Source organism: Podarcis bocagei, assembly GCF_964188305.1.
Source record: "Podarcis bocagei genome assembly, chromosome: 17".
NCBI lineage: Eukaryota > Metazoa > Chordata > Lepidosauria > Squamata > Lacertidae > Podarcis > Podarcis bocagei.
In genome coordinates, this window is record NC_138143.1 from 8062885 (window position 1) to 8560902 (window position 498018).

Consider the following 498018-nt stretch of genomic DNA (forward strand, 5'->3'; position numbering starts at 1 on the left):
CGAAGGAATCTCAAAGCGGCTAACATTCTCCTTTCCCTTCCTCCCCCACAACAAACACTCTGTGAGGTGAGTGGGACTGAGAGACTTCAGAGAAGTGTGACTGGCCCAAGGTCACCCAGCAGCTGCATGTGGAGGAGCGGAGACGCGAACCTGGTTCCCCAGATTACGAGTCTATCGCTCTTAACCACTACACCACACTGGCACCACAGTTTCAGATTAAGAACAGGCCTCCAGAACGAATTAAGTTCTTAACCCGAGGTACCACTGTATTGGCTAAAAAGTGAAGAATGCAAAATACAATGGTACCTTGGGTTACAGACGCTTCAGGATACAGATGCTTCAGGTCACAGACTCCGCTAACCCAGAAATAGTACCTCGGGTTAAGAACTTTGCTTCAGGATGAGAACAGAAATTGCATGGCGGTGGCGCAGTGGCAGCGGGAGGCCCCATTAGCTAAAGTGGTACCTCAGGTTAAGAACAGTTTCAGGTTAAGAACGGACCTCCGGAACGAATTAAGTTCTTAACCTGAGGTACCACTGTAGATGGTCCAGCCTTCCTTTCCTGGGACTCACATTTAGTTGCAGCCACTGGTGGTGTAAAAGCAGCAAGCTTTTCAGAAGTTGACACCCTTAAGGACAGCCTAGTGGGAGACAGGCAGGTCTAACAGCTGGGAGGGTTCTCTTGCCCAGGTGCCACTGATATAAATGGAGGGGTTGTGTAGGTCACTTGAATGGGCCCCTGCATAGTACATAACCTTCAGAGGTGTGTGTAGCATTTTTCACCAATACAGTGGTACCTCATGTTAAGTATTTAATTCGTTCCGGAGGTCTGTTCTTAACCTGAAACTGTTTTTAACCTGAAGCACCACTTTAGCTAATGGGGCCTCCCGCTGCAACCGCGCAGCCGGAGCACAATTTCTGTTCTCATCCTGAAGCAAAGTTCCATATTGCCCATAGTGTTTGTGACATTACAAGTGTTACAGTGGTACCTCGGGTTAAGAACTTAATTCGTTCCGGAGGTACGTTCTTAACCTAAAACTGTTCTTAACCTGAAGCACCACTTTAGCTAATGGGGCCTCCCACTGCTGCTTCACTGCCACGCGATTTCTGTTCTCATCCTGAAGCAAAGTTCTTAACCCGAGGTACTATTTCTGGGTTAGCGGAGTCTGTAGCCTGAAGCGTCTGTAACCCGAGGTACCACTGTAAATAAATGAAAACAACTCGAGAGGTGTGGGCTTGTCTGCCCACGTTAGAGTAAGGCTCTTCTGAATAGTGGGATCAAAGAAGCGATCCTGGTTGGGGCCTCTTTTATTCTCACCCCACCCCTCCAGAGGCCAAGCTGCCCTTGCCCCCCATTCGCTGTGACAAAAGAACACCCTTGTCCCCTCTGCATGGGAGTCATCCCAGCCAGGCAGTCAACTTCCTTCTTCCTCGGGGGCCCTGATCCTGTATCTTTACCAGCACCTTGGAGAGCAGAAGATCTGGCACGGAGATGCTCCCCCAGCAAAGCCTCCCCCGGCTCATTTCTGCGCATCTGTGTTAGCAGCGGCACAGGAGCAAGGCCGGAAACCCGGGGAGGTGGCAGCCCAGCCAGCCTTAGGAAGAGGCGTGGGATGGATCCAGTGGCGTAGCGTGGGTTGTCAGCACCCGGGGCAAGGCAAGTAATTTGCGCCCCCTAACCCGTGGATTTGCGCCCCCTAACCCTAACCCCCAGATGTTGCGCCCCGTGCGGCCGCCACCCCCTGCACCCCCCACGCTACGCCACTGGATGGATCCATTTCTCATGCACCTTGGGGAATGCTGGCTATCCGGCCGCGCCTGCTGCCTCCCTCGCGCGTCTGTCCGGCGCGCTGGGGGTTAATGTCTGCTCCTTGGCGAGCTTGTCTGCAAAATCCTCCCTCTGATACCCAAGACCGTTCTCTTTTTTGAAAAAAAAGGGGGGAAAGGGGAAAAATCAATCTTCGGGGCTCGCGGCCAATAAGAGGAGTCCGGGGCTTCCCGATCAGCCAATCGGGTAGCATCTTCGGCGCTCATCTGACCCACCCCACCTCTTCCCTGAAAACTGCCCACATATGGGATGTATATGTAAAACGTCGAGCTCTCGCTCCTATAAAGACGGGTCGGGTCGCGACGTGGATTTGAACGGGGACCGGGAGCGAGCGGAGCCGGCGCCGGACGGGCTGAGGTGGGGAGGCAAGGAGGAGGAGGAGGAGGCGCGATCCCTTGCCAAGCGCGGGCGCGATCCGGGAGCAGCTTGAGCTCTCTGCCGCTTTGGCCCCAAGCGAAACAAGGTCACGGGCTCCCTTCCCGCCGCCGCGTCCGGCGTGGCCGCCACCGGGGAGCGCGGGAGGATGCGCGCTGTCCGACGGCGCGCCCGCCCCGTCGCGCCCGTGGGAAAAGAGCATCCGCCGAGCGACCTGCGAGGCCAGGAGAGCGTGGCAGGGACCGGCGGCCGCCCGGCCTCCTCCCCCTCGAGGCTATTTGATTGTTTGTTTGTTGCTTTGTTTTGTTTTCTTTTCTTTCCGCGGAGGGAGCAGCGGGGCCGCCCCGCCCGCCCGCCCGCCGCGCCTCTATCCAACTTTCCCCGCCGAGCCTCTTCGCAGACGCCAGCCAGGAGGGAGGGAGGGAGAGGGTCTCTAACCATCCCCGCCCCCTGCCCGCCCGCCCGCCCTTCATCTCCGCTCCGGAAAGCGCGAAGAAAGGAGGACTCCGCTCGGCTCCCACGGCGCCCCTTCTTCGCCAAGTGCCACTCGCGGCCGCGGCCGGGAAGGAAACGGCACACAAAGGGAAGGCAGAGCCGGAGCGCGCCCCCCCCCCTCCAGCCAACGCCGTCTTCGCCGCCCCGCCCCGGCGAGAGCGATCCAAGGAGGAGCCGTGAGTAAGGCGGCGGTGGCGGAGGCTCCCCCAAGGCCACCCCACCCCACCCCGGGAAGGATCGCGGAGCACCTCGGGCGGCGGCGGCGGCGGGAGTGCTAACCCCCATCCCCGCCCCCCTCCTCCCTTCCAGACGCTCCTGGGAGGGAAGGTCGCCGCCCGGCGGCCCCTTCCCCTCCTGTCTGCGGTCAGGATCAAGTGGGAAAGCTGGAGCGGCGTGACGGCGCGCCGGGCCTTAAATCTGCTGGTCACGGGCAGCCCCAGACGGCGGAGGGAGGGAGGGCGAAGCGACACCGCGTGGCCTCCCCCGCAGGCGACAAGGGGGGGAGGGGGGAGGCGAGGCGAGGCCGGAGTCTGCTCTCGCCATCAGAAGTTCATGTGCTTTTGAAGTCCTAATCGCATTTCCAATCACTCCCCGCCGCATTTGCCCCCCGTCTCCCTTTCGTAAGCGGGTAAGGGAAGACTAATTTAAGATTTTTTCCCAGATGAGAAATGGTTTTGGTTGTGGGTTTTTTGCCATTTAGGGAAGTGAGACATTGCGATGGGTGAAATTCCCCTTCATCTCAGGCTTAGAGGCATCTCAACAGCGATGAAGTACATTAGCAAAAAGGAACCCCTAGAGAAGTGTGGACATGGGGGGGGGGGCAGAGCGGACCCTTGGGCCTGGTGAAGCAAGGGTGTCCCTTTGCTAGAAATGAGGACTTCTGCCCTGGGGCTTCTAGCAGTTTGCCCTGATCTCGGGATTAGGCTGGTCAATAGCAGGTCCTGGCAGGGGACCAGTTCTGAGCTGCTGTCAGACTTCAGTCAAAACGGTCACAGTGGGAATATGAAACTTTTGTGGAGTCTGCTGGGATGGAGGGAGACAAGCAGATGTACCTGGTGCACCTAGAACTCTTGCTCCTTTTGTTCCTTTTGTCTTGTGGGAATCTTACATGAGGTGTGTGAGAAGTGTGTGGAAGTGTATTTCTGCTCCATTCGTCTGCTCTCTCGGTCAGGAGTCAGCAACTAGAGTGCCTCCGGCCCCCAATCTGGCCCTTGCAGTGGGGGTTGGGGGCTGGCTCCTTGATTCTACAGCACAGGTGATGTAGAGGTGTGGCAACCCTCCATAAACCTGAGCTGCTGGCCAGGCTCTGGTTGAAGCATCTTCAGGAATGGCCCGACTCCATAAGCATCTCTCTCCAGCTGCACCACTCAGAATGCCACGGAAGCTGCCTTTGTGACATGATCCTCCAGGAAAACGCTCTCCGCCTGGAGGCTTGTGCCTTGGCACTCAGGGAGATGGTAGCAGAGCAGCCTTGGGTGAACTTTGCCTCTTGGATTGTGTGGTGCAGTTTTTGAGGGCAGCCCAATTGCCTTGGCGTGGCATGGCCTCTTGCCACCCACGCAGAACTTGAAATGGATGTGAGGCACTGGGCAGGAATGTGCCTTTTGCTGCTGTGCTGTGTTGCTTGATGATTGAAGTTGGCATAATCAAAACTAATTCTCATCTGCCACTGTGGAACGAACAGGTATGGCCAGAGAAATATCAGTAGTTGCAGGAGATATAGCTGTTGTGCAGAAGTACTTTGGTAAGCGATGAGCATTAAAAGTCCCATTATGTATCTGAACTTCATCCTTTAAAGGGAGGCGGAGCAGCATTTATTTTCTAAAGATGGGTGCACGGCTCTGGATTTTGTGGGAAACCTGTCCTTGGCTCATGCAAGTTGCCCTGCTTTTAAGCCTGTGGAATCAGACCAAAGTTGCTCAGTGCAATCTGTACGTGCTCAGAGAGACTCTTAAAAGTCTGCTTCATAAGGGGCATTTGCCTCAGATGAGAGATGGAGTATTCATTTTGTGACGTTAAAGAGGGAGGGGGCACTCAGAGACAAAGACTTAACAGTGCATTTGCAAGGAACCTGCAAAAAAAAGTTCTGTAGGTGATTAATCCAAAGTTTCTTACTAAGCAACAATACACAGTACAGTTCTGCAATATGCCTTGCATATTCTCCTTTTGCAGTTAGGAAGACATTGGGAGCTGGCAAAATGGTTTCAGAAAGTGACCAGCTAACTGCATTTCTTCCCATTTAAGTCAGAGTCTACCTTGCTATAGATGACACTCTTTTCGTCCGTAGCAGTGAATATATTGCTAACTGGTACAAGTTGACCTTGCTGTGATACGGGCAGCAGAGCCACACGCTCCTGAATATTCATCTGCTCTTTGTCACCCAGGACCTTGTACAGAGGCCTCGCTAACACAACGAGGCAAAGAGAACCGCAGCTGGTGTCTGTTCACACTGTACAGATCCATCCTAGAGCCTGCCTAGATCCTATTGTCACAGAGAAGTAAAGAGAAAACTTTGAATAGCAAGTTTTCATACTAGCAGCGTAAAAGATATCGGATTATTGAGGTGCCTGCCACTTCTGCAACCTGGAAATGGGCTTATCAAAGTCCATGTAATAGTTTGAAGGGGAACTTGCATGGTGATGCTTTCAAGATGGTAGATGAGAAGGCAGTTTTTGGCTCATTTAAAGGCTGGCAGCGTTGTAGAATGGCATTGCCCCTGTGCCCTGGCCTAACACAGTAAAACTCACTAAGTAAATGAAAACAATTGTTGTGGGACTTGTACATAAAACATTTGTGCTTTGGACAGTAGCAGCCAGCAAGGTGTTGTGGGTTGATTTTTTTTTTTAAAAAAAGAACTATTAAGCACCCATCATTAAGCTATGATGATGTTAGAGGTGGGGGTAACTATAACAGGGGGTGTCTATAGACATGATAGAGACTTGAGGTACACCTAAATCAAACTAATTGAATATTTTTGTAGCTTTGGAGAGACACTTGTTTGAAAATTAGTATTTATCTTAATTCATGTCAAAGCATGAACATGGGCTTAGCATTCATGAATTGCATCTACAGGATTCAATAAATGGTGTCCAGTATTCCATTTTTTACAGTCTTCTTATAAAATTTGTTAATTTGGCCATGGCCGCAAGGTCTCAGGATTTTGTTTGGTTTTTAAACACAGCAGCCTCTGAATAAGAGCAGTCTGTGGCTCCACAGGCTTTCTTAACTCACTTGTTCTTAATAGTGCAATCCTATAATGTCCACTCAGAAATAAGTGCAGTTGAGTTTACTGGAGCTTAAGTTGGTAGGCATAGGATTGGAGGCTAAACAAGGGACTGGGAATCTGCCTTGGATGTAGGAATGACAAGTTATGCAACATTTTCTTCCAAAAGTGGGGCCAGTTCCCTGACAGAAGATACTGTACTTCCTATTCAGTAAAAACTCCATAGCCTTCTCAGAGTGGGAAGAAAGACCCAACAACTTCACATGACTTCCGCTGCCTTCACCTGAGATCTTCACCCCATGCTGCATCTCCCAGCAAATTCCCAAGATGCAAAAAAAAGGCGGGCCGTTGTTACTCATCTTTTCAATGTGTCAGTAGTTGGGCGATCTGATAACTGGCAGAGGTCCCAGAAATACACTGGCCATCCATGAATCTCAGAGATGTGCTGGAGATGTTACAAAGATACACACCTGCAGCTGTTTCCCAGAAACAAGAACGTTCAGAACGTGAGTGAAAGGGGGGCAACACGCTGCTGTGGCGGCAAGTGAGTCCCTTTGAGGTGAATTCACCACCACTCCAAGAAAGAATCAGATCAGCATGAAGCCAAGCATACAAGTTACAGCTTTATATCTCCCATTGGTTAGTAGGGGCATACATCTCAGCAGTGGCATCCTGTGTTGCTGATAGCACCTTCAGAAAATGGATTTTCCTCGTGAATGCAGCAGGGGAAGAAAATGGTTGGGCCAGGCAAAAGCTATGGTCGGGCAAAGAATCATAGACACCGAGAGACAACAGGACTCAAGGTGCCCCAACTATAAAATTGGAGAAATCGAGAGAGATATAGCCGCACCGGCAGCATATCTTTTCTTTCTCGTATCCAAAAATGCAAGAAGGGCTTTTACACTCGCCAGAAGTTCAGCTCTGCCCTTGCCAGTCCTGGAAGGATCCTTTTAAAAAGTCCCATATGCTCAGAGACTTTGCACCTGTTCATTGAAGGATATAGGAAGCCCAGAGCACTTGTTCTTTAGATGTATCTTTTATGAAGAGGCACGTAGCGAGACCATTGATCCCCTGCTGGTGAGGCTCGCTGACCTCCCGGAAAAGCAAAAATTTGACCTTTTCCTGTTAGGCAAAGATTATAAGACGACCCGGATAGTCACCAGATTCTGTGTACAGATCTGTAGGCGCAGACCATCCCCCAACCCAAACTAGTTTGTTAAGAAAATCCCCAAACTTGGTTCCATGGGTAACTCTGAGTCATCTCTGTGCAGTAGCTTATCTTAAAGTTTAAAGTGTCTATAAGCTTATCGCATTTATAAATTTTAAATTTATTGTTGTACATCGTTTTAAATGTTTGTTTTCCTTCTGGGATTGTACCCCCAAGTGTGTTTTATAAGCTGGCCTCCGACCGTAAGAAATTATCTATCTATCTAGGGGAAGAAAATGTTACTCAGTGTTAGCTGAGATTCCTACATTGCAGCGGGTTGGACTAGATGACCCTTGGGTCCCTTCCGACGCTAAGATTCTGTTATTCTTCTCCGTGTCTGCTCTGGTCTTGTAGACAGTGTTGATTATCTCAGGCACTGTCAAGTATCAGTCCTCCCTGCTCATGCTTTTTGTATTTTTCTTCACACCTTACATGCACCTTAAGAGGCATCTAACAGTCTTGTCTGGAGTTGTGTAGACCCCAGGATTTGAGATCAGTCCTGGAAAAGCTGTGAGCTCCCACTGGAGCAGAATCCTGTCTCTCTAATGCCACTAGCATTGCTGCTCTGGCCTGTGCTGAGTCACAGTTTCTTTCCAGCTTCTCAGTTTTGACCTGATCTAAAGAAACTTGCTGATCTCTGGAGAGGCACAAGTGTTTTGGCTCTCAAAGGGTTCGGTTATTTTTGGAGAGAGACCAGGCCTCATTCAGAGGATTCCTGCTCTGTCCAAGTGAATGGGAGGCAGAGCCAAGCCCATCCAAATGCCAGTGAGCTCATGTTTGCAGGGAGAGGCGGGGATTCCCAACGGGAAGGTGAAAGCTGGTTGCAGACAGGAAGGGTCTGCTTCAACAATCTTGGAGGAACAAGAGCTGCGTTTCTTTGATGCCTGTGAAGTTGCTTTTGCAACACCTTTCACCCAAATTATTATCGTTCTAAAAAGTTACCAGCACCTGCTTTGTGACTCATCTTTCTCCCAACCACTTCTTTTGCCGACTATGGTCCTGTCTACATTACTGATGTAAACCAGCTCCATGCCTTTTTGGCCATTAGGACTTGCCCCCAAGACACCTTGGGAATGGGAGACTTTGAAAGGACTAAAGATCAATACAGAGGGGATGCATGGGACTCGCAATTGCATCACCCAACTTTTAAAAATTGGATTTTGATTGGTTGGTTGAGGACAAACCACATGAGAAGGTGCATTGCTTCCATGCACTGCTTGTGAGCTTTCCTCTTTCTTCTTTGGCAATCACTCTTAGCCGAGTAAGATTGTCTTCCATGAACATGGTTTTAAAAGTGAGTCTGTGACTGTGGAGGCCAGTTCTGGATCCACACGTCCTTCCACAGTGGGGACATATGTTTCCAGGCAGGAGTTGATCACGGTGAGGGTTTCCTAAGCCTGCCTTCCTCTTAGCACATTTCTCCCTTTCGTCCTATGTTTGAGCGTCTTCCAAGCCCGTGACACCTTTGGTAAAGGCTGTTCTCCAATTGGAGCGCTCGCAGGCCAGTGTTTCCCAGTTGCCGGTGGTTATACTACATTTTTTTAGATTTGCCTCGACAGAGCCTTTAAACCTCTTTTGTTGACCACCAGCATTCTGCTTTCCATTTTTAAGTTCGGAATAGAGGAGTTGCTTTGGCAGACGATAATCAGGTATCCAAACAACCTGACCAGTCCAACGAAGTTGATGTTGAAGAATCATTGCTTCGACACTGGTGATCTTTGCTTCTTCCACTGCTTGTGAGCTTTCCAAGGGGCATTTGGCTGACTAATGTTAGAAAAAACATCTAGGCCAGGACAGGGGGAGACCTTGGTCCTCCAGGTATTGCTGAACTAGAACTTCCAACAGTCCCAGAAAGCACGGTTAATGGCCAGGGTGGATGGGGTCTCCAGCAGCATCTGGAGGACCAAAGGTTCCCCACAACTGGTCTCGATGGACCCTCCGATCAGATCCAGCAAAACCATCCTTATTCCCACTCCACCCTCCAGTTTAGTCCTCAAGTTATTTCTCTGCTGTTTTGCTTTCCGTAATAACTGGTAATGATGCGGCAACAGTTGTCATGAAGGAGACAGAGCTTTGGGCTCGCCTTTTCACCCCAAGGGCTGCCTTCCTTTCCTGGCCAATCTCTTGGAGACTGTGTGGTGGGCTGGGCTAGATGGGAGCAATGGAGGTGACCTCTGCCTTTGAACATTGGAGTACATTCCATCCTCCATCCAGGCAAGCAAGAGGCATTATTGTAGTCTGGTATCACTGAGCTTGCCGATTGGAAGGTCGGCGGTTCGAATCCCCGTGACGGGGTAAGCTCCCGTTGCTCGGTCTCTGCTCCTGCCAGCCTAGCAGTTCAAAAGCACGTCAAAGTGCAAGTAGATAAATAGGTACCACTCCGGCGGGAAGGTAAACGGTGTTTCCGTTTGCTGCTCTGGTTTCGCCAAAAGCGGCTTAGTCCTACTGGCCACATGACCCAGAAAAACTGTCTGCGGACAAACGCAGTACTTTACTTGGCCAGTAAAGCGAGATGAGTGCCGCAACCCCAGAGTCGTTTGTGACTGGACTTAACTGTCAGGGGTCCTTTACCTTTACCTTACCACATTCCAGCCAGGAAGAATCACCTGTGTGTCCTGCTGTGCTGTGCTGCACTTGGAAAAGGTGGTGGAGAGATTCTGCAGAGCTTCTATTCTTCTGAAGCTTCTGTTCTACATGCTGCTCGTAATGAGTGGGAATGTGTTGAACTGCACAAAGCCCCATTCCCAGCCCCCCTCCCACAATGTCCCTGTCCTTAGGGATGCTGCAGGGATCTGTCCCTAGCTCCCCTATGTGAAATGGATGGTGGTTGAGGTAAAGGTGATGATTTAGCCACTATTCCATCCTGTGTTGGAGTTGTAATTATTTTCATAGCAGCCTTCAAAATAATTACAACTCCAACACAGCATAAAATCACGCTGGGCAGGTTAAAACAAAAATCAGGGCAGGGGGTGGGTTAATCCCCACTTCCCTCTGTGTAGCCATTCCAAAACTGGATCAGAACCTTCAGCTACTGTTTTGCGAAAAAGACCATGAGTGGAGAATTGTTGGCACCTGCTTCCAAGTAATGTGTAGTTCGGCTACCCAGAAACTTTTCGTACTCTCATCTGGGGCTGGGCCTTTTGGAGCCATGTCTGAAGGAGCTGAGAGATGTCCTCTGGCTGCTGTAAGTGCCTCTTTGCAGCTCCATCTTCCACCGAGCCCCTGGCTTCCAGGCAGAGTGGTCAGCTTTATTTTTAGAATGGCAGGGGCGGGGAGGGGTTTGCGCTGTTGTGAATGTGACTTAGTATGGGGAGCTGATGTGGATCTCGGGCGCTGCAGAGCTATCATTACTGCTCTGCAGAGTTTTATTTATAGCTCTAGGAGGTTTCACCCACCAAAATTTGCTATGAAAAGGGAAAATGGGCCCCTGGTTAGAGGCCTGCGGAGTTACTATAGATGGACCTCTCCTCCATGTTAGAGAGGCAGGTAATTTAGGACAGGGGTCAGCAAACTTACTGCGCCTCTGGGAGGTGTCTCCAGCGCCAATCCAGTGTGGCGGGCCAGAGGGCAGGTGAGCGCGTGCCCATACGCGTGCGCACACACTATTTCCAGCGCACTTCCAGGTCAGAGGAGCACCGGAAATAGCTTGTGTGCATGTGCACCGGCCTCTGACCCAGATGTGCACCAGAAATAACACCTGTGCATGCGCAAATGACTCTTGCGCATGCGCACAAGCTATTTCTGGTGCTCCTCCGACCCGGAAATGGGCAGCCGCGCAGCGCAGCACCGGTAAGAGCGGGCAGCGGGGGTCGCCACGGGCCAGATAAACGAGTCCCCCGAGCCTTATCCGGCCCACGGTCCTTAGTTTGGGGACCCCGATTTAGGACGTTGCCCACCTCCACTGTCTCCATGCACACACATGCAAACACACTAATACAAGCTGCCAGACACAGCCAGCCTGTCCCTATGAGAGGATGCACATCTTTGTACACATAGGAGGTAGTGGACTCCCTTTCCTTGGAGGGTTTAAAGCAGGGGTTGGATGGCCGCCTGTCATGTACGATCTAGTTGAGTTTCCTGCATTGTGGGGGGTTGAAATAGATGACCCTGAGGGTCTTTTCCAACTCTACAATCCTATGAGGTTCCGTGTGTGTGTGTCACATGTAATGTGCATTAGCAGAGTTGTCAGTTATTCTGGTTTAATCACCCAGGCTGTACTTTGAAGACTTTTTTTTAATCCCAAAGACATTCATGTTTTATGCTTTATTAATAAATACAGTGCTGCCCCGCAAGACGAATGCCTCGCAAGATGGAAAACCCGCTAGACGAAAGGGTTTTCTGTTTTTGAGCTGCTTTGCAAGATGAATTTCCCTATGGGCTTGCTTCGCAAGACGAAAATGTCTTGCGAGTGTTCCGATTTTTTTCCGCTCCCCCCCTTTTTCTAAGCCGCTAATCCGCTAATAGCCTTTTAGCCGCTAAGCCTTTAATAGCCGCTAAGCCTTTAATAGCCACTAAACCGCTAATAGCGCTAATCCGCTAATAGCCTTTTAGCTGCTAAGCCGCTAAGCCTTTAATAGCCGCTAATCCGCTAAACCGCTATTAGCGCTAATCTGCTAAGCCGCAAATAGGGTTGCTTCGCAAGGCGAAAAAACCGCTAGACGAAGAGACTCACGGAACGGATTATTTTCGTCTTGCGAGGCACAACTGTATGTAATCTGTATTTACATAGTACCTACGGCTAAGCACAGTACCTAAAGTGTTGAAGGACAGGCCCCTACCTACAGATTCATAATCTGAAAGCAAACTTTTAGCAGAAAATGGGTCAATGGAATGGGAAATCCTTCTGTAGAAGAATTTCTGCATCCGTGTAAAGAGATTGTGAATCACCTTAGCACAATGGCTGTCGCTCCAGCAGGGTGGGTGGTCAGGGAAGGAAGGCAGACGGAGGTATTCTGCAGGTGCAAGAGTACAGGTGGGCAGAACATGGTCCAGCAGCCATATGCAAGCCCCAACTACATGTTATGTTTCCCCTCCTGTTGCTTCCTGAAGCTACTTCATCTTTCCAACCCATCAGAATTCCTTCCTTCCTCTTTGTTTCCTCCTGGTGCTCCTGGCTTTTAAAATTGTTTCCATGTAGTTTCAGAACAGTTTGAAGGGGGCCACATTTTATTTTATTTCCTTTTTTCCTAGTTGTATGGCTCGCCATCTAAGAACAAATTGGTAGGCTTCCAAGAAGACTAAAGCCACTTTTATGCGTTTTCAAGAACAGTAGCTGTATTGGTGTATTGTCCAAAAACCAGCAACTTCCACATACAATGCGAACATGATCCGTGTGGGATGCACATTCGCAACCTGCAGCGTCCGCAGCGGTGCGTCTGCGCACGCGTGGGTTGCTATTCAGCGCGTCTGTGCATGCGCAAAGCGCAGTTTAGCGCTTCTGAGCATGCGCAACCACCGGAGCTCGGAAGTAACCCGTTCCAGTACTTCTGAGTTTCCATGGTCCCCAACCCGAAAAAACACAACCTGAAGCGTCTGCAACCTGAGGTATGACTGTACTTATTTGAAAGAAAGCCCATCCATCCCAGTGGGGCTTGTTTCTGAGTAGACCTACATAGGACTGGGAATTCTAATTGGGGGTGACCAGAATGAAAATTGAAGAAGGGCCCTCTTTATTCTGGATTAGTTAATCCAGAACATTTTTGCCTCTGGCTCTGTCTGGCCAGTGGCAGCATGCGGACCTTGGCAGATCACCCCTGAGGGAATGTGGCCCTCAACAGCAACGAAAGAGGAAGAAACTGGCCCCTGGTAGTATCCCTATCATTGATCTATTTTCTGCCATAGATGTGGAGTTCTGTGGAAGAATGCTGCTGCTTTGCTCGTAGAATTCATTCTCAACTGGTGCAGTTGTAAATAAACACTCTGGGTTCTCTCTCTCGCCTCCCAAGGAAAGACTTCCCTGAACCACTCCTTGCTCAGGCTGTGTGCATGTGATGTGGGGGGGAAGACATTTTATAACGATAACCGTTGTGGCATGCTCCATTTCCAGTACTTGGTGTTCCAGAGAGCTGCTCTTGGGGGCTATCGGCTTAAATAATTGAACCGTCTTAAAAGCACCTTTATATAGATCTCTGCTTATGGAGCAGGAGTCCTTGTGTTAGTTCTAATTTCAAAGTTCTCTTAATGCATCTTTTTTTCAGGGCAGGAAATGCTTACAGATCCTGCCTAGCGCTCAAAAATGTGCGGAACACGTTGGGTCAACTTGTGTGTTGTTGCCGCATGCAATATTCATTCCATGCTGGGAACACGCAAACCGTGAGGGGAACAGCCAATCCTGATCATAGCTGTCAACTTACAGATATGAAAATAAGGGATCAGCAGCCAAAATAAGGGATCAACAATTACTTTGATAGAATACATATTTTGTTGCGTGCAAATGGCTTTAGATACCTATTAGGTCCATAAATTACCATATAGCATATATTCAACACAAAAAAACAGCAACAATTTGTTGTTGACAAAGGACAGCTGGACATAGAAAGGGCCCCATTACCTTCAGTAGCTTATTTAAGGGACATCATCAATAAGGGACAGCAGCGGGACATGGCGCTGGGATAAGGGACCGTCCCGCCAAATAAGGGACGCTTGACAGCTATGATCCTGATTTACCCATCACATTTAGATTCTGTCTTTCCTCCCAGGAGTTCAAGGCAATGTCCTCTCTCCTCCCCGCCCCTTTTATCCTAAAAACAACTTTGCAAGGTAGGCCAGGCCAGCCTCACCCTCTCAGCTAGATGGCCAAATGGATATTTGAATGGGGGCTCTAGCAAGTCTTAGTTAGGCAAAACTCTCGCCATGGCTGCTCTTATCTCCTCTTCCAGTTTTGTGTTCTTTTGGATGATTTGGGTTCGAATTTCAGCTCAGCTCTTGGCTCCCTGAGTGGTGGCAGGTAGGAGTCATTCTGTCTCAGCCTCAGGTCTGCATCTGTGGTCTTTCAAAAAAATAAAAGGGAACGCACTTCACAGAGTTTCTTAATTAAAATGTTTTAAAAGGTAATTATTTGTAAGAGGCATCAGTGCAGAGAGCTGGGAAGAGGAAAGTCAGATGCACCCATTTCAACCAAATCTATCGGTTTCTGTGATTTCCCTGGTCAGCGTTGTGAATCTGACACTGCACAAATATGATTTTAAAAGGAATGATCTGCATGCGTTGGCTGTTTTTATAGAGTGCCATGTTCAGTATTTATTGTGAGACCTTTGTGTTCCTTCCCTGCTCTACTAGGTGTTAAATGGGAACTTCTTTCGTTTGTGAGAGCCCGTTTTGTGTTTTTTAATCCAATGTGCCGTAAACAGTAATGAGGATGTGAAATATGCCTGGGTTCTTCCAGAGGACAAAAAAAGAAGAACAAAACTCAACAATGAACAAAATTGCTGAGGCAACACTAGTGCCATGTTGGCGGGGGGAGCAACTAGGTGGCACAGAGGGGGATAGTTGGCATTGCCAATAGCACTGGGGGGCATGCAGAGATTACCATATGTCCTCCTGTGCTGGCAAATAGGCACTCACATCCAAGTTTTGTTGCTGCTGCTGCTGCTGCTGCTGTTTTAAGCAAAGTGATTATTGCAGTGCCACAAGGTACTGGCACTACTACTACGTATTATTGCTATTGCTATTGCTATTGCTATTGCTATTGCTATTACTATTATTTATACCCTGCATTTCCCCCTGACACTCAAGGCAGATAAAAATAGAAACAGCTAAAAAAGATCATTAAAAAGCAATTAAACATTAATAAATTTAATGCATGGGTATCATCCGGTTCCTGCTTTCTTCTGTCTTAAAAAAAAGTGTGTGTATGTACATATGTATATATGTGTTGTTGGTTTTTGTGTGTGTGTGTGTATTCCCAAACTTGCAGAGGGGTGCCCTTACCAAATGGTGGGGGAACACTCTGGAGCAGGGGTCAGCAACCTTTTTCAGCAGGGAGCCAGTCCACTGTCCCTCAAACCTTGTGGGGGGCTGGATTATATTTTGAAAAAAAGAAAAAGAACGAATTCCTATGCCCCACAAATAACCCAGAGATGCATTTTAAATAAAAGAACACATTCTACTCATGTAAAAACACGCTGATTCTTGGACTGTCCGCGGGCCGGATTGAGAAGGCGATTGGGCCGGATCCGGCCCCTGGGCCTTAGGTTGCCTACGCCTGCTCTGGAGGAAGGAAACCCGTTGTTGTCGTCTGAAAGTTGGGGAGAGAGGAGCCATGTTAACATGGGCAGCAAATACTTGATATGCGGGAAGAGAGCATGTTCTCATCACCTATGTGATGTCATAGGGAGCGCCGGCCCTACTATTAAGCAGAGTGAGGTCACCTCCCACCTTAAGCAGCAGATGTTGGAGGTCAGCCTCCTGGCAGCTCCTCCTGAGCCTTCCCCCCCCCCCAGCCATTCCACACCCTTAGAAGACGGGGCTGCATGTGCAAAATGATGGTCAGTGCTGGGCCCTCTATGCTGGTTGGAGCTGATGGAAGTTGGGAGTCCAGCACATCCCCAAGTTAGGGAAGGCCGTTTTTTAAAAAATAAAAAAATAATGCCTTTCAGGTACTGCTAGAAGTTGCTTTTGCTGCCACATGTTTGTTTTTCCCCCTGGATGAAGGGTGGCATACAAATTTAATAAATAATAATTAATAATAATATATTTTATTTCACAAAATTTATATGCCACCTGATTGTAGGAAGAAAACCTCAAAGCAGTTTATAAAAAAAGATAAAAACAATAACATTGTCACTAAAAATATTACAGCCACGATTTTAAACATACAGAAAGTTAAAACCGGAATAGAACAGAGTGACACAAATTAAAACTCCTGCGGGCTACAACATGGCTTCTCCTAGAGGAGTTCCGAGCAATGAAGCACTTGTCCGTTCGTTGCTTGGTGGTGTCCTCCCTTCACTTAACCGAACCCTGTGAAATGTCTTTGCATTGCCCTAGCTCAGGCACAGGCAAACTCGGCCCTCCAGATGTTTTGAGACTACAATTCCCATCATCCCTGACCACTGGTCCTGTTAGCTAGGGATGATGGGAGTCGTAGTCCCAAAACATCTGGAGGGCCGAGTTTGCCTATGCCTGCCCTGGCTTGTTTTGATTTCGGTAACCATTCGGCGAACCAAATGAGCTCAATGCAAATTAAGTTTTGTAAAATGTTCGCCGTGAAACAGAAAAGCAAAAGCAAATTGAGGAAAACGGCCGTACCATGCATGCACGAGCAGTTCAGCTTGAAACAGGAAGTGTGTGTGCAGCAGATTATTCCATGCCATGTTGCAGAGGGTTCCTTCTGTTGGGAGAAGTGTGCCGCAAACACTACTATCACACACCCAGCTTGCTCATATGAACTGGTACGGCTTCGGATAGTTGCTGCATAGCTTGGAGCCATTGATATTTTTTTCTGAACAGCCTCATTTAACCTCTGAACATAGGACATCCTGTGTGTAGACATGGTCCTGAATGCCATCTATTCAAGTTCAAAGGACTGTAGATTTCCAGTACTTAACTCTTCTTGCTCAATCTTCTACCTATAAGTGCACTTGTTCAGTGACTGGAATCTTTCGGGCTTGGCTCCGTCTTCTTATTTCCATCAGATTTACCCTGCATGCATGAATGCATTAAAGATGATTGGCATAAGCAGGTCACTGAAATACTGCAAATGGGTCGTTGGAAAGCAGGTGCATGTTTTTTTAAACAGATTTCCCTCCGGAAAGGATAAATCTGGATTACGTGGGGGAAGATATGGGTTGGCATTTTGTTGACAAGGGCATCATGAAAAGCACAGATCTTTCAATAAACATCTGTGTGGAAGCACCTGATTTCTCCATCTTTGAGGATCTTATAAACCTACAGAAAAGAATGAACTTCTTGGGGTTAAATTGCACTATACGAAGGTGAACCTGCAGAGAGGTGGGCACATCAAACAGCTGCTTTTTGGTGCTGTTACAGGCAGCAGAGTAGGAGACAGGACCACCGTCTATCAGGAAATCCTCGTGCAGGTCCAGGGCATGAGGCGGGGGGGGGGCGACTGCCCCAGGAAACAGACCCAGTTGGGGCTGGCGTGGAGCACCAACATGTTGGAAGGATAGAGCTGTGTGTGCCACAGGGCCTGTCCTGCATCTTCCTAAACTAGCTTACTGCCCATTGGTGGCTGGTGGGGCCCATTGGAATTGGTAGGATGAAGACAGGCAGCAAAATCCCTTTGGCGATCTTGCACTCATCCTACTGAAAGGATCAGGGGCTCTCATTTTCCCCCAGATGGACTTCAGCAGGAGACTTTTCTGGTGGGTTATACCCTTCATTAATTGTTGTTGTTGTTTAGTCATTTAGTCGTGTCCGACTCTCTGTGACCCCATGGACCAGAGCACGCCAGGCACTCCTGTCTTCCACTGCCTCCCACAGTTTGGTCAAACTCATGCTGGTAGCTTCGAGTACACTGTCCAACCGTCTCGTCCTCAGTCGTCCCCTTCTCCTTGTGCCCTTAATCTTTCCCAATTAATTAAGCAGGTGCCAATTTCCTTTCCCACCCTGGGCATCAAGATGTCTTGGGCTGGCCTTAAGTGGTCCTACATCATTGTGTCCACATTTCCACAGGAAAACTCTGTCTTCCAGAGACCCACTACAGTGAAGCACCAGTGCCCCAGTGCCTCTTAGAGCCAAGCATGGCAGGAATCATCCCGCGTGTGATTGCCCAGTTGCTGGCAGTCCAAGTTCCCTTTGTCTCAGAACTTTCCTGGCAGGGGAATTCCTCTCCACCCGCCTTGCTGCTGCCACCGCAGCCAAACTAACTGCTAAAACTACAAACACATATATTGGGGGCAAAACTAGGTTTTATTTCACCCGGGCCAAAGCCCCAGTTTCACACCTTTCCCCATGCGCATTTGCATGCGTGCGCGCGCGCACACACACACACACACAGATTTTGAGCCTTAATGGCGCCCCTCTGGAGGCTTCACCCAGGGCAAAAAAACTAGGTTAGGCCCCTACAGCTATGGCTCTGCATATATTTAATATAAAAATGTGGAGGAGGGAAGGAAGGAAGGAAGGAAGGAAGGAAGGAAGGAAGGAAGGAAGGAAGGAAGGAAGGAGGCTTTTGCCCAAAGGGAGTGCTTAGCCTACTGTTCCCCACAAGAGTGTTTTGAGTTGAGATGTGGGAGTAAACTGAGTGGTTGTTTTGAGGCAGGTAACTGGTGGCCAGGAGCCAAGACTCCTGGGTTCTCTCTGGCTCTCTCTTGTGTTAAGAGTTCAGTGCGTTTCTTAATGCCAGGTCAGACAACTTGTTAATCTAGCCCAGTATTGTCTACTCTGGCTGGAAGTGGCTATCCAGGGCAGAGGTCTTTGACATCTTCACCCATGACTACTCAGCATTTTTAACTAGAGGAGATGTTGTTGTTGTTTAGTCGTTTAGTCGTGTCTGACTCTTCATGACCCCTTCTGTCTTCCACTGCCTCCCGCAGTTTGGTCCAACTCATGTTGGTAGCTTCGAGAACACTGTCCAACCATCTCGTCCTCTGTCGTCCCCTTCTCCTTGTGCCCTCCATCTTTCCCAACATCAGGGTCTTTTCCAGGGAGTCTTCTCTTCTCATGATGTGGCCAAAGTATTGGAGCCTCAGCTTCACGATCTGTCCTTCCAATGAGCTTCTGGCTGTGGACAGTTTTCAAAAAAAGCTGGGCAGACCATTGCTGAAGATGTATTTAGGTCAGGGCTGAGCCAGCTGTGCTAGCAACTCAAGAGAGGTTGTGATGCGGTTTTAATATGTGTTCCCTAGCATAGTGGTGCATTTCGGCAATTTTTTTAAAAAAAATATTTTAATTAATTTTATTAAGTACAAATTAGAAAATCTATAAATATATATTGGAAATGGCTGTGTAGAGTGAATACTTATCTTCTTTTTAAAATGTTCACTTTTAATTTTTTTCTTCTACTTTCTTTTTTTCTTTGTTCTTTTTCTGATATCTTACCTTTTATCTCACTTCTTTATTGTGAGTAGCATTTTATAGAGGTATAAATAACTGTAAATATGAAAAGAGACAAAATATTCTCTAATTTTTTTCTTGGTTACATGTATTTTCTTTTTCTTTTGTATTTTCCTTTTTTGTAAATATGTATGTTTTTCTAATTTTTCATTTCGGCAGTTTTAGACTTTGGACTTAATGGTCTTGTCGAAAGGGAACTCTTTAAATGGCATTACTTCAAAACGCTTTCACTATGACACCCTTGCTTTGGCGATAGGAAAGGCCACTGCTGAGGTCTCATAGGGCACTCCCAAGCTATTGCTGTTTTTGGGTAGAATTCGACCCGTAGCAGAAAATTCAGGTTGTGCAATTAAAGTTGATATAGCAAAAAGCTTCCTTCCTCCACAACCACCCAAAATGGGCCTTTGGTGAAAGGGAAAGTGGTGGGGGATATTCCCTGTACATTTGCAGGGCGCGTGACATCGTCTAAACCTCCCCAGAAAACAAATCAGAATGGAGGCTCGCTAAATGGCTGACATCATCTAACCTTCCCACAAACAAATCAGGATGAATGCTCAATAAGCAGGTCATCTGGAAATGACCACAGAAAGGGATTTTTTTTCAGGGGGAGGAAACTGGGCCAAGCTGTATGTTAACCCTGTTTCTAGAACGAGATACCAAGTGAGCAGAATAGGGGCATATCCTTTGCCAGAGAACAGAGATGCCATTAATGTACCAGGCCAGTTGGGGTGTGTGTGTCCAGTTTTGCCACTTGAGGAGAAATGAGAAATGCCACCCTACTCTGCCACTGCTGCTGCTGCCATCACCGCCACCCTCATGAAAGGTAAAGAGTAAAAGGTAAAGGGACCCCTGACCATTAGGTCCAGTCATGACCGACTCTGGGGTTGCGGTGCTCATCTCACTTTATTGGCCAAGGGAGCCGGCGTACAACTTCCGGGTCATGTGGCCAGCATGACTAAGCCACTTCTGGCGAACCAGAGCAGCGCACAGAAATGCCGTTTACCTTCCCGCTGGAGTGGTACCTATTTATCTACTTGCACTTTGACGTGCTTTTGAACTGCTAGGTGGGCTCACCCCGTCGCGGGGATTCGAACCGCCGACCTTCTGATCAGCAAGTCCTATGCTCTGTGGTTTAACCCACAGCACCACCCGCATCCCTATGAAATGGCTGCAGATATGATCAAAGCCAAAAGCAGGTTTGTGTGTACTAAAATAAAGAAATAATATGTGTTATGATATCCTGGTATGCCATGGAAAGCCGGATTTTGCAGCCTCTATCAATCATGGAAATTTTATGCATTTGCTTAGTTTGCATAATGTTGCTCCGTTTCTGCCTAGCCATGAGGAGGAGCAATGAGATACGCGAGGCGCTGAAACTTCTCTTCTGGCTTTAGATTTCATCCAGAGGACATCCCAAGCTGCACATTAAGATCACAAGGACTAGAAACTTGCCTGAATCTGGAGCCTTTGGAGTGCAAAATTCTACTGCTGAGTTATGGCCTCAAGAAAAGGATAGCCTGAAAGTTTGCAGACCACGACTCAAGGCCTGTTTCATTTATTCTTTTCTTTGCATGATGTGCCTACTATGTTATCGTGTGAATTGATCTGTGGCATAACCTCTCCTGTACCCCTCCTGCCCTATGGGCATGAAAAACAGAGACACTTTGGCTGGCTGCTTTCATTTCTCTCTGGCTTTGAGTACCCACTGGTAGTTTGGGTTTGCACGGTGCTTCTCATTGTTCTAAATTCTAAGCAACTTTTTGAACCCTGATTCCAGCCTCACTATACAAGAGCTGGGAAATCCAGTTTTCTTTTTTCTTAAGAAGAAGCAGAGGGTGTGCTCTAGCCTTCCCTGCTCCCCTTTCCCCCCACCTAAATTGGCCACCCTCTGAAATTACCATTCGTAGCACAGTGGGGGGTGGGAGGGACGTAATTGTATCTTTCCGCAGATCTCCCGCATCTCTTATAGTTTGGCCTCTTGAGTATTTTGCCTTTCCTCACTGCCACCGTGGCACTTAATCCAGCATGGATAGCTGATACAGTGGCAGACCTTGGCGCCTCAAATTTCAGTGGTGCCCTGTATTCACCCTCCCACCAACCTCTCGCCTTCCGTTGGACATCATAGTTGTGGCGCCTGCTGCAGTAGCCCAGAAGCTCTGCGCCCAATGCGCCTGCTCTGGTTGCGCTCCCCTGAATCTGCCTTTAGTTGATATTTCTGCAAGCAGAGAATGGGGAAGAGCCTCTTTCCTGATTGCAGCAACTCCTCCTTTGATCGGAATAAGCCTATGGAAATAAACAGCAGAACATGAGCATCCTCTTGTCCAAGCAATTTCGCTGCCCAAGAGAACTTGAAATATACACAAAGAACGAGACATTCCTGAATGGTAGGACATTCCCAAAAGAGGCCACCTTGCCGTGTGTGCCTGTTCACATGAAGGTTTTCAGTTGTGTTTCGGGTCTTATTAGTCAAGGTCCACAGGAGCACTTGTCTGTATAAGGATAAGACATGGCCTTTCGTGTACTACCACCCCAACACAAACTGATTTTTTTCTTAAGCTTTCAACATCCTTTTCCTAGATGTTTCAGCCATGGCAAAAAGAAGTGTGCAATATAATCACTGCCTGTGTACATTTTTAAAGTACCACCTCCATTGTTCTGCCCGGACACTGAGGTCCAGCTCCGAGTGCCTTCTGGCGGTTCCCTCACTGCGAGAAGCCACGTTACAGGGAACCAGGCAGAGGGCCTTCTCGGTAGTGGCACCCGCCCTGTGGAACGCCCTCCCACCAGATGTCAAAGAGAAAAATAACTACCAGACTTTTAGACGACATCTGAAGGCAGCCCTGTTTAGGGAAGCTTGTAATGTTTGACAGACTATTGTATTTTAGTATTTTGTTGGAAGCCGCCTGGAGTGGCTGGGGAAACCCAGCCAGATGGGCGGGGTATAAATAAATAAATTATTATTATTATTATTATTATTATTATTATTATTATTATTATTATTATCATCATCATCATCATTATCATCATTATCATCATTATTATGCAGGTGAAATGTTACTGGCCATTGGCCCAAACGGCCACACATGATCAGAAACAAACTCTCAAAATGAGCACCAGATCCGCAGATCCCTGCATTGCAGGCATTCAGGGTCCCTTCCAACTCTACAATTCTGTGATTCTATATTTTTCTCGGTTACAAGGGGACAGTCTATGTAAAAGGCAACCTCTTCGGAGAAATTGAACAGTTCCAGCGAGTCCTTGTACATTGCCTTATGGCTAGCCTGACTGTTGGTCCATTGGGCTTAGCGCTGCCCACAATGACTGGCAACAGCTCTCCAGGATCTCACACATGAGTCTCCCCACTCCTTTTAGGTGTTGGGGCTTGAACCCGGGGCGTTCTGCTTGCAAGGCATGTCTTCCACAGAGCCACCTTCCCCTGTTTCCAGCCCTCCCGGATCAGACCAAAACTTCCTCTAGTCCAGCATCTTGCTTCTCACGTGCAGGGAGGGCTGGGAAAGATTTCTGTCTGACAACAAAAAAGAAGAAAACCCAGCAAACCAAAACAAGTGTTAAAAAAAAGAGAAAGTAAAGCAGATCAGGTAAAAAAAAATTATAGTGGCTTAAAAGGTCTGTAGGGACGCGGGTGGCACTGTGGGTTATACCACAGAGCCTAAGACTTGCCGATCGGAAGGTCGGCGGTTCGAATCCCCACGACGGGGTGAGCTCCCGTTGCTCAGTCCCAGCTCCTGCCAACTTAGCAGTTCGAAAGCACGCCAGTGCAAGTAGATAAATAGGTACCGCTCCAGGGGGAAGGTAAACGGCATTTCTGTGCGCTGCTCTGGTTCGCCAGAAGCAGCTTAGTTATGCTGGCCACATGACCCGGAATCTGTATGCTGGCTCCCTCGGCCTTTAAAGCGAGATGAGTGTCGCAACCCCAGAGTCGGTCACAACTGGACCTAATGGTCAGGGGTCCCTTTACCTTTGCCTAAAAGGTCTGTAAACCTTGGGGTGCTATAATGAAAGGAAGAAGAAAGGTGTTCAGCTGGCACTCTAGTTAAACATCAAACTTGGTTTTCCCCGTGGAGAGTATGCCAAAGGCATCGCCGCCAAGAAGATGCTCTCTCTGTTCGCCTTTACCCCCAGATGATGGGGAGTTTGGGATGGATGAAGACAGTCCAGCAAACACCTGAGTCCTAAGCTGGGTACTCATGAGAAGGTGGATGAGCCTGACCTCTCTGTCTCCCCTACTTGTGAGTAAATTTAGTGAACCTGGTACATCTCTGCTTGCTGCCTTATCCCTGTCTTCTTGTCTCTCTTGTCTGTCTCTGGTGTGCACCTGGGGTGCTTGCAGGAGCAAATAAGAGATGTGGGAGGGAAGGAGAGATATAGAGAGAGGGAGCTGCTGGAGAGAGGTTTCGGTGCCTAGTGCTGCAGGAAAGAGACCTGGCCTCAGCAGCAGACGGTGTGTAAGGAAAGGAAGGAAGCCAGCTCTCTGCTTGTCTGGCTCAGAAGTCAGAGAAGCTGCAGCTGGTCCCCCTTTCTGGCAGCCTGCTGGAGATGGCAGCCGCTGTGGTCCTGCAGAAAACAGAAAACAGAGCTCAGTCCTGGGCAGCAAGAACCAAGAGCGATGACCTCAGCAGCTCTTGCCTGTCAGAACTGATATGTGTTGGCATCTTTGTCCTGGGGGCTCTTGGCTGTCTGTGCATAAGCTTCCTTGGTTCCTTCTGCAATGTGCACCAAAATAGTGCTGGGCTCTTTTAGAGGAGATGCCCCCAGCTCTGAAGATGGGGGCATTTGATGCCGATGGATGGCCTCAGGGGGAAGGATCCAGAGGGGATAAGGGACTGCTCCCCAGTCTCTCAACCCTTGGCTTGCCACAAGGGTGTTCATGTGCTCCCAAACCCCAACCTTTCCTTCTTGTAGTGGGTGGCGCTGTGGTCTAAACCAAAGAGCCTTTTGGGCTTGCCGATCAGAAGGTTGGCGGTTCGAATCCCCACGACAGGGTGAGCTCCCGTTGTTCAGCCCCAGCTCCTGCCCACCTAGCAGTTCGAAAGCACGTCAAAGTGCAAGTAGATCAATAGGTACCGCTCCGGCGGGAAGGTAAAGAGCGTTTCCGTGTGCTGCTCTGGTTTTCTAGAAGCATGCTGGCCACATGACCTGGAAGCTGTCTGTGGACAAACGCCAGCTCCCTCGGTCTATAGAGTGAGATGAGCGCCGCAACCCCAGAGTCATCTGCGACTGGACCTAACAGTCAGGGGTCCCTTTACCTTTATTGCGTTGTTAAAGATGTCAGCTTTGCTTTGTGTACTTCCTTGCATCTGCTGTTTCTATTTGCATGGCTCGGCAAAATACACCGTATATCATAAAAATTATATTTCCCATCCGTAACAACTCCGTTACCCAAGCAGTATTTCAAATATAATAATATTTGCATAAATCAGCAATGCATTTCCAAAATAAAAGGCAGAGTAAATATACAGTATTCAGTAAGTTTCATCAGGGCTGGTATGACTTGCACGCATGTAATTTTCAATTGTAGTTTTAGCTTTACTGCAATCGGCTATACAATGGTTTAATAGTAACATGAATAAGGCATATTTATTACTATAATTTAGACTGCAAAGCATGTATACTATACTAAGGAGTGAGATAAATTGAACTCAACTTACTTTTGAGTTAACCTGTGTTCGATTCCCTCTGCAGACTGCATGGTTTAATAGATAATTTGTGTTGAGTTAACGAATTTTTTGCAAGATTAGTAAATTCGTATTACAGTGGTACCTCAGGTTACAGACGCTTCAGGTTACAGACTCTGCTAACCCAGAAATAGTACCTCAGGTTATGAACTTTGCTTCAGGATGAGAACAGAAATCGCGTGGGCGCGGCAGGAGGCCCCATTAGCTAAAGTGGTACCTCAGGTTAAGAACAGTTTCAGGTTAAGAACGGATCTCCAGAACGAATTAAGTTCTTAACCTGAGGTACCACTGTACTACAAATTCAGTATTGATGCAGAAGAAATGATAGAATTTGGTCTCAAGTATTTTATGGTCTTTTGGAAAGGTAGACAATTAAGTAATGAAAGCAGTAGTGGCTTAAAAGATAGTAGAAGTTCTCTCAAAATGATACAAAATGCAGACAATCATGGATTCACGGCTGGGAGACATTAGGCAGGCTGCTCTCCTTAGGTGTGCTGGGAGCAGCTCAGTTGTGCAAAACCCTGTGGAGGAGGAAAGGTCTTTTTGCAGGAGTCTCACCCAGTAGACCTGCCCTTAATTGCTTGAGCCTCCTCTACAAAAGGTAACTCCCAGTACCAGAGAGTTTGGAAGGATGTAATTAACAGCTGCGTCTGAATAAAAATTGCGCTTGAATCTTTGCATTCAGCCTTGTACTTGGTGTTGCTGGGGAATTCGAAGATGCCAGAAAAATCAGTGCAATTTTGAAATCAGTAGTTAAAACCAGGGCAGCATTGAAAGGTCCAGCCGGCCACTTTGATTCAAAATGGCATCCAGTGGTATCCAAACACAGACAGAAACGTGCTCCTTGAACCATCATGCAATTTATTTATTTTGCTACGTGTATCTTTGAGAGGGGTCTATATGCATACTGAGCAGACAAACATCTTTCCAAAATGCATAGTAGGTACAAAACTCCAATAATCCTTTTTTATTTCTAGAAAGACCACACTGGGAGGGGGAAATAAACTGGCAAAAGAGGAGGGATTGCTTAACCTTTTTCTTGCTTATCTCTTCTCTGCTAATTTTATTTTATTATTTGATTTTATGACATTTTTATACTGCTTTTATTTTTAAGAAAAAACCCTCAAAGCGGTTTATTTTTCTTGTGAAATTTTGTGCACCTTCCCCCAATTTTGCTCCCGGGGCAACAACCCCACGCTACGCTACAACTCTGCTCCAAATTTTATTTCTCCCCTCTCCCCCGCTGCTTCTCCCTACCTCGCGGTGCTTCTAAATGCACATTTACGATCAGTGCTTTTTGGGGGGGGGGGCAGGATTACGCAAACCCCTAAATGTTTTGTGAAACTAAGTTTGGCCTCATTGAGGGGCAGTATTTCAATATAAGTAGGAAAACGAGAGTACCGCAAAACATTGTTTTAGAAAAAAAGACTGTTTACGATCATGCATTCTGTGTATTTAGGTTTATGTGAAAACAACGTGAAAACGTGTTTGCAAACGTGTGTCTTAGACAGAGGCACTTTTTGGAGAATGGGGTTTGTTTCTTTTGAGTGTACACTTTTTACCACACCTGGCTTTGTGTGATGTGAAAATTAGCCAGGCGTTCCATACCAGGAGGGTTTCATTAGGTCCCCACTTGCAGTCTGAGAATAATGAGCAATATACACACACACACAACCCTGCCTTTTTAAAATGCTGCCCTTATTGGTGTCCTAGATTTCTCAGTGGAGAAATCCATTGAGTCGGAAGAGACGCAGTGGGCTGAGGCATCTCTGGCAAAACGTCTTCCCAAATGTTTCGTGAAATCATATAAGATTTGACAGCCTCCCTAGGGCAGCGCGTTACATCGCTGAACCACTCATCCAAATGACACACCCACCCCTTCCAGATCTGTTGGTGCTAAAGATAGCCAGCATTGAATTGTAGCTGTGTTGTAGCAGCAGCGCCTGTTCACCATTCAACCTTTCTTCTCACTTCAGATCTAGAGAGGACTGTGCAGAAATCAGGAAATATGTATATATGGTTTATGTAGCTGTAACCAAACCATCGAGCAAATCTGTGCATCTCCAGATTTTTGGGCCATGATTGGGAGGGCGAAGGACTCCCCTACTGCTGCAGCTGAAATACGATGGCTTAAAGTATAAAGGCTTGAATCTTGCCTCTGCTGTAGGAAGTTCTCGGTGGTCTTCAACAAGCCCCTCTCCCCCTCCCTGCCGCACTTACAGTAGCTGGAAAATCTTCACCGCCCCTCTTGCCTTGTAAGGTTTACACCATGGGTAGGCAACCTAAGGCCTGGGGGCCGGATCCGGCCCAATCGCCTTCTCAATTCGGCCCGCAGACGGGCCAGGAATCAGCGTGTTTTTACATGAGTAGAATGTGTCCTTTTATTTAAAATGCACCTCTGGGTTATTGGTGGGGCATAGGAATTCGTTCATCCCCCCCCAAAAAAATATATAGTCTGGCCCCCCACAAGGTCTGAGGGACAGTGAACCGGCCCCCCTGCTGAAAAAAATTGCTGCCCCCTGGTTTACACCAAGCTGAATTTGCAGGAAATATTCCCTAAGCGCTCTGCAAATGCTAGGTGCCACTAATGAGAGAGCTGAAAGTGGTCTCTGAGAGAGGCATTGCTCTCGCACACGTTTTCTGTTTTGTCCCACTGCCACCTCTGGCCAAAGGGTTTTTAATTAATGCAAAAGCCTGTTTACCAGATGCGCAAGTGGGGCAGGCGTAAGCAGCAGATAACCCTCTCTCTTCTGAAACAACCTTCAGCTAGAAGGAGGAGAATCTCCCCCAATTCCCCTCTCTTCATCTTAAGATGCCTGTAAAGTTTCTGTCTGATGGTGCCCCCTGTGTGCATTGGCAAGAGGGCAGCCCCTGAGTTTCCCATCAGAACACCTCTGAGCGAAGCCTTAGCCAGCGCCGTCGCAACCCAACAGGAACCTCTTTTCAGTGCTCAGCAGGATTAGGGGGCCTATGTAGAACTGGGGCACTGAGGCACAATGCTCCCATAAGCTCCTTACTCTCTTTCTAATTTGCTGTCAGAGCAGAATACATTAACGGGGGTGGCTGTCATCAGAATAGCAAAATCCGGGGTGGGTGGGTGTGCATTGCCTGCTGATTAATCCAGAGCGGGTCTCCTGATTCCCTGCCTCTTAATTCAAATAGTGTTGTTAGGCAAAGATCTCTCTCTCTCTCTCTCTTCCCACCCCGCCAACTCCTGCCAGGAACCAAGTGTGCAAAGCTATCGCTGGCATATTAAAAGGAACGGCAGAAGATAGCTTGAGCTTCAAAGCAGCAGCTCAGAAAGTCTGACACGGGAGAATGGCTCTTTTTTTTTGCAGATCAATGGGGAGAGGGTACAGGAGGGAGATGTTTCAGCCTCGCAGAAGACGGAGGACGGGTTGAGGAGGGGTTAAAGGCTGCATGTTGTGGGTGTTGGCGGCCAAGACCAGATTAAGGAAAGTAGGGCAGGCCAGTGAACTCTGTATTGTGGAGTGGTTTTACAGAGCGGGAGACTTGTGATGGAGCTATATGGTGTATATGTCTCCCCCACCCCACCCCAAAAAAGCCCTCATTGACCCACTTCCAAATTGGGTGTAAGCTATCCTGCAACTGAGAATTTGAGAGAGGTTGGGAAATATTGTCTGTTGTGCCCTTGGACTAGTCTCTTAAAGTCAGACATGCCCTCTCAAAAATATATCGCATTTATTTATACATACATACATACCCTGCCTTTTTCCCTGACAAGGACTCGAGGCAAGCTTATGCATAAACATGGGAAAAGCCCCAATAATGTAAAAGCAATTGAACATTGACAGAATCAAAACTATATATAAGATCTGTTAAAAGCATACAGACAATCACAACAAAAACCGCACAGTGCCAGCATGGGCACACACACACACACACACACACACACATATATACTTTTCAAATTTTGAAATTTACAAACCATCATCAAGCAACCAAAGCAAAAAGAGAAAGCCATAAATTCCCATGGGCTTCCCTCCTCCCCTTTGTGGGTCCTTATATTAACTTTTTTTTCCTCCTGCGTCTTGTCTATTAATCCACTTCTATTAGATTTCCATTACAACTATAGTCCAACACATAATTAAGTATTTCTATTTAACTGACCAATTGCGTCGCAGATATCTCGGTTCTCCCCCCCAACAGAAAGCCTGCCCCCCCCCTAAAATAAATCCTGGCTACGCCCAGGGGCACCAGCCATTTCATTAAAAGCAGTCAATTCCCAAAAGCCTGTTGGAACGAGAAGGTCTTCAGCTGCTGGTGGAAAGAGAACAAGGAGGGAGCCAGTCTGGCTTCTCTGGGAAGGGAATTCTAAAGTTGTCTGGGAGGAGCCACCACCAGGAAGGCCCTCTCCCGTGTCCCCACCAAGCATGCCTGTGAGGGTGGTAGGACCGAGAGAAGACCTCAGAAACCAGGCAGGTTCATATGAGGAAATAACGTCTTTCAGATAGCTTGGACCTAAGTGATATAGGTTAGTTTGGGCATTGGCAGCCAAATCTGAGCTCTCTAGTGTTGCATAGTATACACTAGTGGCCAAAATTGTGGAAACCTTTTGAAAAAAAAGTGTGTTTCTGAGGTTTGATGGCTCATAACACCACTTTTTTTGGAGTAGTAATACCATAAAATTATATGTCAATGGAAGGATAATTTGATGAAGAATGTAATGCAACAAAGTTTGTTCAACTATCTGTATTCTATCAAAAGTTATAGCCAAATAACCAGAAAAGGGAAACACAACTTGCCGTCAGATGTCTTCTAAAAGTCTGGTAGTTGTTGTTCCCTTTGACATCTGGTGTGAGGGCGTTCCACAGGGCGGGTGCCACTACCGAAAAGGCCCTCTAACTGGTTTCCTGTAACTTGGCTTCTCGCAGTGAGGGAACCGCCGGAAGGCCCTCGGCGCTGGACCTCAGTGTCTGGGTAGAACAATGACCCCAAGATATCTTTCCTGGTCATCTACTACCTGTTCAGACCCCAGAAACTGTAGGTGTGAAGTTAGGGGGGCACTGTGCACCCCTTTACACTCAGATTGCCTAATGTTTGCCATTCTCATGAATGCTCATTCAGTTTGATCCCAACCTTCCTCCATGAGAACTCATGGCAGAAATCCTCACAATCCCCCTTTTGTTCTTATCACCCTAGACCTAGGCCGCCACTGCCATGAAAGCTTGTATCCCCTGTGTTTTTGAAGGAAGGAGGATGGCTGTTGGGTGATCGTTTTTATGGAATTCCCCCCCCCCCAAAAAATAGCTCAACAACTTTGGGCTGGAGCCCCCCCAAAAAGCTCATGAACTCTTGCCAATCCACTGGGCACTCCCACCTAAAAAAAGCTCAACCACTTTGGGCAGTGCTCCCCCCAAAAAGCTCAACATCTCTGGGCAATGACAATGGGTAGATCACTGCCAGTTTTATTATACTTGGAGTAGATCACAGTCTCTAGAGAGCTGGAGGTGCCTGCCCTAGACGATTGGGTGTCATCAGTATCCTTGGATGCCTCACTGCTCACCTGTATCTCCAAGACCTCTGAAAGATTAGCTAGACAGGACTTACCTTTAGGTGTATTTAAAACAACAACTTTAAACCAGATTAGGGGCAGATCCACACCAGACATTTAAAAGCACATGACAACCAGAGCCAGGGCTTTTTCGGCCGTGGCCCCGATCTGGTGGAACGCTCTGTCACAAGAGACCAGGGCCCTGCGGGATCTGATATCTTTCCGCAGGGCCTGCAAGACAGAGCTGTTCCACCAGGCCTTTGGCCAAGGCACAGTCTGACCCCCTCTTTCGGTAACCCTCGCAGAACTCTAGCCCAGTGCTTGCCATTAATTTGATTTTGAATTGATTTTAGAATGAATTGAGAATGCTGTGTTACTTTTATTGTTGTTAGCCGCTCTGAGCCCAGCTTCGGCTGGGGAGGGCGGGATATAAATAAAATATTCTTCTTCTTCTTCTTCTTCTTCTTCTTATTATTATTATTATTATTATTATTAGGGGTGCGGGGGGCAACTCAGAGATTGGGTTGTGTGTGTGTGTGTATGTCAGCTGCTGCCCAGAGGACTCCCAAGGAGAGGGGAGAGGGCTGAGGAAACACCTCACAAGGGAGGGTGCTGGAAAAAGGATGAGAGGCTGCCAGCTCTGCAGGCAAAGGGTGACAGAACTGGGCTCCCACAGGGGTGCCACAGAAAGAATGGAGTTGGTCAAGGGAGCCATGGACTCAAAAAGGTTGAAAACCTCTAAGATAGAGGATTGTAAACTAGGATGCTGTTTCTTTCTCTCTCTCTCTCTCTCTCTCACACACACACACACACACACAAACACACATACACACACCTCCCCATCTCTCTGTTTCCTTCCCGCATTGAGACACCAGACCACCACTGCAAGATTTCTATTCCCAGTGATATTTAAGGGCAGGTCGCTGCTGCTGCTGCTCTTTAACCCTGTTTGGTTTGTTGGGCCATGTGCTGCTGCGGCAAGTAAGGGGAGAGCATTGCAGTGTGTTTTCTAAATGTAGGGCTCTCCTTGGCAGCAGCCTGGCTGTGTCTAGACAGCCCCACCCCCACAGTGAGCCCTCTCCCATTCATTTCTGATGGGGGGGATGTCTGGCTGAAGTGAACACACAGCTGGCCTGTGGGGATTGAGGGGCCACTGGAAGCTCTTTCATCTTCCTTTTGATTTCCCTTCGGCCATTATTTCCTCTCCCCTCCAGTTCCCTCTCCTCTTCCGCAGGTACATAAAACTTACGGGCGACCTCGGCCAGCTCCCTGTACTCATCTGACACAAAAGCCCACCTGCAAATGCAGGGAGGAGATTCCCCTCCTTTGGAAAATAAAACCAAACCTTTCGAGCGGAAGGAGTCTTGCCGCTTCACAAAACATACAGCTCTTTCCAGAATTAATCATTGTGGCGCTGGGTTCAATGATGGAAACCTCTCTGAGCCCGGCTTCGGCTGGGGAGGGCGAGATATAAATAAAATTTATTATTATTATTATTATTATTATTATTATTATTATTATTATTATTATTATTAGATATTTGGGGTACCTGCCCTTTCTTCCGAGGAACATGGGGGCTACCTCCCCCTTTTATTCTTACAACGACCTTGCAAGGTAGGCCAGACTGAAAAAAGGCGAGTGGTCCAAGGCCATTCTGGGATCCGCACCACAGCTAAACAGGGGTCAGTGTTCTGCTTCCACTATCCGAGGCAGCCTACCTCTGAATGCCAGTGGTGGGAATCCCAAGTGGGGAGAGCACTGTTGCGTTCGGGTCCTGCTCACAGGCTTCCCATAAGCCAGTGGTGCCCAAACCTTTTTTCAGAGAGGGCCAGATTTGATGAAGTGAACATGTGTGAGGGCAGACCAAAGTTGTTGAGCTTTTAGGATAGAAGTTGCTGAGCTTTGCTTTTTTAGGATTTTACGCCAGGACATATACTGCCACGGGGGCTGGGTTAAATTGACCAGTGGGCCAGATTAGGCCCCCAACGTGGACTTTGGACATGCCTGCCATAAGCCACTCTGAGAACAGGATGATGGGCTGCCATAGCCCTTTGCCTGATCCAGCAGAGCTCTTCTTAGGTGCAATACAGTATTGACTGCACTGGACCATTGTCACAGTCCGGTTCATGGGCGATCAAAGTCCCGGCTGGGGACGTCGGGACTGGGGGCAAGATGGCGGGGTGGGAGCAGGAACAGGAGTCTAGAAGTCAGGAAGCCAAGAGGGTCAGAGAACCGGGAGTCAAGAAGCAAGGAGTCATGAAGTCAGGGGTCCAAGGATCAAGAAGTCAAGGGACCAAACACAGCAAGGCAGGAAGCGTGTTGCTGTGGCAAAGAGCCGAAGGAAAAATGCTGATTTTATATCCCTTCCCAGCTCTTGCCACCAGGTGCTGTGAGTTACCAATCGGCCTCACCTGTGCGGTCGAGCCTTGCCTCTCCAGAACAAACTTAGGAAGGCCCCAGTCCTGGTCACAGGGCCTGGCTCCTGCACGCACACCTGACAACCAGGCAATGGAGAGTTGATCACCTGTCCCTTCTTGTGTGACAGGCAATAATTATACACCAGGGTTTCCCAAACTTGTGTCTCCACCTGGTTTTGGACTACAATTCCCATCATCCCTGACCACCGGTCCTGCTAGCTAGGGATAATGGGAGTTGTAGTCCAAAAACAGCTGGGACACCCAAGTTTGGGAAGCCCTGTTATATGCCATGAAGAGTCCTGGTTGTTATGGCATCGTTGGTGGAAGCATTCAGAGCCCACTGGCCTTCACCAGAAAACTGAGCACTATCCTCTCCTCAGCACATCTGCCAGTTCTGGGTCTTCATCACTGTTTCTCACTGTGCAAGGGAGGATTTCCCTAAGAATGAGTGCACAGCTGAGAGGGGAAATATGAGCTTCTCAGATCCCATGCGCCCTCTATTGGAAAAGTTCAAGAGTGCCAAGCGGGGATTTTTGGTTGTGGGTGAAACATTCGTAGAATTGAAAGAAAATAAAAAACGCATATATTTAGACAAGATTTTGGCAGGGTAGTTATTTGGGGATCAGTCTCCTTGTTCCATTTTGCTTTTAAAATGGCTTTGTTGTGTGTTTATGTATATTTAAACTGAAAGGGTTTATAGGTGCATCTACTACAGTGGAATGGGACGCGGATGGCGCTGTGGGTTAAACCACAGAGCCTAGGACTTGCCGATCAGAAGGTCGGCAGTTTGAATCCCCGTGACGGGGTGAGCTCCCGTTGTTCGGTCCCTGCTCCTGCCAACCCAACAGTTCGAAAGCACGTAAATGTGCTCCGGCAGGAAGGTAAACGGCGTTTCCGTGCGCTTCTCTGGTTCGGCAAAGCGGTTTAGTCATGCTGGCCACATGAGCCGGAAGTTATACACCGGCTCCCTCGGCCAGTAAAGCGGGATGAGTGCTGCAACCCCAGAGTCGGTCACCACTGGACCTAATGGTCAGGGGTCCCTTTACCTTTACTACAGTGGAACCTCTATTTTGCAACCATAATCTGTTCTGGAGGTCTGTCTGGAGGTTGAAACGGGTCTCTGGGAGAGGCGCCGTTGTGCGCAGGCACAGGCGGCGATTGCCCGCTTCTGCGTATGTGCGAAGGGCGATTGCTCGCTTCTGCACAAACTGCGATCGCCATTCCTGTGCATGTTTGAATGGCAGCAAACCCGCTGGTTACTTCCGGGTTTGCCATGGTTACAACTTGGAATGACAGTAAGAAAAGGCGGTGCTAAGTAGAGGTTTGACCGTATTAGGTATTAGATATTAGCATAGATATTAGAACGAAGTAAACCAATTCCAGCCACGAACTATACCTAGATCAGGGTGTGTATGTGTGTTTGTGTGTGTGTACATACACATATGTGATGATGATAGAATTGTCAAGAGTGAGGTCATCAGGAAATTAATGTTGCCATTATTGGTTAACCTTGTTCTCTGTCCTTTTCTTCTTTGCAGAGAATTCTTCTGCCGCCACTGTTATTCCAACCGGCTGCCTCTTCTGCGGGAAGCCACCTGGTGAAGAATTGGCAGGAGGAGCTTCAAACCACAACATCCCAGGGATTCCCAAGGAAGGAGCCAGCCAGGGTGCCTTCCCAGAGGACAGCAACCTGTTCCATTGCTCCTGCTCCATGTTTTGTGTTCTCCTTGTGGTGTGGCTGGAGCTGGCCTGCTAACTAGCCTGAAAAGAAGGGTGGCATGGCACCCTGAAGCCCGTTATCTCATTGTGATGCCCAATGAGCCACAGTGGCATGGTTGTTGTGAGTAAGCCTATCTGCATAGCATGCTCATGGCAACATACTGTGTGAGCAGTTTATTAGACCAGCTTGGGAGAAACACAGGAAACAGCTTGCATCTGGGCAGACTATTTTATTTGTCCATTTAGCCCCGTGTTATCTTTCTGTGCTCTGACAGGCAGAGGCACTTGAGACTCTCAGGCAGAGAGAGTTCTTTCCCATTGAAGCAGGGTGCTTCCAGATCATGGGTAGGCAAACTAAGGCCCGGGGGCCGGATGCGGCCCAATCGCCTTCTAAATCCGGCCCGCGGACAGTCCGGGAATCAGCACATTTTTACATGAGTAGAATGTGTCTTTTTATTTAAAATGCACCTCTGGTTTATTTGTGGGGCCTGCCTGGTGTTTTTACAGGAGTAGAATGTGTGCTTTTATTTAAAATGCATCTCTGGGTTATTTGTGGGGCATAGGAATTCGTTCATTTTTTTTGTCAAAATATAGTCTGCCCCCCCCCCCCACAAGATCTGAGGGACAGTGGACTGGCCCCCTGCTGAAAAAGGTTGCTGATCCCTGTTCCAGATGAACTGTCTATTGAACATTCATCCTGATTTGTTTGCATGGAGGTTAGATCCTGAGCCCGCCAGCATTGCACATTTAAAGCAGCATCATATCACTTTTAAAAGCCATGGCTTCCTTCAAAGAATTATGGGAAGTGTAGTTTGTTAAGGATACTGAGAGTTGTTAAAAGGTAAAGGTAAAGGACCTCTGACAGTTAAGTCCAGTCGCAGACGACTCTGGGGTTGCAGCACTCATCTCGTTTTACAGGCCGAGAGAGCTGGCGTTTGTCCACAGACGGTTTTTCTGGGTCATGTGGCCAGCATGACTAAGCCGCTTCTGGCGCAACGGAACACCGAAACCGGAGCAGCGCACGGAAACGCCATTTATATTCCCACCGGAGCAGTACCTATTTATCAACTTGCACTTTGACGTTCTTTCGAACTTCTAGGTTGGCAGGAGCTGGGACCAAGCAATGGGAGCTCACCCCATCGCAGGGATTCAGCCGACCTTCTGATCAGCAAGCCCGAAAGGATCAGTGGTTTAGACCACAGTGCCACCCGTGCTGAGTTGTTAGGAGATCCATATTCACCTCACAGAGCTACAGTTCTCAGAGTTCCCTGGAAAGAGGGTTTGATCACTTTGAGAACTGTTATCTCTGTGAGGAGGATGGGGGTCTCCTAAAAACTCACTAAGGTGTGCTGAGCTGTGCTAGGCCTACCTGCCCGATATGGCAGATGTTGAAACCTCACCTCTTGAAGAGATGAAAGATCAGGGCCAAGAATCATCCTCACCTGTAGAGTTTATGCAACTAGTCAGTTTACCCTCACTCCCAGATATGTCAGATTTTAGGTACTTAGAGAAAAGGTGGAAGAATCTGAAGGAAGACTAACAGTCTCAGGGCAATCCTATGTATGCTGAATTAAGTCAAGCTGTGTTCAACCATCCGGTAAGCCTGTATAGAATTTTTGCCTACTGAAACTGAACCAGGAAGTCTTGAGTCCAAATCCTAGCCCTGTCATGAAATCACCTGGTGGCTTTAAGCAAGCCATTATCAAAAGGGCAGAAGAAAAGCTAACCTTAGCTTTCTCCATGAATTTGCCATCTTAAGTTGTTTAGTGTTTAGTGAATTCCATAGTGAAGAATAGTAAAGAAGCCTATCCATTCTGAAGGAAATCAGCCCTGAGTGCTCACTGGAAGGACAGATCCTGAAGCTGAGGCTCCAATACTTTGGCCACCTCACGAGAAGACAAGACTCCCTGGAAAAGACCCTGATGCTGGGAAAGATGGAGGGCACAAGGAGAAGGGGACGACAGAGGACGAGATGGTTGGACAGTGTTCTCGAAGCTACCAGCATGAGTCTGACCAAACTGCGGGAGGCAGTGGAAGACAGGAGTGCCTGGCGTGCTCTGGTCCATGGGGTCACGAAGAGTCGGACACGACTAAACAACAAGTAAAGAAATGCTTAATTTTGTTTGTCCTGAATCTTGCAACACTCAGCTTCATTGTACAGCCAGCAAAGTTCTAGAACTGAGATGGGGGAAGTCACACTTTTTTTTTTTTTTGCTCCCCCCTCCGAAAAAATAGTTAAAAACATTTTTTGGTGGTGTTAGCCAAAAAAAGTTAACAGCTTCTGTGTCTGGGTTTTCGCTTTTTGAAATATGGCGACCCTAATAATCTTAAAGACGTCTATCTCTTTCAGTCTCAGTCATTATCTTTCAGTGTCAGTGGGAGGATAAGAACAGGGTACTGGAGAGGATTCTTTGAGTTAATGTTTCTTAGTGTAGCACTTTGAAATGCTAAGTATGGGTGCTAAGTATTGTTATTGTTGGCTGCTGTTGGTTAGGAGTTAAGAGGTGAAGAGAGTGTGAACTGTGGGGGGGGGGGGACAGTGTTCTTTCTTTTCAGAGCAAGATATTAAGAAGATAGGGTTGCAAACTCCACAGGTGTCCAGCTCCAGGCTATTGGGCTTCCTCACAGCTCGCACCTAAGATGACACCGGAAGAGGGAGACTGATTACCTAGGCCCTAGGAGAAGGGAAGAAGGTGGCTTTCCTGATGCATTTTCCAGAAGGCTCCCTGCAAGAGCCATGTTATCTGACAGTGTCAAAAATGAGAGCCTTGTGGCACCGTAAAAACTAACAAATTTATTATGGCAATCAGCTTTTGTGGACCCGAGCTGATTGCCATAATAAATTGGTTCGTCTCTTCCTACAAATTGCCTCGCTTGGCTGTCTGCAGTTCACTGCTGCCATTTGTTTATTGCCAGCAAAATCTTTGTTGTTGTGTGGAGGAAGGTGGTGGCTGTGACAGAGGAAGGTCTGCTGGTTTTTTGAGGTGGGGGGAGGGAGGCTGGCTACCTGCTCTTGGGGCTAGAGGGTTGGGTTTTCCCTTATCCTCTGCCCCGCTCCATAGGGCTGAACAGCAGCCATTCATATAGGAGAGGTAAGTAAAGGGGAGGACACCTTACAGGTGCAGACTGAACGTGCTCCTTCTCTGGTGACCCCCAGTGTTTGGGATAAGGGGTGGATTTTGCCCCTTTCCTGCCTCACAGCCAGCTGGTCTTGCTTTGCATGACACTGACTATCCCTCTGCACATTGTCCAGTCCTGGATTCTACTTCACATTTGTATCCCTCCCCTTCCTCCAGGATGCTCAATGTTACCACCCTGCCCCCCCCAGCAATGTCCTTTTATCCTCACAACATGATTTTCATGAGATTATCCCTCTTTGCCTTCAAGATGACCCTGCAAGGTTGATTAGGCTGTGAAAAGGGCAGCTGCCCTGCAATTGCTCTCGGAAAGGATATGAAGCGAGAAAGGAACAAAATCCCAGTCCTAGTCCAATGTTGTGCCCATTGAATCACACTGGCTATTTTCTCTCTCTCAAAGGTGGCATCCAGACAGTCCCACAGGGCAGAGGCTGGGTGCCCTAAGACTGATGCTGCAACTGGCTCTTTCCTCACTATGTTGCAGCCAGCACCAAAAAAACTGAGCATCTCCTTGTTGCATGAGCCTACAGTGGTGCCTCTAGTTACAAACTTAATTCGTTCCAGAGGTCCGTTCTTAACCTGAAACTTCTTAACTCTAGAGGCATGCTTTCACTAATGGGGCCTCTTGCTGCTGCTGTGCCGGCAGCACACAATTTCCGTTCTCATCCTGGGGCAAAGTTCTCAACTCGAGGTAACACTTCCAGGTTAGCGGAGTTTGTAACCTGAAGCGTTTGTAACCTGAGGTGGTTGTAACTCTAGGTACCACTGTATTCACATGACATGATAAAACTTTATTCGCATTAGCCAATGGCCATAGCAACAATAAAACATTACAGTATACGCAGAAAGGGAAATTTTATATAAGAGCACAATTTAAAGTCCTGAATCAGCGGTCAGTTAGTGGCCCTTATTCTGATTGCCCCTGCTATGAACCTAGCAACCTTTGCTGTTATCTGCTCATTTTGATCTGATAGAAGAAAGGACATTGTGGCATTGGCTGAGTGCCCTGGGATGGTTAGTATGAGTGGGGTGATGATCTCATTCCTCTGGTCTTTGTAGAGAGTACAGGACAAGAGGATGTGTGCCACTGTTTCGGTGCTACCGTCTCCACAGGGGCAAAGACATTTCTCAGACGGGATCTTTTGGAATCGACCCTCAAGTACCGCAGATGGTAGAACATCCAGTCTTGCAAGTGTAATAAGTTTGTGCAGATATGGGGCCAGAGAATCACATGACAGCCAGTGGTCCTGATCCAAAGAAGGCTGAGAGCTTTACTTTCATCAGCATCTCCCAGTGAAAACAACAAACCAGCTTCTTCAACTTCCCCAAAGGGCAGTTGGCTTGCTTGGCGCAAGAGTTACATAAAGGGGAACTCAGAGGGAGTTGCAAGGAGTGGCAGGCAGAAATTCAAGAGGTGATGTTGTTTGCCCTTGCCAGACTAAGATGGTTTGGGTTTTTCTGTTGCCCATCCTATAGCTGTTAAAAACCACAGTGTCTCTGTCACAAAAAGAGTTGTGTGAGCCTGCTCACAATTCTGCAAAGCAGCCGAGGCTGCAGAATGGAACGTTTATGGTGATACATCTCTTATTTCCTTCACTCTTGCAAGAGCCCTGAAAGGTAGGTGTGCTTTGTTTTTGTTTTTTCCTCCTGTGTGTAGCATTGAGGCTAATACAACATCCTATACAATCTGCTTCATCATCACCTGTTTTAAAGTCCACCTTTCTCTCTGTCTGTCTGTCCCTCTCTTTCTCTCTCGTACACGAAGCAAAAGAGAGGGTCTCGTGGAACATTCAACGCTGTCGGTGAGTTTTGTCACTGGGGTCAAACCATCGACTGTTGAGTGTACCTTGTGGCCTGTGCAGCACTTGGAAGCGAAGGAAGCTACCAGCCAAAGGACAGCTGAGGCGGCGGAGTTGAGAGTGCAAAGAAATGGCTTGCTAAGCAGCGGGTGCTCAGCTTAGAGAAACGTAAAGTTGTGTGACAGGTATGTCTGCAAGGAGATCTGAAGCAGGACTCGCTTCAGTTTATTTCAATTGGACATGTCAAACCTACGTTCGCCAGGATGCTCATTGTCACGATGCAACTTGCTCTCTTCCATTTTACCCTGTGCATTCATACAAGCCAGATATTTGCATCAGTAGTGCAAAAGAAGGTGATTTAAACTCCATGGATGAAAATGTCAAGGTGTGTATGTAAACTTCATCTGCTTACGTGATATCATCAGAGGGGTCTGTGCGTGACCCATGCGTCTCTAGGGCTCCCAGTTCTGCCCTCTTGCAACCTAGACACTTTACACTGTTCTGATTCAGTGGAAGCCTAGGCAGCCGTGGTTCCTCAAACCTTCAAGAAGGTATGCAGAGATTTTCAGTAGCCCTCCCTGCCTTTGACCAGAACACCACACTAGAAGGCAGGGTCATTGGCACATGCCAAAGCAGACACTAATAAACTGCTAACACCACCACATCTTCCCCAACCATGGGCCTAGCCAGGGGGGTGCAGTTGCTCCCCACCAAGTAAATAAAGATACTTAACTAACTGACCAATACCTCAAGGACCGCCTCTTTCCATATGAACCTACCCAGACCCTGAGATCATCTTCTGAGGCCCTTCTTTGTGTGTCTCCTCGAGAGGTCCGGAGGGTGGCAACATGAGAACGGGCCTTTTCTGCAATGGCTCCCCATCTGTGGAATGGTCTCCCCAGGGAAGTTCTCCTGGCACCTTCATTGTACACCTTTAGGTGCCAGGCAAAAACGTTCCTTTTTAACCAGGCCTTTGCTTGATTTGATTTAGCATCCTATGCCCCTTTAAAATGTGGTTTTCTTTGGGGGGGTTATTGGGTTATTGTTTTTATTTTGATTATATATTTTGTGGTTTTATATATTGATTCTGTTCTGTGAACTGCCCTGAAACCTCCAGGTATAGGGCAGTATATAAATTCAACAAATAATAATAATAATAATAATAATAATAATTCCGTCCCAGATAAATCTGTTCTGCCCCCCCCCATAAAGCCTTCCCCGATAAAATAAACCCTGTTTTAAACCCTGAATTCTTATACTGGTTCTGATGACCTACAACAAGAGTGGGCAACCTTTTTTCAAGTGAGGGCCACATTCAAGAGATGTGGAGACTGGTCTATTATTATTAATAATAATAATAGGTCAAGTGGGGCACTGCCCAATCTCAGTCTGTCCTCATCCACCCATGACCTGCCTGTCTTCTAACCTATTCATGAGATCGCTCTGGCTGTCAGCTTTTTAGTCTCCGGGTCTTCCTTGCAGAGCTCAGCAGGGAAGAGGATGGGGGCAAAACTAGCATTAGTTGCCTCTGAATGTCCTTTGCTTAGGTTCCACCTCTCATTTGGACTCCCTGTATTCTGTCCCACCAATCTCGATGTGCCCCAGACACAAAACATGCTGAAGGCCAGGATTTTCCATGACCAGAACTTGGGAACGTTCTGCAGGCTGCGATTCTATTATGCCCCTTGTTTCTTTCTAAACATTCAAAGGGGCAGGTGTTTTTCCTTTTTCATCTTCAGGCCTTGGCTTCTTCCCCAGGAACTGGAGCACTTTAAAACACACACACGCACACCCTATGTAATTCTCTGTAAAATCCTGTCACCAGGACATCGGCTCTCTTCAGACAGAGTTTTGGAAAGCTAGAAAGTCACAATCAACATTCATTCTGTCGGTGGGTTGTGATGCTGGAGGAGAAGCTCACTGATCAGTGAATGCAACTGTGGCTGGAAGGCACACACAGGACCAGCATGTTCCAGGAGACTGCAGTGCGTCAAGATGGACGGGGCAAAAACAGTCTCGCCACAAGGCCACCTTTCCTCAGTAGACTGTCCCTACCTGCACATACAGTTCAAGAACAGTCCTGCACTGCCTCAAGATCCTATAAGAATGAGTCAGCATTAATAATAATAATAATAATAATATTTTATTTATAGCCTGCCCTTCCCAGTTTAAAACCGGGCTCAGGGCAGCTAACAGCAAATACAGTGGTACCTCGGGTTACAGATGCTTCGGGTTACAGACACTTCAGGTTACAGACTCCACTAACCCAGAAATAGTACCTCAGGTTAAGAACTTTGCTTCAGGATTGTAATGAGTATGGGTTGCTCGTGCGTAAGTTGCCGCCTCTCCTCGCTATGTTGCCTGGTTAAACCTTTCAGTCTGGGCAGCCCTTCACTTCGTGGCTGCCTCAGTCGCTAGCAGAATCCGTCAGTGGGCGTTTCTTAAACCTTTTCCAACATAAAAGTTGTTTGACGCCCAGTCTCCTCCTACTCTCCCTGCGCGGAAGTCTTCTGCGCAGGGTGGGAGTGGGTAGTGGAGGACCCGTGCTCTCCCCGCTGGTGTCCGGTGAAGAGTCCTGGGGCCCTCTCGCCGATTCCCCCATCAGCCCCTCTATATCCCTGGTGTTGCGCTGATTTGCTTCCCCATCTGCGGAGCTGCCTCTCTCCCTGCTGGGCCCTTCTTCAGCATCATTTGAGAGCCTTCCCTCCGCCTCCAGCTCTGATGTCAGTTCCCTGACAAGGATGAAAACAGAAATCGTGGTGGCAGTAGGAGGCCGCATTAGCTAAAGTGGTACCTCAAGTTAAGAACTGTTTCAGGTTAAGAACGGACCTCCAGAATGAATTAAGTTCTTAACCCAAGGTACCACTGTATAAAACATTGATTAAAATGCAACTTAAAACAGCATAAAATACAACATAAATACAGCATCAATGTCAATAAAATTCAGGGGTCATTTTTTTTGGGGGGGAACCCCCCCAATCCATAAACATCAAATGATCACCAGGGCTAACTGGCCAGGTTGGTCCTACTAGGGCCAGCAAGGAGACCAGGGAAGAGTTTAAATGTGGGGTCCCAGAAGGGTTTCTTCATAGAAAAGAAAAGGGAATAGAGGATCAGGCTAATTCAAATTGAAGGCCAGGTGGAATAGCTCTGTCTCACAGGCCCTGCGGAAGGAGATCAAGTCCTGCAGGGCCCTAGTCTCATGGGACAGAGCAGTCCACTAGGTCAGAGCCATCACTGAAAAAGCCCCAGCCCTTGTGGAGGGTAGTCTGGCTGCTTTAGGGCCCAGAACCTTTAAGCTATTACTATTCATAGACCTTAGGGTCCTCTGTGGGACATACATATATAGAGAGTTCTGGGTCAAATCCAGCCCCCAAACTCAGCCTTGAGGGCCAATAGGTGTGGTCAATGTAGTGTCAGAGAGCCAGATTTCATGTATTGTGGGCACGACAGGAGAGCTCCTAACGTTTGTTTTTAACAAATGTAGTGGAGAGTTGCAAACATCTCTGCATCTTTTTGCTTGTTTCACCATACATAAAAGAAATATGTGACCCTTTTTTGACTAAAGGTAAAAATGCGCAGAAGTGGCCTGAAATATCTCAAGACTCCCTCTCTCCTCAATATTTCTGTGGCTCAGTAGCCTGCCTAAAAGCTATGCAGGCTTTCTGCTAGCCTTAGAAATGAGGGACAGGTCTGTTCTCGTGGAATATGGTAAATAAGTCTGTTTTCCATGAGTGATTATTAACTTAATATTGTTAGGGTGTTCACCTCCATAGGGCAGTACTTGCCCAAAGACAGGTTCCGCCTCAGAAGTAGAGATGGAAACAGCTTGGGGTGTAGAAACATCTAGGGGGATCCCTTGTCCTGCAATGTGGTCAGGAAACCCTGGCCCACTCCTATCCATGTTTTGACCCAGTGGAGAAGAGAGTCCTGCTACTCCTCTGCCCTCAAGGTGAGGACGATTTTTCAGATACAGTGGTACCTCAGGTTACATACGCTTCAGGTTACATATGCTTCAGGCTACAGACTCCGCTAACCCAGAAATAGTACCTCGGGTTAAGAACTTTGCTTCAGGATGAGAACAGAAATCATGTGGCGGCAGCGGGAGGCCCCATTAGCTAAAGTGGTACCTCAGGTTAAGAACAGTTTCAGGTTAAGAACGGACCTCCAGAACGAATTGAGTAATTAACCCGAGGTAGCACTGTACTAGGTAAGTAAAGTGTCGAAGGGGAAATTAGGTGATGACTGATAATATTTTTTCCTCTGCAGTGGGGGCTGTTCTGTGCTGTAAATTTCAGGTCTATTGCTGCACACCACCCCAGTCTCCAAGTGGGGTGAGATTCCAGGGGTTCCAGGCACTCACCCATAGGTTCTAGACCAGGGGTAGGCAACCTAAGGCCGGGGGCCCAAATGCGGCCCATTCGCCTTTGCAATCCGGCCTGCAGACAGTCTAGGAATCAGCGCATTTTTACATGAGTAGAATGTGTGCTTTTATATAAAATGCATCTCTGGGTTATTTGTGGGGCATAGGAATTCGTTTATTTTCTCTCTACAAATTATAGTCCAGCCCACCACATGGTCTGAGGGACGGTGGACCGGCCCACGGCTGAAAAAGGTTGCTGACCCCTGTTCTAGGCATTCATTTCATTTTGGAAATGAGGCACTGTGGAGCCTGCGATTATCATCATCATCATCATTTATTAAATTGGTATACTGTGGTACCTTGGGTTACAGACGCCTCAGGTTACAGATGCTTTAGGTTACAGACTCCGCTAACCCAGAAATAGTACCTTGGGTTAAGAACTTTGCTTCAGGATACAAACAGAAATCACGTGGCGGCAGCAACAGACCCCATTGGCTAAGGTGGTACCTCAGGTTAAGAATGGACCTCCAGAATGAATTAAGTTCTTAACCTGAGGTACCACTGCACTGCCCTTCATCTGTAGATCTCAGGACAGTTCGCAGCATAAAAATGCGAGATAAAAAAATGCGGAATGAAAACAAAAACAAAGCAAACCAATAAACATGTCATATATACCACCTGAGCCTACTATGGAGGGGCTCACAGCATCAGCATCCCAAGAGGAATGCTCACGGCCTTGGATTCAAGCAGAGATTCAAGCATGGCTCCCTCTCTTTCTGCTTTTCCAGCCTGTCACTTTTGCACCCAGCTTCTAGCTTACATAACTGATAACTCTCAACTCTGGCTTTCTTCCTTCTGTGGTCTCTGCACCTCACCAGGAGGCTAGGCCTGGCTGGATTAGCTGTTAACATTGGCTGGTTGCAGGAATTTAGAGGTCTGGCACCCACAAGCTCATAACTCTATTACTGTACTACCAAGTTTAGATACCGACTGAAAGGTGGTACTGGTGTTTTGTTTCGTTGTTACTTTGCTATAAAATTCATCCTTTCACATGCAACTTCTTCAATAAAGATGTTCATTAAAAATAAATAAACCCAGAGGTTTGTCTTTTGCAAAAAGAAGATGTAGCAGATTTATTGTGAAGCTGCAATAAGCAATAGGTTTGTTACAACAAGCCAGTTGTATAGAGATAGCAAGGGAGCTTTTGAATTCTCCAGAACTCTATTTCAGACTGGATATTAAAAGCAATGACAAAAAAAGCTGGGAGGAGGAGTTAAAAGAAGAAAAGACGACAAGTCTTACGATTTGTAGCGAGGCTACAGATTTGCTCTGCCTTTCCTGTGACACAGAATCTGTTATACCTTGGATACAACACTTCCTGCACATCACATTTTAAGACTCTTACAAAGTGCTTTACCTTTGTTGACTTAAAAAAAGGTTGCAAATACCATACCACAGTTTGGGGTCTTACCACTATGCCCAGATTTCACCCCATGTCCTCTGTCCTCCACAACCATCTTTGCTTTGTCCAGCTTGAAGACATGGACAAATATTAACTATTTGTAACCTTTTTTAGTTATACTAGTAAATATAGCACCATATTGTGGCTTTGGTTGTTTCACTTTCTTCCCTAATGGATCCCTATGGCTCTACCAACAATTTTGCATGTTTTGGAGATTTTCTGAGGCATAATACGGCAAATAGCTCAGTCGTATTATTAAGAATATTAGGGGGGTGGGCAAGGGAAGGACTAGACAGGGGTAGGCAACCTAAGGCCCAGGGGCCAGATGTAGCCCAATCGGCTTCTCAATCCAGCCCGCTGACGGTCCAGGAATCACCATGTTTTTACATGAGCAGAATGTGTCCTTTTATTTAAAATGCATCTCTGGGTTATTTGTGGGGCATAGGAATTCATTCATTTTTGTTTTTCAAAATATAGTCTGGCCCACCACATGGTCTGAGGGACGGTGGACCGGCCCATGGCTGAAAAAGGTTGCTGACCCCTGGGGACTGGACCATGTGAAAAATGAACATAATATGTTAGCTGCAGCTCGTTCATTTTCAGCTTTGAATTCTTGTTATAAAGAAGTGCACCTAGACATTCTGTTGTTGCGCCCATAACCTAGGTTTAAGGTGCCATTTAGCTCCTAGCTTCCATATCTCAGTTTCTGACACTGATTGCAGGGGTTGGACTAGATGGATCTTGTGCTGCCTTCCAACTCAATGGTCCCATGATTCTATGAGTGAGCCCACTTCATGCATAGTATCCTGCAAATAGATCTGTACACTGCAAGAAGAGCAACACTAAAAAAGAAAAAAGCATTTGGTGTGGTTGATTATACCTCTTATAGCAGTGTAGAGAACAGAGGAACTGTGGATTAGTGGTTTCTGGGCTTCCCATCCTAGGTTCATAACTTGTTCTGGCTGGGGTTATGCTCCCCGCTTAAAAAAAAACTAGTACAAGGCAAGCCAGCTTAGAACACTATTGGTTGCACCAGGCCTTTGGGCAGTGGGAGGCTAGTTAGACACACACCCACACCCCCGATGCCATCCACATATTTGGTATCATTGTACGTGGCATTGTGACATTTAAGTGAAAGGTGGGATATAAATATTACTGCTGCTTACCTGGATAGTGCTGGGGCAAGGAAAGGCCACATGGCATAATTGTACCAGCAGGACAGCTGCTGCCAATTGGGTGCTTTTGCCAGGGCAGGGACAGTGCCCAGTTGCCACCACCTTCCCCAGGGGTCAGCAACAAATTCCTATGCCCCACAAATACCCCAGAGATGCATTTTAAACAAAAGGACACATTCTACTCATGTAAAAACAAGCTGATTCCCGGACCGTCCGCGGGCTGGATTGAGAAGGCGATTGGGCTGTATCCGGCCCCCGGGCCTTAGGTTGCCTACCCCTGACCTTCCCCAATCATCATGCAGGTAAGGAGCAATAACGGCAGTGTCTGGAGGGCACCTCTCCCCCACCACTATTTGGAGTGATGCAATACAGTGGTACCTCTGGTTGCGAACAGGATCCTTTCTGGAGGCCCGTTTGCAACATGAAAAGAACGCAATCTGCAGCGGCGTGTCTGCGCAAGCGCGGGTTGTGATTCACCGCTTCTGCGCATGTGTGTGATGTCATTTTGCGCATCTGCGCAAGCGGCGAAACCCGGAAGTAACCCGTTCCGGTACTTCCAGGTCGCCGCGGGACGTAACCTAAAAGAACGTAACATGAAGCGGACGTAATATGAGGTATGGAGCAGACCAAAAATCTCACACAAGCACAGCAAGCTTCCTGGTTCTCCAGAGCTCTTCACTGGGCAATATGTTACACAAAGCAAGGGGCAAGCAGGGGGGGGGGAGGAAATCAGAATACCCCAATGGAGTACTCTTACAATAACTATTCAATAACAAAAGGAACCCGTCTCTATGGTTCATACATTTCACTGCTCCATTTCACAAATGGATTTGAACCCAGTTAACCTGGTAAAAAGCTTTCCTGAACCATGATATTCAATTTCCCCACTTGATTTCCTTGTATTTGCTGTTTTTAGCACATTTCCTATAAGACCCCCAGGTTTATTCACACAGGAGCTCCCCCCCCCCTGCTGCCACCACCACTCACCTCTCAGTGTATTTGCTGAAAGTGTTATTGGCCAAGTTCTCCACATTGTAGTTTGAATAAACAAATAAATGTGTATTGACCATTCACTAACTCCTGGCCCATGGACCTCTGAGTGTCTCCTGATTTGGCAGATATGGTAGTTTTCCGTTTAAACAGACAGACAAAAACACACACACACACACACACAAGAAAACCCCTTCCCATTTTTGCCTCTGTGGTGTTCCCTGAGCTGCCTCAAATGTCCTGTGTTAAAGTATAGGCAATTTGCATGTCCTTAATCCTGTAATTCCACCCCCTCCTACAAATGATTCCTGCTCAGTTATTTGCATATCTATAATATTAAACAATAAAATCCAAACTCATTTATTAATGAACAGTATAAAGCAACATATCAAGAGAATCAGGGGGGGGGGGAGCAATTGTTATTTTAATATAAACACTCCAATGAAAATTCTGGCTGTAATTTTGAAAATTACAGTTTTCATGCCCCCGCTCAGTTCTGAGGTGTGTGAGCATTACAGCTTTGCTACATTTTAGTGAAATCATTGTAGAAAAGGCTCCTTGCCCTTGCTGTGGGAGAGACGAAACAGAGGCATTCTCCTCCACTCAGCATTGTACAATTAGTGAAAGTATTCCCATAAGAAGGGAATTCCATGAGCCAAGAAAATGCTGATGAGCATCTGAAGCTGCTTTTCAGTGTACAAAATTCTACCCCCCCTCCTTTTGACATCAAAGATCTTACGACTGCAGCTTACAACCAAGAGTAAAGGTAAAGGACCCCTGACAGTTAAGTCCAGTCGCGAATGACTCTGGGGTTGCGGCGCTCCCGATGTTTTTCGGGAGTTTTTCTGGGTCATGTGGCCAGCACGACTAAGCCGCTTCTGGCGAAACCAGAGCAGCACACGGAAATGCCATTTACCATCCCGCCAGAGTGGTACCTATTTATCTACTTGCACTTTTTGGTGTGCTTTCGAACTGCTAGGTTGGCAGGGACCAAGCAACGGGAGCTCACCCCGTCAGGGGGATTCGAACCGCTGACCTTCCGATCGGCAAGCCCAAGAGGCTCAGTGCTTTAGACCACAGCGCCACTTTAGCTGTGCCTTAAAACTAAAATCTGAGGCTCCTTGCACAGAAAAAACAGGCTCAGGATCCAGTCAAACGTAAGTCTTTGTGAAGGTTGCAAACCCAACACACTCTCTGGAGAATTAATTCCATTCTGCTGCAACCCGTACCAATCAAAATAATGCACAATACATGATATTAGCAGGGCTGCACTGTTCTGTATAATTCGAGATATAAGATTACACACCTTGTTAATTTGTCTGCCTTTTTGGTTATAATTCAACATTTTCAATAAGGAATACATACATAAATAAAAGGAATTAATTCCACTCAGCTTAGGTTCAGGCAGGAGGTCTCATAACTTTTCAGCACTTGATTAAGCCACTTCCAAGTATTTCAATAAAGTGTACTTTTAAAATGCTAAATTTTGGCTAGCTTGTGCCCATTAATGTTATGGTAATAATTGTATACATCTAAAAAATGAATTGCACCATTATTATATTTGAACAGTACAGTGTACTGTGTACAGGACAGGTCAGTTTACATTGGTAACCTTAAAAGTTCCTGCAACTGCATCTGCTCACATTAACCCCTTGCTTCCCCCTCTCCACCCTGTCACAATCTCTTCCCTGCTGTTGCATTTAAGCTCCTTAAGTGACAGGATCATGAATTATGCCCTCATTTTATTTCATTTGCTTCTAAAACCCCGTCAGACACTACAGGTTGAATCCAAACTTCAATCCAGTTAAGCTAACATTGTAATTGTCTGGAAATTTAATAAGGACTAAACTCTGTTGGTGCCAATGATAACGAAGTGCAGCTAAAATGGTCAGGACCTAACTAACCTCATGTACAGTATATTCATGGTGGCACACACAAAAAAAGTAATTGCTAGTCTGCTTAGTTTCTGGCACAGAGCCAAACCATTCGCCTTCCAATGTGGATGCTTTTATTGTGCTTTGCCACCAACCAGACCTGAATACAATGCGGCTGTGCATTGCTGTGTTTTCCTTTGCTGTTGAAAGGCCAGCTTATTACCCCGACTGAGCGCCAGCAGTTAGCATGGCATAGCCAGCAATTTGGATGGCTTAAAAAAAAGAGGATGAAGCTATTAATAATAAATTGACATGTGGTATTAAGGTAAGAGGGGGAATGTGCAGGAGAAATTTTGACAAGCTATGCAAGGTCGGTGGTTCGAATCCACAGAGTGAGCTCCCATTGCTCGGTCCCTGCTCCTGCCAACCTAGCAGTTCAAAAGCATGTCAAAGTGCAAGTAGATAAATAGGTACCGCTCCAGCGGGAAGGTAAACGGCATTTCCGTGCGCTGTACTGGTTCGCCAGAAGCGGCTTAGTCATGCTGGCCACATGACCTGGAAGCTGTGCGCCGGCTCCCTTGGCCAATAAAGCAAGATGAGTGCCGCAACTCCAGAGTCGGTCACGACTGGACCTAATGGTCAGGGGTCCCTTTACCTTTAACTTATGGACCTAAAGCCATTTGCACAGAACAAAATATGTATTTTATCAAAGTACATCCAATTTTTTCCTTTTTTGGGGGGGGGCCAAGAGAGTGGGTCCCTAAACTAGAGCTTGTTCAGTTTATGTGTAAATCCGGCACTGTGTGTGTGTGTGTGTGTGTGTGTGTGTGTGTGTGTGAGAGAGAGAGAGAGAGAGAGAGAGAGAGAGAGACTCGCACAGACACTTCCAACTTGCAACTTTGCAAGTTGCAATAAAGAAGCAACTCTTGAAGCCAAAGGCTGCGCTTCTTAGTTGGCGATTCTCTCTCTCCCCCCCCCCCCCCACCTCCATTCAGTCTTACGTTTATCTGTGTTACAAAGCAAACAGAGAGACGGGGAAAGGTACATACATCTCTTGCCTCCACTTTCAATTCATAGTCTTCTTTGCAGATCGTTTAACATTCGGCGAGAGACACTTTTCTGCGGCTTCGCAGCCACGCCCTCAACTTTGCCAGGATGGCGACCCACAAGCGGCGGGGTGGGGGGCCGTGGGGCGAGCCAGACTTCTTGGCTCCAGGCTCCTTGACGGTGGGGGGCAGTGGGAAGAGCTTGCCAGGCTATTGGCTCTGGGCGGAGGCCCCAACGGCACATGGCTGCATTTAGGAGCGCCCAGGGCTCCGGCGACCAGCTCAGGCTGCGGCGATCATGGCGGCTTTCCAATTGTGGAGGGACTATTTCCAGCTGGCGCGCGTGGTGCAAGAGATGCGCTGGCGGAGCGCGAGGAGCAGCTGGCCGGGGGCTTTCGCGGACCAGGCGCCGCCGCCGCCGCGCAAGGAGGCGCCCCCTGCCGGGGTTAGCAGGCCGGCGCGCCACTGCGCCTTCTGCAAGCACAACGGCGAGTCGAGGGCCATCTACGCGTCGCACGCGTTGAAGGACTCAACCGGGAGGGTGCAGTGCCCGATCCTGAGAAGTTACACTTGCCCTCAGTGCGGGGCATCTCAGGATCGGGCGCACACGAGGAAGTTCTGCCCTTTAACCAACAAGGGCTACACGTCCGTCTACAGCTGCATCCGGAATTCGGCCGGGAAGAAGGCAAGCCACTTCAAAACGAAGCCAGCCTATCCTAAAACTTAAAAAATAAAAAGGTGGGAAGGGGAATATTATTTTCTCTCTCTCTCTCGTTTTCTCTTTCAGCAGCAAAGGTTCCAACCTGGTGGTACCGTAAGTATTCTTCCTCTTTCTATCCCCACCACCCCAGACCGCCTGTTTGTTAAGCGCATCTGAAAAGCAAACTCTGAAATCCCACTATCCGGAATGGTCATACCTTGTCTGGGTGTTTAGGGGAAGGAAGGCCCCCTGGGGTCGGGGAAGGAAAAGGAGGCGGATGGAGAGTTGGAAGGTGAGAGTTTAGTTCTGTGGGCATCATTGTCACCGTTTTGTGTCCTAGTAACTTTTACTCAAAGTAAACCCATTGAAATGAACAGGGCTAAGTTTGTGATCTTTAGTGGGTCTGAGTAAGACTTAAGGTGGATTCAATGTACAAAGAATAACTACTACTACTACTACTACTACTACTACTATTATTATTATTATTATTCGTCCTCCAAGAGTGATGGAGCGACATTCCGGTGCCGAATGAGTTACTTTTCATCCTAGCTCACACCTCCTGTATGTGTGTGTGTGTGTGCCTGGCAGTTTATTATTATTATATTTACTCCCATTTATATTCGCCTACTTTCTTCCAAGGAGCTTGATAGCGTACAGTTCTCCCTTTACTCATTTCATCCCCACAACAACCCTATGAGGTAGGTTAGGCAGAGAGAGGAAGGGGTCGTGATCACCCAGTGAGCTTCATGGCCCAGAGGGGATTTGAACCTTCCTTCCCTGCCCCTTGGAAAGGGGGGAGAGGAGGAAGAGTGCTCAGAGTGTGTGTGTGTGTGTCTGGGAGGAAGGTGTGTGTGTATGTGTGACTGAGGCAGAGACATATTCACCAGATGGGAGGAAGGTTTACTGAGCATTCGTAGCATGCTGGTAAATGCCCAATTGCTCTTGCTTCACTCCTAGCGCAAGCAGGACAAGAAAAGGGTTGGTTTTGTGTTACTTCTGAACTAGGAACTGTGGCTTGTTTCTCTCTTGCAAGCCACAGCAACCTGCCACCCTGAAGTGGTTTTCAAACCTGGAGGTTCCTGGCTTAAAATGAGTAAAAAATGTAAATAAGCAGCCATTGCCTGCCACTGCTACTCTTACAGCAAGGGTAGCCAATGTGAAGCTATGCAAGTGTTGTTGGAATACAGTTCCCCTCATCCCTCGCCACTGGCCATGCTCCTGGGGTATGCCTGCTCTCCAGTATTTAGCCTCAAAGGACTTGGGGTGGGGTATTTCTACAGTTACAGCTGAATACAAATTAGAAAAAAATGCATAGATTTCTGGTGAGGAAAATGTGATTGGGATTGTGTGCATTTTATCATCTCTTTCAGGTACATTTGCAGCTGTACCAGAGCTAGCACTTTTCTTGAAGTCAAGGGAAACTTTGGATCTAATACACCACAAGTGGTTGGTCTGCAGGAATCAACTAAAATATTCAGACCTGGAGAGAAAAAGGAGAGAGGGAAAGATAGTCCAGGATGGCAACATTTACTTCAGGTGGCACTGGTACATCACACCAAGGGCCTGGAAATGAATTCTCTCAGTACTATCACAATCAACTGACTCGCTATTCTTGTTTTTTAATCCAGCTACTCTTCCTGCTTGAATTATTTCACATTCATGTTATTACAGATGTCTGACTCAGTGTGAAGAGTGTCCACTTGAGACAAATGTTACCTAATTTCCCAAATTACCAGTCTGAAGTCTCCCAATGTTTGTATTTGTTTAAAGTTTTGTTTAAATGCATGTTTGTTTTTCAAGTGATATTGGCCAGGTTTTATTTGGTTCTTAAGACGTATGGTCAATAATTACTTTGTTTTGTTAATATTATGACTTTATATGGTTATTTATTTGTTACACAAAAGCAATACAGCGTTTTAAAAACCCTAAACCAAAGATGTGTCATTTTTGAAATGAATCGCTATGTAAGGATTTACTCTTGGACAAGGAAGTTAGGGAGGGGCAGTTGAGGGAGTTTAGATGAGGGGTCTTAGCATACTGTGATAAAGGGGCAAAGAATTATACCAGACTTGCAGCTCGTGTAGTTAATTGCCCTCTTTTAAGTGAGAAAGGGCTGCATCCCACCCCACTTCCATCTAGCTAGAGTGAGCAGCAGGGCTTGGGAAGCAGCAGTTCCACCACCACAGAATCTTCCCCAATTTTAGAATTGTTCTGCCTGTGTAGAATGCAAAACACACAAGACACCATAAAGTAGGCAAGAATGAAAGTGCACAGCATTTTAAGCTCTATTGGTTTCAACTAAGTACACACATAACTCTTCCACTTGAAGTGAGGTTTAAAGTTACTCAGTTTTGTAGTTTTTAGCCAAAATACAGCATTTTCATTCCACTAACCTAGTTCATTTATAAACAATGAAATGGTTACACCAGAATCCTATAAATAATGGCATCATTACATAGTAAAACTGGCCTTTAAGTTTAAGGTTTTATTTTTGCATTCCATAAGATATATTTTGGCCTAATGGAGGAAGAACTATAGATACATGCCTGAACATAGGGCAACTCTTCACAATTGTGGACAAGAGTTCACACCCAGAAAGTTATGTTAAGAGTTTGTTAAGAGATGGTGGTGAAAGGAATATTGATTGCAGCTTATATACAGGTAACTTTACTTACTGGATTGTGCACCAAGACATTGGACCCAGTTCTTATTTATAATGGTCCTTTACATTGCTGTGATAGTTAGTGGGATGTGAAGATGACTAATTATACTCATTTTATTAATTTTATTCTGCATCTAACGGTCTATTTTGATGCAGATAAGCATAAATGACCCCACTGCTAAATGAAATAGCTAAAGAAAACCATAACAAAGCAAACTTTCAAAGCAGGAACAGAATTCACTAGCTAAATCTCTCTCTTCTTTTTGACTGTACAAAGTGTGCTTGTCACATTGCTCACGCTTTGAGGTACAAGCTTCCCAGATTGTCTGTTTCTCCGGAACTTCAGTCTCTTGAAGGAATCCAGGTCTCTGTGTGTACTCATGATAAGTCGGCTAGGAAGAACAAAACAACCCAACCACACCACAGTGGGTTCTATGTTAGCAAGGCATTTCTCAAGTAAGCTGCAGAAATAAAATTATAGACTGCAACCCCTTGCAGAACAATTCAGTCACTGTTTTCTAAAGAAGCAGGTTCCAACAATTATTTTTTGCTCCAGAACAAATGCAAGGAATTTGATTTATCAAAGAGCTGAAATAATTCAAGGTAGCTGAAAGGGTTCATGTGCCATGTTCTCCAGTTCTCAGTCTAAGAGCTGTAGCAGGCTGGAAAAGTGACTGGGGAGGGGAAAATACCTCCTACTTCCTCACTGTGGCTGTGGCTGATATGCCTCATGGCTCCTAGCAGCACTCACAAGAGGCAACCTCCGGTCAGCCCTCAGCAAGGCTGGCACTTTAATGAAGCAAGTCAGATCTGGTGCCTGAGGCAAAAAAAATTGCCTCAGGCAGCAGATCTGACCCCTGTCATTACTCTGGTGCAATTGCCATAGGAGGGGTTAGCAGCAGCATGGGCACAGCAGCGTGGGCAGGGAGGAAATCCAGATCTGGAGGGGAGGGAGATTTATTATTTATTTATACAAGTATTTATATACCACTATAACAAATCAAGGCAGTGTAAACAATGATAAAACATAAAACATTAAAAACAGCACAAAACAATATCCTTAAATGACTGGCTAATCAGAATGTTTGAAGCACCTGCATAGCCATGTTGGCATTTAAAAAATCTTCAAGGCATTCCTAAAAGTCATTTTAACCCAAAGGTTAAACACATGTGAAAATAAAATTATCTGAAATCAGTGGGACTTACACCCCAGTAGATGTCGTTGGGATCTGGCATATATCCCACTAATTGTGATAGGACTTGCAATTCAGTAAACCCTTAAAACAGTCCTGGGCCAGATGCCTCTGGGAAGATCACAAACAGGCATAAAAGGCAATAGCTTTTCCTCAGTGTTTGTCCTCAGCATCTGGCATGCAGGGGTATAAAACACATAGACATTCAATTTAACTACCATGCCTAATAGTGGTTGCTAGGCCAAACATGTCTTTTTGTCTTTAAATCAGGCACAATTTAAGCTAAGAATGTTACACTAGGATTCCTGTGGGAGCTATGTAATTGCTGTAGATGCTATGACAGTGACCACATTATCTCAGGCCTTCAAGAACCTCATTTTTTATGAAGTATTGGATATGGTACAGAAATAAGTTCTTACTTGAGATTAGAGAGCTCTTTAATCAGTCCACAAACAACATCTGTTGCATCTTCTTGTTTGTATGGATCACAAATCCCCTCAGTCACCTCATTCCTGTTTTTTTTTTTGGGGGGGGGAAAGGAAAACAGAAGCAGGAGATCAGCAATATACTGTATATCTTTCTATATTAAAAGTGTGAGTGTTTTCCAGGTGTCATGCCTTTTCAAACATCAAAGTATATTATATTTGCTCCAAATAGTCACTGACCCCTTGACCTAGGATTCCAATCCCATCCTACAAATAGCACAGCTAACAAATGACGTATTAAATATTTATGTAGAATATAGGTTTTAATTATTATTTTTAGTGCACTTTTTCTTAAAACTGCCTGCCCCAAGCTTTTGAGATGGAAATAAAAATCATCCACTTCCATTAGCTCTGGTGTTTCAGGTGTGTGTACACACTCATGCAAAGCAACATATGTAGGCCTAGTAATACCAACTGGAATGCAAAATACAGTACCAAGAAAGCTCCTACTAGGAAATCCACCCACCTGTCACTATTTGGATAGATCAGATTAATGGCTGAGACTGGTGTTTTGATTCCACTTTGTTCTCCTACAGCACACTGATCACTTTTATCCTTGGAAGGGCTATGTGGATTATCCAGAAAGGATGTCTGAAGGGATAGAAATGCAGTTTAGCGACACAGGTATGTTCTCTATGTAAAAAGCAGCAGTGAAGGACTTGTTCAATCACAATCTCAACCAGGTAGGGAGAAATCTACAGCAATAATGTTCATAATTAATGTAATAATTGGGTTATTAGACACAGAGGTTTCAGAATGTTGATACATAGACATATCCACTAGTTAGCTTTTAGACTTTATGCAAATAATTTTTATCATTTCTTTTGGCTAGATGTGATGGATATAATTTTAAGAGAAGCCTCCTGCAAGCAAGCAGAGATTGTTTGTAACCTGAGCTACTTTGGGGAGGGCAAGGGGACAGATCACCATTCTTCATCTACAGTGTGTTCTGCTGGCAAGCCCCTTTTCTCCCCCCCCCCACTGCTACTGCCGCTATCCCCATCCTCCCTCAGCAGCAGGCCGGCACCTGCTCCATGCACACAGCGAAGAATTTCCTCCCACATCCTTGTGAGACATAACATAAACAGAACTAAAATGAATGCGTAGAAATTAGAAGGAAACAGATGTTGGCATAACACTGGAAGAAACCTCCTAAGGATAAGAGCTAGTTGACAGGAGAGCAGAATAACTAGGAAGATGTGGGACACTTCTTCACAGCAGGTATTTAAGCAGAGGTGGGATGTCCATCAATCAGGCCTCCTATAGTTGCATCCCCCATTGCGAACCTTGCATTAAGTAGAGGATTGGACCAGATGACCTCCAAAGTCCCTCCCAGCTCTATCCAGGTTTTTTAGTCCAGAGGAGCCACAAAGGCAAGTACAAACTATTTTAAAGAACTAGAATGGGAGCCACTGCTTCCATTGTTGCAGCTTCAGTTAATCTACAGAATCAGTACTAGTTACAATGGGTTTGTTAGATCTGGAAATGACCATTTTATATACTACTGTAATTGGTTCACAAATATTTTTACTGGGATGCACTTCAGTTGCTACAATTATTTTGCACTGTAACACAATTAAAAATTATTCAAACTACAGTAAAATTGGAATCCACTGGTTTTTGTTAAGTTATGAGCTGCTTTAAGGACTCCGGCAAGGAAGTGGGATATAAATCTACTAATTCACTAAAAGTATGTACCGGTAGTAGTGCAAGGCCAATTCCTTCATAAATTCATATGATGGGTACTGATACTTGCATTTATAAATGCAATCGTAAAAGGATTGCTGGAGTGTTAAGGTCTTATTGATTCTGTTGAATAGTAACCAGTGGCGTAGCGTGGGTTGTCAGCACCCGGGGCAAGGCAAGTAATTTGCGCCCCCTAACCCGTGGATTTGCGCCCCCTAACCCGTGGATTTGCGCCCCCTAACCCATGGATTTGCGTCCCCTAACCCTAACCCCCAGATGTTGCGCCCGGTGCGGCCGGGCCCCCCTGCACCCCCCACGCTACGCCACTGATAGTAACTGTCATATGAAGAAGTAAAACTATCACTTTCTAAATCTAGTCATTCATGATCAACTCACCTTGTGTGGTGGAAATTCAAAGATGCCCAGTAGCTGACTGTTAGACGGAATTTCCATATCCAGAGAAAGGGAATCTGTGCAAGGAGAGCATGTTTGGGTCATAGTATCAAGGCCGCTTGGTGCGTTTCTGCTGCAACCTGTACCTAATGCAAGGAGAGACTTCTGCATTTCGGAACCAGCATTCATTTCTCTACCAGGATCATCCACCACCAATGGTGCTAGAATAACCTTGACTGTGGAGAGGCCATTTTCCTCATGGGCAGGTTTGTTCTTGTTGTCCTCACAGGTTACCATTTCTTCTTTTCCCTCCATGTAGATGTCAGCAGAAGAGTTTTCTGTTGGGTTTGTTTCTGCCTTGGCAGTCTCAGTCAAATTTTGCTGGGAAATATCTGACAGCACTTCCCTAATTTCAGCTGGTTCCAAATCACATCTGATGAATTCAGACTGTTTTGTATCAGACACCAATCTCTCACTACCATTTTTCTTTGGGGTCTGTAAAACTGGAACTTCTGGGTCAGGTGAGCCAGTGGTGCTTTTTGCTGGCCTTGCTTTCATTTCAGATTCTTTTTTATTCCTCCCTGTCTCTTCGCTGCAAATCACTGCTTGCACTGAGATTGTGCTGCTCTCAGGGTGAACATCCTCATTAGGCTGTGGCAAGAACATATCACTTGTTTCAAAAACCTGTTCACATTTTGATTCAGAAAGATCTGCTTTCTTTTCCAAATAAATACTCATAGATTGAATATCTAGAACATCTTTCCTGGAAGTATTCTGGCCTTGTACACTGTTTTGCTCTGCAACTATGGTCTCTTCCGTATAAGGGTTGCTTTGGCTTGCAGTTTTACTCATACCATTTTGCTCTACAGGTTTGCCACTTGACCACAGGTTCTGCTTGTCTGTCCCCTTTTCACTCACTGCAGAGCTGCACAAAGCGACCTGGTGTTCTGAAATTTCAGTATTGCTGCAAATGACATTTTGCTCTTCAGTTTCCCCGCTTCTATATGAAAGGCCCTGGTCTGCTTTTTTGACATCAGTATCTCCGTCTCTAGATAAATTGCTTGTATTTAGATGTTTGCCCTGTTCTCCAGGTGTGAGAAATGATAGACCTGTCTCCAGTGGGAAATATGTTCTGTTGTTCTCCTTTTGGGTTTGGCTGAACATGCACTCAGTAAGACTTGCATCTTTACAACTTCTATTTTTGGCCCAGTTTGCTTCTTTTACATCATCTGAATTTGTGATATCATGGAAAGCTTTATTTTTATCCATACACTTGTTTGAAGTATCAAGATGCTCTTCATGTGGGGTACTTTTAATATGGTCAGTGACACTGTCGTCTGCCAACATACTAATGCTCATCTCCTTAACAAATTGGCATTTAAATGGCTCTAGAGACAGACCATCTACATCCTTATTACCTGACACTTCCTTTTCACAGATACTTTCTTGTAAATTGGATGCTGTCCCCGTTCCTTGACAGGAATCAGCTAAGCCTGAGTTTGCACCATCATTGTTTATCCTTCCAATCTTGTCCTCATCTTGCATTTTAACATCCAGTCTTTTACTTAATTCTTCACAATGAATGATCACTTGATCTCCAGCATCCTTCACTTTTGTCACCAATGAATCCGCTGCTTCTGGTGTCTGTGAAGAAGCAACAGTGTTCTCGACATAATTTTTTGCTGTGCTGGTAACATTTCTATCCATACAATCACCCTTTGAAGAAGTTGACAAAATTGTGCGTCAGTAGAAAAAAGTAGCACAAACATTTAGCATTTTCTGACTATGGCTGCCAGTTCCCATTTAATAGTGCATTTCTATGTATTTAACCATCAATATACTGCCCCTTCAGATTCTGAGTGCCTTTACAATCTTTTTACAGCTTATAACAAGCAAGCGAACTTCCAAGTTTGCTTACAGTAATACTGAAACAATCAAAATAATAACAGCTGACATAATGAAAGGCATATTCAACAGCAGAAAAGCCAGTTCAGGTAAAAAGTCTTAAGATATTTGTTTTTTAAGTAATTGCATGGTGCTGAAAAGACATTAGAGTACGTGTCAGGCAATCCTCCCTGAGGAGAGCATTCCATAAGCAAGTTGACCCAATTGAGAAGGCCCTTTCTTCATTTGCCCTTTGCCTAACCTTATTGGAAGAAGGGAGCAGGGACTAAGTATACAGGCAACTTAATGTGTGAATATGCAGTTCTGCACAAGTTATCATCTTCCACCAAAGAATACTCTATTATCTGCCCTTGGCCTACTAGTTTAAACAGTGAATTGTGGAGTATACACAGTGGAACTCTTTAAATTCCTAGATGGGTTTGTGCTCCCTCTAAAGAAGCAACTTTGCAGTGTGGGGGTGCTGCTAGACCCACCTGTCTTGCCAAAGCTAGTGTCCTTAATGTGCTTGAGAGTGTGCAGGTGCCTTAGCTGAAAGACAAACTAAAACGTGAGTTTTTCATTTGGGGGGGGATTATTCCATTAAAACTATTTATTTATTTATGAACTGCCTCTTAGGGAATGTCACTTAGAATTATTATTATTATTATTATTATTATTATTATTATTATTATTATTATTGTTATTGTTGTTGTTGTTGTTGTTGTTGTTGTTGTTGTTGTTGTTATTGTTGTTGTTGTTAAAATCAAATATAAAAACCATAGTATATACAAATAAAACAGCACAGCTAACAGTATCCTTTAATAACATGTCAGTATATCTTGATTAAAACTAATCATTAAAACCCCTCTGGAAATTTTCAGTGTGCTTAATTTGAACTAGAAGAGTGCAGTTTGTCTTTAATTATCAGTACAAAAACGAAAGTGTTTCCCCCATGTCCAGCCATAAGGAAACACTTCTCTAAATCACAAGGGTATACATTACATTATATAGATAAGGAGGAAGGGCTTGTTGTACCTTTTCTGTCCCAGTTGTTACAGCTCCTCGAAAATTTCCTTCCTTTTTTTCAGTCAATGTTTTTCTTGGCTTCGTAAACTTTGGTACCAACTTTCCTCCCTACGACCAACAATAAGAGTAAGAATAAAAATAACAATAAGAGTATCCTATACTCAATAAGAGTATCCTATACAGTAAGAGTATCCTATCCTCAGCAACTTCCAAAATTAAGCAAAAAGGCATCAAGAGATTGGATTTATCAGGCTCAACAAAGAAAATTATTTTTGACCTACTGAGACTGCCCTAAATTTCTGAGGATTTTGCACAGGAATAAAATTGGACAAAACCTCATCAGCTGGATCCTGAAAGGAAGGCATTGTGATCCAACAGAGGTTCCCACAGGCAGAAAACAATTTTCACTGATTTCTTGCTCCCCTTGCAGCTCCCAGTGTCACCTTCCTTGCTGCTCTGGGAGGATGCCCAACCCTCCAGAGCAGATCTTAAGGGCACAGAGGGCTGCCGGAGGGAATTGTCAAATAGTATCTTCAAGGTACTCCATGGAAGTATATCTGCAAGTGGGGTTCCACTCAGAGGAACTTAAGATTCAAATTATTAGAATTACTGAACAAGTATTGGTAGTAGTTTCACTCAAAATGAGAAGCACCAGAAGTTCAAATTTATTTTACTGTCAACTAAAAGACGTTGTGAGCAACAAATAATTCCACAAAAGTGAAAGAACAACAGTAATTTACTATAACGGTTAAAATGCAAATACAATAAGTTCTTAAGTATACCCCACATTTAAGAAAAAAACATTCTGCACTGAAAAAAAAAGAAAAATGATCTGAATTTGATCATATTGATGGATTATGTGTTTACATGTAGAGATTTTAGCACCTAATGGAAAGTAAAGGGCCACCATCTTGACCTTGGCCTCAGGCAGCAAAATACCTTCGACAATCTTGCACTTCTCCCAATGAAAGGATCTCTCCCCCCCCCCCAGCTGGGCTTCAGCAGGTGACTTTCCTGGTGGCAGGCATGCTACTTTGCCCCCTCCACAGTGGGTGCCCAGGGCATGCCAACATCACCATGGTGTGCACACACCACCGAGTGGAATCTTGGGGGGCACACCTCCATTTTAAATTTGTGGGTGCCCAGGCACCTGAGGGGCCACATAGTTCGCAGCTGTACCTGGTGGGTTATACCCTGCTTTAATTAGCAGGTGCCAATTTCCTTTCCCACCCTGGGCATCAAGATGTCTTGGGCTGGCCTTAAGTGGTCCTACACCATTGTGTCCACATTTCCACAGGAAAACACTGTCTTCCGGAGACCCACTACAGTGAAGCACCAGTGCACCAGTGCCTCTTAGAGCCAAGCATGGCAGGAATCATCCCGCATGTGATTGCCCAGTTGCTGGCAGTCCAAGTTCCCTTTGTCTCATAACTTTCCTGGCAGGGGGATTCCTCTCCACCCCCACCCCCTCTGCTGCTGCCACCAGAGCCAAACTAACTGTTAAAAACACAAACAGGTTTTATTTCACCCGGGTCAAAGACCCAGTTTGGCGTCCCCCCATGTGCATTTGCATACACACACAGAGAGAGAGGTTTTGAGCTTTAATGTTGCCCCTCTGGAGGCTTCACCCAGGGCAAAAAAAACCAGCTAGCCCCCCACAGCTATGGCTCTGCAAATATTTAATATAAAGGGAAGGAAGGAAGCTGTTGCCCAAAGGGAGTGCTTAACTTAATGTTTTCCGCAAGGGAGTAAACTGAGTGGTTTTTTCGAAGCAGGTAACTGGTGGCCAGGAGTCAGGACTCCTGGGTTCTCTTTGGCCCAATAAAGAGGTGGGGTGGCATTAGGAGTTCAGGGCGTTTCTTAATACCAGGTCAGTATTGTCTACTCTGGCTGGAAGTTGCTATCCAGGGCAGAGGTCTTTGACATCTTCACTCATGACTACTCAACGTTTTTAACTAGAGATGCTGGGGTTCAAACCTGGGGCCTTCTGTTCTCAGAGTATGTGCTCTACAACTCCACTAGGGGAAAATGTACAAGGGGCAATCCTTGGTCTTAATCTGCACGCAGCAATAAAGTTTATGAATTCAAAGGAAGGTTGTGCGGAACGACACAGGCTGCTCTTCTGGCTTCTGGCTATAACAGTTTTCAAGAAAAAGCTAGACAGACCATTGCTGAAGATGTATTTAGGTCAGGACTGAGCCAGCTGTGCAAGCAAAAGCATCTTGGCTTGTTGCCCTGGTTTCATTTCTCTCTGGCTTTGAGTGCCCACTGGTGGTTTGGGTTTGCATTGTACTTCTCATTGTTTGAAATTCTAAGCAACTTTTCAAATCCTGATGCGGGCCTAGCTATACATCAATAGGTCGCACACAAGATGTTCGCCATCTGTACAAATTATTTTCTGTGACTAAAGAGAGTGACTTTCATTTCACTCACTGCCACCATGGTACTTGTGTATCAACCTACCAGCACTGGTAGGTTGATACACTGTAGAAGCAGAGAATGTGGAAGAGCCTTGCCCTTTTCCCTAATCACAGCAACTCTTCCTTGGATTTTTAAAAAAGCTTTTAAGTTCATTTTCCTAGGTGTTTCAGCCATGACAAACAGAAGTATGCAATATAATCACTGCTAGTATACATTTTGAAAGGTGAAATATTATTGGCTATTAGCCAAAACAACAACACATGATCAACAAACTCACAGATTCTTGCATTGCAGCCATGTGGATTAGCTCACATATTTTGAAGATCTTATGAGGGGAGAAAGTCCATTTGGACTGTCTCATACAGTCTTTCAATACATAAGGAGGCTGAAGGGACTATATGAAGGGTCTACACACGCGTACAAATATATGCATGGAGGAGCAATAGGTGTATATATATGTGCATGTTTGTGGTCTCTTCTTCTGGCTGTTGAATGCCCAGCTAGTAAGTTGGTAGAAGCTAGCCACTGCAATCCTGTGACATCACATTGAAAGAATGTGTAAGGAGGTTTAGTGAATCATCCTCTCTACACAGAGCAAACCTATGCACAGAGCAAACCAAAGAAGTAAGGCTATTGGGTTCAATGGGGTTTATTCCCTTGTAGCCTTAACAATCTGCCTGATATAATGCTTAAGATACATATTAGGTGTCGGTCAATTACCCAATATCTACCAGGTAAATCTTGCTGCATATCAGTCACATCTGATGTCCTCTCTTGCAAGGATACAGACTGCAAGGATTTGGATTTGATCAAGGATTTGGATTTGTTCAAGTAGTATGTCCACATAAGGAACACAAAGGAAATCTATTCAGCTATACTTTGTAAGTTTACTTTACCTAACCAAGAAATTACAGTAGTGCCTCACAAGACAAAAATAATCCGTTCCGCGAGTCTCTTCGTCTTGCGTTTTTTTCGTCTTGCGAAGCAAGCCCATTAGCGGCTTAGTGGATTAGCGCTATTAGCGGCTTAGCGGATCAGCTGATAAGCGGCTTAGCTGTTAAGCGGCTTAGCGGCTTAGGATCAGCCGATAAGCGGCTTAGCGGCTTGGGGGAAAGGGGGGGGAGGGAAAAAACCCCGCAGGAACTCGCAAGACATTTTTGCCTTGCGAAGCAAGCCCATAGGAAATGCGTTTTGCGAAGCACCTCCAAAACGGAAAACCCTTTCGTCTAGCGGGTTTTCCGTCTTGCGAGGCATTCGTCTTGCGGGGCACCACTGTACTAAAAGCTACCCTACAGTTAAATATACTGCTAATGTTACTTGAGACGGAATTTACCTGAGACAGAGGTACAGAAACCTTCATATTATCTTCCTCTTTCCTCTCAAATGAAGCCTTGCTGTTAAAAGACAACAAATATATGTACATTCAAGTTTAGGAAAGGCAAATTAGTAATAGAAATACAGTAAATAGGAAATTCCAGTATGTTTGAAAATCCCAGGATATTTATTCTATTTGCAAAATGCCCTCCAGAGCAAGACAAAACAAACATGCTCCATCTTCCATGTGACAGCCCTTAAGATATTTGGAAATGGCTATCATATCTCCTCTCAGTCTCCTCTTTTCCAGGCTAAACATACCCAGCTCCTTCAACCATTCCTCATAAGGTTTGGTTTCCAGACCACTGATCATCATGGTTGCTCTTCTCTGTACACCTTCTAGTTTGTCAATATCATTCTTAAACTGTGGTGCTCAGAACAGGACACAGTATTCCAGATGTGGTCTGACCAAGGCAGAATAGAGTGGTACTATTACTTCTCTTGTTTGGGACACTAGACTTCTGTTGATGCAGCTTAGAATAGCATGAGTTGTTTTTTGCTGCTGCATCACACTGTTGACTCATGTTAAGCTTGTGGTCCACTAAGACCCCAGATCCTTTTCATATGTACTACTAGTAAGCCAGGTGTCCACTGTCTTATATTTGTACAGCTGGTTCTTCCTTCCTAAGCACAGAACCATACATTTTTCCCTATTAAAATTCATTTTGTTAGTTTGGGCTCAGCTCCCTAGTCTGTTAAGATTGTTTTGAATCCTGATTCTGTCTTCTGTGGCATTAGCTACCCCTCCCAGTTTGGTGTCATCTGCAAATTTGATGGGTACCCTCACAATTCCTTTGTTCAAGTAGTTTATAAATACATTTAACAACGTGCTCAGGAACGAACCCTGATTTACCTCACTTGTCACTTTTCCCCAAGATGACGAGGAACCATTAAGAGCAGTTTGAGTTCGGTCAGTTAACCAGCTACAAATCCACATAACAGTTACCTCATTCAACCCACATTTTACCAGCTTCCTTACAAAAATATCATGGGGACTTTGCCAAAGAAAGGGATCCTAGAACTTGAAGGAAGATGGCATTAGATCTTCTAATGAAGAGACTTTGCTGGACGCTTATTAAATGGACATTATTCTCCTCCATTATTTTTTAAAACTGAAATCTTACCTGAAATCTAAACATGCAGGGCAGCTTGAAAGTTTGTTCGGTATTTTGTGATATTTTTGTTGGTTATCAAAAATTTTGTGATATTTTTGTTGGTTATTACATTACAGTGGTACCTCCAGTTGCGAACTTAATTTGTTCCAGAGGTCCGTTCTTAAGCCGAAACCGTTCTTAACATGAGGCGCGCTTTCGCTTATGGGGCCTCTTGCTGCTGCCGTGCCGCCGGCGCGTGACTTCCACTTGCATCCCAGGGCAAAGTACGCAACTAGGGGCTAAAAACATGGAAAAGTGGGAGCAGCCAGGCTGACTCATCTCACATAAAACACTTAGAAAGTTGGCTGCACATTTTGCTTTATAATTTTACTTCCAGGACAGTTAGAGACTTACTGTTTTACACACTGAAAGTACAGAATCTGAAGCCCTTTGCAGGAATGGGTCCTGGTATAATTGCTCTAGTTGCATCATTATAATCTGACCATGTGAATTTGCATGCTTAATAAAACTTTTGTCCAGAAGCCTTACTCTAGAACAATCACAATTTAATCATATGAGCAGTCAGTTGTCTTTCTCTTATCAGTTGACATCCCTTGATTTCTCTGTCCAGTCCAACCATGTTTCAGTCATTTCATACTCTGCTTTGAATCAAACTTGATTACCTTGTATCCAGGTCTGTTGCCAAATTTTCTGTGTTCATGTTTGCTAGGCTATTTCTTTTACATTCTTGAATTGTTCCTGATACAATTACTTTTGTGGAAGAATTGTCCGAATGAAAATTCTGTACTGGCATTTCTGGATCATTCCCTTCTGTAAGCTTCCTCCTAAGGCACTTGTTTGCTTTGGATAGGCCATGTTCCTTGTTCTCTTCTTTTATTTGGGGAAAAAAATATTAATCAACCTTTATGCAAAATAAATACAGCAATTAATACTGACTTTATAATAAAATACATTAATCACCTAAAGGCGAACACTTTTAAATCCTGTTGATTTCAATAGGCATTGATTTCAATGCACATGCTTTAAGTCTGCTACTGAATAACAAGGTTTAAATGCACTTAATTTAAGTGGATCTGCTTAATTTATTGAAGCACATGCTCTCACGACTTACCGTACACTGCAAACCTAGACATGCTTACTCAGGGGGGAAGCGGGTTCTAGAAACATTTCTCCCATGAACTTCATTAAGTTAACTTAGCTTAGGTTCCAAGTCAATGTGACAGATTTGGAATTGATATGCAAATGGTTACACTGGCTTACTCCCAGGTAAGCTTGCAAACTTTTCATAAGCAACAATCTACCTCATCATCTATGTATTATTGAACTGAGACCATGACACTTCTGTGCACATCCACAAATTGAGGATAAATTTAGGCCAAGCACAGATTAGCATTTTGGGGGTGGGAGTGATTTGCACAAAGGTAAAGACACACCTGAGCATCTGCCCAGAACAAAAAAGGCAGTTGAGGGCAGGGGAGTAGTGGCTGGGGGGAGGATCCAGAATACACAGAACTGAGTGTGTGAATTGTCAAGTGCCATTTGTGTACACAGAAAATCAGATCTGCACAATCTGCTAGTGACATTAAGCCCCTGTCTTGAAGCACCACAATATGGAAATGCCTTGGAAAAATTGGAGGAGGGGGAAGTCTTACATAAAAACCAAAAATAACAGTGTGATTCTATTACCTGGAATTTGTCCCTTCTTCCTTTTACTCATTTTAGTGGCTTGGTAGATCTAAAGGGAAATATCAGTTTAGGTCAATGTTTTCTATTAAAATAAAATATATTGCATTATTAGATGTTATATCATGGTATTTTGACAGCCAAAGTTAATCATATGCTGTTTTGAGACATTTTCATGCATACTAAACTCTAGTATGTGAAAGTTTAACTCTTCAAGAGTCACGTTACCATACAGGCTGTTTTTCTCAGAATCCCTTAGTAATTATAAACTGGCTGTGATAATCAAAAACTCACCCTGTTAGAGGAAAGTATTGAGTTAGCAAATTTGGGGGGCTCTTCCAGATGAGGCTTTTGTTATGCACTCACTGTGTCTGTCTTATTTGCTAATTGTTCTGAAATCGCTCCTGTTATTCTTTGCATGGAGGCCCTCACTGTCCATCAAGTCACAAATTAGAAGATCTTAAACTAAAAAATTTGAGGCAAGGGCCAAGCACCCATTTGCCCCACCGTGAGTACAGGGCTGCCTGCATTACTCTTCGTTCAGCGGACTCTACATCTCAACAGTATCTTACTGCGTTATCATTAAATGGATAATTAAAGCCATTTGTCAGAAATCAGTTCTAAAACGTTTAATCCCATGCAGAGCAAAGCCGCCATTGTTTTGCATTGCTTCTCTTCAACACCATGTAATAAATAGTGCAGGAGATTCAGTCACAAGTCGACCTTTAACTTCAAGTGAAAGACCTTGCCCCCTTCTCCCAAAAAATAATAATTCTGTGAACACAAAGCAGAAAACATAACCAGCAATGATACAGCTGTTTAAAAAATATTAATATGATGGGGAAAATCAGATCCAGACTGAGATGTTGGGTTTTAATCCCTGCCCTGCATAATCAATCACATGGATGCAGTGCACACACACTATTTGAATGGGAATGCCTATCAACTTTTTGGGGGGCCGGCCCTATCAAATATTTTATTTTGGGGAGCCCCTAGGAGTTGGGACCTATGATATGCAACGTTGATGGGCCCTAAGTCTGAGGGGAAATATTAAGCCAAGGGGGCTGAAGCATTCAAAAATGGGGAAAAAAATTATGTAACCAGCAGTAACGTTATTGCTTTGTGCTGTCGATGTTTGCTGTATCCATAAAACAAAAGTCATGAGGGGGAAAATACAACTAAATACAAAAGCGCGCCAAGAGAGGAACTCAAAGGAGCACCTGCTTTTTGAGCAGCACAAAAAGCGAGGGGAGGCAACTCCCTAACGACTTTTCCCGCCAATTCTCCTCCTCCCGCCCCGCCCTCGCCCCCACCATCGGTTTTCCTAGAGCTAGGAAAAAGGGTAGAACGAACACCTCTTGGTTTCTGGTGTTATTCGGGGACCCTTTTCCAAGGGTGGCAAAACACACAGACAACCGCAAGCAGCTAAGAGCAAGTTTATCCTGTCGCTGTATCTTTCAGTGTTCGTTGCAAACTGCTCTTCTTCTCTGCCTTACCGCCTGCTATATGGAGAAAAAGTGACGCGTGGCCAAAAGTGCAGGTTTGGTGAAAGGAAGTATCCTTCAGCTTCAGCCTGCCCAGCTGCAACAGCGGGGAAATAAATCTGAACTATGCCAGGCTATGGCAGCGCGGCTGCAAGGTCTCTCAGCCGGCCTCCCCGCTCCGATTTCCAACCGGAGTGCGATAAAAAGGAGGCAGCGATGGCTCCGGCTGCCAGTTGCTGGGAATCAAGAACGGGGAAAAGAGCTGCTCCTGCGCTCAGGTTCTGCGCACGGGCTTCCCCGTGGCTGGCCACTGTGGGGACAGGATCCTGGGCTTGAAGCTGAGCCCTTTGGCCTGATCCAGCAGCCGAGCTCTCCTGATATTATATGCTCGAATCCTGCTCGCGGGCTTCCCCCAAGGGGCATCTGGTTGGACACTAATAACTAGGTGGGCACGATCCAGCAGCCGGACTCCTCGTACGTTCTTAGGGCATCTGCAGAAGTGTGCATGCCCACGAAAGCTCACACCAATAACAGACTTAGCTGGTCTCTAAAGTGCTACTGGAAGGATTTTTTTTATTTTGTTCTTAGGGCAGTTTTCCCCGCCCAGTGCAGGAAGCACTTGCGAAGCAATATTGTCCTTTTTTATTTATTAAAAAAAGTTACTAACTAAATACAGTAAAATACGGCTTGCATTGGGGTTGGGGAGGCACAGTGTTCTGCCTTTTGTTCCAAATTTTGGCCTGCCAGGCTTCAGCAACTGACATCGCCACGCTTCCCTTCACGATCTCTGTCTGCGGACTGGGAAGGGTAAAGCCTGCCGTAAAGCCCGACGGACGCCGTCGCGCGGTGTCGTGCTCGCGACGGAGCCGTAAAGCAAGCCGGGGCTTGACGGGCTAGTCACGGAAAGAAGCCGGAAGTGCGTGTGGCGAGAGCGAGAAGGGCTGGCCCCCAACTTTTGCGTGCGGTGTCGGGGGCGAAGGCCGAGGAGCCGGGCAGCGACAGGGGCCCTTGCCACTCTCTGGCTAGCGGCGCAGCCTTCCAAGTCCCTTCGCATGCGCGGCCCGGTTATCCTCACAACAGTCCCGTAAGGTAGGCCAGCATTATTGCTTTTAGGAAGAGAAGCGGCGGGAGAAACATGAACCGGTGATGTTTTATCTGCAAGCCGCCTTGAGTCCCTGGTCAGGGGAAAAGGTGGGGTAAAAATAAATAAGTATAGAATGATAACAATGTCCAGATTTATAATTTTGGCTGTCACCCTGTGCATGTTTAATAATAATAATAATAATAATAATAATAATAATAATAATAATAATAATAATAATAATAATAATAATAATAATAATTTATTGTTTATACCCTGCCCATCTGGCTGGGTTTCCCCAGCCACTCTGGGCGGCTTCCAACAAAACACTAAAATACAATAACCTATTAAACATTAAAAGCTTCCCTAAATAGGGCTGCCTTTAGATGTCTTCTAAAAGTTTGGTAGTTATTTTTTTACCCGAGAATAAGTCCCATGGAACACATTGTCCAACATCCCCCCACCGCCCCCGATGGGTTTTATGGAGTGTTCTAATTAAAAATCTCTCCTTAAGCAAGCCACTGTCTTCCACCTTCAGTGGGATTATAATACTGTTGTAATCGTGTCAACTTAATGCATTGTGAATTGTTTTGAAGACTCGAAAGCGTATTTTTTTAATGTGGACACATATTTTTTTAAAAAACAGACTCAAAAGTACTACGGTGGTACCTTAGTTTAAGAACAGTTAGTTTATGAACAACTTGGATTAAGAACGCTGCAAACCCAGAAGTAGGTGTTTTGGTTTGCAAACCTTGGCTTGGAATAAGAACATGTTTCACTTCCTGTTGAATGTGTTCCATTTGTAAATTGATTCCCCCCGCTGCTATGGGAAAACACACCTTGGTTTAAGAATGCTTTGGTTTAAGAACGGACTTCCAGAACAGATTAAGTTCGTAAACCATGGTACCACTGTATACGCATTCATTCTAGACATTGTTAAGATTAATGGCAGGGATGGTGAGCCTTTCTCCTAAGAGTGAAAGAAGGGGAGGGAAAGTATGTGGGGCTAGTGTTGTGTTTGTTATTATGTTGTTTGTGTTTTTATTCTGTAAACCGCCCTTTGAGCCTTGGATGAAGGGTGGTATATAAATCAGTCAAACAAACAAACAAATAATAAAACTGTGGCTGGCTAGGAGTGATGTGGGCAGACAGATAAGACAGGCATAGTAGTGTAGGCATTTGAGGCGAGTAAGATGGAAAGCAGTGGCAGTGGGCTTAGTAGCCCGATGTTATGTGCATTAGCTTGGCAGTAAATCCTATTGAGGCTTATTCCCGGTGATTTCAGCCGTACTGAATTCAATGGAACCAATGTATGTGATTAGTGTTGGCACTGCAATGAGCTTCAGGATTTGTTTGCAAGTAAGCACACATAGGATTGGGCTGCACGGCACCAGACAGAAGAGAAAAACATGACTTAGTGCCACATATCGCATGTTGTGTGCAACACTCTTGTGGTTTTCCGGAAGCGCTTTGGAAAAGCAGTGGGGGCTGGGCAACCATCAGCAGAAGAGGGAGATAATGCGGATAACTGGAATGAGGGAAACAGGGACAACTTCTGACTGATCCCATTAAAATATCCAGCTCCATCTGGCCTGATGCTGTCTTGCACTGACTGAGAACAGAACAAAGAGAAATGAACAGGAACAGGAAGCCACCTTCAGGAGGCAAAGGCGCTGCCACACCTAGACAGGTAAGTTGCTATCCTCTTTTTCTGTGGTGTGATCTGTCTTAGGTGCTCTTTCTTGAAATCACTTTGTTTTAGGCTGTTAGATGCTACTTTCACATCTTGAGCACTATGAAATAACAATGTGTACACACAACAGGTCCTCTTCTGTCACTCTTGTTTTATGCCCATAGTATGTAATCCTTCTGCCACAGGAAATCTTGTTTTGTAGCAATATAATTTTAAATGCTGCTGAGTAAATGTCTCCTCATGCTTATGTTGCAGAAAGACTTTTGTAGTCTTTCTGTTTCTAGTTGCCCATACCAGCTTAAGCCTATTGTAAGCCTCACTATTCCCCATGCATGCATGGAGGGGCCGGCCCTCCCCAAAGAGGCAAATCTGCAAATAGCACAACTTTTTCAGGTTGTACAACCTGTGAAGCTAACAGTCAATCTAACTGGGTTAAAAATACAACTTTACTTACCTTTTTAAAATAAGAGCATAGACTCTAATAAAGAAGTTTGATAATGTTTTTAAAAGCATTGTATATGACTCTGTCATAAGCATAAATGTCTCTAACAAATGTTAACTTACTGGGTTGCCAGATGCACAATTTGTCCCTAGTGCTTCTGCTTTTTAGGGTTTCCAGCTTACTGAAACCATGTTTAAAGATACAAGATGCATTTTAATTGTAACAGTATCATTAGATGCTGCACCAATAAAAAATTGGCACGATTGTGACCCAGCTGTGTTGTGGTTAGGGGGCAGAGTGAGAAGTGGGAGAGAATGTGTGATGAGCCTTCTTCACTGCTTTGTAAACTGGCGGTAGGTGTGGCAGAGCAACAAGTTTGTTCATAGTCTGCTTGCGAGAGGAATTATTGTGCAAAATGCTTCCTTGTTCTGGAGCTGTTTTCCAAGATGTTAATGTGGGTGTGACTTGGGTGTGTTCTGAGTTTAGTCCAGTGTTTCCCAAACTTTTTTGGGCAACGGCACACCTGTTTACTGAAAAAAAATCTCGCGGCACACCACCATTAAAGCCCCGCCCCGTGACGTCAGCGCGCAGCGTCACGCCGGGAGGACGCACGAAAGTGAAAGTTTTTTCCCTCCCCCCTCAGTCCCTCGCTCGGAATTCAGCTCGTTTGGGGCATCGCTCCGGCTGCTCCCTCTCCCGCCGCGCAGGAGCGATGCCTCTCTCTGGCTCTCCCTCCGCGCAGGCTGAGGGAGGGAGGGAGGTGCGCGTGTGACCCGTCTCTGCTGGGAGACCAAACCCAGCGAGGCAGAGTCACGCGGAGGCGCCCAGGCAGCGCTGCCGGCTGCGAGGAGGAGCGCCAGGCAGCAGCAGGAGGCGCGGCCTCTCCTCGCCGCCGCCGCCCCGCCTCTCGCCGCCCGACTCGCCTGCCTCCCTCCAGGCATCTCGCGGCACACGAGGCAACGTCTCACGGCACACTCGTGTGCCGCGGAACACCGGTTGGGAAACACTGGTTTAGTCCACCCTTTTAGATTCCAGTAGGCAGAGCAAAGCAGCATAATGTAGGGAAATTATATTTCAGTGTAGTCTCGCTGTTGAAAATCCTTCACGTATGTGACAGTGGCATACCATTCCTTAGCAAATAGAGAAGCCTCTGAAAGGTGTTTCCTCAGCTGGTGGATTAATAAGGGCTGATCAAATAGGCCCTAGTGGAAGGGAAAGAGCACTTGCCTAGGGCACCAGGCTCCTGTGCAACAAGTAAAAATTGTGATGCAATGAAAGTTCAGTTAATAGATCAAGTACAACATTAGGACAATTTAAATGTTAGAAACGCCCCCAATAATATGGTAGCCAGTAGAGTAGCATCAATTCTGATAGTAAAAACAACATATAATTCTGTCAGTAGACTCATAATGTCATTTATGTTCCCCTGAGAACTAGTACTTTTGTTGCAATAAGTATCCAGACAATATGCTCACATATTATTGCTTAATAATATTTAAGGCAGAAGTCTCTGTTCTACACTGCAAGAGGTAGTTAAAGGAATCTGTATTTTTTAGAAAAGCTAAAGAGGTTGTAAAACACATATCTTCTTTGAAGTGAGCTTCAGACGCACACACACACCCCCATATTGTATCCAAGCTTGACATAATTTCTCTGGCATCTCTGGATCTAACATGCACATTATTCAGGCAGGTTTGTGTGGTTACTTCTGTGGTTATGAAGGAACACTACTCTTGTTACAGAGAAATGAAACTCTAAGTTCCATTGGGGCAAGACTTCATCTCACGTTCCATCTATTGCCATTCTATACCCTGCTGCAGGGTTATACATGCTGGCAATATCTTACCAGAAAGGCAGTTTGTCTACCATTATTAGTCTTCTCTGTAACTCACAGATAAAGGAGGCATAACATATAGAATAAGAACAGGAAGAAAATACATTTAAAGAAGATCAGAAAACATTTATTGAATATATGGAAAATAATTCTGGGCGGCTCCCAACAGAATATTAAAAACACGACAAAAGATCAAACGTTAAAAACTTCCCTAAACCAAGGTGCTTTCAGATGTCTTCTAAAAGTCAGATAGTTGTTTATTTCCTTGACATCTGATGGGAGGGCATTCCACAAGGTGGGCGTCGCTACCGAGAAGGCCCTCTAAGATCAGTATCAACAAATACTATCCATAAAGCATGAACATCACAAAGTAAGTCTACAGCACTCTTCATGACAAAGTTGTACCTCATTTCCTGTAGATGGGTTTGCTGTTGGATTTTTCACCCGAAGGCTTGATGGCCAGTGATGGGGAGGATGATCACGAACTGGAGGCTGAATTCCTGGCCATTGTTGGAGGCCAGCCAGATCCAAAACGGAAACCAAATGGAAAAAGTAAGTGGTTGCCAGGCCCTTGTAGTGTTGTCTGTTGCTTAAGAAAGTGACTTGAGTGCTATGGAGTGTGTGACTGTGTGTATGGGGTGCATCTGGAGCCCATGGGACCCTTCCAGATTCCAAGACACAATCTGTCACCCAACTCTGCAATAAAGAGGGAAGCTGCCTATAACATGTCCTTCCCTTCCTCTTTATCTCTGTGCTTTCTTTGAACTCTTGAAATATCCTGAATTTCCCATCCCTCCCATTGGATATTATAGACGGCTCTTCAGGCTGCACAAATTTCCCACTCAGCCCCCACCTTTATGCTGCTGAGCAGTGATTGTTTTGGGCAACAGTACTAGGAACTTTGTACTACTTTCTTGGGGTAACTGTCAAGAAGAATTGGTCACCTGCTACTTCAATGGCAATGATGGCAATGCCACAGTTCACCTTAGGCTTGGCCACCACCACCGTTGACCTCTCCCCACATCAGCATGGACCCCAGTCATGCATCTTGGGGCCTCACTGCAAGTGAGGGCACCCCTTCTCCCCCCCCCCATTCACACTCTACTTGTGGCCTTGCCAAAGGCCTCCTTTACCATTTTGAAGCAAAGCCAGTAGACACGTCCAACTACTCCCAAGTGCTTGATGAAAGAATCTATTGAAAATTTGCAAGTTGCAAACAACTAGAATCTTTTCCTCTGAGTACTCCTTTTCCCTGGTCTTCTGATGGCTCTGTTGTTGTTTATTTAATTATTATTTTTCTCCGCTAAGCATTTGCAGTTGTCTCAAAACCTGTTCTGAAATCCCTTTTGGACCAATCTTGACTTGATTTTGTGACATGTGATAATGGTCCGTTGTTTGCTTTTTCTCTCTAGCTCCTTTGCCAATGGAAGCTATTGAAAGAATGGCTGCTTTCTGCATGAAGGACCTTGACGAAGAGGATGGGGTAGAAGAGGAAGATTTGGAAGATGACGACGAACTCTTGGTAAAAAATTTCTTGGAGGATACTGTGGGGAGGAGGTGGTTGGAGACTGACAGTGGTATTACGTGGATAGAGAAGGGAATTGCCAAAGTGGTGAGGCAGGGGCAGGCTAAGACGGATCCTCTGAGAAGAAGGGGAAAGCCTGCTAAATAGAGAACAGGAGGTTGTTCTGGGCATGTGGAGGAGAATAATAGAAAGCATATAAGCATTAATGAGAGAGGAGACAAAAGTGGTTTGTGGGTGCAGGAAAGACAGTTTCAGTTGGTATTATGGATCGGAAGTCGATTGGATGTTCTGGGGAAGATGTGCAGGAGAGGAACTAGGGATGGTACCAGGGCCGTCTTTAGCAGATGTGGCGCCCGGGTTCAAATATCCGCCCAGCGGACTGGCAGAATCCGAGACCAGGGAGAAGAGTTGGTGAAAGAAGACTGGAAGAAATTTAAAGGCTATTTACAGAAATATTGTAAAATTAATGAATTTTAGAAGGATGTTGGATAGAAACTAAGGGGTTTCCAGCTGTAATGCTTTAGGAGATATGAAAAAAAGGTTTATAAATGGGTAAAAGCTTAATGGTAAGGATTTGCTGAACTAACAAATTGAAGTGGAATACAAAGAAGGGAGGTATGAGGAGGTCTGGGGAAATAAGCGTAAGGAATATATGTTATGGGAAATTATTTGTTTTTAAACTGTTTTTATGTTGTATTTTGTTTCTTTTTATTTTTTTTATTGTTATATTTTAAAAACTTTAATAAATATCTTTTGGGGAAAAGAAAAATCCGCCCAGCGTCCCCAAATTACCATAGGTAGTGTTTGGGTGGCCCTTGCTGCGCACTGCCAGCCATGGGGGGGACAACTCTTCCCCCATGCCACTTCGGGAGAGTGATCCTCGCAGAGGCCTGGGAGGGAAGTTGCGTGCCCGCCAGCCATATGGTTGGCGGGGCACAGCTTCCATCCATAGCTGTCAGCTTTCAGATTTGAAAATAAGGGATCAGCAGCCTCGAAAATAAGGGATCAGCAGCATAACTGTCAACTTTCGGATTTGAAAATAAGGGATCAGCGGCCTCACCTGTCCCGGAGACAGTCTACAGGATATCTAACAATCCGGAGAAGCAGCAGGAAACGGCGCTGAGATAAGGGAATTTCCCGCAAAAAAAGGGAAGGTTGACAGCTATGCTTCCATACTAAGCCTCTGCGGGGATCCCTCTCCTCCTGAGGAGGCTTGGGAGGCAAGCTGCATGCCTGCCAACCTTATGGTTGGCGGGGCGCAGCTGGCGGGGAAAGGGGATAGAAAGGGGAAAGATGGGGGCAGATAAAGCTTTGCTTCAGATTTTGCCAGTCTTTCCTTGAAGACTACAAAATTTGAATGTATTATCAATATTGTTCTCTTCCATGTAGGCTGAACTCAATGAAGTCCTTGAGGAAGATGCTGAAACCAAGGATGCTCCAACACTTTCTCCTGCTCCTGTTAAGGTGCGAACCTCCCTTCTGGCTTGGGTTTCTTCCTCTTTTCTTCTTGTTGGGCACTTTTTAAATTGCAAATGAAACTGATGTTGAAGAATTTCGTTCTTTCCCTTGGACTTGTTAGCACTAGTTGATAACCCACAGGCCAGTGCAGTGGTGCCTCGCAAGACGAAAAGAATTCGTTCCGCGAGTCTTTTCGTCTTGCGATGTTTTTCGTCTTGCGAAGCACGGCCCGTCGCAACTGCGCCTCTTCAAGCGGCTTTTTAAAAAAAGCGCAAGACGTTTTCGTCTTGCGAAGCAAGCCCATAGGGAAATTCGTCTAGCGAAGCAACGCAAAAACGGAAAACCCTTTCGTCTAGCGAGTTTTTCGTCTTGCGAGGCATTCGTCTTGCGGGGCACCACTGTAGCCAATTTTGCAGTCTTGCTTGTAAATACAAGGGAGCAGTAAGCAGGACTTCCAGCTCTCATGTATCTCATAAAACAAAAGCTCTGTCGAGATTGCTAAGAACGTGTGTAGTAGCTAAGGGGAAGAGCTGTAATCTGGAGAGTCCCATGTTCAAATGTTGCTTTAGTCATGAACTTGCTGGTTGGTCTTTGCACTAAGGGAGGGAGGGGAGGGAGCTAACCCGTGGCCCCCCAGAAGGTGGGGGTGGAGACGCTCCTTCAGGTATACTGGACCGAGGCCGTTTAGGGCTTTAAAGGTCAGCCTTTAAAGGTCCTTCTATAAAATGATCTTGCTCCAGCTGCATTATAGTGCACAGACAGGTGGGTGTTTCTGCAGGGGAGTGGAGGGACAAGGCCACTTACTTCCTTGCCCAGCGACTGGAACTGTTGGGGCGGGGGGGGGCATGGCGTCAGATGTGCAATGTCTTGTACAGATCAGGAGTGGACAAATGTGGGGATTGGGTTTGTTTTTTCCCTGGGAAAAAATGGTCTGTTTCGTGCTTTCCCAGACAAATAATACCCCTGCTGATTCCAGCAGCACGGAATCCGTTTTGCTAGAAAGACTGGCCATGTACAAAGCTGCAGCTGCTAACGCAAAGCAAGCCAACGAAAGCTCCAAAGTGCGTCGCTATGAAAGGGGGATCAAGGTAAGCCACCAGATATTCACCAAAATATAATTTTGAAATTTGGCAATCAGATCTTCTAGGTTTTGTATGAAAAACTATCAGAAATTGAATTTTTTAATACCGTATTTACTCAAGTCTAATGCACACTTTTTTGCCAAATGATGCTGCCAAAAATTGGGTGCACATCAGATTCAATGGAACATTAAAGGTAAAGGTACCCCTGGCCGTTAGGTCCAGTCACAAATGACTCTGGGGTTGCGCGCTCTTCTCGCTCTATAGGCCAAGGGAGCCAGCGTTTGTCCGCAGACAGCTTCCGGGTCACGTGGCCAGCATGTCTAAGCTGCTTCTGGCAAACCAGAGCAGCGCACGGAAACGCTATTTACCTTCCCGCTGGAGCGGTACCTATTTATCTACTTGCACTTTGACATGCTTTCGAACTGCTAGGTGGGCAGGAACAGGGACCAAACAACGGGAACTCACCCCGTTGCGGGGATTTGAACCGCCAACCTTCTGATCGGCAAGCCCTAGGCTCTGTGGTTTAGACCACAGTGCAACTCGTGTCTCATGGAGCATTAGACTTGAGTAAATACGCACCTTGCTACCAGCTCCTGCTAGCTGGCGGTGAGAAGCAGGCTCTGTCCCACCCACCAGTGGAGAGGTTTAAAGGACTCTGCACCTTGTTGCCGGTTCGCACTAGAGGGGAGAGGGGAGAGATGAAAGCAATCTCAGGGTCCACTCTTGATCTCTAAGCTACAGTAAGCCATTACATCTGCACTGGCCCTTACCATTAGGGTGTAAGGAAAGAGTTTCAGCCTTGGCAGACATAGGAGGCAGCAGTACCAAACATGAGGAGATCTTGTGTCTGATTAGATGAGCAAGGATGTAAAAAAAAATGGAAAGGTTTGAGCAAGAGTTTGAAGTCTTGAAGGTAGGAGCAACAATGTGATGGATGTGAAGACTTAAAGGAAGCCAGTGGGAATTTCTTTTAAATTTTTCTAAAGACGCAGATGGAGGCTTTAGAGCGATGTGGGGGGGAAATATTTTGGTATGTGTGAAATACATGGGTTTCTGAGTGGGAAAAGCCCTCTGGAGGCATTCTCAGCTGATGAACTAGCTTGTTTCTGAAACGTGCATGTTACACTGTATACATTCTTCCCTCAGACTCTGGAAAACTTGTTGACCTCTGTGAAGAAGGGCAAAAAGATTGACGAAGATGAAATTCCTCCACCAGTGTCTACAGGAAAGGTCTCAAATTCCCAGCAGCAGGGCTCTCCTTTGGAGACAGCTCCAGCCTCAGAGGTCTCCTCCGCCTTGGATGAAACTACAATTGCTGCCAATCACCTTCCTCCAGAGTCAACTCCTGCGGCTCCTGAGCAACCACCTTCTCGAGTGCTGCCTCTACCTGAACTATCCCCCAAGCTGCCACCACCAGTACTTCCAAAACCAAAGATTTCTCCAGCTCCTCCTGTGTCACTTAGATCCCCGGAGGCTCCACAAGAAAAATCTGCCGCTGTGGCAACTTCCCCTTCTTTGGGTTAGTACTAAATGCAAATATGCAGCATAAAAAAGACCAAGATGTTTGAGAGATGTTTGATAGGTGATTGTGGTAGCTGTGGAAACCCAGCCAGATGGGTGGGGTATAAATTATTATTATTATTATTATTATTACAAACACATTTCACCATGGGTTAAAGGAGGGGTTGCCTAATAATAATAATAATAAATTTATTGTTTATACCTCGCCCATCTGGCTGGGTTTCCCCAGCCACTGTGGGCGGCTTCCAACAAAATATTAAAATACAATAGTCTGTTAAACATTAAAAGCTTCCCTAAACAGGGCTGCCTTCAGATGTCTTCTAAAAGTCTGGATGTATTTGTCCTCTTTGACATCTGGAGGGAGGGCATTCCACAGGGCGGGTGCCACTACCAAGAAGGTCCTCTGCCTGGTTCCCTGTAAGTTGACTTCTCGCAGCGAGGGAACTGCCAGAAGACCCTCGGCACTGGACCTCAGTATCCGGGCAAAATGATGGGGTGCCTTCCAGGTGTTTGTTGTGGACTCCCAAGTCCCATCAGCATGGCCAGCAACCGGGATGATATGGGTTATAGTCTAGCAACATCTGGAGGGCTAGGGGGTCCCCACCTCTGGGTTAAAGCCATGTTTAGCCTTGACTTGTTTTTCAGAACTGTTTTTAGCCTGGTAGTCAAGTAGGTGTCACAAACAGGACCTAAACAGGGACCCCAGGTTCAAATTCTTACGGTGCTCATTGGATGGGTTTGGACACTCTACTGTCTTTCTTTCTTTTTTAAAAAAACATAATTTTTATTAACAGGCAAATCATATCACATTATTTCAAATCACATTAAGTCTTTCAACCCACCTTTGATGTCAGAGAACTCAATAGGAATGGGCTTTGTGATTTCTAACAAGAAATCACAAACTGAATCAAAACCAACTGAAGTACTAGAGAAAATGGAAAAAGTTATTTTCTTTAAAATATATAAATATCATGTAACTTTGGTTCTTTCTTTGCCCTGCCCCAATGAATAGGAGCTATCCTTTTTATTTTTCTTGCTCTAGTTAGCTGTGTTTTGGCTGGTACAATTTAGTTTCAACACTTTAAAAAGTGGTGTCACCACTTCCAGTCGCTTTGGATTGGGTTGGGGGGGGGAGTGACATGAATGAAAAGAAAACCCCACGCTAATACATCATGGTTAATGACTGTATTTCTTCTTTATGTCATTTGATGCTGTAACCAACCCCGTGACAAGGTCAGGACAGAAATTTTACTTAGAGATACACTAATTAAAACCCTATTTAGACAACCTGTGCCCCAAACATAATGGCAAGGATGCCAAGAGTCCTTCAGTTTGCTGCATGCACTCACATCACTTACATTTTGCCTTGTGTTTCTCTAACGGCTGATCCTCGTGGCAAGTTGCTTTTGAAACTGATGGGAACCTCAAGAGCAGTTTGTTTAATGCCATGTGGGATGGAGGACTGAAAAAGAATCTCACAGGGACACACAGCCCAAGTTGTTCTCTGGATCCCAGTCTGTCAGATCGCTTTGACAGGGATGTGCAACAGCATGTTCTGCATCACTGTCTTGCTAGTGGTGATCTCTGTTAGCTGCTCTGGGAGCCTTTTGGACTACAGAACACACTTAAAACGCTTTGCAAAATCTGCTTCTCCTCAGATTCCAAAAGCTCTAGTACCCAGGTGCTGCTGCAAGCCAGACAGCGGGAATACAAGCTGGCCGCTCTGCGAGCTAAACAGGAAGGCAGCACTGAAATGGCTACTAAGTACTACCGCATAGCCAAGGTAAGTGCACTTCTACAGCAAGACAGAGGTCCTTTTTGCAAGAGGTCAGGAAAAACAGTGGTCCGTGGGGAGAACGATCGTCACCAAAGTTGCTATCTCTTTCTGCAGACCCTCGCAAGTGTCCCTATTTTCCAGGGCCATCCCTGATTTAGAGAAGCTGTCCCGATTTCTGATTTGATCCCAGAATGTCTGGCTTTTCCTTGGGATGTCCCTATTTTCATTGGAGAAATGTTGGAGGGTGTGGAGTTGCTGAAAGCAATCCTGTATAGGGAATTTATACAAGTAACGCTTATGGTAATGTTTTTCAGAGCCTTGACCCTCTTTTAGCATCTGTGGGTAAAGGAGAGGCGGTGGATCTCAGTCATCTGCCTCCACCTCCAGGTAAGACTAGTTGGGTGTTCCAAGTTGTGTCCCCTGTGCATGAGCTTTGGTTCTCTCCATATCATTTGCCACCAAACTTCCTTGTAGAGATATGGCACACCAGTTCTACTTCTAGTAAAAAAGCAGGTAGAAGTGCATTGATTAATTCCATAATATGAAATAGCTAGCTAATCCAAAATGTAATCCCAGTTATATTTTATGAGTTGAAACGCTTGAATCAGATGTTTCCTGTCTTCCCAACCTGAAACACATGCCATTACAAAAATTCTAAAATAATCCTTGCGGGACAGTCACTCCTGATTCAGGTAACTTAACAAGACTTCTGGTAGTAGTAATAATAATTTTATTTATAGTGGACACGGTTTGCGAACGTGATCCATGCGGGATGCACGTTCTCAACCCACAGCGTTCGCAACCCATGTCTGTGCATGTACGGGTTGCGATTTGGTGCTTCTGTACATGCGCAAAGCGCGATTGCCGAAACCCGGAAGTAACTAGAGGTATGACTGTATACCCTTCCCATCTGGCTGGATTTCCCCAACCACTCTGAGCTGCTTACAGTACATATAAAACATAATCAAACATCAAACATGAAAAGATGGCAAGGTGGTAAGATGGCAATGGCAGCAGCCACCCCAGTTGAGCTCCCATTCAAGGTTACTAACTCAGGTGCAAAGCGAAAGCTGATGCAGCCAGTACTGGCTTCACAGTCTTCAGGAAGCCAAATTCTTCCAAGGATCCTCTCAGGCTGAAGCTTTGTATACATTACCTAGGAGTGTCTCAATGAATTTAGTAGGACTTGTTTCTTAATAGACATGCATAGGAACGAGTTGTAAGTGCTTTATTTGTACTATTCTACTCACAAAGCTAACACGAAGAGCTAAGGCATGTTGGTCATCCTCCAGAATGATCACGGTCTAGTCACATGAAGGGAGCTTGAGACTGCTTAAAAAGGATGGAATCTCATCTTTGCTTACGTTGGTGAAAAGTTACATCCCAGATCATTGCATGTTTTTGGCTAGGAGAGTGTTTATCCTTTGTCTTAAGGACTATCAGGAACAAGATGAATTTCACTTGTTCTAAATGTTTGGTCTGTGTCTTAATCTTGTTACCTTTCTGTTTCTGGGGTGGGGCATTCAGACAAACAGGAAAGCCTTTGTATGGTGACTGCTCAGTGGTGAGACTTGCCCTTTCTTGTAGCCTGAGAAAGGGAGACAAAATCCCTGAGATTCGCTCACAGCTCAGGCCTACCCTGCCTTTGGATTGAATGATCCCCAAGGCGGCTTGCAATCGTTTGCAGTAATACTCACACTACAGTGGTGCCTCGCAAGACGAAATTAATTCGTTCCGCAAGTCTCTTCGTCTTGCGATTTTTTCATCTTGTGATGCACGGTTTCCCATAGGAATGCATTGAAAATCAATTAATGCGTTCCTAGGGAAACCGCATTCAGACCAGGTCCGGGGACAGTCTGTCCCCGGACCTCTTCTGAAGGCTGGGGGGGGGGGGGATAAGGGCTTTTCTTCCCACCCCCAACATTTTAAAAAACCCCGGGACAGCGGAGGACTTCTCCGCTATCCGGGCAATCTTAAAATGCTGGCGGGCGGCATTTTAAAATCGCCCCGGGACAGCGGAGGACTTCTCCGCTGTCCGGGGCGATTTAAAAGCCCCTGGGAAGGCAGGCGGGGGGGACAAAGACTTTTGCCCCCCCGCCAGCCTTCAGAAGGTGTTCCCGCCCCCCCGCCCCGCTTCGGAGCACCGTTCCGAAGCGGGGCGGCGGGGGAAGGTGTTCCCACCCCCCGCCCCGCTTCGGAGCACCGTTCCGAAGCCGGGCGGCGGGGGAAGGTGTTCCCACCCCCCCGCCCCGCTTCGGAGCACCGTTCCGAAGCCGGGCGGCGGGGGAAGGTGTTCCCACCCCCCGCCCCGCTTCGGAGCACCGTTCCGAAGCGGGGCGGCGGGGGAAGGTGTTCCCACCCCCCCGCCCCGCTTCGGAGCACCGTTCCGAAGCGGGGCGGTGGGGGAAGGTGTTCCCACCCCCCACCCCCCCACCCAGCTTCGGAGCACCGTTCCGAAGCGGGGCGGTGCGGGAAGGTGTTCCCACCCCCCCGCCCAGCTTCGGAGCACTGTTCCGAAGCGGGGCGGCGGGGGAAGGTGTTCCCACCCCCCGCCCCGCTTCGGAGCACCGGGAGAAGCGATCTCCCCGCCGCCCCTTGCTTCAAAAGAGAAGACCCGCTGTCCCCGGGGCAAGCTTCGTTTTGCGAAGCAAGCCCATAGGGAAATTCGTCTTGCGAGGCAACTCGAAAACGAAAAAACCTTTCGTTTTGCGAGTTTTTCGTCTCGCGAGGCGTTCGTCTTGCGGGGTACCACTGTACTTGTACACAAACCACAACCCCTTGCTACTCAACAGCTCTTGGTCTCCTGGCTGACGGCAGGGGCCAGGCTGTGTTTCTCTTCTGCTCTGAACCCTCAGGGCAAAGTGCATTGGAGCAGGGGCATTGCAAACATTTGGTCTTAATAGCTCAGCACTCCATGGGTGTTTGGGGCAGGGTGGTGGTAGAATGCAACATAGAAGTGTTATATTGAAGAGCCCCTGCTGAAAGACGCATTGACTGCTGGTTTCAGTAGGGAAGGGCGCTGCCAGCCTATTCTGAATCGGCTTATTGTCATGCAACTGCTAGCTATTTTTCTCCCACAGATCAGCTGCCCAAGGAGATGTTGTCCCCAAGTGTTCCACAATCCCCTGTAGCTACAGCAACAACACCTCTTGCACAGGCTGCAACCCCACTGGCACCGGGAGTCTCAAGTGCAGGAGGTAAGAACCCAGTGAGACTTTCTTGCTTCTAGTTGTCCTGAGAATATTGCTTCACTGTGCAGAGCCTGCAGCTCAGCTTCTTGTAGTATAAGCGTTCTGCATCTTTTTTCTTTGGGGCTTTGCTTGCTAGTTTTTCTGCAGGTGGGAAAAGTTCTCTTGGGGTGCAGCCTTCACCCTGTAGTAGGCCTGGCCTCTTACGTCACTTGCCTAGTTCTGCTGAGTTAATAGATCTGATTCCCTAGAATTGTATAGGACTTTGCATGATGAATTTGGGTATTTTTCCTGATCTGATTTAGCGTGTTTATTTTACTTGTATTTAGTAAAGCTTTAAAACTGAAACTGCCAAGTTTGTCTAGTATTATTTGCAGCTGGCATCTGCTCACTGTTGCTAATGAACTTCTGAAAAGATTTTTTTATTTTGGCAGAAAAATAGAAAACTGCAAAAAAAAAAAAAAATCTGCCTGGTATCACTGACCCCCAAATTCAAAGAATAGTTTTCATCAAGGCCATCTTTTTAACAAATATGTCATGTGTGGAAACTGTTCAGTCTTAAGCATATTTTTGACAGACTGAAGATGATTGATAAGTGCTCTTACAAGTCTAATAAAGGATCCAGGAGACTTTTGATCTTAACCCAACGTAGAAGTTTTAAGTAAACATAGTTTTTTATGTCTAGTGTAGTGGTTTTCAATCTCCTTTCCCCTCCCCTGACCTTTAGAAAATTACTTAGGGCCTCACAAGACCACCTAATAAAGTATTTTAGTTCCACAAGTGAACAAAAAACTACAACTCATATTTTAACAGCCATAAGCTAACTTTTCTAAGATGATGGTTATGCTTCTGGTTTAATGATAAAGAAAAATAGTGCCAGCATCATAATTAAAAACAGTGCCGTATAAGGGAAAATCATAGGCTTTCAGTCAGGCCACTGTGAAGAACTTCTTTGACTGGTTAAATTTTAGGGGAAAATTAGAGTGTTGTATTTTGAAAAGCCAGTGCCTTGTCATTCTGGTTGATATATTTGGTCTTGGTAAAAAATAAAGGCCCAGGTCCCTCTCAGGAGAAAAAAACCAGTCATGTGCAGGGCCAGGTACAGATATTATGGGCTATTGTGCAGCATTTCAGCGGACCTTCTGAATGGAGCTTAGACCAGTTTGAGAACTTTGGTTCTAAAGAAGGCAAGATCGGTTTGGAGAGGAGTATGGCATATTGTCTCTTTTTTTATCTTCAAAACGATGTCATAAATAAGAGAACCCATTCATCTTTCCACCCATGCAGAATGAGAAGCAGTAATTCCTGTCCTAAACTCCCAGGAATATAAATTTAGCTAATCAGGTACTGACGTCAACTGCTGGGGATATTCTGCAGCTTTTCTTCCTCAAGCAACATTTGTCCATGCATCTGCCTGCGATGCTGAAGGGAGAGGGTGAACTTTCATGGCACTCACCTTGTTTGAGATAAGCAACCCACCCACCCCTTCCTAGTCTCACTTTCATGCATGCAAGAATGGACTGACATAGAATTGTCTGCTTTGTTTCCAGATGTGCCCCCGCCTCCTCGAGATATTATGGAGGCACTGCAGCAGAGGATGGACAGATACAAGACAGCAGCAGCCCAGGCAAAGAGCAAAGGAGATGACAGGAAGGCTAGGATGCACGAGCGAATTGTGAAGGTGAGGGACCTGCTTGCTTTACGCTTTTGCTCGCTAGCTTTCCTGCTCAAATGTTACATAGCACAGATCTTGTGGCAATACTTACGAGGAGCAAATAGAGAAAAAGCAATTTGCTTCCTGCTGCAACATAACTGGGCTCATGGTGGCTGGAATATGCTAATAAGTATTTTCCTCTTGCCGCCTAATGAACAGATACAGAATCGTGATGATTTTTGCAGAAAATCACAGTTTCCGGGTGTAGAACTGAATTAAACTGTTGGTTCTGTTTATTTTTATATTTGGAAATTGTGATCGATAACGAGCGTTTGCATCACACATACCACTTGTGTAACTCTTTGGGGAAATTACTGGCCCTGAGAAATCCTCAAGGATCACCCCCCACAGCAGTCGTATGTCTCAACATTTTCTTCCCACCCATTCTGCTTTTAGTTCAGTATAAATTGGGGAGTCTCTTTGCCCATCCTTGGTGAGCAGGATGAGGCAGAAGAGTGTGTGCTAATGTTGTCCTGGTATTATTGCCCCTGTCTGGTGCAGCAAAAGGTTTAAAACCCCTTAACATCCAGTCATTTTAACAATTAGGTTCTGTTTTTAAATGGTTTCATATATTTTATTGTATAAGTGGTGTTGTACACAGCCCTGATATTTATGAGACGGCAGTATATAAATAATTTGATTGATTGATGAAAGCAGGCCAGACTAGAACCAAAGCTAGTTTTCATTTCTCTGAAGTTCTCCTTGTGCTCCTATCTAATTGAGCTCAATCAGGATTCCTGATTGACTATAATCCTTCTGTTAATTTCATCGGTAGATTAAAAACATACAGCAGCTCAACAATGCAGTCTGTGCTTTGCTTAAAAATGATCAACACTCTTGTAAAATCTGTAGGACTTGGAGATAAAAGTGTTAAAACCCAAGTGGCACTGAAAGAACAGTTCAGAATGAGCGAAGTTAAAAAATAGAAATTCAAATGCAGGGCAAGAGATACCAAAAGATGAACTGATTCTACTTACAACTCAAGAAGCAGCAAGCTGGTATGAGCTCAGGATTTGGGTGATTCTAGGATGAGACCCACCCAAGTTACTGCCGTTTAAAGCACAGGTGTTTAATGAGTGTACAGGCAGAACAACTACTTTGATTAACAATGTTCCTGTTAATGTAAGCAAATATGCATACTCTCAGACCTTGTTTTTTGCTGCAACTATCCCAAGAAAAGTACCTTTACCCACCCTTTTTCTAGAATGACCATGCTCCCAAATTAGGGATTTCAGCTTCTGTTTTTGTTTCCCTCTTCAGCAATATCAAGAGGCCATCAGAGCTCACAAGGCAGGAAAACCTGTTGAGTTTGCTGACCTCCCTGTTCCCCCAGGTATGTAACTTGCAATCTTGTTATGGAAGTTGGGGAGGCAAGGATGCATCTGGCAAATGCTGCCCTCTTGTGGCAACATCATGTTAGGTTACCCCAAAGTAAAAAAAAAGGTAAAGGGACCCCTGACCATTAGGTCCAGTCGTGACCGACTCTGGGGTTGCGGCGCTCATCTCGCTTTATTGGCCGAGGGAGCCGGCGTATATCTTCTGGGTCATGTGGCCAGCATGACTAAGCCGCTCCTGGCGAACCAGAGCAGCGCACGGAAACGCCGTTTACCTTCCTGCCAGAGCGGTACCTATTTATCTACTTGCACTTTGACATGCTTTCGAACTGCTAGGTTGCCAGGAGCAGGGACCGAGCAACGGGAGCTCACCCCATCGCGGGGATTCGAACCGCTGACCTTCCGATCGGCAAGTCCTTGGCTCTGTGGTTTAACCCACAGCGCCACCCGCGTCCCAAAGTAACTCCAAAGTAACTCTATCTAAATCAGGCGTGGCCAAACATGGCCTTCCAGAGGTTTTGGGACTACAACTCCCATCACCCCTAGCTAACAGGACCAGTGGTCAGGGATGATGGGAATTGTAGTCCCAAAACAGCTGGAGGGCCAAGTTTGGCTATGCCTGATCTAAATAGATGGCTCTTCTGAGTTTTCTTCTTGGTTTCCAGCTTAAGCTTCCATCACACAGGGAGATCTTGGGCATTATAAGAAGCCCCGCCAATAGATGCCCACATCAAAACATCTTCTAGCACAAGAGGGGTCGCCACCCCAACTCATGCACTCCCTGCATCCCCCCAAGTTGGCTCTGGGGAGTTGGGAAAACCCCCAAAACAGCATGTAGAAAGAGGAGAGGTCAGATGATTCCATCAGGCAAGCAAGAAATGCTTGCGCTGATGGAGCTATCTGCTTAGTGCTGTGTTGAATTCCTCCCTATGCTTCTAACTGCAAAGTTTGTGCCCTCCAGAATGAGACAAAGGGCTCAGCTGGCAATCGATAAGATTGCAGATGAAGGTGGCAGCCCTAAGCAAAATTATTTGGAAGGAAAGCGCATTGAAGTGAGTGGCACCTATTTCACATTATCCCAATTAGGGTCAGGGTTTTTAGCATTGCGTTTGCTTTGCTGAAAGCTGAAACTCCATAAAGAAGGGAAAGGGGGTACCCAGCAAAAAACTCAGCCTGACCATGTACATCAGGCTTCCTCAACCTCGGCCCTCCAGATGTTTTTGGCTGACGACTCCCATGATCCCTAGCTAGCAGGACCAGTGGTCAGGGATGATGGGATGATGTAGTCTCAAAACATCTGGAGGGCCGAGGCTGAGGAAGCCTGATGTACATTGAAGGGACTGTCGTCAACATGCCCAGTTATCTTTAATATTTCATTGCTGGATTTTGCATAGGCTGCTTTGAGAGGTAGTTGGAAAGAAGTTATAAATACAGTGTGCTAATCGTGGCCATGTCCTCCACATTGACTCCTGTAGAATAACTGCAAACTCTGATTTCTTTACTACACATTTGCTCGAACAAATGTGCTTGCATTTCTGTTACTTGTAGAAAGGGAGCAAGGAGCAGTGGGGCTGTGAAACCTTTGGCCACTTGAAATCTTGTTTCCTCCTGGCTTCAAAGATTTCAGTAGACATTGCCCTCAGTTTCAAGCCGTATCTTTATAGCCATGGGCTGGAAATGTGTTTAATTTTTAAAGAACTGGTCTCAGATCCCAAAGAAGCTGACTTCTTCACTCAGTACCAAATTCTTTGCTTACACACAAACTTCTGGGTGCCATAGATCCATGTTCAGGCTATGGATGTGTTGGATAAATAGGCAGGTTATGAGACTGAGCTTTTGGCCCTCCAGATGTTTCTGAACTACATCTCCCATCAACCCCAGCAAGCATGCCCAGTGGCCCAGGATGATGGGAATTGTAATTCAGCAACCTCTGGTATATGCATGCAGACATTTAGCAATAGCTTTCGCCTTCTAATCAGTCACTATGTCATCTTTGGCAGGGTTCCCTCCAATCCAAGGAATGGAATCTTCAGGAGATCAAAGCTTTGTGGGGATCCTCGAAACAGCCATGAAACTAGCCAATGAGGAGGATGAAGATGCTGAGGAGGCAAAAAAGGTTGGGTTGCGTGCTAGTCAAAGTCCTGAATGAATTTGTGGGGAAGCATGCCTTGGTCATAGGTTAGACTAGAATATCCCACCACCCAACATCACACCATCTCCAGCGGAACTGTTGGAATATAATGCAGTTTGGGAGTAGCTAGAAACTACTATTTGTACTCAAGACACATCTATTTGAGGGGCGGGGGAGGATTTTGTAGGCCTGTTTTAGTTTGCTCTCATTTCAAAATGTATGTACATACCACTTCACCAGCTTCATCAGGTTCTCGAAGAAGGATTACAACAATCTACAACAAATTTTGGCTTTGCTTGAAAGCTGCCCAGATTTGTGAATGATCTTGAGTCTTTATCTTCTCTCCTGCTCATACTAGGCTTTTTCAGAAGGTGACAGCAGTGCCTTGCTGCTTCAGCCCTGTCTCCCTCAAATGGAGAAAAGCAACCTTCCTGCTGGGTGCTTGGGAATAATAATAATAATAGTAATAATAATAATAATAATAATAATAATAATAATAATAATAATAATAATAATAATAATAATGTATTTGTACCCTGCCACTCTAGGCGGCTTTCAACAAAGATAAAAAATACATTAAAATGATAGGAGCACGTTCCCAAGTAGGGAAGGGCACTGGTTGCAAGCGAGTGGATGGATGGAAGCTTGATAAAAGCAATCTTAAAACCATAGATTCTAAAGCCAACCCATCAGACCAATGTGATACAGCTACTCCACAACCAGATCCAAAGAAAGTCCTGAATAAGAAGGCCTTGCTAAGTTGTCTTAAATCTGGGATAAGAGTCAACCCAGGTGGGCAACTCTAGGGAAGGGTTTCTAAAGTAAGGAATCTTCTAAAGTAACAGAGAAGACCCCTGGATTTTACTAGCATAGTTCTGTTCCTCCGCCAGTGAAGACACACAAAGGAGGACACTTCCTCATACTCCCCCCCCCCCCAATGTTTGATGCCGCAGTGATGCTGAGCTCAGTTTTTGGTCATGTTGATCTAATTCAGTTTGGCAAGTGAAGTGTGGCAGGTGGCAGCCTTAGCTTGAGTTGTAGCGCATCATATTGTACCTACAAGTCCAGATTCATTCAGCAGAATTGTTGTCTTCCCTTGCAGATGCTCATTAAATGTATTAAGAGCCTGTACTGGCCTATGGCCAGTGGACACAGGTATAACAAGAGAGGATCAGAATTATTCCTCTATGCCACAGGTGCGGCAATGACCTTAATTGCCAGAAATTGGAAAAAAGAATTTGTGCCAACAAAAACGGAATGGCAGGATAAATTATTAAACTATATTGAATTGGATAGATTACCAGAGGCAATTATGGGACTCCCCAGACAAGAATTTCAAAAAGAATGGGGAAAATGTAAAGAGTACTTTACAAAACAGTGCCCTAAAATACACATCTGGACTTGTTTCGATTAATGCCTGCAGGAGACTTTGTGGTTTGTTTGTTTTATAAGTCATAATTTGAATAATCGTAATAACAACTCATAAAGGAAACAGTTCATAAGAAGTAAACATTAGGCCATGTACAGGATAAAGGAAGTCTTTTGTTTTATTGTTTGTTATATGTTATGTTTCTGTCTAATGGTGATGGATTTGTTTATTTGAGTTGTGGTGGATTTATATTGTAAATAAATAAAATTAAAATAAAATTTAAAAATGTAAAAAAGAGTGGGGGGAGAACCTGTACTGGCAACAGCATTACTTTTAAGAGCTGGTTGTGCAGTCAAGGTTTTAAGATTGAATGCTATGTCATGAACAGAGTTTGGACTTCTCCAACTGTCTTGATATCCCAAGTGATTCCCTGTGGGTCAGGTTGGTTCTTCGTTGCACAAAGTAATGTTTTCGGGGATGTATCTCCTCTCTTGTTTTTTCAGCCTGACCACCCAAGCCAGCCTGCATCATCCAAACCAGCCAGCTCACCGCAGCCTAAGCTGCCACCCCAGCCAGGCTCACGAGTCGCCCCTGCAGCTCCAAAGGCAACGGGGGCAGGTAAAAGTGCCTCAAAGGTCAACACAAAAGGTACCCCCACTTTTATTTATTGGTTTACCTTTCATTCATAATATAAGCATGGTTTATAATATAAAATAGTGGCTTATGATGTGAGGAGACTTGATACGAAACAGAAGAGAGGCAATGAGGGAAAAGGAAAATAAGTAAATTCATGTACCAGCCTGAATATCAGTGACAGGAGACAATTTTTCAGAGAAGCTTGATCTCATCTGTGTGGTGGTGTCTAGACTGGTGGGGGAAATGTTTAGATTATGTGGTGTCCCTTTTCGCTTTTTATTGTAAAGTACCACAAGTACTGGGGACGCGGGTGGCACTGTGGGTTAAACCACAGAGCCTAGGACTTGCTGATCAAAAGGTCAGCGGTTCAAATCCCCGCAACGGGGTGAGCTCCTGATGCTCGGTCCCTGTTCCTGCAAACCTAGCAGTTCGAAAGTACGTCAAAGTGCAAGTAGATAAATAGGTACCACTCCAGCGGGAAGGTAAACGGTGTTTCCCTGTGCTGCTCTGGTTCGCCAGAAGCGGCTTAGTCATGCTGGCCACATGACCTGGAAGCTGTACGCCGGCTCCCTTGGCCAATAAAGCGAGATGAGCGCCGCAACCCCAGAGTCGGCCATGACTGGACCTAATGGCCAGGGGTCCCTTTACCTTTTACCACAAGTACTGAAGACAGGGTAGTGTTTTATGAATAAAATTACTCATTTTGTAGACACACTCATCCTAGATACACAAACGGTTTAATCATTGGGAGCTTCTCTGCCTTGGCAATTCTGTCTGTACAGGAGCTCTTGACATCAAAGCCAAGCCACAGTTTACAAATGATTTGGTCACTCTTCAGACAGAGTGTTTTCAAATTAGCAGTGTGAGGGGTTTTTTTCAGTATCAGGCATTCAAGCTTCTTGGGCGACATTGATTCCTGTTGGTCCAGATTGCAGGTCAGGCAACAACAGAATCTATGTTGGTGGCACGTTCCACGTTCCTGATTTATGCAACAATCCCTGGGCTGATTGGTGCCTCTTTGATTGAGGTACTTTGTTTTTCCCAATTCCACTTTCCCCTGAATTTTACAGCCCAAAAGTCACTGCCATGTGGGTAGGACTTTGCAGTGACCACCTAACAACAGATTGAGAAGCTTGGGCTCTGTTCCTTGGACTGTTTTCTCTGCAACAGCCCCAAACTTTCTCCAATGGAAGCAAACAGCTCCTCTTTTTTTTGCTGTTTTGGAATCCAACCCAACAGGAGAACGACCATTTCTTAATTGGTGTAATGTAGCATTCATTATTGGCTGCTCTTGGAGATAAGATAATGGCTGGTTTTTTATTATTATTTCTAAGGCTGCCTAGACTCATTATAGGCTCTGCATTTATTGCTGTCTCCTGAGCAAACATGCTTTTCATGTTACCAGGATGCTACTTGTAAAAAGTGACTGTTTTGCTTATGCACAGACATACGTTAGTGTACAGTGGTGCCTCGCAAGACGAAAAGAATCCGTTCTGTGATTCTCTTCGTCTAGTGGTTTTTTCGTCTTGCAAAGCAAGCCCATTGAAGGATTAGCGAATTAGCGCTATTAGAGGCTTTTAGAGGCTTTTAGCAGCTTATCTGCTGATCGGATCAGCTGATAAGCGGGTTAGCGCTATTAGAGGCTTATCTGCTGATCGGATCAGCTGATAAGCGGCTTAGCGCTATTAGCGGCTTTTAGCTGCTTTTAGCGGCTTATCTGCTGATCGGATCAGCTGATAAGCGGCTTAGAAAAAGAGGGGGGAGGGGAAAAAACCAGCAGGAACTCGCAAGACATTGTCGTCTTGCGAAGCAAGCCCATAGGAGATTTGTTTTGCAAAGCACCTCCAAAACGGAAAACTCTTTCGTCTAGCGAGTTTTCCGTCTTGCGAGGCATTCGTCTTGCGGGGCACCACTGTACTGAAATAAGATTTACACCCTTGCCCATTTGAGACCTCCTTATTGTCTGTTTAGAAGAGACTTTGAGGCATGCCTGATGGGTCTCCTTTCTCCCTGCAGCGCAACAGCAGCTGACTTTCCTGGAAACCCGGAAGAAGCAGCTGATGCAGGCGGCTCTCAGAGCAAAGCAGCAGAATGACATTGAGGGAGCCAAGATGTTCTTGCGTCAAGCCAAGGGTCTGGACCCCATGATTGACGCATCACAGAGTGGGCTCCCGGTCGACATAACCAAGGCAATCATATTCTCTCTTTCTCTCTGGTTGGGAAATGTCTTGAAGTGCTGTCAAAGAGTTGTGTTAGAAAACAGCTCAAAGCTCATGAAGTGCATGAATGTTCTTTTTCAGTCACTATGTCCCAGTTCCGGAACCTGAGTTCTGAGCCAGAGAGACATATTTTTAAAAATAAAAATAAATCTGGTCTCATCTGTGGAGCGCTGGAACAAAAATCTTGCCCTGATGCTTTCAATCTTTTGCATTCCTCAGTGTCTGTATTCTGAGCGTAATGGGATTTGACAAATATGTGGGAAATAGGTGGTTCTGTTTAGCTATCATATCTAATATTTGTGTTCAGAGGGAGTATACCTCTTGAGTACATCATCCTGGGGAAATAGCAGGGGGGCGGGACTGTTGCCTTCATGCACTGCTTAGGATTTTCCCAGAGGCATTATACCAGTCAGAAAATTTACTAGATGGACCCTTGGTCTGATCCAGGAGGCCTGGTCTTTTGTTCTGTTTTATGCTACATTATGACTGACAGTTTGGCCTGTGTCCAAGGAAAACCTGCTCTAATGCCCCTTCTTGAACCCACTGGCGTGGGGCAAAATAATTTTTCGGTCCTCCCATTTGACTTAGTGCTGTTGCTGAATGAGGGCCAGTTAAGCTTGGCATGGGACACTTCGTTATTAATGAATTAATTAAATTTGAGAGTTCCTTTCTCTTACCCAAGGGAACCTGAAGCAACTTACAATCAACCTAACACAATAAACCCCACATAGTTATATTAAAACCAAGAGGGAAAAGAGATGCATTAAAAATACCCCACCCACTTCTAGAAGGCCAGTTAGTTAAAAGCCTAAGGCCTGGTTATAAAGTGGGGTTTTTTTGCCTTTTGCTGAAAGATATACAGTGGTACCTTGGGTTACAGATGCTTCAGGTTACAGACTCCGCTAACCCGGAAACAGTACCTCGGGTTAAGAACTTTGCTTCAGGATGAGGCCCCATTAGCTAAAGTGGTACCTCAGGTTAAGAACAGTTTCAGGTTAAGAACGGACCTCCAGAATGAATTAAGTTATTAACCTGAGGTACTACTGTATAATGATGGCAGCAGGCAAACCTCCCATTTCAGACCAGCTTATAGATCCACACAGTTTTGGATCGGGAGCTCCCTTTGTGGGAAACCCCGGTCTGTTTGACAGGCAGAGGATCACTCTGTGCTGATTTGTGTTTTGTTCATGGAGGTGATGCAGCCCTTTTCGGAGTGGTTCATTCTGGTACTAACTTCCCCCGCCCCCAAATACGCACTTTCTCCCTTCAGGTGCCTCAAGCCCCTGTGAACAAGGAGGACTTCACACTTGCGCAGCGTCGTGGAGCCAACATCTCCCCAGAAACGGCTGCCCAGTACATGGAGCTTGTGAAAATTATGAGGCAGCAGCATGAGGTAAGTGGGGCACAGCCAAGCTTTAAGGGATGTTGTAGCCTCTTGCCTCTTTTGGAGGAGATTAGTAAGGAATCGGAGAGAGCAGGGCTATCCTTTTAAACTAGAAAGGTTTCTTCCTCCTTTTCCTGGAAGCCCCACCAGATGCGAGACAAGGCATACGAGGATGGCAGTCAATCATTCTTATTGAAATCATCACACTTGTTACACCTGCCGTATCCTGGGAGCAAAATAAGGTGGGAGGGCTGTGGCCTTCATGCCATTCTGGTGGGCTTCCTGGAAACGTTTGGTCGGTGGAGCATAGTTGGAAACAGGATATTGGATTAGACGGACACTAATACAGTGGTACCTTGGGTTACATACGCTTCAGGTTACAGACGCTTCAGGTTACAGAAGCTTCAGGTTACAGACTCCGCTAACCCAGAAATAGTACCTTGGTTTAAGAACTTTGCTTCAGGATGAGAACAGCAATCGTGCTCCAGCTGCGTGGCAGCAGTGGGAAGCCCCATTAGCTAAAGTGGTGCTTCAGGTTAAGAACAGTTTCAGGTTAAGAACGGACCTCCGGAACGAATTAAGTTCTTAACCCAAGGTACCACTGTAGGTCTGATCCAGCAAGGGAGGGAGAGGGCAAACCTGACATAATGGCAGCAGCTGTATTTCTTGCTTGCATCTCTCTCCTATTTACATATGGGGGGTGTATGTGTGTGTTTGAATATATACATCAGAAGGGACTGTTGGTGTGGCCCCGTATGGACTTTCTGCAGCTACCCGAGTATTAAGTAAATGATGAGCAATGGATGGGCTATATTATTAAGATGCAAGTGGCTTCTGGGTTCCTGGAGAAGATAGTCTGCATACTCTGGCCATATAAGGGCTGGAACTTGCTTATTAAGGGGTGGAATTTAAGGCATTTGACTGCAAAGGTGCATGACCCATGGGAGGGAGCCAGGATCGTGCCTGCCTGCTCCTGATGTGACTCCCTCCTTTTCCTTTCTTTTTTGTTCCAGATGTGCGTGAGTTTCTCCAAGCAGTTCACCCATTTAGGAAATATCGCAGAAACTACCAAGTAAGTGTGATGGCAACTGAGCAATACCCTTCCCTTCCTCTGCTCTCTTGCCTAAATCTGTGGCCTGTGTTGGCCAGCAACACCCGCAGCAGGTACTCTCCTTAGATGATGGTGATAATGATGATGATGATGATGATGATATTTATTTATTTACTTACTTACTTACTTACCACCCATCTGGCTGGGTTTCCCCAGCCACTCTTGGCGGCTTCCAACAAAATATTAAAATACAGTAGTCTGTCAAACATTAAAACCTTCCTAAACAGGGCTGCCTTCAGATGTCTTCTAAAAGTCTGGTAGTTGTTTTTCTCTTTGACATCTGGTGGGAGGGCGTTCCACAGGATGGGTGCCGCTACCGAGAAGGCCCTCTGCCTGGTTCCCTGTATCTTCTGCATCTAGGCTGAGGCAAGTCATTGAAAAGGTTCATTTGTGTTTTAAAACAAGCAAGAGGATTCCCAAAGCAAGTGATGGGAATTCATTGAAGAGGGGGGTAAATAAAGGTCGCAAGTAGAACAAGCTTTCATGATTTATATCTAAGGTTACATGCGTTTCTTCCTTCAGGGAATATAGAATGTCTGCCACATGCTGCTCCTCTTAAAGTCCATTTCCACACATCACTTTTATAGTATGACATTTTTGCTCATTGCTACGTTGCTCAGTTCATGGCGCAATTTGTTTTTGCTACTGCCTAATGAAATCCATAACCAGCACTCTAGTGCAAAGCTAGCTGTTCTGCATGGAATGTTCTATTTTTCTGACCCTGTTCTCAAAACATAGCTTGTTCCCAGACATCTGTGTGTGCTGCCAGTCAGTTACGGTTGGAGGGCTTCCAGTTTTGGCTGTTTTCTGAAAATACTGCTTCTGTTTGCTAGCATCCAAGTTAACTCTCTTGTGCTGAATTCTTTGGGCTGTTGCTTAACCAAGATCCCAGCTGTTTCTGAATTCTCATTGGCTGAAGCTTTCCAACACATCCTGTCTACTCCAACTATTTCTTCATGCTTAACAAAGTTCTCATAGCTCTTCTTTTATGGCTCAAAGTTATCTACAATGTGCTAAGAAAACTTATTTGAACTCCGTGAATCACCCTGTAAACTAAGTTGACTGTTTTGATCTGCCCCTCTCCAGATTTGAGAAGATGGCTGAAGACTGCAAAAAGAACATGGAGATCTTAAAGCAAGCCCACGCCAAGGGGTTTCCACTGCCCAAATATCACTATGAGCAGCGGACTTTCAGTGTGGTCAAGTATGTGGGCCATTGCTTTGCAGTTTGCCCCAAATGCTAGATGCCAAATGCTTTTGGGGCTCTCCTTCCTAGGCTGGATCTAGACACATCAAATAAGTGATTCAGTTACATGTGTTGTAAACTTCATGCAGGGAAATCCCGTTGGTGAAAGGCGGGACTCCACAGGGCCATCTGGTGTTACAGTGTTATAACACATATAAAGCGATTTATGTTTATGCATGTAGCTGAGTCCCTAGCCATTGGTCAGGCTTTTCCTTTGCAGGATTAGGTTCTCTCAGAGCCACAACAATAAGAAGAGTTTGGATTTGATATCCCGCTTTATCACTACCCTAAGGAGTCTCAAAGCGGCTAACATTCTCCTTTCCCTTCCTCCCCCACAGCAAACACTCTGTGAGGTGAGTGGGGCTGAGAGACTTCAGAGAAGTGTGACTGGCCCAAGGTCACCCAGCAGCTGCATGTGGAGGAGCGGGGAAGCGAACCCGGTTCCCCAGATTATCTATCAGTCTATCGCTCTTAACCACTACACCGGCTCTCAGTAAAGGAGGATTTTTTTTTAAATCCCACATAGGCCAAACCAAGATTTATTAACGGGGCCTTGACCTGTTTCAAACCTCAGCTCTTGCCCAGAGCACGTATGTTTATATGTGTGTGAGAGAGAGACATGAAGCCTTTCAGAGTGTTCTTTTTGGAATGGTAGGAATAGGTGGGTGGAGTCGGACGCTTTGTTTGGTGATGGTGAGATCCTGGCCTGTTCACTGAAAGCACCTCAGTTTAAGCTGGCCCTCTCCTTTCCCCCCTCGCAGGATTTTCCCAGAATTGAACAGCAACGACATGGTTCTTTCTGTCGTGAAAGGAATCAACCTGCCAGCTCCTCCAGGTAATGCAGGAAACGGCTTCCGTTTCTGAAAACGTAATTTGGGGGTGGGGGGTGGGAGTTGCTATGCCTGTTGCCACCATTACTTGTAAGTTGAACAAAGCAGTTGGGATTGGGGAGCCTGTGACTCCCCAGGTATTGCTGAACTGCTGCTCCCTTCACCCCTGACCATTGGTCATGCTGGCTGGGAGCTGAAGCTCAGCAACATCAGGAGGTTTGGTCTAAAGCCAAACTGGGGGGAGGCGGGGCGGGCAGAAGAAAGTTAGGTGCCTGCTGGAACAAGTATGGTGAAGAGTTCCCAAAGTTATTGACAATTGTTTGTGTTGGCAGAAGGGATGCAATGTTTCCCTTTCTCTTTTTTATGTCCCCCAACTAGTTATGCAAAGTATTATGCCAGTGGGACTTTTTTTGTTCAGAGCAGCAAATGGTTTCTGTTTACCAGATGAAGGGGACAACAAGCAGCAGGGGCGGCGGCTGTCTTTAATGCCCTGCTTGTGAATTTCCTAGCAGGATCTGACTGGGCCTTACTGGAGCGAAAACACTGGGCTAGAGGAACAGTTGAGCCTGATGCAGCAAGATGATTCTAACATTTATTCTCAAAATTAAGAATTCTCCCCTCCTCTGAAATGTGCAAAAGGGCTGACCTGTCCTAGTGCAAAATCGAGTTCTTCGTAACATTGCTGGGCCTATCTCATGGGTGTTATGGCTGGACTACAATGCCCATCACCCCCTGTTGACTGGGGTTAATGGAAGTTGGAGTCCAACAATATTTGGAGGCCCACAGGCTCCCCAGCTGTATCTGTTCTGTAGAATGCTAAATTACTTTTATTCCTCTTTGTTTTTCCTACAATTTTATATGTTTGGGTCCCTGTGTGTTATTGAGGAAGGCAGAAGCCACTGTCTAAGTGAGCAGAGCTGATCCCAATCACTATTACACTGTCCTATCCATGGAGGAAGAAACGTGGCTTTTGAAAATAGCATTGCAGATTGGCATCCTGAACAAAGGACTGTATCTCTATTGTTGTCTTCCTTCTCCTTCTCATTGTATTCATTACTTCATTCAGTCTATACCCTGCCTTTCTTTCCTAATGGAAACTCAAGGGCAACTAACAGCATCAAAGCAATAATAACATGACAGTAAAACCCATAAAAAGTGATTGGATCCGGCTTGCTTGGCTCTCCTGCCTGCTTGTAATTTCAGTAGCCGTCAGAAGCACTGCCAGAAAGAGTATCCTGTTGTTATTATTGATTTACTAGCCAAGCCCTCGCAGGTACGTCCCAGAGCAAATTATTGTGCGATAAGTTAAAAGGTTTTAAAAAGTGATTTAGGTATTTGCTGCTTCGGAAAGAGCCTATCAGGAAAGAGAAGACTGGAAGAAATTTGGTTACTGGAGTAGCAAAGAGCCTGTGTAGGAGAGGAAGGGGAAAGAAAAATTTATAGAGAGATCAAGGATCTGCTGCTGTGTGAAGCAGACAGGATGTGTGGTTGGCTGAGACAGGGCATCAGAATAACCTGTTTGAAAAGCTTGCATTCCCTCCCCCCCCCCCCCGCTTCCCAGTCATTTCTGTGCCAGCTGGGAAGCTGGCTGTGTGGAGCACACAGCCCCCACCACTTCTGCAACCACCTTCCTAAGTCGTGTGTTCAGCCAGGGTGCCAGGGAAGGGATCTTGTGTGCTTCTTGAGTACAGTGGTACCTTGGTTCTCAAACTTAATCCGCTCCGGAAGTCCGTTCCAAAACCAAGGCGCACTTTCCCATAGAAAGTAATGCAAAATGGATTAATCCATTCCAGACTTTTAAAAACAACCCTTAAAACAGCAATTTAACATGAACATTAATCCATAAAATGAAAGCAATAAACAATGTACTGCAGTCACACAATCAGTCAGTCAGGAGCTGAACTGGGTTCCACACAGTCACACATACATAAAAAGAGCCACAAAAACACAAAATAAATAGCAAAAATCTCGGCGTAACACTCAAAACGGAAGTGTGGCACTCAGAATGGAATGTGGCACTCAAAACAGAGCATGTTCGACTTCTGAAAAATGTTCACAAACCAGAACACTTGCTTCCAGTGTTTGGGTTCCAAGTTGTTTGAGAACCAAGGCATTTGAGAACCAAGGTACCACTGTACTTCCAACCCCCCAAACAGGTGTGTGTGCATTGGGGAGGGCACTTCCTCCCTCCTTTCATCTCCCTTTTCTCTTGACCCATTCTGTGAAATCCTGAAATCCCCACCTGTCAGGGGAGAAAGACTAAAAGGCTGGATTTGAGAGTGACTTTAATTCTGTTGAAGCCTGCTTTTTCTCTCTCACTCCCCACTCCCCTTTCATTTTGTACTATAGGCAAACACTCGTTCCAGAGGTGGTTTCTAAGGAGTGTTCTTTACTCTGAATTGCCCACTTCTCGGCCTGTTGCCCCACATGCTGACTTCCAGGGCACCGCAGGCCAAGGCAGTCATGCAAAGGCCAAACTTGTGCCCCAGCTTCTGTGGAGAGGCCTGATTTTGCAGGTGCTACAAGGGCTATACAAGGAACTAGGCTGAGCCGATTTCCATGTGGAGCCTTCTGAGAGCAGCCCCTTCTCCTTGTCCTTTAGCTTTGAGATTTTTGACCTAAAATGTTTCCCGACTCTCGTTTTTCCCTTCTTCAGGCATGTCTCCGAATGACCTGGATGCCTTTGTCCGCTTTGAATTCCCCTATCCCAATGCGGTGAGTCATATGTTAACTTTTATCCTGTGGGAAGCAGCCAATGATCATTTCCCCCTGGATTTGTATATTTATGTTGTGAACCGCTCTGATATCTTTGGATATAGGGTGGTATTTTAATAAAAAGAAAAATAACAATACAGTGGTGCCTCGGGATGTGAACAGGATCTGTTCCGGGGGCCCGTTTGCATCCTGAACAGAATGTAAGATGCGACTGCGTATTTCACTGCATTTCACTGCTTCCGCGCATGCACGTGACGTCATTTTGACCGTCTGCGCATGCGCAGCGGCGAAATCCGGAAGTAACACGCTCCATTACTTCTGGGTCGCCACGGAGCACAACCCAAAAATACTTATCCTGAAGCATATTTATCCCGAAGTATGACTGTAACAATTTGAAACTGCCTTTTCAATAGCCAGCTGCCTGTAACACAGGTGTCGAAAAAGCCTGATGCGTGAAGCTGCTTTGAGGACGGTGGTGGGGTCTGCTTTGAAATGCTCCGAATCAGTTCTCCGGCAGGCGCCTGGTTCTTACTGCTTCTTTTCACATTTCTGTAATTGCAGGAGGAAGCGCAGAAAGACAAGACCAACGTGATCAAGAATTCCAACTCTCCCGGTAAATTTATGTTTGTGAGCTTTAGGCCATGCTAGAAAGAAGGGGGGGGGGGAGCATCTGCCAGCTTCAGAGCCAAAGCATGTGCTGTACTGAGCACATCACCAGGAAGCCCATCAGTATTGTGTTTCTTGTAAGTAAAATTAATACAGTGGTACACGCGGGTGCCGCTGTGGGTAAAACCACAGTGTCTAGGACTTGCCGATCGTCTTTCGGTCCCAGCTCCTGCCCACCTAGCAGTTCGAAAGCACCCCTAAGTGCAAGTAGATAAATAGGTACCATTCCAGGCGGGAAGGTAAATGGCGTTTCTGTGTGTTGCGCTGGTGCTGGCTCGCCAGAGCAGCGATGTCACACTGGCCACGTGACCCGGAAGTGTCTGCGGACGGCGCCGGCTCCCGGCCTCTAGAGTGAGATGAGCGCACAACCCTAGAGTCTGTCAAGACTGGCCCGTATGGGCAGGGGTACCTTTTACCTTGGTTGTCAAACTTAATCTGTTCGAAAACCAAGGCGTGGCTTCCGATTGGCTGCAGGAGCTTCCTACACTCAGTCGGAAGCCGCGTCAGACATTCAGCTTCCAAAAAACATTCGCAAACCGGAACACTTACCGTATTTTTCGCCCTATAAGACGCACTTTTTCCGCTCCAAAAATGAAGGGGAAATCTGGGTGCGTCCTATGGGGTGAATGCAGGCTTTCGCTGAAGCCTGGAGAGCGAGAGGGGTCCATGCACACAGGCCCCTCTCGCTCTCCAGGCTTCAGGAAGGTATCCCAAGTCTTGCAAGCCCGGCGGGATGTCCCGCGGGCTCGCAAGGCTTGCGGGCAGCAGCCTTCACCCAAAAGCTGGGGACAGCGGGGAGGCGCAGAGCCGCCACCCCGCTATTCCCCGACCTGAACTGGAGGCTGGCGGGGGGAGAAGCAAGCCTGCTTCTCCCCCCCGCCAGCCCCACAAGCTCGCGGGATAGGGGGATGGCGAAGCGCCGCCATCCCGCTATTCCCCGACCTGATCTGGAGGCTGGGGGTGGGAGAAGCAAGCCTGCTTCTCCCCCCCGCCAGCCCCACAACCTCCAGATCAGGTCGGGGAATAGCGGGATGGCGGCGCTCCGCCATCCCGCTATTCCCCGACCTGATCTGGAGGCTGGGGGTGGGAGAAGCAAGCCTGCTTCTCCCCCCCCCCCCGCCAGCCCCACAAGCTCGCGGGATAGGGGGATGGCGGAGCGCCGCCATCCCGCTATTCCCCGACCTGATCTGGAGGCTGGGGGTGGGAGAAGCAAGACTGCTTCTCCCCCCCGCCAGCCCCACAACCTCCAGATCAGGTCGGGGAATAGCGGGATGGCGGCGCTCCGCCATCCCCCTATTCCCCGACCTGATCTGGAGGCTGGCGGGGGGAGAAGCAAGCCTGCTTCTCCCCCCCCCCCGCCAGCCCCACAAGCTCGCGGGATAGGGGGATGGCGGAGCGCCGCCATCCCGCTATTTCCTGACCTGATCTGGAGGCTGGCGGGGGGAGAAGCAAGCCTGCTTCTCCCCCCGCCAGCCCCACAAGCTCGGGGGATAGCGGGCCAAGCTGTCCCTGAAGGCAGAAGAGGGAGACGGAGCCCTCCATCTCCCTCTTCTAGCTTGGGATGGTTGCGCAAAGCCTCTGCTGGGCAGCGCAGTGCGCTGCCCCACAGAGGCTTGGGATGCTGTCCCTGAAGGCAGAAGAGGGAGACGAAGTGCTCCGTCTCCCTCTTCTAGCTTGGGGATGGCTGCGCAAACCTGGGGGGAAATCAAATTTTTTCCTTTGATTTCCCCCCTCAAAAAATAGGTGCGTCCTATGGGCCGGTGCGTCTTATAGGGCGAAAAATACGGTACTTCTGGTTTTGTGGCGTTCAGGAGCCGATTTGTTTGGGAGCCAAACCGTTCGACTACCCAGGTACCAATATATTAGAGGCTGTGTGTGTTGTGGGGGGGGGGGGAATTGCAGCATGCAAGGGTGGGGAGGTTCAACCATTCTCTCCCCTGCTGCAATCCTTTTTTTGGGGGGGGGGAAGACCCCCAAAAATTGTTGAGCTTTTCTGCTTTTCTTTTTTTCTTTTCTTTTTTAACAACAACCCCCCACACACACACACTTTTACAATTGACTTGACTAAGATCCAGGACAAAACGCCACATGTATGGCAGCCCTATCCTAATAAAATTCTCTCCGCCATTAGCTTCAGAAAGGCAAATGGAGGATGGGGGGTGAATATCAGGATTGTGGCTGGGGAGGGAAGAGTTAAACCTGCCCTACACTTGCATACTATTATATTTTTTTTAATGGGTTGGCTTCCAAGTGACCTATACAGCGCTGCATGTGTGTGGCTTGTTGATGGAGTCCGGCACGCTTCCCTGCGCAACTCTGGACTCCCGTGGGTAGCTCATCGTCAGCTTCGTGTAGCAGAGTCTTCGCAGCGGTAGAAAACTGTTGCAATGTGTGTGTAATAAATCAGACTGCACGCGGGCTTTCTTGCTTATCTCCAACAGAATGTGAGACGTCACTCAGAACTGTTAACCCTGTAAGTTCTGATTCTCTTCACAATGTGTTTTAGCCCTTAGTCACAGGGACAACCCCACACCTGGAATAGAGGGAGATGCTGCAGGTCAGGTATTGGACAGAGCCATGAAGCACTGGTATACTGGACTGGTCCCTTAGTTCTGTGTCTGGGTATGTCAGACCCTCATCACCGGCTGCTTTCTGAGGCCCTCCCTTGTCCCAAGCACTGAGCTAGCTGTGCAGTATTGGAAGTAAATGTCCTTGCCAGGCTTTTAGTGGGGACAGCAAAGAAAGCACAATGACAGGGAGGAGAGCAGGTGAGGATAGACTTCTCTTGTCGCCACAGAAGCTTGGCAGTCTGAAACTCTGCTACAGGCTACCAGTTGAAGAACAGGGCTTGTTAGTAGCAAGCCTGCATCATCAAGAAAATGGTTGGTCCTTTTGCTCCATTGGGCTGCTGCTGGTTTCAAGAAGTATTGGATTCTAGTGGAGAATATTCTCAGTCCTTATGTGCAAGTTGCTTCTGTGAATATGTCAGCTTGCAGCGCAAACAGGTTCGAAGGCGAAGGTGTCTGGTGGAAGTATATTGTGGCACAGACTTCCTTCTTGGCAACAGCAAGCATGATTTGGAGGAAGCTGGAAAAAGCGTGAGGGTAGCTGCCAGGTTTCCCCCGTCTCCCTCCCTCCTACAGAATCTGCTGACTGACATCTTAGGGTATCTGATGGCAAGGAGCAGTGGCAGCATCAGAACTGCACAGTCTTTGGCTCTCTCAGTGTAAGTGCTTCTGGTGAACCAAGAAGCAAACGGAGGGGTTTGCTGTTGTGCTGAAACATCGCTATGGCCAATGTTGTACAACCTGATCCTACCACAATTTGCATAGGGACGCGAGTGGCGCTGTGGTCTAAACCACTGAGCCTCTTGCGCCTGCCAATCAGAAGGCTGGTGGCTCAAATCCAGGGTGAGCTCCCATTGCTCTGTCCTAACTCCTGCCAACCTAACAGTTCAAAAGCACGCCAGTGCAAATAGATAAATAGGTACTGCTGCAGCGGGAAGGTAAACGGTGTTTCCGTGCGCTCTTGTTTCCGTCACGGTGTTCCATTGCGCCAGAAATGGTTTAGTCGTGCTGGTCAAATGACCCAGAAAACTGCCCCCTCGGCCTGAAAGCGAGATGAGCACTGCACCTCATAGTCACCTTTGACTGGACTTAACCGTCCTGGGTCCTTTACCTTTTATCTTTTTTACCTAGGGTGTTTGTGATGGGGTGAACATGATGCACAACAACTGTGTAAATGCTCAGGAGTTGGATTTGAGCCCTCCCAAGCTTTGTTGGGGGGGGGCTTGAAGGGACCCCAGTCCCTCCAACAATGCAAGGCTGTTCCTTTCAGTGATGATTGCTCTTGGCTCTCACCTGACGCCCAGTAACCTTCCTATTTGGTATCTCCCTCTGGCAGAATTCCAAGAGAAGTTCAAGCTATTTATTAATCGGGGGCACCGTGGGCTGAAGAGAGCCATCCAGACAAAAGGCATCAAGTTTGAAGTCGTCCATAAAGGGTGAGCAAAATGGAGGTTTGACTGTTACTGGCAGAAACCCATAGGGACCTTCCTGCTGTGGTCAAACTGACTGGAGTGGGCCACCTTCAACATGGAAGCTGCATGTCTGAGTGGCCTGAGAGCTTTAATATGAGCGTTTTCAACACTTCCGTGAAATCGCTGAGCTTTTAATTAAACCTGACATATGTATTTTTAATATGCAATGCAGGAAGCACAGAAGAATAGTATATTGTTGGGATAACCACTGTGCTTCCTTCTGGAATAGTCCTGTCAAATAACACCTTCGGAAGCAAGTAGCTTTTTGGTGGGGAAGCATACAGGGGAAAGGAATACACCTCCCTCCCTAACATGGTGGTCATGATCCATGCCCCCTGCCCCTTCCTTGATTTTTTTTCTTAAGAATGTAAAATGGCAGGTCCCAGTTACGTATTTCAGGATGTTTCTTGTAATGTGTGGTTTGGTTCTTAGTGTCTGTGAATGTGCTGAGATTGCACATTCTTTCAGGGCTATTGGCAGAAGCACAAAAAATATGGAGGAGACTGGAAGGATATTTAGCGGTCAAGGAGGCACTAACTGAAACAGGCTTCAAAGTGCTATCAAAAGAGTGATAAAACAATTGAGACAAGGTGGCTTTCATTCCACACAAGGTACATCTTCCACGTCTCACTTCTATAATGTGGTGGTGGCAGGACATTAGTAGAAAACCCAGGATGTGAGATTGGGAAATGTTTGTTATGGGAGGAAGAAACTCAGGTTGGCTCATTGACGCACACAGGCAAGACAGGTGGGCAACGTATAGCTCAGATCCACATGTACTCAAAGCCATAACTAAGCTGAAAAGAGGCATCCAAGCTATGAGTAGTTTTACTACAGGAATGTTGGGGAGACTCTGCTGTAACCTTGCAGCAGTTCTTGTGGTATGGTTATTTTGAAAAGGCTAAGTGTTAGTTTTATTGAAAGGGAGCAAGTAAGACCAGAATGAAATTTGTGACTCTCTGAATAAAGTCATCAGTCTAATACTTCCATTTTCTCTCCAGAGGGCTGTTCAAAACTGACCGTGTAGTTGGAACTGCACAATTGAAGTTGGATGCACTGGAGACAGCTTGCGAGCTTCGGGAGATTCTGGAGGTAAGCCTGAATCCTTCCCTTTCTTTTCAGACATGATGTGCATGTAAAACCAAGCCCTCTAGGACATAGGTAGGCAACCTAAGGCCCGGGGGCCAGATCCAGCCCAATTGCCTTCTAAATCCGGCCCTCGGACGGTCTGGGAATCAGCATGTTTTTACATGAGTAGAATGTGTGCTTTTATTTAAAATGCATCTCTGGGTTATTTGTGGGGCCTGCCTGGTGTTTTTACATGAGTAGAATGTGTGCTTTTATTTAAAATACATCTCTGGGTTATCTGTGGGGCATAGGAATCCATTCATCCCCCCCCAAAAAAAATATAGTCCATCCCCCCACAAGGTCTGAGGGACAGTGGACTGGCCCCCTGCTCTAGCAGAACTGAGAGAGGCTAGAGTGAAATCAGACTTTTGCTTTCACCGCAGACCATGCCTTTGTGATGCTTGCTGGAAGAAATGTCACTGCCTTTCAAGGCCTTGGGCTCAGCATGTCTTGGGGAGCGGCACACCCATTTCAGCATCCCTGTTGCATCAGGGCATCAGGAGTGACTCCACTTTGCCGCCATCTGTACTGGAGTTAAATGCGAAATCACGTGCAAGGCCACAGTTCTATATAGTGGCCACAAAAAGTGCTAAAAGGACTGTGACAACAGTTTATTAATGAGAATAAGTTTGGAAGAAAGTAAACAAGCTATCATGAGGATTGGCAACTGAACATTTAAACGAGGATTACAAAAAAAAACCCCATATAGCACACACAAAAATATTGCATTTGAAGAATGCTCTAAGCAGCTGACTGCAGGCAGGCTTTTGGATAAGCTCCCATTTTGAAGATCTTCCTGAGATAACGGCTAAAAACATTCCACCTGCGGAATTGACAGACATTCATACCACCAATGCAATTAGCTGCTAAGGGAGGTATCCACACATCCACCAAAAACCCATCACCTCAAAAACATTTCAAGGCCCAATTACAGTTTTCAGAAGTGGAGGACTTCAGGAATGTTGATCTTTCTAAATGTTGTTGTTGTTGTTGTTGTTGTTTACAGTGAGGGGGAAAAGTATTTGATCCCCTGCTAAATTTGTCCGTTTGCCCCCTGACGACGAAATGACCAGTCCATATTTTTTATGATAGGTTTATTGTAGCTGTGAGAGACAGAATAACAACAGGAAAACCCCACATCAATCTCTTGACTTTTGTCTTCTGGGTTTCTGGGGTTTTTCCTGTTGTTATTCTGTCTCTCACAGCTACAGTAAACCTACCATTAAAATTATGAACTGGTCATTTCTTCATCAGAGAACAAACGGGCAAATTTAGCAGGGGATACTTTTTCCCCCTCACTGTAACTCCATGTGCACCTCTATATGATTGTGAATAAATGAGTGGCCTGGATCAGAGTTCTGAACTAGCCTTCGCTGCCTGCTCAGCCAGCCTCCCTGTGGAACTTGGGAGAGCAGTTTCTCCAGGCTTTGGTTTGCCATCTGCCACGTAGTCGAAAAGACAGAGATGCCAGTTCCTCCCTCAGCACCCTGAGGGCCAAAAGGAACAGGCTGCATCGTTCTGCCGTACAGATTGACAAGTGTGAACGATGAGCGGGACGCATCTGGTGCTGGCGGGGAGAAGTTCAGAGCGTTGTGGCTTCACACTAATTGGGGCGCCTCTCTCTTTTTCTTTTCTCTGCCTAGCTTTTGGATGGTCGGCGGCCCACAGGGGGCAAGTTGGAAGTCATTGTGCGTCTGAGAGAGCCGCTGACCTCCCAGCAACTGGAGACGACGACGGAGAAGTGGCTGGTCATTGACCCCCTCACGATGCCACCAGTAAGAGCCAAGCTGTTCTCTGTGTCCCAGAAGCTTTCCATCAAGAGCAAAGCTGGTTTGGGTGGCACCCGAAAAGTTGTTTTGAGTGTGGCTTTGCAAAGGTTCTGGCCCTGTGCCCAAGCCCTTGCTCAGCCGAGGCTGGCAAGAATATGAACCATATGGAATCTGTGGTTAGTGCTCATCCTAGAGGGTATCCAGCCTACTGTGCCCCTTGCGTCTCCTCGTTTCTGGGGCTCCGTTTTCTTTTCGAGAAATGAATTTCAGCTGTGTTACCAGAGTCCAAACTTTGGTTTCTTCAGAAATGGATGTGGGCCAAAAGCGTGGCTAATGACTAAGCGTGGCTTGAAATGTCTCCAGCAATTGTTGCTATTCAGAGGCTGGTTTCCTGCCCACAGGAGCAGCATATTGTGATGGGAAGAGGCAGATGATTGTCCAGCCCTGTGCATACTGTCTGCTTAAAAAAAATATATTAAACGAGGGGGGGAGGGCAATTTGCAGCCTGGACAAATTTGGCAAATGTTTTGTTAAGTAATTTATTTTGCGTTCGTAAACTATTTTGCATGTTTTATTCTGAGTTTGCTGGTGAGGTGAGGCAAGGAATTATGACATCCCAACCTCTGACCCCTCAGATTTCACCAGCCATTGTCCCACACAGTTTCTTTTTTAAAAAAATAGTAAATTTTTATTAGTTTTCACATTTTTATACATGTTATCTTTCACATATATCTAATTACAAGGTTTCCTGAACCTTCTGACTTCCCTTCCATGGGTTCTTAAATTAAAAATATTTTTTTTGCTTATTATAATTTTTCCAACTATTATGTATCCCTATTTTATCATAGTCAATTTCACATTACAAATGTCATTACAACGCTACCAATGTTTTTAACAGCTTACAGCTTACAGCTTTCTCAAGTAAACTACAAATTTACTCCAGTCTCTAGTAAATACTTAATCTTCTTGGTTTCTGATCTTCCCCATCAGTTTCGCCATTTCTGCATAATCCATCAATTTTGTTTGCCATTCTTCCTTTCTTGGTATTGCTTCTTCTTCCCAGTAGCATTCTCGCTGCCGTCATTGCATACATAAAAAGTCTTTTATCTTCTTCCCCTGTTAAACAAGAAAGGCTTCTGGTTTTTTAACTAATGTATTTTTAAACATTTTCTTTAATTCATTATAAATCATTTCCCAGAAGCTTTTTACCTTACAACATGACCACCACATATGGAAAAAAGTACCTTCTTTCTCTTTACATTTCCAACACATATTTGATTTAGTTTTATACATTTTTGCAATCTTACTTGGTGCTAGATACCAACGGTACATCATTTTTCATTTGATTTTCTTTCAATGCATAGCATGCTGTAAATTTTATTTCTTCTCCCCACAACTTTTCCCAAGATGAAAGTTGGATATTATACCCAAAATCACTAGCCCAATGTGTCCCACACAGTTTCAGCTAGGTCTTCACAATTCATAAGGGCTTGCTCCCCCACCCAAATGAAAGCTGAGATTCTTAGGGAGCCAAACTCTGTAGACAATACCATGTGCTATGACTTTTCTACACTTTCATAGAATTGTTTGGCATGCTCATAACCCTGATCATGTCCTGGTCTCGGCTGTCAGCTCCCACCCCACCTCTGGAAAGTGGGCTGAAAACCTTGACCAGTCTTGCATTGTCGAAATAAATGCCAGACATACAGGAGCAAAACAGTATTTGTTTTCTTTACCCAGGTTGCTCTTCCCAAACCCAAGCCAGCAATTGCTCCTGGGAAGGATGTGGGCAGTAGGTATGTATGTTCTTGTTCCTTTGCTGGGGTCTCCTGAGAGTTAGCTCCATGCATAATCTGTGAGGAAATCTTAACTCCTGTCCTTTCGCTCTCCTTTTCATTCTTTTCTTACTTCGCTCTCGGCTCAAGAAGGCACATGCAAGACCCAAGGCATCTCACAAAAAAGCAGTAGGGCAGGTGTGCCTGCTTCAGGGGGCTGCTTTTGAGTGTTTTGGGGGCAGCAGGGTGGGAAAAGACAGGGCAATCTGACCTGGAGGTCACAGTTAACCAGGAAGTTCTCCTGCGTAAGCCTTGTTGACATGGGTTTTATTTGGAAGCTGCTCTGAATGTTATTTTACCAAAGGCGCTTCAGGTTACAGACGCTTCAGGTTACAGACTCCGCTAACCCAGAAATAGTACCTGGGGTTGAGAACCTTACCTCAGGATGAGAACGGAAATCGTGCAGCAGCAGTGGGAGGCCCTATTAGCTAAAGTGGTACCTCAGGCTAAGAACAGTTTCAGCTTAAGAACGGACCTCCGGAACGAATTAAGTTCTTAACCCAAGGTACCACTGTAGTTCATTTTCGTTTAACTTATGCAGAAGTCCTTCCTGGTGGATTGCACCTCATGGATCAATTCTGCTCTCCTGACTGCGTAACGCTGCATGATACCGGTCTGACTTTCTGATAGAAAGGCCTCCGTCAAATAGCAGTTCTGCTGAGGAGACAGCTTGCCGTGACCATACAGATAAGCTGCATCGTTCTTGGCTACTGAGACTTGTGAATAAACAGGAATTGAATAGCCCAAGTTGTCAAAAGTGGCAATGTAGCTTCTTGTGAGGGTTTTGTAATGGAGCTTCTGATGCCACAAGAGCCTCTTTGCGTAGGCCCTTAGTGCCTTGGGAGAGTGTATAAGAACCATACCTGTTCTAAAGTTGGCACACAGGGCAGGGGAAGCTCCAAGCCTCATCTATCTTCTGTACAGTAGAGAGAACAGAGGCAGTACAGTGGTGCCTCGCAAGACGAAATTAATCCGTTCCGCGAGTATCTTCGTCTAGCGGTTTTTTCGTCTTGCGAAGCAACCCTATTAGCGCTATTAGCGGTTTAGCGGCTATTAAAGGCTTAGCGGCTTAGCTGCTAAAAGGCTATTAAAGGCTTAGCGGCTTAGAAAAAGGGGGGGGAGCGAAAAAAAATCTCAAGACTCGCAAGACATTTTCGTCTTGCGAAGCAAGCCCATAGGGAAATTCGTCCTGCGAAGCGCATTGAAAATCGGAAAACCCTTTCGTCTAGCGGGTTTTCCGTCTTGCGAGGCATTCGTCTTGCGGGGCACCACTGTAAGTGAAGCAGTTTACTCAAGGCCACACAATGAGTCAGTGGCTGAGACAAAGCATGAGAAGAGCCTTGCTGCTGGATCAGACAAAACCCTAACAAATTCAGCATCCTCTTTGCCACAGGAGCCAGCCAGATAGATAGATGCCTTTGAGAAGCCCATAAACAAGTCTCCCAGATTTGCCCAGTGCTTTGCCCACCAAACTACACCAGTTACCATTGCGTAGGGTTTTTGATATCTGAATTCCCTGTTAAGGGAGCATTTTATGGGCTAATAGCCGTAAATAAATAAATGAAATGAAATAAGGGAGCATGATGGACAGTTGGATGGTGTGCACAGAGGCAGGTCTCCAGCCCAGCACCTTTTGCTCTGCCAGTGGCTGTTGATAGTCTCTTCTAATTTCCCTTCCAGAACATCCATCTGCTCCCTGCTGTAGCCAAGCCAGCTCTGATTGGACCTTCCTTCTCTCAGGCCTCAAAGGCTCCCTTGCACAGAGAATGGTTTGCTCCTGCCGGCTCTGGACAAGAAAAGAAATGTAGGACAACTAGAGAGGGCAAAGAGCTCTGGGAGGTTGTATGGGCAGAAAAGGTTTTGTGGCAATTGGCAGCAAGGCAAAGTAGTTAAAGCTTCGAAAGAACAGGTGCAATTTTGCACGGTGAATAATGAGCCCAGAGCCAACCCAAGATATTTTGGTGCCTGAGGCAGGAGATCCAAAGGACACCTCCTTTTCCATCGAGTAACATGGGAGACTGCTGTGCCTCTTTCAGGTCCCATTCTGTGGGGCCTGCGCAGGAGGGCATGAAGGTGGATTGTGCCACATACTACAGATGGGTTTGTCTCCCGCTCTGATAATGATGCCCTGAATCAATGGGTTGAGACAGTTTCCTAACTGTTCTCATGGTAGGGCCTGCTCCCAGCTAGCCATAGCCAAAAGCCTCTCCTGTAACTGGAGGAGCAGTGAGAGAGGAAGATGTCTCAAACTGGCATTCGAACTGGCGGCCTGGATAGACCGTGCCTGTCTTGTGAAACTGTGCAATCTGGATGGCACCACTCAAAACAAACAGGAAATCTAGCAGGATAGATTTTTGGTCTGATAACAGCCTGGCATTTCCTGTAGGGTTGAGAAACAAAGAGCATGAGGAACAGGCAGAGCAGCACTAGGGCATTGTGCAGGCTTTGCAACAAGGGCAGAGTTTCATGTTCACAGGGGTAGGGCCTAAGATGGGAGAGAAGTCGGGACCAACCGGCTAGCAAGGAAGATTCCTGAATGTGATTGGAGGCATTCTGAAAGGAAAAGGGGGTGCTGAGGCCAAGGTGTAAGGCAGAATGCTTGCCTGGAAGGTTCTCTTGTTCTGAATGCAAATGACAAAGAGTGTCTCTCTTGCCTCAAATCTGCCATGTAGCTGTTTACCAGACTGGATTTGTCTGTCCTGGGTTGAGAACAGCATGAGAAACAGCACCGGGCATGAAACCTCAGAGCTTTCCTCGCTCCTTTGGCCAGTCAATCTTCAAACCCAACCCAACCCCATTCATCTTGCTCTTGTGGTCCTTTAAAACCTGTCCTGTAGCATTCTAGCAAATGAGAAATTAGCACGCTGCCTGCCAACAGGTCTGATCAGGAGTGTCCCTGTGTGCGTGCTGGGCTGCCTTCTCTCTCAGAGTTGTCAGGAAGAAGCCCACAGCAGCTCCTGAATCTAGAACCTGAGGGATCCTGGGCAGCAATTCCCTCTGCTTGCCCACCAAACTCTGGTCTCCAAGCTAGGGGGCTCTGCTGCAGCTGATGTGCCTGGTTTTTGCCCCCCTGCCTTGGCAGGAGTCAGCCATGCTTTTGTTGGTTGGGTATGAAGTTGGCAGGCACACACCCAATCCATATCTGCTTCTCCAAGATGGCGGTTGCCTGCTTGCCTCTGCCTCATTCTCTGTGCTGTGTTTCTGTTGCTGGCCTCTTCTGAGGTTAACCATGCTTCACTTTCTTTCCTTGCAGCAAGTCTGTCTGCACTCTGCACAGCTTCAATGTCCTCGCTTTTGACAAGGAGAGGCTGGAGAAAAAGGTCAGTAATGTTTATAAGGGTGGTAGTTACTAATTCCAGCATCTCCATGTACATGGTGCTTTAGCGTAACATTGGCCAAAAGTCAGGCTCCCACCTCAAAGTAAAGGTAAAGGGACCCCTGACCATTAGGACCAGTCGTGGCCGACTCTGGGGTTGCGGCGCTCATCTCGCTTTACTGGCCAAGGGAGCCGGCATTTGTCCGCAGACAGTTTTTTCGGGTCATGTGGCCAGCATGACTGAGCCGCTTCTGGCGAACCAGAGCAGCACACGGAAACGCCATTTACCTTCCTGCCAGAGCGGTACCTATTGATCTACTTGCACTTTGACGTGCTTTCGAACTGTTAGGTTGGCAGGAGCAGGGAGCGAGCAACGGGAGCTCACCCCATCACAGGGATTCGAACCACCAACCTTCTGATTGGCAAGTCCTAGGCTCTGTGGTTTAACCCACAGCGCCACCCACGTCCCTTCCACCTCAAGGTGCTTGCAGACAAATCCTGAGACTGTGCAATGGACAACGAAAGGATGGGAGGAAACAGGAGACACAAATTTGACAAGTGAGACACTGGTATGTCTTACATTCTGAACAGTTGTGTTCATTGTCCCTCAAAAGAACAAGGCACGAGGTTGCTGGGAGGAAAACTGCAAGCAAACATTGAATCTTGACTCCTGCAAACTGACTGAGATATTTTGTACTTGGGCTGAAGGCTCTAAGAATGTCTAACTTACAAAGCTACTGGTTGGAGGAGGGGCAGGAAGTTCATTCAGAAATCTCAGCCCTGTCTCAAAGTTGCTGTGCTTCCTTAGGGCAGCGTATAATGCTTATGATTTTAAAATCTGCTTACCTTAGTAGTGCAGTAGTCAGCTGAAGTGTTACAGTACAGCAAAAACACCCAAGGTTGGACAAGACAAATCTCTAGGGAATGTGTGAGTGATGCCCTTTCAAAATGACGTAAAATGATGTCTTCTTTCCAACCCTCATAACCCTTGGGCCCTGCTTGGCATTCCTGTCTCGGCTGGGTAACAAACAACTAAAAGGGCAGTCGACTGGAAGAATCTTGTATTTTGCTCTCTCTGGGCTATTATTGCCTGCTTCGGCTTCATAAACTACCTTTTTATTTTAGAAAAAAGAAATCTGGCCTTTAATTTCATTCTGCAAAAGGAGTCCCCCCTGAGGTCTGCAGACTCCGGTCCAATTTAAAAGAGAAGTGTTGTGTGGCAAACTCATATGGTGAAGTCTTGCCTTCCTTCTCCGTTTATGTGGCCAGATCTCTCAGGTGACCAACTCTCTCTTAACCACCTGTTCAGGTGTGCTGCTCACAGTTGCTGTGGCCCTGGAAAAGCCCTTTCCCAGCCTGCGCATGCACTTGTCAGCCAGACAGAACTTAGTCCCAGCAGGTCCACTTCTTACCCCCGAAGTTGAGTGCTCTGTCCTTTCCCTGAGAACGTACACAAACCCTCCTTCCTTTGCTGGCAGATGGCAGGATACAAACAAGTTGGCCAGCGACCTCCTAACGACTTGGTGGAACAGCACCAGAACGTTATACGGATGATCCAGTGGCAGAAGTCCCAGCTTCAGCACGGAGGCCCAGCAGTCATGAAAGGTACTTTGCGATGAAAGCCCAGCCACGAAGGCCCCATTCCGAATGCTTGGGCAAGTGAACATTTTCCCCCTTTCTCTGTCGGTTCATATTGAATTGGTATGTTAAATTGTCTTAGCAGGAAGTGCTCATTGAGGGGGTTCAGTTCACTTTGATTTATTGTGTTTAGCAAGCAGCCGTTGCAGACATGAAAATAACAAGAATAAGAATACTGCTAATAATAGTGGTTTACATTTCTGCTCCCCGACCTTTACAGGATAAATCATTTCTCATACCCCCGCCCTTTAAGTTTTATTACACAAATTTGTAAAGCTTTGGAAGGAAATTTGTATGTTCTAAAGGATATATCCCTCTCTACATCAGACAACAAAAAACAGGTCTTTGCAAGGGATGTCTTTCCCTTCTGCGATCTCAACAACAGGTGGATGTAATTGTTTCTAAGATCATTATAAAAAGGGCATTGAAAGAGTACATGAGTTATGTCTTCTATTGACACAGAGTTGCAGCTGCAAATTCTATCCTTCTTAGGAATTCCTTTATGTCAGCCCATCCAATCTGCTAACAGAAGGACATTTAGTCTTGCCTGTGCAAAGACTACCCTCATTTTAACATTTGGCAAATCTACCAGATATCTTGGCAGGGATGGATACAATGGGATAATTTTTAAAAAGCTTACAATTTGTTAGATTGACAGATCTTGATCTCAGCAGTTTGTGGTTGCATCTCGGTGTCTGTAAGCCCTTGGAATATTAATTCTTTAGCTTTCTCAAAACTGCACCACAAGGAAGGAGGCAGAGTCCCAACCTCTGGGGTTGGAGGGGGCAGAGGTGAAGGGGATGCAGTTGGACACCGGAGCTGTTCCTTAGTCCTGTCTGATCTTTACTCCACAGAATACCTGACCCAATTGGAGCGGTACCAGCAGTGGTATACAGAGGCAGCCCGGCGCCTTGGCAGTGAAGGAAAGCGGGTATGGTTCCTCAGTCCCCCCATCCACTCCGTTTTATATCTAGATGGGATGTGGTGGGGGAGCAAAAGACCTCAGACCCCCTTTTTAAAGCCTCTTGGTTGCACCAATGCCTGCCTGCTTAAAGGAGCACCTCTGTCTGGTGCAACGAGAGCCTCTGTATCTACTTAACTGCCTGCTGTGTGTGTTTATTTGGCAGGATGCAGCCAAGGATGCCCTTTACAAGCGCAATCTGGTTGAGGGCGAGGTGAGTGTGCTTATTGTCACGCAAGCTGTTGTTTCTGCTGTTCTCACTCAGTCACCTCCCACTAGAATAGTCAAAGCAGGCTGAATGAGTCAGTCGTCCGGACCAGAGGAGCGTTTCCCAGACGGGTCCTGCCTTCACTGATCCCCTGGTCTTTTGCAGGGTGACTGAGGTCTCATCCAGACTGCCTTTTGTGCCATGTTTCTAGGCACAGGTCTGGGATTTAAAGCTCCGTGTCCGAGCATTTTGGGTTTGTTTTTTATTTTTGTCCCGGCGCTTTCCCCAGGAAAACCCACATTTTACTGCTGAATTGGAGCAAGTGGCAATCTGCAGAAAACTCCATTGCCATTTGCTCCAATTCAGCAGGAAAATGTGGATTTCCCCAGAGAAAATGCCTGGACAAAAAAAAGAAAGAAAATCACTTGAACATGGAGTTTTAAAGAGCAAACCTGTGCCTGGAAAACATGGTGCAACAGAAAGTCTGGACGAGGCCTGGGAGAGCTTTCTGGAATGATTTTAAGCAGTGCCGTCAAACTGAGCACCTGCAGCAGCACACAGCTGGAACTTTCTGGCTTGTTTGGCGCTGCCGCCTCTCTAGGTGGTTCGTTTCCCAAAGCGCTTTTGGGCAGAGTGCTCTGTGGACTGAGGCGCCCTGTTCCCCCTTCTGTTGTCTCTCTCTGTAGACCTAGATCCTCGTGATTCAGAATGTTTCCTCCACCTCTCCCAATGTTAAGGACTGCATGACTTGAATGTGCTCATTTTAAAGCCCTTGACAGCTTAGGACCAGGTGACTTACGGGATCCACCACCTATCTCCATGTGTACCTGTATATTAAGATCTTCTATGGGTGCCACTGCCATGGGAAGTAAAGGGAGAAAGGCCTTTTCCATAGTGGCCCCTCAGTGTTAGCATGCTCTTCCCAGAGGGAGTTCTTCTGGCACCTAGGATGCTGTTGTCTCTTTGGCATCTTTTTGTTCTAAGCTTCTTAGTTTGAATTGGATTCTGTCGTTTTGTTATGCTGCTTTGAGATCTGCATTGCAACATTCACTGTTTTTATTGATTTACTTCATATATTCACCCCCTTTCCTCCAAGAAGCTCTGGGTGGCAGCTTATGATGATTAATTAGACTTATTGGCTGCTTGTTACTCAACAGTATGCAGCTTTGCTTTCCTTTTTTGTGGCCCACCCTGGAAATTTGATGAGAGGGCAATCTATAAATGTCCAGAATCAATCAATGGTGCTCTTGGTGCCATGGCTGGGGGTCCTGTGGTCTTCCAGGTGTTGCTGGCCTACAGCTCCCGCCATCCCTGACCGTTGACCCTGCTGACTAGGTGCTGGGAGACCAACAGCACCTGGAGGGCTGCCGCAGGTTCCCCTTCCCTGGTTTGTGCCCTTCCTTTTCCTGAAAGAGACCATGGTGGCAGAAGCACTGACTGGCAAACCCATTTTGCCTTCCAGCTGCAGAAGTTTCGCAAATGAAGAAAGTGGCGGAAATGTGGAAGTCTTGGAATCGCCGGGTCAAGCAACTGCTCTCTTCCTACGTGGCCTTTTCCCCGCTGCAGGAGAACAGGGGTTTGGAGAGCAGGGTGGGGAGGGCTCCATGTATGCTGATGGACCGGCAATGCTGCAAAGCACCTCTGGCGGTGGGCTCTTTCTAGCCTTTGCTGGGTAAATAAGAATGAATGGAGACTCCTTTAGTTTCCCCATCAGTGGAGCAGGTCATGTGACACTGCTAGCTGGAGACAATCCGTGTGACGGTTGCCTTGGCACTCTGTCCTCTGGCTCAGCCCAGCCTCCCCAAGGTCCATAACGAGCCACTTTCTCAGCAGGGAGAAGGGAAAGAACCCCCCTCCCTTTCTCCTTGTTTCCCCAGCTGCTCTAGCGGCAGCTGCTGGGTGCACCCTCATTTACAGTTTGAAACAGGTTTAGCTCCAATGGCTCCCCACCACATAGTAACCTGGGAGTGATAGTTTTGAGAGAGTGCTGAGTAGAAAAGCCCCTTGATGGAACTTCGGTGCCCAGAGTTCCTTAGTCCAGAGTTATTGTGTCAGCAAGAGAGAAGCTTGCAGCTCTCTTAAACTTGCACTGCAGATGTGCTCAGAGTGTCTTGCCTCCTCAGCCCCAGAGAGGAGAAGGCCCCACATTATTCAACATGCACCAAATTGACTCATTTAGGAATTTGGCACCTTCTAGTATATCCCCCAGCCTATGTGGTCTGCACTCAGCTCACTGCCCCCTTTGCTGCCCCTCTACGCCTTCCACATCAATCCTCCATTGCACCAGGCACTTTGCACCTATACCTCTCATGAGCTCTGCTTGTTTGCCCTTCTATGGGTTTATTTCTTTGGGAGCTGTAGAGAGCTAATAGCTCACTGCTTTTAACTGTCCTGATCCCTCCTGAGTGGCCAAGAGGACCTAGCAGGATGCTGGCGTGACGCCTTGCTTGCTGGCTCCCATGAGAACCCAGCCTCTGAACCTACTTTGGGTTCCTTCAAATGTCTGTGGTGGAAGACCCTGCAAAGAGGGCATCCTTCTTGACCAGAATCTGCCCCTGCTATCTGTGCAGCCCATTTCCAAGTAAGAAAAATGACTGCTTTTTTAAATTATCGTTGCAATTAATGTTACTGCCTTTGGGCTGCCAAAGGAAGAAACACGGGGCTGAGGCTACCTGCCCCTGCTAGAGAACAGCATAAGAGACAGGTGAGGGAGAACATAGAGGAGGCTTCCATCCCCCAGCAGCGGCCTGTTGACAACTAGGTTGCTCAAGCGCCAGCTCTGTTCTGGTGCGCAAAGACTTGTAGGACACAGTCCATTGGCTGCAGCTTGGAGCAGGGCTTGTGCTGGCCCCTGGCCCAGACCATGTGTCATTCCTGGTGGGGGGGGTGTTAAGTAATTGCCAGTTTCTTGGCGTGTCGGATGGAGTATCCCGCATCCTCTCTGTAGTCCCTGCAGTTGGGGGAGGCATGCTGCTGTAGCCTGTGGGGTGTCCTCTTTCTGCACTGGGGCACATTGGTGTGGCCTTGTGGGGGGTCTGGGCTCCCCTTGGGCAGCTGGAAATGTGACCTTTTATGAAAGTGTTCTGTTTCCTATATTAGGTTAAAGACATTTTAAAGGGTAAGAAATTAACTCAGGGTTGCTGCTGCTCAGGATGGATGAGGTGACGAGCTGCGGGTGAGATCTTGCACTCCTGCCCCTGCCCAATTCCTTTTTAAACCAAAATTTAACTTCTCATGTCCCTGGACAGAGGAATGATAAAGGGAAACAAATGCTCCAGGCAGCCTTTCTTTCCTGACCCCCATTCTTACCACCCCCTCTTTGGTATTAGGGAAATTGGATTTTTATACAAGTGCCTACCTCCATGGTTGTTGCTCAGCCAGAGGTGTTGAAAGCCAATGCTAAAAACCAGAGGCCGTGAATCTGACTGTGTTACGGCTTTTATTTTATGCTTGGAGTGACATAAATATATAAAGTTTTTAGGGTGGGGGGAGTTCTAAAAACCTCTGTAAAAGAGACGTACTGGAATCTTGCACCAATAATAAACCTTGTTGAAACCTCATTTTCTTCTCGGTTGTGTTGATTGGGTCATCTGGGCAATGAGATGGTCATTCATGTGGAATCTTGCAAGTCATCCCTCTTCTCACTTCAAACTGAAACATCGCTTGCTTCCCAGCAATCTGCAAGTAAGGTGCAAACTGCGCCCCCCACAAAAGCCCTAGCACAATCCACTAAGCCAACATTAGTTTCAAGTGAGATGAGATGGTGTGGAGGACAGAGAGAGGAGGGTGGCCTTGAAAAGCAGGTAGACGTTGACTTTCAGGATGAATAAAGTCTTTCCTGGTTCCCTATATGGATTCCCTCTTGTTCCAGCTGTGACTCATGTGATCCTGGCTAGGGTGATGTTGCCTGACCTTTCTACAAGGGAAACCAAAGCCTTGTGATGAATCTGGGCTCAAAACCCAGTTTCTTAACTATGGAGCCTCCCCTCCCCATGTTGTCTTGAGATTTACTCAAACATTTGCCCATGTGGGGCATCCAGAAGCTGCCCGCTGGTTCTGTGTGATGGATTCTATTCATCTCCTCCCTTGCGAAGAAGAGCTGGACCGGCGCTGGGGCTTGTGACACGCAGGAAACAAGTTTGCATTTACTCTAAGGGATAAACTTGGTTGTCTAGATTAGGTAACACCTCTGTCACCCAACAGGGATGGTTTGGGTGCACCTGTTTGAGGAGCAAGGCAGAAGAAGGAGTAGAACATAGGTGCCCTGGCGGATGCTTGCGTTGTCCTAAGCAACTCTGTTTCCAAATAACGGGAGCCAAGCAAGGGCACGCAAATACCTTTAGCTAGCCTTGGCTGCCTCTTTGGTCCTAGTCCACGGAAACTTCAGCTTTGCCAGTGCCATTGCTTAGCCCTAGGCTAAACACAGATCCATTGAAGATCAGGCTCCAGAAGTAGCTAGAATTGGAGAAATCTTGTATCTTCATCTTGTCTCTCTCGACCTGAAAAGCTGTAGCTGAGTCCTGCACCTTAGAGAAGCAGACAGGGCATACTGTAGAGGCTCTGCTCCATGCAACTGGCTGAAGGTGGAAGGACAAACACTGGGCAGTGCAAACCTCTCCAGAAGGCTGCAGGTTGGCAGAGCCATCCTGGTAGAGATGCCTGAGGACAGGCAGCGGTAGAAAGGAAGCATAGGATGGTGATCTGCAAAAGAAAGAGGTTCTGTCAGCTGGATCGGACACCCCCCAGAGGATGACCATGTTCATAATGACAGTGGGGACATCATGTAGCCAAGACACTAAAAGCAAGTCCTCTTTTTAAAGTGAGCACACACAACACTCATCCAGTCATTCCTATTTCATATTTTCCTTTGGTTCTTCTGTCTTTTCTCAGAACACAGACTTTTTCAGAATAAAAAAGGAGCACATTCTCCACAGGTGTTGATGCCTTTAGAGTTACTCTTCTGGGCAATGATCACAGCTGTGGGCACATTTTTCTTACTGCTTTTGTGGTGGTCACCATTTTATGATCAATAAAATTGATACTTTATACTATGAGCTTTTTATGAAAGAAGTACAGTATAACACTATAACATTATGGTGTTGTCATATTGTGTCTTCTTTGGCGATCACTCGTAGCTGAGTAAGATTGTCTTCCACGAACACAGTCTTAACAGTGAGTCTGTAAGTTACTGTGGAGGCCAATTCTAGATCCACACATCCTTCCACTGTGGGGACATAGGTTTCTGGGCGGGACTTCTCCCTTTTGTCCTGAGTTGTGTAATATTGTGTAATATTGCTATAACACCACAGTGAATTAGCATTTTAGTGTGTGATGTTCTAGCACTTTTAAAAAGTCCCAGAAAAGTGTTTTAGCAAAAGCTCAATTTTTAAATATAAAAATGGAGTCACAAAATGGTGCCCAACCCAAGCACTATAGTGAATGTGTGCTAAGCAGCAGATGGCTTCACCTGCAGCAGCTATACTGCACCTACTGGTCTTGATGGAAAATAGTGGGCTATACCTGTTTCTAACCACTTGCTCCTGCAGAAGCCAAACTAATGCTCCAGCCCTTGTACAATTCATCACAGAGCTTGTGTTAGTCACAAATACAGCAGACGTGTAATACAAGTTTATGTTTGGAGAGCTTCGGATCACTACATTCTTAGTGGTCAACAATCCCAGCAAAAGCTGGAAACTAGAGTGACTTAGTTTATGAATGAACACTTTGCCACAGCTCAAAGGCTAACCTGTTCTAGGCAACCTCCTTAGGTACCCATCTGGGTGCGGACCCAGTGCCCAGCTTGCAGCAGAGAGATGGTGATAGGTTCTGGATTCCCGGTAGTGTCTACTACCTCCAGCAGTTTCAGGTCTGCAAATGCAGCTTCCGACACGTTGGCTGCCAACAAACGGTTGGATCTAGAAAACAAAGGAGGATTTGTGTGTGAAATGGGGAAAGCACTGATATGTGAAGTGTTTGGTTTTTTTAAAAAAAATACAACACAGTTCCTGGAACTTTGAAACAGCTCCAGAGGATGGATTTAATTCAAAGAAGTCAAAAATGTGATTCTGTCACAGCACAACCCTATGCATGTTTATTAGGAAGCGATGCACCAACTTGACTGCCAATGTGAACAGCCTTAACATTGTCTGTAGCAGCACTATCTGCTTTTCTCAATTGCCATCCATTTTCTGTTAAATGGCCTTTCCAGCTGGTGGACTTCTTAAATTAAAATATAGCTTGTAACTTTTACTCTTTTTAATGAATTTGCTGGTTTACAAAGGTTCTGAAATCCAAACGGGGCTTGGAGTTTGAGGAATTCTGGTCCAAATATATGTTGAAAGTGCTGCGTGCATATCCAGTAAATTAAATACGTATTCATTCATGCTGTTTTAAAGCACGTTTTTCTTTCCGTATGACATTTCCATGCTGCCCCAGATTGTAAAGTTCTCTGGGTGCTTTATAGATAGGTCTTCCTTGTCGTATCACCAATCAACCAATTGGAGCTGTGACTGGCCAGCTTCTTCTCCAAACAAGGAACTGGTTTTCCCTAAGCAGAGTTCAGGAGACTGCCCAAGCAGCATCACCACTCAAATTAGGTACCCCTGTATCTAAATTTACTTAATGAAATTGACCAAGATCCAGATAAACTCATTGTGGCCATCACACAGGGTCCCTGGACATTTCACCATCTATTGATCCCTGTGCCACCACTTTATTTCTCGCTGCCACCACCCAGGCCCTACCTGGTACAATACTGAGTCCAGTCAGGGTTAAATTGGAACATAAACTTCTGTTTATTTATTGCAGTTTAGCAAGCGTGAGGTTTCATAAACTGTATCGGTCAATTACATTCATGGGGTGTCTATCCAGACCTATAACTTCCGCTACCTGCTCTCACTCACTAAACCACCTCTCAGATATTTACTTGTCTTCCTAGCTCCTAACTGTTCCTGACTCACCTTATTTCGCTACACTAACTCAACCTCCCCACAGACTATCCCAATTCATTCCCACTCCAACCAACCTCCCAACGAACGAACTCTTCTCCCTTCCAGAGCTGGTTTTATAGTCCCTGACTCCAACCCCCCTGGGTTCTGATTGGGTAACCTGTTTAACTATTTCACCACCAGCACTCTCATATGTTAACATCACACTCATTATCTTCTGTTCAGAGTTTTGATTCATGTCAGCAAGCAGCACAGTATTTGTGGAAGCGGGGAGGGGACAGAAAACGGCCCTCACTCAATAGAGAAAGCAACACCTATTATGGTAAACACAATGAAAGGTTTACTGCTTCATGATGAACAAACATTTTCTAATGCAGAATGGATTGTTTTTGATTTATGCATTTTGTATTCCCATTTTGTATTTTTATTTTGTGAACCGCCCTACAATCTTTGGATGAAGGATGATATGCAAATCTAATAAAGAATAAGAATATAAAATCTCTTATCAACGTCTTATGAATTATCTGGTATTATATGGCTCATAATCACAGTATGTTTGAGTATCATAATTAACTGCAGAGTCCAACAGCATTTTATTGGGGGGTTTTACAACTACTTTTCCATGTAGTTCCAGTCACAATTTTTATGTTCACTATTTCTGTTTTCGTTTGTTAGTAAATGATTGAATGTTACAGTGAATGTCCAACATCTGGTGAAATCTACAAATGCACAGATAAACGGATATACTGACAGGTATCAGTTAGTGAGAGGGGTGGGAGAAAGAGAGGTGAGATGTCCTGCCACCCACTTGCTATGGGGATATTTTGGGCTAAACTATGTATGATGCTCTCAGCCACATAAAGGTAAAGGGACTCCTGACCATTAGGTCCAGCCGTAGTCGACTCGGGGGTTGCGGCACTCATCTCGCTTTATTGGCCGAGGGAGCCAGTGTACAGCTTCCGGATCATGTGGCTAGCATGACTAAGCCGCTTCTGGTGAATTAGAGCAGCGCACGGAAATGCCGTTTACCTTCCCGCCGGAGCAGTACCTACTTATCTACTTGCACTTTGACATCCTTTTGAACTGCTAGGTTGGCAGGAGCAGGGACTGAGCAACGGGAGCTTACCCTGTCGCAGGGATTCGAACCGCCGACCTTCTGATCAGCAAGTCCTAGGCTCTGTGGTTTAACCCACAGCGCCACCCACGTCCCAAATAGAAGTTTGTCCCAAATGTTTTATCATCTTCTTTTGAAGATGTTATAGTGAAGGTGGAATATATGACTCAGCCTCCTGCAAAAACTCAAGATGAAAGTCTTGGGAAGGAAGTAAATTTTTCAGGGGTTGGAGGATGGAGTATCAGTGGCCCTCGCCATGAATAACAAATCAGAATTAGTGTGCAAAATTGCAGAATAAATTGTGTGAAGTAATTTGTTTAATTCAAGCAGGTCCTCGAACTTTTCTTGTAGAATTTGACTTGCATTTCTGCAGATTTTAAGTGTAGACTAAATGTGCAAAGAACACAGGCATGACATTTTCTTTGATGCATTCCACTTTTAAAATATAGACAACAGCAATTCAGACCCCTGGATTACATTGTATTTTAAAGCACCACACACACACACACACTTCCTCCTTTATGAGCAGTGGGAATGTAATAATCTCCATACCCGAGTGTCTATCCAAACTCTTGTAGTCAATTGTCATTTCCCTTACCTGAGAGTGATGACACGGATGTTGGGTGCTGTGAGGAAGGCCTCAGCCATAATGACAGCAATCCTGTTATGCTGCAGGTATAGATATTCTAGTGATTCTGGTAGGTCTGGTGGAACATAGGACAGCTCATTATAGCTCAGATCCAGGAGCTGGGAAAGCAAAACCAATAAAACGTTGGAGTCCCAGAGATTCCTGCCAGATCTGGAGCATCATTAAAGACAGCAGGTGCTGGACATAGGCAGATCTGTCTTGGGTTGTGAGTGACAACAACACAATCATTTGGTTTTCTTCCATACGCACCACTGAAATCAGCTGGAGTGGCATAAGAGCACTGTAGCCCTAAGTTGGCCAGTGCAGGAGAACAACTGGTAGTTCCCCTTAGGGCAGGCATAGGCAAACTCGGCCCTCCAGATGTTTTGGGACTACAACTCCCATCATCCCTAGCTAACAGGACTAGTGGTCAGGAATGATGAGAGTTGTAGTCCCAAAACATCTGAAGGGCCAAGTTTGGCCATGCCTGCCTTAGGGCTCAAACATAGTTCCATGCTTCTGGCATCCAAATGCTTTACGCAGAATTTGTAGGAGCCATACTCTTGCCTGTGTTCTGAGAGTTACTCAAACAAAAACTGAAAGAGAATGGGCTTATCCACACTTACCTTTCCTTGGCTCTTTCCAGGCATTGCCCGCTCCTTAAATCTCTGTCTCAGCACCCTTCTTTTTTGCTCCAGAGCTTTCACTGTGAAAACCTGCTCTTTAAAGCTCAGTCAGGACAAATGGCAATCCATGGAAACCCTGAACTGACATTTGCTCTGATTGAGCACTAAAGAGCATGTTTTTGCAGAGAAAGCACGGGGGTATGTGTGTGTTAAAATAAAACTGCTCAGACACACAGCTTTTAAGCGTGGACCTGTGCCTTCCTTGAAAGAGCAGGGTGAAAGGTAACTGTGGATAAGCTCAGAGTCCAGTAGCTGGGAGCAGAAGCCCACATTAGCGGGAAAACAGTCACTATAGAAACATGCTGAATTTTGTGTACTTTTAAGCAGGGCCTTGAGGAGTAACAAGCACATGCAATTATTATATTGCAGCAAATCCAGGTTTTAGGCATGTTCTGAGGGAGATAAAACCCATGTTTCTCCAGGGAAAAGCCATCACGGGAGACCAACACCCCCTCTCCATCACCAGCATACAATATTCAGAGGGAGAACTTGCATCATCTGTGTATGGAGAGTCCTCTTCATGGTCATGGTTAATAGTTGTCATCCTACATGAATTTGTCTAATCCCTTTGCAAAGTGTGAAGTCGTTGCCATGGCTTGTGCCAGTGCATCCTGCAAATTTGTCTTGCATTGTGTGAAGAAGCACTTTCTCTAGTCTGCCCTGAACTGATGGCAATTCAACGTCTTTAGGTGACTCCAAATTCTAGGAGGAGAAAAATATGCTTTTCTTAGTAGCTAAGGACAAAAGCCCTGCCTTACACTTGTTCCCGCTTTTCCCAGGATGGCTCCTGGTTTCCATGCAGATCTCCCCATGCCCAGATTAGGAAAAGATCCAGCCCAGAGACTGCTTTACTGTGGACCCTTAGTTGTGTTATTGCTGTCCTAAAACCAGCTTCTGAGCCACTGGAGCACACAGAAGGGCACCTGCCTGCCGGCAGCCTCACCTTGAGTCCATGCAGCTCTTGCCAAGTGCCTGGGTAGATGCCGCTGATCCGCAGGCGGTTGTGGGCCAGGTGTAGCTCCTTGAGCATCGTGAGGTTGACCAGCCGCTCTGGAGAGAGGGAGTTGAGCTGGTTTTTCTGAAGATTGAGGACCTGAAGGCTGGAGGGGAGCCCCGCCGGCAGGAGCGTGAGCTGGTTGCCTGAAATGTCCAGGGTCTCCAGGCGCCTCAGTTTGCGGAAGGCCAGGCGATGGATGTGGGCGCTGTAGAGGTGGTTGTAGCTGAGATTGAGCTCGACCAAGGCGTAGGTGGCCGCAAAGTCCTGCAGCCCAATGTGCGCAATCTGGTTGTGCAGCAGCATGAGGGAACGGACCCTGCGCGGAAGTCCGGGTGGGACGTGCTCCAGCCGGTTGTTGTACATGTGCAGCGTGTGGAGGGAACGTAGGCGGGCAAAGGCCTCGGGGTGGACTCCCGAGGCGGTCAGGGCGTTGCTCTGCAGCAGGAGGTACTGGAGACCCCGCACGCGGCTCAGGCGCTCGGGGGGCAGGTGGCTCAGGTGGTTGCGGCCCAGGTGCAGGATTGCAATGTTTGGGGGGAGGCCGGCAGGCACCTGCGTCAGGTTGTTGTTGGAAAGATCCAAGTACTCCAGGCTCTTCAGCCGGCTATAGAGAATCAAGAGCTGAACATTAGGAGACCCGCCAAAGCAGCATCCGCTCTCCTGTAGTCTTCCAGTTCCCCAGAGCTGGCCACGGGAAACCCAGCAGCCCTGGCTCTTGGCTCCGTCACTCATACCCACCAGGGGAGCCCCATTAAAAACAAAACAAAACAGTCACCTGAAGGTGGAGGGGTCAAGGCCATCATTGGACAGGTTGTTGTTCTGCAGGTAGAGCTCTCGGAGGCGCCACTGGCTGCTCAAGGCCCCTTTCGGGATGCGGGAGATGCGGTTGTTCTGCAAAGTGGAGCGTAGTGGTTAAGGAGGATCCCCTCCACTGCTCCCACCCCACCAGCCTAGGCGTTGGGATGTGAATAGATGCTAAGAGAGGATATATTTTTTAGATATTATCTTTCCATTATGTCAGGGAGCAAAGATTTGCCCTTTTCTATTTGTAGGGAGTTGTGTGTGAGGTTTATTGTTAGAGTTTTGTTTTTGTTTTGTAGGGAAGTAAAACACCCACCCACCCTATTGAGTAAAACTAAAAACCAACTATTTGGGGGCAGGCCAGCGGTAGAGTAAATTTGAGTAAATGCCATTGAATTACGTGGGATTTGTTTTTCATTAAACATCTGTGAGATTAAGAGCAAGTGTCTTTGAAAATGTTCTAAATTAGCATAAAACAATCCAATTCCACAACTGGTGGGGCTTGGCGCTGAAGAGTCAGGAGAACAAAGGCTCTGGTTTAGTACTCCAACTTCCCTGTCTTAACTGCTGGGCCCCATCCTCCTTGACCTAAAATCTGGGGCTCCCGATTCCCCTTCTCTCCCTCAGCTCCCCAGTTCATGGATGGGCTCTGTTCTCTTGACTGCCTGAAGCAAGCCTCTGCTTCTATACCATCCAGGTGGGAAATCTCTGCTGCCAACCTGTAAGTGGAGGCGGACGATGGCACGGGGCAGGTTCTGGGGCACGTAAGTGAGCAGGTTGCTGGAGAGGATGAGGGTGCTCACGGCATCGGAGCCGTTGAAGGCATCAAAGGGCAGACCTGTGTTGTTCAGCTGGTTGTTGTGCATATAAACAGACCTGTGGGGGGAAAGGTAAGGGACAGGTTAGGAGTGCCACCTCGTGGGCTGGCCTCATTGAGTCCTAGGGGCAGCATCCCATCCTGGATCTAAATGCTATCTGTTATGTACTGAAGTTCTCACCCTGGGCCAGCAGTGGGATACTGTAGATAGTTATGCAAATAAGGGATTGAAAGTGACGTTCAGTGATTGGATAGTTTTAGAAAATTGTTACAGTTACGTTGTACTGGAGCTCTATATAAGCAGGCTGACTGAACCCTTCAGTTTAGTTCTGTTCTGGCCTGTGAATAAACAAGAGCTGTCTGAAGAATCGCTGTGTAGTCTGATATGTTCACCCACAACTTAACACTATCCCCTGAGCTTGACACTGGGCTGGTGATCCTGAAGGAAGAGCATCTTCTTTTCCTAAAGCAAAGTCTTGCTGCAATCCTTGGCCTCTATAATGGGTCAAGCCTGATTCACACAGCACATTCTTCATATGTATACTGTACCTGCATCTAAGAATCCCGTAAGAACCCTCCCACCTCCAATTTTATTTTGATATAAGGCAGCTGTTTGTGGCTTTCAGGCTGGATTGGGGTCTGGGGGGGGGGGAGACAAGGGAGAGGATAGCTGCTTCACCCTTTCCCTGCCAAGCATTTGTGTGCTCTCTCCAAGCTCTTTTCCTCCCTGGAGGAACCCTATAGGTCACCCTGCTGCCACCCTACCCGCAAGTGAGAAATAAGTAACCTGATGTAAGGGGAGCAGTAGAGGGTGCCTCTGAGCAGATGCAGAGTGCCTTTCTTCCTCATTTCATAACCTCAGCAAGCCTCTTGAGCAGAGGGTGTGGCTTCTAGCTGTCTCTGATTTTCAGAAAGTAAAGTACAGTACAACTTTCTCTCTTACTGGGATCCCTGTAATAAGCAATATCATGCCAAAGGGTGTCTGCCAACACTCTGTGGTCTTGCTTATGTTGGAATGTGTACCAATCCTCTGTCCCACTTTTACCTGAGGCCAGGTTTATGCCCAAAGGTAAATGGGTAGACACGAGTCAGGTGGTTTGCTGCAAGGTCCACGATCCGCAGAGTGCTGGGTAGGAGCTGCGGCGCCACCGAAAGCTGGAAATAAACACAGATTCACAAAATAATAAAAGGCGGAAGGGACCACAAGGGTCATCCACCCTGAGATGCAGAAAGATGTTGAACTGACTCCAGCTTCCTACATCCACACCCACCCACGGCCTGTTCAGAGGGGAAGCAGCCAGAAACATAGCAGCCTAAGAACTGGCTGGCCAGGCCCAGCCACACATCAGCAGAAAGGTCCTTTCAGATTTCAAAGTGGTGGTAAAACATGCAGCCTGCTTGCCTGCTCCGTGGAAGACTCAAGGAGAAAATGCAAAACCACGTTTTAGAACTGTGTGCCATAGCAAGAACAAGCCTCCCACATACAGAAGCTGTTTCTCAACATTCCAATACCCTAGAGCAAGGTTTCCCAAACGTGGGTCTCCAGCTGTTTTTGGACTACAGCTCCCATCATCCCTTGCTAGCAGGGCCAGTGGTCAGGGATGATGGGAATTGTAGTCCCAAAACATCTGGAGATTCAAGTTTGGGAAACCTTGCTACGCAAACAGGAGCAGGCTTGATTCCCAAAGGTGCTGGGATACCAAGCATGATAAGCACCTCAGTGCTATCCTTGAGTGCCCCCCTTTGCTTCCTTTCCATGGAAGTGAATGGTTCCCATTATTCCCTCTCAATGGAATTCACTTTTGCGTGGACAGATTCAATCCCCTCCCCACCCATTCAGCCTAACTTATCTTTTAAGGTGGTAGAATGGGATGTGCAAACAAACATATGCACATTGTTTTTTATATTGTAAACTGTCCTGTGATCCTCTGATGAAGGGTGGTATAGAAATTTAATTAATTATAATATAATACACACACTGAATAATGAAGAGTCATAGCATGATTATCTTCACATGGTCTCCTAACTGTTTCAGTGAACCTACAAGACAATATATTGAATTGTTCATGCACAGCACTTCTCTTACAGCACTGACCGCACGTATCTCAAAACATCCTTCCATAAGGACTTGTGCATTCCTGGAGGGTGAATCTTGGAAGCTGCTCCGAGTTCATGGAGGGCAAGATAAAAATGTAATAAATTATCCCCAATTACACCTGCTTTGAATGATCACTGTTATTACTTTGAATATATTGGAGCTTTGCACAGAAATGTCAAAGATGTCGTCTTGCATTCTGTGACCCTTTTTCTCTATATCTAGGCATGTATTTTTTGGCTGCCCCTCTGAAATTTACTAATGTGTTTTTGCTCCCTCTCACAATATCTTGAAGCATCTCAGATACATATCCAACAAAGATGGAAGCATTCTGAAAAAGATGTGCAGAAGGCAAGTGCCCGCTGGTGGCTGAGATTCTTGCAAATAACGCTGGACTGTATCACAGATGGGAAACCTCCCGATCTCTCCACGTAGATGTTATGGGACTCCAGCTCCCATCAGCCCCAGCCAGGAATGATGGGAACTGAAGTTCAGCAACGTATGGGGTGCAACACCTTGCCTACCCATCCCTTAGTGAATCCTACCAGCAACAGAATTCAGTGGCTATGAAGATCAAACCCTTCCTAAAACACAACTCACCTTATTGTTGGCCAGGTAGATGTACTGAAGCGATTGCAGGGACTCAAAGGCTTCATCTGGGAGACCTTTAAAACGGGACACATCAGAAAAAGGCAGATTTGGGATTCATGCCCTCTACCGACTCTACCCACAAGATATATGCCCAAGCAGCAGCAGTGATGGTCTTGCGATCTCTTGCTGGTTCACGTGCAGCCAGCTCTGAATCTGAAGGCGGTTGCTAATTAACAGCTCCTTCATTTTGCGCACCACAACTCCAAGGGATGGAAGGGCCAAAGACTGAGCATGAACTGTTTCCTTACAACAATCAACCCATCCACTTCTCAAGGGAACAAGCATCTTTGGTCAATTAGGAGACAAGTATTCATGTATTGGAGGGAGGGGCTGAGGGTCCCCTGAAAAGCTAACAATCCTTCAAAATGCCAGGGAACACCGTGCTCTCTTGGGTCTGCTCACCTTCAGAGGTGATGTGGTTGTTGTGCAGATTGAGGGTTCTCAGGCCAGCCAGTCGGGACACCTCATTGTAGGGCAGCTCCTGCAACTGGTTGTTCTGCAGAAAGAAAACCAGCAGGTGGTCAGAATGAGTGGCAAGGCATTCACATGGACTCTGATCTGGGTGGCTCCTGATCTCCTGCAGTTCCATACTTCCTAGACAAAAGAAAGCCCATTGCAGTAAGTTACCGTATTTTTCGCTCCATAAGACACACTTTTTCCCTCCTAAAAAGTAAGGGGAAATGTGAGTGCGTCTTATGGAGCAAATGGCGCTGCACAGAGAAGTAGAGCTGGCAGCGCCCCTTCAGCGAAGCGGGAGAAGGAACAGGAGGAGACCCTTCTGTTCCTCCTCCCGCTTCGCTGAAGGGGCACTGCGCAGCTCTCATTCTCTGCGCAGCGCCTGTCCTGCGAAGCCAGAGGAGGAACAGAAGGGTCTCCTTCTGTTCCTTCTCTAGCTTCGCTGAAGGGGTGCTGCACAGTTTTCCCTCTCAGACAGGGAGAACTGTGCAGTGCCCCTTCAGCGATGCTCCTGTCTTGGCTTCTGCCTTAGCCATGCGCAGCCTCTTCGGGAAGGGGAAGCCTTAATCCCACTGCCCTGAAGAGGCTTGGCGCTGTTATCCCAGAAGCCTCTTGCTGTTCTGGCTTCTGGGATTCAGAATAATTTTTTCTTGTTTTCCTCCTCCCAAAACTAGGTGCGTCTTATGGAGCGAAAAGTACAGTAACTCCTTATTGTCAAAGATAACACTTGCTGTTGCTTCTACAGCTCTGGATACACCAATCTAGTGTCTAGGCAGCTATTCCCAGGCCCACACTCTATGGAGCAGTTGCAGCAACTAGGGACTGCTCCCCCTCCACCCATTTATTTACCTTCCACTGACAGGCTGCACACATGCAACTGGAGACTATGCCTGTGTGGAAGCTGCCTTTGCTCTTCCCGCTGCAGTACTCTCCTGGTTCTGGGAGACAGTGGTGCAGGAGAGGGTAGGGAAGCACCCACCCCTTCCCTTGCCTGCCTCCTCTTCCTCCAGCTCTGAAGCTCCCCCTACCTTGGATTCTTGCCTCCTGGTTTGTACAAGCCCCCACAACCCACTGCCCTCATCTCTCGAGTCAGACTCCAGACCCTCTTCCCCCCCAGTGCACAGTCCTCAACATCCTGCCAGCCCCTGACATACTCCCACCCAACAAGGCCACCCTCTGCTTCTGCCCAGGATCCCCTCCACCACCTGCAGTGAAAGATGCTGGATGCCTGCAGAGATATTGCTGGGGAAGATGTGCAGGTCAAGGCCACCACAGTCCACTGTCTCTTCTGCTGGGCAGGTGCAGTTGGCTGGGCAGCCAGGCACGTTCTGGGCTGGGATGCCTCCCATGGGCTGGGACGTCGCCAGCAGTAGTTCGTCATCATCAAGGCTGTCGAGCAGGAAGCTGCAAGGGATGCTCGCCAGCAGGAATAGTAGAAGACTGCCACTGCCCAGCTGCTGGGGGCAGAGGTCAGGGCTAGTCAATAGGAGCTCTATACAACCACCCTGCACATGCTTTTCTCTCAATGCTTCCCCTGTCTGCTTCATCAGGTAGGCCAGGAAGCCCCCCTTCTCTCCCCACCCCCATGATCCCCACTGGAAATGCAGACAGAGCCCCTTAAAAGTATGGAAACGCCTCATTGATTTGGAGGGGGGAGATGGAAGGCACAAGGGGGTGCTTGTCTCTTCCAGCGGGGAGCTAGGCGAATGAGTGTGCTGCATGGGAGACTGGAGAAGCACCGCATGGTGGCAAAATGAAATAAAACAGGGCAGCCTGTGTTGTAAATGTTTGGGTAGAGTTCCTGTGCATGGGGAAGGGTGTCAAAGATGTGTGTGGGCTCGTAAACGGTTGCTGACTAGTGAAGGTGGGGTGCCTACTCACAAACAGCCGTGCAAACCAGTGGCTTTTTTGGGCTAGCATTTATTGGGGGAAGAAAACTGAACAGTTTGAGCCTAACAAGCCTGAGAGCTGGAGCTGAGGAACGGGATGTGGAATTGTGCATGGGGGGGGGGGAGCGGCGGGGAGGATGGATGACTGGGAGCATTCAAAGGGTTCCTCTGGCCTGAGGTTGCCTGGATCCTTTAAATCACTTCCCCACTCTCGTCCCAGCATGCCCCATTCAGGACAGGCCCAAGAAGTGGAATAATCCATACGTCATCGTTTCCTATCAGTTAAGTCTATGCACGGCCCCATTAAAATGAATGGGAGCTGAGCTTTGTGGTCCTGAAATGGGTTCAGGATTGCCCATCAGAAAGCAGAGCTGCCCGGCAATCCACCTCCACCCCTAATCTGTGGCATTAATGAGCGCTTGATAGCACAACCAGTCACATGGGCTGGTAATATTTTCAGCAGCCCCTTAATCTGAGAGTTGTGGCCCAGAAGCCTCTCTTCCTCTGGAAAGAGCCTTGGGCTTGCACTTCTGAGGTTGTACAGAGCAGCTGCTTTCAGAAGCAAGTAGCAGTGGTTCTCAACCTGTGGGTCCCCAGATGTTGTTGGACTACAACTCCCATCATCCCTGAGCTCTGGCCTTGCTAGCTAGGGGTGATGGGAGTTGTAGTTCAACAACATCTGGGGACCCACAGGTTGAGAAAGGCTGCAAGTAGTCTCGAGAGGCAGTGTGCCTCTGAACGCCAATTGCTGGGCATCCCAAGCAAGAGAACACTGTTGCATTCAGGTCCTGCTTCCCATAGGTATATGCTGGCCTAGACTAGCCTTTCTGCCCAATCCAGCAAGACTCATGTTTTTAACCATCTCTGCTTGGTATTCTTCCCTCCACATAGATAATGCCAACTAAAATTTTTTGAAACATATTGCCACAGGAATACAGTGACTTTCCAAGGTGCTATAAGAATACAGTGGTACCTCGGGTTACATACGCTTCAGGTTACAGACTTTGCTAACCCAGAAATAGTGCTTCAGATTAAGCACTTTGCTTCAGGACGAGAACAGAAATTGTGCAGTGGCGGTGCAGCGGCAGCGGGAGGCCCCATTAGCTAAAGTGGTGCTTCAGGTTAAGGACAGTTTCAGGTTAAGAACAGACCTCCGGAACGAATTAAGTTCTTAATCTGAGGTACCACTGTACACTAAACCAGTGGCGTAGCGTGGGGGTGCAGGGGGGGGCCGGCCGCACCGGGCGCAACATCTGGGGGTTAGGGGGGTGCAAATCCACGGGTTAGGGGGCGCAAATTACTTGCCTTGCCCCGGGTGCTGACAACCCACGCTACGCCACTGCACTAAACCAAGGAGAATGGATTTTAGGGGTCATCCCCAAACAGACCAGAAGGAGGGGAGGGGAAATGGACCTTGAAACGGCACTGATTGTATCCCTGTGGCCAATACTGGAGGGACCCAATGCCATTCCAGGGGCAGTCTGGTATCTCTGGCCAGCTGGAAGGTCAGGAGGCCAGTTTGCCCCAAGGACAAGGGATTATGCCATTGGCAAGGTGCGCCTGGGTTTGCGTTCAGCTCCTTTGGGAATTCTTTCCAGCATGTCTGTAAATCGATCTTGGGAACCACAGAAGCCTGATCAAGGCAGGAAACAACCAGTCCTTGTCTCCTTACCACCGGACACCAGTCTGTCAAACAGAAGAGACAGAAGCTAGAAGCCCTTGGTTCTGAGCCAAGGAGTCTTGTCTGCTTGTTAGCTTTCGCTTTTGTATTAAGAAAAAAAGAAGAAACAATATTTGGAAGGACGTTTCTCCTCCTCACCCTTCTTCCCGCGCCACACACTTTCTATCATGCAGGAATAACAATCATAATATTAGAAACTCTCATCTCCACGACAGAAAGAGCTGCACATGTAAAGCATCATTATCATAACCAACAACCACCACCCCAACCTGCCTGCTGTGCGGTTGTTAAAGACGCAGGAGACAACGATTTCCCCTCCTAGTCAGACCCAAACAGAAAGCATACCTGCAGCATCCATTAATGCGGAATAACCCTAGGTTTCGGGCTGGACAACCCTTAACCCGCGCGGTGGCCCCTTTGCACCCAGGCGCAGCATGCACACGACCTTTCCGACCCCGCGCGACACGGGTCTTAACTCCCCGGCATCCCGGGCGCCTCCCACGCGAAAGGGGCAACTCCCCCCGCGCCCGCCTGGGGACCTCCCCGCCCCTCGGCCCCTCCGCGTTGCCCCCTGCCGGCGCGCTCCGGGGCGCCACGCGGGGGGAAGCGGCGCCCGGGTCCTCGCTCGCTCACCATCGCCCTGCTCGGTTGGAGGCGCCTCTCCGCGGGAGGATGCCGCGGGTCGCGAATGGGATCCAGAGCCGCGCGGGGCGGCACCCCTTGCCCTCCCCGCTGGCTCGCTCGCTCGCCTTCCTTCCCCTTCTGAAACCAACCTCTTGCTGCGGAGGAGCCCAAGGAGCGCAAGGGGAAGGAGCCGGGGGAAAGCCCTCCCCTTTCTTCCCCAAAGGCAACCGGGACGGACCTGTCGCCGCTGTTTCTGCGTGGGAGTGGGGCGGAAGGGGGGGGGGAGAGAAAGAATTGTTGCGTCTCCTTGTTTTCCATCCGATCAAAGTTAAGACGGGCTATTGCATAACGCTGCCTCCGCGGAGAGAGGTGGGTGAAATGCCAGCGAGGCGCAACGCTCCAGGGGCCGATCAATTGCGCCGCGCCCGCGGACTGACTGTTTTCTCCATATCTTTCTCCAGCGCGCCCACTTTAGTCCTCGTATCTCCTCCAGTTAACCTGTCAGCAGCGGCACCCCGCGCTCTCCCAGGACTTTCAAGGCTGGTCTTACTTGAACACCTAAGAAAAACATGAGACTTGGCACAGGAACAGTGTGCCCCCTGACCATGCACAGAGGGCCCCTGCTGTGGTTTCAAGCAAAGGCCGTTGCAAAGCTCACAAAGTCAAATATCAAACTTGCACTGTAAAAATTAAGTCAGGATAAGATTAAGGATTAAACCACAGAACCTAGGACTTGCCAATCAGAAGGTCAGCAGTTCGAATCCCCACAACGGGGTGAGCTCCCGTTGCTCAGTCCCAGCTCCTGCCCACCTAGCAGTTCGAAAGCACCTCAAAGTGCAAGTAGATAAATAGGTACCGCTCCAGCGGGAAGGTAAAAGGCATTTCTGTGCGCTGCTCTGGTTCGCCAGAAGTGGCTTAGTCATGCCGGCCACATGACCCGGAACCTGTACGCTGGCTCCCTCGGCCAGTAAAGCAAGATGAGCGCCGCAACCCCAGAGTCGGCCATGACTGGACCTAATGGTCAGGGGTCCCTTTACCTTTAAGGTTAAGGATATTACATCAAAGTTATCAGCTGCAATCTGAATGACAGACATTTGACCTTCAAAACGATTCCCCCCCCCCCACATGCCCACCTCCCAGGACACTTACAGCACTTCTCTGGAATATCTGCATGTTTGTACTTCAGACCCACACACCAGCAATCAGTTTTTGGGACTGCAATTTGTTATCCAGTGGCTGCCACCAGCCTTCCTCTGCGGCTTTTTACCTTGGGAAGAGAAACTGCCAAACACTTAAAGACTACCTGGTTCCAGGGTCACAAAGTTAGGGCAAGCTGGGTTCCATTCTCTGTCCAGCTGCAAAATGCCCCGATTTTATTCCCCCTGAACAAACTGGAGGAATCAACAGGACAGGATGATTGTCATGGTCCGGTTCACGGGCGATCGAAGTCCCAAGCTGGGGATGTCGGGACCGGGGGCAAGATGGCAGGGTGGGAGCAGGAACGGGAGTCCAGAAGCCAGGAGTTGGGAAGCCAAGAGTCCGAGGGTCAGAGAGCTGGGAGTCAAGAAGCCAAGGGTCAAGAAGCAAGGAGTTACGAAGGCAGGGGTCCGAGGATCAAGGAGTCACAAAGGCAGGAGTGCAAGGCGTCAAGGCACCAAACACAGCAAGGCAGGGAACATGTTGCTGTGGCAAAGAGCTGAAGGAAAATGCTGACCTTATATCCCTTCCCAGCTCTTGCCACCAGGTGCTGTGAGTTACCAATCGGCCTCACCTGTGCGGTCGAGCCTTGCCTCTCCAGAACAAACTTAGGAAGGCCCCAATCCTGGTCACAGGGCCTGGCTCCTGCACACACATGACAATGATGCCCACATGCTTTAACAGGGTATGTGGACCATGATATAAACAAATTTGTTTCTGTTATTATCCTTGCGCTAGCCCATTGTTTATATCCTGCCTTTCAGGATACAATTCCTTCAAAGGCAGCTTATATTAAACTACATTTTTAAACTACCACAATAAACAACAGCAACGTATAAAAAGTCATCCTTCCCACAGGGCACTTAATGGTAGAATGTGTCTGTCTTGAAAGGAGACAGTCCAGATGGAATAGTTGCCAAGGTGGTCTTCACCTGCCTCCCTCTCTCTACTGGGCTCCTTACACATTCAAAGCACATTTCCCTTCTCAAAGAATTCTGGGCACTGTAGTTTTTTTATTCTTACTGTTATTCTTACTGTTAATAATAATAATAGTAATAAAATTTGTATACAACCCTTCATCCAAAGATCACAAGGTGGTTCACAACATAAAAACACAAAATTAAAACACAAAATACATAATAAACACTTTTAAAAGGCCACAGAATGTTATCAGCCCAAGGCCTGGTTATAGAGAAATGTATTTGCTTTGCGCCTAAAGGTATGTAATGAAGGTGCCAGGCAAGCTTTCCTGGGGAGAGCATCCTACAAATAGGGAGCAACTGCAGAAAAGGCCCGCTCTTGTGTTGCTGCCTTTCAGACCTCTCATGCAGGGGACACACAAAGAAGGGCCTCGGATTATGACCACAGGGTCCAGATGTAGGGAGAGGTGGTCTTTGAAGCACAGGTGGCAACCATTTTGCACGGGGGGTTCGTTCCTGGCTCCCCTGTGCATTGGTGGACGACGCATAAGTCCACTTCGCCCTGTTATGCTCCCATTCTGCCCTCTTCCAGATCCAAAAGGACCCAGGTGTCGGTGGTTGTGCATCAATTGGACACATGCAAAATGGTTGCTGCCTGTATTGTTAGGGGTCGCTGGGAATTGAAACTACAGCATGGAGAAGTATTGGAGGGGGAGACTATGTTTCACATGTGCTGTAAAGCCCTGACTGTAGATGACCCTGTGGTGTGGGAAAAAGTCCAACTGGAGCAGGTTCTGAGGTGGTCTTCATAGGAACGTAAGACAAAGACTGCTGGATCAGGTCCATGGACCATCTAGTCCAGCATTCTGTTCTTGCAGTAGTTGATTAGATACCAGTGGGAAGCTTGCACACTGGGCATGAACACAACAGTAACCTGCCTCGGTCCAGTATATCTGAAGGAGCGTCTCCACCCCCATCGTTCTGCCCGGACACTGAGGTCCAGCTCCGAGGGCCTTCTGGCGGTTCCCTCACTGCGAGAGGCCAAGTTACAGGGAACCAGGCAGAGGGCCTTCTCGGTAGTGGCGCCCGCCCTGTGGAACGCCCTCCCACCAGATGTCAAAGCGATAAACAACTACCTGACATTCAGAAGACATCTGAAGGCAGCCCTGTTCAGGGAAGTTTTTAATATGTGACATTTTAGTGTATTTTTCATCTTTGTTGGAAGCCGCCCAGAGTGGCTGGGGAAACCCAGCCAGATGGGCAGGGTACAAATAATAAATTATTATTATTATTATTATTATTATTATTATTATTATTATTATTATTATTATTATTATTACTGCCCACCTGTGATTCTTATCAACTGATAATCTTCATTTGTCTCCCCATTCTCTACAAGTCTCCAAAAACATATTGAGAGGGACTTGAACTCACTGAATCTTCAAGGAAAACTGGCTCTAGTGGAGAACTCAGGAATCGGGACAGCTGCAACGAAAACAGGAAGTTGAGTAGGCATTTATCTGTCTGTCATAACACTAAGGCATGAGGCCATCCAGTGAAATGGATGAGCAGTAGATTCAGGAAGGGAACAAGAAAGTACTTTTTCACACAATTTATGATTCACTTATGCAATTTGCTGCCATGAGATGTGGGGTTGGCTTAGGCTTAGATACAAAAAGGCTAGACAAGTTAATGCAGACAACTTGTGCGGCTTTATCAGCAGGTATTAGTCATGATAGGTGCTTAGCAGCAGCGTATATTTGAAGTCTAGATGCTAGGGGATTAGCGAAGGGTAGGGCTGTTGCCTTCCTGCCCTGACTGGGGACTTCCTGGAAGCTGGCCACTGCTGGAAGCAGGATGTTAAAGCAGAAGGAACTGTGGTCTGATCCAGCAGGGCTGTATGCACTCTAGTCAACATCCCCTTAGAAAGACAACATCTGTGCCTTTAACAAATGCGCAGATATAGTGAATTTTGGATTGTGGGGCAGTAGCAGCACCATCACAGAAAAAGCCAACTATAAAGTAACTTGCTGTCAGGGGTTCAGGAGCAGAGGCAAGAGCAAGGGAGGAAACAGAGAGCGAAGGGGAAGAGGCAGAAGAAAAGATGAGTGATGACGACGACCCGAGATCTCCGAGCCTTTCTAGTGAATCAGAAGATTCACAGAAAGGAGCACCAGTGGCCAGGGCAAGGGGGGAGTCTAGGGGGGCACCCCAGGAAGATAGAGCCAGAGGGGACTCAGAGGAGAGCAGTTGGAGATCGGGACCAGCGTCACCGCCAGAGAGCAGGGAAGAGGAAGGGAGCCAGGGAGCAAGCGCTGGCAGCTCACGACAGGAGGGAGGGCATGAGTCAGGAGTGGCCACACCTCCATCGGGGAGCGAAGAAACGGTCAGACGGAAAGTGGAAGGTTGGGTGCGCGCGCCAAGTTCAAATGCACAGGAAAGTGACGCAGTAGGCAGCCCTGAAAGAGAGCCAGGTCCTAAAGCCCGGCGCAAGGAGACAGGAGGGTCCGGGGGGTCAGCGTCAGAAGAATCCAGGAAGGAAGAAACCCCGGGGGGCAGAGGGACCCAGAGGAGGACAGTCAGGCGGAAAAGGTGGAGCAGGGCTAGGATATTAAGTTGGTGCACAAGGGGCGGAGACTCAGACGGAGCTTCGCCGATCTAGCCACTAGACGTAGAGTTGCACGCAGCAGCTTGAGAATGGAAACTGTAATTCAATAAAGACTTTTACTTAATGATCGCTGGCTAGCGTGATCCTCTGTGAGCTAGGATCTGGAAGCAGCTCTGACACTTGCTTTGCCCCCAAAAGGAATATGGCATTCTACTCAGATTTGTGATGGTGCAGTTTTAATAAAAACATACTTGTCTGCCCATCACTCGTCCCTACAGGCTTCTCATGTCCCCACTTTGGGGAGCCCTGAATTATGCAATGCAAGAGTTGGTAAACAAGAGCAGGTCTTCTGGTTTTTCTGATTGTCATGCAAATTTATACAGCTCTGAAAGCAGATTCCAGGAATATTTCAGTGACTTTGGAATGGATCACTTGTAGTTTCCCATATGTCGTTGGGATGAGATAGAGGAATTCTGTGAAGCCATGGACAGGGACTCACTTCACTCGGCCAAAAAAAGCTTCCAGATCTGGCCTACATGTAAGGCTTAATTTGAACCAGGGCTGAGCCCAAGACATGTGCTTAGTTTTAGTGCTTTATTTCAGACAGTAGAATTTGTTTCAAAATCTAGTTCTGGGTTTATCATTTTTCCTGGAACTCAGTTTCTCTGTTGCTGCAGACAGCCTGCCTCAATGTCTTGACTGCATACTTCCAGCCTACCAGATTTTCAGACACATAAGAATCTGATATGCAAAATTATCTAGGTTGGAGAAAAACAGAAGTGTTACAGGGCTGAACTTAACTTGGCAGCAAAAGGACACAGTTCTTTGTTTGAAGACTGCCAAACAGTAACATCTGACTAGCTGGCTTGAAAGCACTATTTATAGCTTCCTTTCCTGGCTTGGCTTAAGTGATGGATATATAAACACTTTTTTTGTTTATTGTTTTGTTATTGGTTCCCTCACCTCTTCCTTGTTATGTTTGCCAGCGTATTCAGTTCTGTGCCAGGCTGGGGCACACAGCACAGCCAAGGCTCCATCTCCAGGTAGAATGACACGAAGGCACAGTCAGAGCCCAAGAAGTGCTGAGATAAATAAAAAAGGGAAGAAAAACAGGACATTTTACATGTAAAATGTAAGATGGGATTGATAATAGATAAGCTAAATTGGATATGAATTTGCTGAACCAATTTTTAAAAGGGATACAAAAAAGGGAGGCGTGAGGAAGTCAGGAAAATAAGTTAACTAAAGATGAGAAATCAAAAAAAAGAGGGAGTTTTGTTTCCTTTTATATGTGTTTTTTCTTTTTCTTTTTTGGGTTTAATGTTTGTATTTTTGTATTTTGTATTTTTCTGAACTTTTCTATTGATAAAACTTAATAAAAGATAATTAAAAAAAGAAAAAGAAAAACAGGACATTTTAACTCTGCCCTTGCAAAATCTGAGATATAAACAGTGCCATGCACTTCAGTGAAAAGCACATAGGGTAGAATTACCGGGTTGGCGTGCTCCCTTGTCATCAATGCTTTTGTTTCTAGACCACCTGTCATCAGACGATTGCAAGGAAGTATACCACAATACAAAAGCTTCCCAGATCCCAGTAAGCAAGGAAAACTTGCTGGGTGCACATGTGGGGGAGGACATATAAATGGTTTCTCCGCTCTCCATTTATTTATTCATTCCCCTCCACCCCACATAAGGTTGCAATGGCGTTAAGTAAATTGAGCTCAAGTTGTGGGTTCACTGTACAGTTTTCTTAGGGACTACAACTAATCCAGAATGCGGCAGCTAGACTGGTGACTGGGAGCAGCCACCGAAACCATATAACACCGGTCTTGAAAGACCTACATTGGCTCCCAGTACGTTTCTGAACACAATTCAAAGTGTTGGTGCTGACCTTTAAAGCCCTAAACAGCCTCAGTCCAGTATATTGTGGTACCTCGGGTTAAGTACTTAATTCCTTCCGGAGGTCCGTTCTTAACCTGAAACTGTTCTTAACCTGAAGTACCACTTTAGCTAATGGGGCCTCCCGGTGCCGCCACACCGCTGGAGCACGATTTCTGTTCTCATCCTGAAGCAAAGTTCTTAACCTGAGGTAATATTTCTGGGTTAGCGGAGTCTGTAACCTGAAGCGTCTGTAACCTGAGGTACCACTGTACCTGAAGGAGCGTCTCCAACCCCATGATTCTGCCCGGACACTGAGGTCCAGTGCCGAGGGCCTTCTGGCGGTTCCCTTGCTGCTAGAAGCCAAGTTACAGGGAACCAAGCAGAGGGCCTTCTTGGTAGTGGCACCCGCCCTGTGGAACCCCCTCCCACCAGATGTCAAAGAGAAAAACAACAAATCTGAGGTTCTGCCGCCACAACAAAAATCCCGGCTATGCCCGTGCTTTCTGTTTAATTTTTGTCGCTGTTTAGATTTGTACTCATTCTGAACCTAAGAGAGCAAGGTGACTCACAGTACTTATGCTATATAAGAATTACCGTATTTTTTGCTCTATAAGGCTCACTTTTTCCCTCCTAAAAAGTAAGGGGAAATGTTGCTAGAAGAGTCAATTGATTTGTCATTTTTTATTTTATCAAGAAGCCGTAGAACTTCATCTCTTGTCACTTCTATTTGCCTCAATTCCTCAGACTCCCTTCTTGTGAAAGTTCAGGCCCAGGAATCTGCCCTATATCTTCTGCTGTGAAGACAGATGCAAAAAAATTCTTTAGTACACCTTTTACTCTGCTGTCATCTAAAGGTCCAACACCCCACCCTAGTCAATCTCCTGCAACTAATGTATTTAAATGAATTTTTGTTGGTGGTGTTCTTCATGTTTTTGTTTAGCAATGTGCTCCTCAAATTATTTTTTTAGCATCCCTTCAGGGGGTTTTAAAAGCAGATTTTCCAGCTGCACAAATTCTCTGTCAGACATCATGTCACACATGCACAAATACACACAGTGTCAAATGAACACACAATATGCTTTGCTTACACCTGTGACAGTTTCTCCATAGAAGTTAGTCATTCTCACTCTCATTCTCATCTACAGCAAAACCCAACTTACAAGTGCAAGGGACACTTCCTGAAAATTATGTATCTATCTACTACTCTGCCTCATCAAACTTGTGCTGCCAAAATTGGTATGTCTCAAGCAGTCTTCCTGGCCATGGAAGTACTTTTCTTCATCTGAAGATTTGTATTGAGTTGGGGGGACAGCTGCCCCCTGCCCCCCATTGGCTACGCCTATGGCAGAAAGTGTGTAGCCTTGTAGAATCCTAGATCAACATACTACTTGATGATAGCACTGAAATGATTTTGGGAATGGTGCATCCTAAAAGGTTAATGCTGTAGCATAGAATATTGTAATGCCATATGCTTTAGGCCAGGGGTAGGCAAACTAAGGCCTGGGGGCCGGATTCGGCCCAATCACCTTCTCAATCCAGCCCAGTGTTTTTACATGAGTAGTATGTGCCCTTTTATTTAAAATGCATCTTAGAGTTATTTGTGGGGCATAGGAATTTGTTCATATTTCCCCGCCAAAAAAATATAGTCCGGACCCCCCGCAAGGTCTGAGGAACAGTGGACTGGCCCCCTGCTGAAAAAGTTTGCTGACCCCTGCCTTAGGCAGTCCCCCCCCCAAGTTAGTTATCAACTGTTGTGTGAGTTTTAACTGTGAGAGCAGCAAGCATGTTGTGTGCTATGCTGCTGTCTGCCTCAGAGTCAGTCAGTAAATACTGATCAGTCTCAGGTACAAATTAATGTAAATATTCTTCAGTAATGTAAGTATTGGGATGCGGGTGGCGCTGTGGGTTAAACCACAGAGCCTAGGACTTGCCGATCAGAAGGTTGGCGGTTCGAATCCCCGCGACGGGGTGAGCTCCCGTTGCTCTGTCCCTGCTCCTGCCAACCTAGCAGTTTGAAAGCACGTCAAAGTGCATGTAGATAAATAGGTACCACTCTAGCGGGAAGGTAAACGGAGTTTCCGTGCGCTGCTCTGGTTCGCCAGAAGCGGCTTAGTCATGCTTATGACCCGGAAGCTGTACACTGGCTCCCTCGGCCAATAAAGCGAGATGAGCGCTGCAACCCCAGAGTCAGTCCCGACTGGACCTCTAATGGTCAGGGGTCCCTTTACCTTTACCGTAAGTATTGCCTGCCTGTCTTGTACATTCAATCTGACAAGAGCAAGTACAGCAAGTAAAAGTCATGTGTTATTTTTAAATTTTAAAACCAAGTGTTATTTTTAAATTTTAAAACCAAGTGTTTTCTTCTAGGAGGGAAAAAGAGAACTACATATTCAAAAGGCCAAATGTCCTGGGGCAACTTCTGCACAACTCTATAATTACCACAATGATAATATCACCAATTTTTTCTGTACAGACGAAAGGAGGTTCACAACATAGGGAAAAGGAGAAACCGGCAAACTTATGCATCAATTCTCAAAGTTGCATAGTTGACCAGCTTGAATGGAAACAGTTCAGAGATGGGGGAGCCAAATGTCAAGGGGTTGTGTGTGTCCTGTCAGCTGAAGCCATGGAGCTCTCTTCCATTTCCCCCTCTCCTGCAACTAGATTGAATGCCCCCATCCCTGGTGGTTAAAGTCCCTGCAGGCAGAAAGCTAGCCAGAGAGCTGAGTGCTTTTATTGCCTGCGTGCTCATCTTCCACTTGCAGGGAGTTTTTGCTTGTCTTGGTAGGGGGGAATTCAGTCAACCCTCGCACCCCCTCAACTTTCTATCAACTCCTGCCTAGGTAAGGAAGGCTCCCTCCCGCTCCCTGTGGTCCTCGCTTGACAGGACCGCAGGCCGAAGCCTCGTTGCCAGGGCAACACGCACGTTTTTATTTTGCCCTATCGGCTTCCTCTACGTTGGGGGCGGGACTGAGAACCCCGTTAAGGCGGGGCATCAAGGCACGCATCGTTTCTCATCGGCGGCAACTGAAAGCTATTTCCCAGACTGAAAAGCGGCCCCACCAATCGCAAGCTCAGCACGCGCGGCTGCAGGATTTGGAGGCAGGCAGCGGAGATGATCGGCGGCGGCGGCTGCCAATGGAGAGCGAGAAAGGAGCGCATAAGAATCCCAGAGCGCCGCGGCGAGCAAGCGACTCCTCGCGCGCGAGGCTGGCCAATGAGGAGAAGGCGATGGGCGGGGCTCCGAACGGGACGCTCGTTGGGAGGGGGAGGGGGAGGCTGCTTCTGTTGCTGCTGCTGCTGCTGCTGCTCTGGCGGCGGCGGCGGCGGAGGAAAATGGCGCCGAGCTCGAAATCGGAGCGGGGCGGCGGCGCGTCAGGAGGCAAGCGGGGCTCGGCGGAGTCCGGGCGCGGCGGGAGGCGGGAGCATGTGGTGAGGCAGCTCGAGCGCGTCAAGGTGAGGAAAGCGGCGGGGCGGCCGAGGCCTGGCCCTGAGCGCCGGAGGTGGAAGGCGGAGGACGGGCGGCGTGTGGGAAGCGGTGGAGTCGAGATGGGGAAAAGACCCCGCGGGGATGGAGAGGAAATCTTAAGGGCTGCGGGGAGGGGCGGAAAGAAAGGCGGGCGGGCGGGCGGGTGCGTGTGGCGGTGTTGGTGCCACGGCCGAGACCTTCCGCGCTGAAGGCAGGAAATGTCTATACTGCATGTTCATTTATTTATTTAATAAAATGTACACACTGCTTGGTTGATTGCTTCCCCCCACCCACAAAAAAGCACCTCAGAGCAGTTTGCAGGAAGATAAAACATGAATGTCGGGGGGGACGGGACCTCACAAGCCTACTTTAAAGCATGCAAAAGTTAAAATGCTAAAGCAGATTAAAATTACCTCAGCTTTCATCTGGTAGGCTTGTCTAAACAGCAATGTTTTGAGTTGCATGACTACTGCTGCTGCTACTACTACTACTGCTACTGTTACCATTACCATTATAATGTATCTATTTATATATACAACCCGCCTTTTTCCCTGACAGGGACTCGGCTGAGAACATAGGGAATAATAATTAAAAAGCAATTAAACATCAGTAGAATAAAAACTATAAATATATATGTGTGTGTGTACACACACACGTTTAGTCTAAACATACAGATGAAAACAACAATCACAGCAACAACCCCCTTATTAAAAATGGACAGTTCTCCAAAAGCTTTTTGGAATAATTTCATTTTCACCTGCCAGCAGAAGGACAATATGGAGGGAGCCAATTTTAAAATAAAATAAAATAGGTATTTTATGGTTTTCAAGAGTAACATCATAAACATAACATAAAAACAAAAAGAACACATAGAGTACATACTAGGAGGGAGCCAGTCTTCACTTCTCCAGGGAGGGAGTTCTAAAGTTATCTGGGAGGAGCCACCACCAAGAAGGCCTTTGTTCAACGTAAATTGGGGAAGGTGTGCATTTTTGAGGGTATGAATTGGATTTAGGGATACAAATTAGATTTTTTTAAAAAATGGTAAGATAAATGTATGGAGATGGGATGGGAATAAGGTAAGTTATAACCATGTGAAAACACCTTGCACATAGTTGTGCACTGGGTATTGAAATCCTTGAAAGCTAACCAAGTTTTAGCCTTTTCTGTTTCAACAAACCAATACACACACTCCGCTGGAATTGCTAATACTGTAGGTATAGGTGTGTGTATCATGAGGAGAAACAGGTGTACTGGGAGAGTGAATGGCAGACTGTGATGGAAGTGCTGGAGAAGATTGTGTGACACTAGGGAGGCTGGTGAGGAGTGACTAGGATGAGGGAATGAGCTGCTGCCTGTGGTTGGGGGTGTGCAAGTAGTCTGTGAAAGATGGTGGTGGAACGTTGCTTTAAGGAGGGGTGGGAAACACATGCAGCTAATAATAATAATAATACAAAAACCAAAACCTCAAGAGTCTGCTGTAGCTGGACTTCCCACTGCCCTTCACTCCTCAGGCCCATCTGCTATCAACTGTTCCAGTGGAAGCAAGTCCAGTAGAGAGGAGGATGCATGCAAGGAGCACCTCACAGCTGGCCATCCCTACCCCTCAGGGCCTTTTTACCTGTGGGAAGGATCCTGATTACTTTTATGCATTTTTTGTTATGTTGTGGTCCTTATTCATTCATTTATAAAAATGCAGTTTAATATTACTTTTAAGCCATCTTGTCAAATTTGTATGTAAGGTGGAATATAAATAATTGAAATAAATAAATAGTTTTGTGTGTGTGATGAAAGCATTAAGAATTCTTCTACTAAAAGATTATCTATGAAAGTGGATAGTTTGGTGGAGGTGAATGGTGTATGGAGGTATTTCTGGCTGTGCTGGCCTGCTTTACCATCAAGCTAATCATGTGACCTTTGGCTAGTCGTTCTTCTGTCTGTCTGATTTACCTCATTGGGTTGTGTGCAATATTCAAAACTCCCATTGTTCTAGGCGCATTTTGCGACAGGGAATTTCATTAGCATGAGCAGCTTCTGAGCTCTGGGCACAGTACTGCACCTAAGATTTCAGATTAAAACTGCAGAGTGGAAGGAAAGGAGGACCATTTTTGCCTCCCCACTTCCAGCTACTCTCTGAAGAGACCCTCTTGAGAATATTAGGGGGATGGGCGGAGGAAGGATTAGACCATGTGGTAAATGAATATAATATTTTAGCTGCAGTTCATTGATTTTCAGCTTTGTATTCTTGTTATAAAAAAAGCGCACCTAGGCATTCCGTTGTTGCTCCCATAACCTTGGTTTAAGGTGCCCTTTAGTTCCTAGCTTTCATATCTCAGTTTCTAACACTGGTTGTGTGGTTCTGGGTAAGACAAAGATGTTGTAATCTACAGGCGCATGTGTAGGGAAAGAGCAAGCATATTGAGAGAATGTGAAGTAGTATTGTGATGGAAGGAACATAAAATTGGGGAGGATGTAAAATTAATATCATAGAGGGGTTTATATTCTTTGTGAGTTGCAGAGACCAGTAGCATTCATAGTTAGTGGACAGCCGAGGGCAGATCATCTGTTCCCAGCCATTTTTCCTCTTCTGCAGATATAATTTATTATTAATCTTTTATGTTGTGGCTTGTTGGATGAAGTACTTCAAAGCTTTATTGTCCTTTGCTTTGCCAGTCTTTTGGGAAGCCTTCTAATAAAGAACATAATTTCTTTGCTAGATTGAACCAAAAGCCTTCTAATCCAGCAGTCAGATGCTCCTGGAAAACTTGCAGGCAGGGCATATAGAGGATGGGTAACAACAGGAGGTTTTCCTCAGCACCTGTTAATCAGATGTATATTACATCTGTACACAGAGGTTCCTTTTTATTGTCGCTAAATGCATTTGGTCAGACCTATTCTCTGTAAGCATGTAAAATTACTTATGAAAGCAATCTATTGCTATTGCTGCTGTCTTCTGTAAAGCCATATTGTGCTGTGTGAAGCCACGTTACTTTTTTCAATTTAGTTCCCCACCCCCTTTTCTAAAGTAAGCAAGCCATTTTCAAAGCATGGGTTATGATTAAAAAGGTGGCTTCCTTCAACCACAATTTTTGGATCATATACAGTCGTGCCTCAGAAGTCGAACGGAATCCATTCCGGAAGTCCATTTGACTTCCAAAACGTTCGGAAGCCACACCGGACGTTCAGGTTCCAAAGAACGTTTGCAAACTGGAACACTCATTTCCAGGTTTGCAGTGTTTGGGAGCCAAAACGTTCGACTCACAAGGCGTTCGGCAACCAAGGCCCAAGGTAAGTAAAGGTAAAGGTACCCCTGCCCGTACGGGCCAGTCTTGACAGACTCTAGGGTTGTGCGCCCATCTCACTTAAGAGGCCGGGGGCCAGCGCTGTCCGGAGACACTTCCGGGTCACGTGGCCAGCGTGACAAAGCCGCATCTGGCAAGCCAGCGCAGCACACGGAACGCCGTTTACCTTCCCGCTGGTAAGCGGTCCCTATTTATCTACTTGCACCCGGAGGTGCTTTCGAACTGCTAGGTTGGCAGGCGCTGGGACCGAACGACGGGAGCGCACCCCGCCGCGGGGATTCGAACCGCCGACCATGTGATCGGCAAGTCCTAGGCGCTGAGGTTTTACCCACAGCGCCACCCGTGTCCCCTCCAGGCCCAAGGTACGACTGTATAATGTAACCCAGAGTTCTTTGAAATGAAACTAAGTGTTAGCTACGTCCTCCTTATGTCTGCTAAAGAGAAGGAAGAGAAGAGTGTGTGAGTCTCATTCCAGCTTATGCATTTAACACTAAACCATAGTTTAATGTTGAGTGCAAGCCAGCTATTGGGTCGTTGGCACCTGCTATCACTCCTTGTTCCTTTAACACCAGAGCAAAGAGTGTAAGTGAGAAGTTGGCCACTTTAAATTCATTCCTATTCATTTGTGCCATCTTGATTTTTGAGTGGGGCAGTGATATTCATGTGCAACTAGAGGTATGGCTCATCTGTGATGTAAGGTTTGCAGTTGATTTCTGTCAAGAATCAGTGACTTGTCAGGACCACAAAGATGGCACCAGATGCTTCTGCCGCTGATTAAGCCCCATTAACACCCATGTAACTCTAATGTGGCCCACTCCCCCTTTTGACCATTTGTGGTACTTTGTACATTAGATATGGCCTTGAGATCTTTAAGAGAACCTTCTTTACTGTCTTTGATACCCCTTGCAGATCAGTGGACAGCTCTCACCTCGCCTCTTCCGTAAGCTACCACCAAGAGTTTGTGTATCTCTGAAGAGCATTGTTGATGAACATTTCTTGTGTGCAGGGTAAGACTATGTCCCTCATTCTGTGATGAACTGTCATTGTGCTGGCTATTCCTTAGCTGCATGGGTGGTCATTCTACACATGGACCTGATAGTCTTAATTTGGCATTTTTCTTTGCAGGCACATTTTCCTTGGCTTCTCTAAATGTGGGAGATACGTCTTGTCCTACACCAGCAGCAGTGGTGATGATGATTTCTCCTTCTATATCTACCATCTCTATTGGTGGGAGTTCAATGTCCACAGCAAACTAAAAATGGTATGGTTCAAGCTGCATATGATGGGTATGGAATTGAGATCTCCCCCTTGTTGTGAGTTAGGGGAATTAGCTTGGGGAATTCGCATGGGGAATTAGCACAACTTGCCTTGTTATTGGTGGAACACTGTGGAAGGCACTTGGAAAACTTCAGGTAGTGGGAAATCAGGATTCAGGGAGAGTATTTTGCCTTGGCAGCAAGAAGTAGTATGATCTTTGGGCCATACTTGAAGTTGGATCCCATCAAATAGCTGGGTTAGGTGCGCCAATTCTAGGGGGCAAGGTGTCTTCGGCTCCCTCAATATTTGTTTGAAGGGGGCCCAGTCCCTCCATGCTGCAAGGGCTGGTGCAGTCTTGCAGAAGGCTGCATGGTGTCGTGAGATGTGTGTGATGTCGCATGACACACACCTCCAATCTTCGGGGCAACTTGGTGCCTCCGAGCTGGGTGTTCACTGATTTGCAAAGCGTGTGAACTTTAGTTCTCATGTGTGATTGCGTCCTGTCTGACAGTTTGCTAGGAAGGATTAACACATCTGTTGAAGCCAGTGTAGAATAATACATTTGCCCTTACATACTTGCAGTACTTGCTTATCACAGGTATACAGATTGCTTCTTGATACCCAAGCACCTAAAAGCTGAAATTTATCAATCTGGCTAACAGACTTTGCAGATAATTTATAGGTACAGAAACAAGTGTTAGTAATCTGTTTTTGGCAAGGGATGTAGTTTCTTTTTTGTGGGGTAGTGGATGCCATTTTTTGTGCTGATCACAAAACCTCTGTGCACTCCTGGGGCGCATGTATTCTCTTATCAACCTAGACCAATTATAGTTGTGAAGATATACTTAAGAGCATAATAGCCCTGCTAGGTTAGACCAAAAGCCCATCCAGTTCAGTGTTCTGTTCTCACAGTGGCCAACCAGGTTCTGTGAGAAGCCCAGAAGCACTAATGAGTTGGGCTGACTTCATTGGCCATGCTGAGGCTGTCTCAGATGGGCTAGCTTGGACTTTATGGTTACCAGGACAATCATGGGGTTGCATCATTTGCCCAGTACACCATTAGCCCAGCCCACGAGGCCAGATATACCCTTGACCTGGTCTTTGCCACAGAACAGATTGGTAATACTCCATTGTGAGTTGGTTGTCATGGATGGGTTGTACCCTGGTTGCTTTTGGGTTGAATGCACCTACTTCACTCTATTAGTGGTGAGGGCATTGAGATGGTCTGTGGAGACTTATGGAATCTGATGGATTCCTGAATGCTCTGAGGAATTTTCTGTCTGATGCTCCTGTTGCTTCAGGAGGGCTGACAGTAGAGCGTGGCACTTCCCCTCTGTCCCCGGACGGTCTCCATAGGAACGCATTGATTGATTTTCAATGCATTCCTATGGGAAATCATGCTTCGCAAGACGAAAAACTCGCAAGAAGAAAAAACTTGTGGAACGAATTAATTTCGTCTTGCGAGGCACCACTGTACTGCCTCCTGCTAATGCAAGGGGTTAGTTGAATCTTGCCCTAGAAATTGCATGAAAGCATGAATGTGTCTAGAAGACCCTGGTGTTGCAGTAATGTTAATTTAAGTTTATTTGGGACCATTGCCCTTATTTTCCTCATGATTCAGGCTACTTCTGATTTTTGCTGTACATCTTTGCTCACAACACCAGTAACCTTTGAACTCATGCCCCATTCTGACACTACCTTTACTCCCCTCTCCGCACTTTTTGTATTAAATTGTACAGATGTTTGCTTGCTTTTGTTTATTCTGATTTTGTAATCAATAAATTTGATTATGAATCAAAACATCTCCATTGGCAAAAAGTTGAGTTGAGGTGCAAAGAGAAAGGCAGTTTGGTTTCCTGGTTGGCTTTCTAAAAGGACTAAACAAAACAAAGAATAATACATTTCCTGAAGAATTCTCTTCACCCAAAGATTTGTGGGGAGGTGGGGTGAAGTGGAGGCTAAAGTCTTCTGGGAGGAAATTCCTTTCTCAGTGGAGCGATGGAAGGAAAGGATGAAGGGAGCTTATCAGCTTCAGAGGGCAGGTCTCCTTTTACAGATAAGGGTGGGAAGCCAGTATGGCTTGGGTGCCAGAGAGATGAGCTGAATAACTTTTGAGTAGATCTCACTGCCACCTTATTCACTTATGTGACCAATGGTAAGGAGGCTGGTGACCTCCTGCAGTGATGCTAGTACTAGGGTACCACAAAGGTACTAGAGGGATCAAGCAGGCAGTGAAGAGTAGAAAGGGGGTGGGAAACAAAGCAAGTTTTCACAAAGCAAGCCAGAGTCTGATCACCTGTGGGACAACTCATAGTTTTTATTTTGCTTAAAACCAACCAACAAACCTCATGGCTTAACATGATGTGTGGTTGGCCACTGAGAATAGATGGGCCTCCTGTTCTGCAGAGCTCTTATGTTCTTATGAAATGCACCAAATTTGGCAATGCTGGTGTTCTGCATCAATCAATGTTAAGTCTGGATTAATTATGTTTATATATGAGTATAAAATAGCGATCTTCACATATCTAGAAAACCCTTTTGAACTAAGGTTTAATCACAGAAGGTGCTTACTGTTTCCTCCATGAATTAATACTGTACAGCTCCAAACCATTAATTGGTTGGGTACTAATGGGACTAATTTGTTGGATACAGGTTTTAAGTGTATCCTCCTTTTTTCCGTGGGGGTCATCTATTTCTAAGTCTCTTTTCTGAGGCCCAGGTGGGATTTCTGAAGTTTTACCAAGTGTCCTGCTGCTCCTTCAGGTACGTCAGGTTCGATTGTTCCAAGATGAAGAAATCTACAGTGACCTCTACTTGACTGTATGTGAATGGCCCAGTGACTCCTCCAAGGTCATCGTTTTTGGTTTCAAGTATGTTTCTTTCAATGAAACTTGCTTTTGAGATTGAGTGCGATATCTGCCAGTTGAACTTCCCACATTTCCATGAGAATCAGGAACTCATTATACTTGCTTGAGGCATTATGGATTACTGCTTATTGTATTCTGCCTTTTAAGGGATGCTAAAAATCAGGAAAGGTATTGGTGTCTTTACAAATTATTTAACTGACATGGCCCCTTACTTTGATTCATTGAATCAAGCAAGAGGGTTGTGTTAGTTCCAGAGTTTGCCAAGACATTATTACATTTTCTGAACCAAGGGTCTCTTACTTCCATGTTGTTCTAAGTAGAGCTTTGAGCTCCAGATAAAACAGATGCCAGCAAGAATTCAGTTTAAGAGGCTGTTCCTTTGCTGTTGAATGAGTTAGTGTGACTATGGAAAAGGATCATAGCTTAGTGGTGGAGCACACACTTTTCATGTAAAAAGTTGCTGGTGCAATCCCTGGAAACCTCAGATAGAGCAGGGAAAGTCTCCTGGTTGTGATGGTGGGGCACTGCTGTCATTCAGTGTGGTCACTTCAGAGCTTGAACAAAGGATGGATGGATGGATACATGAATTTCCTCCTCTGAAAATTGCCCCTTCTCTCCTGGTAGTACCCGTTCAGCCAATGGCCTGCTCATGAACATGATGATGAGTGATGAAAACCATCGGGATATCTACATTAGTACAGTTGCTATGCCTCCTCTTGTGCACTGTCCCAGCTGCAGGGACATGGCCATTGCACATCCAGGTGAGTGGCCTATTGCTGGCAAAGTGCCCTAAATTAATAAACTTGGAAGGACTGATTGAAATGTTTAGTAGGATAGCTAAAGCAGTAATAATTGCACCAGTAATCCAGTGTGGGGGAAATGACAGGATTCACATCATTAGAAAGAATACTTCTGCTCAATGTAATTTTCCTAAAATATTTTCATATTGCATGCATTTCCAGTTATTAAAATGCGGCAGTCACCAAAAGTTCCTTTTTATGAAACCAATAATCACTGTGAAACATTGAAAAATTATGGCCATTGAACTTTTGTTTATAGCCATAAAGAACTTGTTTTGTTTTAGAGCCATCCCAATTCCAAGGCTCAGGTTATAGTTTCATATTCTTTCTGAAGAGGTGCCAATTGTTCTTCTCTAGAAATTCAGAAAACAACTATTTACTTTTCCGCATGTTCAGAGCTTGCCATTAGTTGGTGCTGATGATCCTTTGTACATGCTCCCTAGGTGATCCAAACGCCAAATGTTTGCAGCATGGGTTCATGCTGCACACCAAGTACCAGGTGGTGTACCCTTTCCCCACATTCCAGCCAGCATTCCAGCTTAAGAAGGACCAAGTGGTGCTGCTTAATACCAGCTATTCTCTGGTAGCTTGTGCTGTTTCTGTGCACACATCAGGTAAGAGAGTATGGGGAAGTTTGTGTGTCACTTCTCAGCCTCTGGATGAGAGTCTGTGCAAGGTGAGCTTTGAGATGTACAGCCTCAAGTGTCGCATGCCTCTGTTGCTTTTTAGAACGGGGACTGCCCAGTTAAAACATTCATATGTTGAAGCTTCCTTTCATTTGGAACACTGAGAACATACCCCATTGCAATAAATTAAAGTGCTTCCACTTTTTATGTATCAAAAAGAATTCTTCAGTCCTAAAAATCTAATTCAAACTGAGGTGAACTAACTTACTGCATTTTTATATTTTCCTTCAACCCCAAGGATTTTTAGTATGGCAAACAAAATAATAAAAAGGCATTGATGTTTAAAAATACAAAATGACAGAACATTGTTTTTACCCTCTTGGCTCTAAGTTTATACAGTTTTCAGACAAACATCTGAAAAGCATGAGCAAATGAAAAAAGGCCTATCTGGCATTGGATAAATAACAAAGTCAGTGCTAGGTGAGTCTTTCTTGGGATGGTGAAAGAGACACTGCTATTGCAAAGAAAGCCCTTTCACTGATCTGTGTTTTGCCTTGTGCTACTTCTGAGAAAGTATAGGAAAGGGTGGACTGGAAAGGTTAATGAAGGTGAGAGGAATAGGCTCTTGAAATATTTTATTTATTTCATAAAGTTTATACACTGCTTGATTATATCTTTAAAAAACCCTCGAAGCAGTTCACAGAAAGGTAACACAATAAAATCAAGAAAAATTTACAACCATACTTTAACATAACCTGAACTTTCTAAACATCTGGGTAGCCTTGTCTGAACAAGAATGTTTTTAGCAGGTGCTGAAAAGACTACAGTAAAAGGCGCCTGCTTCATATCAATAGGCAAGGCGTTCCAAAGTGTAGATGGTGCCATACTAAATGATCAAGTTCTTACAGATGTGGAAGAGGTATTATGTGGCACCTGTAGTAGTGCCAATTTCGCCAATTGAAGTGGGCACATGGAGCAAGGTGATCGTGTAGGCAAACTAGTCCCAAGTTGTTAAAGGCTTTCTATACTAATAGCAACACCTTGAACTTGGCCTGGTAGTGAGTAGGCAACCAGTGCAGACCTCTGAGCACAGGTGTTTTATGCTGACATGACCTAGTGTTGCAGCATTCTGCACTAACTGCAGCTTCTGGATCAAGCATGAGAGAAGCTTCACTTAGAGCGCATTACATTAATCCAGTCTTGAACTAACAAATGCATGAACTACTGTGGCAACGCTTTCCTGGTCCAGAAACGGCCATAGCTGTTGAACTAGCTGCAGTTGGGAAAAGGCACTTCTAGCCTCAGAGGCTACCTGAGCCTCCAGCCACAGAGATGGATCCAGAATAACTTCCAGACTGCGAGACTGCGCAACCCCACCCAGGGCAGGCAACTGACCAAATTCTTGGATATTGGAGCTACTTGCGCACAGTGCAAATGAAAGGTTCTATCAACATTTGTCCATCTTGGGGTGGGAAGTATTTGTCACGCTAAACTAAATTTTAGAAAGACTGTGCTGCTGCAATAAGGAACTGCCCAATTGACACTTGCATCTTTGGTCCATCTTTCCCAGTACTAATCTGTCCTGCAAATCCTTATATGGAGGTGCCAGGGATTAAAACTCCAATGCTTACTATTATTCTTATTATATATTTATTTATTTATGCCCCACCTCCTTTTCCCCTGACGGAACTCAAGGCAGCTTACAGATTAAAAACAAGAATCACTAAAAACAAAAAGTGATATTTTAAAAAACGATTGATATAATTAAAACTATATACGTATATAGTTTATGTATACATGTTTATGCAATATGTATATGCCCCATTTCTGAACTAAACCAGTCATTGTCATAGATGTGAATTCTGCCTGAAAAAGAGGTAGGCTTGTGGACAGGATGACATCCAGCCAGTCTGTGGGAAGCAAGGAGAGCTTTGATATAAACAACATGCAGAAAAACATGAAGAGACTGCTGGGTTGGGCCATTGGCCCATCTAATCCGTCACTGTTCTCAAGAGTGGCCACCCAGATGCCCATTGGAAGCCTGATTGCAGAACCTGAGTGCAACAACACTTTCCCATGCCCCTGAAACATTTTATCACTGCATCTTACCCCTTCCAAAGGGAACAGAATCTAAGATTTTAATCAGTTCTTGATATCTGACTGTCTTGAAGTCATACTACTTTTGTTGGGGATTGACAACAATGGTGCATTGGGTGCAGAAATTGCAATATATTCAGCATTTTCTAACCTTCCTTCGCTACCTTCTTTCAGATGACAGCAACTTTTGCCAAATCCTTTATGATAGGAGTCGTCAGCCCTGGTCTCCTGTTGAAGTCAGCCACACAGCTCTCATCTCACAGTGCCCTGCGGGCTTGGAAGAAGGGCTAGAAAGAGATAACTGTTACTGTCAGGGTGGAGCTGCACTGCAGCAGCCCCTTGCCGTGCCTCTGCAGGACACAGGAAACCATGTCTCCCCTGCTGTAGCTATGGCAAAGGAGTTTGTTGCGGACATCTTCCGGAGGGCCAAGGAAGCTAAAGGCACTGCCCCGATGGAAGAGGAGGCAGGCAGTGGGCTTCAGTGCCTTCTTGACTCTGATGGGGCCCTTGGCCAGGGCAGTTCAGCCTCTTGGGATCTAGGGAAGAGATTGGGGTCTTGCTTGCATGGCAGTGGCACTCGTAGCTCCACATCTCCTGGAACAGACAGCATCTCTGATGTGGATGGATCTCCCAAAGATTCACCCACTGCCAGTGCTGAACTGGAAAACCAGCCAACAGAGCCAGGCTACGTGAACTATACTAAACTGCGTTATGTTATGGAGCCCAGTGATTCTTCTGAGACAGAAGTTGGTAAGTCTCCCTTTAAAACTAAGCACAGTGTTTGGGGAAGGAGCAGGTTACAGGGTTTTGAATCTCTGGCATCTGGATCTGCAGGCAAAGAGGCTCAGTAACAAAGCCTGCAGCTGTGCTGGTTCTGGATAGGCATCCTCTTCCCTAGAAGGCACAGTGGGTCAGGCCCATGCTTTTGTTTGACTTCCTGTATGTACAAGGAAAAGCTGTTTTCTTCAGCCTGGGGAATGTTTCCCATGCTGTCCCCGTTGTATAGCTACAAGCAGCAGTTTTCTTCTTGTGTTGGCCCTTATGTCGTGGGCTCCTTCTGAACACTCAGCCAACAGTTTTGGGGCAGGCCTGGCAGTAGGACTGCATGAGTTTTTTGCTCTTCTCTTCTGGAAATATTGGGACTTAAAAGTTTCCATGTCTCCTATTAATGTGAAGCAGTGAGGTGGAACTATGCTGAGGCATGGAGCCTAGTTGTCCTAGGCTGAATGGGCCTTGTAATGCCAATTCTGCTAGTATTGTAGCTGATAGACCTAATTGTGACTCGTTCATAAACATAGCAAGTGGCTGTTGAAGCTCTTGAGAAGTAAGTCCATGTATAAGAGGCTAATTTTTATTTTCACTTTAAGGGCAATGGATTTGACAAAAATTTGATAATTAATATGTGACTTCAATAAGAGAATACTGAGTGTGCACGTAGGGTTTTTTCCTTGGGATAGTTTCCTAATCCTGCCTCAGTGTTAAGCAATATGTTTACAGATGTGTAAAGGAAGGAATGTGTGTACTCCGCAGGAAAAGGAAAATCGAACTGTGCCAAGGAAAGCTGAATTATGTGATCTGTGTATGCTAGGCAGAGGTGCTGTGTATACATCTTGCAAAATTTATTGGTCATAGGGAGGTCCAAAGAGCTGAGCACAGCACTGACCACTGACAATCCTACTCAGCTTCTCCCCACTCCAGTGGTGGATAGAGGGTGTTCATCTGAATTCATTCACTGAGAGTCTGAAGGTCTGCATAAAGTATGAATGGGGGACAGACCTGTCTTCTGCATGCATGTATTTTGAAACATGCTTAGTCAGAAAACTAGGTGCCCTACCATCCATTGAGTCATTTTGAATGATGGTTCCATTATTGCTTCATTTTATGCCCTTGGACTGATTTAGGGTTGCAGGTCTCAACAACTCATCTTTCTGGCAAAACTAGGATGCTGCATTACACCATGATTGCTTGGTTTTCATGTGTGCATTGTTTGGGTCCCTAGACTGGGAAACCTATTTCAGCCCAAGGATTGTGTTCCTTTCTGGGGAATCTTCCAAGACACATATGCCAGAGGTTGGTGGGGCCAGAGGCAAATATAGGCAGAATGATTCATTTTACCTCCTTACAGTAGGCTGGTTTCTGTACACATTCATCTCACGCTCTCTCTGCCTCTGCTATCCAGATAGGCATTTTCAGAGTCACATTCTAGCCATGCAGAAACACGTCTGGTGCAAAGCAGGGGCAGTGAGGGGTATGGCCTGCGGAGGGGGATAGACCCTGGGGAAAGTTCTGAGGGCCAGATAGAGAGGCCTGGATAGCAGCATTTTGTTCTTGGGCCTGAGGTTCCCCACCCTTCTCTGAACCAAACAGAATGGGGGATGTTGGGAACATGATGCAAGGAAAACCTTGCGGCAAGTAGACTGTTTTGTGGCAGGGTTTGGCAAATGAAACGTGATTATCTATGTTGGGGCTCTTGGCTTTGTGCTTGAGTTGGCTGTGGTGACACATCATGGAAAATGTAGACCTTATGTCTGAAATTGTAGACTTGGCAAATGTTCAAAACATCTGACATGCAGGGGTGTGCATGTGTGCCCTGCTGCAGTGTCCCCATGTGCGTCATTCTGCATGCTCAGTCCTCAACTTGTCCCATGTTGAGGTGGGGGGAGTCTTCAGGGGGGCTGTACTCATTTTACTTGAACTCGAGTGAATTCCCTTGCACAGTTGGGAACCTGCTTTATCAGGTCACCAGTCATCTGGGGGGCTCTTCTCCCACTCAGATGAAGTAACATAGAAGCCCCCTGCAGACCACCCCTTGCAGCATGAGGAGGTTTGCAAACTAAAGGAGGATTTGCTACATGTACAAGGAAATTGGACGTGGGAGTTGTGTACATGCCCTTGCCGTTGCCCACATTTAAAAGCATTTGGGTGTTAAGACACTAAGTATGCCTTATCTTTTCCTCTTGGATTGTTGTGCCTCTGTGAATCATCCACTTTCCACGAATCTGTAGAATTGTAGAGTTGGAAGGGGCCACATGGGTTATATAGTCCAATTGCCTACAATGCAGGAATCTTTTGCTCAAACCCATGACCCTTGAGATTAAGAATATCATGCTCTACTGACTGTTGAAGCAGATTCAGTTTTAGACTACAAAAAGTCTGGGGTTTGGGGGAAGACACTGTGCCTTGCTGCTGTAATTGGACCAATATGAGGAAACCTGGGTTTCAATTCCCTTTCAGGTCACAAATCTGGCTTGGTGGTTTTGCACATTGTTGTCTCTCAGTTTTGCCCACCACACAGCACATGAAATAATTTCTTATCTTTTGATTTTTGCATACTTCCACCTGTATAGTTATAGTGATAGGGCAGTCTCCAAATTGAGAATAGAAATTTATTTATACTTATAAAATTTATTTATACTTGTAAAATGTGAAGAAGGCTAATATAATGGGGAGAGCCTTAGCCTTGCATTGTTGGAAAGATGAAAATTTCCCTTTGAAGCATCCTGTTCCAGGAGCAAAGATTCTTTTGACCCCTGATGCGCTCTCTCTCTCTCTCTCTCTCTCTCTCTCTCTCTTTCTTTCTCACTCACTAAATTTGAGTTTCTTGGACAGGTGCTTCATCCTGACATCTATTTCTTTTGACTGTGTGAGATTACCCTCTCCTTCGTCTCATTGTGTTTACTTTCAGAATATGAGGATGATAAGATCTCCTTGCCATTTGTTGTGACAGACCTACAAGGAAGAAATTTGAAGCTGCTGAAGGAGAAGGCTGTCTGTCAGGTGAGGGTAGTTTCTGGTCCCAGCATCATTAGAGAAACTGGATTTGCAGCTAGCCTAGACTTGTGATTGGTTCACTTAAACTGAACCATCTTGATTTATTTCTATTAACAAGGTGACCTAAAGTCACTGAGAGCAATTAATTTAAACTCAAGCAGGTTTCCCATTACCACTTACTTCCTAAACAGAAGTGTATACTGATTACTTCGTATAACCAGAAAAAGTGTAGTTTTGTAACTAAAGAGAGGGTTGTATTCAGTGCTAGTCCTATTAAGAAGAGATTTGTTGAAGTTCATTGATCTAAGCTAGTCATGTCCACTTATTTCAGTGGGTCTGTTCCAGATAGGACTAGCATTGGATACAACCCAGAGCCTTCAATACAAATCTGTTCATCTCCCAAAATGTTTAAACCGAGGGAAGAAACTCATTCAGAAAGGTATGTGGTGTAGTCCTCTGGGGATTGCATCCCAAAAACCTGAGCACATGGAGGAATGAGCAAATAATTGAATGGCAATTATGTATGTACCAGCTCTTTGCATATGGAAAAACTAGAAAGTTGTGGAGAAAGATCTGAATCCTTCCTAATGTGTTAATTGTCCCCAGGCTGGGAATTTTGACATTGAGGAACTTTCAAACATGTGACTTCCCCCACCTACATTCTGCAATGGTACAGTCCCTAGAGGGCTGAACCTTCTCTTTTCTAATCATGTAGAATATCATACTGATGGGCCAGACAGTGTAGGAAGGCCATCACACCAGCAATACGCCACCCTAAGGGGTGCTTCCACATGAATTTGCTACACATGGCTGGCTTTTGCAATATATTACAGCTGTGCCTTAGAGCCTCATCAGGGAGCAGGGAGGTTAGCAGCAGCCACATGCTCATAATATATGATGCTGGCTTAAAGGATTATTAGAGGAGCAGAATCAGCTTTCCCCCCTCAACAGAAGAGTGATCTATTTGGTTACAAAATGTCCTCTCTCTAACTGGCGGTATTTCTAGTCCTAATCTGCCTTCGTCCTATGACAGTTACTGAGCTTTCTGCTGCTGAGATGTTGTTCTGACTGTTAGTGTTGGTGCACTTGGCCTACAGAACTCACTAGCAGAAAGTTGGCAGCCTTCATCCTGGCTCACTTGAACCAACTGCTCATCCATCATTTGCAACATGAAAGTCACTTATGAAAATTGCATCTCTCAACTACCCTCCAGCGCTAAAAGGGCAGCAGGTTCCACCTCAAATGAGTCTCTGGAAGATGCTCTTGGCCATTTTGACTTTCCCTGCCAAGCTTTGTTAGGATTCAAGTTATTTTAGATTCACAGTTGGGTTTTGCACATTGTAATTTTTTATGCTGTGAATGTTTGAGAATTAAGAATTGTCTCAAGGTAGCTCTGGTGCAGGGCTGGCAATGCAAATGATTCCCCTTTCCTAAATCCACATCTTTCTTTGCCTTTCCAGGGCCAATACTTAACAGTGGAGCAACTGACTTTAGATTTTGAGTATGTCATTAATGAGGTGATCCGGAACGATGCCTCATGGTCAAAGCAGTTTTGCTCCTTCAGTGACTATGACATCGTCATTTTGGAGGTAGGACCATGTTGGGTGTATTATCGCAGTAACGGTGCCCCATTTGGGTGCAGTTTGGGCCATTGAGGAACTATGCTGCTCCTTGGTAATTTGCATCCTTGCAGCCATTGATCTTCAGACTTTATTTCCAAGGAAGGGCTTTATTTATTGTCTCTTTTATTAATTTTTGATAGCTACATCAAATCCTTTTAAAGCTAAAATGAGAGAGATGTCAACATGAATAAAATAGCCAGTGCATGTCTAGTTGACATTTATTGCTACATTGCAAGAGCCCTTGGCAATTGACCTACCTGTTTGTAATACCCTCTAGCAAACCCCACTCCCATCTTGGGTAAAAATGAGCAAGGGTCCTTTCTTTAATTTTCTGGTTAGTTGTGACTGAAGGGGAGGCTGAAACACAGTTGCGTCATTGTTTGAAAACCAGAACTCTCAATATGTTGGCCAATAGTGCCAAGCCATACTTAAAATGCTGTGGCCTAAGTAACTTAGGCTGGTACATGTGAATTCAGTGCCAGCACATGTCATCACCTGTTTATGGCACCTCTGGATTCTCCAACTCAATAGGGCCTTTGAGTGTCCCATCCTGTTTTCAGGCATGATATCTAATTTGTACGGGAGCCTTGACTAATAAGGGGTAGCGGGAGACCTTCTTTTCTACCCCACCAAAGGTGGCTGATGTGGATCCTACCTTTTTTAAAGACAGGGATGGCCAATTGTATACCTAGTGTCTGATTATAAGGTGCAAAGCTTGCTACTGCTAGCCTTCTGCTGTACTTGAGGGCAGATACCAAAAGATTCCAACTGAGAAATGACTCTGCCCCTGTGGAGATGGTAGTCTGGAAACAGTGGCTCATGTTCTCCTGTCCTGTCCCCTTATATAAAGATATGAGGAATGAGATCATTACCCCACTCTTTCTTACCATCTCAGGCCACCCATCTGAGGCCACATTGTTCTTTCTTTTATCAGATCAAAATTGTCAGACAACAGCAAGGGTTGCTAGGTTTATCGAAGGTGCAGTGAAATTAAGGGCCACTATCTGAACTATCTGGGATGCGGGTGACGCTGTGGGTTAAACCTCAGAGCCTAGGACTTGCCGATCAGAAGGTCGGCAGTTTGAATCACCGCAACGGGGTGAGCTCCCGTTGCTCGGTCCCTGTTCCTGCCACCCTAGCAGTTCAAAAGCATGTCAGAGTGCAAGTAGATAAATAGGTACCGCTCCAGTGGGAAGGTAAACGGTGTTTCCGTGCACTGCTCTGGTTCGCCAGAAGTGGCTTAGTCATGCTGGCCACATGAGCCGGAAGCTGTACACCGGCTCCCTCAGTAAAGCGAGATGAGCGCCGCAACCCTAGAGTCAGCCACGACTGGACCTAATGGTCAGGGGTCCCTTTACCTTTATCTGTCTTGAACGATAATCTTGGCCATTTGATTGCCCTTTTTACCCATTGCTGTCTTTTTTATTTGTATATATTGCTTGTTTTATGTTGCTATGGCTGTTGGCTAATGCGAATAAAGTTTATCTTTACCTATCTGCTATTTACCTCTCATTTCTTGTGAGACATATCCACCAGATTGGAAGTGGTACTCTGCAACACAATCCTAAGACTGGCCCAGGCAATGATTGAAAGGGGTGGGAGAAATCCTTCTCCCACGGTACCTCACAGTTTCTTGAGCCTGTGTAGCTTGGGTTATGCCTAGCCAAGGAATTGTGTGTGTGTTGTGTTCACCAGGGAATGTGAATTCAGACCTTAATTGCTTTTCCAGGAAGAGTGTAGCCCTCGTCCCCACTTAATTCTCTCAAGAAATTAAGGGCAGAATTTACCTGCTGAGTCCCATCAGCAGAAGTTGCTTCTTGCACAGTGGGGCTTCCCTCCCCCTCATTTGCCCCCTGCAATTGGCTCTGGGTGGGTCAGGAACTCCTGGAACAGCACACAGGGGGAGGAGAAGTGGAATTGTTCCATCTAGCAAGCTAAAATGCTTGCATTGATGGAACCATTGCCTTAGTGTGATGTTGAAGCTCACCTGGTTGCTGATTTAAAGCAATAGTTAGATAGCAGAACTCTATAAAAACATAAGGCGCTGGAACAAATGACTGTCCCAAAAAGTTGTCTGTTCTGAAAGATGTTGGGCCAGCAATTCTGACCTGCTGGTCCTGCTGTGAGTACAGTGCAGTTCAGGTAGTTTGCTTTTACCAGCTGTCAACTTTGCCTTCCTAGGTGTGTCCAGAAACCAACCAAGTTATTATCAATATCGGACTCCTGCTGCTAGCCTTTCCTTCTCCTGATGAAGAGGGGCAGCTCAGGTGAGTCTCTGTCACGCCCACCTTGGGCCTCTGAATATCTTCTCTCTTTGAAGTTCTGTTGTATTAGGATTTTGACACAGAAGGACTTTTGGTAGGGGGAGAAATCTTTTGGAGTGATTTACTAGAGTAGAAGGAAGCAGAATAAGCACTAATATATAGGGCTTAAAAGTCATACACTTTGCCTGTTTTGCTAGCTCACTTTTGCATTTTGGTCTCGATTTGGATGGAGCTAAATGAATTTTTTGCAGAACCTCATTTTGTGTTTGGGGGGGGGAATTCAGATTTTAATGAAATTTTACCTCCTCAGCAGCTTTTTATTTCTGATGTGACAAATGTTGTCTCATGATTTGTCAAAATACTGCCCAATACTGCAAATAGTAACATTAATGACATTTGTCAAATAGTCAAAACCACCCAGCTAGCAAATGTTTTCCAGTATTTACTCTCAGGTAATGAAATCAGATGCAAAATACCAATCTCAGTACTTGGGCAAATACTTGGGTAATAACTAGTAAGTGAAAATAGCATCTGTGGAGGATATATATTGAGAGCAAATTACTTTCAGCTGTGGTTCTGAGTATCAAGTTCTCTTCCTGGAGCCAACACCTGGGCATAGGCTGGTGGAGGTTCATCAGTTGCTGAGATTAATCTTGGAGTAATTTACAAGGTATGTCGTTGTGAGGTTGGGAAGAGGCGGTTGCTTTTTGGTGTTCACAGCTGCTTGTCTAAATTGCCCTTTTCTGCTTTTCACAGGCCAAAGACGTATCACACTAGTCTCAAAGTTGCATGGGATCTGAACACTGGCATCTTTGTCACAGTCAGTGTGGGAGACCTCACAGAAGTCAAAGGGCAGACCAGGTAAGACATTGTGTGATGTGCCATAAGGGAAATCCATCTCGGACAGCTAATTGACTTGTTACCAGAGGTGCCCAGTGACTGGGTATATATTCAGTATTATGAACATCGTACCAAAATATCTTTTGAACACTCTTGTCCTCTTCATGTAAAACTGCATCCATTTATTTTTAATTGGCTATGCAACTTAGGGCCTGGTATTGAGTACAGTTCCACCCCCTGTATTTTTGTTGTAATCCGCTTATTTTTTATGAAATAGCAGTCTCTATTTTTATAAATAAATAAAATAATTAAGGAGCTTGCTAAAGCCAACTGACACCTGTACCCATACTGCTTCACCTAAAACCGTTCCCACAGCTGAAGGGTGTTTATAGTCGCGAATGAGTAGACATTTCACGAAGCCTCAGTCTGTTGTGGATTAATGATACCAAGATGGGGAAAGAAGCTGTGATTTCTTCCTTAGTACTTTGTTGGAGACCTGTTTGCAGACTGTGGATACTGATAGAACCCCATCTTTCCTCCCTTAGTGGCAGTGTGTGGAGCTCCTACCGGAAAAGCTGTGTGGACATGGTAATGAAATGGCTGGTGCCAGAGAGCAGTGGTCGTTATGTCAACAGGATGACTAACGAGGCCCTTCATAAAGGTAACTCAGCACTTTCCAGGAGGCTCCTTGGTGCCTTCCTCAAGGCATAGTGGTCATAGTTGACTGGTTATTGTTGAGGCAAGAAGCCTACTTCAAACCAGGGAGCCATCTGATGGTTTCTGTGCCCGTCAGGAGGACAACAGCACATTATCTTAGCATTTTTCTGGTGTTAGATGATGGAGGAACGCATGTATTTTTTCTAGGACACAGAAGGACTCATTCTCGCCCTTGCTGTTGCTCAGGGCTAACTTCTAAGTTTCAGCTTCTTCCTGTGCCTCCTTCCTAAATTGTAATGTGGTGGATTCTTGGAACACTCATGCCCTTTTGTGGATTGCCTGGCCCAGATCAGTGTGTAAGCTAATTTCATGTCTTCCTCCTCCCCCCTGCAGGCTGCTCCTTGAAATTCCTTGCCGACAACGAGCGTTACACGTGGATTGTCTTATGAGGCCAGGTTCAGAAGCAAAGCTTACATCAGTAGTTCATTTCCTGCCATAACTGTGTGTCACATTCAACTACCTCCCTTGTTAAAAGTTTTTAATTTCCCTATCCCTTTTGACTAGACAGTTGCCCCGATGACCTTGAGTGCATCTTAATTGATTTGTGGGTAGAACCACACCCTCTGCTTCATTGTCTCTACATGTTGGGGGGGGGGAATACAAGGCTGGTCCAGACGCTCTGAAAAGCCTGCCTCTCCATGTAAGGTAGTCGTACTAGTTGGGCTACACAGGCCCCAACAGAAAGCAGCTGCTTCTGTGCAGTTATGTCCATTTGTACTTGGTGAAACTGCAAGGAGACTCTTAAGAGGTGAGTCTTCTACAGGGTTTGTCCTTGGGGCCCAGAAAATGAAATTATTCCGGGGCAATGATTGTTAAGGAGACCAAAACCAACTTCCCTGTTTTGAGTTTCAGTGTTTCAGGACCCCCACCCCCCAGTGGATGGGGCCACAAATGTGTTTTTCATTCTTTTAATTTGTCTCAAGCAGGCTTTCTCTTCCCTGCAATAAACATTTAAATTTGAGAATGGCTGTTATTGTTTCATTTAATCTTTGAGAGGAAAAAACTCCCGTCACATCCAAGGCTATATTACATTGCAGCCAGAGACTGGTTTAGGGTACTTCAGCTGGTTCATCTGTATTGGGTTCCACAGCAATGATGTAGAACAGAGTATGAGAGGTGGGGCGCAGAATTTTAGTGTTGCACAGGGCGCCGCTGAAATTTGAGAGCCCGAAGTTCACCACTACTGCAGCAGCAGCAGCAAGGTGTATGTATATTCCCAAAGCCACCGTCTGCAAACTTAGGAGATGCTTGTGCAAGCTCAAGATGCCTTTTTGCCTCTTTCAACGCAAGGCGATAGTGAAAATAAAGAGTGGTCCAGTTTTGCATTGTAGCAGCTTAAATGTTTTGTTTACACCCTGCCTTTCTTCCATATAATTCAAAGCAATGTACACAGACTTCCTAGCTGGAGTATCAATGCCCAGACTTGCTAAGGTTCAGCAAGGTTGTATTGTATCATGCACCTTCTGACCATATTCTGTCTGCCATTAACTTCTACTTTCTCATACTATGGCACAATTTTTTTTGCTGCTTTCAAGAGGGAGGGGAGAGATCGGAGAAGGGAAGAGTGGCAAGATTCATGGTGGATTGGGGGTGGGGAGGCATTACTTCCCCACCACTGAGCAGTATTCACTTGAAATCAAAGCTGAGATTTTTTCCTACACTGCAAAGCAGATATTAGCACATTACCAGCAAAACCACTAAAAGGTTGCAGTTTCAAGGCTTTGTGTCCTGGATTTCATAGAAATTCCTCCTATACAAGTGTGAATACCTCACAGTCCTATAACTGTCAAATAGCAGCATGTTGCAAATGCCTTGGAATAAAATTGCTGCTATTTAAGAAGTCTTATTTCAGAAAAAATTGCTTGAAATTCTTTCCTGCTGGCTGGTAGACCACTCTGGCATTGCTGTCCTTCATATAGAGCTGGTACAGGACTTTTTCAGCAGCAGCTGCATGATAGTGAACAACTGAGAAATAGCAAAAGTAAGCTGAACAGGTGTCTGGTACAGTACTCTTAAAAGAGAAGACCCTATCTGCTTCTGTGTTTGACCAGCTGGAGGCAGAATACCACTTGCTGGAATCTACAGGAGGGGAGAGTGCTCTGGTGCTCAAATCCTCTTGAGGGTTCCCTACAGGTAACTGGTCAGCCACTGGGAGAACAGGATACTGGACTAGATGGGCCACTGGCCTGATCCAGTAGGCTTATCTTATGTCGTCTTCCCTGTAAAGTGGCTGGTTCTAGGGCTAAGCTAGATGAAACAGGCAATTAATATGCAATATTTAAAATATAGACACTAGGAGGGAGTGTTGAGTAGAATCTGGACCATGGAGGAGCTAATCACCCCCCCTCCTTGCTATGGGTCTGATAAAGATCTTTCCACTTCCCACTCTAAAACACTGAGGGAGAAGCTATTTAGATGTGAACTTGCTTCCTGGAGCTAACAGCTTTGAGAGTGCAGATGATGAAATTAAAATAGCCAGGTTTGCAGTGGCTGTAAACTATAAAAAATAATGTTTACTGCTTATATGCAATGGGTGTCCTACCTATTAGCCAAGTCGAGGTTTGTGCAGAGGATGTTAAGTCAAGGTTGTCCTCCTCTTAGTTTAGTATAGCTGGAGTAAAAGTGAAGGTAAAATTTTATTTTGGTAAGAGTAAGCAAGCAGCATCCTAGGCAAAGAACACGGCTGAATTTATTTCTTAAGAAAGAACTACAAAAGGTAGAAAACAGCTTTTTCACTCCAGACTACACACACGTACATCATCTGACCACAGGCACTGCCCATCTCATGGACCCAGGACACCTACAAAGCTCTTCAAACTCCACTTGAAGTCTATAGTGCAGCTAAAGCTGCTGCTGCACAAAAGATTGACACAAAATATATATTTTATACAATATGTAGATTTGCAATAAACATCTATATCACAGGTTTAAAACACTGGAAAATTGAACAAATAAGGCCATGATGGTTGAAAAACCCAAAAATATCAAGTAATTTATCTTCACCAATCTCACAATATTTAGGTGGTTTTTAGAACAAGAATTAGTAATTACATATAAAAGCACAGATATTTTTTTCTGTTTAAAACTAGAATATCTAATATTCAGTTACAAACCAGAAGAGTGATTACTTTCTTTAGAGTAGGAAGTAACCAAACCTGTTTGCTTAGTTACTAGCACAGAGGGAACAGAGGACTGGTTTCTTTTAAAAACTGAATGCAATGTTCTCATCTAGCAAGTATTTCTGCAGTCTGGAGCATCCAGACTGAGTTGAACCTGCTGATTGATAACTCTCCTTAGCTGCTCTGCAGCTAATCATCTTGGTGGACAGAGAGAATCTTGGTTCAGAGGGAATGGGTGTTGGCTTAGTGTAAGGCAGCAACTGAATAAAAAGGTAAGCTCATTCATGTTGTTGAGTCCTGCGTGATTGGTAGATCCAGCATTCTGCACAGTTCAAAGAGGGGAATAGCTAGCTTACAGAAGCAAGGTTTTTGCAAACAACATGATCCATTTTCCATATCAAAGTTAGGACTTTTCTAAAGCTAAAAGCCAATCTGCATACATTTCAGAGAGCAGGAACTAGGGGAATGCTGGAACAGATGAGTCTCATTACTTGGAACCTTGATTTACAGCCTGTCCCTTTCAGATCACTGGCTTATATGCCTGATGGGAGTACGAACCTTTAATCTCTGATGGGTGTATCTTGCTTTGTCAGGTGTGTGGGTATGTTCACATGCCTGACAGTGAAGTTAATCAGCATGCATAACCAGAAACATTTGAACACACACTGCTTTGCTGTGAATTGTTAGTAAAAGCAGCAGAAGAGGCAGGTATGATAAATAAGGTGCTTCTCTGACAGGGCAAGTGCTTATTTCTGCAAAGTGGGAAATGGCTATGAAGCCTGCAGTAAGGAAAGAAATATGCCTCTATCACCTGCATCCTACTTGCTGTAGTTCAAAATAATGAAGAGGTGCTTTGTGCAAATATCTCCCTTCAAGGTAGCATTCTGCTACAGGAGCAAAGCAAAAGTTTTGGCACCTGTGTTTTTCCTCTAGTCAGTCACTTCAAGGAGAAATTTGCTGGCCCACAAGCTGGGCAACTCTCTTAAGTAGCCCTTCTCTAGACTAGACTGACTGATTGCACTTTAATTGGGACTACAGAGGGGGTAAGTTCCTATTTAGCACACTATGCACTTGCTCTGCTGCAACAACTGCAGAGGGGATATCTCACTAGAAGGACCAGAAAGCCTGCCTATAATCCCAGTACTTGTAAAACCCATGTACCGCTAAGCAAGCTGGCACATTTACATGATGGGGATGATACGGAGGTGCTGTGCTTTAGGTAATTACAGCAGCTTAATATAGTTGGGTGCAGCTAAGAGCAGCCACCAGCCTATTTGGCTGAGGTTGGGGATACAATGGTAGTGGCTAGAACAATGGGATTCTCTGGTTCCTGCTGTGAGGCAGGCAGCTTCAGTAAATCAATTTCTTTTACATGGAGAATTTGGACAAACCAGAAAAGAAAAGAACCGGAAAGCACTGGTGGAGGAAGAGGAGTGCGGGGGGAGCGCACCGCCCCTGGCAGCGCAATCTCGGTGGGGTGCCATCGTGACTCTGCCCCCACCCCGCGCTGGGCGCCATGCTCCTGGGATGTGCGCCAGCCCCGCCCCCGCCTGCTCTCCACCCCCACCTCCCTGGTGCCGGAGCATAAAGCTTCCAGTGGCCTGAAAGCCTCAAATCTCAGTCTTACTGGACTACCAACTATTATTATTAATTAATTAAATTCCTATGCCACCCTTTATGAGCACCTTTATATGACAACGAGGGTTAAAACATTTACATGAAGTATCTATTGGTAAGGAGAAAGGTTTCAAGGAGCTGAGGGACTACAAGGATGGTCCTGAGAGTTTCCTCCTCAACCACTTGCTTTGGTGCACATCCCTTTTTCCTTTTTCTACCCTAGTTAGAGGTGTTTTATAGGAAACAGTGCAGTATCAACCACTATGATTTGGATTCCTGGAGTGGGTGATGCTATTGCCTGAACAAGTCTATGCTGAAAGCTAGCAATGAGCAAATGGTTTTCATACAAGAAAAATGTTTGTTGAATCCCACCTTCCAGACCTGGGTAGGTCAACACACAAAGATAATGAACAGTGGCTACACCTTTCCTGGACACAGTCTTCATGCCTTGTTACAAGCAGCTGTAATGGGTAAGGACAAACCCACTGTTGTAAGCTCTGAGCCTAGGAACTCTTCCAACTACGGCTTGTAAGGGCAGGAAGATGCTAGCATTTACAGTGCTAATTGGAGATAGTTCTGCAGTGATCTCTACTCTCCCAAGTACTTCAGTTTGCTTTCCCTTTGACCTTTCCTATCACAGAACCAGTGTAATCAAGTAGGTTGCATCCACATGATTACCATCCAAATTTTGTAGCCTAATTATGCTGCAATGGTGGCTGATGGTGAGCTGTTAGCGTGGATATAGGCTTAGATAAAAGCATACTCTGTACCACAGTTCCATTGGTTGTAGTAGCTCCTACACTGAATCCCACCTGACTGCAGTGTATCAAGCAGGCTTTGGCCTCCAAGCGCTCACAAGAGGACTGACTAACCCTATCCTATGCATTGTGACAGCCGTAATAAGGTCTGCCCCACCCCCACCCCCACACCACCCTCCACACCTACAAAAGCTAAGTATTTGTCTGCCACTGTTGATTGCACTGAAAAGCTAGCCTTGCATAATGGTCAGATGCTTAACACAGACAGGTGAGTTAGCCGTGTCTGGCAGAAGGCGGTACTGTTTATGCCACCATTTTGCATGCCGAGAAGCCCAGCACTGAAGAGTTTTATAATTAGTGCAGCTAATTATCTGGCGTGGCTGAAATGCGACACCATTTTGCCACAGCTGTACCAGGAGTCCAGTGCAAAGGACACTGACTCAAAGATCCTACTAGTATTGCATCCCATTCCTACTCAAGACACTAAAGCAGGGATGGGAGAACTATTGGCTCTCCAGATGCTGCTGAACTTCCATCAGCCCCAGATAGCATAGCCAGAGGTCAGAGATGATGGGGGTTCAGAGTCCAACATCTCAAAGGCCGCATTCCCCATCCCTGATTTAAAGGGATCACTTAGCCTGACTTTGGGTTAACAAGGGCTTCCTGACTTGTCACAACGGATAATCAAATCTGCCCAGAGAGACAAATTTCTGGCCAGTCACCAGCAGCAGCACCAATCAGCTTAAAACTGCATACAATAAAGCTAATCAGGAACAGTATAGCATCTGAGAACACAGCTGCTTCATGCCTTCTCTGCACCCAAATGTAGCAGCAGGAGTACAGAAGTGGTAGAATCCTATGAGTTTTGCAGCGAGAATTCAATTGCATGTTATGAAAGAATTATCTGTAAATTCAGACATGCTTATTGAGAATGAAAGGGGGGGGGTAGGGCAGAAATCAAGCTAAGCAATGGGTTGGATGGAAGGAGTTGCTCAGAGCAATAAGCCCTGGACAACTTCTAAGCAGCTGGAAAAATGAGAATTAGTTATATTAAAAACCAGAAATTGTCAGGCATGGAGCCAGGGCCACCCACTGTAGACCGTAATACTGCAGCGTTGCAGCTCCTCTTCTAATGAGACCCTGTCTGCTGCAAGAAGTCTGCAGGCAGTTAAGGTCTGACTGGGCTACAAAGACAGTACAGCATGTGGTGCATGCCCACACATGCATGTGGTCATTAGGAACATGTCCGTGGCAAATGGGAGCTTGGATACCATTGTGACAGTACAGGTACATGCTGCCCTCTTCAAAGTATCATCTCACATATCCATTAGCTTGAGGCAGTCCAAAGTCCAGTAGCACACACCACACTTGAGAAAACCCATTGTTGCATTTAGCCACTGTCATAGAACACAGGAAAGAGTAACCTAGGATCCATGTTGAAGCTATGGGATGAATACAGCACAGCACCTCACCCCAAAACAGGCACAATTCTTGTTGCTGGGAGTTCTAAACCCAAGCACTGACCACTCCTCAAGTTCCTTGATGCTCAAACCATGAGCCCAACAGCCTCCAGAAGTACAAAACTAAGGCAGATGCCCAGGAACAACAAAAACTCCCAGGCAGACACAGGAAAAGTTCCCCATCATCTAGTGACATTCAGCCTGATCTGAGGAAGCAGCTGGAGTGCTACTTCCCAGGCAGCCATCTCTGTGACTCATCTGGCTACCCATATAAAGAAACTTAGGCTTGCTAGATACTGTGCATAGCCTAGTCCTTGCCAAGAGACAGTAATGGCTAGACCCCAGGTGAACCCACCCCAGTTTAATAACTGAATAGCACTCACTGCTCTGGGAGCAGAGACTGTGGGGGCTGGGACTTGTGCCTGGGCAAGCACCCCCTCCAACTGACAGTGGAAAGCAGCCATGGATGAGGGGCATGGGGCAGAAGGACTAAGCCAACTTCCAGGGAACCCAGGTTATCAGAGCAGCAGCTGGAATGAGGCAGAAACCAGCCCAAGTCGCCCAAACCAGCCCCTTCGGTGCTGCTAGGGGCTGGGAAGGCTGTTGGGGTGAGTGCTCCTAACTGGGGGCTTGCTTGGGCTACACTGGGCTACAGGTGAGACGGAGAGGTGTGAAATGAAAGCGCGTTGCATACCACTTGGAGATAGGGAACAGCTCATCTTTATCGCAGGGCAGCGCAACGCAGCGCAAGGTGCATCCTGGCCTCCTGCCGGCCACTTGGTAGTCAGTCCCTCCTGCACTGCTTTTTAACTGGAGGGCAGCGCTTGTACAAAGATGCCCCGGGAGTCTGTCCGTGCCAGCTTCGAAGGTGGCTCCATAGACTCTGCTGTTAAGCTGCTGGACTCGTTGGAGCTGAGAGATAATTCTTGGGGCATTTCTTCATCGCTCTCGTCTTCCTCTTCCTCTTCCTCATCTGATTTAGAAAGAGAGATGGTTACAGCAATCCTGAGATTTGCAGCCTGATTGAAAGAACCTGAGGACTGATATAATGCAAGAACCAGCCTATTTTGTCCCCTCAATCCTCGGAGATCTCTCTTCCAAACCACAGCCTGGGTACCCCCCCTCAAGTCCAGCTGACAAAGAACAGCAGGGAACTAGACAGCCATCAGCTATCAACTTGGAAGCCTAAGTAAAATCCAGCTATTAGCCATGACATCTAAATGGAGCCTCCATGCTCAGAGGTGAAATATTAATATAAATATCACCTACCAACAGTTAAGGCCCATCACCTACTTGCCTTTTATAAGAGTTTCTGAGAGGCACCTGGAAGGCTCCATTCAAGATATAATGCTGGATTAGACCTTCAGTCTTATCCAGCAAATGTAAAAGGTCTTAAATACTTATATTAAAGTGTTTGTTGCTACCACTGACTCCTTCCTTTGCCCAAGTCTTCTTCCTCAGGCCAGAGAACTTGGGGACAGGGGAGAGTATTGTACTGCCTGTGGGAAGACTGCAAACGGGACTTTAGCACAGCAACACACTCTCTACCAGTGATTCCCAGGAACTGGTATTTTGCTAGCAACTGGCATTAAATGAAACAGGTGATGATGTAAATACACCCTCCACAGCTCCAGGGACAGCTTGTAACACAACCAGTCCCTTCCCGACTGAGCATCCCCTTCCTTCCTTCCTTCCTTTCTCCCTCTCTCTCTTACACGTTTTGTTTGTTTGAGGATCACCTTCCCTCGGGGCTAATTTGTCGAGCACATGCTGCTGAGGCCAGCACCAAAAGTGGATGAAGCCGCATCTTCTGCCACCCACTTTTCTCCTTTTGCCTCTTCTTCCTCACCTAGAAGAATGTTCTTGCCAGGTCTGAACTAAGGACTTACAGAGGGCGTTTTTTAAAAAAAATAGGTCAAGAGCTGCATGTCCCTGCTTTATATCTAGGAATTCTTCACTTATAACCACACACAGGGGATTGCTATCATTCCCATCTTACAGGTGGGGAAAAATTTGAAGTAAAGAGAATGAAATGGGACCAAGGTCATTTTGAATTCATAGCTTCACTGAGCTTGAAGCCAGCTAATGAGCCCTTGATTTCATTTTGTGTTCTGGTCTTGCATCCAGGAGAGCAGAAAGACCTGTCCAGTACTGTAAGATTCTCCAGAAAAAGAGGGCAGCCACAAGCAAACCAAAGGACAATGCAGTAAACAAACTTGTCTCTTTCTCTCTCTATGTAATTTGTTTTAAACTCTTTTTAATCTTATATTTTAAATAGGTGTGACACCCCCCCCCGAAGGGTGGTTAATAGCACGTCAAAGTGCAAGTAGATAAATAGGTACCGCTCTAGCAGAAAGGTAAACGGCGTTTCCATGCGCTGCTCTGGTTTGCCAGAAGCGGCTTAGTCATGCTGGCTACATGACCCAGAAGCTGTCAGCGGACAAACACCGGCTCCCTCGGCCAGTAAACTGAGATGAGCGCCGCAACCCCAGCGTTGTCCACGACTAGACTTAACGGTCAGGGGTCCCTTTACCTTTATGGTCTAGGCAGCCGACATGCTTCAGAGCTGAAAAATCTGGGCTCCAATGCTGGCTTAGCTCTTGAATTCAGTGAATAGCCTCAGGTAACCTCCCTCCTTCAGTTTCTCTTTCATACTAGACAAATGGGAAGAGCACTACCGCCTCACACATTGTAAGTGGGAGGGAGAGTAATGGCCCCAAAGTCTCTAACATCTACCACTGACAAAGCCTAAGCATTTGGCCTCCCGAGGGGCTGGGCGATACCTTTATCCGGATCCAAGGGGTTCAAGGAGCTCGTCAGGTTTGCAAACTTAAAAAGAAACAAAAAAAACATACATAAGGATCTTCCCACATTATAGACTACCCTGCCTGTAGCCTAATGCTACCTCACGCAGCCCTTCTATGCTGGTGGGCCCTGATCTTTTTCTCAGGCAGAGATCTGGGATAGGGGGAGAAACAGTCCAGAGACCCACCCCCCTCTCCAGAACATGGCAATGAAATCTCTGTGGCCTAAAAATTGGAGGTGGTGGTGGGGCACTACTTCTTGTTTGCATTTCGCTGATTTCTTGACCTCCACACAAGCATCTACCAGCTAATGGAACATGGATGGCAAGTCTTGGATTAGGCATGCCTCCACACTCACTGGTAAGCATTGGGCAAGCGAAAGTGTATCATGCTAGTGTGTGGAACGTTTAAGACCACAGTCTTAAACTAAACACGTTGGGCTCTGCATACAAACAGAGGCACAGATTCAGCATTTCTGTAGCTCAGCACTAGAGCACATACAAAAGGTCCAAGATTTAATCCCTGACCTGCCCAGTTAGCAGAATCTTAAGATTGGGTTGGAAGAGGAGACTAGAGATTCATAAAAATTACTACCAGAGAAGCATTATTGACCAAGATGGATCAATGATTTGACAAATAAATATAAGGCAGCTTCATATGTCCAAAAGCTCCCTGGTGTTAACAGGGGGGGGGGGGAAGATTCTTGATTCTGACATCCCAGCCAAGGGCATGTCAATCAGAATGGTTCTAGCTCTTTAAGCAAGATTTTCCAACCTCAAGTCCAAAGCCCATAACACCTACCTCTCCCATGACAGCAATGGGAGTCTCTCCCTTGGCCTGGGCCACACGGTGCTCTATCAGGTAGTACATGTACTCATCATAGAGGAGACGGATGAGATGGAAGGAGCCAAAACTGGCTGCGCTCCGCAGGGTCAGATCCCGAATCACCATAGAGCTGGAGAAAGAAGGAACCCAATGCTGCAGTTACCATGCAGGCAGCAGGGAAGGACTTTGCAGTGACCTGTGTGAGGCCAACCCCCCCCCCCCCCGGTCTTCCATTCTGTGTGCGCACTACGCCATAATTGCAACGCCTTGCAGCACCCCCCTCTGCTCAGCACCCAGTGCAAGAGAACCGGTTGCACGGCCCTAAATCTGCATCTACAGGCAGCATCACAAGGCACATAAACCACCCTGTTTCACAGGCATGGCTAAACAGCAGGGGGAAAGTCTATGGCTGAGCTGGGTGTGAGCCCAGAACCAAGCCCAACACTCTGCTTCTCACCTTCTACTTACCTGTAGAAGGACCACTTGAGGAGGAAGAGTTTGGCGGCTTTGGGGAAGCTGGGGCTGCCATGGTAGGGCTTCAGGACCTGGCTGACCACGCCATCCAGCCACACGGCCCACTGTTCCAGAGAGTTCTGCTGCTGCAGAGTCATCTTAAAGTCCTGCTCAAGGCGCTCCACCACACGATTCTCGCACCGACATACCCATGAGGCCTGCTCCTGCGGAGCAGCAAGAGGAGGAAGAAAGGTGTCTCCAGTGGGGTTTCTCTTCTCCCATTGGGTAAGCCAATGACCCACTCTGAAGCTACTTAAATGAACTGTAGAATCAAAGTGGCCAGGGAAATCGGGTACCGTGGAGTCTCAAATGCCAACAAAATGCAGTCAATGGCTATGAAGGCAAATCCCTCGTAATGGATGGGATGAAAAGGAGATCCAGACGGCCCAGAGTCCAGACTGCCCAAAGAATCTGCCATTGGAGGGGGAGGGGGAGCAGTTTGCAGCAAGGGAGCTGGCTTGCTTGTGCCCACCTAAAATCATCACGGTTTTAGCCAGATAATTTCACTGTCCCGCTAAGTCATCACTGGGCACCCAACTAAAAAGATACGTTCATTGCTAGAATTAATCAGGATACTTTTTCACAAGTAATAATCATCTTCTGGAACTCACAATCACAGGATGTGGTGGTCACTAGTTTAGGGCCAAGTTGCAGTAATGCCTAGTTCAGGGAATTGTTGGACTCCAATTCCCATCAGTGCCAGCTAGCACAACCAATGGTCAGGGATGCTGGGCATTGTAGTTCAGCAGCATCTGAAGCACAAGTACCCCTATTCCTACTCCAGTTATATGAATACAAATGTGCTGTTAAGTGGGGGGCAGGGGAGAGAATCTGAAGCAAAGAAGTGGGGTAAGGATGAAGCAGCACAAAGAAAAAGGGGCATCAGCACTGTGTTCATGCGTATGTGCAACATCTAGAAGGCTTTTAAACATATTCAGTAAGAACAGGTCCATCAACAGCCATTAGCCATCAAACGGAAATCAACTAATATCCAAGGACCAAATTCTGGGAACAATCCATAGGAAGGGTCCTTCTTTTTGTGTCCTACCTGTGAGCTCCCAGTGCACATGTGCCACTATGAGAAAGTCCTATGTTGAAGCAGATGGGCCTAGCAAATAAGCTGTAAGGCCTGTGTCTGACACAACTCTTCTTTTGACCACTCCAAATGCCAAATAAGGCCTTGGGGTTAAATGAGACCAGTCAATAGGAAGATCATTTGCAGCTCCTGGATTCAAAATGGGAGAGGGAGGAAACAGTGGCAGAAGTGTGGAGGTTGTTACCTGGACATTAGTAAAATCCACCCTGTTGAGATCACTCAGCATCTGATTGATTTGGGCAGTGTTCTGTAAAACAGCCCGGGCAGCCTGGGCAAGGTGGTTCAGGGAGGTGTAACGCCGCAGCGTCTGGGCAAAGGCACTTGCTGCTGCAACCTGAGAGACAAAACACAGTAACACATGTTTCCCATCTGCCCCAAACTGAGGAGCTAGGAGTTTGTTCTGCTGCCACCCCCACTAGAAAGCGGGGCGGGGGAGGAGTGGCTCCAACTGCTGAAAAGAGCCAACTGTGGCATCAAGTTCTGGTTACTGGTGCAGAGGCAGAAAACCTCACCAAATGTGACTTGGTAGTTGTATACTGATCTGCTGCAGCACAGACTGAAGGCTCCAGAGAGCACCGCCTTAAGACCTCCTAGTCTCAGAAAAATAGGAAGCCAAGACCAACGGCACCCCACAACTTCCCACATCCGGCTCACCTTAACGCGGACCATCTCTTCTGGAATATTCATCATGGCATTTGTCAGCCAGCTCTCCAAACTTTTTGCAAAATTTCGGATTGCTTGCGTCAAGGCACCTGGGGAAGGATGTAACATTAGCATGGCCGGTTTCAAGATGGTTGACAGTCCTCTCTTCATGGGGGTAGTAGAGAATAAGTCCCAAGGGCAACATGGCACTGAGGGGGCGGCTTAAATGCCTCCACCTCAGGCCAAAGAGACTTCCTACCCAAACCTGGACATGAGGCCGATCACCCAGCCCACTAAGGAACAAGGCAGGAGCACCTGGCAGAGCCCCACCAGCAGCTGAAGCACCCTGATTTCAGCATTGGTATTGGCTGTGGCCCTAGGCTTGGGACAGCCTGTTGCAGGCCTCAGATATGAGCTGGGCAGGATGAGCTTACTCGGAATGGGCCGGAGCACTTCTGGAATCAGGACCTCTACCAGCCCCTGGTACAGCAAGTTGTCACAGTCCTTCGTCCATTTGAGGACAGGCTCGTACTTGGACAGTGTCACCAAGCAGCTCTTTGGGAGACGCTTCTCTGCTTCGTCTTGACTAAATATGAAACAGAGACACCTGGTTAAAGAGCACCATCACCAAGCCACAACTCAGATTATCAAGACCCATCAGCTATGCCAGCAGCCCTTGCCTAGGAACAGCAAATAGATTTTGGATACTAGATGTTTAAGGGCCTGCGGGGCAAAGGTGGAGATAAGATGCTAGGCAGTTATGATGGTAAAACAACTTCCTATTTTGGTTCCACTGCAAAGTTCATTAACAAGTTGTTATTCTTCCCCCTATCCGTTTCATTTTCCGCCTGTCCCATTTACAACCCCTACATTTAGCCTTTATATCCTAATGTGGCCATGCCAGCCAAGTCCTCTGTCAGCCTGAATCAACAGGCCTGCAGGGCAGTGAACTGCTCCATTCATTTTGATACAGAAGCAGATTCTGTATTAAAGGAGCCTACAGACTATACTCAAGAGATGCTGGGGAAAATAATCTGAGTACTGGTGGCAGAGGAAGATGCAGGGAACTTGAGGAGAAGCTGATACAGGAATGGAATGTCAATTCAGCAAAGTCTGCAAATGCCTAGATTAAATCAAAACTGGTGGGAGGTTTTTTTTACTGTCGTTCTACTCCCATAGGCATATATGCCTAACTCTCCACTGAGTGCTGGGCTGACTATAAGCTGCAAGCCCTTGCTGCCTAGTGGCGTCTGTGCCTCAGGCCGGCTACCCGTGATAAGTGTGATATCCTTCTTAAAGGGATGAGAAAAGACATTACAGCACTGAAGTGCTATATAGCAGGGGAAACATGGAAGTGATTTTGTTGCTCAAACAGTTGAGAAATGCACCCAGACCGGGATCATGGAGACAGTAGCCTGTCCTTAGTGCTCAGTAGTCTGATGCACTTCTTAGCAAAAAGCCAATCCCATGTACTTTTCAACAGAAGTCACTGTCACCAGAAATGACAGCCTCTGCGTCATAAATTTGCAAAGCACCCCACAGCATGTAGTTCATTTTTATATAAATGCCAAAAACAAAGACTCACATATCGATGGGGGTGGCTTCACTGGGCTGGTTCAAATTGTACCTCCAAAAAGTCTTCCAGAGTGTCTCCACCAGTGTGAATTGCAAGTTTACCATCACATCAACAATGGCCTGAGGAAGAGAAGTAGTTGTATGATTTAATTCTAGACCTGCCAGGCAGGAACAGAGATAGCAGGATCCTCCCTACTAAATCACCGTATTTTTCGCTCTATAAGACGCACCAGACCACAAGACGCACCTAGTTTTTGGAGGAGGAAAACAAGAAAAAAAATATTCTGAATCTCAGAAGCCAGAACAGCAAGAGGGATTGCTGCACAGTGAAAGCAGCAATCCCTCTTGCTGTTCTGGCTTCTGGGATAGCTGCACAGCCTGCATTCACTCCATAAGACGCACACACATTTCCCTTTACTTTTTAGGAGGAAAAAAGTGAGTCTTATAGAGCAAAAAATACGGTAATTTGTTCCTATCAACAAGATGATAGGCTGTCTTTAAAGAGTCAACCCAGTAGTCCAGCACATTCTGTCATTTCTGAATTCAAAGCCAATACTCTGCTAATACTCAAGCAGAATATTTCAGAGAGCAGGTAGAGCATAAAGGCTGCTCGGGTGGGGTTCACGGACAGACTCAATACAAATTATTTCATATTGAAGCAAAACTCTAATTACCGTATTTTGCGCCCCATAGGACGCTCCGGCCCATAGGACGCACCTAGTTTTTTGGGGGGGAAATAAAGAAAAAAAAATTTATTTCCCCCCCAGGTGCGGGGCTGGAAGAACCAGGTCGGGGAACAGTGGGAAGGCACGCTCTGCCTCCCCGCTGTCCCCCGAGCTTGTGGGGCTGGCGATGGGCAGAGCTGTGCTGATCCCGGGATGGCAGGCAGCTCTGCGCCGCCATCCGGAGCGGGGCGGGACTTAGCGCCCCGCTCCCGGTGGCGGCGCAGAGCTGCGCTGGTCCCAGGACTGCAGGCAGCTCTGCGTGGCCACCGGGAGCGGGGCGGAGCTTAGCGCCCCGCTCCAGATGGCAGCGCAGAGTTGCGCTGCTCCCAGGACTGCAGGCAGCTCTGCGCGGCCACCGGGAGCGGGGCGGAGCTTAGCGCCCCCGGCTCCGGATGGCAGCGCAGAGCTGCGCTGGTCCCAGGAGTGCAGGCAGCTCTGCGCGGCCACCGGGAGCGGGGCGGAGCTTCGCCCCCGGCTCCCGGTGGCCGCGCAGAACTGCGCTGGTCCCAGGACTGCAGGCAGCTCTGCGCGGCCACCGGGAGCGGGGCGGAGCTTAGCGCCCCGCTCCGGATGGCAGCGCACAGCTGCGCTGGTCCCAGGAGTGCAGGCAGCTCTGCGCGGCCACCGGGAGCGGGGCGGAGCTTCGCCTCCGGCTCCCGGTGGCCGCGCAGAGCTGCGCTGGTCCCAGGACTGCAGGCAGCTCTGCGCGGCCACCGGGAGCGGGGCGGAGCTTAGCGCCCTGCTCCGGATGGTGGCGCAGAGCTGCGCTGGTCCCAGGACTGCAGGCAGCTCTGCGCGGCCACCGGGAGCGGGGCGGAGCTTAGCGCCCCGCTCCGGATGGCCGCGCAGAGCTGCGCTGGTCCCAGGACTGCAGGCAGCTCTGCGCGGCCACCGGGAGCGGGGCGGAGCTTCGCCCCCGGCTCCTGGTGGCCGCGCAAAGCTGCACTGATCCCGGGACTGCAGGCAGCTCTGCGCAACCCTCGGAGCCGGTCTCCCGAGGATTGCGCAGAGCTTCCTGAAGCCTGGAGAGCGAGAGGGGTCGGTGCGCACCGACCCCCCTCGCTCTCCAGGCTTCAGCGAAAGCCTGCATTCGCCCCATAAGACACAGGCACATTTCCCCTTCATTTTTGGAGGGGGAAAAGTGCGTCTTATGGGGCGAAAAATACGGTATTTCATCTGTGCCATGCAAATTGAGTACCTGCCTGGAAGGTGTGCTGCCTGACTTGCTTTCCCCCAGTGACTAAATCACATTAATTTCAGTTGTTCACTCATGTATGGTAACCCTACTTTGAGCAAGTGTTTCTTCAGTCTGACAACAGATGTCCCTCAATCTGAAATGTGTGTATGTCCACTCTCAACTTCACACATATACGCTCGAGGACTAAAAAACTAATGCTATAATAAATTCATTAATCTTTAAGAAATCTATGCAGATGGCAAATCTATGCAGATGGCAAGATGCTTCTGAATTCCCATGATGCTTCTTGTAGTTAAATATCTGCATAAATGCTGCAGCTAGAATAGACCAGTGTTTCCCAACCGGTGTTCCGCGGCACACGAGACGTTGCCTGGTGTGCCGTGGGAGGGAGGCGGGTGAGTCGGGCGGCGAGAGGCGGGGCGGCGGCGGCGAGGAGAGGCCGCCCAGCGCGGGGCTCTCGCCGTCTGCCTGCCTGGCTGCCTGCGTGGTGCTGACGTCACGGGGCTGTAACGTGCCCCACATAGGCACACACGGGGCGGCGAGCGAGTGAGCTCCCACATCCCATCGCCGCTCGCTTCGGCCGGCCTACTGGGCTGTCGCAGGCGGAAGGCCTGCGCATGCGCGAGGTTTTCGCGCCTTCGGGATTCCCTTCACGCCTTCCTCCTCCCGGGTCCTTGAAAGCGCGGGAAGCGGCAGCGCGAGACCGCCGTTGAGCCTGGTAGGTATTGCGCTTGCCAAGGCAGTCATTTGGGAAATGAAAACTTGCAAAGCAAGCAACCAGTTCAATCTGAAGTACGTGTATGCTTAATATCCTGTATCTGAAACCTGTTCTGCCCCCTCCCCCACACTTGGTGCCATTTTCATCTACACATGCAGCAGAGTAAGTTGACCCAGAATAGTACCAATTCAGATGGCAGGTGGGAGAATGACAGTGCTGAATGCTTTCCCATGTAGAACAGTCCCTGCAAATAAAAACCTAGCATATTTGGAAGAGGGATGCTAGCCTAACCATTACCTTCTATGCTGTTACTTTTTTTTTTTTTTTTACATAAGTAAAAAGTGACCTTTCCCCATCTGGCATGGTGGTGTGCCTCGAGATTTTTTTCATGAAACAAGTGTGCCTTTGCCCAAAAAAGGTTGGGAAACACTGGAATAGACCATTCACCAGCACATAGCTTAGGTGCTTAAAAGCTTCCTCTGAGTAAAAATAAACAAACAAATAAAAAACTTGCAGGGGCTGTCCATTTGCTACCAGGTGAAGTTCAAGACTCTTCTTTTAATTTATAAGGGCTTAACAACTTGGGCTCAGGATACGTTAAGGACTACCTGACTCCTTATATCCCTGCCCAATCACAGAGGTCTTGAGGTGAGTCACAGTCAGTGGTCCCCCATGACTCAGATGTTCAGCTTGTATACCAGGATCCAAGCATTTAGTATTGTGGGCACAGTGATGTGGAACTTCCTCCCAACTGAGATCAGACAGCCCCCCCCCCTCTGTTGAATTTCTGGTGCTTGGGGCAGACCTTTCTACTTCACTAGGAATCTTAAGTAAGTTTTCTGATGTTGTCGTTCATTTTAATTGATTTTATCTTTATTGTTTCTTTCACAATCCTACTGTATAACACTTAGAGAATACAGCATTAAGCATATACCCATATAAATAGTTGAAATAAAAAAAAAACCTTTAAAAATTAGCTCAAGCTGACTGTTTAAAAAATTAAGATCCTAAAATCAAGGCACACAACTATTTTGTGGAAACTCTCTCAGGGATGAAAACCCCTCCAAGGGTGAGTTTGTTAACTGAGCAATCAGCCTGAGCAACAGGTATATCACCTCCAAAACAAGTTATGAGAATAACAATGCCTGAGATTTTCAAAAGTTTAGGCAACTGAATGGCAAAAAAGTCACCCACAGATTACTGGATCGGGGGCATCACGTAATGAGTTTAGAACAGGCAAAGCTGTGGCAGCAGTATAACTGACCTGCAAGGCAGTCTAGAAATGTTTAATAAAATGAAACAATTAAAGGAAGACAACTCAGAAGAGAAATTCAAAAGGGGTTAAGTTGACCTGGTTCTGCTTCCACTGACATGGCTTTGCCTAGAAGTAGCCAGAGCAATGCCAGGCCTACAAGCAAGCATGTGGGGCTGCAGAGGGCGATCCATTTGATGCACACCTGCCTGGCAGGCACATTAGCCTGCTACTTTCCAACTGCATCCAGTGGACTGTCATTAGGGCTGCAGTCCCTCATGGGCAACCTTCCATGCCACTAGCGGGCAGGTTGAGAGGGAGGAAATGTGGAAGGGGAGTGCGTTCCAAGGCAAAAGTAGGTTATACTGTGGGCTACACTCCAGTCACACAGAAGCTGTTTGTACAATCCACCTGCTTACCCTGCAAACACACCCATCACTCCACCCTCTCTGGAGGCAAGCAAGAGGCATTGCCATAGTTCAGGGGTACATTCCATCCAAGCAAGAACATTCAAGGCGGGTATGGAGCAGGGCCAGGCAAGGAACCGGAGGCTCTCCACCCCTGCCTAGATTTCCCTTTCCAATGTGCTCTCCTAATGTACCTCGCAATGCTCTCGATAGAGCGACTGGAAAGACTTCACATCTTCGGCTCCAATGCCCTCAGGGAGGGACTTCCCTTGTAGGTCTATCTCTGCAAAGTCAGGCAGGCTGCGAGAGGCATCTGTGAGGAGGAGAGAGACATCAGCCCTCCAAGCCCAACCCTGGGTCCCAAGGAGCTGCCCCACCTTGACATTGTCTGCTGAAGTTTGATCGAAAAGGTGGTGGTTTATCTGGATCAGGATCTATAGCTTCTCAGGGGACTGGGGAGTTGTGTTTCCATGGCCCACTCTATCCTTGGCCACAAGGCGAGACTGCCAGCACTGAAGCCACACAGACCTACTTCAAATGCAACATGGACACAAAATGGTTGTCGCCCAAAAATAATTCCTTGTAGTGAGGACTCTGTGCAGGGGTTGTGGTGATGCATGCTAAGAACTTCCCACATACAGTGACCCTACCATGTGAAAAAATCTCATTCCAGTGCTGCATTTCCTGGGAAATGGAGGTTCTCTGCAATACTTGGCCCTGAGATGGTGTTCCTACCACACAGACACCGTCTAAGGCATGGGTAGGCAAACTAAGGCCCAGGGACCGGATTTGGCCCAAATGCCTTCTAAATCCAGCCCGCGGACGTTCTGGGAATCAGCGTGTTTTTACATGAGTAGAATGTGTCCTTTTATTTAAAATGCATCTCTGGGTTATTTGTGGGGCATAGGAATTTGTTCATTTCCCCCCCAAAAAAATATAGTCTGGCCCCCCCACAAGGTCTGAGGGACAGTGGACCGGCCCCCTGCTGAAAAAGTTTGCTGACCCCTGGTCTAAGGTATCAAACAAGTCACATCAGGCACGGGGCCACAGAATCTCCAACAAAAAAGTCATCTTCTGTGAGCCAGGTGGCCAAACATACAACCCTAACAACTGCATGTAGAGGCTTGTGTTGCATGTCCTCTGCTTCCATCTCAAAGACCTCACTCTGCCATGTGCAAAAGAGTGGCCCTCCTTACCCAGGAATTGCTGGTACTGTTGTACTTGGGCACTGATGTCAGACAGCCCCGAGGCTTGCTGCTGCCCGACAGCCACTCCATTGGTCATGCCTTCCATCTTCTGAATGGGTTTGAGCCTATAAGACAAAACAACTTGAAGTCAGCCCACAACACATCACAGTAACACCCATAGCATGTGCCTATGTCAAGAGCATGGGATAGAGAGAGAAAAAGGGGTTGCCTCAGATTCTGTTATGGAAAAATCTTCTTCAGCAGATTCAAAAACATTTCAAGGTCCTGATGCCACTTTTCACACTGGGGAGAACTTCAAGAATGTCTATCTCACCAAAGAAGTTACTCAGTTCCAAGAGGATAATAGCACTACGAGGGCCCCCAGTTTTGGGGACCTGCATACAGCACTCTACTCTTTCATATAATGCTTGTGCTACATGGTCCTTGGTTTGCCTTGCTGATATGTACACTTTGCAACTGTAATAATATTTTGTACCTGCCAGGGTTTCAGTCCTGACTTCCTCCCAGCCCTACCTGAAGGTACCAGAAATTGATGCTCAGACCTTCTGTTTGCTAAGGATGTGCTCTGCTACTAAACTACGGCCCTTCCCCTGAACTATCTCCTACCTTTGCTTCTGCGAAAAGGGCTGTTGCCTCATGGCCAAGTGTTGCTGATCCTCCATGAGCCGCAGCAACGGGGAGTTAGCTTTGATGCGTAGCCCGTAGTAGTGGTATTTGGAGTTTCCTCTGAAAGAAAAGTGAAGCCTCCATATAAACAAACCCCTTGGACCACAACAAAACATACACCACCAGACACAGAGAGATGCTATCAAGGTACCCTTAGGTACCTAACAGGCCAAATTCAACTGGCGCAATGGGACTTTTCTTACCTCTCCTCCCCGTATATCCTATTGCTAATTACCAGGAGGAAGATGTAAATAATAAAAAACGATTTTGCCCATTTGGCCATCACTGGCATGGTGCAAATCAGATCAGTGTGAGTCCAGGCATTAGGCCTCTGCATTAAGAAGCAAGCTCCCTTTTAGGAGACATTTGGTACCTTCCAAGTGCTCTGAGAAAGGGTGGATTTTGTATGTGCCTCTCCCTGCCCTGTACATGCTCTGCTCAATCCGAGGTTTGTGAATGGGAAACAAGGTGGGCTTTAGTGCTGACAATAACTGTATTCCTGAAGCTCCCGGGGGATGCCGAGATGCTTGGCAGCTTAGGCACCTTGCATTTTTATTCTGCGATGATGCCACGCAGCCCACGGGAAAGTCATTTTTCATTTACCTGGTTCCAAGCCGGCGTGTGCGAAGTCCCATAAACACTGAGCGGATGAGCTTGCCAAAGGAAGCTGCATTGACTGGCTCCAGTTTCTGCTCCTGGCAATGCAGGAGGTAATGGCAATACAAGGTACTCCGTGGAAGGCTTACACCTTCCGCAGTCTCATAGTTATCCAACAGCCACTGGACCTGCAAAGAAACAGGAATCCAAGTTACGGGCCTTCCAAGCCCTTTTGTTTGCAGTTATTGAAGGGAATGGTTCAGGTACTGTCACAATCTCTCTCAATGAATGGTTCGTATGGTGCAACCCACGCTTGGGAGGTGGGCACCATCTTAATAAGCCATGTGAGGATCCATTCTCTTCCCACTCCCAGGGTCCCAAAGTTATACAAGAGAAGGCCGTGTTGATGCCAAAGTCAAACATCTAACACTCCTATATTATTAGGTAAAGGGACCCCTGACCATTAGGTCCAGTTGCAGATGACTCTGGGGTTGCGGAGCTCATCTTGCTTTATTGGCCGAGGAAGCCAGCGTACAGCTTCCAGGTCATGTGGCCAGCATGACTAAGCCACTTCTGGCAAACCAGAGCAGTGCACAGAAACACTGTTTACCTTCCCGTTGGAGTGGTACCTATTTATCTACTTGCACTTCATGCTTTCGAACTGCTAGGTTGGCAGGAGCAGGGACCAAGAAACGGGAACTCACCCCGTCACAGGGATTCAAACTGCCAACCTTCTGATCGGCAAGCCCTAGGCTCTGTGGTTTAACCCACAGCGCTTTCTTTTAAATAAGAACCACACATCTTTTTACAGGCCTTAGACTGAAATCCTATGGAAGCAGTATAGAGACCTGCCGTTAGATTCCCCCTTCACGCCCCAACTTTCGCAGCCCTGGCCCTACCAACATTGGTGCTCCAGAGCTGGCAGGGTAGGGCCAAAAGCGGTTTGCAGGTCAGGGCTGGTTCGGGGACATGCTGGGAAACGACCAGGGAAAGGCCTGGATTACGCCAAACCCGGGACTGAATTAGGCCAGTCCAAGAGCCGGAGTACCTCAATCCCATTTCTTTTCCTCCCATTGTTTCCAATGAAGAACTAAGGAATTGTTTCCTGTGAGAACTAATGAATTCTAATGCGTCTAAAGACACACAGAAGAGAAAGCTGGCACATTTCAGTTAGATCCACCATGAGGTAAAGAGTGCTTTCGGAAGGCTGGTCTCAGAGAACAAGACCCATGAAGTAGGGAAAGTAGCATCAAGGGCCAAAAAATTTTCAAGGGCCAGAAAATCTAAGCAAGAGCATTCCCTCTCAACAGGAGACAAAAACCACAAATAAGTTCTCTGTGCAAGCTATATTAACTTATGGCAGAGATGGGGAATCTGTGTCCCTCCAGATGTTGATGGACTCAAATTCCCATCACCCTCAGCCAACATGGCCAATGATCAGGATGATGGGAGGTGTAGTCCAGTAACATTTGGAAGGACACAGGTTTCCCCGCCTCTGACTTAGGAAATGAAACACTTCTGTCTATCTACATCAGTGTTTCCCAACCTTTTTTGGGCAAAGGCACACTTGTTTGATGAAAAAAATATCGAGGCACACCACCATTACAGCCCCGTGACATCAGCTCGCAGCATCACGCCGGGAGGGACGCACGAAAGTGTAAGTTTCAATTTTTTTCCCTCCCCTCCTGTGTAAAGGGGAATGCACTCTGCTAAGTAAAGGCACTTGCCACAGCAGCGTCAACGTCACAGCACCCACCGGCACCCAAGAGAGAAGGGGTCTCAGCAGCCCTTTTGCCAGGAAGAGGAGCAAGAACGAGAAGAGGAGGAGGAAGAGGAAGAGAGTCCCCCCCCAAAAAACATTTTCCTTTTGATCTTCCTTATTTGCAATTCCTCATTGCAAAACAGCGGTTGATATACAGCTGATTTTTTTTGTTATTACAGTCCCCACCCCCTCACCTAGAAAAACACCACCTGTCAATTTTATCATCATCATTATTATTATTATTATTATTATTATTATTATTATTATTATTATTATTATTATTATTATTATTCCCCACCACTCTGGGAGGCTGAAGCCCTTTAAGGCTTCCTTCTGTCCACTCTCTGTGAATTACCTGCCTGGAGCGGGTTTCTGGGGGGGGGGGCGCTGCTGCCGGTGTCCTCCCCGTCGAGTCTCGCCTTGCCCGGCGCGTGGCGGCCGCCCTTTCCCACACTCTGCCGGCTGCGCTGCCAAGCCCCGCGGCTCGGCCTGTCAGCGTTACCGGGCTCGGCGGGCGGTAATTCCCGAAGAAAGCCGGCGGCGCTGGAAGAGCTGGCAAGCCCCCATTTGCATGTTTGTTTTCCACAGCCCTTGGAGAGGATTAAGTTCCCTCCTTCCTGCCGGGGAACCTCCAAGCTTTGGGGGTGGGGGGGGAGGAGGCAGCAAAGCGAGGCAGGAAGGAGAGCGCGGCTTGGCTGGGTGAGCTTTGGCAGGGGCAGGGAATGAGAGCCGCGAGGCGGGCGCTGCGGACGGAGGCGCTGCCCGCCGAGCTCGCAGGCAGCCAGGCAGGCAGATGGCGAGAGCCCCGCGCTGGGCGGCCTCTACTCGCCGCCGCCGCCCTGCCTATCGCCGCCCAACTCGCCCGCCTCCCTCCAGGCAACATCTCGCGGCACACCAGGCAAGATCTCGCGGCACACTAGTGTGCCGCGGAACAGTGGTTGGGAAACACTGATCTACATTGAAGCTGTGCAAGAAGATGGCAAATTGTGCCCTCTGGGTGAAATCTGTCGTGTTCCACTCTGCTGCCTTTAATGACATCCAAACATGCTACTTTCCCTCATGATAGAGCTGTCTTGGGTGGCATCTTTTATTGAACCAGCTTCTGGTTCATCATTCACTAGAATGATCAAAGCTATCGTTTTCCTTTGAGTCTCAAAAGCACTATGAATTACTTCATACTTTCACATGCCTACTGTAATACAAATGTTCAATGCACCTTTAAAAGATATAAAATCATTCCATCAGAAAGAGCCCCAGGCCTACCAAATAATAATAATAATAATAATAATAATAATAATAATAATAATAATAATAATAATAATAATAATAATAATAATTCTACCCCATCGCAGCAATGTCCTCTTGGAAGGGCAAAAGAACACTGAACAGAGGAACATGCATAAATGTTTAATTCTCTCTCTCTTTTTTTTAAAAAAAGATATTTATTAAAGTTTCAAAAAAGGTTACAAAAATAAGAAAAAGAGAAAAAAAGAAAAGAAAAAATACAAAATACAGAAAAAACACTTAAAAACAAATCAATCTTTCCATGTCTTGTCTTTCATTTACTTGTTTCCCTGACCTCCTCACACCTCCCTTTTTTGTATTCCAGTTCAGTTAGTTAATTCAGCAAATCCTTTCCCTCTTTGCTTTTATCCTAATCCTTTAACTTAATATATTGTAACTTTAGATTCTCACCTGTTAACAAACCATTTTTACATACTCCTTTATAACATTGCTGCTAAAACCACTTAACTTCATTCTGACATCATTCTAACATTCATTAATTTTGCAGTATTTCTGTAAATAGTCTTTAAATTTCTTCCAATCTTCTTCCACCGACTCTTCTCCCTGGTCTCGGATTCTGCCAGTCATTTCCGCCAGTTCCATATAGTCCATCACCTTCATCTGCCATTCTTCCAGAGTGGGTAAATCTTGTGTCTTCCAGTACTTTGCATTAAGTATTCTTGCTGCTGTTGTAGCATACATAAAGAAAGATCTATCCTTCTTTGGCACCAATTGACCAACCACACATAAGTGTTTAATTCTCTAAGTCAGTGGTTTTCAGACTTGCTACCTTCAAGGGACATTTTCCATGTCAACTTGTCCACAACAGAACCCCTAGCATTGCAGAGAATGCTGGGACATTTTCTTGAACGCACAGGGTGCTGCTATTGACTGTTAAGGCTCAAGGTTGCTCTGTGTGGACTGAGAGTGCACCCAAAAGGGGCCCAATACTTTCTTGCTGCTGCACCTTGAACAGAATGATCAGCTGTGGGCAGGCAAGCCATCTCAGGGAAGCTTGCCCCAGTCATTATGGGTCTTCTAATTAAAGAACCCTGAGAAGTCTCCAAGGAACCCCAGGTTCCCTGGAACACAGCCATGAAAACCACTGCTCTAAGAGCACTTGCACAAGCTGCTGAAAAAAGCAAAGAGGCTCCCGGAAGCTCCAATCCCCTAGAATGAACAGCAAGGTATCCAGAGCGAGACTCAGACTTACAGTTGCAGGGGAGGCACGAGTGGTGTGCGAGTACGACTGGCTTGAACTTCCCAGCATGTAACCTCCTTGAATCACGTAGGTCCCGGTGCTGCTGCTGCCACTGCCTCCTCCACCGCCACCACCAGTGCTGCCACCGCCACCACCATTTCCATTTCCACCTCCTCCTCCTCCAGCACTGCTGCCTCCGCTTGGGTTGGCTATGATTTGCCCTCCAGAGACATACATGGGCACTGACCCGCTGCTGGCCACAGTCTGGGAGGTTGCTGGGGTGGAGACCTGGGCTGGGGTGCCTTGCGATTCATAGTAGTTTGCGCCAGTGTTCTGAGTGTAGAGAGGGGTTTCCGTGTAAGGGTAAGTGTTGGAGCGTCTGAAAACAGGAGAAAGAGGTGCGGTTTCCATCTCCGATTTCCAAGTGAAGAAAAACAACCACTTGTTATAGAGAAATGGCAGCTAAACATGTACACCACCCTACAGTGAGCAAAAAGGAGAGGGCTGTACATCTCCACTCCTTTACCATGCTTTTGGCTTAGATCAAGACGATTTAGCTCAGGGGTCACAACTGATGGCTCCTTGGCCAAACCCAGCCCCCAAGTGATTTCACTTGGGTTTTTCCCATTAGAAAACAGGGACAATTTACAGCCAATCCACCAATCTTCTTCAAGGCAGCACTTCAGAATAACTTCCCTGATTTTCAACAACATTCACTATATAAACTTTCATTTTCTATTTGTTACAAAACAATAATAAACAGTTCATTTTCTAAAAGAAAAATCTAAGTTCATACTCCCATCGTTTCATTTATAATAAAAAGGGGAAATGTCTAAGAGATATTGTCCACACCCTAGTGCTTCATCTGTGTTTGGTATTTGTATGCAATGTTCTAAGTTAAAAGGCAAAGGACCCCTGGATGGTTAAGTCCCGTCAAATTTGACTATGGGGTGCGGCGCTCATCTCACTTCAGGACGGGGGAGCTGCGTTTGTCCACAGACAGCTTTCTGGGTCATGTGGCCAGCACGACTAAACCGCTTCTAGCACAACGAGACACTGACAAGTGCCAGAGAGCACAGAAATGCCATTTACCTTCCTGCCGCAGTACAGTGGTGCCTCGCAAGACGAAATTAATTCATTCCGCAAGTTTTTTCTTCTTGCGAGTTTTTCGTCTTGCGATGCACGGTTTCCCATAGGAATGCATTGATAATCAATTAATGCGTTCCTATGGAAACCGCCTTCAGACCAGGTCCGGGGACAGTCTGTCCCCCGACCTCTTCTGAAGGCTGGGGGGGGGGGACAAGGGCTTTTCTTCCCACCCCCAGCATTTTAAAAAACCCCGGGACAGCGGAGGACTTCTCCGCTGTCCGGGGCGATCTTAAAATGCTGGCGGGCGGCATTTTAAAATCGCCCGGGACAGCGGAGGACTTCTCCGCTGTCCGGGGCGATGTAAAAGACCCTGGGAAGGCAGGCAGGGGGGACAAAGACTTTTGCCCCCCGCCCGCCTTCAGAAGAGGTCCTGGACCTCTTCTGAAGGCGGGCGGGGGGCGAAAGTCTTTGCCCCCCCGCCTGCCTTCAAAAGCCGTCCGGGAAGGCAGGCAGGGGGAAGCAAAGACTTTTGCCCCCCGCCCGCCTTCAGAAGAGGTCCTGGACCTCTTCTGAAGGCGGGCGGGGGGTGAAAGTCTCCCCCCCCCCCGCCTGCCTTCAAAAGCCGTCCGGGAAGGCAGGCAGGGGGGTGCAAAGACTTTCGCCCCCCGCCCGCCTTCAGAAGAGGTCCTGGACCTCTTCTGAAGGCGGGCGGGGGGCGAAAGTCTTTGCCCCCCCGCCTGCCTTCAAAAGCCGTCCGGGAAGGCAGGCAGGGGGGAGCAAAGACTTTTGCCCCCCGCCCGCCTTCAGAAGAGGTCCTGGACGGGGCTGAAAGTCTTTGCTCCCCCCCGCCTGCCTTCAAAAGCCGTCCGCGATAGCGGGAAGCTCTTCCCTGCTATCCCGGACTGCTTTTAAAATGCTGGCGGTGGGGAGCAAAGCCTTTCAGCCCCCGCCGGCCTTCCTGGACCTCTTCTGAAGGCCGGAGGGGGGGAAAGGCTTTGCTCCCCACCACTAGCATTTAAAAGAGGTCCCTATGGGCTTTCGTCTTGCGAAGCAAGCCCATAGGGAAATTCGTCTTGCGAAGCGCCTCCAAAACAGAAAACCCTTTCGTCTTGTGGGTTTTCCGTCTTGTGAGGCATTCGTCTTGCGGGGTACCACTGTAGTACCTATTTATTTACTCGTGCTGGCATGCTTTCGAACTGCTAGCTTGGCAGGAGCTGGGACAGAGCAACGGGAGCTCACTCCGTTGTGCAGACTTGAACTGCCGACCTTCCGATCGGCAAGGCTCAGCACCACCTGCCCCCAGAACATAATGTTCTTTCTGGCTGCGACTGGGTGCAGATACTCCATAATCATTAACCCCTCATTGCTAGGTGGCACCAATGTTGTGATGGAACCTGGCCATCCAGAAAGACATTTCCAGCCGCTAGATCATTGTCTGGCCATCTATGCACAGTTGACCGTCTCTGGCTTAAGATACAGAATAGAACCAATTAGCATCTGTGTGAAGATCTGTGTCTCTTGCAACCTGCACCTGACAGGAGTCCATGCCCGGCTCACTGTGAGCTTGAATGCTGGGGTAGCACTGGTATGATAAAGCCTTCCTTCTTACCAGGCATGTACTCACATGGTACTTGCTGTGTAGCTGGCATCACCTCCTTCCACATACTGCACCTGGTTGGGATAGACATGCTGCACAGGTACCTGCTGGAGCTGCTGCACCTGAGAACACAGCAAGCCCACAAAGAGAGGAAAGAAAAAGAGGTGAGACAGGATGGGCCAAGGTCGCTGCGCTCTACTCTCTCTAATCTCTCCCAAGAGGATGCTCTAGACAAAAGGCGACCTCTCTGCCTTCCTAATTGCCACACCTACTGTCAATCTGCTTGCAGCTGTCATCACCTGTCTCATGATTTATATTTGCCTCTATATCTGGCATTGATCTAGCAGACATTAAACGTGGGGGGGGGGCTGGGGGGGGCGGGACTCTAGTATGCTTATTCCCATGGACCAAGGATTCCCCCACAAGTCAGAGCCATGGTGAGGAAAGTCAGGAACCCAGGGTCCACATACTCTGATCCTGGCAAAAGCAGCACAATGGTATAACATGGAGAAGGAAGTGCTGGGGGCTCTTGCTAGGCAGGCAAGAGCCCCCAACAGATTCTCTTGCTTTCCCTTCTGGAATGCTAAGGTGCAGAACTGCATGCAATTCCATCACTTCTAAAGGTCACTTTGCACATTTTTGTTAAGAGTGCAGCTAAAATGTTGCAAGTGTACATCTACAAGAGCAAAGTGCAGGTGTGAGAAATATACATTTGTATTATGCAGATGCACTTGTAGGACAGCCGTGATTGGCTGCAGTTGCCCTCGAGTGCATGCTCAGTGGCAAACCTGGGTTTGCTCCTGTGTAATGTGTGAAATGGCCCTTTGCAACAATGGTACAATATTGGTTTTATGGAAAAACATGGATTATAGCACACCTTTATAAACAAGAGGCCTTTTACTTGCCATGATGGTTCTAATGTCTTACAATCTGATGAGGTGATTTGAAGAAAACTCAGTTTCCACTCATTAGACAGCAGCTAACTTTGGCTCAGGGAGCTGCCTTTGTTTCAGTAGCTGATACAGTTTAAGGGCAAACAGGCTAAGTAGTCCTCATACAATCAGTACTGCATGATTTAGCTTACCTAGATCAGACCTTGTTCATAAACATAGATGCAGTTATCTGGGATCCTGGCTAGCTATGGCAAGCCTCTGTTCTGGCTCCCAAATACTGAAAGTCCTGCACAAAACGTAGCATGCTTATCTGGTGGCATATGTCTCCCACAAACCCCAATCCCTCAAGACTTCCATATCTACACCTGATTCAAGCAAATGAAATCAAAATCACATCCAGTGCTGAAGAGGTCCAAGAATTTCAATTTCTCTGGCAGTATGTGGGGAAGGAAAGAGGGTTGCTCTACCATCGCTAATTAAGAGGAGAGTCACAATCGTAGAGAAGGGGATAATGCTGGCAAGCTCTGCTACCTGACTCTGTGGGAAGGGAAATGCACAGAGCTTGCTATTCTTGGATCTCAATCGGTGCCCTCTGCAGGACCTACTTTAAGTGCTGTAGCTGCTGTTCCAAACACTAGCACCTGAGGGACTCTCTGAATCTTGACTCTCTGGTCAGGGCTGGAGTGATGAGAGGAGAGGAATGGCAGCTGCTCTATCACCACCTTCTGTTGTGGCAGGAGGAGCGGTTGAGGAAGCATGCGGACCAGCTCCACCCACTGCTCCGAGGCAGAATCTAGAGAATGCATGTAGTGGAGCCTGTGCTCTGGGCCAGATAAACAGCAGCTGGCCAGCTGGGGTGCACTGTTGCTGCTGCTGCTGCTGCACTCTAGGGAGAGACCTTGCTGCACTTCTTGTTGCTCTTGCTGCTGCGACTGCTGATTGCTCTTAGAAGGGCCACTGTCTGCACTCTAAACAATAAACAGAGAGACTGAAGCAATCAGAGATAGTGGAGAAACCCAGAAATGTCCTGCCGGAATGAAGGATTAAGGCAGAGGGTGGTATTCAATTAAATAATTGCAGAAGCAGAATGAGTTCCACTTGCGCAAGGGAACTTCCCCTCTTCTTTTCCCAATACCATTCGTATCCAGGGAACCTGCAGAACAGATTGAGGATGGTGGAAGTTCTGTTGCACAAGGAGAGATTGTGCTGATGGAATATTCCCCTTAATGCTACTTTGATTACAACCCAGAAGGTCCACGCATTCTGCCTCATCTGCATTTTGCCCAATGAGCCCAAGGCATTCTATAATGGTGGCTAAGAAGGTTCCTTACAAAACAAGAACTGGCAGGGATGAGAACCTTCCCCATCTTCATTGTCTAGAATTTATGGTGATCACCGTGGGGCTGGGGGAGTTATGGGTGACTACTAACCACTTCTTCAAGAGAAGAAGGGTGTGGGGGAGTTTGGATATATCCAGAAAGCTAGTTCTGGGTGGGAAAGATTTAAACGTCCCACCGCTGAGGAATTCAGGACAGGAATGGGTGCAAAGGCTTTAGTGCCCTGGCACTGGCTAGCTGTCTTGGGGAGCAGCTAATCTAGGAATATCCTCCATGGCAGATCACAGCTGCTACCAAAGTAGGGCAGCCAGAAAGCAACAGTCAAATCTCTTTCTTACCTCTTGAGTAACATGAACCTGCTGGAGTCCTTGCACTGCCAGCTGCTGAACTGTGCCTGCTTTGGGAGTTGTCTGCACAACAGATCTCTGCAGAAACAAACCAGAATTTATCAGAATGCCTTGGATGGCAGAGGTGATACAAGGCCTCCTTGCCCCAAGGATAGCTGTAGTCGAGCTTGCAATACATACTGACAAGAGCAGGCCAATGGGAACCTAACCCTAACCCTAGGACATGAAACATGCAAAGTAATGATTTTTCTTTTTACAGAAGTCTTACAAAAATACTATTCTCACAAAAGGCCCTACAAACATATTACTTCATTTGGGTATTCCAAGGAATCTGAACACAATTAGGAGAAACTCAACAAAGCACTCTTGTCGGCATAAGCATTTCTGTTCCAAGGCTTCTCCTGACCCTCTCCAGGCCAATTTGGGCGGGGTGGGGTTGGGGAAGAGATTCCTGTTGTACTAGGACAGTGATGGTCAAACTTGGCCCTCCAGCTGTTTTGGGACTACAATTCCCATCATCCCTGACCACTGGTCCTGTTAGCTAGGGATGATGGGAGTTGTAGTCCAAAAACAGCTGGAGGGCCAAGTTTGGCCATCACTGCACTAGCAGAGGTCCTCATGTGGGCTTCCACAACTGAGATTGCTTAGTTGATTCTGGCCCATTAATTTTATATTAGTCTTATAAATCTGAATTGCACCCCAAAACATCACGTGGAAAGTTTGATTTCTGAAAACTAAATATCACATAAATACGTCAGTTTGTAGCAATGTGAAAGGGACAGTTGTTTAGAGTTACACATATCTGGCATTTGGTGTGACACCTCCACAACAAAACAAAGGTAAACTATAGGAAAGTTCACACTACCTTATAACTGAAAGCATTGGCTACATGGAGTGCAATAAAGATCTTGAAAGTGCTTAGAAACTGTTAACAGATAGAACTTTGAAAATCTAGTGTGAACACTTGACAAGCTGCAGCTTTTGCTACCCGAAAATCCGATCACATTACCATGACTGGGAAGAGACCACAAGATATTGGCAAGCAAAGATACAGCACCTCTTGTGCTACAGGCACTTGCTGGACTCCGTGAACCTGGAGCTGCTGCACTTGTCCCGGTTTAGCAGCAGAGCTGCTGTTCTGGACAGGGGAACGCTGAAAGGCAAGGAAGGAGACTTTACTTTTGGGTATGGACGAAGGAGCAAGGCATAACTGCATGATGTACTACTGTCTCAGAATTCATGCTTACTTTCTCTCCTCCTGGAGTCAGGTGGTGTCCCTCCCTCAGTCATGGTGCACTCTACTTCTAAGAAAAACTTCCACATGGTCATTATACTGCTGATGAACATTTTATGGAAGAGAAAGGTTGTCCAGCGCTACCAATTTTTATAACAAAAAAGCAGGAGGGGACACCACACGCACTGCTATATTCTTTGCTTAAGTCTGTTGGTTAGAAGAGGGGCACTGAATTGTGCCCAACATTGGGGGGCCCGTCACACGCATCACAACATTGTGCAGCTGTCGCAGACCTCCCAAGTGTCTGTGCAGCGTCTCCCGACACTGCACAAGCAAGGCAACTTTCGGCCAGGCCACACCGCTCCGTGCAGTGTCTCTCAAAACTGTGCAGCTGGGGTGATTTCCAGGATGGTGGAGGACCATGGACAAAGGTAGGAGGGAGGAAGCAGACAGGCGAGAAAGTGCTCAGCCTCCTCAAGATGGGGGGGCGGGTTTCAGCCCCATCCCAACAGATATGGGGGGCGGGGGCTGAAGACGCCTCAGCTTTATAGAGTTGGTGCCTATGGAGGTCAGAGATCAAATATTCTAAGTAACTTGCATTTCTTCCCAGGTTACATATGGTGCTATCTACAAAAATGACAGAATGAACATAAACTGGCTATTGAAAAATGGCAACACACAGAAACCAGTCCAGTCTCAGTCTCCTGGGACATTAATTGTCTAACCTGTATATTGAAACAAAGGATGCTGTACGGAAACAACAGAATATAAGGCTGCTAAATGATCACAGCCTGGGCACAGTAACACACACGCACACACACTTGATGCAAAATAGGCATGTTGTCTTTTCTGGCGATCACTCGTAGTCGAGTAAGATTGTCTTCCATGAATATGGTCTTAACAGTGTGTCCGTAAGTGACTGTGGAGGCCAATTCTAGGGAGCGGGTGGCACTGTGGTCTAAACCATTGAGCCTCTTGGGCTTGCCGATCAGAAGGTCGGCAGCTTGAGTCTGTGTAACGGGGTGAGCCCCTGCTTTGTCCCAGCTTCTACCCACCTAGCAGTTCAAAAGCATACCAACATAAGGAGATAAATAGGTGGGAAAATAAAGTGTTTCTGTGCGCTCTGGCACTTGTCATGGTGTCCTGTTACGCCAGAAGGAGTTTACTCATGCTGGCCACATGACCCAGAAAGCTGTCTGCAGACAAACGCTGGCTCCCTCGGCCTGAAGCGAGATGAGCGCTGTACCACACAGTCAAGTTTGACTGGACTTAACCGTCCAGGGATCCTTTACCGTTACCTAGCAGGCATGTGGTAGGGCTGTAACCCTTCAAGTAATCTGTCAATTTCTTTAGGCCACAGTAACTGAAATTCATCCTACAGCCCTAGGACAGCCTACCCCAACCTCCCCACCCCCAGTATCTTGGACTACAATTCCCATCGGTCCCAGTTAACACAGATGAAGGGGCTTGTAGTCTGCAACAGCTGCAGGGCACCAGGCTGAGGAAGGCTCATCTAGACAAGCTGATCTGTAAGCTAGAGAAGTCCCCATTAAAGCGGATACAATCAACTTAATCCTCAAAGTGGCTAACAAATATGATACAGCAGGTTTCCAAGGGTTCTGATGTCACCCTGTAGGCCAACTTCAAGTAGGCTCCCAAATCACTTGGAAAAGCCCCATTGGATGCAACTGTGACAGAGAAATTTTGTGTTTTCAGTGCCACCACAAGTGGGCTCACTAATTATCTCTTTTTGATCATATTTGCACTGAGATTTATGCTGTGCAGGTCTTAGTAATCTTTCATCTTGCCTCGTTGCTCCTACCTCACTGGTAAGCCAGGGAGCAGACTGAGCTCTGTGATTTGTGAGAGGATGCTTAGGAGCAACTGAGGTTGGATAAGAACCCATTGCCAGGTAATGAGAAGATGTTCCCAGGTCTCACAGAATATGATAGTCACAAGGGAGCTTAGGAGGAAACTGGAAATGGGCATCAACTGTGGAGGAACCAGGAAGTAGCTGATGAAGAAAAGAAGTATTGGACTGATCAGGCAGATAAATAAATGAGCAACATCATTCAACACAGTGAAGGCAAAACTAGGCTTTCTTTGACTCATGGCGGATGGAACATCTGAACAGGCTTTCCAAACATCTGGCCACCCACCTCAGGTGAAGAGTGGACCTGCTGCACACCATGGACGGCCAGCGCAACAGCTCCTCCTTTACCAGCCTGTGAAGTACTCTGTACCACCAGCCGCTGAAACAGGATGACATGAAAGAAGCAAGCCCTGGTTAATTACCGTATCTCCAGGAGACTGTTCAGAAGCTACTGACCAGTGGGCTACCAAAGAACTGCTCACCAACCAAACACACACACTTGGTGAATTATAATACGAGCAATTTTTTACTAGCTACCTTTCACGTAGGCAATTACCTTCCCACCCCACCCTGCACTACTCACTGTCATTTTCTCACTCAGTTGTCAAGGCAGCCATACCAGCTAAGAGAAGGTGTTTTTTTAAAGAGAGAGATTCGGGAAAGCCTGCTGAGAGGATCAAACAAAACATGGAACCGCCTCCTCAAATGGGATGCTCTGCAATCAACCACTTCCGGTTTGCCACCAAGGGGAAAGGAAGCCGGGATCACTATTGCAGTGAACTGGCTGCTGTTTTTGGAGTGGCTCGTAGGCAGCGAGAGCCCCAAAGAAGGTCCTGGGGATGACCAGGACGTCAAAGGCTCCCGCTGAGACCAAAAGTGAGCTCCCAACGGGTCTGATGAGCATCTTTAGAGATGGGTTAAAAGCTCTGAAACCAAGAACTGAGGATTCCCTTGGCCAGACAAATATAGGGGAAAGGAAGCCGGGATCACTATTGCAGTGAACTGGCTGCTGTTTTTGGAGTTTTGGGGTGGCTCGTAGGCAGCGAGAGCCCCAAAGAAGGTCCTGGAGATGACCAGGACGTCAAAGGCTCCCGCTGAGACCAAAAGTGAGCTCAAAATAAGTCAGCTTCAGGTGTACATAGCCAACAGGTTGCCAAACTCTGTAACTCAAAATAATAGTGTATTAAGATTGTTTTGCACATTTAATTGAGGATAGAAAAATTGAGGAACGCAGCTTTATCCCAGACCTTACAGTTTTCACCAGTAGAGTCTTGGAAACTTGACAGCTCAGAGGCAAGACTTGAAGCCATAAATAACCAGTAGCAGACAGAGAGGCGAAGTGATTTCTCACTTCACCTGACTTCTGGTTGCCTGTGTGGCTGCTGTGATGAAGTAAGTGTGGTGAAATCCTATGCTCCTGCTGGTAGGTTTGCACTACACTGACCTCACGGCCATCTTGCCTTTCCCTTCTCTGCCCCAGTATCCAGCATCAATGTGAGTGACGAGGTCTGATGAGTACTGCTGCCTCACCCTGCTTTCTGCTGCTGGAAATACCAGTGCTAATAAGACAGAATCATTAGTGGGATGTCCACAAGGTTGAAGTTTCAACAAAAAGTACATAATTTTTAAGAGCTGGGAAGGGCTAGATGGATTATCAATAACAACCACTCACCCTAATGTTTGACAGTGGAACAAACTCCCTTGGGAGGCGGGAGGCTCTCCTCCCTTGGAGGTTTTTAAGCAGAGGCTGGATGACCATCTGTCATGGACGCTATAGATGTGATTCCTGCACTGCCGGGGTTGGACTAGATGTCCCTCGAGGTCCCTTCAAACTCTACAATTCTATGATTCTAATAGATTCTATACACAGGTGACTATAGAACTGTAGAGACGGGAGCAACAACAAGGGTCATGGAGCCCACTCCCTTGCAATGCAGGAATCTCAACTAAAGCATCCACGGCAGATGGCCACTCAACCTCTGCTTAAAAACCTCAAAGGAAGGAGAGATTTCTCCAGTGAAGGAGAAAACCATCAAATAAGGATTCCCTCAACAGAAATACTGGAAACTGTAGTTCTGCAAGAGGTCTATGGGTGTCTAATATAGAAATCCTAGCAACCTAATAAAACAATTCACCCTTGGCAAAGATTATGCTACTTTACAGCTATCTGAGTTAGTAGTATACAGGCCCCCTATTTCTCATGACAATAAGCTGCAACAGCTAGAATATATTCTCAGGACAACATCTGTATCACTCAGTTGCAGACACAGCAGGCAGGCCACTGGGCAGACGCATGTGCTTTAAAACTGCACCAATTACTTGTGGCAGCGTCACAGAGAAAGTTCAGACTCACCTGCTGGGGTACTTGTACACTTGTGAGCTGTAGAGGTGATACCGTTCCAGGCTTCGTCTGCACACTAGCTTGGACCAATAACCTCTGCCAAAACAAAAACAAACTAGCCAAGGATCAAGGCAACAAAGGCAATTCACAGAAAACATTTTATCTGCTGCCAGTTTCACCTGCATTCCCCCTCAAAGATAGCAAGGCTCACTGTAAAGTCCACAAAGCACTGATATTTGCATTTAGCACAGGGGGATAATGATCCTGGCTGGGTGAAGAACCTCTGCTATTGGTTTCTTATACACAATTTCAAGAAAAGAATATAGGAGCTCTTACTTACAAACCTCCCACCCTACCTACATGACCGTGTCCGTCTTTTGCTAAAGACTTTGCACCCCTCTTCCAACCCATATAACTGAGAACAAAACACAGAATTACCTACTTCTCTGATCCACAAAACAAACCCACTTGTTCTGGTTTCCAGGACCTTCCCCCTGCTCTTACCAACTATATCCCATTCTATATTTATGGAATCCAAGAACTTTATTCACAGCTCTCCTTACCTTTTATTCTAACACCACTAATTCAGAGGTATCTGGACTTTTAAAATGTCAAAGTAGTCCTGATTAAGAGAGCAGCCCCATCTGCTTCATTACAGGGTGGCCATTGTTGAACTAACCACAGAAACCATGGCTGAGCTACATACCTGCTGAGTAGCCTGGACTTGCTGGACCACCTGAGTTGGCACCCCTGACTGTGTGGCTGTGGAGCCTGGACTGGACTCTGAAACTGTGTCACTGGGCCTCATGGAGCTTTCTGTAGAGAGGCAGATGAGAAGAGTTAATAGCACCAGCCCCAACTCTCCAGCCACCTATTTAAAATCTCAACAGCAAAGTAGGTGATGCATAAGACTAGGCTTAGAACCCCCTAGCTCAGGCATTGGGAGTTCAGGTGTCCATGCCCTAGTTTATAATATGATTCAGTGAAAACTGGAAGGCCAAGAGTAATGATTCCTGTGTTTAACTGCTAGCTCTGTGGAGTGTTCACACAATACATTCTGCCACCCGACATAGTATAGCACACAATGAAAGGACTTTGCCCCAGCATCTCTTGCAACATTGCAGGGAATCTTGGGCCACATTTTACAGATTGCACCTAAATTATCACTCCCACAAACTCTGATGCCCCAAGCAACTGCTTGAGATGATGGCCCGTGTTTTGGAGGGGAACAAATTCTGACCAGAACTACATTCCAATGAATTTTGACCTATCCAGAACTTTCACTATCCAGACCCTCAGATAGTAAAAGGAATTGTATGTAGTAGTTAAACATATAAAAGGCTGACCTCCCTGAAGAAGGAATAGACAAGAAAATATCTCCCTAGAATATTTCCAAATTACTGTTATTCGTTGCAATAAGCATGCAGCTGTTACTTGTTTGTGGAGAAGGTTCCATAGGTATTTCCTCAAGGCAGTGATTGCCAAGGGGATATCTCAATTTCTCAGCACTCGGTCTGCAATTTCTGGTCACTACAATTCTAACGTGTAGTAAGAAGTAAGTACCCTTGAGACCAATGGGGGTTCTTCCCAAGTAAACTGTGCATAGGACTACCGCCTGAGAAAATGCTATTTGCACGCAGTCACAAACACAACACTCTCTTATCACATTCATTGTGAATTAGTGCTGTGTGGAACAGGCTTGTGTGTTACAGCCACCTAATGGATACTGCCTGCAACATAGCTAGTAATAAGCAGCACATCCATTCTCCACTGCTCCTGCCATTTTATGAATTTTAAAATGCTTTGCCAACTTTAGAGACTGAATGAACTCTCTCACCCTGTCAGAATAGCAACAATAAAAAGAAATACACCAAAAAGGCTACCCAATCCTGCCACAGAAACATTTCACTATTTTATAAACTCCTAAAATAAAAACAATGAAACTCTGACAACGATGTGCTCCTATTCCCATGACTGGTACATGGATATTCTGATTTTTTTAGACGTGGCAAACAGCAGTATGTCTGTCTCCTGCAGAAAGGCTATATCCACTGTATAAACCCACGCTCAATTATGTCAATATAGGATACTGTGTCCCTGGCACTTGATCAAAACCTGATGAAGTTATCGTGCTATAATGAATAATTCCAGTGTTTCTCATTTTCTAGATCTCACCTCTCCCCTATTTTTCACAAACTGGCAAAGGAAGCAGGTACATCTATTTCCCAAAAGCAAGGACTGACCACTTGAGGCAAGCAGTAGTTGTGATAACTAGGAATCTTCCAGTGCCAAGTGCAGAATTATGAACTCTTGGTGCTCAGGAGTTGGTTTTAACAATGCTCTGCTTGAATAGAGTTTGCTTCTTTTTTGCTGTAATTCCAGTGACTACAATGGATTTGCAAAAAAAAGCAGAGAATGTGACTTAGAAAAGCTCTGACCTCTGTCACAACTGGGCTGATCCTAAGCAGAAATCCCTTCCCAAGTACTTACGGTCAAAAGGCATTGCATAAAGGCAATCATAATACATGGTGAGGCTGTAAAAAAGGTTTCAGTTCTAGTTGTTCCTTTCCTTGAGAATAAAACAGACAAGGCTTTTATAAACTGTAACCTTGGCCAGATAATCCTTGCTAGTTCCTACCAAAGCTCCAGACAGGTTGGTTTCAAATAAACATTCGCATTGTAGTAGGTACACCCTCTGTTCTTCTCAGGATGGGGTGGCGGATGCCGGCTGTTCACCTGATTGTAATCACGAAGCGGGAGTTCACGTTTCACGAGTGTCTCATTTAACATGCACAGCGGGAGGGAGGAAAAGGGCAGGTGAAGTCACTCTGGGCCACCTGCAATAGGCTTGTGCATTTTTGTCCTTAGAAAAACTAGCATCATAAGTAGGGTTTCAAAACTGTTCTGTTTAAAAGCTTCAGCTCTTTTAACATGAAGAATGATCAGCAACTACATAACCAATATGACCATGCACATGTCTGAACTGAGGAGTGCAAAACCATATGGCAGACATCTCAACGATGAGAGAGTGTTCCATCTACAAAATAGCTGGAAGAGATCTATTCAGTTAATGACAAGGCGCTTGCAGATCCTCCAAGTGTCCCTATTTTCCAGGGACGTCCCTGACTTAGAGAAGCCATCCCGGTTTCTGATTTGATCCTGGAATGTCCTACTTTTCCTTAGGATGTCCCTATTTTCATTTGAGAAATGTTGGAAAGTATGGTAAGATGTCCCTATTTTGATTGGAGAAATGTTGGAGGGAACAGAGTTATCTGACCCCAGAACCGTCTGAAGGTAACCCTATTTAAGTAAGTTTTTTTAATGTTTAATGTTTTATTATGCTTTTATACAGGTTGGAAGCTGCCCAGAGCAGCTGGGACAACCCAGTAAGATGTGGGCGGTCTAAATAGTAAAATTATCAATATGGAATGGGACGTCCCTATTTTCATAAGAAAAATGTTGGAGGGTATCCGTTTTTACCTCCCAACATTCACAGAGCTACCTTTGGTTCTGGAACTCTAAAAATCCTAATTTAATCAGGATATTCTGCTGTGGCTGACAACAGAGGGCCTGGTGTTCTAGGCTAGAGGGTCAACAGACTGTCATAATGAGCCTTCCTTGAAAAGACAACTATAGAAAATGCAGGCAAGTTATCTGAAAGCAGTTGCTCTTTTCTGGGGAATGAGAGCATATAAGATCAAAGCGAACAGGAAGAAGCAAGACCAGAAAAAGGGGGACTGAAAAAGAGCCCGACAAAAATAAAAGTTAAAAGGGTTGGACCTGTGATAAGAAGAATTTAGCTTGCAGTGATTGGGCTTTACACTATACAAGACCTGAACCACTGCCAGATGGGAGCATTTTTGAATAGGCCCTTTGCCTGGAATGAACAAGCATTCTGTTCAATGCCCCAGTGACACAATTTCTAGATTTGCCAACTCTGACACGCTAATCAAGGAAAAATGGACAGGCTTTGATCCCTGGAAGGCAGAACCTTTCCACAGCTACCCCTCCTCTCACTACTGCTCTTACCTCAAGGCCCAAAGATAAGCAAACTTTCATTCAATCTTTCTTTTCCCCTTGCTAATTTCAGGACATTTTGGTACTAGAACTACTTTTACCAGAGTATTAAAGGAGTATACTTCCAATTACAACAGGGTTTATGATCCCCTGGGAGCTCAGCATGTATCTGCCCAAGCGTGTGTCTGCATGCACACAAACACATATGAACAGCCTTAACTCCTTTTGGAAACAAGTCACAGGAATAAACCTAAAGGAACAAGGCCCACTGGAATTAGCGCTGATCCTGGTAACTTTGCATGACCAGTATTCTTATTCCCATATTGCAGAATGGACAGCTGAGAGAGTTGCTTGCCTAAGGCAACCGTGGTTTGCTGACAACCATGGTTTGCTGACATTGTCATTTTGTTAAAAGAGAAAGATTACTGTATCAAGCATCTCTGTGTTCTTTTCACTATATTTTCTGGAAGCTTGTTGCCTGCCTTAATTTTCCATTTTTCTTTCTAGGCTAATGTGCACTGTTGCTCTGGTTTGTCTCCGCCCTTAGTTGAAACATCATCTTAATACTGTGACCAGATGCGGACTCCATAGCTTCAACATAAGACTTTTGTTTGTTCTTCACTTTCCATGATTTTGTTTAGCATCTAGCCCAATGAAGAGCTGGAGAACTCAAAAGCTTTCACACTATTTGGGGATATATTTTATCAGCCAAATAAGGGTATTGCCTTGATATGGATTTTGGAATATCACCGCTAGCCATCATTTAATGAGGTACACACTTTGGCAACTCAGCTGAAGGACATAATTTAACTAGGATTTGAAAAACCTGAAAAACAATAATGGCAAGATTATCCAGAAAAAATATTTGAGCAAAGTCCTCAGCTGCTATAAAACTGTTCAGTTCGACTTCACTGAAATGAAGCAGGACTGGCTATATATCTCTAGCATCAACCCAAAGAGAAACCTGCTATGACCACAGATGCCACTCTGCCAGCTCGCTCAAATGTGCTCTGCGTTGTTTGACAAAGGAGGGGGCACAAGGTAATGTGAGTTTTCTGAACATCCAAATAAAACTCTCACTGGCAGCAGAATGTCTACTTAAAAGCAAACTGAATTCATTGGGGCTTATTCCCAAATGAGCAGGGTTATGATTGCAGCCTGAGAAAAAGTTTCAAAAACAATTTAGCAGAATACATGAAGCAGGAGAGTTGGACTTCATCTAGAGTGAATTTGAACACTGCCTTCCTAGCCATCTTTACTTCTGTTTTTCAGTGCACTTGTTTTTCAGTGTAGCTGAAAATTAGTGGCTTTCTTCCATTTGCTGAATGAACAGGTCAGTGTAACTCGAAACCCTGCATATCCCTACATCAGCAGAAGGTATCACCTTACTCTTTTGTGATCTCTGATTTTGTCCAAAGCACGTGTTATAACAGCAGTGGAGTTAAAGAATAATAAGAATAATAATTCTGACAACTTACAGAAAATGCGACTTTAATATTAATGGATTGATTTTTAAAAGCTGATAAATTCAGACAATGTAACTTGCCAACAAGTAAATATAAATTGAGAGAGGTTGTGTTTTCTGTTTTCTAAACAAGCACAAGCATATAATTTGCCCAGTGGTCACTTATGGAATACAAAGCAAGAAAGAAGGCGATTAATAGTGGTGCCTGAAAATAAAGATTTAAAAAAACACCAGAGATCTGTTCGAGACTCAGTTTCTCAAATAAGAGGAAAGGAAGAAGCTGTCTTGTACCAGGTGAAATCCAGTACTGTCACTACTTCATGAATCTCCAGGATTTCAAGTAGTGGACTTCCCCCATCACCTGCTACTTGATTATTTTAACTGGAGCTGCCAGGGATCGAACCTGTGGGCTTCCCTCTGAAAAGCATGTATTCTACCAATGAGCTTTGGCCCTCCCCCATGAGGCAAGGTCAAATATTATTCCACTCCACTGCTGAAACATATGAAGCTGCCATTGTTCTGCTTAGCCCAATTTTGGCTGAACTGACTAGGAATGACTCTCTCTGTGACTGTCTATATGCAGAGCCTCTCCTGTCCATTTACCTCCTGGCTTTCTTGTCCAGTTTTGACAAAGTGTATGAAAAGAGCTATACACTTAAGTAGAAACAGAAGGGACAGCAGCTGAAGCAGGGAGGAAAATGTAGAAATGTGAAACAGGCAAAATGCAACCAATATCAAATATTTTCTGAACTCACAAAAATACCCCCCTTCCCTTATCTATACGCTGTTCATGCTTAGAGGCACTTTCCTTCAATACTCCTTCACTTCTTCTAAGATTAGACCCTGATACTGAAAACAGGTTCCGAGTCTGGATCCTGGTGAGAATGTACTATTTTTTAAAGGATCACATGAACCTTCACATGAAAAATCCAGCAGTTTCCAGCTCTACTGACTGAAAAGAGTAAGAACTAAGCTGAAGGAAAGACTAGAACTGGGAGAAAACACCAAATCCAACAGACATTCAATATTTCAACAGGACTCAATAGTGTGAAGTTGAATTCTGCCAGTTTTTTTCAGTTGCTTTCCATACATATGGAAATCTACACTCTCTGGAAAAAACTCAACCACAAAGCAAATCAAACAACTTCACTCTGCAGCTTAGGAGCTACCTGATTAGAATCAGAAGCAGTCCAGGTTTCTTTGGATCATATTTCAGGCCAGCTGAAGTGCTTCATTACACTACGAAAGACAGCAGGAATTCTATCTGGCTGTTTGCCTTGCCTTCTTAAGATACGGAGAAGGCTCCACCAGGAAGCAAGGCAACACAACTGATCCTAGGAGCCATTAAGATAGCGGAATTGAAGACATGACAGACATGACCCATCAAGCACAATGTCTGTGCAACCTCTATCTATTTTAATGAAGCGTGCACAGAAGAACTTCCTAGAGGATTGCATCCCATGTCAATTAGCAGATGGCAATGCATTTTCTGCCTCAGCAACCAGAATATCTTGGGCCAGCTCTGTCAAACACACACACACACACACACACACACACACACACACACACACTTGTATAAGGACCTGAACACCCTTGAAGTGGAGCTTGTACTGATCACCTTTGTCTAGAGTTGTACAAGTGCCATGGAAAGCAGTATTATTCATGTGTTTCTTCCAGCAAGCAGGTCAAAACATTCAGTGAAAATGGCTGCAGAGATTTTCCCTCTTAGTCTAATCTCCCTGGGTGCCCATGGCAAGAAACGGAGTGTGGAGAGTCCAATGCAATATGCTGCAGCAATCAATGAGCTCAGCTCTAAATGCCTATTTGTGGCACAATCCAGTGATAGTTAAACGTTTTCAAGTATCATTAACGTAAAAGTGGGAGAGTTCAGTATGTGCTTGAACCGCTCCCATTTAAATTGGCTGGAATCTCACCACTGATCAGTAGGCCTGCGCAGAGCTCTGATGCAGAGTTCATGTCATGTCTCCCAGTAGACTGGATGCAGACTATAGACCAGAATAACTAAAAAAATATGTAGATAATTTCACTGACAATCATAAAAAACTGATTAGTGACAGCAAAGACCTGCTGCGGAAGACAAAGCTGGGTTCTATTCTCATTGCTACACTTAAGTTCTAAATGCAAATCTTCATTGTTGATGCTGGAGCCAGAAAGAATTCTGCAAAACTCTTTTATCAACTGCAACTCTGTATATACATTCTAATTTATTAACCTACAGGGTTTTTTTTCCTGAAGTGAGGCTGCTGACCCTACTTTATGGATCTGCACCAGAGCCAAGATTAGGAAATGACTGCTTTTTCTTTTATTAGACCTGTGCAGCCAGCATATCTCTGTTCTGGTTCCTTTACTGGATATATATTTTTAAATACCTATTAGTCTGTCTTGAAAAGCAGTAGGCTGACCTGCAGAACTTTTGTGGGTGGAGTAGGGCATCTTTTATGCTTTATTTATGGAATTTACAGAATTTTAAGGGGACTAAATTTTAAAACATTGCCAACATCATGACCTTTTGTGGACTGACAGCTGTGCTTTTCCATGACAACTGAGAAAAGAAAAGAGTGCTGGCAGCTTATAAATAACAACTAAAAAGACAGGAAAAACCATATAATCAGAAAGTCAGGTTAGCAGGGGCCGAAATCCTGATGCAACTTTAAGCATTCCAAATTTTAGCATATTGCGATGGGGATCCGATATCCAATTATCTTGTTGTTGACATAGGTGATAAAGTTATACCATGCTACTACAAAATTGTCCAATTTTGTATGCCCACGTGGAAATCGAAGCTTAGAGGTAAGTTTTTCTGAAAGAGCAGTATGCTGGATTTTGCCATGCCACTTTGAAATCATTGCCCATTAGGTATTTCCAAAATCTTGCTAAAGTGAGACGATCTGCAACCAAGGTGCCCTAGAAGCTCCTTGCTATTCAAATTCTCATTCACACCAACAAATACATTTAAAAGTGCCAGTTAAGGTGTTTTGTCAATTTGTTGATGCATGCTATGTTGCAGATAGTTGAAGATAAGGATGCAGAACTATTGTGCTGAGTGACAGGACCCCCACATACCACTATTACATGCCACCATTTCTTCCAAGGAGCTTGAGGTAGTGTACATGGTTTCCCCCCCTCCCAGTTCATCCTCACAACAACCCTGTGAAGTAGGTTGGGTTAAAAGATGGTGACTGGCCCAAGGACGCTGAATGAACTTCATGGCTGAGGGGGGATTCAAACCCTGGTCTCCCAGGTCATAGTCCAACACTCTAACCATTACGCCATACTGGCTCTAATAGTCAGTTTGAGAACCCCTGGCTTGGTGCAGATAATAAGCCTAGGAAAGCTGGCATGCACAGTGTTCAGATGGCAAGCCAGTTCAAATTAGGTGTTACGAAGGGTGCAAATAATACTGCATAGCCACAGCCTGAGAAGGACCACTTGAGAAAAGATGTCCTGAACCTATGAACTATTATGGACAAAAATTCATTCAATGTTTGAAAAGCAAAAGTTGACATAATGAAAGAGCTGCTCATAATGGCTGCCAAAAAAACCCCTAGAAAATAACCTTCCTTTTAAGACCCATCAAACATTGAGCCTGACAATCCTTTTTATGAGCACAAAGAAATAACTTTTTTTTTTTACTAAACTTGACTTTTGAGTTAGGTTTAAGCTAGTAATTAGTTGGAACTATTTTACAAACACATGGATGCACACACACACACACACACACACACACACACACCTTACTTGCTCTAAGCTTTCAAGATGGTCTGGGAGATATATTTAAATACAGTTAAAATTGTGCACTCTAAATGGGGGGCTCACACAGAAAGAAGGGTCTATACCAAGCCTATAATGAATAAGTTCCAAAACAAATAAGTAAGTTAATGCCATTTGCACATATCTCTCAGGACTAGACCTGGATTTGCCAAAAAACTACCAAAAGACAACCATCTGTGTTTCCCCACCCCCCAAAGTGCCCACTTAGGATAGGATAAGAAGCAATGGGTGCAAATCATTCAAAGGCAAATTTAAGGTAGCTATTTGAGGACATTTTCATGGAAGTGTAGAGTTGGAATTATATATATTAAAAAATAAAAGTAGCTCATCAGTCAAACACATTGTCTAGGAATGTGGTGGGATCTCCATTCTTGACAGTTTTCAAGAGAAGACTGACGAGCTTATGCCTTGATTGGTTCAAGAGATAGCTGCTGATGGGACTCTCTCCTCTGCCACAGGTGACTGTTTTGTGATAACAGAGTCAGTGGAGGACCCTGGGTTTTTCTACAGACTACTTGCCTCCTTTGCAGGCTGTAAAATGCTTCACCCGTTCAGGTACCAGGACACACCCTTTCCCCCTTGCCGCACACATACTTACCAGAAACAGTTACTACTATGTACTGCTGTGGGGCTGGCGTTGGTGTTTGTTGCCCAGTAGGTGGAGCCTGTGTCTGGGGAGGTGGGATTTCCGAGACATACTGTTTCGAAGCAGGCTGTTGCTGCTGCGCACTTTGCAATTCTGCCACATATTGTTGCTGAGCTGCTGCCACCACCACAGGTGCTGCTGTGGCCACTGTTGCTGCTGGCTGTTGCTGTGACTGTTGCTGTTGTTGTGACTGTTGTTGCGCTGCCTGTAATTCTGTAACGTACGCCTGTGTTGCCATGCCAACAGTGGGGAAAATGATAATAAATAAGGCTTTTTTTTTGCTTCCTTTCGGTGAAGAAAAAAAAAAGAGGAAAAACAAATAAAAACAAAAAAGAAGGAAAAATTAATCAATTATAAAGCATTCCATAGACAGAAAAAGCTCCGTACAGTTCTATTCACTGAACACTAACTTAATAACACACCATGCTTAATACCCAATTGCAGCCAATTACAGAAAAGAGTGGCAACAGGTATGCTGCAGACGATCTGCCTAGAAATCTGGAAGACCAGAGAACACCACTTTGCATTTACTCAAGTGTATTCTGAATGGCCGTACATGTTGTATTTCACATTCACAACTTTCCGAAATTCAGTATTCTATCAGTAGCAAACACATTTAGCCCATGTCAAATACGAGAAACTGAGGACTGAATCACAAGCTGTACAATCTCCAGGATTATTAAAATATAAAAACACAAAATTACATAGCATAGTAACAAACAGAAACAATACCCACCCAATCACCTCCAGTTTAAAAGTTCATAGATTGTTTAATTAGTCAAAGGCCTGGTTGAAGAAGAATGTTTTCGCCTGGAGTCTAAAGGTGAATGCACCAGCCAAACCTCCCTGGGAGAATATTCCACAAATGGGGAACCATTGCAGAAAAGGCTGATAGTTACAGGGTCTGGGTTGGTTCATGTGGGGAAAGGTGGTCCTTTAAGTATTGCAGCCCTGAGCTACTTAAGGCTTTATAGGTCAAAACTAGCACTTTTAACTAGGACCAGAAACTAATTGGTGGCCAGTGCAGTCTGGCCAGGATTGGTGTTATACAGTGGTACCTCGGTTTAAGTACTTAATTTGTTCTGGAGGTCCGTACTTAACCTGAAACTGTTCTTAACCTGAAGCACCACTTTAGCTAATGGGGCCTCCTGCTGCTGCCGCACCGCTGGAGCACAATTTCTGTTCTCATCCTGAAGCAAAGTTCTTTACCTGAAGCACTATTTCTGGGTTAGCGGAGTATGTAACCTGAAGCGTATGTAACCTAAAGCGTATGTAACCCGAGGTACCACTGTATACTCAAATTGTCTCGCCCCAGCTGCTGAATTCTGCACCAGCTGAAGTTTCCAAGGTGTCTTCAGAGTAAGCCCAATGTATAACACGTTACAGTAATCTAACCTAGAGGTTACCAGAGCACAGACAACAGAAGTTCGGCTATCCCTGTCTAAACAGGGGCGTAGCTGGGGCACCAGCCAAAGCTGATGGAAGGCACTCTGAGCCATTGAGGCCACCTGAGCCTCAAGTCACAGCAATGGATTGAGAAGTACCCACAAATTGCGTACCTGCTCCTTCAGAGGCAGTGTAACCCTAATAACAGGACCCAAGAAACAAATGGCAATAGCCCAACACTTGGTAATGAGCAGAGAAGCATCTTATCAAGAAGAACAATGGGCAATTCAAGTGCACCAGGCACTACAATGATCTACTAACTGGGTATGATGAAAATTAAACATGCAAAGAAAATTAAACATAGAAAAGAAATAGGCTTAATTTATGGAAAAGCATTCCTCTGAATTAGTACTGAACAACCCAAAAAGGGAGGTACATCTAGGCTAAGTCCCCTTACTGACAACAAACTACGCCAAATAAGCTGTGCTATTTTTATTTTTAGTCATATCTGTTCTTATTATAGTAAAAAGAACACTCAGACCATTCTTATTGCTATGCTTAGGGCTGAAATCAGATGCCCTTTATGTTTTATATCATACCACAGTGGTTTTCAAACTCCTCCAGGAAACTCAGGAATTCTATGGTATGATAAATCAATAAAAACTAGTTTCTTGGGCAAATAGCTGCCCACCACTGCCAATCTTCACTTTCAATCTGAAGCTTTAGGGGAATGCAAGTGGGTATTTTAAGACACACCTTTGGTTTACATTATTATTTGTTATTCTCGTTTATTAATTTATATACAGTAGTACCTCAGGTTACATACGCTTCAGGTTACATGCGCTTCAGGTTACAGGCTCTGCTAACCCAGAAATATTACCTTGGGTTAAGAACTTTGCTTCAGGATGAGAACAGAAACTGTGCTCCGGCGGCAGCAGGAGGCACCATTAGCTAAAGTGGTGCTTCAGGTTAAGAACAGTTTCAGGTTATTTTTGAAATCAAATGGACTACATAAAATCTCTCAGGAAAAACAACTAATGTTGAACTATAAAATAACGGATCAGGAGGTGGAAGGGGCCATCCAGAGCATGCAACTAGGTAAATCTCCAGGACCAGATGGTTTGACTTTGAGATATTACAGATCATTGAAAGAATGGTTAATACAACCATTGAAGGAAGTTTGTAATGAAATATTGGAAGGGAGAAAGGCACCAGAGTCGTGGAAGGAAGCTTATATTACACTTATGCCGAAAACAGAGACTGAAAAGACACAGCTCAAGAACTACCGCCCCATATCGTTGCTTAATGTGGAATATAAAATTTTTGCAGATATTTTGGCTAAAAGATTAAAAAAAGGTGTTAGTAGAAGAAATTCATAAAGACCAAGCGGGCTTTCTCCCGGGCAGACATTTGTCTGATAATATGAGGAATATAATTAATATTCTAGAAAAACTTCAAGTGAATATCAATACTAAGGCAGTCTTGATATTTGTGGACGCCGAGAAAGCTTTTGACAACATTTCTTGGAGTTTTATGAAGAAGTATCTACAGGGGGTGGGGGTAGGCCAAGGTTTTGAAAATGGTATAGGTGCAATTTATTCAGAACAAAAGGCAAAATTAATTGTGAACAATGTGGTGACAGAAGAGTTTAAGATTGAGAAAGGGACACGACAAGGTTGCCCAATTTCTCCATTACTCTTTATATCGGTCCTTGAGGTTTTGTTAAATATGATTAGAAAGGACCAAGAGGTTAAAGGTATACAAGATGGGAGCTAAACAGTACAAACTGAAAGCATTTGCTGATGATTTAGTATTGACTTCACAGGAGCCAGAATCTAGTACTAAAAGGGTTTTGGAACTGACTCAATAATTTGGACAGGTAGCAGGTTTTAAGTTGAACAAGATGAAAACTAAGGTTTTAGAGAAAAATTTAACTGTGTATGAGAGAGAGAAGTTTCAGGAGGAGACAGGTCTAACATTGGTTAAGAAAGTGAAATACTTGGGGGTTAACATGACTGCTAAAAATGTGAATTTATTTAAGGATAATTATGAAAAATGTTGGATTGAAGTGAAAAAGGATTTAGAAATATGGACAAATTTGAAGTTATCTTTGTTAGGCCGAATTGCTGTGATAAAAATGAATGTGCTGCCAAGGATGCTGTTTCTGTTTCAAACATTGCAAATTTTGGATAAGATGGATTGCTTCAAGAAGTGGCAGAAATATATTTCCAGATTTGTCTGGCAGGGCAAGAAGCCTCGAATAAAATTTAAGATACTAACTGATGCCAAAGAAAGAGGTGGATTTGCCCTATTATGCTCTATTATGAATCAGCTGCTTTTTGCTGGCTGAGAGAATGGCTGGTTCTTGAAAACACTGATGTGTTGGACCTAGAAGGTTTTAATAATGTATTCAGTTGGCACGCATACTTGTGGTACGATAAGGTAAAAGCACACAAAGCGTTTAAAAATCATATTGTTAGAAAAGCATTGTTTAATGTCTGGATAAGATATAAGGATTTGTTAGAAAGGAAAACCCCGAGATGGTTGTCACCAAAGGAAGCGAAGGCACAGAAAAAACTCAATATGGAGGCCAAATGGCCGCAATATTGGGAAATTCTGGAACAAGATGGCGAGAGAATAAAATTGCAGAGTTTTGAAAAATTGAAAAATAGAGTGCGAGATTGGCTCCATTATTATCAAATAATGGAGACATACAATTTGGACAAAAAAGTTGGTTTCCAGGTGGAAAAATCAAAATTGGAAACAGAATTGTTAGAACCAAAAATTAAGAATTTGTCAAAAATGTATAACTTGCTGTTGAAATGGAACACTCAGGATAAAATGGTGAAATCAGCTATGATTAAATGGGCACAAGATGTTGGACATAACATAATGATGGCTGACTGGGAACAGTTATGGACCACAGGCATGAAATTCACGGCATGTAATGCCTTAAGAGAAAATTTAATGAAAATGATTTATAGGTGGTACATGACACCAGTCAAGCTTGCAAAAATTTATCATTTGCCCGACAATAAAAGTTGGAAATGTAATGAGACTGAAGGTACTTTCTTTCACCTTTGGTGGACATGCCCAGGGATTAAGACATTCTGGGAGATGATCTATAATGAAATGAAAAAGGTATTTAAATATACCTTCCTGAAGAAACCAGAGGCCTTTCTCCTGGGCATGGTCGGCCAATTGGTGCCAAAGAAGGATAGAACTTTTTTTATGTATACAACTACAGCAGCAAGAATACTCATCGCGAAGTATTGGAAGACACAAGATTTACCCACCCGGGAAGAATGGCAGATGAAGTTGATGGACTATATGGAATTGGCGGAAATGACTGGCAGAATCCGAGACCAGGGAGAAGAGTCGGTGGAAGAAGATTGGAAAAAGTTCAAAGACTATTTACAGAAATATTGTAAAATTAATGAATGTTAGAAAAATGTTGGAATGAAGTTATATTGCGTTAGTAGAAATGTTATAAGGAATTAAGTATAAATAGATTAATAGAGAATTAAAGGGAAAATAAGGTTAAAATGTGTTAAGATAATTATAGGATAGAAAACAGAGGAAGATGGAAAGGAATTGCTGAAACAACTAATAGAAGTGGAATACAAAAAGGGAGGTGTGAGGAGGTCATGGAAATAAGTGAATGAAAGATTGAAACTATTTGATGTGTTTTAAATTGTTTTTGTTAGTTTAGTGTTAGGTATTGTTTTTGTATTGTATTGTATTTTTTTCTTCTATGTAATGTCTAAATTGTTGGAAAGTAATAAATATTACTTTTTTAAAAAACAGTTTCAGGTTAAGAATGGACCTCCGGAATGAATTAAGTACTTAACCTGCGGTACCACTGTATTGCTTATATGCCAAAATATCTTCTAAGTGGTTTACAACTATAAAATCAACCCATAATTAAAATAGCAATAAAATTATATTTAATTAAAATATACAATTAAATGAACAATTGAAAAACAGAACAGTTAAAGCAATAAAATCACAATTTCTGCTTAGGGAAATGCTTGCCTAAACAGTTTTTTCCCCTCAGGAGCTGGCAGAATGCCCACACTGAGGGGGACTCTGGTATTTCAGCAAGGAAGCATTCCAAAACACTTGTGCCACTAGTGGAAAAAGTCTACCCCTATGTTAACGTAAGGCAAAATCATCAGGCCATGGCAAAACTGTATTCCACTGGCTGATCATAGTGCCCTTACTGGGTGATGAACAGGAAGGCAGGTTTTTTTTTGTAACCTGGTCCAGAGTTATTTAGGGCTTTCTATGTAAGTAATAAACTGGCTCTGTGGCTAATAGGCGGCCAGGGCAGATTCCTCAGCACCGGCATGCTGAATAAAGAGCAACCCCCAGGCTGCACTATTCTGGATCAGCTGCAAGCGAAGCCCCACACAGAGTGTATTACAATACTCCAGACATGAGGTTGCAAACATATGTGTCACAGTGGCCAAGTGATCCCTGTCCTGGAAAGGATGCAGTTGACACATCAACTGAAGCAGATGATAGGTGCTCTTCAACACAGAGGCCACCTGAGTCTCTATGGACAAAGATGGTTTCAAAAGCAGACCTAAACTGATGACCTGTTCTTTCAGAGGGAGCACAACCCTTTCTGGAACAGGCAGGCTTCCCAGTTCTTGGACCTGAAAACCACTTACCCACAGTGTCTCTGTCCTAGCAAGATTCAGCTTCAATTCTAATAATTCTCATCCACTCAAGATGAGTGCATTCAAGAACTGGTTCAACATCCAGGTTTAGTTGACAAGAGGATGACTAACCAGTCCTGGCCAGTATCAGGAACATGTCACACTTTTTAAGGTACACTGGTAACAAGGTAGTGTGTGAATAGGAACAATATGTGCAGAATAATGTATTAGAGAGCCGGTCTATGCAGAAAATGTTCTCTGAAGTGTGTGAATTATTGTTATTACTTTGCATCTTGAGGATATCTTGACGAGTACAAGAAAAAGTGTATTGTTTTTCAATGGATCCATTAGTGTAGTTGGTGCAAAAGTATAGTCATACCTTGGTTGACAAACGCCTTAGCAGTAGAACGTTTTGGCTCCTAAATGCCGCAAACCCGGAAGTGAGTGTTCCAGTTTGCGAATGTTTTTTGGAACCTGAACATCCAGCGGGGCTTCCACAGCTTCCGATTGGCTGCAGGAAGCTTCTGCAGCCAATCCGAAGCTGCGCCTTGGAAGTCGAAAAGTCTTCTGGAACAGATTCCATTTGGCTTCCAAGGTATGACTGTACTAGCTTTCCAGTATCTATCTGTGCCGGGGGGGGGGGGTGTCCAAACAAAAAACTGCAGCCTTTGTGGAATGTAAGAAAGAAGACAGTTCCATCTGAATGGTGCACTACTCCTCAAGGTCAATGCCAGAGGCCGGTTGACTTAAAAAACCCAGAAATTGGCATCCTGTACTATAGAAATTGAGGCTGATGCCTCAAGAAATTGCTAGTCCTGGATGACTGCAGGCCAACTCTCACTATTTGTGACATAGCTTTACATAGAGAGCCAAGGAAAAACCAAGTGCTCCTGCAGTTACTCCTGTAGTGAATCTCTTCAACAGTATACATTTTCCTTCTTACTGCCATACATCCAGAATTTTCTAGACATAGCCGGAATACAACAGTCGGAAGGAATATCTGGGTGGAAAATGTCCTGGAAAATCCAGACATATGGCAACCCATGTCAGAAGTCTAGATTTTGCTGAATTTCCTTAAAAATAGCCAAAAACTTCAAATTTCCAAAACAAAAAGATTTTTACTGCTTGAAATATGACGACCCTATCTTATAGTAATCACTGCCAGCAGGAGACCATTCTTCCTGTGGCCTATTTATTCTTTTCCATTGTACAGACTTTTCCTTACACCCATAGTGACACAGAGCTGCTCCTTCTGCGCTTGGCAGAAGGGAGAAGACACTTAGCAGTTCAAACACCAAGACTGAAAATACTGTTCTCTTGAAATGTCCAGCTTGACTGATTCAGCATTGCTCCTGGAGATGCAGTGGACTTGGTGCTACAGTGAGATCCAGGTTAGGGCAGCTGCCACTGTAAGGGATCATTTCTTTTTAGTGGGTGATCTGGCCTCCTCTGGAATTGAAAGTGTAGCATGTATGTAAGAAAATGAGAATTTTGCCTGTTTATTTTTACACAAGGATTGGGAGCCCAGTTTAAAATGTGTTCTTCAATGGACTCTAGTCGGAACACGGTATGAGAAATATGACTCAGACTTGTAAGCAGCCACCTGTGTGAGCCCCAGCAATGATTATTCCTAGATAACCAGGTAAGGAAGCTTTTGTAAAATAATGAAACTCAATTTTCCTCACTCCCTTCCAGCTAGTTATAATATGGGGGAAAGAAACTGCTGTGCACTTAACTGTATGGGCAAAGTGGCTGTCCTATTAGCACTGGTATTTCCAGCAGCAGAAAGCAGGGTGAGGCAGCAGTACTCATCAGACCTCGTCACTCACATTGCTGATGGATACTGGGGCAGAAAAGGGAAAGGCAAGATGGCAGTGAGGTCAGTGTAGTGCAAACCCACCAGCAGGAGCATAGGATTGCACCACACTTACCTCATCACAGCAGCAACACAGGCAACCAGAAGTCAGGTGAAGTGAGAAATCACTTCGCCTCTCTGTCTGCTACTGGTTATTTATGGCTTCAAGTCTTGCTTCTGAGCTGTCAAGTTTCCAAGAATCTACTGGTGAAAATTGTAAGGTCTGGGATAAAGCTGCCTTCCTCAATTTTTCTATCCTCAATTAAATGTGCAAAACAATCTTAATAATATTTTGAGTTACACAGTTTGGCAACCTGTTGGCTATGTACATCTGAAGCTGACTTATTTTGAGTCAGACCACTAGTCACCTGTAGCCCAGGACTATCTACTCTGAGTGACAGCAGCTCTCTAATACCACTACATTTTTCATAGTTCTATACTTAAATTCATACTCTTTCTTCCGGTATGCTATGAAAGTAGTGCGAATAAAATGTCAATACTCATTCAATTCTAAGTATATTTTGTTCAGCCCTGTAGAGGGCTGATGTCTAAAACCATGATGGAGGCTGCTGGGAATCTGACCAAGTTTTTTCAGTCCTAGTTCCAAACAAGTATCCCTTCTTGACTTTTCTCCCCTTTGGAAATGTGCTGGTAGCTAGACTTTACCTTCATGCCAATGGAGTCAAGAGAGACAGGATCATGTCATCCACAGCGCAGTTCTCTGCTTAAGCTACATTCCAAAGGTTCCAATACACTTGGTCACTCCTTTTGGAACAAGCCAAACTTGGAAATGACCCGGCTGTTTTTAGATTCAGAGAGTCACAGCGAAGAACAACTGGGCCTGATCCCAATCAGAACTGTGTACTCAAGACTCTCACTGGCAGACATGGTCCATTATATCTGAAGCACAAACTCTTGGCAAGTTGCTAGCTTCAGAGGCTCTGCTGACTCTTGCTGCTCACATTAACCATGTTCTCCTTTTCATAAAACAAGCAACTATTCCTATCCACAGAACTCCACAAACAGGAGGGGGAACAGGAAGCACTCTCTGGCCTGCAGCTGATGGTATCATTATACAAAAAGAGAGGGGAAGCAATCCTGCACTGACTGTCAAACATGACTTGGCAGCAGAGAAACCATATCTATGTCACTTGTTGGATTCACCTCTTGAATTGCAGCCATCTCTGAGAAGGAACACAGATGTCTGAATGCAGACAACATTCTTATTTCTTTAGGGCTTAAGAAGAAACCAGGGGCATTGCATCCCATTTCGCTGCTGAAGGTGAAACGGGAAATGCCCCCCTGCCCTGCTGCTGTCCCCCACCACCCACCTCCACCACTTGCATTGGTGCCAATTTCACAGAATTCTCATGAGAGCTTGTGTGCTCCACAAGATCTCATGAGATCTCACTGAAAATACTGCTTCTTAAGCAGCAGCAGCAGGGTAGATAATTAAACTGAAAGGTTTAGTCTTGCTGTATATGACACACATGTTCAAAAGGGCTCAAAAGGGTCTCTGTCCAAAGCAGGGAATGACATTATTCTAGACAGAGAGCTTTTCAGAAATGTTTTTGGCATAATCCACTGGGTGGGAAATCACACAAACTCCAACTGAATAAACAGGAGCTGTGCAAGACCACAGGCAACCAATACATTTGGCACTGCTGCTGACGGAGGATTATTTCCAGGGCCTAGGTCAGGCATAGGCAAACTCGGCCCTCCAGCTGTTTTTTGCCTACAACTCCCATGATCCCTAGCTAACAGGACTAGTGGTCAGGGATGATGGGAATTGTAGTCCCAAAACATCTGGAGGGCCGAGTGCCTATGCCTGCCCTAGGTTCTATGTGGATTTTTAGCTGGTTGACTGACTGAACCCAAAGAGTGCTCACCAATGGTTTCTCGTCATTCCAGGGGAAAAGTGACAAGTGGGGTGCTGCAGGATGCTGTCCTGGGCCTGTTGTTGTTCAGTATCTTTATAAATAACTTGGATGAAGGCATAGAGGGGATGCTCACCAAATTTGCAAAACACACCACACTAGGAATTTTCTGTTGCCTCAGAGAGTGTTTTTGTTGACTAAATCCAAGCAAAATAGCTTACAACTTTGAAATGGAAAAGCTTGCCAAATATTTATTTGCAACTGACATCCATTTATTATCCATTTATTATTATCCATTTATTAATGAACTCATCAAAGAGAAAATAAAGCACTAGAAAAATTTCTGCATCACATCACTGACTTATTTGGAAGCAAATATCACTAAAAGCAAGTAGGTTTACTGTCAAGTAGAAGTGCTTAAAATTGGGCTGAATGTGAAACAGAAAAATTTTGATTTTAGGGAAGGCTCTCTTACAGCACAAACTAGAACTCCTCAGCTGTGGAACTAGTGACCTTCCAAGGCAGAATGGGCACCCCTATTGATAGGGTTGCCAACTGATCAAAAAGTATGAACTGCTCTTGTGCCAACAGTGGCTTGTTGTACACATATCTGCAGGTTAAGTTTCCCAAGGCATAGAGATAAGCATTATCACCACCTAATGCCTACATCTCCGGCTGTTGTTAAAGATACAGTTGAAAAGCTGGTAACATTCCCTCGGGACAAGAGAAAGGTTAGGAATGAAAAAGGCTGTCACTGTGTTCTCCTTGCATTCTTAGTAGCTTGTCTTGTTTTTGAGATACTGTACAACATTTCATTATCACCATTATCATATGCCTTCTCACGCAGAGAATTTTAAATTCCTGCATTGAAACGTATACAGATATTATAGGCCAGGAGCCAAGGCAAACATACATCACTGGAAAATGGAGACAGAAAGTTAAAATCCATTCCCAGCTTACCTGAACTAGTGCCAAAATAAGCACATTTTTCCAGGCACAATGAGTCTTTATCCATATTTTCCTGAATTGTCTCAGTTTTGTTGGCAGGATGCTGTCTGAAAGTATTCCAGAGTCTACTCTTGGTCTAAAGAATACAGTTGCTGTATACTAAAACTTACCTCCTTTCCAATACAATAACTGAATAGTATTTTAAATCTGGGCAACAATACATCATGCCATATAGTCAAAAGAATACATTTATCAGATTCTTTAATATATCAGGACACTGTCTTAGGCCTCCAAAATTTTGCCTTCACCACTTAATGGATGGAAGGAATCAATCAATTAGGAGCTAAAGTTAAAGCTGTGTGCTATGGCTGTCCTGGCTGCAGCTTCCACGTGACAGCCCTGCCCACACGGCACAAATTCCATCTTTTCTGTGATGCAACCATGTTTGGATGGAGCTACAACCTGGGCTGTCATATAACTGACTCGCTGTAATTTCTGTCCCTGCAGCAGCTGCTATGAGCAAGTAACAATGTGATTTCAGCTGCTGGTTTTCAGCTGTTAGTTGAACTCAAGATAAAAGAGTGTTTTGATGGCATATAATTAATACATTTTGGGACACAGGGGGGATGGAAAAATTCTCATACATACCCAAGTCACATCATCTAGTAAGTATAATGTATCCTTTAGCATGTAAACAATTGGGCTACAGGCCAAACTGGCCTGTAACAGGAAGAACCATAAGTCATGTTGAAGTCCAATACTATAATCCAGTCCAAAAGAAAGGACCAGGAAAAGTAGATATGGCAGCTTCAGCTCCTCCCACCCTCAACAACCCATTAGTTGCTCTTCAGGGGATACAGGTCAAATGCCCAAGGAGGACAACTACATGTTTATTAATTATTTTTAAATTTCTACTCTGCTTTTTCATATAAACAACACAAGGCAGCCAAAAGGTTCACTATTTTAAGTAGCCTCTGGATGCTGAGAATATATCAGTTCCAAACATTCCATAAACCTGGATGGGAACAAACCCTATGTTGATGCACTTCCTTGTCCCCTCTGACACAACACTTCAATTAGTTCCCAATTGCATCTGAATCAGGAAGTTATGGTGTGCTCTTGCTCTTCCCCTCCCAACCAGGACTGACCAAGCCAGGTAGAAATTTATTAAAAGTGCTCGTTTGAAGTAGCAACAAGTCTGTTTATTGTGAATTAGCACAAATAAGACCATTAATGCCTACCCACACTCACTTCAGTTCTCAAAATCTTTCTCAGACTATCTATGATCCCTTAATGGGAGATGCCATCGACTGGACGTAATAACTTCTGCATAGAAAGCAGGTCCTTTCTCTGTACTGAGATATAGCCTTCCAGCCCTTTAATATGTGTCAAATATAAGTAACTGACTCATAATTGGGGAGGCCACTGGTACATCTTTAGGTCAGTACTAACCATCGCCTAACTGCAGCTCTCTAAGGCCCCAGACAGCCAATATTTCAGAAGCTTGAGGTTCTTTTTAAATTAGATTGAACCCTGAACCTTCAGAATCCCTTTATCTACTGACCTATGGACTCTTCCCATAAAAATCTCACTTATGGAGTCACTATGACATCATTCCTCCCAAAACACCATAAAGGCACCAATGTTTTGCTTTACATCAGAGTACTCTCTGAATTCTGTGCCGTTACTACTACCCATTGATATTTAACCACGAAGGGAGGCAGTGATTTTTTATTATTATTCATTTATTACTGCTGTGCGACGTCACATTCATTTTTAACCAAACAGGGGGGGGAAAACACTACTCCACTTGACGTCACTGCGACGCCATGACGCGTCCGTGAGTCACTGTTTTTCTCTCCGTGTCTATGAGGGAGCAGTCGACGCCCGCCTCCCCGTAAACTCGATTGGCTAATCTCAGGGCCTCAGCCGGCGCCTATTGGTCCGCCCGCCCACCAATCACTGCGGAGCGCCGAAGCCCCTCCTGTCAGGGCCTGGGCCCTTTCCCGACAAGCCCTGCTTGGAGTGGCCGCCGCCGCGGGGGCCAAAGCCCGGAGAAATGCCGCCGCTCACTCGCTTCATCCTCCTCGGCTGCCTCGGGGAGTCAAGCGGGAGCGCAGGCCCCGCCATTTTGCAGCGGTGGGGGGGGGGAGGAGGGGAAACGGACTCGGACCCACCTGGACCGTCCCGGCCCCGCGAGGCCGCGTCCCCTCAGGGGGAGGGCGGGGACGGAGTCGCGGCTGTCGTGCCTTTTCTCGATTTTGGCGGGAATCGCGCTGAGGAAGAGAGGGTGGGCGGTTGTTGTTGTTGTTGCCGGGTTTCCTGGTCGCCACGACTACGGTGGCTATGGCGCCCTCCGTGTTCCCTCACCGGGGCAACTGTTGCTACCCACCTCGGCGAGGGGAGGGGAAGGGAGGGGGAAATAGGCGGCTCCCGGCGCCGATTGGACGGTGTCGATGGCCCATTGGGCTGTACTGCTGTCAGTCACTTGTCGGCGCTTCCTCCTCTCCGTTGGTTCGAAAGCCGCGCCCCTCACCGGATACTTCACCCTTTTATTGGCCAGTCAGGCATTCCGCAACATGGATTTGACTAGAGGCCTGTCTGTCTAGTAGAAAGGGCGAGCCCAATGGGCGGCTGTAACGAATTGGGAGTTGGCAACTTCCTATTGGCCGGAGGCCTTGTCAGTAAACTGACGCGTCCGTCGAAACTGACTCCTTAGACATGAGGTTGGGGCGCATGCGCATCTTGTGGCATGCTGGGAATTGTAGTTCATAATTGGCAGGCGAGCCCGGTTTAAAGGCAAGTAGGTGGCGCGCGTGCTCGTCGCTTCACTGTGTTACCCACGCCCTGTGTCAGAAGCAGCTCTGCAATATGGATATGCCTGCGATAGTTGTAAGTGTGTGGTACCTTACTATAAAACTGAAAGGACCATTTGCTCCAGCTCAGTGGAAACATGGATTAAAATATTGTTGGAGCAAAAAATATTAATTTCACGTACACGCCCATGGGGATGTGAGGTGGAGGTGGCAGATAATGATAATGGACCCAGGGTGCGGTGGCTGTGAGAAAGGCAAACTCCATGCTAGCGATTGTTAGGAAAGGAGCTGAAAAATAAAACTGTCAGTATCATAATGCCATTTGGAGTACTGTGTACAGTCCTGGTCTCCTCACCTCAAAAAGGATATTGTGTAATTGGAAAAGATTCAGAAAAGTGCCACCCCTATGAAGAAAAGTTGTAGAGTTTGGTACTTTTTAGTTTAGAGAAAAGGCAAGTTAGAGGCAGTGTGATAGGGTTGACGTATTTCAAAAAGTGAAAATCTGGACACAAAAGCTGGGGGAAGTGTTTTCCCGCTCTCATACCCCTAATGGAAAGTGAGAATGCATAGAGATGAAATTGTGAGCACAATATGTGATATAGCACAATGTCTGTACATAATGATATAAATTGTAGCAAATTATTGGCCGATGTTTATGCACATGTGTGCACATACAGGTGCACTTTATAAAATATCTAATGAGCAGTCACAGGGATTTTTTATCTTCCAACTTAGCACTAAGAGTAAAATGCAACATCTCTTCCCACCCCAGCATTGGAGTGAGGTGGGGGTGGCAATGTTGCCATTTACAGTGGTACCTCGGGTTACGGACGTTTCAGGTTACAGACTCCACTAACCCAGAAATAGTACCTCGGGTTAAGAACTTTGCTTCAGGATGAGAACAGAAATTGCACGGCAGCAGGAGGACCCATTAGCTAAAGTGGTACCTCAGGTTAAGAACAGTTTCAGGTTAAGAATGGACCTCCAGAACGAATTAAGTTCTTAACCTGAGGTACCACTGTACTGTTAAAGAATAGGCAGGGGGGTTGATCTCAGTGCTGTGGTGCTTAGGGCTAAGATACAAGATCATTCTGCCTGCTGTTTGGAGAGGAATTGTAAAGATAAGGCAAAATGCTATGTCTCCAAATTGGATTGGGAGATAAAGTTTCATGGCTGACAGTTCAGTTCCTGGGGCCTAAGCAGTCCAAATTTTAGCCTATGCACTTGATAGGACAGTTTCACCTGACCTAGGCCACAGGTGAACGAAAGCTAGAGCGATATCTAATGGTAGATCTCTGGGTGGTTTGCAGTAGATCCCAGTTGTTTAGCAGCTATGCCGTTAAATACCTTGGCCATCATTTTGCATCAAACTCTTCCATGCTTGATTTGGGAGCTGCAGTTATTACAGATTGCAGCAGCATGATTGCTGACAGAAGTGAGGCCTTGCCAGCATATAACACCTGTGCGCAGAGATCTCCACTGGTTGCCGATTTGCTCCCAGGTCAACATCAAGGGGTTATTGTTAGCATATAAAGACCTTAACAACTTGGGACCAGTTTACGTACAAGATTGCCTTACCCCACATATGCCCACTCAACTGGTTTAATAGGCAGAATTAGCACTACTACAAATGCCACACAATACCCGTTCCATATTTGTCAGAACTCATTTAGTGTGGCGGCACCTGCACTTTGGAACTCCCTGCCCATTGAGATCAGTCAGGTGCCTTCAATGTACTCTTTGGTGCTGGAGGAGACTCTTAAGAGTCCCATGGACTGCAAGAAGATCAAACCTATCCATTCTTAAGGAAATCAGCCCTGAGTGCTCACTGAAAGGACAGACCCTGAAGCTGAGGCTCCAATACTTTGGCCACCTCATGAGAAGAGAAGACTCCCTGGAAAAGATACTGATGTTGGGAAAGATTGAGGACACAAGGAGAAGGGGACAACAGAGGACAAGATGGTGGGACAGTGTTCTCGAAGCTACCAGCATGAGTTTGACCAAACTGCAGGAGGTAGTGGAAGACAGGATTGCCTGGCATGCTCTGGTCCATGGGGTTACGAAGAGTCGGACACGACTAAACAACAGCAACAACAAAAACATTCTTGGAAAGGAGGTGATTTTAGTCTGTTTTAGTAGTTTAACTTTTGTATGTTTTAAAATTGGGTCATAATTTTTTCTTGATTCTACTGTTTTATTTTTTGTAAACTGCTTTGAAGTTTTTGTTTTATAGTCAAGCAAATTTATGAAATAAATTTTTAAAAATGAATTTGGAGTTTCAAGTGCAGAGATCATCTATACATGTGACAGAGATCAAAACGGCACAAGCTAATTGCTGCTGCAAGTCTGTTTTTTTTAAATCTCAGAAGCGTGTTATGGGACACCGTAGCAGGGTTTTAGCTTTGTTTCCTACCACCTATTGTTTCCCCCCACCCCGACCCATGCTTCCGTATTTCCTGTACATGCATAGACTCCCTCCTCTCACATATGGTGGGTGGGTTCTCTGGGGTGGGCTCAGATGTGGGTGTGTTTAAAGGTCATGTACCACAAGGTGGTAAGATAGAAACTTTAGACTTCCTTTTAGGTTAACAAAATAGGAGGAGCTTGTGCAAGACAGATGAACGAAAAGAGTTGAAAAATGATGTCCCTATCCTGAAGTGAGCAAGAGGGAGTGTGTGTATACAGGCAACTCCCCGTTTGTTCAGGGATTGCGCTCCAGGTCATTGCGTGCATGGGTGAAATTGCGCATAGTCGAAAAAGCTTGCAAACACCCTATTCCTGCCCCTTTTTGCTCCCTCTCCCAACCAAGTAGGAACTCCAAAAATGTCTCTTGGAGAAGTTAAAAGAGTACTTGGGAAAGAGGGAATAAAGATCAAGGATGTATGGTTCCTCAGTACTGGAGTCAAAGCTGTTATGTTGGACTGGAGAAAGACTATGATGAACCTTTATCAATAATAGTATTCAGAGAACCTCTTTTAGACTTTTTGTGTAGAAGGACAAAGAACTTGAGATGTCCAGAATTGAGTATTGGAAAAAGATCACCTAGCAGAAGGAGGAACAGTTGCACACCATTCTGGAATGAACATTTCAAATATTTTGAAGAAATATTGTATATATAACTGACAAACTCGATAGTTGGAAGTCCTTTTTATTTGTATTCTTTCCTTTTCCTTATCTATTTTTCTTTTATTATCTTTCCATTCCTTTATTATTCTTATATCTTTGTTATTAGTTCTTTTCCTTTTCTGCTCTGTTCTTGCTTCTGTTTTGATTTATTTTCTGGTGTTGCTGTTGTTGCCCTCTGCTTTGGGGTAATGAGGGAATTGCACGCAGATGAAGGTGATGGATTGTTGGAGGACCCTGTGTGAGAGGATGGGAAGGGGAAATCTCCGAGGGTGGGAGGCCAGGGGAAGAAAGGAAAGCTCCCAGGTGAGGGCTGTGGGAGCTCACCTTTTCTTTCTTGAACAAAGGTTAAGATATACCGTATTTTTTGCACCATAACACTCACTTTTTCCCTCCTAGAAAGTAAGGGGAAATGTCTGTGCGTGTTATGGAGCGAATGCCTATGGGTGGCGGGGGGGGGGGATCTGCTGCAGTCATGAGCAGAGGATCCATGGTTCCCCTTCCTTCCCTCCTCCGTGGCTCGCTTTGAAACAGCAAAGCAGGAGAGGAGCCGCTTACACAGGTGTAAGTGGCTCCTGTCTGGTTGGCTGCTTTAAACCGTGCTCTCTGTCCCTCTCTCCTCCCCACTCAGCTCGCTAAATAGCAGCAAAACTTTTCAGCTCTCTAAGCCGGGGAGGAGGGAGAGAAGCAGAGCCTGCTTGTTTTAAAGGAGCAAAGCGGGAGAGGAGAGGAGCCTTCTCCCCTTATACCCCTCTTCTGCATTATTAGCAGCATCCTTCTCCACACACCTCACGCATGCTCCTTGTCCCTTGAGTGCTTTTCCTTCCCTCCCCACTTAAAACATGGTCACAAAGCACGGATTCACATGGATCCTCAGGATTTTTGCATTGGGCTACCCCAAACTCACCGTCAGATCACATGTCTGTGGCCACAGCATGAACCACAAAAATCATACATCCACTGTTTCGTTTAGATTTTTTTTTTCTTGTTTTCCTCTAAAAACTACGTGCGTGTTATGGTCAGGTGCGTGTTATAGAGCGAAAAATACGGTACCTGTGAAAGAGGACTTTGCATCTTCTTTCTTTCTTTTAATTTTTGTCTAGATTAGTTCCTTTTTTATTGTATTATGAAAAGTCTTAATAAAATTTCATTAAAGAACAACAATGTCTCTTGCTTGTTGAGGTGTTAGAGTGTGTGTGTGTGTGTGTGTGTGTGTGTGTGTGTGTGTGTGTGTAATTGCTCCTCTTTTTTGGGGGGGGGGAATGTTGCATTTATCATGCAGCTGAAGGCAAACTAGCCATTCAGCACTTGGGGCAAAGTTTATCTCAGTCGCAGAAGGCTTGGATGGTGGCATTTGCCAGCGGCCGGGGAAGCGGTGGATTTCTTATCGCAGGGCAGAGAAGCAAGGCCTCTTATCTTCAGCAGGCCGAAAGGACAGTATTCTGGGAGATAAGGAAAGTTCAGTGATGCTCTGGCTGCCAACGCAGCATGAAAGACAGTCTTATGCAGCAGGGAGTCGTGGTGGCGCTGCGTAAGGCCACCTCAGCTATGTGAAGGCAGCAAAGGGGGAGGCGAGCAGATCTCACCCGGATGTACAATCCACTTAGAGCAGGGGTCGGCAAACTTTTTCAGCAGGGGGCCGGTCCACTGTCCCCCTTGTGGGGGGCCAGACTATTTTTTTTGGGGGGGGGGATGAACGAATTCCTATGCCCCACAAATAACCCAGAGATGCATGTTAAATAAAAGCACACATTCTACTCATGTAAAAACACCAGGCAAGCCCCACAAATAACCCAGAGATGAATTTTAAATAAAAACACACGATCTACTCATGTAAAAACACGCTGATTCCTGGACCGTCCGCAGGCCAGATTTAGAAGGTGATTGTGCCGGATCCGGCCCTCAGGCCTTAGTTTGCCTACCCATGACCTAGAGGGCCCTCGTTTGCAGAGGGCGGTCCTCTATTATAAAGTGCTGTCAGAGAACGGTCCTCTATCTAGGACAGTATCATCTACACAGCAACTGGCAGTAGCTGTCCAGGGTTTCAGGAAGTGAATCCCAGTTCTCCTTGGGAATCTTCATGCAAAGAAAGTGTTCTACTATTGAATTTGGCCCTCCCCTTTAATGTGGGATTATATTAAGGATTATTGCCTATAAATGTAAGGAAACAGTTACACAAGGGTCCGTATTGTCCGCAATACCAATGCCTCTCAGGTCTCTCAAGGAGGTATTCATAACACGGGGGAAAGTTCAAACATGAGAATCCCCACCCCCACATCCTTGGTACAGACCAAGGAAGAGGTTTACCCAGGGCTTTTTTTCCAGCCAGAACTCGACAGTTCTGGCACATCTCATGTGCACACCATTGCCATTCTAAGAGAACAAAGGAGGTGTTCGTGGAAGTGTTTTCTAGAAAAATAACCCTGAGTTTACCTACTTAAAAAGTAAAGGGACCCCTGATCATTAAGTCCAGTCGTGACCGACTTGGGTTGCGGCACTCATCTTGCTTTATTGGCCGAGGGAGCTGGCGTGCAGCTTCCGGGTCATGTATCCAGCAGGACTAAGCCGCTTCTGGCGAATCAGAGCAGCACACGGAAACGCCGTTTACCTTCCCGCCGGAGCGGTACCTATTTATCTACTTGCACTTTGACGTGCTTTCAAACTGTTAGGTTGGCAGGAGCAGGGACTGAGCAAAGGGAGCTCACCCTGTCGCAGGAATTTGAACCGCTGACCTTTTGATCAGCAAGTCCTAGGCTCTGTGGTTTAACCCACAGCACCACCTGCGTCCCTTATTCCAGCCAGACAAATACTCAAACGGTGTTAAACAGGGCTGATGAGAGAGGTGGTTATGGAGGGCACTGTGGTTTAACCCACAGCACCACCCGCGTCTCTTTACCTACTTACTTACCTACTTATTTCTGCCAAACATAGAGTTAAACTGTTTATTTTTCTGGGCTACCAGATAGACCTTTGAAACATGAAATGCAGTGGTACCTCGGGTTACAAACACTTCGGGTTACAGACTTCGCTAACCCAGAAGTAGTACCTTGGGTTAAGAACTTTGCCCCAGGATGAGAACAGAAATCATGCACTGGTGGCGCGGCGGCAGCGGGAGGCCCCATTAGCTAAAGTGGTACCTCAGGTTAAGAATGGTTTCAGGTTAAGAACAGACCTCCGGAACAAATTAAGTATGTAACCAGAGGTCCCACTGTATATTAAATAAGCAAAGAGTCCTGGGTACCCACAGAAACACTACACCTGAAAGCCTACCTGTTGTATCTTTGCATGATTCACTGTCCTGGGTTTACCTCCTTCCATTCAACCTTCATATGGGGTTGTTGAAGAGATTCATCAGAAAGACCCACCCTTGAAGGAGTCTTCCTGCTTCAGGTCTGCATGGATTTTCTACTCTTACATTTGCTGATTTCCATACCCCTGAATTAGTTGGTCTTTCAATCACACCCCCAAATGCAGGGATGTAGCAGAACTCTCAGGAGAGTGAGCCTCTTGTATCTCTGACTTATTCAGTCTCCTTGTTATCTTTCCTCTGCCTGGGTCAAATAATCTTGCACTTGCAATGAGGAATCCAGGCCAACGGCTCAAAAACCAAGACTCGTGGGTTATCAGAATGCAGCATATGCTTTATTGAAAAGGTCAAAGAAATGGCATTACAAGAAGCAATGGAGACACCCAACAAGAAGGATTTTGTTTTGTGGACTTCAAAGCAAAGAGGGCATGTGAAAAAGACTGAGCTGCTGCAGGCAGTTCCTGAGATTCAGCTCTTCTAAACCAGGCCAACATATCTGTATCAATTTATCTGGTTATCGGTTGTTTTCTATCTCATATTCTTGGGTTCAGTCAGCCTAATGACAGATGCTACCACAATGCTCTTTCCAATAAGTGAAGCTCTCTTCCAGCCAAGCCCCCATAGTCAGAGCCTCTTACCAGCCCAGAGCCACCAACAGCACATGGAGTAGTTCCTCCAACAGCAACAGGCTCGCAGCTGGCAGAGAGGATGGGTCCTGAGATGGTGACAAAGGAGGAATGTGGTTGGATCATGATCTCTGCTGGTGGAATCTGGTTGATGGGCTGAGGAATAACCCCAGACAGAGAGCTAAGCACTGCTTCCTCTGACAAGTGCACCAGAACCGTAGCCCATAGTCCAATCTACCACCTAGACCATAGCCAAAGCCCAGACCTCTGTAACTGAGACCGGAGCCACAGCCAATGCCTCCTGCAGATCCAAAACCATCAACTGGGCTGGATTCAATGGATGGGACGGCACAGGCTGGACCACAGTAAGCCATTATATGAGTGATGGGGTGAATCTGGAACAAGGGTTGAGAAACAGATACCCATGAGAATCCCACTGAGTGTAATTTGCATTCTTTCTCCCTCATTGTACCATCTCTGGTGTTTTCAGAGTATCACAAGAGCTTTTCTGTTTCAATACAGTTTATTTCTATCTGAGGGCCACCTTCCTTTCTGAGCAGTCTTTTGGGGGCCACTTACCAGATGTGGGCAGAGCCAGCAGGAAAAGAGTGTGGAACATGTAATTTTTACCTTTGTACAGCGGGTGTACAAAGGTTGCAGGTTCGATCCCCATATGGGACAGCTGCATATTCCTGCATTGCAGGGGGTTGGACTAGATAATCCTCAAGGTCCCTTCCAACTCTACAGTTCTATGTTTCTATGAAACACACCCCTCTCTAACCTCCATCTGGGTAAACGAGGCAATATCAGATTTCAAGGACCTATTCCAGCCAGGTACAGTGGTGCCCCGCAAGACGAATGCCTCGCAAGACGGAAAACTCGCTAGACGAAAGAGTTTTCCGTTTTGGAGGTGCTTCGCAAAACGAATTTCCTGTGGGCTTGCTTCGCAAGACGAAAATGTCTTGCGAGTTCCTGCAGGGGTTCCCCCCCTTTTTCCCAAGCCGCTAATCCGCTTAACAGCTGATCCGCTAAGCCGCTTATCAGCTGATCTGCTAAGCCGCTTAACAGCTGATCTGCTAAGCCGCTAAGCTGCTTATCAGCTGATCCGCTAAGCCCGCTAAGCCGCTAATAGCGCTAATCCGCTAAGCCGCTAATGGGCTTGCTTCGCAAGACGAAAAAACCGCAAGACGAAGAGACTCGCGGAACGGATTCTTTTCGTCTTGCGAGGCACCACTGTAAAGGTAAAGGTAAAGGGACCCCTGACCATTAGGTCCTGTCGTGGCTGACTCTGGGGATTCGGCGCTCATCTCACTTTATTGGCCAAGGGAGCCGGTGTACAATTTCCGGGTCATGTGGCCAGCATGACTTAGCCACTTCTGGCGAACCAGAGCAGTGCACAGAAATGCCGTTTACCTTCCCGCTGGAGTGGTACCTATTTATCTACTTGCACTGGCGTGCTTTTGAACTGTTAGGTTGGCAGGAGCAGGGACCGAGCAACGGGAGCTCACTCCATTGCGGGGATTCGAACCGCTGACCTTCGGCAAGTCCTAGGCTCTGTGGTTTAACCCACAGCGCACCTGCGTCCCTTATTCCAGCCAGACAAATACTCAAACGGTGTTAAACAGGGCTGGTGAGAGAGGTGGTTATGGAGGGCACTTCAATCTCTGACATCTTCAGGAGGTTGAGAAAGACTCTTGCTTGACATCCTGGAGAGCAACTATCAGTGTAGACCAACGTTGGGGAGCTGGTGGCCTTCTAGATGTTGTCGGACTTTAGCTCCAGCCAGCATGGCCAACGAATCAGGGCGATGGCAGTTGTAGTGTGGAAGGCTGGTGTAGACAATACTGGACCATTGGTCTGACTCAGTATATGGCAGTCTCCTACATCCACATGTTCCATCTCAAAGTACTCTGGATGACACAAGAGCAGGCTGGCTGCTTTTTGATCATCATTTCTCAACTCTATTCCAAGGAGAGCAGGATGATGAGCATTAGTTACCCCAGGGTTTGCCAAGGCGTTGTCCTACAGGTGTTGTTAGTCTCCAGCTCCCATCATTCCTGCTAATAGGCCATGCTGGTTGGGGAAAATGGAAGTTAGAGTCCATCAACATTTGGAGGGTTACCACATTGACCACCTCCTGAGTTACTCCAGCTTCATCAAAAGTTGGGCCCAGGGATAACAGCTGGCTATCCCACTGAGCATCACTGCTGAACAAGTCCTCATTCAGCCCCACTCTTGTCTCCACACACGGAATGAATAGCTAGAGGAGAACATAAGGGCAAGAGAAGAGTCACTCTAGATCATTAACCCCATTATCAACCGTGACCAGCCTGATGTTTCTGGGAAGCACATGAGGAAGTGAAAACAATAGCCCACTCGCACTATTGCTCCTCAACAACTGGCATTCAGAGACCGTTCTGAACCACACTGCTAAGAGGCTGTCACTTTTGTGAAGCAAGGTTGGCTAACTTGTGACTCTCCAGAGAAGTTGTGGGACTGCAAGGTCCACCAGCCCCAGCCAGCATGGTATGGTTGGGGCTGGTAGAGTTTTTATTCCAGGTCAATGGTTAGCTGTCCCTGTACTGAAGAACCAGAGATTCTAGGTGGAAATTCTATCTAGAACAGGGGTTGTCAACCTGGTCCCTACTGTCCATTAGTGGGTGTTTAGGTGGGCACAAGCTGAATCCTCCTTCCATTGAGCTCTGGTGGGCGGTAAGGAAATTTTACCATCAAGAAAGATACGTTAGTGGGCAGTAGGAATAAAAAGGTTGACTACCCCTGATCTAAACCCATATTGAACTGAACTTTCTACTCGCCTGCCTCTCTAAAGAGGTGCTGTAGTGGCAATGGGAGAGTCAAATGAAGCTGCTGGAATTTCAGAGAGCTATTATTCTGTCAACATCCCTAGTAGTTAAGACACTCCTTTTTGTTTTTGTTTTTGTTTTGTTCCATTTTTCCTTTGCTGTCAAAAATTGCCTTTACATGTGCAGAAATTAACGTTACTAAGCAGAAAGAGATTAATCTTTATCTGTTGTTTTCACAAAGTAGTAAGAACAGACTTAAACTGTTATCTTCTATCATTGACTTGCTTCGAATTACGCACCGTTGAGAAAAAAATTAATTAGAAGCACCAACGTGAGATATAATAAAAGCCCTTCAAAAAGCAATCATCATAATTTGTACAGCTTTTAATGGTTCATAATATCTTTGCAACAGACGCTACTTGTTGTAGCAGTAGCTTAATGTTGCTCATTACAAAATGATGAAGCCAACCCAAATAAATACATCATTTCATTTTAAAATTGCTTTGTGTGTGTGTGTGTGTGTGTGTGTGTGTGTGAGAGAGAGAGAGAGAGAGAGAGAGAGAGAGAGAGAGAGAGAGAGAGAGAGTTTATATCTAAAAATAGGGCGGAATTCAATTTTATCTTCATTTTGATTCATACTTCTTGAATCTCTGTGTAAAATGAAACAGAGCTATCCTTTGAAATTTGCACTTTTCCAAATGTTGTGATGCAATTCTCCAACCAATGTATACAAAAATGCACATATTAGGGGAAAATATGCATAAAATACTTATACTTATGAAATTTACAGACAAGAATTAGGGGAAGCATTAAAAAGCTTATGAATTTTAATGAGAATTTAAAAAATAAATAAATAAAAGATCGCGGTGAAAATGTGCCTGGCGTGCTCTGGTCCATGGAGTCACGAAGAGTTGGTCATGACTAAACGACTAAACAACAACAAATTTTACTGAAAAAATGAGAAGCTGAGAGAAACTGATATTGACAGATACATCCATCCCTGCTTGTATCCAACTATGGGGCTACTGTGAGCAATATTAATGTTGGATACAACCCTCTGTTTCAAAATTCTGGATGTTCTGCTCTTCCATATCCTAGGTATGCTGGATCCTTATTACTGAATTATACTGTTTTACTGGTTTCTGTCTTGTAACACTTGTTGTTTTTTCTACTGTCTTACTGGGCAGGGTACAACAAAGTTGCTACCATGCATAAAACAAGGTACAATTGCACAATGGGACTTCCCCCCTCTTCTCTGCACCCCCTAAATCTGCTCTGGAGGGTTAGGGAAACCCCAAAGGAGGTTTAGGGGGCATGTGGTTTGTGGGTGAAGTGGGGGAAAGTCCCAACAGGCAAACAGACCTCATTTAGCTCTATGTTGGATTCCACCCATTGCTTTTTATGCTGTACTTTTTGTATGCTGCTTACAGATTTTAAAATATTAAGCAGATGAGAAATCTTTTTTTCGGGCAGGAGATATAGAAGTATAATCAGCTGTAAAGGTAAAGGGACCCCTGACCATTAGGTCCAGTCGTGGCCGACTCTGGGGTTGTGGCGCTCATCTCGCTTTATTGGCCAAGGGAGCTGGCGTACAGCTTCCGGGTCATGTGGCCAGCATGACTAAGCCGCTTCTGGCAAACCAGAGCAGCGCATGGAAACGCTGTTTACCTTCCCGCCGGAGTGGTACCTATTTATCTACTTGCACTCTGATGTGCTTTCGAACTGCTAGCTGGCAGGAGCAGGGACCGAGAAACGGGAGCTCACACCGTTGCGGGGATTCGAACCGCCGACCTTCTAATCAGCAAGCCCTAGGCTCTATGGTTTAACCCACAGTGCCACCCACGTCCCTATAATCAGCTGTACCAACAGGCTAAAAAATAGCTTCTATCCGTGGGCTGTTAGGCTGTTGAACAGAAAATAACATAGCGAAATTGACTTGCGAGGTGGTGTGTTGTTCGATAAGAGATTGAGTGGGGGGGAGAGACTCATTTAAATTCATTGTACACAGGTCGTACAAAGACAATAAATTTATTATTATTATTATTATTATTATTATTATTATTATTATTATTAAAATAAATTATCCCACAGTCTTTAAATTTTAACTGCTTTTAAATGTTTTCAGAGTGGTTCTATTTAGCCTCATTTTAACTATTTGAAGTTCGCTACACTGAACCAGCGGCGGAGCAAGCTGATTGGGCGCCTGGGGCGGCACGCGTGCCCTGCACCCAGGGGTGGTGACAGCCACCTGTGGGGGCGAGGCCAGCCGTCCACTGGGCGGGGCCAGCCGGGCAGGGTGCTCCGCGGGTCTTCTGAGGAGTCTGCTTGCTCCTCCCACTCTGTCACCCTACAGCTGGGGGGGAGGTGGTGGGCGGACTGTTTGGGGCAGCACAGAGCCTGTGAGCGCCCAAGCCGCCGCTGCAGGCCCCACGGTGAGTGCCACCCGGCATTTTGTCACCCCCCCCCAGTGGTGACACCCGGGGTGGACTGCACCCACCACTGCCAGGAGATCCCCCAAACTACTTGCTCCTTCAACAAGAGTGTGACCCGCCCCCCCAGCTAGAGCAAGCAGTACTATCGCTCAGCTGGATGGAAGAACCCCCCATTCACAGCATTTCAGTCTTGTCTGGATTTATTTTTAGTTTATTATCCCTCATCCAGCCCATTATTATGACCAAGCACTGATTCAGCAAATCCACCACTGCCTAGAGAAGATGGGAAGGAGAAATAGCACTGGGTGCTGTCAGCATGCCGGTGACAATGCCCTCAAAAACTCTGTACGACTCTATTCAGTACAGTGGTATTTCAGGTTACAGACGCTTCAGGTTACAGACTTCGCTAACCCAGAAATAGTACCTCGGGTTAAGAACTTTGCTTCAGGATGAGAACAGAAATCGTGCTCCGGTGGCACTGCGGCAGCAGGAGGCCCCATAAGCTAAAGTGGTGCCTCAGGTTAAGAACAGTTTCAGGTTAAGAACGGACCTCCAGAATGAATTAAGTACTTAACCCGAGGTACCACTGTATAGACAATCAACCACTTGTTTCACAGACTAAAAGGTAGAGGTAAAGAGACCCCTGACCGTTATGTCCAGTCGTGACCGACTCTGGGGTTGTGGCGCTCATCTCGCTTTAGTGGCCGAGGGAGCCGGCGTACAGCTTCCGGGTCATGTGGCCAGCATGACTAAGCCGCTTCTGGCGAACCAGAACAGCACCCTCCCTTTTTGCAGCCTTCAGAGGCTACTTTCCCACAGTGAAAGCAGAACACAGCCAACATGGCTAGGAGCTGTGGTGGACCATATGGACAAACAATATATCAAAGCCCATGCTGTGGCCAAATTCAGATTTATTGACAAATACATGTAACTTATTTTTGTTTCATTATCATTGCCTCTAGTCCCCTAAACCGGACGTTCTACTATTTCTGTATGGTTTCGACAAAGTTTCTTTGTGTTGTCACAATTTGCTTTTTTAAACGATTTATCTGACCTATCGTACCCGTAGGAAGATCGTGATTACTTCTTTCCCCCAACTTCTCTTGTTTGGCCTCCCCAGCTATTTGTTCCCTGCAAATTCTCCTTGTTTTATATTTTATCGGTAAAGGTAAAGGTAAAGGGACCCCTGACTGTTAGGTCCAGTCGTGGCCGACTCTGGGGTTGCGGCGCTCATCTCGCTTTATTGGCCAAGGGAGCCAGCGTACAGCTTCTGGGTCATGTGGCCAGCATGACTAAGCCGCTTCTGGCGAACCAGAGCAGTGCATGGAAACGCCGTTTACCTTCCCGCCGGAGCGGTACCTATTTATCTACTTGCACTTTGACGTGCTTTCGAAATGCTAGGTTGGCAGGAGCAGGGACCGAGCAACGGGAGCTCACCCCATCGCAGGGATTCAAACCGCCGACCTTCTGATCAGCAAGTCCTAGGCTCTGTGTTTTAACCCACAGCGCCACCCGCATCCCATTTTATCTGTATCCATGTTTAAAAATCAACAAAGTTAAAACAGTAAATGGGGGTGAAAGACTCATGCAGTGTGAATAAGTACTCTCTGTCCTGAATCTTTTAACCTTCAACTTCACGGGATGGCCCTGAGTTCAAGCGTTATGAAAGGGGGGGTGGGACACCTTCTCCACTTCCTCCGCACCAAGCGGTACCTCCGTCAATGTGCAGCTCCAAAAGGCCAGGTAAACACTGAACATAATTCCGCACTTGCCATGCTGATAACAAAGAAAAGGTTATCTCTGACTAGCTAGCGTTATCAATAGCAGTCATCCCGCCCCCCAAAAACCCTGCCCAGTGTCCAAGAAAGGTCTACATCCCTCCCTGATGATAATTGGGTAGATAACCTTGAAGGACATCCTCAATCACTCATGATGGTATAAAGAGGAGCAAGGCATGTTGAGAGCAGGCAAGAAGGCAGATAGGAATTGCGCAACGCCCGGCATCTCTCGACCATCCTGCCCGAATCCAGCCATGCCCAAGATCCTCCTGGCTCTGGTACTTGGGGTGCTGCTGTCTGAGTTGAGGCTGCCAACTGAGGCTAGGACACCACCCTATGGTGTCAAACTGTGTGGCAGAGAGTTCATCCGCGCAGTCATCTTCACTTGTGGAGGATCTCGCTGGAGACGGGCAGGTGGGTGCTTGGAGAGCTGGGGACTGTTGACCGGAGAGGGGGTGGGAGAGAGGAGGAACGAGGCTTCGTCTAGCCAGGACCAGTCCTAACATTGGGCAAGAGTGACACAGCTGGTTTTCAGAGGTCCAGCAAATTATTAGTCATTTGATTTTACCACAGTGGTACCTCAGGTTACAGATGCTTCAGGTCACAGACTCCGTTAACCCAGAAATAGTACCTTGGGTTAAGAACTTTGCTTCAGGATGAGAACGGAAATCGCACGGCGGCAGCAGGAGGCCCCATTAGCTAAAGTGGTACCTCAGGTTAAGAACAGTTTCATGTTAAGAATGGACCTCCAGAACGAATTAAGTTCTTAACCCGAGGTACCACTGTATTGTTATAGTTTTATAGTTGTTTTTTTTAAAATATATTTTATTCAGGATTTTCTTGTTTTACAGAAGTGTAGTGCCTCGTATTTTTTTTTCATGTAACATTTTTACAAATCCGTTTCATTTGTTGAGGCATTTTTCAAAGGGATATGGGTGGCACTGTGGTATATATCACTGAGCCTCTTGGGCTTGCTGATCAGAAGGTCAGCGGTTCGAATCCCTGCGACGGGGTGAGCTCCTGTTGCTCTACCCAAGCTCTGGCCAAACTAGCAGTTCGAAAGCATGCCAGTGCAAGTAGATAAATAGGTACTGCTGCGACGGGAAGGTAAACGGCATTTTTGTGCGCTCTGATTTCCGTCACGGTGTCCCGTTGCGCCAGAAGCAGTTTAGTCATGCTGCCACATGACCTGAAAATCTGTCTGCGGACAAACACTGGCTCCTTCGGCCTGAAAGCAAGATGAGCACTGCAACCCCAGAGTCGCCTTTGACTGGACTTAACTGTCCAGGGGTCCTTTACCTTTTTTTGCCTTTTACTGCCAGAGAGTGAGGCAAGGGACTCGGGTGACAAAATAACTTGGCTACCATGCGGTTTGCCTGGATGACCATTTGTTTATTTTATTGCATTTATATCCTGCTTTTTCCTCCAAGGAGCTCAGTGTGGCATACACAGTTCTCCTCATTTAATCCCCACAACACTGTGAGGTAGGTTAGGCTGAGAAGCAATGACTGGCCCAAAGTAACCCCAGTTAGCACCATGGCCAAGTGCAGTTTTGAACCCTGGTCTCCCAGGTCCTAGTTCAATGCTCTAACCACTACACCACACTAGCTAAAGGCAGGTCCTGGTTGGGGACTCTTGGCTCAAGGCTGTGGGTGGTGGTGAGCTGTGCACAGCCCCAGCACAGATGCTACCGATGAGATTCTGATAAACAGAAGCTTTGCATGGAATTTGCCCTCCTAATTATGCTCAGAAATGATCTTCTGTGAATTATGACATTGAATACATGCGTGCACGAATGTCCAATACGTATTTGACATTTGGCACCAGTACTTGATATCCAACGGTTTTTCAGTAGCAGTAGTACATGTTTTATATGCCCTATAAGATATCGAGCGACAGAAAAATTTGGCTACAATAAGGAAATTTTGTCCATGGCATGATTATTTTCCACCTAGTCATTTTGAAACTTCGGCACCCTATTTGCAAAATTTAACAATTCCAAAATACAGATGCACTTTCACTTTCACAAGATTGAATATACCGCCTTCAGCTGCATTTGAGGGTCAATTTCAAAAATTCCACTGGAAAAACGGTAACCATACTTTTCTGTGTATAAGACTAGGTTGTTTTTTTAACTACAAAATAATGTTTAAAAAGGGGGGGTCGTCTTATACACAGGAAATCTCCCCCCATTTTCTTAATTTTTAGTCCCCCAATATAGGGGACATCTTATACACAGGGGCATCTAATACATGGAAAAATACAGTATGTCCCTGTGGAGATGGCAGTATTGAGTCAGTGGCTCATGTGCTTCTGGCTTGCACTCTTTATGAAGATTTGAGAATTACCCCTCTATTATTGTCCCTGCTGGGTTGCTCGCCGTGTCCTTTCTTTTAGCAGATCAAGATGATCAGGTGACAGCAAAAACTGAAAGGTGTTTAGTGGGGGCACTTAGAATAAGATCTATTATTTGATTATTGATGTAAACCCGCAAAATGTATTTTCTATAGCTAGGTTTTTGCCTCTATCTTCAGTACATTTTATTTTATTTAATTTTATTGCTATGGCTAGTGGCTGATGCAAATAAATATTCTTCTCATTCTGATTCTGTTTTATAGGATGGCCGACCTGTAGTAGCATAAAGTTTTTACTAACGTCATTCATTCATTCATTCAGCCACTCAGAAAGCATCCTCTTGAACATTTTAAAAAAACAATCAAATTTAAATAATTACTGACAATTCATTTATTTGCTTATCATATTTATAGGCATATATTTTTTTAGATGAATGTCCCCCAGGCTCCTTTGTTGCTGGTGGCTTATTCTGAAATTTGAACTCTAGCTGAAAATTGACAGTTACATTGCAAAGTTTGAAAATTTGCTAGAACTGGAAATTGCTGAATGTTTTGCTTCGGTTCTGCTGTCCCCAATCCATCCCTTTCTTTCATATAATATAATATATTGGATTGTTAACAGGAGCCATTGCTGGGTCCATAAACGACTGTGGGATTTGTACCCACAGGAGGCAGCGATGTCTCCCAACTGGGATGACTTTAAAAGAAGCTTAGACAAATTCTGGAGGTTGGTGGGACATGGGTGGCGCTGTGGTCTAAACCATTGAGTCTCTTGAACTTGCTGTTTGGAAGGTTGTTGGTTCGAATCTCCGCAACGGAGTGAGCTCCTGTTGCTCTGTCCCAGCTCCTTTCAGCCTAGCAGTTCGAAAGCATGCCAGTGCAAGTAGATAAATAGGTACTGCCAGTGCTTTGTTTCCCTAAAAAAATGTTTGGGATACTCTCATTTTGACTCAAGAAAATCACCATTTTTCTAGTTCAAATTGGGGAAAATAAATACAGTAAATGGACAAAAGTACAAAGTTTCACAAAATGTTTAGGGGTATGCGTACCCCCAGAAAAAAGCACTGGGTACTGCTGTGGCGAGAAGATAAATGGTGTTTCTATGCATTCTGCTTTCCGTCATGGTCCTCCATGCGCCAGTAGCGGTTTAGTCATGCTGGCCACATGACCCAGAAAGCTGTCTGTGGACAAACGCCAGCTCCCTCAGCCTGAAGTGAGATGAGTGCCGTACCCCACAGTCAAATTTGACTGGACTTAACTGTCCAGGGGTCCTTTACCTTTCTTTACCTCTTACGTTCTTATGACTCAAGGTGCAGGTCCATGCCATGACACAAATTTGCACAATATTTGCTTACAGATGCAAATTTAGGCTGACTTTCAGAAAATACCCCTGGTAGGGATGGCATGATTTTGAACCCTGATCTCTCTTTCTGTTTGCTGAGCCACATGCATTGTGCCTGCTCCTCCCAATTTTCCATATTGGCTTCTCGTTGCAGGAAATGTCGGTGCCCTCCCCGGAGGAGATTCTGCGGAAGCCTTTGCTGCAACTTCCTCATCCAGTGAATGGGTCCCGATCCACGCCCCGCCGAAAGATCCGTCTGACTATTATGGGAGCTGGCATGGCCAGCAGAGCCACAGTCCCTCGGAAGAAACCTGGGGCTTTGACCGTGGAGCCCGAGATGTTTTGGCAGGACTGAGCAATGCTTGCTGCAAGTGGGGTTGTAGCAAGAGTGAAATCAGCTCCCTGTGCTAAAGGGCGGCATGTGAGGTTGAGTGTGCATGTGGGTGTTTGACAAAAAGGGATTTCAAATATTCAAATATTTGTAAACTTGAAGCTCAGGCCATCAGACACAAAAATGTGCACACAGCTGACCATAAATATCTCTATTAAAGCTCCACCCCTTTCACCAAGCTAGGAAAATGTGCCCAAGAATTATAATTCCCAGCATCCTATGAGACAAAGTCTAAATCACTAAGCCTCTTGGGCTTGCCAATCAGAAGGTCGGCGGTTCAAATCCCCATGACGGGGTGAGCTCCCGTTCCTCTGTCTCATCTTCTGCCAACCAAGCAGTTTGAAAGCACACCAGTGCAAGTAGATAAATAGGTAACACTGTGGTGGGAAGGTAAACGGCGTTTCTGTGCACTCTGGTTTCCATCACCATGTTCCGTTGCGCCAGAAGCTGTTTAGTCATCCTGGCCACAGGACCCGGAAAACTGTCTGTGGACTAACACCAGCTCCCTCAGCCTGAAAGTGAGATGAGCGCCGCAACCCCATAGTCGCCTTTGACTGGACTTAACCATCCAGGGGTCCTTTACCTTTACCTACCCCACACTGGCATACTGCCAGACAGCTCTCCTAAGTGGCTGCCTACACAATTTGAGTAGGATTTAATGATTCTGGCAAGTCCCAATTAATTGACAAATTCCCACTCTACCATTGCTTCCCTTATGCTGCTCCCCTCCTACAGCTGCTGTTGATAAACCTGAAGTTTGTTTTCCTACAGCCATTACTGCAATAGGAAACCAAATGTACCTGCAGTCACAGTAGAACAAGGAACCCTCCCAAGTGGTGCAGAGAAACGCTCACGAGGAATGTGTCATGCCCTGGTCTCTTGATGGTGTGTGTGTGTGTGTGTCCGTGTCTGTGTCCATCGCACGTTTTATCTTACGAATGTGCAGCTGAGTTTTGATTTGAGTAGGATGGCATTGCAAGCAACAGTCTTTGCCCTGCTGCTGCTTCTCTGTTCATCAGTTCCTTCTTCCTGGAGAAAGACGGTGTTTGTTCTCTTTTAAGATTGCACATTACGTGAAAGCTGAAATAAAAAGCTGAAATGAAACAAAACAGAGAGATGAACTTTGTTGACATGGAGGGTAACAAGAAGGCCCTTCAAGGTGGATTTAATAATAATAATAATAATAATATCAATGTTGATGACATAAGCAGGCCTAAAATTAGAAATGCCACAGCATGTTTGCCTAAAGTATGTTTTAAACCAATTGGTGGGGGTTACTCCATGATGGTGCCATCAAAGCTAAATTTCAGAGAAGCCTCCACTAAGCAGAATGGGCAGGAGGACTCTCAAACACAGGAAAGCTAGCTTATCACCATATATATCACAGCCCAGAGTACCCTCCACATTAAATCCAGAATCTAAAATGACCAAGCTGCTCCACTGTCCCCCCCTACGAGAAGTGCCTGAAGAATTATGAGCAGATTCTGAAGAGTTTTGATAAGACCAACGAAATCTCTCAGAGTGCTTCTTGCATCTGCACATACTTTCAAAGTTTCATTAAAGCCCTGGGTATGCAGGCAAAGTTGAAATTGGCATTCCTCGTTCAACTGGGCTAGGTAAAGAGGAATGACTCTTGTGGGTCTAACCAAATGAATGCTGTATGCCAGGAGTTTTCAACCTTTTGGAGTCCATGGGTCCCTTGACCAACTACCTTCTTTCTGTGGCACCCCAGTGGGGCTCAGGAGCCCAGTTCTGTCACCCCTTGAATGCAGAGCTGGCAGCCTCTCACCCTTTTTCGAACACCCTCCCTTGTGGAGTGCTCCCGCAACCGCCTCTCCTCTCCCCTCTCCTTGGGAGTCCTCCGGGCAGCCGCTGCTGCCGTCCCTGGTCTCTGAGCTGCCCCCCACACCTCAAAGAGAGATGCCTCCTCACGTCACCCCACAGGGGCCTGGGCAGAGGATGCTCCAAGCCTTAGTGGCCAAATGGAGAATGGCCAAAGGTAACAAGGCACTCACCTCCCAGGCAGGCCTTGCACACAGCAAGCACAAGGAAGGCCAGCACAGTGCCTGCTTGCCCGCCCGGCCTCCCACTTGTCTGTCAATTTCGTTGGACAGGCAGCAAAGGCTGACAGACTGGCTGGCTGGGCTCCCTCGCCCGCTTCTTGCTTACTCCAAGGCCACCTCAGCTCCTCCTGGCCAGCCCCAGAAGCACCATTTGTCTGTGGAGCTTGTAGCCAGGGCTGCTGCAACAAACAGCTGTGCAAGCCTTTGGGAGGCAGAGAAACAAGAGGGCATCAGAGGAGGGAGGGAAGGAAAGAGGGACAGAGGTCAGGGTTGCCCACGGCAGTAACCCAGAGGTGGTGGTGGAGATAGTTTCCAAAATTTGGCTCCAGAATCTCTGCACCATGCAGCAATCCCACCACACATGGAGGAATGTTCCAATGTGACCACAACAATGCCAGCATAAATTAGAGCAGGGGTCAGCAAACATTTTCGGCAGGGGGCCAGTCCATTGTCCCTCAGACCTTGTGGGGGGCCGGACTATATTTTTTTTTTGGGGGGGGGAATGAACGAATTCCTATGCCCCACAAATAACCCAGAGATGCATTTTAAATAAAAGGACACATTCTACTCATGTAAAAACACGCTGATTCCCGGACCGTCTGCGGGCTGGATTTAGAAGGCATTTGGGCCGGATTCGGCCCCTGGGCCTTAGTTTGCCTACCCATGAATTAGAGTAATCTTTGCCAATTCTGGATAGGCGGAGTCAGAGCTGTAGCTTGGGGGTGGGACAGTGCCAGATTTACATATACAGTGGTACCTCAGGTTAAGTAATTAATTTGTTCCAGAGGCCCGTACTTAACCTGAAACTGTTCTTAACCTGAAGCACCACTTTAGCTAATGGGGCCTCCTGCTGCTGCCGCACCGCCAGAGCCCAATTTCTGTTCTCATCCTGAAGCAAAGTTCTTAACCTGAAGCACTATTTCTGGGTTAGCGGAGTCTGTAACCTGAAGCGTATGTAACCTGAAGCATATGTAACCTGAGGTACCACTGTAAGCTAAACAAGTTATAGCTTAGGGCCCCACTCTCTTGGCCCCACCCCCCATATGAGTCTTTGTAAAATGGGTTTCTAAAGGAACTTTTGTTGTTGCCAAATGCCAATGTGTTTGCATTACTAAGTTTGTTATGAATAAAAAAATAATTTTAAGTTAGAGCTTAATAATTATTTCACTACTAATAAACTTTTTTTAAAAAATACATTTTTAGTGAACAATTTTAACAAACAAATTATCAATCAGTATAACCAATTACATTTCCGCCCCTTTCCCCCCTCCCATCCCTCCCTCCAGAGACTTCCCTCAGCTCCCCTCTCTGATTTGTTTGCACATATTATTCTCTGCACGTTAAAAAGTTATACATATCATTACCTTATCTATCCTATGTTCTACTAATAAATTTGTGGATGTCTATTCAAAACCTGCCAAGGAATCCAAGTCCTATTGTTGTCTTTTTAAATAGTTTGTAAAAAGTTCCCATTCTTCCTTAAAGTCACGGTTGTCCTTCTCTCGTAGATTATATGTTAACTTTGCCAATTCCGCACAACTCATCAGTCTTTCTTGCCATTGTTCTTTCCTTGGGACTTTCTCATCCTTCCATCCTTGTGCTAACAAGACTCTTGCCGCTGTTGTAGCAGACATGAATAAATTCTTTGTTTTCCTTGGCAAGTCTTGTCCTAAAATAATATACTTCTTCTTAATTGTATTTCAGTTCAACAATTACTTTGAAAAAATACATACTTTGTTAATGGGTTTACATACCTATTAGGTCCATAAATTACCATATAGCATATATTCAACACAAAAAACAGTGACAATTTGTTGTTGACAAAGGACAGCTGGACATATAAAGGGCCCCAATACCTTCAGTAGCTTAGGGCCTCATCCAACCTAAATCCAGCCCTAGGGTGGGGCTGGCTGAGGGTTTTGCCCCAGGTGAAGCCTCCAGAGGGGCATCACAGAGGCTCCCGGGTGAAATACAGTGGTGCCTCGGGTTACAGACGCTTCAGGTTACAGATGCTTCAGGTTACAGACTCCGCTAACCCAGAAATAGTACCTTGGGTTGAGAATTTTGCTTCAGGATGAGAACAGAAATCACGCATCGGTAGCGGGGCGGCAGCAGGGGGCCCCATTAGCTAAAGTGGTGCGTCAGGTTAAGAACGGTTTGAGGTTAAGAACGGACCTGTAGAACGAATTCAGTTCTTAACCCGAGGTACCACTGTAAAGCCTAGTTTCACCCCTGGGCGGATTGGATGCCATTTTCACACTGCTTTCAGTGTGGCTTCCTGTATTCCTACAGAAATTGTATTTAGTGGGGGTTTAGACCCCATTGCTTCCCATACTTTGTCGCTCCATCCGGAGACCCAGATCATTCTCCAATGAGAAGAGTCGTGGGGGGTGTGGGGCGCCGCCAGAGCAACCCCCACCACTGTCCCCAGGCTTTGAGGGGCGCCCTCATGGCGAACTGCGACACTTTGCAAGGCTCGCAAAAATAGCGCTGAGCTCGCAGGGCGCTTGAGCTGCTGCGTCCTTCTCAGTCCGGCTGCGCCTGGAGCGACGGTCGCCGCCCTCCGCCCACGCTACGCCTCTGCGCCTTTGCTAAGGCTCCCTAACGTTTTCCCACATTGCAGGGGGTTGGACTAGATGACCCTCGGTGTCCCTTCCAACTCTACAATTCTGTGATTCCCCCACAGCCCCGCACACGTGCTCACCCACCCCACCCACTCCCCAAGCAGGGGAAACGAGTGAGTTTGTCGTGTGAGTCACGATTTGGATGAGACACGATTTCCTCTTTACGGATCCCGGCGTGGCTCTTGCTTTTCTTCCACCCGCTTCCCCCTCCGCTCTCAAAAAGCCAGGAAGCCGAAGGAAGGGAGGCTTGTCGCCCCTTCCACCCAGGGAAGACGAGCTCCCATCGTCCCCGGATTGCGCTCCAAGAAGGAGCAGCCCGTAGCGGAACATGCTCGGTGCGTCGCGGGGCGGAGCGTGATCGGGCAGCGGGAGGAGCGAGCGCCCCGACACTTAGTGCCCTCGAAAAGAAAAAAAGCCCCGAGATCATTTCCTTCCTCCGCGGAGAGAAGAACCCGGCTCGGGGGCTCGTCGCGCCTGAGTCCCGCCGGGGTCCCCGAGGGGCGCCTTGGGGAGCGCGCGGCTGGCCAAGCGAGCGCTGGAGTTTCCTCCCGGCGCGCAAAGGATGCCGTGTAAGTAACGAGGCGAACCGATGACTTTCTCCCCTCTGTCTCTCTGGGAGGATCCTGCTGGCACGGTGGGTCCTCCTCGATCTTCTCTCTGGGCAGGTGGGACTTTGGCTCGCGGCCTGGGCGGAGGGGAAAGAGGATCCGGAGATGCGCGCCGGATTAGTCCCGGAGGCAAAAGAGCCGCTGCATCATCGACGAGGCTTGAGCTGGGCAGGCTGCTGGCTCGTTGTCTGGGGCCGGAGCCGGGAAGGGCTTCACCACGACATGGTCCCCGGCTCTCCTTTCATCCTCCTCTCTCCCTTTCTCCAGTTTGACGTTGTGTACGCGCTATGCCTTTAAAGCGCATCTCGTCCCCTCCCGAAAAATTCCCCCCCAATTTTTTTATTGATTTTCCAAATTTATGACAAACATATATGACAAACACATCCAAAAGAAACACAAACAAACACGCAAACATAAATCCTAACTGTAATCATTCCATTTTTGTTAACATTGTTGGGTGACTTCCTCGAATCCCCCTGGCTGAATTTCCATATATTGTAGCAGTTTTCCAAAACTAATTTCCCATAAAAATTACTTAGTTTATTAACCTCTTTCTTTCTTTTCATTTTAACTTTAAACATATTGTTCTATAACATCGCATATTTAAATCCTAGGCCAATCTGATACTTGCAAGTAATTCTATTTAAGTTATTTTAACATATTTAGCTAAATAGTCTTTAAATTTATTCCATTCCTCCTGGTATTCCTCCTCCTTTTGGTCACGGCCCTCCTGAAGAATTCTGGGCACTATAGTTTAAGGGTTGCTGGGAATCGCAACCCTGCGAGGAGCAAACTACGGTGCCCAAACTTATTTGAAGGCAAGGATGCGCTTTGAGTGGTCTTTTTAAAAGTCTCGGTATAGCACTCAGACAGCCCTAGAAGCCTGCTTTCAAACCATGGGATCCAGATCAGCTGGGAAAAGTGACAGTAAGGAAAGAGACCTGCTCCTGCTTCTTTTCAAGAATGCAGAACTACTGTACACTGTAGGCTGGCAACCAGTGTTATGGGTCTGTCCCTTTAAGAAAGTGGAGGGGACTGCACTGAGTGGGTTAGGTTGATCTCTATGTCCTAAAGGGGACTGGCAATAAGTTCCCATTGCTACAATCGCCTTCACTTCCCCCAGGAATTTACTTCTGCAGTGGCTCTTGGGCGAGCGAACTACTTGTATTTTAGGGGTGGGGGTTGCCTTAGTTAGGATCCCTATTGTCAGGGAACAAGAATAAATACTGTGCCCACATAGGTGCATGGAGCCCAGTGGCGTAGCGTGGGTTGTCAGCACCCGGGGCAAGGCAAGTAATTTGCGCCCCCTAACCCGTGGATTTGCGCCCCCTAACCCGTGGATTTGCGCCCCCTAACCCTAACCCCCAGATGTTGCGCCTGGTGCGGCCGGCCCCCCCTGCACCCCCCACGCTACGCCACTGATGGAGCCTGATTGCTTCTGCCTCGCAGGTGGGGAAACCTGGAATCATTGTTTCTGCTTAACAAGCCAGGATTGCTAGCCAGGTTTTAAAAACCAAGGTTATATGTTGCTTTTGAATTCTGACTTGCTAGGAAGAAATAAACCCAGATCCCAGGTGCAGACATTGCACTAGGCTGGTTTGCCCACCTTCTCGCACCGGGGGAGGAGCAAAGTAGAAACACAGAGTGGTTTATCAAGGTAGACCTTATTGTTGCATGAAGACATGTCCAATGAGTGCATCTTTCAAAATGGCTACATCTTCTGTTAAAGGTGAAGGTAAAGGGATCCCTCACCATTAGGTCCAGCCGTGGCCGACTCTGGGGTTGCGGCGCTCATCTCACTTTATTGGCCAAGGGAGGTGGCGTACAGCTTCCGGGTCATGTGGCCAGCATGACTAAGCCGCTTCTGGCGAACCAGAGCAGCGCACGGAAACGCCGTTTACCTTCCCGCCGGAACGGTACCTATTTATCTACTTGCACTTTGACATGCTTTCAAACTGCTAGGTTGGCAGGAGCAGGGCCCGAGCAACAGGAGCTCACCCCGTCGCGGGGATTCGAACCGCCGACCTTCTGATCAGCAAGTCCTAGGCTCTGTGGTTTAGACCACAGCGCCACCCGCGTCCCACATCTTCTGTTAGGTACACACAATTAGCAGCATGGCCTGTAGAAGCTGCAAACAAAATAAAACTCTGACTGTGCATTTGTTAAGCCTTATATGATCACTTTGTCCAGCAGCAGACAGAGGTACATAAGGGACCCACCTCCCCTTTGTGGAGCAAGAGGTAAGAAAGGCGAGGCTTGGTGGCTTCTAGATACGATGGGTGACTACCAGGGTCAGCCAAAATTTGTGGACTCCTGGTTAAGGCAACAAAACATAGTTAGCCCTTACCATTCTTATGTGTAATGTTTCAATCATTGCCACTGCGAGAAAGGGATGGAGGTGGCGCTGTGGTCTAAACCACTGAGCCTCTTGGGCTTGCCGATCAGAAGGTTGGTGGTTCGTATCCGCACGGCGGGCTGAGCTCCCGTTGTTCTGTCCCAGCTCCTGCCAACCTAGCAATTTGAAAGCACGCCAGCGCAAGTAGATAAATAGGTACCGCTGTGGCGGGAAGGTAAACGGCGTTTCCGTGCGCTCTGGTTTCTGTCACGGTGTTTCGTTGCACCAGAAGGGTGCATGCTGGCCACATGACCTGGAAAGCTGTCTGCGGACAAATGCCGTCTCCCTCGGCCTGAAAGTGAGATGAGCGCTGCAACCCCATAGTCACCTTTGACTGGACTTAACTGTCCAGGGGTCCTTTACCTTTTTACCTTTACTGCAAGAACAAGATTTCTCCACCTGTCCACTGCTGTGTCAAATTGTATGTGGAATGTAGTTAAGAACATAAGGCAAGGGTCAGCAAACTTTTTCAGCAGGGGGCCGGTCCACTGTCCCTCAGACCTTGGGGTGGGGCGGACTATATTTTGAAAAAAATAAATGAACAAATTCCTGTGCCCCACAAATAACCCAGAGATGCATTTTAAATAAAAGGACACATTCTACTCATGTAAAAACATGCTGATTCCCGGACCTTCCATGGGCTGGATTGAGAAGGCGATTGGGCCGGATCCGGCCCCTAGGCCTTAGTTTGCCTACCCATGACATAGGAAGAGCTCTGCTGGCTGAGACCAAGGGCCCATCTAGTCCAGTGTCCTGTTCTCGTTGTGGCCAACTAGATGCCTGTGGGAAGCTCAAAAGAATGACCTGAGCACAGCAGCACTCTCCCAACAACTTGTGCTCACCTGCAGCCGACATTCAGGGGCACACATTGCCTCTGACATTGGAGGCAGAACATGGAGTTATGCAGTCAGCAATGGCTCCCACTGGATGGTACCTGTGGCATTGCCAGTGGTGAGTCCCACACAGCTGCTTCCCCTGCCAATCTGTGTTTTTTTTAAATTCATTTTTATTAAATTTTCCACTTTAACAATCCAATCAAATCACATTAAACATTCCAAATTATACATATACATATCAAATAATCTGAATATTCTGCCAAATTTTAATTTTTTAGTAGGACTTCCCATGCTTCAAGTTCGGAGGGTTCTGATCATCTCATACTTCTACTGCTTTTCATAGACACTTCCGATGGATCCTCTTATTCTTTCTGTTGTTAACCTTTCTTCTTTCACAGCCTCTGAGTTGTTCCCACAAGCGAGTTAAAACAAGCAATGTTGTGTTTCTGTCTGGATTTTATGTCTATGATTCCCCTCTATAAGTTTTCAGCATCTCCTCACACGCTGAATCAATCCCCTGCCAGTCTTCGAGCTCGTAAAAAAGTTTTGTGCTTTAGTTCCGCAAAGGCTCCTATGTGCCGTTCTGACATGGACACACATATAAAGTCCACATAAATAAATATAGTAAATGGGGGGGGGGGGAGGCATTTAATTCAGTGCTGCTTGACTTTGTCCTTATCTCATGATCCACCATTACTGTCTCTCAATACAGGACATCCCTGGCACTATGGGAAACAGGGGGAATGCAGTATGGCTGTTGCTTCTGTCGTTAAAGGTCTTTGGGCTGAAAAAAGGTAAGGGGTCAGCATTCATCATTTCCTTCATACAGGACTGTCTCAAAAATTTCATAGCTGAGCCGATTACGACTCCTGCTATTCTCTCTCACACACAGCTATGTGGCAACTGATTATTTGTGGCACTGTGCCACTTAGCTGTAGCATTTGTGTGGCTATCCAAGCTCCCGGTATGCCCCACGGAAGACCTTAAGGTCCATAAATAGCAACACCCTAGAGGTCCCGGGCCCTAAGGAAGTTAGATTAGCCTCATCCAGAGCCAGGGCCTTTTCAGCACTGGCCCCGGCCTGGTGGAACGCTCTGTCTCATGAGACCAGGGCCCTGCAGGATCTGATTTCTTTCCGCAGGGCCTGTAAGACAGAGTTGTTCCACCTGGCCTTTGGCTTGGAGGCAATTTGATTCCATCCCTCTCTTTCGTTTTTCCTTTCTCCTCCTGTGATGAGGCTGCATTTTAATGTTTTAATGTTGTATTTTAATCTTGTTTTTAAGTTGTATTCATTCAACTTGTTTTTATTATTGCTTGTTAGCCGCCCTGAACCCGGCCTTGGCTGGGGAGGGCAGAGTATAAATAATTTATTATTATTATTATTATTATTATTATTATTATTATTATTATTATTATTATTTGCAAGTGGCTGGTGGCATAGGTCTTTAATGCCGCAAGTCTAAAATTTGGGGGACGCAAACCAGCTTGGGCACCACAGTTTGTGATGCTAATTAGCTAGGCTGGTGTGATATTACCAACACCAAGCTTGCCCGGGAACTAAGCTCTCTCGGAATGGAAGGAGACAGGTGAAGCAGTGGGTTACAGGTATCTGAAGGAAGTGGTGGTGTAGGAGACAGATAAATGCGTGAAGGAATAAGTGCAAGGGAGATAATGTTTCAGAATGAGAGAGGTATGAGAGGGCAGGGGAGCAAGGACAGGAAAGGCTGTGAGCTCTTGGGGAGAGAGGCCAGGAGGCAAGGCGGACAGAGCAGGGAGTGTTTGAGAAGCAAAGACTTGAGAAAACAGTAAATGGTGGAGGCATGAAGGTGCAGGCTAAGGAGAAAGCAGGGCTAAGGCCTAGAGACAGCAGGGGCCTGTGTGGTATTGACAGGAAGGAAGTGAAGATGCTGAGAAGGTGTGTGTGGTGGGGAGCTGTGGGTCAGAAATGCAATTACTGTTGAGCCTTTTAAGCTGCATCTGTAGAGGAATGATGAGGATGATTTAATAAATTTTTATCCTGCCCTTCATCCAAGGAGCACAGGGTGGTTTACAATATAGAAACATCATCATCATCGTTCATTCCCCCACCCATCCGGACAGTTTACAGCACATAGAAAAACCTCCCAATACAGGGCTGCCTTCAGATGTTTTCTAAAACTCATATACAGTGGTACCTCTGGTTACGTACTTAATTCCTTCCGGAGGTCCGTTCTTAACCCGAAACTGTTCTTAACCTGAGACACCACTTAAGCTAATGGGGCCTCCCACTGCTGCCGTGCCGCCGCCACACGATTTCTGTTCTCATCCTGAAGCAAAGTTCTTAACCTGAGGTACTATTTCTGGGTCAGGGGAGTCTGTAACCTGAAGCATATGTAACCTGAAGTGTATGTAACCCGAGGTACCACTGTACAGTCATACCTCGGGTTACAGATGCTTCAAGTTGCATTTTTTTGGGTTATGGACACACCGAAACCCGGAAGTACCGGATAGGGTTACTTCTGGGTTTCGGCGGTCATGCATGTGAAGAAGCGCTAAATCGCGCTTTGCGCATGCGCAGAAGTGCAAAATCGCAACCCGCGCATGCGCAGACGTGGCACTGTGCTGCGGGTTGCGAACACTGTGAGTTGTGAATGTGCATCCCGCACAGATCACGTTCGCAACCCGAGCGTACACTGTAATGGTTTGTTTCCTTAACATCTGATGAGAGGGCGTTCTACAGGGAGGGTGCTACCACCGTGAAGGTCCTCTACCTGGTTCCCATAACATAGTAACGTACAAAAACAATACCTCCCCCCCCCGCCCATTCAAAATGCCATAGATTGCTTAATTAGCCACAGGTCTGGGAGAAGAGGGATGCTTTTGCCTGGCACCTAAATATATGCAATGAAGGTGCCAGGCAAATCTCCCTGGGGAGAGCATTCCACAGATGGGGAGCCACTGCAGAGAAGGCCCCTTGTTTTATTCTGGATTCTTTTGGGGGGGATGTTGTAAACCCCTTTGAGATTTGTTTTCTAAAATATAAATCAGTATAACAATAACAACAACAACAATAATAATACCACCAATGGGGGGGGGTGGCAAATTCCATTGTGGTGACTCCCATCTAGGTTTAAGGTGCCATTTGGTGATTAGCTTATACAGTGTAACCTCGGTTTTCGACTTCCGAAACCTTAGAAAACCGAGGAGCAATGGGCGATTGGCAAAATCCATTGAGAAAATTGAAAAACACACAGCGGAAGCCATTTGACTTCTAAGCTGCGTTCAAAGACGGAAGCAATTACTTCCGGGTTTTCGGCATTCAGCTTCCGAAACGTTTGGCTTTGGCTCGAAAACTGAGGTTCCACTGTACAGTGGTGCCCCGCAAGACGAATGCCTCGCAAGACGGAAAACCCGCTAGACGAAAGGGTTTTCCATTTTGGAGGTGCTTCGCAAAACGAATTTCCTATGGGCTTGCTTCGCAAGACGAAAATGTCTTGCGAGTTCCTGCGGGGGTTTTTTCCTCCCCCCCCTTTTCCCAAGCCGCTTATCAGCTGATCCGCTAAGCCGCTTATCAGCTGATCCGCTAAGCCGCTTAACAGCTGATCCGCTAAGCCGCTAAACCGCTTATCAGCTGATCCGCTAAGCCTGCTAAGCCGCTAATCGCGCTAAGCCGCTAAGCCGCTAATGGGCTTGCTTCGCAAGACAAAAAAAGTGCAAGACGAAGAGACTCGCGGAACGGATTCTTTTCGTCTTGCGAGGCACCACTGTATATTGGAGATGTTTTAATGATGTTTTTATTGCTCTGTCACTTGTTGTTTGCTGCGCTCAGCTCCTTTGGGGGGAAGGACAGGATAAAAATGTAACAAACAAACAAATAGTGAGAGAAGAATGCTAATTCTGTCTGGACAACTAGGATCACTTCCCTTGAATTTTAATAGTGCAAGATAATGGCTGTGTTTTCTGTGGCTTGAGTGCTGATTTTGGAATATGTCTCTATTTGCAGGTGACCCTGATGTCCCCACGGACCTGAAATGTTACCAGTCAGTGCCCAGCAATATTGTGAACTGCAGTTGGTCTACCAGGGAGCCTCCAGATGCTAATACTACCCATGTCCTCTACTATAAGAGCCTGAAATAGTAAGCAAGGCATTACGTGTGTTTCCCTGTGCTGATCCAGCCCCAGAAAGCCTGTGGATTTGGGCATGAAGGAGGCAAAACTTGCAAAATGTCAGGAAGAATTTGCTTTGTCAGCCTTAGGAAGTGTGTGTGTGTGTGTGTGTGTGTGTGTGTGTGCGCGCACATCAATGCGCTTGGGTGGCAGTCCTCACAATGTGCTGCAACTTCCTCACTCTATTGTTAGCCGCGTTGGTCTCAAATGCCATTTCAGCATTTTTCAGGGAGGCAAAAGGGTTTCTACCAAGGTCTTGTCAGCAAAAGAAGTCACTGCATTTGATTGACAGAACCTTCCAGGGAGTTTCTGACTCTGCAAGTTACCTGCCTGCACAGGAGTTGTCTGCCATTATGCTTCAGACAGCTTTGCAAATAAGTCCAGACTCATCATGAGCCCACAGACCTTGTTTTTAAACTAACCTGTCTCCTCACACATCACTCTATTGGCTGGCGTCACTGTGAGTTGGAAAGTCCCCTGCCAAAAATCTCACATCTGCTTGAACTTACCAGGTACCCTTAGGCAAGCCAGAATCCAATGAGCCCCACATCTGCAGTATGGAGACAATAGTAGTACCTCATAATTATATCTCATAATTCCTCAGATACCCTATTACTCGGAGGGAAAGTGTTCAGGTTGACTTTAACAATCTCTGCATATAGACCACTTCCAGGCCGGTCAGGAATTAAGCTTCTGTTGCCCAGTATTCATTATGACCTTTCTCTGTGTCTTTGCATGGGGCAATCGCTACTTCCTACTTACATCTCCAAATTCTTGATTATTTTTCACAAACCATCCACATTTGCCTGTTGCTTACCTTTTAAAAAAATAAGTTGAATATGTTCTGTTCTTTGTTTGTAGATGAATTAGCATTGGGGTTTTCTTAGTAGGCATTCCTAATCATTCCAGAAAGCAACCATTCTCTAAAATGTGTGGCAGTACTGTATATTTATTTATTTCTATATCACATATTTATTATTATTATTATTATTATTATTATTATTATTATTATTATTATTATTATTATTTCTGTAGCCAACACAGAGGCATGTGTATGAAAATGCATAGTCTTGGGAGACCAAATTTACAAATTCCACACTCAGAACAAAACAAATTACCCACTTTACATAACTCTTTGTTCTGAATTGGAAATGGAGCATTTGCAGGATTTTTGTGGCAAGGTTTTTGCAAGGAATGGTAAGTCCTGGGCAATATATTTGTATAACCATTAGGTCCAGTCGTGACCGACTCTGGAGTTGTGGCGCTCATCTTGTTTTATTGGCCGAGAGAGCCGGCGTACAGCTTCCGGGTCATGTGGCCAGCATGACTAAGCTGCTTCTGGCGAACCAGAGCAGCGCACGGAAACGCCGTTTACCTTCCCGCCGGAGTGGTACCTATTTATCTACTTGCACTTTGATGTGCTTTCAAACTGCTAGGTTGGCAGGAATTTGTATAACTAAGGAGTGGCAAATACTCACTTTTGATTCATGCCGGAATTGCCTTTCCTCTTTCTGCCTCTTTCTCTAGTCATCCTGGCAAACCCCCCAGGCGTGGAGCTCCGGGCAAGCAGAACTGGTTGCTTATTGAAAGGCGCAACCTGACACAGGGAGACAGCTACAGTGTTTGGGTGGAAACCAATCACGGCATGGCTGGGATTGCAACTTCCGCTAAGTTAAACTTCAGCTTGGATGAAATAGGTGAGAGAAAATAGGCACAGAGTGCTTTGGGGAAGGGTCTAGATAAACTTGCAGATGAGGATAAAAAATATTACTAAAAATAGTAAGGTAAAAAGGTAAAGGATCCCTGGACAGTTAAGTCCAGTCAAAGGCGACTCTGGGGTTGCGGCGCTCATCTCGCTTTCAGGCCGAGGGAGCCGGCGTTTGTCCACAGTCCGCTTTCTGGGTTAGCATGACTAAAACGCTTCTGGCGCAACGGAAACCATGCCAGAAACCAGAGTGCACGGAAACACCATTTACCTTCCCGCCGCAGAGGTACCTATTCATCTACTTGCACTGGTGTGCTTTCGAACTTCTAGGTTGGCAGGAGCTGGGACAGAGCAACAGGAGCTCACCCCATTAAAGGGATTTGAACCGCCAACCTTCTGATCGGCAAGCCCAAGAGGCTCAGTGCTAAAAATAGTACCAGTGTGCTTGCTCACTTTTGTGTATCAGTGCAGGTTCAGTGTCAGCATCAGGTAACTTTTGGCAGTTGCTGAGACCCCAACAGGGGACCTAGTGGCAGTGCTGGCCTTCATCCCCAGAATTAAACAGCTGGGCCTGTGAGTCACCACTTTGGAATTTCCACAATGCCTAAAGACCTAACCTGATGTAGCATCACTGTGGGGTATGGTGGGAAATTCAGGATGCCACCCACTTCCACCACCATGAAAGCTTGTGGATGGGGGACCAGTGATGTGGGAGGCTGGGCTGCCAGAGGGCACTCTGCCAAGGGCCATCTCACATCTGGAGCTGAGTTTGCATCTGTGTGGTACAGGACAGCTTGAATAGTGGGTGTCATGCTGCGATAGAGGATCACGCCTACAGATTCCACAGTGATGTCAAGAGCTGTGAAATTCCAGACACCTCAGCTTTTCAATTGTTCAAGAAAAAATGGCAACTTATATCCCTAAAGACTTTGACACTTGAAATTATGTGGCTGGGGCTTTCAGTGGGTCCTGTTAAATTTACTTAAAGCAGTTTCCAGCCCATCCAAGTTATGTCTAGTTCTGCAACACTCACCTCTTCACTGCATTCAGTCTTGTGTGTGCTTTCTCAAAAATGTGTGTACAAATCCTGTGAGTAGACTAAATTGTGAAAGTGAATCAAATGCGCTATCTCATGTTGCATTTTTGTTTGGTTGGTTTTGGCCTCCCAATATTTGGATCCTGAAAGAATTTAGAACACCTTGAAAAGTCACCGCGCTGACTGCAGAAATCCACCTAATCTCTCCTTGACTTCTGAGAAAAACACTAGACTGCTTCCTCCTATTCATAAGAAAGCAGTAACTTTAGTAATAAAAACAGTGGAAGTTGTGATGTGGAATTGCAGGCCACCTGCTCTGCGGACATGCTGAGCCTTGATCTTACTCTTCAGCATTTGTTTCCTGGGTTTTGTTTAGAGTTTGTTGTTATAGCATTGTTATGGCTCCATTCCTGATGCTTAGAGTGGATAGTGGGAAGTGGGAGTGAAGGGTAAGCAACAAGGCTTCTTGTGCCTGAGGCCTTTCGCTGCGTTGCTTCTTTCAGTGAAGCCTCCTCCTCCTGATCTGGAGCCTGTGGTGTTTGAGTCCTCTGTCGCGATGGTCAGTTGGAAGAACCCTCACTGGTCTGAATCCCTTCATCACCAGCCGCTCACCTGTGCCCTTCGATACAAGATGTCCAAGGACCACAGCTGGACCTACGTGAGTCTGTTTTGTCTGGATGCATGGGTCTGTTTCCCCATCCCATCAGCTGTTATCCAGCTTGTATTCTGGGAGAACTGTAACCTGAGGAATCTGAGACAATTATGGTGTTTGGCACATCACAGCAACAAACCTGGGAGACCAAGCATATTCTCTGTGGGTGCACCTTGAAATTATTTGAGAAGAAAGCACAGAGACCTTAGTGGAAGTTAAACAGCTTCCCAAACTGGAACAGAACCTAGGAGTCTCAGCTCCAATTGTTTGGCGTTGCTTTCCCTCTCAGTGATAAAAAATAACAACTTATTATTATTATTTATACCCCACCTTTTTCCCTAAGAGGGGCTCAAGATGGCTTACAAATAATAATAAGAACAGAAAAGACACGTTAAAAACCGATTAAACATTGATGGGATTAAATTAAAACCATACAATTAATTGCTGTAGAAATAGCATGGCACTAGCCCTTTCATTAAAAGCAGTCAGTTTTCAAAAACCTGTTGGAACAATAAAGTCTTCACTAGGCGGCAGAAAGACAACAAGGAGGAAGGCAGTCTGGCTTCTCTAGGGAGGAAGTTCCACAATTGTCTGGAGCAGCCAGCGCCGAGAAGGCCCTATCCCGTGTCCCCACCAAGTGTATCTGAGGTGGTGGTGGGACAGAGACAAGGGTGTTCCCTGAAGGACAGGTTCATAGGAGAGAATATGGTCTCCTAACACCTCACTCCCCGTGCTCTCCTGCATCTACTCCCCACTAAACTTTCTGCTATTCTGATGAATGTTTATGTTGATGATTTTTGTTTTATTTTCTTTTTATTATTTTTATTTGAAGGCAAGTATATCAGCACAACAACAATAGCAGGAGAAAATGGGGTTGGGGGTTGTTTTACCTGATTTGTGAGATGTTTTCTATAGATTCTTACTTTAAAAGAGGAATATAACTGCTACTTCTATTACTACGATGAATAGTAAGAGTAATAATAATGATGACGATAATGTTCTTTCCCAGCTGAGTGAGGAGCATGTAGACCAGGAAGGGTATGACCTGGAGGACCTGAAGCCATTCACTTCCTACGAGGTGCAGGTACAATGCATTCCAGAAATGAAAAAAGGTTTCTGGAGTGAATGGAGTTCTTCCCAGACCTTCGTAACCCCGGAGGCAGGTACGTACAGCCCTGGAAGGGACACAGGTGGCACTGTGGTCTAAACCACTGAGCCTCTTGGGCTTGCTGATTGTAAGGTCGGCAGTTCGAATCCCCACAACGGGGTGAGCTCCCGTTGCTCTGTCCCAGCTCCTGTCAACCTAGCAGTTCAAAAGCATCCCAGTGCAAGTAGATAAATAGGTACCACTGTGGCGGGAAGGTAAACGGCATTGCCGTGTGCTCTGGTTTCCACCACAGTGTTCTGTTGTGCCAGAAGCGGTTTAGTCATGCTGGCAACATGACCCGGAAAGCTGTCTATGGACAAACACCAGCTTGCCTTTATAGTGAGATGCGTGTTGCAACCCTATAGTTGCCTTTGACTGGACTCAGCCGTCCATGGGTCCTTTACCATTACCTTTTCCCTTCAGTTCAGTAACAGTTCAGTACCAGAATTTCATGTCATGTTGGACTTCAGTTTCTTCCTAGCAGTCTGATATCAATGTGCTCCCATTATGGTCCCCTTCCCTTCTCCTCTTTTCCTGGAGGAAACATTCTGTCTTTAGAGACGGATGTGCTGACATCACAGCAGGAGCTTGGCTGATACACTTATTTCACACTCCTGTCACTCACAAAAATGTGAGATGTACACTTGAAAATGTAGGTGTACAACTGAAAAATATATATGTAAATGTGGGGAGAGGCCATTGTATAAGGAATTAACCTTGTACTCTCAGACCTTATGTGGAATGGTTGGGGTTGGGGTACTGAATCGTAGAATTCCAAAATTAGAAGGCATCTTCGAGGTCTTCTGGTCCACTCTCCCTGATGACCCCATTTCAATGCAAGTTTCACAGCGCAGGATGCAGCCGCAGAATCTGTGACTAGGGGGCTGCCCAGCATTTGCTTAAACATATGCAGAGCCCACCAACTCCTTAGGCAGGTATTTCTGGGATTCAAGATTCTGTTCATCTTTGGGGGAACTGGTTCCAAGCAGCAAAATTGGAGCATAAGCCTGATCATTACTAAATCACCATTGTGCATTTTGTTTCTGTCTGCTTGGAAAAAGTCAGTTGTGCATGCTGCCTTATTCATTTGTTTCTTGGACTTATTCTTTAAGGAAAGCACCTGTGATTGTCCAGCTGCTCTGTTAGCTCTCACTAACCACCTGTTGCATCTCTGTTGCCTTTAGCTCCACTGGGTCAGGTAGACGTGTGGCAAAAAGTTGGTGTTTCTGAGAAAGGTGTTCCAAGTCGCTTCCTGCTGTGGAAGGTAAAGTGAACCTTGCTGGTCTCCTTTTTACTGTACATACACAAGGGATGAATGAAAATTGAATTTTAAAGAATTTTCACAGGATTTGAGGAGCCTTGGAGTGTACAATACACAGAGCCTTTTGGCAAATGAGCAGACATACACTCCCTGCTATTGGCTGGGTGGGAAACCTGAAGTTTATTTAGTTTAACTGAATTAACATCTCCCCTGAGCTGTAATGGCTCTCTGTGCTCAACCTTTGGTCATAATAGCTTCTGGGAACTGATGGCGCTACACAGACCACAGACTGTTAGCAAATATGCTGAGCCTTGCAGCAAAATGAAGTTACTCTGCTGTCAGATAACAGGGATGTTAGCAAATCATGGTCACTTCCTCTTAGGACTGGTGCACTGTTTTTTAATTACGGCTGTGAGCTGCTTTAGGGGACCCTTCTGGCACTTCCCTCACTGCAAGAAGCAAAGTTACAGGGAACCAGGCAGAGGGCCTTCTCGGTAGTGGCGCCTTCCCTGTGGAATGCCCTCCCATCAGATGTCAAAGAGATAAACAACTACCTGACATTTAGAAGACATCTGAAGGCAGCCCTGTTCAGGGAAGTTTTTAATGTGGGACATTTTAATGTATTTTTAATCTTTGTTGGAAGCTGCCCAGAGTGGCTGGGGAGGCCCAGCCAGATGGGCGGGGTACAAATAAATTTTCTCTCATTTTTTTAAAGGGAGCTTTGTGCTTGCAGGCCTAGAAAGCAAATTCTAATCAGGTTTGCTTTAGATCTGACCTCACCATAACCACGCACGCATTTGGCCTGCATCAGGCTAAACTCTACAATTCTATGATTCTGTGTTTAGTTTCCTGCATTTCAGGGGGTTGCACTAGATATCCTTTGGGGGATTCCTTCCAACTCTACAGTTCTATGATTCTATAAGAAGAATGCATACTTTTGCCAAGTTTGCCGATTGCCATCTGTAAATTGATGTCCCATAAATGTCTGTGGTGCACTCACGGCCTATAAAAAAACAACAACAGGAAAAATACTGTGCAGGATAGGGTTACCAGATGTCCCCGGTTCCCAGGGACAGTCCCCAGATTTGCAAATCTGTCCTGGGAAATGTGGCAGCGGCAGCCTCAGCAGCCCAGAGCCAGCCTGGTAGCACAGTTGGTTCTGTCTGGCTTCAGGAGCTGCTCGCTGCCGTGGCAACCACCATTTTTCCTTGCCAGAAGTCCCCATACAATGTGTCTTGTGCGCATAAGATGTGTCTTGTGTGATCTCCTGCTCCCTTTGTTTTGACTGATCAGGGGAGGCTCAGGAATTGCGGGTGGGCAGCCATTGCCCAGTTTTTTAAAAACTGTGCATTTACCATTTTACAGGGTGCGAAAGAAGGGCTTTGCACCTTTATACAATATTCATGTGTGCTTGGGCCCAGGGTCTTTTGCCTCACCAACACTAGAATGACATCTGAGTGCTTTTTCATACAGTTGCTGCTGATAAAAAACCTTATTTTGCCCATCTTTCACTTGTCAGCTTCCTGCCCTTTGGCAACAGCCCAACCTTTTCTGATCACCCCATTCCCTCGCTGAGAGGAGATGCACCCAGTGGACCTTTTGCCCTATCTTTGCAGTGTGTTGAAGGCACAGGACTTTCCATCTACTTAAATAAAAGTAGTTACACCATCTATGACTCTTTGGCTGCTGTGTGTGTGAGCAGGGACTGCCGTGCAGCTGTGTCCTTAGTGAGCAGGATCTGTTTGACTGGGTGGGCTTTTCTTTTCCTTTGTTTTCTTTTATAATCTCTATTTTTGACTGGAGGAACCTCTGCTCACCTCCCTTTCGCAGGCACCAGACCCCGAAGCAGCTCGGGGAGTCATCCTCGACTACGAAGTTGTTTTCCGGGACCGCGACAAAAACATCACTACGATGGTGTGCCTTTGCTGCCATGCTGCCCTCCCTCTTTCCGCCGACTACGCCTGGGTATCGGCCCGAAATTCCGTTAAGAAAACGCTGCCTGCCAACCTCAGCTTGGAACAAGCAGGCAAGAGTTGTTGATAATGCCTTATCAAAGGGCTGCTTCTAAGGGGTCTTTCCTCTCACACCCTGTTTCCTGCCTTTTGGGCCGAAACTGGAGCTGAGTCATCCTCACCGCTGATGGGGGAAGGTGGTGTTGCTGCCCTCTGTGCTCCTCCCCTAACATCCTGTTCGTGAGAGAGTGCATTGCCTGTCACCCAAACCCTTGCCAGACCTAATAAGAAAATGCAACCCTATATGCTAATCCTAGCATAGCAATTCAGCTACTCGAGTTCGCTTGGTTTGGAAGTGAAATACAGTGGACGCTCAGGTTGCAAACATGATCTGTGCGGGATGCACGTTCGCAACCCGCAGCGTCTGCAACCCGCAGCGGCGTGTCTGCGCATGCACGGGTTGCGATTCAGCACGTCTGCGCATGCTCAAAGCAGCCCTGTTCAGGGAAGTTTTTAATGTATGACATATTAGTGTATTTTTGGTCTTTGTGGAAGCTGCCCAGAGTGGCTGGGGAAACCCAGCCAGATGGGCGGGGTACAAATAATAATAATAAATAAATAATAATAATAATAATAATAATAATAATAATAATAATAATAATAATAATTATTATTATTATTATTATTATTATTATTATTATTATTATTTAGCGCTTCTGCGCATGCACGACCGCCGAAACCCAGAAGTAACCAGTTCTGGTACTTCCGGGTTTCAGCGGTCCGCAACCCGAAAAAACACAACCTGAAGCATCTGTAACCTGAGGTATGACTGTAGGGCCAAAATTGTGTCGTGCCCTTAATTGCGCTACAACTCCCATCAGCCCCAGCAAGTATGGTGAATAATTGGGGGTTGCGGAAACTGTAGTACAGGGAAACCTTTGGTTCCCCATAGGTTACTGAGCTACAACTCCCATCAGACCAGGCAGCATGGCCAATGTCCAGGAATGATGGGGGTTGTAGTTCAGCAACATCTGGAGGGCCAAAGGTTCCCCATACAGTGGTACCTCAGGTTACATACGCTTCAGGTTACATGCGCTTCAGGTTACCGACTCCACTAACCCAGAAATATTACCTCGGGTTAAGTACTTTGCTTCAGGATGAGAACAGAAATCTGGCTCCAGCGGCAGGGCAGCAGCAGGAGGCCCCATTAGCTAAAGTGGTGCTTCAGGTTAAGAACAGTTTCAGGTTAAGTACGGACCTCCGGAACGAAGTAAGTACTTAACTTGAGGTACTACTGTACCTGCTGTAGTGCAACAACATATCTGGTTGTCCACTTCTCCCCCACCTCGCCTTAATAGTTTAAAGTACCTTGAAGGTGGAGTTAGGATACAGTGGAACCTCAGCTCCTGAACGCCTTGGGAGCCAAATGTTCCGGCTCCCGAACGATTCAAAACTGGAAGTGATTGTTCTGGTTTTCGAACGTTCTTTGGGAGCTGAACGTCTGGCATGGCTTCCGATTGGCTGCAGGAAGTTCCTGCAGCCAATCAGAAGCCACGCCTTGGTTCTCAAACTGTTTCGGGAGTTGAATGGACTCCTGGAACAGATTAAGTTCGGGAACCAAGGTTCCACTGTGCAAGAAAAGAGGCAAAATACAAATGCTTCCTTTAAATGCTGATACATAAGACAAGGGAAATGTCACTCGGGCAACTATTAAAGAAAACAACTGAACCGAATGGGGAAGTACTACAGAATGTATTGGGCTGGGAGAAAGCAGCAATTTCATCATTGGTAATGTAATGCTTGGGTCTGACATACACACAGAGAGGGAACCACAGAACCCCAGAGAAACAGAAGGAAAGACCCACAAAACTGCCTCATTCACTTGTGATCAGCTCTCCTCCCCCATGACTTGCGGTCGCCCCTTTGTGGGACAGGAAGGGGAGGGGCAGGAGATACGTGGGGAGGGGCTGTGCTTCTCTAAGCGGCTTTTGATAAAAACTGAAGAAAGGCAAGGGTGCCTCAGCTTTTGTTTTCCAGAAAGAGCATGCGCTAGCATGGCATGTTTGGTCAGGATATCTCTTCAATGCAAATGGGGTAGGGAAGATTGGGGAATAGACATAAACATATATATTTCTATTTTATTTTTAAAGATACCTATAAAAATAGTTAGCTGTTGATGCACCACTTGGTCTCTTCCAGCTCTATACAGTGGTACCTCGGGTTACAAACACCTCAGGTTACAAACACTTTGGGTTACAAACTCGACTAACCCAGAAGTAGTACCTCGGGTTACAAACTTTGCCCCAGGATGAGAACGGAAATTGCATGGCAGCGGCAGTAGCAGGCCCCATTAGTGAAACCATGCCTCAGGTTAAGAACGGTTTCAGGTTAAGTGCGGATCTCCGGAATGAATTAAGTTTGTAGCGCAAAGGTACCACTGTAATTCAATGATTCTAAGGAATAACTTTGAAATCAATAGTTACCTGTTTTCCTCAGGATGGGTTTTTTCCTCCAGACACACAGATGCAATACAGTGGTACCTCAGGTTAAGTACTTAATTCATTCCGGAGGTCCGTACTTAACCTGAAACTGTTCTTAACCTGAAGCACCACTTTAGCTAATGGGGCCTCCGGCTGCTGCCCTGCCGCTGGAGCCAGATTTCTGTTCTCATCCTGAAGCAAAGTTCTTAATCTGAAGCAATAATTCTGGGTTAGCGGAGTCTGTAACCTGAAGCGTATGTAACCTGAGGTCCCACTGTACCAGAATACTCTGGAATTTCCTCGATGACTTTCAGGAATTTATCTCCATGTTCCTGATAAACAGAGGTTTATGGGACTGCAAGCAGGCCAGGCACTCATTTCGCACAGGAATTTGTAACCTTTTGAACTTTGCCACCTTCCCACACCCTTCTCCTATTTCCCTGTACATATCTCTGTGACTGGAATGTTAGAAAAGATAGGTTTCAGCCCATTCAGGCAGTTTTGCATATCATCATGCCTCACCATAATCATTATTAGTAGTATCATTACCAGCAGTGCCCGCAAGACTAAGATGCTGTCAGATAAGGAATTCCTTTGCTGATTTCCCCCTCTGGCTGCCATTCTAAGACTCGGAGTAACTGCATTTCGGCAGAGCGTATTATTATGCGTTTTAAGAGGAAACGTGGAAATTCCTTTTTACTCCTCGCTTTTTCCCTTCCTCTCCTAAACATGGCTTTGGACTCAAATAAAGCCCCTCATCTCCCTGGCCCTTTTGGGTTGCTGTTGGGTTGAGAATGAGATCGTTGTTAGCAAACGAAACAAATTGGAGGATGTGAAAGCTTACAGAGTTTAGCTAACATGCTGCCCACCCACCCACCTCTCTCTCACCCCCCCCACTCCAAATCCAGACCAATAAAAGTGCAAAAATAGCACAGATCTCTTCAGCATGGTCCTTCTGTGCCGGAATGGAGAGACAGTAGCAACCACAAGCTCCTCTTCAGCCCAGGCTTCCCCTTTCCACACAGGCTTGTTTGTTCTCCCTCATCTCTCCAAGTCCCCCACATTTCTCCTCTGTGTCTGAGCGCCTTCTCTGCAGATTGACCCTAGGAGCCAATTCTCCGTAGCCGATTCTCCTCTTTTCACTCTGTTTGGCTCCCATCAGCACAAAGGGTGAGAAGACATCTTCTCAGTGGCTGAGGAGCTCCACTTCCATGCTGATCCTGGATGTGGGGACCAGGATGGAAACTGGCTGCTTTCTTCTGTGCGACAGATTCCTCCCACTTCCCTTCACTGGATTGCCAATGGTCTGTTGGCATGCTGAAGAGCATGTCAGTAGCTGCAATGCACGGATCCTTTGTTGGCTCAAGAGGTGCATCTTAAATGTTGAAGAGCTGCAGGGTTAATATTATACGAATGCACTTTGTATATGCACCCAGCAATGGAGTGGGGGGGGGAAGCTCTTTGTTGTGGGGGCACTTGTTCCCCTGGCACCATCCTTGCAAAGAGGTCTCTTGCCTGGCGAATGTCACAAGCAGTGATGCTATCACAGGAGTCTTCTTGGATAATAATAATAATAATAATAATAATAATAATAATAATAATAATAATAATAATAATAATTTATTATTTATACCCCGCCCATCTGGCTGAGTTTCCCCAGCCACTCTGGGCGGCTCCCAATCGAGTGTTAAAAACAATACAGCATTAAATATTAAAAACTTCCCTAAACAGGGCTGCCTTCAGATGTCTTTTAAAAATAAGATAGCTACTTATTTCCTTGACATCTGATGGGAGGGCGTTCCACAGGGCAGGTGCCACTACCGAGAAGGCCCTCGGAGCTGGACCTCAGTGTCTGGGCTGAACAATGAGGGTGGAGATGCTCCTTCAGGTATACAGGACTGAGGCTGTTTAGGGCTTTAAAGGTCATCACCAACACTGTGCTGGGGAAGGTACCCAGCGCCTCGAGGGATGCTCTTAATGACAAACGACTTGGCCTTTCTCCAGATCTTCCTGGCCCTGAGGAAGTCCAGGTGATGGCTGTACCAGGCCTGGGTCTCAGGGTGATGTGGAAGCCCAGTGCAAGCTCTCGGTGGCTCCAGCCTGAGGAGTATGTTGTGGAATGGAGAGAAGAGATCTCCAGCGACCCCGCCGGACAGTTGCTGAACTGGACACGGAGCCCCAGGGACAGCAGCAGCGCCCTGTTGAGAGGTGAGGAGTGTGGGAGAGCTCTAAGCGGGGGGGGGGGGAGAGAGAGAGAGAGAAACTCCCAAGCCAAAGTAAATGTGTTGTTAGTGGTATGAAATGCAATTAGCAGACTTTTTGTGATATAGATAGCAGTGTTGAGGGAAGCAGGCTTCCGGTTCCAGTCTGCCTTAATGGAGGCAGCTCCCACGACAGCGAGAGGTTGTTGGCAAAGGAAAAACAAGGATATAGATAGCAGGGTTGGGGGAAACCCATCGGTTTTGGCACTGTGGAGGGGGGGGGAGAGGCAGATTGGTCCTCTCTTCCCCCTGCCACAGTCCCAACAGAAATCCTCTCCTCAGAGGATGCTCTTTGGTCTTCACACATGGACCGTGGCGGAGACTTCCCTTAAATTGCAAATAGCATCTTTTGGAGGTACTTTTTTTGTCACAACCATGGCTGGGAGATAGTTACTCTTCCACGTACTCCCACCCAGCCCCACGAGGTCTCTCAGGGCTTTCCCACACTTGGGTGTTCACCTAACCAAAAACATGCAAGTCCTCTCTGGGTGTGGAGACAGCTAGCGGCCCTCCTCTGGATAATCACGTGGGATGCATGGAGCGAAAAGAGACAGGCAACAAACCCCAGATAATGTCTGGCACCACATGGTCTCTGTGCTTGGAGAAAGAGGCTTGTTCATCTTGTACCTCCTCAGGTGGCCTGACATTGCTTTTGCTCCCCACTTCTCAGGTAACTTCAGAGCAAAGGTGCCCTACCTTGTCTGCGTCTATGCTGTGTATGCTCATGGGAGCAGCGCTTCGGTCCCTGTGCGAGCCTACTTCAAGGAAGGAGGTAATCTTGATGGGCAAAGGGAATGTGGAGGTTGTCAGTGGGGTGAGGAACAAGGTAGAAACTATCCCACCTGGTGTATTGGTTTTCTTTTGGCAAGGAAGAGGAGTGGCTTTTAGCTTTCTGGTGTGAGATCCTCTGCCTGTAGTCTTGAAACAGTGCAGTCATCTTGTTTCTGCTCACTCTTCATGTGTGGACCTTGCTGTTGTTCCAGCTTGCAGAAAGGGGAGCTTGCTATTGACTTGGGTCTCCCTTAGCCATGATCCCAGCTGTTGTAAGAAGAGTCCCTTCAAAAGTGTATGGAACTGCTTATTAATGTAACAACAACAACAACAACAACAACAACAACAACAACAACAACAACAACATTATTTATACCCTGCCTATCTGGCTGAGTTTCCCCAGCCACTCTGGGCGGCTCCCAACAGAATATTAAAAACACGATAAAACATCAAACAGGGCTGCCTTCAGATATCTTCTAAAAGTCAGATAGTTGCTTATCTCCTTGACATCTGATGGGAGGGCATTCCACAGAGCGGGCGCCACCACCGAGAACACCCTCTGCCTGGTTCCCTGTAACCTCACTTCTCGCAGTCCCATTCCTTCTCCTTCCTTCCCCTTTCCAGCACCAACAGCTGCTCCCCAGGGACTGCAGGACAGAAGCATTTCACCTACAGCCTCTCTCATCTCCTGGGGGGAAATTCTGCTGGGAGATCGCAATGGACACATCACCCACTACACGCTTTACCTGGGACATCCCACTTTACGGAACGCCAAGGCAAACAGGACCAGTGAGTGACGCCTGAGACCAAGAGGCAATTCTCAAGTTTGCGGGGAGGGAGGGGCTGGGCCCAAGACCCTCTGAGTTTCTGACACGGAGGTCTTCCTTGCAGCTGCCTACATGGTTTTCATCTAGAATCTGCAACCCCTGGATCTCAGGGTTGAAAGATGCATTGAGTGGACCAAGGAAACCAAACCAGGTCCCACTACTGTGAGGCATGCATTGGTCCCACTACTGGTGCACATGCATTGGGGCTGGGCATGATTGAGTCCATGTCTGCACATGGGATTGACCTTGTGTGTAGCCATAGGGCTTTTACCATAGAAATACAAGGATGGAGTTACAGATGGGTTGGGTATAAATAATAAAATCATTATTAACTCAGTGGAGCATAAGGGGCATTATCTGCTTTCAGTTTCAGTTCAGTGAGGCGCTGTGGTCTAAAGCACTGAGCCTCTTGGGCTTGCCGATTGGAAGGTCGGCGGTTCAAATCCCTGCGACGGGTTAAGCTCCCATTGCCCTGTCCCAGCTCCTGCCAACCTAGCAGTTTGAAAGCATGCCAGTGCAAGTAGATAAATAGGTACCTCTGTGGCAAGAAGGTAAATGGTGTTTCCGTGTGCTCTGGCTTCCGTCTCGGTATCCCATCGCGCTAGAAGCGCTTTAGTCCTGCTGGCCACATGACCTGGAAAGCTGTCTGTGGACGAAGGCCGGCTCCCTTGGCCTGAAAATGAGATGAGCACCACACCACATAGTCGCCTTTGACTGGACTTAACTGTCTAGGGGTCCTTTACCTTTACCTTTTAACTTCAGTTCAGTAACAGTTCAGTACCAGAATTTCATGTCATGTTGGACTTCAGTTTCTTCCTAGCAGTCTGATGTCAATGTGCTCCCATTATGGTCCCCATCTCTTCTCCCACCCACCCCAGCCAACACATTGAGATACTGGTGCAGTAAACTCTTGGATGGTGGGTACAAACTGCCGCCCCGCCTATGCTCAGATTATCCACCCCTTTCCTAGTTGTAGTTGGTGCTGCAGAGAGGAGCTACAGTCTCTCGGACCTGACGCCTGGGATTTCCTACCAGCTCTGCATGACAGGATCTACCTCAGCCGGGGAAGGTGTGCCCAGTCCTCTGCATCGCTTCCACACTCCAGGTAGGAGAGGCTTCTAGGACTTCTGTTGCTTGGACCAAGCAAAACCTGCTTGGCATGTGCAAAGGCTATGCAACAGCTCAGTAAACCCAGCAGCCGGAGCTATCTTGAAATGCCTTGATAGGGAAATATCAAACTTCGGGACAAAATCATGCCTTGTCAGCAAGGCCTTGTTCATCTGAGTTTTATCCCCATGATCTCCTGCAGATTCCCATTGGCAGACCCTCCTGGCAGTCCTCCTGGTTCTGGGATTCCTGCTTTTCGTGGCCTTCCTTGTGGTGCTGGTTAATTACAGGAGGTGAGTAATAAAAGGCAGAGGTGTGGTGGGGAGGCAGGCTGGCCCGTGCGACATCCTGCCCAACATCTGTGGCTACTTACCTCCCCTCCCCATCTCCCCCTCATTTGCAGCCCCATGTGAAAACTCTTGTCCGCTGTCTCTCCTCCGCAGGGTCCTTGACTTCTGCCATAAGATCCTGCCTCCGTGGTGCTGGGAGAAGATTCCAGACCCAGGGCACAGTGATGTTACCCAGAGGATTGATGAGCACCGCACTGACCCTGGCATGGTAGGAAGTCATTGGGTTAAAAAAACAACAACCCAGATATGTACTGTCTGTGGTGGGAGCAGATGGGAAGGATCTGATTTCTGGAGAGAATTAGCCATCCCAGTTGCCTCTTCCTCTTCACTTGCTGAGCGGACCCAGAAAGAACTTGTGCCAGATTTTAAGTACTGATCAACCCATCTTCTAACAGACAGCAACTGATGATATATTTGAATAAATGTGCTTATCTGGAATGCTCTCCCCGGGGAGGTTCATCTGGCGCCATTATGTATATTTTATGCGCCAAGTTGGAAACGTGCTAGAAGACATCTGAAGGCTGCCCTGTATAGGGAAGTTTTAAATGTGTGACGTTTTACTGTGGTTTTATAATTTGCAGGAAGCTGCCCAGAGCGGCTGGGGCAACAGGGCTAGATAGGAGGCAAATAAATTATGGTTATTGCATTTGTTTTGCAGGATGCCCTAAGCCAATGCCCAGTCAAGTTCCCAGAAGAGCTAGACATTGTTGAGATTAAGGAACCAGCCCCAGAGCAGACCACGCCCCTTGCCCCAGTGGAGTTCTCTGGCTATGAGAAGCGATTCATGCCCACTTTGGAGGAGCTGCAGAGGCTGGCTTGAGAGGAGAAGAGAGGATGCCTGTGACCTTTGGAGACCAATGGGGAGTGAGGACCTGAAGCTTATTCCTACAGCCTCTGATCTCTGGCTGGACCAGGGTCAGCAACCTTATGCTCCTGCATTTGTTCTTCAGCCTTGGACATACTGTAGGAAAAGTGCCCTGCCAATTTCTTTGGCTACCAGAGCATCTCTTATGCCACGGATCAAAGGGCAGAACTGTCGATTATAGCCCCAGGTGCTCTAACAGGTGCTTGTGGCCTCAAAACAGCCACAGAGAGATTCCTGGGAAGGAGGAAGCACAATGAAGTTGTGGACTGAGCCTGGATTTTCCTCAAGGCTCCCTGGTGTTAAGCTGTTACTACTTGGCTCGGTCTTTCTGTCGTCTCAGCTGTTTGATCTCCACCTGGATGCTGGACCCTATTGGTGTTTCACAACTTTTGACTAGTTGCAGGACCTTAGCCAGACCTAGCAGAGTAAACGTAGAGTTCACGAAAGCAATTGGCAACTGGCTGCAGACAGGATGGACGAAGCAGGAACCAGTAACTTGTAGTTATAAGTGTTTATTTATATATAGTGGACTATTTACAGGAACAGAACAGAACACAGATCTTTGACTTGCTCTCTCTTACACGACTCACAACTCTCAACCTCACTCACTGACACTGAACTCTGAACTCAGAACTCTGAACTAACACATTCCAGTTAGTAGGCCATAAATCATCATTCCTGTGAGAGAGCTTGACCAATCATGGAGCTGTCTCCATGCCTCTGTATCACCAGGCAGACTTACTCCTTCACATTGCCTTGGCTGTCGGCCAAACCCTAATTGACTCTGTGTGTGAAGCTGAACGTATTCAGATTCCCAACAGAGCCATGGTGTCAGTGGGGGGGGAGGGGGTTGGTTATTCCTTCCTTAAGCAGAGGCACCGTTCATCTCATTGGGGGGCAGTAGCTCAGAAGCACAAAGCAGGGGTGTAGGAAGGGGGCAGACTGAGGCAGTCCGCCCCAGGTGTAATCCGTGAGGAGGGTGACAAAAAGGCACACCGTGGGGGGCTTGCCCTGCTGCCCCTGTGCGCGGTAGATGCCCCCCCCACAGCTTGTCCCACCCCCTGGGTACACGGCATGACCGCCACTTCAGGTGCCCATGCAAGGGCTAACTGGACAAGGGTTGCACTGGTCAGTTGAGAAGCCGGTGGATTGTTCGGGGAGAAGTATTTGGGGCCACCACAAATCACGCTTCTTGGCTGTTGGGTGACCAGATGGTCCCCAACTCCTGCCTTGGGACTGAGGAGAGGGAAGGAGTTGGCCCTCCGGAATCCTTTCTGCTCAGCCTGGCAGGGTTGAGCTTCCTATAGGGACAGAGCCATAGCAAAGAGAGACAATAGATCCCCAGGAGGGGGCAACCCCCCTCGATTCCTGAATTTATTTTGCATCCAGATGTGCATGCTCTCCAGGATGCAGTGAGTGGATCTGGCCTGGATTCATACTTTAGATGTGGGTGAAGAAGAAAGACAAAGTAAGAGGAGTTTGTTTTGTTTTGCCGTGGGAACAGAGGGTGCCGGCATGGAGTAAGGCAGCGAGAAGGGATTTGGGTAGGTGGGCAGGGAAATGGGGGAGCGGGGGCCTTGGCCTTCGTATTCCCAGTGACTCCATTGCACCTAAGACAGGGCGCTCTTCCGGAGCAATGGCGGTCTCCTTCTAGTTCGGAGGGAGAAGCTCCGCGGAAAACTGGGTCTGGCCGCTACGGCGAAGCGGGGACCCTATTGAAATCACAGGCGGACGAAGCCTGTGACACTGGGACTCGGCGGGCACCGAAAGCGCCCCCCCCAACTTGCAAGGGTACCCCGCGAGGGGCTCCGGAGCGGAACGGGGGATGGCGCGGTGCTGAGAGTCGATCGCTACTTCCGTGGAGTGAAGCCGCGCAGCTGTTGCCTGAGAGCGCTGACCTTTTTTCTTCTGACAATTCGGCTGATAAACAACAACCCGTGAGTAGGTCAAGTTTAAAGACTAAAAACTAAAAGGAATATAAGGCATAATTTGGTACTGAAGCGGGAAGGTGTAAAGAGGAAGTCCACCTTCCGGTTTGTATAGAAATCAAAGCAAAGACTGTTTAAGCTAAATACTGAAGAAAGGAGTGCTAAAAAGACTTAAATTCCAAATGTCAAACCAGAGGAATTCCCTCCCTGAGTTGAAGGAAAGGGAGGGAAGAAGAGAAAGTATTTTCTGCTTATATTAAAAATCTGAAAGGAGAAGAGACTTAAGACCACTACTCAATTCCTGGGAACGGACTGTCAAGATTAAATTGAACTCTGGCATTGAGAATTTGCACTTTTTAAAGACAATGTAATTTGTTGCTAGATAACTCTGCAAGTGAGATACTCTGAAACAGTTGAAACTGCTATTTATTTTCCTGAAGGGGGGCTTTTGAAAAACTGACAAGACATTTTGTTGCATCATTATTGACTGTTACTGTGTTCCCCTAGAGGCCTACTGAAATTGCTACAGTTGGTTGGGGAATTTTCCATTTACAACCAGCCTGTGAAAGTCTTACAGAAAAACAAGTTTGACTGTGGGAGTGACCTTGACTTAGAGATAAAGTGCCATGGATGAGAAGGCAACAAAAGTGGATGAAAAGACAACAAGATCAGGCAAGGTTAGACTCCAACAGACTAGTGCAATACTGCAGCAACGCAGAGCATCTGCATCTGGCCCCCCTGTACCACAAGGGGAAGATCCAACACAAGCTGGGGCAAAGGGGATGACATCAGAAGAAGGATTCACTTCAGTTCTTAACAAGATTTACGAAACCTTGGATAAATTAAGTAAACAAGTCACCGAGGCAACAAATAAAATTGACCAGAACACTACAAGTATTAATAATTTGAGCCAGAAGGTGAACTCGAACACAGAATCAATTGAAAAGTTACTGCAGGAATCAGCATCAAATCAAAAGATAGCTCAAGAAGCAAAAGAAAAAGCAGTGGCAGTAGAAGAAAAGATAATTCCGATAAATAAACAGCTTGGGGACCATCAGTCGCAGCTTGGGGCCCACCAGGCACTTTTGTCTATGATTGAATTGAAGGAGAAGCAGACCAGCCTAAGGGTCAGGGCGGTACCTGAGCTTGAGAAAGAGAATTTAAGTGACTTTTTGACACAGGAATTTGCAGGATTCTGGAAATTGGATGATAAGCAAGATTTTAAGATACTAAAGGCTTTTAGACTTGGAAGAGAAGGGAGAAAGAACAGGGTGAGAGACTGTTTGATCACCCTTCGATCAAAAGAGGAGAGAGACAAAATATTGAACCCGCATTACCAGAATACCTTGATAATTCAGGACTCAAGAGTGGAGATATTTAAGGATATCCCGAAACAACTTTTGGACCTCAGGTCCAATTATACAGATCTGGTGTCATTGCTGAAAGGAAACAGAACCATTTTTAGGTGGGAATTCCCTCAAGGCCTATCTTTTACCTTTAAAGGTAAAAAGTTTAAAATAAGATCAGTGGAGGAGAAAGAAAAATTTCTGAGAGATCACGAAGAAGACTTGCAAAAGGGAGTGGAAGGAGAACCAGGAGCCTCATGACTAGCAGCATTAGACAAAGTATTACCACCTTTGGGATTGGACAAACTACAGAAAGTGATACCACCGTCAGAACAAGAGGAGTCATTGGGAGCAGTTGGAGGGAAATAATTTAAATACATCATGTCTCTGCAACTATTAAGTTGGAATATTCATGGACTGAATTCCCCGGAGAAAAGGAAAAAGTCTTTCATTTGTTGAAAAAGGAACATTTGGACCTAATTTGCTTACAGGAAACACATGTGATAGGGCTACACAGGAAAATATTGATCAACAAGAGACTGGGTCAAGAATTTATTTCATCAGATAAGGTTAAAAAGCGAGGAGTAGTTATTTATGCAAAAGAGAGCCTTTCACCGAAATTTGTTTTTAAAGATGGCCAAGGCAGATTTATTGCAATTGAAATTCAAACACAAGGAGAAAAATTTTAAATAATTGGAGTATATGCACCGAATGAGGGGAAATCTGAATTTTATAAAAAGTTGCATGAGACTTTGTTGGACTATATGGACTATAACATTATTTTGATGGGAGACATGAATGGAGTGGTATCCACAAATATGGACAAGTCGCAGAGACAGGTAGTTACGAAAGATGGCAGACTACCAAAAACCTTTTTTGAAATGACTGACAATATGGATTTGACTGACATTTGGAGAATTAGGAATCCCTTGGCAAGAGAGGGAACCTTCTTTTCTGAAGCTCAAAAGACATGGACAAGAATTGACCAAATTTGGATAACTAGAGGACTGGCACCTAAGATTAGGAAGGTAGAGATCTGCCCTAAGACGTGCTCCGACCATAATGCCGTGAAAATGGAAATGAAATTAACACCAACTGGTTCCTTTAGATGGAGGATGAATGACACCTTGTTTAGAGATCAAGAGGTGATTAAGAAGGCCCAAAAAACTCTGAGAGACTATTTTGAGATAAATTTGAAAACTACTGTGGAAAAAAGAGTAATCTGGGATGCAATCAAAGCAGTTATGAGGGGGTTTCTGATTCAACAGAATTCATTAAAGAAGAGAGCCCAAAATGAGAAGAAAGAATTTTTTTTGGAAAAAATAAAAGAGGGCGAGAAGAAACTGAAACCCAATTCACAAGAGATTCTGAGAGAAATAAAGTTATATCAAGTGCAATATATGAAGATGATAAATCAGAAAATTGAATGGAAAATTAAACAAATGAGACAAAGGACTTTTGAATCGGCAAATAAATGTGGGAAATTGTTGGCTTGGCAGATGAAGAAAAGACAAAAACTTAATACCATTACTAACTTGGAAGTGGAAGGAAAAAACATTCAGAATCCAGTGGAAATTAGAAAATGCTTCCAGAGGTATTTTAAACAATTATATACACAATGGCCCCAGAAAGAGTTTGATATAGACCAGTTCTTGAAAACAAACGGTTTGCAAAAAATCTCTCAAGAAAATAAGATGATGTTGAATCATAAAATTACGGAACAAGACGTAGAAGGTGCCATTCAGAATATGCAATTGGGAAAATCTCCAGGGCCGGATGGCTTAACCTCAAAATACTATAGGACTTTGAAGGATAATTCAACCACTAAAGGAGGTTTGCAATGAAATTTTGGAGGGGGAAAAGGCGCCAGAGTCGTGGAAAGAATCATATATTACACTTATACCGAAAACTGAGTCTGAAAAGACACAACTTAAGAACTACCGACCCATATCCCTGCTAAATGTGGATTACAAAATATTTTCTGACATTTTGGCTAAAAGGCTAAAAAAAGTACTAGGGGAAGAGATACACAAGGACCAAGCTGGCTTTCTCCCAGGCAGACACTTGTCTGACAATACGAGGAATATAATCAACATTTTGGAGAAGTTGCAAGAGGACATTAACACTAAAGCAGTTTTAATCTTTGTGGATGCTGAGAAAGCCTTTGATAATATTTCTTGGAGTTTTATGAATAAAAATCTTCAGGGGATGGGGGTCGGCCAAGAGTTTGAAAATGGTATAAGTGCAATTTATTCAGAACAAAAGGCTAACCTAATAGTTAACAATGTGGTGACAGAGGAATTTAAGATAGAGAAAGGGACACGACAAGGCTGCCCAATTTCCCCATTACTTTTTATTTCGGTCCTGGAGGTTCTGCTAAATATGATTAGAAGGGACCATTTGATTAAAGGTATAAGGGTCGGAGCTAAACAATACAAACTGAAAGCCTTTGCAGATGACTTAGTATTGACATTGCAGGAGCCAGAATCTAGTACTAAAAGAGTATTAGAACTGATTCAAGAGTTTGGTCATGTGGCAGGATTTAAGTTGAATAAGCTAAAAACTAAAGTCCTTGAGAAAAATCTAACAACGACTGAGAAAGAGAGATTTCAGAATGAGACAGGTTTAACAGTGGTTAAGAAGATGAAATACTTGGGGATTAATATGACGGCTAAAAATGGGAACTTATTTAAAGACAACTATGAAAAATGTTGGTTGGAGGTTAAAAAGGATCTAGAAATATGGTCAAATCTGAAGCTTTCCTTGTTGGGTCGAATTGCTGTTATAAAGATGAATGTATTGCCAAGAATGTTTTTGTTCCAATCATTACAAATTTTAGACAAGATGGACTGTTTCAAGAAGTGGCAGAGAGACATTTCTAGATTCGTCTGGCAGGGCAAGAAGCCCAGAATAAAATTTAAAATACTAACTGATGTAAAAGAAAGAGGGGGATTTGCCCTGCCAGACCTTAAACTCTATTATGAATCAGCAGCTTTCTGCTGGTTGAAAGACTGGCTGCTTCTTGAGAACACAGACATTCTGGACTTAGAAGGTTTTAATAATGTTTTTGGGTGGCATGCATACTTGTGGTACGACAAGGTTAAAGCACATAAAGCGTTTAAAAACCATATTGTCAGGAAAGCATTGTTTAATGTCTGGACAAGATATAAAGACTTACTTGAAAACAAAACCCCAAGGTGGTTGTCACCGATGGAGGCGAAGGCTCAGAAAAAGCTCAATATGGAGGCCAAGTGGCCGAAATATTGGGAAATTTTGGAGCAGGAAGGAGACAAATTGAAATTGCAGAGTTTTGAGAAACTAAAAGATAAAGTGCGAGACTGGCTTCACTATTACCAAATAAGAGAGACCTTTAATTTAGATTAAAAAATGGCTTCCAGGTGGAAAAATCAAAGTTGGAAACAGAACTGTTAGATCCTAAAACAAAGATACTTTCAAGAATGTATAACTTGCTGTTAAAATGGAACACTCAGGGTGAGACGGTTAAATCTGCTATGATAAAATGGGCACAAGATGTTGGACATAACATTATGTTTGCTGACTGGGAACAGTTGTGGACCACAGGTATAAAATTTACGGCATGCAATGCCCTAAGAGAGAATATTATGAAAATGATCTATAGGTGGTACATGACCCCAGGCAAGCTTGCAAAAATCTATCATTTGCCCGAAAATAAATGTTGGAAATGTAAAGAGACTGAAGGTACATTCTTTCACCTTTGGTGGACGTGCCCAAAGATTAAGGCTTTCTGGGAGATGATCTATAATGAAATGAAAAAGGTATTTAAATATACCTTCCGGAAGAAACCAGAGGCCTTTCTCTTGGGCATAGTCGGCCAATTGGTGCCAAAGAAGGACAGAATTTTTTTATGTATGCAACAACAGCAGCAAGAATACTCATCGCAAAGTATTGGAAGACACACGATTTACCCACCCTGGAAGAATGGCAGATGAAGGTGATAGAGTACATGGAGTTGGCAGAAATGACTGGCAGAATCCGAGACCAGGGAGAAGAGGTGGTGGAAGAAGAATGGAAAAAATTTAAAGACTATCTACAGAAATACTGTAAAATTAATGAATGTTAAAGGGATGTTGGATTGAAAACAAGTGGTGTTGGTTAAAAGATTAATAAGAATATGTAAATATGGATTGATAATGATGGAAAATATATATTTATTATAGGTTAAGATGTTGAGTAAGGATAAATGATAGAGGGTAAGGATTTGCTGAACTAAATATCTGAACTGGAATACAAAAAGGGAGGTGTGAGGAGGTCAAGAAACTAGTGAATGAAGTATAAGATATGAAAATACTATTTTTTTCCTGTTTTGATTTTTGGTGTTTTTTCTTCTTTTTCTTCTTTATTCTGTTAACCGTTCTCTATTGTGTACCTCTATGTGTTTTGTTTTGTATTTTCTCATTTTTGTAGCTTTTTTTGGTTTTTGTATTCTATGTTTAAATTTTGAAGCTTTTGATTGTTTATGAAACTTTAATAAATATTACTTTAAAAAAAAAAAGGCAGGGCGCTCTTTCCAGCGCTGGGCAGGGTCTCCAAACAATGTGCAACCCAGCGAGTGGGGCGCGTTTAGGGTGATGCTGCTCCTCTGCCTTTCTTTGGCTGTGAACCCATTTAAAGCATGTGCACCCCAAGAATGCTGAGAGGTGTCTCTCCCAAGCCTACCCCGAGCCATCGATGGGGGGGGGGGGCTACGCCTCTGGCGCGAAGCACATACTTTTTGTGCAGAAGGTTCCTGATTCAATCGCCAGCATCTCCAGGCAGGACTGGGAATGTCCCGTCTGAAACCCCAGAGAGGCACTGCAGATTATACAGAGCTAGATGGGCCAGTGGTCTGATTCAGCATAAAACAGCTTCCTGTGTTGTCCTATCAGTGTATTCAGCTGCTTCTAGAAGCCAACCCCACACAGCTGTAGCCCGAAGAAGAAGAAGAAGAAGAAGAAGAAGAAGAAGAAGAAGAAGAAGAAGAAGAAGAGGAGTTTGGATTTGATATCCCGCCTTTCACTCCCTTTAAGGAGTCTCAAAGCAGCTAACATTCTCCTTTCCCTTCCTCCCCCACAACAAACACTCTGTGAGGTGAGTGGGGCTGAGAGACTTCAAAGAAGTGTGACTGGCCCAAGGTCACCCAGCAGCTGCATGTGGAGGAGCGGAGACGCGAACCAGGTTCCCAAGATTACGAGACTACTGCTCTTAACCACTACACCACACTGGCCCAAGGCAGCAGAATGTCACAGTGCCAAAGAGGAAGAATTACTGCTTGCTTCTGGGAAGGCCATAAATCACCAACCACCACCCTTTGGGTGGGGTCTGGTTCCCATGCCCAAGTGTAACTGTTACTTTGACCTTTTGGTAGGGTTTTTTTTTAAAAAAAAACACACGTTTTGGTGGGGTTTTTTTTAAGATTTGCTTTGGTTTGGTTTTGTGTCTTGTAAGCTGCTTTGGGAGTTTTTCCTCTTGCAAAGCAGCATGGACGTACATTAAAAAGGTGCCTTGTGCTTAAGGCAGTGGGGTTAGGAAACACACCTGAGAGGTGCTCCCTGGATGGATAAAGTAGAGGTGGAGATTGAATTGGGGTGGCCTCCCTGTCCATGCAATGGACAAGTGTATTTCACACTTGATGGAAACACAGCTAACACAACTTGCAGCCAAGATCACCTGGAAGATGTCTATGCAAGATGGCGTTGTTACCAAGAAAGGTATGGAAAGGGGGAAGCCTGCAGTTACACCCCACCTGTTACATGGTGCTTCTGTAAAACAGTCACATACTTTCTTGTAGTAACTTTTGGCAGATCCGGTTCAAGTTTAAAAGGTGCAACAACTCCCTTCCCCTCACCAGGGGGCAGGAAAGCTCAGGGTGCTCTGGATACTGACAAGTTACAGCTGCTTTATCAAGTTTTTGTGGGGGGGGGATATGTTTGGTTTTGTTTTTAAATAAAAATGTCTCCCTTTATGCCCCCTCCAAGCCACTGGATTCCTGTTTCATTGCTTGTCTTGTGTATTCTGCAATGACCCCCCCTTTCTAAATTTGTGTGTGATTTCTTGCAGCCTTGCATGCCTCCGATTACAAATGGCAGCAATTTCCTTTGCACCCATTTAAGGATTGATCAGAAGGGAATTGGCCCAGGTTTCCCAGTGCAGGCAGAGTTGGGGGTGCAGCCTCTGACTCTTCTACAGCCCACCTTTGGGCAGCTGTATGAAGTCCCCTCTTCCCTTGAGAGCAGCTCCCCTTCCCTGCTCTCCTGTCTCCCTTGTAGTAGGTTTTGTGGATCTGAAAGAGGCAGCTTCTTTCTGTTCAAGAGGTGGGTATTATCTGAGCATCCCTTAGTTATGTGTGTGACGGATGCTTCTGTACACCTACTTGCCGCTACCTGCACAATCAAGGCAGCTTAGAGCCCACTGAGTGCGGTTGTATATGGTTGTGTTTCCTACCTACAACTTTTAGTGTGCGGATTTTTGTATCTGACACACATTTCTCCATTTTGAGGTCTGTTTCCCTACGAGCCATGTAGAATTAAATAAACATTCATCCCCCTGGCAAAAGAGGTGGTACACTTCACTTGCCTTGGGGCTGATTCAGGCCATGGGCTTTTGCTGTGTGCTTGTACCACAGTTTGCAGTGGTAGATATGATGATGCTTCAAGCAGAGAGGAACGCTCAGCTCTCCCCTGGCTGTTGTGAGTTTACAGTCAAATCTCTTTTTCACGCTTTTATACACCCACTGCTTAAAATATGCCTTGCATCAAAGCTGAAGGAAAACTTCAGAATTTAGTTATAGTGGAATTCACCCTGATCGTTTCCGAGTTCCTTCCCTGGCTTACAGGACAGAGGATGGGGCAATGGTGCGACTGTGCTTGGAAGGTCTCAGTTTTACTGCTATTTCATAATCATGGATGCCACACAAAGAACCTCTGGTACTGTAATGGGTGGGGGTGCCATTTGTGCCTGAAATCCCAACACCAACACAACATGTTGTTCAAACTACAATTCCCAGAACGCCTTTGCAATTGACATAATGCCTGGCTTGCCCCGTATGTCCTGATGTGACCATTTGACCAGCTATCGATCAGAGGTATTCCAGCAGCCTCTATACTTGTGAAGATGATCTGCTTTGTAGACATAACCCCAGCCCCAGCCCCAACCCCACCATAGAATCATAGAATCATAGAGTTGGAAGAGACCACAAGGGCCATCGAGTCCAACCCCCTGCCAAGCAGGAAACACCATCAGAGCACTCCTGACATATGGTTGTCAAGCCTCTGCTTAAAGACCTCCAAAGAAGGAGACTCCACCACACTCCTTGGCAGCAAATTCCACTGTCGAACCATGAAAGGACTCTCCCTTTAGTGCTGCCATCTGTAAGAGCTCGGGCAAAAAGTCGCTCCTTGCCTGCACACTTGTAATGGTTTATGGAGAGGGTGGTAGAAAGCAAAATTATTAACAATAAAATATTGACAGTTGTGTTCCTTTGGAATGTGGTGTTCCAAGCAACGGCTTTCGTAGTGTTTCACAGTTGGGCAGTAAGAAGAAGCGGGTGGTATGGGATTGGGAACCAGGGTTCTAATTTCCCCAACAGTGTTTACTCTAGACCAGGGATGGCCAGCTCCCAAGAGACTGCGATCTACTCACAGAGTTAAAGACTGGCAGTGATCTATCCTCTTTTGGGGGGGGGGTTCAGGTCAAAGTTGTCAAGCGTTTTTGGGGGGTGCATGCTGAGCTTTTCTTAGGGGAACCAAACTTTTTGAGCTTCTTTGGGGGGAGCTAGTGATCTGCCACAAACATCCAGTAATCTATCGGTAGATCACGATCTGCCTGTTGGAAGTGCCTGATCTGGACAAATGACACTTCTCCTCCTTTCTGAACTGCCCATGAGAAAACAGCCCGGCTCAATCCTTTGGTCGAAATAAAATCATGTTGCTTGCTTTCTGGGGCTGGCAAGGCCATTGAGCGCTCTGCTTCACTGGACACTGAACAAAGGCTTCACCCGATCACCCGAAATCTGGCCTCATACTAGGGCTGCCTTCGGTGCCAGCACAAAGACAGAAGCATTACATGAAATCTGCAGGGCAAATAACCCCAGGAGTAGAAACCTTAAGCCCGGATAAGGCAACAGGAAAAGCCACTTGAAGAACTCTGGGTGCTCTGATCCTTGCACTGATCTCCACCCCCCCCCCTATTCTACAACAGAAGCTTGGGTGCTCTTGAGACCAAGATGAGTGGCCCAGGAGTTGACCCAGCTGGCCTGGCTGCAGGTGTCAGGGACAAGATTGCTCACCTGCGTGCCTCTCTTAGTAGATCAGAAGCACTTCCTTTGGGGTTGGGGAGGTTGCACCATCTCCTGTTGGCACACCTGCCCCAAAGCTTTGCCCCACCACAGCTGCCCTCCCTACAGGTGCTGCTTAACACAGAAACACCAAGCCTTTGCCATGAGTCTGTGGCCCAACATCACCTCGGCAGCTTTTCCTCGACTCCTAGATATGGAAGAGAGCTTGGGGGGTCACCAACTCCAATCCTCAACACAAAACAAGGATCTTGCAAATACAGCCTCCCCACATGGGCATAGCTGAACAAATAAATAAATAAAAATACTTAACTAACAGACCAATTGCACTGCAGATACCTTGGTTCTGTATGGCCCCAACAATGCCTGCCCCCCCCAAATAAATCCTGGCTATACCCATGTCCCCCGCCAGCATCTGCTGAAATGCCTCCTCTCGCCTCTCAGTATGCAAGTATGTGGGGAGCTGGAAGTGGGGCTAGCTGGGAAGGCCTTTAGGGCAGAAGTCAAGGGCCTAACTTGCTAGAAAGAGCAGGAACATTGCGACGGAAGCCAGACGTGGGTGGCGCTGTGGTCTAAACCACTAAGCCTCTTGGGCTTGCTGATCAGAAGGTCGGCGGTTCAAATCCCTGTGATGGGGTTAGCTCCTGTTCCTCTGTCCCAGCTTCTGCCAACTTAACAGTTCGAAAGCACACCAGTGCAAGTAGATAAATAGGTACCGCTGCAGCGGGAAGGTAAACAGCGTTTCAGTGCGCTCTGACTTCCGTTGCACCAGAAGTGGTTTAATCATGCTGGCCACATGACCTGGAAAGCTGTCTATGGGCAAATGCCAGCTCCCTTGGCCTGAAAGTGAGATGAGCACCGAAACCCCATAATCGCCTTTGACTGGACTTAACCATCCAGGGGTCCTTTACCTTTGCCTATTTAGGATAACCCCAGAACCCCCAATTGCCTGCCTGTGTTTCCTGCCCTGACACCTGGGTCACGCTGTTCCTCTAGCTGTGGTTGTTAGTAAAAAGATGCTGGTAGCTGGAACATCCCTGCGGAGCACCCCTTTGCCAGCTCCAGAGCACCAGACCCATTTCCTCACCCCAAGCACAGCCAGAGGTCCTGCTCGTCATTGCAGCTGACTTTAATTGAGACTCTTCCAGTACTGCCCAGGAACTGACCATGTAAAAGGCTCTTACTGACTTTGGTAGTGGCCCTAACAGAAGTTAGATAATTAGAATTAAAAACAAAGTGCATAGAATAAACAGTCATGGGAAGGGTGTGGGTGGTTGTGAGGAGGAGGGCTGGGGGTCCCTGTACCCTGGCTAGAGCACAGACCCAGTGGCTGTGATAGGAATGGGGCGGGGGGGGGGGTCCACAGTTAGGAAAGGTCTCTCAGTCTGTCCTTGTGAGGGAGAGCATTAAGTCTGCACCACGTGAGATCTTAGCTGGGAGGCCACATCCAAGCTGAGAGGGTTCCAGCAGCCTCTTGTCCAGAGTCTCTCTGTATTGCCAGCTCCTGCTGTCCCAGAGTCCTCTTGTGCCCAAAGTGTCACAGTGCTGATTATTTGCTGCAGAATCCATCGTGGCACCGCTGGGGCACCTCAGCCTACGTGCAGAAGGCAGTACGAAGGGAAGAAGGTATTGCTCAGTGTCTCTGGAATGTGCCCAGACTGATTTTGGAGAGTAATGCCAAGCTGGCAAGAGGGATTCAGGCACATGCGGAGAGTGGAGGTGTCAAGAGTTCTGCATGCATAGGTGTAGCTCTCGTATCCAGCCCAATGCGAGTTATGTACAAGCATGTGGAAGCAGATGTCTTTTCGTACTGGCACATGAAACCATGGGGCGTGAACTGATGCACTGCAGGCCAACATGCAAGCGGATATGTGACTGTATGTGCCTGTGTATGCATGTTAACAACAGCTGTGCATGGATATGTGCATTCCAACTACGCAAATTTACACAAATGCACACCAAAATGGGTGTGTGTCTGGGGGAGAATGCATACACAGGAAACATAGGCGAAGGGAACATGTTGGTGGAGTCTATGCGTTAGTGCATGACAATGCACGGTCAGCAATGTGGACCCATGTTGCTAGTGTGCAGAGTGTGCCTGCTGCAATTGTGTGGGTGCGTCTCCATGTGTTAGTGCCTACGTGTGACTATGTCATGTAGAGACACATTTGGAGCCTCCCAAACAGCTAGAGCATCAGATTTCTCTCCCTCCTGTTCACCCACTCCAGGGGAACATGGAGAGATAAACATGGAGAGGCAAATCCACTATTTGAACAAGTCCTCTGTTAGAAACCCTCTAGGGGCTCACCTCCACAACCAGCATCCGTCTCCTCCAAGGGAGTGTGTGTGTTTGTGTGTGTATGAGAGAGAGAGAGAGAGAGAGAGAGAGAGAGAGAGAGAGAGAGAGAGATACCTACAGTAGACTACTGGCAGGGCATGTTACCAACTTCAGAGCCTGCCACTGGGACCAGATCAACAACTCCTGTTCCTGAGGAGGGCATCCTAGCCAAGCTCACATGACTGAGCAGCACTGGCATGACTTCTGCTTGCGCCTGCTCTGCCCCTGCTCTGGGTCTTCCCCTTGCCGGGGTGCCGTGGGCTGGAGCTGGCATGAGGAGGCAGTGTTGGCAGAGGTGGTGGTGTAGGTTGGGGCCTCCTGGTTTGTGGCTGCCTGGAGTTTTAAGATCCCCATCTTGGGCTGCATGTCTCCGACAGAAATGTCCAGAGCATCTGCTGAGGCCTCCTGCAGCAGAGGTTGCTGTTCAGCGTGGAGACTTTCCAGGACTTCCTTAGCCTCTTCTGCTGCTGAGGCCAGGCTGGCACCTCCACCTTCTTTCAGCTCCTGGTTTCCCACTGATACAGTCTTGTCCAGGAGAGGCTGGCCAACGTCCTGGCTGGACAAGAGCAAAGCATCTGGAGCCGTTGAGTTAGGGGATGGGGCTTGGCCTGGCATAAGGGGCACTTCTTCCAGCTTTTCTGGAAGAGACCTTTCAGGTTCCTGAAGGGAAGTTGCCTGGCCCTGCATAGAGATTGGCACCTGCTCCATTAGCATGGGTTGAGCTTGGCCCTGAGGTGACCCTTTAGCTTCAAGGAGACGAGGTGAGGTCTGGCTTGGCAGGGATGCCTGCGTCTGGTCTGTAAGGCATCCTCCCGCCTCTTGCAGAGAAGAAGGGGCTGCACCCTCCAGAAATGTTGGGTTCTGGTCCAGAAGAGCTTGTGGGATCGGATCTGGTACAGATGCTGGAGACTCCCCTGGAAGTAAATGCTTACCTTCATCCACAGGGAGTGGGATCTGGCCTGGAAGAATGATGTCTTCCTCTGGCAGAGAAGGGATACAGGCCTCTGGAGCTGTTGGCATTTGATCCTGCAGAATGACCGGAATCTCTTCCAAGGACAACCCCTCTGCTTCCTGAAGGGAATTTATTTGATCAGGCAGAGAAGAGAGCTGGTAGGGGATTATGTCTGGAAAGGATCCTTTAGCTTCCACCCCATAAAGTTCCTGGCCCTGTGAAGTTGTCGATATCTGAAGCGATTTCTCTGTTTCATTCAAAGAGGACGGGATCTGCTCTGGCAGAGATGTGAGCTGGTCTAGTAGAGGTGACAGAACCTGATCTGGCAGAGCAGCACTCTGTTCTTGTAGAGATGTTGGGATCTGGTCCAGAGGTTTCCCATTAGCTTCATGCAGAGGCGATGGGATCTGGTCCTGCAGAGAAGTGACCTCACCCTGCAAAGAGGATGGGTTCTCTTTTGGAGAAGAGGAAGGATGGTCCTGCAGAGATGGTGGGGCTGGATCTAAAAGGGACTCTTGCTGTGGGGATGGAACTGGGGCTGAAAGCAGTTCCTTCCTTTCTTGCAAAGGAGCAGTCTGGTCCGAAAGAGTGGACAGGCTCTGATTTGGTAACAAAGGCTCTAGGCGTGAACCCTCCATTTCCTGAAAAGATGGAATCTGGTCTTGCAGGGGAGGAGGAATCTGTTCCTGAAGTGTCACTGGAACCTGGTCTGGCAGAGCTGATGATGATGATATGACTTCATCTAGAAGTGGCATCTTGGCTTCTTCCAGATCAGGGATCTGGTCCAGCAGAGGAAGCTTAGGCTGGTCCAGCCATGACCCCAGGCTCTCTCCGCTTAGATTTTCCTGTCCCCCTATCTCTGGCTCCACATGGCCAACTGCTAGGCCTTGGGCAGGATCCGCCTCTTTGGCACCCTGTTCTGGGAACTCCTTCTGCCCAGCTCCCATCAGTTCTGCTTCCTTGGCCAGGGAGCCAATCTCCAGCTCTGCCTCTGCCCGCCACTTGGGAGAATCAAGGCAGCTATTCTCACCCTGCGGTGCCTTAGAGGGACTCTGATGGTCCCAAGAAGTGGGAGACTCTCCCTCTGGACCGTCACGGCTGCCCAGTTCACTGTCCACCCGGCTTTCTGCAGCTCCAAGGGCCTTCACTGAATTTGAGGCACTGCAAAGGTGGTTTGGCTTGCTCCCTTCTTCACCCTCATTCCCTAAATCAGGGTGGCCCTCCAAGTCTTCCTCCTTCCCAATGGAGCTCTGCTTCTGCCCAACAGCATCCATGCTGCCCACTTCCTGGCCCAAGTGGTCTCGGATGACCATCTCCTCCACTGCCAGCTTTCTTGGGCAGTTGGGAGAGGCGTCACTGAGGCCCAAGCTCTGGCAGGCCAGTTTCATGTCCGGAGCAGCTTCAGCACTTCTCTGTGGGGACTGGACATTCCCACCTTCTTCAGTCATAGGGGTCACATCAACTTCTGCCTTCTCAGGACTGCATTCACTGCCAAACACACCTTTGGAGGAAAAAGCAACAACGTTATCTCAGGCACTCAGGTCCTCTGATTTCCCAGTACAGTGGACGCTCAGGATATGAACGTGATCCATGCGGGATGCACATTCGCAACCCACGTCTGTGCATCTGCGCATGTGCAGGTTGCAATTCGGCACTTCTGCGCATGCGCAAAGTGCAATTTAGTGCTTCTGCGCATGCGTGACCGCCAAAACCCAGAAGTAACCTGTTCCGGTACTTCCGGGTTTCGGCGGTCCGTAACCTGGAAAAAAACGCAACCTGAAGCGGCTGTAACCAGAGGTATGACTGTAACACAAAGAAGAAAAGCTGGACAGGAAGCAGTATAATATTCTCAATAAAATAAACTACAGCTCCCATCAAGCCTAGCCAGCATGACTAATAGTCAAGGAGGAGGAAGAGTTGTAGGCTGGAGGGCCAAAGGTTAGCGACCCACCATAAGACACAGTTACTTATATAAAGAGGTTTTGTGCCGAGTCCATTGTCCAGAGTCTAAATTGACCAAACCAGAGATGAACTTTGAAAGGGGTAGACAAACAAGGACACACACACTTTGCATAATTCACCCTGCTTTTGCCAGTCATGGGGCGAGACAAGAGGCTATGAAGTGATTGATATAGACCTCTGTTGTGATTCCATGGAGAGGTCCCCCCCCCCACATTTCAAACCTTAACATTTGCATCCCCAAACCTGCTTTTTAAAGGAAAACTCTGATTTTCAGGATTTCAGCCAAATGCTCTCCCACTCAATACCAAAGTCCATGTTTGCAGAAATTTGCTTCACTCCATGCTCCACTGGAATGTAAACGCTTGAGTCGAAGGGTTTGCCTCTGGTCCTCCTGGCCTGATCCCTCACCCCTGTGGTGGGAAAACTCAGCCTCAGGGGCCAAATATGCCCCTCCAAACCTCTCCCCCCCCTCTCTCTGGCCCTGGGTACTCTCCTCAAGCCACATCTCCCCAGCCACACCCAGGATGCATTTTCCTTCGCAGGCTCCTGGAGCATTTCTGCCCAGCAGGAAAATGTCCCCTTGCTCAGATAATGTCTCTTCCTGGCTGCACGGAGGGCAGAAAGGAGTGTTTGAGCATGTGCGGCAACTCAGCACACCAAGGCAAACTTTACATGAGTTACTTGGCCCAGGTTTGCCTCTGGCTCTGCCCATCACCTTGCCAACAAAGGTCTGTATAGTTAAAGCCATGGTTTTCCCAGTAGTGGTGTATGGAAGTGAGAGAAGGGCCATAAAGAAGGCTGATCGCCAAAGAATTGATGCTTTTGAATTATGGTGCTGGAGGAGACTCTTGAGAGTCCCATGGACTGCAAGAAGATCAAACCTCTCCATTCTGAAGGAAATCAGCCCTGAGTGCTCACTGGAAGGACAGATCGTGAAGCTGAGGCTCCAATACTTTGGCCACCTCATGAGAAGACTCCCTGGAAAAGACCCTGATGTTGGGAAAGATGGAGGGCACAAGGAGAAGGGGACGACAGAGGACGAGATGGTTGGACAGTGTTCTCGAAGCTACTAACATGAGTTTGACCAAACTGCGGGAGGCAGTGGAAGACAGGAGTGCCTGGCGAGCTCTTGTCCACGGGGTCACGTAGAGTCAGACATGACTAAACGACTAAACAACAACTGCCCACCACCCGCCTTTGGCTCCCGAGAGGTTGCGCAGGACGGAAGGTGGTCCTCAGGCTAAAAGAAAGCTCCCTCTCCAGCTTACTCAAGGGCAGGCCTTGCCAGTCTCCAGCACCCACCTCCTCCTGGCATATCTCCATTCTGCAGCTTCTCTTGGGCTGTTGCTTGCAGAGACCTCTTGGGTGGAACAGGAGCCAACTCGAGCCTGGACTCAGGGTCACTTCTCTCTGCAAGGAATTCATGGTCACATTCAGATGAAGTTATCAAGTCCTCTGAGAAGGGTGTGTGAAGCTTGTGAGTCATAGGTCAGAGGGCAAAGCCTGGTGGGGGTAGGAGACAGCAGCACCTGGTGGCAGGTCATGGGGAAAAGGTATTTCTCTGTCTTGGCAGTTCAGCCTGGACCCTTGTGGATAATGTGGGCAGAGGTAACAGGTGCTTTCTATTAATATTATACTATATATATATTAAGGGACGCGGGTGGCGCTGTGGGTTAAACCACAGAGCCTAGGGCTTGCCGATCAGAAGGTTGGCGGTTCGAATCCCTACGGCAGGGTGAGGTCCCGTTGCTCGGTCCCTGCTCCTGCCAACCTAGCAGTTGCGGCGCTCATCTCGCTTTATTGGTCGAAGGAGCCGGTGTACAGCTTCCGGGTCATGTGGCCAGCAGGACTAAGCCACTTCTGGCGAACCAGAGCAGTGCACGGAAACGCCGTTTACCTTCCCGCCAGAGTGGTACCTATTTATCTACTTGCACTTTGACGTGCTTTCGAACTGCTAGGTTGGCAGGAGCTGGAATCGAGCAACAGGAGATCATCCCGTCGCGGGGATTTGAACTGCCGACCTTCTGATCGGCAAGTTCTAGGCTCTGGTTTAACTCACAGGGCCACCCGCATCCCTTTTAAAGGTGGGCTAGTGGTTGCCTAAATGACAAGGCTTCCAAACTTGAGGTTACAGAAGGCAAAGAAGAAAGAAGCTTGGAACAGGCTGGAACATGTCCCAGGGCTGTTTCATTATCTGAATGCCCTACAAGGCTGTACCAACAATCTTGAATAGATAAAGAAACAATACACACACAAAGAGACACACAGACATGGATCACAGCTGTGTTCATTCCAAGTTACTCTGTCCTCTGAGCCTGCCCTTTTCACACAAATAGCTGGCTGGAGATCAGATTTCAGTCCAGCAGGTGTGGAACTTTCAACACACATCTGGGAAAGTAAATTGCAGAATACGCTTGGGGAATAGGGGGCCCACCTTCCGCCTTATTATGTCCGCCAACTGGGCTGCAGAAAACAAGACAGGATGAAGTGGAAAGCTGTTGCTGAAAGCACAGCGGGATGTGAATTCATAGGTCCTGGGTGGGACTGAACCAGTTGACCTGCATAGTTCAGAAGATTGCAACTGCCAGTTGTGAGATTCCCATTCATTCCAATGAAGCTTGTGCAGAAGAACTGCCAGGCAAATTGCACCCACTGTGATAGAGGTATCCTGGCAAATAGAGAACGACTCACCTTCTGGAGGAGAGGAAGAGGTCCCATCAACCTGAAAGCAAAAGAAAGGAACTTCATGGCAACAGTCTCCAAAGAGATCACTAGTAAACATTTTATTTTATTTTTAAACTGAGGTGGCTTTTGCTCATTCTCAAATTCTTATTTATTCAACATGTTGATTCTTTGTCTTTCCTCCAAAGAGCTCAGAAGAGCCTCCATAAGGATCTCTCTCGTTTTATCTGCACAAAAATCCTGCAAAGTATGAACACAGGAATCTGCGTTATACAGTGGTACCTCGGTTTACAAACTTAATCTGTTCCGGAAGTCCGTTCTTAAACCGAAACCATTATTAAACCGAGGAGCACTTTCCCTAATGAGGCCTCCCACCGCCGGTGCACTTCCACTGTTTGGCTTCTGTTCTTAGACAGAGGTAAAGTTCATAAACCGAATAGTTTGTAAACAGGGCTGTTCTTAAACCGAGGGACCACTGTACTGAGTCAGACCACTGGTCCTGCTTAGTATTGTCAAACTCCAAACTGACTAGCAGCCTCTCCCCAAGGCTTCAGACAGGAGTCTTCTTTCCCAGCTCTACCTGAAGATGCCAGGAAGTGAACCCGGGACCTTTTCCACACAAACCTTGTGTTTTCCCACTAAGCTAAGGCCCTTTCCCAGGTTAAAGCAATGACTAAGACAGAATACAGTGTTTGCACAATGCTTATTGGCCAGTACCTGTGACATCACCAGGGCATCTCTTCCCTCAATCCCTGGAAGAATTTTCTGCTTTAAAAATATTTCCATTAAATTTAAAGCGTTAAAATTGGGATGTGGAAAATATGGAAACAACGAGGAGAGGCAGGACTGAGATGTGGAGATATGCTTCAGAGGTCCAGACTATGGGGAGCCCTGAAAAACAGTGGCGTAGCGTGGGTTGTCAGCACCTGGGGCAAGGCAAGTATTTTGCACCCCCCTAACCCGTGGATTTTAGCACTCGAGTCTCTTCCACTAGAGAGCTGCGAGTGCGAGCGCGTGCCCCCCAGATGTTGCGCCCGGTGTGGCCGGCCCCCCCTGCACCCCCCACGCTACGCCACTGCCGAAAAATCAACAATTATAATTTGGATTACAATTTGGTCTTTTTTATTTTAGTATTTTATTTTTATTGGATTATGATTGGATATATTAATTGGATGTTTTTTATTAGAAAATTAATAAAAATGATTAAAAAATATTTCCATTAAAAAAATAAGAAGTACAAATGAGCATTTAAAGCACATGCTTCTTTATGCCTGCAACTGCATGCCATTACCTGCAAGTAGATTCCACTGAACTCCATGAAACTTACTTCAAGGTAAATTCTGTGAAACTCCTTTTCAGCTGAGGTCAAAAAGCCCCCAACCCACCCCCATTGTTGACCTTCTGGCACTTACCACATGCTTTTTTAAAAATCCCAGTAGGTTTCTTAACTGAATTGGGATTTTATAGTGTCAGTTTATTGCTAGGTCTATTGTATTGGGTCCCTAGCACTCCGTTTAGAGATGATGGTGATTAAGCATTTCCAAACTGATGAACTAAATAATAAATAACAGGCAATGTCTACTTTCGCACTGTAATGTATGATGACAAAAACGATGGCACTCAGGGCTCCTTGGGGAGGAGGGGTGGGAGAGAAATTTAATTGACTTAATTTTTTAATAACATCCACCAATTCACCATAGCTGCCTTGATCACCACCTACTCCCAGTAACTTATTTTTGGGGGAGGAATGTTTTCACTCCCACAGAGATATCCCTCCCCTCTTCTTTTTGAACACCTCATATGGCCTGGCCTGTGTGTGGGTGTATGAGTGTAATTCAACAATGGGGCCCCGCCCCCCTCCAAAATAAACTGAGAGGAGATGGCTCATCTGTGTGAGAAACAATAAACCAGAGGAAGCAAAAGAAAGAAAGAAAGGAAGGAAGGAAGGAAGGAAGGAAGGAAGGAAGGAAGGAAGGAAGGAAGGAAGGAAGGAAGGTGTCAAGCGTATTGGTGCAGAGACATTATCACAGGTTCTGATTGAGATCCACATCGGGGCTCAGAATGGAAAACAGGTTTTGCTTTCCTCTAAAATGTGTATTGTGGCTCAGTTGCTGGAGTCTTCTGAAGACATTTGCACTCAATCAGGGGTGGGAAACCTGCTGTGGCCTTTCTGATGCTGTTGAGACTCCAACTCCCATCAGCCCCAGCCAGCAAGGTCTATCGTCAAGGATGATGGGAAGAGTAGTACAGCAACATCTGGAAAGCTGCAAGTTCCCCATCTCTGTTGCTCAGTGTGAGCCTAAGCAGGTTTGCCCAAGAGCACTTAATCCATTGGAACTTACTTCCTTTGGGACTGCTGCAAAAGTCAGAAAGCTATGGCTACTATGCATACAGGTATCTCTCAGTCTCTGGGAGAACCTCTCTAGTGGCACAATATGGTCTGGATTGTATAGCCTGGTCTACGGGGCCTGGTTCTGCTTTTGTGGCAATGGGATGAGATGAGGTCCAATTCTATAACAGATCAGGATCCCCCTTTGAGCCTTAGGAACCCTTCACTTGGGCAAAGGAAGAACTGGGTAGCCAGCTAACAATGCCACCCAAGGCCTGAAGAAGTGAAGGTGAGACCCTCAGGGAGGTGCCATAGCTCACTCATTCCTCCAGTTAAAGGATCTTGGAAACAATGCTGTGATTTGCTGTCAGGCAGCATCCTATATTGCTGACCTGATCTTATGTAGGTTGACTTAAGTAAGCTCCAGTGACTCACGCTTTCTCTCTCTCTCTCTCTCTCTCTCTCTCTCTCTCTCTCTCTCTCTCTTCCTTCCTTCCTTCCCTTCCTCCCAGATTGCATCCAAAGTCAGAAGGTTTGTGGCTGCTTGGCAGACAGAGCATCATCACATCAATCCAAATTGCATATCATTCACCTGGACTTGGAAGGGGCCAAATTACATTTCAAAATAACACCCACGTGGTATTGTGTTTTGTTTTTTTTAACCCAATAATATCACCAGGACACCTCATCTCTATATGGAAAATTAAGTTTCTCACTAGATAATGAACCCACAATTTTGAACTCTATGTAAAGTGAAACATTTACAGCCTTTTATTTATTAAATGTGTAGACAGTCGTATCTTTATTTTCAAACAGCTTAGTTCTCGAATGTTTTGGCCCCCCGAACACTGTAAACCCGGAAGTGACTGTTCCGGTTTACAAACTATTTTTGGAAGCCGAATGTCCGGCGGGGCTTCCGCAGCCAATCAGATGCCACGCTTTGGTTTCTGAACGTTTTGGAAATCGAATGGACTTCCAGAACGGATTCCGTTCAACTTCCAAGGTACGACTGCACTGCCCTTCATCCCAAGATCTCCGGGCGGTTCACAGCATAAAAACGCAAAATACACAATAAAAACAAGAACAAAACAAAACAATAACCCCACCCCACCAGCACATTTTAAAAGACATAGAATGTAAATCAGCTGAAGACTTGGTTGAAGAGGAACATTTTCACATGGTGCCTAAAGATGTCTACTGAACGAGGGATCAGAGGTGCTTTTGCAACTACAGAAGAAAATACTCTGTTTCCAAGATCCAAATTCTAAAAGAACTTGGAAAATGTTGATAGAAAGGGAGAGAATATGGACACTGGAGGCAGGTAGGCTGAAGGAGCGAACATCCAAGAATTACAAAACAGGCCACAAAGCACTGATCATTAGGTCCTGTTGCCTGAATAAATGAAGTCCCGGCTTTTGAAATTTCATTTGTTGTTGGCCCATTTGCTGAGCCAAACTATGGCTTAGCATGAACACATGCATATGTGGCCCACTGGAGAGGAGACTGGGGTCTCTTTTTCGCTTCCCTGAATGTCCTGCTGCTACGCTGAGCTAAGCCTTCATTTTGGCATAGCTTATCACCCAGGTCTGGTCTCGTGGCTTAGCTCTCCCAGACAAACCACTAGCCACAAATCACGGGACAAACCTTGGTTACATGATTAGTCTGGAGAGTGCTAAGCCTTGAGCCTGGCTTGAGACAACATGCAAAGCCAAACCATGCGTAGCTCAAGCAGCAGCAAAATGACTAAAGAGTAGTAAAAGTGGCCCCAATCCGCTGTCTTGGACCCCACATGATTGCACATTCCTACCGAGCCATGGTCTGACTGAGCGTAGCATGCAAGTTAGGTGATTTCCACATACAGTGGTACCTCGGGTTAAGTACTTAATTTGTTCCGGAGGTCCGTTCTTAACCTGAAACTGTTCTTAACCTGAAGCACCACTTTAGCTAATGGGGCCTCCCGCTGCTGCTGCGCTGCCAGAGCACGATTTCTGTTCTTATTCTGAAGCAAAGTTCTTAACCTGAAGCACTATTTCTGGATTAGCGGAGTCTGTAACCTGAAGCGTATGTAACCTGAAGCGTATGTAACCTGAGGTACCACTGTATTTAAGCTGTTCCCTACAATGATAAGAGCAAGAAGCTTGGTTTTTAAAAAAATGTATGCTGAAATTCTCAAAATGTCAAATTCTGTGCTTGATAGGCAGTTTTGCATTTGCCACAACAGAGATCAGGAACTACTCATACCTTCCCAATGCCATCCAACGAAGACCGCTTCACCTCCTTCAAAGCCTTCACAGGCTCTTCTGGCTGTGGCAGTCCCTGGTGAAGTTCTGGATTATCTAGCTGCTGCATCTGAGTTTGGAGGCTTCAAAAAGAGAGGGACAGCCATTAAAGGACAACAGTTCATGTCCTTGGCAAGCAGTCACAGGGAACAATGGTGGCCATGACCAAATCTCTACATCAGGGCTGGTGAACATGTGGCTCTGCGGTCAGAGCTGGACGACAACTCATTATTGGTCCTGCTGGCTGGGGCTGATGAGAGTTGGGAGTTCAACAACATCTGGAAGGCCACAAATTCCCCACCCCTGATCCACATGGTTATTGTGACACAGAGATGTGTGAACCAGGATTCTGTTCACAGGAAATTGATGCGCTTGATTATCACAACACATGCCTTGGCAACATCTAGACTAGTGGGGCCTCCTTCTGACATGCTTTTGGAATCTGCAAATCTAAAATGCAGTAGTCTGATTGTTGACTGGAACTGGCCATAGAAAGAATATCACATCTACCTTCAAGATTGTCCTCTTCCCCCGTAATTTTAAAACCTTCTGAGGAAGTTTGGCAAAAGGAAGCATAGCATGTAGCTATAACAGACAGGACCTACTCGGTGGTTGCCTCCTCATTCTGGAAACCTGCCCGGCTTGCTCTTGTCTGATCTTTAGCCAACTGGCTAAGACCTGGCTTTTTAGATGCATCTGCATGCTACTAAGAGTGCTGTGGACTGGCTTGAAATAACTTGTGCTTTATTGATTTGGTGTTGATTTATTACTGTGTTGTGTTTTTATCGTATTGCCTTTCCCCCTTTGCAATCTGCTTTTGAAGGACCTTAGGCAACCCAACAGGACAGAAATCACAACATCAACAAGAACAACAGATGTATTTCATTGTTTTGAGTGGGGTTTTAAGCTGGAGATCTTCAGCCCTATTCTAAACTCACCAGTCACTATTCTGGGAACAACTGGCTCTCCTGTCCTTTGGAATTAAGTAACCTTATGAGCTGAACCTTAGCGCTATCCTTCATCAGCAAGTACTGTATTCTGACATCCTTTGGTTAGACAAATCCTGGCTTCTTGCTTGTGAGCCTGGGTGTGAAAAGACCCCCACCCCCTCATTTACAGCCAGGCTGCTGGAGGCTCTCCACCCCTCTTGCTGCTGAGTTGTCACTTTTGCACTGCCTGGGGGATCCTGCCCTCCTCCTCCCCCTCCTCCTGCTGCTGCTGGAGGGTGATTTAATCCTCAGGAGCCTTGCTGACTAATCACTCCGTGCAGCTCCTTCCCTCCAGCTCCCTCAGGCCAGGAAGTGGTTTCAGGCTTCTCTGTCCTGAGTGTTGCTTGTTGTTGTTGTTTTTAGTCCCAGGCATCTTCTCTTCCGGAAAGAAGAAGACGCAGAGGCATGAGGGGGACACAAAGTGTCCACAAAACATCCCTCCTTCACGTCCTCCAGAGACCTCGATGTCATCATCAGCTTCCATCTGCAGCTTCAGCCGGAACAGCACATTATTGTGGCTGTAGTTGCTATTTATGTATATATTGCCATCAGCGGCCTGACTGACTTCCACTAGGAGATGGGCATTTAAGTGTTGCTAGTCCCACGCTGCCTCTTCCAGCAGAGATTCAGCAAGCGTCCTCATTTTTTTAAAACTTTTAGGTATCTCTTGAATATTAAAAAAATAATAATGCAAAAAAGCCAAAACGTTCCTTGAGTAGCCAGTCATTTTTATGATTGCTTTGTCTTGTTTTAAATGTTCCTGTTGTACACCACCCTAATGTTTCATGGGGGGGCATATAAATACTTTTATAAATAAAAACAGAATGTGAGATGCTTTGTAGAGAGTGAAGAGGACAGGTCTCTGCCCCGAGGGCCTTACAATCTAAAATTTGACACAGGGAGGGGCAAGAGAAGGGGGAGGAAACTGAGGCGGCTGCTTCTCTGTGCTGGGTAAAACCATTAAACCCCTTTGGGTGTGTTATTGTCAGTGCTGCTCCTCCACCACTGCCCTGCCATCACCTAGGACACACCCACCTGGACAGATCTTGCTCTAATTCCTGAATGCGATTCTGTGCCTCCCAGACAGAAGACAAGTGATCATTGTCGTCTGTGGGTGAGGATGTTCCCTCCATCAGCCAACGATCACGCAGGGATTTCCTCTGAGAAGAGAGACAGAGAATGCATTTGTCAGCAATCCTGCGCTGGACACTCACGCCGATAGAGACACGTGGGCTGTCAGGACACATCAAGACAAGACAATGGGCTTACAGTCATGCATATATGCACAGGCACACATGAGATCATTTCTGCGCATACCCAGAATTGCATCTTTGTTCAACCACATGCACATATAGGTCTATATGGGCAAGCAGTCACACACAAAGCACTGACAGCACAATCTTTTCACGGCAGGCTACAAGACCAGATATTTTCAGCATATTCAGTGCCAGCTGTGTCAACTGCTTTTACTGTTTGGAAATGTATTTTAGTGGTGATTCTTTTTATTTAAAAAATTGTATTGTTGCATTTGCTAGGATTGTCGGTCATGCTCTTTATATACCATCCTGGTACCGGTAAAGGATGGAGGTTGGTTCAGAAATACTTTAAAATAAATAAATAATGAAGCTACACGGCGTTGACAGCAGATGTTGAACACACCCACTAGTGCGGATGTTCAAATGTGCTCCAGCCACAATCCTCACCGTTTCTCTCTCTCTCTCTCCCCACAACCACCACGCATCATGCAAGCATTTGCACACAAAGGGCCACACAGTCAGAACTTGACTCCCACAGCTTTCAGCTTCTAGGGGCATGAACACCTGCACATAGGTGGTCCTCTTGCACACCTTTTTCACACAAGGTTGTGAAAACATAGGCCAAAACAGGAAAAACTTGCAAGCAAACCCATGGCTCATATCCCAGTGACTGTGTCAGAATGCCCAGTGAAGCTCGTTGCTAAATGTGGGCTATAAATTTGATTAGACATGTTTATTTCTAGTGCAGAACATTGGAAAGTGAAGCAAGGTTGTTGCTGTTTTTTGCTGGGACTTAGGGATCTAAAGCATGCAATTCTCAGGCCAGATTATGATTGGTTGAAGCCTTGGAGCTGTCCTGATTTTTTTTTCCCTGGGAGGTGTGCAGAAAAAAAATATGATCCTTTATAGAACAAAGATGCATTAATGGGGTTAAAGGAACCAACATTTGTTGCCTGTGATACAAGCACTAAGTTCCATTTTGCAGCCATTTTATACCTCCTCCTATATCTTCCCAACAGCCATGTGAGGTAGGTTAGGTTGAGAGTTGGTAAGTGGAAGTGAGCAAAAGCAATAGGGAGTTAAATGAACATGCACAGAGTATTTTCTATTTGTTTATCAAGGTGGACCAAGGGGGGGGGGGGAGTCCACAAAAGCATGTGCCATTATACACGAGTTAGTTTTTAAGACACTCCAAGACATTTTTTTGGTAGTATCTTATTTCTGGCTCTATTTTTTTGGGGGGGTGCTATTTTGGGAACTACAACAGGGCCCCCAACCACCTTAATCTTGGGGTCTGACATGCCCCCTCCTCCCCTGGTCCCTCCCACAGTGGTACCGCACCCCCCACCCCGCCATCATTTCACCTCCTTCATCTCCCCACTCCCGCATCCCAACCTCCATCCCTCTGGTCCATCCATTCCTGCATCCCTCTCCTGGGCGTTACCTTGAGGCGCTGGGCTCGCAGTCTCTCCTCCTCCAGCTCCCGGCGGGTGGCCAGGATACGCTCCTGCAGCCTGCGCCGCTCCTGCAGCAAAGCAAAAAGGGGACCGAAGGGGTGGGAGGCGAGGCGAGGCAGGAGCCGCCCTGCAGAGAGAGAGGGGCGGACAAAGGGCCCGCCGCCGGTGGGAGGCAGGGCGCGAGCGAGCCCACGTGGGCGGCAGACAGGCGAAGCGGCGTGCCTGCCTGCCCGACCGCGCCGAGGACTTAAGCCCAGCAGGGCAGCCCCTCCTCGGCCTTTAGCAGCAGCATCACCTGGGTGCAAGAGGAGCAGCAGGGAAGAAACCCACCCACGCCGCCACCCCTTTGTGTCTCGCCCTGCGCTGCGCTGCTCTCTATCTCTCGGTCTCCCTCTCGCCACCGGTTAAGGAAAAACCCATCTATGCCAACCCAGACGCCACCTTGCAACTGTGCCAGCGCCTCCCCCTTTTAAAGGCTGGAAGAGCTGGGGGGGGGAGGATGCGGGTTGGGGTGGTGGGGGGAGAGACTGCCCTGTCTGCAAAGGGCCTGCCCCCTTAACCCTACCGGGGTGTTCAGGGTCTTGCAGAGCCAGGCAGAGGCCAGGGCTAGGTAGATAATGTACCCCCCTTTTTTTTACCCTGGGGATAACTGAAGTCTTATAAATAAGTAAGTATGTAAATAATTTTCACAAAAGTTATGCTGACAAATAATTTTGTTTCAAGGCTTGGACCGTATCTGCATATAAAGAAAAAATGGAAAATACAGATACAGTGGTACCTTGGGTTAAGTACTTAATTCGTTCCAGAGGTCTGTTCTTAACCTGAAACTGTTCTTAACCTGAAGCACCACTTTAGCTGCCGTCATGCCACCGGAGCACGATTTCTGTTCTCATCCTGAAGCAAAGTTCTTAACCTGAAGCACTATTTCTGGGTTAGCGGAGTCTGTAACCTGACGCGTATGTAACCTGAAGCGTATGTAACCCGAGGTACCACTGTAGTCCATTAATTTCGTCTGCCATTCTTCTTTCGTTGGAATTTCTTCTTGCTTCCATTTCTGGGCTAACAGCGTCAGGCAATAAGTCTCAAGATGGGCCAGCTTTTGGTTCACCTGCTTGACACCTGCCTGAAGTTGGAGTCACCACAAAGGGGACTCTTCGACTATTTCTGGGTTAGCAGAGTCTGTAACCTGAAGCGTATGTAACCCGAGGTACCACTGTATACAACAGTGCTTTTTAAAAATACATAGGGAATGTATGCTGACCGAGGCCCCCTGTGGAATCGGAGGCCCGGGCCAAGTGGCCCATATGCCCCCCCCCCTCTGTCTGAGCCTGGGGATGTTGAGAGAGAGAGAGAGAGAGAGAGAGAGAGAGAGAGAGAGAGAGAGAGACCCTAGGGGGGCAGGTTTCCGTGCAGCAAGAGGGAGACTTTACTGCCACCCTCCCTTTTTGGGTGGACTCTGTAGCCTCGTGGCACCTAAAAGGCGGCGACATATCCTTGTGAGGACGACTGGTCCACAGACCACGTCTTTGGGCTGTGATCCATGAAAGTGTGTGTGTCACAATCAATCAAAGGAGGCTAATCCTCTTGGAGAGACTGGTTTTACCTCTCAATCAGTTTTCTTTTAACAGCGTGGTTTTTCAGAGTTTAGGGAAATCATTAGAAGTGTTCATCATTAATGCTTTTGAATTAATATACCAAAAAATCAAAATGCTATTTGCACTGGAGTTACATATGGGTGGTTTGTTTACATGAGTCTTCCTGATGTTTTGTACCTTTCAGCTGATGTAAGTCATAGTCAGAAGCATCAGGAAGCACTAGGCTGGGGAAGGTTGCACTACGTTGGTTCAAATAATGCTGCTATTATCAGACTGGTTTAACTGTGTTAATGAAAGATCCACACTGTGTAGATCTAAACATCTTTTAAAAAATAGTTACTTTTTGGCACCAGACTGCAATGATCTCAAATAATTCAATTAGAACACTGGGGACAAACACAACCATGTCTATACAACCTGGGTGTGCCTAGCAGAATCTGGAGTTTACAGTCTATTGTGTTGACATTTAAAATCAACATGTTTATGCCACACAACCATCTGTATGTGCCAACAGACTTCCATACACATAAACAACCCTTCGGAGACTAATAGGAATTATGAATGAAATCAGGGCTCTAATCTTCCTTGGTGACTGGGCATATGAAATTAAAAGAGAGGACATAATGTCAAATGAATTATCACCAAGTAAAAGGTAAAAGTAAAGGACCCCTGACAGTTAAGTCCAGTCGCAGATGACTCTGGGGTTGCGGCAATCATCTCGCTTTACAGGCCTTGGGAGCCCGCGTTTGTCCGCAGAAAGTTTTTTGGGTCATGTGGCCAGCTTGACTAAGCTGCTTCTGGTGAACCAGAGCAGCGCACGAAAATGCTGTTTACCTTCCCGCCAGAGTGGTACCTATTTATCTGCTTGCACTTTGATGTGCTTTTGAACTGCTAGGTTGGCAGGAGCTGGGACAGAGCAACGGGACCTCACCCCGTCGTGGGGATTCGAACCGCCGATCTTCTGATCGGCAAGCCCAATAGGCTCAGTGGTTTAGACCCTATCACCAAGTACAAAGGTACAAATGTTGATGCAGTGTTTGGGTGTGTGCCCACACGGAGGTTACAATGTGTTTACCAAGCCAGCATATGTTGCATGCGCTCAAAACACCCCGTGGCGCGCATAAGGTCATGGGTGCTTCTGCCACTATTCACGTACTGAAGGCTCCTCACTGCTGTTTGTAGCTCCATCTCCCTTTGCCCCGATTCTCCCCCTGCACAGAAACATCCCTCAGCTGCTGAAACATTTCTCACAACAATAAATGTTTACTACGCTTCCTGGCATGCACCATTCATGACAACATCTCCCATCTGGATGTGTGCGTGGGGCTGAACACAAGGGCAGCCGGGCTGCATCGCAGCCACCAACCCCAGCCCGGCCCCTGCTTCTTGCAGTCTGGGCAGCCCTCCAGATCCCTGTCCTCCTGTTTGGTTCAGGTTGGAGCTATTGCCTGGTGAATAATTCATTTGTTTCAAAGGCAGGATGAGCAGAGGAATGGCAGCTCAGGTTACAGCAGGCCTGCTCAGTGTTTCCCACGGAGGAGGGGAAGCAGCCCAGATTCAGCCCAAATCCAAAAACGCTGGGAATATATTCAAGGGCTGAAAGAATAATAATAATAATAATAATAATAATAATAATAATAATAATAATGCGGCTCAATGTGGTGCCTTCCATGGTTCTAGTTACAGATAGGTAGCCATGTTGGTCTGCCATAGTCAAAATAAAAAAATTCCTTCCAGTAGCACCTTAAAGACCAACTAAGTTAGTTCTTGGTATGAGCTTTCGTGTGCATGCACGTGTATCTGAAGAAGTGTGCATGCACACGAAAGCTCATACCAAGAACTAACTTAGTTGGTCTTTAAGGTGCTACTGGAAGGAATTTTTTTATAATAATAATAATTTATTTATTTATTTATTTATACCCCGCGCATCTGGCTGGGTGTCCCCAGCCACTCTGGGCGGCTTCCAACAGAACACTAAAATACAATAACCTATTAAACATTGAAAGCTTCCCTAAACAGGGCTGCCTTCAGATGTCTTCTAAAAGTTTGGTAGTTGTTGTTCTCTTTGACATCTGGTGGGAGGGTGTTCCACAGGGCGGGTGCCACCACCGAGAAGGCGCTCTGCCTGGTTCCCTGTAACCTCACTTCTCACAGGGAGGGAACCACCAGAAGGCCCTCGGAGCTGGACCTCAGTGTCCAGGCAGAACAATGGAGATAGAGACGCTCCTTCAGGTATACTGGACCTGCCCACTTCCAAAAGCCACATCACTGGGCAGAAGAGATATGCACACACCAGGTTTGCCGCTTGTGTATTATCAAGAAACAAGTTTGCATAAAATACAATATATCTCTCATAGTGGGAAAGACTGTGGCCAGGTGACCTGAGGGCTCGCTCAGGCTGCTGCTCACTATTATTATGGACAACTTCAAGGCTCCTAATCTCCCTTCTTATGGTTCCTTATCTTTAAATTGGACTTAAAACAGAAGTCTTCTTCAAAATGCATGGCTTTCTTCTCAAAGAACTTCAAACCAAAGTTCTCTGCCCTATGTGTGGACGCATTACTCCACAGACAAATCATCACATTTCTGGCCGTGCTATTTTCTTCTAGAGCAGTGTTTCCCAAACGTTTTTGGGCAACGGCACACCTGTTTACCGGAAAAAATTCTCGCGGCACACCACCATTAAAGCCCCGCCCCGTGACGTCAGCGCGCAGCGTCACGCCGGGAGGGACGCACAAAAGTGAAAGTTTTTTCCCTCCCCCTTGCCGGGGTGGGAGGAGGCAGCAGAGCGAGGGACTGAGGGACGGCGGCAGCTGAGGCGGCGGCGGCTGTTGTGGTGGTGGCGGCGATAGCGGGCGGAGGAGGGGCGGCGGGGCTTGAGGAGCCGTCACCGGGAGTTGCTGCTGCTGCTGTTGCTGCTGCTGCCCGGACATGCCGGCCTCCTCCTCCTCCGCTGTCTCGCGCTCCTCCCTTTTGCGCGCGCTGCCCCGCCGCTCGGCACCACCACCGCGGAGCCGCCCCCGGCTCGACGCGGATCCTCGCCGCCGCCGCCTCTCGCCGCCCGACTCGCCCGCCTCCCTCCCACGGCACACCAGCCGATGTCTCACGGCACAGTAGTGTGCCGCGGAACACCGGTTGGGAAACACTGTTCTAGAGAAAACGGGTTGCCATACAAAACTGTATTTTGAGAGGGGCTGTTTTTCACTAGAGCCTCTCCCAGTTGAATGCGCGTGTGAGACTGGAAGGAAGACTCCCCAAAAGTTCATCCCTGCAAGTCATCTTTTCAGTAGCACTCTTCCCACCTTAGATCAAATCTATGCTGCCAGGTGCCATAAGAAAGCTGCAGAGATAGCGCAGGATAGTGCGCACCCCGGAAATGATCTCTTTCAGCTTCTGCCTTCTGGAAGAAGGTACAGGGTTATAAAGACCAGGACTAGCCACCTGAGAAACAGTTTCTACCCAAATGCAATTCTGGTTTTAAACCCAGTATAAGGAGTCTCAATAGGAGTATATTGTATTTTAAAATGGGGTTTCAGAGCTTTTAGGGGTTTTTGAATGTCTTATGTAGTTTTTTTCAATTTCATTGTTCTGTATGGGACAATGACAATAAAGATATCGTATCGTATTTTAAATGGAGGGGGGTCCTCTGGCTGCTTCCTTTCCTGCAGGGGAACTTGGGCTTGTATCCAGAACTGCGCAAGCAGAGTTACACTCATTCAATTTCTTCTCCCTGCGCATGGGAGTAGCCGGGGGGGGGGGCAGGGAGGGGCATCTGCCCCCAATCAATAAAAATAAATAAAAATACATAGCAAACTGAGGTTCTGCTCCCCCCAATAAAAAACCTGCCCTGCTAACAAAAATCCTGGCTATGCCCATGTCCCCACATGCCCCAAAATCTGATCCAGGGGGTCCCCCACCCCCTGGGAGCTGATATTGAGGGTGCACAAGGGACTCGAGGCAACAGGAGTGGGATAGGAAGTTTCATTGTGTGCACAGACATCTGTTGTGCAAGTGGAATTGCAGTATTTGAGACAGCTCATAGGTTTGTAAACAGCTGCTGGGTCTGAAATGGTTGCCCCTGTGGAATGGGGGAACTGCCTGCGTGCAGGAAGGTTTTTTTAAATGGGATTAAAAACGGAATCCTCTCAAATCCTCACATCAACCCAGGGAGGGCAATGCTGTTATCCTTATATTACAGAGCAGGGACTAGACTGTGTATACATTATGCATTCAAAGTGTTATGTACTGAGTTGAATAGGATTCAGAATGCAGCAGTCTGATTGGTCCTAGAACAATAGGATTCAGAATGCAGCAGCCTGATTGGTCCTAGAACAATAGGCTCCAGAATGCGGCAGTCTGATTGGTCCAAAGCAGCCACCCAATCCAGCTCCAGGTGGAAGTGAATCCACGACCTGATTGGCCTACAGGAGAATCCCGGAATTAGCCAATCATGTGGGGCCCATTGTGTAAATAATGTATATAAAGCAGACATTCTGGGGGAACTTCCATTCCTCCTCACCACTATGAGCTAAATAAAGAGCATGAAATCCACTCTTGACTCCGAGTATATTTCACAAAGCACATTCTAAGCACCTTCTTTCCCTCAATGAATCCTGAGCACGGTAGTTTGCCCTTCACAAACTACAATTCCAGCAGCCCTGAGCAACCACAGCACTCATAATTCTTTGAGGGGGGAGGGAATGTGCTTCAAATGTGCTTTAAAGGTATAGTGCAGACCCATCATACATTACAAGCACCCCCAAAGAATTCTGGGAATAGTAGTTTGTTAAGGATGTTGGGAATCATAGCTCTGTGAGCGGTAAACTACGGTTCCCAGGATTCTTAGTGGTGTGTGCTTTAAATAGGCTGCTCAAGATAGACAGCTCCTGCTGCTTGCACCTTAACCGCCAGTCATGAGAAGCTGTAAAGCCAGAAATAATTTTTTAGAAATATATCCCACAATCTGCCATCCCCTCAGCAATAGCTGGCCAGCCACATGCCACCAACATCCTCCTTCCCATCAGCAGCACCCCCAAGGCTGAATGCATTTGACTGTGTCTGTGTCCACACCATATGTTGAAAGCACATGACTTCCCCCAAAGGATCCTGGGTACTGTAGTTTGTTAAGGGTGCTGTGAATGGTAGCTCTTTGAGGGCTTATACAGCAGTTCCCAGAATCCTTTGGGGGAAGTCATGTGCTTTCAACCTACAGCCATTGTTAGGCTATAGGGCAAATGAGCAGCCCACAAAGCACCACTGGGCCTGGCCTAGCTGCCGCAATAACCCTCCCTGCCAGTTCATGTCAGCCTTTAAAAAAGATCTAATGATGCCAAACTGCTAAATAGAGAATTACATATTGCAATGTGGCTTTTAGGGTCGTGAATACATAGCAGGCGCTGCATCCCTTCTGCCATAGCTGTCAACTTTCCATTTTCTTGCGAGGAATCCTATTCAGAATAAGGGAATTTCCCTTAAAAAAGGGAAACGTTGATAGCTGTGCCTTCTGCTCAGGTTGTGCCTGATGCAGTTGCCCCTATCGCCCCCACCCTAGTTACATTACACTATTATTATGAGAATCGCTTAGTTCTGGCATGCAGATCTGGCACTCTGCCTTCCCACCCACTTCTCCCCCTCTCCCTCAGCTTTGGAACGGGGGTGGGGGGCAGTTCCTGTGGGCAACAGAGGCTGGACCTCGTCTGAGGACCCTGAGCCCCATTTCTGCACAAGTGGGGCAGGGGTAGTGGGGGGGGGGAGGAAGAATACTTACAGTAATGGCCTGCAGCCGTTGCGCAAACAGGGAGCTCTCTGCCATTTTCCCTCTGAAAGACAAACAGAGCCTCTTGGGATGTGTCCAAAGGACATTGGATGCCAGTTGGATGCCAGCACTCACCTCTTCTCCCCCCTCCCCTCCCCCAGCTCCCATCTTGCGTTCCTGCTTGCTCTGATCCCTGCACGCAAGCAGACCCCTCTCCCCTTCTCCCACCTGACATCTGGCCACTGCATTCATGGCATTCAGCAGCAAGCCCAGGCACGGCAAAGGGAAAGCAGGTTTGCAGGCACAAAACCTCTTCTCCGGCTTGCTCCATCGTTCGGCACATGGTTGTGTCTCTTCCTTTTACCTGCCCACAGTGCCATTCGCACGCTGAAGACAAATAACCTGGCACAGTTCAGCTAACACAGCTGAAAAATATCACTGATGTTTTACATTTCAAACTACTTTTATTTTCTTTTTAAAGTGGCATCATCTGAAAGGTAAAGGTAAAGGGACCCCTGACCATTAGGTCCAGTCGCGGACAACTCTGGGGTTGCGGTGCTCATCTCACTTTATTGGCTGAGGGAGCAGGCATACAGCTTCCGGGTCATGTGGCCAGCATGACTAAGCCGCTTCCGGCGAACCAGAGCAGCACATGAAACGCCGTTTATCTTCCCGCCAGAGCAGTACCTATTTATCTACTTGCACTTTGATGTGCTTTCGAACTGCTAGGTGGGCAGGAGCAGGGACTGAGCAACGGGAGCTCACCCCGTCGCGGGGATTTGAACCGCCAACCTTCTGATTGGCAAGCCCTAGGCTCTGGGGTTTAACCCACCGCGCCACTCGCGTCCCCTTCTGAAAGGTACTCAGGGCCAAGTCACATCAGCACTTAACTGGCAAGTCCACAGAAAGTATTAAAGTGCAGGAATGGCCAATCATGTGCTGATTATTCTTATTTTATCAGTAAACTGCCTTGAGTCCCTGTCAGGGAAGAAGGAAGGGCAATAATTGACTGATTGACTGATTGACTGACTAACTGACTGACTGACTGAATGCCGTGCAAATCAGCCTTCTGCCTGCCACATCAATCGTGTCTTTTCCAGGTCATTGCAGTGGCTTATGGAAAGCTGTTATATGCAGAATTCCACACATGCTTAGTGGTGATGCAGGCAACCCAACAGAGCAGGAAAGGAAGGACTTGTTAGCAGCAGGGATTGTGGGGAGTTTGTTGCTATGGGCAGATCCATCCCTGCTGAGACACCTGGATGTGGCAGTATCTCCTCCTCTAGGGTGGAAGATCCATTAAGATGGCCTCCCCCCCCCCCCGATGAATGAATGAATGAATGAATGAATGAATGAATGAATTTTATTATTTCGGTCACAGACCAGTTCCAGTCCACATACAATATCAAGGAAGTCATAACACACAATAGGGATACATTTGAATTTGCAATTAGTTATAACAGGGACAATACAGATATAGCCTTAGCTGTCAACGTTTCCCCCTTTTTAAGGGAAATTCCCTTATTCCAAATAGGATTCCTCGCAAGAAAAGGGAAAAGTTGACAGCTATGGATATAGCAACAGTTAAAGAATATATAAATTAAAACTTAGTCACTAACATATAACCTAAAATTATCATTTAAGGCCTTAATCATTATGTTCCCTAAGTTTTATAGCAATCGCACAAAATTTGGCTACCCTTAACCAAGATGTATGGGACCTGGTGGATTACTGAATGCTCTGGGGGATTTTCCAGCCGATATGGTCAGTGCTCCAGCCACTGCCCTGGTCTCATTATGAAGCAGGATCACTCCCAAGCAAGCATGCTCCTTGACACTGTGGGGCCCACAGAACTCCCTGGTGTTTTAAGTAGCTGCAGGCAATGGCAGCTATAGCACAAGTGCTGAGAGCCTGAGACAAGTCTGACTGAGCATGGGCAAGAGAACATTACCATGTGCCTACTCTGTGGGCAGCAGCAAGGAATTATTAGGTGCCACCTTTTACCATATGTGGTAGAATTGTAAAGTAATAAAGGAATTATGGGAAATGATATGCAATGAATTTTTGAAATGTTCAAAATAATGTTCGTTTAAAAAAAACCAGAAGCCTTTTCGTTAGGAATTGTAGGTGCAGAGATACTGAAAGAACTGAAAAGGCTGGAAAGATGACAAAGTTCCTACCAGAGTGGACTGGCAGACTAAACTATTGGACTATGCAGAGATGGCAAAAATGACTGGGAAAATCAGAAAACAGGAGGATCAAAACTTCAACAAAGAATGGAATAATTTTATATTATACTTGACAGAGCACTGTAAACACTTGAACTCTTTGGCAGGTCTTAAATAACTCTTGTAATGATACATAGACTTGGGATACAATGGAGGACTGAAAGTTCTGGAAAAGGGGGAACGATTCTCTGAGTCCCCCAAACTGGCGTGCTTACTGATGACCAAATCCCTAGATACATAAACAGGGAACTATGGTGTATCCCCTAATAATACTGTTATGGATGATGGGTGACTTATCTGTTGTTCAGCAGATGACTGGCTAATTATCCAGGATAATTAGTGGGTGCATCTTCAAACACAGCTAATTATAGGAGCTGTTCTCCTGATAGCTGAGGATCCCTTTTCAGCCTTTGGAATGAGATACCTGTTTAGAGTTTGGGATGTGTCAGCTGCTACCAGCTGCGGGGAGAGAGCTGTTTCCTTCCAAATTGCTCTGCTCTGCTTGCTTATAAATAAAGCAAACACTACAAGGACACCATGTAGCACTATCCCTGGAACTTGTCATTGCTCAGAAGTGAAGAGTACATGTATTCAAGACTGTACAAATGACCAAGAACAAAATATGTGCATCTAACCTTGTATCATTTGCGACACACTGAAAGAGGCTTGTTTTTATGCATAATATCTTTACCTACAGAGCTCATCCTTAATGGATTTCTTGTTGTTGTTGACATCCTTCTGTCTTGGGAGAAATTTGGCTGGGAAAACGTATGTGTCAGGGGTTCAGGAGCAGAGACGCAGAGAAGGGAGGAGACAGAGAGCGAGGGGGAGGAATACGAAGGAAAGATGAGTGGGGATGACGAACCGAGATCGCCGAGCTTATCCAGTGAGTCCGAGGATTCCCAGAAGGGAGCGCCAGCGGTCAGAGCAAGGGGGGAAAACAGGGGGACACCCCAGGAAGAAGGGTCCAGAGAGGGATCAGAGAGCAGCAGTTGGAGATCGGGACCCACGTACCCAGCCGGGAGCAGCGGGGAGAAAGGGGACCAGATATCGGGTTCCGGAGGCTTTCAGAAGGAGGGAGGGCATGAGTCAGGAGTAGTCACGCCCACCTCGGGGAGCGACGAAACGATCAAGAGGAAGGTTGAGAGTTGGGTGCGCGCGCCAAGTTCAAATGTAGCGGAAGCTGGCGCAGTAAGCAGCCCAGAGAGTGAGCCAGGTCCCAAAGCCCGCCGCAAGGAGGCGGAAGGGTCAGGGGGGTCCGCGTCAGAAGAGAGTAGGAAAGAAGAGACCCCGGGGGGCAGAAGGACCCAGAGACGGAAGGAAAGGCGCAGGAGGTGGAGCAAGGCTAGGGTATTAAGCTGGTGTGCTAGAGGCGGAGACTCAGACGGGTCTTCGCCGGTCTGACCTAGAAGAAGTAGGGCTGCACATTGCAGTTTGGAAATGGAACCTGTAATCCAATAAAGACTCTTTTAACCTGAACGCTGGCTAACGTGGTCCTATGTGAGCTGGGACTGAGTGGCAGCCCTGACAGTATGATTCAGACATACATGCGCAGTGCAAGGCTTATCCTGAGGCACAGTAAGGCAGCCCACCTTAGATTTGGGTAGTGTATAGGTAGTGAAGTGATAACAGCAAGAACCTTTATTAAACTACATAACTGGGAAACAGGGGCAAAGCAACTGCTTATATACATTCCTGAAAGCCTGGGCTACTCCCACTCCTAACATGATTGGCTGTCTAAACTTCCAAGCTGCGAATCACAACTCAGAGTTCAAGGGCCAATGGCAGAGGCCCAAATCCTGAAATGTTCTGTGACTGGACATCATGTATCGAATCAGAGCACAGGAGCTCAGAATCCTTAGTCCAGACTCAAGCTCAGGCAAACACAGACCACTGAATACATAACTGGTAGTAAGAGCGGGAAGAAGCAGGAAGATCTTATTCTAAAGGGACACACAGCCCGCTTGGAAGATCTCCCTGTGTGAGATTGTAATGAGAGGGAGAGATTGTTGATGCGCATGGGCTCACACACAGAGGCAATGTTCAGAAAGGTAAATGTGAATCCAGGAAGTGAGGATACATAGGGGCAAATTATGCTGTTGTGCCACAATTTATGTCCATTGGTACAAATGGCCTGTTAACAGGCAGGGAAAATGAGAGAATGAGTGTGTGCCCCCAAGCCACAGACAGAGAGGGTTTCATATGCACTAGAGGAGCTGCACACATAAATACAAATAATGGTCCACGATGCCCAGTTGGTTATACAGTGGTACCTCGGGATGCGAACGGGATTCATTCCGGAGCCCCGTTCGCATCCAGAATGGAAGGTAAGATGCGATGGCGCGTCTGCGCGTGCGCAGGTCATGATTTGCCGCGTCTGCGCATGCACGTGATGTCATTTTGAGCGTCTGCACATGCGCAAGCGGCGAAACCTGGAAGTAACGTTCTCCGTTACTTCTGTTTTTTTTTAATATTTATTAAGATTTTACACAAAACATACAAAACATAAGTTGTTGTTTTTTTAAGTTAAAAATAATTAAACCAACTATTACACATACAAAAAAGAAAAAAGAAAGAAGAACAAGAGCTAATAAGAAAGTTACCAAAAAAGAAACCTAAAAAACCAGTAGTTGAAAAAATAAAAAAGAAGAGAAAAAAGAAAGAAAAATATCTTTAAAAAATAATAATCCATTTTTCAATATCTTTAAGTTCATTTGCTTATTTCCTTGACCTCCTCACACCTGCCCTTTTGTATTCCCGTTTACAAAGTCCTTTCAGCAAATCCTTACTTCTGGGTTACTTCTCCGTTACTTCTGGGTTGCCACAGAGGGCAACCTGAAAGCGCTCAACCTGAAGCAAATTCAACCCGAGATATGACCGTACACTGCTCTTGCAGTGAGTTTCATGCTGTTTGTGGGTATTCAATGAGCATCCGATTCTGCATGGGGAGGGGTACTGGGGGAGGGAAGTATTTGTGCCCATGATCCCATGGGTGTGCTCCCAGTAAAAAGTGCTGCAGCTCCATCACCAAAGACTTGTCGCATCAGCATCTTTCTCTCTCGGTGACCCTGAGCTAATGCCCATTTATAAAGCGAATGGATTGCCTAATCCTATGGACTTGCACAGAGCTTAGCCTGGCTGCACAAGTACATTCACCCAGGTTAACTCACCCCATTAACCTCTCACTGGACATCATCTGGGAGAGGCCAGCTCTGCTCAGAAGCTGCAGCCTGGCTCTCAGGGGCCTCCTGAGGCTACTTGGTTAATATTGCAAACCGCACAAACGTCACAAAGTGCCCCTTCGGGAGAAGAGGGTGGGGCTTGCGTTTCCCAGCAGCAGCTCCAAAGGTCACTATGTAGGAGGGTGGCAAGGCAGCCAATGAAGACAGCTGCCATTTTCTGCCTGATGCCGCTTGTCAGGCCTCCAAACTAGAAGAAAAGTTATGGGGCCTCAGCTTGACGGAGCTGTGTTTGGGGGCTCCAGGGCCTTCCAAGTCAACAAACCCTCAAGCCGGCTCGGCTCAACCATAGAAGCAGGCTCTGCATTACCTTGCATGGTCAAGGAATGTACTCCCAGTTCAAGTTAGGATGCCTTCAGGGCCGGATTTAGGTTGGATGAGGCCCTAAGCTACTGAAGGTAATGGGGCCCTTTACATGTCCAGCTGTCCTTTGACAACAACAAATTGTGGCTGTTTTTTGTGTTGAATATATGCTATATGGTAACTTATGGACCTAATAGGTATCTAAAGCCATTTGCACATGATGCCATGCAAACCAGTCCATGCAGAATGTAGGCACCCTATACCGTGGTACCTCGGGTTAAGTACTTAATTCGTTCCGGAGGTCCATACTTAACCTGAAACTGTTCTTAACCTGAAGCACCACTTTAGCTAATGGGGCCTCCTGCTGCCGCCGCGCCACCGGAGCACGATTTCTGTTCTCATCCTGAAGCAAAGTTCTTAACCTGAAGCACTATTTCTGGGTTAGTGGAGTCTGTAACCTGAAGCGTATGTAACCCGAGGTACCACTGTATATAGAAATGAGCAAACCAGTGATATTTTAGGGAGCACGCTAGCAGGCGGGGCCCATGACTTACATCATAGGAGTCTACACAACACAAAACACTGTTGCTGTATGTAGGTTTTATTTTATTTGTTTTTTATCTTATATTTTGGAAACATACATCCAGTTTTTCTTTTCAATTTTGTCTGTCTGTCTGTCTGTCTGTCTGTCTGTCTGTCTACCCGCCCCTTACCCCTAAGAAGTTCAAGGCGGCATACATGTTCTCCACCCATCCATTTTATCTTCAAAACACTACTCTGAGGTAGGATAATGGTGACAGATACAGTGGTACCTCGGTTTCCGAACTTAATCCGTTCCTGAAGTCCGTTCCTAAACTGAAACCATTCTTAAAACAAAGCGCACTTTCCCTAATGAGGCCTCCCGCCGCTGGTGCTCCTCCACCGTTCAGCTTCCGTTCGTAGACTGAGGTAAAGTTCGCAAACTGCGACACTACTTCCGGTTTTGCGGAGTTCGTAAACTGAAAAGTTCGTAAACAGGACTGTTCGTAAACCGAGGTACCACAGTAATGAGTTTGCTCTTTGGCTGAGTGGAATTTTAAACCGGGTGCTCTCCAGATTATTATTGGACTACAATTCCTATCACCCCAACTAATAGGTACATGGTGCTGGTGGAAGCTGGATTCTAGCCACGTCTGGACTCTGGAGGGCACCACGTTGGCTACCCCTGCTCTGACTGGTTCACCATACTGCCTCTCTTAAGAATCTCATCATTACCATTGCACAATACAGCTCTATGAATTCAGATTTAACACTTACAGTCTACCTGAGTGTCCAGTTTGCAAAATTCACACCCAGTTATGCATAATGGGAAGCACGTGCGCACTGCCAAACTGTGCATCTCCCTGCACCCATGCCTCCCTGATAACATTTTTTTAGATACACCAATGGCTGGCACAACATCACTGCATCACAGGGCCTCCTCTGAATTGGGCCCCTTATCTCTGAAATGTCCTCCTGAGGGAAATTCGTATGACATCTCCCTCTCCACCCCCTCATGCTCCGTCAGCCTTAAAAAGGTAAAGGGACCCCTGACCGTTAGGTCCAGTTGTATCCGACTCTGGGGTTGTGGCACTCATCTCGCTTTACTGGCCAAGGGAGCCAGCATTTGTCCGCAGACAGTTTTTCCAGGTCATGTGGCCAGCATGACTAAGCCGCTTCTGGCGAACCAGAGCAGCACACGGAAACACCGTTTACCTTCCCGCCGGAGCGGTACCTATTTATCTACTTATCTATTTATCTCCCCCCCCCCATCTTCCAAAGACTTCACAAACCAGGAGCTCAACTAGTTGAGCCAATACTTCCCAAATTCAGATCTTTCCCACCCTAGTAGCCTCGAGTGCTCCTGTGAGATTGCTGCTCAGCAATCATCTGAAAGCTGAATTATAAAGGTAAAGGTACCCCTGACCATTAGGTCCAATCATGACCGACTCTGGGATTGCGGCGCTCATCTCGCTTTATTGGCCGAGGGAGCCGGCGTACAGCTTCCGGGTCATGTGGCCAGCATGACTAAGCCGCTTCTGGCGAACCAGAGCAGCGCACGGAAATGCCGTTTACCTTCCCGCTGGAGCGGGACCCGTTTATCTACTTGCACTTTGACGTGCTTTCGAACTGCTAGGTTGGCAGGAGCAGGGACCGAGCAACAGGAGCTCACCCCGTCGCGGGGATTCGAACCTCCAACCTTCTAATCGGCAAGTCCTAGGCTCTGTGGTTTAACCCACAGCGCCACCCGCGTCTTTCTGTCGGCCTTAGAAAAGCCTTAAATACTTATTCTTTCTGGTTTACATTTGGATGATTTAATGGTTGTGATATTTAATGACTGTTTTATGCACTGCTATTTTAATGTTAGGTTATTTTAGAAAATCCCATTTTAAATTTTAGGCTTTTAACGTCGACTCGTATTGATCTGTTGTAATCTGGCTTGGGAGAACATACACCTTCAGAGGCGGGCTAGAAGTCCATTAAAATGGTGCTAGCTGTGAAGGCATTTCTGTGTCCTCCCCCTTCTTGGCAACCCGCCCCCCCTCCTTACACTTCACTGCCTATACCTGCAGGGAGCTGGAGGTGTGGAAATCCTAATGCAATGAATTATTGTGACACACCTTCCCACAAGGAGACAGGGGTCAGTGACACCCGGTCATTTGCCCCACATTCAACTTCAAAGCAGCTTAGCATTTCTTGATAAAATCAGTGCTTTTTTCTGGAGGGGCACACACAGGGTACGCATGCCCCTAAACACTTTGTGAATCTTTGTACTTTTGCCCATTTACTGTATTGATTCCCCCCGATTTGAGCTACGAAATGGTTATTTTCTTGAGCCAAAAGGAGAGTACCCCTAAACATTTTTTAAAGGAAAAAAAAAGCACTGGATAAAATCATACCTAGATACAAATGAAACTATGCAATTGCTACATCGAATCACAGAATTGGGAGGGATCCAGAGCACTGCTTTTTTTCCTGGGGGGGGCGGAGGGGTACACGTACCCCTAAACATTTTGTGAATCTAACGGGAGAAAAAACTTTTTTAAAAATATTTTTTTTTAAGTTTCTTCTCCAGCAAGGTGAATCATCAGTTGTTTTGCTACCCCCAATAGCGGCCTTTTGTCCATTTACTGCATTTATTTCCCCCGAGTCAAACTATAAAATGGTGATTTTCTCGAGTCAAAATGAGAGTACCCCTAAACATTTTTTTAAAAAAATAAAGCACTGATCCTGAGGATCATCTGTTCTGACCCTCTGCAATGAATGAACACTCAGCTGGCCCATACAGGGATCAAACCTGCAAGCATATTAACATGGATCACGGATGATAATACCCTAAAGATACAACACGCACCTGCAGAGTAAAGCCTTGGAAAGAAGATGCAAGTCCAACTCTGTCGGGACAACTTAGGAAGTGAGTCACGGTCTTGCACTGCCTCCGCAGCCCTGCTCCATGTGTTGGCAGGAGACAGAATCTTGGGCAGGATTTCACCTCCCCTAAAGAGTTTATAAGTGATAAGGCAGCCTCTGGTACAACATACGCAGGCTGTAAAGGTCTTTAAGGCTAACCGCCGGTGCTTTGAACTAGGCCCGGAAGCTAAGAAGCAGCCGGTGGCGGCATGTTCATTTCATACTCGCAAGCAAAAGGAAGTGGGCAGCCACGACGTGCGCTAGCTACAGCTTCAAAGCAGTCTTTTAAGGACACACCTAATACAGCACATTGTAATTGTCAATCACACTTAAGTACGTAACAATGGGGGGGGGGAGGAGAGCTGACTGTAATGCCAATATAAAAAGATAAAGGTAAAGGACCCCTGGACGGTTCAGTCTAGTCAAAGGCGACTCTGGGGTTGTGGCGCTCATCTCGCTTTCAGACCGAGGGAGCCGGCGTTTGTCCGCTGACAGCTTTCCAGATCATGTGGCCAGAAGGACTAAACTGCTTCTGGCGCAACAGAACACTGTGATGGATGTCAGAGTGCACGGAAACGCAATTTACCTTCCCGCCAAAGCAGTACCTATTTCAATACTTGCACTGGCGTGCTTTCGAACTGCTAGGTTGGCAGGAGCTGGCACAGAGCAACGGGAGCTCACCCCACCATGGGGATTCGAACCACCGACCTTCCGATCAGCAAGCCCAAGAGGCTGAATGGTTTAGACCACAGCGCCACCCGCATACAATATGCGTCGCCTCTGGCAACCAATGCGCCCCTTTGGTTTCAGATAGCACATGGTTAAAGGTAAAGGTAAAGGGACCCCTGACCGTTACGTCCAGTCGCGGATGTCTCTGGCATTGCAGCGCTCATCTCACTTTACTGGCCGAGGGAGCCAGCGTTTGTCCACAGACAGCTTCCGGGTCATGTGGGCAGCATGACTAAGCCGCTTCTGCCAAACCAGAGCAGCGCACGGAAACACTGTTTACCTTCCCGCCAGAGCGGTACCTATTTATCTACTTGCACTTTGACGTGCTTTCGAACTGCTAGGTGGGCAGGAGCAGGGACCAAGCAATGGGAGCTCACTCTGTCATGGGGATTTGAACCGCCAACCTTCTGATAGGCAAGCCTTAGGTTCTGTGGTTTAGACCACAGTGCCACCCGCACCACAACTTGTCCCACATGGGTAGATGAGTCTAAAAAGCCTGGGACACAAATTTCCGCAGCCCTCCATCAGCTATGGTGGCTCATTTAGCAGATGTGATGTATTTAGCATTAACTTGGGAAGTGTATACTCGATTCTGACCAAACTAAGCCTCCTAGAGCAAAATATACATCAGAACAGGCCTTTTCTGCAGTGGCTCCCCATTTGTGAAATGCACTCCCCAAGAAGGCTCACCTGGCACCTTCACTGCAGATCTTTAGACGCCCAGTGTGAACATTCCTCTTCTCCCAGGCCTTGGGCTAATTACACAATCTGTGGCCTTTTAAATTGAGGGGGATGATTGTTTCATTTTTTAAAATATTATGTGTTTCTGTGTTTTTATACCGTAAACTTCCTGTGATCTTTGGATGAAGGGCGTTACATGCATTTTAATAATAATAATAATAATCAGTGCTTTTTCTGGGGGGACGCAGGGGTATGCATACCCCTAAACATTTTGTGAATCTAATGGGAGAAGAAACTTAAAATTTTATAATTTTTAGTTTTTTCTTTACCATGGTGAATCGTCAGTTCCATTGCTACCCTTGAAGGCGGCTTTTTGTCCATTTACTGTATTTATTTTTCCCAATTTGAACTATAAAATGGTGATTTTCTTGAGTCAAAATGAGAGGACTCCTCATTTTTGGGGGGAGGGAAAGCACTGATAATAAGAATAATATAATAATAATTTCATCCAGACTGACCACCCACGTTCATAACAATACCTATTAGGTTAACCAAACAACCAGTGCTGAGCCAAGCCATAATGAGCTTCCTCATGGCCAATCCCTGACCTCCGGATCTTCCAAATGTCCCTATTTTCCAGAGATGTCCCTGATTTAGAGAAGCCATCCCGGTTTCTGATTTGATCCCAGAACATCCCTATTTTCAATGGAGAAATGTTGGAGGGCGTGGAGTTATCCGACCCCCAAGCCGTCCGATGGCAATCCTGTACAGGGAAGATTTTTTTTAAAATGTTAAATGTATTATTATGTTTTTATATATGCTGGAAGCTGCCCAGAATTGCTGGGGCAAACCAGTAAGATGTGTAGGGTATAACAGTAAAATTATCATTACGGAATGGGACGTCCTTCTTTTCATTGGATAAATGTTGGAGGGTATGGACCTCAGCTGGTGGGCAGAGCAGTAATTCAGAAACTGTGAGCTATGGCACATTAGTGTGCTGTGGGAGGCTGTGCCAGTGTGCCACAAGAAATACGCTAATTAGAATCACAGAATCATAGAATCATAGAGTTGGAAGAGACCACAAGGGCCATCGAGTCCAACCCCCTGCCAAGCAGGAAACACCATCAGAGCACTCCTGACATATGGTTGTCAAGCCTCTGCTTAAAGACCTCCAAAGGAAGAGACTCCACCACACTCCTTGGCAGCAAATTCCACTGTCGAACAGCTCTTACTGTCAGGAAGTTCTTCCTAATGTTTAGGTGGAATCTTCTTTCTTGTAGTTTGGATCCATTGCTCCGTGTCCGCTTCTCTGGAGCAGCAGAAAACAACCTTTCTCCCTCCTCTATGTGACATCCTTTTATATATTTGAACATGGCTATCATATCACCCCTTAACCTCCTCTTCTCCAGGCTAAACATGCCCAGCTCCCTTAGCCGTTCCTCATAAGGCATCGTTTCCAGGCCTTTGACCATTTTGGTTGCCCTCATAGAATCATAGAGTTGGAAGAGACCACAAGGGCCATTGAGTCCAACCCCCTGCCAAGCAGGAAACACCATCAGAGCACTCCTGACATATGGTTGTGAAGCCTCTGCTTAAAGACCTCCAAAGAAGGAGACTCCACCACACTCCTTGGAAGCAAATTCCACTGTCAAACAGCTCTTACTGTTCTCTGGACACGTTCCAGTTTGTCAGTGTCCTTCTTGAACTGTGGTGCCCAGAATTAAAGACTCCTGTGAACCTGAGGTGCCCCACCCACAGAGGAGGCCCAGAGGCTTCCATGCACTGCTTTAGAGACGCCTCTTTCCAGTCAGTTTCTACCAGAAAGCATTCAGTCAGTACAGAGGTGCATCAGTACTACCCATTCCCAGCACAGGCTGCGTTAATAATATATTATGCCATATTATTGCTATTAGTAGTATTGAATTCGGGACGCGGTTGGCACTGTGGGATAAACCACAGAGCCTAGGACTTGCCGATCAGAAGGTCAGCGGTTCGAATCCCTGCGACGGGGTGAGCTCCCATTGCTCTGTCCCTGTTCCTGCCAACCTAGCAGTTCGAAAGCACGTCAAAGTGCAAGTCAAGTAGATAAATAGGTACCACTCCAGCAGGAAGTTAAACGGCGTTTCCGTGTGCTGCTCTGGTTCGCCAGAAGCGGCTTAGTCATGCTGGCCACATGACCCAGAAGCTGTATGCCGGCTCCCTCGGCCAATAAAGCGAGATGAGCACTGCTACCCCAGAGTCGGTCATGACTGGACCTAATGGTCAGGGGTCCCTTTACCTTTACCTTTAGTATTGAATTAAATTTGCATGGCAGCCCATTGAAAGACTCTCTAGGTGCTAAAGTAGCAGCATCACAATGTACAGTGCAGAAATGCAAATTGCAGTGATCAGAGCAACAACAAAAAAACTCCAGGTTTTTAAAAAGCCCATTCTAGCTGAGACAGAATAAACCGATGACTGCTTTGAGCTTGCCTAGCTCCAAAAAGAAGCCTCACTCAGAACACAGACATGCAGAAGCACAGCGGTGGGCTCCTCTGAAGGCAGCTAATTCACACTCTGTTAATAAGTCTTTATGGGTGCAAAAGTGAAGAAGTACCCCCCCCCCGCTTTGATTCAGAGAGAAAAAAGTGTCCCAGCTACCAGAAGTTTGGGAAACACTATTATATAGCCAGCTTTCTTTTTGATGGACAAATAAATGATTAATTAGATGGGAATAGATGATTTAATAATATAGGGTTGCTTATTAATTCCTTTTTTGCGGAGTCCTGCAGGTCAGCACTTTGCTGAGAGCCTTCCAATAAGGAACTGAGCTAACAGTTGTTTGTTAGGACAAAAGGGACTAATGGTCAGATCCTGTTCCTGGCTGGGATCCAGGAAGTCTGACATCAGAAGTCCAGAGACTTACCGTATTTTTTGCTCTATAAGACTCACTTTTTCCTTCCTAAAAAGTAAGGGGAAATGTGTGTGCGTCTTATGGAGCGAATGCAGGCTGCGCAGCTATCCCAGGAGCCAGAACAGCAAGAGGGACTGCTGCTTTCACTGTGCAGCGATCCCTCTTGCTGTTCTGGCTTCTGAGATTCAGAATATTTTTTTCCTTGTTTTCCTCCTCCAAAAACTAGGTGCGTCTTATGGTCTGGTGCGTTTTATAGAGCGAAAAATACGGTACCACTCATATGTATAGATGCTGGAGAAGTGGGGGGGGGCGGGCGCCCATGACTGAGGGAGGTGGGCCAGACTGAAGGGTGCCTGGGACATACCTGAGAAGCAGCAGAGGGTGAATGATGCAACTGAGGTGCAATACTGCTCGCCAAGAGGCCCCCTGGCCTAGCGTAATTATTTTTCCACTCGGCAGCTGGATGTTGGGACGTTCTATCAACAGTCTACAACTTCATTAACATCTATCTACAACTCCACTAGGGACGCAGGTGGCGCTGTGGGTTAAACCACAGAGCCTAGGACTTGCTGATCAGAAGGTTGGCGGTTCGAATCCCCGCAACGGGGTGAGCTCCCATTGCTCGGTCCCTGCTGCTGCCAACCTAGCAGTTCAAAAGGGAAGGTAAACGGCATTTCCATGCGCTGCTCTGGTTCACCAGAAGTGGCTTAGTCATGCTGGCCACACGACCCGGAAGCTGTACGCTGGCTCCCTCGGCCACTAAAGCGAGATGAGCGCCGCAACCCCAGAGTCGGCTACGACTGGACCTAATGGTCAGGGGTCCCTTTACCTTTTGTTGGTATCTTCATGAACTTATCTAAAAGAAAAAATAAAAAAATTCCTTCCTGTAGCACCTTAAAGACCAACTAAGTTAGTTCTTGGTATAAGCTTTCGTGTGCATGCACACTTCCTCAGATACACTGAAACAGAAGTTGCCAGATCCTTCTATATAGTGAGAAGGTGGGGAGGGGTATTACTCAGAAGGGTGGTGGGAATTGGAGATTGGCAGATAGCTGAGATGAGCCTGTTGACGACTCTTAACGACTGTAATAGGTCTTACAGGAAAAGGCAAGGGGTGAGAAGGTGAGAAATGGCTTAGTCATGTATAATGAGATAAGAATTGCAACTCATTACCAAACTTAAAACAATGGAGAGACCTGGTCTGAACAGAGACATTGGATTCTTATCTCATTATACCATATTCCATCAGGAATGAAGTACTGGGGGAACCAAAATGCCTGGGCCAGCCATGCTTCCAGCGTTTAATTCAGTCCTGGTTTTAGCAACACTGTGATTATTTATCTTCCTGTGGTTATTCCCTCCGTTGCTCTAGTGACACAAAGTTTCCATCCTCCTAAGTGGTCAGGCACGGCAACAAATCTCATGGGGTGCGATATTTAATCGCACAAACTGCCCTTAAGAGCATGATAGGACAGAATGGAAGCTTTATAATGATGCATGATGTGCTGGTGGCAAGCAGCCATGCCATTTGTGTAATGTTTAAAGGGGATCTCGGGTATTGCTGATCCTCCTACTGAGGATTGTTGCAGAGAGCACTTGTTGCAATATTCAGGGCTGGGGAAATCTTTTACAGAGTGACACCGACCCTGTTCATACAATCCAGGGGTCAGCAAACTTTTTGAGCCATGGGCTGTCCCTCAGACCTTGTGGGGGGCCGGACTATTTTTTGGGGGGGGGATGAATGAATTCCTATGCAGTGGCATAGTGTGGGTTGTCAGCACCCGGGGCAAGGCAAGTAATTCGCGCCCCCTAACCCGTGGATTTGCGCCCCCTAACCCTAACCCCCAGATGTTGCGCCCGGTGCAGCTGGCCCCCCCTGCACCCCCCACGCTACGCCACTGTTCCTATGCCCTACAAATAACCCAGAGATGCATTTTAAATAAAAGGACACATTCTACTCGTGTAAAAACACGCTGATTCCCAGACCGTCCGTGGGCCGGATTTAGAAGGCGATTGGGCTGGATCCGGACCCCGGGCCTTAGTTTGCCTACCCATGATGCAATCAGTGCAGGTAATGCTGAGCAGCATTGCAATGGCAGGCCTTGCCTCTCTCTCTCTCTCTCCCGCGCGCGCTCTCTCTCTCTCTCTCTCTCTCTCTCACACACACACACACACGGAGTCATACCTTGGAAGTCGAATGGAATCCGTTCCGGAAGTCCGTTTGACTTCCAAAACGTTTGGAAACCAAAGCACAGTTTTTCGGAAGCCGCGGAAGCCCCATTGGACGTTTGGCTTCCAAAAATAGTTTGCAAACCGGAACAGTTCTTTCTGTGTTTTGCGGCGTTCAGGAGCCACCAGGGGAACACCAGGGGGAGCTTGAGTTAGTTTGCATCGACAGGGCTCCCCCTACCGGTGGTTTACTCTTACCGGACTACCTGCGCAGCAGGCAGGAGTCAGATATAAGGTAAAGGGACCCCGACCATTAGACCAGTCGTGACCGACTGGGGTTGCAGCGCTCATCTCGCTTTATTGGCCGAGGGAGCCGGCGTACAGCTTCCAGGTCATGTGGCCAGTATGACTAAGCCACTTCTGGCGAAACAGAGCAGCACACAGAAATGCCATTATCTTCCCGCCGGAGCGGTACCTATTTATCTACTTGCGCTTTGACGTGCTTTCGAACTGCTAGGTTGGCAGGAGCAGGGCCAGAGCAACGGGAGCTCACCCCGTCGCAGGGATTCGAACTGCCGACCTTCTGATTGGCAAGCCCTAGGCTCTGTGGTTTAAGCCACAGCGCCACCCGCGTCCCTAGGAGTCAGATATAGTCGGGTCCAAACAATGCCTAAGCCAATACCGCTCACATTTTGTAATTCAATAAAGTTGTGGACAAATTTGCCCAATAACATAAACTTAATACAGTGTTTTTCGCTCTATAACACGCACCAGACCATAACACGCACGTTGTGCTGGTCCCGGGGGGAAGGTTACTGTTGGCGTAGTCAAAGTCCGGTCCTGGGTCACTAGCCTGGAAACAGTTCACAAGGAGCGGGGCGAGGTCCGAAGCAGGAAGCCGGGCGGGGACAGGAACACTGGAGGGTCAGGTCTGGGTCCGGGCAGGAACAAGTACTCAACAACGACGTTGCTCCCGCAACCTGGGACCGGGCTGACTGGCCTTTATCTTCTCTGAGGCCAGGGGCAGTCCCAGCCCCTAGGAGACCCGCCTTTCCTGGCCTTAAGGTGAGCACTCCTACTGGGAGAAACCAGTTCCCTTCGGCTCTCTGCCCTGAGCCTCTGCAGTTCAGGAGAGGCTGAAGGGTTACTGGGCCCAGGGGGAGTCTCACCTGTAGGCACTGAGTCCTCAACCACCTCTGGAGCCAGAGTGGATTCACCTGGTGCCTGCTCCTGAGGATCCGGCACAGGTGCAGGCACCTCAGAATCAAGGCCCTGCCCCAGTTCAACCGGTCCTGGAGGCGGGGACTCCTGTGCAGGCTGGGATTCCTCCGGTTCACCCTCTGAATCGGATTCCCAGGCCATCACACACCATCCCCCCTCCCAGGCCCCCCCTCAATCGAGGGTCTGGACCCGGCTTGCTGGGGTACGCCGCATGGAAATCTCGGAGGCAGGTGCGTGGACGTTGGCTGCTGGTTCCCAGGAACGGTCCTCCGGTCCATACCCCTTCCAGTCTATGAGATACTGTAGCTTTCCCCTGCGGTATCGGGAGTCCAGAATGCGTTCCACCTCGTACTCAGGTTCCCCTCAACCAAAACTGGCTGCGGTCGGGGACGGTTCGGGTGGAACTCGTCGGGTGGGGCCACCGGACTCAGAAGGGACCTGTGGAAGACCGGGTGAACCTTCAGGGTCGCGGGCAACTGGAGACGGAATGCCACAGGCGAGACTTGGTCCACGATAGGAAACAGGCTGGTGAAACGGGTGTCCAGCTTCCGCGAAGGTCGAGAGGGGTGGAGGTGGTGAGTGGAGAGCCATACCAGGTCACCGACGTGGAGTTCCGGCCCCACCTGGCGGTGGCGGTCGGCCTGGGCCTTGTACGCCTCCTTGGCCTGCCGCAGTTGCTCCATCAATAGCTGTTGCTGGGACTGGAGCTCCTGAAGCCACTCCGTCACCGCAGGGACCGCAGATGCCGGCAGCACATCTGGAAACAGCCATGGATGATAACCGTAACTGGCCTGGAACGGGGTCTGCTGGGTGGACGCATTCACCGCGTTGTTGTAGGCGAACTCCGCCAATGCTAGGTGGTCGACCCAGTCATCCTGCTGGTAGCTGCAGTAACACCGGAGGTACTGCTCCAGCACCGCGTTCGCCCGTTCCTTCTGGCCATCGGTCTGTGGGTGGTAGGCTGATGAGAGACAGACCTCTGTCCCGAGAGTCTGGTGCAATGCTCGCCAGAACCGGGATGTGAACTGAACGCCCCGGTCGGACACCACACGCTCAGGTAGGCCATGCAGGCGGAAGACATGCTGAAGGTACAACTGAGCGGTTTCCTTAGCTGTGGGTACGGATGGGCAGGGGGCACAGTGCACCATTTTAGTGAAATGGTCGGAGAAAACTAGAAGGCAGGTACAGCCACGAGACGGGGGTAAGTCCACTACAAAGTCCAGCGAAACCGTGTGCCAAGGACGTGGTGGGACTGGCAATGGCTGAAGTAGCCCAGGGGGGTCGCCCGGTAGGGCCCTTGGCCCGCCAGCAGACATCACAACCAGCCGGCAGACATCACACACGTAGTTTTTAGAGGAGGAAAACAAGAAAAAAAATATTCTAAACGAAATAGTGGATATATGATTTTTGTGGTTCATGCTGTGGCCACAGACATGTGATCTGACAGTGAGTTTGGAGTAGCCCAATGCAAAAATCCTGAGAATCCATGTGGATCCATGCTTTGTAACCACGGAGGAGGGAAGGAAGGGGAACCATGGATCCTCTGCTCACGACTGCAGCAGATCCCCCCGCCACCCGCAGGTATTCGCTCCATAACACGCACAGACATTTCCCCTTACTTTCTAGGAGGAAAAAAGTGGGTGCTATGGTGCAAAAAATACAGTATCTGTGTCCTGGTGTGAGTTTATTTCCCAACAAGGGGTTACTGCGGGGTCTCGACACACAACTGTTGTTTTGCCTCAACAGTCATCTTGCCTCCTGGGCTCATCCTACCAGCTCATCTGGACTAGCAGCAACGAGAACTGAGATTTCCCTCCCTGCCCGCCAGCTCTCTCACCCACTGCTGCTCTCGCATCACATGATGTAAAGGAAGCGTTACTATCTGGAAAAATTCAGAGAGTGCAGATAAAGCGCTAGGAATAAATTAACATGGCTAAAGAACACTTGTATTAGGCTGGAAACAAAAATCTAACTAATTGCCTCTCCCAAGCGCAGCCAAATAAATCCAAAGCCAGCCTGAGGCTATAGCTGCTCCCAACGTGCATCATAAAAATGTAATATATCACAAGGTCACAGACTTTTATATTCTGTGTTAACCTGGATCAAGCGCACACACATCTTGGTGTTAATGTAGGCAGTTCAGATTCCGCTCCTCCTCCACAATCAAATCCTGAGGTTAGGAAAGTCGCCCCGTGTTTTTTTGCTACGTTTTTATTTAACATGCACAGTTGTGCCTGAGACATGATGGTTAAAGGATTTTAATGGGAAATTCATTCCCTGTAAGTCATCCTATGTATGCTCCCTGTAAATTCCTGCAAATCTGGGTACAAAGACCTTTTTTTTAATCAGTCACATTGGGACAGTGTCCTATAGGCTGTTGTGGTTTCCTTCAGATTTTCCCTTCAGCACAGCAGCTTCTTGAGGGAACCTATTATCATTATGTAAAGTACCCATAGAAATGATGGGACGCGGGTGGTGCTGTGGGTTAAACCACAGAGCCTAGGACTTGCCGATCAGAAGGTCGGCGGTTCAAATCCCCGCGACGGGGTGAGCTCCCGATGCTCAGTCCCTGCTCCTGCCGACCTAGCAGTTTGAAAGTACGTCAAAGTGCAAGTAGATAAATAGGTACCGCTCCCGCGGGAAGGTAAAAGGCGTTTCTGTGCGCTGCTCTGGTTCGCCAGAAGCGGCTCAGTCATGCTGGCTACATGACCTGGAAGCTGTACGCTGGCTCCCTCGGCCAATAAAGCGAGATGAGCACCGCAACCCCAGAGTCGGCCACAACTGGACCTAATGGTCAGGGGTCCCTTTACCTTTACCCATAGAAGTACAGGTGAAAGGTCTGGTGCACCTGAGGTTTAAATGGGCACAAGTGCTCCTAGCCACAGTTACCTGCACATGCAAACATCTTGATGCAACTTATAGGGCCTTCCCTTTGCCCCACATTGCATACCTGAGTTTGTTATTTCCTCTGCCTCCGCAAAACAGTATTCTGTAGGCCTGGCAAGCATGGGGAAAGGGGGACCGTGTTCCTCTAGATTAGGGTTTCCCAGACTTGGGTCTCCAGCTGTTTTTACACTACAACTCCCTTCTTCCCTAGATAGCAGGACCAGTGGTCAGGGATGATAGGAATTGTAGTCCAAAACCAGCTGGAGATCGATGTTTGGGAAACCCTGGTGATGGAACGTGCGAGAGTTTGGAAGTCTCCGCAGATGTAGCTTTTCTGCTCCTTACCTAATAAGCAAGCACCACCTGCCAAAATCCCCTCTTCCGCAGAACTATTTAAAAAGCAGCCAAATTGGTGCCAGTCTGAGAAACCACTTTCCAGATTTCTTAAATGGCAAAAGGGAGCTACCTTGGCCCTGTTCCAATTCAAGAGGAAAATAATAATAATCTCGGTAGTGTGCTATTATGAGTTTTGCTTTGCTTTCAGTCAAAGCATTTCCCCTTGTCCAGCACTATGCCACCCTCTCCAAGCCTGCAGGCCAGCACTGGCACTGTAGGCCCTTTCCTTTATTGTGGGGGGTTGGAATAGATGACCCCCCTGGCATCCCTTCCAAGTCTACAATCCTACGTCCCTAACGCAGCTACTCTGCTTTTACCCCTCTGCTCTTTTCACTTACCTTTGCAGCAGCCAGTGCCCCAAATGTGAGCTGCCTCTCCTCCAGGTGAGACCTCCGGCTGTGGCTGGGGGGGTGAAGCTTGTGCCCGGGGTGGGGAGGGCGCCCTCCAAGCCCCCCTCTGCCCCGCTCAGATCAAAAGCACAAAGAGATGCCTCTGCATAGCCCGAACGGCAAAGTCAAAGAGGAGGCATCTCTCCACATCTCCAACCTGGCAGGGCCCAGTTTGGCTTCGATCCCCAGCGTGCGTGTGTGTCCAGAGGCAGAGATGGAGAAGAAAGCTGGTCAGGCCGGTTTGAGTTCAGGGAAAGCTGAGAGGCAGGCGGACTTGGGCAAAGGGAAGAGAGTTTCTCCACAGCCGGCAAAAGTGATTCCGGGTCCTGGCGCCCTTGAAAACCTTCCTCCCCTCCGCCTTCCTGGGTCAGAGACGTTATCAGCTGTCTGGCTGAATTATTTACCAGCATTCCTGGGCTGCCTTGTTTAGTTACCTGCCTGTTTTTCTCCCTCTCCCTCTCTCTCATACACAGCCTGACAATTAGTCTATGTATCCATTACTGCTTACTCCAGCCCCAATGTGCTCCTGCCACTGGTGTTTGAAGCCAAGTACATATGACTGTTAATCAATAATAATAATAATAATAATAATAATAATAATAATAATTATTATTATTATTATTATTAATTTATACCCCACCACTCTGGGCGGCTTCCAACAAAACACTAAAATACAAAAACCTATTAAACATTAAAAGCTTCCCTAAACAGGGCTGCCTTCAGATGTCTTCTAAACGTCAGATAGTTGTTTCTTTCCTTGACATCTGACAGGACGGACGCCACTACCGAGAAGGCCCTCTGCCCGGTTCCCTGTAACTTCGCTTCTCGCAGTGAGGGAACCGCCAGAAGGCCCTCAGCGCTGGACCTCAGATGGGGGTGGAGAGGCTCCTTCAGGTATACTGGAACGAGGCCGTTTAGGGCTTTAAAGGTCAGCACCAACACTTTGAATTGTGCTCAGAAACGTACTGGGAGCCAATGTAGGTCTTTCGGGACCGGTGTTATGTGGTCTTGGCAGCCACTCCCAGTCACCAGTCTGGCTGCCACATTCTGGATTAATTGCAGTTTCCAGGTCACCTTCAAAGGTAGCGCCATGTAGAGTGCATTGCAGCAGTCCAAGTGGGAGATAACCAGAACATGCACCACTCTGTTGAGGAAGTCTGCGGACAGGTAGGGTATCCCGTAGTTTCTTGAGAAATGCCTCTGTCTGTCACTGGACGACCATCTGCCAGGGATTCCTGCGTTATGGGGCTTGGGCTAGACATCTCTTTGGGTCCCCTCCAACGCTATAATTCTACGATGCAAGAAATGATGCTCCTATTTGATGCACTTTCCCTCAAAGGAGCTTCCATCCAACTTGAAAACGCAAGCCGTGGTTAAGCTGAGCTATGTACGCTTCAGACAGCTTCTGCCCTTGTGCGGTTGACAGCTTCCTTGAATAGGAGTTGGGAGGGTTTCAGGTGTTGGGAAACAATTTGGGTAATACGCATCAAGTGAAGACATCCTTACACACACACACACACACACACACACACACACACACACACAGCAACGCTGCAAATGTGATTTGAAGCACAAAATTGGGGGGATGACCTCACTGTGTTTTAAGCCGCTAATGTATACATTAGATATCAGTCACAGTATAGACATGGAAGCATGGGAACGACTGTGGAATATGGATATAAAATTTACAGCATGTTATGGTTTAAGAGAAAATTATATTTAAATGATATATCATTGGTATCTAACACCTAGTAAACTGGCAAAATGTATAAATCTAAATCAAATAAGTGTTGGAAATGTAAAGAGAAAGAAGGTTCTTTTATCATATGTGGTGGTCTTGTAGTAAGGTTAAAGCTCACTGGGAAATGATATGCAATGAACTGAAAAGGATGTTCAAAATAACTTTTGTAAAAAAACAAACCAGAACCTTTTCTTTGGGAATTATAAGGACAGAGCTACCTAAGTCCCAGCAAAGGAAGAATGGATACAGAAACTTATGGAATATGCAGAAATGACAAAACTGACTGGAAGAATAAGAATGATAACAAACATTTTATAAAAGAATGGAAATGGTTTATTGAATATTTGCAAATAAATTGCAAACATATAAAAACATTGGCAGGATTATCATAATAAGAGTACATATTTAAAGTAGATAATTAAATGAGCAAATTAAATGAATTTGGATGTGCAGAAGATATTGAAAAATAAATTTAAGGAACCGCAGAAAGAGGGGGAAGGAAATCAAACTTTGAAGTGTTAAATTGATTGTAAAACTAATGAAATGTATAAACTTGAAAAGTATAAATAAAAACTTTTTTTAAAAAAAGACACCCTGGGGAATGCTGCCAGGCAGCCGGTGCCATAGCTGTCAAGTGTCCCTTATTTGAAGGGACAGTTCCTTATTCCAGCGCCATGTACCGCTGCTGTCCCTTATTGATGGATGTCCCTTAAATGTCCCTTAAATCATGTCCCTTAAATTTCAAAGGAAGCAGCTCCTCTCCCTCCCTCCCTGCCGGCCAGAGAGGAGGGAGGCTCCGACTGTGTTGCTTGGCTGTGTTGCTCACTCAATAAGAAGTCTAAGAACAACTGGGGGGTGGAGCTTGCATGCCTTGTGCTGATCAAATCGGCTGTGTTCCCTGGGGACTTGCCTTTGCTCAGCGCTTCCCAGCGGAGAGGTGATGGTGGTTTTCCTTGAGGCTTCGTTTGGCTGCTGGCTGGGCTTTCTGCCTTTGGCTCAGAGGTGCTCAGAAGTTGAACATACCTGTGCTGAGTGCTCGGATCGGAATCGGATGGATACTTCATCGACGACCCACTCACCCTTGCTGGCGAAAAGGTCTGTCTGGAGCGGGGGCACATGGTGGGGGAAAAGGAAATGAGATCTTGTGGGAGGGGGGGAGGCTGTGTGTGTGTGGCTAGTTAATGCAAGCTGAGGGGGTTTTTGAATGCTGGATGCCATTTTGTTGCACGTGCTGCTGCAAACTTTGCAGTGCAAAGCCAGGCCGGGGAGCCATCTTAAGTTGAGGCTGCATAGGCCTTGTGGTGCATGTGATTCAGATTCTATTCAGTTGAACCTCTGGTTACAAAGGTGGTTGGTCAGTGTTCTTGAAGCTACCAGCATGAGTTTGACCAGACTGCAGGAGGACAGGAAGACTGGAGTGCCTGGAACAGGTGAGGCTGCAGGTCCCTTATTTTGGCTGCTGGTCCCTTATTTTCAAGGCTGCTGGTCCCTTATTTTCAAATCTGTAAGTTGACAGCTATGGCCGGTGCAGGCAATAAGGAACTAGAGGAACCAAGGGCATGATCCGGCAAAAGGCATTTCCTGATGCAAAAAGATCTGGAAAACCACAAACTATTTGGAGAAAATACGAGATGTAAATGCAATGTATCATGCTCTCTAGTATTCCAGCAAATTGTCATCCACGAAGTTGGTAGAACCCAGCCCATAAAAGCCAGCACAACAAAACACTTCATTACATGTGCGTTAGATCTGAACAGCTGTCACTTTTGGCAGGATGGGTAAGAACATTTCTGGTTAGTTCTGTTGCGCCCCCTGCTGGCAAGCCAATGTAGTGCGCCTACTTCCCAGCCTTTCGCAGTCTCCTTCCTCTCACTTTTCTGTAATTGGCTGCTGAGTCTTCTTCCTCACACCCCACTGACTTTCTTGCACCCCCATATTTCAGTACCTACTGCCAACAAGTATGTCCTTCATCGTATGCATGTGCCACTTCCTACCTATCGCTCTTAATTTGCAAACTGCTTTTACAATTGCTCAAATTTCCATTCCACAGATGAAGCAAGGAAAGCATTTCTTACAAATTAAACACTTGGCCGGCCAGCTGCTAATTCTTATTGCTTGACAATAAAATGCTGTTATTTAGGCTAAAAGGTTATTTATGTATGCCACTACTGCCGCCCGTGTTTTGTTAGCCCCAAAACAGAAAACGAGCGAGGTCACAACCAAAGAAGGATGGCAACTGAAGCTGATGGAATATGCTCAGCTTACGGACTTAAAATACATTTAGAGAAGATTGGAAAATGTTTATTGAATAAATGGGGGGGAATTGTGTACACTCGAAGACCTTGGCAGCATTAAGATGAATTCAACAGTGTAAATAAATTTTGATGGATGTAATACAGTGGTACCTCGGGTTACATACACTTCAGGTTACATACGCTTCATGTTACAGATGCTTCAGGTTACAGACTCCACTAACCCAGAAATATTACCTCGGGTTAAGAAATTTGCTTCAGGATGAGAACAGAAATCGTGCAGCGCTGGCACAGCGGCAGCAGGAGGCCCCATTAGCTAAAGTGGTGCTGCAGGTGAAGAACAGTTTCAAGTTAAGAACAGACCTCCAGAACGAATTAAGTTCTTAACCAGAGGTACCACTGTAATGGAATACTGAATGGTTTAGTTTATGTAAAATATTTAGGGCTTTATGATATGCAAAATGAACCATGGAAAGAGAAGAATTCACTGATATTTTAAGGATGTTTAAATGAGTATTTTAAATTGTAAAACAGAAAATTTAATTATATATATATATATATATATGCAATAAAATGCTGCTTTTATTTGCCTAAGGAACCAGTGGTGCTTTGAGGTTCCATCTCTCTGCTAATAGTTTCTCCCTGAGGTTTCCCATCTCTTCTTCAAGGAATATTAATCAGCTTAGGACTCTAAAGACGACTGTGTACCAAACACTGCCCTAGCAAGGCACGGCTGGCGATTAGCAAGACAGAAATAGATGACATTCTTCTTGATTGACTTGGAAGGGTGTTGGAGTAGGAGAGGGAAGAATTCTTCATCATCTACTTATTATTCAAGATCCACCCAAGATCTGGCTTTCCACCCCACCCCACCCTGTTACATTACATGATCTAGGAGATCTAACAGGGATGCTGGGGTACAATGCTCTGATATTGTGTCAAAGTAGATTAGTGGATTCATATACAGTGGTACCTCAGGTTAAGTACTTAATTCGTTCCAGAGGTCCGTTCTTAACCTGAAACTGTTCTTAAGCTGAAGCACCACTTTAGCTAATGGGGCCTCCTGCTGCTGCCACGCTGCCGGAGCACAATTTCTGTTCTCATCCTGAAGCAAAGTTCTTAACCTGAAGCACTATTTCTGGGTTAGTCTGTAACCTGAAGCGTATGTAACCTGAAGCGTATGTAACCCGAGGTACCACTGTACGATGGAATCCTTTTAAATAAAAAGGATGTTTCCTGACAACTCAGAAGTTCTCTGCATACATAATACCTGCCAGGACCAAAGTATGTGCCTGGTGCCTTGGCACAGAGTCTTTTTTTTGCTTTCAAGGCTCAGAGAATACTCTCTCCTACTTACAATGAACTAAAGGCATCTCATATCTGTATAGGCCTTGTGCGTTGTTCCGTGGCCATTAGTATCAGTGAAGAGCTGCTAGCCTGCCGTTTACTTCGCATTTTTCTTTGCTTCTGTTTTTTATGGGGGCCTATAATTCAGCTTTATAATGGACCCGAGTGGCGGTGTGGGTTAAACCACAGAGCCTAGGGCTTGCCGATCAGAAGGTCGGCGGTTTGAATTCCCTCGACGGGGTGAGCTCCCATTACTCGATCCCTGCTCCTGCCAACCTAGCAGTTCGAAAGCACAAAGTGCAAGTAGATAAATAGGTACTGCTGCAGCGGGAAGGTAAACAGCATTTCCGTGCGCTGCTCTGGTTCGCCAGAAGCGGCTTAGTCATACTGGCCACATGACCCGGAAGCTGTACGCCGGTTCCCTCGGCCAATAAAGCGAGATGAGCGCCGCAACCCCAGAGTTGGCCACGACCGGACCTAATGGTCAGGGGTCCCTTTACCTTTAAAATTCAGCTTTCAGATGATTGCTGAGCAGCAATCTCACAGGAGCACTCGAGGCCACTAGGGTGGGAAAGATCTGAATTTGGGAAGTATTGGCTCAACTAGTTGAGCTCCTGGTTTGTGAAGTCTTTGGAAGATGGGGGGGGGGGAGAAAAAAGCAGGGCGTGAAAGAAGGCAGAGATCTGTTCCTCTGCGGCAATCTAGGTATGAAACCAGTCATACAGAAACAGAGTAGAAAAGTCAATTGGGGACGGACAAACAGCCCCCACCACTGGTTTCCTGTCCATTTCTGTTTGGAAAGGGCGCACTGTGAGGACCAGGAATCAGTTTCTGAACCTGGAGTCAGCATATGCTCCAAATGCCTATATTTACCCTGCTTTCTGTCCCTGGTAAATCTCTGTCACTAACTTGCACCCGTGTCTGTGGTATTGAACAGAATGTTTAATATAGTGAATATTTGTAAGAAATGGTATATAATATTTAATTTGTCTGTGTATATTGGAGTGTACTCGAATCCTTTCCTCTCCCCAGTCACATAACAGCCTTTCCAAACAGTAAACGTTATTGAATGTACTTCCGTCTAAGAGAAATGTATGCAGTAAATAAGAGAGGCGACCGGGAGGTCCTATATTTATGGTAAGCTCTCTGCAGGTGTCCCTTTGCCTGTCTGCACTCATGTCGAGTCAAACCAGGTGGCAAATTCCGTTAACCTTTTTTGGCAGTATTTTGGATCACGGTTGTTAAGTGTAGTTTTAGCCTTTCTGTGAGTGTCTTGAATAGTTTCATGGCCTCAGCAGCGGAGTTAGCCGATATAATCGCAGTATGGATGTCCTTTAGCTCAGCTGTTTGAAGAAGGTGAGTCAGGGCTGTGTTCAGTAGGGGGGACCATTTGACTCTTTTAGCTGCAGATATGCCAAGATTTGCATTAGGGCTATATTGCGGTTTTACGATAGAATTGTTGAGGAGAGGACCTGCAAAAGCCAGAGTTAAGGGTAAGCGGTCGCTTTCAATGTTATAGCCCACTTGGAACTCCGTGACAAACTTGTATGCAAATCTTGAGATTAAGATATAATCTATGACACTAATGCCAAACTTTGCGAAGTGGGTGTATTTCCCAGGGCAATCCCCCTCTATATTGCTGATATTAGAGGGTTCCTCTGCTTTGCAGCCTGGGCTAAGCAAAGTCCTGGGTAGTTGCATCTAAGATCTTTAGAATGTACCTGAGCTGCTGCCAACAAGCAACACAACTTGATCCTCTGGATTCTGGAAGATTAAGCGCTCTTCATTTTTTCAAAAAGAAATCTCTTACGGTCCATTTACTGCAAATAACCCCATGCTTCGGAAGCCAGAGCAAGGCAGGCTGCCGCGGAGTATGTATGCTTTCATGAATTTGTTTGCTTCATGCATTTCAATCTTTTTGCAGAAAGGCAGCATAAAAATAAGCAGGAAAGAACTTCTAGCAGTGCTTAGAGACGGCAGACGCCCAGAACTTACAAAGAATGGGAATGCGTACAGGAATATATGATAAGATTTGGTTTCAGAGCTTAAATTTAACATGCAATAGCCTGAAGTACACAAAGATGCAAGAGAATATTACAATACAAATGGAAAAACAAATTTAATAGCTGTCAACGCAACAGGAAATAACAGTATGAAGAGAAGATCGCACATGGGTGAAGGGAAGTAATGGGTAAAGGGGGAGGGAGGTATAAGGCAGTAATTGGAAAATTGTAGAGGACAAACATGCGATTTAGGAGGTTAAGAACAAGGAATTAAAAGAAGAAGACTTAAAGAATAGTAAAATAAGGAAATCTGAGAAGAATTTAGTACAAATAAAAACAGGAGAGTCATGTTATTGCTTCTATCTTGGTTTATTTTGGCTGTAAAGTCCTCTGTTGTAAAGATTGTACATAAAATAAATAAAATATATTTTTTTAAAAAACGGGACTATGGATGAAACCAAGTGTGTGGCTATTGAGAGAAGAAGTTGTGGTCCTCCTGCAATGTGGTGATGCAGTTCTCACTGCCAGCCCCTGGCATTTGACTATCTCAAGCAACTGTACCTCATGATCTGGAAAAGGCACGCAAGGCTCCCTTGTGGTGGGGAAAAGCATGCTGGGCCCCAGTTCGCAGACCACGTGCAAAGGAATGTGAGGTGCATCAAACACATGCTAATTCACTGCCACCCCTAAATATGTCTGTGCCTCACTTTCACCTCTGCTCCCCCAGCAGTGGCCCTCTGAGATGTGGGTGCCGTCTATGAAATATTGCAAAGAAGAGAGATATTAGTCTTGAGATTTAAATGTAATAGTGAAAATAACTTGCCAACAGAGGTCCGTATTGTTAAAGCTATGGTTTTCCCAGTAGTGATGTATGGAAGTGAGAGCTGGACCATAAAGAAGACTGGTCACCAAAGAATTGATGCTTTTGAATTATGGTGCTGGAGGAGACTCTTGAGAGTCTCGTGGACTGCAAGAAGATCCAACCTCTCCATTCTGAAGGAAATCAGCCCTGAGTGCTCACTGGAAGGACAGATCCTGAAGCTGAGGCTCCAAGACTTTGGCCACCTCATGAGAAGAGAAGACTCCCTGGAAAAGACCCTGATGTTGGGAAAGATGGAGGGCACAAGGAGAAGGGGACGCCAGAGGACGAGATGGTTGGACAGTGTTCTCAAAGCTACCAGCATGAGTTTGACCAAACTGCGGGAGGCAGTGGAAGACAGGAGTGCCTGGCGTGCTCTGGTCCATGGGGTCACGAAGAGTCGGACACAACTAAACAACAACAGCAGTGAAAATAAGAAATGTAATTCAAGTAAATAGATTGGAAAATTTTCAGATGCGATTGATGGAAGTAAGAAAAAAATGTATAAGATGTTAAAGTACGTTTAATTATTGTTGAAAATGCTATGTTGAAAACTAGTAAAAAAATTTATATATATAAAAAAATAGATGTGGGTGCCGTCTTGCTCACCCTGCCTGGTTGACCTTGGGCCCTGCCTCTCTTTTTCTCGGTTCTCTCTCTCTCTCTCCCCCCCCCCCTTTTCCATTCACAGAACTGATCCCAATCTCTCCTGGGTGACGTGAAACATTTTTGAAGGAACATTTCCTCCTACCAATCGCCAGAGGCTCTGGAATCTGGATTTCCCCAGTTCCAGCCTGGATAATCATAACGTCGCCAGGCACGGGGTGACTTTGTGACTCTCAGATCCCAGGAAGGAGCAGCACTGAGCTTGGTACCTCGGCGTACCAGGCCTGCCTGCCTGCCTCCAACCTGCACGCGGGAGGGGGCGAGGGGGGGCAGGGAGTGGATCCAATCTGTGCTGGGCAGGGAAGGGTGGTTGTGCAAAGCCTCTCAGCCTGATCGCAGTTATTCAAGTCCTTGAGCGTCCTCTAATCCCATCAAACAACAGAACTTGAGCTGGCTCTCTCTCTCTCCACCCCCCAACCCGCCCCTCCTCGTCCAGGTCTCATGGCGCACAGCTGCAGTCTTTTCAGGGGTAACTCAGCCTGTGACTGGGGGTGTTGGGCGGGCCAGCAGCACTGCAGAACACGTGGCTGTATCAAACAAGATGCCGGGGTGCAGCTCTTAGATCAGGGGGAGGGAACCTAAGGCTCGGGAGCCGGTTTGCAAACTATTTTTGGAAGCCAAAGATCCGAAGGGGCTTCTGCAGCTTCCGATTGGCTACAGGAGTTTCCTGCAGCCAGTCAGAAGCTGTGCTTTGGTTTCCAAACGTTTCGGAAGTCGAACGGACTTCTGGAACGGATTCAGTTGGAATTCCAAGGTATGACTATGTTTGGGAGTGGGGGGGGGGGCAAGGCCTGCCATTGTAATGCTGCTCAGCATTCATAGCTTTCCCCTTTTCTTGTGAGGAATTCTATTCGGAATAAGGGAATTTCCCTTAAAAAAAGGGAAAAGTTGACAGCTATGTCAGCATTACCTGTACTGATTTGCATCATGTGTAGGCAAACTAAGGCCCGGGGCTGGATCCGGCCCAATCGCCGTCTGAATCTGGCCCGCGGATGGTCCGGGAATCAGCTTGTTTTTACATGAGTAGAATGTATGCTTTTATTTAAAATGCATCTCGGGGTTATTTGTGGGGCATAGGGATTCGTTCATTTTTTTCTTCTTCAAAATATAGTCTGGCCCACCCCATGCTCTGAGGGGCGGTGGACCGGCCCACGGCTGAAAAAGGTTGCTGACCCCTGCCTTAGATCATGTGCTGGGAGCACAATGGCAAAAGGTCAACCCTAAAAACTCTACCTTTATTCCCGTCCTTCTTTAATCTCTCCTTGGAATCCTCCCTGGGAAGAAAGAAATGACCAGTGCATTACAGCATGCCCCACCCCCAGAAAGCCACAAAATCATACAGCCCTCCCCCTGCTTTTTAGCCTACTATTTCTCTGCTCCAAATTCAATTTTTTTAGAGCCTTGCCTAAAATTGCTGCACCTTCCTTAAGCCAGGAGCATAGACACTATTTGTTCTCTCGATTTGCATTTTATCGAGTAGCAGCAAAGGAACCGGTGAAGGGTCAGGTCTCACACTGGGAAACTCCTGCTGATGAAAGCGTAGCAGGCAATGCAAACTGGGAGAGGCCCCCCCTCCCTCTGTGTAAGGCAATAAGCCTCACAACAGTCAGCTTTTGGTTCACCTGCTTGACACTTGCCTGATGTTGGAGTCAAGGGGACTCTTGGACCAGGAGCTGGGAAGAAAAGTACTTTTAGGAGGTACCAGCCTCACCTGTTCCATCCACAAACAACAGGTAGGCATTCATTGGCATCTAATCGGTAGCTCAGCCCAAACAGGAAGGTATTTAGAGGTTTTTTAGAGGATGCTCCCCAATTTACACGATTTCACTTACGCACTTGGGGGCCCAGAACAAAAACCCTGAATAAGTGGGGGGGGATGCTTGTATATCTCACAGAAGCTGAAATGTGAACTGCTGTTGATGAGAAGAGGCCAGCCGGATCAGAACAAGGCCTTTCTAGTCCAGCACTAGACGTGGGTGGTGCTGTGGTCTAAACCACTGAGCCTCTTGGACTCGCCGATCAGAAGGTCAGCGCTTCGAATCCCCGCGATGGGGTGAGCTCCCGTTGCTCTATCCCAGCTTCTGCCGACCTAGCAGTTTGAAAGCACACTAATGCAAGTAGATACATAGGTATCACTGCGGCAGGAAGGTAAATGGCGTTTCTGTGCACTCTGGCTTCTCTCATGATGTTCTGTTGCACCAGAAGCGGTTTAGTCATGCTGGTCACACGACCTGGAAAGCTGTCTGCGGACAAACGCCGGCTCCCTCGGCCTGAAAGCGAGATGAGCACCGCAACCCCGTGGTCGCCTTTGACTGGACTTGATCATCCAGGGGTCCTTTACCTTTTTTACCTTACCTTAGTCCAGCATTCTGTTTTCACGCAGTGGCCAACCAGAAACCCTTGACAGGCCCACCAAGTTCTGGGATTGCTCATTGATAAATATGGTTTACAAGTATTAAAAGGCCTACCGTTCCTGATCCTGATTTATTAGTATGCTGCTTTTCCACCAAAAAATAATGCAAGGAATGTTCTGAGCAGGGAGCAAGAATCCTGTCTCTGCTCAAATGTATGGGGCAAGAATGTTGGTGTATAGCAGAGGGAGGGGGTGTTCCTAGCCTGGTGAAAGGAAGACCCTGCCCGAGGGAGTTCCCATGTCCCCCCACTTCCCTGGAGTCTCTCCAGGAAGGGGGTCAGAAATTCTGATGGTGCAGAAAGCTTGATTCTCCCCAGGTCCACAACTCATGCAGAATGCAGTTGATCCCTTACCTTTCCCGCACCGACCTGGCCACAGTGATCCATGCGACAGTCACCTCCAGGCTTGACTGCTGTAATTCGCTCTACGCGGGGCTGCCCTTGAAGCTGTCCCAGAAACTCCAGCGGGTGCAGAATGCTGCAGCGAGGCTCCTCACGGGGTCTCTGCCATGGGAGCATATTCACCCAGTGTTTTTCCAGCTGCACTGGCTCCCAGTGGAGTACAGGGTCAGATTTAAGGTGCTGCTTTTGACCTTTAAAGCCCTTCACGGCCTAGGACCCTCGTACCTACGGGACCGCCTCTCCCGGTATGCCCCACGGAGAGCCTCAAGGTCCATAAATAGCAATACCCGGGCCTTAAGTCAGATTAGCTTCATCCAGAGCGAGGGCCTTTTCAACACTGGCTCCAGCCTGGTGGAACGCTCTGTCTCATGAGACCAGGGCCCTGCGGGATCTGATTTCTTTCCGCAGGGCCTGTAAGACAGAGTTGTTCCGCCTGGCCTTTGGCTTGGAGTCAGTTTGATTCCCTCCCCCTCTTTCTTTTTTCCTTTCTCCTCCTGTGATGAGGCTGCATTTTAATGTTTTAATGTTGTATTTTAATCTTGTTTTTTAAGTTGTATTCATTCAACTTGTTTTTATTATTGGTTGTTAGCCGCCCTGAGCCCGGCCTTGGCTGGGGAGGGCGGGGTATAAATAAAATTTATTATTATTATTATTATTATTGAGAGTTGGGCAGGAACTCCCTTGCGGGGAAGAACAGAAAAACACAGGGGCTGCTTTGGTGGATCGGGTCAAGATCCTGGAGAGGCATGCAAGTGCCAGCAGGAGTCATACGGATGCCTTCCGAAAGCCCCAAAACAAGGGCATGAACAGTGGCGTAGCGTGGGGGGTGCAGGGGGGGCCGGCCACACCGGGCGCAACATCTGGGGGTTAGGGTTAGGGGGCGCAAATCCACGGGTTAGGGGGCGCAAATCCATGGGTTAGGGGGCGCAAATTACTTGCCTTGCCCCGGGTGCTGACAACCCACGCTACGCCACTGGGCATGAACCTTCCCTGTCAGTACAGCGTCTGGAAAGGAAAAAAACTGTATCCTGCCACAGTGCATGAAGGTTTATTCAGCTTTCCTTGCTAATAGCCACCAACAGGCTGCGATTCCTGCATGAATCTCTCTGTTCCTAAGAATGTCCCTTGCACGTGGTTAATATTCAATGCCATTGCACAACTGCCTGTGCTTTGTTGTGCATATTCCGGGGAGGAGTGGCCCCAGGGCTGTGCATTTTCTTGGCAACTCTTTTTGCAATTGTGCGGCAGGGCTGTGTCCTCCCCGCAGATTAGCTTGGGGCGTGTAATTGGCTCAGTGGCTGAGCATAAAGCCCAGGGAAAGCACCTCCCGCTGGGACAGACTACCAGGGGTCCAGGGCTCCGGCCAGGCAGAATCCGGAGAGTGTGTGTCAGTGGCAGGTAAGAGAAGCCCTATGCCTCTGAGATACAGGGTGCGGGCATCACTCTGCAGGTTGGAAGAGGATAATGGAAAGGGCATTCCTTAGGCAGGCAGTAAACAATTAGTTAATCCACTGGGTCATGAGAAGAGAGTGGAAAGAGATGGGGGTGGGGACTGATTAGGGCATGGGTAGGCAAACTAAAGCCTGTGGGCAGGATGTGGCCCAATCGCCTTCCCAATCCGGCCCGTGGACGGTCCAGGAATCATTCTGCATGAGTAGAATGTGTCCTTTTATATAAAATGCATCTCTGGGTTATTTGTGGGGCATAGGAATTTGTTCATGTTTTTCCCAAAAAATATAGTCCAGCCCCCCACAAGGACTGAGGGACAGTGGACTGACCCTCTGCTGAAGAAGTTTGCTGACCCCTGGATTAGGGGCTCATATGGTCAGACTCTGGAGTAGCAAGGGCTGCAATGTCCCAAGATTGAGCCCTGGTCATTATTGGACTGAAATATTTTTTTCCTTCACAGGGGTGGGATAAATAAATTCCTTCCCCTTTCTTGTTCCTGGAATATAGCTCCTGCTTTGCTTTTCATCAATGCACTCCCCCCCCCCCCACTCCAAGGCAGATGGTTGTACAAAGCATTTCAGGGTGTGATCCTGCTTGTTCATATAATATCCATCCCAAAACAGCAGGAGAAGGGTTTGGGAAGGTCTCTGGAAGCTGCATGTTAATATCCTTCATGGCTGCATTTTTCTGTACAGGGCTCCCAATTTTTGTCTATTGGAAGAGGTAGTTATTCCTGCCACCTGTTGTTGGGGAAGGAATCAAATTCCCTGCTACCAGAAGCACTACGTAGGGAAGGAATAGGTGCTTAGTTGGACCCTAGACTGCGTTTCAGATCACCTGTATAAAAATCAGGAGGGCTTTTTTCCTCCAGCCAGGATTTTCAGGTCCGTGTCCCAGCAGGTTTCTTTCATCCTGGCATTTTCACTGGGAAACCTTTGCATTTTACCTCTGAATCAGAGCAAACGGCAATCTTTGGGAAACCTGACTGCCATTTGCTCCAATTCAGTGTTCAAACGTGGGTTTTCCCGCTTGGACATGGATCTGGAAATCCTGGACTTGTGCCTAAAAACATGGTATGAAAGGAAGTGTGGATGAGCCCCAGATGCGAGGGAAGGAGCCAGGGAAGGGCATAGAAGAGTGCAGAAAATATTTGGCCCTGTGCTAACCCCCTTCTCCACTGGCTCAGGGGTTAGCACAGGGGGATCAGCAAACTTTTTCAGCAGGGGGCCGGTCCACTGTCCCTCAGACCTTGTGGAGGGCCGGACTATATTTTTGCAGGGGAAATGAACAAATTCCTATGCCCCACAAATAATGCATTTTAAATAAAAGCACACATTCTACTCATGTAAAAACACCAGGCAGGCCCCACAAATAACCCAGAGATGCATTTTAAATAAAAGCACACATTCTACTCATGTAAAAACACACTGATTCCCGGACAGTCTGTGGGCTGGATTTAGAAGGCGATTGGGCCGGATCAGGCCTCCGGGCCTTAGGTTACCTACCCATGGGTTAGCAGGTAAGGAGGTGGAGGAGGAGGTAAGGAAGCTGCAGAGAAACCCAACTCCAGTGCCCCTTGGCACCCTTTGACTTCATTGCCAGGAGGGGGAGCCATCACCTCATTGTTTCTTGAGATCAGGCCATGGGTGTAGTGGGAACCGGCACAAAAGAGATGAATGCTTTTGTTCAAGGTTTCTGTTCTGTTTTATTTTTTACAAAAAAAGAGCCACGCCGTGGCCTGGATGAGCACCGAAACTCTGCCACTGCCTCCCCCAGCTGCTGGGTTGTGCCACAGAGACCAGGAGAACTCCGGGGTGGATGCATTCAGGGACATGGTGGAAAGTGGGACTATGGCTGAAAATGTCCCCATAGCCTTCCCACCCGACGACTCCTTGGTCCCTTCGCTCGATGTTGCCACTGGTTCCCTTGCCAAAGACAATGTGCTGCAGGAACCACCCACCTCAGGACAGGAGGGCAACCATTTTGAGAGGGGCTCCCCATCTCCAGTCAAGCCTCCAGAGGGGACTGAAATGGCAGAGGTCTCCAAGTCACCAGACCAAGGGCAGGATGACGGCTATTCCGCTCACCAGGACAAGACGCCAAGTCCCTCCCCGGAGCAACCGAATGCTGAGGATGCTGCAAGCCTGTTGGCCCAAGGGGGACATGGCAGCCAATCTGTGTGTCATGACAAGATGCCGGATGTCCAGTGTCCTACTGAGACCTTGGAACAGCTGGTGCAAGAGGAGGAGGCCAGTCTGAATCACTGCCATGAGAAGAACGGAGCTGGGCCCACTGACTCCTTGAAACAGTTGGGGCATGGCCAAGAAGAACAAGGAACTCTTCTTCTTCATTGTGTGGAGACCTCAGGTGTTTCTTCGGAGCAACAGAACTCCACCAGCACCTCAAATCAGCTGGACGTATGGGAGGAGAGTGGCATTGTGGGTAGTCACAGCCAGGATCCTGCTTCAGAATCTCTAGAGGAACATGAACTTGCCGGCGCTGCATCCTCCGAGCCACCCAGCATCTCGCTTCCGGGGACCAATTCCCCAAAGCAGTCATGGGAGGGAGATTGTTTGGTCTTTCCCAGCCACCATCCCAGCTCCGCTCCCTGTGCTGAGCATCAGGAGACGTTTGACATTGCCAGCGTTGATCAAGACGTAAAACCAGGCTGCTCGGAAACGGTAGAGGCTGGCAAGGAGGAAAGCACGCCCAGGGAGCTGGGTGATCAGTCCCAAGCTGCAGATGAATATCTGGGTAACCTGAATGGGCAGTTATTTGGGGAGGGCTCGGTGGATCACTCCCAAACAACAGAGAAGCAAGATGCCCAAGAAGCTGAACGCACCCCAGCCGGACTTTCACTGGCATTGATAGACTCTCAGCCAGATGTTGGCACCGATTGCCAGCAGAGGGCAGCAGGCACAGATGGCGACACTCCCCTGCAGGCAGCGCCAAGGCAGTCTCCTATGGCAACCGGTGACTCCTCTGGACCTGCCCACCGGGGCCTGGCTCCTGACTGTGGCAGGCAAGAGAGGGAAGGACTGGCTTCTGAGGAATCGAGTGGAGCCGGCAACGACAGCCAAGCCCAGGGTGAGGCTGGAGCCAAGGCTACGCTGGAATCTGAGAAGGGAGAGGAGGCGTCCAGCAGCGCTAGGCCTGGGGAAGCCACCTGCGTGCCGGAGAGTGCAAGGGACCTAGCCGGTGCCAAAGATCCAGCCGGAGAATCACCTGGCTTGGAAAGCCCGACTGGCACAAGGGATCCAGCTGGTCCCCAAGACCAAGCTGGGACCATGGTGCTAGCTAGCGCTGAAGATCCACTTGGGGCCAGGGACAGAGCAGGCTCTCAAGATTTGGCCAGCACCACATGCCCAGTTGCTGTTTCGGAGCACGACACTTCCAGTCCGAAACCTGGAGACCAGTCGCTACTTGGTGTCAGGGACCCTGCCAGCGCAGAAGACCTGGTGAGCCCTGCAGACCCGGTCTGTGCCACATCCACGCCCAGCAGGCCCTCTGGGACAGGCGGCATGGACTGGATGGGAAACGCCACGGAGCGTACGGAGGCCCTGCACCCTGCCACCGAGACCCCGATCGAGCGAGAGATCCGTCTCCACCAGGAACGGGAAGAGCACCTGCGACGGCAAAGGGGCCTGGCTAGCCCCTGGGGCACTCAGGAGTATGTGGAGGTGCGCATCAGGCCTATCCTGAACCAGAACGTGGGGCCCCCCATGCTGCCCAAGGAGAAGGAGCGCCAGTGGGCCGGGGTTCAAATGCAGAGGGAGATCCAGAGGGAATGTCAACGTGAAGAGGACCTGGTCCAGCTGGGGAAGGTCAGGGGGGCCTACGACCGTGGCACCCCGCAAGAGATGCAGGAGAAGATGATGATTTTTGAACAGCACCCCAGCCCAGAACCTCCGGCCCCCAGGAAGATGCTGTGCAGCAGCCCCAGAGGGGCGAGGGGTCTCTCCTTTGCGGAGGCCAACAGCACCGCCAACATGGTCATCGTGGACTCTGGTGCTCTGCTGCGAGCCCAACGGCCGCTGGCCGAGAGAACCCCTGCCTCAGCCAACCCCTTCTTCTGCTTGCGTGCCAAAAGCCCCCAGTCTCTGCTGGAGCAGGAGGTCCAAGAAGCTCAGGAACGAGAGCGGGAGCTGCAGAGGCAGAGGCACAACTTGTACGGCTCAGCGTTGCCCTGCCAGGCTGCAGAGGCCTCAGCTCAGGATGAGGAGACCCCCAGCCAGCCAGGTAAGGGGCAAGGTGCGATGAGCGAGTGTGGGGAAGAGGGAGAATGGGGGTCACCTGCTGGGACTGAAGGGCCGTTCGTTCAGGACTGGGAAAAGGAAGCGCTTCTTCGCACAACACGTAATTAACGCATGGGCTTGGTTTCCCATAAGATGTATTTGTAGCCGTTGGATTAGTTGGCCTTAGAATGAAACAGGCAAACACACGGAGGAAAGCTCAATGGAGCCTCCAGTTTCAGAGGCAGCGCACTGCGGAACGCCAGTTGCAAGGTTAGATTTCAGACCACAGGGAAGGGCTGTTTCTGTAATGACCTCCTTGCTGGACTTCCCAGAGACATCTTACTGGCCATTGTTGGAAACAGAACACTGGGCCAGAGGAAGCCTCTTGGTAACTTTTACGTACAGTGGTACTTCAGGTTAAGTACTTAATTCATTCCGGAGGTCCGTTCCTAACCTGAAACTGTTCTTAACCTGAAGCACCACTTTAGCTAATGGGGCCTCCTGCTGCCACCGCGTCGCCAGAGCACAATTTCTGTTCTCATCCTGAAGCAAAGTTCTTAACCTGAGGTACTATTTTTGGGTTAGCGGAGTCTGTAACCTGAAGCATATGTAACCTGAAGCGTATGTAACCCGAGGTACCACTGTACTTGTGATAGCTAAGTGGGATTCTTACATTCAGATTTGGCATTGTATTCAAATCTGAATGTAGAATTCCTACTTGGCTATCCTGAGTCCCTGTCAGGGGAAAAGGCAGCGTATGAATAAATATATAATGGTAATAATAAGTACATAAAAGGGACAAAGGGAGTCCTCTTGTATTCAGTTCCATATTTACTGCATATGCCTCCAACTGTTCCGCCAAGGAGCCCGAGGCAGAGTTCTCCCCATTCTATGTTATCCTTACAAGCAGGTGAGGCTGAGAGACGGTGACTGGCCCTAGGACGCCAGGTGAGCTGCATGGCTTAGTGGGGATGCGAAGCTTGGCATTGCAGGCTCAATATTCTAACCACTGCACAATACTGCTGGGACAAGCGGCAGGATCGTTACCTTTGCATGCCCTGCTTGTGAGCTTCAGAAAAGCACTTTGCTGGCCATGGTCAGAACCAGGCGGTTTGATTAGGTGGACCTTTGGCGAAGTCCACCAGAGCTCTTCTTACGATCAGTGATTTTAGGAGTAGCTCTGTAGAAAGGCAAAGAATGCTATGGGATCTTAAAAGACTGGCTCCTTTCTTGTGTGGCATCAGTTTTCACAAGCAAGGTGGGTTTTCTTTTTCCTGTCTGGTGCCAAAAGGTGAACTAAGAAGGCTGTATGCATACAAATGCGGGGCTTGCGTAAACAACAGAAGCTGTTGCTTGGAACAGTAATATTTCTGGAGTGAAGCATACGGTCTAGAAACTTGCTATTTGCTTTTGAAAGCTGACGTTCTTGGTTTTCTAGTAACATGCCTTGCCACAGAACTCCCACGAAAGTCCTGTTTTGTAGGACAGAGCTTTCCAAACTGTGTTGCGACATGTTAGTGTGTCGGCTGCAGTGTGCAGGTGTGTCCACGCTCCTCCCGGGGCTGGAAAGGGGTTATTTGAAGCTCCGGTTTGCTAGTAAAACTGAATTACTGTGTCACGAAATGATGCATGTCTGAAAAGTGTGTCGCCAATACGAAAAGTTTGGAAAGCTCTGCTGTAAGGAATAAATATCGCTTCTAAGGACCAGCTCCAACATTAGGCAGAGTGAAGCAGTGGACTCAGGCAACTAAAACTGAGTATCAAGAGAAGACAGGGAATTGTTATTTAATGTTATTGTACTTTTACTGCTAAGGAGGAAGAGAGGCACTTGTGGTGTTTTCTGCCTCAGGTGCCAAAATAACTTGACTCCCCTCCCCGTCCTCCACCATATCATGGACCTTGCAGCAGCTCCACCTCAGGCAAAAATTGCCTTAGTCCAGCATTCTCACTTGCAAAATCATTAAGATGCAAAGGGATCATGAAAACCTCCACCCTTTCAGATCACACCTGCACGATCCTTCTGACTCACAACCTGGCTCCATAGCAGCAGGACCCAACAATCAAAGGAATGTGGCATCTAACACAACATTTAGCATTTCCATTGAATCCGGGCGCACTTACAGCCCTGACCTCTGGCGTGGTTTACAAACTGAAGCGCTGGAACTTTCCAATCAAATCCCTATCACTGGGTAACCTTGAGTTTGTTGCTTTGTACTCCGGTTCATAAAGTGAATGAATGTGTGCAACTCAGATAGTAAAAAATTCCCCTTTTTTAACTTTTACTTTTACTTTTACTTATTCAATTTATATACCACCCTTTATCCAAAGATCTCAGGGCAGTGTACAAGATTAGAAACGCATTGCAAAACATCAGTGACAAAAACATAAGAAAAATATAGTAAAAAGCAGACTGACAGACAGTCCAATAGTAAAATAAGAAGACCAGTCCTCTCCCCCACATTTTAACAGGCCATAGATTATTTAATAGCCTTGTTGTTGTCGTTTAGTCGTTTAGTCGTGTCTGACTCTTTGTGACCCCATAGACCAGAGCACGCCAGGCACTCCTGTCTTCCACTGCTTCCCGCAGTTTGGTCAAAAGTCCATGGAGTTTTCTTGGCAGGGATACTGGAGTGGCTTGCCGGTTCCTGCTCCAGGTGGATCACGTTTGGTCAAAACTCTCCACTATGACCTGTCCATCTTGGGTGGCCCTGCACGGCATAGCTCATAGCTTCTCTGAGTTATTCAAGCCCCTTCACCACAGCAAGGCAGTGATCCATGAAGGGGTTTAATAGCCTTAGGCCTGAGTAAAGAGGAATGGTTTTGCCTGGCATCTAAAAACATGTAATGATGGCTCTGGAGAGTGCATTCCACAATTGGGGAACCACCTCAGAAAAGGTCCGTTCTCTTGTTGACACCCTCCAAACCTCTGGGGTGGGGGAGACATACAGAAGGGCCTCAGACTACAAGTGCACAAAAATACACAGAAAGCAGTGTATGAATCTTTCAGACTCATAGGACGTCCAGTTTTTCATCTCCGATTATGTTACTCAGGCTGCTTAAGGCCTGACGCAACCTGTTCTTGAATGAAGAGAAAAAGAGACTGAGCGTGTGCTCTGTTGTTGTCACGGACAGGGATGTAGGTGTCACAGAACTCTGCGCCTGGATTTTGGGCCATATTTCCCACTTGCCTTTGCACACAGATGCTTTGGACTTCAACTCTCATCAGCCCCAGCCATAAAGGAGTTGTAGTCCAAAGCATTTGCGGGGCAATGGGGTGGGAAAGGGCTGGCAGAGAAAGTGTTCCCAGTGTCATTCTTCTTCATATCTGCATGCCCAGTGTTTGAATATAATAACCTTCCTGGAAGGGCAAGATCTTCTGGTAAGGTAGCCTGCCTGAAGAAGCAGATTTTGGTGGCACAGTTCAAGGACAAAACATTGCCATGTACTTAATTAGAAGACATCTGAAGGCAGCCCTGTTTAGGGAAGTTTTTAATGTTTGAAATTTCATTCTGTTTAATGTTCTGTTGGGTGGGCTGGGTGGGCTATAGATAAATTATTATTATTATTATTATTATTATTATTATTATTATTATTATTATTATTATTATTTACTGTGACATGTTTATTGCCATGGAGGGTACACTATCTGGAGCCTCTGCACCAAGGCCCAAAATGAGTCGGGCCCTTGGCTAAGGGCTTGTGGGGTGAGCTGCAGCTGACCTACCGAAGTTATCACACACGGCCATTTCCTTGCCTCCTTGTAAGCTCAGCACCTGAGCCAATGTGTTGTAATGAGGGATGTGGGTGGTGCTGTGGTCTGAACCACTGAGCCTCTTGGGCTTGCTGATCAGAAGGTTGGCAGTTCGAATCCGCACAACGGGGTGAGCTCCTGTTGCTCTGTCCCAGCTACTGCCTACCTAGCAGTTCAAAAGCACACCAGTGCAAGTAGATAAATAGGTACTGCTGCAGCGGGAAGGTAAATGGCATTTCCATGTGCTCTGGTGTCCGTCACGGTGTCCCGTTGTGCCAGAAGCGGTTTCGTCATGCTGGCTATATGACCCAGAAAGCTGTCTGTGGACAAATGCCGGATCTCTCGGCCTGAAAGTGAGATGAGCACCGCAACCCCATAGCTGCCTTTGACTGGACTTAACCATCCAGGGGTCCTTTACCTTTTACCTTTTTAGCTTAATGATCAGAGCATTGGACTAGGTAAAGGTAAAGGTAAAGGGACCCCTGACCAGTAGGTCCAGTCGTGACCGATTCTGGGGTTGCGGCGCTCATCTCACTTTATTGGCCGAGGGAGCCGGCATACAGCTTCCAGGTCAGGTGGCCAGCATGACTAAGCCGCTTCTGGCGAACCAGAGCAGCACACGGAAACGCCGTTTACCTTCCCACTGGAGCGGTACCTATTTATCTACTTGCACTGGCATGCTTTCGAACTGCTAGGTTGAGAGCAGGGACCGAGAAACGGGAGCTCACCTCGTTGTGGAGATTCGAACTGCTGACCTTCTGATTGGCAAGCCCTAGGCTCTGTTGTTTAACCCACAGCGCCACACACGTCCCACAATTGAACTATGAGTCAGTTCAAATCCCCACTCAGCTGGGGTGACCCTAGGCCAGTCACTGTATCCTACTGTGTCATTGTGTTTGTGCAATGACTTCTGTTTGCACAGCAGAACTGCTGCTCCCTCTCTCCCTGCGTCTTCTGGGTTCCCCACCCAAGATATTCTTTGCCCAGGGCAGGAGGCTGTTGCAGAGAGAGGAGCTCCCGGAGAAGGAGGAATGGGGTGGTGTTTGGTGGTATGCACACTTCCTTGAGCTCCTTGGGGAAAACAGAATGATATAGATAGATTAAATAAACAAATTAGGGTCCCAGATGCACCATGAGAACCTGGCTGCCAACAGAACCGGAATGTGTACCTAGTGGGTGGTAATAGTTTTCCTAGGCTGCTGTAGCAAACACAGGGTTGGTTGAATTTTAACAGAGGCAAGACTGAAAGGGAAACCAGCAGGTGTAACCAGGGACAAGGAAATGTCACGAGAGGGACACAAAGGTTGTAAAACGGAAACTGGGAGAAACTGCTTTCCTGACAGGGATGTGGAAAGAATGTTCTCTCTCTCTCCAGTTCCCCATCTTCAGGGCCTGAAAGAAAACCCTTCCCTAAGGCCATCGATGTGGGTGGGTCAGTCCCTTTTGAGAAAATTGCACTTTGGGAAATGCAGGTGGCCAGAAGCACTCTTATTCCTGACCGTTAGCCCTGTGTCACCGTTGAGACCTGTCCTTTGTCTCTGTCTCCTTCTCAGAGAGACCTTCCTGCAAGAAGCTGGACGTCACCTGGCCCCCTCCAAGCCCTCCGGAGACCTCTCAGGTGAATGGCCTCCATCAGGTAACAAGCGCAGGGGAGCAGTGCCCTTATCACACAGCTATGACTGGCGGCCTATAGCTGTCCTCAGGAGCAGCACCGGCTGCCTCTGTGGGCCAACAAGACGTCTGTGTTAGAGAGCTGCCATCTTACAAGGAAGGAGTTGGAGTAAAAATATCCTGCGATGCACAACTCTAAATCTCACTTGAAGCGTAAGCAGGAAAAGCAACTACCAATTATGCCTCAAGGTGTTGTTATTTAGTCGTTTAGTCGTGTCCGATTCTTCGTGACTCCATGGACCAGTGCATGCCAGGCACTCCTGTCTTCCACTGCCTCCCGCAGTTTGGTCAAACTCATGTTGGTAGCTTCAAGAACACTGTCCAACCATCTCATCCTCTGTCGTCCCCTTCTCCTTGTGCCCTCCATCTTTCCCAACACCAGGGTCTTTTCCAGGGAGTTTTCTCTTCTCATGAGGTGGCCAGAGTATTGGAGCCTCAGCTTCAGGATCTGTCCTTCCAGTGAGCACTCAGGGCTGATTTCCTTCAGAATGGAGAGGTTTGATCTTCTTGCAGTCCATGGGACTCTCAAGAGTCTCCTCCAGCACCATAATTCAAAAGCATCAATTCTTCGGCGATCAGCCTTCTTTATGGTCCAGCTCTCACTTCCATACATCACTACTGGGATGCCTCAAGGCACCAGCGGGCAGATATTGGTCTGATATTAGTTCACATCATGATTGCAAACATGCAACCCATGTTCAAATGGACGGCCTTATTATAACAACGGCCACACGACTGCTGACCTGTCTGGATCCACACTTGCTCTCCAACCTGTGAATGAAACCCAGCCATCCAGCAGACAGATTTTTTAAAAATAATTTTTATTAAATTTCCCTTTAAACATGTATAATCACATTGTTATTATCCACTTTACTTCTTTGGCTCTTTAGAACCTGTCAACTTCCTTCCCTCCCGCCTCTTGGCTTTCAAAACTAAGCTTTTTTGCACAGCATTTTATATATTTTCCAATTCTAATATACCGTATTTTTCCATGTATAAGACTAGGTTTTTTTCCTAAAAAATGATGTCAAAAATTAGGAGGCGTCTTATACATGGGGCCATCTCCCCCCATTTTCTTAAATATGAGTCCCCAAAAATAGGGGGTGTCTTATACATGGGGGTGTCTTGTAGACGGAAAAATATGGTAACTCATTACGAAATATCTAACAATTTAAATAAATATAGAAAGGTAAGAAATTTCTCATTACAAGTCTTCAAATAACCCTACTAGTGTTGTTAACTGCTTACAATGAACTTTCAAATATTGCATAAATTTACTCCAGTCCTTTTGGAATACTTGATTGCGCTGGTTTCAGATTTTTCCCATCAGCTTCACAAAGTCCTTCATTTTCATCTGCCACTCTTCTTTCGTTGGTACTTCTTGTTGTTTCCATTTTGGGGCTAAAAGGGTTCTTGCCGCTGTTTTTGCATACATGAACAGTCTTTTGTCTTTTTTCTTTTTTTGTATCACCTACCATACCGAGTAAAAAGGCTTCTGGTTTTTTAACAAAAGTGCTTTTAAACATTTCCTTTAACTCATTATATATCATTTCCCAGAAGGTCTTTACCTCTCTACAAGTCCACCACATATGGTAGAAGATACCTTCCTTTTCTTTGCATTTCCAACACTCGTTAGATCTTGTCTTATACATTTTTACAAATTTTGATGGTGTTAAATATGGTCTATACATCATTTTCATCACATTTTCTTTAAGTGTACTGCATGCAGCAAAATTAATACCTTCATTCCACGGCCTTTCCCACAATTCTAACTGAATATTATATCCAAAATCTTTAGCCCATTGTATCATCACCCCTTTAACCTCTTCATCTTTAGTATGCCACTCCAAAAGTAATTTGTACATTTTCAATAATATTTTCCTCTTATCATCCAATAAATCTATCTCCAGCCTAGATCTTACTATATCAAAACCATTTTTCCTTTTATCTTCCTTAAACACTTTAATGCAACCAATCTGTCAATAATTCTTTTATTTCTTCAAATGTTTTTAATTTTAACTGACTTCCTACCTCTGTCAACAAATCTGTATACGTGGCCCACTCTCCTTTCATATTTAACTTTTTTACTGCTATTGCTTCAATTGGAGAGAGCCACCAAGGAGTTTTACGTTCCAATAAGTTTTTATATCTGTTCCACACCTCATAAATTGATTTTCTTATTGGGTGATTCAGGAATCCTTTATGCACTTTTACTTTATCATACCATAAATATGCGTGCCATCCATATTGGACTCTCTAGAGTTTTAGACCAAAGCCTCAGTCAGCCCTGGGGTGGAGGAGCTGAACTTTCAGTATTCAAACCATGTGCTGTTATCTCTGAATGGCAAACACACACATACACACCACTTGCCCTTTTTTTGGTCTCCCTTGCTGTTAACATTTCAACGGCAAATTCCTTCAAAGAGACACTTGTTGTTTTGCTTATGCTGCTCTGGAAAGCAGGTGCTCATCGCCAAAACTATATACGTTATTTTTACATAACAGCAAGAGCTAGAATCCTATTCATTCATTATTTGCCGCTAGTAACTTGTGGTTAAGTGACTGCTGTAACTCAGACTGCAATCTTATACACACTCTTCAGGCTGCATAATACATTAAGGGCTTAAAATGCATCTAGGTCGTTCTTTTTCTCAATTGGGATTGAAGCTGGTTTTGCAGAAAGCACATCAAAATGCAGTGTTTCTTAAGCAACAACAGGATAGACTCAGGGCAGGTATGGATTGTGACTTACATGGTGTGTTCGCTGCTTCTCAAGCCCTGGATGCAGAGCAAATGGAATTGCGAATAAATTCCACTGAACTAAGAGCCAAGCTAGACAATAAGTTAGCCATGGCTGTGTACACACTTTTCTGTTTATTCTGCATCAAGTGCACTCTTACTGCTCGTTTGAGTATCTGTGTACACACAACATTAGCTACAAGCTATATCTATCCTTCTGTTTGTTACGAAATACTGCATTTTGATGTGTATGTGTCCCCCACCACCCACAAACCAGCTTCAATCCAAATTGAGAAAAACAATGACCCTGCTGTGTTTTAAATCGGTAATGTGCACACCGTCTACATGCATGGGCATAGGCGGGGGGGGCAGCTGCCCCCCTAAATCAAGTAAATAAATAAAAATACTTAACTAACTGACCAATCGTGTCACAGATAACTCTGTTCTGCCCCCGCCCCCAATAAATCCTGGCTATACTCATGCCTACGTGCATGGTCGTAGCCAGGACTTTTGTTAGGGGGGTAGGTCTTTTGTAGGGGGGGCAGAACATGTATTTTTATTGATTGTGGGAGGGCAACTGCCCCTCCCTGCCCCCCTGGCTACGCCCATGCCTACATGTCTGGGTTTTTGCTTTATTTTATCCAATTTGGATAAAGGAGCCTGATCTGGATACAGATCCTAGTGTGGTGAGAGGAAAGGGGACTTTATCCCTTCCCCACCCCTGTTGTGTCCGCAGTTTGTTTAAGAAAAGAGTTCTCATTGAAGCAATCAAGAGTCCCTCTGCCCAGCATCATCTGGGCATGAGAAATGGAATCCAGATCAGGACCAAGATTATAGCACAGGGCTAAAGGGTTAAACCCTCGGCACCTACATCTTATGATTAGGAATTGGTAGGGAGAAACCCTGCACTTAGAGGCACAGGTATGTACATAAGTGCAGGGGTCCCCAACTTTTTTGGGCCTAAGAGCACATTTGGAAACCTCTGAAACGGTCATGAGCCCCACAAAACATCCATTTTGCAGAAGACAAATAGCAAGATTCAGGAACACACACACCCCGAAACATACAACAGGCAAAGTATTTACATGCCCACCCCCTCCAAAAAAACCCAAGCAGTGCAGACAACAAACAAAACTCTCCAAAGCTCCCAAAATGCTTTTTTTAAAAATAAAAGAAGAAGAAGTAGTAGTAAACCTTTGGAGGGATCCAGGGCCTTGGCAGATACCAAGCTGATACATTGGGCTTATCCATACTTACTATTTGCCCCTTTTGTCCAGGCACAGGTCCACACTTCAAAGCTCTGTGTCCGAGTGTTTTCTTCTTACCCCGAAGCTTTTCTGTGAGAACCTGCTCTTTAGTGCTCAGTCGGAGCAAGCATCAGTTCTGGTTTTCTACAGATTGCTGTTTGCTCCGATTGAGCTTTAAAGAGCAGGTTTTCACGGGGAAAGCTCCACAGCAAAGCAAAGGGTGCTTGGACATGGCGTTTTAAAGCGTGGACCGTGCCTGGAAAGAGCAGAGGAAAGGCAAATGTGGATAAGTCCATTGTCTTGTTTGGCCCTAATCGGAGCTCACGTCTGAGCAGAAAATGTGTGTTTCTGCTTGCAAAGGTCAGACTCTCAAATTAGTTTCTGAATGTGGAAGGCACAATACTTGACAGAGCAATAGTTTGATAGGCGTTCATCAAAAGGTAGCGCAATGAACTGGGACCAGGCAGATGTTCTAAAGAGGGAAAACAATACAAGCTCCCCCCCCCCCCGGCACTGTTTTCAGAAGGCTAAGGGGGGCATGATTTGGGTAAAAATGGGGGAGGGGGAGGGGTTTTATTAAGGATTCCCTACCATTCCATGAACAATTCAAGCATTATTTCAGTGCTCAGGGCAAGTGGGGGGGGGGTGAGGATCCCAGCAGTGCTTGACTCTCTCTAATTAACATGTCCACAATTCCGCTTGCCCCATGCCAAGAAAGCTTTCCCTGCCGCTTTCCCTGGGAAAACCCACTCTTTAATGCTAAATCGGAACAAACAGCAATCTACAGAAAACTCAGTTGCCATTTGTTCCAATTCACCATTGGACTATGGGTTTTCCTGGTGGAAAGCGAGGAGGCAAAGGGCAGTGTGGATGAGACCCCAAGAACTGGAAAAGAGCAACTCCTTCCTGTTTCAATTAGGCTTGCAGAGGAAAGCTGGGAGGGGGGCGGTTGAGCTCCATTGGCCAGGTCCCCTCAATTTGTTTTGTCCTTTAATGGCACGCACACACAACTATCCAGTGGAAACAAGTCTTGGTTATCTTTCCTTTGCCTATCTCACTTTCATAAAACACACACATGACAAGCACACACTTCAATGGGCTCATTGTAATGCATTAAAATTTTGTTTCCTTTGCTGCTGATAAATAGGGGTTGGCAAGCCCACTGAGCATAGCAGCGCTGAGCCTGCCGTTCCTCATTTCACATGGCTGCAAAATGCTGGCAGGACAGGAGGCAGGAAAACTTTGTATCGTTCGCCTGCTCCTTGATATGGTAAAAGCCAGGCTGTTTTGTTTCTGAAAGCTAAAGGTCCCATCTTGAAAAGGGCATTAGGGGGCCTTCTGCACAGTGCCTGCCAGCGAGACCCCTTCCACACCCACAGGAGGGGGCATAAAAATCACCTCTCAGGTGTTGAACTCCTCCTGTGACACCTGAAGTGGCCCCCCCATCCCCAGCTCAGCACTCCACCTGCTTTGCCTGCAGAAAGAATCTGCCAAGCTTTCCAGCAGGGGAGAGAAAGGGGTCCTTGGAGCAGCTTCCAGGAAGAAAGCAGCATTGGTGCCCCATCCAGCCCAAAGGAGGTGCATTCCTCCTGTCTAGATAACCTTGCCTGCTTCTCAGATTTTTTTTTTTTTGGGGGGGGACACCAATACAGCAGGGACGCCTAGGACTTGCCGATCAGAAGGTCGGCGGTTCGAATCCCCACGACGGGGTGAGCTCCCGTTGCTCGGTCCCTGCTCTTGCCATCCTAGCAGTTCAAAAGCACGTCAAAGTGCAAGTAGATAAATAGGCACCACTCTGGTGGGAAGGTAAACGGCGTTTCCATGCACTGCTCTGGTTCGCCAGAAGTGGCTTAGTCCTGCTGGCCACATGACCCGGAAGCTGTACACCGGCTCCCTCGGCCAATAAAGCGAGATGAGCGCTGCAACCCCAGAATCGGTCACGACTGGACCCAATGGTCAGGGGTCCCTTTACCTTTACCTTACCAATACAGCTCCTTGTCATGGGTGCCAGGGATCCTAGTTTTGCCTCTGCACATTCACCCCTTTTTCCTGGCCTGGATCCCTTTTGCTTAGCTGTAAGGAGAAGCACCCCTGCCCCCAGGAGGGGTATCTGCAATAGGAGCCCTAGGGTGCTGGGGCCTCACTGGAAGCCTGATAGTGCTGCTCCCCAGGATAACAGAAAATTTACCTTTCTACAAAGTTAGCGCTCCACCACACTTCCCCTTGGCCTGTGCCTAAAAAGCACAGGGCCGAGTAGTTTTTTTACTTTCTAGGCACAGGTCTGAGCGGTTTCCCCTTTGCCCGGCTCCTTTCCCAGGGAAAGTCTGCTCTTTAGCTTTAAACTGGAACAAATGGCAATTCATGGAAAACCCACTTGCCGACTGAGCACTAAAGAGGAACAAGAGGTAGCATGGGCAAGCCTTTAGTGAAAGTGGGTGCAGCTTCAGTTTTCCACCTCTGGCACCAAAAAGTTCTCTTTGTGTTTCAAAGACCCAAAGCAAGAATGCAGACTCAGGATCTCTTGATACTAGAGCCAGAGAAGAAGCCGCTTTGTACTGAGTCAGGCCATTGGTCCATCTCGCTCAGTATCCCAGGCAAGGATTGAACCAGGAACCTTCTTTGTGCAAGGCAGAACCTTTACCAATGGGCTCTGGACCTTCACACTAATCATGTGGGTTAAGGGATTCTGAGCAAACCCAAGTTATTAGAAGTAACTTGCAGGAGCAGATCAGAGCCTCTCTAATCCTGGGGTGGGGGGGTATAGTTTTTGTTTGTTGCTATGGGCTTATCCACACCTCCATTTGCCCCATTGCAAATCAGAACAAACAGCAATTGGGTTTTCTGCGGATTGCTGTTTGTTCTGATCTAGCGCTAAAGAGTGGGAGAGTGGGTTTCTCAGAGGAAAGCTGGGGGGGGGGGAGATAAAACTGCTTTGACCCATGCCCAGAAAGCACGGGACAAGCCAAAATGTAGACGAGCTCTCTGTTACGTGTTTTTGTGTTTTTATATTGCAAACTGGCCTGTGATCCTCAGATGAAGGGCAGTATAGAAATTTAAATAAAAAAATAAATAGTCCAGTGTTCTTTGCAAGAACCCTAACAGTCAGCAGGAATCAGGTTCATCGGAAACAAGGTGGGTTCCATGCTCTACCTTTTGCCTACAGCTGCTGTTAATATACACTTGAACTTAGCTAAAAGGCTGAGAAGCTGTAATATCAAGGCAGGCACTGAACAGGACTTGGATTGCCAGTTTGCATTTATCTCTACCTCTTCCCTTGTAAAGGTAAAGGTAAAGGGACCCCTGGCCATTAGGTCCAGTCGTGACCGACTCTGGGGTTGCAGCGCTCATCTCGCTCTGTGGGCCGAGGGAGCCGGCGTTTGTCCGCAGACAGCTTCCGGGTCATGCGGCCAGCATGACTAAGCCGCTTCTGGCGAACCAGAGCAGCGCACGGAAACGCCGGTTACCTTCCCGCCAGAGCAGTTCCTATTTATCTACTTGCACTTTGACGTGCTTTCGAACTGCTAGGTTGGCAGGAGCTGGGACCGAACAACGGGAGCTCACCCCGTCACAGGGATTCGAACCGCCGACCTTCTGATTGGCAAGTCCTAGTCTCTGTGGTTTAACCCACAGCGTCACCTGTGTCCCATACCTCTTCCCATAGCAACCCCTATTTTGGGCAGTTCGTTTGAGAGCAGACGTATCTGAATTCAATATATTTACCAACAACGTGCAAAAACTCCATTATACGATACAGCATGTCTTTCATCTCATGAGAAAGCATTGCAGCTTTCACTCTGATTTTAATAAACGAGAGGCCTAATACCATTTGGATTTCCTGCGTCAGGCACTCAAGTCGTAGGGAGTAAACCCTACTTACTTCAAAGGGAGCATGCGTAGGATTGCAGCATGCATGCTTGCGAATTCGTCCTAGCACAAACCACAACGTATTGTTACATCTTAAAATTTAGCTCGCTAGTTGTGATTTGTGAGTGCTTTTTCTTTCTTTTTTAAAGGGACAGCCACCTCCACCAAAAGCATGAAGAAGTTTTAAATTTCAGCAGAAGAATGGGGTGGGTGAATTAAGAATTGTTTTAGGTGTGGGGCTCTGCTCCCTAAGTCCTTGAGTGTAATAATTGGGCTCCGTGGAACTGCCCACAGGGCATGGGGCAAAACAATTTTCCTACCGAAGCAATAAGTGTTTCTTTGCAGAGAAATTGGGTCTTCAGTCTTTTCTGTTCAGAAACAGCCGCACCCACCCAGAGCCTCAAGTCCTTTATCACTAAGCAGAGAAAGCTCTCTGCCCCAGCCTTCACCCTGCATGTTTCCTCACTTTCTGTGGACTCTCGCTCACTTTCCCCACTTTCTCTCCCCCCTCATTTAACCCCACAGCCGGAGAGAAGCCCTCGAATCCTCCGCCGACAGAGGAGTGCCTTAATCCAGCGCTGGGAGTCGGGAGCTGTTGGCAACCAGGACAGTGAAGATTAGGGGGCTGCCTCGGCAAGAAAATCCACTGGGTCTCTTCTCCAGTGCAAAAGACACAAGGGCCCCCCTGTGCCTCCCCCAAACTTGCACAAAACATAACTCACGGTGCGCATGTCGAGTGCACCTCTGGATCCGACCGTGTATTCTTTCCACTCCGCCTTTCGATTTGACAAAAAAAAAAAGTCCCAAAGCACGTCTGCACAACCAGTCTGATCACAAGGCAGAAATAGCATTTCTAACTGGCTGCCTTCTTCTGAATTTTATCCTGGAACAAAGAGGAGAAAGATTTAAGGGATGGGCTCCAAAGCATTACGGTTCATTTTAGTTCCTTTTTTTATGTAGGTAACACCTGCTTGGACACTGATTTCTCAACCCAAGGGCTTTCCAAACACAGGTTCCCCCTACATTTGGGGCAACCCCACACCAAAGTGTATGGGTAGATCCATGTGCAGGAGCAGCTACACTTAAGTACATGTGTAGGAGCTGTCCCATGCCGGCAGCATCTTTTCTTGTTGAGGTCCAGTTTATGGGGAAGCGCCATAGCTCCATAGTAGCAGAGCACCTGGCTTGTAAGGAGAAAGTCCTAGGTTTAATCCCAGGTAGGGCTGGGAGAGGCTCCTGCCTGGAACCCTGAAGAGGTGCTGCCAGTCAGTGTAGACAATTCTGAAGTAGATGGAACACAGGTCTGACTAGGTGAGGCAGATTCCTACATTCCTATGTTTAACTGGTTGCAGAGGGCCAATAATCTGGGCAGACTTGTGCCTTTGGGCATCTCAGGTGACTTGCAACTGTTCCTCCAAGACTTCTTTCATCCTCAGATTTGACCAAGCCACATGTGGGTTTTGTCCCTGGGTATTCAAACTTGTGTACAAACAAGTATTGTAGGAACCAGCCCACAGGCAGTTGATGCTACTACTACTGGGGATGAAAGATGGCAATTATTTTTTTTTACTCTGGGGTAGTATGCTTTGCCACTGACTCTCTTTTTCATTCAGCAAAATAAGAATCAGACAAGAATCTTTCAATGAAAAGAGCTCCTTGATTTTGTCTACGCCAGCAAGAATTAAAAGTAAATCAAACGGGAGTGACTCCAGATTGTTGCCTTTTGTAAATGCTACGAGAACATTGACCTTCGACAAATGGAGAGAAAGAGTCCCTTAGCACCTTTGAGGGGAAGCCCTGCCTCAGTTCCCCTCAGTGATGGGGGGGGGGAGAACCAATGGGGGAAGCTGGTTGCAAGCAGGGTAGCAAAAGCCACCGTGGGAATTTCTCCAAGAAGAGCAGGGAAATTGCTAGGAAGATACCGCAAGGAGAAAGTCTGAAAAGCTATGAGCAACAAAGCGCAAAGAGCCTTTTGTAAGCAGAAAATTCAACCATGCATTACTATCAGATACTTTTGCTTGTTACTACCAGATAATGTATAACTGGCCCTTCTGTTTTGGGTTGGGGGTGGTTACTGTTAATGGCTTGTCCGTATAATGAAATGCACAGAGTGGTATTAAATAACCCGGCTGATAATTCTGACTGCAGTGCCATAGCAGACCTGTGCTAGGATCAAACTACATGTTACCTTAAGCCTGCTTTTTAAAAAGCGTGCCCACCCAACCCAAAACAGCAGCTGCATGATTCCAACTGCTGGGAGAGGGGTTAACCCCTTCACCCCAAAGCTGTTTTACCATCACAAATGCCTCTCAGCTGCTCATTCCCTCCCAAGGATCTGTTTCCAGTGGGGAAATGGTAGGGGGAGGAAAGTATTGCCCCTCCACAGTTTCCAATTCATTTTTAACAAAAATGTTAACTGGGCATTGTAAAGCATGTTTTGTTTTTGTTTTAAAGTGCTTAACTTCTTGCAATTGAACCAGCTGCCTAGCCTTGGGCTTGCAAGGTGCACTGGGGCATAATGAGAACTGCTACAGGTCATAGTACGACGATGGGCTGTTGCTCAGCTGTTTTGACATCTGGCGGTCTGAGCCTTGGGTGAGACTGCTGACTACCATGGGAAAGCAGGCTAAATTTGAACCCTCTTGGCTACTTGGGGCCTAAATGAAAGGGGTTGAGATGTCTTCATGCCATGGCCTTTTTGGAAAGATACTTCACAGATACAAATTATCTGAAGGACCTTGGAGCCATTCAGCAGAAACAAACATTACTTGTTGCTTTGATAGCAGAATATTGCAAAATCTCGAAGAATAGCCGCCTCCAATTCTCTTTGGGCTTCAAGCTATCTGACAACTATTTCCTGTCCTTGAGAGAAGAACAGGGTGCCTGCTTATGTTTCACCCCACAGAGGAAATACATCAAGCCCCCACCGAGAAGCCGATCAGAAGGTCGGCAGTTTGAATCCCCGCGACGGGGTGAGCTCCCATTGCTCAGTCCCTGCTCCTGCCAACCTAGCAGTTCGAAAGCACATCAAAGTAGATAAATAGGTACCGCTCCGGTGGGAAGGTAAACGGTGTTTCCGTGCGCTGCTCTGGTTCACCAGAAGTGGCTTAGTCAAGCTGGCCACATGACCCGGAAGCTGTACGCCAGCTCCCTTGGCCAATAAAGTGAGTTGAGCGCTGCAACCCCAGAGTCGGCCACGACTGGACCTAATGGTCAGGGGTCCCTTTACCTTTACCTTTTACCAAACAGATAAGTCAAGAAAGTTAGTCAATCCACACCTGATGTGCATTGTATCACCCACTCTTTCCCTGCCTGCAATTGGCCTGCTCAGAACCGGTCTCTTCAGGTTGTCTCTCTCCCGAAGGAGTAAAATTATAAGGGTACCAGGGAGGAAAGTATGTGTGAGGGGGGAGGATTTTGAGTGCAAATCCAGACCAAGGGAAAAGTTTTCAGCACCTCTTCTACCCTTCCCTTCCTCTTCTTGGTCAGCCTCAAAGCTTCAGCCTCAAAGCTTTGCTCTTTAAAAAATACTGAGGAAAAAGCCATGGAATCGCATGTCATGTATACTTTGCCTCATAGTTTGTGAGAGCTCTGGCTAGGCCACAACTGGAACCCAAGAGGTTTCTGATTTAAGCCCTGGCGTCTCTGAAGGGCAACCGGCTTCATCCTAACCCTAGTTAAAATTATGACAGGAAAGGGATGGGGCGGAGGCTTGATGAATTCACATTTCTTACTGTTCAACTCCAATTTTAGTCCCATTGTGTATACACACCTGTTCCTGACCACTACACGAGGAGTCCTAAGAGGAGGATAGGGACAAGGGCTTTCTGCTGCAGATCGTTCTCAGGGATAGGAGCAAATAAATGAGCACAAATGAAGAAAAGGTGGCAGGTACAGAAGGTAACCCATGGGTACACAAACTAAGGCCCAGGGTCCGGATCTGGCCCAATCTCCTTCTAAATCTGGCCCCCAGATGGTCCAGGAATCAGCTTGTTTTTACATGAGTAGAATGTGTCCTTTTATTTAAAATGCATCTCTGGGTTATTTGTGGGGCATAGGAATTCATTCATATTTTTTTCCAAAATATAGTCCGGCCCCCCACAAGGTCTGAGGGACAGTGGACTGGCCCCCCGCTGAAAAAGTTTGCTGACCCCTGAGGTAACCTAAGCAGGAGCATGTGAGTTTAAGAAGGCGGAGGTGAAATCAGGATACAGTGGTACCTCGGAAGTCGAACGGAATCCGTTTCAGAAGTCCGTTCGACTTCCAAAATGTTCGGAAACCAAGGCGTGGCTTCTGGTTGGCTGCAGGAAGCTCTTGCAGCCAATCAGAAGCCATGTCAGACGTTCGGGTTCCAAAGAACATTCGTAAACTGGAACACTCACTTCCAGGTTTGCGGCGTTTGGGAGCCAAAACGTTCGACTTGCAAGGCAATGTATGACTGTTCTTGTGTAGTATGGCCCTCCCATTAGGCAACATGATGTTGAGATATGGCAATGATGTGCTGCCTTAAGGTAGTTGGCTGCTCTCAAGTGTGGTGGATAATGACCCCACCCCCGTCACCAGTACTGGAAAAAAATACAACTACCTGTCCAGTCATAAGATGTAACGGAAGCAGGCACATCTTATCCTTCACCTTAGACAGGAAAAAGACTATATATATGTGTGTGTGCTGGTATACCACTAACTGATACAGAAAACATTGAAGTGCTGTACAGCAAGTATAAAATCACAGTAAGCATATAAAAATATAAAAACAGAAACACCATAAATATTTGGCCAGTCCTAGGCCAGTCCTGTATGAAGGTGAGTCGCCAGCACCTGTGAACCTTTCCAAGGATGACAACAGCCATCTTTACCAAGCCTTTGTGTCTACCTGCAGTAAAACTTTACAATGGCTCTTTTATTCGTCAAACAGGTAGTATGTCATAGGACAAAAGAAGCTGGAAACCTGGGATTGTAAACAGTGGCTAATCTCCTTTTAAACAAACAGCCCAACCTAGAAGGATAGGGAAATGGGACTAGGTGGGGCACAGCTAGCTATGTCCTTGGCTTGCTCTGCACCGGTTCACCATCATTACCGTTACCACATGCAAAGAGATATTTAAAAGGGGGAAAGATAAACTCTTGGATTCATTAGTTCTCTAGCAAGGTTTCCCAAATTTGGGTCTCCAGCTGTTGTTGGACTGCAAAGCCCATCATCCCTAGCTAGTAGGACCAGTGGTCAGGGATGATGGGAACTGTACAGGGCCGGATTTAGATTTGATGAGGCCCTAAGCTACTGAAGGTAATGGGGCCCTTCATATGTCCAGCTGTCCTTTGTCAACAACAATTTGTCGCTGTTTTTTTTTTTGTATTGAATATATGCTGTATGGTAATTTATGGACCTAATAGGTATCTAAAGCCATTTGCACATAAGAAAACCAGTGATATTTTAGGGAGCAGGCTAGCAGGTGAGGCTCATTACCTACATCATAGGAGCCTACACAACACAAAACACTGTTGTTGTATGTGGGTTTTATTTTATTTGTTTTTTATCTTATATTTTGGAAATGTACATCCAGGTTGTTGTTTTTCCTTTAATTTTTTGGGAGGCCCCCAAAAGGGTGGGGCCCTAAGCTATAGCTTGTTTAACTTATATGTAAATCCGGCACTGGTCTGGAACTGTAGACCAAAAACAGCTGGAGACCCAAGTTTGGGAAACCCTGCTCTAGAGGCTCTTCTCGCCTTAGGGCTGTTGCTTAGCCAGCTTTTTCCGTAGCCAGCCTCCCTCCCTCCCTCTTAAAGCACAGTCTTTAAGAATGCTGCTTCAGTGAGGAGAAATTAAAGAACTTTTTAATGGGGGTGAAAGAGGAGAGTGCAAAATATGGTCTGAAGCTCAACATCAACTAAGCTCAACTAAGATCATGGCCACTGGTCCCATCACCTCCTGGCAAATAGAAGGGGAAGAAATGGAGGCAGTGAGAGATTTTACTTTCTTGGGCTCCATGATCACTGCAGATGGTGACAGCAGTCACAAAATTAAAAGACGCCTGCTTCTTGGGAGAAAAGCAATGACAAACCTAGACAGCATCTTAAAAAGCAGAGACATCACCTTGCCGACAAAGGTCCATATAGTTAAAGCTATGGTTTTCCTAGTAGTGATGCATGGAAGTAAGAGCTGGACCATAAAGAAGGCTGATTGCCAAAGAATGATGCTTTTGAATTATGGTGCTGGAGGAGATTCTTGAGAGTCCCGTGGACTGCAAGAAGATCAAACCTCTCCATTCTGAAGGAAATCAGCCCTGAGTGCTCACTGGAAGGACAGATCCTGAAGCTGAGGCTCCAGTACTTTGACCACCTCATGAGAAGTGAGGACTCCCTGGAAAAGACCCTGATGTTGGGAAAGATGGAGGGCACAAGGAGAAGGGGACGCCAGAGGACGAGATGGCTGGACAGTGTTCTCAAAGTTACCAGCATGAGTTTGACCAAACTGCAGGAGGCAGTGGAAGACAAGAGTGCCTGGCGTGCTCTGGTCCATGGGGTCATGAAGAGTCGGACACGACTAAACAACAACAACAAGGAGAAACCTTAAGTGGAAGGGGGGAACTTGGGATGGCAATCCCAAGCCAGGAATCATTGAGGCTGGCTCAAGATAGGGTTGCCATATTTTGAAGAGCAATAAAGATGACACATTTGCTAGTGTCTGGGGCTGGGGGGGGAGGGGGTGCGGTAGAGAAGATGCTGGCTTTGATAGCCCTACGGTTTGATCTTGCATGATTCTTTTTATAGCCCTGTGGGCTCAGCCTAGAAACTCTAACCACTGTGCCATGCTCTCCCCAGGAAAGTTTGCCTGGTGCCTTCATTATGCACCTTTAGGCGCCAGGCAAAAACGTTCCTTTTTAACCAGGCCTTTGGTTGATTTGATTGACATCCTATGCCCTTTTAAAATGTGGTGGTGGTTTTTTTTAGGCGGGGGGTTATTTTTTTATTATTATTATATATTTTGTGGTTTTATATTTTGATTTTGTTCTGTCAGCTGCCCTGAGACCTCCGGGTATATGGTGGTATATAAATAATAATAATAAAAATATATAATAATAATAATTAATAATAAAATAATGATGATGATAATAATAATGATGATGATGATGATGATGATGATGATGATGATGGCTCTCAGCTTAATTATTGATAATAATAATAATAATAATAATAATAATAATAATAATAAATATAATAATAATGATGATGATGATGATGATGATGATGATGATGTTGGCTCTCAGCTTAATTATTGATAATAATAATAATAATAATAATAATAATAATAATAATAATAATGCTGATGATGATGATGTTGGCTCTCAGCTTAATTATTTAGATAATCCTCTACGATCCTGTTCCTCCTCCATCTTAAGTATAGTAGGTCAGCCACAGGATGGGACCTTTCTGAAGTTGATAACAAGAAAGGAATTTCAGCCTCATCCTTTTGATGACCAGGTTCCCCCTCCAGCATATTGACTTCGAGTTTATTGCTGTTTTAGCCTAACTGCATGCATTTTATTGTTTGATATTATTTTATTTTCCTATCACGTTGTTTGCTGCCTTGATTTATTTTTCTTTTACGGAAAAGAAGGAGACACTTGTTGAAAATAAGTAAAGGAATAACCAAACATGCATGTGTCTGAATTAGGTCTTGTCCAATCCTAACACTCCTGGAACGACAGTTCCTGGTCGTGCGTGTGCTTCCTTGGTACCAAACAAAAAACCGAGGACATTTTGTTAAATTCAAAAAATCTTACAGGACAGAAATTTTACCCCTGGAAAAGAGGACATATCCTGGAAAAAGAGGGTGGAATGGCAACCCTGGCTCAAGACAATTTGCTGCTTCAATAGGCTGCGCTAGGGAATCCCAGAAGTTGCCAATTGTTAGGTTGTGGGCAAACATATGAGACGACACAGCGATTCTTCAAACAGCTCTTCTTTATTCAGATGCCAGAACAGAACTAAGCTGAGGGGCTCAGTCAGCCTGCTTATATAGAGCTCCAGAACAATGTAACTGTTGCCATTTTCTAAAACTATCCAATCACTGAACGTCACTTTTCGATCCTTCATTTGCATAACTATCTACAGTATCCCCCTGCTGGCCCAGGGTGAGAACTTCAGTACATAACACCAATGATCCCTTGTAACGTGCAAAAGAGGTTGGTATTACTGCAAGAGACCCCAGGCAATGCCACTTGGATTACCTGGAACTCCACTGGTGCCCTAAATGGCCTGGGGTCACTTATGCAGTTGGTTTGGCTCAGATTCCTATCCAGCGTTTTGTGAAATACCAAGTTTGCCATTTAATCGATCAGAATTGCATGGACCACAAGGCTGTAAGTGATAACACGGGGGGCAGGGGGAAGAGAGGTGTCAATATGCACCTCTCTACATCAAAGCATTTTTTAAAAGAAATCCAAACCCATTGATCATCATAACAGTTTCCAGAAAGGAATCTGTGCTAGACCATTGCATTAAAAAACCCCAAACACTCATGGTTATTATGGTAATATACCACATGTCTATCAAAAAACATTACACACAGTTGAAACAAATCCAGCTATATTTTGAAATCTTTTAACTTTGCTGGTTCCCACCCAAATTATTCAGAGGATACAGAGGATTATTTGGCTATCCCCTTCGCAGAACTACAGTTCCCAGAATTATGTGGGCCAAGGGAACCTTTACATGTCTACTCAGGAGTAAGCGTCCTTGGTTTGACTTTCCGACAGGTAAGTGGGTATAAGATTGCAGACTAACAGCACAATCCGAACTTTATCTATACACAAAAGGACATCCTGTTGAATTTAATGGGGCTTACTCTCAAGTAAATAGAGTTAGGATTAAGGGTGGAATGCAGATCCTTCTTTAATCTAGAAACCAAGCTATTTGTTTTATCCTTACATAGAGAGCAGTCCAATAAATATTTGCAGAGCCTCATAACCTTTGTACCTCAGACACAATAGGACACAGGCACAAAAAAAGTTTTCTGGACTGATTGCAAAATTAACTTCAGTATTCAGGCAACCCCTACAGCAACACTGTAAGGTGTAGGGGTGGATGATTTCCAGATTTTAACGGAGTAATGTACCACCTGTACATCATTTTCATATAATTCTCTTTCAACAATATACAATCCGTAAATTTCAAGCTCACTTTCCAAAGCCTTATCCAATCCTCAAATTGTATGCTATGACCTATGTCCTGTGCCCACTTGATCATTACTGCTTTAACTTCCTCATCTTTAGTTTCCCATTCCAACAGAATATTATACGCCTTCTTTAACAATTTAGAATTATCATTGATGATATCCTTTTGGAATTTGGAAACTGTGTAAGTGAATTCTCTCTTATTATCTTCCTTGAAGATTTCATTTAATTGCCTATAGTGTAGCCAACTCTGAAGGTGTTCCTTTATCTCATCATCTTCTTTCAATTTCCACTTTCCTTTATCTTCTACTAATAAATATCTATATGTTGGCCATATTCCTTTCATTGTTAAAGTTTTAAGGGGTAATGCTTCGATAGGTGACAACCACCACGGAGTTTTGGATTCCAGTAATTCTTTATATTTTTCCCATACCCTTATCAGGGACTTTCTAATTATGTGGTTGTGGAATCTTTTGTGTACTTTTGCTTTTCCATACCACAAGTATGAATGCCAACTTAATCTGTTATTGTGTCCTAAATTTTTAGGCAAGTTCTAAGTTTTTGCTTTAAGAAAGGGTATTCTGAGGTCCATGCTGCACTGTGAGTTGGGAAGGCCGCTCCCTCCTCAGGCTGATTCCACCAGGCCCAGGGGGCGGGGCCTAGACTGACTCACCACCGCCACAGCTTAAGAGGCCTCATGAGGCACCGGAACACCATTGCTGCGGCTCCACCGTGGGGGTTGAGGAAGGCCGCTCCCTCCTGTAGGCACATTCCTCCAGGCCTAGGGGGCGGGGCCCACACTTGCCACCGCTACTGTTTTAAGGACACTGGTGTTGCCGCGGCAAATGTTTAAAATGTTTTTATATATTTTAAAATGTTTTATAGGGGTTTTTACTTTTTACTTTGTTGTACCACCGTGAATGGTGGTTTTTATTGATGTATTTTTATTTTGTTCCATTTTATTTTGGTTTGGGGTTGGTTATTGAGTGGGGTGGGGATTTGTTTTGTTGGTACAATTGTTTTTGATTTGATTTGTTTTCTGTTTTGTAAATGGAGGTTGGTTTGAGGCTTGGGATTGCTACCGTAGTGGGGCGAGGGAGGTATGGCGGTGGGGGCAGATGTCATAGGCGAAGGGGATCGAGATATGGATATGCTCGTACCCCTTCCAATCTGCGCCCCATCCCGAGGGACGAAGGTAGGGTGAGCAAGGATTACTCACCTCCGTCACTGGTGTTGTGCAATGCCAGGTCTATAGGCAAAAAAGCCGCCACCCTGCGAGACTTCTTCACCTCGCAGGGGGTCGACCTGGCTTGTGTGACGGAGACCTGGGTACGCGAAGGGGAAACTGTTACCTTACGAGAGATGGCGCCCCCGGGTTTCTCCGTCCTCCACCAGTTGCGGACTGTGGGCCGGGGGGGAGGGGTGGCATTATTAATCTGAGAAGACTGTTCTTTCAGGGCTCTACCACCACCATCGATCCCCGGCATTGAATGTGTTGGCCTAGTGTGGGGCTCCGAGGAGAGCTTGGCTGTCTGGCTGGTGTACCGGCCACCTAGCGCACCAGCAGCCACCCTGTCAGGCCTGTTGGAGGCGGTGGCCGGCTGGGCCTTGGAGTTCCCCAACCTATTGGTACTGGGGGACTTCAACATCCATGCTGATGCCACTCCCTCCTCACAGGCTCTGGACCTGGTGTCTTCCATGGCGACACTAGGGCTCTCCCAGTTTGTTTCGGGCCCCACACATCAAGCAAGCCACACGCTGGATTTGATCTTTGGCGCCGGTATAGATGTGATCATGTCTCCCTCGATGAAGGTGCCATGGTCTGATCACTACGCACTGAAAGCCAGGATTGATTTTCCACCCCCACCCTGCTTAGGTGGCGAGCCAATTTGGGCTCGCCCGCAGAGGCTGATGGACCCTGATAGATTCCGTCAGGCCTTGCGGAACCTTGCTCCCCCTGGCGACTCATTGACTGAGCTTGTTGAGGGCTGGAATATCCAGCTCCTAGCAGCCATCGATGAGATCGCACCTAGGCGCCCTCGGCAACTCCGCAGAAACCGGGCTCCCTGGTTTACCGAGGAGCTTCGGAAAATGAAGCGGGACCTCAGACGGCTAGAGCGAGTATGGCGGGGTGCCCGTGACGGAGCTTCAAGAACATCTTATAGGGTTTTTATGAAAACCTACGAGATGGCAGTGAAGGCCGCTAAGAAGTCCTACTTCTCGGCCTCCATTGCCTCCGCTAGCTCTCGCCCGGCGCAATTATTTAGTATAATTAGGTCTTTAATGTCCCTTGAAGGACAGCCAAATTTAAATAACAATTCGACACACAGCTGCAAGGCATTTGCGAGCTTTTTTGCGGAGAAGGTCCTGTTGCTCCGCCATGACCTCCCTGCCAATTTGGATACAATAAAGGAACTGGAGGCCCCTCGACTGTCCTCTGGTCCAGTATTGGACCACTTTGACCGGGTATCCCCAGCCGATGTGGACAGACTCCTCCAAGCTGGAAAGCCCACCACTTGTCCTCTTGACCCGTGCCCGTCCTGGCTGATTAGAGCGTGTCCAGACGAGGTGCGGGCCCCCCTGGGTGATATCATCAATTTGTCCCTTGGCACTGGGATATTCCCAGGGGAACTGAAGGAGGCAGTGGTGCGTCCGCTCTTAAAGAAAACACCATTAGATCCTTTAGATCTATCCAATTACCGCCCGGTTTCGAATCTTCCATTCCTGGGTAAGGTGATTAAGAGAGCGGTTGCTGAACAGCTTGGTAGGTTTCTGGATGAAACATCTGCTCTCGATCCATTCCAGTCTGGCTTCCGCGCTGGTCATGGGACCGAGACGGCCCTGGTCGCCCTAACAGATGATCTCCGTAGGCAGCTGGATCGAGACGGGTCGGGGCTGCTGATTCTTCTAGACCTGTCAGCAGCCTTCGACATGGGCGATCACGAACTTCTGGACCACCGCCTTGCCAGCGTGGGGATCCAGGGCACAGTCCTTCAATGGCTGCGCTCGTTTCTCTCCGGTCGGGGACAGAGGGTGGCGCTTGGGGGGGGAATTGTCATCGCGCCACTCCTTGGTGTGTGGAGTGCCTCAGGGTGTGATTCTCTCCCCGATGCTTTTTAACATCTTTATGCGCCCCCTCGCCCAGCTTGGCCGGAGTTTTGGGCTGGGTTGCCATCAGTATGACGATGACACCCAACTCTATCTGTTGATGGATGGCCATCCTGACTCGGCCCCAGATACACTGACCAGATGTCTGGAAGCTGTGGCTGGATGGTTACGTGGGAGCCGGTTGAAGTTAAATCCTTCGAAGACAGAGGTCCTCTGGCTGGGACGGAGCGATATGGGATTGAGGGGGCAACTCCCATCTCTTGCGGGGGTGCAATTAGTGCCAGCATCGTCCGTTAAGAGTTTGGGTGTAATCTTCGATACCTCCCTCTCTATGGTGGCGCAGATTACAGCTATAACAAAGGCGGCATTTTTTCATCTCCGCCAAGCTAAGCAGTTGGCTCCTTATCTCTCTCGCCCTGACCTAGCCACTGTGATCCACGCGACGGTCACCTCCAGACTGGATTATTGTAACTCGCTCTACGTGGAGCTGCCCTTGAGACTGACCCAGAAACTCCAGCGGGTGCAGAATGCCGCGGCGAGACTCCTTATGGGGTCTTCGCTGCGAGATCACATTCACCCGGTACTATACCAGCTGCACTGGCTCCCGGTGGAGTACAGGATCAGGTTTAAGGTGCTGGTTTTAACCTTTAAAGCCCTATACGGCCTAGGACCCTCGTACCTACGGGACCGCCTCTCCTGGTATGTCCCACAGAGAAATTTACGGTCTGCAAATAAAAACACCCTAAAGATCCCAGGCCACAGAGAGGTTAGGTTGGCCTCAACTAGAGCCAGGGCTTTCTCGGCCGCGGCTCCAATCTGGTGGAACGCTCTGTCACAAGAGACTAGGGCCCTGCGGGACCTGACATCCTTCCGCAGGGCCTGCAAGACAGAGCTGTTCCACCAGGCCTTTTGTCAGGGCGCAGCCTGACCCCCTCCTCTGGCAATCTGCACAAAATTTTGCTTGATGGTTGCCATTAATTTGATTTTAATTTGATTTAATTAATTTTATAATGAATGTTTTAGAATGTTGGACTATTTTGATTGTTGTTAGCCGCCCTGAGCCCAGCTTCGGCTGGGGAGGGCGGGATATAAATAAAATTTATTATTATTATTATTATTATTATTATTATTATTATTATTATTATTATATTCCCTCAGCTAATTTTGTTTCCCATCAGACCCATTGTTTTGAGGTGTCATCTAAAATAAAAGGGATGGCATGTCTTACTTGGTGACAGAGCCTCTGACTTGGGCTCCAGATTGTGGGTGCCCATGACATCACTTGTGCCATCATATGCGTGCGACATGATGTCATGTCACACATGTGCCTTGGGCCAAAGCCTCTGCCTCCTCAGTGGGGTCTTTGATGGGTGTCCCTGTGGCTGTGGACGCACTTCTGGAAGTGCAGCCCAGCTTCTAGGGTGCGTCTACGGCCACAGCAGGCCTCAGGGGAGGCCTCACAGCAGAGGGCTTGGTCTGGTCACAGCAGTGGACCCCTGGAGATTGTGTCTGTGTCATGCTGTGTGACATCACATGTGCAACCCCGCTGGGCACCCACAGTGCAAATTTTGTGGGTGCCAAGGCCCCCAGGGCCCGCCCAGAGATGGTGCCTATCCTTGGAGAGCAATAAAATATAGCTCCAGGCTTGGGATGCTCCAGCCTCCTTTCACTGTGGGGAGATACAGGAGTTTGGCTTTTAATGTGGGCCTTTTGCAGGAAAAAAAGAAATTAATTCCCCCCCCCCCCGCCGCCACTTTCGTATCTAGTTGAGTGGGGTCTAAACTGGGAATGATTGGCCTTTCCCAGTCCTCAGACATAATGTTGTGTCCTACATCCTGTGCCCATTTTATCATAGCAGATTTAACTGTCTCATCCTGTGTGTTCCATTTAAGCAGCAAGTCATACATCCTCGAAAGTACCTTAGTCTTTGGTTCTAGTAACTCCGTCTCCAGTTTCGATTTCTCCAACTGGAAACCCACTTTTTTATCCATTTTAAATACCTCTTGAATTTGAGCATAATGTAACCAATCTCGCACCTTATTTTTCAGTTTGTCCTGGCTTTGGAGCTTCCAATTATCTCCAACTCTTTCAATCAATTCCCAATATTTTGGCCAGTAGGCCTCCATATTGGGCCTTTTTTTAGAAATCTTGGCTTCCACTGGTGATAACCACCTCGGGGTCTTGCTTTCTAATAAGGTTATGGAACACCGGTATGAAATTCACGGCATGCAGTGCCTTGAAAGAGAACATTATGAAAATGGTATACCGGTGGTACATGACCCCAGTCAAGTTGGCTAAAATATATCATCTTTCTGATAATAAGTGTTGGAAATGTAAGGAGGCAGAAGGGACATTCTTTCACCTCTGGTGGACCTGCCCGAAAGTAAAGGCCTTTTGGGAAATGATACATAATGAGCTGAAAAAGGTATTTAGATATACCTTTTCTAAGAAACCAGAGGCCTTTCTTCTGGGCATGGTGGACCGGAAGGTGCCAAAGAAGGATAGAACCTTGTTTATGTATGCAACCACAGCAGCTAGGATTCTTATCGCAAAGTTCTGGAAGACACCAGATTTACCCACACTGGAGGACTGGCAGACGCAGCTGATGGACTACATGGAGTTGGCAGAAATGACTGGCAGAATTCGAGATCTGAGCGAAGAAACAATGGAGGAGGACTGGAAAAAATTTAAGGACTATTTGCAAAAATATTATAAGTTGTTTGAATGTTAAGATTGCGCACGATTAAGAAACGTTATGCTTCTGCAATTTACTTAAGTAAATGACAAAGTAAGTATTGATGGAAAAAAACGAGACAAATTAGAAACAAAATATTATGTTTATTAAGAGTGTTAAAACTAAATTACAAATTTTTGAAATTGGTAACATAATAAATTTAAAGGTATAATAAGATGGGAAACAAGATAACAAATTGCTGAACTGGCTAGAATAATGAATGCAATGCCGAGAGGATGCGAGGAGGTCCAAAAGTGAAATGTTGAAGGACGTTATGAAAGTTTCTTAACTTTTTCTTCTTTTTCTTTACTTTTCTTCATATATAAAAAATGTTTCTTGCATGTTGCTATGTAAACAAAGCTGTTAACCTATGGAAAGAAACGCAATAAAAATTTTTATAAAAAAAATAAAAATAAACTGGGAATGATTGGAACAGTAGTTTTGGTAGATCATTGTTTTTACCATTGCTAATCTGTCTGGGAGGGTGACATGGGTTTTGCTCATTGTTTTACAAATTTTGAAGAATTGTCCGCCATACAAGGGGATAGTTTTGTGAATACAGTCTGTTAAGGTTTCTTACAGCCATACCTCAGGTTAAAGTAGCTTCAGGTTGAGCGTTTTCAGGTTGCGTTCCGTGGCGACCCATAAGTAACAGAACGGGTTATGTCTGGGTTTCGCCGTTCGGGCATGCGCAGACACTCAAAATGACGTCACGCGCATGCGCAGAAGCGGCGAATCACAACCCGCACACGCGCAGATGCGGGTTGCGTTCTGCTCAGGATGCGAACGGGGCTCCGGAATGGATCCTGTTCACATCCAGAGGTACCACTGTACAGTGGTACTGCAGTTTACGAACTTAATCCGTTCCTGAAATCCGTTCTTAAACCAAAGCCATTCTTAAACCAAGGCACACTTTCCCTAATGAGGCCTCCCGCCGCCAGTGCCCTTCCACCGTTTGGCTTCCATTCGTAGACCGAGGTAAAGTTCACAATCCGGAACACTACTTCCGGTTTTGCGGAATTCATAAACCGAATACTTCGTTAACAGGGCTGTTCGTAAACCGAGGTACGACTGTAATTCCTAAATATCTATGCTTTGTGTGACAGAGTCTAATGCCTGTGAATTCTGTGGATATTTTTGATTCTTGAGTGAGACAATGAAGCCTAAAGCTTCGGATTGTGACAAGCTAACCTGCAAAACTGTTAAGCTTTCGCAGTATTTCTGCTCCCGTTTTCAGCAGGTCAGGTGTCACAATAATTAAATCAACAGCAAATAGCCCGATTGTATAGTTTTGGTTCCCAATCTGTATTCCTCTGATGTCTGTATTCCTTTGATGTCAGAACAAGCTATATGCCTTGTTCTGAGGCATATAGCTAATGGTTCTAAAGCTAGGATGAACAAAAAGGGAGGGTGTACCCCAATACACATTTCCCTTGGAGTAAGCACCCCCATAATGAATTCAGGTGGGATTACTTCTGAGTAGACATGTATAGGATTCTACTGTTAGATGGTGTCTGGTGGGAAAGATATCAGGTTGCAGCAAGGCTGGCTGGGACAATGGGCCACTCTCCTTTTGGAAATGAAAAGCCAGCAACTATTGAAATCCAAGGGAGAGAGCCTATTAGTATTTCTTTGTCCAAGAAAGCCTGGCTGCAACCTGATATCCCTTTACACTGGGCATAATCAAATGCCTCTTTCTTTCAATTTTAAGGCTGTTACACACAGATTTCAGACCACCCTTCCCATCGTACTCAGAAAATGTCCTTCTCCTCTCTCCTAGTCTCCTTTTAAAAATTATTATTTGCTAAATCCAGCTTGAAGGAGTTTTGATTTACTCAAAGACAGGCACAGTGACTTGTGGTTTCTTTTCCTTTTCTTTTTGTCCTAGTAAAAGTATTGTTTTACTATTGCTGCAGGGAATTTTCTAAATGCCCAGCATTGCTACTTTTCTGCTTTGTTTCAATTTATTAGATTTTAGGGCTTGCCGATCAGAAGGTCGGTGGTTCAAATCCCCGCGACGGGGTGAGCTCCCGTTGCTCGGTCCCTGCTCCTGCCAACCTAGCAGTTCAAAACCACGTCAGAGTGCAAGTAGATAAATAGGTACCGCTGCAGCAGGAAGGTAAACGGCGTTTCCGTGTGCTGCTCTGGTTCGCCAGAAGTGGCTTAGTCATGCTGGCCACATGACCCGGAAGCTGTACGCTGGCTCCCTTGGCCAATAAAGCGAGATGAGCGCCGCAACCCCAGAGTCGGTCACAACTGGACCTAATGGTCAGGGGTCCTTTAATGCTGAGGTAGGGGAGTATTACAGACTCCCCAACCTACAGTTGTGGCAGCTCAAGCTGTAAGAACAGGCATTTTATAAGCACAAAAGAGTGTCCTTCTTTCATCTGTGAAATATCAGGAGGGGTATGCCCCCCGCAGCTAAAGTTTGGATCACCAAGTTCCATGCCTGAAGAGGAAACATACAAGAACAGGCAGAAGTTGTTGCAGTCTGAAGGGGCCATTTTGTCATGGAGTTGCAAAGAGCAGATTGCACTACAATGTTACTTTCCCTTGTCCCAGATTTGCAGCCAAGGGGAGGCTAGTAACTTCACCGCCTTTCTGGCCTTGGCTGGCAAGCATGTGAATTGGATGGGAACGAGAACCACAGCTGCACCCTGCGATGGGAGGGAGTGGGGCGTTTGTAGGAACCTGGCACACTCAGGGACATTCCTCTCTGACTTTTCAGCAAATATAATCAGTCTTGAGACCTTTAGCGTGTGGGAAAACAATGGGATATATGCCGGCAGGACTCACTTTCCCAGTTGCTTAGCAGAAGCAGAACTACACATTGCCTTTGGGCAAAGATCTGTTTCCAAAAACACGATTGTCGTCGCCAGTGAAATGTACTCAGAGTCAAGTGTGGATTTCATGCTCTTTATTCAGCTCATAGTAGTGAGGAAAATATCTGCTTTATATACATTAGTTACACAATGGGCCGCATGTGATTGGCTAATTCTGGGATTCTCCTGTAGGCCAATCAAGTTGAGGATTCACTTCCACCTGGAGCTGGATTGGGTGGCTCCTGAGGACCAATCATACTGCTGCATTGTTCTAGGACCAATCAGACTGCTGCATTTTGGATTCTATTGTTTTCAGTACATAACACTGATGAAAGGGGTAAGGTAGCTTTTAGGGGAGAATCAGTGGACATAACTGATGGGTGCTTGATCTGCCCTGTGCCTACTTATTATCTCTTGCAAATATTCTAGTACCAGGGATTACCACATTTCGTTCCTTATTGGTTCGGATATGTTAATCTGAATGTTATTAAAATATTAGTTCTGTACTTGTGTGGTCTTCCACATCCCACACCCTCTTTTTAAAATTACTCTGTTTCCTCTGCAATGAGTTTACTTAATATTTGGATCCTGGCTGGAGAATTAGGAGATCTGGGCTGCCCAGATGACAAGATCCCCCTCTCAGCTTCACTGACGTGGTCCAAAGGAAAACAGACCAATACAGTGGTACCTCGGTTTAGGAACAGTCCGGTTTAAGAACGGTTTGGTTTACAAACTCCACAAAACCAGAAAGTGTCTTGGTTTGAGAACTTTACCTTGGTCTAAGAACGGAATCAGAACGCTGGAAGGGCACCGGCGGCAGGAGGCCTCATTAGGGAAAGCGTGCTTCGGTTTAAGAACGGTTTTGGTTTAAGAACGGACTTCTGGAACGGATTAAGTTCGTAAACCGAGGTACCATTGCATGTTTGGCACCAGCTGGGCTGCAGGTTGCCGGGAGGAGATATACAAGGTGCCTTAGGGTCTCTACTCTGGTTTTGTGTTGGGTTTACAGTGGTACCTCGGGTTAAGAACCTAATTTGTTCTGGAGGTCCGTTCTTAACCTGAAACTGTTCTTAACCTGAGGTACCACTTTAGCTAATGGGGCCTCCCGCCACCCCTACCCGATTTCTGTTCTCACCCTGAAGCAAAGTTCTTAAACTGAAGTACTATTTCTGGGTTAGCGGAGTCTGTAACCTGAAGCGTATGTAACCCAAGTTGAAGCTGAAGCTGAGGCTTCAAGACTTTGGCCACCTCATGAGAAGAGAAGACTCCCTGGAAAAGACCCTGATGCTGGGAAAGATGGAGGGCACAAGGAGAAGGGGACGACAGAGGACGAGATGGTTGGACAGTGTTCTCGAAGCTACCAACATGAGTTTGACCAAACTGCGGGAGACAGTGGAAGACAGGAGTGCCTGGCGTGCTCTGGTCCATGGAGTCACGAAGAGTCAGACACAACTAAACGACTCAACAACAACAACAACATGTAACCCAAGGTACCACTGTACTCCTTAGCCTTATCTTCTCCTGAAGATATCCTGCAAGGCAGTGGAGGTTTGGGGTCAGAGTTTTCCTTCCCATGGATGGACTACCTTCACAGGTTGAGGAGCCACATTTGACCCTCACTTCCTTCTTCAGCATGTGCAGAAACTGACTTCTTGATCACTGGACCAACTATTGGTCTCGTCTGCTCAAACATGCCCAGCTCCCTTAGCCGTTCCTCATAAGGCATCGTTTCCAGGCCTTTGACCATTTTGGTTGCCCTCCTCTGGACACGTTCCAAGGACACTGACAAACTGGAACGTGTCCAGAGGAGGGCAACCAAAATGGTCAAAGGCCTGGAAACGATGCCTTATGAGGAACGGCTAAGGGAGCTGGGCATGTTTAGCCTGGAGAAGAGGAGGTTAAGGGGTGATATGATAGCCATGTTCAAATATATAAAAGGATGTCACATAGAGGAGGGAGAAAGGTTGTTTTCTGCTGCTCCAGAGAAGCGGACACGGAGCAATGGATCCAAACTACAAGAAAGAAGATTCCACCTAAACATTAGGAAGAACTTCCTGACAGTAAGAGCTGTTCGACAGTGGAATTTGCTGCCAAGGAGTGTGGTGGAGTCTCCTACTTTGGAGGTCTTTAAGCAGAGGCTTGACAACCATATGTCAGGAGTGCTCTGATGGTGTTTCCTGCTTGGCAGGGGGTTGGACTCGATGGCCCTTGTGGTCTCTTCCAACTCTATGATTCTATGATTCTATGATTCTATGATTCTATGACCCTCACTTCCTTCTTCAGCATGTGCAGAAACTGACTTCTTGATCACTGGACCAACTATTGGTCTCGTCTGCTCAATCTGCCAGAGCCTGTATGCAGGGGAAGTCCGTAACTCACCAATGGTTTCAAGCCCAATGGACACTCTCACCTGGTTTGCCAGACAGTTAAAGCCGTTCCCGGGGTGTGATCGCTGTTGCATGCTGAACGCTTCTAGGAGACATAGGTGAGAGCTGAGTGCAGGGTGTGGTAGGCAAACTACACCAGAAGGAGAACAATGTGTCCCCCACCAAATGAACTACAGCTAAAAGGTAAAGGACCCCTGGATTGTTAAGTCTAGTCAAAGGCGACTATGGGGTTGTGGCGCTCATCTCGCTTTCAGGCTGAGGGAGCCGGTGTTTGTCCATAGACAGCTTTCCAGGTCATTTGGCCAGCAGGACTAAACCGCTTCTGGCACAACGGGGCATCATGACGGAAACCAGAGCGCACGGAAATGCTGTTTACCTTCCCGTTGCAGCGGTACCTATTTATCTACTTGCGCTGGTGTGCTTTTGAACTGCTAGGTTGGCAGGAGCTGGCACAGAGCAATGGGAGCTCACCCCGTCACAGGGATTCGAACCCCCGACCTTCCAGTTGGCAAGCCCAAGAGGTTCAGTGGTTTAGACCAGAACATCACCCGCTTTCCTGCCAAAGGGACTACCTCTCCCCTAACACCCCATACAATTCAGTGGGAGGATTAAGGCAACAATATACTGTAGATATACATACTGAAGGGCAAATTAGGATTGAGTGGCTGTTCCACTAAATCTCCTCTTCCAGTAATGAGTGTGTAAGATTGCTCCACCTGAAATTAGGGGAAACTGCAGCTTTCATTTTGCACAGTTTTATTACACACATTCAGAAAAGGAGAGGGAGCCTGACACAGCCCTTTTTGAGTTCTATACCGCATACCTCCAACATTTTCCCAATGAAAATAGGGACGTCCTATTCAATAATTATAATTATAATTAAACCCCACCCATCTGACTGGGTTGCCCCAGCGACTCTGGGCAGCTCCCAGCATATATAAAAACATAATAAAATATTAAACATTAACAAAACTCCCCTATACAGGGCTGCCTTCAGATGGAACAGGGTTTGCATAACTCCATACCCTCCAACATTTCTCCAATGGAAATAGGGACTTCCTACCATACCCTCCAGGGATGCAGGTGGCGCTGTGGGTTAAACCACAGAGCCTAGAACTTGCCGATCAGAAGGTTGGTGGTTCGAATCCCAGCGATGGAGTGAGCTCCCATTGCTCCTTCCCTGCTCCTGCCAACCTAGCAGTTCGACAGCACGTTAAAGTGCAAGTAGATAAATAGGTACCGCTCTGGCGGAAAGGTAAACGGCATTTCTGTGCGCTGCTCTGATTCGCCATAAGCGGCTTAGTCATGCTGGCCACATGACCCGGAAGCTGTATGCCGGCTCCCTCGGCCAATAAAGCGAGATGAGCGCCGCAACCCCAGAGTCGGCCATGACCTAATGGTCAGGGGTCCCTTTACCTTTACCTTTTTACCATACCCTCCAACATTTCTCCGGTGGAAATAGGGACATCCTAAGGAAAAGCGGGACATTCTGAGATCAAATCAGAAACTGGGACAGTTTCTGTAAATCTGGGATTGTCCCTGGAAAACAGGGACACTTGGAGGGTCTGATAACGGCATAACTTGTAAAGTGCCCTGTGATCTTCATATAGAGGGTGATGTATAAATTTAATAAATGCTAACAATAATATTAAATAATAAATTCCACCAACAGGTCTTTCCCTTAGCTGACACAAGTAGATAGGCTGGGATAAGTTATTTACACGGACTTAAGGCCAGATCAGTGGGGTGGGGAAAGGTACATTACAGCCTAATTTCTCCCAGCCAATGTATTTGGGGGGCTAGGATTGCACCCTAAATTAGTGATTTGCATAAAGGAAGAAAGATCCCTGCACGTATGAAGGTATTTCGGTGCACTGGCATGTACTACAATAGGGCTGATTTCTTTGTACGTCTACTGGGTGGAGACTGAATATTATGGAGACAACTCTCCCTGTGCTGTTGCTGGCAGGATATTTCTCTGGCATTCTTGCCACTGTGCGGACAGTAATGGAAATACAGGTCTTGGACATGGTAGAATGGATCTGAAAGCATCTATAATAAAGTCAGCAGGCAGGAGTGTACAATAGCAAAACAGGGAGATCCCAGGAGACTTTCTCGTAACAGACACAGCTGACTTTGTGATGTAAGCTCATAACAGCGGCGGGTTCGATATTGTATCCTGCTGTATGATTGGATGCCTGTGAGCCACTCAGCAGTAAACATTTATTTACGTTGTTATCGTTATAATTCATTTACAGTCATGACAAAACTCAGGGTTTTTTAAAAACAACACCCACATGCAGAATATAATCTAAATCAATGCAGAAGCTACTACCACTACTCTTGCACAAGCTTTATTGATATAAACCTTAAAAATGTATTTTCCATAGTTAGGTTTTTACCTCTATCCTCAGTATATTTTATTTTATTGCTATGGCTAGTGGCTGATGCAAATAAAGATTCTTCTGATTTGATCTTGCACAAACTTATCTTTTTTGCAAATTTTGCCGTCTCCAAAATATAAATGCTAGAAACTTGGTGGAGGAAGCGGAAACTGGAAGAAGGACAGTGTGTGACAGACTTCCATCCCCACCTGGAAATGTAAGGTACCCCTTTGCGGTGTGTTTTTTTTAACCTCTTTTCATGTAGCTAAGAGCAATGTCCCCCTTCATGGATCACTGCCTTGCCGTGGCAAAGGGGCTTGAATAACTCAGAGAAGCTATGAACTATGCCAAGCAGGGCACCCAAGATGAACAGGTCATAGTAGAGAGTTTTGACCAAACGTGATCCACCTGGAGTAGGAACCGGCAAGCCACTCCAGTATCTCTGCCAAGAAAACTCCATGGACAAAGACAACAGGCATATAAAAGTTATGACGCTGGAAGATGAGCCCCTCAGGTCGGAAGGTGTCCAACATGCTACTGGGGAAGAGCGGAGGACAAGTACAAGTAGATCCAGAGCTGATGAAGCGGCTGGGCCAAAGCCGAAAGGACGCTCAGTTGTGGATATGCATGGAAGCGAAAGGAAAGTCCAATGCTGTAAAGAAAAATATTGCATAGGAACCTGGAATGTAAGAACCATGAACCTGGGTAAGTTGGATGTGGTCAAAAACGAGATGGCAAGAATAAATATTGACATCCTGGGCATCAGTGAGCTAAAATGGACGGGAATGGGCGAATTCAGTTCGGATGACTATCATATCTACTACTGTGGGCAAGAAACCCGTAAAAGAAATGGAGTCGCCCTCATAGTCAACAAAAGAGTGGCGAAAGCTGTACTGGGATGCAGTCTCAAAAATGATAGAATGATCTCGATACGAATCCAAGGCAGACCTTTTAACATCACAGTAATCCAAGTTTATGCACCAACTACTGGTGCTGAAGAAACTGAAATTGACCAATTCTATGAAGACTTACAAGACCTTATAGAAGTGACACCAAAGAAGGATGTTCTGCTCATTATAGGGGATTGGAATGCTAAAGTAGGGAATCAAGAGATAAAAGGAACAACTGGCAAGTTTGGCCTTGGAGATCAAAACGAAGCAGGGCAAAGGCTAATAGAGTTCTGTCAAGAGAACAAGCTGGTCATCACAAACACGCTTTTCCAACAACACAAGAGACGGCTCTACACATGGACATCCCCAGATGGGCAACATCGAAATCAGATTGATTATATTCTCTGCAGCCAAAGATGGAGAAGCTCTATACAGTCAGCAAAAACAAGACCTGGAGCTGACTGTGGCTCAGATCATCAGCTTCTTATAGCAAAATTCAAGCTTAAACTGAAGAAAGTAGGAAAAACCACTGGACAGGTAAGATACAATCTAAACCAAATCCCTTATGAATACACAGTGGAAGTGAGGAACAGGTTTAAGGATTTAGATTTGCTGGACAGAGTGCCTGAAGAACTATGGGTGGAGGCTCGCAACATTATACAGGAGGCAGCAACTAAAACCATCCCAATGAAAAAGAAATGCAAGAAAGCAAAGTGGCTGTCCAATGAGGCCTTACAAATAGCGGGGGAGAGAAGGCAAGCAAAATGCGAGGGAGATAGTGAAAGATACAGGAAATTGAATGCAGATTTCCAAAGAATAGGAAGGAGAGACAAGAAGGCCTTCTTAAACGAGCAATGCAAAGAAATAGAGGAAAGCAACAGAATGGGAAGAACCAGAGATCTGTTCAAGAAAATCGGAAATATGAAAGGAACATTTCGTACAAAGATTACCATAATAAAGGACAAAAGTGGTAAAGACCTAACTGAAGCAGAAGACATCAAGAAGAGGTGGCAAGAATACACAGAGGAATTATACCAGAAAGATATGGATGTCTCGTACACCCCAGGTAGTGTGGTTGCTGACCTTGAGCCAGACATCCTGGAGAGTGAAGTCAAATGGGCCTTAGAAAGCACTGCAAATAACAAGGCCAGTGGAAGTGATGGTATTCCAGCTGAACTGTTTAAAATTTTAAAAGATGATGCTGTTAAGGTGCTACACTCAATATGCCAGCAAGTTTGGAAAACTCAGCAGTGGCCAGAGGATTGGAGAAGATCAGTCTACATCCCAATCCCAAAGAAAGGCAGTGCCAAAGAATGCTCCAACTACCGCACAATTTCACTCATTTCACATGCTAGCAAGGTTATGCTTAAAATTCTACAAGGAAGGCTCAAGCAGTATGTGGACCGAGAACTCCCAGAAGTGCAAGCTGGATTTAGAAGAGGCAGAGGAACCAGAGACCAAATTGCAAACATGCGCTGGATTATGGAGAAAGCTAGAGAGTTCCAGAAAGACATCTACTTCTGCTTCATTGACTATGCAAAAGCCTTTGACTGTGTTGACCACAGCAAACTATGGCAAGCTCTTAAAGAAATGGGAGTGCCTGATCACCTCATCTGTCTCCTGAGAAATCTCTATGTGGGACAAGAAGCTACAGTTAGAACTGGATATGGAACAACTGATTGGTTCAAAATTGGGAAAGGAGTACGGCAAGGCTGTATATTGTCTCCCTGCTTATTTAACTTATATGCAGAATTCATCATGCGAAAGGCTGGGCTGGATGAATCCCAAGCCGGAATTAAGATTGCCGGAAGAAATATCAACAACCTCAGATATGCAGATGACACAACCTTGATGGCAGAAAGTGAAGAGGAATTAAAGAACCTTTTAATGAGGGTGAAAGAGGAGAGCGCAAAATATGGTCTGAAGCTCAACATCAAAAAAACGAAGATCATGGCCACTGGGCCCATCACCTCCTGGCAAATAGAAGGGGAAGAAATGGAGGCAGTGAGAGATTTTACTTTCTTGGGCTCCATGATCAGTGCAGATGGTGACAGCAGTCACGAAATTAAAAGACGCCTGCTCCTTGGGAGAAAGGCGATGGCAAACCTAGACAACATCTTAAAAAGCAGAGACATCACCTTGCCAACAAAGGTCCGTATAGTAAAAGCCATGGTTTTCCCAGTAGTGATGTATGGAAGTGAGAGCTGGACCATAAAGAAGGCTGATCGCCGAAGAATTGATGCTTTTGAATTATGGTGCTGGAGGAGACTCGATAGTCCCATGGACTGCAAGGAGATCAAACCTCTCCATTCTGAAGGAAATCAGCCCTGAGCGCTCACTGGAAGGACAGATCGTGAAGCTGAGGCTCCAATACTTTGGCCACCTCATGAGAAGAGAAGACTCCCTGGAAAAGACCCTGATGTTGGGAAAGATGGAGGGCACAAGGAGAAGGGGATGACAGAGAATGAGATGGTTGGATGGTGTTCTTGAAGCTACCAGCATGAGTTTGATCAAACTGCGGGAGGCAGTGGAGGACAGGAGTGCCTGGCGTGCTCTGGTCCATGGGGTCACGAAGAGTCGGACACGACTAAACGACTAAACAACAACAACAAGAGCAATGTCACCATCTGTAGACATTTAATGTGAGTGGCTAAAACCAGGTCAACAACTTCCGGGTCTTCCTTTCAAAAAATCTCAATAACTTTTGGTGTGTCCTGGTTTTTACTTTCTTAAATATGGCAACCCTAAAGGCACATTGGCATTAGAGGAAATGTGTCCAGTTCTGGGCACCACAGTTCAAGAAGGACACTGACAAACTGGAACGTGTCCAGAGGAGGGCAACCAAAATGGTCAAAGGCCTGGAAACGATGCCTTATGAGGAACGGCTAAGGGAGCTGGGCATGTTTAGCCTGGAGGAGGTTAAGGGGTGATATGATAGCCATGTTCAAATATATAAAAGGATGTCACATAGAGGAGGGAGAAAGGTTGTTTTCTGCTGCTCCAGAGAAGCGGACACGGAGCAATGGATCCAAACTACAAGAAAGAAGATTCCACCTAAACATTAGGAAGAACTTCCTGACAGTAAGAGCTGTTTGACAGTGGAATTTGCTGCCAAGGAGTGTGGTGGAGTCTCCTACTGTCAGGGATTTAGGAGCAGAGGCAAGGCCAAGGGAGGAAACAGAGAGCGAAGGGGAGGAGGCAGAAGAAAAGATGAGTGATGACGACGACCCGAGATCTCCTAGTCTTTCCAGTGAATCAGAGGATTCACAGAAAGGAGCACCAGTGGCCAGGGCAAGGGGGGAGTCTAGGGGGGCACCCCAGGAAGATAGAGCCAGAGGGGACTCAGGGGAGAGCAGTTGGAAATCGGGACCAGCGTCACCGCCAGGGAGCAGGGAAGAAGAAGGGAGCCAGGGGGCAAGCGCTGGCAGCTCACCACAGGAGGGAGGGCATGAGTCAGGAGTGGCCACACCTCCATCGGGGAGCGAAGAAACGGTTAAGAGGAAAGTGGAAGGTTGGGCGCGCGCGCCAAGTTCAAATGCAGAGGAAGGCGGCGCAGTAAGCAGCCCGGAAAGGGAACCAGGTCCTAAAGCCCGGCGCAAGGAGGCAGGAGGGTCCGGGTCAGCGTCAGAAGAATCCAGGAAGGAAGAAACCCCGGGGGGTAGAGGGACCCAGAGGAGGACAGTCAGGCGGAAAAGGTGGAGCAGGGCTAGGATATTAAGTTGGTGCACAAGGGGCGGAGACTCAGACGGAGCTTCGCCGATCTAGCTACTAGACGTAGAGTTGCGCGCAGCAGCGTGAGAATGGAAACTGCAATTCAATAAAGACTTTTACTTAATGATCGCTGGCTAGCGTGATCCTCTGTGAGCTAGGATCTTCAAGCAGCTCTGACACCTACTTTGGAGGTCTTTAAGCAGAGGCTTGACAACCATATGTCAGGAGTGCTCTGATGGTGTTTCCTGCTTGGCAGGGGGTTGGACTCGATGGCCCTTGTGGTCTCTTCCAACTCTATGATTCTATGTGCATGCCATGAGACGCCTCACTTGCTCCTTTTTTGTAGATCCCATCGCTATTGAAGGCACAAGAACGGAGCGCTGCCCATCTTAGCCACCTCTGAACTTGCAGACCTGCAAACAATTCGGTTCTCCCCCGCAGCCGTCTGACAAATGCTGATTTTCCTCTTGCCATGCACTTATTTTTTAAAATCCCGTTTGCTTAAAAATGTATGAATGAATGAATGAATGAATGCAGGGCCGGATTTAAGTTTGATGAGGTCCAGCTGTCCTTTGTCAACAACAATTTGTCGCTGTTTTTGTGTTGAATATATGCTATATGATATGGTAATTTATGGACCTAATAGGTATCTAAAGCCATTTGCACATAACAAAATATGTATTTTATCAAAGTAATTGTTGACAGGAAATACAATTAAGGAAAAGTATATTAATAGTGAAATAATTATTATTACAGCCAGGGTTTTTTTTCCTTTATTTCCCCCCCCCCTCAAAAAAACCCAAGCTATAGCTTGTTTAGCTTCTACGTAAATCCGGCACTGAATGAATGACGCTCTTTAGAGCAGCTTAATACTAAAACCGCTTTAAAAAATACAAACCAACCAAAAAGCACCGGTACCTAAATGTTATACTACATTTCCCATGGTGCACCGCGGTGGCGTTGCAACCCGGAGCCTCGGCTATCGTCACGTGATTCGCGTGCAGTATTCTTGCCCCCCGCCCCTTTTAAAATAAACCACGTGGGACGGTGGAAAGCAAGGAAGACCTTCCGGGGCAGCATGTTGCAAAGGATAGTGGTGAGGGGCAAGTGCACGTGGGTGGGGCTTGGAGGGTGGGTGCACCAGGGACTGTGGGTGCAGTAGTGAGGAAGGGGGGGCGGTGGAAGGGGCAGTCCCCCCCCCACTCCGAGAGCCATCCCTTGCATAGATTTTTCCTGCCTCAAGCGCCTACTGGAGCTCCCACCCGCCGGTCTCCTCAAAGGCAAGCAGCCGCGCCACGCTGCGCGGGGAAGGCAAAGAGCCAAGGAAGCGATCCTAGCCTTGCACCCGCGGGCGGAGCGCCTCCTTTTCCACAGCTGCTCTCTAGCCGCCTCTGCAACCTCAGAGGCGGAATATGAAGGCGGTGGTGGCAGCCCCTTCTTCAGCCTTTTGCCCCCTCTCCCACAGTCGAAGCCCCCTTTAAACTGGAAGTACCGTTTTAAGCTGTTGCGGGGGACAGATGTTGAACAGACTTAATTTGAATAATATTAATAATAATATTTATACCACAGAGCCTAGGAGTTGCTGATCAGAAGGTTGGTGGTTCGAATCCCCGTGATGGGGTGAGCTTCCGTTGCTCAGTCCCAGCTCCTGCCAACCTAGCAGTTCAAAAGCACGTCAAAGTGCAAGTAGATAAACAGGTCCCGCTCCAGCGGGAAGGTAAACGGTGTTTCTGTGCGCTGCTCTGGTTCGCCAGAAGCGGCTTAGTCATGCTGGCCACATGACCCAGAAGCTGTACGCCGGCTCCCTCAACCAATAAAGCGAGATGAGCGCCGCAACCCCAGAGTCGGTCATGACTGGACCTAATGGTCAGGGGTCCCTTTACCTTTGCCATTTGAAGCTGCTGCGGGGGATAGATGTTGAAAAGACTTCATTTGAATAATAATAATAAAAAAAAATTATTTATATCCCACCCTCCCCAGCCATAGCTGGGCTCAGAGCGGCTAACAACAGTAAAATAATACAGCATTCTAAAATAAGTTCATTATAAAATCAGTTAGAATAGACTTTTCAGTTTCCCCCACGCTTCCACTTTTAATTCGTATGCACGAGGCGGTTTACAAGCTGAAGCAGCAGCAAAATATACAACACCAAACATAACAACCCATGCATTTTGTCCAATCCCGTTTTTCCAACCCATCTAAGCCAGGGATCCTCGCCATTTCTTGTTGCTACAACCTCTGTAAAAGGATGTAGCAAGTGCGGGAAAGTACTTTTTATTTTCTCCTGAATGTACTGCTCCTCCGTTTTATTGTGGTCACCCTGAGTTCTAGAGGTTTTTTGGGGGTGGGTGGGGAGTGGGCTGGGGGCAAAGAATGTCCATTTTATTTGGAGCATCCATTCATGATTCTATAAACCTGTACAGTGGTGCCTTGCAAGACGAAAAGATTCCGTTCTGTGATTCTCTTCGTCTAGCGGTTTTTTTGTCTTGCGAAGCAAGCCCATTGACGGATTAGCGCTATTAGCGGCTTTTAGCAGCTCTTTTCGGCTTATCGGATCAGCTGATAAGCGGCTTAGCGGCTTAGAAAAAAGGGGGGAAAGGGAAAAAAACCCCGCAGGAAGTCCCAAGACATTTTCGTCTTGCGAAGCAAGCCCATAGGAGATTCGTTTTGCGAAGCACCTCCAAAACGGAAAACTCTTTCGTCTAGCGAGTTTTCCGTCTAGCGAGGCATTCATTTTGCGGGGCAACACTGTATTATGTTGGTTTTCAGAGCCAGGAAGACTCAGATGCTTAGCATCTCCTTATAACTATCGGTGCCTGGTCTGTCTCTCTCCAAAGGCCTACATGTGCCCTTCTCTCTGTGGTGCTGCCAGGGCAGTGGGAAGAGAAGGGTCAAGCCACATACTGGCCACCTGCTTAAAGCTAGCCACTTAGGGTGTTTATTGGGGGGTGGCAAATACTTTTGGGGTGTGCAACCTTAGAGGCGTCCTTTGCAGAAGAAGAAGGAGGTGGGTGTGAATGGCAGCTCTTAGTCCCTATGCAGGTTGTACACAGAGTCGATAGTTTCATCCTGGTACTGTGACATTGCTGTGGGCCCTGTTGCACATCATTGCTGGTGGCCAGCAATGAGAACTGGCATAGCAGCTAAGAGGATGAGGTTTAAGGAGCTGGGTACATTTAGCCTGGATAAGAGGAGACAGAGGAGATATGAAAGCCATCTTCAAATATCTAAAAGGCCATCATATAGAGCAAGCTTGTTTTCTCCTGCTCTGGAGGGTAGGACTCGAACCCATGGCTTCAAGTTGCAAGAAAGTAGATTCCGAGTCAACATTAGGAGGAGCTTTCTGACAGACAGAGAGCTGTTTTGACAGTGGAATGGACTCCCTCAGGAGGTGTGGGCTCTTCTTCCTTGCAGGTTTTTAAGCAGAGGCCGGATGGCCATCTGTCATGCATGCTTTAGTAGTAATAATAATAATTTATTATTTATATCCTGCCCATCTGGCTGGGTTTCCCCAGCCACTCTGGGCGGCTTCCAGCCCAGTATTAAAAACAATACAGTGTTTAAAAACAACACAGCATTTTGCTTTAGTTGAGATTCCTTGCATTGCAGGGGGTTGGACTAGAGCAGGCTTCCTCAACCTCGGCCCTCCAGATGTTTTTTTTGGCCTACAACTCCCATGATCCCTAGCTAGCAGGACCAGTGGTCAGGGATGATGGGAATTGTAGTCTCAAAAACATCTGGAGGGCCAAGTTTGAGGAAGCCTGGACTAGAGTCGGGGTCCCTTCCAACTCAATGCTTCTTTGATTCTGATCACCAAACGCAAAGTGTTGTCTTCGAAGACAAACACATGGGGATATATGCTAGCCTGCCATGTAAGTGCGACAGCTGGTTGCGCTGTGTGTGAAGTGTTTCAAATGCACAAAAAAAGACTGATGGATAAATGTTGCTGTTCTCTCGTGAAAGTAGAATGCCACACCTTTCCTTGGCTTTCTTTGGCCTGGCATCCCTGCTGAGTCCTGCCTCTACACTCACAGATGCTAAAAGCAGTGTAGTCTCCTCCCTTTCCCTCTGAACATGAGGGCGCAGTGGTGAACGTGGCAGTGAATTTGAAAGGGTGTTAATGAAAATGCTGCACCTTGAATGGAGGATTGCAGAGGAGCTCTGGTGGTTATTGACAGGGGTGAGTGTCTGTCTATTTGGTAACTGGCCTTCTCTCTGCCTGCAGCACCCTTTGCGGCTGGGAAGCCATGTCCTCTCTGTGGCTCGGAGCCTGCACCAGTCTCCCCGGAGTCACATCCCTCTCATTCCCATTGTAGTGGAGCAAACGGTAAGTACAGGGGAGGGGAGGGAGGTACTCCTCTATCAACGTATTTTTGGGAAAGGGAGCAGACTAGGAACTGCAAAGTCTGAAATCACTTATAACAGGTGGTTGTGGCGGTGGCTGGCAGTTAGCGTCAGGCTGATAGCAGTAATTTGTTAAGGGTTGTGCTACATTGCAGGCCCATCAATGCAGAAACTGCAGAGACCTAACTACAAGCAGGTTACGTTTAATACTATGCAATAGCATTTGAAGGCTCTTAAGAAAATTTAAGAATATGGACAGGGCTTTGTATATTGTGCTAGTCTTTTTGCAATTGGAGGAGGTTTCCTTCTGATGGCACAGATTATTTCAGTGTTTCCCAACCACTGTTCCGCGGCACACTAGTGTGCCGCGAGATGTTGCCTGGTGTGCCGCGAGATGTTGCCTGGAGGGAGGCGGGCGAGTCGGGCGGCGAGAGGCGGGGCGGCGGCGGCGAGGAGAGGCCGCCCAGCGCAGGGCTCTCGCCGTCTGCCTGCCTGGCTGCCTGCGAGCTCGGCGGGCAGCGCCTCCGCCCGCAGCGCCCGCCTCGCGGCTCTCATTCCCTGCCCCTGCCAAAGCTCACCCAGCCAAGCCGCGCTCTCCTTCCTGCCTCGCTTTGCTGCCTCCTCCCCCCCCACCCCCAAAGCTTGGAGGTTCCCCGGCAAGGGGGAGGGGAAAAAATTGAAACTTACACTTTCGTGCGTCACTCCCGGCGTGACGCTGCGCGCTGACGTCACGGGGCTGTAATGGTGGTGTGCCTCGAGATTTTTTTCATCAAACAAGTGTGCCTTTGCCCAAAAAAGGTTGGGAAACACTGGATTATTTCCTCTTCATCTTTTATTATATCTCCCTAAGGGTGGATGCTATTTAAATTTTAATTCTTTTTGGTAATGACAGCCAAAGTGTCAGGGATGGAGTTTGTGGAGACCAGAATCACGGTGCAGCTGTGTTTTAAGTCCCCTGATTTATTTATGACTCTGCCTTCTGTTGATGCACGCCTTGGTTTTTATCAGTGTGCAACTGTTCCAATGCCCTTCAAAATGGCTTAACTTTGTTCTGCTCTTAGAACAATGCTAAAGAAAGCTTCCAGCAAGCTGTTTCCTTCATATGAGACTGGAGGTCCTTCCCTCTGAAATATGCTAGGACTTTCTTCCTCCACCAGCACCAAATCCCAGGTCTTGAGGTGCTTGTGCTGATCTTCTCTCTGTTTCAGGGTCGTGGCGAGCGAGCTTATGACATCTACTCCCGCCTTCTGAGAGAGCGCATTGTCTGTGTCATGGGCCCAGTAAGTACACAAACTCCTTCTGCAGCGAGCAAATGGGTCCTCTGCCACATTTTGTACATGTTGTAACAACAACAATTATTTCCCCCCGCCCATCTGGCTGGGTTTCTCCAGCCACTCTGGGCGGCTTCCAATAAAAGATTTAAAATACATTAAAACATCAGTCATTATAAACTTCCCTAAACACGGCTGCCTTCAGATGTCTTCTAAAAGTCAGGTAGTTTATTTCCTTGGCATCTGAAGGAAGGGTGTTCCACAGGGCGGGTGCCACTACCGAGAAGGCCCTCTGCCTGGTTCCCTGTAACCTCACTTCTTGCAGTGAGGGAACCACCAGAAGGCCCTCGGAGCTGGACCTCAGTGTCCAGGCTGAACAGTGGGGGTGAAGATTCTCCTTCAGGTATACTGAGGCCATTTAGGGCTTTAAAGGTCAGCACCAACACTTTGAATTGTGCTCGGAAACGTACTGGGAGCCAATGTAGGTCTTTCAAGACCGGTGTTATGTGGTCTCAGCGGCCACTCCCAGTCACCAGTCTAGCTTACTCCACCCAGAATGTGGCTATGAACTCAAACTCCTGGGGAACTCTGGGCATAATTCAGCTAAATTATTGGGTGGCAGAACATGGTCTGCTTGCACAAAAAAGCTTCTCCTCCCTCCTCTCCCTGCATGCTTCCACACATCTTTTAAATCCACACTGGAGGGTTAGGAGAACCCCCATTACATGTTTAGCGGGGGGGTGCAGAGGGGCGAGTCCCACTGCATGAGTGGACCTCATTCCCTGAGTGCCGACCCTACAGACCTACACAGAATTCCACTCCCTGAGCTTTTGAAAAATATTTTTGAAGAGCTCTGAAGATTGTGGATAAATGGTTAAATGTGCTTATAATGGGAAGAATTCAAGTGTACAGCATTTGTTCCGTCAGTACAAGATTTTCAGCTTATCAAATGGAACCTCCTCTCCTCTGCACACTGTTCTGGCGGGTTCTTTTAGATAATTAATTTCAAAGGGTTCCTCTAATTAAGTCCCTTGCGTTATATTAACGTGTACCCTTTTGTCACTCTGGGCTGGTGGGATTCTCATTCCTGAATTCTGGATGGCCGCTTCTCAGACAACAACAGTTCTGGGGTGTTGGACTTGATAATAATAATAATAATAATAATAATAATAATAATAATAATAATAATAATAATAATAATAATGATGTATTCTTTATACCCTGCCCATCTGGCTGGGTTTCCCCAGCCACTCTGGGTGGCTCCTAACAGGACATTAAAAACATGATAAAACATCAAACATTAAAAACTTCCCCAAACAGGGCTGCCTTCAGATGTCTTCTAAAAGTCAGATAGTTGTTTATTTCCTTGACATCTGATGGGAGGGCGTTCCACAGGGTGCGCGCCACTACTGAGAAGGCCCTTGCCTGGTTCCCTGGAACCTTACTTCTCGCAATGAGGGAACCGCCAAAAGACCCTGAGAGGAAGACCTCAGTGTCCGGGCTGAATGATGGGGGTGGAGATGCTCCTTCAGGTATAGTTAACTTCAGGTATATATTGATTTGAGCAGGAGGTGGGTTTCCTGCAGCAAGGAGTTCCCCTGCTTCTCATCCACTGCCTTGCATTCTGCATCTACAGATTGATGACAACGTTGCGAGCTTGGTTATTGCACAGCTACTTTTCCTGCAGTCGGAAAGCAACAAGAAGCCTATCCACATGTACATCAACAGCCCAGGTGAGAGGCAGCGAAAAGCACAGAGTGACATCAGAGCAGCTTCCCTACAGAATCTCCCCTCTCTTACCTTATCCTTAATGTCACTTGGGTGTTTAAAAAAAGAAATGGCTTAAGAAGGCATGCTGTGCCTAAATTTGGGGACCGCTAGTGACTTCTCTGTTCCCTCCGTAGGTGGTGCGGTAACATCTGGACTGGCTATCTACGACACCATGCAGTACATCCTGAACCCCATTTGCACATGGTGTGTGGGGCAGGCAGCTAGCATGGGCTCCCTGCTATTGGCTGCGGGCTCACCAGGCATGCGCCACTCTCTACCCAACTCCCGCATAATGATCCACCAGCCGTCAGGTGGGGCACGGGTAAGTCAAACCCTGCTGTCGCTGCTTTCTCTTGCAGGGGCCACACCACCTTCTCTAGCCAGCACCCTGTCTTGATGCTTCCCTGGGCAAATTGCTCCCCAGGACATGGGACATGGGGTGCAAATCTTGTATTCTTCCTCTGCCTAGGGGACGCGGGTGGCACTGTGGTCTAAACCACGGAGCCTCTTGGACTTGTCGATCAGAAGGTCGGCGGTTCGAATCCCTGCAGTGGGGTGAGCTCCAGTTGCCCTGTCCCAGCTTCTGCCAACCTAGCAGTTCGAAAGCATGCCAGTGCAAGTAGATAAATACCGTATTTTACGCCCCATAGGACGCACACACATTTCCCCTTCATTTTTGGGGAAGCCTGGAGAGTGCGCACCGACCCCTCTCGCTCTCCAGGCTTCAGGAAGCTATCTGCAAGCCCGGCGGGAGGTCCCGCGGGCTCGCAAGGCTTGCGGGCAGCAGCCTGCAGCCCACAAGCTCGGGGGACAGCGGGGAGGCGCAGCGCCGTCACCCCGCTATTCCCTGACCTGGTCTGGAGGCTGGCGGGGGGGGAGGAAGCTTGCTTCTCCCCATCGCCAGCCCCACAAGCTCGGGGGATAGTGGGGAGGCGGAGCGCCGCCACCCCGCTATTCCCTGACCTGGTCTGGAGGCTGGCGGGGGGGGGCAAGCTTGCTTCTCCCCATCGCCAGACCCACAAGCTCGGGGGACAGTGGGGCAAGCCGCTGCCCCACGGAGGCCAGAGAGGCTGTCCCTGAAGGCAGAAGAGGGAGACTGATTGCTCCGTCTCCCTCTTCTAGCTTGGGGATGGCTGCACAAACCTGGGGGGGGGGGGGAATAAAAAAAAATTCCTTGATTTCCCCCCCAAAAAACTAGGTGCGTCCTATGGGCCGCTGTGTCCTATGGGGCGAAAAATACGGTAGGTATCACTGCGGCAGGAAGGTAAATGACATCTTCGTGCTCTGTGTCACGGTGTCTCGTTGCACCTGAAGCGGTTTAGTCATGCTGGCTACATGACCTGGAAAAATGTCTGTGGACAAACGCTGGCTCCCTCAGCCTGAAAGCAAGATGAGCGCCTTTGACTGAACTTAACTGTCCAGGGGTCCTTTACCTTTACCTTTACCCATCCTCTGCATTCCCCAGTGCTTGCTGGTGAGTGAATGACCTCAGCAGATGACAAGCTACAATTTCCCACTGACTCTCTGACTCCTGACTTTCAGGGTCAGGCTACAGACATTGCCATCCAGGCTGAAGAGATCCTCAAACTGAAGAAGCAGATCAATGCCCTCTATGCCAAGCACACGAAGCAATCCCTGGATGTGATTGGTAAGAAGCATTGGAGCCAGAAGGTAGGGCAGGGAGACAAAACCTTGTGTGCCGGGAGAGATATCTAGCATTCGGACAAGGAAGAGGGAGGCCGTATGCTTGTTCCAGCCTCCAGTTTGGATCTGTTCCTTCCTTGGACACCACTTTGGTGAGATAAAGCTTTCTGTCCCAGTGCAGGCTCTGAAGGAACCTGAAGCCAAGCAAGTCTGAGTCTGGCCACCTGAGATCCACATGTATGTCAGCTTGAATTCCATGGAGGAAGAAAGGCAGGGTATAAACCAGAGAAGGGGAACCTGTGACCCTTCAGAGATGTCAGCCTCAGCCAGTGTGATGATATGAGCTGTGGTCCAACATCCTCTGCAGGGCTGCTGATTCCTTTTGATGAAAAGGCGAACAAACAAATAAAACAAGAATTCCTTCCGTAACAACACAATTTCCTTCTAAAAATATATATTTTTAATTCAGATTTTCCCATAAGAGAGCTAATTTACAACTACAGAAGATGTAAATGGACTTACTCTTAAAAGTAATTATTGGTCCTTAGCACCCACAGAGGACAGTAGCTCCTCCCAGCTCTCACCTGGGATCTTTTTTCTCTCCTCCCAGTCTTTCACCCTGGGAGACCGACATTTCTCTGTCTCTCTCTACCAGCTCCCTCCCTGGTCAGCCTTGAGAGGTGCTGTCAGATGACTAATTGGGCTGGGGTGGGTTCAGGGCTGGACTTGTGCTGTTAGATTTATTGGTATTTCCTGGCATTTGTAAATTATTTTAGCTCTGGAACTGGACCCTAATTTAAACTGTACCAATGTTGCGTTTGTGCATTGATTCTATTATTATGTAAACAAATAATACTGGAAGACTAAGTAAGGGTTGATGGGATCCTTGCAGTGTCTAGCCATGGATGCTTCAAGTGCAGAATGGCAGTGGAGAGGGAAGTTGGGATGGAGCAGGGAGACTCTGAAAGCTTCCTGAACTCAGTAGGACTTTCTCCCTGGTATGTGGGCTCGCACTTTTTGGTGTTATGTATTAAGCCTTTACGTGTCCTCAACCCTCACAGAAGCTGCCATGGAGAGAGATCGTTACATGAGCCCAGTCGAAGCTCAGGAATTTGGCATCTTGGACAAGGTGCTTGTTCATCCTCCACACGATGGGGAAGATGAGCCAGAGCTGGTTCAAAAAGAGGCGCCTCCTGCCCCTGCTCCCACCTCTTCCTCAGCTGAACCCTGAGGGATCAACGACTTCCTCGGATGCTTGTCGTGCCAGGAATTATTTCTGCAGCGCCAGCACTCTGAAGTGAGGACGGTGTTACCTCCCCAGGGTGGTTGGTTGGAGTCCTTGGAATTGTTTGGGGATGTCTCCCCTTAGCAGGCCTTCTCCTAGCGGAGGGTCCCACAAGTAGCTGGCCAGCTGTGTTTACAGGAGCTGGTCTCTTTGCCATTTTCTCCTCAGCTGATCCAGTTTCCTTCTTGCTCCTCCAGTTGCACCATTGTATAAGAGAGTGATGTTTTTAAATTAAACTTAGACCTCTGTGATGTGGGCGTTCTTTTTTTCCTTGGTTTTCTAACTGAAAGGCTATTGGCAGCAGATCTTGAGGTTCCCTCAACTTATGGGCCCGTTGTTTATATCAGGTAGAAGTCCCATAGTCCATAGCATTGGCTTGTGGGAGATAATTTTGCTGGCTGTTGCAGAATTGTGGCCCGGACAGTTTGCCAAAACATTATCTCTGCCAGGTAACCAAGAAGACTGTGTTTCCAACACCTTCCTCATAGACCTTGTCCTGCCATCTAGCTCTTCTGCAGCCACACAATATGGAGGAGGCCCAGGATGGTCCACAAACATCTCTATGCCACTTCCATTAAGAATCATGGCTTTCATAGTTCTAGTTACAGGCAGGTAGCCGTGTTGGTCTGCTGTAGTCAAAATAAAATAAAAAAAATTCCTTCCAGTAGGGTCTGGTGACTTCTGTTTCAGTGTATCAGAAGAAGTGTGCATGCACTTGTTGGGGGAGTTTGCTGCTCTGGCCCCAAAAAAGTATTCCCCTCCCCAACAAGACAATGACACCAAACTCTTGCAAAAGATAGCTGATGTGCATGTTCAAGAGCAAATATTTCCAGAGAGAATGGAAAGCGGATATCTGTGCAGGACTCGGAACACTAGGAGGTGGTTTGCAACTGGGCTGAGAAGCAGTCCCAGGGTTCGCATGGGCACCCATCACTGAAAACTGCCCTTTTAATAATCTCAAATCAGCAGGGTGTGTGTGTGTGTGTGTGTGTGTGTGTGTGTGTGTGTGGTCACCATCTTAATAAAATATATCGTGTTGCAGGGGATTGGACCAGATGACCCTCCAATTCCACAATTCTGTGGTTCTCGCAGTGTTTCAGAAGGGACCCTGTGTCTCAGAAATTGTGGGTTGGCTCTGGGAATCAAATTAATCCCATAACTCCCAAACTAAACTACGTGCAATATTTTTTTAAAAATAGAATTCCATTTATCCACAGTTGGATATAAGTATTTGATGGAAAAAGTAGAGAGTGGGCACCTGCACACCTTACAGCATTTGAAGTGATACGGTTTGGAGTTTTCTAAAAGCATTTTTGTAGACGATCACTTTGCAAAAGCACTTTGCTATGTAGAAAGCATGAGCCAAGGTTGCCAACTTGAATAAAATATTGTGAGGGGGGGCAGGTAAGCCCTGCCCCACATAATTGATAACAAGATGTGGTGCATGCACATCATTTGGACCATCAATTTTTTTTGGGGGGGGGCTCTGGCCCCCTCAAATATTTTGCAGGGGTGGAGAAGAGACCTCGGCCCCTTGGATCCTCCTATGGCATGAGCAACTGATAAATTGTTGCCATCTGTGCATGTCCTCTGTGACTAGCACGTCATTAGTTTATTTGTCTCTTCAAGGCCCACCACACACACACCCCCAAACCTGGAAAGTTTCCTAATATGCCCACAGTCCACAGTAACACGGACTGCACAGGCTCCGTTTGATGCATTGCGCTCAAAATGGCTGCTGTAGGGGCATGCTGCCACATCACAAAATGGCTGCCACGTCTAAAAGAGCAGAAAAGGCGACGAAAGAGGGCCACAAAACATTAATCGAGGGGGAAAGTGCATATATTCACGACAAGCAGGGTGGATTTGATTTAAATCACGATTTAAATCACTAGTCAGTAAGACTTGATTTAAATCTCTAGTCAGTTTATATTTGGACAACTTTTCTGCTGTACTTTATTGGAAGGAGAAAAATAATCATTTCCTTAATAACAATTTAAACAATTTATTTAACTAAAACAATAACATTGTGGCATATGTATCCATGTTTGTTACCTGATGTGGTTAAACAATTTTTTAAAATAAAAACCTTAGACTGAGTTTTAGCACACATAAAAAACTGAAAACAAATCCTTATTTCCTGATAGCCTTTGGACTATAATGTAACTTGAATAGAAAACTATCTTTATAAAGATTTTCCCTCCAGAAGCATTTTATTTTATTCTTTTCTTCGTATTCTGTTTTTTATGCTCGTACTTTACATTGTGTTTTCTGGAATTCAAATGGTAATACGACGTAAGAAACAAAAGAAGTAACAAAATGCCATGAAAAGCCACACAGCATCTAGTGCAATTGCTACAGGGGGCAGAAAAATCAATAAATGGTGTTAGTAATTGTCAAGTGGTTCGGGGGGGGGGTGGAGTTAGGGAACCACTGCTTTCGATTATTACACTGCCTTAAACTGATAGATAGCTTGTTTCAGATATATTAGCTGGATTTTAAGTGCATTCCAATAGGATAAAAAGGTAAAGGTAAAGGTACCCCTGCCCGTACAGGCCAGTCGTGTCCGACTCTAGGGTTGTGCGCTCATCTCACTTAAGAGGCCGGGGGCCAGCGCTGTCCGGAGACACTTCCGGGTCACGTGGCCAGCGTGACGAAGCTGCTCTGGCGAGCCGGCACCAGCGCAGCACACGGAAACGCCGTTTACCTTCCCGCTATAAAGCGGTACCTACATATCTACTTGCACTTAGGGGTGCTTTCGAACTGCTAGGTGGGCAGGACCTGGGACCGAAAGACGGGAGCTCACCCCGCCGCGGGGATTCGAACCGCCGACCATACGATCAGCAAGTCCTAGCCACTGAGGTTTTACCCACAGTGCCACCTGCGTCCCTCCAGTAGGATATATGCCATTAAATTGCTTGCTAGCTTCAGAATGGCCCAGTCGACTTGTTAAAATAAAGACGTCAATACGAAGATGTTCAGTCCTTTTTCCAATAAAAATACATTTTATTTTTTTTTTTTTATAATGATTTTTTATTGCGTTTCTTTTCATAGGTTAACAGATTTGTTTACATGGCAACATACAAGAAACATTTTTTATGTATATATATATGAAGAAAAATGAAAAAAGAAAAAATATTAAGAAACTTTCCTTAACGTCCTTCAACAGTTCACTTTTGGACCTCCTCACATCCTCTCAGCATTGCATTCATTGTTCTAGCCAGTTCAGCAATTTGTTATCTTGTTTCCCATCTTATTATACCTTTAAATATATTATGTTACCAATTTCAAAAATTTATAATTTAGTTTAAACACTCTTAATAAACATAATATTTTGTTTCAAATATGTCTCGTTTTTTTTCCTTCAATGCTTACTTTATCATTTGCTTAAAATAAATTGCAGAAGCATAACATTTCTTAATCGTGCGCTATCTTAACATTCAAACAACTTATAATGTTTTTGCAAATAGTCCTTAAATTTTTTCCAGTCCTCCTCCATTGTTTCTTCGCTCAGATCTCGGATTCTGCCAGTCATTTCTGCCAACTCCATGTAGTCCATCAACTGCGTCTGCCAGTCCTCCAGTGTGGGTAAATCTGGTGTTTTCCAGAACTTAGCGATGAGAATCCTAGCTGCTGTGGTTGCATACATAAACAAGGTTCTGTCCTTCTTTGGCACCTTCCGGTCCACCATGCCCAGGAGAAAGGCCTCTGGTTTCTTAGAAAAGGTATATCTAAATACCTTTTTCAGCTCATTATGTATCATTTCCCAAAAGGCCTTTACTTTCGGGCAGGTCCACCAGAGGTGAAAGAATGTCCCTTCTGCCTCCTTACATTTCCAACACTTATTATCAGAGAGATGGTATATTTTAGCCAACTTGACTGGGGTCATGTACCACCGGTATACCATTTTCATAATGTTCTCTTTCAAGGCACTGCATGCCGTGAATTTCATACCGGTGTTCCATAACCTTTCCCAGTCCTCAGACATAATGTTGTGTCCTACATCCTGTGCCCATTTTATCATAGCAGATTTAACTGTCTCATCCTGTGTGTTCCATTTAAGCAGCAAGTCATACATCCTCGAAAGTACCTTAGTCTTTGGTTCTAGTAACTCCGTCTCCAGTTTCGATTTCTCCAACTGGAAACCCACTTTTTTGTCCATTTTGAATACCTCTTGAATTTGAGCATAATGTAACCAATCTCGCACCTTACCTTTTAATTTGTCCTGGCTTTGGAGCTTCCAATTGTCTCCAACTCTTTCAATCAGTTCCCAATATTTTGGCCAATAGGCCTCCATATTGGGCTTTTTTTTAGAAATCTTGGCTTCCACAGGTGATAACCACCTCGGGGTCTTGTTTTCTAATAAATCCTTGTACTTCATCCAGACGGCAAAAATTGATTTTCTGACAATATGGTTTTTGAACAATTTATGAACCTTCGCCTTGTCATACCACAAGTATGCATGCCAACCATACACATTATCAAACCCCTCCAGATCTAGGACATCGGTGTTTTCCAACAGGAACCAATCCTTCAACCAGCAGAAGGCTGCAGCTTCATAGTACAACCTTAAGTCCGGCAGGGCAAACCCCCCTCTTTCTTTTGAGTCGGTTAGTATTTTAAATTTTATTCGGGGCTTTTTGCCCTGCCAGACAAACTTAGAAATATCCTTCTGCCATTTTCCAAAACATTCCATTCTGTCCACGACCTGAAGGGTTTGAAATAAGAATAGCATTTTTGGCAAAACGCACATCTTTATAGCTGCGATTCGGCCTGACAAGGTAAGTTTCAATCTTGACCATATATCCAAGTCTTTTTTAATTTCCAACCAACATTTTTCATAGTTATCTTTGAAAAGATTTAAATTTTTAGTGGACAAGGATACTCCCAGGTATTTCACTTTTTTAACCACACTTAACTCTGTCTCTTTCTGATACCCCTCTATCTCTGTAGGTGTCAGATTTTTAACCAAAACCTTAGTTTTTTGTTTGTTTAACTTAAATCCCGCCACCCGACCAAACTCCAAGATAAGTTCCAAAACTCTTTTTGTGCTAGATTCTGGCTCCTGTAATGTCAAGACTAAGTCATCTGCGAAAGCTTTCAGTTTGTATTGTTTCGCTCCGACCACAATACCCTGCACCAACTGGTCCTCCCTAATCATATTCAGCAATACCTCCAGAACAGAAATAAATAGCAGAGGTGATAGAGGGCACCCCTGTCGTGTCCCTTTTTCAATTTGAAGTTCCTCCGATACCACATTGTTCACTATCAGTTTAGCTTTTTGTTCTGAATAAATTGCTTCTAATCCATTTTCAAACCCCCGTCCCACTCCCATCCCTTTCAAGTTCTTCTTCATAAACATCCAAGAAATGTTGTCAAATGCTTTCTCCGCATCAATAAAGATTAAAGCAGCCCTTGTGTTTCTAATTCGCAACAGCTCCAATATATCAATAATGTTCCTGGTATTGTCCGACATGTGTCTACCAGGGAGAAAGCCTGCTTGGTCCTTATGAATTACTTCATTTAATACATTTTTAAGTCTACTTGCTAAAATGTCTGCAAAAATTTTGTAATCCACATTCAGGAGTGAGATGGGACGGTAGTTCTTGAGCTGAGTCTTTTCCCTTTCTGACTTGGGAATCAATGTGATAAGTGCTTCTTTCCACGTTTCCGGTGCCTTCCTCCCCTCCATGATCTGGTTACAAACCTCCAACAACGGTTGTATCAAGAAATCCTTCAAAGTTTTATAATATTTGGAGGTGAGTCCGTCCGGGCCTGGAGATTTGCCCAGCTGCATGTTTTGGATGGCACCTTCAATTTCCTGTTGAGTTATTTTGCTGTTAAGAATTGATCTTTTATCTTGACTTATTTTAGGTAGTCCATTTGTTTCCAGAAATTGGTCCATTTCCGATTCTTTCTGAGGCCCCTGTGCGTAGAGCTCTTTGAAATATCTGTGGAAGCACTTTCTTATTTCTTCTGGTTTCTGAACTATTTTTCCTTGAATCTCCAAATTTGTAACCGTATTTAATTTTTGTCTTTTTTTCAACTGCCAAGCCAGCAACTTTCCACATTTATTTGCTGATTCAAACGATCTCTGCTTCATTTGTTTGATTTTCCACTCAATCTCTTGATTGATCAGTTTCGAATATTGTGCTTGATGGAATTTGATCTCTCTTAGCACCTCTTTTGACTTCGGTTTGATTCTCAGCTTTTTCTCTCCTTCACTTATTTTCTCTAAAATTCTTTCTTTTTTTCCATTCCAATATTTTCTTTTTATCGAATTCTGTTGAATCAGAAACCCTCTCATTACAGCTTTACTTGCATCCCAGATTGTTCTTTTCTCCACCGTAGTGTTCAGATTTATTTCAAAGTAGTCCTTTAGTGTTTTTTGGGCCTTCTTCACAATCTCTTGATCTCTTAACAAGGTGTCATTCATTCTCCATCTGAAGGATCCAGTTGGAAAAAGTCTCAATTCCATTTTTAAGGCATTATGGTCGGAGCAGGTTTTTGGGCAGATTTCCACTTTTCTCGTTTTCGGAGCCAGCCCTCTAGATATCCAAATTTGGTCGATTCGTGTCCATGACAAGTGGGCCTCAGAAAAGAAGGTTCCTTCTTTACCCAAGGGGTTCCTTGTCCTCCAAATGTCAATCAAATCCATATTGTCTGTCATTTCAAAGAAAGTTTTAGGGAGTCTGCCGTCTGTTGTTAAGTTTTGATTTTGGGATTTGTCCATATTTGTGGACACCACCCCATTCATATCTCCCATCACAATAATATTAGCATAGTCCAAATAGTCCATCATTGTCTCATGCAGCTTCTTGTAGAATTCTGATTTTCCATCATTTGGCGCGTAAACTCCTAGTATCAAAATCTTTTCCCCTTGTGTTTGGATTTCAATTGCGAGAATTCTTCCATGATCATCTTTAAATAAAAATTTTGGCGACAAGTTCTCCTTTGCATAAATTACAACACCTCTTTTTTTAACTTTGTCTGATGAGATAAATTCTTGGCCAAGTCTTTTATTGATTAATACTTTCCTGTGGAGCCTAGTCACATGTGTTTCTTGCAAACATATTACATCCAATTGTTCTTTTTTTAGGATATGAAATATCCTTCTCCTTTTTTCCGGAGAATTCCCGCCATTTATGTTCCAACTAAGTAGCTGCAGAGACATCCTGTTCTATTTAAAATGTTCTTAAGATGGGGTGTCTTCCTTTTGCTCAGATCCCGAGGGTGTAGGCGTTGGCCCACTTCCGGGCGGTATTGGTGCTGGTAAAACTGGAAGCCAATCCGCTCCTTTTTGGAGATCTTCTCCGTGGTCGTGAAGGAACTTTTGGTTATCTTCAGGTGTTCTTATTTTAACCTTCCTTTCTTTGTAGGTGAAGGATAATCCCTGTGGAAACTCCCACCTATAGGGAATTGCGTTGTGTCTCAGCAATTTTGCTAATTCTGTATAGGTGGCTCTAAGGTCCAGCAACTGCCTCGGGATATCTCTGTAGATTTCCACCCTTTTGTCTTGTATTTCAATTGCTTTTTTGAAATGAAGGCCTAGGATCTTGTCTCTCTCTTCCTTTGTTCTTAAAATTATCAAACAGTCTCTGGATCTGTCTTTCCTTACCAGTCTTCCCAGTCTATATGCCGAGACAATCCTGAAATCTGTATCTTCCTTTAAACCCCAGAACTTCGAGAATTCCTGTGTTAAGTATCCAATCAAGTCTCCTTGCTCGAGTTCCGGAATACCTCTCAATTTGATGTTGCTCTCGCGGTTTTTCAGTTCCACCATTGACAGATAGACTTGTTGTTCACCCACCTGTTTGTGCAGGGGCCTGACTTCTCCTTTTATTTCTTCAACCTCTTTTTGTAGAACTCCCACTTTCTGGATTGCTTCTCCAGCTAATTCCCGATTTTCCGCTGTTGCTCCTTGCAATTTCTCTATGGCTTGCGTGTGCTGGGAAACTTGGTCAGTCAATTTTTGAATCGAGGAAGTTGCTTTATCTATCTTCACAGACTGGTCGTCCACCTTCTGGTTTAGACTTGATAATTGCTCCAATATTTGTTTTAATAGTGTATCTGACCCACCTGCTGCCATATCTTCCTCAGTGGACTTCTCAGTTCTTTCCCCTTGTTCCCTTTGGGTCACCAGTACAGCTGGAACCGACGAACGGCGTCCTTGGGTCAATGTTGTTTGTACAAATTGTGCTGGTCTTCTTTCCTTTTCTTTTTCCTTAGCCTCTTTAGTTTCCTTTGCTTTAGATGCTCTTGTTCTCCCTGCACCACTCATTACACATCTGTCAATGTTCAAGGTCAAATTGTCTATTGTTCCATGGGAAAGACAAATTCAGGTGTAAACAACCAGTGAGATGGAATTCAAAACAAAAGTCAGTTCCCAGGATTTTATAATCCGAAAGCCCTGTAGGGGGAGTACCACCAGGTTTCAAAGACAAAGAAGGAAGTAATCCGCCATTAAAGTTCCAAATTGTTTCAAGACAATAAATTCATTAGTCCAAAAGTCCCTTCATAAACTCAAAATTTCCCAAAGCGCCTTTTATAGATCAACAAAGTTTCACGAAAGGTGCTTGTAACAGTATCCCATTCAGTCTTTTCTGCTCAAATATAACAGTTACGTTCCAGCAAAGTTTTGCAACTGTTTCCGCAGTTTGACACAGTCTCTCTCTCTGGCAGCCCGACAATCTGGCTCTTTAGAAATACAGCCCAAGGGAGAAAAAAGATAGGAGGAAAGTCACCATTTACTACTTCTTTTAGTCAATGTCCATTTCCACCTTCAGCTCAATAAAATAAGCAGATCTTATAGCACGAAAAAGTTTAGGCTTCCCACAGTCCCGTTTCAAACGCTTCCGTTTTTAAAAGCTTTGCTTTGATCTTGTCAGCAATGTCGGAAGACGGACTTCCCTTTTCTCGTCTCCCGCTTTCAGCCAAATTTACCGAATTTCTTTTGCCAAATTTTAAACCCCTTTACTCACGGGTATGTTGCTTGCAGTTTAGCGTTGATTTTAGGAAGAAGGATCAGCGCTCATCTGTAACAGCCGCGCGGCTTCGCTTCCGCGGAAAGAGCGATGAACTCACAGCACCGCTACCCCTCCTTCACTCCGGGTCTCCTTACGGGGTCCCTTCTGTGTTTTCGGAGCAGCTTCTGGTGCCCGCCGAGTCCCACGGCCACGGGCTCACTCTACCCGTGGTTTATCTTGATGGGTCGTCGCTATGCCGCAGCGAACGACCCTTTTCCGCGGAGCCCCTCTTCAGAGCTCGAAGAGGACCGCCATTACAGTTTCGCGCCGCCCCCGGAAGTCCAATAAAAATACATTTTAAAGTACTCATATATTGATAAAAAGCGCCATGGGTGCCAGCACAAAATGGCTGTGCATACTGTCACATGCACAAAAGTGACTGTGACAATCTCCCTCCACCTCTCTACTGCCTTGAGCTGCCAATATTTTGTGATAGCTGAGTGAACCTCCATGTTCAGCCGCAGTATATCCAGGGCCAGATTTAGGTTTGATGAGGCCCTCAACTCCTGAAGGTAATGGGGCCCTTTATATGTCCAGCTGTCCTTTGACAACAACAAATTGTTGTTTTTTTTGTGTTGAATATATGCTATATGGTAATTTATGAACCTAATTGGTATCTGGATGTGGGTGGCACTGTGGGTTAAACCACTGAGCCTCTTGGGCTTGCCGATCAGAAGGTCGGCGGTTCGAATCCCCACGACAGGGTGAGCTCCCGTTGCTCGGTCCCTGCTCCTGCCAACCTAGCAGTTTGAAAGCACATCAAAGTGCAAGTAGATAAATAGGCACCGCTCCGGCGGGAAGGTAAACAGCATTTCTGTGCGCTGCTCTGGTTCGCCAGAAGCGGTTTAGTCATGCTGGCCACATGACCCAGAAGCTGCACGCTGGCTCCCTCGGCCAATAAAGTGAGATGAGCGCTGCAACCCCAGTCTCGGTCACAACTGGACCTAATGGTCAGGGGTCCCTTCACTATAGAAGTGTCACTCTTTCCCAGGGCCAGATTTAGGTTTGATGAGGTCCTAAGCTACTGAAGGTAATGGGGCCCTTATATGTCCAGCTGTCCTTTGTCAACAACAAATTGCCACTGTTTTTTGTGTTGAATATATACTATATGGTAATTTATGGACCTAATAGGTATCTAAAGCCATTTGCACATAACAAAATATGTATTTTATCAAAGTAATTAGAATGTAGGCACACACTATCTATAGAAATGAGCAAACCAGTGATATTTTAGGGAGCAGGCTAGCAGGCGGGGCCCATTACTAACTTCACAAGAGCCTACACAACACAAAACACTGTTGCTGTATGTAGGTTTCATTTTATTTGTTTTTTATCTAACATTTCGGAAATGTACATCCAGGTCCTCCCCCTTTAATTTTTTCGGGGGGGGGGGGGCGAGAGTGGGGCCCTAAGCTACAGCTTGTTTAGCTTATACGTAAATCCGGCACTGCAATCACCCACTGCCCTATGATGTTGTATGATTCAAATTCAAATATATAATTGGGAGCACACTCAGTGCATTCTGGGTTCTTTCTTTCAAGCCCTGGCTTTAAGTTGCAGCTGCAAAAATTCCTGCTGAAAGTGGGGCATGCATTTGGCATTGAATGCAAGTGCAACTCCTGGCAGGATCTGGCACGGAGTATACCTCACTCTGAGGCTGTTGCGGGTAACCAGCCTCAACATATCGGAACTGCAAACTGCATGACGTCAGAACGGGATCCCTCCGTTCCATCCAATGGGGAGTCGCGCGGAACAGGGGCGGGAACTTTAGGGGGGGGGAGCCATTGACTTGCAGCTCCCGGCGAGTCTTGCAGGGTCTGCGCTGCGCTAGTAAGGAGCGTGAGACTTGCGGTTGCAGGGACGGCGGGTCGGGGGGTTTCTCTGGTGCCGGCAGGGCTGCTGAGCGTATATTGCACAACTCTGCAGGGGGTTAGGCTAGCGAGGTTGGCGGCTTCAACGTGGTCCTATTATTCCTTTATATAATATACCCAGCCTTTTCCCCTGCCAGGGACTCAAGGCGGCTTACAGATAAAAAAATAGGAGCAGATAAAAAAATACAGATAAAAAAATAGTGTGTGAATGTGTGTGCATTTTATCAACGAGGTAAGCTTATGGGGGATTTCAAGTTTTGTTTTGCTTTTTAAAAAGAATAGCTTTTTATTATACACTATGGATGCTGTGTGTGGTTGTGTGTTTGAAGGGCTAGAGGGGGGGTGTGGGTGTGGGTGTGGAAGAGAGAGAGAAAATGGACGTCATGCCCTGTTCCCTAACAGTATCAGCCACACCTTTTCCCATATGTTCATTGTTATTATTATTATTATTATTGCTATTATTATTATTATTAGTGTCTCTGTATCCTTCTGTCTGGGTGGGTGCAGGAAGTGACAGAGATAATTCTTAAAAGTAGGAGAACAGTGGCAATTATTCTGCACTGGGAAACAGGCAAAGCTTGAGTCAAAAAAACAAGCTTGCTGGCCTCTAATATAGGTGCCTGAAACTCCTTTAAACATGGAGATTTGAGTGCTGGCTTTTTAAAGGATGGTGCAGGTTCCCATTTGAATACTAAAATAAAGTTCATAGCTTGAGGGAAGGTGGTTATGAAGGTTGCCAACTTCTGCCTGGTTTGCAGGGTGCCTGTGCCTTTTAAGCAGAAATTCCGCAGGGCAAGTTTTCTCCCCACATAGAGATGAGAAAAGCTTGTCAGGCAGCTGTCCTATAAGGGCTCTATTGTATGTTTTGCCTTGCTTGTGTTTTTATTATTAATAAAAGGCGATGTGCAGGCACCTTAATTAATATTTGAATATTTTAAAAAATGAGTACATTTTACAAAGTAGCAACTGCATAGCTAGGTCTATGTCCAGAAAAGTTTACAAATGTGGGGTGGGACATTTGGGAGGGATGCGTTCAAGACTCTGGCAGTGTTTCTCAAACCTGGGTCCCTGGCTGTTGCTGGACTACAACTCCCATCATCCCTAGCTAGCAGTACCAGTGGTCAGGAATGATGGGAGTTGTAGTCTGACAACAGCCAGGGACCCAAGTTTGAGGAATGCTGTGGGGCCATGTTTACAGTGGCAAACCAGCTAGCATCCTTACAGAGTAGACAAGTAAAATATGGTTTGGCAGGCAATCTTAATAGTATGGCCTAAAATGCCGATAAACTCCGGGCCTTCTGTCCCAGGAAACAGGCAGCATTCCTGAAATGAGCCTTCACCAACATGCTACCATGCAGATGTTTTGGTCTGATTCCCATCAGTCCCAGTCAGCCAGTGGGCAGGGGCAGGGGCATTTGAGAATTGTCTCATCCCAAACATCTGCACGGTACCAGCTTGGCGAAGGCTGCCTTAAATTGACAGAAGCATGGGGCAGAGGGCAGGATTTGCAGAAGCCACCTGTGTGACAGAGCTATTCCGAGGCAATCTGATGGAAAAGCATTGCAAAATAATGTGTGGGGGAAATTACACACTTTTCTGAATCCCAAAAAACACGCTTCAGGACAAGTGTATGGCCTCCAAGGTTGTGCTTTTTCTTTTTACCTAAATTCAGAAGCTCTCCAGAAATTCAGTTCATAAGCAATCTGAGGCCCTGTTACCTAGCGGGACATTCAGTTTTCTCAGTCATCCACCTGGCAAGTAAATTCAGTACTGGCAAGTAAAAAAATGAATCTATATCTGCTAGCAACTGGTAGTGATTATTAAAATAGAATTAATGTGTGAGTTCTTGTAAGAGAGCCAGATGCATGTTGAATAGCTGGGTGTAGAAGAGCTCAGATTCCTGTGTCACTGCTGCATTGTGGACCTTGTAGGAGTGTCATAATAATAATAATAACTCTTAGTTTCTTTCTAGATTTCTAGTGAACCCCTGGTAAAAAATGGAAGCCTCAGCTGCCCCAGATACTCCAGGGGAACAACTATTCACAGGTAACTGTGCAGTTACCGTTTGGTAAGGCATCTTAGCTAGAGATGCTTGCTGGAGTTTCTAACTTTTCCAGCATTTGCTTGTTTGATTGATTTCTTACATTTCTATCTCATCCTTCCTCCAAGGGGCTTAAGGAAGCAGTGTACATTATTATATCCAAAGAGACACATTTTTATCCTCACAACAACCCTGTGAAGTAGGTTAGGCTCAGCAAGAGAGATAGTGAGGCACCAAATGGCCTGTGCTATAGCTAGTGGGAGAGCTACTCTGCTTTTCTAGGACTGTTACTCCTGGACTGATTCTTCCTTGTGGAGCAGGGCTCCTGACTACTGGACCTGTGGGATTTTATCTCTGCAGCCTTGTACCCTATAATCAGTTCCCACAAAAAAGCTGCGCTTGTTTTCTCTATATGGCTGTGTATTCAAGTATACAACTGGTGCTATTGAAACGGCTGTCTTTAAGTGGCTGGTTCACATTCAAGCTTGTTATTATACCAGTATGTTACCGAGTGCACAAATATATGGGTAAAGAAACTCTGTGTGTGTGTGTGTGTGTGTTCAAAACTCCCACTGTTCTAAGATGCATTTTGCGACAGGGAATTTCATTAGTGCAAGCAGATTCTGAGCTCTGGGCGCAGTACTGTGCCTAAGATTTCAGATTAAAACTGCAGAGTGGAAGGATTTTCTGCCTCCCCACTTCCAGCTACTCTCTGAAGACTGGAGAAGAATATTCTTAAGAATATTAGGGGGGTGGGCAGGGGAAGGACTAGACCATGTGAAAAATGAACAGAATATTTTAGATGCAGTTCATTCATTTTCAGCTTTGTATTCTTGTTATAAAAAAAGCATGCCTAGACATTCCATTGTTGCACCCATAGCCTCAGCTTAAGGTGCCATTTAGCTCCTGGCTTCCATATCTCAATTTCTAACACGGGTGCAGATGCATGCATGAAAATGCCAGCTTAGCATTCACTCCCACACTTAAGCCACTAGAGACCTTCCTCTGTCCTTTGGATTCGCAGAGGTCCGTCACGCTAGTGTTCAACCCACCTACAGCTCAGGCATCTTTTGGTCCCTCTTCCACCGTCTGCCTATGTCTTCCCGCTGGATCTTCCTGTGTTATTACTTTGTCCTCTTCCTCACAGACACACAGTTCTTCAGCTATGCTTCTGAGATGGGCCTCTTTTCAGCTGATGGGTGCAACCCAGCCTGTTACCCTGACTCTGGGGAGGTTCTGGGAGGCCTTGGTGGCCTGGGCGATGTCGTCTGCTGGAATGACAATGTCGATCATTGTATCTCCTACCTTAACAAGGTGAGCAATGGCCTTGGGCAGGAAAGTCACTGTGTGCAGGTCAGGACTGAGCCTTTTACAGGGAAGGAATCTACTTTTCCAGCTGTCTGCTGCTGTCTAGTTTGGTAACGTCAAGCTGCAGGTGTAGCAACTGAGAGGTTTTACCTGCTCCTGTGCAAATTGCAGGGTAGTTGGGTCTTTGTTTTTTGTTTGCATTTTATGTATTTTTATTTTGTACTTTTCAAGCTTATACATTTCATTAATTTCATACATTTCACTATTTTTACAATCCTTTTGACATTTTAAAACTTGACTTCCTTTCCCCTCTTTCTGTGGTTCCTCAGATTTGTTTTTAATATCTTCTGCATATCCAGATTAACTTAATTTGCTCATTTATTCATCTTCTTTAAATATATACTCTTAAAAACATTGGCAGAATTATTGTAATAACCTGCAGTTTCGTATCTGTTTATAATTAATGTAATAAACCATTACCATTTTTTTTTAAAAAAAATATGTTATCTTGATTTCGTTTTCTTCTAGTAAGTTTTGCCATTTCTGCATATTCCATAAGAAGTCCTTTGCTAGGACTTCTGCTTCTTTCTATTTTTGGGGAAGTAACATTTTTGCCACTGTAGTAGCATACATGAATAAGTTTCTATACATTTTAGGTAGTTCTGTCTCTATAATTCCCAAAAGAAAAACTTCTGGTTTGTTTTTTTTTACAAAGGTTATTTTGAACATCCTTTTCAATTCATTGTATATCATTCCCCAGTAAGCTTTAACCTTACTACAAGACCACCACATATGATAAAAAGAACCTTCTTTCTTTTTACATTTCCAACACTTATATGATTTAGATTTATACATTTCAAATTGCAGGGTAGTTTTGAGGATGCATCAAAATTTCTATTAAAGCTGAGCTGTATAATGAATTGGGCGCTATCTGTCTCCTGCGAAGGGATCACAGAAGGGTAGACTTCTGGTGTGCTGGTAGGCACCTGTATAAGGACTGGTTAAGAAGATGGTGAAAGCAAGTTAACCAATGAGCCAGGAGAGAAACTGAGTACCTAATGGTAAGGTGGACAGAACCTGGAGAAAAGCAGTTGCAGTTAAACAGTCATTGGACTCCTTTAGTGACTCTTCTCTCCTTAATTACCTTCTCTACCTAGGAACTGGTGATGCTGGGGCTCCCTGCGCTATATAAGGATGATGGTTCTGGAGATGGTGCTGAGCACGGCTTTGACCTCCTGGCATTAGTTAACAGTGCTTGCAGACTGCTGAATCTCTACCAAGGTGTCTCTGCCAAGCTGGGTGACCTGGAGGCAGAGGAAAGGCGACGGGCTGGAGAACTGGACTATCTGAGGTCACGACATGGAAAACTCAAGGTCAGAGCTCCTGGGTTTTTACTCTGTTCATCCCATAAGTGCATCTCAGCTTGTTCAGGTCCAATCTCTGCATTTGGGTGTCTTGGGGTAGATCAGGGTTCAGCAACCTTTTTCAGTCGTGAGCCGGTCCACTGTCCCTTGGGGGGCCGGACTATACAGTGGTGCCCCGCAAGACGAATGCCTCGCAAGACGGAAAACTTGCTAGACGAAAGAGTTTTCCGTTTTGGAGGTGCTTCGCAAAACGAATCTCCTATGGGCTTGCTTCGCAAGACGACAATGTCTTGCGAGTTCCTGCTGGTTTTCCCCCCCTCCCCCCCTTTTCTAAGCCGCTAAGCCGCTTATCAGCTGATCCGATCAGCAGATAAGCCGCTAAAAGCCTCTAAAAGCCTCTAATGGCGCTAATCCGCTAATCCTTCAATGGGCTTGCTTCGCAAGACGAAAAAACCCCTGGACGAAGAGAATCACAGAATGGATTCTTTTTGTCTTGCGAGGCACCACTGTATTTTGGAAAAACATATGAACGAATTCCTATGGGGTAGAATCCAAATGACACCTCCCTCTGGCTTGGTACACAAACCAGCAGAAACCTCTCCTACACAAGTCCTGCTGAAATTAACTGTAGAATTTCCTGGTGCTTTCCAGTCTGCTGCCTGTCTAATAGTACAGTGGTACCTCGGGTTAAGTACTTAATTCGTTCCGGAGGTCCGTTCTTAACCTGAAACTGTTCTTAACCTGAAGCACCACTTTAGCTAATGGGGCCTCCTGCTGCCACCGCTCTGCCGCCGTGCGATTTCTGTTCTCATCCTGAAGCAAAGTTCTTAACCCGAGGTACTATTTCTGGGTTAGCAGAGTCTGTAACCTGAAGCGTATGTAACCTGAAGCATATGTAACCCGAGGTACCACTGTATTCAAAATGAAATCCACTGCTTTTCTGCACCTTGTAACAGGTCTGCCTCTTGAATTTCTTCAGAAATACTCCATTCTGTTAAGACAGCATGTGTTCCTCCTTCCACAGAACTGAGCAGTGGGGACAGCCAGCCTGGGGGCGGGGGGTGGTGAGAGTCCTATTTTTGCGCTCCGCTCAGTCCTGCCAGTGCCTCTTTCAGTCCTATACCCCTTAGATCTCAGGATGGCTACCAAAAATAACATACCGTATTTTTCGCCCTATAAGACGCACTTTTTCCCCTCCAAAAATGAAGGGGAAATGTGTGTGCGTCCTATGGGGCGAATGCAGGCTTTCGCTGAAGCCTGGAGAGCGAGGGGGGTCGGTGCGCACCGACCCCTCTCGCTCTCCAGGCTTCAGGAAGCTATCCGCTTGCCGTGGGAGACCCAGCTTGGGATTAGCGCAGCGCTCCGCTAGCCCTGGGAGAGCCGCGCGGCTCTCCCACGGCTAGCGGAGACCTTGCTGGCATCCTGAAGCTTGGGGCGCGCTGAGCTCCGCACGCCCCAAGCTTCAGGATTAGCGCAGCGGTCCGCTAGCCCTGGGAGAGCCACGCGGCTCTCCTACGGCTAGCGGACTGCTTGCCGGCACCCAGAAGCTTGGGGCGCGCTGAGCTCCACATGCCCCAAGCTTCGGGATTAGCGCAGCACACCTGGGGGGGAGCTGGGTGCGTCCTATGGGGCGAAAAATACGGTATACGTTATAAATGTGCAGGAGCCAGTCTGTCCCCATCACCAGAAGCTTCTATTTTCTTTTGAGTGAGAGACACTTCTTTCTAGCCTTCCCGTTCCATTGCCTTATTTCCCTCCCTGCTTGGAGTCCATCCCTAGCACATTAGTTCTATATACGGAGTTTGCGGCGCAATTTGTCAGAGGGATCCTGAATTTGTGTGGAGGGGAGTAAGTTATGTATTAGGTGTGTATCTCTAAGAGTCCTGTGTGTATCTCTAAGAGCCCTGAGAGGAATTCAATGTTCGTAGAATCGTAAGAGTTGGAAGGTCCCCAGGGTCATCTAGTCCAGTGTTTCCCAACCGGTGTTCCGCGGCACACTAGTGTGCCGCGAGACGTTGCCTGGTGTGCCGTGGGAGGGAGGCGGGCGAGGCGGGTGGCGAGAGGCGGGGCGGCGGCGGCGACTCGGGCGGAGTGGGGTGGGGGAGGCGCGTGTGGGCGGAGAGAGGGAAAGAGAGAGGAGCGACCTGCCCGGCTCTCCCTCTCTCGCACACCCGCCGCCTGACTGCGCAACCCGAAGAGAGGCGCAAATCCCGAGGCAGCCAACCAAGCTCTCGCCCAGCCCGCAGATCCCACCCCTCTCCCGATGACGGACGCGCCCAGCCACCATTAGGAGAGGGGAGCATTCCGCCGAGTTGGTCGCCGAAAGCGCGCTCTGGGAAAGAGGAGATAAGCCCAAGGGCGCGAGGTGAGGGGAGAGCCAAGGAGGGCACGCAAGTTTCGCACGGGCCGATAGAAATTGTGTGAACGAAGGGGAACCGAGCGAGGCTGGACGTGGCGAGAAAGAAGCACGCCTGGTGTTTCGAAAGTCATGCTTATTGAAAGGAGACCGCGGCGAAGCTGACTTGCCTCCCATCCTTATTCTGCCTCTCACACGCCTAGTACGGCTTTTTATTGCCCACTCAGTAATTGGAGAGGCGCTGCATGCTGGGACCAATGAGGCAACCCGTGCTGCAAAGCTTGCTGGGAATTGTAGTTTTAGCCAGGCCAGGAACTCCTGTCGATAAGCTATTAGAGCGCGCCGCTCCGGAGCGCTCCCCTCGTTTTTCCCTCGGTCCCCCGCCCCCCGTATAGAGTGGCAGCCGTTTTGGCCAATTGGGATCTGCGTTTCTGCGCTGCTCTGTTCTAAGGCTTTCCAAGCTATGATTCGCGCTCCCGCGAGAATCAGAGAGAGGGGCCTAAGAAGAGGTAATGGGTTTGTCATGACAACCACCCGGGTCTCTTCTGCGGGGCAAGGGGCTGGGCGCGCGAGGCAGAGGGAGCGAGCAGAGCAGCGCTGGTCTTTGTGGCGCCTTCAGCCCTCGGGACCTACAGCCGCCCTTCTTTGACCTCCCGTAGCTGTTCAGGATCCTCACTTCTTCAGTCTTGCTAAAGAAGGGCGAGGTTCCTGAGCTCGGGAGGTTCCCTGCAGCTATTGCTCATCTCATATCCTTCCCTTTAGGTGGTGGTGGGAAATCACGATCTTGCAATTTTGCATTTAAGAGACCCAGTAAAGTACTGGCACTGTGGTAGGGGCATCTGCTTATTTTGTTTACGCACCGGTTTATTTTGAGAATGTTATACCCCCCGCCTCCTCCCCACCTGCTCCCTCGCCAGCCAGCCAGCCGCGCGCCCTAGCCGGAGAGCCCCGGCCGTCCCCGTCGCGCAATCGGCTGGATCTCCCTTCAGCAGGCCGTGCTCACAACTCGGCCCAGGGACCCCCCAGCAGCGGATCTCCGGCCCAGCTGAAGAATCCGGCAACAAGCCCCCTCCTCCCCAATCGCTCCGGCTCTGCCGAAATACTTTAAAACTCACTAATTTTCATCTAAAATTTAGAAAACTTCCCGGGGCAGGACCCCGGTATGGGCCCCCCCAATATTTTTTATAAGTCGGCGCCCCTGGCGAGGAGTGAGCTCCCTCCCACATCCCATCGCTGCTCTGCCGCACGCTAGCTCTTGACTGCTCTTGCCGCACGCTAGCTCTTGACTGCTCTTGCCGCACGGCTAGGCTAGGCCGGCCTACTGGGCTGTCGCAGGCGGAAGGCCTGCGCATGTGCGAGGTTTTCGCGCCTTCGGGATTCCCTTCACGCCTTCCTCCTCCCGGGGCCTTGAGAGCGCGGGAAGCGGCAGCGCGAGACCGGTGTTGAGCCTGGCAGGTATTGCGCTTGCCAAGGCAGTCATTTGGGAAATGAAAACTTGCAAAGCAAGCAACCAGTTCAATCTGAGGTACGTGTATGCTTAATATCCTGTATCTGAAACCTGTTCTGCCCCCTCCCCCACACTTGGTGCCATTTTCATCTACACATGCAGCAGAGTAAGTTGACCCAGAATAGTACCAATTCAGATGGCAGATGGGAGAATGACAGTGCTGAATGCTTTCCCATGTAGAACAGTCCCTGCAAATAAAAACCTAGCATATTTGGAAGAGGGATGCTAGCCTAACCATTACCTTCTATGCTGTTACTATTTTTTTATTTTTATTTTTACATAAGTAAAAAGTGACCTTTCCCCATCTGGCATGGTGGTGTGCCTCGAGATTTTTTTCATGAAACAAGTGTGCCTTTGCCCAAAAAAGGTTGGGAAACACTGATCTAGTCCAACCCCCTGCAATGCAGAAATCTCAACTAAAGCATCCAAGACAGAAGGAGTGATCTCCCCTCCCCTCCCCTCCTCCAATGCTTTTCTGGGGGTTCTTCTGAGCCGGTTTGGGATATGGGAGAGAAGCCCCATTGCATTAGGGGGAATCGCTGGCTCCTGCCAGCTCATTTGTTTAGTTGAATCGAGCCACCTGTGTTGTACACATCTTGCATAAGATGGTATATAACAACAACAAAACAACAACAATTAATTAATTGATTGATTGATTATTTAATAATAGTGATTTATCAGTCATTTTTCAGTGCCGGCAATGCATTAAGGGGAAAGCTGGCTTATTTAGATAGGTGGTGACATTGCATCCAAGTAAATTTATGTTTGAGTAAAGTATAAAGGACATTGTTTGATTATGAAACTGAAACTGAATATGAATAAAATTTATTACGGTCCCAGATGAGATTCACATACCGTACTAAGCGAACATAAAACACAATAGAATTAAGTTTGAATTTAGCAATCAAATATGACAATAAACAATACGAATATGACAGCCATTAGAAATGTGGTTTAGGTCTTAGTCTCTAAAATATTATCTAGAGTTTGCATCTGAGGCCTTAGTCTTTGTAATAGCACAGCTTGTTCCCTGAGTTTTATGGCAGCTGCGCAAAATTTGGCCACCCTTAGTGTGATCCCTGGATCCTTATCCTCTATCGTTGTTTGATTATGAAACTTCATTTATACCAACTGATCCACAGTGTGGGATAATATTGCCCTACCTTTCAGGTTTGCTGTAAGAATTACTGAGATAGCGCTTCAGAATGTTCAAAGTGTTACCTTATATAATCAGTGCCTTTTAACTTCTGGGTTTTCTGTGGACTAATCATGAGCTCATAGGAAATTTTGTGAGCGCAGCAAAAATAAATAAATCACAATTGATAAGGGGGAAAAACTTCCACTGAATAATGAATAGTTCAAAATACTTTTCTGTGTAATGGCAACTAAGAAATGGGTGAGGCAGAAGAAGCTGTGTCAAAGTGTCCCCGTTCAAGGACACTTTCTGTACAGTATGAAACTCTTAAATAGTTTACTGGAACAGCAACTATCTGGATTGGGCAGTGCAATAACATGCTGTCTCTGTTGTAAATTAAACACTGTTTACTCTAAGCAGCAGCAAAAAGATCATACAGGGTTAACTGTTGTATGATCATCTATTCTCCTTGATCTTTAGGGGTTCTCAAGGGGAGGGTGCCAGGACGAGAAGAGGCCTAGCATGCTGCAGTGATATAAAGTAGTGGACTTAATTGTGAACATGCTGCTAGTGTGTTCTACATCAAACAATCCGCTCATTTGCACCTAGCCATGGTTTGGCTTAGCATTATGTGTGAACTGGGCCTATATAGGTATTTGCTTGCTTCCCTACAGACTTATTAACCCATGCATCATCCACCTGCCCTGTTCAGCAATATAATTAGTGGGGTGCTTTATCTTTTGGGGGTGGGAGGTGCAGGGAGAGAGACGCGGTCTTTCTTGCCTTAATTGTTTACACCTCCTGCTTATTCCCACCCTGCCCCCAAAAAACTTCAGGACCAGGTGGAAGCTTGTGAACAGGAAATTGCAGCTGTGCAGAGCAAGGAGCAGCAACTTCAAAGCAAGAACAAGCAACTGAATAGCATGCTGAAAGGAGAAAAGGATGAAGTAAGTGGAATGAGGGGGGAAAGGACTGAATGAACCTTGGCTTTCTAATGGTGGAGATGGAAAATCCAATTGGCAACACTTCTCATTAATTGGCAGCAGGAAAAGAGACTTATGGTGGGAACAGGGAGGCCAGCTTAAAAGAGCATCACAATAATGCAATTTGGACATAATAAACACCAGTGGAGGCTCCTCTGTTGGTCAAAATTGGGTGTAGCCGTCCCAAGGTTCTCCAAAGCCATAAAATGGCTCAGGACCCCAATACCTCAAGGACCACCTCTTTCCATGTGAACCTACCTGGACCCTAAGATCATCTTAAGAGGCCTTCCTTCATGTGCCTCCTCCTTGAGAGGTCCAGAAGGTGGCAACACGAGAACAGGGCCTTCTCTGCAGTGGCTCCCCATCTGTGGAATGCTCTCCCCAGGGAAGTTCTCCTGGCACCTTCAGTATACACCTTTAGGCACCAGGCAAAAACGTTCCTTTTTAACCAGGCCTTTGGTTGATATGATTTACATCCTATGCCCTTTTAAAATGTGTATTTTGGGAGGGGGCTATTGGGTTGTTGTTTTTATTTTTATCACATATTTTGTGGTTTTATATCTTGATTTTATTCTGTGAACTGCCCTGAGACCCCGGATTTAGGGTGGTATATAAATTCAATTAATAATAATAATAATAATAATAATAATAATAATAATAATAATCCAGTCTTTCTCCTGTCACCAACAGTCTTCAGTCATACATTCCCAATGACTGAGATAATTCCTAGATGGTTCTGCCCATTTCCTCTGCTTTGCCAATCAAAATAATTGGTACCATTAGGTCACATCCATTAATTTCTACAGGAGGGGGTTCAACGTAGCGCTAAGCAGATCACACCGTCAGTGCACACATTTCTGCTTGCCTGGTGGAACACTCTGCCCTCTCCTCCTGCTACACATGGTTTGGCTCTCTGAATCCTACATCAATTTTGGTGGGGAGAGGGAAGCCCTGGTTGGGTCTACTTAGTTGAATACTCTAGCCTGAGTAAACATAGTTGAATACCACTCTTAAGATTTTTTCAACCCCATTTATATTTCATGGCCACCTCTTCTTTCCACCCAATGGGTTTGTGGCTGATGATGTTAAAGCACACATTTAAAAAACAGTGCCAGCGCTACCCCGCTAAGCAGGCTGCTGCCGTGGCCAATTTAGCAACTCCTTTACAGGCATGTATGCGAGAGTGAATAGAATAAAAGGCAATACAAGTTGACCAGCTGTGATACATTGGAGGGAAAAGTCTGGATAGACTTTGGGATTGCTTCCTGTGTACACTTCTTAAGAACACAGAACTTTCAGCGGGGTCAGACGAAGGGAGTTGTGCTGGGTCGCTAGCTGATAGCAGTCCGCATTTGTCTGAAAAGATCGCCAAGCTCCTGAATGCGCTGGGCAACCAGAAGAGCCAGCACAGCCACGAAATGAAAAGAAAGGAGCAAGAGCTACTCCGACTCAGGGAGAAGATGAGCCAGCTGGTGACTGACAAGAAAGACAAGAGAGGAAGTAAGTGGGCAAGGGAGCAAGGTGGAGGAGTGTGGAAGTTCGAGGCAAGAGAACTTCATCTGGGTGTGTTGAAAAAATCCTTTTGCAACTCGAATAATGGAAAGTGGAGAAGTTAGCATATAGAATCATAGAATCGTAGCGCTGGAAAGGACCCCGAGGTTTATCTAGACCCACTGCTGCAATGCAAGACTCCGTATGCTGCTTCCTCCAGCACAATTTGGATTTGGCTCCAAGAACCTGGCTGTGGGGTCTGGGGAAGGGAAGTTCTGTCCTGGGGCTGGGGGCAAGGAAAGAGATGGTGTAATATTGATCTCCTACTCAGGCTAGTCTTGCTGTCTCTAGCAATTGAAGTCCTCAACACCCTGCCCCGGGTTGATGGTAAGAGAGCAACGTGGAAAACCGGGAAAACTCTTGGCAGGTGAGTCACAGGGACCTGTCTGTTAAGGACCCAGGAGCTTTAAGAAGTGTGTGAAAGAACTAGCTGCACGCAGAAATGGATTGACTAATCTAGTGCACCGATCTTCCACTGGTGTGTTGGGACTTCCTGGTGGGTCACAGCCTTATGCAAGGTGGGTGGTAATAATATTTATATGTCACCCATCTGACTTGGTTGCCCCAGCCACTCTGGGCGGCACCCAACAAAACATTAAAAACACAATAAAGCATCCTGTCTCCGTGATTTCCCACAATGTGGAATGAAAACATACACCATCATGTGATAAAAACAATCCCATGACTGCAGCACTGGAGAAGAATCCTAACAGTGGATAGCTGTTGAAGATCACAGGGGGTGGTAGTCCTGGGCCTGGTTTAGGCTTTGGAAGGCAGCATCCATCTTCCATTATTTCTTGATTCTCCTTTCTGGCAGAAAGGAGGAAGAGCTCTACCGCACCCAGCTAGCCAAGCAGGAACGGCGGGAGCAGGGCTTGGCTTTGGAGAATGCCCAGATGAAGCAGCTGCTGAGCCAAGTGGGCCAAGATGTGGAGCAGCTGTTGGGGACTGACACTGCCCGGGTAAGAGTTTTGTGGGGCTCCTGGCTGGCGGCAGTTGCCGCCGCCACCTAATAATAATAATTTCATTATTTGTACCCCGCCTATCTGTTTGGAGGGACGCGGGTGGCACTGTGGGTTAAACCACAGAGCCTAGGGCTTGTCGATCAGAAGGTTGGCAGTTCGAATCCCCGCGACGGGGTGAGCTCCCGTTGCTCGGTCCCTGCTCCTGCCAACATAGCAGTTCGAAAGCACGTCAAAGTGCAAAGTAGATAAATAGGTACCACTCCGGTGGGAAGGTAAATGGTGTTTCCATGTGTCGCTCTGGTTCGCCAGAAGCAGCTTAGTCATGCTGGCCACATGACCCCGAAGCTGTACGCCGGCTCCCTTGGCCAATAAAGTGAGATGAGCGCCGCAACTCCAGAGTCGGCCACAGCTGTACCTAATGGTCAGGGGTTCCTTTACCTTTACCTTTTTATCTGTTTGGATTGACCCAGCCAATCTGGGTGGCTTCCAACATAATACAAAAATGTAGCAGAACATTACCGTACATAGGGCTGCCTTCAGATGTCTTTTGAAGGTTGTATATCTACTTATCTCCTTGGCATTTGATGTGAGGGCGATCCAGTTCTCTGACAGCTAGTCCTCTGACTTCTCTGGTGCTGAGCTGCTGCTTTCTCTTCTCCAGGATGCAGAGCTAAGCTGCCCATACAAGGCCTTCCAGGAGCAGTGGAGCAGGCTGAAGAGCAGCCTCAAGACCCTTGGGGGTCAAGGTATGGTTTTGGAAGCTGCAAGTTCTTTCCACTGATTTTTGGCTCCCATATCACATTATTCTTACCCTGGAAATTCCCTGGGAAAAGAGGCACCGGTGATGGTCGCAAGCAGGGCCAGATTTAGGTTGGATGAGGCCCTAAGCTACTGAAGGTAATGGGGCCCTTTATATGGCCAGCTGTCCTTTGTCAACAACAAATTGCCGCTCTTTTTTGTGTTGAATATATGCTATATGGTCATTTATGGTCCTAATAGGTATCTAAAGCCATTTGCACATAACAAAACATGTATTTTATCACAGTACCGTATTTTTCACTCTATAAGATTCACCAGACCACAAGGCTGGTTTTTGGAGGAGGAAAACAAGAAAAAAATATTCTGAATCTCAGAAGCCAGAACAGCAAGAGGGATCGCTGCGCAGTGAAAGCAGCAATCCCTCTTGCTGTTCTGGCTTCTGGGATAGCTGCGCAGCCTGCATTGACTCCATAAGACGCACACACATTTCCCCTTACTTTTTAGGAAGGAAAAAGTGAGTCTTATAGAGCAAAAAATACGGTAATTGTTGAACTTATATTTTGGAAATGTATATCCAGTTTTTTCCCTTTAAATTTTTTTGGGGCCCCCAAGAGAGTGGGGCCCTAAGCTATAGCTTGTTTAGCTTATACGTAAATTTGGCACTGGTCGCGGACATAGATTGGATGAGATTCCAAAAGGATTGCGCACATTCCTGGAGCATAGCAGCTATAATGGTTTCTCTGCATACAGCAACTTATCTGTATGTCAAATGCTGGGATTACACAGGGCAAGGTCTTTTTTGCTTCCATAATGGGTGTGGGGAGAGAAGCTGGCTGAAATCCACACTACAACATTTGATTGCATGTCAGACCCGGTTCCTATGTTGGCTTATGTTGGTTCTTTACGTTGTTCAATTCAGGGATGACATGTGCAAGACCTTAGCAGCAGTAAAACACAGCATGGAACCTTGCATGCATAGCAGAATGAAAGCTTGGTTACTTGGCCTTCTTCTCTTGTGGTTTGGGCAAACCCCATTTTGCCTGAATTGAAAAGCCAGAAGTCGTCATCAGCTCAAAAAGAACCAACAAAGGTGGTCTGGCTGACATTTTTTGTAGTGTTTTGTTCAGCTTTGATTCTGGCTGGAGCTAATTCAAAAGCAACAAGAGCCGTAATCTTCCTATAATGCCTTTTGCTCAGGAAAGTTTACTGGCAACAAGGGCACTTGCTTATATCAAAACTTGGTGCATTGTTACCACTAGAATGCAGCCTTCCTTAGCAGTGATGTTTATAAAGCAAAGGCATGGTATGTTAGGAACGCAACAGGTGAACCTGCTCTGACCTATCAGATTGCCTTAAGACACTTACACCAACTGGAAGGGTGTGTTTGTATGTACACTGTTATCTTAAAAAATATTGCATACAATAACGAACTGATCCGGTTTTCAGCTTTAAAAATACGCAAGGTACTTTAAGAACTTTACAACAACCCTGTGAGGTAGATCAGTTTATTACCGTCTTGCAGTGGAGTCTAGCTTTTCAACTCTCTTCACCAAACCACACTGATCCTGAAATCTTTTATTATAATTGCTTTTTATTAGATTTTCTTCATCACACACATCCAAGAATAAACACAGCCAGTACATATTAAAAAGACATTAAATAAGAAAAAAGAATTAGAAAAGTAAGAAAAAGAAAAAAAGAAAAAAGTGTACATACAAACAGTTTGCTAAAAGCGACTTCCTTCCCTCCTGATTTCGGATTTCTACCTTTAATGATTTTCTCATACAGCTGGTGTAGATTTTTAGTTTATAACATTGGAAGATTTAGGTCAAACCTACTGTAGTTGGTAAGTTACTAAGATTACCTTCAATATATACCATAAATTTATTCCAATCTTCTTTTAACTTTGTATTTTTTTGATTTCTAATTCTTTGCGTCATCTTTGCCATTTCTATAAAGCCATAAAGTTTCAGTTGCCAATCTTTCACCGTTGGTAAAGTTGGGTTTTTCCAATTTTGGGCAATTAGCATTCTAGCCGCGGCTGTTGCATATTGGAAGAGGGTTTTATCTTTTTCCGGTATTTCTTTTCCCACCATCCCTAGTAGAAAGGCCTCTGGTTTTTTGGGAAATGTGAATCTAAATATTTTCTTCAATTCATCATATATCTGATTCCAGAATTTTTTTATTCCCTCACACGTCCACCACATATGTATAAAGTTCCCTTCATTTGTTTTGCATTTCCAGCAGGCCTTGTTACCGGTCTTATACATCCTATTTAGTTTTTCTGGGGTTAAATACCATCTGTATATCATTTTTTCTAAGTTTTCTCTAATTGCCGCACTTGCTGTAAATTTTATTCCCTCGTTCCATAGTTTTAACCATTTCTCATGTTCTATATTGTGCCCCAAGTCTCTTGCCCACTTTACTGTAACTTCTTTAATTTCTACATCTTTTGTATCATGTTCTAATAAAATATTATACAATTTAGATAATAACTTAGTTTTACTTTCAATTATTTCGATTTGGAATTTTGATTTCTTTTCGTTCATTCCTACTTTCTTATCTTCCGTCCATCTTGCATTAATTTGATGGTAATGTAGCCAGCCCTTCAGCTTTTCTTTCAACTCCTCATACGGTCTTAATTTCCAGCCTTCCTGGGAACTTGTCAGTAGATCTTCATATGTTAAACTTTGTTCATCCAAATTTGTTTTCTTAAATGATAGAATATCTGTTGGAGACAGCCACCAGGGTGTTTTGGGTTCAAGCAATTTTCTATTTTTTTCCCAAACTTCGTATATCGGACCTCTGATAATGTGGTTCGAAAAACTCTTATGTACTTTCCCTTTACTTAACCAGAGGTAGGCATGCCAGCCAAACCTGTTTTCCACCCCTTCGAGTTCCAGTATGTCCTTGTTTTCCAGAGTTATCCAATCTTTCACCCAGCATAAACAGGCCGCTTCATAGTACAGTCTTAGGTTGGGTACCGCCAGTCCTCCTCTCTCTTTTCGATCCGTGAGTAGTTTGTATCTAATCCTTGGCCTCCTTCCCTGCCATATAAACCTTGAGAGGACTTTCTGCCAGTCTTTGAATATTTTAGTCCCTCTAATGACCGGAATATTTTGGAAAAGGAATAACATCTTAGGTAAGATATTCATTTTTATTGCCTCCATTCTGCCGAGCCACGAAAGGTTTACTCTATTCCAGACATCCAAGTCTTTTTTAACTTTATTCCAAGTTGTTGTATAATTATCTTCAATTAAATTTATATTTTTAGGTGTAAGCCAAATACCTAAATATTTTATTTTCTTGGTTACTTCAATTCCATGTTGTCTCTCTAGATTTTCTTTTATCTCATTTCTCAAATTCTTTGTTAATATCTTGGTCTTTGATCTATTCAATTTAAATCCTGCTAGTCTGCCATACTCTTCTAATATTTCTAACGCCTTCTCGATGCTCCTTTCCGGTTCTTCTAAAGATAACATCAGGTCATCTGCGTAGGCTTTTAATTTAAACTCCCTTGATCCTATTTTGATTCCTCGGATGTCAGATGTTGATCTTATTATATTTGCCAGGACTTCTAATACTATAATGAATAATAGCGGGGAGAGGGGGCCCCCTCTTGATCCTGAAATCTTTTTAAGTGCAGCTTGAAGCTTGAAATTATTTTTTACATTTTTGGACCAACCAGGCAAGCTGATGCGTTGGAAGTCCTGAGTTCGAATGTTTCAAAATCTGTGTCTCTCTTGTAGCTTCCTTCTCTGAGCCTCCTAGTGCTGAAATGTTGGGCTCCATAAAGACACATTCCTGCTTTATCTTTCCCTCCACAGCTGTCTATGCTGCTGATTCCTGCGTATCTGAGGGAGGTGAGCAAGACCCTGTAATCAGCGTGACGGATCATGAGAAGGAAATCATGAAGCTAAAGGGAGAAATTGAGGAGAGCAGAGTGCTGATTGCATTGCAGCAACAATGTTTCCAGGTAAAGGAAAGATTTGGTCAATTTTGGCCCTTCTCCAGGCTCTCCTGTCTGCCCTCTGCAGGTGGCACATCAGATTTTAGGTCCAAGGGTCAGCAACCTTTTTCAGCAGGGGGCCGGTCCACTGTCCCTCAGACCTTGTGGGGGGCCGGACTATATTTTGGAAAAGAAAAAAAAAGAACGAATTCCTATGCCCCACGAATTCCTATGCCCCAGAGATGCATTTTAAATAAAATGACACATTCTACTCTTGTAAAAACACGCTGATTCCCGGACCGTCTGTGGGCCAGATTGAGAAGGCGATTGGGCCGCATCCGGCCCCTGGGCCTTAGGTTGCCTGTCCCTGCTTTAGGTAGCCATAGGAAGGGCTGTTTGTGCTCAGCACCTGCCCTGTATGGTGGTGCGCCTGCGTCAGCTATGGGCATTAAAGCAAGCCCACTACACCTGATGCTTTATCCAGTAACTCTAGGCATTTCTCACACAGTTTTAAAGCTCTTCCAAAAAAAAACAAAACCCATAAGGTCTAGAAACTTGAAAACTGAGGCTCCAATAATAACCGGATTCCTTGTGCATTTGAGCAGAATACACACACAAAGGTCCCAGTACAGTATTTGCTATTGCTGCAAGGCACGAGGCTCTTGTGAACTACAAGTGTGCACCGTGCAAAAATACACTTGTTGCACTGAGAAGAACCAGGAGATTGATAGATGACATGCCAATGACTACAGTTTAAAGCTGTGTCAGAGCCTTCAACTCGCTGCTGACGCATACCCGAGAGCACCCTAGTTCTAAATAGGCATATTTCTGGGGGCTTTGGGACATGTAGGTGGGTCTCAGTAGGGAGACAGTTCATGCTGGAGAAGGCAGTCCTTCCGTTATCCTGGCCCCAAGCCATATAGTCAATCCCAGCACTTTGAACTGTGCCTGGAAACAAATTGGAAGCCTGTAGCAGTTGAAACACATGATTCTAAGTCCTAAACCTCAGCCATCACCCTTGGCTCACTGAATTGTATTGGGCACTCTCACTTCCCTCTTTCTTTGGTGCAAGCTGGAAAACACACCAGAAAAAGAAAGTTTAGCTTTGTGCCTGAACCTAGGACCGTAGTTTGTTCCGCCCTAGCAAGCTTTGATTGCTAGCCTGCCTAAAGCCATAGTTTGTTGCAGTGAAACAAACCACAATCCTGGGTTCAGACATAACACCGAGCCATCCGCTTTGTGGTTTGTTTAGCCAGTTGTGCGAAGTGGGAGGGCTTAAGCTGCATGCACCAACGCTTAGCTTGTGCACAGTATGGTTTTATAAACCAGGATTTATGGCTTAGTACTGGACACGAGTGGTGCTGTGGGTTAAACCACAGAGCCGAGGACTTGCCGATCAGAAGGTCGGCGGCTCGAATCCCCGTGACGGGGTGAGCTCCCGTTGCTCGGTCCCTGCTCCTGCCAACCTAGCAGTTCGAAAGAACGTCAAAGTGCAAGTAGATAAATAGGTACTACTCCAGTGGGAAGCTAAACGGCGTTTCCGTGCGCTGCTCTGGTTCGCCAGAAGCGGCTTAGTTATGCTGGCCACATGACCTGGAAGTTGTATGCTGTCTCCCTCGGCCAATAAAGCAAGATGAGCGCCGCAACCCCAGAGTCGGCCACGACTGGACCTAATGGTCAGGGGTCCCCTACTGTGTTCATATGTTGCAAGCGTAGGTATTTGAATTAAAGAAGCCACATTTTCTATAAACAGCCTGGCTGCGATATTCTGAATCAGTTGAAATTTCCAAGGACTCTCCTCAAAGGCAGCCCTGTTGCAGGAATCCAGATGGGATGCAATTTAAGTGCATGTCACCCTAGCCAAATGTGCAGCCTCAAGGAATGGGCATAGTTGGTGCTGATACATAAGCATCTAAGGTGTTAGCAAAGTCCAGAAGAACCCCCAGATGGGAACACCTATTTTCAAGTGGAAAGCTACCCCATCAAAAATCAGTTACACACTTCTGAGTCAGCTCTGCTAACCAGGAACACCTCTGTCCTGTCTGGATTAAGTTTCACATTGGCCACAAGAAGTCTACTGCTGCCTCTAGGGCTCAGTTCAGAACCTCTATGCAGCTTTTCCGTGAAGTGGAAAGAAAAAATAGAGCGTGATGTCAATAACATACTGAGCTCCAAATTCCTGGGTGCTTCCTTGCAGTTTCATATAGATATTGCACAACTTGTGGACAGCAGCCAATGATCATGGCCAGCACAACCTTCTGAAATTAACACTTTCAATAGTCAGGATGGGCAGGGGTTGAGTGTGCATGTAGCTGGCATCACATCTCCAGTTATCCTGCCCAGATGCTCTGGCTGCACAAACTAAGATCAATAATAATAATAATATAATAATATAATTTATTTATACCCTGCCCATCTGGCTGGGTTTCCCCAGCCACTCTGGGCGGCTTCCAACAGAATATTAAAATACAATAGTCTATTCAACATTAAAAGCTTCCCTAAACAGGGCTGCCTTCAGATGTCTTCTAAAAGTCTGGTAGTTGTTTTTCTCTTTGACATCTGGTGGGAGGGTGTTCCACAGGGCGGGTGCCACCACCGAGAAGGCTCTCTGCCTGGTTCCCTGTAACTTGGCTTCTCACAGCGAGGGAACCGCCAGAAGGCCCTCGGCACTGGACCTCAGTGTCCAGGCAGAACGATGGGGGTGGAGACGCTCCTTCAGATATACTGGACCGAGGCCAGCAAGCAGGTGCCAAATGTCCACTGGAAGGGGGGAAGCTGCATACAGAGCATTAGAGAGTTTGCTTGGGCTGAAGTGGGGGGATCTCCTTTTGGAAGAGGAAGTTGGAAGTACTCTACGGTAACTGGAATTCATCCTAAAGTATTGAATTCATCAGGACAGGCGACTGAGTACACATGGAATTGCAGCAAGTGTGATGGAAGAGCAGGGTTCTTTCTGTGAGTTGGTGCACAAATAATTGGGCTGTGGGAAAAGGTCTATGACTTGTACTTACAGGCTGCTGTTTGCAGACTTTATATGGCTGAACCCCACACACCATCAGCAGCAGGTGCTTGTGAAGTTTCATCCCTTGTTAGTTCAGCCTTTTAGTTCCCTCTACTGGCTGAATCATGTAGCACCACAAACTGGTTGGTAGTCTTGCCTTCTTGCAAGGAACAATGAGAACCATAGTTCTGACCGTAGAATTACCAGCACCAAACTGTGGTTTCCAGGACTCAGTTACTGGGAAACGCATGGCTGTTAAAACTGGGGCAGAACCAATGCAAGTTTGTAATGGAGACGTGTTCTGTTCCTACTCCCCTTGGCGGAAAGCTCTGTAATCGGAAAGGGTGGCTCATTTATTTGTTTACACACTTTACTGAATTATTTTTTAAAAAAATCAGTTACCAAACATGTTGTCTTCCAAGACAAATACATGTACAGGTGTTAACTCTTGCATTCAGTCATCCACATGGAAGGGAGATTACTCTACTCTTGTTAATAAATGATATAAACCGAGAGTCAAACCCATCTTTCTTTGGTATTCCTCTTATCACCCTCTGATAAGTGAGTTAAGCGTTCCATAAATGCTATATTTCACACATATTGGGTCCAACTTTCTGTGATGGGAGGGGTGGTTTTTCCCCCAATTGCTTTTTCCCAAAAAAATTTTTATTCATTTTATAACACAAATAAAGAACACAAACAGAAAAGACAAGCAATACAAACAAATTCTTGTCATATCCTTATTTTTCTAAACATTGTTAAGTGGGTTCCCCAAGTCCCACCTATCTGATTTTCATTTTACTTCATCTTTAGCAGTTTACATATATCATAGTTTCTAAGCATCTTTTTTTTATCACACTTAAAATAACTTCACATTTTATCACTTACAAATAATACTATTTTAAAACACACTATCTTCTACTTCTAACCCTACAGCCTATATCCACTTCCAAAGCTATTCCAATATTTAAATATTAACATATTTTTTCAAATATTCCTTAAACTTCTTCCAATCTTCTTCCAATCTTCTTCCACCGTCTCTTCTCTCTGGTCTCGGAGTCTCCCGGTCAGTTCGGCAAGTTCCATATAATGGTTTCCCCCCCCCCCAATTGTAAGCATCTATTTGTCTTGCTGCTCATAAGAAAGAAGGCCAGCACTTTATGCTTGACATTTTGGATTGGTAGCATTGGCAGCAGGGCTAACATGGGGTTGGATACAAGATGTTGCCCCGTAATGGTGGATGACAGAGAAAAAATCCGTTGTTTCTTCATTTCATTTTCCCACCCAAAGTGACATGTCTCCTCCTTTCAGGAGCAATTGACCGCTGCCTCCAGTTCAGAGCTCCCAGCTCACCTGAAGGGATCTTATTTTCTGGAGGAACAGCAGTTGCTGCAAGAAGAACAGAATAGGTTTGAGGAGCAGAAACAAGCATTTGAAGTAGAGCGGAAAAACTTCACGGAAGCGGCCATTCGGCTGGGGTGGGAGGTAGGCAGCAACTTTCCTGAAGACCTGAAGCCAAGTTGCCACCTTTATACATATTCAACAAGCATCAGCAATGCCTCCTTGAGAATGATGAAACAGGGTAGGGCAGATGTGGGCCTTCTATATGTTGTTGGGCTCTGAATCCCATCAGTCAGTGGTCAGGGATGATGGGAGTTGTAGTCCAGCAACATCTGGAGGGCCCAAAGGTTCCTCATCCCTGATAGATTCATCTTCTTAAACCTCAAGTTTAAACACAGAGCCTAGGGCTTGCCGACCCAAAGGTCAGCGGTTGGAATCCCCGCAACGGGGTGAGCTCCTGTTGTTCGGTCCCAGCTCCTGCCCACCTAGCAGTTCGAAAGCACGTCAAAGTGCAAGTAGATAACTAGGTACTGCTCTGGCGGGAAGGTAAATGGCGTTTCCATGTGCTGCTCTGGTTGTCTGCGGGCAAACGCCGGCTCCCTCGGCCTATAGTGCGAGATGAGCGCCGCAACCCCAAAGTCATCCACGACTGGACCTAACAGTCAGAGGTACCTTTACCTTTTATTTCTCCAGGAACAAACATAAAGTCAAAATGCCTTCTCATAGTCTGGCATGTCAGGGAAAAGGCTAGGCTGGGACCCTTCTCTTGAACATCTAGTTCTTTGTTTGGAGGTTGTATGTGTGTGAATGAATGAATGAATGAATGAATGAATGAATGAATGAATGAATATGACAGAGAGGATTATTGTGAGCTCCTAGAATCTTAAGCAGTATAGCTCAACCACAAGTTGATCATCTCACTTGAGCTTTGGGCCATGGAAGGAGAAGTTCTGAGTGTTCTCAAGATGACTGAGAGATTGGTAGAATTCTGGAAATAGATAATAATCTGTCTTTTTTTCTTCTCCTTGGCAGAGGAAGCAGTTTGAGCAACGCAAGGCCCTATTCTTGCAGCAAGGATTCTTGTCTTCGTGGCCAGGATTCGATGTGAGAGATCCTACCCGAAGGCTCTCTGCCCCAGTGGCTGCCAGAGGGGTGCAAGGTAATTGTCTCCACCTCTAGTATAGCTTCAAAACACATGGCAGGTGTGTTCTACTGTGGTTATGCCTGTGTTTTCTGAAGTACATACGTAAAGGCAGAAATGCATAGAAATCCTGTCTGTCCCTGTCTTCGGAGGTCTCCAAAAGTATTATTGTCTTGTGTGTTTGCTTGTTTATTCAATGTGTCCCACTTTTTCATCCCACAGTGCTAATGGTCTTGCATTTTGCAGAGTTATGCTACAGAGTGTTGCTGGCATAGGCTCATAGGTCTTGATGTCTAAAAGCCGCAGAAATGGGAAACTGCTCCATGGGACCACAAAGTTTGGTTTGGTGCCATCTGGCCATCTGGTGCTGGAAAAAGATTGCAGTACTTGATAATAATGATGATGTATTAAATTTGATGGACCTTTGGTCTGATCCCTCAGGGCTTGTCTTGACATTCTTAGCTTTTTCTGCTTTGTAACCCTTTTTCTTTCCTTGACCACAGACGAGCATTTGCTCAAACAAAGGACCTGGAACAAACCCACCTGTACCCCTTATCCAAAGGTCATGATCACTCCTTGCTGCAGCCCAGTGCAAGTCTTAAGAAGAAAACACCTTGCTTCAAACCCAACCAGTCCCACCATGTGCAGGCAACAGCCGCTCCTCCCAGATGACTGGTAAGGCCATCGTTGCTCCTGGTCTAATCAGGCAGCAGGGGGGGGGGGAGCTGATGGAGATCCAGTCCAGACTTGGGGATGACCTTCCAGGCACACTGAATTTCCCAACACTGTCCTAGCCCTGCATTGCCTTATGCAACAACTGAGCCTTTCTGTATTGCTAAAAGAAACCTCCTGTGCGTTGTTGACCCATGCCTGTTTGTTGCTTGCATCAATAGCTGATAGGATTGGACATAGTAACTGCAACTGGAGTGTATTTATGAATGCATGAATGAATGAATGAATGAATGAATGAATGAATGAATGAATATGACAGAGAGGACACTTGCCTCTGTTTCTATAGTTTGTCTACAGGGATGGAAGGCATGAGTGCCATTATCAAAATGTCAATGTTAGATTTTTTTTTGGTGGCAAATTAAATAAAAATCAGCTTAAAAAATAAACAAATAAATAATGCCCTCTTGTCCATAAATAGGAAGGGAATTTTGGGATTTGAACAGCCTACACACAAGGAAGAATGGGCATACAATAACCACATGTGTATTTATTTATTCATTTATTATTTTGGTCTCTTCCTTCTAGGCCAGCTTCTCCTCCACAGCTCTGGCAAAGTAAGAGGAGCTGCCAAAACACAGCTTGCCAAACTGAGGTGTCTGTGAAAGATGAGCTTCAGGGTGACCTTTTAGAACGCTTCCTGGACAGCTTCCTCTAGGGATGCTCTTAACCTTGCTACCTGAGTGGGTTTTTGGTTTTTTTTAAAAAAAGTTCCATTTCAATATATTTTGCTGTCTTTGTTATAAGAAGCTGAAATGTTAATGCATGACTCCTTAACCTCAGGAGAACTTACAAGAGATGGCTTTCCCTCATTTGGAATTCTATTCATTGCTTCTGCTTAGGAAAAGCTGCTAATGGGAATAAAAGATGCAATTGAACTGTTTTGTGTGCAAGTATAGGAGTGATATAATCATTACTAGACCACACCTGATGCTGGTAACTGGACATTTGAATTTTATATGTTAATGTATCTGCTCTTAGGGGTGCAATGTTAATGAGTCCATTTCCCCCCATCTGTATCCAAGAACATTCCAGTGGGGAAGGTTTTTAAGAATTTACACGTTAAGCACCCTGTTATACCTCAGTTACCTCTTTTAAAAGTTTTCTCTTGTTTTTGTGGCCATAGAATTGGGGGTTTCTTCACGGGTTCCTATCTCCTTATAATAAAAATGTGTTTTTAACCGTGTGTGGTATCTGGCTTAATTTTGGAAGGGTTTTTGGAAAGGTATGCTTCCTTGAATTTCAGAGGCCTCGGCGCAGCTAATACTCTGACTGACTTGGCTCCGGTACCATGAAAGAGTTCAGTTCATGGTCCCAGTGTTTGGTCTCAATGCAGCTTTAACCAACTTGCTGAAGCTGAGTGGGTCCGGTCAGGTCCACCTGAGCGTTAGCGACATGTTGGCACCTTGGGTTCCATAATGGAGGAGAGGTAGGATTTACTGTATTTTTCGCTCCATAAGATGCACTTTTTCCCTCCTAAAAAGTAAGGAGAAATGTCTGTGCGTCTTATGGAGCGAATGTGTGGTCGATCGCTGGCTCACTTTCTGGCCTCGCCCCCTTGCCCAGGCCTCCATTGTTGAATGTTCTGCAGAAGGAGGCTGTTTGTTTCCCCAGCAACATGTGACTGGCTGATTAGATCTGTCTGGAAATTGTAGAAACCGGCTCCCTTTCCTTTCCTAAAGAAGCTGCAGAACTGTGAGGTGAACCCCATAAAAACAGGATTTTCCCCCTTTGCAAAGTAAGCTCAACAACTTTGGGCTGATCCTTTAAAAAGGGGGGCTTTTCCCTTTTGCAAAAGAAGCTGCATGACTGTGAGCTGATCCCAAAAAACCCGGGGCTTTCCCCCTTTCCTCCTCTAAAAACTAGGTGCGTTTTATAGTCAGGTGCGTCTTATGGAGCGAAAAATACGGTAAGTGCCAGGGGAAAAAAGAATATTCAGACATAGGCCATAGCTATCTCTGCCATAGTGCAATTTGTGGGTGGGGCCTGAAATCCAAGTGCCTTAATCCAGGATAAATGAAGGGAGTGTTTGCAGTGATGCGAGTGTTGGAATTCTAGGTGTACACGATGCTCTTGCAATTATTTCAACCCCTCAAGACCGACCTTTCTTATTAGGCCTTTGGCTTTATTTCCTAGCCCTGCTGCAACTAAAACTGTGACCAAGCAAAGTATGAATAACAGCTGGAGGGGGTGGTAATCCTGTATTTACCCTTCTGTTGTTTTCCTCTTCAAATTTTAAGATTGTAAGCTCCTGTCCCCTTGTACACTGCAAAAGTAATGCATACTGATGGCAAGCTACTGGCCAGAGTATTAAAACACATTTAATATGTGAATTCAGCTTTATTGTGTGTGCCCGCAATCCTAGTGTGATCCTGTCCATTGTAAACAACATACGCAAAGTAGTTGGAAGGGAGGGGGGAACCAGCTGCTGTGCTGAGGACTGGCAATAATAATAATAATAATAATAATAATAATAATAATAATAATAATAATTGTTAGCCCCTTCATCTTGCCCAAGGCAACCCAAAGGGACTTACAAGAAAAAACAAAAAGACACATACCCCACATACACACATTCCTCCCCATAAGTTTACAAAGCTCCTGAGAAACTGGTACCAGTGGAATTATAATAAAATAATACAGAACCTAATGTAAGCAAGAAAAGATACCAGACACAAACAAGCTGAAATCCAGCCTGATTTGAGATTAAACCTCTAAATCACCACAACAACTTAAAGCGATTTCAGTTAACTCTCTTTTCCTGATTATTATTATTTTTGCAGTCAGTGCGTTCAGGGCTACTCTGTGTGTTGCGAAGGGATAGCTCAGTCCTAGAACATGAGAGCCTTAATCTCAGGGTCATGGGTTCAAGTCCTGCCTTGCGTGGGGTTGGACTAGATGACCCTAGTGAACCTTTCCAGCTCTACAATTCCAAGATTCAAAAGAAACCGGAGCATTTCTGCCCAGGTGCACGTGCTTGCTTATGCAAGTAATAATAATAATAATAACAATAATGAATTTATTATTTATACCCTGCCCATCTGGTTGGGTTTCCCCAATCACTCTGGGCGGCTCCCAACAGCATGTTTAAAATGCGATTAAAAAAACAAACATTAAAAACTTCCCTAAACAAGGTTTCAGAAAGCTAAGGGATGTCTTCTAAAGCTGACCACAAATACAAAGATCTGTTCACCTACGGGACCTTGTAGCGGCCACCCAAGGCTGCGGTGGGTGCCATTTGGAAGCACAGCTCAATAAAAGTTGTTTTGAATGTATCTTGACATTTGGCTTGCTTTCTTCAGTTAATGTTTTGTTCCGTATTGTTTTATTTGCTGCTGTCCCAATGTGTGTGGTCGACCGCTTGGGAGATTTTCCTTCTTTGAAAGCATGAAACGAAGAACGACACTAATAAGGAAAGTTTGGTTGGATAACTAGCTCCAAAAGGAGGACGCACCACAACATTGGCGCATTCCTTCAAGGGACAGGATGGCAGGGGGCGGAGAAAGCAAACACGTGGGTTCCTGGCTCCCGTCCTCGGGATCCGTGAAAGGCGAACGTCAGCATGCAGCGAGGGGTGTCGGCGCGCCCGGCATGCACCGCGAGCTCGCCCTTGCCCCGCCAGCGGCCATGCAGAGCCGGTGCGCCCTGGGCGCACGGAGGGCGCACTGCGCTGCGTGGCGATGCGCCGAGCGGGCGCTGCACGGCCGGGAAGGCGCTCCGGGGCAGCCGGCGGTGGCGGCGGCGGCGTCGAGCGAGGCGCTGCTGCGGAGGCTGGTGGCGGGCGGCGCGTCGGTGGTGCCGGGCTTCCTGAGCGAGGAAGAAGAGGCGCTGCTGGCGCGGGAGGTGGAGGCGCCGCTGCGCCGAGGCCGCTACCAGGACGCGCACTGGGACGGGGTGGGTATCCCCGGGGCACCTTGGGCGCGCGAAGTGGAGGAGAGATGGGGGCTTTCCTCTTTCCAAAAAAAATTGTTATTATTTTCCCCAAAAAAATTTATTGGTTTTCACAATATTATAAACAAACAAACACGCAAGACAAACAAACAAAACAAACATAAATCATAGCGTTGTTAAAAATTACAGTTATTAACTTTGTTAAGTGACTTCCTCGCTTCCCCTTGGTTGAATTTCATTGCATGTCCTTTTAACGGTTTTCCAAATCCCAATTTTTATGAAATTTAACTTAAACATTAACATCCTTAAATCTTCACCTTATAGAATTAAACATATTAATTCATCACTTAACATAAATAAAATCCTAAGCCCATTAAGTATCTGCAAGCTATTTCCAGTTAGTTTAACTTAACAAATTTAACTAAATAATCATTAAATTTATTCCATTCTTCCTGATACTTCTCCTCCTTCTGGTCGCGGACTCTTCCGGTTAGGTCTGCTAGCTCCGAAAAATCCATCATCTTCATCTGCCATTCTTCTATTGTTGGTAATTCTTGGGTTTTCCACTTTTTAGCCAACAAAATACGAGCAGCAGTTGTGGCATACAAAAATAATTTAACATCTTTCTTGGGCAATTGCAAACCTGTTATTCCAAGAAGAAAGGCCTCTGGTTTCTTTATAAATGTATATTTCAACATTTTTTTCAATTCATTATAAATCTTTTTCCCCCCAAAAAATTATTAGTTTTCCACATTTTTAGACAAACTGAACTTGGTCCAATATTAATATCATAGTTAAATGGCTTCCTCAAATTCCCTTGACTGAATTTCATTATGTATCATTGTAACGGTTTTCCAAAATAATATCTCATAAAATTTACTTAACCCTCTTAACATCTTTATCTCTTTTCATCTTAACTTTAAACATATTGTTTTAGAATTTCACATATTCAGATCCTTAGCCTAACTATTATTTTGCAAGTATTTCTATTTAATTTATCTTAGCATATTTAGATAGATAGTCTTTGACGTTCTTCCATTCTTCCTGATGCTCCTCCTCCTTCTGGTCACGGATTCTTCCGGTCAGGCCGGCTAGCTCCGAAAAGTCCATCACCTTCATCTGCCATTCCTCCACTGTTGGTATTTCTTGTGTTTTCCAATTCTTGGCTAATAGAATTCGAGGTGAAGTTGTGGCATACAAAAACAATCTAACATTTTGGGGGGGGCAATTCCAGACCTATTATCCCAAGAAGAAAGGCCTCTGGTTTCTTAACAAATGTGTATTTCAGCATTATTTTCAGCTCATTATAAATCTTCTCCCAGAAGTCTTTCACCTTGGGGCAGGTCCACCACATATGGTAAAAGGGTACCCTCCTTTTCTTTACATTTCCAGCATAGATTATCACTATTGTGATAAATCTTTGCTAACTTTACAGGGGTCAAGTACCATCTATACATCATTTTCATTATACAGTGGTGCCCCGCAAGACGAATGCCTCGCAAGACGAAAAACTCGCTAGACGAAAGGGGTTTTCGGTTTTGCGTTGCTTCGCTAGACGAATTTCCCTATGGGCTTGCTTCGCAAGACGAAAACGTCTTGCGCTTTTTTTTAAAGCCGCTTGAAGAGGCGCAGTTGCAACGGACCGTGCTTCGCAAGACGAAAAACATCGCAAGACGAAAAGATTCGTGGAACGAATTCTTTTCGTCTTGCGAGGCACCACTGTATTTTCCTTTAACATTGTACATGCAGTAAACTTGACCCCTTTCCTCCACAACCTTTCCCAATCTTCAAATGTGGGCTTTCCTCTTTCCAGGCCTTGGGCAGGTTTAACCACCGGGGGCCTGCCAAACATCTCACGAAATCTCTTCTCCATCCCATAGGTTATTCATAGGTACCGCGAGACAGAAAGATCGCATTGGAGCAAGGAGTGTCAGGAGATCCTGCAAAGGGTTCGGGATACAGCTTTCCCCCCGGGAGTGCCGCAGCTCGCTCAAGTTCACGTCCTGGATTTGGATAAAACTGGCTACATAAAGCCTCACATAGACAGTGTCAAGGTAAGGCAAACACGCCAGGTATTCTTCTTGCAGCTTTGCAGAATAGCATCCTGATAACTGGGGAGGGTTGTGCCCCAGAGCAGTGGTTAGAAATGGGGGTGGCCTCTGCATGCTGCGGGCTATAATGCCTCATTCCTGGTTATGATCTGTGCTGGCTGGTTGTTAATAATAATAATAATAATAATAATAATAATAATAATAATAATAATAATAAATTTATTATTTATACTCCACCCATCTGGCTGAGTTTCCCCAGCCACTCTGGGCGGCTCCCAATCAAGTGTTAAAAACAGTACAGCATTAAATATTAAAAACTTCCCTGAACAGGGCTGCCTTCAGATGTCTTTTAAAGATAGGATAGCTGCTTATTTCCTTCACATCTGAAGGGAGGGCATTCCACGGGGCGGGTGCCACTACTGAGAAGGCCCTCTGTCTGGTTCCCTGTAACCTCACTTCTCGCAATGAGGGAACCGCCAGAAGGCCCTCGGCGCTGGATCTCAGTGTCCGGGCTGAACGATGGGGGTGGAGAAGCTCCTTCAGGTATACAGGAACAAGGCTGTTTAGGGCTTTAAAGGTCAGCACCAACACTTTGAATTGTGCTCGGAAATGTACTGGGAGCCAATGCAAATCTCTCAGGACCAGTCCCGGTGGCCACTCCCAGTCACCAGTCTAGCTGCCGCATTCTGGATTAATTGCAGTTTCCGGGTCACCTACAAAAGTAGCCCCATGTTGGCCACCCCTTCCCTAGGTGCCCTTTATGGGCTTCCTAGAGCCAACCTAGCAGTTCGAAAGCGCGTCAAAGTGCAAGTAGATAAATAGGTACCGCTCCGGCGGGAAGGTAAACGGCGTTTCCGTGCGCTGCTCTGGTTCGCCAGAAGCGGCTTAGTCATGCTGACCACATGACCCGGAAGCTGTATGCCGGCTCCCTCGGCCAATAAAGCGAGATGAGCGCCGCAACCCCAGAGTCGGTCACGACTGGACCTAATGGACAGGGGTCCCTTTACCTTTACCTAGAGCCACCTGACTGGCCAGGATGTGAGAGATGTGGTACTAGAGGGAACTTTGATCTGGTCGGCCATAAATAGTCCTTAAGGATTTGTTTGCAATATGGCAACTTCCCCCCCTTCACCTTGAGCCAGCAAAATGAATGGGAAGCAACATCAAGCAACGGTGACTGAAATAAGTGCAGGTGGGAAGCTGTACTCTGGCTCCCTCGGCCAATAAAGCGAGATGAGCACAACCCCAGAGTCGGTCACGACTGGACCTAATGGTCAGGGGTCCCTTTACCTTTAAGGCCTTTTTCAAGAAGAGCGGCTGCCTTTTGTTGCTGTGCATTCATGCACGAAAGGTTGGCCCTTAGTTGCTATAAGAAGGCCTGGTTCTCATTGAGAAGGTAAATTTGTGTTTGGACGGCAGCAGTACCTGTGACCGCAGCTGGAGGCTCTTCTGTCTGAATGCTCCATCGGTCAAAGCAGCTCTCTGCATGTGTGGGAAGGATTCTAGCCTCTCATTCTCCCTGACATTCTAGTTTTCTGTGCCGTGGGGACTGTGTTTGGTGGAGGATTTCATTGCATGAATTCCTTCAAACTGAATTCAAGGGGAAGAGTTCAAATACAGATTTACCCTGTCAGTGAGAACCAGGCTTGTCTGTTCCCTTCTGGCGTTCGCTTTCTCATGAGAATAGATTTTGCTTCAATTGGGGAATTGTTGCTTTGAAAATTTGTGTTGGAATATGATTCCTGTAGCATAATCGTTTGCATGTCTACTCAGATGTGGGTCCTGTTGAGTTTGGTGCCCCTTCTTGGCAACATCAAACCCCGGTTCAGGCATTGAGAAAATGTGTTCAGATGTTAGCACCTTTCTCCCCGTGTAAATGTATCTTCCTGCCCCACCTCTCGCAGGCGCTCTTGTTTCTGGGTTGTGTTAAAGGACTGGTTGTGATTACAGAATTAAAAATTCTCTTCTCTTTCCCCCTTCCTTTTTTCCGAAAAACCATCTGCTAGTTCTGTGGCTGCACAATTGCAGGCCTTTCCCTGCTGTCCTCAAGTGTGATGCGCCTGGTCAGTGAGCAGAACGCGCACGACTGGCTGGACCTGCTTCTTGAACGCCGTTCTCTCTACATCCTCAGGTAATAAGCAATATTAGTATGTTAGAATTGCCTGGTTAGATTACAGGCAGAGAGACCATCCTGCCTCCCAACAGATGCCTCTGAGAAAGGACGGCGATGAAAGCAAGAGTCATCCCTTGTTGTTTGCTTACCTGTCAAAATCCCCTTGCAAAGCGTTTTTTGAGGGGAGCACGAGGTCCCTGCTTCCGCTTCTCTGCATGGCCACAAGGTGTGCTTCAGAACAATTTAAACACCATTCCCTGTTACGCTCAAACTCAGGGGGATGAACTCCACTCAGATACTGGTTCTCGCAAATCACGGTTCCCTGATTTTTGGGTGTTACAAGGCACTGTGTTTTGTTCAACAGCAGAAGCTTCTGTTCCCCAAAAAGAGGGGAGAGGGGAATATATGAGCTCAGGAGTCATTTGTGGATCAAGGAACCGTGTCTTCACATTATGTGTGAACCAGTCTGATATCTTACAGGAATTCATGAAGGTCCTGAGCTCTTCATACACATGAAGTGCTGTGAAATGTAGACTAGTGTGTTTGTTTGTGTGTGTGTGTGTGTTTGTGTGTGTGTGTATCTGTAGACTCATCTCTACAGTTAGTGTTTGAAAACAGAAGGTCTTCTTTAGGATTGCCCAGTGAAGCCAGATATAAAATACCCAAGTCCTGGAGCTGAGCCACAGAGACCCAACTGGGTGGGTCACAGTGTCTCTCTTTCTGCCCGGAGCAAAATTCTTTCCACTCTGTCTCGCCAGAGTGGTGCATGCTCTGATTATCTCCCGCTTGGACTACTGCAATGCACTCTATGTGGGGCTACCTTTGAAGGTGACCCGGAAACTACAGCTAATCCAGAATGCGGCAGCTAGACTGGTGACTTAGAATGGCCACCAAGACCATATAACACTGGTCCTGAAAGACCTACGTTGGCTCCCAGTACGTTTCTGAGCACAATTCAAGATGTTGGTTCTGACCTTTAAAGCCCTAAATGGCCTTGGCCCAGTATACCTGAAGGAGCGTCTCTAAGCTATCATTCAGCCTGGACACTGAGGTCCAGCTCTGAGGGCCTTCTGGTGGTTCCCTCACTGCGAGAAGCAAAGTGACAGGTAACCAGGCAGAGGGCCTTCTCGGTAGTGGCGCCAGCCCTGTGGAAAGCCCTCCCATCAGATGTCCAGGAAATAAACAACTATCTGACTTTTAGAAGATATCTGAAGGCAGCACTGTTTAGGGAAGTTTTTACTGTTTGATGTTTTATTGTGGTTTTTAATGTTCTGTTGGGAGCCGCCCAGAATACCTGGGGAAACCCAGCCAGATGGGCAGTGTTTGTGTGTGTGTAAATTATTATTATTATTACTATTATTATTATTAGTTATGGTAACACGCTGGCATCTTGTGTAATTTCTTCTTTGCCTTAAGGGGGCCAGCTCGCTATGAATTCACTCACGAGATCCTTAAAGATGAGGAATCCTTTTTCGATGGAAAGAAGATCCCCCGTGAGCGGAGGATCTCTGTCATCTGCCGAAACCTCCCCTTGCCATCTACTCCGCCGTAGAACCTGACTGACTCCATTTGGAGTATCTCTTAAGTGCTCATCTGGTGGGAGTGGGGCTGCTTCTGAAATTGTTGCTCTGCCCTGCCCTCCTGGCTCCGTGGGACACAGCTTTGCAGCCAGGAGTAAGTGATGGGCTTTCTCCTCAGCGCACCAGAAGGAGAGACTGAGGATGGTCACGATCTAAGGCAGTTTTGCCCTTAGCAGATGGGAAAGAGGGAAGCACTGCAAAGAGTTGGAGAAATGGGCCGAAACGTACTTCATGAATGTACTGTTCATCTCAGGGAATAAAAATCTTGATGCTTCTTCTTTGATATGTTGCTCTCAAGTTTTTTGCCTGCATTCGCTGTCACGAAGGCTGTTTCAAAATGGCGAACTCAAGCAAAGGAGGCTGAAGAGGTGTTGTCCAATGGAAGGTTACAGGCTCTCTAACTAACAAAAGTGGAGGTCATGCGGAGAATCACACACCTGGTCCGTGGCAACTCGCTGGTGTGAACAGAATGGCAAAGCTTTTCTTGTTTTTCCCAATTCAAAACCCAAATCGCCTGAAATTTAGCCTTTTCTCACAGCTGAGATTTGCTCTCCATTGTGTGAGGTGTGTCCCTCAAAGTGGGCCTTGCATGAGATCCTCAACAGTAGCCTGAGTATTCATGTGATCTAAAAATAATTCAGAGGCTAATTCAGGGTCCTCCTAGATTGGGATACTGGAGAGGTGTGCAAAGAGTGGAAATAGAGCAGAATAAAAACCCTGTGGCACTGAAAGTCCATGAAGATAGCTGGCAATTGAAAGATAAAAATGGAAGACAAGGTGCAGATTTGATATTGGCTGTGGAAAGAGAGAGGGGAGACTATAGGGCTCACAGAATTTCCACTCTTAGCACTCCTATCCATAGCTCACATAATCCTTGAATCAATTGGTGGTGGTGCAGGGAGGGAGAATTTAGGAAAATGCCTGTCCACCATTTCAAGGCCTTAGACCCACCTTTAACTCCAGCCTGCAAGAAAGGAACCACTTTTTATCTATATGATGCATCTGGCCATCTTCCTCCTGCTCTGACTTTTCACCCTTTACTGTCCTTCACTGCCTCTTCTTCCCTTCCTTCCTCCTTCCCTCCCTCCCTCTCTTTTTAAATAGAAAAAGATTCATGATGCTTGTGGAGCTGGAATGGTTGAGAAGCACTTGCCATTTTTTTTTAAAAAAAAATCGCTGTACAGTGGTGCCTCGCAAGACGAAAAGAATCCGTTCTGTGATTCTCTTCATCTAGCGGTTTTTTTCGTCTTGCGAAGCACGCCCATTGAAGGATTAGAGGATTAGCGCTATTAGCGGCTTTTAGAGGCTTTTAGCGGCTTATCTGCTGATCGGATCAGCTGATAAGCGGCTTAGCGGCTTAGAAAAAGGGGGGGGAGGAAAAAAAACCAGCAGGAACTCGCAAGACATTGTCGTCTTGCGAAGCAAGCCCATAGGAGATTCGTTTTGCGAAGCACCTCCAAAACGGAAAACTCTTTCGTCTAGCGAGTTTTCTGTCTTGCAAGGCATTCGTCTTGCAGGGCACCACTGTATATGTTTTTCCTTAGAATGTAGGCTTGTTGCCAGGGTCTCTTTCTGATTTTTATATTTTCCTTGGTTCCTCAAATAGTAATAATGATAATAAATTTTATTTATACTCCACCCTCCCCGGCCAGAGCTGGGCTCAGGGTGGATAATACCCTGACATAATGGGGGGGGGATTTAAAATACAGGTTAAAATGCAATTTAAAATGCAGCCTCATTTTAAAAGTAGCCCATGGATAGGTACCTAATAGTAATACTATTATTGATCAGGTTTTGCTTTTGTAGTACATTGCTTTTCTATACCTGGAATTGCTTGGGTCACTGTGCAGCAGTCTCTTATCATTTGGCTCAGGTCATCCGTTGGGGAATAATAATAATAATAATTAATAATAATAATAATAATATATTATATTATTTATACCCTGCCCATCCAGTCTTTGCTCCCATGAAGCTAGCAAGCAACCTGTCCTCCCAGTGTGTGCTGGTAACCCCAAAACTGTAGACACTGATACTTCCTTGCTTGCTCTTTATTGTATAGACACCAGTATTTACAAGTCAGTCATTCTTAATGCATGTCTGGGACTAATACCCTCAAGCCTCTTAACACGAGAAATCAGCATATACATTATTATTTTGTAATAATGCTCAGTTTGGACAAAGGCCAGCACAACTGCTAGGCCTTCCTCCTGTTCAGGGGAAGAAATAAATTAAATAACTTAGAAATAACCCATAAATATATCCGCTTGCTCAGCCCTCACAGTGCTGCCCCAGCCTCTCGGACCTAATTTGGAAAGGATCCGGTCAAAACACTGCATGTTTGTAAAGTGAAGTGGTCCTAGGGAGGAGCAGGGGACCGGTAATGGGTGTGGCACTCTTTGGGCTGCTCCCCTTGGCTGTGAGTTATGAGGAATGGCTTTGTATTTGGAACTGGGGAGCAGCATGGCGGCCTGGGCACCCCTTGCTGGGACGTCTTTGTTAGTTGCACATTAATTGGTGGCTATAAGCACATCTCTGAGCCAAGGACTGTGTTGGTGGGGCAAGGTGGGTTGTTCTACTGTGGGCTCTGCTGCTGCCCCATGTCTGCATTTGTTTATCCCTCCCCTCGCCCCCTCAAGAAAAACAACAACAACACCATCAGCCCACACAGCTGCAGGCAGCGGCCGAAAGCTGCTCCACCTCCTGCCACTGGTGACTGTCATCCAGGAAAGCCACATCCTCATAGTGTGTGGGGCGGCAGCAGGGGTCCCCCAAGGCCGGTATCTCGCTCCTCTGCAGCAGAGCGGAGAGGGTCAGGTCATGGTTGCTGCGGGCCTTGGGGCAGCTGCCACTGCAGTACTTGAAGAGGATGGTCTCCTCGGAGCTGTAGCCCAAGCCCAGGTCCTTGACGCGAACCTGCAGGCTTCGCAGGCGGCACTCCCGGTCCTCGGGCTTCTCCCATGCGCGCCGCTTGGGACGGCTCCTGGCTGGGCCAGGGAGTGACTTGAGCAGGCTGTTCTGGAGGCCTGCCGTGTCCAGGGAAGCTCTTTGGGAGCTCTGCGTATCTGAAACGAGAAGGAAAGGAAGAATGGGGGAAGACAGGTGGGGGATAATAAACAAATAAATATTATAGATATATCCCAGCCGAAGCTGGGCTCAGAGCGGCTAACAACAATAAAAGTAACACAGCATTCTAAAATCAATTCATTCTAAAATCAATTCAGAGTCAAAATGGCAACCATTGGGCTAGAGTTCTGTGAGGATTACCAAAGGAGCGGGGTCAGACTGTGCCTTGGTGGAACAGCTCTGTGTTGCAGGCCCTGCGGAAAGATGTCAAGTCCCGCAGGGCCCTAGTCTCTTGTGACAGCGTTCCACCAGATCGGGACCACAGCTGAAAAAGCTCTGGCTCTGGTTGAGGCCAGCCTAACCTCCCTGTGGCCCGGGACCTCCAAGATGTTTTTGTTTGAAGACTGTAAGGTCCTCCGTGGGACATACCAGGAGAGGTGGTCCAGTAGGTACGAGGGTTCTAGGCCGTATAGGGCTAGGGTAAAGGTAAAGGGACCCCTGACCATTAGGTCCAGTCGTGGCTGACTGTGGGGTTGCAGCGCTCATCTTGCTTTATTGGCTGAGGGAGCCGGCGTACAGCTTCCGGGTCACGTGGCCAGCATGACTAAGCCACTTCTGGCAAACCAGAGCAGCAGCGCATGGAAACGCCGTTTACCTTCCCGCCGGAGCGGTACCTATTTATCTACTTGCACTTTGACGTGCTTTTGAACTGCTAGGTGGGCAGGAGCAGGGACCGAGCAACGGGAGCTCACCCTGTCATGGGGATTCGAACCGCCAACCTTCTGATTGGCAAGTCCTAGGCTCTGTGCCACCCGCGTCCCTATAGGTTAAAACCAGCACCTTAATCCTGATCCTGTACTCCACTGGGAGCCAGTGCAGCTGGTATAGCACCGGGTGAATGTGATCCCGTGGCGAGGACCCTGTAAGGAGTCTCGCCATGGATCCAATTTAAAGCAAGAAACGTCCTGCTCCCATAGTTTGACACTCAAGCCCTCCCCCTCTGCACACCCCCAAGCTGGGATCACTTCCAACATTTGAGCCCCATCTGGGAATAAGATGCCTAGAGAAAGTACCCTTGGGACAGTCAGATACCCAACCCTTCACTGGTAGCCTTTGCCTGCCTGTGGCCCTTCAGATGTTTGGGGACGTCTGTTCTACATGATGGGGCCAATTCTGCGTTTCAACCCCCAATGAATTGCTACCATCCTACCTGATCTTGTGCACTGTGCTATGTCAGTTATAGTGGTCAAAAAGCTAGAGCGCTGGTACAGAGACCTAGGTCACAAATAGTGAGCAAGCTTCTACAGTGGTCCAGGTCTGTATGCTTAGTGGATCTGGCTATTCCCAGCTGGGAATGTTTTGAATTGTAAATAACTGATACGTCAGCCGCACCCATAGAACAATGACTTGGCCATTTCTTACCAAATAAGAAATATGTACAAAATGAGCTTGGGAGGCAGGAGTACAGGAGAAGCTCACATTACTTCCTCTCTCTAGGCATTTCTGTCACTTATCTAGGGTGTCCCATCCCAAAGCAATGAGGGTGGGACTCAACCAAGTTGTTGCATGCACAAAACAAAGTCCACTCATGCCCCCTTAATCTGCTCTGGAGGGTTACGGGAACTCCATAATAGAATTAGGGGGTGCAAGAGGAAATTGCATGGAGTGAGGAGACCTCATTCCATTTCCACCCTGTATGTCTGGTTTGTTTTCAAATACCGGTTTTTAAATACGCCCCTTCCATGCTACAAGCACATTAAGACAGAGGGCTTGCGTGCACTCAAAACCTAAACAATGTTTTACTGAACTTTCCCCTCTCAGTACTAAATGCTCCTTTTGCTTTAAGCCGTAAAGCAGGAGAGGGGAACCTATCAGCCAGCATAGCAGCAGGTGTAGGGGTGATGGGAGTTGTAGTTTGACAACATCTGGAAGTTCCCCATCCCTGTTGTTGCTGCTGTGGCAGCTTTGGTTGGCAATGAATCAATAAAAGAGACTTCAGAGAAAAGAACTGTAGTGCCTTTTGGGAAAGGGGGGCCATGTTTCAATAGTTGCACAAGTTCCTTGAAACGCATCTCATAACTAATTATTTAGTACATTTTTATCCTGTCCTTCCAAGGGCAGCACACATGGTATGTGTGTGTGTTTCTGCCACCACCATTTTATTCTCACAACTACCTAGTGAGGTCAGAGAGAGAGCACCTGTAGGTGAGCTTCATTGTTAAGTAGTAATTGGAGGTTTAGCCTCCAAATCTTAACACTTAACTGTCTGGCTTTCCTGGGAGTGAATCTAAACCAGGCATAGGCACACTTGGCCCTCCAGATGTTTTGGGACTACAACTCCCATCATCCCTAGCTAACAGGACCAGTGGTCAGGGATGATGGGAGTTGTAGTCCCAAAAACACCTGGAGGGCCTGGTCTAAACATTGCTCTAAGCACGGTCTTGCTTACAGCTCTGGCCTTAGCTAGGCCCTCTCAATGCTCCATCATGCTCTTCCACCCAAACTAGTATGTTCATTCATCCAATGTTTGGTACACCAGATGACCTTCATGACATTTATATTTCTGGAGCCCTGGAAGGGCTGTTCAGGATGGCACATCGTGAAGAGGCATGCCACAGAATCTCTTGAAAGGGCACAGAATATGAGCTGCCCCTTCCAGCTACTGTTATTGTCATCGTCATCAAACCTTTTATTGGCATCACATACAAAAAGTGAGAGATGCTGAATTTAGGACTGCTTTGCTAATGCCCCAAAACTCTCGTTGGCCGATGCAGCCGTTTGTTCCAGCAGGCTACTGCGATATTCAGAGACACAAGCGTTGTGCTCAAGCAGAAATTTGAACCCACGTTGCTTAATTCCAAGAGGGCACATTAGCTCATTCTAGCCCACCAGCTACAGCTAGAGCCACACCAAACCCAAGCATGGCAGGATACCTTTACTGGAAGCACAATTCAGTAGGAACTTCTTAAGAATTCCCAAATGGTTGTCATACCTAGTGGTATCTGTAGCGCATCTCCGATTGCGGTGCCCAACGACGTCTGCATTGCCAGGCTCTTGCCTTCAGTGAGCTGAGAAGGAACTATTTGGATCAATAGGACCAGAGAGAGGAGCTGAGGGGGCCCCATCCTTTACCCAGTGAGCAGGGCCAGGTTCTATAAGGAAGATGACTCCTTCCCCCTCATTTATATCTTCTTTGGAACGGGGGTGGGAGGGGGAGTAGCATGTACGCCGGCTGGAAGGAAAAGCGTTAACCCTTGTGCCTTGAAAACTATTACAGATCACGCAAGTGATGTTTCCTGCACGATGGGCTTAGAGGCTCAATCGAGAAAGCGCTCATAAATCACTGTCGCTTCGATGAGATCCCTGTAAAGGATGCAGCCTCTCTCCCCGCAGCCTATTACCCTTTCCTTGAGATGTTTCTGGAAGCCCTCCTTGCAGGAGGTGGGCAGAGAACCACCCTAGCTGCATCTGAAGGCAGGCTTCCAGTCCGCTTTATTTTCTAAGTACCAGGTCACCCAGCTAGACAAGTAACCCACGTAGTCAGTTGGAGCACCAATACTCCAGGGGTACCAATGCAAGAAGTTCTGGGGAGGTTGTCCTTGGCAATGTTGTGCCTTGCAGGACGTAACACTGGGGTTAGGTGCAGCTCTACACAACCCAAGTGTCTTGCCCACTCTCTTCTGTGTCCAGTGCATTTTTCTGGTAGCACGGCTGTGTCCCGTGGCTTTGATGGAAATTGGAACCATTGGTGTTTCTGTCCAATGCTGCCCTTAGCTCCCCATCCGAAATGGTTAAATCTTTAAGAGAGCCCAGAATCCCTGAATGGAAATTCCTGGAGCTTATTCTGCCCAGATCCCGCTGTGGTGAAATGCTTTTGGGAGGAGCTGCTGACAGTGGCGGCTGGCGGGGTGGGTGGGGAGAGAAAAAGAAGGGCAACTCCATAAATTATGTCTTCAAGGAACATACCAAGCTGGCTGGCTTGGCCCTGGCTTCAGAAGCAACCTAGCCTGCAGCTATTGGACAGGATGTCCGGAAAGAGGGACTCCCTTTCTCCACACTGATGGATGGTGAGGAGATGGAGCCAAACCTCCCTTCTTGAGAGAGCGGGGTGATGGCACTGATGCCAACACCACTGTGCCTCACAGGGCACCCCTAGCAGGACAGAGAACAGTGCCTCTACTATCTCAGAACCACAACATGCTACACACAAGGTCTCCCTCCACTTTGAAACGACACTTCCAGGCTGTTGCACAATCCAGACTTGGCCCTGAGGGACATGCCCTTTCTACGGCTTAATGATAAGGAAGCAGCGCAAGGTGGGCAGCACCAAAATTTGTCCTTACGCAGGTTTGTTTCTGCACTCGCTTCAGCACAGCTCATGATACTTGGGGTGGCCTGCACTGAACTTGAGCCATGGGATGGGGCAGAGGAGGATGCTCAAGAGTTCACTGGCTGCATGCAACCAAACATGACTTGACGCCTTCGTCACAAAAACAGGGAGGTTGTAGAGGTCAGCTGCTGCACAGTTCCCTCAGTAGGACCAAGGTCAGGGCCAGCTGACCTTTCCGCTTGTTGCTGCGTTGACCTGAAACATCTCAGAGCCGGCTGTGGCTGCTGCAGGGTCAAAAAGACACCTGAGACTAATGGCTCCAAAGAGCTTTCCCTTAATGTGTTTTGTGCTCTCTGGGCTAATGTGCGACTCCAGACCAGCTACTTCCATGTATGCGAGCATTCCTGGAATGCCGAGGGAAAGGTCAGCAAAGGGGGAAGAGGAATTTGGGGCAGGCGAGCCGTCGTCTGGCTGTCGGCTTAGCCCTGTAGAGCATGGAACATCTTCTTGAGCCCCGGCGAGGCTGGGAGCGCTTGCATGTGGCATGACAGCGCTGATAAATCACCATCAAGCCGACACAAGAGGGATCTCCGCTGTCTGTGCTCGGCCTCTCCAAGCACATTCCTTCCACTTGGCATGGGGAATACCACAACAGGGCCCAATGGAGGCTTAGCAGGAGTGGAAACAGTCTGGAGAATAAGGAGGAGCGGAATAACAGGCCAGAGGGCAACACGGATGATCAATGGATGTGAGTTGTGCGGGTGGGCAGAAGGGAGGACACCCAAATTCAACCGTCTAATGTGCCAAGTGAACACTAGTCATGGGGAGCTTGTGGCCTTCAAGATGTTTCTGGACTAGAACCCCTCTCATACCCAACTATTCACCATCCCGGCTGGGGGTGGTGAGAGCTGGAATCCAAAACCATCCAGAGGACCACACAAGTTCCCCATCTCAACTGGATCTGGGCACATGGAGTTACGCGTGTATGCATGTGTGTCAAGAAGGGTTAGAGCAGCAGCTTTCAAGCTATATTTCCAAGGGAACCCTGAGCTTCCTCAGAGTTTTACTGAAGGTTCCTCTATGAGAAGATCATGACCACTAATGAATGGCATGGCAAGCTCTCTTTCAGGGAGGGCTGTCTGTCCATGTTTGAAGAAAACTTCTCTGCCACAACAGACCTTCTATGCAATGTACAGCCATGGGATTGTTCTAGGTTTCCACAGGGCCATGGGTGAGGCCCAACCATCTTAGTCAGGCCTTGTGTGAACAGAATGTGTGTCGTAGCACAAGGTCTAGATTATCTTCTGGGACATTTGAGGGTTCCTCAACAGACAATGCAGAAAGGGTTCCTTGAGAGCAAGTTGTTTTTTTTAAATCTGGCAGAGAAGCTGAGAGTCAGTCATCTTATCAAGCACGTGTAGGGAACAAGATTCAGTAGGCCTGCCACAAATTCACTTGAAATTCCACTGTTCCACTAGGCAGTCTATGACTCCGATTCCAACCCCTAGGCCTGTCTTTCTCAACCTTCTTAAACTCACACTCCCTTTTAGCTAACATAAAAATCCCATTTGTCCCCTGAAATTGGCTCTGGCCTGGGGGTGTGTGTGTGTGTGTCAGAAACTCCAGGACAGTGCAAAGGGGAAGAAGGAGGATAGTTTATTTGGCAAGCTGAAATCCTTGTGCAGATGGAACAGGTAGAAGAGTGTGATGTTGAATTCCACCCTTTCTGTGAAATGGTCCTTTCTACTCCCCATCACTTTGAAAGAAAGCCTCCCCATGCCCGATCTAAGAGGGCACCACACAGCCACCTGAAACAAGGAAGTGTGGCACCTACATCTTTTTATTCCAACTATATAATTATCTTTTTGTAGTGGGAAACTGGGGAAGGAAATATTATTTAAGAATTCGCAACCATCTACCAACAATGTCCAGTTAAGGACTCACTTAGGGGACTAGAGACAGAGACCCACATCCCTTTTGTCTGACGTTGCTGGCTACTTGGCATTTAAATGGTCTTGGCATTTTAATTTAACACTGTGCCTGATGCAAAATAGGAACACTAGACCCACAAACACAGTGGTGGCAATTTATATTTACAAACAAAGACTCTAGCCACTGGGAGAAATCCTACTGACGCTTTGCTATGCAGTGGATATCAATGTGGCCATCTTGGCAAGGCCTGAGAAGACTGTGGACCACCTAGCTCTGCCACAATAGCGCACAAGAAGGATTTGTGCACCAAAGACCCACAACCCACCCAGGACACTACTGGCACTACTCTGCTTCCGAGCAGAGCAACATATTGGCTTGCAGAGACATAACCAAGACCCAAAGAGGTGGGACCTAGTCCGAAAGGGAGGCCTGTGCCTCCATGCAGGTGTTATCTCAAGCATGTTATTTTTAGCCAGGACATCTAAAGGTCTGCTCTCCTGCCAACAGAGACCGCAGTGGGTAGTGGCATGCAAGGAACAATTTGAGGAATGCTGGGGCTGCTCTAGTCTGGAGGAGAGGGGATTTGCGGAGGATAAATCACAACTGGGCTTCCCTTGATGCTCCTGAATGGATGATGGATGAGGAAACTGTATTGGAAGGGTAAGGGATCAGTGCCCAGAGGCTGAGGCAGAGGAGAGAGAGCAGAGCAGAGCATTGAAGACGCAGCACCTACTTATGCCAGTGCAGGACCTGCAAAAACATTCATGTTCATGGAATCATAGAATTGCAGCTGGAAGGGACCACGAGGGTCATCTAGTCCAATGTCCTGCAATGTGGGAATATTTTGCCCAATGTGGGGCTTGAACCCACAATCCTGAGATTATGCTCTATCAACTGAGCTATACAGAAGAAGAAGAAGAAGAAGAAGAAGAAGAAGAAGAAGAAGAAGAAGAAGAAGAAGAAGAAGAAGAAGAAGAAGAAGAAGAAGAAGAAGTTGTTTTATTTATACCCTGCCTTCCCCAGCCAAGACCGGGCTCAGGTTGGCTAACACCCGATATAAAAACATATTGATTGAAATACAACATAAAAACAAGATTAAAATACAACATTAAAACATTTAAATATAGCCTCATTTCAATGGAAACTCAAATCAAAAACTTTTTTGGGGGTGAAAACGTCAAGTCTTCACCAAGACTGATCCTACATGGGCCAGAAAAAAGCCAGGGAAGTCCCCAAATAGGAGTTCCAACACAGGAGGAGAAAGGAAAAAAGAAGAGGGGGGACGGAATGAAATTGGCTCCAAGCCAAAGGCCAGGAGGAACAACTCCGTCTTACAGGCCCTGCAGAAAGAAATCAGATCCCGCAGGGCCCTGGTCTCAGGAGACAGAGCGTTCCACCAGGCCGGAGCCAGTGCTGAAAAGGCCCTGGCTCTGGTCATGTCAGTCTGTTGGTTGTGAACTGGCTTTGCGCAGATAACTGGTGGTATTTATATCGACCGCAGAATAGTTCTGAAAGGCACAGAACTCTAACCTAACAACATATTGATGAGAAGAAGTTTACAATCAAGTAGACAAAATTACAAATGCAAAGTATAGGCAGGGCCTTAAATTTGGACCATTGCAGTTGTCCTGTTGGAATCGAGTAACTTATTTGGGCAGATAAACATACCTGACTTTCTCCCACTAGTGAAAACTGCAATCAGGGTATCGAAATGTTTCCGGGTTGTGTGGTTGACATGTGGATACCTACCTTAGAAACTAATTGCTTGTTAATTCCTCCAGGGGGAATGCTTTTGCAGTTATCATCTCAGGAAGCTAATTAAAATATGACAGCCTGCCTGCTGTCAGCTACTTACGAGTATTCTTCCATATAAGAATAATTATTTTTTGTGCTCTATGGCAGTGTTTCCCAACCACTGTTCCGCGGCACACTAGTGTGCCGCGAGATGTTACCTGGAGGGAGGCGGGCGAGTCGGGCGGCGAGAGGCGGGGCGGCGGCGGCGAGGAGAGGCCGCCCAGCGCGGGGCTCTCGCCGGCTGCCTGCCTGGCTGCCTGCGAGCTCGGCGGGCAGCGCCTCCGTCCGCAGCGCCCGCCTCGCGGCTCTCATTCCCTGCCCCTGCCAAAGCTCACCCAGCCAAGCCGCGCTCTCCTTCCTGCCTCGCTTTGCTGCCTCCTCCCCCCCCCACCCCCAAAGCTTGGAGGTTCCCCGGCAAGGGGGAGGGGAAAAATTGAAACTTGCACTTTCGTGCGTCCCTCCCGGCGTGGTGCTGCGCTCTGACGTCACGGGGCTGTAATAGTGGTGTGCCTCGAGATTTTTTTCATCAAACAAGTGTGCCTTTGCCCAAAAAAGGTTGGGAAACACTGCTCTATGGTTCTTTGCAAGCCTCACTGAAACTTTATTTTAAAACTTCTCATAATCAATATATTGCTGTTACAGTCTCGTGCCTTGTAGCGCTGTTTCTGGTTATAGTATAGAACGCTGCCCTTGTATGTGATTTGGTATCTATATTGAGCCAAACATGCAACTAAATGCACCAGCTTGCAAAAACCAGAATACAAATTCCCATAGTAGTATCTGAGTCAGATTAGGAATATTGTGAGTGGAGGACCAGGATAGTCTTAGAGATACCGCAATGTTGCTATGAAGAGTTAACTGGGCCTATGCATTAAATATGAGGTTGCCAACCTTTCTGGACCAGTGGGCACATTTTGAATATTGAGGGACTGCTGTGGGCGCCAGTCACAACATGGCTGCCATGGGGGCATGGCATATAGCCATGGTGAAGCTTTCTCCATAATCACATTCCTATACAGTACTAGAAAAGACGAATTTACCTGTTCGGTTTCTATCTGCCATTCAGCTGTCCCCAGCCAGCACATCCAGGGATTAGGGGTGATGGGAATTCAACATTTGGAGACTGTTTCCCCCCTTTCAGGCCTACAGAAATGTTCTTTGATCTTATTATGCTATGTATACTGGTTATCTGAAAGGGTTGCAATAAACTATATAGACCCATTTTCAATGGCCATTAATTTCTGTGGGTCTACTCTGAGTAATTGCTAGTCAACTACATCCTCATAGTGCAGCTACGTAACTTGTAGGCACTTGCCCTCTCCTTACTGGCCTTCAAGGGAGCCCTAAAGCCAGACTTAAATAGTTTAATATCACTGTTTTTAATGGCTGTTTTAATTGCTAGTTTTAACGTTGATTTGTCCCATTTTTAACTGTTTTACTTGCTAATGCAATTTCATGGTTGTTAGTTATTTTATTGTTCTATTATCATTTGCAATGCTGGAGGAGACTCTTGAGAGTCCCATGGACTGCAAGAAGATCAAACCTAGCCATTCTTAAGGAAATCAGCCCTGAGTGCTCACTGGAAGGACAGATCCTGAAGCTGAGGCTCCAATACTTTGGCCACCTAATGAGAAGAGAAGACTCCCTGGAAAAGACCCTGATGTTGGGAAAGATTGAGGGCACAAGCAGAAGGGGACGGCAGAGGATAAAATGGCTGGACAGTGTTCTCAAAGCTACCAGCATGAGTTTGACCAAACTGCGGGAGGCAGTGGAGGACAGAAGTGCCTGGCGTGCTCTGGTCCATGGGGTCACAAAGAGTCGGACACAACTAAACGACTAAATAACAACAGCAACAACAAATCATTTGCAAACCACTTTGGGATAAGTTACTCTGAAAGGCACCTTTAGCAGACATACCAATATATTATTAGCCTTATCCTTCCTTCCTTCCTCTTCCTTTAATCTCATGCTTTCACTCCGTTAAGTTTTCTTGGTCACAGCAGTCTTCTTTAAAGAAAGTGATTTTCTACAGACTTATGTGCTTGCCTGCAGGCACATAAGACTATATATGTGAAATGATGCAAGTTGACCATATTCATCAACTGTTGGGAATACCAGCGTGGAGCCAGGCCTACTAACTCTGGAAAACTGCCATCCCATATCTTAAACTCAAGAATTAATAGGGGAAAAAACTAGACACAAGAAAGGAACTGATTGGGGCAACCACAGGTTCTTGAGCCCCAATAATCTTGTGTAATGTGCTTGCTTAGTTTTGATCAGGTTGCTTATTTATGTAGACCATTCTTACCCTGCTTCTTTCACTCAGGCCATTTCCGATGTCATACATTTCTGCTGCTGGGGCTGTACTGTACATATCCTCCCCAAGCACTTATTCCTTGGAGGCTTGGACACAATCTGTGCCTGTCGTGGATTAGGAGTGGCCACCAAGACCATATATATATATTTTTATATATAATTTTTTTATTGGTTTTACAGCATTTTTTAAACAATACAAACAAATAAAAAGACACACAAACATGTATAATTTCATAACCTTTTTTCATGACCCTCATTTCTCGGACTCCCCCATACCTCCCCTTTCTGTATCCCAATTTCCAAAATTATTTCAGCAGCTTCTAAATGGTTTTGTCAAATGTATGTCCTCTTAACCTTTCCTTCAACTTAATCTTATGTCGCTGTGATTCCCTTTTCTTTCTCAACACCTCGACATTTTAGCATTCCTCAATTTTATAATAGTTTTTAAGATAGATTTAAAATTTCTTCCAATCCTCTTCCGCCGTCTCTTTCCCCTGGTCACGGATTCTGCCGGTCATCTCAGCCAGTGTCATATAGTCCATCACTTTCATCTGCCATTCTTCCAAGGTGGGTAGGTCTTGTGTCTTCCAATACTTTGCGATGAGTATTCTTGCTGCTGTCGTAGCATACAGGAAAAAAGTTCTATCTTTCTTTAACACCAATTGGCCGACAATGCCCAAGAGAAAGGCCTCTGGTCTCTTAGGAAAGGTACATTTAAGTACTTTTTTCATTTCATTATATATCATTTCCCAGAAAGCCTTAATCTTTGGGCACGTCCACCACAGGTGGTAAAAGGTACCTTCGGTTTCTTTGCATTTCCAACATTTATTATCAGGCAAATGATAAATCTTTGCTAGCTTGACTGGGGTCGTGTACCACCTATAGATCATTTTCATAATATTTTCCTTTAAGGCATTACATGCCGTAAATTTTATCCCGGTGTTCCACAACCATTCCCAGTCAGCAAACATGATGTTATGACCAATGTCCTGTGCCCACTTAATCATAGCTGATTTAACTGTTTCATCTTGTGTATTCCATTTCAGCAGCAAATTATACATTCTTGACAAATTCTTAGTATTGGGTTCTAACAGTTCAGTTTCTAATTTTGATTTCTCCACCTGGAAGCCAATTTTCCTATCTTGTTTATACACCTCCATTATTTGATAATAATGGAGCCAATCTCGTACTTTGGGTTTCAATTTTTCATGACTCTGTAACTTCAGTTTATCTCCATCTTGTTCCAAGATTTCCCAATACTTTGGCCATTCGGCCTCCATATTGAGCTTTTTCAATGCCTTAGCCTCCAAGGCTGACAACCATCTAGGGGTTTTGTTTTCCAACAGATCTTTATATCTTATCCAGACATTATATAATGCTTTTCTGACAATATGGTTTTTAAAGGCCCTATGCACCTTAATTTTATCATACCATAAATATGCATGCCAACCAAATGCATTATTAAAACCTTCTAAATCCAAGATATCTGTATTCTCGAGGAGCATCCACTCTTTCAACCAGCAAAATGCTGCTGATTCATAGTACAGTTTTAAGTCCGGCAGGGCAAATCCCCCTCTTTCCTTTGCATCCGTTAATATTTTAAATTTTATTCTGGGCTTTTTGCCCTGCCAGACAAATTTCGAAATGTCCTTCTGCCACCTCTTGAAACAGTCCATCTTGTCAAGAATTTGCACCAAGACCATATAACACCGGTCCTGAAAAACCTACCTTGGCTCCCAGCACGTTTCTTAGCACAATTCAAAGTTATGGCGCTGGCCTTTAAAACCCTAAACGGCCTCTGCCCAGTATACCTGAAGGAGCGTCTCCACCCCCATCGTTCAGACTGGACACTGAGGTCCAGCTCCAAGGGCCTTCTGGCGGTTCCCTCCCTGCGAGAAGTGAGGTTACAGGGAACCAGGCAGAGTGCCTTTTTGGTAGTGGCGCCCATCCTGTGGAACACCCTCCCATCAGATGTCGAGGAAATAAACAACTATCTGACTTTTAGAAGACATCTGAAGGCAGCCCTGTTTGGGGAAGTTTTGTAATGTTTGATCTTTTATCATGTTTTTAATATTCTGTTGGGAGCTGCCCAGAGTGGCTGGGGAAACCCAGCCAGATGGGCAGGGGTATAAATAATAAATTATTATTATTATTAGGACAAATGTGTGCACAAAACAGCAACTCCAGATGTGTGCATACACACAACAGTTCTGGCTCGGGCTGCTAGTGTTCATGACTGGATTAAGAGTGGAGGCTGTGCTGTGGTCACAGAGCTGTCAAGCATGTATATGTCCGTTTAATGCTTTGGATAACATCATCTCCAAATCGTGCTAGCATTCCCATAGAAGGCAACGGTGGTAGGAGACTGTGGGGGCCACCACCCAGAAGTACTGTCATCCCCCCTCCTTCAAGAGCCCACAGGACACAAAGATGCACAAGGATGCTTGGCAGACACCACTGAGCATTTTTAGCCAATTCATCACAACATGCCAGGCATCCCAGAGAGTGTGAGACATCCGGCTTGAACGAGAGGTGGCGGTGATGCAAGGGCCAGAGAGGTCAGCAAGCAGCAAAGCTGTCAAGGCACCAAAAGGGGAGCCCCCTTACATATGACTTCCTGAGACAACTATGACAAGACGTGTTTAGGCAGTTGCTTTGCTAGAGTGATAAATCTGTGGAAGCAGGTGATCCTCATAACACCAAGGTTTGATACATCAGCAGCACCAAGTACCGTATTTGATGCACCTGACCATAAGACGCACCTAGTTCTTAGAGGAGGAAAGCAAGGAAGAGCCGCTTACACGGCTTCTATCCCGCTTTGCGCAGCTCTCAGTTTGCTTGCCCATCCCTCCTCCTGCCTTGCTGTAAAGCGCGGTGACGCCGGAGAAAGAAGAGGAGGAGGCGGCACTGGGACAGGTGCTTTGCTTGCTTTACAGCGAGGCAGGAGGAGGGATGGGCAAGCAAAGCGAGAGCGGCGCAAAGCGGGACAGAAGCCATGTAAGCGGCTCTCGCTTTGCTTGCTCCTGTCCGTCCCTCCTCCTGCCTCGCTGTAAAGCCAGCAGAGCAATAGCCGCTGACAGGCTCTGTGCGGCTCTTGCTTTAAAGCAAGAATAGTGAGAACTGCGCAGAGCGTGTCAGCCGGCTCCTGCTCTGCTGGCTTCACAGCGAGCGACGGGCGGGAGCCATGGCTCTGGCTGTGGAGGCATCCCTCAGCTCATGACTGCAGCGGCAGCCAAGGGATCCCTCTGCCATCCAGTGCATTCGCTTCATAAGACGAACAGACATTTCCCCTTACAGTGGTACCTCGGGTTAAGTACTTAATTCGTTCTGGAGGTCCGTTCTTAACCTGAAACTTTTCTTAACCTGAAGCACCACTTTAGCTAATGGGGCCTCCCGCTGCCGCCGTAGCACAATTTCTGTTCTCATCCTGAAGCAAAGTTCTTAACCCGAGGTAGTATTTCTGGGCTAGCGAAGTCTGTAACCTGAAGCATATGTAACCTGAAGCGTATGTAACCCAAGGTACCACTGTACTTTTTAGGAGGAAAACAGTGCGTCTTATGGAGCGAAAAATGCGGTACTTGATAGCAGCACTGTAAAGGCAGGCAGGCATTACGAGGAGGGAGGTTGCTAAAGATATAGTCATGGCGAGAGCTGGCTTTTACACCCATAGTGTTAAAATGCATACCAAGGTATGCGGAGGGATGGGGTTTACGTGGTGGACTCTCCTTCACTGGAGGTTTTAAGCAGAGCTTGGATGGCCATCTGTCATGGATGCTTTAGCTGAGATTCCGGCATTGCTGGGGGTTGGACTAATGACCCTGTGGTCCCTTCCAACTCTATGATTCCATGACCTGACATGCACTTGACTGGACCTGCGACACAGGTGCTTTTGACAATCTTGTGTGCACCCATTCGCTCCTCTGAACTCATGTTCCGCATTGGAGGGTACAGACTACTTCTCTGGAGAAGTGGTTCCAATCAGTGTGTGGCATATAGGAATGGGACAAACGAGAGCAACACACTTCCTCAGCTCTCTGCCTACGTTCACTGTATCTGAAGGAGCGTCTCCATCCCCATTGTTCAGGTACAGATCCAAAGGCCTTCTGGTGGTTCCCTTATTGCGAGAAGTGAGGTTACAGGGAACCAGGCAGAGGGCCTTCTCGGTAGTGGCACCTGCCCTGTGGAACGCCCTCCCATCAGATGTCAAGGAAATAAATAGCTATCTGATTTTTAGAAGACATCTGAAGGCAGCCCTGTTTAAGGAAGTTTTTTAATGTTTGATGTTTTATCGTGTTTTTAATATTCTGTTGGGAGCCCCCCAGAGTGGCTGGGGAAACCCAGTCAGATGGGTGGGGTATAAATAATAAATTATTATTATTACTATGTTTGTGCCCATTTGGAGCACCAATCCAGCGCTGCACAAAACATCTTCTTTGTAGTAATTCACTGGTGTAGGGGAGCAACCTAGACTCCAGCACAGAAGTAGGTGAATCATGGAACTATGAAGTGATCAGAGAGCATGAACAGCAAGCGTGTACATGCAAATAATTCGATTTGCTTAATTTATTCCCATTTCGTGTCAAATCTGGAATCCCAAGCTTTTACCCAAAAAAAAACCAAAAAAAAAAAAACCATCCCAAAAACTTTTTCAGGGCAGACTGAAAACAACTGGATGCATCCAGCTAGAGGAATCCAGTCACAGCAGGGCAGGCTGAGCAGTGTCTTTCTCTGTTTGCCAAAGCATACACAATTTTAGACTGCGTTAAAAAAAAAAAATACAAGGAAAAAATATTTGTGTACCAGTAATGGCTTATTCAGAGTCTCTGTGATTTCGGGTGAGGGGGGCGAGGGGAGAAGAGTGGAACTGGTTGCAAAACAACTCGCAAAGGAGAATGGTTCCAGCATGTGAGAGAACACACAAGGTGTGGGGTGGGTGTTTGCGGATTGCGTGTAAAGAGATTCCCCTGTTTATTCTAAAAATGACAGCATTTCATTTGTGAACTCCTCCACATGATAGAGAAAAGTATTCCTGTTCAGAGAGATTGTGGCTTCAATGCCTCTCACGAGACTGTCCCAGTCTTCCGCCCCCTTTCGCCACCCCCTGAATCCCAAGGGGGCCACCAGCACATAGGCAGGAGAATGGCTCTTTCGCTTTCCCAAAGGGTATGAATGCCAGTCCACATGGTTCTAGGATGTAGCCACCCCCAGCTACTAACCAAAGGTAAAGGGGGCTCAGAGCTGCCCAGCAGGAGGGTGGATGCCAAAGGACAGTTTGCTTCTGGCCCAGCCGCGGCCCTCCTCACTCCTTGAGGAAGAAGTGCATCTTGTCATTGATGTTCTTGCGCTCAGGATTGAGGCGCTTCAGGATCTGGGCCAGCACATTGACCGTCTGCTCGCTGCTCAGCCCCGTCTTCTTGGTCTGGAATTTCTTCAGAAGATCCTTGGTGGTCATGGGCTTTCGGGTCAAGTAGCGGCGCACGGCGTCTTCCGTCAGCTGCACATCGCTGCAAGGAAGCAAGGGCAGGTTAATGCAGAATGTAAAGATATATTCAATAATAAGAGTACATTCATTTGTACAAAAGGAATATACACCGGGATAGACATGAAGTCTAGTGTGTTGGTATGTATATGATTTTGGGTGGGAAATTGTTTTTGCTTTTTCTCTTTGTTCTTTCTTTTTTTGTTTCATTTTCTTTCTAGGTATATAAAATTTGTATATAATTTTTGTATACATATTGGAAGTTATATTATAGTAAGTCCTGTAATGTAATATGACAATGTTTACCGGTGTAATATAAGAATGTTAACAAATAAATAAAATGCAAATTCAAAAAACTAAAACTAAAGGGCAGGTTAATGCAATGGCACGAGGCAGGGAAGAACACCGCGGAAGAGGAAGGACTTTTCTCCATGGCTCTCGCAGCAAAACCTAAGTGCCAGAATTGCCCCACTGCCCTTCTCTGACGCGTGCAGCTGGCCAGGACAACCACAGTGCTTGAAAACACAGGTGTACTTCTAAACCTCGCTAAAATCTTCAGGCCCTAAGCTTTGCAGTGCCCAGATCCTGAACGGTGACAGTGACTATTTAAAATGTTGCTTTACAAAGCGTTTTCAGGTATTTCTCATAAATTCTCACATCGGTCCCTCTTTTAATCTTATTAGCTTATTCATTAGGTCTGAATATCTGAGATAATTAGATTATCTGCCCTAACCATTTGGCTTGCCACCGGCTTTGTTGTTGTTGTTGATATCTCTGAGCTTTTGGAGAACTGGCTATTACTGCAAAGAAGTGGGCAATAATGTGCCTGGGACAACAGAGTTTGGGGCAAGTGGGTGACAGGCCTGAGCTGCCCTGATCACTAGTGTCACACCTAAATGAAGGTATGGCATGGGGGGGGGGCATTGCCTGCTGTGGCCTCTCTCTGGCCCATCCTTCAGTTGGCAAGACCTGGACCGTCATAGCAGCTCACTTCCCCACCTAGTGGTGCTGCTGGAAAAGCACTAGGAGGAGTTCATAATAAGACGATTCACCTATAAATGAAGCAGCTAAGCTGGTGCTTTACTAAGGCCACGGTGGGCCTGACCTGAGTTAGCTGTGTCTCCCTTAGCACAGCACTGGCGTAATTCCAAGGGTCAGGGTGTGGGGGTCTCCACCATTCACAGAACCCCACGTCTTCCATCAGTCTGCTTAGAAATGGGATCTGAGGGCTCGTACACCTCACAAATACTGCCCCCGTGTTGTGAGCGTGGTGGTGGCCCTCAGAAACAGCGGCTCACCAAAGGCAGCCATTAGAAAGACTGGAGGGTGGGCCATGAACTGACCCTCACATCCTGCATTCTTAGCCATGTACATCGTCGTCCGCTACGGATTAGGGAGTTAATACAATCACTTAATTCTTCAAACTGCTTCTGGAAAGCTCGTGCCCCACGGAGGACTTTAAGGTCCACAAATGACAACGTTTTGGAGGTCCCAGGTCACAAGGTGGTTAGATTGGTTTTGACTAGGGCCAGGGCCTTTTCAGTACTGGCCCCGACTTGGTGGAACGCTCTGTCACAAGAGACTAGGGCCCTGTGGGACTTGACATCTTTCTGCAGGGCCTGCAAGACAGAGCTGTTCTGCCGGGCCTTTGGTTTGAACTCAGTCTGACCCTTATGTTGCCCTCCCCTTATGCTCTTGATCTATCGGCTACTTTTAAAATGAGGCTGCATTTTAACCTGTATTTTAAATTGCTCCCCCATTATGTTTTTGCTGTGATTTTATTGGTGTTAGCCGCCCTGAGCCGGAGAGGGCGGGGTATAAATACAATTTACTATTATTATTATTATTATTATTATTATTATTATTATTATTATTATTATTATTGTCAACAGTGATGTGAAGTGTGTCATCATAGTTGCAGAAGGGCCCAATGCGCAGCAAGGACCCTCCCCACCTCTGCCCAAACAAAAGCCAAGACTTGTATGCATAAATAAAAAAGATAAAGGTAAAGGACCCCTGGACGGTTAAGTCCAGTCAGAGGCAACTATGGGTTGCGGCGCTCATCTTGTGTTCAGGCCAAGGGAATTTGTCCATAGACAGCTTTCTGGGTCATGTGGCCAGCATGACTAAATCACTACTGGCGCAACAGAACACTGTGACGGAAACCAGAGTGCGCGGAAAGCCGCTTATAGGGACGTGGGTGACACTGTGGTCTAAACCACTGAGCCTCTGGGGCTTGTCAATCAGAAGGTCGGCAGTTTGAATCCCCGCGACGGGGTGAGCTCCTGTTGCTCTGTCCCAGCTCCTGCCAACATAACAGTTCGAAAGCACGCCAGCACAAGTAGATAAATAGATACCGCTCCAGCGGGAAGGTGAACTTGTATGCTTACCCACTGCTGGGTGTTGACTTGCCCGACTGTGGCTGTGGGGTAGATTTCCCAGAGGTGGTGGAGGCCTGGGGCCCAGCGTCCAACTTCAGCCTCTTTGCTGCAGGTAGCTCACTGGAACCTGCCTGACGCTTTCCTGTTCCAGGGAAAGAAAACCAGCTGGCCTCAGGACAACCATTGCAACGCACCTTCCCTTCCACCCCTGGAGCCCGAATGAATGAGGCTAAAGAGGGAATGTACGCCTCAGTAATTTGTGCATTCGTTGGTTTTGCTACTATTCATTTACAGCTGTACCTTGGTTCTTGAACGCCTTGGAACTTATACGTTTTGGCTCCCGAACGCCGAAAACCTGGAAGTAAGTGTTCCGGTTTTTGAATGATTTTTTGGAAGCCAAACGTCCAACACAGCTTCTGCTTGAGTGCAGGAAGCTCCTGCAACCAATCGGAAGCCACACCTTGGTCTTTGAACGTTTTCGGAAGTCAAACGGACTCCTGGAACGGATTACATTTGAGAACCAAACTACGACTGCATTGCTATTTTCTAACTATGGGATACAAAATACAGGTAGGTAGCAGGGTTGGTATGCCGTAGTAAAAACAAAAACAGAAGTCCCTTATCTATAGTGAGAGGGTGGGGAGGGGTATTACTCAGAACATTCTATACAAGATCTCAAAGTAGCTGTCATATTACAAAAGAATTTCAGAAATAGACTGGAAAGAGAAGTTGCTGAATTACAACTTATTACCAAACTTAAAACCATGGAGAGACCTGGTCTGAATAGAGACATTGGATTCTTATCTCATTACACATGATAAAGCTATTTTTGGCCATCTCATCCCTTGTTTTTTCCTGTTAGACTAATTGCAGTCGTTAACAATCAACTGGTTTACCACACCTATCAGCCAATCACCCATTCCCACCACCCTTCTGAGTAATACCCCCCCATCCTCTAACTATATATAAGGGTATCAGAAGAAGTGTACATGCACACGAAAGCTCATACCAATAACAAACTTAGTTGGTCTCTATGGCGCTACTGGAAGGATTTTTTTTAATGGGATACAAAGAATGGGAGGAGAGAGGGACCACAGGCCACAAAGAAGAGCGGAACAGGTATGGTTTTCAGCCTCACGGAGGATCCCTGCCCATTGATCATGGGAGCCGTTTGCCTGTTTTCCAAAATACATACAAGGCCCAGAAATTTTCAAGAAGCAAAGAAGAGGGCACCCATTTCAGCTTATACAGTACAGTGGTACCTCGGGTTAAGTACTTAATTCATTCCAGAGGTCCGTTCTTAACCTGAAACTGTTCTTAACCTGAAGCACCACTTTAGGTAATGGGGCCTCCTGCTCTCGCCGCGCCGCCGGAGCACAATTTCTGTTCTCACCCTGAAGCAAAGTTCTTAACCTGAAGCACTATTTCTGGGTTAGCGGAGTCTGTAACCTGAAGCGTATGTAACCTGAAGTGTAGGTAACCCGAGGTACGACTGTATACAATACAAAGCAAGAGGCAGAGCTCGGAAGCTCCTGTGGGCCTACACTCGGCTGTACCTAGCTCCAGTTTGTTGGCTGCGGCCCGCAAGGTGGATGAGGTGCCGGCATCCACCAAGGGCGTCCCTGGGCGGCTGTTCCCTTGTGAGCTGCTAGCCGAGCCCTTGCGTTCCTTCTTGGGAGGAGTCTTCTTTTTCTGTGAGGGCAGAAACACAGCCTCAGCCAGGGCTCCCTTCTCCACTCAAGCACCACCAGTGCGTGTGGCCCTCAATACACTGTCGGGCCCATCCATGAAGCAGGTTGGAATGACAGAATTGTGAGGTGGAAGGGAGACTGGACCAGTTCAGTTGGCAGTTGGGAGGAGTATAATAATAATAATAATAATAATAATAATAATAATAATAATAATAATAATAATATGCTTCCTTGTATTGATAAAAGAAATCCATGCAAGTCGAACCCTGCAAATCTACCACACTGGGGAGAAAACTTGCAGCTGATGCCGCTCCCTGCCTGCAGGAAGTTAGTGCAAGCGGACATTCAAAAAAATTGATTTCTTCACTGCCACTGTCAATGTCACACAGTCCGTTCTACCACATATGGGGACCGGGCTTAGGCTGGAAATGACAGCTGTTCTCCAAACAAGGTCCAAACCCCTGGAATGCCACCTCCAACCCAACTGCATCTGGGCTTACCGTCATGAAGAGTGCCGAAGATGCTTCGCTGTCAATGTCGCTGTCCTCAGACGTCTCAGACTCATCACTGGTGTCTGTAAAACAGAGCCAAACCAAGTCAATCTGGGCTTTGCTGTCTTCGTGGCAGACTTCAAAACAAACAAGTCACAGGCAGAACCCGTTTGACGCTGGCACATAGATTCTAGGTCAGGCTGCTGCTTGTTCACCAAGGCTTGTTCTCAAGGAACTGCAAGACCACTCAGGTCAAAAGTAAAGCACTAGGCCGGGGTGGCTAATATGGTGGCCTTGAGTTGTTGCGGACTCCCAGCTCTCACCATCTCTACCTATTGGCACTGCTGGCTGGGGCTTCTGGGAGTTGGAGCGCAACATCTTCATCTGCATGGCCCTAAGTTGGGAACTAAACTATCTCCCAAGGCCAGAAATAATGTTTTGATGCTCAAGCTTCTACGCCTTCTGGGCTTCCAGGTGTGTCGCTGGAGACTTTTGTCAGCAGGTCAAGGTTGGGCGCATGCTACAACTGTCAAAATTCTGCCCCAAGGAAGCAAAGTTCTGAAGTATAATTGTTTAAATGCACAGTAAAACAGAGTATCTGTATGTATGTTGTGAAGGGTTTAACAGTGGAAAATTCCATTGGGCCATACTGAAGCTCTCTAAGCTTCTGAGTTGATAAATAACTGTTGTTCTCTGCTAGCACTCATGTGAGTGTTTAACCTTAGATCACGTGAGGGTATTCAACTGCAAGTCTCTGGATGCCACAGAGACAACAAAGGAGGAGCTGTTATGTTATATATTTAAGAATAATCTATGCTTGAATGTGCACATGCTTTATACAACTTTCTGGATAAAGCATATGCATATGCATATCATTGATTGTTTTTCTACCTGTTTTGAAGTTCTGGTTAATAAAGCTTTAAATAATACTTATGGGTCTGGACAATTTTTATTCCAAAAGCATGTGCACATTCAAGCATAGATTATTCTTAAATATATAACATAAATACGATCAGAACAAAAACCAAAGCTCTGTTTCTCCCATAGCTTGCATTAGGCTGCATCCAGCCTAAGACTTTGCAGCTCCTCCTTTGTTGTCTCTGTGGCATCCAGAGACTTGCAGTTGAATACCCTCACGTGATCTAAGGTTAAACACTCACATGAGTGCTAGCAGAGAACAACAGTCAATTATCAACTCAGAAGCTTAGAGAGCTTCAGTATGGCCCAATGGAATTTTCCACTGTTTTTTGCACCTCATTGCTTCAAGCAGCACATTACTAATATCTGCAATAAGTTCTACAACCTAGCTATAGGGAGACATTAGCTGCTATAAAGGCTACTCTAGCCCTGATTTCAACAGCCAACACCCACATTCTTTATAGCATGTCTTTGAGGCCATAAAGGTTTATAAGCCTTGGTTTTTTCAACAAGTGAAAGCAAAGATCCTTGGGAAATTGAATGCTATGCCCACTGCCATAGCCTGTGAAATTGCAGCATAAGCTTAGTTCTGCCTCTCTTAAGTCTGACTAATAATAATAATAATAATAATAATAATAATAGTAATAATAATACATTTTTATTTATACCCCGCCCTCCTCGGCCAGGGCTGGGCTCAGGGCGGCTAACACCAAATATGAATTACGATAAATGTAATAGGAAAACAAACAACAAACAAAACAAACAAACAAACAAACAAACAAACAAACAATTAAAATACAGCTTAAAATACAGCTTAAAATGCAGTCTCATTTTGGTAAAAAGGTAAAGGTAAAGGGACCCCTGATCATTAGGTCCAGTCGTGACCGACTCTGGGGTTGCGGCGCTCATCTCACTTTACTGGCCGAGGGAGCCAGCGTACAGCTTCCGGGTCATGTGGCCAGCATGACTAAGCCGCTTCTGGCGAACCAGAGCAGTGCTCGGAAACGCCGTTTACCTTCCCGCCGGAGCGGTACCTATTTATCTACTTGCACTTTGACGTGTTTTTGAACAGCTAGGTTGGTAGGAGCAGGGACCGAGCAACGGGTGCTCACTCCGTCGCGGGGATTTGAACTGCTGACCTTCTGATTGGCAAGTCCTAGGCTCTGTTGTTTAACCCACAGCGCCACCCGTGTCCCTTCTCTCATTTTGGTAGAAGCCCATAAATCAAGACCATAAATGCTTCCCCTTTCCCAGCCTTCTATGGTATGCTGCTTCAATACTCGAGGCTTTTAGAATCACAGAACTGTACAGTGGTACCTCGCGTTAAGAACTTAATTCGTTCTGGAGGTCCATTCTTAACCTGAAACTGTTCTTAACCTGAAGCACCACTTTAGCTAATGAGGCCTCCAGCTGCCGCCGCGCCGCAATTTCTGTTCTCATCCTGAAGCAAAGTTCTTAACCCGAGGTACTATTTCTGGGTTGGCGGAGTCTAACCTGAAGCGTCTGTAACCTGAAGCTGAGGTACCACTGTAGAGTTGGAAGAGACCACGAGGGTCATCTAGCCCAACCCCCTGTGAAGCATGAATCTTTTGCCCATTGTGGGGCTCAAACCCGCGACCCTGAGATCTTATGCTCTACCAACTGAGCATTACCTTTCTTTTTCTTTTTATCCTGGGGAGTCGGGGCCTTCTTTTCTTCTTCTTCCTCTTCCTTCTCCTCCACCGGCTTCTCCTCCTCACTCTCTTCACTGCTCTCGCTTGCTTCATCTATACCTGCAAAGCAGAAAGGCAACGGGGTTAGGAGGCAACAGATTTGGGGTTGACTTGTTTCTGGGCAAATCCGCTTGACAGTTTCCCCCATTCCCCTTGCCAGTGCCGGCTAAAAGGAAAACCTAACCCGCCTATGCCAGATCAGTTGCTGCTTCCCTCTCTGCAGGGAAGTGCAGCTCTGAGAGGGGTGCAGAGTGGCCCTAGAGGTCTTTGAGCATAGGATGATCAGCACCCACGTCAAAGTACATCTCTGAGGATTATTGGGGGAAGCCATGTCATGCAAGCTGGCAGAAAACTGGGTAGATCTAACTCAGATGAGGACAAAGGCAGAACAGAATCTCCTTGCAGGTCAACGCCAGTATGCACACCAACATGCATCTTGTGGGATGTAATCCAATGGCACAGTCAAATGCAACATTCCTTATTTCCCTAGAGTGGGCACAAGCAGGGGTCATCCAGTCAGTGTAACTTCCTGTTCCACTGGTCTGGAGCTTCCTCTCCCTGCACGTGACCCGGGAGATGGGCATCGCTCTGGCTGACTCCACAAAAGAGCCATGCAGCCATTTTCTCAGTTTGTCTTGTCTCTTATTGTTCTCTTGCTGATCTTTTGCTGCCACGCTGCTCTCCTGCAGTCATTTTGTCCTATTAATGTAATTTTGCTGTCTGCTGGCTCTCAGCCAGCAGCACATGAGTTCAGTCTCCCTATGAGATAAACTCACTCTTTCTTTGTGTAACTATTAAGTAAAGCCTGCCTTTCAGGGATCATATCGTGAACTGAAATGTGAGTAAACTTTTGTAACTTTACTCAGAGACTCTCGTCTTTATTCTTTTAAGAGGGGTCAAAGGGGACACCAGGAAATAATCGCAACTAAGAGATTCTAATGAATCTGCAAACTAGCTTCCAGCTATATTGAGGGGAATCTGTTCTGCTACATACTAGAGTGAGTGAAGGAAGGATAATACTTATCCAATATATCCTTTCTTACTTTCCTTAACATTCCCACACATCTTACAGAGGAGATGAGCAAAACAACGATCAGGGCCAACAGATAAAAACCACCAAGCTTCCAATGGGCTGCTGCAGGTCTTGCTGCCATCTTGAACTTTAGGATTTGTTCATTTGCATGACCTGCTCAGCCACAAACCTTTTGGGATGTCTTCCTCTTTAGTCACCTTGGGCTTCCCCACGGCTTCTTCCACAGAGCTGCTGTAAGGGGACAGGGAGAACCCTCAGTGCAAATGGACACAACACATAGAGGCAACACGAAGTGTCGGCAGGGAAAGCCACCCGTCCCAACAGGGGGAATAGGAAAGAGAAGCAGCAGCAGACTGACCACCCCGGGGGTGGCCAGGCAATGCTTGCCCCCCACTTGCTGCGAAAACCCCCCACTTCACTGTGGTGCCCACCTGGATCCGTCAGACATGTAGTCAACCTCTTGCCCTTCAAAGTCCCCATCATCGCTATCTTCAAAGGCTTCATCGTCAGATCCCTTCTTCTTCTTTTTCTTCTTCGTCAGAGGGGCTTTCTTCTTGGGCTTGGTGGGTTTCTCATCTAATGAATAATGGGACGACGTTAAACACTTTTCTCCAAAGGCAGAAATCTCACTGGAAGTGGTAGCCCAGAGGTACAACCAAAGAGGAAGAGGAGAAAAAAGAAAAGGGGTGCACTTTTGAAGGAATGATCGCTGGGTGTGGAGCACACTTCCACCCGCAGACAAAGCCACAGCTTTCTGAACATCATGCCCTCTATCTAACCTTTGCTCTCTTAGCGGTCTACCATGCCCTGTCTGTGACCTTTGTCTCCTTCATCATACATTGTTCAAGGGGAAAATAACGCGGTGGAAACAGGTGCCAAAATAACTTTGTACCACCCCATGATCTCGGGATTGGCAGATGTGTAAAGGTCACAGTCCAAAACGTATCTGACTGGTTTTGCATATTGTGCTAATAAAAGGAGCCTCTACAGAGCTAGCTGGCAGCTTGTCTTGGAGCATGTTTGCCAGCGTGTTTCTGCACAGCTCACCTGCATCCAACCTCCTGTCGCCCTCCATTATTCCTACACACTTTATACAGCACAGAGCAGGGGGTGAGGAATCTGGGAGCCTCCAGGTGTTGCAGGCCTACAACTCCCATCATCCCTGACCAGGCTGGCTGGGGCTGGTGGGAGTTGGGAGTCCAGCAACATCTCGAGGGCCACAGGTTCCCCACCTGTGACAAATAGCAAATGCACAGAATCTTCCGCCACAAATTGATTTTTATGAATAAGATTATATGCACAGAGCCAGCGTCAAAGGAGATCCACCTTCTGTGAGGGCCGTGAACTCAAACAAGGAAAAGATCCAGCAGTACCAGAGACAAAAAGCTGCAGAAGAGTGCTTCAAGGTTTGCTGAAGCCCAAACTCTTTTGGAAGCGCTCCAGTTCTTGTTGCATGGCCCAGATGTGTCACTGCTACCTATCGCAATGACTATACCTTGCCTCTCCCATCCCTCACTGTTTCACTTATAGGACGTAGCTGTCCTTCTGGTCTTTCCTGAAGCCTTGCAGAAGTTTGCCCAAGCCTTCCTCCACACGAGAAAGAAGGAAAACTCAGTGGGGGTGAAAGGGAACCCATTATAAAGCTAGCCACTGTCTCTCAGAGATGTCCTTCAAAAATCCGGGTCAGAAAACAGGTAATTTATTGAGTTTTTTGAAGCTGTTATTAAAGTTGCAAAACTATGAAGTACAGGGTGGAACAATGGAGAATTTCTGAAACAACAATGGGATATTAGCTCCTCCGCCCAAGGGATGATGCAGAACAGCAACAACCAGGAAAACATAGACATAATATTTTACAAGGACAGGAAGAAACACCACGGACAGAATAATTGCCACACACAGGAAGAACAAGGATATAGTTTGAGCGCTTCACTTGTAGTTTTATAAATCATTTAATGTGTCAGTACGAATGGAAATTGTTAATATTGCAGTTGTTGTATAAGGGATTGTTATTTTGACTGGAGTACAATTGAAATTAGTAAGATTTTGGAACGCAGAAATAAAGTAAATCATCAAACCACCAATTCTAGCATGCGGGGGGCCACCTAAATTATATAATTTGGTATCTGAATGATTGGTATCAGTAATTGTATTATAATTTGGCACTGTTCTACTGAAGCTATTATTGGACTATTGTAATTGAAAACTAATAAAATTATTATATAAAAAAAATCCAGGTCAGAGCTGCCACCCCCTGCCCTTCTCACCATCCCCATCACTGAACTCGCTGTCATCCGAGCTCATCTCCAGATCATCTTCCAGGTCATGGATTTTTAGATCGCTCCCTTTCTTTTTGCCTTTCTTCTCCTTCTCCTCTTCTTCTTCATCGCCTTGGTCTTTCAGCCGCCGCTGCTGCATGATGCTAAAGTGGTTCAGAACCTTGTTCCGCCTGCAAAAGGCAAAAAAGGGGGCCGCACTCAACCGGGCTGCTCCTTAAAGCCCCGGTTCCCCAGGACACTGTGGTTGGGAGGCAAGGGCCACATGGAACAGGGACTCGCAAGAAACCAGGCTGGAGCCTTAAAGCGCCAGGCAGGGATGCTGAAGGTCCTGGGCAGGGGACCAGAATTTTTTGTTTCTTATGCACATGAAAGATGCTATGCAAATTATAAGATGCGGGTGGCGCTGTGGTCTAAACCACTGAGCCTCTTGGGCTTGCTGATCAGAAGGTCAGTGGTTCGAATCCCTGCAATGGGGTGAGCTTCCACTGCCCTGTCCCAGCTCCTGACAACCTAGAAGTTTGAAAGCAGGCCAGTGCAAGTAGATAAATCATCATCAACCTTTTTATTCGACCGTCAGTCAGAAAAAAGTACATTTGTCAATACACAGTTAAAAGCTCCAAGAAGATTTTAGAACTTGGCCAACACTAAAATGGGTTAGACAAACAGCCCCATACAAGTAGATAAATAGGAACTGCAGCAGTGGGAAGGTAAACGGCGTTTCCGTGCGCTCTGGCACTTGTCACGGTCCTCCATGCACCAGAAGCAACCGCTGGGCACATTACCCAGAAAGCTGCCTGCGGACAAACACCGGCTCAAGCGAGATGAGCGCCACAACCCTATAGTCGCCTTTGACTGGACTTAACCGTCCAGGGGTCCTTTGCCTTTTACCTTATAAGGGTAACAGAAGCACTGGACCCAAGGTGAGAGACATTGCCACACCTTGGAAGCTTCCTAAAGATCTCTCCACAAGGCTAGGAGGAGACAAGGTTCCTACCAGAGAGGAATGGCAAACCAAGCTGATGGACTATGCCAAAATGGCAAAGCTGACAGGAAACCTCAGGAACTAAGAGGAAAAACACTTTACAAAAGAATGGGAAAAAATTATAAGTGATCTAAGAGACCAGTGTAAGCAGATGGAAACATAGGCAGGATTCTGATTTCACTTGTAGTGTAATAATTACTATGGACAATATGGATTGATATAAAAGTTAGAATTTGGAAGAAGATGCAGTTTTAAATGTTTCAAATGGGACCCCGTGGAGGGGGTGGCAGGAAGTCTGGAGGTTCGGAGAAATATCTGTATATGGATATATGTTTGGATTTTCACAATTTGGTATTGGTAAAATCAAATAAAAATGATTTCAAAAAGAAAGAAAGAAAAAGAAACCAGCACAATGATTCCTGCTAGCTCAAGAGGACTCTCCTGCCACCACGCACTCCCCAAATCTGCTCTGGAGGGTCAGTTGAACCCCACAGTGGGTTCACAGTTGAACCCCTCCACGGTGGGGATGAGATGGGAGATCATTCCACCAGACAAGCAGAGATGCATGAGCTGATGGAACTATCTCTTTACGCTGAATTCCACCCCATGCATTGTAGTCTACTAGCTTTCACTAGGAATAGGTAAAGGTAAAGGGATCCCTGACCATTAGGTCCAGTTGTGACCGGCTCTGGCGTTGCGGTGCTCATCTCGCTTTATTGGCCGAGGGAGCCGGCATACAGCTTCCGGGTCATGTGGCCAGCATGACTAAGCCGCTTCTGGCGAACCAGAGCAGCGCATGGAAATGCCATTTACCTTTCTGCCGGAGCGTACCTATTTATCTACTTGCACTTGGTGCTTTCGAACTGCTAGGTTGGCACCCCATGAAATTAACAGCCGTGCCTAATCTAGGTCCACCGAAGTCCCTCTGCTCACCTCTCCCACTCCTCCTCAGCTTCCTCCGCAGTCAACGTGCGGTGCTTGGCAATGGGTGTGAAGTTATACCAGTTGTTGACTGGGAAGGCTTCAAAGGCGCCGTCCGGACACTGGGTGAAGATGTAGTAGGAGGTGTTTTCGGTCACCCCACCCTTCTTCACACCTTTGAACCTGAGCAAAAAGAAACAGCATGAAGCATGAAGCAGCAGCACTCTTAGTACGCCAAAGGTTTTAATCTTAGGGATTCAGTTCCAGAAAGGAGCAAGGCAAGATCAGGGGAAGACATGCCGCTTAAGACTCTGATGTCAACTGCCCAAATCCAGGGATATGATTGAAACGCTAAATCTGTTGAGTTTCTGAGAACCTCAAGAATTTTAGCTTCTGCTTAAATAAACATGTATTGTTATTAAATCCTCCACTTGCCATAGTTGTTAAAACTAGAAAATCACAGGTTCTGGATGTAGGAACAATTTAGCTCCCTGCTATATATGTATTTTAAATTCCAAGTTATGCATTTCCTTCCCCACCCCCAGCCCCAGAAGTCTGGAACCAGACGATTCATAAGATAAAAAATATTTCAGTGTCCAAAAATTACGGAAGGCGCACATACGGGTTAGCCTAACTTTCTAATTTTGAGACTTAAGTTTTCCCAGTTGCAAATGTTGAAGTAGAGCTTTCTAGATGTCAAAGTTGCTCCATCCCCTGCTCACGAAGCGGGAGAGGCTCATCACATGCTCCAATTCTAGACTTTACCAAGTGCAAGCAAACTGAAGAGTAACGCTAGCCCAAACTCCCAAACTGGCAGTAGACCAGTATAAAGTAAGCAGCACATAAGCGCCACACAAAACACTAAAAAACCATTCTACGTTCTAAATCTTATATTAATAATCCAAAAATTGAGAGAGCTATGTACAAGGTCTACTACAGAATACAGTCTTTAAATATCTACAGGAGCCTGGCTAAAGGAACATTTAAAGACTGTATCTTCCTTTTGGACACAATTTGAATGAGTTTTCTGTTTGTGGTTTCTGTAGTAGATCTTGTACATAGCTCTCTCAATTTTTGGATTATTAATATAAGGTTTAGAACGTAGAATGGTTTTTTAGTGTTTTCTGTGCCGCTTATGTGCTGCTTACTTTATACTGATCTACTACGAGAACTGGGGATGCGGGTGGCGCTGTGGGTTAAATCACAGAGCCTAGGGCTTGCTGATCAGAAGGTCGGCGGTTCGAATCCTCACGACGGGGTGAGCTCCCGTTGCTCAGTCCCTGCTCCTGCCAACCTAGCAGTTCGAAAGCACGTCAAAGTGCAAATAGATAAATAGGTACCACTCCGTCAGGAAGGTAAACGGTGTTTCCGTGTGCTGCTCTGGTTTGCCAGAAGCAGCTTAGTCATGCTGGCCACATGACCCGGAAGCTGTCTGCGGACAAAAGCCGGCTCCCTCGGCCTATAGAGTGAGATGAGCATGCAATCCCAGAGTCGGTCACGACTGGACCTAATGGTCAGGGATCCCTTTACCTTTTTACTACGAGAACTGGCAGCATAGGTTCATTTCTTCAGTACAAACTCCCAAACTGAGCTGTGAACCAAAACCCCGCTGGGCAAAAAAGCACCATCACCCACTCACTTGCGCCCAGTCTTGCCGTTGACCTTCAGGATCCAGGGCTGGTCTTCAAGCTTGAACTCCTTCAAGATGATGCCATATTTCTTGCGCCGCGCCTCCTCACGCAGCTTGCGGTTGAACTCGCTGCCAGCTCCCGACTCCGGCATCTCTTCTTCCTGGTAGATCTTCTTATTGCTGAGGTCTCGCTCCATCTTTGCCTACAAGGAGGAGCAGAAAAGAAAAGGCCAAGGTCAACCCGTATTGTGTTGTCTCTAATAAAGAGGGGTGGGGGATGAATTTGCTCTTGAGCAGCTCCAATTCATTACTAAAGGTCTGCTAGCACAAAGTATGGATTCCAATTAAGTACAGTCGTACTTCGAAAGTCGAACGGAATAGTACCAGAAATAGTACCTCAGGTTAAGAACTTTGCTTCAGGATGAGAACAGAAATCGTGCAGCGGCAGCGGGAGGCCCCATTAGCTAAAGTGGTACCTCAGGTTAAGAACAGCTTCAGGTTAAGAACAGAGCTCCAGAACGACTTAAGTTCTTAACCAAAGTTACCACTGTAACACTTGTAATGTCACAAACACTATGGACAATATGGACAGGTTCAAAATATCATTACAAAATAATATGCAGTCGAAAATGTTGACAATAGGACCCATGGAGGGGATGATGGGAAGTCTTGAGATTCAGAGGAATCTGGATATATGGATATGTATTTGGTACTGTTTTAACTTTTTACAGTACAGTGATACCTCGGGTTAAGTACTTAATTCGTTTTGGAGGTCCATTCTTAACATGAAACTGTTCTTAACCTGAAGCACCACTTTAGCTGATGGGGCCTCCTGCTGCCACTGTGCCGCCGGAGCACGATTTCTGTTCTCACCCTGAAGCAAAGTTCTTAACCCGAGGTACTATTTCTGGGTTAGTGGAGTCTGTAACCTGAAGCGTATGTAACCTGAAGCGTATGTAACCCGAGGTACCACTGTATTTATAAAAATGCTTTCAAAAAAAGAAAAAGAAAACTTTAGCAGCCTGAGCGCAGAGTCCTACCTGGTGCCAAGTTGCAAAGTTCACCTTGTCAGCAGCATTGAATGCCATAATGTTATATTTTTTGGAGGTGTTTCTGTGGAGAAAGGAAGCATAAATAAGTCAGATCACTGCCCAGTATCACAGGTTGGAACCAAGTGGGAATGCGCCACCAAAATAACTCTTTTTCTTCTGGTCTAATGGAAAGCCCATCCCTGCACCCTGCAGAGAAGCACGAAGCATGTCTACAGTTCAGTGCTACTGAGGGCCACATTTCAATGTATGCATAGCTACAGCATGCCCAGAATACCCAGATAAGGCTTTGCTTCCATGGGTAGACATTAAAATCTAACAACCTGACCACAATGCACAAAGGCCAGTATGGTCAAATGTTTCTTCTCCAGTATTCCTAAACAGCTCCCTAGGGCTGGTTTTCCCTTTTGGATGATTTCACTTCCTTACTCAGGAGTAAACCAGTAGGACTTATTTCCAGGTAAACCTACAGACAAGTTTTTAAAAGAAACAGGCACTCTCTTCAAGTGGAGAAAAACTATCAAATGAAGAAGATTCAACCACAACACCAAAACGTCTGAAGAAAGAAAGCAGGAAAAAGGATTGCACTTACTTGGGAACACGGACCACATATTCAGTTGCTGTCTGACTGCTGGTCCCCTACAAAAAAAGCAACAGGGATTGCTCAAGTGAAAAAGGATGCAGAGAGGAGGCTGGTCAAACTCAAGGGCATTCGTAGGTGACAAGTTTAGCACAGGTCACAGGAAATATATCAGATATTTTTTTGAGCAATATGCTCCTACAGAACATTAAGAACAGCTCTGCTGCACGCAAACCACACCAAAGACAAAATGCTGCAAAACAGCAGAAAGGAGTTAATTTGTAATCCAGTGTTATCTCAATGGCTGGCCCAGCTGGTGCTAATTCCCCAAACTGCATGGTCATCTATGGCCTGGCCATGTATTTTAGACCATATAATAAGCTAGGAAGCTAGAGTTGCCTAGTAACAGTATATGTTTTCCGGTCACAGCTCCAGGCTGGAGGCATGCAATGAGATGGAAAGAGTGGAGACGCATGTTTACCCTCAAGGTTCAAGCCTAAGCAGATGACCATCGTCATGTCTCTGTCACTCTTAGGGACAAAAAAAAACCTGAATGCATTTTTGCTGAGGAACGGGCTCATCATGTTGTACTACAATACGCTGTAGGCACTAGGAGATAGAACATGGAACCCAACTGGGACTTGGGGGAAAATAACAGGTGGCCATTTTGAGAACAGCTTTGCCAAGTCAGGCAGGAGAGAGAGGGAGGGAGCGAGCAATAAATCCGTCTGCCTGGGGAAGATAAGAGCTGGTGGTGTGTGTGTGTGTGTGTGTGTGTGTGTGTGTGTGTGTAATAATGGGCTGTCCAGTTTCAGAAAGCTGGTAAACTCACTAACAGTGTTTAAAACTCCCATTGTTCTAGGTGCATTTTGCGATAGGGAATTTCACTAGCGTGAGCAGCTTCTGAACTCTGGGAGCAGTACTGCACCTAAGATTTCAGATTAAAACTGCAGAGTGGAAGGAAAAGAGGACCTTTTTCTGCCTCCCCACTTCCAGCTACTCTCTGAAGACTGGAGAAGAGACCCTCTTAAGAATATATGGGGGGTGGGCAGGGGAAGGACTGGACCATGTGAAAAATGAACATAATATTTTAGCTGCAGTTTGTTCATTTTCAGCTTTGAATTCTTGTTACAAAAAAGTGTGCCTAGACGTTCCATTGTTGCGCCCATAACCTAGGTTTAAGGTACCATTTAGCTCCTAGCTTTCATATCTCAGTTTCTAACACTGCTCACTAATCTGGCTGATGTTCTGAAGCTGTGGAAGCAAAAGAGGTCTGGGAGAAGGCAGGAAATAGCCGACCATGCCTTTTCAGTTTGGGATGCCAAAAATTAGTGGGGATTCCCAGAACTGAACCAGGATGAGACAAGCCCAAAGATTCAGACAACTCTTGGCCTCCATCCCAGAATGACAGCTCACCAAAGAAGTCATTCCTGGATGTGCTGCGCAGGTATCCAGCCGAGCCTCTCCAAAAGCACCTGTCTGAGGAAGAAAGAGAATGGAAGAGTTAGTCCCACATGGAGGAATGGAAGAATTGGGGGAGAAGTCGGATGAAGGGCTGGAGAGAGAGAGGACTACCACTTTCTGTTTTCAAGGATCCTTGGCACCTCACAGTGTCCATTAAGATGTGTGCCGGGTGCCTTTATCTCCAAGCAGGGTTGTCCCACCCACCATAACACGGCAGAGTATTTCTGATCATGCACAGAGGGCCTCTTCCTTTCTGCCAGGAAGCTGCTTAAAAATAAAAAAAGCAACAGAAAGAGGCAGAAAGTCTGGAATGTAGGGGCAAGGCTAAGAAAGAATGGCGTGACTTTGGAAGTGCCTTGGAGAAGAGGAAGGAGAAGAGGGAAGGCGAGGCTGGCTGGCGGGAGGGTCGTGCGAACTTGCCTGCGCACGTGTCTCTCTCATTAAAGCTGACAGTTATTTTCCCATAGGCCAGGGAAATGGAGGATACTAGGCCACGGTCCACAAAGGGTTGCAACTTAAAATTGTCGTGTAACAGAGTGCGTGGAGGGGAAAGTGGCGGTGGCAGTCACGAGGGCATTGCACCTAGTGGCCTGTCTCTGGGGTGTTCCAGTATGTGGACGTTCCATTTGCAAAATGCGCCCAATATGCCTTTTTGTGCTGGAGGAGGCTCTTGAGAGTCCCATGGGCTGCAAGAAGATCAAACCTCTCCATTCTGAAGGAAATCAGCCCTGAGTGCTCACTGGAAGGACAGATCCTGAAGCTGAGGCTCCAATACTTTGGCCACCTCAGGAGAAGAGAAGACTCCCTGGAAAAGACCCTGATGTTGTGAAAGATGGAGGGCACAAGGAGAAGGGGACGACAGAGGACGATACGGTTGGATAGTGTTCTCGAAGCTACCAGCATGAGTTTGACCTAACTGCAGGAGGCAGTGGAAGACAGGAGTGCCTGGCATGCTCTGGTCCATGGGGTCACGAAGAGTCGGACACGACTAAACAACAACAATGCCTTTTTGGGCAGAAAGTAACAGTTGGTACTATGTGAGTGCTTGTTGCTTTTACGTGCTCTCCTGACCCTGTTCCTTCATAGAGGGGTAAGCTGGATATTGCAAACCTATTCTTTAAGCACCAAAAAAACAAAACAAACACCATGACTACTTAAAGTGCTTTAAATGTGTACTGCGGATGAGGCCTCAAACCCCTGCTTTTTATTGGACATCTGCCAAAATGCAGCAGTCTAGCAAGCGACTCGCTTACAAGAAACTGTCGCAAACCTACATTCACTTTCACCCTGATCCTTTGAAAATGGAAATAAGTCCCAGTTAGCTCAGCTTAATTAACTTTCAAATAAGTATGCAGAGAATTGAAGCCTTGAGATGGTTGTTCTTTTTATTTATTTATTTAGATAAATGGATGCAATATAGTGTATAAAAGACAGGCCCCAAAAGCAAGTACAACATCCTAGTGCAGACCTTTCCAAACTGTGTGTCGCGGTGCATTGGTGTGTTGGCTGCAGTGTGTGGGTGTGTCATGCAAACGCTCTCCGCATTCTTCCCATGGCTGGAAAGGGGTTAGTTTAACCTCTGGTTTGGTAGTAAAACTGAATTGCCCTGTTGCGAAATGATGCATCTCTAAACGCGTTGCCAGAATAAAAAGTTTGGAAAGCTCTGCCCCAGTGGTTGGATGAACTTGTCCGACTATGATGCATGCGTATGTGTGCGAATGAAGTGACATTAACAGCTACATGGAAAGGGGTGTTGTGAAGGCAAAGCTCTGTGAGGAAGAGAAACAGAATTTGTTGCTACCTCTACCCCATACACACAAGATAAATCAGTGGGTTAGAGCATGGGTAGGCAAACTAAGGCCTGGGGGCCCAATCCGGCCCAATTGCCTTTGAAATCTGGACCGTCCAAGCACGTCTTTACATGACTAGAATGTGTCCTTTTACAGTGGTGCCTCGCAAGACGAAATTAATCCGTTCCACGAGTCTCTTTGTCTAGCGGTTTTTTCGTCTTGCGAAGCAACCCTATTAGCGGCTTAGCGCTATTAGCGGTTTAGCGGCTATTAAAGGCTTAGCGGCTATTAAAGGTTTAGCGGCTAAAAGGCTATTAGCGGCTTAGTGGCTTAGAAAAAGGGGGGGGAGCGGGGAAAAATCGGAACACTCGCAAGACGTTTTCGTCTTGCGAAGCAAGCCCATAGGGAAAATCGTCTTGCGAAGCAGCTCAAAAACGGAAAACCCTTTCGTCTAGCGGGTTTTCCGTCTTGCGAGGCATTCGTCTTGCGGGGCACCACTGTATTTAAAATGCATCTCTGGGTTATTTGTGGGGCATAGGAATTTGTCCATTCCCCCCACCCCAAATATAGTCCGGCCCCCCACATGGTCCGAGGGACGGTGGACCGGGCCCTGCTGAAAAAGTTTGCTGACCCCTGGGTTAGATCGTGGTGCTGATAACGCCAAGGTTGCAGGTTAAATCCCCCGGATGGAACGGCTGCCTGTTTCTGCATTGCAGGGGGCTGGACTTAAGATGATCCTCAGGGACCCTGCCCACTCTACAATTCTATGGTGGTGATTTTTATGTTGATATTTTCTGTGAACTGTCCTGAGACCTCCGGGTATAGGGCGGTATATAAATTCAACAAATAATAAAATAATAATGATGATGATGATGATTCTATGAACCACATATGCGATGTACACAGGCCCCTCTCCTTTTTTTGGGGGGGGGGAGCAGTAATTCAGCAGGTGGGGAGGATGTGAGTCATTGAAACTAAAGTGCATTTGCTAACTTAGATCTGTACCACTGTAATGGGTTGCTCTGAAGTCATTTCAGCACCCGGTGGTGCTGGGGAATTGCACCCATATCCTGTCCTGTCCTTTGCAGGTCAAAAGTGGCAACCCTAAGCCAGTCCCTACAGAGGGAAGAATTGTCCGCCAAAAAAGATGAAGAAGTTTGGCAAACTAAATTGTTCAACTATGCAGGACAAAATAGACAATTTGAAGCCCAAGAAACAAAGAGGGCTTTGAGTTGCTTTTTATTTTAGTTTTTTCTTTAAAAGTGCAAATGTTTAATGCATATCTTTTAAGCTTTGTGTATAGACTTCTACATTAGCATAACTTTAAAAACTCACTTGTAATAAGATGAAGAAGGTTTTAAAATTGGCTTGTTAGGAATGTAAGGTTCTATGGACGGGCGTCAACAAGCATAAAACAATGGAACCAAGAGGGGGATTGAAGTCAAGCAAAAATTATGGTTTAATAAATTGTTTATGATGTTCTTTTTTCCCCTTGTTTTGTAATGATTTTGTATTGTTGTTGTCTTCTTTTTTTCCTGTTATTTGGGGGAAATTAATAAAATGTTAACAAAAAAAAGAAAGTGGCAACCTTAAAAGGCGTTGGGGTTTGGGGGCGTTTTGGGGCTGGAGGGCGAAGCTGTCCGAACCTGAGAATCCCCTGCAAGGACTGACCCGGTGGGTGGGGGTGGGGCACCCGGACTCCTGGGTCCCTTCCAGGGAATGGGGGTGGGGCAGACCGGGGCGCTTCCGTCCCATGGCAGCACTCGCTGGAGTACCGTATTTACGCGCGCGCCCCGCACCCGCCTCCCTCCCCGCTCCTTCCTCGCCCGACCCGCAGCCTCCTCACCTGCCCGGCAGCAGCACACCGGTCTCCTGTGCTTTCCCCGCCGTCGCCACCCACGCATGCGCGAGGACCAAGGGAGGCGTCTCCGTGGCTCCATGGTCTCTTAACACTTCCGGTACCCGTGTGCCAAACTCATTGGCGCCCGCCATGTGAGGGGCGTAGGAACTAAGGGGAAAGCTCAAAATAGAGCAGCAGAGGATGGGTTTTCTCTCTCTCTCTCTCTCTCTCTCTCTCTCTCTCTCTCTCTCTATATATATATATATATATATATATATATATTATAAATATTTATTAAAGTTTTCACAGTATTACATAATGAAAAAGAAAAAATACAAAAATACAAAATAAAAAGTTAAAAATAATTCCATCTTTTCGATACTTATCTTTCATTTACTTGTTTCCCGGACCTCCTCACACCTCCATTTTTTGTATTCCAGTTCAATTTATTAGTTCAGCAATTCCTTTCCCTCCTTATTATCCTGATCTTTAATCTTAATATATTGTAGCATTAAATTTTTACCTATTAAAATTTCAATTTTTCCATATTCTTTTATACCATTACAGCTAGAAACCACTTAACTTCAATCAAACATCATTCTAACATTCATTAATTTTGCAATATTTCTGTAAATAGTCTTTAAATTTCTTCCAATCTTCTTCCACCGACTTCTATTTTTATTTTTGGCGCCCGCAGGAGTTTCCCATTTTATTGCAACGTTTTGGAATAAGTACAAGACAATAACAACAACAAATCATTAATATAATTAAAATCACATTTAAAATTATAATAAAGCTCGTTATTATTTTGTTTTTGTGCGTCAAGTTTTGCTTGGTCTTCTTCGTCTTTGGCGATCACTCGTAGCCGAGTAAGATTGTCTTCCATAAACACAGTATGGTAAGCAACTGCTAGTTTTGGGTTCAGGTAGGTAGCCGTGTTGGTCTGACGCAGTCGAAATAAATAAAAAAATTTAAAAGGGTTAGTCTCTAAGGTGCTACTGGACAATTTTTTAATTTATTTTGACTGCTGGTTTTGGGCTTCTACTAGATGGCCATGTGCACATTTTGTAGGATTTCTATATGAAATACTTCCCCTGCTTTTTGCGTTGCATCCTAACCGGAACCTTAAGTCGCGGTTGCGTGGAGCTTTGTGAAGCACCTCTTTGACCGCGACCACACCCGCCGGCTGAACTGAGCATGCGCAGAAGCGCCGGTTCGCTTTTAGCGGAAGTGGGGAGTCCGAGGCGGTTGCTGTGGAAACCGCGCCCATCGGAAGGGGCGTGGCGTAAATGAGCACCTCCTCTCGCCTTAAAAGGCAATCCTGTGACGCGCCGAATGCGGGCTGAGTCTATCAAGGTTGCAGATGAGCGCGGATTAATGTCGCCTTTATTGGGCTGTCAGGAAAGAGCTTTGCAGCTTCTTGATAAACAGTCAAGTGTTCGCAACGGCTGTTTAGTTTTTAAATTTCAGATTTAAAAATCCCTGTTCTCCAAGGCCAGGGCAGCATAGATGGGGATTACCCTCTTCAAGCCTCATAATAACCCTGTAGGGTAGTGTAGTAAACGAAAAATTGTCCTTATTCCCTTATGGGGGACACAAGAGCCCTTATTTATTTCCTCAGACTTTTAAAGAAGAACAATCTGAGTGAGAGACGGCTGGTGTGCTTCTACCGAGGCTCCATAGAGAGCATTCTTACATACTGTATTTGTGCTTGGTTCTCCAGTTGTACAGCTAGGGAGAGGAAGGTGCTCCAGAAGGTCATAACCACAGCCCAAAGGATTATTGGTCACCCTCTCCCACCTTTGGAAGAACTGTACGGTTCCCGTTGTCTTAGGAAAGCAAATAACATCCTGCAGGATTCATCTCACCCGGGACACGGTCTGTTTGCACTACTGCCTTCTGGCAGGAGATATAGAAACATCAAGTCAAAGACAAATAGACTGAAAAACAGTTTCTATCCAAGAGCTGTGGCCTTTTTGAATGCTGTAACTCGATAGTGTGACCTAGGAGTTTGATGGGTGTGGTGTGGGTGTGGCTGGAACGTGGTTTGTTTGGTTGTTGTTGTTGTTTTGCTTTTGATGTTTTAAGGGATGGCATCCAATTTCGTTGCACTTTGTACAATGTTGCACTTGTGTAATGACAATAAAGAATCTATTCTATTCTATTCTATTCTATTCTATTCTATTCTATTCTATTCTATTTAAATGTTCCAATGTTTTAATGTTGTATTATAATCTTGTTTTTAAGTTGTATTCATTCAGCTTGTTTTTATTATTGCTTGTTAGCAGCCCAGCCTTGGCTGGGGAGGGCAGGGTATAAATAAAATTATTATTATTATTATTATTATTATTATTATTATTATTATTATTATTATTATTATTATTATTATTGAGTCCTTTGCAGGTTCTCCATCGAGAAAATAACAATGGCCAACCAGAGAATATTGAGAAACAAAGCAGCTTGTAAGCCTGATCTTTATTGAACTGTTGCAACAGGTTGCCCCCTTCACACGCAGAAGGAGGACCCGGAACCAAGGTGTGCCTGCCCTTATATAGATATTTTAAATTGCCAGCCCTGGAGTCCAAGACCACCCGCAGAAACATCATACATACATCACAGAAGGGGTGTAGCTCAAGACCACCCCCCCAGACACATCATACCTACATCACAGAAAGGACGGTCTACAACAGAAATCTAAGTGCGTTGTTTACCTCCTGTCTGACAGGTTACCTGTTAACGTTTACTTGATTGGATACCCTGGGGAGCATGGCCAGTCTTTTGTAATGATAAATACTTAATTCCTGAGCCAGGTCACAGGCTCACCCTGTTCATACACAGACATACCCTTAAGACAGGATTTGTGAATGAAAAGACAATGGGGAGGCTTTTCCATTTTCCTTGACCTTCCAGAGAAATCATTTGGTTAGTTTGGGAGTCAAAATGGTTCTAGGGCTGTTTTCCTGTGCTGCTTCAGACATGTGGTTTATATATTTATGTATGTGTTTGCTTGGTACATTTATGAACATTTATTATATATATAAGACCTTAATTTTTTTATTTCAGTAGGCTAGGTGCGAGCACGCTCGCGCTCACACACACAAATAAATGAGTGGCTGGCACAAAATCTCCTGTTCAGAGACCTGAACCCTGGTCTCTCAGTCAGACTTTATTTTAATCACTCCACCACAGTTGTCTGCCGTGCTTTTTTTTCTGGGGGTGGGACGCATATCCTGAAACATTTTGTGAATTTTAAGTTTGGCCTCATTGAGGGGCAGTATTTCAATCTGAGTAGGAAAATGAGAGTACCCCTAAACATTTTTAAAGAAAAAAAGCACTGGTTTTCTGTATATCTGTGTACCTCCTTGGCTGGAGGGCCAAACAACACACACACACACACACACACACAGAGGTAAAGGACCCCTGACAGTTAAGTCCAGTCGCAGATGACTCTGGGGTTGTGGGCTTGCGGCACTTATCTTGCTTTACAGGCCAAGGGAGCTTGTGTCTGTCCACAGACAGTTTTTCCACATCATGTGGCCAGCATGACTAAGCCGCTTCTGGCGCAACTGAACACCGAAACCAGAGCAGCGCATGGATCGGCAAGCCCAAGAGGCTCAGTGGTTTAGACCACAGTGCCACCCACGTCCCTTAACAACACACTTAACATTACCTAGATGCTAAAATGCGAATGCCTTCTTGATGGTGAGCAAGTGCATTTTGATGCGGTTTCAGGTTTAGCAGCAGTTAGGTCTATGGTGTGAAACAGCTTGTTCTTCTTATTTCTTTTGTGTGTCCCTCTTTGATGTGATTGCAAAAGCAAATACCTACAGTATTATGCTATATTCATCTGTCCCACAGGAAAACCATGCAGAGAACTCCTGCCATGAACATGTTTGTGTGCATCTCTGTGCAAAGGTGGGATGTTCCCAATGCACATCTACCCAAAGCCAGAACTTTATAGTTGACGGATGATTGCATAACCAGCAAAGGCCTTGTGTGCTCTTTGGTGACCAGCACCATTCTAAGGTACTGCTGGGGGATCTCCTGCCCCTGGGCCTGATTAGGCTCACCAAGTCTCCCCCCCCCCCAATTTGGTCAATGCATCACCTTTGGCAAGCCACACACACCTGCCCTATAGCTGATCGTAGGAGCCTGCGAAGTATGGTGCCAATCAGCAAAGTCCTGTGCGTCCTACATCATCATAGCTGGCCTGAAAGCCCTGTGCAAAAAAGCTGTGTCTAGTCAATGTAGATGGTGACAGCAGCCACGAAATTAAAAGACGCCTGCTTCTTGGGAGAAAAGCAGTGACAAACCTAGACAGCATCTTGAAAAGCAGAGACATCACCTTGCCAACAAAGGTCCGTATTGTAAAAGCTATGGTTTTCCCAGTAGTGATGCATGGAAGTGAGAGCTGGACCATAAAGAAGGCTGATCGCCAAAGAATTGATGCATTTGAATGATGGTGCTGGAGGAGACTCTTGAGAGTCCCATGGACTGCAAGAAGATCAAATGTATCCATTCTTAAGGAAATTAGCCCTGAGTGCTCACTGGAAGGACAGATCCTGAAGCTGAGGCTCGAATACTTTGGCCACCTCTTGAGAAGAGAAGACTCCCTGGAAAAGACCCTGATGTTGGGAAAGATGGAGGGCACAAGGCGAAGGGGACGACAGAGGATGAGATGGTTGGATAGTGTTCTTGAAGCTACAAACATGAGTTTGACCAAACTGCAGGAGGCAGTGGAAGACAGAAGTGCCTGGCATGCTCTGGTCCATGGGGTCACGAAGAGTCGGACACGACTAAACAACTAAACAGCAACAGTCACTTGATTCCCTAGTCTTGTGGGACACTGTGCACCAGGCTCCACAAGCTGTGATTGTCAGGGCTTGAGGAGTCCGGTCTGGAACAGTGCTTTGCAGATCCTGAGCCTAGCAAACTGGTTTTAGAAGAACTTATGCAGGAAGAGAGTACTGAGGACTGAATAACTTTTAAGCAGCCTGATGTAAGAGGGTCCAAAGCTGTAGACAAGAAACAGCTGAGGGAGGCCAAAGCTGAGACTACTTCCATACTCACCCAATGGCACTCGCCTTGTTCTGCAGTGCAATAATAGCAATTGTCAGGATGCAGCCTTCAGTAGCCTACTTCCCACCCCCACCCCCGTGGGAGTTACAATCAAGGAAAGGAGACAGGTACTTCCTTTTCTGCTAGCCAGCTTCAGTTATATCAGATGGTTTATTTTATTCACTATCAAACTGAACACGAAGTCCAGATATGAATGAAATGCCAGTTTCTCAGTTTGTCTCCAACCCTTCTGTTCTCTGTCCCCCTACCAAAGTAGTTCAGTCTAGTTGTCCCAGTTTTGCTTGCCATAAAATCTATGACATCACATGTCTGTGACATCAGAAAGACAGCTCAGGGGAGTCACATATCAGTTAAGCTGAAATGGCCAAATTATTTTTTTATAGGAATTTGAAGGTTGCTGGACCAGTACCTGCAGATCCCTGGATGCCCACAGGGATGGGGATTTGCCAGGGCAGCCTTCCAAAATCCATCAAGCCCTTGAAACGTGAACAACAAGGTAACTGATTGCATTTCTTTCTGTTTTGTGCTTTCTGCAGGCTTTCAAAACAATGTTATCAACAAGCATTCCAGTCAATAGATTTCCCTTAGGTTTTACTCCCAGGTCTGGGGCAGAGAAAGGCATCCACCTCAAGCCCTGCCCAGGGCACAAGCCATCAGAAAGTTCTGCACAAGTTGCAGAAGAATGAACACAACAGTTCTGGTTCATCCAACAGGGTTTGCACAAGAGAATTCTGCAGTGGATAGTGCCCTGTACAGTGCCGGATTTACGTATAAGCTAAACAAGCTATAGCTTAGGGCCCGACTCTCCTGGGGTTCCTCAAAAAATGTAAAGGGAAAAACACCTGGATGTAAATTTCTAAAATATAAAATAAAAAAGAAATAAAATAAAACCTACATACAGCAACAGTGTTTTGTGTTGTGTAGGCTCCTATGATGTAAGTAATGGGCCCCGCCTGCTAGCCTGCTCCCTAAAATATCACTGGTTTGCTCATTTCTCTATATAGGGTGCCTACATTCTGCATATGCAAATGGATTTAGATACCTATTAGGTCCATAAATTGCCATATAGCATACAGTGGTGCCCCGCAAGATGAATGCCTCGCAAGACGGAAAACTCGCTAGACGAAAGAGTTTTCCGTTTTGGAGGTGCTTCGCAAAACGAATTTCCTATGGGCTTGCTTTGCAAGACGACAATGTCTTGTGAGTTCCTGCTGGTTTTTTCCCCTTCCCTCCCCTGTTTCTAAGCCGCTTATCAGCTGATCCGATCAGCAGATAAGCCGCTAATAGCGCTAATCCGCTAATCCTTCAATGGGCTTGCTTCGCAAGACGAAAAAACCGCTAGACGAAGAGAATCACAGAACTTTTGTGTATATTCAACACAAAAAGCAGCAACAATTTGTTGTTGACAAAGGACAGCTGGACATATAAAGGGCCCCTACCTTCAGTAGCTTAGGGCCTCATCAAACCTCAATCCGGCCCTGCCTGTCGACTAGACCTGTCTCCCATTTCATTACCTTGGAGCCCTCATTTTGCTTCCTGATGCAGTTTTTGCTCCACTCGTGGTAAAGTTTACCTGTTCCTATTCACAAACCAAAGTGGTGCTCTTGCATTGCTAGTTTCAGTGGGGGCTGCTAAGGAGAACGGACTGGTAGCTTGTGCCCCATGTTAATTAGCAACCCATTTGGATTTTCAGCCTCTGGCACTCAACCATTTTGGACAGCCCAACAGAAACTAGCCCAGGCAGAGGCAACCTTCGGCCCTCCAGATGTTTTGGACTACAATTCCCATCATCCCTGACCACTGGTCCAGTTAGCTAAGGATCATGGGAGTTGTAGGACAAAACATAGTCCCTTACCAACCCACCTAATGAGGGACTTGCTGGGGGTTCAAATAGGTGTCTAATGAGGCAGAGAAGGCAGTACCAAAACCTGAGACCAGCAGCACCTGAGGATGTCATTGCTTCCATGAGATTGAAGACCACTCTCTTATTTATTTCATAACATTGGCACCATCTACCAGCAAGATCTTCACAGTAATGTAGCATCTGCACTCAGCTGTAACACTGCCCATAAATAGTATATTTCAATAGTATATTTAGAAAACAAAAAGGTCTGTAACACAAAAATGTTGAACCTGTGTTTAATGCTTTGAAACCATTCAAAATGTTCCACCTAAGGTGGCCATCCCCACGCTGCTTATTGGAAGGGCTGCCTCAACCCCAGATTGCAGTGATTTAATTCTTGCACCTACTTGCTAAGTAGAAAGTCCCCTTTCTTATACCTCACTTTCTTTCACTGCAGAGAAGCTGCAGAGTCCCATCATCATTTTTATGGTAGGTGGTCCAGGTTGTGGCAAGCAGATACAGGGTCACCGGCTGGCCAGCAAGTATGATTTTTACCACGTTGGCATCGGAGAGCTGCTGCGAGCGGAAGCCAGCAGGCCTACCCGGAAAGGAAAGACCATTAGGGACATCATCCTGAAAGGGGCTCTGGTGCCCTCGGTAAGAAGCCCTCACACCTGCCACCTGCAGAACCCCTTTCCATTAGCTTAGATAATCATTTTAAGCACTGTGCATGTTGTGTTTCGGATAATTAAACCCTCAAAGGAGAAACAGAAGGATCTATATGGCCCAGTCACAGCCATACAAAAATAATCAGTGTAAGTAACGTGCTGCCATCTGCCTTATTGCAGGGCAGATTCGAGGGTAAACCATACGTGGAACAAGTCTGCCCCTGCGGCTTTGTTTCTATGGGGATATACAGTCGATATTTATCACTCCTGTTATACAAAAATCTCCAAATGGGTCCGAACTTCAATGTCTAAAACTCCTGGTAGAGGACAGGGATCCAGAGATCACGCTAAGGGTGGCAAAATTCTGTGTGACTGCCATAAAGCTTAGGGAACAAGCTGTACTACCAAAACAATTAAGGTTTTAAATGACAATTTTAGGCTATATTTTAGTGATCAAGATTTATTTTTATTTTTTTAACTGCCGCTATATCTGTATTTTCTCAGCTATACCCAATTGCAATTCAATGTATACCTGTTGTGTTTTATGCTTTTCCTGATATTGTAAGTGAGCCGGAACTGGTCTGTGACCGTAATAATAAAATTCATTCAATGTAAGTATAAAAAAAGGAACATGCTTGAACTGACATTCTGAATGTGAACAAGAGTAGAGTAGCTCCATGCAATAAGGGACCCTGCTTTATAAGGGTCCTGGGCTGCAAGGAAGGTTCTGCTTGCATCCAAAGGAACTTATGTAGAAGCCCCTGCAAACATTCCCTGTGTACCTGGGGAAGGTCAGGGACTTGTATGAAGATATTGGGGGTGGGGCTTGCCTGCACATCCCTCCCCGTCCACACTGTGAGCATGCCTTCTAGTACTAAGGCTGCAATCCTATACAGTGGTACCTTGTTTTGCATACATCTTGGTTTGCATACGTTTTGGATTACAGACATGTCAAACCCGGAGGTGCGTGTCCCAGTTTGCAACCTTTTTTTGGATTACAACCCATTTTTTTATTATGAAAAATTTTTGGGGGGAGGCCCCATTGGCAAAAGCGCGCCTTGGGTTACAACCTGTTTTGGTTTACAAACGGACCTCTGGAATGGATTATGGTTGTAAACCAAGGTACCACTGCATAGCCTTATCTGGAAGTCAAGTCTCATTGACTCAATAGAATTTACTTCCAAGCAGATATGCATAAGTTTATGCTGCTAATGAACTAATACCATTTTTGTGAAAGGTTTATTCCTTTTGATGTGTCTTCCTGAAATCTGACCATTTGGGAGTTTCAGCAGCAGTAATACATTAGTATCAATGAGAGTTTGTTCCCATTTGAATATAGATGGATTATTTTTTATAAAGAATATAAATTAGATTCCCGCAACAATGCTACATAAAGTTAGGTGTGCCATACATTGTGGCCTCTATGTCAAAACTTCAGCAAAATTCAGTCTGCATATGCCTAGAATTTGGACCAGTGAAATGTTTCGATTTATCTATTACTATTTCACTTTCTCTAGGATCAACTCAGCAACAGTTGTTAGTATGAGACTGCCTTTTGGAAGTTTTGCCTGCCAATGATAGCTTGCTCAACTAGGAGACTGACTGATTTGTCTCAGACTCAAACCCTGAACGTTCTGCCCTGTTCCGCTGAGATCACTAGATTTATATACCAGAAGCAGTTTGCTCTTTTATTCCCCTCTGAGCCCTGGTCCAAATACCTTCAACTCCCATTTTGGCATGTGCTTCAACTAAAATGTTCATCATGCCCCTTGGGCATAGCAAAGTGTCACACGTTGCATTTAGCTAGCATGAATATATACAGTACTTGACATTTTGGGTGGAAATTGGCTGGAAAATTGAGCTGAAATTTGTTGCAAATTTTTAAATAGATCTAATTTCAGTATTACCGTATTTTTTTAAAAAAATTGCAATCTTCCAAACAATGAATGATGCTGGAATTAGACTTTAAAAAATATTAAATGAAAGAAAATTAAGTGTAACAGCACTGAATAGCAGGATTTAGAACTATAATCTAGTGAAAAGTATCTCAGATTATTTTTTTAAATGAACATTTTTGATGCTAGACTTGATGGCCTCTTGCTCTAATTCAGTAGGGGCTCTTATATTTATTTACATCTCTATCCCACCTTTCTTGTGCCATGGAGTCCAAGGAAGTTCCCAAGGGCTCACTCATCCAGCCACTGATCTGACCTGCTTAATATCCGCTCAGATCAGACCCTGGGATATTTATTATGTGTGCCATACATTTATAAGGCATCTAAGAGCAAAAGGCTTTAAGGGAGGATTAGACAAAGTCATGGAGAGAATTATGGAGAGCTATGATGCCTAAGTGAAATAGGTAGTTTCAGAGACATTATGCGGGAGAATATTTGCTGCTTTGAAGCAAGGGCAATAAGACTGTTGCTCTCCTGCCTCTCCTGCGGTTTTCCTGAAGGCATCTGGTTGGCTAGAGTGTGAGACAGGATACTGAATTACCTCCATGTTCCACCTGCATTCCTACAACAATGGGAACACCACTTGATCAGTTCCGTGGTCACCCTTTCAGCTGTTCTTCTGAATAGCAAGAGCAGAAGAGTGTTGATTGTGGAGCACACTGGAACAGAAGTGACAAGTATTGTAATATCAAGGGGGAGCCCCCACCACCTGAACACAACAGCAGCCGGCCTCTCTTTCTCTCTCACACACACATATTTTAATTCTCCCTTTCTGAAAGCAACAGTGAAAATCACACTGAATCCAGGGCTTGGTTGCCTTGCTAAGCTCAGTCCAGATTCCTGAATTTGCCCAGTTAGTGTTGGCTAAATGTTTATGGCTACTGCTGATGGTTTGCTTGCACGGTACTTCACAAGCAGGCTGCAGTCTAATCTATTATAGTGGGAAACTGCTCCCATAGGTTAGTTCTTTCTGGACTGAAACCTAAAAGGCTCTTTGGAAGGACTTAAATATGGCCAGAGATTGAGACCCTCAGAGGACATCAGAAAGGTGGATGAAACAGCGCTAAGTTGGGTGGTTTATTGTTGTCTTTATCTGGTGTAATAAAGCTCTTTGACGATGGAGATGACTGTCTCTCCAGGGCTACATCTTGGAACTGCTTACTGACAACATGCTAAAAGCCGAAAATGTCAAAGGATTCTTTGTAGAAGGCTTCCCCCGGGAAATTAATCAGGCCAAGCTATTTGAAGAAGTGGTAAGTGTGGCCTCTGAGTGGGAGGTGAAAGGGAAAGAAAGGCTTGACCTGTGCCAAGGAAGGAAATACTCCAGAGCAGTGTTTCCCAACCACTGTTCCGCGGCACACTTGTGTGCCGCGAGATGTTGCCTGGTGTGCCGCGGGAAAAATTAAAAATTTCGAAAGATTTTTTTTTTTTAAGTCAAATTTTCGATTGGGGCGCTGTCACTAGATGACCCCTGGGGTTCCCTCCCTCCCTCCCGCTCTGCGCCTCCCTCCTCCTCCTCCGGGGAGGCCCTTCCTGGCTCTCGGCCAAGGCTTGGCGGCTGCCACTCACTCACTCGCTCGCCCACCCGTCCCTCCATCCCTGCACCCGGCCTCTCCCCCTCCGTCCCCGGCACGGGGGCTGCCGGGATCCGTAGTCCCCTCGCCCTTGGGCTCCGCGCCTGCGCGGGGTGCGCGAACTACGTTTCCCAGCGTGGCCTGGCGGGCCGGGCGTCTTGTTTGAAGCGCTCTTCTCCCGGCCATGGAATGAGCGCAGCGGCGGCGGCCAGGGGCTCTTCCGCGCAGACCCCGCACAGCCTGCCTGCGCCCCCGCGGAGATCGGGCGGCAGGATGGAGCCCGGGGATCCCCGCGGAGGCGGAGCGGCGGAGGCGGAGGCTGCCCCCCAGGTAGGGCTGCGTCGGGGGGGTTTTATTTTTGCAATGCTGCATCCGCGCCGGAGGGGACGCATCGGACCGCGGGGAGACCCCTTGGCAGGCGTGCAAGGCAATGCATGCGTGCAGGCGTTGCATGGAGTGCAGTGCAATGCAATGGCAACGCGGCGCCCTGCATGCATGCATGCAACTTCCACCGGTGCTCCGGACTTGGCAGGTGAGGGGGGTCCCCAGTGGGCGGCAGAGAGAGCCGGGAGGGCGAAGGGGAGCCAGGGGGGAGCAGCGCTGCTCCCCGAGCTGAGCCCGGGGGGAAACTTCGGCGTCGTTGCGCCGGGTGTTGGAAGCGGAGGCTGGCGGGGGCCCCTCACCTGCAAAACCTGGTCGCCTCTCATATATTTCGTGCATTGCATTCATCGCCCGCTTTCTCCTCCAAGGAGCTCCCGGGGGCGCGCGTGGTTCTCCCCGTGTTATCCTCGCAACAACAGCCCTGCGAGGTGGGTCAGGCGAGTGGCCCAAGGGAGCACCCAGGGATTGTCCTGGCCAGGTGGGGTGATTTGAACCCTGCTCTCTGCCCGGTCTTCGTCCTCATTTAGCCCCCACATGTGCATGACTGTGCATGACTGAGGTTTTCCCCCCTCGTCTTGGCTATGGTGTGAGTCTGTGCTGTTAATTAATGGGGTTCTGCCTTCGGAGAAGATGAGCCAGCCCTCAAGGAGGTGATTATGTAATTTGCTAGCAATTCATGTCCCTCCCGGCGTGACGCTGCGCGCTGACGTCACGGGGCTGTAATGGTGGTGTGCCTCGAGATTTTTTTCATGAAACAAGTGTGCCTTTGCCCAAAAAAGGTTGGGAAACACTGCTCCAGAGGCTCTCAGGTTGAAACGTGCAACATCAAATGGGTAACTTGTGGGTTGGCAAGGAATACATTCCCAATAGTCCAGTGGCTGATTGGTTGCGTGCCAGATCTTTGGGTTCTGTTTCAAACTCAAAGAGGGCTAGGGGGAAGCAGCTCAGTATAGATAGCGGAAATGCAATAATCCTGTGCTTGTAAATTTTTTGTCAGGTCAGATGCTAAATTAAAAGCTGGTTGGAAAGCCACAATGCAAATCCCTAGTCAGGTGATGCTGTGAAAATAAAGTAGTCAAACCTTGGTTGTTGAACGTAATCTGTTCCAGCCCACTCGGCTTCCGAAACGTTCGACAACCAAAGCACGGCTTCCGATTGGCTGCAAGAGCTTGTGGCACTCAAGCAGAAGCCGCGTTGGATGTTCGGCTTCTGAAAAACGTTTGAAAACTGGAACACTTACTTCTGGGTTTTTGGCGTTTGGGAACCGAGGTTTGACTGTATAGCTCAAAGGGTCTGGTCCTTTTTGCCTAGGTTTGTCTTTGTTTTTCAGCTCTCTCACAGGTCTTTATAATTTGGACAATACTTACTACTATTTGCGAGAGGCATTCTATAGAGGCACTCTATCCCTGTCACTGCAAGCTCAGAGAAGTAACTGTACCTCCAAATCATTCTGAGTTGAGAAGTACTAACCTTACCAGACCAGCATGTTGTCACGTAGAACACCACATTCATAACTGTTTTGCCTACAGAAGTCTGCCTATTTCACACCAAATATTAAGTACAGATTGGGTGGGGGTGTCAGCCAGACCAGCAGCTAACTCCTTACAGCTGGATCTCAGACCACATACTGGACTGTGCCTTGAAGGAAGGTTACCTCCAGAGGTTTCAGGTGGCACTTTGCATGAAATAATGTCCAGAGAACAGCACCTGCTTACATGTCCTCCCCCAATCAGCTCCTATTGCTGTGCTGCCCAATACTATGACCCCCCCATTTTTACCCCAATTATCATTTTGCCCCAAACAATGAATCCATCACCTTGTTCCCTAAATCCTATTGGCTTCTATGAGTTTAGAAAAGAGGTTGGCTACCTAAGGCCCATGGGCCAGAAGCGGCCATCAGGGTCGCTTAACCGGCCCATGAGCCGCCCCAGAACCAACCGCCCACTTGGCGAGCCCCCGCACGCTGCGCTAAACTGGTGCAGCGCAGCACAGGACTCTTTTCCATAGCTCCAGAAATCGCTTCTGCGCAGGCATGATTTCTGGCATCTGGGCATGCGCAGAAGCGATTTCCAGTGCCACAGACATGATTTCTGGCATTGCGCTGTGCCGGGCCAGCCCTGCCCATGGAGGATCTCCGTGGGAGTGATCCGGCCCATGCCCGGTAAGCCTTGCCAACCCCTGGCTTAGAGCATTAGATGAATTCATAGTTGGGGCCTATCAGTGACTAGTAAATGATGTCTAAATGGAATTTCACATAGAGGCAGTATACCTCTGAAGATCAGTTGCTGGGGGAGAACAGCAGGGAGAGCTGTGGCCTTCATATAGTCTGCTTTTGGGCTTTTACAAGCATCTGACTGGCTTGTAGAAGCAATGTGGACTTTGATGGGAACGGCCTTCTCGGTGGCTGCTCCCGTGGAACTCCCTTTCTAGGCTAGCTCCTTCTCTGCTTTCCTTTTGCCAGCAGGCTTTTGTTCAGACAGACTTCTGGCCACTAGCTGGTTGTTGTGGCAGTATGTGTCTTCTGGGAGTGGCTGTGCCATATTTTCTCTTTGCTGTTGTGCTTTTAAGTGTTTTTTTGAGCACTGTTTTTACTTAATGTTTTAAAATTTTATATTGTGCTTTTTTCGCTGTATCTGTTTTAATTCATGCCGTGAGCTGCCTTGGGTCCTGCACGGAGATAAAGGTGGGATACAAATGAAATGAATAAAGAAATCTGCTCCCCTCCATGCCTGCCCTGAATCCTGGCTAGGCTCCTCAGTTCCTATGCACAACAGCTTTGCACACCCAAGGCAAACCAATTATCAGCCGAGTTGCATGTTTCATGTTGCAGGTGGGGCGTGCACCCAACATCGTGATAGTGCTTGACTGCTCAACGGAGACAATGGTCCAGCGACTGCTGATCCGAAGCCAGATGGGCGAGAGGGTGGATGACCACGATAAAATCATCCAGAACCGGCTTGACACTTACTATACACTGTGTGAGCCCGTCTTCACCCACTACCTACAGAAAAGCCTACTTCGGCATGTAGGTCTCAGAGAACTTGGCTGGGCCCCCTTCCTTGTCCTTTCCCACAGAATCCAGGCCTGGAAGTCCTGGCAACTTTGCAAGAGGGCAGCTTATTTGATTCTGATGTGGACAAGCAGCCAGTGCAGTCCTTTCAGAATGACTCTCTCTTGCCTATTAACAGGGCCATTTGAAAGGTTGTGTCCAATAGGCAGCAAGGCAGGAAGCCTTAAGACAAAAGGGCAGGAGGTTGGAAACAGCCATATTAGACCCCAATCTTCTTATTTCAGGGAGGAGGTCTTCCAGGGAGGAGGTCTTCTTCCTCAACCAAGTAATAGGATCATAAGCGGAAGGGCCCTCTAGTAGATCATTTGCTAAAATTCCCTTCCTTGAAGCAGGATGGCAGATATCAAAGAACTTAAAAGGATGCTGTCCTGTTCATCCTTGACTACCACAAAATGATTTCCCTTAACTTCTTCCAGTTTGCCACTAGCAGTTTCTCCTGATTTTGAATGTTGTGTCGAAGTGCAGTTTATCTTGGACAATCATCAGAACTGCCAAGAAGAAGAGCTGGTTAGGTACAGCACCAGGTCTGCTTCTTGCTCTAAAGAAGCCACTGAAAGCTGCTTTCCAGGAGTAGCTCTATCTGATGAGAACTGCCAGGGTGGGTTGCCCCACTCCCCTTAGATGCCCAAGGGCAGCTGAAGAATGACAAGGATACATCCCCCTTCTAGAAGGGAGCAAAGCCCCATCCATGCTGATGACAAAGACTAAGGCAAGGTATAAAATCCAGTTGGACCTCTTTACCAAAGAAACTCTTACAAAATCGTGAGAATGTTTTTGAGCTCTCCAAAATTCATTAGGCTGGTTGTTAAGCAATGCAGGGGGTAGGAAGAAAAAAAGTTGGCTCAATGGAATATACTCCGTTGGTTTTAAATATGTTAACTCCTACAAAACTTCAGTTCAATCGGATTAGGCTTGATTTGGTATTGATGGGTTTGAAGATGCACCTCAATATATTACTCAACTGGATTTTTTGCATCTCTTCTTCTAGGTCAACAAAGGTTTCTTTGCTTTTTGTATGCCATTTTGTCACATGTGAATTAAGCCAAACAGAATCTAAACAGAAAGTAAACTTCTTGCTCTAGGGCAGCTGGGGTCAAGGAGTATTTTTGTCTCCCCCGTTAGCTGTGACAGTAGATGTGGCCTGTTTTGCACAAGACCTCTATAGGAACCATTAAGTTAAACTGAGCAAAGAGGCTACGGTTAGGGACATGGGTTTGTGTGTTCTTTCACCCCATGAGAGAGGGCAAAAAACACATTTGGCCCCCACAGCAATTTGCTTCTTTTTCTTATCTGTGGGACTATCTCATGGGAAAATTTTAATAGCTGCACCAAGGTCTAGTGGTGGCCATACCTACTTCAAGCCTTCCTAAAACTGGGCAGGCTTCCTTTCATTGTCAATGTCTACCCCAGCGTGGGGGTGGGTCAGCAGCAAGTGTTGTTTTCTGCTGCGTGCTTGGCATAATTCCTTATAAACAGAGGCATGCTCAGGCTTTCTATACACGGTGGTAGCAACAGAAAAGTCTCCTCTGTAAGTAGTTGGCTCCACATGTGCCCAAGAGCTCTTCATTCGATTTATTTACAGATCCTTGGGGAAGAACCACCAGACACCATTTTTACCAAATCCTGCAGTGTAGTCGATGAAGTGATAAAGGCAGCTACCACTAAATAAAGTGCAAAGCTAGGTATCTCTACGTAAAAATAAAGATTTATGCTCCTGGTCCATCACCATGTCCTTTGCAGGATTTTTTTTTTAAGTCTCAGAGCTAGTTCACACACATATATACGTCACTTGATGACTTGCAGCTTAGTTGCAAATTCCTTTGGAAAATCGTGTGTTATGATGGTGCATTCATCAATCAATGAACATGTATGTGTTTAATACCCCTTGGCTAGCAGGGCCCAGTGCAGGCCAAAGGATGCAGCTCACAAAAATGCCCAAGCCACATGGCTAGCACCTACTTCAACTGATCACAGGGCAGTAACTAGCACAGAAACATCCTTACTGTAAATGGAAGATGTGATACATACTGATACTTTCTTCAGTAAGTACCTACTCCCCTTCATTTCCTGCTACAGTGGGCCATTCACACCTGTTATTAGCTGCTGTATACAGTGAGTGTTTTGCATTTCAAGATCAATAAAGACCAGGCTGTTGCACCATGCTCCAGCAATCCTTCTATGACTTTTCTTCTGAGTAGGCAAAGCTGAGCCACGGGATTAGAAACTTGTAAAGTTACCAAGCAGTCAAGAGGTTCTACAACTGGCACTGAAGCACTTTAGGAAGATAAATGCAGGCATGCTTCACGTATTTCCTGTCATGTAGCCATGTGTCTGTCCATCTCCCCCTTTAATAGAGATTCCTTCTCCACATATATTTCCTTTTGAAAGTTGTAAAAGGAAATATATGTGAAGAGGGAATTAGAAAGGGATGGATGGACGGAC

The 498018-nt window shown here is 46.4% G+C and overlaps 15 protein-coding genes and 3 long non-coding RNA genes across 59 annotated transcripts; 12 read left to right on the forward strand and 6 right to left on the reverse strand.

Moving 5' to 3' along the window:
* Positions 1 to 2086: 2086 nt before the first annotated feature.
* On the forward strand, positions 2087 to 35569 carry LOC308576462. 2 transcript variants are annotated; one of them, XR_014003246.1, is made up of 4 exons: positions 2087 to 2184; positions 20540 to 20693; positions 23231 to 23395; positions 34312 to 35569. It is a non-coding gene; the product is annotated as an uncharacterized lncRNA (long non-coding RNA). The 2 variants fall into 2 exon arrangements; XR_014003247.1 differs by lacking the exon at positions 2087 to 2184 and having other exon boundaries at positions 20288 to 20693.
* Positions 35570 to 50147: 14578 nt separating this feature from the next.
* On the forward strand, positions 50148 to 53425 carry NANOS3 (nanos C2HC-type zinc finger 3). Of its 4 annotated transcripts, XR_014003206.1 has the most exons (3): positions 50148 to 51076; positions 51540 to 51599; positions 52409 to 53425. XR_014003206.1 is itself a non-coding variant. In XM_081175837.1 (2 exons), the coding sequence occupies exon 1, from the start codon at positions 50637 to 50639 to the stop codon at positions 51063 to 51065; it is 429 nt and encodes a 142-aa protein (XP_081031963.1). In that variant the 5' UTR covers positions 50148 to 50636; the 3' UTR covers positions 51066 to 51076; positions 52409 to 53425. The 4 variants fall into 4 exon arrangements, 1 of the variants encoding a protein (XP_081031963.1); XR_014003204.1 differs by lacking the exon at positions 51540 to 51599 and having other exon boundaries at positions 50148 to 51152; XR_014003205.1 differs by lacking the exon at positions 51540 to 51599 and having other exon boundaries at positions 50148 to 51147.
* Positions 53426 to 53503: 78 nt separating this feature from the next.
* On the reverse strand, positions 53504 to 69248 carry LOC308576450. Of its 13 annotated transcripts, none has more exons than XR_014003208.1 (9): positions 69112 to 69248; positions 66964 to 67012; positions 65940 to 66147; positions 64122 to 64182; positions 60377 to 60475; positions 57461 to 59101; positions 55845 to 55969; positions 55313 to 55405; positions 53504 to 54092 (listed from the first exon to the last, which is right to left on the reverse strand). It is a non-coding gene; the product is annotated as an uncharacterized lncRNA (long non-coding RNA). The 13 variants fall into 13 exon arrangements; XR_014003209.1 differs by having other exon boundaries at positions 57461 to 59173; XR_014003210.1 differs by having other exon boundaries at positions 57461 to 59173; positions 60344 to 60475.
* Positions 69249 to 69383: 135 nt separating this feature from the next.
* CC2D1A (coiled-coil and C2 domain containing 1A) lies at positions 69384 to 118884 on the forward strand. Its single transcript, XM_081175839.1, has 30 exons — positions 69384 to 69533; positions 71107 to 71215; positions 73914 to 74046; positions 74907 to 75016; positions 76409 to 76483; positions 77428 to 77565; positions 78706 to 79078; positions 80739 to 80863; positions 81172 to 81244; positions 83938 to 84054; positions 85596 to 85726; positions 87020 to 87092; positions 89094 to 89209; positions 91097 to 91241; positions 93246 to 93418; positions 94719 to 94841; positions 95846 to 95904; positions 97030 to 97146; positions 97950 to 98023; positions 100675 to 100733; positions 101295 to 101346; positions 105303 to 105402; positions 106440 to 106530; positions 108210 to 108341; positions 110076 to 110131; positions 113424 to 113490; positions 114965 to 115091; positions 115979 to 116055; positions 116252 to 116299; positions 117756 to 118884. Exons 2-30 carry the CDS (start codon positions 71159 to 71161, stop codon positions 117774 to 117776), a joined length of 3042 nt encoding a protein of 1013 aa, XP_081031965.1. The 5' UTR covers positions 69384 to 69533; positions 71107 to 71158; the 3' UTR covers positions 117777 to 118884.
* An 831-nt stretch (positions 118885 to 119715) lies between these two features.
* Positions 119716 to 141486, reverse strand: PODNL1 (podocan like 1). 8 transcript variants are annotated; one of them, XM_081175729.1, is made up of 12 exons: positions 141368 to 141486; positions 139231 to 139281; positions 132691 to 132942; positions 131432 to 131525; positions 130979 to 131043; positions 129329 to 129438; positions 128186 to 128342; positions 127441 to 127556; positions 126612 to 127269; positions 124953 to 125101; positions 122040 to 122208; positions 119716 to 120994 (listed from the first exon to the last, which is right to left on the reverse strand). In XM_081175729.1, the coding sequence occupies exons 3-11, from the start codon at positions 132832 to 132834 to the stop codon at positions 122058 to 122060; spliced, it is 1644 nt and encodes a 547-aa protein (XP_081031855.1). In that variant the 5' UTR covers positions 132835 to 132942; positions 139231 to 139281; positions 141368 to 141486; the 3' UTR covers positions 119716 to 120994; positions 122040 to 122057. The 8 variants fall into 8 exon arrangements, 7 of the variants coding, with proteins under 7 accessions (XP_081031855.1, XP_081031856.1, XP_081031857.1 ...); XM_081175730.1 differs by lacking the exons at positions 139231 to 139281; positions 141368 to 141486 and adding an exon at positions 135829 to 135960; XM_081175731.1 differs by lacking the exons at positions 139231 to 139281; positions 141368 to 141486 and adding an exon at positions 135829 to 135901 and having other exon boundaries at positions 132691 to 132939.
* Positions 141487 to 145556: 4070 nt separating this feature from the next.
* Positions 145557 to 166883, forward strand: DCAF15 (DDB1 and CUL4 associated factor 15). The gene is made up of 13 exons (XM_081175714.1): positions 145557 to 145743; positions 149968 to 150065; positions 150184 to 150319; positions 153079 to 153185; positions 153807 to 153943; positions 154426 to 154596; positions 156880 to 157455; positions 160391 to 160482; positions 161937 to 162065; positions 164280 to 164365; positions 165119 to 165223; positions 165748 to 165863; positions 166253 to 166883. Exons 1-13 carry the CDS (start codon positions 145624 to 145626, stop codon positions 166306 to 166308), a joined length of 1929 nt encoding a protein of 642 aa, XP_081031840.1. The 5' UTR covers positions 145557 to 145623; the 3' UTR covers positions 166309 to 166883.
* A 6687-nt stretch (positions 166884 to 173570) lies between these two features.
* On the reverse strand, positions 173571 to 225023 carry RFX1 (regulatory factor X1). Of its 4 annotated transcripts, XM_081175844.1 has the most exons (22): positions 224885 to 225023; positions 211930 to 212262; positions 202764 to 202873; positions 202070 to 202153; positions 200003 to 200095; positions 197667 to 197762; positions 196601 to 196687; positions 195531 to 195893; positions 194060 to 194154; positions 191359 to 191725; positions 187106 to 187287; positions 186443 to 186562; positions 185825 to 185940; positions 184823 to 184941; positions 180339 to 180448; positions 179188 to 179339; positions 178766 to 178863; positions 178296 to 178445; positions 176971 to 177179; positions 176479 to 176632; positions 175657 to 175702; positions 173571 to 173846 (listed from the first exon to the last, which is right to left on the reverse strand). In XM_081175844.1, exons 2-22 carry the CDS (start codon positions 212213 to 212215, stop codon positions 173680 to 173682), a joined length of 3204 nt encoding a protein of 1067 aa, XP_081031970.1. In that variant the 5' UTR covers positions 212216 to 212262; positions 224885 to 225023; the 3' UTR covers positions 173571 to 173679. The 4 variants fall into 4 exon arrangements, with proteins under 4 accessions (XP_081031970.1, XP_081031971.1, XP_081031973.1 ...); XM_081175845.1 differs by lacking the exon at positions 200003 to 200095; XM_081175847.1 differs by lacking the exon at positions 195531 to 195893.
* LOC308576501 lies at positions 209817 to 224876 on the forward strand. Of its 5 annotated transcripts, XR_014003268.1 has the most exons (6): positions 209817 to 210180; positions 210568 to 210661; positions 211790 to 211886; positions 217421 to 217523; positions 219542 to 219669; positions 220895 to 224876. It is a non-coding gene; the product is annotated as an uncharacterized lncRNA (long non-coding RNA). The 5 variants fall into 5 exon arrangements; XR_014003267.1 differs by having other exon boundaries at positions 209817 to 210661; XR_014003269.1 differs by lacking the exon at positions 210568 to 210661.
* A 14755-nt stretch (positions 225024 to 239778) lies between the features above and the next one.
* RLN3 (relaxin 3) lies at positions 239779 to 397671 on the forward strand. 2 transcript variants are annotated; one of them, XR_014003264.1, is made up of 3 exons: positions 239779 to 240007; positions 243444 to 244565; positions 397639 to 397671. XR_014003264.1 is itself a non-coding variant. In XM_081175883.1 (2 exons), the coding sequence occupies exons 1-2, from the start codon at positions 239848 to 239850 to the stop codon at positions 243698 to 243700; spliced, it is 417 nt and encodes a 138-aa protein (XP_081032009.1). In that variant the 5' UTR covers positions 239779 to 239847; the 3' UTR covers positions 243701 to 244783. The 2 variants fall into 2 exon arrangements, 1 of the variants encoding a protein (XP_081032009.1); XM_081175883.1 differs by lacking the exon at positions 397639 to 397671 and having other exon boundaries at positions 243444 to 244783.
* On the forward strand, positions 252889 to 274388 carry IL27RA (interleukin 27 receptor subunit alpha; the record flags this gene model as incomplete). Of its 3 annotated transcripts, XR_014003263.1 has the most annotated exons (15): positions 252889 to 253000; positions 256189 to 256321; positions 257880 to 258049; positions 259597 to 259751; positions 260755 to 260908; positions 262077 to 262156; positions 263984 to 264179; positions 268590 to 268793; positions 269517 to 269618; positions 270242 to 270406; positions 271415 to 271549; positions 271754 to 271844; positions 271995 to 272109; positions 272560 to 272953; positions 272993 to 274388. XR_014003263.1 is itself a non-coding variant. In XM_081175863.1 (14 exons), 14 exons carry the CDS (start codon positions 252889 to 252891, stop codon positions 272719 to 272721), a joined length of 1974 nt encoding a protein of 657 aa, XP_081031989.1. In that variant the 3' UTR covers positions 272722 to 274388. The 3 variants fall into 3 exon arrangements, 2 of the variants coding, with proteins under 2 accessions (XP_081031989.1, XP_081031990.1); XM_081175863.1 differs by having other exon boundaries at positions 272560 to 274388; XM_081175864.1 differs by lacking the exon at positions 252889 to 253000 and adding an exon at positions 253620 to 254121 and having other exon boundaries at positions 272560 to 274388.
* Positions 285465 to 328859, reverse strand: PALM3 (paralemmin 3). 3 transcript variants are annotated; one of them, XR_014003260.1, is made up of 9 exons: positions 328458 to 328859; positions 307958 to 308009; positions 300583 to 300663; positions 298918 to 299042; positions 296856 to 296976; positions 292295 to 292325; positions 290906 to 291013; positions 286669 to 289142; positions 285465 to 286631 (listed from the first exon to the last, which is right to left on the reverse strand). XR_014003260.1 is itself a non-coding variant. In XM_081175848.1 (8 exons), exons 2-8 carry the CDS (start codon positions 308000 to 308002, stop codon positions 286864 to 286866), a joined length of 2790 nt encoding a protein of 929 aa, XP_081031974.1. In that variant the 5' UTR covers positions 308003 to 308009; positions 328458 to 328859; the 3' UTR covers positions 285465 to 286863. The 3 variants fall into 3 exon arrangements, 2 of the variants coding, with proteins under 2 accessions (XP_081031974.1, XP_081031975.1); XM_081175848.1 differs by having other exon boundaries at positions 285465 to 289142; XM_081175849.1 differs by lacking the exon at positions 328458 to 328859 and adding an exon at positions 317089 to 317390 and having other exon boundaries at positions 285465 to 289142.
* MISP3 (MISP family member 3) lies at positions 341207 to 360848 on the forward strand. 3 transcript variants are annotated; one of them, XM_081175850.1, is made up of 4 exons: positions 341207 to 341236; positions 343364 to 345878; positions 351179 to 351261; positions 359672 to 360848. In XM_081175850.1, the coding sequence occupies exons 1-4, from the start codon at positions 341231 to 341233 to the stop codon at positions 359765 to 359767; spliced, it is 2700 nt and encodes an 899-aa protein (XP_081031976.1). In that variant the 5' UTR covers positions 341207 to 341230; the 3' UTR covers positions 359768 to 360848. The 3 variants fall into 3 exon arrangements, with proteins under 3 accessions (XP_081031976.1, XP_081031977.1, XP_081031978.1); XM_081175851.1 differs by having other exon boundaries at positions 351179 to 351243; XM_081175852.1 differs by lacking the exon at positions 341207 to 341236 and adding an exon at positions 341455 to 341588.
* CLPP (caseinolytic mitochondrial matrix peptidase proteolytic subunit) lies at positions 387382 to 396920 on the forward strand. Its single transcript, XM_081175880.1, has 7 exons — positions 387382 to 387451; positions 390581 to 390682; positions 391908 to 391979; positions 393607 to 393703; positions 393875 to 394062; positions 395283 to 395388; positions 396446 to 396920. The coding sequence occupies exons 1-7, from the start codon at positions 387434 to 387436 to the stop codon at positions 396613 to 396615; spliced, it is 753 nt and encodes a 250-aa protein (XP_081032006.1). The 5' UTR covers positions 387382 to 387433; the 3' UTR covers positions 396616 to 396920.
* Positions 397672 to 406078: 8407 nt separating the features above from the next.
* LOC308576486 (afadin- and alpha-actinin-binding protein-like) lies at positions 406079 to 432877 on the forward strand. 5 transcript variants are annotated; one of them, XM_081175871.1, is made up of 14 exons: positions 406079 to 406207; positions 409539 to 409612; positions 410755 to 410921; positions 412073 to 412288; positions 418114 to 418224; positions 419625 to 419760; positions 420103 to 420178; positions 420629 to 420773; positions 421438 to 421522; positions 425363 to 425511; positions 429797 to 429970; positions 430859 to 430985; positions 431471 to 431642; positions 432225 to 432877. In XM_081175871.1, the coding sequence occupies exons 2-14, from the start codon at positions 409564 to 409566 to the stop codon at positions 432352 to 432354; spliced, it is 1737 nt and encodes a 578-aa protein (XP_081031997.1). In that variant the 5' UTR covers positions 406079 to 406207; positions 409539 to 409563; the 3' UTR covers positions 432355 to 432877. The 5 variants fall into 5 exon arrangements, with proteins under 5 accessions (XP_081031997.1, XP_081031998.1, XP_081031995.1 ...); XM_081175872.1 differs by lacking the exon at positions 406079 to 406207 and adding an exon at positions 406712 to 406725; XM_081175869.1 differs by lacking the exon at positions 406079 to 406207 and adding an exon at positions 407476 to 407525.
* Positions 432878 to 435316: 2439 nt separating this feature from the next.
* Positions 435317 to 441614, forward strand: ALKBH7 (alkB homolog 7). The gene is made up of 4 exons (XM_081175882.1): positions 435317 to 435590; positions 437468 to 437641; positions 439645 to 439769; positions 441168 to 441614. Exons 1-4 carry the CDS (start codon positions 435324 to 435326, stop codon positions 441301 to 441303), a joined length of 702 nt encoding a protein of 233 aa, XP_081032008.1. The 5' UTR covers positions 435317 to 435323; the 3' UTR covers positions 441304 to 441614.
* A 1785-nt stretch (positions 441615 to 443399) lies between these two features.
* Positions 443400 to 449114, reverse strand: PSPN (persephin; the record flags this gene model as incomplete). Its single annotated transcript, XM_081175950.1, has 3 exons — positions 443400 to 444393; positions 444824 to 444854; positions 448956 to 449114. 3 exons carry the CDS (start codon positions 449112 to 449114, stop codon positions 443987 to 443989), a joined length of 597 nt encoding a protein of 198 aa, XP_081032076.1. The 3' UTR covers positions 443400 to 443986.
* Positions 449115 to 459314: 10200 nt separating this feature from the next.
* Positions 459315 to 481127, reverse strand: GTF2F1 (general transcription factor IIF subunit 1). The gene is made up of 14 exons (XM_081175874.1): positions 481013 to 481127; positions 477329 to 477391; positions 475925 to 475971; positions 475324 to 475396; positions 474293 to 474486; positions 472666 to 472836; positions 470739 to 470920; positions 468903 to 469047; positions 468641 to 468702; positions 467379 to 467498; positions 464818 to 464891; positions 464183 to 464318; positions 462636 to 462768; positions 459315 to 460270 (listed from the first exon to the last, which is right to left on the reverse strand). Exons 2-14 carry the CDS (start codon positions 477338 to 477340, stop codon positions 460066 to 460068), a joined length of 1554 nt encoding a protein of 517 aa, XP_081032000.1. The 5' UTR covers positions 477341 to 477391; positions 481013 to 481127; the 3' UTR covers positions 459315 to 460065.
* Positions 481128 to 485634: 4507 nt separating this feature from the next.
* LOC308576491 (adenylate kinase isoenzyme 1-like) lies at positions 485635 to 497301 on the forward strand. The gene is made up of 6 exons (XM_081175879.1): positions 485635 to 486192; positions 486469 to 486581; positions 488386 to 488585; positions 491691 to 491804; positions 495337 to 495531; positions 497159 to 497301. Exons 1-6 carry the CDS (start codon positions 486080 to 486082, stop codon positions 497243 to 497245), a joined length of 822 nt encoding a protein of 273 aa, XP_081032005.1. The 5' UTR covers positions 485635 to 486079; the 3' UTR covers positions 497246 to 497301.
* Positions 497302 to 498018: the final 717 nt, after the last annotated feature.

Bases quoted from the DNA above. Each gene is read 5' to 3' on its own strand.
- GTF2F1 (XM_081175874.1), bottom strand. The intron at 468,703-468,902 runs GTGGGCACCACA...GTCCCCTTACAG, and splicing joins TACATGTCTGACGGATCCAG to CAGCTCTGTGGAAGAAGCCG. The intron at 467,499-468,640 runs GTTTGTGGCTGA...TCTGCTTTGCAG, and splicing joins AGAGGAAGACATCCCAAAAG to GTATAGATGAAGCAAGCGAG.
- ALKBH7 (XM_081175882.1), top strand. From the start codon at position 435,324: ATGCAGAGCCGGTGCGCCCTGGGCGCACGGAGGGCGCACTGCGCTGCG. The intron at 437,642-439,644 runs GTAAGGCAAACA...ACCATCTGCTAG, and splicing joins CTCACATAGACAGTGTCAAG to TTCTGTGGCTGCACAATTGC. The intron at 439,770-441,167 runs GTAATAAGCAAT...CTTTGCCTTAAG, and splicing joins CGTTCTCTCTACATCCTCAG to GGGGCCAGCTCGCTATGAAT.
- DCAF15 (XM_081175714.1), top strand. From the start codon at position 145,624: ATGGCGCCGAGCTCGAAATCGGAGCGGGGCGGCGGCGCGTCAGGAGGC. The intron at 150,320-153,078 runs GTATGGTTCAAG...CTGCTCCTTCAG, and splicing joins TCCACAGCAAACTAAAAATG to GTACGTCAGGTTCGATTGTT. The intron at 153,186-153,806 runs GTATGTTTCTTT...CTCTCCTGGTAG, and splicing joins GTCATCGTTTTTGGTTTCAA to TACCCGTTCAGCCAATGGCC.
- CLPP (XM_081175880.1), top strand. The intron at 391,980-393,606 runs GTAAGTACACAA...CTGCATCTACAG, and splicing joins TTGTCTGTGTCATGGGCCCA to ATTGATGACAACGTTGCGAG. The intron at 394,063-395,282 runs GTAAGTCAAACC...CCTGACTTTCAG, and splicing joins AGCCGTCAGGTGGGGCACGG to GGTCAGGCTACAGACATTGC.
- RFX1 (XM_081175844.1), bottom strand. From the start codon at position 212,215: ATGGCAACACAGGCGTACGTTACAGAATTACAGGCAGCGCAACAACAG. The intron at 202,154-202,763 runs GTATGTAGCTCA...TTGTTTTGGCAG, and splicing joins AAGTCCAGGCTACTCAGCAG to AGGTTATTGGTCCAAGCTAG. The intron at 177,180-178,295 runs GTAACAACCTCC...GCTGCTCCGCAG, and splicing joins TGGATTTTACTAATGTCCAG to GAGCAGGCCTCATGGGTATG.
- LOC308576491 (XM_081175879.1), top strand. From the start codon at position 486,080: ATGGCACTCGCCTTGTTCTGCAGTGCAATAATAGCAATTGTCAGGATG. The intron at 491,805-495,336 runs GTAAGTGTGGCC...TTCATGTTGCAG, and splicing joins CCAAGCTATTTGAAGAAGTG to GTGGGGCGTGCACCCAACAT. The intron at 495,532-497,158 runs GTAGGTCTCAGA...ATTTATTTACAG, and splicing joins AGAAAAGCCTACTTCGGCAT to ATCCTTGGGGAAGAACCACC.
- LOC308576486 (XM_081175871.1), top strand. From the start codon at position 409,564: ATGGAAGCCTCAGCTGCCCCAGATACTCCAGGGGAACAACTATTCACA. The intron at 410,922-412,072 runs GTGAGCAATGGC...TTCTCTACCTAG, and splicing joins GTATCTCCTACCTTAACAAG to GAACTGGTGATGCTGGGGCT. The intron at 431,643-432,224 runs GTAAGGCCATCG...TCTTCCTTCTAG, and splicing joins CCGCTCCTCCCAGATGACTG to GCCAGCTTCTCCTCCACAGC.
- RLN3 (XM_081175883.1), top strand. From the start codon at position 239,848: ATGCCCAAGATCCTCCTGGCTCTGGTACTTGGGGTGCTGCTGTCTGAG. The intron at 240,008-243,443 runs GTGGGTGCTTGG...TTCTCGTTGCAG, and splicing joins ATCTCGCTGGAGACGGGCAG to GAAATGTCGGTGCCCTCCCC.
- NANOS3 (XM_081175837.1), top strand. From the start codon at position 50,637: ATGGCGGCTTTCCAATTGTGGAGGGACTATTTCCAGCTGGCGCGCGTG.
- PALM3 (XM_081175848.1), bottom strand. From the start codon at position 308,002: ATGGCAGAGAGCTCCCTGTTTGCGCAACGGCTGCAGGCCATTACT. The intron at 299,043-300,582 runs GTAACGCCCAGG...CTCTCTTCTCAG, and splicing joins TGCGAGCCCAGCGCCTCAAG to AGGAAATCCCTGCGTGATCG. The intron at 296,977-298,917 runs GTGGGTGTGTCC...CTCTTTTTGAAG, and splicing joins TTAGAGCAAGATCTGTCCAG to CCTCCAAACTCAGATGCAGC.
- PODNL1 (XM_081175725.1), bottom strand. The intron at 131,526-132,690 runs GTGGTGGAGGGG...TTCTTTCTGCAG, and splicing joins TCCAGCATCTTTCACTGCAG to AACAACCAGTTGCAGGAGCT. The intron at 127,557-128,185 runs GTTGGCAGCAGA...TCCACTTTGCAG, and splicing joins TCGTCCGCCTCCACTTACAG to AACAACCGCATCTCCCGCAT.
- CC2D1A (XM_081175839.1), top strand. From the start codon at position 71,159: ATGAACAGGAACAGGAAGCCACCTTCAGGAGGCAAAGGCGCTGCCACA. The intron at 71,216-73,913 runs GTAAGTTGCTAT...CATTTCCTGTAG, and splicing joins GCGCTGCCACACCTAGACAG to ATGGGTTTGCTGTTGGATTT. The intron at 89,210-91,096 runs GTTGGGTTGCGT...TTGTTTTTTCAG, and splicing joins ATGCTGAGGAGGCAAAAAAG to CCTGACCACCCAAGCCAGCC.
- MISP3 (XM_081175850.1), top strand. The intron at 345,879-351,178 runs GTAAGGGGCAAG...TCTCCTTCTCAG, and splicing joins GGAGACCCCCAGCCAGCCAG to AGAGACCTTCCTGCAAGAAG. The intron at 351,262-359,671 runs GTAACAAGCGCA...TTAACCCCACAG, and splicing joins AGGTGAATGGCCTCCATCAG to CCGGAGAGAAGCCCTCGAAT.